We start from the raw sequence: 576,716 nt of genomic DNA, 5'->3' as shown, positions 1-576,716 counted from the left end.
CATGCCCTGCTGACATGAAAAGCACTTTTTTCTCCCCCCACCCCTCTGCATTCATTTGAGAATTTTGCATTTCCGGGGCCCTTGTTTCTAATTGCTGTTTTGATTGTTTTCAAGTCCGGCGATTAGCCACATTAGGTCACATTAAGGACAAGCATGCCGAGACGAAGCCAGATAATTAACAGAGGATATGGGAAGCTCCGTCCAGCTACTCTTGACTTTATTAATGCTTAAATCCACCAATACAAAGCAAGCAGGAAGGCTGTTTATTTTTGGAGGGTTTTTTTTGTGAATTTGATCTTCCAGGTCTGTCTACCTGTCCTCAGGTTCTGCTGTTCAGCACCTGCAGCATGTCTACTGTCACTGTCATCTATAAGGTAAGAGGCAAGGGCATAACAGAGGAGAGGCTACAAAGAGAACACTTGACATGCCCTCATGCAAACTAGCCTCCCCCATTAATTACCCCTTAAAAAAAAACAATTATCTTCTTGATTTGTTTGCTCTCACATCTCCTATTGTGCCGCCTGCATCTCTCCCTCCTTTTGTTTACTTATTTATCTGTTTTCAAGGAAAGGGCTGGGCTCCCCCCAACCAACCCCACCCCCTTTTCCCTGCCTGCACCATATGGTTGCAGATCAAATAATGTCAAACATTTTGCCCTTGCAAGTTTTTGCAATTTGCAGTTTCCAAATGTGAGACCTGTTGAAAGCAGGAGTGATAATGGACATGCACTACCCCCCGGTGTTTTTCGTCCCACCATATCTCCCTTCAATTAATGCTACAGCGGGAGTTTCATGTAATAACACTTGCACTTCTGAGCTGTCCACATGAGAGAGGAGGGAAAAGGAGAGGGAGGCGGAAGGAGGAACCGGGGAGGGAACGGGTGGCGAGAGGGGTCGGTACGGGGGGAGAGAAACAATTAAAACTGGGCCGGGACGGCGCGACCGGCCTGTTTTTAGTGGCCATGTGAAGGGTGCATGTCAGATAAAGAGAGCAGACAGGGAAGGAGTGAGATGGAGAGCATGCTAAGCTTGTCCATCATTGTTGCTGAGAGCAATCAAATTGGTGCCAGCAGGATAGAGAGCGCGCCGACAGCTGTAATTACGCATCACCATAGCGATCACTTTTGGCCTGCCGTGGATGGCGGGTGGAGGCTCTTTGGCTCGTCAGCCTTTAATCAAATCGGGCTGCCGGTCGTCAGGTAGACATGGCTGGACTGGACACTCTGTGTTGATCCTTTGTTGGTTCCCCACGTGGTTTTAAAGAGGCATTTTTCGCTCAAAACAGAAGACCCTAATATAATATGAAAATAAATCTAATTGTTTACCTTACCAATAAACGTAAGGGCAGGAGTTGACAAAAGCTGGATTTTTTTTTTTTTTTTTACATTTTGAATGAGCATTTATTTGGTATGTTACAGCTCATTGGACATCTGTTTGTAGCTCAACCGTCTTTGGGCTCTCTGTGTAACGACAAACACGGTCATTTTCACACTATTCCGTGTGCTTCAGTTCATCCATTTTTACATCGACACCCAGCAGCTTCCTTGACCCCTTGAAGCGTCTCAACAGAATAATGCTGCCGTCCCTGTGCTTTAATATGTGGATGGGGTTTTTAGGGTGTTGAACGCTGATATTTTTCTGTCACATCTAACGTTTCACATGCAAGTCAAGTTCATTATATCAAACTCATTGCATCACATCTGACCGGAAAACCTTCTTGCCGTCTTCCCTGCATGGTTTGTTGCCAACCTTAAAATCAAGACTTGATAGATATTCCTTTTTGCAAAAAGGATTCAACTTGCTTCCCATCCATTAAGGCTACGTTTTTGGAGCATGTGACTGATATGACCTGTCAGCAGTTTCTGACAGGTCAACTGTGAACCCCTCATCAGTTTAAGTGGGCGACCATTTCTTGGTATGTTTGTTGTCATACATACCATTGGACAGAGCTCTGTGAGATGTTTAATGTTTAGATCTTCATATTTGTCCATCCATCCATCCATCCATCCATCCATCCACCATCCATCCATCCATCCATCCATCCATCCATCCATCCATCCATCCATCCATCCACCATCCATCCATCCATCCATCCATCCATCCATTCATCCATCCATCCATCCATCCATCCATCCATCCATCCATCCATCCATCCATCCATCCATCCATCCATCACTTCTAACACTTCGTAAAGTGCTGTATTTTTAATATTTATTGATTCCAATTAGGAATTAACAGTTAGGTTATAATTTGTGTTGCTCTATCACTTAACTTCCAGTGAGAAAAATTCACATTTGTTGTTTTAATACTGAGTAAATGCCAAGAGTTATGAGCAATTTTGCAAACCGCTGTACTCTCACTTATTTAGAATAGAGAAGAATAGAATAGCATTTATTGTCATTGAACAGGATTCAACGAAATTTCTATTGCAACTCCCGTGCAAAAAGTCAAAATATACAATATTAAATAAACAAACACACAATAATAATAATATATACAACTAAAATTAACTAAAGGCACTATAATAATATATACAACTAAAATTAACTAAAGGCACTTTTGCAGGATAACATGCAAAAAAAAAAAACTCCAAACCACTGACTGCATAAATCAGGACATCTCTCTGCTGAGAGATATTCTGATTCTGTAACAAAAAATAATTTTGTCTGAAAACGAATGAAAACAAAAGAACAAAAAAAAATCCACAGCTTCCTAAATAAACAACATTCTCTTTTAATGTGATGTTGAGTTTGCAGTCGGTGTTGGTTCAGTGCTTAAGGTGGGAGAGAATGCCAGGTACAGTCTGATAATGTCACTGTGCTAATTAGTGCAGAGAAGCTTAAACCAGCATCCCACAGGGAGACAGCCCCTGGTGTGGAGAGATGGCACGCAGCTGGATCATACTTAATTAAGTAATTGAATATCATTTCGCCAGTTAGCTGAAAATTAGCTGAAAATTAAAGGATGGACAAACACATCACAAAATGGACCCGAGCACATTAAAACATTTCAAACGCTAATTGTATGATGACAGCAGTTGATTTAATTATAATTCTGACTAATTAATGGTTTTTACTACCTGATGCCCATTTTTCATCTACCCGAGTCGTAGGTTTTCAGACGAATCGCAGTCTGATTCTTTCTTTTCGTTGTGACATCACACACCAATTGCACTCCTAGTTTGGCATGCAAATGTTCTGCATGTGTTTAAGTATAAAACAATGCTCTAATTGTTCGGTACACATGCGTACTAAACCTTCAGGTCTGTACCAAGTGTATTTAGTATGTTCACTGTTAATATGTCTGAACAGACATACAATCACCACAGACCACAATCATCAACAACTACTAAAACTTTGCTAAGGATCTGATAAAAACTAATTTCAGCAGGAGCCTGGGTTGTTCACCAACATGTTTTCTGTAGCTTTCTGGGACCAGTAACATCCCATTGTGCTATTTTTTCTTTTTTTTTTTATCTCGACTGAGACAAGACCTCTGCATATTTCACGCATGTGTTCACTAAATGTATTATTTAGTCCCCAACATGGTGGCAAGATCAGATAGAATCTAACAATAGATTCTCTGTTCTCTCATATTCACCATACATGTAGAGCTGATAGAAGTTTCTACTTCAACATGTGATGTGAGGAAGATTTTAATGGAGTCTGAAGAGCCTTTCTCTCAGTGTTGCATTCGTCAAAGGCTGGATTTAAGTCTAAAGACATTGATTTTCTAATAGAGTTATCCCGGCTTTGCACTGTACAACTTCACATTGACTATGGCCAGCTTTCCAGATACTGAAAAAAGATCTACTAAAAGCAAAATGCTGTTGCCAACACATTTTAACAATGAGCTGGATTTCTTAGAATGGTGAAGCCCACAGACCAAAACATTTTAAAGTAGTCTCATTATGACTAAGAATAGTTGCCAACTAATGTATTACTATTTTTTACTATAGATATCTGCAGCTCCTCTTATATCACTTTGGCGATTAAGAGGAGTGATTTGTGATTTGTTTTCTGCTTTCAGTGCAGGCCGATAGTCTTTTTCTTTTTTTTTTGGTAGGTTTGAGGTGCACTGTATTCTTTTCATTTTTACATGGTGGATTGAACTGTGCCTCATGAGATATTCAAAGTTTGGTATACATTTTTAAATATTCTAACCTTGCTTTAAACGTCTTCACGTTTGTGATTTGTCAGATTCTTTGACCTTTATAACTTTTATTTGTGTTCCTTAACACATATCTCAGGTCATTACCAGTTATATTGAGAATAAACTGCACACTGATGGACTCAATTTACCCTACGGTGCTGAGTTGTGAAGTCATTTGGTCGTACTGTACGGACACTTCTTGGAGAATTTTATTAGTAAAGAAATAATCTCAAAAACAATTCATAATTGTCCTGCCTCTTATATTTTTGCTCTATCACATAAAACAATTCTTTGAGGTTCATAGCTGTAACCAAAATATGTTAAAATACTTTTGCAAAGCACTGTTTACAATACCCCGCCTTATTGGTTTCTGTTAAATGGAATACAACTTTGCTGAAACCTGCTTAAATTCAATTTCTAAAAATACCAGTAATAATTTCTAAAAGGAAATGTTTAATTAATATGCAGTGGTTCATAACATGTTAACTGTAAGGCTTAATGTAGTATGTTTTAATTTGCGTGTGTTTGTGTGTATTAGTAGTATATCTATTTTATGTAGGACCTTCTCTGAAATATTCTCTGCATGTTTTTGAAATTATTTATCTCATTATTCTGGTGTGAAATAGCCAGAGTGAGAGTCTTGCTGTGAGAAGGGAGCACTGTGGCTTAAGAAGGTACAAAAATATCTGAATTTAATAGAAAAGGACTTTTCCTGGGTGATTTCAGGAACCCAAATGAAGTTTGATTGATTTGACAGCTTTTATCTAATATTTAACGTCCTGATCCAGTCTCGGTGTGTCCTTTCAGAAGATGTTCCTGTACTTTTTTAAAATTATTATTATTTTTAAATTACTATAGAGTAAATCAATACAAACATTAAAGATTTTAAAAGCATCGATATCGCAAAGACATTTTTTTATAAAATGATTCAACAAATTCCTGGGGAAAAAAGTAATTTGGAGGAAACCAATGCAGTACACTGTACATCAATGTGTACAGTAATCATTACATTAAAACTTCCTGTGACACCAAAACCACAGGAAGAAGTCTCTCTGTGCTCCATCCTGTTTGCTCTGCTCCTGCCACCCCAGTTGCTCACCATGCAGTAATAACCAAATAAAGTGGGAGAAATTAATCCCTCTGGAGCCATTGTGGGCATTCCACATAAGCCTGTCCTGTGCTTCCCCAGCTGCTTTTCTCGATATGCCTGAGTATGTGCACAAGGCACAGGAAAGTAAAGGATGTGTGGCCTCTCCTCTCTTCGCATAAATGATCAGGTGTTCCCGAAACATTGAAAGCTGAAAAGGTGTGAGAGTTCTTTGCACAACTCTGATGGCCGAATAACCTAAATGACAGATTAAAAACAAAAAATATATATTTGTTGGACTTGTTTATAAATTCATTCAGTCATTCAGCAGCAATTTTTTTTTTGTTTTATTGAAATGTTATTTATTTTGTCTTTGTGAATTAATTGCAATTCTTTATAGACCACTCTAATTAAAAATTAACTAATATGAAGTGCTTACCCTGATCTTGGCATTCTCCATCTTCCATAAAGGCTCAAGAAATTCTTTTGTTTTGACATAATCCCACTAAGAAACAAATGTGACAAAAGCTGCTGAAATCATACCTCCACAGAGGATTTAGCTCAATGGCAACATTAATCAGTAAAAAAAAAAAAGAAAGAAAAGAGCACAGAGAAAATGGTTCTCCTCAGATCTTAACACACTCACACATGTGAGTTTGGTGTGTGTGGGTCAGCTCAGCAAAGAGGCTTATTGCTTGTTGTTTCCTAATTAGGAATATAAAAGGGGATTAGGCTTCAAATGGTACAGTATGTGTTGTTTAATTCTTCCCCCCGCAGTCAAAGTGTGGGTTATCTCTTGCTAATGGCGGCTGTGGCGCATTAACTTTCTTCGAGCTTAATAGAGTCCAGTGTTTTGCAAGGCATTGATATATACATATACAATCTTGGTGTAAAGTTATTTGTTGTGAATGCATGTTTTATGTCAGGATGGATTAGAATGGGTAAAACAATTTCCTCAGTTTGAATATTTTAGAAACACCAAAATATTAATTCGGTTGTACCGGATTGTGTTTGGGAGCTATTAGCAGCTGAGGCATTTGTAGTGTTACTCATCAGAGTTTGTTTGTTTACCTGGAGCGCTAATGCGGTGTGTCGGTCTTAGCCACCAAGGTCTGGAGGACCCCCTTTAATCTTGCCACTATGCATAAATAGAAAGGTGAGGGAAGCCATAGCAACTATTTCACATACATACTATGTTATCAACACGCCTTGTGTTTTTTTGGAGGCATTCCAAGGTAAAAGTCTTTACAAGACAACTCTATCAGAAGTTGAAGTATTTTTGGTTGCCTGAACCCTCTTCCACAAAAGACATTTCAAAGCTTGGATTTACACAGCTTTTCAGTGCAAGAACATGTTTTCCAAAAAGACTGATAGAGCATAAGTGGAAGAAGGTGACCCACCGATGTCACACCTCTGAGTCACCAAGTGAAAAGCAGCTGATTTATGTAAGGGGCAGCCAGCCTCCAGACCTGACAGTGTAGCACTGATAGTTAAGACCAGATAGCTGGAGATTCAGGATAAATACAATGTGGGACATTTCTTGCCAATATTATATTTTGGTAAGGATCCAGAGAAATACCTTGTGAAGGAGCAGATAGATCACTTACCTTCAACAGAGGGTTGTTGAAGGTAAAATAAAAGAATAACAGAATATGTCTGACACTGAATCAGTGCAGAAAGTAGACAGTTTAAGTGGATCTGTGATGGCGTGGGAATGTTTCTCCTCTAAAACCTTTGAGAACCTTGTTGAAATGCAATGCATCATGAACTGTTTGCAAGACCATAATGTGAAACATTTTGTATCTGTTTTGAATCTGTGGACTGTGAACACCAGTTAGGGCTTTTCTTGCCTTCCTTGTTGTCTCCATCAGTCTAAAATCCCAGTTTTTCACCCTCTTTTTTTTTTGTTTGTTTGTCCTTTCCCTTTTGCCTAAAGTAGCACAAAACATACCACTGGACATCCCCACCCCACCATCCCCCACAACCTCACAAGCTTCTCCCTTCTACCCTCCCATCCCCAAGACCCTCTCTTTCTGTTTCACTGAAATAAGCAGTATTTTCTGGCCCTGTTTGATCCTTTGACTATGCAGGGGCTTCATGTCTGGCCAGTGTTTTTGGATCAGCAGGTAGTCGCAGGCAAGCTGTTAAAGGGGTCATCATTCTTCTTCTCTCCCTGCTCCTCTCAGCTCCTCGCACACAGATGGGGGACCTGCTGAACTCTGCCAAAGGTCAGAGCTAAATTACATATTTTCGGGATTCCTGCTCCAGCCGAGGCCTTTTGAAAAAAAAAAAAAAAGGACACCGAATAATGAAATGCTGCCAGGACACAATTATCTGACATTTCCATTAATCACTCCGAGCGGGTTGCGTCGTTTCGTTAAGCTCAGCTGACGAGAAAAGAAGAAAAAAAAAGAGGCACTGGAGACGTTTCTGGGAAATTTTTGAAATGTTAAACTTTAATTTCATGCTCACAAGACAGAATTGCGGTTTGTTCCTTTTGTACAAATCGGGCCTTTTTCTCTGCATCCTGTGTGATTTGAAAGAATGCGTGATGACTGAAGAGGAGACACGTTGGCTGCCGTCCAGCTTATTGTACGCCAGTCTGAAGCTGGCTGCCACGGCGGCTTTAACTCGCTGCATGGCAGACAGATGACAACTGCCGGCACGCCACTCAAGACCTCAGACGCGTCCCTTCACCATGTCTGATGAATTAGGAATAGAATTATTGTTCTCAGTTTCCTTTGTTGCAAAGTGAAAGATTTGCCTTCTTTGAATACAGAGAAGAAGGCAACTGGATTGAAAGAAATTGTCCTGTCTCTTTTGTTTTTAGTAGCGTTTTGGATTCATACATGGGCATATGTGCATGCACGTGTTTGTAAGTGTGAGGCACATACGTTAAGTTAGGAAGAGGGAATGGTTTGGTGTGGTTGGATAACTCAGTCGCCATCAGACTGCAGCATCTGCCATCAGATGTCTTCTCACCGGGGATCCTGAATGGTGCTAGAGACGCGAGAATATCTGCTTTCACACTGCTGAACATGACATTTGATCGTGCATGTACACGCAAGAAGAAAGATGGTGGAACATGTGTGCACGTATGTTTACAGCGTATAGATGTACATACGCACACAGCTACACACTTCACAGAGGCTGTGTGAGAGAAAGAACGCGGAGCCCAAGGGGGCTGTTGTGTCTCAGTGGTTTGTGTTGTGTGCGCCGCCGTCCCGATACATGTACGAGCGCACATTAGGCCTCGCTCTCCCCCTCGCATTATTTACTTTGACTGCTGTGGACAGCGGGTAACTGTCCAGGAGAGCAGAACGGCTGAGCAAAGAGAGGAAGTGCGAGTGGAATAAAGGAGGCAAAGATCGAAGGAGACAGAAAGGGGATCATTGGTTCCATTTTTTTTCTTCCCCTCCTTGTATTTATTCACACACCACTTTCTCTCTCTCCTTTCTGGTTCCTCTTTGATCCTTCTCTCCTCAAAACCTCTGCCCCCATGGGTCGCCAGCTGACAGACAGAGAGAGCAGGGTGCCGCCTCTCTTCTTATTCAGTCTGCTCTCACTTTTTTTCTTCTTCTTCTTCTTCTTCTTCCTTTTTTTTTTTTCTCCTGCCAATTGGGATAAGCACAGTTTTTGCAGCCAGGGGAGTCATTTACCCCAGGTAAGTGAACAGAAACCACACAGATGTTAATCTCACCTTGGCACCCCTTAGATGATGAGCACACTCTCCCTCCTCCTTCAAGATCTCTTTTTCCATCCTACCTACTCTAAGTCCCTGAAATCTTGTTGAAGATGGCCAAGCAGGAGTTGAGGTCTCTTATTAAGTTTTTTTTTTTTTTTTTTTTTTTTTTGGTGGACGGGGGGCATTCGTGGATGTGGTACACCTTATTCTGGGCATGCGGGCTGGTAGGTGAGCTTCTCATCTCACGTTGCTCCTCACCTTCCCTTCTTGTCCAGAAATCCAGTTATCTGTGTCTATTACAGAAGAGTGGTTGACAGCCTGGATAAATCCTCACACTTCCAGACATGTTCTCAGGCCCTATCAGCTGGGGACAGGACCTCGAGCTCTGATGAGAAAACTGGTCCAGGGAAATTGAATTAGCCATTGTAGCAAGAGCCTTCATTGATTGCTATTAGAGTTGACCCGGAGCTAGGTGAAGGAGAGATGAGGAAATGTTAAGCCTGTCTGAGAGAACAACCCTGGTCGGTCTGAAAACGGAGAGCTTAAATCAGGATGGATTTTTTTTTTTCTAATGTCCAATTTCTAAGAAAAGATACAGCTAGAAAAAAAAATAAAGATTCTGGTATAAACATGGAAAATATGAAAGTCTTTTTGTTTTGTTTTTTACAATAAAATTACATTTGGCATTTTATCATATTTTCCAAATGCAACAATAAAGCACCAAAAGAAAAACAAGACTAAAAATTTCGAGAGAAAAAAATTATTTTTTAACAAAATTTAATCAGCACATTTTTATTTTAACTTGTCATAAGTCACTTTTCTCCTGTCCAAGTCAAGATTCAAATCACTGTGAACTGAAATGCAAATAAGTAAATCAAATTTATAACATCCGATGCTGCGTTGCAGTAATGTACAAATGAAGAATTATCTGTAATCCTGCTAAATCCTTTAAGTCAACATGGAGAGCAGTTATCAGATGCAATAGATTCTTTTGGAAACTCATAAAGCAGGATAAAAAAATGGAGTCAAGATCGTAATGTGCATTTATCCTCAACAAATTGATAGATGGAGAATAACACACTGATGATGAATTTCTATAAGAATCAAGTGCTTTTTTATTAAAACAGCGCTACATACATTAAGAATGATTTTGCTCTCCTCTGTCTGAGTGAGAATTTTATGACTTTGGAAAACATTGCCCTTATTATAGGATTGAAATTGTTGTTTTAAATGGTTAATCCTCTAAACACCAACCATGTAGGACAATAAACTACCCGAAATGAGGCAGGCTTAGTGTTGTCAAACTTTGAAATTACCAGGACGTTCTTTTATTCTGAAGAACTAAGTGACTTTGTTGTACCACAGCCAGCTTTACAGTGAGAGTATTTCAGAGTTAAGTTTAAAAAAAAAAAGTTTTTTCTCACCTTAACAAAAGTCATTTCCTTTAAGATGGAGGTCAGGAGACATCAATGTGTTTATTTTTGAAAAATATACACCTAACATGAAATATTCATATTCACTACCAATGGCCAATAATCTAAGAATGTCGCTGGCTAATTTCCATAATCCAGAAGCAACTGCGGACATTTGAGTCTTTCAGCTTGCAGCTGCAGTGACAACATGACCCATCTACTGTACATCCAAACTGCAAACGAATTGTACATGCATGGAAGTACAGCTGGCTGTTCTTAGCCTGGTTCACAGTCAGTTCGGGATTTAAATGTCAATTTCATTGTGTCTAAAATAAATAAATAAACTTATTTCCAACTGTCATTTAGTGATTTTCTCCAGCCGATTTTGAACTTTTGTGGTTGGGAGTTAGCAAGGCTGATTGTATGGAGCGGAATTAGAAAATAAACACTGAATAAAATTTGATATGTCTGTGTAAAAGCAAAAATAAGCAATAAACTCCATGTCCCATGTGAACAATCTTCTCTGTTTTGGAATATTGTAACGCATCGTGTAATCCCTCCCGATCTGACATTGTTGCATCGCCCACTAACTAAAATCTGTGTATTCAGATTACAAGGGCCTTTCTTTTCCACAAGTAGCTTTGAGACGCAGCGGTGTTAGAAGTGGATAACAATGAGAGTCAAAAAGTCTATAAATGTGACAGGTCTTTTAGCTGCAGATGATGGATGGAGTCTGTGATGCCGACACTTCCTGTTTCTCTAGCTGCAGAAGCGCGGATGAAAGAGCTGCGGTGTGTTTTCAAACTGAGGAAGAACAATAGGTCAGAGGAAGAAAGCGTTCCCCCTGACCTGACCCCCTCCCTCTCCGGCTTCTGTTCAGTCTGAGGCCTGATGGTTCTGACACCACTGATCTGCTTCTGTCTCTGGCTGACTCACACAAAGAAACAGATACCTGTGGGCATAATGGGCTACAGCGAGGATGCTGCATAAACACCTGCTTCATTTAGTCGTCTGAGCATTTCAGAAGTCCAAACAAGAGGACCGACGTCATCATAAGAGCCGAGAATGAATCCGGCGAACCATCTGAATGACCCTTGAATCCGTACGTGACCACTTTCATGTAAGGTGTTGCCCATAAATAGGCAGAAAGGGAATTTACTCAACTGGGTTTTTAAATCTTATTTCTACATCCGAGGTTTTAAACAAGATAGTGAACACAGAGGGGAACAAAGGCTAAACTACTGAGACAACAACCAGAGACAAAATCATTCAAATAAACTTGTAGCTCTTGATGCTTTATTTTTCTTGCTGCTGGAAGATGCAAATGTCTTCGCTATGAACGGCAACCACTGTGAAAGTTAGGATTCAAATACATACAGTGTTACTGTTATTGAAAAAAGACAATTAAAATATAATTGAAAACCCCCGTCTTTGTCGCACCTTTGTGTCACACTTCTTTGTAGCAAAACAAAACACATAAAGTGAACCTGAGGAGCTCTAATGCTAACAAAAGCAGCTGGTAATATATTGGCTGAAAATGGATTTTGAATGAGTTTTTAGCCTTGACTTAAATGCCACCAACAGAGTCATATATGTTGGGATTCTTTCTTTATTTTTTTTATTTAGTTAATTAAGAATATCACAATCAACGTTTTGTTTTTAAAAGAGATACATAAATATCACGGTGTATTTCTCTAGAGAATAAATAAATGATGGTACTTTTTTATTATTATTCAATTCACACTTAAGTCTGTAGAAACAGTTCTGTTTGCATGACAGCTAAATGTGTGTCTTTCTGTTTTTTAGCCTTAGAGGTCCATGAAATTTTTCATTACATTTTTCTTCCTGAGCAGAGATGATTGATGACTTGAGGGCTCCATTTTTTTTTTTTTTTCCCAACAATGACATGTCAGTCTTTCAAGAAAGGCTGTGAACATGTTCACGGCAGCATCTCTTCCTCCAGGAGAAGTACGTTTATTTTTGGCACCATGTGCGACAACGCAGGGGAGTCGATGGTACATGAGGACAACCTTTGATCGTGTCTGGAAGTAATAGACAGCTTACGGAGGAGAAGCTGCATGGCACACGAGCATTGTGATGTGCTTGAAGATAAAGAATCGTGAGGACTCCTGGTCACCCTCCAGAGTATAATTTCTCGATTTGGCAGCTTCCGAGTTCACATATGGATGTTATTTGTTGGATCTGCGAGGCTCTGGAATGCTCTCCCAATTTTTGTTTGATTTGCCAAATATCAGCTCACCCACTGAATTTTTGCTTGTGAATCTGAATGCCTTTGGCTTGTACTGACCATTAGTGCTGTGGACCTCAAGGCCTGTGGATCATTTTCCAGAGCTTTGTTGCTAGACCTCCTGACCTACAGGTAGCCAGCTGATTCCCGGCGTCTGTAGCCTTCTGGCTTCCAGAACTTTCTGTTTCATTGGTCACAGTCCATCTGTCCATGATACTCCTCTGTCTTTAAGTCTTCAGCATGGCTATTCCCTTTTTTCCTTGACACTGGGGACTTTTATCACCTGTTCCCAGGCAGGGAAAGTTTGGCACAGCCTTTACTAGATGATGCCTAACAGTCAATCAAAAGCTCAGACATCGGCTGTGAGTGTTTAGGATTTTTTTATTTTTCTTGTAAACGTTTTATATAATTACATAACACTATAAACTGAAATGAAAGACAGCAGTGGCCATCATAAACAGTTATAACTAATTAAGACTAAAATGCAATAAATGATGAAGTCCAAGCATTACACTACCATCAGTAGGAATACAAATATTTTTTAGATTAAAGCCAATGTTGGAAGTAATCCTAAAGCCAACAAGTAATGTCACATGAAAAACTTAAAAAAAATAAAATAAATAAAAAATAAACAATTGCATCTTATTCATTTCATTTGAGAGTTCAACAGAAATGTAATCTCTCCAAATACTGAGAATATCTTCTGTTACCACTACCTACTGGTGTGTTTTGTCCCTTCAGTCTGTCACCCTCACATGATTTTCCACCAGAAAATCATGTTTGGTGCATTCAGGTGCCGTTAGTTGGTTTGATAAATCCTGCAGCCTGTGATCCCTCTGCAGGCCCAGTTGTTAAATGTGTGATACTCAATCTCTCAGTTGTAAAACAAAAATCTGCTGAAACATGCATGCAAGTGTGAACTCCAACTCTTTTCAAAATCTGTTGAGAAAGAGAAAGTTTTGTTGTGGGTCCCGAGCTTTAGTACATCAACCCACTTCTTCCTGTTGTTCAACGCAAATTCAACTGTTACAAACACTGCTGTGTGAATATCCTGCTGCCTTCAATTTCTGTTTTTGTCAGTGCTGCCTTCGCTGACCTCTGTTCTAGTCGCTGGTGAGCTGAACTTCCTGTATTAAACCTGCTCTGTGAAAATCTCCCCGCCTCCCTTCATTTGACACCATATTCTAATGCATGGGTGAATGTCTGACTTAAAATCTGACGCAGTGATAAAAATAGTGTAGATTACAACCACCCATCGACCAGTAGAGTATTTGGTGATTGAACATAAACTGAGAGATGACCAAGGAGTTAAACTGATTTCTTAGGCAAGTCCTCCTGCTGCCGCTGCCTTCCTAAAGGAAGATGTTAACTCATCAAACATCCTCACAAGAGTAAAGCTACTTTGTCTCGTCGCATAATTATAACATACATAAAATGGAAAATAATAGTAAGTTAGAGTTTGAGCCCTTCTTATTTTTAAAAATTGAGAAGATATGGAGAAAAGTGATGAACTATATTGATATGAAGTACTTTAGCATACAAATAACAGAGTTGTTCTTTTTACATTCTCAATCTGATCACAAAATAAAAATGTTGGCAACGCCTGACCCTTGTTCTCATTAACGCTGTAACACTTACACACTCGGTTCATTAGAAGACGATAAGCTTTTCCAATTGGTTTTGCTGAATCCTCAGGTTTCCCAAAAATGGAAATTAATTTTTTACCCTTTTGACAACAACCTGCAGATTAATTGTGACTGCACACCTCCAGCCTCCTTGTTTTGCAGCGTGTAACCTCACATTCGCCCCGACACGTTCAGCCGAGGCTTTACACCCTCCATAGGTGTGGGCCCAAGAAATATCCCATACTGTTATAGCCTCGAGCTCTTCGAGTGAGACGTTCTGCATGGACGTCTGTGTACACCGGCAACCTCGCTCTTTTATTCAACGATAGTGCTTTCATCCTCTGTGAGAGGGCCGCAGGATCCTGCCCTCTGAGCCCCAGAGATGGAGTCTGGTGTTTACGTGCGTTAGGCTTCCCACCCTCTGAGCTGACCCTCCCCTCGCGCTCACATTGAAGAGGAGGTGTGGATCTGCCGGGTGGTTCACTTTTTTGTAATTATTACTTATACAGGCGAAGGTGTTTAGGAGAGAATTACTATTTATATTTGTAGCCGTGTCATAATAGTCCATTTGCAGGAGTCGGTCTTACTTTCTTGTTGCGAGGTTGAAAGGAAGATGGTGTTGAAAAGATTCCTATTGATGTCTTTTTTTTTTTTTTTTAAAGGACGCAAGCGCTCAGACCAGTCAATACAAACAATGTAGCAAGAAACAGAGCGAGATAATGTATAAACAGTAACAGATATCACAGTAACAGGAAATAGTCATGAATATTATTATTTAAATAATGTAGGTGATTAAAATGACTTTCCATGGCTTAAGATCTACAATCTATGAATTATTTGTCAGAAAGAAATATTTAAAAGCAAATGCAAAAATAATTTTGGACCCCATGCTTAAATCTGTATAGGCAATTTGTTAAAACTCTCAATATATCCTGACAGTGTAATGTGAGACCAATGATGAGTGAAAAAATCAAGCCACTCTGTCTCCACTCAGTGATACTCCTTCTCCCTGCAGAAAGGCACAGAAACAATCAATCCGAGTCTGTGTCCATCATGCTCATGTGCACGCTGCTCACATCCTCCCCCACACAGAGCTTTATGGAACTTATGGAGTCGATTCATCCCATCACGACTCTTCCACCATCATGCATGTGGTATGTCCAGGGTTTACAATTTACAATCACAAATCCCTTTTCTTGCAATCCACAAATATGCACTGGCCTATTATTAAAAAATAAACAAAAAAAAGTAATTCCTCCCTCACAAAAAAAAAAGCTTGTTTAAGTTTGCGGTCCCAACATGAGGAAAGTCTGTTCAAGAGGATACAAATATTTTTGGAATCTATTTTTATTCATTCATTGTGATTTTTGTCCATGTGTTTGTGTGGACACTTCAACCACACACACATGCTCTATGTCTGCTTGGTGGACATGCACGTGCCTTAAAGAGTGGTGGGTCGTATCAGTAGCAGAGGCCAGAGTTGACCTCTAGTGAGTGTGTAGATTTATTCTAATCAGTACTCTGCTTCTGACAGGTTAACTGCAGCCCTCTGACCCGGGGAGCTCTCCGGGTGTCACCATCCTTGTGTTCCCTGTCTGCTTTTATCGGCAGCAAAAGAAAATGTAAATTAAAAGCAGCATAAAAATAGATGATGGGAGCTTGTTCTTCTCATCTCTTTATTCACACCCCCCTCCCCATCTCATCTCTCCCTCCTTCCTCTACGGCATTTTTTTTTCCTCTTTGCATCTGCATGCTCAAAATGAAATAAATAAGATTTGCATTTTGTGTTATATGATGCCATACTGCTCAAATAACGCCAACTGTGGATGCACAAGGATCAAGGAGATTCCAAAATACAAAATCTTTCATCCGCACGTCACATTGGAGATCAACAGAAAGAACTCTGTGTTTCTTTAAACCTGTTTCTCCTGGTTATAAAAGGTAGCGGTGCGTCTGTTGTTGTGCCTTTCCGAGATGAGCGGAGGGGCATACTTGAATTAGACAGCACTGTTATGCCTCCATCAGTGCAATTTTCCAGCAATGCCCTTAAAAGCCCTCGCACACTTCATCAGTATTATTGTAATTCTTTAGCTCTAGGTTATTTGGCAGCTGCTGAGCCCCACTGGTAAATCCCATTCGTGATGCCGTCCCTTTCACCGCAGCCAGAGCTCCATTGATTTTTTTTTTTTTTTCCTTTTTCTCTCCTCTCGGCTCGCCCAATTCATTTCGAATTGCTCGATACGAAACATTTTAATTTCTGCTCACACCTCTACTCGGATAACAGTCAGAGGTTTCCTTCTTTCTTCATTTCTCTCTGAAACATCACTCTTTTTTTCTTAAAGAGTATCAGAAGAACTTGAGTTTTTTTTTCCCCTTTCAGTTGTCTACATTTGGATACCTTATTGATTTCTAAAAAGTTGCAATGGAAAGCCTACAGAAAATCAGGAAAAACTGTCCATTTGTATGTAGTCCTATTTAGTTTTAGAAAAATAAAAGTGCAAAACAAAATTTGGCATTGACATCTTTGCGTTTAGTCCAATCTTTGTGTTTAAACGTGTGCAGGTGTGCAGGTGTACAATCAGCTCTATTCCCTCTATGGTTGTGCACGGGCCATTATAGGCGCTATGTGCAGTCTGATGGAACCTATTGACGTCTGAGTACAGAGGCCCTGCTTAATTAGTATAATACACCCACTGCTTTGGTCTCTGCAGGATCCTGAAAATGGTGCTTCTTTGCATTTGCCGTGCAATTTCTCTGGGAAGTTTCCTATTTTAGAATCAACATCGGATCCGTCATTGGGGATAAGACTTATTTGCTTTGAGAATCTTCATAACGAAGCGAGTTTCACTCCTGGTGCTTGCGGAAGTTTTGTCTCGTGCGTGTCTTACTGAATCTGTGTCACTCTGTGGATTCCACACACATCTGGCACCCTTACAGTTTGGCATGACAGACATTTTGGACTGTGTCATTGATTTGGAATCGAGCTCTGCACTCCTTGTCCTTCACTTAGTGTCAAAATCGATGATGCCTGCCTCTGACCATGCATTAAAATCTGCTCACCCCTCCTTCCCGACATAGGCACACACCCACATGCATTATGTCTTTCTATCTTTGCAAAGACTTTGCGCTGACTTCCACTTATTTTTCATCCGTTTCTGTAGCCTAGTCCCAACCTTTACTCTCAATCTGGCTTCCTAAAACTAACGCAAAACCCAAAAACAGACTCATCCAAAAGACTCTTGGGAGAGACTAGAGCAAGGCGCTACTATAACAATAGTCGATAATAATTACAACATTGAAAGTAAAGCACTAAGTCTATAAACTCAGAGCAGGGTGTACCGTTTGACAAAGTTTGTTTCTCATTGTTGATAGATTAAAAGCTTGCACACAAAAGTTAAACAAACTAAAGACTGGTTCTGTTCTGTGGGTCACATTGATGCCTCCGGAAATAATCATGTGAAGAAGGACGCTTCATAAAATGACAAATATAATGGATCAAAACCCTGAAACCTATGTTTATTCCATCGCATCTCTGTAAGATTTTCTGTAAAACTGCTACAGTCATCATTACAATTGCAATGGCACTTTGAAGAAATTTGGATAGTTTGAATTACTTTCACTTTGCTTTGGAATCAATGAAATATTTTTGAAGTGGACCGGATCTGCTTTGAGAATAATGTGACATGGTTTCAGACCTTTGGTCGATGTATCAATGACCACATTGTGAATATTCCAATGGTAACCAGATAGAATAATCAGCCTCCCGCCTTAATTTTCTACCGCCATGTAAGGCTTGGTTGGTTCTGTGGTGAAAGCAGGCTTGTATGTGTACCGAAATGTTCACATGCAAGTCTTTAAAATCACAACTGGATATTAGATCATTTTGTCCTGGCTGAAGCATCAAATTATATGTTTTGCACAATTTATTCACATGAACACGTATTGAAATCAAAACTGCAAAGAGAATTTTTAAATCCAAAGAGGATACCAGAGAAAATTAAACAAATAAAAAAATGTGAGATATGTTACACTAAGTGTTATCACTTAGCCATATTGTGCGTCACAAGAGCAGTACACTGTAGAGTGCTTGGCAAGAACTGCATGCATTGTTTTCTTGTGTCATCTTGGTTCCATTATGTCTTTCAGTCCAGTTTGGAGTGTTGTTGTTGGGGTTACGGTTATCAAAAATAAAAGCACATCTATTGAGTCCACAGTGTTTTCTTCATAAAACGGAAGCCATTATTTCCCACCAACAAAGCAACATACAGAAAAGGCAACAATAGGGGAGAAAAAGTGAAGTTAGGAGCAAGGTCAGCTGGACAGAGACGGAGCAGGGACAAACAAATGAGGAGAGCCTCTCATATCTGATCTCCTGTTGCGAACAGTTGAATAGGTCCAGCATAGATGTCAAAAGACAAGACTATCTGCCACTTGTACACATATCTGTCACCACAGTACTTTGATGGAAAAAAATGTACCAAGGTGAATATTCTGAAGGGCAGAGGGTTAAAGGTGTATGCTGGACCGGTAAGACTTAAGTGAAAATCAATACCGAGAGCTGTTGAGAGCAAAACAGTGCAGGTGTCTCCATGCAGTGCAGTTTCAACCAGCAAAGTTTGTGGTAATTACGCTGTACTATAATCACAGAGCAGTCGGATAGGTCAGCATATTTTGTGTCTTCAAATTCAAAGTGAGATTTTATCTGACAGACCAACAGAAAGTGGAGCAAAATTGCAAAATTTTCAAAAAAAAAAAAAAAAAAAAAAAAGAAAGAAAAACACAACCAGATTTGGGATATGCATAACAATCTGCTGACAAATGATCCTATCTGAGATGTAGATTTTCTGTAGCTCCTCCTCTTGGCTCTCACTCTGATCAATGCTCACCTTGCCTGGCCAGTCAATTTAGCTTGACGGTCTTGGAGGGTTTGCAGTTGTGCTATATCGTTTCCATTTTTAGATGGTCAATTCAGTGGTGCTCCATAAGTTGTTTAAAGCGTGTGATATTCTTGAAGAATAACCCTGGTTTAAAAGTCTCCAAAGCATTATATCTGAAATGGTCACGATTCCTTCTTAGAGAAGGTACACCCTGTTGTCACAACCACTCTCTATACGACTTCTGAGATTAAATAAAATATTAAAATAAGAAAATAGATGAGATTTGTACGTTCTAGAGGCTTGACTGAAATAGAAATCAAGTTAAACGCAGTATGTGATTTCTGTTTGTAGGAATAATGTCCCCACTGACAGGAAGGTCATAAGACGATTTAAAGGGACCACAACAAACCCGTTTTAAATTATTGCTGATCATTTAGAGCTTCTGAAAGATTTCTGTGACTCATTGTTTTATCTACCAAAGACCAGACAATCTAGCAATTATAGACAATCTGGCAAATTTAACAATAACTGTGCCTTTAGGTTTATTTTTCAGTTTACTTCAAAGAACCATAAACTGTAAAATGTCTTAAATGTTTTCAGTTGACTTTTTATGACAGAAAAAAAATTACAATTTAGTTTAAACATATTGTTCTTCTTGCCGTTGGGTTTTATTATTGTATATGGTGGTTAATGTATACTGGTTTTTAGGGCTCTGCACAGAAATGAATTCAAATATTATGCATGTGTAAATTACATTGTCTGCTTTATGATTGGCTTTCTTCAACCACAATAAATAAATAAATCAGATTAAACAAAGTCTGGAAAATGTTTTTTTATTTTTTTTTTTTTCGTGGCACCTCTATTTGCTTCCTTCACCGGCCAACCAGAACAGCTATTGCTCTCTCGCTCAGTAATGAAGACCCCGGGCAGGGTGGACAGGCCTCAGGGCAAACGTGCACAAACACACCAGCATGCAAACATGAGGGTAGTGATGGAGAGAGAGCTCTGAATAAACAGAACTCAGATGTTTGGTTTGGTAAGGTGGAGGCAAAAGGGGTGAAAATCAAGGCATTTTGGATTTCATCACCATTCTAAATTTGATGCCATGTTCTTGCAGCGGTGTGGTAAAACAGCACTGCTGAAATTTTATGGTTGCATCGTCTAAGAGAAATCCAAGCGTATGATTGGCCTTGATAGGTTTGGGTAAGGCCGAAGGGAGACTGTGGGTGGGATAGGCAGGTTGGTTTCAGGGGATTTTCTAATAGGAATTCCCTTGGTGAAAAGCTTCTTCAACCCACACTCGCACACACGGTTTCTTCACTGTAAATGCTCTTTCACCTTTATCCTTCCATTCATTTGGTGATTTCTGTGATTGATATTGTTTCGTAGAGGAGAATAGCGGTGGGAATGGATTATGATTATAAAAGATTGGTCGTGCGTTGGCACCACACCTCCGCTGTTCAGCGTTTATCTGGCAAAGCGCACCCCAGGAGGCTCCTGTGTCCTTTTTGCCCACACTAGTGTAGGCAGAAAGGTTGTTTTCTTTTCCTCATATTTCTGTACGTGATTTACTATACTACGAGACAAGATGATGCACGATACTGGATTCACGAGAGATGGAAAGCACTTTTGGCTCTTTTATGGAGAAAATTCTAAATTTAACTTTGAACAATCTCCTCTTTTGTGGATAATGAATAATGTCTGGCACAAGACTTTTGTTGAGTTACCAAACACATGTCCCCATCACTTATTTAGGCTTGACAAAACCTTGGCTGTGGTTTCTAAATTCATTATCTTAAAGCTAATTTTCCAGTCGCCTCCTTCCAAAAAATGTTGAAATAAACCCTTCCTTTTCGGGGTTTTTTTGTTTTTTGTTTCTGAAAATGTGTTATTCGGTTTATGTTCATGTTGAACCTTTCTATTCCAGATTGAAAAAAAAAACAAAAACAGAAATAACACCAGGACTGCACGGCAACTTTAGCTATGTTAGCAGCTAATAGTTAGCCAGGGATGGTAACAGCAACATTTATGTTGTCTGCCTGCAGTAACTTTTTCTTCTTAACTACCAGCTACGCCTCTCTGATGCCTTACACAAGTAGAGATGATATTTGGTCTTTATTTGCTGAATCTGCCGTGTGATCAGACAGAAACATAACGACAAACTAAGAGTCTCAATCATAAATGCATTGTTTCAAGCCATTTGTAAAGAGTCTTAGCAGAGGACTACACATGGATAGACATGGTGGTATATAAATACCTTCATTTGCAGAGCTCATAGTATCATATTAAACTAAAAAAACAAGCAGACAATACTTCTCAAGAGAGGGTTTATGCCTTTCTGAGAAAAGATATGTTGTTTTAATGATTGCATGCTACGTGACCTCAGTCTCTCCTCAGTCCTCCGTTCCCAACCCAACAATATCTTACATTCGGTTTGCTCCTTCTGTTCAGATTCTGAATCGCAGTGACATTTTTTTTCTCTCTAATAGAAAAATCCAAGTGTAAAACTTTGATATGGTCAAATAATCACCATCAATTTGAAACATAATATTAAAAAATGCCTTTTTCTTTGCCCTTTCTGTCCATCAAATAATTAGTTGCACATTTCAGATATTTGATAGCACTTTCTTCATTAATAATTCATACTTGCTAAATTCATAAAACATCATCTTGTCCCCAGCAAGTAACATTTGATATTACATCTAAGGCCCAGAGCAGAGATGTTTGCCAGAATCCCATCAAATGAAATTTCTAAAAATACTGACTAGCATGTTCTCCCTCAAAGGCTCTCAGTGGCCCTTTAAGAAGGACCGGAGGAGGAGAAGTCCCCTGCTATCTATTTTCTTTGGCACCGCAGCTCTTTTCTGAACGTTTTTCATTTGATTCCTTGCCTCTGCTTTTTTTTTTTCTTTTCCCCCTCATCTCTCTGCTTCTTTTCCAACGCCTGCTCATGATGTCAATTTAATTCAATCTAAAGGACATAAAGCCATCTTTTAATGTCTTTTGGAAAGGCACTTGTAACACATTAAATTTACTTTCACCTTTTCTGCTGGGATCTTAGAAAGAAAGATCAATTATTTGCAGAATTTGAAGTTTCATTAAAATCACTTTTCTCTGCCTGTGTCCTTGCATCGTTTTAAGTGGGCCATCTGTCTAAACATCTCTCAGGGTTCCTTTTCCTTTTTTTCTGATCATTTCCTCGCCTTATTCATGAACCCTAGGAGTCCAGCTTTGTAGTAGTGTTGGAACTGGAGCAGCCTCCCCCCGCTGAATACAGCTCTGGGTCTTCTGCCCACTAAGGCACCCCCACCTGTACCCCCTTCACCACAAACTCTCCCAAATAGCCTCCCCTTTCCTTTTGTGTCCCTTCATAAGGGCCCGCAGAACTTGCTACACGTAAATGACCCGCCTCATTGTGGCCTGTTCTCCTCGCCCTCCGTCTCTCTTGCTCTCTTCCCCTCTTCGTCTCTTCGCTGCTCTCCGACCCACCTACTGTTTCAGATCCCCCTGTCTCTTCCCTCCTTCCCTGCTTCTCCTCCTTATTGCAGATTTGTATGCAGGCTGTGACCTAGGTGGCTACAAAGCACGGCAGATTATTCTTGATCATTCCTCTGCCCCCCATGAAGCCAGTTATGAGAAAAGATCCCTTAATGATGCTCTGACTATTAACAGTGTTTTATGTCCAAATGTCTGCCCCATTCTCTGAATAAACTGGTACAATATAGACACAAGAAACTTGAGGAGTTACTAGACATACATAAGCGTTTGTGATTAAGCTTGTAATTGGATATTAGAAGCTTCACGCTGAATAAAGCATTAGCTGATGATGCACTTTTTGGATTCTTTGACCAAAAGGTCAGAAACCACATAAATAACATATATAAAGAATCCCTGCATTTGTGCTCTGCTGTAGACATATGAAAGACTGAGATTAGACTTGACTGCTGTCTGCTGTCACTGTGCCAGTATTGTGTCTGTAGTGGGTCCATCCAGGCCCCCACATCTCCCATCTCATCCCGGCCTCATCCCTCTGTCTGTAGGAAGACAAGTCGCAGCGCCAGTCTGGCTCACAGCCAGTGTGGAAGCTCTGGGTAAGTCCCTGTGCCAAGCTGGGATTAGACTGAGATGTTAATCATTGTAGAGCATATTGGAAAAAAAGAAACACATCATTATACTTTCCATTTTCAAGCCTTTGACTTTAAAGTTGGAGCAAAAAATTTTCCCTCTTAAGATCTGCTGAAGCTTCTCCTTTTCCTACACTTCCTACCCTTTGACCTTTTCCACATCAAAGGTTCCTGTCATTGTATCTTAGGGGGCTTGTTTGTGATAGGCAGCGTAACGTAATTGCTGGAATAATATACAGGGTTTTTTTGTTCTATCAATGTTTCAATAAGAGGCTAAAGAAAGGCATAATGCTGCCACTAACATATGCTGTGTTAGTGCGCTGCCCAACATCAAGCTTTCCAAGTTCAGTTTGGAGGTCAACTGATTAGAGAAACTTCTTCTTCCAATCATTTGTGATGGCTCACACATTCTTTGGGATAAACTACAAACCATACTTGCTATGGCGCTCTGTTACTCACTGCTTTTTTTCATATCAGTTTTCTACTAAAACCAGATTTGAGGAAATTACAACTAACAGTTTCCCTTGTTTCCCTGAGGTGTGTTTCTCTGCAGCTCCTCCAGAGTTATTCTATCCCTCCTGGCTCTCCTTGCTTGTTTGGTCCATTTCAGTGGATGGCCATGGCTTGGTAAGTTTGCGGTTCGTCTATGCTTCTTCTATTTTCAGAAGATAACCCTACGTCAAACTTTTCCACGCCTTCATTCCTGTTCATGCTGTGTTTCTTGATCTTCATGAACTGTTTATTCTCCACTGTCATTTAAACAACATTTAAAACTTTCACAGAACAGCTGAATATTGATTCAATTACACTCAAGTAGTTCATCTCTGTGTCCACCTATTTATTATTTAGGTGACTCCTGAAAGCAGTCGGTTACATTTTTTTTTTTTTTCATTTATGGAGTATCAGACTACCCTATGAAATGTTTTTACATTTGTGAAAAAAAAAAAAGAAACAATGTAAAAACTTAAAGCATTTGTTTGTCCTCAAGTCTGTAGCTATGCAGTTCTTTATGTTGGAATATCACATAAAATCCAAAATAACCACACTGAGGTTTGTGAGTATAACATAATAAAATGCAGAAAGGTTCTGAGGGTATGCATAGTTTTGCAGGAGACAGCAGCTTATTTAGAATTGGGTTTGGTAAGGAGAAGATTTTGCCCTTTCAATTCGAGTCTCTTTTGCTACTCATTGTTTCAGCTTATTGTGTCATAAGTAATTCTAGCTGACTTCAAAGGAGTTCGGGGCCACATGTGTAAGGTTGTGGGAAGTGCTGTGAATGTCAACCAATGCAAACAACGTCTCTCAGATGGAAACATTAGAGACGGCCTCTTGTGAAAACGGTTCGTTTCCATTTTTGCCATCCTTCAGATTTCAATGTGACCTAAATCTGGCAAATATAACCTTATAACGCAGGAACTTGATGCCAAACCTGACCTCCCCAAAGGTTGTGTGGATGATGTGTGTGCTTTTGGTTTCATGCACTGAAAGGCTTGTGAGGCACAAGTTTAATAGGTTTTTGTCGAGCTGAGTGGGAGATACCAAAATGGCAAAGGGACCAATACAGACATAGATGAGGTTTCTACTTTTTTTTTGTTTTTTTGCCAAATAACCAATGCAATATATCAGCATTACACAAAATCTGCAGTTTTTCAATTTTGGCTAAGCTCATTTGCAAGAAATGAGTGTAGGAGAATAGATAACTATAAAAATGTTGCTTAGGGGGCAAGTCTTCGCTTTTGAAACTCTAAAGCAGAAAAAAACATAAACATTTAATTGAAAAAAATAAGTTGTTATATAGAGCGAGACCAACATCAGTGAAGGGATACTGTCCACATTCTTCTGTGCTATAATTCCCACACTCCAACACATTCAAGCTCCCTCATTGTCTTACCTGGTGATCCTATTTATTTTCATATAGAAATAGTCATAATAGAAAAAACGTCAAGACACAACAAAACAATCCAAAACAAAATCACATACATGCAAAATTGAAAAGCAGACAAAATATTTCAGCAAAGCAAACATCATTGTTGCATCTGTGTGTTTGTGTCAAATTTGCAGTGCGCCGCAGAATTAGAAAATATTTTTCTCTCTTGACAGCCGTGAAATGATCTCTCTGCTTCCAGTAAAAGAGAGAAAAGTTACATCTGTGCTGTGCATCTGTCATAACTTTGGGGAAAATGTTGCGCAAGGCTTTTAAAAGAAAGCATTCTTAAAGTGTGTTTTCTGAACAGAGGGAATATTCTGTGCCCGAAAAGCAATGCAATATTTATATACACAAACATATGAGTTCATCAGGGTATAATAATCTAAAGAAAAAATATGGTTTCACAGTATCACAGTTTCACAAAGCTTATATTTGACTAGTTTTCCCAAAACAATTTTTTTTTCACCAACTACAAAAATAATACAATATTTTAAATATTCCAGTTTAAATTTACACACACTTGATGAAGCATCAAAATAGCCACTTAATGTTGTAGCATTTTAATAATAGTTTTATACCTTTCTGCTCTTTATTTAGGTGACCAGTTCAAGATGGTGCTGCAAGTTTGGATGCAACTGGATATAAAAGGGACATTTATATATATATATATATATATATATATATATATATATATATATATATATATATATATATATATATATATATATATATATATGATAATGCTCTAATGTAATATATATATATATATATATATATATATATATATATATATATATATATATATATATATATATATATATATATATATATATATTACATTAAAGCATTATTTTGTCATACATTTCTTGAATCTACTTATGTTCTGTGTACAGACCACATGACCATGCCAAAATATATTTTTCTTCAGTTTATCATCGCCGGCCTGTTTTGCACCTCTACATCCGTGATCGTTACTCCAAATGAAGCCATCAGTCAGTAACAGTCAATGACAGCAGTTCTCTGTGTTATTAGTATACACGTGGGAAATTGGCAGCTTTCTAATTAAGTGGATCAGAATTAATCAAGCAACCAGTCAAAGTGACTCTGTGTCAGTATAAGCAGCTATCATCAAGAGAACACTTGCTGTCTATGCACATTAAGGCACACTCACGTGTATTCAAAAGACAGATTCAGCCGTCCAACTGTTATGTGTGAACCACATCATGCAATCAATTAAACATTTAATACGTTTATCAAAGCTGTCGTGTTTTATTTTTATGAGGTTTTTTTTTTGTTTGTTTTTACTTTCCTACTCATCCTGGCTCAAGATTTATTTATCCTTTGCCTCACAATTTTTTGTAGTGTGTTCTTTACTCTAATGGCAACTTCATCTGATTCTTAAGCTGGTTGGCATTTTAACTGCAGCATTTCATATTTTATGGCTTCCACTAACCTTTTGGAGGCAAGCCTGTCCCACCTTTGGTATTTATCCATGTATTTGGGTTTTGCAAGCGAGGTAGACAAAGAAACTTGCTATCTGTGCCTTCACATGCACATTATGTTTATACCTGCAATGTGCGTCATGGTAGAAAAAAAAAAAAGAGGAACGCTACGGTCTAGACAGGTTGATGAGCGAGTGTGTGTATGTGTGTGTTTTTCCCATAAAATTGTAGCGGCATAGTTGTCCTCTTCATCTCGATTTAATGTGGTGTCCTCCCCCAGCTGACCTTTTAATGTAAATGCTTGTTTTAAGATGCCACGTTGCATCAGTGGAGAGAAGCAGTGGGGACGCAGCTCTAGTGTTTCTGGGAATGAGGGAGACAATTCACAGGTGGGGAGAAGCCAACAAAATGACCTCTTGAACCTTTAACCTTTTAATGAAGCTTTTATTAGTGACAACCACATTCACTTTGGATTGTTTTGAGCCTTATGCTGAACTTAGATATCTCATGTTCTTTCTTTCGTACTCAGTTTCGGTTGTGTGTTGTTGTTGTTTTTTTTGTTTTTTGTTTTTTCCACTATTTTATTACCTTTTCTGTCTTATCATATACATTCTGTGTTCGGTAAAGATTTGTGTTTGTTCGACCCAAGATTTGCTTGGGTCGAGGTTTGTGATAAGATATTATTACAAACTAGGTGAAAATATATTTTATGTTAGAGATTACTCATGAACAAAAACAATAAAAGACCCAACCAACATGTTTGAACAAAATATTTCTAAATTTTTCTCGGTCAATTCTATGAAGTGTACTTCTAGGGAGATTCAATTGTCATAATTGTTTCATGTTATCAAACTCTGAAAACAAAAAAAAAAGTTTGAAAAAAAAATCTAGTAAATCAGATGAAGATAACCTGATCAAAATCTTGTTTTAAGATATGATTTTATTTATTATGGGGGAAAAAAAATCTGAAACCCTTGTAAGTAATCGGCAAAAAGTAATCGGCGGATATATTTTAAAACGTCTTGTTATGTCACAGATTATTACAACTTTCTTCACACCTTTATATTTGTGATTGTTGGACAAATTAAAGAAACAGTACCACAAATGAAAGCTTTCATCCTGAAAGCTGAGTAAATTATTGTCATGAATGAAAACTAATCCAAGGAGAATTTTTGAGTAAGATTAACAACATATTCCAATTAACTAGTGTTTACCAAAACCTATTTGGGAAATGTAATAGTGAGCAAGATGTCTGAACAACTAGAGGAATGCAACAAGTCCTCTATTCATACTGTCCTTCCATGAAGCTTTTTAGGCCTTGTTATTCTTTAAGGCTGAGTAGCTAGTAGATTGAGCAGAAAAACACAGTTCTGTTATCTACACTGTCCCACAATGCATTCTGACTATGAGCTGTCTGCTTAGCCTGTGGCTGTCTGGCACACTGACCCCCATAAGTGAGTGTATTGTCGCTACGTGTGTATGCGTGTGTGTGAATTGCTTTGCCTTCACAATGTGTGTGTGGTGCATATGTGTGTGTGTGTGTGCCATCCCTCCCAACATCAACTCATGCCTTGGTTGCTATAAATAATTCATTGGCCATTTGAGGCCCCCAGAGCAGAAGAGCACTTGTGAGACCCTTTAGTGATGGCCTTTAGTTACTCCTTACAAATACCCACTTAAGCAGTCCTCACACACAAGAATACGCTCCTCTCAAAACACAGCAAAGCTGCCACTTTAACTGTCACAGCGGATCAATAGGACGCCTAAACTCGACATTATCCTCTTATGTCAAAGCTGAGATTTTTCTTTTCCTTTTGACAGCTGACAACACAACACAGAGGAACTGATGTTTTTATCCTACACACAGCTGTTTATCACTTGACTTATGTTTGTCAAGGAACCTAAAGGGAAAGGAGAAAATGCAAAAGTAACTGGATTTAGCAAAGCATGGGGAATTTTAGCGCCATTCTTTTGTGTGCCACGTGTTTGTGCATTTATTGCAGCTTGCAATTAAAAAGAACCAAAGGAAAGAAACGTAACTGAGAATAACATGGAAAGAGAGAAAGAGGGGGAAGAAAGGGAGGTGTTGGGGGTCAGACGAGCATCTTGACTCCTGAGGAGACAAAGCGAAATGTCCAGTAGCACCTGCCTCATTATCCTCTGCCCCCCCTTGGTCTGACGTAACCCCGCTAACCCTCAAGAATATACATTATCTGCAGGCCATACCTATGGGCCATGCAAACACATTTGTACAAGTTTTTGACGATTAACTAATTCAGAAGTGAGCTTCATTATTCTCCCCCCTTAATTGAGATAACAATGCAAATTCCCTTCATTAACTGTGACATGGACAATTTCTCGCGGGCTCCGCAGGGACACCATTATATTCAGAGCCCACAGAGCAGGTTGCAAGGTGTCATCAGATATTCAAATGGCGTGCTTGTTTAATTGCAGTAAATGTAGCATGTCCGGACGGCTCAGTGGAGGACATTTAAAGTGCGTGCCTGTTCCTCTATTGCTGTTGGTTTTCAGGTGTGTATAAGCGCGTCATTGTTTGGTAATAGAGGCATTTGAGAAGTAGTTAAGATTGGAGTCAGTTCAAGGTGTGAGCGTGTCTGTATGCATGAAGGTGTAGGGCCAATCCCCCACTTGAGGCAGCTGTTTTCAGGCCCTTGTGTGATCCCGTGGGGCTCCTGAGGGAGTGTGTTGTTGGACTCTTGTCTTTTATGGCAGCAGCAGTAAACATGACAGGCTGTTTGGAGACCATCTGTTTCCAATGGCTGCCGCATGGTAACAGGGAGCTCAACCTGAGATCTGCTCGGTGTCTGTCTCAGAGGTAACAGTCCTGTCTTTGGGCTTTTACAAGGGAATTCTGACAGGCAGAGGGACGGCACGCAAATGAGACAGAATGAAAATATGAAGGGCCCCAAAGAGCTGAACTTGCCATCTGCATGTGCTGCCCAGTGTCTTACAGCACCCAAAGGACCTACAGGTACACCGCCTTTCTGATTTGGCCTCATTGAATGACCTCCTAAAACATCATACTGGGTGAAGCTGCTAAATTGTATTTCTAGTGGATGTCAATGGGCAATTTGTTGGTATATTTAACACAAGATGCTCTTTGTTTTGTTCAGACAGCAACTAAAATATTTAAGTTCCGTAGTAAATAACCTATTAGCGGGTGTTATTATAGGTCCATGGTTCTGACAAGTATACACTTCAGTACTTGTCAGTACTTGTCAGTACTGAAGTGGAGACCCTTCCACATTTGACCCAATTGGAAGACGTTAAAGTTAATGGGGCCTTGAGGACCACTAAGGGTTGCATACAATTGAATCTCCAACTCTCTGGTCTATCTATCTAGACAGAGGAAGATAGAGTAGTTGATTGGAACTACTGAGCAATTTGAGCAAAACAATGAGCCACAGTGACAAAGTAAAACTTTGGAGGAAAAGTCAAACTAACAAAAAAGGCAGATCTTTTTTGAGCAGCAACTGCGGCTTTGAGTTTACTCTCTGACCGGCACAAAGGGTGCATACTTCACACATACTCACAAAACTGATGCTTCAGATCATCAAGTCAGAGTCTGTATGTCAGGAAAAACTTGAGTTGAACTATGAAGAGTAAGTATCTTGGAGTTGAAACCCTATACTCTAAGATGCACTACAGAACCCGGAAAATGAGAACAACCCGTTAACCACATAATTTCTAAAGTGCTGGTGTTGCTCATTTCACTCAACGTGAGTATATCCACTGTACAAGCACACACTGAAACACCTGATGGCATTATGGAAAGCTTTCACAGACTGAGACAGACTGAGTCAAGTTCTTCTGACACTCTCTGCCAGGAAACATTGCTGTTTCAAGTGCATAGTTCCCTCTACACATTCTGTTGCCAAATTAAGAAGAGGAGCGGAAGAGATTGTCACACTCATCTTAACACGAGTCACTAATCTGTCTCGGATGCTGTAATTAGTTACCTTCGCTCATTAATTTGGGCCCTTAAACAGCATTTAAATCCAAACAGCCAAGATAGCTTTGAGGTGTGACACTGACTGATTTGTAGATCTTGTAGCTTTGAGGTCTTCTGATTGTCGTAACATCACAGATGGACATGCGTTGATGATCTGCTGTCCTTTGTTAGAAAAACACCAGTCACCCATGTGCTCCCGGCTGTAGCCAAACACTGTTTTTATTTAAATAATCTGAAAGGTGTATCTGTTGAGATGTGGCTGGCTTTTTTTTCCCCATCTTGGCCTAATTATTCTTTTAAAGTCATTTACTTTTCCATCATTACCCTGCTTGAATGAACCAATCCTGAAAGGCCTTGAACCTTTTTCTCCTTCCGCCTTGTCATTTCACTCTCCCCAACGTACTCAACCATTAAAGAGTCGCTGCGGTCCGCCACTCATTATTGCTCAGTGCATTTACATTGAATAGGTCATTGGGACCCAACTAAGTGGAACTAATGTGGGACAGAATAGTTGAGGGTTTTGCTTCAGTGTTACACAAACCCTCTGCTCTGTAATAAGGACTCTCTTATTACTGTTAAGTAGGAAGGAGAATACCTCACTGGTGTTTGCTTCAGGGTTATCTGTTTTGTTGGTCGTTTTAAAGGTCCAAAATAGATCTAGTGCTTAAATAACAATAAAAAAAAAACCTGTGGTGTAGCTAGCGTTACATGAATTACCCTCCTTCTTTATTTTAATGCTTTTACTTCAACTGAATTGCTGTGATGCATACAGTCCAGTAATTATTCAGGGACAAGGATGCAGAAGGCATTGCCATATGGTGGACGTCTCTTCTCCATCCTGACGTAGGAAAGACTCAACAACAGGCCACAGGGTCACTTTCTGACATCAGCAACAGAACACCAGTATGGCCAGCGATTACAGCGCCTTGGAAAATAATTCATATCAGATGAACATTGTCACACTCTGTCACACTACAACCACAAACCCCTACATTTGTGATTGTGCATGATAAAAACCAATATAAAGCAGGGCATGGATGTGAATTGAGGAGTTCCTGTAAGAGCAAAATTAGAAGTTTGCACTTCATGCAAAACAGATTGTGAGAATTAACACTTCACATGACCCTGAAATACTGTACTTTTCAGATTTGCTACTACTCAAAACCATTTCACTTCCACTTTACAATTATGCACCACTTTGTGTTAGTCCATCACATAGCGTTGTGATGTTCTAACTGGAACACATCAAAGTTTCTGTTTGTTCCCTGATAAAATACAAATCATCCAGAGGATTTTGCAAAGCACAATATTACCAAAAAACATCCTGTCCATGGTCGTCTGCAAACCGCACAATCCATCAAATTTTCCGCAGCAAGGAAGCTGTTTGTGTATGTGTGAAGAAATACAGCCACTGCTTTTTCCCACTGACAACAAAGTCTGCCATCCTACACAACATGTGTCATGTCTCCAGATAAAGTAAACGAGAAGTAATTTTGGATCTTGTTTCTATTTCGTGGGCTCATCTGTGGGTGCGAGCAGGGAGGGAATGATAGCTGATACGTAAACCTCTGGCTCAACATGGTGGGCGGGAGCACCCAAGCTACTTAACTTTTATTAACACTCTGTAGTGAAGCAGGTGTGTTTGCCCATCTTTGTGTTTCTCCCATTTGTAGAGACAGACACAATCGACTGCTTCTATCAATTAAGACTGACTTCCACTGCATGTTACATGGCCGACAAAACAGATCTTTCGGAGTCAGGTGGTCATTTCTGTGAGCATGGGAGGAAAGGAGTGGGAGGAACTGGTGATAAACAAGGGGTAGGCCTGTGTGAATACACTTCGGCTGGCTTTAGCTGTAAGAACTAAGACAGATCGAATATTGAGTGAGTGAAAGAAGGGCATCACAGCATCAAAGGCACGGTTTGAGAGGCACCAGGAGAGATTAAAGGGAGCCTTGAAGAAATGTGTGAAGGAGACCAAACTGTGGATGTTCTAGCCAAACTGAACAGGCGATAACATTCAATACTAAACTCCTCCTCTTCAAAGTCACATCTATCTTAGCACATTGCTGCTTTTCCACAGTTTGGCCGCCAGATCTTGACCTTGAACAGGAGCGCACCGAACGCACAGAGAGGCTAAAAGGGGAAGCTGCTTGATTTGTTTTTTTTTTGAATGATCATCATCTTCAAAAATCACAGTAATTTCTCCTTGATTCATTTTCATAAACTTTACACCTTTTCTCTCAGTAATATTTAATCTATTATCAACAACTTCAATGCACAATTCTGAAATTTTAGCAAATTCCTTTTAAAACAAAGTGTTGATATAAAGGACACAATTGCACGTAAACAAAGTTAAGTAGTAACCCAAACCCCTGCTGCTTCTGGCCCAATCAGCCTGCCCTATTCTGGCCCAGCTTGTGTGCCTGCATGCCTGCCTGAGCTTGGCTAGGTTTGAAAAGTCATGCTTGTGGGTGGATGCTACTCATAAATATGTATTTGGCTTAAGCCGAGCAGTCCCACTGCTCTCGACTCCGCTGTGCTCGCCCAAACCTTATGCTCTTCTCAACCGTCAGACATCCGCAAGTTACGGATGTATCTTCCTGGGGCATATTCATGAAAAGCCGAACAAAAGAATGATTGATGCTAGGATTTCTGATACAGGTTGCCGCTACAGGGGGGTTGAATGCTAAGATGGCAACAGGATGTTTGTAGAGACAAAATCCATATTTATTCTGTGGTTCGAACATCATATTTTTTTATACATAGCTAGCTTTTAGGCTGTTCTTTCATCCAAACCTAATTTTATCTATCTTCAAACATGACCGAGGCGATTATGACGTTTCTTATTGACTTTACTTGCAATTTTTTTTTCTTTTTTCCTCTTTGCATTTGTTTAAGCTGGTGACACTGTCTGACTTTCTTATAAAGATATTCTCATACCAGCTCAGAAAACAAAAGGGATTCATTTCATACTTAAATAAGTTTGCACTTCAACTCACTCCATTGAATGTGTAAATATACTTTATTGCATTTCTTCTTTTGTTTGCAACAATAGCAATAAAAGTAGCAGTGACAACACCAGTTGTTGCTCAATATCTATATGCAGTGACGACCATCTTTGTGAATGACGTATAAACTGTTTTATGTTTGGGCATCGCTTGACTTCCTTGCTTAAATCATTCCACAGATTCATCCTGCATACTGATGTACAAAAGCTTTTTCTTGTGGTTTTGAATTTAAAATGTTTAAATTCACATTTAACTCTTAAATTATAAAGTCTCAACTTTTCTAAGAGGAGCGTTTGAATGTTTCCGGCTAATTAATTATTTTTGGCTTTAAACAAGATCACAGTTTTCACTTCATCAGCAAATTGTCACAGTTTATATTTTATGAATAGTGCATTTGTGGGATTAATCTTATAATGTTATAACAAAAAATAACATTCTTGTTATTTTTCTTCTTAAGATTTCACTTGAAAGAACAACACAGTGGTTAGTAATGTAGATGTGGAATGATATAAATACAATAAATGAATAAATATATAAGATTTGCCGTCTTGCCTCTTGGCTGCTTCTCTGAGTAAGTTTGCTCCAATGAGGTGGACCGCCACGTCTTGGCACTTTTACACTTGTGCCATACATTTTCCATTGAGGAGTGCTGTGAAGCCTCAGAGGCCTTCACAGAACAGCTGCATTTGTACAGACTAAATTTCATATAGATAAACTTCTGAGGAAAAAAAGAAGTCTGAATAACAATAAACACAGATGTTTTGTTGCATCTCACACTTTTAAAACAACGCACAATGCAAGGCAATGTGTTCCTACCTGAATAAATGTTTTTATTTGCGAGACTCAGACGATTGTTTTATGAAAGGGATGGCAACAGCTTCTCAAAATATGATGCATTTCGCAAAATCAAAGCCAGATATTTGGGCATTGAATATGAAACAGTATTGTCAAAATGCAGGCCCTTTCTCACTGCTCATTGGGTAGCATAATGACAATCTGCAGGCTGAAAGCCAAACCAGTCCTTTCAATCTTCCCTCTGTAGGGATTGTTCACTCAACTCTGCCAGCCAACTACTGCAGAGCAAGTGCTGCAGTAACCTTGACAGGACCTGACCTCTTCAATTACAATTGTGATTTCTGGATTCATTGCAGATTTTTTATTTTATTATTATTTTTTGTTACTTCCTTAAAACATCGTTACCACAAATTCCAATGCAGTTTTAAAACATTTAATTAATATTCCTACATCATTCCTTACAGTGTTCCTGTCATGAGCTTCATGATATGCTCAGTCTCCCTGAAAAACCAAGATGTCATCCTTTTATACTACAGATAATATCATTCCCTTTCCCATTCATACTGTAAGGCCCATCCTCTTTAGGTCTTGCCCAGTGAAAACTGCTGCCCAGGGTAGCCTGTCCACCCTGTGCCCTGGCTGTCAACTTTCCAGGCAGGCTACGTTGACAAGGGGAGGCCACTCGGGCTGTCTGTCATGGGGTTATTCTCGGGGCGGAGACGGTTCAGCTGATTCGCTGACACTGGCTGGTGCGCGCAGGGGCTGGAAGGGCGGGCGTTTGGCGGGGATTTACAACGTGTGTATGTGTGTGCCTTTGGCGGGGAGCTACCAGGGGTTAGCCCTGCCAGATGACAGGTATGAGTTAGGCGGGGAAAGAATAAGAAGGCAAAAAAGAAAAAGAAAAAAAAACACAGCAATACGAGGCCACGCACCAAAACACACTTAGATCTATCTGTTCACTCTGAAGGACAATAAGGAGGTTTGCAGACCCTTGACGCACAGCTGGAAATAAATGTTCTGAAGAAAAGTATGACAAGGTAACAGGACAAGGTAATAACGTTTTAAATGTCCATTTCAGAGTCAGAAAACAGAGACCTATTGAAAAAGTTAAATCACAATTGGCATTTTTATTGCTTCTCGGAGTAAATCTGAAGTTTAAAACTCTTTTTCTGACGCAAGAATGGTTGTTTGAGTCACACCCTCAAAATTAGATATGCTCCTCTGAACATGGCCCTCAAGTCACTTCAAGCCCGTCTTTACCAAAGGCTCGAAAATCGCAACAAATGAATTTCTTGACAAAAAAGAGAAACAGATACCGTGACCAATTTTGCTTCAAAATTTTTTTGTATAATTGTTTGCTGTAAAAGTAAACTGGTGAAGAAAGCAAATTTTTCCACATACAATTTTTAACCCCAGAATTTTTATTAAAAGGAAATCTGTGACTCTTTTATGTAATTGTATATTCTGTCTTTCTTGGTCCCAAGCAGACAATATAAGAAACATTTTGTTACTCCTATCAATTCTAGATTTGTTTGTTTTTGGAGAATCTGGTTAGGTAAAATACACTGGCATTTTATCATTTTATTGTTCATGTTAAACAACAGTTTTCATAAATTAAGACATGTCAGAATAAATTTCCCTTTTCATTTTATGTTTTTGGGGCCAAAGTGGAAAAAATACTCACATGTTCCACAAAAGACTGGCCAGGTTCCCCCACATAAGGTCAGGCATGATCAGCTACTGTCCAAACAGAACCATGCCAATTTTGTGGATAATGGAAGTTCTACTTCTGCTTTTCTTTTCTTCTGCAGGCCAAACACGTGCCTCTCAAGTTCACATATGTAGCTCCAGTTTTATTGTGCAGCTACATATACATATGATTGCATTGTGTCTCAGCACTCGTCTTGCGATGGACCGGAGAAACGTTGTTTATGTTCCTTACCTTTAACTCCAGTTGACATGTGCTTTAGTGAAACTTTCTTTGATTACAGCCAAAACATTGTTTAAAGTCCAAAGTCCAGAAGGCATTTAACTGAAATATGAACTTTGTAAATCCTCTTCATTTAAAGCATTTTGTCACGTAAACCTGTTGTGGTCTTAGCTTGACATAGGGTATGACTCTACGCCTGCCTGATTCAGTTAATGGGAACCTATGAATATGCTAATGTGGCCCCTCTAACACCTCCACCTGCCAGCAGTTCTGGAAAGTCTCCTCTGCAACACTGCCTCTGCTATATCTACATGCAGTGAAGCTGGTTTCCTCCTCTTTGTCTCCTCCTCTTTCACGTGAAGTGTGCGCTACCAAGCAGGAGACTCTAAATCAGTGATAAAATGTAAAATATTTAATATTTTTGTATTTTAATTCAGCACTGGAGGCCACTACAGTCAGAACTGGGATTTTCTGATTACTTAATTGGACTATATTGAAAAAAATTGCAAGTATGTTTCTATTTAACATCGTCTAGTAAACTGCAAGTGATACTGACTTAGAAAAGATGAAACAATATGAGATGATATGAAATTCAGAAAAAATGCAATATTTTTACTTTATTTGAAACTTTTTAAAATTTATTTCAGGACTGGCCCAACGATGCAGGCCTGAATGTGTGGAAAGGGAAACTGAACCCCATTAAGGAAATCAATGTTAATTTCTGGTTAACGATGGTCAAATCATATCTTAATGTACAAATGAAAGCCCATATTCTGTTAAGGGGTTTAAGACAGGAAATCAAAATGTGAAAAGATCCTTTTATATTTACTTGGATAATCTTTGATGCTGAAATTTGTTTGATGATCTGAAAGGATTTAAATGAGAAAAAAACAGAACATAGTTGTCAAGGAGCTGAGATCTTTGAGAGGAGCAAACTGTAGGTTATTCCTAGACAAATTGCTACTTGTGTTCTGAGGAGCAGACGTCTGTTATTTTAGCAGTATAATGTCTGTACCATCTTATGATGATTCTTGAGGAATCCTTTGGGAGACTGGCTGGCTTCATCCAATGTGTCGGTATATTTTTTCACTCTGTTGTTTTAGATTTTATGAATGTAATACTCTACCCCCGGTGAAAATGCATTTTCTGTGTGTTAGATTGGGATAATCCCTTGATCTGCGTAAGAATGTTGCAGCAACATGCCAATGCTGACTTTAGCCACAGGAGCCAGGGCGACCCAGGCGCCAAGGGAACCCCACTCCACTCATGCGATGCCAGCACTTAAACAAACGGCGTCGGCTTTCAAAGACAAAAAGGGAGACATGGTTCCACTGGACTCCCGGTCATGTACATAGGTTTTCATAAGTCAGTTATTAAAAGACATTCACACATTTCCCCACACAGAAAAATACTCAGGTAGCTGTTTGGGATGAAGGTCTGTTGGATTTGTCAAGTCTTGTTGACTTGCATGTCTTTTTTTCATGTTACATCAAACCCTCCAATTAGGATTTGATGTGACTGACCAACATGGCATGCATCTCATTTGATCAGGGCAATTTCTTTTCAATGTTTACTGTGTCACTTGAATGACTTGTGGAAATGTCCTTTCAACAATGGCTTTATCCTCGTCACTCGTCCATAAAAGCTAGATTTCTTATGCATCTCCTCCAGAGTGAGCGAGCGCCACACTTTTCTGAAGACAGTCTCCTCTCAGTCCTCCACAACGGAGTTGTATTTTTACTGAGATTACATCACACACCTTTTTTAAATGCAATATTTGTTTGGAAAATATCAAAATTAATTGCTGCAATTTCTGTATCTCACATCTTATTTTAAAAGAGACACTGGCATTATTTGATCATTCCTGAGCTCTCACACAAACTCTGTGCTCAGGATCATTGTCTCTCTTCTTACCTTGGACCTCTATTATCATCTAGAGAGCTTCTCAAATCTATTTTAGATAAATGACAATTGACTCCTTTTTTCTGTAATAGGAACAGCATCCTGAAACTGCAAATGAGACAGAGTTCAGACATTAGTATTCTGTTAATTTGACCCTAGGCGCCTCTGTGCAATCAGATCTGAGGCAAAGCACTTAGCCTATGCTAAGGATTAATGACGGCCATCTAAAACAATTTGGGAACCAATCAGTTGAACTGAGGAGGGTAAATCTAATATGATAATTTATCTGCATCAACCCGACTTGCCTGGCAGGGAGGAGTATGCTAATTACGCGACCCTTACCTAGTGACTGGATGCACACAGCTGGGTGTGCCAGCTCTGGCTCTGCTATTAGGGAACTTTGAGGGACTTTAGAGTTTGCTGAGGCAAATTCTCCTTGGAGGGTGATGGGAAGCGAACCCCGTCGCTTCACACTGAGTTCAGCCCTGCTCCCCTCAACCCCTCCATTTCAATTTCCATAATGTGCCCGCCTCCGATGACATGACAGCAAGGCGCAAATAAGTGCCTACGTCGGTATCAGATAGAGATGTAGTGGATAGCGGCTTTAATATGGTTGGAAGGCCTCCCCAAGGGACCGGTTTTTTGCCACTACAGAACATCAGTTACACAGTTACGACAATAGTCTCTTAATTGATTCGTTTAATTAGCCTGAGATGGAGCTAGCGCTGCGGCTTGTCATCCTTTATCATAGGGGGTCTCCTCTGCAGAAAGCACGGCCAGTCTCTTACCCCAAACCAGTCAGACTTCTATTAAAGTGTAATTATATGTAAATGAAAACTGCTTCAAAATCCTTTGCATATTGACCGTGGAAACGAGACTGGTGTTTCTTCTTTGCTTTTAACTGATGAAAGCATAGAGAGGGTGCATTGTGAAATGGATAGCCTAAGTTTGTTTGTTTTGCTTTTTCAGGGAAGTTATTCAGGAATATTTCACTTTTTTTGGTGACGAGGTAATCTAAAATGTTTTATGATTGCTGATTTACTCAACCTCAGCCTACAGAGGAAGCATCGGGATCTAGAGCCCTCTGAGGGGCATATAAGAGTTTCTGTTTAGTCTAATTCCTCTCTAGAATAACATGAACCCCTTTTAAGCCCCACACAAGCATCCCCCTTCTCTTCAGCCTGTTGTTTACCAGAGGCCTTCTTGCTATGAAGTTGGAGCTGCACAGCAAAGAGTGTGAGCAGTGATTACAACTTCCTTCGGAGTGAATGGTGCAGATGTCGGCCCAGCCTTAGTGAAGCAGAACAATGCCCTCAAAGGCGTCCCAACACAATGGGTCTTTCTCGTCTGCCGGAGATGTCTCTCTATAGCAGCTCGCGGTGCGGGGATGCAAAGCAGGTGGCACTCAGAAAGAGAGACAGAGACGGCCCCGGCTCTTTCAAGTTTCCCCAGACTGAAAAGCATCAGCGGGGACGTGTGTGAAGGAGTCGGTGCGGATTGCTTCTGTGGTCAGTCTAGGCATTAGCGTTCGGAGGTGTCATTTAGCTGTGGATTAGCCGGCCACTCTGTTCACTGGGGATTTTTTCCCATTGATGCTCCATGGAGGAAAGCTTGGCATTGATGCTGGCTGGCGACTTTCTCTCTGATCTTTCAAAGCTTGGCTGAAGATTGAGAGCTTTTTCACTCATATAAGGAAGTTATATAGTCCTTCAGGCCCGCCCCTGCCTTGAACTGTGCATGTTGATCTTAAGCCTCACGTTTTTTCTGATTTGAAAAAAAGAAATATATATATATATATATATATGAATCCAGTTTGTCAAAATAACAGTATAAAAATCATAAACTTTGTTTTCTATCATCTGTTTTTACTTCTTGACTAATTCTTGGTCCTAATGACATAAAAGCACTGGTGGGAAAAGCACCCCACATAAATAAAAATCTTTTATTTTATTTTTTTTCTTTAAGCCATCTTTTAAAGAGTTCATATTCAATACGGACTTTTAAGGTTTGAACAGTCTAGCACAAATGTTAAGTCATTAATGTTATTCAGGAAATGATCACTGACCCAATGAAGTGCTTTTAAGTGGTGATGCAAAGTATTTGAAGACTGGGTATTCATTAGGACATTTCCTTGCTAAAATGAAACTTTTCTTCTTCACAATTTTCTTTTCTATCCAGACTCTGTTGTGTTGTGTTGTCAAATCATTTATGTTTCCCACACCACATGTTTGTCTGTTTACCCCAAAAAGAGGCACCCCGGTCTTACGGATTCGCAGATTTAATTATGACAGCACAAATGTCCCACCGTGTGTTTACCACAAAGAGTCCCTCTCCATGGAGCTGAATAATTTGCTCAGTGCTTCCCCAACTGTGTGGCATTACTGCGGTTTGTCCTGGGCCCAGAGGAGAGCAGTGGGGACCAAATGAAGAAGAGTCACCTGGTGTCTCCTTCCAAGGTCTCACAGAGTTAACATGTAATGAATAAATTAATATCTAATGAAGGGAAGGGGTTGGAGAGGGTGTTGGGAGTTGGGGAGGGGGCACTATTACACTCACCCACTATATCTGAATACACTAAAATGTTGACAAACACCATGAGAAGACAGAAAAAGTGTTGCTAAATACCTTGTGTGTCCTACTGTGCTCATTTGAGCAGAAGTTAATGTCATCTGTACTTTTTTTTTTGCCCCATTTTCTTAACCACAGTGTGATCTCATTACCGATTTTTGATTTCTGTAAGTGGAACTGCATTTAACAAATATGCATTTTAAAAATAGAGCACAGTTGTTGCAATTGTTTGGATTTTTTTTTCTCCTCTAAGACAAAATACCCTAGTATTAATTAGGAAAATCCACAGGACTTCTTCCAAATTGTGAATGTTCACATATGATTTTACAAAAACAATGCCTCTTTCTTGTTCTCACACGCTCTGCGCCATTAGCAGCCAACATTAGCGATCTCTTTGTTACAGAAATATGTACAGTATGGTGTCTGATGAATAATAGCCGTGAATCTGTGTGCCTACAGATATACCTTTCATGTTTCTTTTGTCATTGAAGGATTTAATGCGTCATTGGCACATGTGCAAGCCGAGCCCTGCTGCGCTGTTGCTAATGTCGCGGCCCCCCCGTGAGAGTACATTATCTCTGAGCCTTCCTATTATTCTGGAACAGTCTTTGACTTCTAATGTGCCTATCTGCACTTCCCTGGATATCGAGCGTTATTATGAAGCAAACTAACACTCCATTATTCTCCTATCTTGTCATTACAACAAGAAATACTCCATTAGTTAAAGCTCTCCAGTTTGGCCCCGTTAATTTATGTGAATGTCAGTTTGCTGTCCCACAAACACAAAGGCTAAATTTATCTGTCGAGAGGGTTTCATGTCGAGGTTTTAGCAAATACCCAGACGCTCAGAGGCAGAAAAAGACCCAGCATCAAAATGTGGACTTGGCTTGAAACATTCTTATATACACACAGATCTTTGGGCTTTCAAAACTGATATGATAAAAGACAAATAAAATAAAACTTGTATTACTAATTGAAAAAAATATCCAACATACAAACATATTAAGCTGTCTTTGCTTGATTCTACGTTTATTTGAAATTGAATTTTATGAAATAAACTATTGTTTAGCAGTAATATCGCTAAATAAATGAGTAGATATTTAAAAGGAGGGGAAGTGGTCTGACAGATTTCAAAGGGTTAAAGGAAACAAGTGAAATTGACCAATAAGCATCTACGCCTAATGTAAGTGAAGCCATTAACGGGGAGAGATGGAACAACCTTTACCCAATATCTAATAGATTTATTACCTATAGGCATTTAATTAGATTTTGATATTGTGATTATAGTACTGATAAATAAAGTGCATGTTCGCTAACAACTCAATGAAAAGTTGTTAGCTAGCAGTTCTGTGCCAGAGTTTTCTATTGACACAATAAAATAAAAAAGTGAAAAAGAGATGATGGCACAGAACAAAACGTCCACATGCACTACTGTAGATAATTTGTCATGTTTTTCTTGACATGTTGAGCTAATTTCAATGACTTTCTACAAGTATTCTCCAAAATCAACCTACCCTGTGGGTATTAAAAGAAAATATAAAATCTTCATAGTTTCCACAATGATCAGACAGAACGTGATGATACATTTTGACATGAACTTGTTCCATAGGAGAAAACCAAACAATCTGCAAGTGCAGCTAGATTCCATGATATTGAGTGTTAAAGTCAGCTCCTGTTCTCCACAGGAGACAAAAGAAGCGTGTATACTGTAGCTTTATCTGAGACAGCACGGATAATACTCGGTTACAGCGCTCGGAGCTGAAAATATTTTATACATATACATATTCTTGTGAGGCTTGCAACAATAACTACATTCAACCCGCAGGAGGTATGTGATGTGATACGTTGAGCTGTAACAGCTGAAACATTAATATTTAGTTTCATTTTAGAGCCTTCTCTGTTTGTAATGCTTTATGTCCGACATCTTGCATCGGGGACAAAAATCATCATTGATATATTGATGTTCACATGCTACCTTTTTCGTTATGTGCATTGTTTTTTCCACTAAAGAGAGACAAATGCCTATTTTCCTCACTGTGAATGCCATAAATCTGTTGCATCTACAAGGTCAGCCACTAAAATCACACCAAAGACAACAGATGTGCCACTCTTTTTCCCTCATTCTGGTGGCATGTTTGTGTGATGACATCACGCAGCTATGAGTGATAAATTACACTAGCAGTCCATTCTTAGGTAAAGGGCAGTGCAAGGTCGCAACCTTAAGGGCAGAGGAAACGGTAACGATAAGCGGGGGGTTATCCTTCTGCTGATTCTTGAGGACGGCCACCCCTGCGTCACCTGTCTGTATCTTACTGTCCATCTCGTACCAGGGAGATGGAGAGCAGCGAGAGCTCTTCTCCCTCAGCGTCCAAAGAGGAGAGGGTTTGGGCTCAGGAGAACAATAAAACAGTGTCAGTTTCTGCAGGAAAACAGAGACAAAGTGAAAGAGGAAGCAATTCATCCACAACAGGACACGAGAGCGTGGAGGAAGACCCGTCTTCAAAGATGCAGGGGTGGCTTTTCAGAATAGTTTAGAGGTGGCGCACTTCAAACGGCCCAGCGCAGCTCTCGTACTGAGCCGTTTTTCCTGCTATTCATGTGGTTTGGTTTTGGGTTGCTATAAGTAGCCTGCATCCTGTCCCTCTGTGGTCTCAGGTGGATACGTTTTGTTTTTGTTGCTGGGGCCAGGCCTTTAATGGCTCTCTGTACTTCCACTGCTACTGTTGGCAGGCCAGCCGATTGGCTTGTTAGCAATACATTTATCAAAAGTGAGAACTGCAAAACTCTTTTGGCTTTATGGATGTGGCATCCCAAATTCATTTTGCGAAAATGTGTCTGACACATTGTCAGACCCAACAACTGCAGGAAAATGGAGAGGTGAAGAGTCCTCTTCACCTCTGACTAAAACGATTCATCTTTCAACATGACAATACATAACAAACATAAAGAAGTCATGTTTGTTATAGGCTTCTGAAGGAGCCAGTCAAAGTCTTTGATTGACCCAACTAGAGCCTGCACTTAAATCCGGTTAGGTTTCTGGGAAGGTTCAAAAATACCTTTGTACCAGTAGCATGAAAGAATGTTAAAAAATAATACAAACCAGGATTGCCCAGCCTTTAGAGACATACTCAAGATGACTTGAAGCTACTACTGGTCCCCACAGTGCTTCAACAAAGTTACATCTCAAATAATTAGATGCAGTTTTTTGTTTGTTTGTATGTTTTTTATGAAACGTCCCAGAAGAGAAATGATGCAAATGTGGATAAATCACACACAGGCTGACTCTGTTTTACTGATCTGGTGACCAGGTCAGAGTGAAGGTGCTTGGATATAAATACGAATCCACATTTCACAGTTTTGTAAAAGTAAAAATATTTCAGTGATTCTTGAGAAGTGGGACAAAATGGGTTTGAATTCCCCCCCCCCCCAAAAAAAAAAATTTAAAATAATTCCTCAAACTCATGTACACAAATATGTCAAATAATGTTTTGGAAATGTAAAGATGTGAAGGTGCAGGCTCCCGGTCGCAACATTTTTTTTGATAATTACATTTTTTATGGACCTGACCCAGAACTTTGTCATCACCATTGGACAAAATAAATATAAAATTATTCTTTAATGACCCCATTGATGACATCTTTACTCAGTTTTACAGACATATGCTTCTCAAGAAACAAAAGAGATATTATTTAACAACATAAAGTCAATCTGACAGAGTTGACTTAGACCTGAAGGTGGTGACAAACTAGAGACTAAAAAGAAAGACTTGATACATGTGAAGTTATGCCGTTTATGTAAAATACACTAAAATGAATTAACTGCAAATTTTAGTGAGATTATCACAGAAAGAGCCACACTGTCAGTTAAGAACCATGTACCATTTTCACACTTTGAGTTAGTCAATTACATATAATTTCAATAAAAAAAACAACAAACAGTGACATTTGTGGTCATATTGTGACAGAATATGAAGGCGGCATCACAACTTTTGCAAGGCGAGGCAAATAAAACCACTGGCAGTTTCTGATGCTGCTTTCTTTATTTGCTTGTGAAAGGTAATCAAGGTGGCGTGTGCGTGCTCAACTTGTGGTTTATTATAGTTTGCCAGTCCTCTTGTTTCTGTTTGAGAAAGCATCTGCTCTACAACCGTGCTAAGTGTCACTGTATCCGCCTTTTCCCCCTTGAACCTCCTGGATAAATATAGGTTTGAAGACGTGCCTCCCTGCAACTTAAGCGGACCCTGCCCCGTCCGTCTGTCTACCTCTGGCCTCTCCTCGCTTTCCCCCCCTTTCTCAGAGCTTTTTTTTTTGTGCCCTTTTGAAATATCTCATCCACATTGATCAGTGGTGGTCTTCTTGTTACCTCTGCTCCTCTTACAACACCCAGATGCACACATGGCCCATTGTTTAAAGCACCAGCCTGATTAGCGTGCACTTGCCACTTAGAGGAGTAAATGACCTCTGTGGTATAATTATGTACAGTTTGTGGTAACCTGGTGGTCTAAACTCGAGGTAGAACACCCCTCTGCTCTCTTTGGCCCACCTGCGCCTTTGTTAGTCACCCAAGAAAGCCTGACAAAAAAAGTCTTTAGCTTTCAACTTCTCTCATTATTTTCCTCTTAACAACCCTTTCCCTCTCCTCTCGCCTATCTGTAGGTCAACTGGAGGCCCATTAATTATTTGGTGATTACAGAGTAATGGGGGGAAAGTGGCAATGTTTGTCTAATATGCGGTAGGTCCTGTTCATGTGGTAAGTTTGTTCTTGTCATTGTTTCCTTGTGACCCCGTGACTTCACCCATCCTCAATAAATCAAGACGGTCATTTATAAGAGTTCAAGCACATTTTAAAGCTAGTTTTATGTTGTGTTGGACGATGTAATCCTAGTTTTCCTTTGCCTTAAAAATATCCCGTTTTTGAACATGTTTACCCACGCCGAAGCCAAGAAGCAGTAAGGACCAATTCAAAGGGTGAAGTGGGGCACTGACAAATCCAGAGATGCTAACGAGTGCAAACATACACTCATATCCTGATTGTGCAGTTGGTAGTGTGGACAATGGGGGCGGAGAGAGGGAAATGTGCACGGCAGCTTTCCATTATGAGATCCTGTGTATTACTGTAATCCAGAGGGCCTCCTGCTCACTGTGGCGTGTGCCAGACTCCTGGGTGGGCAATCTCAGAGACAGTGGGGAGGCCCAGCTTATTTCTGGGCACATTTGGCATGGCCTACATGGCTGTTACAGGAACTAGAAGTGGAACAGAAGTCATAAAAAGAGGCTTTGATAGATTGGGGGAAACTTTTTAAGGTGTTAGAGGTGAAAGGTGCACCTGTACTGTGTTTTGCTTTGGATTTTTCTGTTGGAAGTGACATATTAGCAAAATGGATAAATATTCAAAATGTAAGAATGAAGACTTTCACACAATATGGTTGTTCTTTACTTTCTGCCATTTATTTTTCTGCAGGGTTAGTTGTTAGAGACTGTCACGTTGATTAAACCCATCTGGCCCTGAAGACCATTTTTTGGAAACCTGCTAATCGTCTCAGGTTAGCAACCTGCCTCAGGAGACTCAGAAAACCTTTCAGTGTTCTGTCAGAGGGCTTATCCCTGCCCTACCAGAGAGCTCTGCTGTTCACTGAGACGGAGATGGTTGGTTTCCCTCTGGATATATATCTTAAACCTGTTGAGGTGCCCCGAAGTGTGACTTGGCTCATGAGAATTATTTTTGCAACAAAAAAACAAACATGCAAACAAAAAGGAAACATTTTTATTATTATTATTATTATTATTATTATTATTATTATTATTATTATTATTATTATTATTATTATTATTATTATTATTATTAACATCACCATTGTATCCAATGCATCAGAATGATGTTCTGTAATAGATACTCTATTCTGTACCTGAAAAAAAAATTATGCTGTAGGGGCAAAAGAACCAACATCTAGCAACAAATTTAGGTAAATCAATGAATAAAATTCAGCAAATAAATTCTATTTACTGGTGTCAAAAGTCAGTAATCATAACAACAACGAATAGGAAATAAGCATAATCAATAAAATATTTAGAAAATTGAGTTATAAGGTGCAGTGAAACTAAACATATAATTAATTTAGATAAATGTCAATTTGCTTAATGCTAATCCAAAATGAACTGTCTGTTGTTGCCTTTCAAAATCAGGAAACAAGTCAAATCGAATACAACAACCACAGGGATAGTTATTGCTTATACATTAATATATTTACTGATGCTATATAATTTGATCATTTGAACAAAGTCGTTGAAATCCTTGAAAGTTTTCCTTTGAACTTACAAAACACTGAAATTTTGACTTCAGTATCACCATTATGAGCTTCACATGAATGCAAACTCTGATAAACACTGTTTGGATCAAAAGATATTGACTGCTTTTCAACAGAGCTTCACCTTAACAATGGATGTGTAACTTAAATGTGAGTTGTACGATGTACTCTGTGCTATTCGCATCTGAACAAAATGGAGTGGGAGCCTCCCAGCACCGGGGAGCCTGATTGCCATAGTTACTGAAACAACAATGACGATCGTCCCAAGGTCACAACCCTCCATGACTTGGGGTCAGGGGGAGGTTGTCTGAGGTTTCCTGAAAATAATGGGTGGGAAATCTCCACTTCCCAGACCTCCCAGTAACCCTACAAAGTGGAAGATTTATGAGACACAACAAGGACTCCCCTGATTGGCTTTATGACTGGACTTCCACTTTGTTCTCTACTAATGCCATCAGGATGTCTTAAACCCTAAACTTTGACTCCAGAGTGAAGGCTTGATGCAGGATTATGGAGAGTTGGCAGGATGACTCGAGAGACAAAAAGGGTTATGAAAATTGAACATCACATTAGCACCGTGATGCTGTTTTACTATGCAGTGTCTGGCAGCACACCTATGAGCTTTAAACTGAAATAGACAGTGCTCGCTTGGATGAACAGCTGACTTTTACACTAATAGACATGCACACAGTCACAGGCAAGCACTGGCACTAGTGGAGACATGCATGGGTCACCTGGTAGGTCATGCCCCCCCACTGGTCAGCTCTGCTATAAGACTGCATTGATTATGTGCCTGTCTGCAAGCATGCATTCGAGCATGTGTGTTTTGGAATCTGAACATGTGGACACATGTTTTTTGGTTCTTTTCGTGGGCATCTATGCGAGTGTGTGTAAATCTATAAAACACATTTAAGGAGGTGAGATAATTAGGATGTGTAAACGGGTTTTAGTTTCTCTTGATTATCCTCAGGACCAACAGTAGCTTATGTTTTGAATGAATTTATAAATTGACTTGAGGATGATATTCCTAGTTTATAGTTATAAATATTAGTAGTTAGCACATTTTTGAGGAGCGCTAGTACATTAAAAATAGATTTACCATCCCAATTAGGAAATTTAATGAACTAATTACAATAAACTGACTCAAAACATGATACACAATCTATGAAATCCACTTTAAGAAGAAAACAGAAAAGTGTAACTAGTAGGATATTCAACTATGACCAACTTTTACTGCGACTACAGGTGAAAGTTTCTACCAGCTTAGGGCATGGAGAGGATGGAGCTGTTGTCCATTCATTTCAGTAAAACACCTCAAGCTCAGTCAGGCTGGATGAAGAACATTTGCAATCATTTATTGTCAAGTTTTGGCATCGTTTCTCAGCTGGATTTAGTTTGGGGCATCTATTGAGAATACCTTCTTCCTTTTGCAACTGACAAATAATTTTAACAAGCAAACAAATAATTAAGTAATAACTTTAACGTTGACTTTCTTGTTGTCACTCTTCCATAAAAGTTAGTTTTATGGACGGCACATTAAATTGTTGCTCTGCCAACAGACTCGTCTGCCTGAACTCTGCAGCTCCTCCAAAGTTACCGTACATGTCTCGGCTGTTTTTCTGATTACCACTTTGTGAGCACACATAGCCATTTGTTGGTAGATTTGTAGTTATATAACAGCTTACGTACTTTTTTATGACACTAACTCAACTTCTCCCCAGTTTTATACTGGACCTGTTTGCTTTGTCTTTTAGCTATTGGTGAAGATGGAGCAGCTTTATTTACACTGAGATAAAAATACACAGAGGTGGAATTTGTTTTCAAACTAATGGCAACAGACTGACTGACTTGTTTTTTGGAGAAGACAGGGTATAATATAGTTTTTCACCACAACTTTCAGATGTAAAAAAGGGACAAAAAAACAGTATTAATGTAAATTAAGTACATAGAAGTTTGTGTTTGCCTTGTGACAAAATAGGGGTGTAAATATTTCCAATTTACTGTATTAAAAATGAATGTGAACCTACAATGTTAAAGTTTATTTTCTTTACTAAGGAAACAAATTTAGTAATTTTGAAAATAAATAAATAAATATCTTGTGTCTTTACTTCAGTTGTTAAGGAAGCACCCCATCAGCGAGCGTATGAGGAAAAAGAAGCAAGGAGACAGCCAGAATATGATCTCTGAGCCAAATTCAGCAGAATGGACTGTTTATCATGGCGACCCTTCAGCTCTCATCTCTCATGCTTCGTATTTCATTTGTCTTTCAGCTGTGAAAGAGCGTTATGCAGCCCACAAGTGACCCACAAGTGCCCAAAATGAATACAGTGTGCTAATAGCTGTGAGAAGACACCCTGGGAGCAACCATGAAATATGTGCAAGGACCCGTGACCACTGAGATAATAGCCCCTGACCAGACCACGGATTGTCTGTCCACTCTCTCCTCCGCCGCTCTCCCGCTCAGGTTTGGAGTGGCTCAGGTCCAGGACAGATGGTAAGTTGGGGTTTCTGTATCTTATGGCAGAGCAGGGGGTAGGACAAAGCCACATGGGCGATAGAAGAATCAACAAAATGTACCATCCTTCCAGTTAGATTGCAGTTCTCTTTATTTATTTATTTTCAAGAAGTACACCTGGAGATCTGTACGAAGGTACAGATATCTATTTTTAATCGTGCACTTGGGTTCACATGCATGACGTTAAAAACAAAATGTAATCTGGATTAAAAGGGCATTCATCTACCCATAGAAAATATCCTCTATCTTGCTCATACAGGTTTATAGACAAGGCACTAAATACTAGCCACAGCAGGGCCGGTGCTGGCTATTTCCTAGCAGGGAGTTTTGTTTGTGGGAGCTTTTTGTGTTCATCTGCCGAACCACATCCAGGGCAGAAAGAAGAGAAGATGGGGGCAGCTCTAATTAAAGCCCAAAGAAGAGTGTCATCTGCTGTGAACTCACAACCGGGGGGGCACAGCAAATCAATGGACAGCCAGCACTGTCATCACCATCAACAGCTCCCGATCAGAGCAATTGGAGGGGAACAAAAAGGAGCGAGAAAGACACTACCGGGGAAGCTTCTACCACCTGTGCAGAGCCTAAGAGTGCTGAGGGGGAGAGAAAGAGGGAGCTGGGCACAGAGATCCATGAAAAACACAAACCGAAATTGTGACGCCATGGTTCAATCTATTGTGAAACACTGGAGATTTATCGTTTCTTAGTTAGGGTTAGCAATTTTGCAATCATCACCGTGGACATCTATTTTGATAAACAAAGGTGCAATTGTATGACCAGAATGATCTAAAGACCTTTTAAAAATATGGATTTTTTTTTTCTCCCTCTTGCTTTTGCTATTGAATGTAGCGGCTACATAGAGAGAGAGCATCACCAATAAATGTTTCTTGCAACAAAAAAAAGTGTTTCCAGCACAAATTTGGAGTATTGAACTCTGCAAGTGGTATCAGTGCTCTCCTGTCTGTGTGAACTGTGCCTCCGGGCCAGAGAGTTGAGGTGCGCTGGATCAGATTCTTACACAAACACGGCCGCATAGACGGGATGTTCTCGTGGCATTAGCATTCCAAATGTTTTTTCAAGACGAACGTGAATGCGACTATTTTTGTCTCATAACGCACACTCTCAGATAGCCCCTTTTGAATAAATGAATTCTGACAAGGGGAATCTGCATACAAAAACACAGCAGGTTTTAAGGCAGCGGCTGGTCGACCAGCAAAGACCTCTGAAGTCCTCTCTGAATCTCTTCATTCATCGGCTGCTCCTTATGGCCCTGCGGCTCTTTAAATGGCCGCCTGTGTTTGTGCTGTGTTCACACTGGCGGTTAGAGAGGCAGCGAGGCATACACCAACACATTAAGTCCTCTGTGTTTGTGGTTGGCACCTGCAAATCCTTTTACTTGCCTTAATGTCATGCAGAAATGTGTTGAATTTAAAATGTGATCTTAAAGGAACCTTGAGTGTGATCCTCTGAAGAAAATAGGAAAAAGCAGCGTATTTGTTTTTGCCTTCAGGTAGACACAAATTTATTGGTCTTTGTGTCAGAAATTCAGACACCTGAACTGTTCGACCAAACCCTTTCTAAGAGCTCTAAACTTTCTACACTTTCATCTTGCAGGGTTAAAAACAATTTGATTTGTGTTTTGTTTTGCTGTCTTGTTCTAGCCAATCCCAATGTGCTAAATTAACCCAATGACAGGATTAGAGTGACCAGGGTGTCACACTGAGGCAGCCAGAGATTGGCCTAAAAATGACAATGAGCTTATTTACAAAAAAGTATATATATAATATATATATATATATATATATATATATATAATATATATATATATATATATATATATATATATATATATATATATATATATATATATAATATATATATATATATATATATATACATAGTACAAATGTAGACAATTATAGACAACATTATAAATTGTCTATATTATAATAATACCTTTGTTGACAAAATAGTAAAATTCCTACTTAAAATACCTTACAGAAATTAGTAATAGTCATATTCTTATTCCCTTTTCTTAAGAGTCCAAGATTTTGAAATTAACACGTCTAAAACCAGGAATAAAGCTATAATACAGTAGCAAGAGAAATGTGGAAGAAAATATAGTTTCTTAGGCGGACTGTATTGAATGCATGACCAGCTTGGTCAACGTGGTTGTTCATTGTTATTTTAGCTTCTTCACATCTATAGTAAAAAAAACTGACAACTGCCTTATTTTACCCTCTAATCATTTCCTACTTCACTGTCTGTCATATAATCTCTTCTGGAATCTGATCAGGTTGTGGAGCCAGGTTGGTTGCGATGGTTCGTTTTCTCTGAAACACTGACTTCCTTTAAATCTCGACTAAAAACCCATCTGTTTAGAGTTGTATTTGAAACATGGTCAATTACGAATTTAATGAAGGCACGTTATTTAACGTAGTGTTTTGATTGTTGGTTCTATGCTGCATGACTTTTTGTTTTTGTGTTTGTTAAGATGTAAAGCTCTTTGAAATGCCTTGCCGCTGAAATGTGCTACACAAACAAAATTTGATTCGATTTGATTTGAAATGAAGGAAATCATCATTTCAAAACTGTTTCATATTTTCTCAAGATACCATTGTTTGATATTAGAATAGGTCTGATAATGTAAAACATTTGAGTGTAGCAAAAAAAAAAAAGGTCCTGTTACAACATTTTTGTTTCTTTTATCACTAAGTTTTTTATAGTGTGTGTATCGGGGTGAACATCAAAAACGTTCAATTGTGTTGTGGAAACTGTTTTTAATTATTATAATTTACGTATTTATTTTGTCACCCAACCATCCCGGGATAAAAGTCCAGTGCGTCATACACAATCTATTTATGTAATGAATAGAAACAAAAATTATTAGCCAGTTGATTTAATCAGAAAGCTAATTCCTGTCAAATGCAGGAATTAGGTATTCCTGCATTTGACAGACTTCCAGGTGAACTTTCATGAGTTGGAGTTTGTCTCAAACTAATTCACATTTGTGGAAAAGTAATGGTGGCATGTTATTCAAAGCGACCTTCATTTGTGTACAAATTAAATGCAAGGCAGATTTATAAAACTCTGACAGAGATGTAAAGTCTTTTCTCAAATGACACAAAGAAAAATGTCACAGCTTCACTGTTTGCTTTAGCCTGGGGCAGAAAAACTGATGATCTCTCATTTGGGATTATTCTCTGGGATCATTACTTTCTTGCATCTTTTTCTTAAATTCTTGGTGGAAACGGTCAAAGCTACAAAAAGGGGGGATTTAAAAATACATGATAGCCTCAGTTAAAAAGTCTCAATTGTCACATTTAACTTCAAAGGTACTAAAAATGTTACTTTTATAAAACTCTGAATCAGTTCATTGTGAAAATTTCATTTGAAAATGGTTGAAGAAGAATGTTTTATATGGGTTACTTGTGAAATTTAAAAGTACATCTGACTATAAAACAAATATTGAAAAACAAAGTGACACAAAACACATTTAAATTGTTGATGAAACCTTAGAAATAAGATGAACAAGTTTACTTTGAGCATCCTAAAGACGCTCGATTTTAAAGCAGAATGATGCGGTATCCTGTTGCATTCAGAAGAAAATTGAGCACAATAATTACACATACCAAATGTGTTCATTCAAAAAGACAAGGCAGAGAGTGCACTGAAATTACAGGGTGCTTTTCTTTCCGAATCACAAAGTATTTGCTGTGCAAATGAGATCTGTGTTTTAAATGCTAATTTGCCAGAGCTGTCACGATTGTGGCAAAGATTCCCCTTTACCAAATATGTGAACAAGCCACTGAATGTGCTTCATTTCATTCAGAACCAACCTCACCTTTGATGAGACTCAGAGTAACACTCAGGCCCATGCGGTGCTTGTGGGTAGATGGAGCAAACTTTCAAAGCAGAACCATCTCCATATGTTTGCAACGATAATCTTTCATCCACTATCCCTGACTTTGGTTCTCTCCCCTCTGCGCCTGTGGCAACAATTTTATTTCTGCATCAATTAGCACAGTGATTAATACAACAAGCAAACAGTTTAGAAGTAATGGGACACAATTAACATCTTTCCCCATCATAAAGGATATGCTAAACACTCACACCAGCACTTTATCTGCCTGGAATAAAGATGTGTTTAGTCGCTAATTCATATGCTCTGGGATGGAAGCGGAGAGGGCTTGGCTTTGAGCTATGCCATCACCACATTAATCTAATTATACTTAGCTGAAAATGAGTCTTGCAAATCGAGTCTGCGTGTGACACTCTTACACTCCACCCCCACCTTAACACATACACACACACACACACACACTCACACAAGCCTATATTGTTCCCTAAACGGGAGCGTGAATGAGAATGCCTTGGCTTTTTCTATGCAAGTGCCAACCCCCTCTTCAAATGCCAATGTAGCGAGTGAAAGGACGCCATTCACTTGCTTTGAATCCAAAACTTATTACCGACTTACTTTACCAGCAGCTCCTTTCTCCCTTTCCTCTTTTGCTGTTTTCTAATTACAAAATCATTGGCGCTGGGAGGGTGTGCATGGGTAAATAGAGCTGTAGGGGCCTGTCATGTGTGTAGTAGTGGAGAGAGGTCCTCGCAGCGCTCGGGGATGAGATGATTTGTTGTGATTGACAGCTACCTTGAGACTGGCCTGATGGAGTTGTCAAAGCTGTATGCTAACAGACTGTTTCCTTACCACTGCAGATGTACTCTGCTCCGCTGTACTGCACACACACACAAACACACGCACACCCCTGCGCACACGCAAGCACACGCACGGCCTTACTTAGCATCTTTCATATCATGGGAACCCAAATATTTAGTGGGAAGACGGTTTTAAAATGCCATACGAGAAGAGGATGTCAAATTTCAAATCAAATGTTCCTTTTGGGGTTACTCTAGAGTAAACAAGCACTTTGTACTGAGGGCTTCACACTGCCACCTCTTACATATCACAGGTTTGTTTTTTCTGCAAAGCGTAGACTGAGCCTTTTTTAAAGGGTGCCTTCTTGGGCTAACACTGGGTGTGTGAATACAATGGCAATCCTACATCTGGGAACTCAGTGGGAAAACTATCCCATTTCTCACTTGTGCTGTCAGAAGAGGGTGTTCATTTTTACAAGGTGGATAGTGTTACTACAAAATGAAGTTGTGCAAAATTCCCTGTGAAAATCGGGTTATGAGCATGAGCGGTGATTTTGACTGGTACTATTCATCACACGGCTCCACTGAGAGTTGGTGGAGCCATGTTTGTTTATAGTGGGCTTTATCCCTTCCAACTAACGGTGTAACAATATGTCCAACTCACGAGACAAGATGATATTTTAGCAGTAATTCCAAATAACTAATGATCTTTATTGTTTTATTGTCAAAAAATATAGAAAAGCTTTTAAAAACCACATGCCATGTTTTATATCTGTAGAGTGCGATAACTTAGTCGCAATGTGAATATTTGTTACATTGTTTTTATGCATTTGAAATGCTAATTCCTCAATCATAAAAATAGGAGAAATAGTTCTAACCTCCAAAATTAAAATCAATGTTTTAAAAATCAAAAACTGTGTTTCAAAGAGTTTTTGCTCAATGTAACATGTAAGTATAAACCACAAGAAACAAACAAGTGGTTTCTCTCTTGGGCTGTGAAAAAGTAGCAATGTTATTATCTTGCAGTTCTCACTAATTGCTCTGAACATGTCATCTTTGAAAAACTTAATCACCTGGGTCACACAACTTGGTTGATTGCTGAGAAATATGAAGAAGGCATGCCTAGCAAATGGAAGTGACAATTTTGCCTTGTGTGAATCTTTGACTATTTTAGCACTTCTTTGAGTTTTTTCTGAAGTGTCCTAATCAGAGCGATCTTTATTTTTGTTGTCACCATGCTGAGTATACAAACACATTTCTTGATTCTTGTTAAGTGTCTCCCAAGTTCTCGACATATGTAAATATTTAGGAAATGTTGTACATTTTGAATTGGATTTGGTCAAATTTTGTCGAAACAAAAAATAACAACAACTTTGAAACAGTGCTTCTTGATAACTCAGACAATGTCAAACATTTTTAAAATACTATGACCTTTATATTATTACCTTAATATTAAAATTTATAATTAGGTATAAATCCTAATTGTAGTAGTAGTTTTAAAACTTTGAATGTAACAAGAGACGTTCACGAGGACTAAATTTGATGCAGTCCTGATATTCTCCAGTCTTGATTTAATGTGCAGACACTGCCAGCAGATCTGTTGAACATCATCAAAAGGAACGGCTCTTGTTCTGTGACGGGGCCTCAGCTTCAGCAGGGTATAGAATGACCAACCTCACTCTGCACTTGGTGACCGGATTTCTCCTCTGGCCCCCAAGTCCTTTCTTCTTCCTTTTTCCCTCCTTTTCCCCAATGCCTCGTTCTCCGTGCTCTTATTCATCTCGGGGAACAAAAGCTAAGTGTTTAGCTTCAAGCCAGATCAAGGGCCCAGGCTTCTTCCTCCCAGGAAAAGGTGGAATAACAAACATGGCCGTCGCCGAAATCAGCCGTACCTTCTGTCGACTCCAGACTCCCACATCTGTGCCGCACCTCTCTCTGTCTCCCACACAGCTGCTGCGGAGGCTGTGGAGGCTTCAGCCCACTGCCTCCGGGCTCCCATTGCCTGCAGGTCCCCCGGGATCCAGCTGACTGGCACCCAGACTGCCAAGCAGATGATGGATCCTGCCATGAGAATCAAAAGTGACAAGGCGAGGTGAGGCTGCAGGAGTGGCCACCGCTGAACCTGAGGACGAGGGGCAGATGCGGTCACCTGCCTCAGATCTGTGTGGGTGTGTGTGTGTGTGTGTGTGTGTGTGTGTGTGTGTGTGTGTGGGTGTGTGTGTGCGTGTGTGTGTGTGGATTTACATAAGTGTTTATATGCAGATATGCTAATTTCTGTGTAAACACATGCCTTTGAATGGCCATGTCTGTGGGTGGTTATTTTGGCACATCAAGTCCTTTTTTTTTTAAGCTTTTCACTCCCATCAAATTCTCCATCTGGACCCAAAGACTTTCATTAGCTGTTTGATGCTCCATTTTACTTTGGGAGCTGACAAAATATCAACACTGTCAGCACGTAATATTTGTCATGTCTGTGTTGGACCTTCTGAAAACTCTGACAGATGCTAAACAACACATGTTGAGGCTGAGAACCATTTGCAGAGGAAGAAGCAAATTAAAAGAAATTATATTTTTAAACATTGCGTGAAGGGTTTAATCACAGGTGAGTCCGGAACATCTCTTATCTGTTAGTTTCCATCATTCAAAAAAGAAAAGACTAAAAGACACAAACTGCAACTTTCACTGGGATAAGCATATTGTTTTGTCATTTCTGGCACGACCAGCTTGATCTTGTGATACCAGCTGGATGAAAGCTTCATTCTTGCCCTGCGGCGTCCCGCTGTGGCATTGCCTCAACCAGACACAGTGATGGTAAGTGACTGCTGTAATTGTTCTGCTTGTAGCTCTTGCCATTCAGCCATCCAAACTGCCTCCTACCCCCTGGTCATGCCACATTCCCCACATGGGCCATCCTTGGCGTGGAGCCCTGACATACAGAGAATCAGCATAATGGTTTGCAGTCAATGCAGAACTTCTTCAAGACCAATAGCAACCGTCAACGTTGGTTACATAAATCTAAACTGGTACACTGAATAGTGATGCTTACAAGAGATGCACAGACAAAATCAGCTGCTGACTGAAAACAAAAGGTTTTGACCTTGACCTGCCTTGACAGGTGAAGCAGACGCAAGAAACAATTGTCATTTTGATTGGTGAATACAAGGTTGTCCTGACAATATCAACTTCGTCAGTGAGGAAGTTGATACCTGAAGAAAAGATACTCCAAGTTGGAAATGAATGAGTAGAATCAGTGACGTGTTTAAAAATGAAGCCAGAGGAAGCAGAACACATCTGAGAAGCTATTATGAAGGAAACTGTATCCAGCCTGCAACAATAAAGAGTTAGTGGCTACTAGCCATTTTAGGGCAGCAGAGTGGAACAGTTGTTACTGTTACCTTGTAGCAAAAACAGTCCTGGGTTTCGTCAGGCAACTTTCTGCAAATATTTTGCATCTTCCCACTGCACATGGATAGATTCTAACTTTCAACTCAGGTTTAACTCTCAGAGTCCAAAGTTAGGAGTTATATGTCCTGTGTTGGCTGTAGCTGGCCTTGCGACCGGTCCACAGTTTACCCTATGCCATTGTCCAACACCAAGTCCTCCTAATTCTGTATGGATAAAAGGCTAAAGAATGTAGGTGGATTGACATTTCCCTGGTATTGCTATTTTGCACTTTTAGTTGTTTTAAGCCAGAGTTTTTCAAACATTAAAGTCTTTTACCACAGATGGTCACTTTATAACCGCCTACTGAACTTTTTATGTTTAATAATCGCTGTTGGCTAACACAACTTGCGAGAGGCAGGTTATAATGTCAAATCCAAATCATTTTGTCTTTTTTTTTTTTATAGTGAAACATTTTTACAGCTTCTGATTGCTTTTACACACTGTGTGAAGGCACTTCTGCTCCTAACATAAATAATTAATGACTGCTCATGGTAGGAAGGCTAATAAACAATACTTTTAGCACTGGTAATTAAAGTTCACAAAGACAAACAGGAGTTGGCTAACATCTGTATTGCAAAACCTTGGAAATCAACCACAGATCTCTGGGCACAGTTCCCTCGTCATTATTAAGGCTCCTAAAAACATTTATGCAGTCTCTTTCTGGAAACAATGTCCCAGATTTATTCTTTGGTTCAAAGCCTTTTTATGTTGACGGCACAAATTTGTACACTCCAGCCGGATAGAAGCCGAACTACTTCACCGGACGAAGAGCATATTTTGGAAAAAAAATACACGTTTGCTCCTGCAAACAGAATAAAACTAACTGCATTTCCCCCGGCAAATGTGTACTTAGCAGCTACTGTATTGTTGTTTTTTTTTGTTGTTTTTTTTCCCATCGTCATCTCTTGGAGAGATTATGCATACTCTCAGATGCTCCGGTTGCCTCTTCTAGCCTTGTTGACTATGCCAGAAACACCCCACTTGCACCCCGCCCTCCCAACCCCTGCCCTACCAGGCACACAGACACACTCATAAGCATGCACACACACACACACACTTAAGCATGCTCAAGAAGACCAACAGAGGAGAGGGAGAGGAACATGAAGAGGGGATAGCTTACTGTACTGTACATCAAATATTAAATTGTTTACTGTGGCAAATAGACTCATCTTGGCCCAGTCTGTTTGAAGTGACAGTTGTGGGTAAAGAGGATCAGCTCCGTTCATGTAGGGGGGGACACTTCTACTGTAACTGAGGGACTCATTTGCCATTCCCTCACTTGTGTCTCCCTTTCAACACACTCTCGCTGGAAAGGCTCTCACTCTGCATTAGTCAGGACTGACTCTGATTTCTTTGCTTTTTCTGAGTTAATGTTGGAACCCCATTGCGGTCTCCGTCCATTTGCTTATGTAACAAATGTCATACAGTGAAGAGAGGGCAACGGGAAAGAGAAGAAGCAGTGGAGAACTCTCAAAGAGTGTTCAGCTGTTCCTCGCAGCTATGAGAAAGCTATAAGAATACCAATGGACCATTATCATCGTGTCTTTGTATCTTACAGCCTGCGAAGCCGCATGAACTGAAACGTAATCTCTGGGGATTGGAGATGCGTTTACCTAGCCACAACGCGCTGGTCAACTCAGTAAACCCGGTGAATAATTCATATCATCTCTTCTGGAATCTGGCATCAGGCATCTCTGTGCAAGTAAGAAGAAGTAAATAAAAAAAGAATAAAAACATAAACGAAGCACCAGGTGAACACGTGAAGACATAAAAAAACATAAATGAGCAGCCAGGCAGGTCGGCATCTCAGCCAGAGGTATGTTGCCATCTTCTGGTTTTAAAGCCAAACTTCAAGAGCAGTAGCAATTTATACCTGAAGCTCCAAGGTGCTTCCTCCTCCTTTTATATTTGTCCCTTTAACACAGAGGAACTCTGGCTTTTCTATAAGAGCATTGGATTCATTTTTTTTAAACCACCAAGAGTGATTTTCTAGACACGTGTTTCACTGAAACTGAGTTGAAGTGTTCTGAAGTGGAAAAGCATGCATTTGAACAAATCCTATAGAAAGATCGACTCACTGGAAGTAACATTTTACACGGCAGGCTCTGCATTGATGCATTGTCACAAGTCGGTTTCTGAATTTAGATGGCTCTCTTGTTCATCTCATTTGCATGTATGATTATCCACATATGCCCTCCTGCTCCTCTGCTGCTCTAAATATGATCTGTGCAGTGGCAGGGTGTTAATTGGCTTGGCCCGGCAGTGTGTCCATGCATCGGTGTGTGTCTGCGGCTCAGTGCAAATGTTTGCGTATGTATATGTCAGCATGTAGACAGCGTGAGCGGTGTCGGAGCCTTTCTCTGTGGCCCAGCACATGTGGTGGCTCTTCTCCAGTCTGAGTGGCTCCTTCCTCTTTTCGTAACATGCGCACTGTGCTGCCCCTGGCCCTCTGCGGTCCTGCTGGGGCTCTGTGAGGTCCCATCTTTAGTGCACCACACCAGACTTTTGCTATATTTTAGGAGACAGTGTTAGATTACAACATTGCCTGAATAGGCAATGGTGCAAACTCGGGATATTATTATATTGTCCTGACATTTTGCTAATTTTACAAAAGATAATTTCAGAAACCTATTACTAAAAAAAAAAAAAAAAAAAAAAAATTCATTAATTACTTCTTTATTTTTGTGTTTTCAATTTAACGAACCTTTAGCCTTTAACATACCTTTTAGAAAGAAACAAGAAAGCACATTTTAAATGTTTAAAAGTTGGTTTGTGCCTGTGTCAGATTTTTATGATAACCACAAGCAGATTAGCATGATTTGATGATACGGACACAAACTTTGAAAACAAAAATGTGTGTTTTAATATAATAAGAAAATTTATGTCATGACTAAAGCAGTTGTAATATTATATGTACCTCTTATTAAGTTATTTTTTTATGTAGAGAGTTATGCGAAAACAAAGAGAAAACACTCTGTAAGTTACATAGAAATTTGTAGGTGCTTATTATATGGAAGCAGATGTTGATTAACTGGTTAATTAGTCAGGCTCTCTGCTCTTGCTCGCAGTAATTCAAATGCAGTTTCTAAAACTGTGCTTCTTTAATAACAGCTTTTGGTGGTCTTCTTTCCATCTTTATTTTTGGACAACCACAAAATATTTCCCAAAATCAGTTCTTTTGTTTTCTTTTCTTCTTTTCTTCCAAGTGGGGGAATTAATGTGGAAGCTGCGATAGAGCTAGCTGGCTGGCAGTGCTCAGGAAAACAAATAGCATAGAGCAACACTATGCTTCATGCAGTCAGGCACTTTTTCTGAGATCTCGTTAAGGCCGAAAGCTGAAACCGGCTCCTCGCCTACTTTCAGGTAAAAGTTTGTACAGTTTAAGTGGGAATCTGGCAAAATAAATGAGGGACTTTTTATCTAATAAGTTGTACCTTTAAATGTCGTTTGCAGGACTTTTCCTCTCAGGGTCCGTTATATTTTTGCCTCTTCTGTTGCTCAATTCAAAGATCATCAATGAGTGTCTTTTTTCTTAAATTCACATCCACATATTTCACCAGGTGTGTTTCATTATTTTGCTGTTTCCAGTAATGCTTATGTGCCTAACTTGCTGGAGTGTGACTTTTTTTTTTCTTCTTCTCTTAATACTTTGTCTTTTTTTTTTCTGGCTTTATCCCGAGGGTGCCACATGGAGTGGACACATCTCAGAAATTGCCCTGGGATGATCAATACGTCCGCTAAACACACACTGACACACACACAGTGAAAATATTGCCCTCTCTCGGTCTCTCTCTCTCTCTCTCTCTCTGCTATCTTGTGTTTTCTCACTATTCCTCTTTGCTCCGTCTCGCCTGCAGCCAGACAGCTGTGTCCATCAGGCCATGATGCCTGCGACATGGGTCACACGCTAAGATCGCTTGGAGATCATGGCAGCCAAGCAGCTCTTCTGGCTGTTTGTGCCAGGAGGAAGTGAAGAGATCTTTTATGTAATTATGTGACCGTGTGTGTGCGCGCGCGTAATTGTGAATATGGCAACATATACAACACAGAGATTATGCAATTTTATATATATATATATATATATATATATATATATATATATATATATATATATATATATATATATATATATATATATATATATATATGTTTCATTTTTTTATTTTTTCGCTCAGAAATAAATCCCCCAAAAATATATAAAATGTGACATGCTAACTTTTATTCCCCCAAAAAAAACTATGATTCCAGTAATAAATACACGGATATTTTGACAATTTCCAGTTTGTCATTGTTGTTTCATTTGAAATAATATAGATTAAATATTAAATATATTAAACATAGAAAAAAGGGCTGAAAAAATTAATTAAGCCAAAACTAAAAAGTCCAATTTTAATATGTTCGACAGCTTAGTACATAAATAAGTGACACATTACTTGCATAACTCGCAACAAAATTCTAACTGAACTAATTCATATTATATCACGTAATTGTGAGTTTACAAAATGAAACACACGACTGTTAAAGATTTTGACTTATAAAAATAATAATAACATTTTGAATTTCTTTCCCAAATCAGAGTAAAGTAAAAATTGGGTCATATTGACCTATTCAGAAACTGCAGCAGTGTGAATTTACTATCACAGGAAGTCATTACAAATTGAAACATAATGACAAAATATATAATGATGTCACTTGAACAAATCGGTTGCCTTTTCTCATAAAACACGAGTTTTCCTCTAATTACTTAATGTGTTATTGTTGTGTCTGTGCTTTCTGGATTTCTTCTCATGCATTTTAAATCGCATTTTTTCCTTCTTTTAGTCGTCCCGTTACAAATAGTTTTCGCTGTCCAAACCCAGTTGTTGTAGCTGTTGCTGATCCATCACCCTCTGCCATGTGCTGTTGTATTTACAGTGAAAATATTGCCACACATTGCCACAGCTGCTCCAGTTCACTTAATGTGGGGCTTTAAGGAGCAGCTAAAAGCTTTGTTCCAACAGCTTTTGAGGCTTTGATGTGCGGGAACTGGATATCCCCCCCAGATCTGGAACACCGTCCCAGAATAAACACTGTGGTCTGGAGGTTAACTCGCAGAGCGCTCTATAGACTGAATGCTTGAAATCCATACCGCTCCAGTGAGTGTGCCTCCTCTTCCCCCCTCCCTCCTCTCCCTTAATTCATTCATTCACCGCTTTCTTTCTTGTTTTTCTTTCTTTCCGTCTCTCTTTTGAAACTCCCTCTGCAGCTCGGGCTCCGTCTTCATTTCTTTCTTTTTCTTTCCTTTTATTGTCTGTCTCTTGTCCCTTCGTCTTCTGTTCCCTTTTCACTCGCGGACGCTCATCTGAACGGTGGAGCCGCGCTCTGTTTGACCCGCGCTTGTCACTGTTAATTGTATGGGTTTAATTACAAAAACACATTTAGCAACGTTGAAAGGGGTTTAAGTTAAGTCCTTCCTCTTCAGGCCAAAACTCGAGGATTTCGACATGGCGGGGCCGTATCGGCTATCTGACTCAGATTAGATGCCGTCTCTTATCTCACCATAGACGATCTTTTCAGCTGTCTTTTATTCAGCTGTCTGTGGCTTTTTTTTTTTTTTTTTTTTTTTTTTTTTTTTTGCAGCCCTGCTTAGTTGCTCTTGGCATTAGGAGCCTGATTTACATGACGATTCCCCGAGCCGCTTCATTCAGCTCAGCGCTCCCTGTTTCATTTCCACTCAGTGGGTCAGAGAAGGAGCTCTGACCTATTGCAGACTGCAGACCTCTTCTGGAGATGGCTATCAAAAAGATGGTTCAGTATTCTGAGTTCAGCAATATGTACACATATTTATTTATCTTTTGGCTGCCACATTAAAGCTTGCAGGAGCAAAACAACAAATGAATCAATAAATAATCATCATTATTATTATTATTATTATTATTATTATTATTATATTAAAAACAAATGGACTTGCAGAGAGACGTTCAGATGAAACATAATGACATAATTCTGCAGCGCACGCGAGTCCAGGCTTAATTCAGCCAGTCGGGTCCATTGTGGATCCAGCCAGCGAAGCTCAGTTTAATCACGAGGATTTGCCCCGTGATTGACGGACTGTTGACAGCAGTATTGGGCCAGTATTTAGCAAGGTCTCAGGACCCCCGTGGCTTAAGTGAATTTTACGGGGGCACTGGTGGGTCGCTGGCGTAAGGAGAAGTCGGCTGTTTTTTTTTTTGTTTTGTTTTTTTTTTGTTGTTGTTGTTGTTTTGTTTTTTCAAAGCCGATGCAAATGAAGGTATTTCATGTTGACATCTATAGTTGATCACTTTGTGCGTGGTGGGAAAACAGGAGTGCATGCGAGGCCAAACACCACTGCACGCACGGTCTGTGTGTGTGTGCGTGCGTGCGTGCGTGCATGCGCGTGCGTAGTTACACCCACCGCTGTCAGTCCCTCTTTGTGTCTGCGAAGAGAGTAGAGTACATTAACAGACCTAATTAACAATGTATGGACTCTGCAGACTGGAACAGTTGTGTGAGAGTTAAGCGCTTGGTTAACAAAGCTCGGATTGGACCTGGGAGAATCAGTGATGATGATCTTCCGGGAGTCCTGAAAAGAGCACTTTGAAAGTCGGATGCATCACTTTTTCAAAGTCAACATGGATGAGTATAACGGATAGAAAACAAACACCATGAAATATGAGAAAATGTTGCTTTGTTTTCAAGCTCATCACCATGTTTTGCTTTTACACTGATTTTCTCATGCTCACTGTAACTGTTTCAAGGTTTCGCAGCATATGCACTAATATTTCAGAAAAACATCATCTTTCTGCTTTTAATTAATGCAGAAAAGCAACAGCTACCAGAGATATTATGGCATACTAAATATTCAATCCTAAAAATATGTTGTGTACATATTTTATTTGATTTTGAACCAACAATTTAAAATAAACACTCCCTACATGTTAGATTAGGGTAAATATGCTGTTATTTTTCTTCATGAAGTGAAATGACAATACTGTCAGATAGACATGTCTTGTTTCCAAAAGAATCGAACTATTCTGGACTATGACAGGAAATGAAGAAATGGATTGCTTTTCATTCCATTCATTCTCCGTTGTCAGAGTTGCATGCTTTTTCAAACATATTTTCACTGAATGCTATATCTACAGACTTCAAAAGAGACGTGCAAGATGTCAATATTTGCAGAAGAAAACACAACGACTAAACATGTTGACTTGAGGTTTTCACCACACAGCTAAAGTTGCAGTAGTGAGTTGATTAGTCAGGTTATCTGCTCAGGTAGAGCCTGCGGTCGGATGCTTAGAGAGGTGCTGTTTTAAAATATGTGATGCGTTAATGAGAGTGATGATGGAGTAGGTATTTTATAAACTTATTTCAAAACAGAAAGATAATTTCAGAACAGCCAAATTTCTATTTCTTGCACAGAAAGGAAAATAGTGAAAGAACTTATATTTTATCAAGGAAGGTGACTCGCAGTTTGTAGCAACAGGTGGGAGAGGGGCACTGCTGTGATACTCTATGCTGTGGTCTGGAATCAAACAAGAAGCACTGCAAGCTGCAGGATAAATATGATGGAAAATTTTTGCCATCTTTAAATTTTTTTTTATTAAACAAACAAATGAAGAAACAAAATAACCTTCGTACACTTTAATGCTGCAACCTGCCCATGAATAATTAGGAAAAACTTAAAATAAATTGTTTTAGCAGAATCTTTGGAGAAAAGCTTCACTGTTCTTCTAAATTCAGAGGTCAATTTGCTTATCATATAATAAGAAGAGTTGCTTATATGCAAATGACAACATCTTATTAATTTGTGTGTCAGCTGACTAATGAGGGGCTATAAAACCTGATAATTATCTTAGGGGGGGAAAGGGAGGGATGGTTAATTTCTTACAGTGGATATTGTCACATTAATAATGACACATGATTTAAGGAAATTTAATTATCTCAAAAATGAAAAACATATTTTAAAACAGTGATTCCATGACTTGGGGAGCTCTGGCGTTTTACTGCATCCAGTAATTATACATTAGGAATGTGAGAAATAAAAACATATATTTGATTTGTACATACTTTTTCCTCCAGAAGTGAGCAATGAGCATTTTCCTTGCCATGTTTTCTGACTCCAGTCACCGCAGAGTTGAGGTCTGGGTTTTGTGGACACCACTGCCCCTAGGTGTAACACTGAGAAGTGCAGTCCCATTTCGTTTCTATTATATTGCACTATTAAAGATTGGCAGATTTTTTTATCTTTTTTTTTTTTTGTAAACTCAATACATTCTAGTTTTGTCCTTTAGATTCAAAACAATGCCCATAACTATCATTATGTTGTAATTTGGCCTGGCTGTTTTATTTTAAATGTGCAATCAAGTCCTTTAAGCCGAAAGCCTGTCACTCAGGCATTAAAATGAAAACAGAAAACATCAGCAAAAGCATACGTTCCAACTCGGATAAGTGATTTCACATTTGCCTCTTTCTACCAATGAAAGGATGAAAAATTAGAATGAATCTGAGGTTTAATTGCTTTTTCATGATCCAGCAATCCTGCAGGAAAATGCAGCGTAAAAGGGGAGAAAAAGCCCAATTAGAGTCTTTTCACTTTGTGCTGCAGACAGCAGGGTTCAGGGCTGATTGTCTTTCTCCGCTAGTTGCTCTGCTCCAGAAGGTGATACTGGGCTGGACCCCTGTTACCCTCCGAGCCTTCTGTTAAATTTGGCAGAAAAAACGTCGGCGCTCGAGGAAGAACAAAGGCGTGCCGGGTTTTTCACCACAGAACCAGGAAAGAGAGAGAGGGGAACAAAAAAAAAATCCTTAAAGAATGGATTAATTTGGTCTAATCTAGGAGACCCATTCCACGCTCACTCTAGCAGCGAGTGGTACTGGAGCAAGCAGGATGCAGCTCTTGTTCTTATTAAATAAAATAATTAAAAGTTTTTTTTTTTATTGTGCTGCTGCTGTACAGCAGATGCTCTGCATTAATTGGTCTATGAAGGCCTGACCCGGGGTTCTGGCAAAAAAGACTTTAGGAGGCATATTTGTTATTTGGTATTACCTGGCACAAGTGATATCCATCACGTACATGATACGGTTCTAAATGTTATACGTACTTCAGGGAGGCGGGCTTTTTTTGGAGGGCATGTTTTAACAGCAGGTAAGTCCCAAACACCATTCATCAGAGGCCTGCTCTCTCCCTTCATATGGTCACAGCCATGACTGATGGGGTTGTCTTTTGTATGAATGTTTAGCTCAGTGGAAAGCCATATGCCACTGGCACCAACTCCTGCCCACAACCTCCTACTGCAGGAAAGATGAGGAGAAGAAGAAAGTCAGTCGGAGCGACGAGACCGGTCTTCATAATCACACATTCTACAAGCTGTGGGGTAAAACAAACAAACAAATAAAAAAATACCCCACAATTTAGGTTGTTTTGGTAACCAATTCATGGATGAGACATGGGCCGATCTCCTTCATCAAACACAAATGGGTTTGAACCTCAATACGGGGTTTGATTTTCAGCCTGAAAATAAAGTCACTAAGATCCACAATAGTAACTGTTGTTTAGGTGATTTGTACACTTTGAGCACATTTCTTTACATGTTTTTTGGGAATAGTACACATTGCTAATGAACAATGAAGTTGCAATACAAAAAAAACCCTTAAACTTTATTTTTTTATGTCTAGAATGATCAAAAATAATAAAAGAAGAATACATAAAAGTAAAAATTGGGTTAAACTAAAGATATAAGTTAATTTTTTGTATTAAAATGCATAAAAATAGAAAAAACAAATTTAAGATTGACAAAATCTAGTTCATATTTCACGTACGGAGTCCAAAATTTCCTCTAAACTTTAGAACCAATTTTTTTGGTCAATGTATGGACGTCTACCACATCCTGCACTGGTTTGGCTGACGACGATGCAACAACTGCAAGAAAAGCCAGAAACAAAATGAATCTCGGTTCTTATTCTGTCCGCAGTGTTTTTAAGACCAGTTCTTGAACACTAACACTAGCACTATAGCTTTCGCTGAACACTTAGCAGGTAAAAAGGTCAACGGTCATAACTGAAACAAACTTTTCTAGTGTGAACTAAAATCTTTAAAGCAACACACAGACATTTACATTTTGTTGATTCACCAAAGTTACAAAGTGAGGAGACTTAACAATGGCACAATGATGAGGTTTATTCTCGTCTTGTTCAGGAGCTGATGTACTTGGTCTACTGGTGCAAACTCAGCAGTTTTCAGTGCCCAGGCATATATACTTGGATGAAAGCATTAATAGAGCAAGAGATTTTAATAGAAGAGGTGTCAGTGGTGGGAGGTTAGAGAGGTGGTGCTGGTCCATCTGTCCCAAGCAGCCTCTCTCTCGGTGCTGCTGCCGCCCCCTCGTGAGAGAAGCACAGCTGCTACTGGGAAAGGGAAGAAAAAAAAAATCTACTGTCCAGAATAGGGGTCTTCACTCCTCCTCCTCTCCATCCTCAATCTCTGTGCCCCTTTAGCCCTCCACCTTTCTTTGCCCAAACAGCCCTGCAAGAGGATGAAACGAACCAGTGAGCTCAGCCACTGTGCAGTCAGCCTGCGCGTCTGCAATTTCAAACCTCTTTAGATCATTTTTCATGCTCGCCAGAAATGAATAATGCACACATTAAATGGTGCCAGTTAATAAATTTCCGTCTCACTGCACTGTATTTTTCAATAAGGGTCTAGCTGCTTTCGTTTTGTTTTGCAAAACAGTCTCGCAGGGCTCCTGCTGCAAATTATCCCAGCCTGCCCCCCCCCGCCCCTTCCGTCCTGATTCATCCTCAGCCAGGGAGACTTTCCTTGATGTCAGATATCATAAAATGATCCTAAACTGGCTTACATTTTCACTCTTGCATGCAAATGTCAAGGATTATTTTGACCGTTTTGTTAGCCTGTATCCATGACCGTTTATTGTCGTTCGTAGCGCTTCTCTCAGCTGAAGATAATACCCCGCAACATTTTTCACAAGAGTGCATCCTCAAAAATTCAGCCCCCAGGGCACTACTGCAGAGAAACAGAATCAATCTTGGGGAACTTCCAGGCTTTGTAAGGGAGCCAAATTGGCAGCCGATGTCCATTATATCAGTTCAAACAGAGCCCTGACTAGCATCTGGCCGCACTGGGCATTTTGCAGCGCATCTCTAACTATTAATCATTGACCGCGACATCACAGACTCTCAAGAGGGTGGCTGGATGCTCTGCTGCCGAGGAAGCCGCTGAAAATGCCAGGGCATGTAGACGCAGAGTCCCAATGCCCGCTGACAGTGGCCCTGCTTAAAATGACAGAGTGCATCGGAGCCAGACGGACAGAGTGGCGTCGGGAAGGCGCTGTGACAGGCGAGGGGGACCGCTCTGAAAATGCCACCGTGTGGCCCTAGTGGCCCACAGTGTCGTAGCGCGCTGGTAGTATCTGCTCCGAGGTTGTGTCATGTAATATGATCTAGATGAGGCGGACGGGGTGGGTCCCTCTCTAGGACGTGGTTGGGGTGTCAGACAAGCTGCTCCTCTAATAAGGACTGCCATTCTAATGCTCATTCAGTCACTCTAACCTCTGACCCCTACTGTTAGAAGAAACAGAGGGAGGGGCCAGCTGGGATGGTGGGAAGGATTGTGGGTTCAAATGTGCGCTATTTACATCAATTAGACAGGCAAGATGGAGGTGCACATCAGAGCCCATTAGGGTTGTTGTGGATCTGGGGGACGCGGGGGTGAAGGAGACCGAGGGCCGCGCGGAGGCCCAGCGGACACATCACAGGGCCGCCCTTGATCACATCCTGTCACATTGATGAGCCACTCGTACAGATGTACAATTTGCTTCTTACGCTGTGCACTTCAAGCTGCCGCACTGGCTTTCAATCCTACAGCACACACCACAAAATGCATTTAAACAACTCGCACTGCACTCGAGATCTGACTGGTGAAAAAAAAACAAAAAAAAAAAACTGTACAATTTGGGTTATTTTACTAACCAAGCAGGGCTGGATGGTGGATTTGAGCCAACAGACTGGGTTAGGATTTAAGTTAAAGCATGGACAGAGAAAAACATTCTTATAAAAGCAATAAACTTGTTATACACAATGACAGTTGTATCGACAAAAAATCTGTATATATAGGACTTTACTAAATAGTATTGTCTGTCTGAAGTCTGAGGAGCTAGCAGTAGATTGAGCTAAATAAAGCACGTGAAAGGCATAGTTGTCTTCAGTCAACAAACTTCCACAGACTGAACTTAGTTCACTAGGGTGTTCACTGACATTAACATTATTATACAGCATTCTGTTGGCGTCCTACAATTTATTTCATCCTAGAAACTTAGCAAAGTTTAATCTGGTGTGTCTTATTTTTCAATATTGTTGTCTGTCAAGAATGGTGAGGCTTCTTCTTGTATCTTCACTGACCCCAAAACCTGGGCCACCATTTTAGAGCTATTATTTGATTAAAACATCTGACTGTCTGACCAACGTACAGAAATCCAAGGTTATCAAACTGTTGAAGTTACTAAAAGTAACAACAGAAATGATAAGGGTTGGGGATTTTGGATTTGGCGAAGTCGGTCGCAAAGACCAGGTAGATTTTCTGTATAGGACGCTTTGGTTATTTCTTTGTTTTTATAACAAAGCTTCAAGAAAAAATAAAAAAAGAAAGTCCAGACCTAGTTATGAAACGCTTGAGAACCACTGTATTGACAAAAAAATAAATAAAAACCTCGGCGCTTATGTATACAAACATTCAGGATAGGTAAAAGAAAAGACCCTTCTTCTAGACGTCGCATCAATTCACGATGACAATCACATCCTCAAAGAAAATTTTAGGGACTTTCTGTGTGGCAGTTTTGATAAACTCTATCTTTATGGTGAGTTCTGCTATTGGTGTTTATCAAATGCAAAACAGCTCACCCGCTGTTCCAAAACAGCCCCAGTGGGTTGAAATTAGTGCTCCCCTGCTTGTTGATTTTCTATTGAAACTGTTGCAACAAAAGGGATGACAATGCTTTTTTTTTTTTTTTCAAAATCATTTTTGCAGCCGTCAAGCCAACCTCCTTTTTTCAGTTTAATGTTATTTTCCAAGAGAACAAACAGAAATGCTTCCCATTGCCTACCAGTGTTTACGATGAGCAAAACTCATCAGTGTGATTAACTAAAACACAATAATGGCCCAACAGCTGATTTCCTTTCACATCATTGTGGTGGATACAAGCAGGTAAAAGGTGTGGATAGAACAAGACGAGGACTTCCTAAAGCTGTAGGACTCCATCTTTTATTAATGTCAGCCCCCCAAGAACAGCAGGTTTTTGTCAGTCAGAATGGATAATGAAGATGTTGGTGGGGCCGATGAACCCATCCCTTTAATGCTCACATATTTTATGATAATGAAAGGTATTCAAAGAATGATTATGATAAAAGTGGGCTCCCCCACTGGTGTCCCAGCACAGCCTGTGCAGGCAGACAGTCGACTACAGGCGCCGAATGAAAGGATCGCACGGAAAGTAAAGGAAGGATCCATAAGTGCATAAATAGAATAGGTGATGGTTTTGCTGCCAATCGAACACTGGCAGCGCCGCGTGTTACTCTGCATGACAGAAAATAACGTGAAGGAAAAAGCCTTTAGTGTTGAATGTCACTATCCTATCATTTTTGATCTTCCTTTTGTCTGCATTCCCTCCGTAGTGTGAAGTCTTCTCGACACACCGACCTTTTACACGAGTCTTGTTGAAACAGGTTTCATCTTGAACCACACAATACGTCAAGAACACGGCACATATTTGTTGTACTTTCAGATTTGTCTGCCTCTGAATGTCACCATCAAAGCAACAAAAATAAAATCATAATAATAATAATAAATGTTTAAAAAAAAAAAAAACAGCACAGAGCGGGAGGAGGAAATTTCATCGTGTGACATTAGATGCATTTTGAGGAGGTCACAGGCAGAGGACACCGATGGTCGTGTGTGCCGTGGCACCCCCTGATGAGCGTATCAGTAACATCTCCCAAGCATCAAAGCGTCAACTGGTGTATTGTACTGTATGGGTAAACAAACTTAGCCGCCTCTAAAGCAAAACCATACCAGCCCGCCATGGCTTCAAAAGTTTCCTGCAAGCTGTAGGAAGCAGGTGAAAAAATAGAAGCGTGTTGAACTTTGACCTCGGGTGCACACTTGTTGACTGATGTTTCACACTGGGGTTGCCTTCCCCCCCCCGCCTCTCCCCTTTCGTAGCCGTCTTCAATAGAAGCCGGGCGCGTGCGCGGCCATGCGTGTGTGCGTGGATGTGGACGCGGAGTCCCTGGGGAGATCATCCCCGTCTCCCTTTGAAGGCTCTGCCCTATAGAGCCATCTTCATACAGGACCGGCCAAGGGTTTCCTGTCTCAGCCGACCCCTCGTTTTCTTCTGGACACTTGAGAAAAACTTCCCAGCGAAGACACCTTTCTCCTATTAACTACAGAGGCGACAGGAGGAGTGGGGAGGCGAGGTTATTTTGAACCTTGAAGTGTCATCCCACTAAGGAACAAAAGGCATTAAAAAAGTCTAATCAATAAAGCACCTTTCAAAAGTAATCATGTGAAGTAAATTTCACCGCGGTTTATCATGAAACGACTTGAAACTTCTGTGCTTTTCACTGGGATTGTGCATGAAATAAGGGACAATTGTAAAGTGGAAAGATAAAATTAGGTGATTTTAAAAATATTTTGCTCATAAAAGTTTAGCATGTACTTATGTTCTGCCCTCCAGGAGTCAAAACTTAAGTACCACTACAACTACAATTCTTTTGGAGTACATCTAGTCTAGCGTGAACACAGTTTGTGTAGATTAAATTTAAAAATATATTTGCATACTCTATAAAGTGCAGAAGCCTGAGCATTTTATACCCATTGTACAACCACTGCTATTTTTTTTTAAATGTTTCTGATGATGGGTTTCAGAAAACTGTTTTCAAGCCAAATGAACATATTTACATGATGATTGGTTAAACATTTTTGGAAAATAGCTCAAGTTTAGTCAGATTGAATGATGGTAGCAGCAGTTTTCAAATCTTACCACAGCTTTTCATTAAAGTTTTGTCATGTGACAAAATACAAAAAAAAGAAAGAAAAAAAAAAGGTACAAACAATTACACAAGACACTATGTATCATCAAATAGATAATGAGAATCTGCTGTCACACTTTCTGCAGGTGCATGCGAGTGCTCCCAGGGCAAAACTATTGCAACTTTGAGTTAGGAAATATTTGAAACTTCTGAAAAGCGCCCAACTTAAATAAATCTACACCAGATTTCCTGGACCTACATGTGCGTGGTGCTCTGTCCAGCTGACACAACACAGGGTCAGAGATGAAAAGAGGATGGGGTTCACCATGGATCAGGTCCACATGGTGTTCAAACGAAGCTTCAAAACAGGAGAAGTATCCTAACACCCCTGATCAGTAAACCCCCATGAAATCCAATTACGTACCTGACGCTTAGGTCTCATACATGAAAGGGTTTGTAACAACAGTTAAACTACAAAACATTTTGCAACATTTCTTTTCCCTTTTAAGGAACGAAAACTGGAGCCTGGCACACAGACTGTGGTCTTTATTTCAAAATATTCAAAGGAAGAACAAGTGAGATAAAATACTACAAAATGAAACAGTGGAAAATGTATTTCATAGTAGGCAGGGTTCCCCGTTCGGTTCCCTCAGGGAGCGCTGTGCTTAAGCTGGTCCAGTTTGCGTCGCAGCATGTTATAGTTGTCTCTGGTCCCAGGAGCCTCGGGGTCCAACTTTAGAGACAGCTCGTAGTGTTTCTTGGCCAGCTCCAGCTTCCCCCAGCGATGATACAACACGGCTGAGGACAAACACAAGACCAGGACGCAGTGGTTGTGATTTAATTCATCAAAAGCTTTCAAGACATGTAGCCTACTCAATGTTGCTTCTGCGAAAGTGAATATTTTCAGTGTTAGTTTTTGATTTCTCTGAGTTTTTTTTTTTTCTGTGCTCACAAAATCCAAACTGCTGTGGCGTTACCTAAGTTGCCATGGCAACTAGCAGCATTTGGTTTGATCCGAAGGGCGTGAAGAAAGAAGCTCTCCGACTCCTAGAAGAAATTTAAGCGAGAGAGAAAATAGGACCCTTGTTTTTACTCAAAACAAAAATATATCACACCTGGAAGTGACTGGCAAAACAATAAATAAAAAATCAAATCAAATTCTTAACAGTCATCCATTTTTTCTATTTTTTTTTTTTTTAGCCATGTTGACTCACCTTGTATTTCTGTAACTTCCCCAAGACGTTAGCCAGTGAAAACATGATGGTGTGGTCATTGGGGAGGAGCTTCAGAGCCTCTCGGCCAATCAGCTCTGCCTGGCCCAGGTTACCTTGAACAGAAAAATGTTCACAAAAATCAAAGACGTTTCATGAGAGACACCAAGGATCTTAAAACCCATGCAACGATAAAGACTGAGCAAGAGAGTTACAGATATAAAAATAATTTTAGATGAAGTGCCTTGCTTACAAACTTTCACATTTTGCCACATAACTGCAGGCTTTATTGCATTTGTTTGAATTTGATGTGATGGACCAACAGAAAGTAGTGCAAGTTTGTGAAGTGGAAGGTACAAAAGACGCAAGATTTTATACCTTAATTCATTTTTACAAATAACCATATGGGGAGATAAAATTCAGACTCAAATTCAGTGGAGGACTTGGGGCAAGACTCATGTTCATAAATGTGCTCCATCCAATCTGACTGATCTTTAATAATTGTACAAAAAAGAACAACTATTTCTGTTTTAAAAATGGCAAGAGTTATACCCCAAAAGACTTGCAGCTAAGGCTGCGCAATAACCAGAAATCTTGTAATGGAAGTAATTTTTGTAAAAAAATGTCACACTGAAAAAAAATAAAAAATTCTGTTGCAATATATTTTCTTCTTTGCCCTCCTGATGCTAAAGGACACTTCCTCCACTCTGTGTCCTCTAGCATCACCGTTTTAGGATGTCATATAGGGTCTGTGTGAGTATCTGTTGCTATGAGATGCTATCCAACTGGGTTAATATTATAAAAAAAAATAACACTTGGATTACATTAATCAACAATAATAGCAATCTAAACACGTCTTTGTGATATGCTATTGGAATGACAATATATTGCTTGCAGCTGTAATCTGAAGCCCTCATCAGAAAAAGGTGGTTCTCATCTAGAAAGATGAGTTCAAGTTTTTTTGTAGAAACTTCTGAAAATTTTGAATCATTTTCCTTCCACGTTTCAATGATACACAACTTTGTGCTGGCCTAGAATAAGTCTCAATAAAACACATTGCACATTGTTGTAACATGACAAATTAAAAAGCAAAAATAAAAACAAGGTATAAATTCTTATGCAAGGCAAAAAAAAAAATCAACAAGAAGTAGACACAAAGACCCTCTCAGATTTATTGGTAAACACTATCTAAAGCTTTCCCCCCTCTCCGTCACACATGGAGGAGTGGTTTAGTCTCCTAATTACAGCTCAACGCAAGGCCCACTGAGTTATTGATCTGTGTCACAGATCTGTCTGATGTCTGGCCAGAAACGGAGAAAGAAGAGGCAGACAAGAGAAACAGAGGGCAAAACAATGGTAGTCATCTCCTGACTCACGGCCTGTGCCCTTCACACATGCAGCCAGCCAACATCTGATCAAGTGCGTGTCTTTTGTTTGTGTTGTCTGTATCAAAAGAAAAATGGCCAATGCCAAACAATATCTCCTCCATTTCAAAACAACCCCTAATGTTTGGCTTTTTATGGTTTACTGCAGGATTTGGGGAGACGGGCAGAATTATTTGTGTGAGATTTCGGGGAGCAAACTGCGGCAGGGGAAACTCTGAGAGGGGCGCTGTTCTGGCTGTGCTTGCGCTCTTTTGATCAGGAGACACGCTGGGCCCTGATTGGATGGTTCCACTGCCCTCCTGGGAGACTCCGCCCTCGCGGGAGCAGCTTCTGACAAAACGGCTCGAGCGTTTGGAAATCAGAGCATTCTCCACACGGCAGGGAAGAGTGCCTCCAAAACTCACAACACAAAAGCTTTAATACATAAATTTCAAGCATTGGTGGTTCCTGCTCTTCCGGTCTAATCTTGTTGGCCATTTAGATTTCCTGCATTTCTGAAAACAACGAGGCTGCGGGTGCATGTGTGTGTCTGTTTGGCTGTTAATGCTGTAGCAAAACTGCATTCAAAACACACAGTTTTAATACAGTAAACTAAATCATAATTAGATTTTTTTTTTTTAGCAGCACCACCACAAAAAAGAAAAGGCAAGTAATTTTTTTAGGGGGGAGGGTTTGAGGGTATAAATAAAAATTGTATTTGAATGTGTGTATTTTTTATTGTCTTTACCGGTATTGTCCAGCAGAATCACCATGTTGTTCCAAGCCAGACTGTGGTCAGGTTTAAGCATAGTTGCATTCCTCCAGGCATTCAGGGCATCCACATGTCTGTTCTGGTCAGCATACTATCACAACATTAAAGAAAGTCCATAATACACTGTTTTAAATTTGGAAAAGGTTTACAAATATAAAGTATATCTCTTTTATAAAGTTGGTTTTCATGATCCATACTATGCCTTGCAGAAGTTATCACACCGTTTGAAGTTTTTCACGATTTGAGACGCCACAATACAAACTTCAATGCATTTGGTTGAGATTTTGAGACCAATCAGCACTATTGAAACCTCACCAGGCGACCCAGGTTGTAGTAGCAGTCTGGGTATTTTCTCCGGTAGCGGAGGGCATTCCAGTAGCTCTCCTCTGCCGCATCAAACTTCCTGAGGCTGTTCTGAACTATGCCGAGGTTCATCCACGCAGCGGCAAAATCAGGTCTAGACAAATTTGGAGAAAACAATTACTGAGTGTGTGAAAAGATTAGCGGTTAAGGTGACTTGAGATGATTAGGACAACATACTGAACAGCAACAGCTTTAGACAAGAGCTGCTCTGCCTCACTAAGTTCATTCTGCTCCTTCAGGATGTTTCCGAGGTTGTTCATTGCATGGACGTAGTTCGGATGTAGTCTACAGGCCAAAAACACACGACACAGGTCACTTTTTGTTTTTTTAAAGTTCTATAAATTATATTTACTTATGAAGGAGCCTACCTGACAGCCTCCCTGTAATACTTAACAGCAGCTGTAGTGTTTCCTCTATCAGCCAGGTTTTTACCAACATTATAATGTACCTGAGGAGAAGGTCAGCAAACAAACACAGTTTGTTCCCACTGAACACAGAATATATTTTAAAGGCAATATATTCTGCCAGAAAAAAGTGATAAAAATAAATATAGACATATATATATATATACTTTGGCATTGAGCGGACAGACAGACAGGGCACTGGAGAAGAGGCTTTGTTCTGACCGCCACTGGTGACTGCGGAGGGCACAGCGGCTTACATACATACATAACAGAGCAAGCAGCATGACACATGTCAGTTTCTGGAAAAAGAAAACACAGGGAGATATTTAACAGAGGACCAGAATATTTCTCTTAAAGCTTTCATAGCAATAATAATATATAGTACTGCAGCATGTAATGGCACATCTGGTAAAATGTACAAAAAAGGCCTTACAGGTGAGTTCAAAACATTTTGCAGTGGAATTATTTCACAATGAGAAACGCTGGAAAATTTAATCTAAGATATTGTTAAAAGCAATCATTTCTCAACATGGGATCTCTTACCGTATTGAATGAGTTCACAGAAAAGCCTAAAAGCCTATTGTACATCCTTACCAGGGGTGCCAATAAATGTGGCTGGCACTGTATATTTAGCATTTACAGATAATGTTTTAGTAATTTCTCATATTTTTCTCTCCATCAATGCGTCACTGAACAAAATAAAAAGGTGAATAAAGCCAGAATTCAATTAAATACATAAAATCCAGGCAATTGTGACCTGGCCAAAGCAAAAACAAGTTGGTGAAACAGAAAATCCCACCTTTTAACTGCTAGGTTTTGTTACTCTTTAACTTTATTTAATGGGAGAGGGGGTGATTAACACCACACCTTGTATTTGATCCATCCGTAGCAGCAGTGTCCAAGGGAGTAGGCCAAGAGTAAGCAGTATCCGGCTGAAGACAGGTAGAGCACCCTCTCAGCAACAACAAAGCCAACTCTAAAGAAAATGTTACATGCAGGCAGGAAAGGGACGACTAGCAGCACCAGGCCCAAGGTCAGTGTCCTTTGAGAGAAGAGAGGATATAAAACTCAGTCAATGTCACACTGTATGGAAATAGAAGCTGAAATTAGCAACTATGTGGGATTTTTAATTTAATTTTTTACTATAATAGCTGTGCAGTGTAAGACAAAATATATATAACATATACTTTACTTCATCTACAGAAAGCACTAGTGGGCTCTGCCAGCTTACCTCCTCCTCTGGCTGTCCGGCGAGCATAAAGCTTGGCTTATCAAGCCTATCAGGACACACCAGAGCAGCAGCACCCACACCACCCTCCAATCAGTGGCCGACTTAATGAGAGGCACACAGCCCATGGACCAATCAAAACACAGCCACCAGGGACACAGCAGCAGCCAGGCATTAAGAGAGTAGTAGTAATTATAGTTCACAATCTGCCAATCAAAAACGAAAGAACGAGGAGGGGACAAAATGAGAGAGAGAGCCCAGCAAGGAAGAAAAAGGGGAATATTTTCAAATTTAACAGTAAAGGAAATGTGTTAAGGCCATCAGAGTAATGGTGGTGGAATACAAAAGCACAAAACTATAAAGGTTTTTAAATTAAACTTTGCAAATTAAATTACAATTTAAAAAGGTTTTCAAATTATGAAAAAATACAGTGAATCATCTCCTTTTCACTTCACAATTATACTCTTCAGCAATGTATTGGGATCTATGTCGGGGGAAAAGTTCTAGTGATATAATTACTTTTCAAAAGCATTTTATGTTCTACAAATCAACATTTTTAAACATTTCTTAGTAATCAATTAGAAAACCTGTAGTTTAAGCAGAAGAACATGCCTTGTACCGCTATCAGCTTGAAGTTTTTTGTTTTTTTTCAGCCACCAGAAAACTGTGGCTCAGCTGGAAATGTTTGAAGAAAATCTACAATTGCCTTATTTAAAGATGCCAGAACACTGCATGATGTTATAAATGCACTTTAAAATATAAACAAAAAGAAGACAAAAAAAAGGTAAGCTGTGTTTATTTTTGTATTTTCTGGCCACTTTTGACGTTCAGGTGGAAAGATGCACCGTTTCGGACTGGTTAAACTCAAATGGTTAACGTTTCGGTTCTCACAATGCAGCATTTGTCATTTTTTTCTACTCTGTAAGACTGTAGAAGCTTACCTAGATCTTACAAAGAAAAATAAGCAATTAAAAAAAAAGTTTTACATTTTCTCTTGCTGCCTTATTAATTTAGTAAATCCATATGATCCACAAAATCGTGAAGCTTGACATCAACAAGCCTCTGGATTTTCTAATATGTAATTGATGCCAAATGCACTAATTTACAAATACTAATTTGCACATATTGAGGCTGTTATAATTTTAGAAACTTGGGCTAAAAAATATTCTCCATACTTATCCTGATCGGTGAAATACTTAAAACATATACAAACAAATGATAGAAATAAATATATAAAACAGAATAAAAAAATAAGACTAAAACTGCTGTTATGTGATTCAGTAATTTAATATGTTAAGATAAAAACATACTACTGTAATTTCCAGACTATTAGCCAACACTTATTTTCCCACATACTGCAGTTAAAACAATGATGCCTACTGTCTACCAAGAATTTGTCGAATAAACTGTGTCTGACTACAAATAATGATTTATTGTTGAATCCTTTAAAAAGCTTACTTACTCTAATAAATATGTTTTCTTCAAAAGAGGCCGGGTTGTCTACTTCTGTGAATGCCGGCGGTCCTGTGCCCATGATCCTCCAGCGGGCATAGAGCATCAAGAGGCCGCCAAGGCACATAAGGCCCAATCGTTTCAGCAAACCCGTCCGAAGAATCTCGCTTAGCTGTGAGAACATTAAAAACCGCTACTAAGAATTTCAAACGGCGACTCATCAGGATTATATATTCTCTGATTCACTCAGATTTAAAGGATTCAATATATGAAATGTGACATTAATTATATAAAGGAGACACAAATTATCACACAAAATGTGAAAATAATAAATTTTTGACTTACATCAGGAGAATTTTTCCTGAAGAGAAGCCTGTGGCCAAGCTCATAGACATTAACGTTACAGATCAGTAGAACATCAAAGGCTGCATTCACACCCTGAGGGCAAGACGCATCCATACAGGTTATGCACGGCAGTGATCTTTTAGTTACTAGCCGCAGAGTTTAGGACAGTAGGAAGAGCAACCAAGTGTGACACAATCACAATAATTGTTTTCTTATAATGCTTGAACAGACTGAACCAATTCTAAAAAAAAAATGAAGATTTTCATACCAAGACAGTGATTCCTTGTTCTTTACAAAGCATTGCCGCAGCACACAACACAAGACTGACCACAACCCACTGGACAGAAAACCTGGCATCTCTGTTATTCCCTGAGGACATAAAGATCACATCGGTTACAGACGATTTGCAGGGTCCTTATCACTGTTCAGACATTTCCACATTTATAGATTTTTTTTTTCTTTTTGACAATTTCTATAACATTTTAAGTACGAAACATTTACATTGAAAACACTTTTACACAGTCGTCAGGTTTTGTGTTGAGTGTGTGCTTCACTAACCAGAAAATAAGACTCAAGATGTTAATGAAGGGCCATTCTATCATCTGGACTTCAGGTCAGTTTGAAGTATATAATACCAAGACCTTTCAAATCAGGACAGATTTTTTAATATACAATTTTTGATCTTTGATGCCTTTATACTGTTTATGAAGACTTAATTCAATGTTTCAGTGCTTTGCTTGGCATCTGAACCACAGAACATCAGTTTAAAGAACTCCAGACAAAGCTTAAAACCCTGATAACCAACTAAATGGAGATTGTTGTATTATTGAACAAGAGTATATCTAATATATAAAATATATTTTTAACAGTGTGTATTTGTGACTGACGAATACACTATATTTATTATGTTCACCATATAATAACAGTCAAAGTCAAAGTAACTGTTTCATGCATGCACTACACATAGTAGTCCAGATGGGTATGTCAGTAGTAAGGGAGATGACCAGGAAACACCCTGGTGCCCAAACCACCTTCATTGACTCCTTTTGATGAAGAGCAATGGCGCCTGCAGATGAGCTCAAAAGGTTTCTGAGACTGCGTCCGATTACCATAAGGAGGAAACACATTTTGGCTACTTATATCCCTGAGGTTATTATTTTGGTGATGATCAATATCTCATGGCTCAAGATGTTGATCAGAACACAGCTGAACCGCTAAATAAAAAAATTTAAAAAACTGCGCTGTTTGCTTCAGCGCATTCTTCTCCACATCAGAATATATATGATTCCAGTATTTCATTGGTTTGTGCAAATGTTCATTTTAATAGGGCTTGTCGAAATGTATTTACTGAGACAAATTTCTACATTTTCATCAATTATTCTACTCACTGTATTTTTAATTTCTCAGCCAGAAACCAAAATACCGTTATCAAAAATGTCAACAAAAAAAAAAGTCACAGACAATTGCATGTTCCGCTTTCTGTTTTCCATGGTTACCTTGACTTGGAAAAAAAGAAAACACATTCTGTGCACTATGAAACTACATAAAAACCATGATTTGGGGAAAGAAGTTTTTAAAAGGTTTGCAGTTAAAAAAACATAATGTTGCCTATTGAGCTTTCACAAAGACAAATGTAATATAAGCCTATTTTGCTGTATAATAAACAGCAAATAGTTGTATTGGATTCCTTACCTTTATTAAAAGCTTTGCAGTATGTGAGAAAAGACAGCTGAAAGAATAGAGCGCATAAAAGGTCTGCTCGACCCACGACACCTGCCACCTTATTGAAACAAAAGAGACAAACCACAAAGACATCTTTAAATTTTTCGCCCAAGTAAAATTGTTTTTATACAATAAATATAATACTTTTAACAATACTTGTGCTAGATCCTAAGCCAAGTTGAAACTGAACATATCTTAACAACAAATATGAGGAACTCATTACCAGCATGCTTACTGTTGGTGTGTGTATTGTGTCCAGTGTGTGGGTACAGTATGGCTGGGATCCTAGGGTTGCCTGCTTTGATTTCTACAGCAGGCATAAGCCCGCAGTCTGCCTTCCTTCCACCAACCCCCCCAGGTTTTACTCAGTCCTCGCTCTGCATGATTAAAGAGAATGCTGGGCGGGGGGGACTGCTGCCTTCCAGCCAAGTTTTACTGCAAAAACCACAGAAGCTGGCAGGTCAATAAGAACCCCAGCATAGATCACACTACTGCACACACCTTGGCCCTGTGTTACCCAGCTGAGACAGGGCTTTTGTTCTAGGCATAGAGACAATGGATGTTTAGAGCTGAAACCTCTGGACTTCTTTTTCAAGATGCCATGCATCCATGAGGGAATAGCGCCTGTTAGAAGTTTATTCGTTGCCCCAAAACATGAGCAGATCTGCAGAGGAATAGGCCGTACAACTTTGTGAAGGAGGCTGGTCAAGCTAAAGTTAAAAGGAAAAACACAAACTTGAAAAAAAAAGAAATGTATCTAGGGTAGAAAGCAATGTCTCTGTAAAAGCAAGATAAATCAATCTATCAAATTTATATCCAAAAATGTTCATGACAAATAACGACTAAGAACATTTCTGGCCAATCAGATTCACCCACATGTTAGTGCAGCTGGCGAAGGTTCATTTAAAATTTAGCTAAATATGTTGTAAAAATTTCACTCACTTTCTGTATTAGTTCCTTACAAAACACTCCAAGCTTACAGTTCAAATGGTTGTACAGACTTTATCATGTTGCAGAGATACAGGCACGACAAGTTAGCAAATTGTACTTAGCCTGTGTCTCTGACTTCACTTTTCATGTTTTTTTAAATACTGCTTATGTTGTTGCCCTTGCCAGGGTCATTTTGGCCCTTCCACCATTTCATATCTTTGTAGTTTGGTTGTTTAATGATTTTTTTTTCCTGGCACGAAACTGTTCCCTCGAAACAAACATGTGCCAAATGGTAACTGCTAGAGGCGTTTTACTGTTTCTCCTGTCCCGTTTTTGCCATCTTTGCTTGTACTGACTTACCAAAACAAGAATGCACAGCTGCCTCCAAATGGTAGTGAAGTCAATCAAACATGTCATAAAAACACGAGAACACTTCCAAAGTGAAACACTGCCACAATACTAACAGGAAAAGTAATTATTTTTTTACGATCATTCAAGATTTGGATGAAGAACCAAACCTTAGATTAATGATGATTTGATTAATTGCAAAAACGCATATAACATTATGTGCATTGCTTTTCTTCGAAAAGAGATTCTTAATCTAAATAATAATTTACTGGTTAAATAAAAGGTCAATTTAAATAAAATTAAGCAGAGTTTTAGCTTTTTCCCCCACTGAAGACAGTCTTTGTTTGTTAAAAAACTCAAAGAAACAGAAATAAGCTCTGAATCCAATTTAATGAGCCGTCCACAAAAATCTTCATTCCATCTTTCTTTGTTTTGGTCTAGTTTGCCGAAGCTAACAGTGGATTCCTAAATTATTATGCATTACCCCCTTTCAAAAAGTCAATTCAAAATCTCAGTCTTCCTGATTGAAGATATGTCAGCTTTAATCTATGATTATATTTTATCACTATTTTATTAATATCAAAAAATGCTCTAAACTAACGTACTTAAAAGCAGCATCCTAACTTCTCCTGGAATAGTTTAATAAATGTTTTGAGGTAAATATTAGTGTGCAAAAGTCAACAGTTGTTTTTTTTTAAATCTTTTTTACAAAATGTCTAGTGATGCTGATTCATATTTATTCAGGCTTTTTGAAAGGATTTTAATGTTAAAATAGCACATTTTAATTCATTTTCAGTGTGTTCTTATTTTATGTTAGCCTGTTAAGCTCTGATCTACAACGAACTGACATTGGACTGGATCTTTAGACACGTCGTAACAAGCAGATGTGAATGTGTGAACAAAAAAAGGCATGTTTTAAGTATAACACAATAAAGCATTGAACACTTCAGCTTCTCTGGGCAGTTCATCATGTGAGTTTCTACAGAAGAGTAAGGTTTCATGCTATTTATGTAAATTGCACTCACTGACACCGAGAGGCCTGTTCCCTTTCAAAACTGCCTGCAGAAATGTTACTCACTGCTCTCTTTGCAAAGGTGTAACAGTATCAGGGTGTAAATATAAATCACAAATTCAGAAAACAGGGGTTTTGTTTGGGATGGCAACCTGAAACTTTAGAGCCAAAGGTTGTTTCTTTTATGTTGGTTACCCTCTGAAACAAGACTAAATGTCTGCAAACTCCCAAAAAAAGTAATATTGATGAACAATTTCTGTTCAAAACCTTGAAATACTATTTTCACATAAGAATTTGATGTAGAGTGGGTCAAATCTGACACTTAAAAGTAACAGGTGGAACCTTTGTGTGATTTTTTGTTGACATAGTTGAGGAACAAAATGAAAAGATGAAACACAGCAAATCATTCAGTAACATAATTCCTCTAATAGACAGAGTACTTGATACAGGAGAAAGTGTGCAGTTGCCATTAGATTGTCATACTTTGGGACTGTGCTGTGTTATGTTGAGGACATATTAAGTGTGTAGTTATTTACAGGACAAATGGATGAAATTATTTTTAGTCATTAGAGGAATTAAACTTCCAAAGGAGAACCTTAGGTTTACTAATAAATGCTAAGAATAGGGAAAAGGTGTCAATTCTTTTGTCTTTTGGTCTTATTCTTCATTCCACAATCTACAGCTGCCAAACCATGACCTATATTGTGTTCTAATAGGTCCAGACCCGTTTGATCATTTGTCATATCCCAGTCACATTAGTGGAGACAACTGTGAGCAATCTGGTCGAACCAGTAAAATATAAAATTAAAATCTCATTTCCTTTGTTCAATAAACCAAAACAGTGAAGATTTATTTTAAAAACAGGTGGTATACAGAAAGTCACTTATGTAAAAATTCTACAGTTTACAGAGTTGCAAGTGCTCTGGGTTAAACTGTTCCCTTTCCTGTTGTAGTGTGAAATGTTGCAATAAATTTGGTGTGCTTTGAAGAACAATCTGAAAATTAGCATAACTTCAGATCACCACATATATTCACTACTATGCTTCTAAAGAATCTATTTTCTTTTTATTCAGTCTCAGCAGATATTAGGCTGATTTGAAAGCGTTTGCACTTCCACTGACGGAGCCAAAAATTCAGTTACACTGATTTTTCTATTGATTACTAATCCTACAGTCACTGAATTCTACTTACACTTTCTGTATGAACTGGGTGTGCAGCAAAGAAGATGGCAGCAAGTAGAGAGGTCTTTGGAGCATGGTTCACTGTCCAACCCTTCTCATCACAGTCCAGTCCACCAATCAGTATAGCAAACACGTCAATCATAAGGACAGATATGACAGCATGGAGGATGATGTTTAGTACATGGAAGCCAACAGGGTGCAGGCCTCCTGCTATGAGGTAGTTTAACCTGCAACAGCAAAACAAGAACAAACTCCTGCTAAATGTTTATTAGTGGCATAAATGGTAGTATCAAGCAAATGTTCATTAGTAGGGTTAAACGTAGTGCTACAAGTAATGTGACAAGATATTGTGGTTGGAATATGGTGAAACACAATGTAATATTTGGGAGGTAAAAGTTTAGCCATTTGTCATTAATAACAACCAACAACTGAACTATTTTGGCAAACAAGCTAAAGTTGTTGATAGGCTAAGACTGAAGCAAAGCCCTTTGTACTAGACGTTTGAAAAATGTGTGCAGAAAAAGTCCATTATGGGAGAAACCTTTGCATGTACAGTGGCATGAAGAGCAGTTTGCCTCCTTCCTAATCGATAATTTTTTGCATGTTTATTACATATGTTGGAATGGCCTAGTCAAAGTCCTGACCTGAATCCTATTGAGATGCTGTGACATGACCTTAAAGAGTCAGTTCTTGCTCAAAGGGTTAGGGTTATGGTTCCTATCAACTCTGACCAAAAGCATCCCCACAGCATGAGGATGCCACCATCATGTTTCACAGTGGGAATGGTGTGTTCAGGGTGATGTGCTATGCAAATTGTTTCAGCCATACCTTGGTAGGTTTGTGTTGTGCCAAACATATTTCATTCTTAGATAGCGTTTGGAAGAGTCCTTTGTAAAATGTTAAAAGCTTGGGATATTGTTTTATTACCTAATGCTCCTTCATACTAAAACTTGACCAGCTGTGCTTTTTGGTATTCATAATGCTGTTGCTTCATTTTGACGTCATCATGGAAAAGCTAACTCAGTAACTAATCAAGTGCTTTTCAAAGACAAATGCTTCCAATGCATTTAATTTGGGGGATTCTACTACAAGAGGCTGAACAAATATGCACACTACAGTTTCAAATATCTATTTGAAAATAAAATATATTAAGATATTTATTTAAAAATTTTAAAATAATGTATACTTTATTTTCTTCTGCTTCACATAAATGTGCTTCATTGTGTTACTCTCATGCATAAAACTTCATAAAGTATTGAAATTTATGGTTCTAAAGTGAAAGTGTTCCAATAACTGTGAATAATTTTGCAAAGTATTGGAATATTAATTATCATTGTGTAACCTACAAGCTTCACCTCACATTGAAGGATTCTTTTTTAAGGTTACAGTGATTTGTCAAAAGTCGATGCTTGAGCTAAAGCAGAACATTGAAAGCTGAATGATTTGAGATTAAAGACAAACATTAAGAATATCTTTGTGCTGCAACAGAGGACACTCCACCCCTCTTCTATTTATGAGGGTGGTATGTCATGTTTGTTTCTATTACTATTTGGATTATGCAAGATGTTATATCAGTTAGATTTGATTGATTGATTGATTGATTCCTCCAATTGATAATTACAGTATTAATAAGAACTAAATGGTGGAATCTTGTTAAATTATTAATAATCCAGCAGGAACTTCAAGAATTCAAGTGCAAAAAGAAAAAAAAGACAAAAGAAAACACCATCCATTACCTGAATGTAAGGACAGTAAGCGGTCGGTAGGATTTGTGACTGGAGTTGCTACTCAGGTTGCTTCCCCAGAAATCATTTCTCCAGATGTTGCTCAAGGGGGTTGTTGGTTTCAGGTCCTACAATGAAAAAAAATTATATATATATATATATATATATATATTATATTATATATATATATATATATTATATATATATATATATATATATTATATATAATAAAAGGACATTTGCAGCATTCATGTCACATGTATCAACATTGGCACACCAAAAGTACCATTAAACAAGAGAGGTAAAAAAAAACAAAAAGAGGGAAAACTAACCTTGTTGTTGACGATTGCTTCGGAGTCATCAAATACAAATTCTCCATCATAACTGTTGATGAAGCACAGAAGCGCCACCATGGCCACGGTGACCTTGGCTTGAACTGGACCAAGCTTTGGCAGCGGGATGTGGCGATCCCAGTAAAGTTCGGTCTGTGCCATAATTCATGAGCTCTTTGTTCGTCCTATCATCATCATCTCCCTGCGACCAAGAAGATGGGTGCAAGCAGTCACAGGAGCTACAACAAGTCACCTGCTATGAATGCACTTCAACTGCTAATAAGTGACTCACAAAGTAAACTCAGCCTATAAACTTATTACGCATTCATACCTTGTCTTTGCAGAGACGGGCTCTGACGGGTCACCGTGTTTTGTTTCACCCTCATGTTAGCTTCGCTCCCAGCAAGATGACTGATGAACGTCCCCCAGCAGCTTCCTCCACAGCGGTCGTTGTGCAAAATCAATTGACTGCAAATGTCTTAATTACGCCGTCCGATCTTCTCGAGGATCTAAGGTCAAGGAGACATCAACACCTGCAAGCTAGTAATGCAAAATTTTAGCACCACTTAGCAGGTGCTACTCCCATTAGAACACGTCGGTAAACGTGCCACATGTGCAGACACAACGAGCTGATGCTTATTAAGACAGAAAATGGGGATAAATAGTCACAAGAAATATTCCGGGAGAGATTCAGCAAGAGAGCTCACTGTTGTCAATAAATACACACGTTCAAGATCCAACACTTCCTCTTCAGCGTAGATGTCACGTGCTCAGTTTCAGCCAATCATTTGCCGCAAATGAGGCACGTGGGAGGAAGTCCCCAGCAGAAGAGCAAATAAATGACATGTTTGATTTAAATTATATATATATATATATATATATATATATATATATATATATATATATATATATATATATACTTTTTAATTTTTAATTTTTGAAAGATAAAATTGTTGAAGAATACTGATGAGAATATTATACACCGACTGGATACAAAACACTCCAAAATTAGTTAAAAATAAATATTTTGGAGGCAATTATACACAGAGTGATGTTTTATAGGATTGTACTTTTGCTCATTTTGAAGATTTTCCACTTACAAGAAACAATAACACAACACTTAATATTACAATATTACAGCAAAGTAATCCCCTAAAAAAACATATTTTTTTAAACAGCATTGTGAACTGAAGAAGTATGTTTATTTTTTTAAAAGTCATTCTGACTATGAAGAGTAGTGAATGCAACAAGCATGGTACATCAGATGAAGCTGTGGCTCAAACAAGTCAGAGGGTTATGTGTGTCTTCCAGATTACACATAGCGCCACTTTTTTTCTGTTCACAGGGAATTACTGGAACAAACCTGTTAGCCAAAAGTAATTGGTTCAAACTTAACCAGGTTTAGGTTGATGACTCTTACACAGACATGTAAGTGAAGTTGCCTAACTACAAAAGCTTCATTTCCTCCAGAAAGCTGGATCAAGGAGTTGCCAACCAATGATATGGCAAAAATGTTGAGGACATTTGCAGGATTAATTTTCTTAAAATCATGACAAGGTGGTCTTACTTATTGTTTAACAACAGGGGATTTTCTCCCAAGGTTCCATAAAATCCTCAAAGTTGCTTAAGTATCAAATATGACACTTAAAATATGGGAAACTATTATTGAACTCGTATTAATGCGTGAAGTTCAGAAGCACGGAATAAACGTACCAGATAATCAAGAACGTTCATATAAAAGCGTGAAACAATATTTATTCATAGTTCCAGGTATACAGTTAATCATGAAATTATTTAAAATGCCTGGATTTTTCACAAACATATAATGAACTCTAAATCATTTCTAAAATTCATTCCATTTTAAATTCTGAGTTGATTTGTGTCAACTCAAATTACATTCGTGATAAAAAAATCACACAAAAAGTAGCTTGATTTGAAATATTTTTTGGATCCTGTTCCTTGGGGTCTTATCAAATTATATGATGAACTTAGTCTTCTAATGATCCTTTTATCAAGAGATAAATTGATATTGTTTATTGCGGAAGGCTTCTTTTCGGCAACATAGAACAATAAACAATGAATGTTGTTCTTCAAATCAAACATTCTTGCTAAATCTTGAAGATAATCTACAAATGAGTTCGAACGAGGCAATAATTAGTAGCTATAATGCATGGGGATTTTTTTTTTTTTTTTGTCCATTGATGTTTGAAAAGCATAGAAAATTTTTTATCATCTTCAAATAAACTAAAACTGAAATTTTATCAATTGACCTGTCATTAACAGGAATGAAAAGGAGATGTAGAATCATAATAATAATGTTATTATTATTATTATTATTATTATTGTCTTTAACATCACTAATCTGTTGCCATTCATAAATTTTGGACAACATGAAAAAAAAAATGAAAGGAGTAATGTCTCTAAGAGTCGGAGGTGCTGAGGCTGTGGAGAAGCCATGGCAGGCTGTGGGATTTTGTGCTCCATTTCACCTGTCATTGCTTAGGGAAGATAAGGAATCTCCCTAATGGTCAGAGCCAGGGGCCTGGAGGGGGAAAAGATGGTCTGGGGCACATTCTCAGACCTTTAAAATGGGTCTCAAGGATGGTTAGAGAACAAGACACTTATTCAAGACGAAAGCACACATAATTAAAGCTACGCTTCATAACATCACTCTTGGGATCTAATCAGACATTTTTTATGAGTGCTACCAGTTTGGTCTTGCTTCAAGGGTGCATTATCACTGGAGAAAACATCAACTTCTCTTGTCTCTGGCATGTTAGCATTTTGCTTGATGAGAAAATGTTTTCAAATGCGTATTCTGTTGTGTATCCAGGCACAGAGATATGTTGGCCAAAGCATTTAGCAACCCCAAAATTGCCTAATTACCGGCACATGCAAAATGCATGAAGTATGGATTTCATCCCCTGACTCCCAACCCATGTCAGTCAGCTGGAATTCATTTTATTAGCATCACTTCCAGAGGAATGGCGAGGGCGGGTCAGAGAGCATAATGAGGAGGGGGTGTCCCATACCTCCAATGGAACCTCAAGTTGTCCAAATGCAGGGAGACAGGGCTGCCAGTGGAGACCAGTGTCACAGAGGGTCGACTGTTTTTTGATAACACGGAAGGTGACAGACATTGATTGTGTGCAGTCTGACACGGAATCACAAGAGAGGGGAAAGGTCAGGTTCAAATGGCGTGAAACTGAATAAAATGACGACTCATCACACAAACATTCTGGGATAAATGATACAGCCTGCATGTGTTTTTCATCATTAGCTGTTAGTTACAGTTGCTGTTGTTTTTTTTGTTTTTCTTTCTGGGATGTCAATGGGTAACAGCCACGAGAAAGTCTACAAAGTGTTTTTTCATTAATGCAACTTACATCTAAGTTCGAACACAGCAAAAGTGTTCATAACCCTTGATATATTCCACATTTTGCCATTTTTCTATCACAAACATATCTATTTCATTTAGTATTCTCAAGATAGCTCAACAAAGACCCTGATCTCCAAAGTGCTTCAGAAAAACGTTACTATTTTTGTGAAGTAAACGAAGGTGAAATAGGCATCTTTAGCAAACGTGAGTGAAGCTTAATCGACTTTCAACCAGGTACTGAATAATCATCTGTCTGAAACTTCTTTAAAAGAGACGATTTACCTATCGTGATAAAGCTCTAAGCCTGACCTTTGCTGATCAGACATTTCTTAACATCACAAGCTCCAAACTTATCCTTAAAGACACTACTGATCTGATGAAACTGAAATGCTTGCTTTTTTGAAATGCTCACCTCAAAGGTGCTGATTCTAAATTCTCACATAACTGAGTCGAACCTCCAGGACCTAACATTGGAAGTGAAATGCTTCCTCACAGGCCTTTGTTTTTAAACAGTCTTCTAAAGCTCCGCGTGCCAACCCGTATTCAAAAATTGACACTTTGCTTGCAGTTTATCAAATACATATGCCGCATGTAAGCATGTGAACATTTGTAAATAACCAAAGGAATTTTGGAACTCAATGTTTGTAGATGTCACTCTTTTATGCTGTACAAAATGCTAATTGTGTTGTTTTACGTTCAATCAGGTGGCCTTCTTCAGACTGAGACTCTGGAGTTTCATGAAAGTACGACGTGTCAAGCCCATTAAATGAATAGGGCAAACATCTTCTGATCTGATGTTGGCGATACTTTTAGAGGTTCACTTAATTTGTTAAGGACCAGAGAAACAAACAAGAAAGACACATGTGCCGAATTACTTAATGACAAAAGATCGCTAACAATTTAAATTGAATCAAATGAGTAACAATTTGTGAGTCAGATGGGATGAAATAATTCCACTGAATCGCAATTCAAAAGACGTGTTTGATTGTCAGTGGAAGATTTTCAGTAAATATTTATTGGCTATTACTTTTGACAATCTCAGGTTATTTCAGTTGTCATTGTGGGCTTTTTGTTCATTAATTGAAGGATACCAACAATTCTGTACATGTCTGTATGTAGGCTTTGGTATAATTTGAGTTTTTACTGTCAATATGTAACAGAGGATCACTCATTTGGGTGCACAGTTAATGAGAAAGCAGCTGGATTCTGACAGATGTAGTCGATGCACTAGCAAAGAGATATTCTTCTCACATGCAACATGCACAGAATCCTCCCACCGACTGTAAGTGCAAATACTTACACCAAACATCCTTTCTTTTTGTCGTAGAGAAACATCCATTCAGTCAAATCCATTGACAGTGAACCATCTACACTTTAATTAGCTGTGAAAGCTAACGGTAATCTGCTCCTTGTCAGATTGTTGTGACCTGCATGAGAAGAATCCTTTCGCAAAGTAGGTGGGAGAGAATAACTTGCATTAATGAGGGGAAACACAGCAGGCAGGAGTAAAGAAACTATCACTTAAAAGCCACGATGGCGAATAAAATCCATTGTCCACAGAAAAGAAGCAAAGAGATGACACATTATAATAATGATGTATAAGTGCAAAGTAAGCATTTTGTGGTACACTGTGCAAGGGATCTGCTGAAAAAAAAAAACAATATGTGTGACAGAATTGTTTCTGGTGAAAAGTTACTGGGTTTATCACTGGAGTTCCTGTTTGTCTGAGAAAATATTTTTATATCATGGAACAAAATAACTGTTTTATTGCTTTTCCTTCTATTTCAAGCTTGCCCAAGTGAAATATTTCTTTCTCAAGGAACCAGATAAATGTCACATTGAAAAGTCTATATGTTCTAATTATTTGCTAGTAAGATCCCGGTCTTTGTGATACCGATATTAGTTTATTTTTTACCCTTCAGTCTTGTTCGTTCAGGCAAAGGACTGATATATATATTATTCAGTCTTAACTTAAGTACCTCAGCATGAAGATACCTTTTGCCTTTTCATGCAGCTCAGCTTATTACTGAGCTGAAATCTGTGTTTTTTTGGGTGCTTTGTTCTCCACATGTAGCTAAAGTACAACCGGGGAAACCGATGGTCTGCTATCATGAGAGCTTTCACATCAAGAAGAAAACCTATAGGATTCTGACATTGCTCACCCTAGACATCCTCAAACAACTGCTTGGAGAGGCGTCTATTTATAATTAGATTTGAGCTGATGACAACCATGCGTGGATTTTCTTAAGCAGTCACTGGGCTTTGCTCTAAATGTCCCATGTTGCTGATTTGGAGGTTTCAATGGCGTGCAAACGTATTCACGTTCTCCTGAAATTATTGGTATTTTATTTGCCATACCAACACGTAGCAAGGATTAATATCAAAATTGTAAGAAAGGATCATGGTTGCGCAATGAAAATCTGACAACTGTTGAGCTGTTGTATTTGGCCTGTCGGAGTCAATGCTGTGTAAAACCACCTTTTGCAGCCTGCACCGCTAACAGTTTGGGTTAAGGCTCTACTAGGTTTGCAAATAAAGAGATCAGTTTCTTTTCTGCTTTGCAAGCGCACAAGATCATTCAGTGTGCATGAGGAGTATTTGCGGACAGAAGGAGATGAAACTCTGCCCCGTTCTCAAGTCTTTTCCAGCTTCTAATAAAGTATTTTTCATAATTGTCCTTGTATGTGTTTTCATTTATTTTATGTATAATCTTGCTGTTTTAATGATGTTTTTTAGGGTCCTACGCTTCAAGCCGTTTTTTTCTTGTCATTCCAGAAATCAAACCAGCAGATAAAAACTGATTCCCTCTAATGTAATGGACAATGTCACCAGTTTTCATCTTGTTGTTCTGTTCTGTTGTTTAGAATTAATTTGATCAGACACAGTAAATAAAAAAAAAAAAACTTTGCAGGCTTGATAGAAGTGAGGAGACTAGAAAAACTGGATGAAATTTTCAGAAGTAGCGATCTCGCATTCTCTCTTATCTTCCTTTAATTGGAGAGCGAAATCTTTCAAACGCTGCTTGATGTCTTCCAGGTGTTTCGTTTGACCTAAATGCAAATTGAAGTCTGAGATGTTAGTAATACACCGACTATTCATTTCTGTGGGAAACTTATGAGAAGAAGATAGTAGGGCCGAACATAAAATACCTGAGGGGCCTCAAGTGAAAGAGCAGAAGACTCAGAAAAGAAATCATGATTGCAAAACTTCTTTCAGATTGACAATATTTCAGCTCCTAATGATAATGATATTTCAGACTTCATGTTTTTCATCCACAAAAACATGAAGTCTGTTGATGATCATCCTGAAACCAACTCTGTTGAAGACTGCAGTAAAGGTCAGCAAAATAGTGTTTTAAATTCACCATCTGTGTGAGACTGATTATTGTTAAAAGTTTGGCTTGTGGATGAGAGACACTTCTGATACAACTAAATAATTCTGTCACTGCCATTTTGATCCAGATTTTATTATTATAGCACCCTGAAAAAGTACTGGTACATTCGAACTTTTTTCTCATTTTGCCTTATGAAAAGCAGAAAGATCAATGTGTTTTTTGTAACAGGAAAACATAAAATTGTACAGAATTAAGTGAAATGAAAATAATTTTTGCTTCCAAGCATTTAATCTTTTAGCCCTGAACAATCTAGCCTGGCCAATAACCTTTAGACATTAACTAAATTCAGTTAATGTCATTAATTATGTGTGTAACTTCTATTAAAATAGCAGAAGGTGCAGTGATGTTGTTTGTTTCCGTAACTCGTTGGACATAGGGAGTTGTATTTTTTGATTACTAGCAGTTTAACTTAATTTATTCTTTATTTGTAAGCTTCAAGTTTAACAAGGCCCTGTGTTGTTTCTGCAGTCTCTGTGTAGGACCCATGCTTAATGTTTAGAGCATTGTTTTTTAAATGGATTTGCAGTTGCACTCGAAGGCACAAATTGCTAATACCGGCATTCTCAAATAGCGTAGATGTAATGAAACTCCCCCCTGAAAGTTATCCACCACTACCCTTCAGACAAAGATTAAGTCTTGTCAAATTTCATCAGCTTTCATCAAATACCTCCACAGGTGTCTGTAGCACTGCCTCACAATGTGACAGAGCCATCACAACACATCATGGCTGGAGTGGAAGAGTGGCAGCACCCAGCCAATTTACTGTAGGCCCCTAGGCTTGGAGATGGGATTGGCTCAGATCACCCGCTTGATGCCAGAAGTGTTTCTCTAAAGGCATGGCGGAACATTTCGCTTCTTATAACAGCGGCCAGGATGTTGACCAGGACAGTGGATGGATTGAGTGGCCAGAGGGGGGCCTGTAGTGAGGCCTGGCTGTGCGGTTTCAACATTCGTTTTGTACTCCAGCCCCTGCTGTTTCCCTCTTCCTGGTGTTGCTCACAGAAGCGTTCCACCAAAAAGCCCTCTTGTCGCCTCGGTACCTCAGGCCACTTTATGATTGACACTCTGTCATATTGTCTTACGACAGTGCTGGCGGAGAGAGAGTTCAGTGGAATGATGCTGGGAAGTGGCTGGGGACTTGCACACAGACACCCACACATGGTTGCGCATACATACACATGCCCCCAGCAAGACATGTGGCCTCGTGCAAATACAGTATGCAGACACACACCCCGAGGAGCTCCAACACACACCAGATGTGCAACAGAACCATATCTCTGCATCGACGTGCTACTGTGTGCGCGGACTCGTGCACACTGCAGAGGCAGAATTCGTCAAACCCAAGGGACAGTTCACACAGGGCCACAGATGTTTATCACATTGTGCACGTTGCGTTCCTGAGGAACGGCTATTTTAGGCAGCGGGGCGCATGAAACACCTCTGCGCTAATTCCTCAACAAGCATCAATTTCTATAGCTGGAGGTAGCTACAGGCCCTTTTATGTTGTTCATTACCCAAGGGATTCTGTACAACTCCAACATCTTTGTTATGTGTATAATAGAGATGTAAGGCAACAGAAAGGCCTAAAATAGAGTAAAGTCAGTCAGAGGAAGTTTAATGTTATTCTTCACTTTGTTCTAAAGCTGATTTGATGTCCAACCTGTATACCTTTCAGGTTGGATTGGGAGAATGAATGAATGCAGCTTCACAAGTGGCAAGGACATCCGCTGAATATGTACGTGTGCAAACTGTTATTCACTGTCCTGATCTGGTCCAAGGTATTAGCTCATGGTCATGATCACAGCAGTTTTAATCCTTATGAATGTCCTTCAAAAGTCCCAATTAACAAGGAAGAAAACGTAGCACTTCCCAAGAATTGATAGACATATTAATTCACTTCAGTATGCTCACCTGGCTTTAGGGTTGAAGAAATTCAACAACTAACAACTATTTAGCATAGAGATGCGAAAAGTTTTGAACCAAAATTCACCCATACTCCATTAATTTCATTGCCTTTTTGTCACCTATTTCTGATTTCTTCCCGTCGTTTAAACACATTTGCAAAGAAAAGAACAAATAAAATATATACCTTTGTATTTATGATGGCGTCTTCTATAAAAGCTATAAGAGGATGGGAAAGGTCAGTAGCAAAACATTTTCATGTGATTTATTCTATGTGCTTGTATACACAATTTGCTCAATATTTAGATACGGCTTTGGAAAAAGTTGTAAAAATTTAACAGAAAGGCACATTGTGAGAATAAGTGCTGTTCTCACTTGTGAATGCAACACAACAATCCTGGCACAACATTTTGGTAGAAATCAGACCAAAACTATTTGCATTAATCTTTTTCTAAGTCTTAGGGACTAGTCATTCCTGAAAACGGGAAATATGACTCCTCTAAACTCCCTGCCACGATCAAATGTTCAGCCTCAGGCCAAAGTGATTGTCCGAGCCATCACATGTCAACGTCCTGCTAAGCAATGATACATTTCTCTCTCAACAGACAACTTTTGGAAACAGATGTGAACATCTGCCACAAACCTTTGAAATGCGAATTCGCTTAAACATTTATTTACCCTGAAACATCACAGTGTGATGCCGTGCTGAAATACATCAATTTCATGATCTGTCGCGAAGCTCGGTGTTCGTCTGAAGTTGCTACGGACAGGTTGGTGTCGCAGTTTGTCTAAGCAGAGGAGACAGCGGCGACCGTCTCCTCTAAACGGAACTCGCAGCAAGCCACTGCCAACTGTGGGCCACCAATGTTTGTCCATATGGGCATGACCTTTTCAGAGGCCAGGGCAGGGCAGGCATGCCAGTGGCAGCTGAGCAAAGGATGATAATGTGTCAAGTCACAGTACATGTCAGAAAAGCCGACATGCATCTGACAGCTGGATGACATTGAACCTGCAGCTGAAAAGAATTGGAGAAATTTAGAGAAGTTAGGTTTGATATTCTTGAAGTTGTTTCTCCATGTATTCTTGGATAAACACGCAGAGTTAGGGTCTTGAAACACAGATCCACTTTCAAGGTAAAAACCTGGATTTCAAGGAAAACCTGCTTCCAGTCAAATGGTAAAAGACGTGTTTTCTAAAATATAGTTCTACAAATTAAAATAAAAAAAATGGGGTAACCAGTGCAACCAGTTTTATTGGTAAATAGAGTCCATCAGTAGGTAATTCAGTCCAAGCCTACAACATATCACTGTCAATCTCAGTAGAGCAGCAACTAGAGAACATAATACACACGCCCATGGTATCGCTGGAGGAGCTACAGTCTTGTTTTCACTTTGTCACAAGCGGAGTGGCGGACGCTGCAAATATACAGGAATGTGCTTTTATCAGATGATGTCAACATTGAGCAACACACTACAGCCTCACTTATACATTAAACTTGGGTTAAAAACAACAAATAGAAAAGAGAGACCCCACATCCTGCTGTTGTTGCTGAAAACAGCAGCAACTACAGGGTAAGAAAATAAAATAAAATCAGAAAGGAAATTCTATTCATTTTCCTTAATGAGGTAAACACTTTTTATGTTTTGGATGTCTTTGATTTACTGAATTCTTTGTAAATTAAAATATTGCAAGCTTAATTTTTTTGTTGAAAAGGTAAAGAAGAAAAATCTTATCCAAAGATTTTCATTTTACTGAAAAAAAAAAGAAAAAAAGAAAGCTTTATCTTTCCATAGCCAGATTTTGGTTAACTGAGAAAAACAGTTTTGAGTCCAAAGGGTTTACTTCAGAGTACTTAGGAATAACACAAAGTCCAGACTTGAATTCAATTCAAAGACCAAGAAAAGGCTTCAAAACATATATTTCTACTGATGCTTTTTGTGGCTGAGCTTGTGGCAAAAATTCTACTCTGAGTCAGGGATTTTACATGTCGCTAGGTCTACATAGCAGAACATAAAGGGTTAATTATATCCTGACATGCAATCAGGTCCTACTGTGACCTGTCAATGATATAATTGCATGATTCAACGTGTGAATGGTTGCGTGAATGGGAGAATGACTGAATGTAGTGTGAAGTGCTTTAGGGTCCTCTGGACTTGATAAAGCGCTAAACAGATAGAGGCCATTTACCATTGAGGTGTGTTGAAGAAGAAACATCCTGAAGTGCTGAAGCCTGACCCTCAAGGAGTTGGAGAGGCTCATTCTACATGTACAAAGCCAAAGCAGACATTAAAAGACTTGCAGCTGTAATTATAGGAGTGTTGAGTGTATGCCACACTTTTCAGAATTGATATTCCTTCTCCTTCACAACTACGCACTACTTTGTGTTGCGTTGCTCTACTATACAAGCCCCAATAAAACACAATGAGGTTTAAGTTTGTAAAGTTCACATGGTGTTTGTACTTTTCTCAATCCGCTGCACGTTTCTTTTCAGACTGCATCCATCACTTATTTAGCACATGTGCTGAGCAGAATCGGACCGTTAGCATCTGAGGTCCACTTTAAGGGCGGATATTCCTCCACCTTCGTCTCTCACACTGAGAGGTGGAGGCTAATCTCTCGGGGGCATCCTGCCACCCCCACACCATGAACCCCCTCTTCCCTCCCTAGACTCTCAGAGGCCTGCATTAAACATAAAGATCCTGCATGGATGAGTGAGTCAACAAATTACCACAGCCAATAAAAGTGAAAAAAATAAATGAATAAAGTCAACCCCGCAATATATATTTCCTTTTCTCTTTCCTCCCCCACAAAAGCCTTCAAACGTATTGCTCTCCATTAGGTTATTGTCTCAGGCTTTTAAATAAACATCGTCCAAGCTCAAGCTTCTCCTTATTACTCTGGGTAAGAACATCCGTCCTCATGCTTGACTGCTTGCATCCATCAAGTCGGGGGAGCCTGACTCGCCACTAAATCCAAGCTAATATACATGAAACTGCTACAGCTGTTGGTCTAACCTTTGAGTGTCTCCTAAGGAGCACAGTGATATTTGCACTTAATAAAATTATGCCTACCAGGAGAATATGCCGCTGACATTTGCCATTTGTCAAGTTGAGGTGGCAGCGAGGCTTTATGAGTCATTAGTGTTCAGCGTACAGCGGAGAGTGGCTTCGCCTGTAGAGGTCTTTAACTGTACATGGGGGCGATCTTTGTTAAGAGTATTAAGCGGCTGTCTTTTCAGCCATTTACAGTCCAGAGCAGGGATTCGTTGATTCTGGTTTTCAGCTGTTCTCAGAGCAAGAACAGTTTTAACAAATGTCTGCGATCGTTTCCCCAGGTTTCTAAAGGTGCAGAGGGTCTCAAAAGTACACAGATTCCTGTTAAAGACTGTCATAGTTCATCTTTTCCCCCATCATATAATGTCATATTTATCCTGTAAAATGTAAAATGTTGGTTCAAGTTCAGCTTCCAGTCTCCTCTAGCAGGGTTCTATCTGCATGCTAAATATTTTTGATACTTGCCCACTCTGATTCGCAAATGTTTTGAGGAAGGAATCCTTTCTTGTTTGGATGTCTAAATGTGCTCACTGTGATACTGAAAATTAAAATCTACCTTTAGCTGAATATTTGGGGTAATTGGAGTTATTCACAATAACACCCACCTCGTCAAAATTCCCAGTTCTATCTGAAGAAAAGTACCCCCCAAAAAAATTGATGATGCCACTTCAGTGTTTCCCTTTGTGCTTTTGGTGACACTCAGTGTTGATTATGTATCAAACATAAATTCAAGTTTCTCAGAGAAATTTGGACCCTTTTCAGCTTCACTATTCAGTTTCTACTGTGGCTTTTTAAGTATTGTGCAGACGTGTCTAGTTTTGGTGATGTCCCTCTTTTCCCATATTTACTTCAATTCTTAATGGCTGCCTTCCTTACAGGATGGTTTATAAATAAAGCTGCTGAACATTTCTTTTGTTCCCTTCCTCTGATTCATATCTGGAACAATGTAATCCTTATGATCCTTTGTGAGCTGTCTACAAACTATAGTTGTAGTGTAAAGAAGCGAGGAACAACTACTAAGACAGTTGAACTTCATTTCTGTTTGATTAGATTGAATTTAATAAAAGAACGACTACATAGAAGAACATGGATTCAGATCAAGAGCTGAACTAATTTTTCCTACATTGGACAAACTTTATTAAAACAATGCTTGAGATTGAAATTAGACTGATGTTTTATTTGTGAAAAAAACAACATGAAGCCATATAATTGGCTTCTTTGAATAGCTAACATTTTACCAGCCAGGATTAAAAGGTCATCCGAGTTGATTGTCTTTACTATAATTAGGGCTAAAATGAACTGTATGCAATTGGACATACATTTGACAATATGACTAGATGGAAACGAAATGAACTGAATGGATTTGAACTGAATTTAGATCAAAATGGGCGATTTATAATTAAAAAAAGAAAAGACACCTATAGTTTTGCGAAGTGACTTGAGATGATTTTCTTCTTTAGCAATTTATAGATAAATCTTACAGTGAGCTAACACCGACTTGCTAAAGCATCTGTTGATTATTTTGATAAATATAGGGATTTTCTTACTGTGTGCATCTAAATATATAGAACAGAAAGTTTTCTTGTTTTTGAGAGCAGATCATTTGTGCATGTCTATGTACTCTCTTCTGATGGAAAGTTATCAAACTAAACAAACAAACAAAAAAATAGCATTGTAGCAAAGCCAGCCTCTGAACTCTGAAATGCTTTTCCCTCATTCTTATTCAGAATGGCCCAACTAACGTCTGCCTTTGCGCTTCAATGAGCCCGAGTCCCTTTGGCCTCCATTACTCCTTCAGTGTTTTATGATAAGTCCAGTCATTCATAAACACCAAGTCCTAACTCAGCAAACTTATGAGCTGAGTAGAGCCTGCAGACGGCTGTCCATAGCAGTGTGAAGACTGCTATGGAACTGTAACTTCATCCCGGAGGATAAAGTCAGGCTTGAAAGACCATTTGACACTGAAAGATTTATTTTGTGAAAAACAGTTATTCTTCCAAAGGAGTGAGCCCTTCTCTTAAAGCATTTATAGTTAAAAGACACTGAAAAAAATATATATACTACAAGATTTTCTATTGTGAAGTTGGTGAGGTTCTTACAAATAGATACTTAATAGAAAAGCTTAGACCATAGCATGTTTATGTGAAAGAAGGGCCTAGTCCAAGTTCAACTGAAAATCTGTTTATTTTACTTTGATAGCCACAGATGCTCACTTCAGGCTATTGATTTCACTTAATTTTATTTAGAGGTGTTACAGAAAGTTTTTTTTTTTTTGAGGACATGCATTACTTCTCTTTCATTTCACAAACAGACACAACTGGTAATTGGTCTATTAAATAAAACTCCTAAAATACAATAATGTTTATGATGCAGCAAAACGTGAAAAAAGTTTGAAGACTATGAATACTTTTGCAAGGCACTGTGATCAGCGCTAATCAATAGCATCACACACACTTACTTTTTGTAAGCTCTAATTTAGTTTGATTTTGTTTGCCTCGCAGTGTAAACAAGTGTGCTACAGTTTGAGCATGCACCTGCACACCCAAACCGTGCGTGTGTGTTGAAATTTTTGGAATCAGAAAAAATTGCATCTGACTGCTGAGTGGGCTAAAGGTTAGAATAGGAAAACAAACTGCATGACAACAGTGCTCTCTTTTGATATTGTGATTGATTATCTTCAAATGTTGCCAAACAAAGAGGGATGGGGGGAAGGGTTGAGGGGGGCCAAAAAGGTAGAAAATAAAAAAAGAAAAGGCAAAATTGAAGTTGTCAGTTTCTATCCTCTGTTTCAAAAACTAGCCCTGTCTGCAGCCTGGTGGGGGGATCTGTCAGCTGCCATGAAGCAGCTCCTCTCAGCCTCTGCTTTTCTCATTCACTCTGCTTTTTTGCGCTTCTCCGCCGTTCCGGGTTTGGGGTCTGAAATTTAAGCACCATGCGTTGAAAGCTTGGGGGGGAAAGAGAAGAGTGTGCATTAAATGATTCTCCGTTTCCAAATGAAAGGAGGAAAAAAAGAGAAGAAGAAATAGCCTATAGGCACTTTTCGATCTCAGGGGAAGAAAACCCTGAATATGGATGCTTATTAGAATGCATGTTGAACACACACAGTATTCCTCATCACAACTGGGGCTCTTCAGCTTGACCTACAGTAGCATCTGATGCTGTATTGCTATTTGTTTTCCTCGCTTTGAAGGCTCTCACAGGATGATGAAAAAATCCCAGATAAGATATTGAGGCTGGAGTGCAAGGGATAAAGCAACAGATTTTAAAAAAACATAAAATGAAATCAGTTAAACTCTGATCTGGACATAAATCAATTACATTTCTTTTCAATTTCTTGTGGTAAGTCAGCTGTTTTTTTTTGTTGGGTTTTTTTGGTATAAAATCATTTTCATTATGCATGCAACTGGCTTTGTGAAAATCCTTTCCTGGTACTGTTACAAATAGCATTATAAAAGCTTTCTCTCCTTATAATTTTCCTGCATTTTCCTCAAGACGTCAGAAGCACAATTTGACACAGTAGCCGAGTGAAAGCATAGAATTATAAGGTAATGTCTCACTACGAGCTATAGTTGCATTTAAAAGGAGGGAGGGGGGGAAAAATAAAGCTTTCTCTGTGATCTCTAAGCTTGCCCTGCTGCAGATAAACTTAATAGTTTGAGCATAGCACCCCCTGCAGGTACGCATTATTTCCTGCTTATTTCACCCTCAATGCTGGCTCTGAAGCGGAGGCGCTCACTGTTACCCTGCAATTACAAGCCTTTTTTTTACTTTGATTGGTGGGTAATTGACTTGGTTTGAGCCTGTATGATTTTCTTCTGAATTTGCCACTCATATTCTAATCTTGGCTCCTGATCAGACAAAGGCAGCCTTCCCAGTAATTAAAGGAGCCAAAGACAGGTGTAGAATTGAGGAACTGGGGACCCGAAGACGGATGAATGGAACTGATTAGTCGTTTAAAGGAAATGGGGTTTGTGTGGCTCCGAGACAAAGTAGAGCCTCCGTGTCACTTTTGCGCTCAGCCATCACCGGGGCGGCAGTCGAACCGGGCTGATGATGCGCAGAGCGTGAGGTGAAAGCCTCGAAATGACTTCCTGCAGTCACTGTGTTTGCACGGGGCCACTGAGAAGAGATGGGGAAATGGTAAGGCAGGAAACACCGAGATTTGTCGTTTATTTCCCCCACAAACAAATTAATACCGCTTGAGTTTTTCCCAAAAAGTGCCACCATAAAACCACAACCTTTCAGGTTTTTCAGAGGGATTTCATGTGACAGAACTGCACAGTTCGTGAAGCAGGAGAAAAAGGGGGACTAAAGTCAAAACTAAATTTGAAAAGTGAAAATGTTATTTCTTTTTCAATGAGTCGTTTTTGCTCTGATCCCCTATAAATAAAAACCAGTGGAACCAATTAGTTTCCTATGTGATCTATTTAGTAGAGTGTCTGTTTGTGTTCAATTTAATCTATAAATTGCATATTCTGCGAGATCCTCATAAACAGGCATCATAAAGACCAAGAAACAAAATTATGGAGAAGTTTGAAGAAGTGTTCAGTGCTCTGGACAGCTAACGAAACACTTTTCAATCCATCAATTGAAAATGGAAAGCTTGTTAGCCAAAACATGGCTATCAGTGACAGGTGAAAGACAGAGACGCACCCAATAAGCCCAAAGTAACTTTGGAGGAACTGCAGAGAACCACAGCTTGACAGAACAAGTTTTAGTTGTGAATTCAGCCAATCTCACCTTTGTCGAGTTGCAAAAAAAAGAAGACGAAGTATTTTATTGACATAAAGTCTGCAGCTTGCTCGGCTTGCAGGGGGCAAGGTGCGCCGATCAGAAACCAAAACGAAACGTTTCGATCTAATTTCAAAATGGCAAATACAGTATAATTCTCATTTCAAACTACATGGTGGAAACATGGCAGCAGCATCATGCTGCTGGATTGCAGCAGGGGAGAGTGGATGTGAGAATAGAGGGAGTATACTTTCAAGAGTACAGCATTCTTACAGCAATGTTAAATACATGGACGTTTGTTGTTGGTGCAAAATTAAGGGCAATAGTTTTTCAAAGGACTATAAAAATCATTTGAAAGAAAACTAGGCCATAGAAAAACATCTTTGAGTTTTATTTCAAAATTAAACCATTTGATTCAAGAAGCTAAAATGTCAAAGTTGTTTTGAGGGAAGGATGCCAGTACCAGTAGGAATACCAGCTTCTTGTCATTACATTACTTATAATCTAATCAAGACTTATTCAGCCAACAAATACTGTAAAATGAAAGCATCAAAGTGAGGTTCCAAGTAAGGAGCAGCTGTGTTCAGGTGAAGGTCTGCATATCTTGGCCTGGTCAGATGCCAAATTGACTGTACGGTGCAATTGTCCCCATCCCGCCCCTCGTCTATGAGACTGCAATAGATTTTAATCAACACATTTTTATCAGTTGTTAATTGCCTTTGCTGCCTGCTGCTTAAAATGATTTGCTACTTTTTTCATTGTAGTAGTAGCCATCTGTTTCCAAATATAGGGATGGGATTAGGCCTGGACCTGGGGTGAATGTCTATGTGAGATAGAGATGGTTAATTTGCACGGCCGCCACCTTATTTATGAGGCTAAGAATGCGGGGAGGGAAAATTCAAAACTGGGAGCTATATGCAGAATGAAACCCGGAAAATGGAAATCACATTATTAAAGGATGCACATGAATATGAATTTACTGTCATAAATTTGCCATTGCAGTTGGACAACAGTATGATTACAATGTCAAGACTTCCCCTCTCCCCAAATTGAGACAATGCCACTGAACAATGGAGACTCTTTCAACAGTCCTGTGTTGTGGCAAACATGGCCAACATAAATGAAGTAGAAAATATTTTGATATCAAAGTCTTTTCCAGATTAGGTCATTTGAAGGCAGAAATTGATGCAATTTGGAGGTGTGTGCGCTGCATCTTTAAAGACATGAACTGGTATGTGATCGTGCATGATTTTTTTTCTTTAAGATAATTCTCGTCAGAAACTCCCATCACGCCAGCATTATCTGCCTTGTGTTCCAGAGAGAAGGCATTTTCTGGTCCATGTGATGCTGTTGGCTCAAGCTTCAAACATGCCATCTCAACAGGAGGGAACCGAGCCATCAAAGCCATCATGTACTTTAATTACAGGTGATCTGGACTCACAGACACGCTCCCGCTCCGCCCGCTCTTAAGAACTTCCTCTACAATTACCAAAGTGCCTCAATTAGGTTCTAAATAAGCATTGTACAAGCATGAGGGAGAGGTGGGCAGAGAGGGTAAAAAACAACAGGCCTCACAAGAGTCCAGTGCGTTGCAAAGGCAATTAAAAGACAAAAAAAAAAGTGCTCTGCCATGCAGAGCGAAAATGAGAGGAAAAAAAAGAGGCAGAAAAGGCCCCTTTGATGAGCTAGCTCTCAGTTAAGTGGCACTTAAGAGGAGATGGTTGACAGGAAGAATAAGTGAGAAAAGATAAATTAAAGGCAGTTGATTGGCAAGAAGGCTGATGTCACACTGTTTCCCAACAGGACCAGATGCCAGAGAGAGCACTCAGTCACCGAGAGAGGAATGTGTGAGTAAATCAGGACCTCTATAGAGTGGATGTCCCACAGGCAGCTGATCCTCTGCACTTTCCCTGCTTTGCTGCTCGTTCATTATCTAGACATCCCCGCACTCCCTCCATCAGCTGTGAAACTTAACAGGGTTTTAACCGGACAAATCAAGGCCGCGTTTCTTTTAATAGGCTAATTCTGTGTCTTAACAAGGCCCCTTGTTAAAAGTAAAATGAAGCTGCATGAATGCAAGCTCTTTATTAAATTACCTCCACTCTGACCCGCAGCCATTGTCTGATGACCCCACTAGAAACGAATACATCAAGTAAAGCGGCGACTTCAGGTAGAGTATGTGTAATACATACTATAAATGCTGCTTAATTATTATTTTCAAGTGCATCTGCATGTAATGCATGCACAAGCATCATGATGCTTCTATGATATATACAAGCATCTCATTTTACACCTTCCACCTCACAAAGAAGCACACATTTTTGTGTGCTTCTTTGTGAATGCACATTATTCAATGTTCAATGCACATTATTGAAATTTCAATAATGTGCATTGAACTTTGTGCCGTATGACAAAGAATGAAAAAGGTCAAGTGATCTGAAAAGTTTAGAAAGATACTCAAGACAAAATTAAAATGAGTACACAACCAGAAAGAAAGTCCTGTTGTATGTTGAACCAGACAATCGGACACGACTGAGCCAGAAGAAGAGAAGAAGAAAGAATGACCAAGGTCACTAAGCATTTGTCCAGGAGAGGGCAGAGTTTTCCAAAGACCAGGTTGATTCTGCACAGTCGTATATTCATGTGAAAGGAATCATTAAACAGCATCTGTCCACTCAGTTACAGCCATTGTAGGTCTTTGTGTTTAGAAGAGACTATCCTATAAGCTGAAATCAATTGTTGTGTAAAACAAGAAAAGCAAGATGTAATATTTGTAGTAGTAAAGTTTATATTAGAGTAATAAATATAAATTTTACTACTAAACCCATTCTCCTCCAGGGTTAATCTTGCAAACAATCCATGTTGCTCTTTGCTCACGATGCAAGTAAGTCAGCATCACTACTAGGGTTTGAGACAAGCTATGGAGAAACCTTATCTAATGAAAAAAAGAGAACATGCTAAAAAGAGCTACATGTGTGGGGTATGCAACTATTATAAAAAAAAACAAAAACATTTATTTACATATCTCTTAAAATTGTCATTGTGTTGTGATAGTATAGTAAAAGACAGATAATATGTGAAGAAAAAAAATCTAGCTTCATTGCCTTCTTCCAACTATAACTATAGAAATAGATCACTCGGTCAGACGTGTTTTAGTGTTGTCAATCACGCCTGTATACGCACAGCTCACACTGTCTCCATTGCTCTCTGCTTGTCCCCATCAGCTGAGCCTGCCACAAATGCTCAGACTAGTTCGCATGGGCACCGATGTAGGTCTTTCCTGGAACAGTAAGTTGTTTCTCTGCCATTAGCACATTAAGCAACACGTACACAGTATTGATTGCCAGCCCTCAGTCACTCTTCCTGGCAACATTTCTGGAGGAACATGTTAGATTTAAGTAATTTTTAACATGAGAAATTAAAGTCAGAGTTCTATTTTTGTTTCAGTGGCCCACATAGACATTGCAGAGCTGTTTCAGTTTTGACCTGGATGATTGTGTCTGTGATCAAATGGCACTTCAGGTAGAGGCATATCGGCCTTACATGGGCAAACCACCACCCTATGTAACATTTTGTTTGTGCAAAAACATGAATATAACTTTTATTATAATTATTTCAAATGACTGAAGTCACGTACAAAGACAGTGACACCTCTGTTTTTCTCATAAATGCCCAATAGGCCTTTAATAGAATAATAAATATAAGTGTTTCTAATAATTTACAAAATAGTTATTTAAAAGCTGCACAAACACACACTGATGTAACTTTAAATACATTCAGTCAAAACTGTATATTTTGTTTTTCCATTTTTTTTGACCAGATAAAAAAAACAAAAAAACAAGACGACTTGTTTTTGTATATGCTGACGATGAGACAAACAGTTAACAATCACCACTGAAAAACTCAAGACATCAGAAATACAAGAAATGAGAAACAGAGACAAATCAAAGATATCGAAGGACAGAAGTTGATTAAGATACTGACAAGAAACAGTAGAAAACACACCGCAGCAGCTTCTCGGTTGGGTTCATAAATCCACCTGATGTATGGCCTAAGTCAACAGTCTGCTTTCACACCAGATGCGCCTGCATAGAAAAACTCAGCAGTGGACAGCACATGGGTCACATAACACTAATCCATGCCTAAATGACTGCCTCAGGGAATGAGCCACTCCAGGTAAAGCTTCACACGCAGCTGATCGAACGCTTCTGATAAAAGTAGCTGTAAAATGACGCGGCGACACTGCTTTCATTCATCAGCCCACAGAAACAAGAAGAGAAAAGGTCTAAATCCAACAGCAAGCTTCCCATCTGCTCTGTAAAGAAGAAAGAAAACATCATTTTCTCTAGATGTCGATGAGGTCGTCTCCGCTCTCGTCGCTCTCCACAGTCAGCTGACGGGTCCACCACTTCTTCACCTCTGACCCCGAAGACGCCCCGTCGTTGACAGGGTTCATCTTGCAAACGATAGATTTGACACTCGTACGACCTGACAGCAAAAACAGAGAATTTGCAGAGAATATTGAGAACCAATACAAATTTTGACTATCCGTACCCACAACCCACAGGCTGTTCTGAGATGTAGTTTTCATGTATTCCAGCTATATTGCTATGGATTGTTGCGAGGATAATCTACACAATTTTCTTTTTCTTTTCAAATCTGTCAATTTGATATCTTCTGTGACCTTTAGCATTTTGAGAACTATTGTCACATTTTTCAGGATGTACTTTAACAATTCTGTTCAAATCAGATGATCGAAAAAGTTTTTCTTTATTTTGAAGAAACATCAGCAAACCTGCACATTCGCTCAGGCAATTTTTCCATGATATGACAAGTGACTGAGATCCAGTCATAAATGGTATTTATTTTTTCATATTGTGATATGTTTTTTAGCATCAGGTGTGAATATACTGATCTCTTCATTTGCAACATATTCACCCAGCACCGCCGTTAGCGCCATATCTGAAGTCTCTCAGAATTTCCAAAAACACATCTCAACTTTTAGAAAAAAAAAAGGGGGGGTTGCAAGCGTTGCAAGGAAGTTTTTGTTCAATTTTACACAATTCTCTAACTAAATCTGTAACTTGTACAAGAGGAGTACAGAAGCGAACAAACCTGCAGGCAGCCGCCACTGTCCCAACTTTCTCTGTGGTCTCCCCAGGTCTGTGGAGTCCTGCCTGTACACTCCTCTGTCTGACAACGTGGGGCTCAGAAGCTGCTGGAGGCCACTCATCTAGACAAAGACGAGATATCCTTTGTTGCACCAGTGCAAAAGCATACCTGCTGATTGTGTGATGTGTCTGCGTAAAATCACGCTGCGAGCGTGTGAGACTGTGTGTGCAGACGTGGTTTAGATGTGGGGGCTTTACCTCAGGCTGCGAGGGGTTGTCTGGGTTGTTAGCATTGTGGTCTTCACTCGGCACTGTGGTTTCTATGCTGGGAGGGTTGAGGAAAGAGCTCAGCTCCTGCTGCTGGCTCTCTCTCAGGCTGTGGATGATGCTGCACGACTGATGCTGCTTCTGTAAGCATGCATGCGTTAAAGGACAGTGTCATGCACGGACAGGGAACGCACTTGTGAGTCAAGCGCGAAAAGACAAGTGTGGTCTGCTGAGTGACTAACCGCCCGGATGCGCTTAAGGCATTTCTTGAGCCACATGCGGATGGTCTGCTTGGCGACCTCCTCTTCAATGGTGTACTCCAGCTGTTCCCTGGCCAACAGCTCCTCCAGCTGGAGAGACTTCCTAATGTCCACCGAGCGATATGACAGCATGCTGGACAAATGTACACATACATCTGATTAATATGTTCCTACAGACATAATTTTATAGCACATTTTTTGTTTTTAAATGATGAGATTTTTGTCAGATTTTAGATGGCTGTTGAAAAAGGAGCCCATAAACTTATGGGTTTCTCAGTGTCCTTGTTTGAAATCAATAAAATGCCATTTGATCAAAATTTGCTCATGAGTCGTGTTACTCTGGAGTGATGCTGCAAAGCCCAAGAAAATGCTCATCTAGAGTGTTGGTTATAAGTCAGAGGAGCCTAATTCCGCTTTGCATGCACAAAATTAGCAAAATTTCTTTTTCTGTTGGCTCTTAACCTTATTCAACAAAATCATTATTCTCTATTAACAGGAAGTATGAAATGCTTTTGGAGTTCTAACCTCAAGAAAAACTTTGAATTTTTCAGATGAATGGAAGGTTTAAGTAGCGCTAACAAATCTGTTACCTGCAGATTTTTTTTTTCATTTTATTACAAGAAGAAGAAATGTAACAAACAATAGAAAATGCACGTAATGAATACATGTTACATTTATTTCTATCATTATCCAATTTACGCAAATATTTTCCTCTCTTTTTTTTTCATAAATAGTCCTTTCCCTGTAGTGTTTGTGAAATCAGAGTCAGAAACCTCAAATCTTCATCACTGTATGTAAGTCAAATCAAACTACATTATTGTCATCTGAGGTTGGAAGATGGGTAGGTGAAAGGTGGAAATTTTTAATTACATATGTTCACTTTTGTAATTTTTGAGTTTTTGCCAGATACGTTTACAGTGCAATGGCTTTAAATGGGAAACCGGCAACAAACACAGACTGTAATGAAGACGGAAGGAGGAGGAGTGAGGAAGGAAGGAAGGAAGGAAGGAAGGAAGGAAGGAAGAAAGGAAAGAAAGAAAAAGAAAAGAAGGACAAACTGACGGATGGTAAATTAATGTCAGGAGAAAACGAGTTGGACACCATTTCCTTTCTCTAGCCCAACAAGATGATTGGTTTATTTAGTTCTGAGGTCAAACATGTCGGAAACCTCGGTATTACAGGATTTAACATGAAATGGGTTGTATTTAACATCATGAGTGCATCAGAAAGGCAATATGTAGCACTTGACCTTCACCTCAGCACATCATGAAATGTCACATCTCCTCCACTGTGAAGTCGCTCCATTTCATAGCACATGTGTTTAAACAGGAGTTTGTCCTTGTCCAGGTCCACTTCCAACCTCCCTCTAAGCAAACGAAGCAGAAACTTCACCCTGGATGTTGGGATCACTCCCTATAAAAAGAAAACCAAAAAAAACAAAACAAAAACAAAAACAGGAACAAATGTTAAGGGTTCATTAAGACATGCTGACACAATGACAAAAGCTTTTCAGGCAAAATAAATAAATAAATAAATAATTAAAAATGTCATGAAGAGTTTTGTCAAAGAGTAGCAAGGATAGCAAAGTCCACTGCTAACCTTTGCATTTATGCTGCAAATGTCTTGACTGAACAAGTTCATATTGCAATTAAGTGATGGTTAAATTTGAAGGAATCAAACTTTTAAATAAAGATCAGCTGCTCTAGTTACTTTCTCGCCTCCCTCACATGTTCTCTATATTAACCCTTAGTGTCCTATAAGGTTTCCACAAACGTCCTTGCTAATTTCTGACCTCCCGTTTGTCATCCACCATGTTCCAGATGATCTGGAAGTGCCTCAGGTCATTGTAACTCAGCAGCTGGTCTTCTTCAGTGGAGTAGAAGAGAGAGAAGTTCTCCACAATGATGGCTGCAGCAAAAATGTTAGAATAGATCATAATGGATATATAATCATTAATGTACAGCTTGCATTGGAACAGTCATCTTTAGAGTGATCACATCACATTGGACTGCTAAATTCAGAGTTGTAGCTCTGACAGTAAAAACAAAATGTAAAAATGACAATGACAAATGGCCTTAATTCAAAAACAACAAATAATCTTCCCTCATTAAAATAGCTGAAATCACTGAAGTAAATAGCTTGTTATTGCTGGTGTTAAGCATAAAGCTCAAGGGAAGTTTTAACAGGAGAGTAATCAAATGTTTAACTAAAGGTTTTGTTTCCTGACTTTATCACAGTCACTGGTATGTAAATGAAAAGGCTATTTGATACCAACAAAGAAGAGTTGCATAGATATTTATAGTTGTGGAAATCCTGCACTGAATGTTTAATGGAAGTGCAGGAACAAGATCCAGCTTGGACCACCGTCTAAGATGGATATACCACAGCTCCATTCTCAAACAGAAAGTAGATCAAAAGTGAAACATAGGTCGACATCAAGTCTTGAAACAAATTTATAAACGACTCAAATCTCAGTAATTGAAGCTTAGCTTTTAGTTAGGAAATTAAAAAAAATACATTTATGGATTGAACGATTAATTTTTTAAAATCTTTGGTCTAAATTATATCTTGAAACATTTATAGATTAGCAACAGTCTATCTGTATTCAGATTATTATAAAACAGATTTCAAGGAATGTCCTTAGCCAATCTCAAGCTGCACAAATATTGGAGGCTTTTCTGTTAAAAAGTCCGTATTTGAGTCACTGACAAAACTCAACTCCTGATATTGTTAAGTTATGTTTATGCCCATAGTTGGGCACATTATTAATCTAAGAAATCTCAGTTTTTCTGAAAAGTATTTTATTTTTTCCGATTATGTTTTCGCCGTAAGGCAGAGGCAAGCTGCATTTGCAGTCTGAATGTGTCATGTGATGTTACCAGGCAACTACAAAGAGAAAACTGCTTAAACACTAGTTATTAAATATTAACTCACTTAAAATTGCACAAAATTAGCCAGGCGTTAATGAAGCTTCCACTAATGTGCTTACTGGTTATAAACTAAGTACTTGACAGTCCATGATTATAAAACACACAGAACAGGTACAGAAAAAACACTGACCTACAAGAAGGTTGAGCATAATATATGCTATGATAACATAGAATGAGCAGAAATAAATCAATGCTCCTGCATAGTTGCCACAATCAGTCTCCCAGTACCGATGTTTGTCAGGGGTGCAGAATGGAGGTTGAACCTAGAAACCGTAAAAAAAAAAAAAAAAAAAAAAAAAGCATTAAATATTTTTTTATCATAAAATTTTAAACAAAACTTTACATTTAACAAACAGGAAATTAAAATAGAGCACGCTGAACTTATTAAACAGTTAAAATACTTTTCCGTAAAACAGTTCTTCTAAAACTATTGAACTCAGAGTATAACTAGTTTTTGTTCAGCGGTAAAAAAATGTTTTTCAACCTTTCAGAAGAAAACTTAAGCATTGTTTTTTTATAACATTTATTTGGAGGGCTATGCATACGACTGACATAACACTGTCACATATGTGACATAACACCTGTTGTGAACATGAAGGAGTCTTCATGAATGTTTATGGCTGTCGTCATGCTGTGTGATTTGGTGAATGATGTCAGTTTTAATGCAATGACACTCTTAACGGACTTTTGAAGCAAGTTTCAACAGAACTTTGCATTAAAAGTGTCTATTTACCAAATGACACTCATGACAACAGTCGTAAACATGTTATATCATATTTATGACGGTGTCATGTCAGACTTGTGCACATTTCCTTTAAATAAAGTGTTACCATGTTTTTTTTTTTTTTTTTAGATTAGGAATGCATGATGCTCCAGTATGTTCCTTGATCTGATGTATTTGCAGCTCATCTTACCATGCAGTCATGCATGATCTTATTCCAATCTTCTCCTGTGACAATACGGAAAAGAACAGTGATGGCTTTTCCTGCTGTGGAGAAGTTGGCATGCCTGTCATTTAAAGAAAAGAAAAAAGTCAAATAACTGTACAGAGACATGATTTACTGCATCTCCAGCCTCCAGCTCCTTTTGCAAAGAGGAAGAAAAAACTGAACAAGAAGGTCCGAAAATAAGCAACAGTTACCGGTTTATGTTCTCGCCGTATTTGACCGTTCCAAAGAGAACGACTCCAGCGAAAGCGTAGCACAGGAGCAGGAGGAACATACCCACGATGATAAAGAAGCTCTTGTACATGCTTACCACCACGGTCAGCAGCAGCATCTTCAGTGTCACCTTCACGGATCATACACATGTGTTAAGAGCGGCGAGATTTTATGCCTGGGTAGAAATTATTTATGAGGTAAAGGGGAGGTGACTTTGAGGCAAACGTACTCACATGTTTCCCACATATCGTGAAGAACCTGAAGACGATCACACACGTTCCCATCATGTATGTATATGCATTCTACAAGGGTACATAAATATAAAGGAAAGACAGTTGCATGTGTTGTACTCATCTCATAAATAAATTCCCCTCTGAGAAAAGATATTTCTCTAACCAATAAAGAAAAGTGTAGAACTATCCAAATGACACCCAGTGAAGTGACCAGTAGATCGTAACGATTCCGTCGGCTCTGCCAGTACCCAGCTGGAGACATGGCTATCAGCTTCATTGTCACCTACAAAACAAAACAAAAGGAAAACATCACAATACGTGTCTGTCATGTACGCATACTGAAGGAAGTGATCAAAAGGGACAGAGTGATAAAGGCCCAGGCAGAAACAGACTTACTTCCAATACAAATATAAAGGTGAAGACTACAGACATAGTGGCAAGAGGAAAGGTAACTTTGTCATCACCTACATCCCACTGCAGAAGTAAGGGAATACATTCATTTTTAATTTGTAGTGAAAGACAAGAATGAGAAAATTATGACGCAATAAAAAATATAGATGTTACCTTTACTGACAGCAGGACCGACTGTGCCAAAACCAACACAGCAATGCCGCGTTTGAAAAAGGGATGCTGAGTAATGTCATACATCTTAGCCCGGAAAACTCCATTCTCTGTAAAAAGAACATACATGGCATGAAAAAAACAATCACATTTTCCAAATGTACAGTGCTTTGCAAAAGGATTCACTCCACATAATTGTGAAGTGGAAGGAAAATGATGTATGGTTTCAAGTAAACATTTAAATATAGCTGTTAAGTGATGCACTCATACCATCATGAAGACTAAAGAACACACCGGACAGGTCAGAGATAAAGTTTAAAGGCTTTAGAACAATATCTCAAGCTATGGATATTTCATGTTAGATCTTCAGAGTTCATTAAAGTCAAAGAGTTCAGTATTGAGGTGTTCTATCATCTGAAAAGTGAAAAAAGAAGCTCTTGTACTTTGGTAGGCAAAATGCAAACCTACCAATACCAAGACCCGACTGTCTACCTCTGCTGACAGGATGAGCAAGGAGGGAATTGCTGACGCTTAGTACCAAATTGAGCCGATGTTTTCTTTCCATCTGACTGAAGTTGAGCTATTTTTTTAAAGAATGGGTAAAAATTAGTCTGCAGATGTGCAAAGCTTGTAATTCAAATTCAAAAGTACTTTATTGATCCCAAAGGGAAATTCAATAAATTCACCTCAAGAGAAGATGAATGGAGATAACTGCATAAAAATCCTGGGAGAAAAGCAGGACAACAACCCTACACATACAGCTAGAGGCAAAATGTAGTGGATTATATCAAAAATTTAGAATGATTAGAGTTCACTTGGAAATGCTGAAAAATTATCTTTCAGAGACACTCTTCAATCTGAATGAGATAGAGAAATTTCACAGAGAACAGTCAAAAATTGATTGTCGATGCAAAGTCAATGATACGGGGAGGTAAATATTGGAATGGGCATCACATATTTTTCATTTGGATGTTTTTGCATTATTTTCTCTCCACTTAATAATGTTGTGCTACTTTGTGCTGTTCTGTGGCATAATAATCACAATGAAATACACAAACGTTGACTGTAATGTGACAAAATATGATCAAAGTCAAGAAATATGGATAATTCTACATGGCACTAGAACCATCTCAAATCTCATCAGTGCAGTAACCTTCAGTGTCCACAAGATGGCATTTATTGACTGTGTAGATCTGATTAAGACTTGAACAGACTTCTGTTATGCAGCCTTCGCAAACCTTTCTTCATTCAGATGAGTGGGCGTGTTGTCAGGAAATAATACAAACAACAATAAACTCAAATTCGGTAATAGACAGTGAGGCTTTAATGTTTGTTCGAAGGCAGTAATTTCAGCCTCAAATACAATTTTAAATAGAACCATCCATCTCATAAACATTTGCCAAGTTTTACAATCTTACTTTAAAATCAGATTTTAACATAACATATTTATGTCTTGGATGTTGTTTGTTTCTGTGTTGGAACTTTTATGTTGTTGCTGCAATGTTTCAAAAATTAGTCCACTTCACAGGCACTATTTCTGCAGTTTCAGCTTTTGCAACGTGTAAGCACTAACCACAATGATGTTTTCGCAGGCATGAAGACATAATCAGCTCAGTTCTCTAATGGCTCACCAGCAACAAACACCTCTGGATGTGGATCAGTCTGGTTGGTAAAGCTGGGGTAAGCGGCACTGCTGACTAAAACCGAAGCCATCGATTGGCTGTTAGTTCTCAGCCCTTGCCTGCACTAACAAGCAATTTCCCACGCTGCCTCCGAGGCGCCTCAACTGTTCCCATGACTCGAGCAACATAAGCGAGGGAAGCGGCGTGAATCTGTGGTCAAACTCAATAAGTATGCAGTGTTTCCCTATGCTTACCATTTAGACATGCTTGAAAGAAAGCGGGATATTTATGTACAAGCATAAATTGTTTTTAAATTCAAGTGAAGTGCGAGAATGGGATTAATTTCCTTGTAGAAGGGTGTGACATTCAGTGTCAAAGCCATTTGCTTGATCTGCCTTCATATTCGGGGTTTGCTGTTACTGCTGCTAGTCATCATTTGAGTGTCACGATTAATTCTTCAAGGCATCAATCCGCAGCCAAAAACAAGGACTATTAAATATGAATTAATAATGCAGGTGCTGTTTAGCGATGAGCAAGCAGACCCATGCACGCAGTACACAATCAATCACAGAACAGGGGTGGATGTGATGGTTTTATAACGTTAAGCTTGACGCTCTGGTTCTGTTTTGTGTCCTGCAGTTATTCGAAAAACCTTTGATGTACATTTTTGCGCGTTAGTATGCTTCATTGTACCTGGGCGGGGGGGCAGGTGGAGCGGTTGGGCTATTTTCAGTCGGCTCTTCAGATCCTCCCATCTCCTCTGGTCCACTGTTAGCAGGGCAGTGCCCTGAAAGTCAAAGAAAAAAAAAACTAAACACTGAAATCACGAAGCAGTGGCAAAACACAGTCACTGTTTCTTGGAAAAAGTATTGACAAAAATTCATCAATAGTAGTATTTCTATCCATTGCTTCTACCTTGTTCTCATTGAAGTTCGCTATGACGACTCCGACGAACAGTGTGAGGCCGATCATGCATCCCAGAAACACAAAGACATGGATGTAGATGCCATGGATCTGCAGAGACATAGATGTACGAGCTGAAGCACAGCAATGATTATTTCTGTTTGATACAGAAAAAAAAAATATATATAGGGAAACGTTATTTTAGCTGAAGATTATTACCGGCCCAACTCGGTGAATAATGACATCTCGGACCTCTACCCAGCCTTTGAGCGACAGAACTTCAAAGAGAGCCAACATAGCATTGCCGACATTGTCAAAGTTAAAATTTCGAGGATTTGCCCTGGAAAGTTAGAAGATTGGTTGATACAGTCACTGGTTCTGTATAGCGACTATAAGAAAATAATATCAAAACAAAGAAGTCCTACCAGACTCTTGGTACCCAGAAACCAGGTTTCTTCTCCTCAGCCTTCAGCTTCAGGTTGAGATTTCTGGAAACACTCACATTTATCCGGAAGATGCCATAGCAATCCTCCTGTGTAGGGATCACGCAGTTCAAACAATAAGTGAATAAATGTTTATGTTGTGGTCTGACTTGCTGATTCTTAAGAAAAAGATGATAATTGTGCTGCATATGCATGCAGAAAGGTGGAAGTTTTGAATCAGGTAGTAAAAGAAAAAGATAATTTTCTTATTTGCATTAATGTATTTGTCCATGACCTTTAACACATTTTTAACCACTGTTAGTTGATACAGAAAATTGTGGAAGTTCTTAGTTTTTAAGCATTTAATGAAAAGGAGAGAAAAACTGATTTGACAGTGTTTGACCTTACAAATTAAAGATGATTAGGAAAAAGAAAATCTGGTTTCAAACTCTAGTTAAATGCCGAGTTAAATGCTAAATTTTAATTGCTGTGAATTGACTTCATAATCTTTAGTTTAATAAAATAACTTTAAAGTATTATATTTAGGGTTAAAAAAAATCTCCAGATCCATATGCAAGTCATGATAGGAACATTAATACAAAAATAATTCCAGCAGTTCATCAGAGAAGTAGCTTTGATAATTTTGTGCTCGTAAACAGTTGATAAAATAAAGTAATTAAAAAACACAAAATAGTAATGAGAAAAAATCTCATGTACGAACTAGAGAATAAAAGTTAGTATAAGACAACATATCAGCTAAGTATTAAGACTGCTTGACAAGTAGAAGTGCTGGATTTAACCATTTTTATTTATTCACTTGGATGTTCTCCACAAGGAGTACGGTGCAGGAAAGGAAAGTTTATAAGGAGATTATCTTTCTTTCAGTACCCGTTTAAGGATTCGTGGGTCGTTGCATTTGGCCAGCTTTCCGGCAAACAGTTGAACTCCAAAGCTTGCGAACACTAGCATCAGCGTGAGAAGCAAAATGGAAACCTGAGAGACAATTATCAAAGAGCAGGAAAGCTGAAGGAGTCCCACTCCAGACTGCTAAATCAAAATTGCAAGATTTTGAAAAGTCATACTTGACCACTAACCAGGAAAATCTCCTTGAATCCTTTAAGAACCTCCCGCACAACCTTCCTCATTTGAGGAACCAGCTTGAAGATCCTGAGCGGGCGGAGGCAGCGCAGCATCATCAGCAGCTGAGCTCCAGACTCAGGCGGGACGTCAGTAGGAAGCCAACAGAGAAAGATCAGACTCACCTACAGTGCGGAACAAAGCACAGCAGAAAGTCTTTAAAAAAACTTATAACACCTACACTAAGGGAGACAGGGTAATAATATTACAGTAAGGCAATTGAGTGCCTTATGATAAAAGTTTTTTGTGATTAGATGGTAAAAACACAACTATGTAAAAGTCTGTAAGTCTTATCAATGGTGTGCACATATGAAAAAGAAGTTGGCTGAAAACCTGCCTTAGATTAAACACATTTTATGTGTCAAGGCACTTGTCGAGTATTATTTCAGGATTTCAACAAATTTTTAAAATTTCAGACATTTCCAAACTCTAATTTCTAGCTACAGAAGATTTGTCTTATACAGTAGTCAAGTTTCATCATCTGGATGTTTCACAAGTCGGGATGAAACCTGGCTTCAGAGTGATTTGAAACTTATTCCATTTCAAAATCTGTACCAGTGAACTTGGAAAAGTCATGATATCAATTCTGATTTGAAATCTATCACTGCTAACGTAAACACACATCAGCTCCATTAAAGAAAATCTCACCCTTTATTGATTTAATTATTAAGTCCCAACACCAACTGCAATAAAGTCCCATTTTGAAACCTGATTTACTGTTCTTTTTACTGATGCTATGGCAGAGGAATATTTCACACAGCAAACGTTTCAACCCTATTCATCCAGTTATTTTTAGGAATTTACAAATACCCTAAATTACAGCTTATTTCATTTTTTTTTGTTTTTTTGTGTGAGATTGATTAATTCTTATCCCAATACTGCTTTAATCCCCAGTTGATAGACAATACAATATTGTCTGCCACTCATAGACACTTTAAGAAATTTTGGTGCAAGAACTTAAAGTGGAATTCTACGAGGAAATGGAGATGCTAAATAAAAGTTGACAGAAAAACAACTGCTGACAAATGTGTAGGCTAATGGGCAGAATTATACAACATCATGAGTTTATTTTGTATTTCATACATCAAAGAGCCAAAACAGAGAGAGTGGCAATATCTTTCTTGTGTTTTTACTTTCTTTGAAAAGTCTACATTGTCATACACTGTCATATTTTTAAAGAACTCAGTAAACATTATTATTATTATTATTGCCTCAGAATCATATCACTTAATACATTTCAAGGTAAAAACTAATTTCTCACAAGATAGATGAAGATGTCCATCACTCCTCCAAAGTCCCGGATAACGGCCGTAGGAGTGAAGAACAGGCCGTCGGCCATGATCTTTAGGTTGAGTTCGATGCTCATGAATATCACAAACACATACTCCCCAATCTGAAACAGACGTCCTGATTACGGCGACATCTGTTCCTCCGTGAATCTACTTGTCGACACATGTGACCGACCATCCATCTGGGTTATAATACCTGCAGAGTGGGGACGTGCATGACCCTGGTGAAGGGTGATTCAAACATCATGGAGATGCAGGAGCAGATGGTCACCACAATCATCACCCAGTCCAGATAGGTGACTAAGCCCAGAAGATCACTGGGAGGACAGACACATCAGTAGCAATTTATGAGCTAGTTTCAAAAAGCAGATGTGGAATTTTAATAAGCCTACAGTTCAGCTATTAGCATGCGGCTGAAACATCAGATATGTCGCAAAGGATTGCAAATAAATTCACAAAACAGTCATTTTACTGTCCAGTGTGCCACGCTCACTTTGATTCTAATAGAAACTGTGCTTAGCCCTCCTCTTTTTATCATAAACACACCACAAGTCATTAAGAACTTGTGGCAAATATTGGCACAAATATTGGCAAATGCTAACACAATTGAAAAATTTATTTCAATTGTATTAGCATTTACATCAAGAGTAGGGAATTCCTGACCTTTGAAGCCAGTGTCCATCATGGTTTATATGTGTCACCTCTACAAGACATTAATCAAATGGTTGCATAATCTCAGCTTGTTAACGCGTTGTGCGGGAGCCTGCTAGTGGCATATTTATTTGTTTCCCAAGAGGAAACTGTGGATTTCGTTTTATGCTAATAAGTACATATGCAGAAAAAATTCAAGTAAAGTGAGTTTGATAAAAAAGGAATAAAAAGAACACATCAAGTGACATATCTGCAGACTCAGTAACAGATGCAGTTTTTCTGAACTTTGTATCACAATGACTAAGATGTTATGCATATAACGCACTAATTCAAACTACTGTTTTGGAAAGAACACCTGACGAACAATCATAAGCCACACTTACTACAGCTGATGGTATTTGGTGTTCTTCACTGCTCCTGTTATCGGGTCAGTTTTTGATCTAGGTATAAGAGACGATGAAACAGAAAAATTTAATAACGTTATGGTTTTATGGTATTTTTCAAAGGTTTATATCAGCCTGAGTCAGTCATTTAATGCAGATCAATTATTATCACTGATATAATTTTGTTTCCAAAAGAAACTGGATATGGAAAAAATATCATCAGTCAGATATTTATTATTTATCTATTTGGACAAATCTTACGCATTGAAGCGCGCCCGCACAATCATCCTGCAGAAGTTCCTGAAGCGATGCTCACGACCCACGATGAAAAGAGGCTTATCAAAGTAAGGATGGTTTTCCCTCAGCTCCTCCTCCTGAACCTTTCTGCTCAGACAAGCACAGAGGTTGAGTGGCAAGCAGATAATCATGCAAAGGGATTACAAGAAAAGAGCACTGTGGATTTTTTTTAAAGGTTCTCTTTGCTGTGTGACTCTTTTTCCCTGCAAATACCTTTTCATTTCTGCCTGTTCTTTTTTTTCTTGGATCATCTTGATCTCACTGTCCTCCCTCTGAGCATTGCGGTAGCGCACTGTGCTGGAATGCTGGGGGGAAAAAAAGCATAGCATAACACACCTTTGGATTGAATTACCATCGCTCTGTGTAAAAACTAATGGCATATAGACATACTCGTATGTAGTGTTTTGTTTGTAATTAAACACAAACATGAATTTATTTATGATGTAAACATTTTAGTACTAAAAAGAAAAAAAGAGAAACACATTGGATGTATCTCAGGATGCATGCTTACATCCTGGGTGAGCGTTTCCAGTGACTTCCCCCTGCTGATCCTCTGACTGGTGGATCCATGTCGCAGAGATCTGAGGAAACGGTGAGCAAAGATGAGGAGCATTCACGCTTAATATTGGATGTCAACAGGAATACATGCTAACTTAAATGTGTGTCTGTGTATGCATGTGTCAGACCTGCGTTCTTGTCGTATGTGGTGCTGCACGCTGAGTATTGAGCGTTCTTTGGCTGGCTGCCCTTCAAAAGAACCACTCAGGATTCGCTGCCTGGTGCAAGCCCTGGGAAACAAGACAAGAGCTTTTTTCAGTATTGGTCGAAAGGCGGTTAAAAAAATATGCCTCTTTGTAAAAATCATCTCAAACCGCCCAGGTTCAATCCATAGTTTTGTCATCTGAGTTGTCCAGAATCCAGACCCATTCAACTTTTCAGCATTTTAAAGTGCTATATAAATAAATTTGACATTGACATTTGACATTGACATTTTGCCACAAAACTAATAACCACCAACTTCGGTCTATGTCATCCGGCTTTTTTGCGATAGCCCAACACGTCTTTCTATCAAGAGGAAGAAAGACGTGGTTTTCAAACTGCCCAGTGCGTGTAAGCCTAAAAAAAAAAAAATCTCCATGGTGAACCACAGTGGTGGCAGCATCATGCCTTGGGGTTGGGTTTCTTCATCTGGCAGACAAAGATGATTGGATATTACTGAACATTAAGAGGACTAAAAAAGACAGGCAAAAGGTTTTAGACTGTGATTAAATGTGTGTTTCCACTACAGAAAGCTTTTCTGGAACTAGAGACATTTACTGAGGTAGTTTGTCTCTCCACTGCATTTCTACTACAGAACAAATGGATAGCAATTTAACCTGAAAATGACCCTGGTCTGAATAAACTACACAATTAAAAACTGTAATGTGACAAAATGTAAAATAGTTTAAATGGGTCGTATTACTTTTGAAGGTACTTTGTATTGTTCTGAAATTTTAAAGGTTAGGGTTTCTTTTATGCGTGAGACAGGACTCTAATAGTTTCAAAAGAGAGCTAACGACATGATGGGCATCGACTCTGTGCAACACTTTGTAGTATTTATAGCAACTCAGAGGGATTACTTGTTAATTGGTCATAAGCACGGATGAATGGATGCTTCTGCTACAGACTGTGAGTTTGCATATGTCGGTATTTGGGTCTAATTGCATGCTTGTGTGGAAGATGGCGAGCCAGACAGAACGTGTTATGACTCCTGATCTGCTGTCCGTCTCTCAGACAGACAGAACATTTGGGCTGCGCAGATTGGACACAGTGTTTGCAATCTAATCTGCACTTAGTGCCATCTCTGCCATGCTGAACAGCAAATTATCCATTTACTTCTTTGCGACAGTAAATTAGTCTGAAGTGGCACTGAGTGTGTAGGTGTGTATATATAAAAAAAGCGAGAAATATTGACAAGTGGTGCTGCTGGTGTGTCAGAGCTACGTCTGATGCATCTACATTATTACTCAAGCGATGATCAGTCTGGCTCTAATTTTGCATCTGTGCACCAACGCAGTGGTTTAAAGAACAAAGAACCGGTACTGGAAGCCTGAATAAAATGTAGCATTTCAGATATAATTTGAGGACCAGAACAAAACTGTGTTGAAAGAAAAACCTATTCATTTATATGAGCACAAAAGTAAGTGCTACAAATACAAAGGGTAAGTTTTATTCTAAGATAAAATTAGATTTTTGCCCATGTGCACCTTCTATCAATGGACTCTTTCAAATGCAGAAATACCTCCTTTGAGTTTTTTGTTTTTTCTTATTGTCTCTTGTTTATGGATCACTCCAACTGCCATTTTGTTCTAACAAATATTAATCAACTGTGTTTAGGTCAGATGACAAATTCGGTCATACCAAAATTTTTCTTTTACAGCTAAGTTCAGGATTTGCGTTGTGTCATGAGCCATCTGTGCTGTAAAGTGCCACTGGATTAATCGTTGCACTTTTTGACTAAATTGTCACAGAATGTTTGAATAAATCTCAATAATTATCCCAGAAGCATCATTACGTCAAGCCTCATCCTCCTCCATAGTTGCAGATATATAATCTTTGTTTGCTTTAGGCATCTTGGTAAAGAATCAAATACATTTTCTTTGTGTTATTTTTGTTAAACCTGGTCTGAACTCTAGGCTAAATTCTCTGCATTCAGGTTAATGAAAACATGTCTTAATAATTGACATCATTAAAAATAATAAGCTATGCGCCTTGGTCAAAACATGCTCAACTTATTTACATATTTTTTTAAAGTTTCCTTCAAAGAAAAACATCTAAACTTAAATTATCTTATAATGTAAAAGTTTTATTAATACCTCCACTTCTACAGACATCTGTGAGCATAGAAAGTTCCTTTAGAAATAAAATGCAAATTTCTTAAAACCTTTTGACAATGGACACTGCAAAGACAAACTATAATCCCTAAATGACATTTACTTTACAGGGTAAATGTGTGTAGGAGTCAATCTCTTAAAATCATTCTCCTACAGTAGATGCATGCAAAACTCACACACAAAATACGTTTTCTGTAAAAAATAAAAAATAAAAAAATTGTAAAGCCAAAATTGTGTGATGTAATGATCAATAAACATTAGAATAAAGCATCACATCGGAACACCAAACCCCACTCCTACTGTGGTGATAGGGTTGTGTCTTACCGTAGAATTTTATTGATTGTCGTCTCTTTCTCCAAGAGGTTGCGGGCACGAATGCTAAAAATTGATCTGCGAAGCTGAGAGAGCAAAGCGTGAGTGGGCATGATGTGAAAGTTTGATAATCATGGTATACCAGATAAAAAGCTCGCCAAACGCATAGCTGCGGACATTGTGTGGAAGTTATTGAGGGACATTATCGAAGTTGTTCAACGTTCTTATTGCCTTAATTCTACACTTCTGTGGACTTTAATGATCATATATGGATAGATAGAGATATGTGGAATTTGCATGTTAAATATCCTATCCATACTCATCCAGACCTGGATTATATTTAAATCCAACTCCTAACTCTTATTAGACAACATAGGAACCCTGTGATAGAATCTATTCTATATGGACACAGAACATTCATCTTTATATATCTTTAAAGCAGCCTGCTATGTGTCTCTGTGTGTTTGAGAGAGAGAGAAAAAAAAACAATAACAAGGGAAGGACATGATGCATAATTAGAAGTAGCACGCGTAGCTACCTTTTGGTCAATATACTTGTTGTCTTCGATGGCTGATCGTTTGGAGTGGTCACAGGAGGAGGATGAAGCTGAGGGGAGACGGCGGAACAAACAGCTGGTATCCTGCTGCTGACGATCAATAAACTGCTTCATAAAACTCTCTCTAGAATTCACAGCAAACACAAATAACAGTGATGTTATTAACAGTTTGCAACTCATGGCAGTCACATAGAGGTAATGAAAATGGTCACATATTTATTAAAGGACTAAACTGTGTTAGAGCAAATCTATCTGCAAAATACATCAGTGGAAGCTGTTGCCACAGAAGCCCAACATATGGGCTGCTGGTGCTCTCTATACTGAGCAAAAAAAAAAAAAAAAATCCAGCTGTGCACTAATCACTAACTTAATAATACGACTTATTATGAAGTCTGCTGTGCATGATGGAATTCAGCTCCCCTGCTAAAAGCTGTGCGACAAATGGGCCTCGACATGAATGGTTTTCTATCTGCACAGAGACAATATGAAATCCATCCATCCATCCATTTTCTGAGCACCCTTCTCCCTAACGGGGTCGGGAGGTGCTGGTGCCTATCTCCTGCTGCGTTCCAGGCGAGAGGCGGGGTTCACCCTGGACAGGTCGCCAGGCTGTCGCAGGGCAACAATATGAAATATTTTCCCCTTTTCTTCCTTTGTATTTCATATTAAGCTATATAATGTGGACGACTTTGGGAAAGTGGTGACAATGTTTGTTCATTTTTAAAAAGTGATGTAGTTTAAATTTCTGGAAAAAGAAATTGAAATATAGAACTCAAATAGTCAGTCTAACACATGAATATGCTCAAGATCTAAACCATTGCAATTTAGCTTTAAATGCATGCTTCACTATCCCTTTTGTGTTTCACAGACAGGATGGTGTGTTCAAGTAAAATTTCAGATTTTCCCAAAATGTATTTATTTTTAACAGGGACAGTGTAACGAACAGATACACATCATTTGTAAATATGTCAGATTATATTCCAAAGCCTCTTTCCATCTGCTTATCCCTTCACTCATTAACATAAATACCTACAATCACAATGCTATCATGCTCATTTTGCTGTATTAATTGCACAGATTTTAATGCATTATTAGTTTTAATATGCAATTAATTGCATTTTTCTTTTTCGCATAGAAAAAATTAAAATTAACTGGAACCTTTGAATGTGTTTCTGGGACAACTGTAAATCTGGCGTACAATCAATGTCTACAAACAATAGCAATTGACAAAAAAGTTGCTTTTTTGGCCTATTGGGGGTTAATTTTCTTCAAAAAATGATTAGAAACCCAATTAAAACTTTTGAAAAAAAAGCAATCTAATTTTAATCAAAAACACATTTGTTGCTAAATTATTGAATAATTAGCAACAAATTGTTGAACTCAACAACAAAGATATTTAATTGTGTCCCACCACTAATACTTACACAACATAAGTCTCTAGAAACATGACAAAAGGCACACACACACGGATGTAATACAGCTTGCATGTGCATAATACAGCAGAAAAAGTGACCCAATAGGATATGATTAATAAATGTCAAAACTGCTATTGAGCATATAAAACGTGATTATGAAAGCCATGTATAAAAACCTATTGCACATATTCAACTTTAAAACCATTAGAACTTGCCCGCACATGCTCGAGACATTCAGAAGTCTTTTGTGTCCAGCTATTGCACATTTTAACCACGACCACAAGACCGGTGTTGGCTGGCATGGAACCAGAATGAAATATAACTAGAGTTTTTGGCTGTAACACAATATCAATGCAGAAACTCAAAGTTAATATTTTGTAAGACATTGTATTCGTGATTGAATACCTGATTCTGGGCACAGTGAAATCAGATGGCAGCTTTGAGATCTTCACCATCTGAGGTCTGTTGGGGAATTTTTCAAAGATCCTGAGTCGTAAAGGGAGCTTCTCTTTGGTGTCTGCGTTGGCTTCGCTTTGCTTGAGCTGACGGGAGAAAAAGAGTGTGGGGTGTCAACTCTCATTCAGAGCAGAACAGCATGAAAAGCTTCTGTAAAATGGTGAAATCAACCTTGATGACGCAACCACTGCGAGGAGAAGAGAGGGATTTAAATAAAATACAAGGAAAAAAGGGACAGAATCAGCTCAAGTGGAGACAGCAGGAACATTTGGGATTTTTGAAAACCTCAATTTATCCTCAGTACATATGAATAATAATAATAATAATAATAATAATAATAATAATAATAATAATAAAGAGAGAGAATTTCTTTCAGTTGTAAAGGTGCAGCTTTATTCCTCTGCCTGATGATGGCAGCAACACACTTACCTACAACACACACATAACATACAATACAGACAACCACACAGAGGATGAGATCCCACTTACTTTTCATAAAAGGGGGAAGATGGCAACAAAAGAAAAAAAAGAGAGATTACTTTGGAGTGCTTAATGGAGAACAGAAAAAGGAAGCAACAGAATAATGTGTGTGCGCGCCCTGGCACACAATGGTGGAATAAAAAGATGACAAAGGAAATGAAACCAATTATTTCCATTTAATTACTTATGGGGGAGGCTGATTGAAATTCCCTTGCAGGTGTTCAGTGTCTGGGTGCCTGGAGATATCCTATGATGCATTGCTGATTGGGCCTGAAAGTGAACTACATTTAGAGCAATAGTGATTGGCGGCATATCGTTCAGAGAAGGTAGCAGTCGGGAAAAATATTGAGTGGACTTAATAAATGTTTCCCAGTAAGAGTTGTGTGCAAAATGATTATATTTGTGCACGGAAGAATTTCTCTGCACTTATTTGATTTCAAGTTACCGAATGAGAGTGGAGTATACCTGCAAGCGGAAGGAGAGACATAAATGAGGAAATGAAGGTCTGTCGATCGGATTCCTGCTTCTGGCAGACAAAATTGTGGGAGTTTCTTTTTTGCCCTGAGTGGGTGAGTGGCACACTGTGAAGATGGAATTATGCAGCAGCATCTGCTTGCCGAAGCTTTCTGTCTATATTCTGGCCGCAGAGATACAGGCATGGTGTAAGGAGATGAAGACAGAAATCAAACTCGGTGAAGAGAGTCCCAGAAAAGAAAAAAGGTCTTGGAATTTACCATCGGCTCACATAAATGTTAACAGATTTATTCAAACAGCGCTCTTAAAAAAAACAAAAAAAACAACCATAAACCAGTTTTGTCTGTCATTGTCTGTTGGTTGTAATGCTTCTGTACCTATTGGTAAATAGGATAAATGGAAACATTCTCTTCCAGTGTAATCACTGACTGGATCACCAGAAAGTCAAAATGCAATGGAACAACAATGCAAGCAACAGCTCTTAAATATATATATTGATATATATAATCAGAAGAGTTTTCAAAGTGCTTGTCTGAGAACATTTTATTATGCATGCGTGCAGGATCTCTATGGCTAATTATTGTATGCTGTCTCCTACAGCAATAATATACATTTAAGGGTCATTGAGTACTTCGATCTCAAAACAGAAGGACCCAGCCAAAGAGAAATGAGGAGTAGAGTCAAGAGGCTCACTCTGTGCCATAAAGTGCCTTGATGTAATGCAAACTAATGCTTAAAATAAAGCCTCTCTTAAACTGTCTAACATTCTAAATAAATAAACGAGAAAAAGAAAAAATACCATGCTTTGAAATGCTGAGATGCTTTGCACCTCACCTTACGTATATATACATTTTTAAAAATGCTCTCTGACAACAAATGCCATGTCTGGAATTGATGTTGTTCTGTTTCATACTATCAAGGCTCTTCACTGCTGCTCCCCCTGTGCCATCATGCTGAAATTAGATTTCGAGCAAAATTATGGGCTTAAAATGCCTGCAATGATGCAGGAATTTTAAATGGTTCCTCTACCATTTAAAACACACAAATAACAATCATGCACATGTACCCCACACATGCACACACACACACACACACACGCACATACACACAATCATTAAAATTGCTCTCCTTCTCAAACAAGTCATGATCAATTCTGCCAATTCAGAGAAAGAAACCTTTTATCTTCAGGAATTTTCTAACACAGCCAAGCTTTCTGTGTCGTGTGAAGTGTTTCAAATTTACTGCAACCATCTTTTTCCCTAAGCTTCCAGTTCTCTAAAAATGTCAGCTTCTATCAATGCTTCTATTTTTTCCTCACAAAACTTTAGAATGCATGTGTTTCTAGATATCATTTTTGGGGCTTTTACTGCCTTTGATTTACGTGGGTCTTTATTTCCAGATAGCACAAACATAGCACCAAAAAAATATGTTATGTGCCAATAAAAGTCTGCTGCACAAGGGAATAAAACATACGCAACAGAACTTCTTAGTTCTTTGTACAATTGACAAAGAACTTTATGATGCAGATTCAAGACAGAAACTTATTCAAAGCCCGTTTTAAGAATTGTTTCTCAGCTGTAGCCTCAATACTTAAGTTTCCACAAGGTTTACAGACATTACAGTGACATATAAAGATTATGTAACAACACACTTGAAAGATTTATTCCCCACTAATCTGGATTTATGTTTAAATGTTACTCTGTTCTCTTTCACCCCTTAAAATTTTTGCATTTTGGCATATAACAAAGTCACAATATTCTGTGTGACTTTTTTGGGCGTATTTCACATAAAAGAAATACCAGACTCCTTTACTCCAAAACAGCCAAAATCAAAGTCGAACCCATGACATTGTACTGAAAGTATCTTTTCTCATCTGACTGAGCTTGAACTATTTCACAAAAAATAATTTTTTAATTTAAATAAAATATATTACTGATTGTGATGTCCTCATAGTCACCTTGCTGCACTCAGCATGAGTAATAATAAAAACTAAATGTTTAAATTGCTTAAGATATGCTCTGCATTGCTTATAAATACTGTTCTTTTAAAAAGATCCTGTGTTCCAATATTCATATAGAAATGATATTGACATACAATCTTGCTATGAAGCAAGCATATACATCACAGAAGACACATCAGATGGAAGAGCTACCCTCCAGCTGGATAATCTGCCCTGCCACATAAAAACACAATCACTAAAATCTAAAGTATTGTTCTGGCTCACTGACATAACAATATAATATTTTCCGCTAAGTTTTAGATTCAATGCATGTCTCCAAGTGTATGAGTGCATGTGATGTGTATTTTCTAACCGCATGTTTGTATTACAGTTGTCTGCTCCAATCAGGAGTTTTATTTCTCTTGGAATCATCAGTGAAAAGCCGATAAAACCTGGGTATGATATTTCCTGCCATCGAAGAAATTCCAAGTACAGCGGCGTAACAATGGAAGCAAGACTAATGTGTTTTGCCTTAAGACTCACTCAGGTGATTGTCCACCACTTCCCCCTCCATTTAAGCCAATTTCAGGCTCCACTGAGCTAGGAAGCTCTTCATTCAGGATTTTTCATGGATTTTCAGACCATGACTTAGGTGGCGATGACAAACACTAACCATTAGCATTGTATGAAATTCAGTAAGGCGAAGGGTCAGAGTAGGTTTGATAAAAGGAGCTATGATTAGAGAATACAAAAAAGATGCTGGAAATTTATGTTGAATTTTATGTGAAATTTTATTTTTACAACTTGAATAATAAGCAAAATAATAATAACATTACTAACTTTTATTTTATTATATGACAAACACACTATGTGTGTAAGTAAGTAACTCTATTTTTCAGAAAGATTACATCAATTGGATTTTAAACCTTTATTATGGAGGTCCAAAGGTGCTATAATTCACCAACTAAATAACAATTGTTTAAAAATTATAATCGTATAATCCAACATGTAGATAATTTATTACATATCTGTTTATTAAAAACATGCATTTTGTTTCAAGGAAAATTAATTATTTAGTTTCAGTTTTGTGCTGAAACATATTATAGGTTTGAGTTTTTTTTACATGGATTCGGTATGAAGAGGCACCACTGGTCCTTTCTATATAATTTGTCAGAAGTTGACCTGCTGTGCAAATTAACCAATCAAATGCTGTAAACTATTTTTATTATTAAACTTCAATTAGAGTTTTTTTTTTATATGCATTTAATTTTTAAGATATTTAAATAACCATGAGGTACATGTACTAATTTATTAAATGAATTAATCTCCCATTTTCAATGTCAAACTCAAGTTGTGTTTACAAGTTATATGTATAATTCCAGCAAATGTTAATGTGTATTTCCACACATGATAAACTTCATAAAAAGTACTTAATTCTTACTCAAACTTAAGTATGTCATTAAAGTAAAATATATAAATATGAAAAGTAAGGTCACGGCACACAGAATGATGGACTTCAAGTATTTATGGAGTTTGGTTAATATTAATATTTACGCCTTTCAGGTGAAATTCAGTTACAAAAATTTGTAACTTACAAAGACTTACAAAACACAAAACATTATGTGATGAACAAGTCATGGTCATTGCCGCCACAGTGACGACTGCTGGCTTCACAGATGTCTGGAAGACGGTCATTGATGACCTTTAGTCAGGGGAAAGTCACATTGATTATTGCTAGACAAAATGGCTGTTCACATAGTGCAATATACAAGCATAATGATAGATTATTAAGAGAAATAAAAAAATATTGGAAAGAAAATAAGTGTCCATAAGGTAGATGGAAAAAACACAGCATTGAAAGGAGCATAAAGCAGCACTCAATTAAAATGTCTGGAGAAAATTCACAATTGAACTAGCGAACTAGATTACCTTTTTCAGGATATTCAAATTCACTGAGGTGCACCTGTTAGCAATCAGAGTACCAAAACAATGGATACAGAATCTGTGAAGTAGAATTAATTTATGAAAAATAATGAAAATTTATGATAACTAATGCATGATTTAACATATGGCTTGATTTTATTTTTTTTTTTTTCAAAAAATTCTGTAGAGCATAGTGCAGTCTTCAAACAACGCATCCACCCATTGAGCATTACTAATACAACATGGAAACAGCACAACATTTAAGAATTAGTCATTAGTCACTCTGGTACTCTAAAACACAGGAGTAAAAGCATTAGCTGTTTATTTGACAGCCATGTGTATACTCCATGCATCACACAGAACAAGCCCTCCGAACCATCCCCATGGTCCTTTAGAAGGACCCTCTGCATGCACAAACATGGAAAATGAATATTTGAGAGACCAGCCAGCAGAAACAATGTGGAACTGCTGAACAGCCACCTACGAAATTGCCACCCACACAGATAAGCTGAATGCCTGTAGGCGTGTGCGTACATACTGGTCAAGTCATCTGCATTTTACCATTCAGCCATCAGAGCCTAGCAAAACAACACATTAATCAACACATCTAGACGGGAGTTATTTATATTTAAGGATGTGGATCTATGAGATCACAGACTGGACGTTTTATCTTTGTCTTATTTTTTTTATATATAATTTAGGATTTTAACCTTTCTAAACAATGAACCTCTATTATGCAGACATGTAAACGTGCATGTGATTCACTTTGACCTTTCTTGACTCAACATTTCCTCGCTGTCTTCCTTTAGCCTTGGGGATAGCATAGCTGTGGAGCCCAGGGGACAGAGAGCTGAGAGCGAGTCAGCAGGGTCACCCTCTCCTCACATTAGCTGGGTAATGAGCCATGGTTTGGAGCTGTTGTAAAGCCACACAGCCCATAAACCTCTGATAGCTGTTCCAAATACCGAAAACAACTTCAAGTACCAAAGATGCTCCTATTTCTTAATCAAAAATGATGCCAGTAAACTGGCATGAACAAAAGAAAGAATCCTTAAATGAAACACAATTACTTTAGTTTATACATGCATACAGGCACACAATTAGACTAAACTTTATCTGCTTTTGGTCAGGTACCAAATGACCAAAGTCAAATATTTAAATAGTTGAAGAAGTGTGCCTCCAGTTCCAATAACTGGAGGCACATGTTTTATGTCACACTTCAAACACGCTGCTGTTTTGTACATTACAAAACAATTTAAATTACTTAGAATATCAGGACTGTATTAGAGCAAAATGTGTGCGTTCATCTCTAAATGAAAGCAAATAAATTCGGTAAAGCTATAGGCCAGATGTCTGTCACGCCAGTCTTCGGGTGCCTTTTCCTGCAACTTTTGGATGCATCCCTGCTCTAACACACTTGAATCAAAAGGCTGGATTACATGTAAGACTGATCATTTTTTTCAGGTCTGTTGGAGGAGGAATGCAACCAGATGTTGCAGAACAATGGCACTTGAGAACTGGAGTTGCAGATTTTTGATGAAGACTGAAGCGGGTAAGCTAAAAGAATCTGGTACTAATACAGGCTGAAAGACCACTCAGATTTTGGGAAGCATGTTCAGTGATCTGACAAAGCTAAAATTGAAGTGTGCTATAATGATCACTGTTATATTTGAAGTCAACAGAGAAAGTCTATATTCCTGATAACCCAACCCTGATAGTGGAGTACAGTGCAGCAGCATCATCTGTTGCTCTTTTCACCAGGAGACCAATGTACCTTCAAAAATAAATCCCATTATGAGGAAAGTAAACATTTATTTTCAAAAAAAATTTTAATATTCATGCAACATCTCAAGACAACTGCCAGTAACTTAATGAGTTGGCAGAAATGGGTATAAATGAATGACAACCAAAGTATAAGGTTTCAAAATTACTTGAGGACAATAAAGTTAATGTTTGAAGTCGCATTACAAAGTCCAACTCTCAATCCAATCAAAAATTTGATTGGAGGTGAAAGGTTGTGTGTTACAAAGTCAGCCTACAAACCTAAGTTACACCAATCCAACAAGGAGAAATGGGCCATGTTTTAACAAACACTGGGAATCTTTAATGTAAAAAAAAAACTTTTCTTAACTAGTTTATTTCTAAAGGAGATGTGTCTTCGCATTACTGTGGCCTGTAAAGACAGTTTCGGCACCAGAATAGGGTCGGGAAATCTTCCAAACGAAAACTGAAAGTGACTTTGAAAAGATAAGACCACATTGTACTGGGATTCTCCAAGGGGTATGCTCCTTTCTTCTCTGCTCCCTCGGTCTTCATTCCTATTCTTCTCCTCTGTCAAATCCTCAAATAAGCCCTTAGTCCATTAAATAACATAAATGGAGGGCAGGCTTTTAGTTTAATTCATAAATCATGAAAACCATGGTGGGAGGCCGAAATGCTATCACCTCATAATGCATTTGATCAAACTGAATTCTGCTGAACAAAATGAATATTCTTTGTAGAACATGTTGAATAAATGGATGCTGCAGCATAATGCACATACCAATATCTAATATACTTCCACATGAGTGTGATGCATTAATACTGAAAGAAATTAGACATTACAATTAGAGACATTATTTGTTTGCCTCAGTGCGACTGTTTCCTGTCACAGCTGTGAAATTCTGACAATGCAGCTTGTTCCTATCCATGCTCCCACTCTTTGTGTTAATTATTCCCTACCTCCTATTTAACATATTTTTTCTGTTCCTCCAGCCTGTGTAGCTCACTCTATCGCTCTCTTTCCTCTGATATGTAACAACGAGTGTCAGATCCTCCCATGCCCCTTATACAAATATGGAACCAGATGACAGACGCAACTTAGCTGACAACCACACGCTGTCAGTGCCGCGGCTCTTTTCATTCAAAACATGACTTGCCAGACACACTTGGGGCCGCAATCTAATTTACCCTGCACCACATCAAACCCTCAGTCTGCGGTTTGTTTGGTTCCCCATGGTGTTTCTGTAAGGATGTGCAGAAGGTGGTGAGGCCTCACTCAGTCATTTCCGTTGACACTGATATCATGGGATTTTAAGCTATCATCATAACTCATCACAAAGAAACAAAAGAGAAGACAGACATTTAAAAAAAACATGCAGCAATTAGCATTTTTGCCCATAAATACATAAAGAATCTCAGTTTTTAATTTAACATTCACATTTGCACTAGATGACAGTATGGTTAGATGGTACAAGCTACTCAGCACAACAGTTCATCTGATTGATTCTACATTACTTCTCTAGATGTCAAAGGCAATCTGAAAATTTCCTGTAATTGCTGTAATTTGTCCTCTGGTCAAACCGTTTAAATACATCGCTTGGTTAAGATTGTGGCAAAGACATAGATTTAATGTTAAAATGACACAATGTCAATTGTAGCCCAGAAAAACATTAAAAAGCATAAAGAGTGATCATTCATGTAATAAAGCACTCATTATAGTAACTTCAGCAGACTTGTTGCTTTCGGATTAGAGATGCACAAAGACTGATAGATGAAGAGTCAATCAGAAACTAAATATTATAAAATCTCCTCAGTAAACTCACCATACCTAAATAGAATCAGGTCATGCTAAGCTCCTCAATGTAGATGTTGTTACTGAAGAAAAATTACTTAAAGTTAACTATTATTAGTATCATTTTTGCTGTGTGCAAGGTAGTCAGAGCAAGCACAGGGACATGAAAAGTTATTTCAACTATAACTATAGTTATTCAACTATGAATAATTAACTCAGTTAATTATTTCAACTAATTAACTGGAAACATGTCAAAACATGTTTCCAGTTAATTCAGGCTGTGAGACAAAATCAAATCAAATCAAAGTATTTGCAAATCCACCACATGGAAAATGTGATATTGTTGATGAACTTGTAAATGTCTCCCGGCTTCTTTTTTAGCAAAGATGTTCTCTTACTGGTCAATTATGAAGAAACAATGGTTGGCAGCTAAATCATCCCTTTCTTTCTTTAGAACGGAAAACTGCATGGAAATAATGAATGGCAGAACTAGAAAAATAGAACTAGGACTAGAAAAAGCTGAAGAACTAGAAAGATGAGACAAATGCATAATACTTAGATTTTCTCTCTAGCTTTTTCTCTTCTCTGCCCCTTCCTTATAAGCAAGATGACCCAACATCAGCTTGGACTGCCCAACCCGACATCCTCAGCAGAACCCTCGTCTGACAGACAACTTCAACAGCTTCTACTGTAGGTTTGAAAAGCAGCCGTTCACACCTCAGACCAACTCGTCCACATCTCACTTTGACACAAAAGCTCTACATGCAGCAACTACCCCTCCCTCTCAGGAAAGTCTCCTAAGATTTCTGAGGAAGATTTAAATATGCTCTTTCAGAGGCAGAAAATCAGTTAAGATATAGGATCTCATAGTGTTTCCCCCTCATACGTCAGAGTCTGTGCAGACTGACTTAAGGACTTTTGTTAATACACATTTTAGTAATCTTGTGTGAAGGTTACTTTCCCCCCTTACGTTGCCTCACACTTTGAGTTTGCGTACAGACAAGAGGTGGATTTGATAGTCTACTAGTACAGTCAGAGCTTAACTCAACCATTATTCAAGCAAGTTTGCGTTAGACAGAAATATAAAATCAGGTCTACCGAGCTGATCATCAGGGGTGACGTTCCCACTATCCAGGATTTACACAGGTCGAGCCAGGGGTCAAGGAAAGGACAGTTAGCATCTCTGCAGAGTGCACACATCCTAGACACAAACTGTTAAGACTTTTATCTTTGGGTCTGTGCTACATGGTGTTATTCTCAAAAACAAGCTGCCACAAACACTTCTTTCCCCTTGGCTGTCTGACTGAAGAACATTCAACAACCAGGGTGCCCAAATCTGCACTATGTGTATTTGCACTAACCATGACTTCTTATTTTGTAATAACACTGTGTGTGTGTGTATGTATATATATATATATATATATATATATATATATATATATATAATATATATATATATATATATATATATATATATATATATATATTATATATATATATATATATATATATATATAACTATATATATATATATATATAACTATATATATATATATATATATATATATATATATATATATATATATATAACTATATATATATATATATATATATATATATATATATATATATATATAAATATATATATATATTTAGTTATATATATAATAAAGATAGTGTGTTTTTTTTTATTTAAAACTAAATTTAGTTATATTTAAAATGTCGGTGAAGCAAAATGAAAAAAAGAAGTCTTTTTTTTGTTCGTGTGCATAAATTTGACTGAAAAAAAATCTTCATTTGAGTTTAAAAAAAAGATGATTCTCATGACTCCTCTTACCTGACCAAAGGAGCTGTGTGACTCTCTAACAGCTCTACTGTCAGACAACCACACAGATACTGCAAAGAGCAGAGTGTGTGTGCAAACTGTAGATACAAATTTGTCACATTCCTGACAATTCATTTCACATGGGCACAAACACACATTATTACCATCGTGAGTGGCCTCAGGGATAAACATTCTCTCCTATTTGGTTGATATCTCCTGGCACAGGTTAAAAGATTTCTCCTCAGTCTCGCACCACCCTGTGGTCCTCTCCTGCGCTATAGGCAGGAGTGATTTGTTGGGTGGAGATGGGCAATCAGTCTTGCACACTACAAAGTCCACCAGCCAGTGACGGGAAGGAATGAATATTGCATTGCACTCATGGTCTCTATGAAGTTGTTTCCCCTCCATGCATGGCTGGCTGTCATTCCCAATATTCTACAACGTTTGAAGTCCTTGTGATGAAGATAACCTTAGATGTGTCACATGCTTGACTACAAGTGAAAGTGTTCAGAAAATAGTTCCTATGCAAACTCCGTCTTCAGCTTTTATTTATCTTTTTAGAGAAATGTGCTTTTTAAAAACATTTATTTTGTCTGTGAAAAATAAATGTTTTGTGAGACACGAGCAGAAAAATACCCCACATAGAAAGCAGATGCATCTTTGTCCTCTTATGGTGAAATTTCTGTACCTGTGTCTAATTCCTCCTGTCACTTCTGTTTTCCCAGCTGTCTGCCCAAGGCATTATTTCATTAAAGATTTTGAGCAAACTCAATTCCAAACAATAAATGCATTATATCAAATCAGTGTCGATGATTAGGAAATGCACGCAGAGAGGTGTGTTTGTGTGTTCATGAAAGTGTGAAGACCATTGAGAAATTATTGCTACTTATATTATCTTCAGTAGGGAAAAATAAACCAGCTGGTAATTTGCCACATCCCTTTTTTAATTTCCTTGTTACTAATGATTATACCTCAAGCACACATATAATGTGTGCTTAGGGGCGTATTTTAAAGCAAGACTGTAATCAAATTAGTGTAATAAAATTCAAACCTATGCAACTTAAAAATTCAAGCATAACAAACTATTTCTTACACCAGAGAAACCTAAACATAAAACCCTAAAGTATTCTAAGGATATCAAAGAGAAGCTGATTCTTGCATAATGTGAATTTACTTCATTCTTGTAATGGTAGAAGCTGGCTCATAGCTAGCTTTATCTTTATTAAGACTGATTTTCTGCCTGTCGCAGAACATGCTCTACAGAACAAGAAGGAGGCAATTAACTGTACAGAAAATACATACAAACATAGATGTTTAAAATTAGCAATGCTAACCATTCTAATCAAGTTAAGTGTTTTCATTGCTAATACAAGCTTCTGAAGACAGATTTGAAAATTTTCAACTATGAGGTTTTTGTCTTATTTTGAAATCAAATTGAAATCCTGCTTTACCGCAAACTGTTCTCTCTCTAACACACGATGTGATGCAGACAACAATGTTAACAATAACAATTTAACAATCTGATCTACAACAGCAAAACAGACCCATTTCTACTCAAATATTAAACGGGGAACTGGAGTATATTTTGAAATGATCATGTATACCAAAAACCAACATCAACAATTATGTTGTGGTTTGATAGATGCTGCAAAAATAGACATACGCTTATTTAAAGGTGTTGAGACACAAACAAATTAATAGTAAATTGTAAAAGTGTGATGTGAAGAGTTTAAATATGTGTGCAGATTTCATCGAGGATTAGGTAAGCAACAGGGCATGCTGAAGAAGCATGGTGGTATCACCATCATGGCTGTAAACAAAGTTCAAGGTTTCACCATGAGACTTACGCAGACTTAATTTTTAAGGAACACTTTTAAAGGAGAACCTTTAAATGTCTTTGAGTGGCCAAAAGTCCAACCTCTGTCAGCGTGAGAGTCTGTGATGTTATTTACAGACTTATTAAACATTAAATACTTTTTTTTAAAACACTTTAGAGAAGACAGCACAGAAAAGCAAAGAGTTGCAAAACTTCTAGAGTCTCAGAGCTTGTAGTGTTTCCATCAAATAAAGACAGATGGCCTGTCAGAGTTGACAGATGCAGGTCAGGCTGCAAATCAACACACAAACTGACAGATGTCTTTACCTGCGAGGTCTATTGATGATACCGTTTTACAATTAGTAAAATGACTGGACACAGTCGAGTTTTCCAACCTTACACCTGTCTGTACACACACACACACACACGCCCACGTACACACACCATTACTGGCCACTGTGAGAGAAACATTGCAGATAGTTTATGTCCCCCAGTATGTTTATGGCATACAGAATGACATGAACAGAACGTTTTGCTTGGCAACTCATTTACCCTGATTTCACTCGTCACTGAAACAATAGTAAACCTCCCATTGGGAGTGGCTGGCCTACTAAGTCGGTACTGAAGAATCAACCAGGAGGTCCAAAAATAACCAAAAACAGCAACTAATGCACAGACCACAGATGAGCTATTCTTACCTTACACAACAAGATACACTTTTAGTTATGAGGTTCATTTCAGGTAAATCCTAATGCCACAATCCTTTTTTTCTAAAAAAAAAACATAAGACATTCATAGACACTAATTAAGTAGTTTTGCTTAAAATATTTTTATGGTTTCCTTTTCAGCAAACAAAACATAATCAGTGTATGGTTATTCAAAGAATTATGCAAACATATGAGCTTAGCATCTTGCAACTGACCCCAACTGAACTCAGTTTATATTTATAAGGCATGACTAAAGTTTCACTAAGTTGTTGGAAAAGAGAAATAAAGGCTTTTTATCAGCACTCAGGTATGTCAAAATATATGCCAATTTATTTGGAATACCAGAGGTGGATGCCAGGATATTTTTTACATACCTATTCTTTGCCCTCTGGAAGATGACCTTGAATTTTAAATAAGAATAAATATTTAAAACTTGCCACACACACAACAAAAAAAATGCAGCTCTTTCCGTTTTTAGATTGCTTTTTGTGCCCATTTGTTTTTATTTAACTAGTGCAATAAAAATCCATTATTGGACTGTCCTACACATTGGTACCTACATTTTTTGGGGTGCATGTGGGAAGGACAGACCTGATGTATTAGTTTGTCACAGATGTTGTTTGTCATAAAGTTATCTCCCTTGGACTTTGACACATTTTTTCACATTCCAACCAACAACTTCAATATATTCTCAGGTATTTTTTGGTCTAGCTAACAGCAAATAGAGCATAACAGAGAAGGGAAAGAAGAATATGTTCCCAGCATGGCTTGTGATAAACTCCAAACATTTTCTCTTTGCTTACGTGATTGTGATCTGTGACCAGATTTGTCACATGCAGTTCTACCCTACAGTTATGGACCACCTTGTGTTGGTCTATCTCATGAAATCTAAAAAATAAAAAAAAAATAAAATACAATTCCTTACAGACACATTATATCATGTTTTTTTTGGTTTGTTTTATTTTTGTGGACACAAATGTAGACAGAAGTGACAGAAGTGTGGTGAATACACACATTTTAATGAAGTGGAAAAAGCAGGATGAGGACAACATGGAGTAACTGAACCAAGAAGTATTTTTAGTGGAGGCTTCGATTATAGAATAGGTGATGGAATGAACAGATGGGGAACATCTGTTAAAGTGAGACACTGACATAAAAAAGTAACATTAGAAAGCAAAAAAAAAAAAAAAAACAGAAGTAAAATGAAACCCTGAATAATCAAATCAAAATGAACCAAACTAAATGCAATGCTCAGCCTATGAAACATAAATATAAAGTTTGTGGTTGTAATGTGACAAAATTGTGAAAAACCTCAAAGTGAATGAGTATATCAGAGGCATTATAGGTAGGTTGCAGTGGGAGCCATTTGTTCAGTGATGTTTCTTTTCCTTATAATGGTGTTATTTAAAAAAAATGTGTGTAAGTTGGCAAGTTGCAGCCCACAGCTAGGTTCTGTTCTGATTAGCTCCTTCTGTCCTGCTTTGATTATTATCATGCTGAGCAGTAAGTCTATCATCTATTGATGTGGTATAGAGGTCAGCGTTGTAAGCTTGACTGCACATATGTTTTCACCTCTATTTGACACGTAGACCGTAAATAAACAGGTAGTCGTTGGGCCACCTGTGACTGTGCTCATGGTGTTTGCTCAATTAGTACATGGTGGCGACTATAAAGTTATCTAAGATGATTTAGTATGTTTGGTTTTAGAAATTATATTCTTCCTACACATGAAACAGGAAGCAGATTTTAGCATATATACAATTTTACTGCTATGTTAAAGATACTTTTCTCGTTATTCAGTAAAATTATAAATCTATCTAATACTCATATGCAAAGAATAGAAATTAGTGCTTAGAGTTTTGTGTTAAAAAGTGTAACGACTGATTTAATTTAACTGAAAGAAGAATGCACCAGCAAATTGTTGGTAAAAAGTCTGAAATGACAATGATCCCACACAACCAAGGAAACTCGGATTTCAAAAAAATAAAGTGAAGTTGCTAGAATGCCCTGGTAATCACTTGAACTGGATGCAATGACCAATGCGAGCAGGTTCTCCACTGAGGAAACACACTGAATGTGGGTGTGCTCAATCCTGATTCCCTGTCATTTCACCTTATTATAGATAATTAATATATCTATTTGTATTGATTTCTTTGTAAAGCACCTGTAATACTGGCATCTGGTGTAAATCCTTATCGAAGAAAATACATTAGCTAAAGAAAACAGTAATGTACTTGATACTTATTTGAAGCTTACCTGATTTTGATATGAACAAAAATTAGTCAGTAAAGTCAGGCATCAAGCAACAGGTACAAATACTGCCTTACAACCCTGTAATTGGTTTCTGGTAGGCATTTTGTAGAAAAATTGTTATATTTGTTAAACGTTAAATGTTTGCTAAATTTCTGTTCTGTGGGTGGGTGATTACCATCAGGGGTTTATATATAGTGAGTTTCTGCAACCATGATTGAAGCACCTGTAAAATAGGCAATTTTACCGTCACTGCAGCTAATCAGTCGGCTGTGGGAGGGAAATAACATGTCCAAGCAAAGTGAAGCCTGTCAGCCAGCTATTAGGGCACACTGACTGTACTCAATAATTATCTGAGCATATGTCCCTGACGACATTCAAGCTGAACTACCAACATTTTGTTGGCAGTTCAAAACTTTGCTCACCGCAGCACTTAATCTGCTTCTCATGACACAAACTGCTTTTTTAAATTTGAGGTCACAGCATCAGGAACGTTGCATTAGTATGGGAATACATGCCTTTCCCTTTTTTCTTTCTTTAAACATACACTTTTTTAGTTGATTGGCAACTTTTGGAGCTGAAGCTTAAATAGGACAGAATAAAAAAATACTCCATCTTGTTCATAATGTAGCCAAAATTCAACCTTGTCACTCGTCACAGAGAATAAACACAAAGCGCTTAGCTTCTAATGGACTGGTATTTGTCACAACAAGCAAAAATGTCAAACAGCAGCCGAATCTGTAAGCACTTCATATGTCGGGGAGGCAGAAATGCCATTTTGAAATGCATTACTTGATGTACTTCCCTTCCTTTTATATCATTTTGTCTCTGAAATATAGAGGGGAAAAAAAAGAGTTCCCTTTTCCTCTGTGTTTAGCAGCACTTTATTTCTAAGGCTTGATTCTTTTGTGTTTAATTTATGGAGAGTCTATACTGCAGCCCACACAATTGACCTGCACTGCTATGAGCATTTGAAATTGTTCACTGGTGAGTCTGCAAAAAAGCTCAGTGGGATTTTTTTTCTCTTTTTTCTAATAACTTGGGATGAGTCATGTGCAAAAAGGTAAAGAGACAAAAGACAATTCTCATTTACCTGATCATGAATGAGGCTGGTACCACAGAAATGCACATAGCACAACATTTTAAAGCCACAGTAATTTTGCAGGTACAATATGGAGATATAAGACATTTTTAAATTAGAAGCTTGTACAAATCCTTCTGTCATTTGCAGAAATACACAGATCCTGGACAGAAATACCAATCAAACCCAGGAGGAAGGTCTTAGCAAATTCTTTAGCTTAACCTCAACTCCACAGATAGATGGTTGAAACTTGGACAAAAACCTTGGATAAAACAATAAAAAAAAATATCACAAAAAAGCTCGAGGAAGTATATATATATATATATATATATATATATATATATATATATATATATATATATATATATATATATATATATATATATATATATATATATATATTGTTGCGTTATCCTTTCATTTTGTAAAACAACAGGTCAAATAAAATATCCAACAGTAGAACTCTTTTTTAAAATTTGGATCCGTGACAAATGTATATAAAATAACCAATGAAAATATTAAATTTTTTAAATGTCAGAAGTTATCTTGTGTCTCAAACCTCCCAAGCCAAGTCAAAACTTTGTTTTTTTAATCAACGTAATGACATTCTGATGAGAAAAATCTGGCTTCTGTCCAAATCTTTATAGAATCTAAATCTGGTTTCTATAAAGATGTTGGTGGCCAATATAAAAAAATCTGCTGTATGAATTTTCTTTGAGTATTTTCCAGTGCCACCAGCTTATGTTTATGCTGAATTATCATTTGCTAAACCCAACTGTGTCTTTGATGGACAACAACATTTTATTTTGATCAACTCTCGATAAAGTAATCTCCAAAGTTTTACCTGCCAAGTAGAAAGATAGCCTGCAACAACACCAGCGTAGCAACTTGGCAAGTAATTCTCAAAGTGAAGAGCAACATGTTACAATGTCAACACTAAATTACAAACAAAAGGATTATTTCCCATAAAACTGCTACTGAAAATCTATACTATAAAGAACTTCAAATAATTTTTATTTACCTGTTTGAGCTTCTTTAAGTCTTCGTCCAACTCCAGATTGTCCAAGATCACAGCCACAAAAAGACTCAGCAGAATCTAAAATGCAACAAGAGAGATTTCAAACACAGCTGCAGAGTGTGAGCTTCTAACAACATGTTCATGTAATAATTACCACCATAATAAAAAATGACAATGCAGTCTTTTGTATCTCTTCACTGTACACACTCTGCATTGTATTCGTATTTGTAGCTTGCTCTGTTCTGGAAGACATCCTGTCTGTCTGAAGAGAGTCAAGAGTCATCCTGAGATTTGGTGTGCTGTCTGATGACTCCTTGTATCAGAGGGCCATACACTGAAATGTCAGCGCTTCTTACGCCTGCAAGTCTGATTATCTGTGATTAAATGTGCCACTTGAGTGAACAAAAACAGAGGCTGGCACTAAATGACCGCGCAAAGAAATCCATGCATTTATTTGACCTTTTTCCACTGTGCAGAGCTTTGTAAAAGCACTCAAACTGCTTGAACTTTTCCAGATTGTGTCACATTACAAACAGAAACTCCAATGTATTTTATTGTGATCCTATAATCCAATAAAATACATAAGAGGTTGTTAATGCCTACATGCAAAATGCTATGTGTGACTGAATGCCATGTTTTGGGGGTTCATAACTTACATTGCAAAGAAGATAGCGCAAAAATTTCAGTAGCTAGATGGAGAGGTGTGCAGTATGAAACCACTATGTTCTTTGCCTTGTATTTCAAAATTATGCTGTTCTTTCCATATTAGTCACATAAATATCTAACAAAAAACATTAAAGATTGGGTTTACCATTAACAGTGATAACTGTAAAACTGTCAAAGTGTATGGATACTTTGAAACCATACTGGATTTTACTGTTTAGGATATGAGAATATAATCTTCAATAGAATATATAATCCTCAATAGAATATGTACTAACAACAACCATCGAATAGCTTTATGTTGTTTATTTGACCCAATTTAACAGCACAGCGTGTTTCTTACCAGGGTAGCAAACAGATGGTAGAGGATGAAGTAAATGGCTACGACTGGAGCCCACATTGTTCCGACAGCCACCAGAGTCTGGTCCATGACATCTATCCAGCCCTCTTGGGTTAGGATCTGGAACATGGACATGAACGCCTACAGGATGAAAAAAAAAAAAAAAAGAAAGCATGATGACAGAAAAAAAGCTAAAGGCTAACAAGTGGAAAAGACAACCCAGAAGACAAGAGCAGCAGAGGAAGGGACAGAAAACGAGATACCAGGAGGAAACTGCACAGACACATTTGACATTTTAAACACGCTTTTTCACTCAAGAGCAAATATTACGCAGCTGCTGCATGAATTCCCTTCTGACCATCTATCCCCTTCCTTGCAAACAGATGTGAGTCAGGGAGAGTAGGAAGTGAAGACATAGGCGTCTTTTCTTGGCTCAGCGGAGGTCAGTTTAAAAGTAAAGAATAACCAGCTGTGAGACGGTGGCCCCCTGGAGTCAAATGGCACCCTGTACTTTATCTCTTTTTGTCAGCAGCACCATGCCCTGAACCCTTCCCACCTGCTGCCGTGTCCCTGTAAGTGTCGATAAAGATAAACCCAAAGACTTTGCCTGCCCATGGGGAAGACAGTCAGACATCATTAACTGTGACGTGTCTTTGTGTCTGGATGCACATACGTGTGTGCGTGGAACAGCAGCAGCAGCAAAAATAAATAAATAAATAAAAAGTCTGAGAAGAAAATGATAGAGGGAAGGGTAACACAACATACAAGTGGCAGCTGTTCACACGCAGCCTTTCATGTCCCGCTTGCCTAAGATCAGTGAAATGTTGGAGGGGAGAGGGAAAAAAATACAGAAGGTAGAAAGTTGTCACTAATGAGAGAGAAAGATAAGTTTGTGAGCACTTAGAAATCAAAGGCAGTAGCACATCTGTCGACTCATCATGCACCCCATCATCAGCACCCGCAGGCCTCCGAATCGCTTGTTTGAGGTGCCATTCCAGAAACTCTTGAAATTTTAAAACTTGGTTTAGTGTTTTCATATGCCCTAGTCTCTGAATATTTTAGCATAAACTACAGCGTACTGCAGAAGTGTGTGAAATATTAGTTAACTAATATTGAAGCTAAACAACTTTATAATTTCAAAATTAACAAATATGAAACTTCTACTTTTACAGGCAAAGTAGAAAATGTCTTTTTTGGGACATAGTTGAAGACGCTATGAGTCAGATAACAAATGCTAGAACTGATTTTTATCAAAATTATATAGACATACCAAATACAATACAATACAAATACAATACTATAGTTTTATTTTTGTCATAAAATGACAAAAATAAAACTATTTGAACAAAATCAATTCATATATCTACTACATTCATAATTAATTCTTCTTGAAAAACACAAAGGTGGGAGTACAATCACATGAGAATGCTTGACTGAAAAAATATATTCCCAAATTCACAAGGATGTTTTAAACAATCTGAGAAATACAAGATTCAGTAAGCCCACTAAAATATAGTAGAATAGATGAAACTTTAAGGGTTTGAAGAGGAGGACAAAATCTCACATAATGTGCCACTAAACTGAGTACTCTTAAAAAAAATGAAATCTGCAAAACTTGAACTTCAAGCACAATTAAGAAAAAATAATTCAGTTCAAAATGCCATGCTTCAAAATTGTTTTATTATTATTGGTCAATAAGATAAATGTGAGGAGTTGCTTACCCTGGGAAAAGTTGTAAAGCGGTCTAGCTCCTCCACAAAACAGAACATTTGCAAACTGATGGCTGACATGACGATGAGGAGGCTGGCCGTGAAGACCACCAGGCTGCCCAGTTTTTTACCTGGACCAAATATCTTATACACAAAGTCCTCTAGAGCAGGAGAAATTTTTATCAGACGCACCACACGTAGCACCTAGGGACAAGAAAGACAAACACATCTCATGATTGCTATGTGTCATTTCAGTTTGTACAGCAAAGTACGAAATCAGTGCTATTTATTTATTTATTTATTTATTTATTTATTTATTTATTTATTCCAAGGCTGTGAATATATGCCAGAGAAGCAAACATAGCAGAGTAATCCGATTTTTAACAGTAGCAATGTGGTGATTCTGTGCTCTGTCAACAGATTTAGCCTCTATATAGCTGGTGGGGACAGAAACCCCCAAAAGGTAATGTATCTTTGTCAGGCTTTGATTGGAAATCCAGAGAGTAGCTATTGATCAAAGTCTTCAGAGTGATGCTTCTGGCCAAAGATTTTTCTTTATAATCCAACATTAAACCAGATTAATGACTGTCTTTGATTCCCTGGAAACACAGCCAAAAAAAGACAACAAAGACAGTCAACTTGTTCAGATGGAAACATAAAGAAAATATACACTGCAAAAGCACTAAGCCCATGTTGACAGATGAAGCAGGAAGACAGCTATTCCCTCATATACTAAGAGCCCCACTTTCTGTTTTACAGATGCTTACTCTGCGGCGAGAAACAAAACAGTTTTGGGAATGAGAGGCTGTTACATTCTGTATTTTCTGAAAATGTATAGATCATCATATTTTAGAGCCAAAAACTTTGCAATTCTTCAACAATAAATTCATCACAATCTGTTTTCCACTGAGTTTCAAAGCAGACAAGTAAAAAGGAAGTTAGTAAGCAAACAGAACCAGGAATATGCTACTATATATGAATGATGGTGTTACATCAATCATCCATCATCTTTTTCCCTGCAACATGTCAGTTCATTGGCAACACACACACACATAAACCACACAGCTAGTTCTTTTGCTGCAAACATGGGTAAGCTAGGCAAAATAAACACAGGATGAATGGGTCCCTCCTTCCCCTTTGAAGTCCTTGGACATAAAGTCACAGAATTTTAGAATAATTAAAATCTTGGAGGTAAGGGAAGAAATTGAAAGCTGAGGGATGAGGACACAAAAACAATTTACACCATTTTCAGGACAGATAGCTCAAACAGGCAGTTCACTGTCAGAACAGGAGATGAATGTGGATGTTATTTGTGTGTGCAACGTTTATCAGGTAACTTTTCCTTTTCGTAATGTTTTTTTTGTATGTGTTCTCAGGAAGAGTTTTGCACTCTACTTGTGCAAAACATCTGCGTATTTCATCAAATTTTAGAATAATTAATGGCCATTTTCTTCTCATGTGAATGAGCTTTAAGTGGTATTATAAGGCCAAAAGACATATTGTTGAGAGAACCTAAGAGTGCATTTATAGAATATAAGTAGATATCAAAATAACATTTTGACGACATCACAGCAGTGCAAGAAAATGTTCAGCACAATATAAAAAAATATTTAATAAATAACAGATTTTGCCACCACATTGCTTGCTACTATAAAGTACTTCTGGCATTGTTGAGAGAAGAGGGAACTCACCGTTTGTGACCTTCACCGATTTAAAGAATCACATAAGAAGCTCAAGTCCAAGCTGAAGTCTTTGGCCATAGATAATCATTGTGTCATGAACTGTGGCCTGAGCTTAGCATAGCTTCATATCGAATTACGTTTTTTGCCTTTCATGCTTTTTCTTCCAACCGATTCTTCATTTAGCATGTACACAGTTCAAAAGTCAAGTTATAAAAATGACTTCATTTTCATGCCCATGTTAGATCACAGTCACTGTAATCTCAAAAAATCAAATGTTTGAATTTCAAATGGTGAATCTATTCTTTTGTTATTTAATTTTCTATTTTTGTCTAATTGACATGTAGAAACATAGAAAATGTAGAAGAAATGTAAAAATTGACACTGAGTGAATGAATGACAGAAATACAAAAAAACAGGATGTAACAAAAACAAATCCTGCTGTTTTTTCTCTATATTGTGTTTTATATATATTTTTTTACTTCTTGGAAGACAAATAAGTTTCTCATACAAAATGAGGCACTGTTGATGTAACACCACCTCTTCATTTTATGATTATGTTATCCCAACACCAACCTGGGAATCGACTAGTATTACAATGATAGAAAGTTTTTTTTGTGGGTTCAGAGGGGCAATTAAAAACTGAACATGTGTGTGTCAAAACTCTAAACAGGGCATGAAAGTCTGTGACATTTTGCACTTGGATGTAATAAGTCTAACCTTTAGCACTGAAATGCCCCTCGGTTGGATACAACTAAAATAAAATGAAAGAAACACCAGAGTAGGATTGCTGGGCCTAGTTTTTCCTCCTATTGCCAGAGCACATTCGATTTCACCAAGGATCCTTAAGGTTAATTACTTGTGACTAAATGTCATTGGTTCAAACTTGGAAAAATATCAGCAGAAAAGTTGGAGAGAGGTTTCCTACTGAGACAGGAGTAAGTTCATGGCTGCTCTTAAACGCCACTAATTAGTCTGAAGCAGAGCGAGCGGTGCGATTGCTAAAACTGATATGAAGGCTTAACACACCACAGAAATGTGTACAAATAGAGAAAGGTTATATGGTAATTTTACTGAATTCATCTGTTCAGTTTGCTTTAAAAGGGCTTTATCATGATCTCAGTCGGTAACTTATTGCACACAGAAATATGAGATATCGCTCTGCTGGTTCAAAGGAGCATCATGTAATACATAAAACTTCACAAGACTCAAATCAGACAACAATAACTGTAATGTCAATACACTATCTAGGATATATATATATATATATATATATATATATATATATATATATATATATATATATATATATATATATATATATATATATATATATATAAAAAAGTTAATACAATGGTGGTGAGAACAAATTGTGAAAACAAGAGGACAACCCAAATGTCTAGGATGTGGTACTGAAAAATGTAAACATTTACTATTATGTAGAATGTACTGAATGTACTTAGCAGAATCCTTTCATATATCTGGTTGTCATCTAAACATTGTGGCAAATTTTGGAGCAAGCAGTAAACATTTACTCATGTCATGATTAAAAGTAAAGAAAAAAAAAAAGGTTGAATCACAAGTCGTCAATCTCGACTCATTCACAATTTAAAGTAGAGTTAGGTTGGCTTGAACAGAACTGTTTCTCCACAGAATTAAAGGAAATCATCATTTTAAAACAGTTGTTTATATTTGCTTTTGTTACCAAGATGTTAAAATGAGTTTGAAGATCTGGAAAAAACCAAGTGTGACAAAACAAAAGGAATTCTGTAAAGGGGAACGACACTTTTCTACAGAACTGTATCTCATTAGGAAAGCAAGTTCAGAGTTTTGGTTCAGACAGAAAGTGGTGCCTTTGATTCACTACATGACTGGAGTGTTACTTGTATGTGTGACTCAACCAAGTGTAAACTGTGAGAAATGAAAAACATCATTGCACTTCAAGAAGATGATTCAGAGTTGCATTTTGAATAAGATTAACACCCATTTTTGTGTGAACACTTTCCAATGTCTATGCACTTATATGAGGACTTATACCTGAAAGTAGGTAAACTGGGAGTGATACAAATCAGGGTAGATGTGCAACGTGGTGCCCACCACCAGGAGAGATTCAAACTTATGTAAGGAGGAACTGATGTAGCCAGTGAAGCCGAGACACCAAATTTTCAGCAGAGCTTCAAGGTCGAACAGCACAGTAAAAGCAACCTGCCAAAGAAGGTAAACAGAAAGAAAGAAGAATTTACTCCTGGCATCAACGTATGATAAATTCTGAATCATATTGTATTTCTGAATGAACTGATTAATTCAATACCTGTATGCAAAAATAGTTTGTGGTATTATGCAAAACTTTTGATTGTGTCAAATATCAAAGTTCGTTGGTGAATGATTTGATACATATTTCTAAATTTTCTGCAGGTCTGTAAAACACTTTGCTTTTTTTTTTAATTTTTCTTTATGACCATGACATTTTATTGTGCAGAGTAGGCTTGAAATAGGAGGTATATATATATATATATATATATACATATATATATAAAACAACCCTGATATTTTTCTTATGAGAAAATGCTATATCTATTTCTACATAATGTAAACCTGTAACAATTACCGCTTAGAAAATTAGAGAAAAACAGAAATTATCCAAAAGTGAAGTAATGGCAAAATATATTGCTGCATATTTTGTTGGTTACCAGATCATAAATTGTTTAAAGTTTATTATATTTGTGAGGTTGCAAACTTTTGTTGCCTCCATCATCTCAGTGCATTTTTTTTGCTTTAAGTGAGACCAAAGCATATGGTCAGAATTATTACATGCTGAAAATGCAATATAAATAAATATCACATTATCCATACCATCACAGTAGAACCAGAACAGGAAAAGTTTGTTAATTTTTATATATATATATATATATATATATATATATATATATATATATATATATATATATATATATATATATAAAGACCTGATATATTGATCTCTTAATGCCAAAATACTATTTTTGCCTATCAAGGGGTGCAATATTTAAAATATAATGAATGATCCAGAAAATAAAATATGAAGCCTTGTGATAAACTTTCGAACTGTTGAAAAAGCCTCTAATGATCTGAATTATAAGCTGTCCTAAGATCCTGAGCTCTTAGTTTAGGAACCTATTTCCTGACAAGGTAATTCACAGCTTAGGGTAAAATGGCTAGACATACAAACAAAAACCTCTCTGAAAATATGTTTGTATTGGATAACACATAAGTTAATTGCTGTTGAAGTCCCAAGAAGGCAAGACTTCAAAAACTCAAAACAAGTCTGATACTTGAAGGTCTAACCTAAATAAATGGAGGATTATTACATTGCACTGCATATTTTAATGAATGTTTTTGAAAATGCTTTAAAGAAAACTTGATGTTCAGCATAGAGCTTGACCCACATTTGAGTCTTAATTATATTTCTGGAGGAGTTCTGTTCTTTCACCTAAAATCATTTGCTTTTAACCCTTTTATGTATAGCTAATGGAATTATTTTATCAGAAATTACAAAAATGTGGCCATGGTGTTTAAAGGTAATGTGTTGACATAGAATACAATTCAAAACAAAATGCATTGCTTGTTCATAGTAAATAAATAAATAATATTATTGAAAAACTAAGATCTTACCTCTGCCAGGTAGAACTCGTCATAGTGCCTTTGGTAATTCTCGCCTTTGTAATAGTTGCTGGCGGCCACAATGACATCAACAGCGACCATAGTGAGGATGAACATATGGAAGACAGAGGACCTCATCATTTGCTGTGGAAACAAAGCAGTACTCAGGACTCTAACAATGTGTGAAAGTGCTTTGTTTATTTGTTTCCCAAACATAATCAACAGATTTCGGATGCAGATGACGCAAAGCTGTACTGATATATGACAACTATCAGTAAAACAATTACCTAAATTGTGTTGAGCAGTATCTGAAATATTTGTTCAAATCAAGCTTGTGTTTTTCCTTAATTTAAGTTCAGTTCATTACCTTTTCTTTATGAGACTGTGTTTGTATCTCTACAAACTAAATAAATAAATCACCCAAAACTTGAAAATCAATATCATCAGAAATATGCTGTGTCCTTTTCCACTTTCTCTTTCCAAATATTTACTAATATGTGCTGATAATGGTATAAGTACTTTTGTAAGGCAATGTAGAAAACAATATGAATTTTTAAAACAACATGCCTTGGAGTACATATGATGGAACAACGAGGAAAAAGTGGTAGCAGGTGAAGGGGAGCTTTACTGGATGTGTCATCCAATGACTTAAGCTATCTGAAAACATGTAAAGAGTCAAGCAGCTAAACTACACCAATTTCAAAGCAAACAGGGCTATATTTATATTAAGAATTACGAATCTCAAAAGCGAAATCAGCAGAATCAGTTCATATTCAGACAGCGCAAGAGGAAAAAAAGGAAGGAGGCAAAGAATATTTTCCTTTCATTTTTGAATGCCAGTGGACCTCAACACTCTTGATACCATCAAATGGCATTAAACATTAAAAACATATTGTAATCTCTGATGGACAAATAGTGCTTTTCAAGTAGGAAAGTGACAGATGTGATCAGAACCTTCAAATTTATGCATGTAGGGCGAGATGAACAGCTTGTGAGTGGGTAGAATCACTCATTCTAAAATAAGACGTCCATGTTAGATGGAAAAAAGTGAAGAAGGCAAGAGGAAAACTTCAGTGCAGTTGAAGAGTGTTCACAGCAGAGAGATCAAATTCTCCCCAGGAAGGCGGAATCACAGCCATTTTTACTCCTACACACAAATACACTTACATTTGTATTCAATAAACAAGAATAGGCATTCAGATGAGACTGATTTGTAAAATGAAATTACCTTTTGAAAATAAACTCTTTTAAGCAGACATTAAACAGATCTCTCATGAAGCCAAATTTCTAAATTAAAATGTTTTGATGTAACATTGCATTATTTTCATTAGAGGAAAGCAGAAAATCACCATAATTAACAGAAATAAAGGCTTTGAAAAATCAGTTTGTGTGTAATTAATCTTTATAATTTATTTCAGCTATGTACTGAAATAAATATACATTTCAATAAAAATTGAATTTATTGAATTACATTCAATTCAATAAATTGAATAAATCATCAATGATGATTTAAGTACTAACTTAAATCTGGGAGAAAACAATTGGTGGTAAATAAAGTGACTAAATTTACTTCTTGGAAAGATTTTGTAACATGGATCTATTATACATGTTGGTTTGCCCTTTTCAAACTCTGAAGAAACATTTGCCTTTTCTGTCCCTGAATGCACCATGACAATAGTCAAAATATATATTAAAACATGTATTGCTTTTATTAGTTATCATTATAGTTCTTTTTTAATTGAATTGAATTACTGTGTTGACACAAGTTGTGCAGATGGAGGATTTTTTTTTTTCTCTTTTCTTCCTAAATATACGCACAAGCTCACTCTCAACACAGAGGTCGGGTTTCCTGGTCAATATTGGACACGACAAAGCCTTTTGACATTTCCACTAATCAGAAGCTCAACCCCATGGGTATTTTACCTCAATGGAGATGTGCATGTGGGATAGAGATAGCGAAAGAAAGAGTAAAGAGAATGATCATGAGACAGGAGCTGACAGAAAACAAAATGTCTGTGCCTCTCTGTATGAAACGCTTGGTTTTCACAAGATTGTGACTTTGTCTGCATGCTCTGTAAAGTTTAGGGAATCACACTGCAAAGACAAGCTGTTGAGCTCATTGGAAAGCAATGAGCATTTATCACATCTTTTATGTAGAGTCTTCCTTTCAAGATCTGTTGAGAATAACCTTTTAACATTTTCTGCAGTTTTATTTTTCTTTTTCTCTCCCACCAAAGCTAAATATGGTGTGCACTTCACTAGATAACACTTTCCACATCGTTCCAATACTATAGCGCCGTAGGTCACCATTGAATTAAAGACAATTCTGATCCTTTATATGGCCAAAATGCCAACAAATAACTGGTCAACAAGAATCAGGACTACTTGATTCTTTACTGTATGATTGATACACTCTTTGGATGCTTCACATACCTTGTGTCTTGCTGTATTTTTGAAACATTAGATGTCCAATATGCACAATCACACCACTATGTTAAAGCATTGCAGTTGAAATACACACTGTGATTGAGACGTGGGTTAATTATCAATGTCAAAATGATCAATATTCAGATAGAATAATGTTAGAAATGTGTTTTTAAATATTTGCATTATAATTGACAAGAACTTTACAATTTTGATCTTCCCAAGCTGGTACACAACCTTGCACCTCAGAGCTAAAGATATCTACTCCATCTCTCCTTGCAGAGGTTCATCTCATCACTAATGGCTGAGAATCAACAATGAGCTGCTGATGGAAGTATGAAGCTGGTAACGTGACAAGTAGATAGAGAAACATGGCAAAGGCAAAAGCATTTTGACAAACAGGAAAAGCTGAAGGATCGTTATGAGCCAGGTTGCCATCTGTGCTCGCACTACAAAAGAAGTGACACTGATGTTTGAGAGCAATCTAAAAAAGTCGGTAAAGCTCCTGTACATGAAAGAGTGTAATAAGATAACCTATTTATATATTAGCAACCTTTTGCTAGCCACATTACATCTTAAATCAGTCTAATTTACCCAAGTTAAAAATCAAGTACCAAGATAGAGTGAAGAGCGCACTGTGCAATGACTCCGTTCTTGATCAGAGTATTGGAAATGGCATCAATATCTTTTATGTGCCCAAGATATGAAGTTGATTTCTTTAAACTTGACACCCTATGGTACTTAAATTATCTCTGTATTATGTTTATGGCGAGAAATTTGTCAAGAAAATTGGTGGCTGTTGAGATACCGTGTTATATTGATAGATTCAACTACTACAGACTCTTGGAGGGTTAGCCAACAACTCAGAGTTGGTAAAGCACTGAAAAAGCTCTCACTACTTTAAAGTCTTTGTGCGACAGCATTTACAGAGACTTGTAATTATAGTGAGAATCTTGCTAACTGTTAGCTGATAGAAAGTTAGCATCCATCCAACATTCATTCAACGCTCAGATAAACAAAACAAAAAATCTCATTTTGGCATTTGGCCCTAATTATAACTAGAGAAACAATGAGCATGCAATATGTGGATGTTTCTACACTGATTAAGGATAATTTAACAGTTTGCGAAACCTGTCGCCAATACATTTGCAACAATAAAATGTGCAAATGATCAATTTGGTTTTTCAGCAAAAATCCTATCTATACAGCTCTGGTTTAAGACGAATCATGCTGTTGAGACACAGCCTGTGATGGAAGCAAAATGTTAAGTACAATTACCATCAAGATTATTTCAAGTCACAACTTTCTTAGGTGACATTGCACACTATGTGTAAAATACCCTTCAGAATTAAGCCACTATTCTTTTTTCACTTAGTTTCACTAAATTATTCACTAACATATAGAGGATGTCCACAAGATGGCTGGGAATGTGAGTATGACACCTGGGACATTTCCATTGGCTGGAAGAGTTGAAAAGCACAGAGGCAGATTGACTGTTTCCTCATGTTCTGTCTCCCTGCTTTGGCTGCCAAAGCGCACAAATGCTCTTTCTGCTGGTACACAAGATGAGTATAGCACATGTGCTCATTGCTGGCACAATATAGCAGTACTCACACAGGAACTGTCACCAGCAGACTCGGTCATGTTCTGGCACAAACTCCTGTGACAGTTTTCGCTCTCCTGTTTACCGAGATTAGGAAGAAACTGATTGGGATTACAAACTGTTTCACTTGAGCTATCTCTTCAGTCTCTGCAATAAAATTCTTCTAAAGCAAATAAACAAAAAGAGCTCTTCCTCCAGCCCCTTATTTCTTCTTCTTTTCTAGTTCTACAATCCTGACTGAATTTATGTGGAAGGGCAACTCTTTATCTTATTTTAGACATTTTTTTGACATCATTGTGTGTTGTGACTCCAAAGCAGTTTTGGCTGAGGAAATGCAGGTGTAATTTCTTTAACAACTTCAAGTAAAATAGAATCTCCTTGAATTATTATGGGCTTAACAAGAAGAGGCTGACTCATGTCTCTGGCTGGAATTCAGACCTTAATAAACCATGATTATCCATCTGTCAGCTCCTTTTTACTCTTAGTATCTTCTCTACTTTTTAACTTATCTGTCTGTACCTAGTTCTTGTTGCAGTATAAACATTTGAATTATCTATATTCTCATATATATAGTTTGTTGCTTTCCACATTAATTGGGACATAACACACCGATTGATTCATAGACTGCTGGTTTTTGACAGACATTTGTTCTCACAAACAAGTTTCGAACATCAAAAATCTGTTTCAAAATATCTCTAATCAAAGTAGAATTGTTCAGTCCAGATCTTAGCAATTTTGTTTATATTTTTGAATCCAAATGTTGGTTGAGTAAACCTAAAATATCTTTAAATATATATTTTTTTCTTACTGAAAGAAAGGATGATGACCATACATCTTGCATGTTTTTTATGTAATTTTGTTGGGTCAAACTGATACATTTCTACAACTGTGAACAAGGGCATTTTTGTTTTTATTGTCCCAATTTGGGTTTCTTTAACAAAATAAACATTTTATAATTTAATCTTTTCAGATTAGAATAATGTGATTCACATTTAATCAGATGCGAATCAGATTATTAATCAGCCAGAAGACTTCCAGTTTTAAGCGACAGAGGATCACATTAACACTGTAAAAGAGTCTCAGATTATGAGTCTCAAGACTAATGCCTACTATATTAGCAGGCTACAGAGGAAAGCCATATATTCCTGCACTGAGTGCAATTCCTTGGGGAATTCTGTGTCAAACAGACATGCAAGCGACAGAAAATGCATTGTGAGTGTAACAAGGAACATGGTCTCTTTTTTGGAGTAGAGAGGGTTCTAACAATGCTCATGATGCTCCTTGACAGAATGGCCCCCTGGGTGGTGAGCCATTTATTGGATATAGAAACTTGCCACTAATCAGTCTAGGATCATTTATTTCATAGCTATATGAGCGTTCTCCCCGCTGACAATTTAATTTCACATTTAGGGCATTAAGGTACCTCTCCATACCTTTTTGCTGCCCCTTTTAACCATCTTAAATGATAGCTTGCCAGTGATTCTTTTTTTTCCCCCTCAGTTGACTTACCCATTTCAGGAGCCGCCTTCTCCTTCCACACAAGAGACACTGACCATAACCTTGACAGGTTCTGTGAATGTGTGTGAGTTTTAAATGATAGCAATCCAGGGGGTGAAGATCAGAGTTAAATGGAAAGGGAAAGTTCAAGAGAATCAATAACCTCAGGCTTAAGAGGAAGGAGTAAAAAAAAATAAAAAGTTGTTCAATTCATTGGACCTCTGGGCCCCTCAGTGAGTTACTAGTTATTGATCACTCTGCATTTACTGTAGCTCTGCAGACAAAGGAAAAATTAAGAGAGATCTGCTGCTCATTGACAGGGCAAGAATGGTAAATTAATCAGAAGCAGTTTTAATTATTCACAGGCTGATATTTCATTGTTTCTTGAGTTTTGTTTGAAGTTACAATAAGTTTGATTTAATATGCAGGCAATAATGAACCAGCCAAAGTGGAAGAAAAAAAATTGGGTAGAACATATTATATTATACATATTATATTACAGCCTTTGTAAAGTACTGCCAGTAGCAGAAATTATGTTTAATGCTAAATAAATCTGAAACGGACCTTCTAATTTCAAAGGAGACAAACAGAAGCATACATTAAAACTTTTTACAATATACATTAACACAAAATAAGCGTCTCAAGTACTGGTCAATATTATTAGCCTCTTTTTACATAATTCAATGAAACAATTAAAAAAATTTAAAATAGTTATGGCTCTATAACAACAAATGCCAGAAAGTTAAGAGGCATTCTCCATAGGTCCTAAGAGGGCACTGCTATCCCCTCTCAGTCTCTAAAGTATGCAGGTGTTTAATCAATTAAGTGCCATCTCCAACGATGAAGCAAGTTGGATTCAGAAGTACCCAGACCAGGAACACAGGTTCTTACACCAACAGGCAGGCATCAACAGGCTCTACAGGCTCTGACAGTCAGAGAAACACAGACCAGACCAGAAATACAAAGGTGGTTCAAAAGACTCTAACAGGTATAGAGGGATTATATAAAGGATACACGCTGGCGACCTCTTTCCGAAAAGCACCCACCTACCAGCTCTGAAACATTTTAATCATTTGATGGCCAATTACTCTCGAGCCAGGCAGAGCAGAACAGAAACTCACACTTCACTTCCCCAGCACTCACAGATGGCCAGACAGGCTGGGTGTCCACCGCTTTTCTTTGTTCTACCTGTCCAATCAAAAGCACAACTCCCCTCTGACATAATGGAACAAGAGACTTTTTTGAAGTTTTCACCACGACTATAAAGAGTGAGCAGGAAGAACTGCAACCTATAATATCATAACATGCTACAACATGATATGTTCACAATGTAATATTGGAATCGGATTGTTTAAAGTATAAAGAACTGTTCTGTCTGTAATATTTCACAGACAAACCACACATATAATTGAAAGCCAATTTGTGATACAATGTATCTGAAATACTTAGCCTGCCAAATATTGCAATCAGACATTCCTTCATGATTCATTTATTGCAGACACTGTCATTGCAATGATGACTCCAATTCAATAAATCTTGCAGATACACCTGACTTTAGCAGATTTCTCAGAATATTGTTAATATTGTTAAGAGATTATATAAATGAACAAACACCATAATGAAGACCATTAGCTAGGTCAGGGACAAAGCTGTGGAGAAGTTTAAAGTTGAATTAAGTGCTAAAATATCATCCCTAGCATTTATCTAAGAAGCAACCCAGGGACTCATAGTAACTCTGAGGGAGCTACAGAGATCCACAGCTGACCTGGAATCATCTATTGATTGGCCAATTAGTTATGTAGTCAATTAGTTACAAATCTGGCCATTGTAAAAGACTCGGAAGAAGAAAACCATCGTTAAAGAAAAGTCATATGAAGTCCTGTTTGCAATTTTCCTCAGGCCATATAAGAGATGTTTTTGTCCAACATGCAAAATGGCATGTCTGGGCAGAAAGCTGACATTGTACGTTATCTTGAACTAACTATCCTTGCTGTGATATATGATGATGGTAGCATCATGCCAGAGATCCAGAGAAGCTGGTCAGAGATGCAGGGAAAATGGATGGCGCTAACTACAAGCCAACTCTGCATGAGGTTACAAACATCTGAAGACTACAGTGATGTTTCACATTGAAGCAGGACAAAGACCATGTGCATAAAGCAGGGCTACAATGAAATGGTTTCACTTGAAGCAATCTGTGGCAGAATTCTAATATTTCTTTGGTCAGGTGCTGTAGTACGTAATTTCTCTCTCTGTTTTTCGCTACATGAGGTAGAATAAAAGGTAGCCATTTCTTGTAATTGAAAGTTTCTTCAAAAAGTCAGAACGAGTAATTCTTCATGTTACACTCCATATAAAAAAGCCTTAAAGACATCAAGAGTGAGGTGCCACTTCAAAGCTTTATTACAGAAGGCTATTATTATTGTGAATTGTACTTTTAAATTTTGACTAAGAAAACTGCAATCACACATGTCTACTACTGTAAACAGTGGTGCTGTTCACAGTAAGAATCCATCCCTCAAATTTCTAAAAGTCTACCTCTTTGTTGCTGTTTTCACATTCTCATTTTTATCTTTAGCAGTTAAGATTAATAAATAAATAAAAGTAAATGCAATATATTTGACATTTACATTAAAAGACATGAGTAGATCTTCAAAATAGGAGAAATATTGTCCATGCACGATCAAGAGGGCTTCATATTGTGAAGCACTCCAGCCGTTTAAGATTGTGTTCAAAATATATTATAGATATATCCTTTTAAGTTCTAATTTGCAACATATACAAGTTTTATTTGAGACAGAAAAAAAGTTGGCTTTAAAAATTTGTCTCACACATTGCAACTTCTGGAAAGCATGAAGAAAATGTAAGAAGTTTTTGAGCTCTGCAAGCCACAAAACACTGTCACTTTGTGACAACCAAAACAATTGATGGCTTTTGAATTCAAGCACCGTGTGATTCATGTCATTGTCAGCACTATTCAAACACTAAAGCTATTGTTGACTATCAGTCTTATGCCTGACACTTGACATGTTAAAGAAAGCAGAAATAAACAAATAAAGTTGAAGAATGTCACAAAATGCATAAAGAACAATTCTGACAAAGACTGTAACCTCCCATATGTAGTCTATTATTATGGCCTTAAAAATGTGTTAGTATCATAAAAAATGAAGATAAATCCCCATTTTTACCTGGCTTGAAAGGTGTTGTTACCCAGATCTTTAGCTCATCCTGACAGTGAAATGTAGTTTATTTATTTTTCTCCTGAACAAACAGTTTCTAATATCTCTCTAGTTTAGTCATGAAAATATGATTGCATAAACAATTCAGTATTACCACATGCAGTGACTTGAAAAAGCATTCATTTGCCATTGAGCAATTTTCCCATTCTGTCTTTCTGTATTATTTTGAAATGTTCTGAATTTACTTGAATGTTTTAGGATCTGCCATGTAAGTCAATTTCAGTCAGACTGGAATAAGAGCACTTTTTTATTGAAGAAACTTTCATTTACAAGAAAGAGAATATCAATTCTCAGGTCTTGCAACAGATTCTCAATTGGATTCAGGTCTGAGCTGAGCCATTCTAACACATGAATTTGCTTTGTTCTAAACCAGACTATAAAATCTGACTGACATTCTCTGAAAAGCTATTTGAAAAAAAGTGACACATCCCTTCTTTTTCGATACTAATCAGAGGGATTCTAGATACAGTAGGTATAAATAATTTCTTACAAATGCACTGTGTATAAATAACACTGTGCCAATAACTGTCTGACTCTTAACTTGATCCAATTCTAGTCGTTGCCGGATTTGTGACGTTTCTTCTGGCAAAAGGTCTTTTTGGAACAAAGTAACAATAAGAGCTAATTAGTATGATTGCAAGAGAGAAACAAAGAAGTTGTTGAGTGCTGCATGTTATGTTGCACATGGCTCAAAGGGAAGTCAGTTATGTTTACCCCTCTGGTTATCCCTCCATCTAAATGTTCCCTCCTACTGAAGATAGGGCTCTGAGGAGAATACTCCTTTAATAGAGAAGCTCCATTTTTCCCTACTACTATTTTCTCTCTCATTCTCTATCCGATTTCTCTTTACTTATTTGTTGCTTTTCTTCCTGTGTGTGTCTAAAAGCTCTGGAGAAGTATTTACTCCAGGAAGGCGTGTTGACAGCTGTCTTCCCTCCTGTATCAGTAGACTCTATTGGCAGTCTCTCACAGCAAAGGCCATGCCTTTTACTCCCAACCAAACCCCTGTCAACAGCATCCAGCTTTAAACAACACCCGCTGCTTTCAGCTTATCTTTATAGCTCAACCGTTCGGCTCGCACAACCCAGGCAACACCGGCGTCCATCAAATAAGTCATTAGCGCAGCTCTGCACATCAAATATTAACTTCTCCTCATTCGTCATCGAGTCAGAGTCTCGGATGCAACAGCTGAATCCAGTGACGCATGTGAAAACAATAAGGTGCGGATGATTCTGCCGCAAGTTTCAAATGGATGATGATGCTCGCTGAGTGTTTCTTTGGCCACACAAGTAGAATTATGCAATTGCCTATGGGACACTGAGAGCAGTTCTTCCACCAGCAGCATATTTATGATGTGGTGTGCTTACCTGAAGGCAAGCAGGCGCTCTACCATGTGGTTTGTTGACATCCACAGCAACAAGCTGCCATCCTCCGGCAGCGTCTTCATGGAACATCTGTGGCATAAGGGCAGCAAATAAGTGGTAGAAATTGCTCACAAGCACACAGAACCAGACACATCATTTGAAGTAGTAGATGTGACACACATAGAAACCCTGTGGCTACATCATCATGAAACATCTGTGGCTACAAAAATAAAGCTAAAGGCATTATGCAAATAGATTCAAGCCCACCCAAAACAGGATGCTAGCTTCTAAATGCAGGGAGGTTGCCTTGGGGTCTAAAGGTAAAAAAAATAAAAAAATAAAAATAACTCTGAGACATTCAATTACACAAGACAGATAGTTCACACATTACAATCCCTTCCTTTATTTTCAAGAAAAGGGGAAAAGAAAGGGGTGAATATAATGGAAATTTAGGTTAATCATCTATACTGTGAAGCAAGTATAGCACAGCAACTATCTGCAGTAAAAATGCTCACAAAAAAAGAGGCAGAAAGAAAACTGTCCACAAAATAATAAAAAAAGAAGCTCATGAATGTACATATCAATACACATGTCCGTATTGAGTCCACATACCTAAATTATCAATGTAACATTTTGTTGTAAGTAATTTAATCCTTTATGTCAGGGGTGTCAAACTCCAGTCCTCAAGGGTCACTGTCCTGTAGTTTTTAGATGTGCCACAGGTACAAAACATTAAACCATTAAAGAGTTTGCTGTGGGTTCCCAAAGCATGGACTGTGGCCACCACACACAGACATTTACAAGACCTGGGCTATAAGAGTAACATTGTTAATGTTAAACCACTCCTGAAACAAAGCACTTTATGCTTTCATCTGCTAAGTTTCATGCCGATTTAATTTTTTCTGCAAGACTTGGCATTTTCCCACACTAGAAAAGGATTCAAAACATTTTTAAGGCCCACAGGTTGACTGTGCTTGACTGGACAGCAAACTGGACTAACTAAATTGAGGATCTAGTTTTGATCACCTCTGCCATACTGCAGAATTGCATACATTTCAGTAGGTCAACATCTCTATTAGATTTTTTTTTTGAAGAGGACTACCACAATAATAGCATTTTCAGAAAAACTGAACATTTGGTTTTTCTCAACTTTAGACTATAATCAACAAAACTAGCAGACGTAAATGCTTGAAATACATTTACAGGCAACTTTATTTTGTACATCTGTTCAGTTGCTTGTTAACTCATCCAGAAAATCAGCTAATCACATTGCAGCTGTTTATTGCACTTAGAAGTCTAGACAGGGTAAGGACAACTTGTTGATCAAGCACAACATTAGAATATGAGAGAATGGGGATTAGAGTGGCATTTAATGTGTCACAGTGTTGGAGACAAACAGGCTGGGTAATGTCATGTACATGTTCTGTCATTGGTTAGGCTGTTGGTCATGGTGTATTGGTGAACAGATGCCAAACTCTAGTTTTTGACAGCTGGTGACCTGCATCCTTTCAAAGGCAGGTCACCACTTTGAAAGGATGATTCAGGTTTTTCAAAGAAAACCTAAATCAATTGGATGAATTACTTTCTCAACATTTAAAAATTGCAGGATGCTGGCTCAAGTAGCGTTTGACGCATGTGGATTATCATAGCGCATTTGGTGCTGGGACTTTTTTTAAAAATCCCAACGTTCCACAGTACAACCTTAGCCCATCCCTTTATCACTACACTGTAATCATCCTCTATGATGCCTCTACCTAATTACTGACGAAAATCTCTGAACCACTTCAGAGACAAAAATGGTTATGTCTTTTAAGGTCTTTGCCATTTTCCAAGTAGCGCAAGCATGTTCATAAATTACTAAACTAATACAAAATTATTTTAACATTTCCCAAGGTGTATCACTAAAAACTGCTCATGACATCAATATTCTTTCTGGTCTCTCTAAGCCAGAAAGAATTAAGCATTTTTGAGGGCAAAGATATGTCAAACAACTTCTACATGCACCTTGCTAACATATGTGAATAGCAAAATGGCTGGTGAGTGAATTTCACTAGAGATTTATCTTAGTGAAATCAGTACATGATTAGAGTTAATTAAGATAGACTTTCACATAAATATGAATGCTAATATTAGAAGGTCTACATATTCAGTCAAACCATTAATTCTGAGTTATTTGTTTAAAACACAAATGTTTTGTTTGTAGTTATGAAAACATTTTAAATCACATCAGGTCCTGCCATGGTAAGAGAGGTGATTTCTCTAACACACAGCAAACCATATAAAGAATTGTAGATTTGATGTTGTTTTTGCAAGATCTCATTCACTGTAAGAACATACAATTGCTATACCTCCTTTCTTCTCTTACTGTAAAGTAAATGTATATTGTTGCTTGAAAGAGGTTAAAACAAACAACGTGGTGAGTTTATGCAAATGATGGTGATGATGTGCAAATAGAGTAAGGCTGGTTAAATAATAGCAGATGACAACCCTGAGGACTGTGTAAGCTCTACCGGGTGCATCTTTTTCTGCATTTAAACTTCCTGTTGCTTTGCAAAGCTAATTTAAGGTGCGTCTAATCTCTCACAGCATAAGACCCACATAAATCCTTCAACCATTTACTGTTCCACTCTTTGATTGCCTCCCTACCTCCCACACTGTTTCGGCTTTTGTCTCCTACCTGAACATCGACATGTTCTCATCCTGCCAAGGCTGTGCTTTGCAATCCAACGTGATTATCATCTTGCTTTTATTATCCTTTAATCCGGCACAGACACTGTCGTCTTGCAGCATGTCAGACATACAGAGATGATTGAAGCCAGATTTGTCTTCAGTTCACTATTATTTAATATACAATCTGCAAGTTTAAACTTATTAGATAATGCAATGTTGTGAAAAACAAGGGAAATCTTACCCCTCAAAGTTTGTCAGTTTTATTTAATCTTTCAAGCCTGATCTCTATTAAGAACAATAAATCTGCACAGAATATAGCAAAATCCCGCAATAGAAAGAGTGGCACATATTTTTGCCCCTCATAGCTAGTCAACGGTTCTCGGGAAGCTGAAGAAAGGCTTATTTTACTTCACCTTCTGTGACTGACACTAAAGTGTTATGACACGTCTAATTAGCTCTCCTCCCTCTAAGACAGAGATTTGGTATTGCAATGAGATTGCAATTAAATTGGATGGTGACAAAAATGGCTATTTCTTTTAAGGTCTTTGCCGTCTTCCCAGTAGCACAAGCAGGTTCATGAATTACTAAACTAATAAAAAATTATTTCACAGTTTCCTAAGGTGTATCACTGAAAACTGCTCATGACATCAATATTTTATGTTCTCATACCTTTAGGAATCAATCATCATATTTTAGAGATATAAGGCCTGAAAATCTTTCAAATATGCAAAATAAACAAATCACATTCAGCCTTTCAATCAGTTTTAAAACAGAAATGTAATTTCAAAACACACAATTGGGAAACAAAAAGTCTTCTGAGTCACATCCACTAGAACAGGAAAATACAACTGCAGGTACATAATTTCATTTCCATGATGGCACCATTTTGAAGTGCTTAGCCATGGAAAATGGTTATTTGGCTGCTTTTTGGAGACACACTAAAGCTTTCATAGTAATAGCTGATGCTAAAGATAGCATCAGCAGCGAGCAAAACCTTAAGATGACTGCAGGTGTTTGTAATGAGCATAACTTCTCTCAGTTAACTACTTTTTCTGACTTACAACTGGCTGTAGCAGCATTATTATTTTTTCTCTTCTTTATTTAAGCTAAATGAAGATGAAGGACATTCAACCCAATTTGCAATCTGACTAGTATAACTCCTCTCCCTTCCACGTCATGTAGCATTAGATAGAAGTAATTGTTTTAGTAGAAAAATGGGATCATCTTGTGAAAAATGAAACAGAACAATCACTTTTAATTTGAGTGTTGTGACAAATGCTGTCTTCAGAATTTTGTTTTAAAAGCTACATACCGATATTGCAATTGATCCATCACAAGAGAAACAATTATGTAGAGAAAAATGTTCAAGTACTGGAAATCACTGTGGTGAATTACAGGAAGATTAATTGAATAAGAGAAGCTCCTCTGTATTATTGTTTTGGGAATTATAAAAATTTAGTTTTATCATGATGATGCACCTGATGATGCTTCTAAGTGCCAGAAAATAACAGTATAATTGGAATAGTTAGTTGCAGGTATTGCTCTTCTCGATGTAAATGCCTTCATGGCTTTTTTTTATGAATTTGTTTTTATCTCACTTTAATTGTTAGAACATTTTTATTCATATTCCTTATCCATACTGAAGTTTGCCTGTTTGTTAAGTCTCCAAGCTGGTGCAGTGAAAGATCATCTTTCTTAGCTTCTTTGCTTTGGTGGCTCAACTCTGATACAAGTTGTTACATCATACACTCAAATTTAAGCTGGTGAGTTTGCCATAATCGTTTTTGTTGACTTTGGTGACTTATTAACAGGACAATTAAGAACTAATTCCTTTGCTACTTTGAGTCTAAAACATAAATGTACCATGGACTTGCACTTAAAATACCAGCATACATATGTGGGTCTGACATTAATATCAAAATCTAATTTCAATCCATGTTGGTATGTTTCCTTTTCCTGACAAAAATAATTAATCTAAAAGTTTTTTATTTAGCTTAAATCTTATTATATTCTTCTTATGAATAAATGCAGCATTAATAATTTTCTGCTGATTATATTTTTGGATGACAGAGTTGTTGGACCTAGATTAACTCCCAGACTAATCATATTTGCTTCATTTTAGTAAGTAGTCATTGGCAAAGCCCATAAATATGACTGCAAAGATTACAAAAAAACCTGCCAAGAATCACATATTTATATATAAACAGAGTCACTTCAATTCTATCACCAGTTAGAGGTAGTTCATATGATTCAGTATCAGTGGCATTTCCCTTATGCTAGCAAAATATTAAAAAATTGGTAGCTTGATTTTTATTTAAGATTTGCTTCTGCTTTTGGTGGCTTATAATAAAGTACTGGATTATTTCCTTGATACAAGACAATAAAAAAAAAGAAAATTGTACATCTTGAAATATGACAAATGCCAATCAAAACTCTGATTTACAGCACAGCCACAGATTCAATACATGCTTGTGTTTGAGTCAGTAAAGCCACATCCTGGAATATTTTGTGAATATTTTTCTAGACTCTCAAAAGCTATAATGAAAGTCCAATAGCTGAAAATGTCCATATATGTACACTTCATGATCAACTCCCAAGAAATCAAATGAAACAACGCTTAATTACAGGTACCGGTAGATAGATATTATTCAAAAGCATATTTTCAAAGAACCAACAGCCTTATATGACGAAAAAAAATAACTTTGGATGCTATCATGAATGTTTTGTCACTCATTTAAATATTTACAATCCTCTGTTTTGCCAACTACACCGTGAACTTTTTCAGATTTCAGCTACAGAGTTAGATGGCTGTATGCTGTGTATGTTGTCCTGCTACAAAATAAATATGTACTCCAATCTCTAGTCTTTACGGCGTTTGGTAGGTTTGGCTCCTTTTAGTAGGTTCCTATCACCTCTGACGAGCATCGCTTTACATGAAGAAAAGCATCTTCCCAGCACACCATTGTTATTGTCAGTGCTGTGATGTTAGCAGGATTGGTTTTGAGCTACACATAGTGTTGTGCATGTAAGTGAAAAACTTTCATTTCGCTCTCATCTGAACATCTGTTGACAGATTATCCTGGCTATGGTGCTTTATGGGGTTCACATTGAAAGGCAAGGATGCGCAATATACCCAAGCTGTCATCATGACAATTTGAGGGCAACACTCACATTGTGTCTATGAGTGTGATGGTCGTACCTGTGTAGTAGCAGTTGATGTGGTACTGCTCCTCGACCCCCACATCTGCTGAAATTGCACTCTGATCTCTGCAAACGTCTCAATGATGACAGCGATAAACACATTCTGGAGTAGAAAGGACATGGGGAGTCAACCCAAGCTATGCTAAGACAATTAAAAGTAAATGACCAAAAAAAAGGAAAAAAAAGAACCGTGCATGAGCTCTCTTCACTATATATTAGATGACAGTCCTTCACTAATTAGCCCGAGAATGTTTTAGTAACAAAGAGAAGTCATTACTCCAGTAGGTAAAATACTGGGTGATGTCAATTAACCTGAGCTTTTTCATGTTTAACTGCCTTCTGTAATTATTATGGGAAGAGCAGTAGAAAGACAGAAGCTCTAACCTTGACAAGCCAAGCCAAGAAGAAAATGAGAGTTATAAAGTAGAAGTAGGAGCGCCAGCGTGGAAAACTGTCGATGGCTCTGTACATGAGAAAAACCCAACCCTCCTGTGATGCAGCCTGATACACAGTGAAGATACTTGTACCTAGGAAATGCAGAACGAGGAGAAAAAAAATACAAAAATATTTTCAGTCAAAGATTTTTATACTTTGATTCAATTTGTTGAATCTGAGTTTACAGGCCAATCAACAGAAATGTGTTGATTGGCCTGACAGGAGAAATCGTAAGATGAAGATTCAGATGACTTGGGAACTAAAGCACTATTGGTCTAACACTGATTTTATACTTAGAGACAATCTTCAGAACAGCGCTGCAGGTTATTGTTACTTTTAAAATTAACAGATCTGATTATACTAGACAACAGCATAGGACTGTCCAGAAGTGATCACAGGAAGGAGACCAGTTCTGTTTTCCACAAAATAGCATGTTTTGATGCAAATTACGTGAATCAAACCCATAACAAAATCAGAAGACATTTTGGAAATACATGCTAAAGCTAACAGGACGAGCCAATAAGAGAGGAGCAGTTACTCCAAAAACAACAAGCCAGATTATCGCTTGCAAATAGAGTAAGGTGTGAAGATCTTCATTTTGAAAAACATGTCCTGTGGTGCATCTCAGTGGCAGTATCACATTGTTTGGGAGTTTTGCTGCATATGAAACTGATGCATAAAAAATTGCTTAAGAACAAAGAAACTATATTTCAAGTTTTAATATAAAATTCAGAAGCAAAATCAAACAACAACATATACCTAGTTCATTGAATCCACTGTAACCAAGCTCCTGTCTGGTGAGGCCATAATCTTCTAGATCCACACATTTGAAGCCAAGAGGGCACTGGTAGCCCTCTCCATCAGGGGAGCAGTGAGTATCAGGGATGGCAAAGCTGTTCCATGTCACATTGCTACACAAAAGAGGGGGGAAAAAATCACATCTTACCCAAAAGAAAAACTGAATTTAGTGTGACTCAAATCCTTTTTATATGTATAACTTTCTTTGAGGTGAAGGAGTTTCCAGAATCTGCTAGGTTTCACTAATGAAAACTAATTCTCGTAAATTGCCTGCCCAGACACTCATCCAAATTGTTTATTAGGGGTTACAGGATCAGAAGGGATAATTTAATGCACTGTCACAAAGGGCAATCAGAGGCACAGTGATGAATCCTGATAAAGCTAATTATGCAGGCCTGAAATAAATCAACATGTCTTATGAAACAGAGTCATTTTTTGTGACGACAAACAGGAGGGAAATGAAGCCCAACATTAGGGTCAAAATGACCTGTGAAAACAGAATACTAATGATTTATTTTATTTGAATAAATAAAAACCAAATGTTTAGAAATTATTCAAGATCACCTATTTATGTCAACATATGCCCACAGGTATTTAAGAAAGAAAATTATTTAAATGTCAACATGTGGGAAGAATATGTGAACAATGTTCTTCTCCTTAATAAGTTTAAACTATAAAATGTATTCACGACCACTTAAAGAGCATTGCAGAAATGCACAAGAAACATAAATTTCCCAAATTTGGGATCAATAAAGCACATCTTATCTTAACATATTGCTGCGTAATAGTAATGTAGAAGGAAAAATATAGTGTTGTTTTTTTTTACAAATACAAATTTGAAACATGGCAGCTAATGTGGCTTTATATAAATAGCTTGCTAAGTAAATATGCACAAAATAAAGGTTGGATTTTTCTACATATTTCAGTGTGAGAATATGCTATTGCAATAACAGATGTTATGTCTATATAATTGATGTTTTCTAGTCAAAATTGTCATATGTGATTATAAAAAAATAATTCTATAAGAAAAAATCATGACAACCAGCTGTTTTAGCATATGTATACAATGATTCACATAATGTCACTAGTACAAGGACAATGCCATTAAGTTTTCAGAATTATTCCATCAAAGAATAAAATATGAAATTAAAGAAGTGTTTTATTTTCAGAAGATGCTTACTGTTTCTCTGTATCATTTGTAACACAATGACGATTGAAGGTTCCAAACATCTGAACACCCAAAATTCCATAGAGCAGGAGAAAAAACAGGAGGAAGATTGAGACACTCCAGATCTGTTCCCCCGAGCGCCTGGGAAACAGAACAGAGAAAGCAGATTTTGCATCATTACAAGGATATACATCCACAAAGTGTCCACATACTTTTAAAAAATTCTCATTGTAGCGTTTTACTTCAAAATGTTGGTGATCCGGGAACGGGGGAGCTCAAAGCGGAAGTAGATCCTAAAGGCACGGATCATTATTAGCGCTCGCGGTATTCTCAACATTCCCCATGGAGACATCTGATCCACAAGCTTTGCTATTTCAAAAACCTTCACAAATAAGAAAAAAGATATTAGTAATATAAATATAGGCCTAAAGTGAGAAATGCAATATGCAGTCAAAGAAGCAGTTGTATTAATTATTTTTAAAAACAATAAATAATGCAACTCACCTGAAGCACCAAGGAGACCCAGATGAAAAACACCATAAATCCATCAAACATACACCAGCGATCTTTCACATAGGAGTTGTCACCCTAAAAGAATCACAGAAAAGACTTGAAAGATAAGAAATATTAAATGGATTTAATAATTTATATATTTGACAGTAAGCTAACAAATAAAAATAATATGTGGAGATATGTCAGACAATTATTTATGCAATAGTAGCATTGTATGATGCTTTAATGAGTACATTTGATCAAATACGTTTATTTATTTTTTTTTTTTAAAAAGTCACATAGAAAAAAATTCAACAAAGAAATTTGAAATGAGAGTGCCCACTTTCACAGATTGACCACAGAGCGTTCCATAAGCCTGTTTTCAATGTGATAAGACAAAAAATTCAAAGGCCCTATAGTGCAAAGGAGCTGAAATGCCAAGGGGCTAGTTGAAATGGCCATCCTTAATTATCACTTACAGAGAGAGAATGTGTAAGAAGCTCTTAGGGAGTCACTCTTTCTCAGGAAGAAAGGCTGCAAATGGAAGGGTGTGTGCTGAACACTGCAGATAAGTACCATGTTTGATTACATGTACTGACAAGGGCAAAACCATGCTATTACACTCCTACGCAATGTGGATTTATATATATAAATATATATAAACCAGCACTTTTAACAATGTGATAGAACACAGCAAACGTTTCAAGTGCCACTAAGTTCAATAGAAGATAAGATAATTAAACATGAACCTTCATGTAGATTTACAGATATTACTAAAAGCTCCCATAATTTTTGAATCATTATTTATGAAATATAAAGAATTACCACAAGTTTAATGTTATTAAAATGAATAACAACCCTCATAAGATGTGCCAGTGCTTAACAGAAAACGGAACATAAAAAGAACCAGAAACAAAGGTATTTCTTCTTCCCCTATGCCAATACAGGCCTCTAATTACGAGTTTTTTTTTTTTTTTTTACTGTAAGCAATAATTGATGTGGAAGTTTCATTTTTCTCAATTTTTATGATAATAAGTAATCCTTGGTTAGCTTATTTTTTTGTTAAAGTAGAAGGAAGATTTCACAGAATGTACTGTAGAATTCATCTGCAATGAATTTTCCTACACCCAAATAAATTGTCTAAAAAGTTTGTAAAATTGTTATGTTCACTTTTTTAACAATGTGTTTTGGTGTGCATGTATTTCCTGCATTTCCTTTAGAAATCTGGCACAGGAAAAAAGCAAAGGGCTTATACGAAAGGTTGCAAAATAGGGAGAAGACAGAATTTCTTTCTGAACTTGCACACGATGTAAATAACATTTAACCTTTCACTTTTCAACCACATTTTCATGTGGTTTCGATGGAACTCAGGATCATCTTTTTTTATGTCTTTTCAACAACATTTTCCTCAGAGAAACTTTGAAGACAACTATGTACAAACACACACTAAGAGCAAGTGAGGCTCCCAGACTAACTTAACAAAACAAGAAACAAATAAGAATAAGATGCCCAGCAGCACATCAATAGCAAAGAAAAGTATCCAAGATAATTTTAATCTCTAAAGACAGCTGATCGGCTCATACTGCTCACACGTAAAATTTGGGAAGTATGCAACTCACCTGAAGCACCAAGGAGACCCTACATTATTACATTATCCCAAATAATGTAATAATGTAGAAATGTTCTCTTCCATTTCTACTTGTGTTTAAATATGACACATTGTAACAATAAAAACAAAAGTCTGTCACCAGCTGTGCCAAACATCCAGCCTCTGGATTAAAGTATGGGAAAATCAAGGTGTTAAGCTTTACATGACAGAAAATGTGTTTTTTTTTATGTGTGATTTAATTGGCTGGACTCATACATTCATCTCCATGTTCCACACCTGTACTGTGTTTGAGATGTATGTCCAGGCTGCCTTCCTCCAACTGTGATGGGGCGATGGGCTTAAATAAAATCCCAATTGTGAATTATATATTATTTTTTTTTTTTTGCAGAAAGAAAATCTGTTCTTTCCAATCTTTGAAAGTTTTACTTTGAAGTTTTGTGCCTCTTTGGACTATCATTAAAGTTATGAACAGTCTCAGTGAAACTACCTTGATGATTCCTCTTATATGCATCTTGGCTATCATCTCAGCAGTGTAGAGGAACATGAGCAGCGTGTCCAGGGTAAATGTCACATATTGTAGCGGAGGGTAATGCTCAAAGGTCTTAGGAGTGTTCATACAGACAGAGATGACACTGATGATGGCACAAGCTCGAAGCAAGGAATGGACCCACTGTAGGAACAGAACAGAAAAGGAAAAAAACAAAGTGTGATTGTCTTTTTTTTCTCTCTTACTGCGAAGTTCTAACTGGTCAACTAGTCTTATCTAGGTGGACTCACTGGTTTGTTTATCCAGAAGATGTCAGCACTGTCCGCAAGGGTCTCATCTGGCCCAAAGTCGGTCATGGGCTGGGCCTCGACCCGGGAACTCTGTTTCCTCTTCAGCATGCTGGGACTAGCTGTGCTATACAGAGAGTGGATCTGACAGGGAGAGGGAGGCGAACAGGACAATGACCAAAGCTAAATGAGAAAGTGGCGAGCACTCTGGCTAGATCCAAGTCAGGGCAGTGGTAGAACTATATTTATAACTCTTAACAACCTAGAATATATCCTGAATTTATACATTTCTTGCATATGTAATACAGAAAAGTCATTACTGGCCATATTTACCTGGAGGTTAAAAAATGAACGTTTGGCGGTAAACTGAGTTTTATGTGAGGTTAAAGTTCTGGTCAGACAGTTACATGCACTTAAGAACAATGAATGCCATCTTACTTTTGGACTTTCATGATTAACTCAAATGTTGTTTTTTTTTTTGTTTTGTTTTGTTTTTATCCAGAGTGAAATGTTTAAACAGTAAACTAAATATTTGATCCCAAATATTCTCAATATTTGGGATCACTGTTTTGCAGGAACACCTCAATATGTCCAAGATTCATCCCTGTAATTGAGAGAAAAGCTGAGGTATTTAGAGATTGTGCTCCTTTTTCTTTATTCTATTGACATTGGGCAATCCACCAGTACCACTGGCAGCAAAACAGATGCTGTCAAAATTTCTACTATATGGCAAATTTGTAGAACACACATAAAAGTTAGGTTCATGGCAGAAATTCAATATCTTTAAAAGAAATGGATTGGCCAAATACTCATACCTGAATCTTGCTGGCAGCTGCTAAATGCTTGTGGTAGAAGTGCAACCTCCAAAGGGACATTTAGGGATTAAACACTGGTCAGGTTGTGTTTCAACCAATAAGGTGATAATGCACCACCTGGCAATGACTTAATACTTCTAAACATTTAAAATGTACTAAAGCTGTAGCAGCTTTCCAATAATGTAATGAGGTGTGTGAGCCAAAAACACAACATTTTGCCAATACTATAATATGTTATTATGCTCTTGGACAGTGAGTACGTTGACTTCAAAGATTGTTGAAAATGTAATAATTGACTAACTGCACCCAATAATGTAATAATAAACTAATAGGTATAGTGGATGTCATTGTTATATCCATTAATATACAATCAAATCAAAATCAAATAAAATGTTATTTGTATAGCACAATTCAGCAGCCAGGCATTTCAAAGTGCTTTACATCATAAACACAAAAACAATATACAATATTGACAAAACGTTATGGTATTGTATTTTTATGAGTAAGTCATTACTTTATTTTCGTAATAATATTTAAAAATCACAAAATATCACATGATTGTCAGGTATTATATTATTGCCCTTCATTAGCTTACTGATTGCTACAATATATTTTAGATATCTAAACCTGTATTTAGCATTTAAAATAAATTGAAATAAATTCAAAGACTCAAGGGTTTGTCCAATATTTTAAAGTTTTTCTTCTGTGATCAACTCACGATGAACAAATAATTTGGATAAGTAAAGTCCAAAATAATCGACATTTTTGCTCCCAATGAGTGTATGTAAACTTCTGATCAGAACTACATCTGAGTATGGAAATATGTAATACATGTCTAAGCATTACCAAGCTTTGGTTTCTCTTAAATCAAGAAAATGTCCCTGACTTGAAATGCCAGAGTTCAGGTTTATACTTCAAAACTAAATGTGCTGCATCGTTGAATGATCACCGTGATACACAACGTAGCACGCATGGAACACAGAACGAGTGTATTCACACTGGAACAGCTCCAGTAACTTACCATCCCCAAAAAGATCTTACAAGATCTTCATCATACTGAGTGAAAAGGCACCAGCAGCAGATTGTGATGAAAGAGTGTGACTTTGTTGTTACCTGTGCTTGCCAACATCTGCATGTATGTGAGTGTGTGTGAATGTGTGTATGCAGAAAAAAGAAAACTGTACAGGCCGTTTCAACATAAGAACACAAGAAGAAATGACACTGTGAATGGAGACAAAGCGCACATACCAAAGGGAAAAGTAAAGCTGAAATTGCTCCAGCACTGCACATAACATGCGATCAGGCATACCCTGTAAATAACACACAACAGTTAGTCAACATCATGGCTTATATGGTGTACAGTACACTACCCACATCTACAGTACGCTCATAGAGACAGGAATGCCCACCACGTCTGACATCGAGGCATATATGCGACACACTCTGTGAGTAAGTGAGTGAGTGACTGAGGTGTTGTGGAGGAGGATGGGGTGAAGGAGGACCAGCAGACTCACTGTGAGGCTCCTCATTGGTGCATTCATCCCCAGGTCACTGAGGGGTGGAGGAACCAACCAGACTGAGAGAGATTACAGATGCGAAAAGGAGAACGTCCCAATGGGTTGACGGTGGCAACTAGTGATCAGTATCAGTCGGAAGAGCAGGAAAGAAAAAAAGTAAGAAAACATTTTCACATGTGTAGTTGCAAACCCTGGCACCTGTATGCTGCCAGGGTTTGCAATATACACAAACTGCCCTGAGGTCAGGTGAAGAAAACTCATTGTTATTTGACTTATTTTAAAAATAAATAAATACAAAATTCAATGAATATCTACTGCAGGAAATTTGTTTGAACCACCATTTAATTTCTATTTTCAGAATTTCAAATAAGGATACACACAAAGGTTTTGCAGAGAAAAAAATGAATACATGGTCTTCTATGTGGTTGATATTTATGCAATGCTATGTATTTCAAAAAGACATGCAACTGTAAAGAAAACAACAAAAAACATCCAAACTAATGAGAAGAACAATAGAGTTAAAAAATACTAGTACTTTCTGTGGCGTCATTCAATTGTGTAAATTCAATGAGAATAGTCAATGAAAAAACTGAAAAACTGCTGAAATCTGCATTTGTTTTTATACCTAAATTTAAAACATCAATTGATGCGATCTTATTTTTAGGCAAACTTGTTGAGAGCAATTTTGGAAGGACCAAAGAGCCACTGGCGGCTCCAGAGCCGCGGTTGAAAACCACTGTCTTGATGCCTTGCAAGAATGTTCATGAACCTTGATTCTGTTATGTAATAAACCCGTTTATGATTTATGTAGACCTTGACTGGCCATTTGAACACATGAACTTGAACTAAACTATTTACATAAAAAATAATAATTTACATTTATTTTCCTTTCCAACAATAGCAGCTTGTTTGGGTTGCCTTTTAAATCAGACATTTCGAACATTACAAATAACCCCAGCCTTAAAGTACACATTGCTTTACTGCTGAGGTTGCTGTAAATATGTACTAAAAGAATTTAAATCCAGTAACAAGAAAAACTTAGAAAAAAAAAGGAAAAATCAATATTGTTCAAACAAAAAACAAAATTACACCAGCAGTACAAGCAAAACAGTGCAACTGTACCCCTCTCATTCCCTCACATGTTCTTAGCAATAAAAGAAACTGTCCACCCAATAAACCCCATGTAGTTGGGAGCAATTTTCCAGTGTAATTGCAACACTTAACATATGCAGATAGAGACGTGAGGGAGAGTGAAAACAAAATTGCAGGGTCTAAGTGCTATTATGTGGGAGTATAGGTGGCAAAGACTGCAATTACTTTTCCATTTGGAGAGAGGATGTGTTTTTCACTGAGAGAGATGTGATCTCTGAACAGAATAATTGCAACTGTACGCACTTTAAAAAAAAAAAGAATCCAACTTTCTTCGTCAAAGTTTTGTTTGTGAGTCCAAAGAAAAGTTGCAATTATTGTCTGTTTCTTTGATGTTTCTTAAAAGAAACTTTTCCGGCAATGTGATGCCTAAGAAGAATTTGAAAGACTGAGTATTGTGTCATTGATTTCATTGCTCACCACAAGCCTCACTGTACCTTAATTATAATTAAAATATTTCAACATATACCTATGACAATATAACAGACACATAAATTATTATTATCTATTGTTTTTTAGCATTTTATTTTTGTTTTCAAATTGCATTACATGTTGCATCAAGGATCAGTGAGTGGGAAGTGAAATTTCAATTTATCTAGAAGTGCTGTATATGTAGCAAATTGACAATAACACTGACTTTGTATAGATATAAAAATCAAAACAACATGTAAGTAGTTTGATTTTTATCAATTATATATTACTTGTAAAAATAAAAATGTTGCACCTCTTTTACAAAAATCTTATTTTTTCAGCCAATAAAGGAATAACTGATATTAAAAAAAGCCAATCTATGCACTTCTCATCCCACCAATTCATTAATGTGTTGATCAGAATTGTGGTGGAAACTTGAATTTATCCAAACGTCCCCGAGGGGTCATCAAATAAACTCATGGATCCATTTAAAAATGTTGAATGGACATTTTATTTGTTTAGCATTATAACTTTTACGATAATAATGTCTATTATAATGTTGTTGCTTTATGTGACATTACATAATATGCACCTGATACCTTGGCCTTTAAAGCTACCTACCTTTTAATAAAATATGAAACGACTGATAAAACAGTTTCAAACAACTGATAAAGAACCAGAACTCAGTCTGGAGGGAAAATTTGTTAAAGGAAAAAAGTCCCATACAGTATTAATAAAAAGTGAACATATACAGCAGGTGAGCAAAGCATTTCTGGTATTTTTGCAACATCAAAATGTGAAATATTAATAATACGGGGATGTTTCAAAATATCACAAATTTTAGTTAATATATTCCAGGTGTGATAAACGTGCACTTTGCATGGAAATAATATCCACCCTAATAGAGTCTCAATCCACAAGATATCTGCAAATGACATTGAGGACAGTATTGAAGATGCTTAATCGCACATTGAATGTTGGAACCATGCGACAGATGAGAAAGTGAAGAAAATGAGGATTTATTTCATCTGATACCGTCATAAAACTATTAAACATTAATCATGCAAACTGCATGACATCCTAATATGGAGCAGCACTAATAAAAGCCACCTTAGTGTCTTAGCAAAATTACTCTGAAGGTTTAGTTGTGATCGCCACATATTTTTACATTGCTATAACGTGCAGGAAATACAGCAAGCAGAGATTTCCATATTACATAAAAAGAGATTTTTAAGTCATTTTTTTCATCTGAAATGAGATTTTGTAACATTTTCCTTTGATTGTCAGTAGGGTAACGACAATAGATCAACCTTGATTTCCTTATTTTTGGGACATTAGCAATGATACTAGTTAAATGATAAACTGATCTTATCCACTGGTCTTATTTACCTCTGAAAGTGTAAGGATTTGAGTTTTTCTGTGTGTTTATTTAAGATTTCTGTGTTTTTTGAGTTTCTCTTCTCTTCTCTGCCTGCCATCCCATTCCATCTGGATCCTGACTACAACAAATTACAACAGATTGGACATGAAAGAAAAATTTCTTACTTTTCTAGGATAATCGTTTTATTGTGATAGCACTTTGGATTGCGTTCATATTTTTAAAGGTTCTTTATAAATGAACTGAGTTTTAAATTAAACTTTATGGATCTTTCTGGCAGTTTTTACAAACTTCTGGAGATGTGTAAAAATAAGCCTTTGTGGATTTCTCTAATTGTATGTTTCACTAATAACAAAAATAAATTATGCCAACTTGACAGTATGGTGAAAGGCCATTTCACTGCTTCACTGGACCAACTAGAATAAGCTTTATGTCACCTCTAAAACCTCTAAAATAAAGACTGTATTGTAATCAATAAATGCATATTTGATGCACAACAGTGCATACTTACACTCCCTCCCTGTCCTCTCAGGAGCGTAAGTCTGTGATGCTAAGAAATTAATTATACTGTACTCTTTAAAATAAATTTTGAGAGTGCTTGATCAAAAACTCAAATTACAATGTGGGAAATCGCAATAAAGGACTTAACAACTTTTAGATTATGAAATAACATCTTTAAAGTTCGTTGTTTTTTCAACAACATTCAATCTCCTTTTTTCTTCTTTACAATATGAACAAAAATCAATTGCAAAATATATTTGGGACTGGAATTGCTGACCCACTGACTTTGCTTAAATCAACACTAGGTCTTATGAACAAAAGACCAGCTGCTTCAGAAGCATTTGATTGAAAGAATATAAAACATATTTATTCTCTTAAAAGAAAACTGAAAGAATTACATCACAAGGACAAGATTACTATGGAAACAATTAGGAAAGCAGCTAATATGAGAATAAAACAAGCTAACCACCGGAACTATTTACATCTCTGGGCAAGTATAAAGCATAGACAATGCTAACTTTATGCGTGACAACCAGCTAAAGACACAATATGCAGCAAAATAAACAAGACTATTGCGTCGAGGCCTACTGCGGAGGATGAGATTTCCTCCACTTCCTGGAGGACTAACAAGCTAGCGCGCAGCGACACCGAGCGCGAGCCGCATCCTACAAACAAAACAGCTGGATGCCCCGTTACGTTCGCGACGATTTCAGAGAAGGAAAACATTCCGAAGCACTTACGAGACGAGGATTTCCCTTAGCTGTCGTGTCTGGCCCTTTGCATGACATCAGTCGTTCTCTCTGGGCTTGCTCGTGTGCTAGACTGCGGGAGCGCGCAGGATGCAATCACATCAGCTGCGGTGACGCGCAGGCGTTGCCCAGGTAACCGTTTCCATATTGTGGATGTTTGTTTACATCCAGGACCCGATTCCTGTTGGCGAATCAACACCTTTGTTTTACTATTTACTTTAAAATAATAAAATTAAATTAATTACTTTAGTGACAAAATCGAAGACCAGAAATTAAATTCAATATTTTTTGCTTCATAATGAGGAAGATAAAATTATAGTGACAACCTCTTGAGATTCAGTGAACAAAGAAACATAATATTAAAATACTAACCGTGGAGAGAGATTAATGTCAAAATATGTGTAATTTTTTTTAAATGTATTTATATAATTTCATTTTAAAAGTAACATAAAATAAATATAAATTAAAGTTTATGTATCACACACAATAATGCCCACTTCAAGTTTGAGATAGACTGCACAGGCTTGTTATTGTTGCAGTAGTGTGAATTATTCATGTCCATATATTCTACTCAAGTCTTCCACTAACACATGTGCTCATGGCAACCAGTTGTATTGGAACTCCAAAGCATTTAAATTGAGTTGAGCCATTTTTGTGTTCTTCATTCACAACATTTACTGTTAGGGGTCTGGAAGCTGGATCTCATTTGTCATAGATGAAAGGAAAAGTATGAACAACAGCTACACCACAGAGGTTATGGGAGAAACAAATGAGGACAAAATGAAACAAAAACAGTCTGCTTTTGATTAAATGTCAAACTGGTGACTTAATTTGTTATTTTGGCAGCTTTTTCCCCACATTAGCTCCTGCCCAGGACTCCATCAGAGTTTGGACTAATCAAAGGCACTTGTACGTAAGGAGTGTTGGACTCTGAAGGGACTGAGCCAGTTCGGGCCAGCCTGCTTCTCTTTCTCTCCTTCTCTCCTTTTCTCTTCCCTCTCACTCTCCCTTCCTGTCCTCTCAGGAGCGTAAGATTTGGGAAATTCCTTCAAGCTACTTTATTTCAGGTTTCTGTGGGATATAAACATGCACACTGAGGCTTTTCTGCAGTCAATGCTAGTGTCGTCGTTTCTGATCCTGCTCTCTACCGTTGAGGACACTTTGTTACAGTCGGTAAGGTGAGTTTCTATCAGTCTGTTTGTGTCTTTTATTGGTTTTCTATTTGGGGGCAACCAGAAGTGCAAGTAATAAAAGGCAGGCGCAAAGTTATGCTGACTTACGAGTTTGGGAAAACAGTATGAGAAGTTTTAGCAAAGCCAGTGATATAAATATAGTCTGCATTTTTACTTTCTGGTTTCCAAATGGCAAACAAATGTGTCTTTGTTTGCCAGCTGTTAATAATGCAGTCCACAAAGGCAGCATACTGCAAGATTTCAAAGTAATGAGTTTTCCTGGATTGTTTTTTTTTTTTGTTGTTGTTGTTTTTTACTCCAGTGGTGGTGTTTGAATTGACATAACTGACATGTCCTCCAGTAAGCTTTGACAACAAACCACAAGACTGAATGTCACTATTAGAGCTCTGATTGTCATACAGGGCATGAAGTTAATTTCTGGGGTGTGCTGGGTAAAAGCTGGCCAGCTGGGGCCTCTCAGAGTGGAATTTGTATGTTCTCTCCATGCCAGGTTGGGTATTTTTTTCCAGGAGCTCTCAGTTTATATGCACTAGGCTATCTTAAATAATTTCTTTCCAAATAATAATGTTAATAGTTCAGATACATTGTGCTTAAGGGACTTTAAAAATAGATGTGTGCTTGCAGAATTTGTTGTAATGGGGGCGAAAAATGTATGCCAAAGAATATACCTTGTCCTGAATTACAATATGCAGTCCCTTACAAAAGTATTTACACCCCTTGAACTTCTTTACAGCTTTGTCACATGAAAATGTTATATTGTTATTGTTATTAACAGATAAACATAAATAGGCTGTTGAGGGTGAACTATCCCCCCTCCTCTCCACCACAATCTAATATGTATAATAACAAGCAATGTACACAACCCTCTTTAAATTCTAGGTTTTTGTGATGCATGAAATAGTCTTTTATAAATCCTGAATAATTCAAATGTTATGGCAACGAAAAGCTTCTCCTTTTTTTGGAAAAACATTACAAAATAGGCTTGCAGACATTGAATGAACCTTGTTACAAATGTTTCAAATGCTCCAAATCAAGAGGAAGCACTTTATAAAAGTGGCTGTAAGTGTAAATAAAATAGGTAACTATTATGTACTCTTCACATTTCCCTGTTGCCTCTTGTCAGGGTATGTCTGCCATAAAACTAGATGTTGCACAGTTCAACAATTTTTCGTGGCTTCTCTGCTATTTTCTCAATAGTGAACGTCTATCTTGCAGTATAAGAAGGTGTTCAAGGGGCGCCAAAAAGAACCACACAGAACAGGGCAGGCAGCAGCTGTAGTCTCATGTATCCCACAATGACATTAATTTTGCACATTAAATAAAATGCATGTAATTGTGCATGAAGTGTGAGTCAGATCAGCAGAGCAGCTGGAGTTCCTTAAATTGTACAGATGTCATTTGTATGCAACAGCATAGAACAATGATGAAGATCAGCTAAGGACAGAGCAGCACTGTGCAAACTCAAAAAAAAACAAAAAAACAATGAAACTGAATTTGGGTAGGTTGTTATGACAAATAGTGCAAGATTCAAAATTTACTGCTATAGTGTGTGAAGGATTGCAGTCAAGTCTAAAAATGCCCTTAATATTTGAAGAAAGTGTGAAATGGAACTTGTTTCATCTTCTGGTGACACATGGAAAATATTTTATATTCAATTTTGGGAGAAAGGTTTGGAACTTTTGAGCCGCTGATTGAATGAAATGCATGCACATTTGCCAAACTCTTTGCCAATATCAAGAAAGAGCTGGAACTGCATCCAAATAAAATATAAATTATTCACCAAGAATACCTAGGGACATGTGTAACAACAGCAGCCAGACTTGGTCATTGAAAGGTGAAGTTTTGTAATGGTTTTATTTTGGGGGATTTATTAACCACATGAATGTCTTTAGACTATCCTTAAAGTAGGGATTGTTAATAAATCCCCAGAGACTTTGAGTGTGACTTTTTCCAATGTTGTTGCAACAAACTAAATTAAAAGAAAAGATCATTTTATTTTAACTTTTTCTGCACATTCTTCAAAAGTGATTTTTACAGTAGAGTCAATGTTGCTTTGCAAACAGATACAGGTACACTTGCCCTTGGACTAACCCTTTTAGTCTTTTTTTTTTTAACAACAAAACTACTGATCTTTTCTCTTTTTCTCAGCCAGGTGGGTGAGGTGTGTAGGCTGTCCCAAGAGTCATCATTGCGCCGCTGCAGGACACCAGATGGAAAAATCTGCAGCGGCAGGGGCAAATGTGACTGTGGAATCTGCATGTGTGAAGCCACAGACCCAGGGAAGTTCTATGGTCCTCGCTGCGAGTGCCATGACTGGGTCTGCGCCACACATAATGGGCAAATTTGCAATGGTGCGTACACTGAGCTATGTTATCATTCCTTCCTTTGCTATTTTTAGCACAGTGTGTAGCAAAACTGTTTATAGATTTCAAGCTTTTTTTTATATTCTATCATGTTCCAGCCACAAACGCCAATGTCTCGGATAGACCAGTGGTCTGCAACCTGCACCTGTAGATGCCGCAAGTGACTCTTTAGACCTCCACAAGGAATTTGAGTAACTTTGACTAAAAATGATAAATAAGACACTTCTGTTTTAAAATATACATATTAAAATGCTGCTTTTAGTTTTGTAGTTCTTCACTGAATATTTGCATTGGATTTTCACTATAGAATGACAATAAAAGTAGCAGTAATATTAGTTTAGATCATTTTTTTATCATTAGGTTGGAAATTGTTATTTTTTAACATTATTTCACACAAATATCATCATCTTAAAGAGGAGAATGTATTCCATTTTAGTTTTTATTTGTCTAGAAATACTTTACTCTAAAAAGGATAACAACAAAATTTTGATATTTTCCTAAACTAGTTAATCTGTCTTGTTTAAAAGATCAGGTAACATTGGCAACTGATTGCAAATATGGCGATTTGGGTTGCAAAGCGCTAGGATAGACTAACACTAAGTAATGCAGAACTCTAAAGTGTAAGAAAAAGAGCACAAGGCTTTCAGGGTTTTTTAAATATAAATCTGAAGTGTAAAGTGAACATTATTAGTGCCTTTAATCTGATACCCTTAAATGAGATCCAGAGCAACAATATGCCTGCAGAAGTCACTCAGTTATCAGTTTAGTGTGAACACAGCTGCTCTGGCAAGACCTCACAGGTTTGCTAACCACTATAACCTAATAAATAGTATCAGCAAGACCAAAGAACGGGGTAAAGAGTAAAGTCATAAAAAACTTTAATCCAAACTCATGTAATGAAATAATCTCCCAAACATTGTAATGCATGCACACAAGTCTGGAGTAGATATACACAGCTCTAGAACTTCAGTTTTAACAGCATTTCAACCATTTTTCCTTTTGCCTCCAATCTCCAGTTATTAACTACTCTGTGTTGGCTTATCACATAAAATCCCTGTTGCATATTTCAATGTAATCTTCCAAAATGTCTTGTGAATACTTTTGCTCAACACTGTAATTGGGCAATAACTTCAGAATACTTATTTAAGAGTTGTGTGCTGTTTAAATGAATACTGTGCAGATCCACGTGGCTCAACATATGTTGATACTTGGATGTGGTTTTTACAGAGGGTCAGTAAGTGATGCAGCAGATATCCCCAATGTGGGTTAGATCAGTGCAGTTTGGCAGATGGAGTCCCCAGCTGATGTTTTGGGTCTGTTTCAAACAGCTGTTAGAAAACTGAAAATATTTTTCATTTCATCTACAAACTTGATTTTGAAAGGCAATGTCCTCCCACATGTTGAATGCACAGAAATATGGCTTTTTTTTATCTTGGTTGCTGTCAGAAGTACCTCACTTCTCTCATTGGCTTGAAGCAGTTTTCAGGCAGATAATAATATGCTGCTGACTTGATATTAGACATTGTGATGTTATGAACTTTTGTTGCTGGGCATTGTTTACATAAGTCATGATAATTCAAGGCAAACTAAGTGCTTTTTATTTGGAAAATTGTTTTATGTGCATCTACTTTGCTGGATTTCAGGTGATAATTTAATTTGTCAATCAAAAAAGTGTGCATTTTTCTTCCAGCTCTTCTTTTCTAGTCAAAATTAAATATATAATAATATTTATGAAAAGAAAAAAGCTATCCAAACTAACAGTGTCAAATTAAACGATTACTGCTTCCTTAAACCCATTAGCTTGCTGCGCTGCCCTTTAAGTTAATATGTTGTCATACAAGCTCTTTTTAGCCAATGTTGTGATTATACATGCAAGTTATGGCTAGTGAAATATGGTATGTAATAGCTGCTTCATGTTTTACAAGCACCAGCTCAAACGGGGTCAAGCTGGTGTGGATAGATATTTTTCTGCATAATACATGAATCTTGATTTAGAAACTGCCTTTTGTATTTACTTGGATTATCTTCACCTAAAATCCAGAGGGTTTCATGAGTTTAAAAGCAAAACAGAGGGAAGTATCAAAATGCATTCAACCTCGCAAAAACAGACTCAATTTGTATCAGTTTCCTGCTCACTTTCACGGTCTCAATCGAAGAATGAAGTTATTTTAATTAAATACGAATGAGTGATGTACCAAAACAATGGACTTTGATGGGAGTCGGTCTGTTTTCCTTTTAGAATCAGGTTTTCTCCCCGTTAAACACATTAAAAGTTAATACTCTCACATGCTTGGCATGTCCTATTATGAACTTTATTGTGAGCGCAGTAAAACTCGGTTAATGGCCAAGTTGTGACGCATACATTGGGATACTCTTGTTATATCCTCATTTTCTATTTTCCTATTGGATTTAAAATGACTGCCTCTATCATGAAAGCTGGAGCTTATGCCTCAGTATTTGCCACATTTAATGGTAGAACTGAATACATTTAGTTTGTATACTAAGTAGTTCTCAAGATATGTTTGTTAGAACTGAGATAAAGCCCAAAATATCCATCAGTCAAGTATGATTGTTGCATCTACTTTAAAAGACACTTAAAAAACTTGTTACTCTCACCTTGAAGCCTCATATTTAGACTGCATTAAATATGAGGCTTTGGGTTGACGTATTTTGTAATCAATGTTTTACAGCCAACAAATTCAAAGCAACACCTTTTTGGCTGGATCAGTCGATGGCTCTGGCAAAGCTGAAAAAATGTCGTCTTTGTGCTGGCGTCTTTATAGACATTACTTCATTTTGTAGAATTTAAAATAAATGTAGCTAATATTGCTAATCCTCAACTAATAAAGAATAATGAAAAGCGGTACTAGGTTATAGCACAAGTGTAATGCATCATGGATTTTAAAAGCTTTGGATCAAAAGCTTTTTGGTCTCCTAAATGCTTTTATAGCAACATATGGAACTGCTTTGGCCTTTCAGGTTAGGTTCACTTTGATCCTATTTGACTTATTGTACAATGTAAATTTAGGTTTTACTGTATCCAGTGAGCAGTCATCTGTCAAAGTTACAAAAACATGGAATGTAAAGCTCAAGAAGTGAATGTGCCTGGTCAGTAATTTTATTAAATCAATCAATTTTAATGTACAGCCGGTAACGGGTAACAATTACAGCAGTTCTTTGGGATCTTCAACAAATTGGTGTATCAATTATGAAGCAGGTAAAAGAAAAGAAAAACATAAACAAGCACAATCACCAGAGATGTGGTCTCTAAACCTAAAAAACTGTCTGTATTTGGAGTGTTAGGTCACTCCAATGCTCTCACTCAAGGGCTTAGTCAAACCACACCTAAATCATAGCTTTGTGCAATTATTGTCCACTTTCTTTTTATTGTTCGATGTTAAACATTGAGCTTCACTAAATGAAGTTTGATTGATCGTATTGATTCAGTCATGATCTCCTGTATGAGTCATTGTTGTGCTCTTTGAGAAGTTTTGAAAGGCAGGCCGCATCTGGAAAGGCTCAACTTTTCCACACAGACAGATGTCATTGAATTTGTTTCTTATTCTTTAATTTTTATTTTTTTTTTACTGCTGGCCTTCATGTGTTACTTTTGGTGAATAACCAAGTATAGAATGAATGTTTTAGTCTACTTTATGTTTGTAGACTAAAGTATGTTTGTACGTCGAAAAGGTATAAGTACATTTAATTGTACAAGTCTGTTACTAATTGGGCCTGTAAGACTAGTGACACTGAAATCAGCTGTTCCTTTTTTTTAATTCACATTTCAACTTGGAGGATATAACTTTCTATAAATGTCACTGCCGAATATGTAAAATGACTACATTTAGCATAATTGTTTACATATTGTTTTGAACGTATTTCAAATGAGAGCCTCTTCCTAAAGCTTACTGCACATATGTTTGATGAGATGCTTTGAAAGTTGGGGCAGGAATCCTGGCAAGAAATAAAAATAAAAATCCCCACCTTTTTTTGTCCCCCCTGTTGTCCCTGGGCTGTGAGTGAGGTTTAATGGAGATATGTGAGCATCCAGAACACGTATAATGGAGATAGGTGTGCATATGGGTGCCTGTCTGTCTGCGTGTCTGCGAGTGTGTGTGATTTATTTGGGAAGACAAGTTGGCTGCTGTGAGGAGCTCATTATGGTTCAGCAGTCTGGAGCGAGGCCCTGTTTCATCTTGATAATGGGGTTTCACTCACTGCTACAGAGCCTGCCAATGGAACCTATGCATTAGAAGAGGGATGGATTTTCACACCCACCAAACCCACCTTCTTTTCTGTCTCCTACCACACACACTCACACATACACACACATACCGTGTATGAGGATGAGGTTAAATCTTTTACATAACTCACCAGCATGCACATGCGTGACACCAGTCACACGCTCGCATCCAGTTGCAATCAAAGCCAATTGATAAGAAGACCCCCACATAACCCACCACATCACCTTTCTCATACACACACACACACACACGCAAACATGCACGCACATCACCAATCTCAGTAGACCATGCATACACAGCATGCACAGTATGCTTTCAGAGATCGGCAGCCAATTTCTCTCCATGCGGCTCCGTTATCTCCGCCTGTCACAAAAGTCTACTGATAAGATCCAATAGATTTTCTTCCATAGGGATTAAGTGTGTGTTTTTCATTACCAAAAAATTGGCTTTTCTGGCAACAAGATGTTTCATACCACATATTTGATTCAATGGAGGTTAATTAGCATCACCTCAATTAAACTAACAAGTTCAGGTGGCTAATAAAAAAAAAATATATATATATATATATATATATATATATATATATAATATATATATATATATATATATATATATATATATATATATATATATATAATTTTTTACAGCACTGACTACGGGCAGAATTTACTTACATTAACTTGTCTTTAATGTAAGGCTGCAGCGTGAATCATGATTTGGCATAATGTAGTTGTTCAATAATTCAAGATGTTTCTTTTTATTAAACCATTAGATATTTTTGACTTGTATAAAAATGTCTTTTCTGTCTTAGAGCTTGTCTTAGTTACAGCATGAGTCGGTTTATCTTGGACCTCTGCTAAATCATAAATATTGAAAAATAAAAACAAAATTACTTGTGTAATGTGGTATCAGGATTTTTTATTTTTATGAGTAGGTGTTCTCTCAAGAGTTGACGTGTGTCCAACTAAAAATTCTGGTTGGTATTGCTGTGATTTCCTTACACACAAATAATAGAAAAAGAGATTGGCTTTCTGAGAGGGAATGTTGGCCAAAAACAGCCTGAACCTTAAATAATTAATCAACAAATTACCAACAACAAACATTTCTGCAACTACCCGGATGCCATTCGTGGTTCATGGAGTGTTCTATTCAAAAACAAACAAAATGCAGGCTGGATTATGATTGTGGTGAATTTGATACAGTAAAACCAAAAGAACTGGACTAAATAAGGAAAACTAACCTATGAACTGAACAGTGGCTCAATTGGCAGCAGTGTTGCCTTGCAGTAAGAAGTTTCTGGGTTTGCATCTCATCCAGTGTCTTTCTGCATGGTGCTTCCATGCTTTCCCTGGGAATGTGTAGGGTTTCTCTGGGTAGCCAAGCTTCCTCCCACAAGAATATGATTGGTCTCAATAAGTTGTCCTTACGTCTGTATGTCTGTGTGTGTTTTTTGTCCTGTGTGTCTCAGTGTTGCCCCGTGAACTGACAGAATGTAGCTTAGTCACATTGTAGCTCATAATGCTGAACAGCTGGACTTAATGAAATACAAAATAACAAAAAGTAACAAGAAAACAGACCACCAAAGTGACAAACCTGAAGTCCAAGTCCAATTCAACTCAAATGTTGTAAACACTGCTTTTTGTAGCAATGACAGAACTGGGCCCATGTTGTATTTGTTCTCGAAAACAAAAAAGGGTGGAGTGACTGTTCTTTGGAAATTAGCAACGGGTGATAAAATTTGGTACTATAAAAACTTGCAGAACATTACCCAGAGTTGAGGTCACCTGACATTTGAGCTCAAATGATCAATAGTCAAATTAAAATAAACCTCTTGTGCCTTAACACCAAAATGCAAGGGTGTTTTGAATTTTTTTTAATGACTTTTAGTATTAAAATGTATGTAATTATCCAAATGGAAACATGATTATGTCTTTGAACGTGACGGCACACTTTCATGTTTATAGCCAGTGGCGGTTTCTGATATGGGCGACATGGGCAACCGTCCAGGGTGGCATCTTGTGGGGGGACGTCATGAGAACCTCCCCCACAACTGAATAAATGCAGTTGGTTTTCCTCTACTACTTTTTTCTTAATGTTCCATGAAAATAAACCATTCCAGTTTATGTAATCGAAGTGCCGATGAACATGAGGTTTTGGCAAAAAATGTCAATATTTATCAATGCTTGATTGTTATTTACCACTGGTGATTTGTGCCATGAAAAACAGCTGCTCTCTAGTACTGCTTGTTCTCTGTTTGGAATGCCTCTAGAGGCATTGTTTTATTACAAACTGGCCACTAATCACATTTTGACCTACTTTAATCATCAGCCACATGATAGGAGCTTTAAAATCCAATAATAAATACAAAGTAAATAAGTTATTTATTGCAGATCTAAAGCAATCCGTCCGATCTCACAATATATAAGAACTGAGCAACTGGGAAATGACCTTCAATAATATCTGAACACCAACTGTGGAAAACAAAATATTTTCATCCACTGTTGGTGTTTTAATGGCAATAAATATCCTTGCAACTTCTGCTTTTTAGCAGAAAGTGTAAAATCACAACAGCAAAAAAACCCTGTAAAGAATCCTTATTGTTTGTGCCAACATAACAGGTAGGTGTGAGAGGATTTTCTAAACAACTTTACATGCAATTTATTGAGGCTTTCATGATTTTTTATAATTGTTGATAAAACTGTTTTGTCAATACATGGCAATGTAGCAAAGTGTTCACACTGTGCTACTCAGAAATGAGGAACATTATTTTTTTTAAGTTTCTGAATCTGTTTTTCTGTGAGTCGGAAACTCTGAGTCATTTTACCTTTCCTGTAAACTGCTTTTGAACTCCTTTATGTCAAGTTAAATCCAGTTATGCTTTTAAAGGCACAGTTGTGGAAGATACTGCTCAAAGAGTCATTAAATTCTTCAACACCTGTTCTGATATGGGAATTTTAGACTGTTTGGTATGCACATCCAGTGTGCATACCATTCTTGAATGGGACATGTCAAAGTTGAGTCATACTGCCTTTGACCCCATCTGCCATGTTGTGTATCAGTATCTATGCCCTGCTGGAAAAAAAAAAAAAAAGAAAAAGTCACGCAAAATATGAATTCTGGAGACACAATCATCATAAATGATGAAATTCTAGAGACAGTATTAAACAATTAAAGAAAAACTAAAACGAGAAAATGAGGCAAATGTACTCCTTTCTTACGAAGAAATTATTGTTGGAAGCACTACAAAAGTGATGATCTGTTCATTTCCTGAGTAAAGTTTTGCTCTGTGATCAAACATTTTAATAATAATAATAATAATAATGTTTGTAAGAACATATTTTAGCACTTCCAACTCTTTTTCTCTCGGTCTGCAGGCGTGCACAATTTTCTTGTTTTTGTTTGCCCAGATTTTTTTTTTCTTTGGTTTTCTGGCCTCTTCAAGAGCTAGCAAAGATCCCACCCATAGAGATTTTATGTCTTCATTTTTAGGGTCACAAGGATAGCCAGCCATATCAACCTGCATCAGTTTTGCAGGAATATGGAATATTATTATAAGTAATGTCTACAAAGTCAACAAAGGGTTAAGCCAAATATCAGTTGAGAGAGAATAAAGCAAAAAGGCAGCAGCCATAAGATGATGTTCTTTTGCTTTTAAAACCTACAGAAATTTTCATCTCTATTTTTTCTCCTGTACATATTTTTTATATGCTTTCAATCTTCTATTCTGAGTTTTTCTGGGCAGTTTGCCGTTCCCGTGACTCACCTAATGATTCCAGTGTGGGCTGCGAGGAGAAAAAGCCACTCAAGTTTGTCCAAGTTGACTAGTAAAAGACATTTCTGATTGAAACCCATTATCGCTCTCAAGACTTCAGGGTGCAAGAACACGTGTTTTTAAACCCACCTATGATGCCTTTGAAAGTTCTTTGATGTCAGCTGTGTTAAAAATAACTGGCTAGGTGGAACACTGTAAAAACTGGGATGGTAAGGGCTAAGATTTGCTGTTCCAAAGACATACAGAGAACGAGTTAGTAGCTGATGAGACAGGCTTTTTGTTCACAGTACCCACAATCTATATGTCATTGTTTCATTGCTCCCAAACACCAGGCTAGGGACAGCCCGGATGATTAAAAATACTCTATGATTATGTGTTGGACAACCAAAACAAATGTTAGAAGATTAAAAACCGCTTGTTGAAAACAGATGAGAACAGATGCTCTCTGAAGCTTGAACTAATTTATTATGAAAATAGTTTAAAGTTTTTTGGATTTATTTGATGTTTATACTCTCAATTAGCTTAATTTTCCAGCTTACCTGACACCATACGTACAGAATATAAATACATACATTGGTGCATCTCAGGAAATTTTAACACGCCTTCAGACGAGATTAATTTGTCAGATTAAATGTACTTTTTTCAAAACAACAGCCTTTAGCTAGGTATTAAACAGACTTCTCATTGAGCTCACATTTCTTTATTCATTTTTTTTTTATTTTTATTGATTTGATATTATATTCTGATCCTCTGAAAAGCTAAATTACATGTTTTCATTAGCAATAATTGGAAACCACCAAGAACAGCAGAAGTAAAGACTTGAAAACAGCAGCCTGTGTGCAATTAATCTGAAATAAATTAACATTTCAGAAATATTAAAATTTTCTAAAATGTCCAAGAAGCTTATGTGAGTGCACATTCAATAGAAACTAAAGATTTAAATACATAAATTATCACAATAAAATACCTCGCAGCTGCAAGAGAGCAAGTTTTCTTCTTTTATTAGCCTGTGCAATAGTGACTGCAGGGTCCACATAGAGGGAGTTTATAATGTGTTTTGCGGGAATTGTTTCATGATCTTGAAAACACAATAGTCACATTCAGTACCAAAACCTGTGAATACAGACGACATACTTCCATGTAACCTCCGTTATCTGAACACGTCCTTTAATCTAGTGATCAGAGAATTTCCAGAAATATAACAAACTGCTAATTTATCAAAATGTTTTATCATTTCAAATGTTTAAGCCTTTTTTTTTTTTTTACACAAGACATTCAGGTAGCTCTGCTGCTTAAGAGGCAACCACAGCACTTCAATGACTCATCCTTCATTGGCCCGGGACAAATCTTCTTTAGCTTGCTAAACCAATTCAGGCTGTTTGACTCTATGACCATTTTAGTAAATGAGGGGTATCTAATGATCCCTGCACAACATATGCTTCATTACAGTTAGGATATTTTAAATGTTTGACAGATGATTACATCTAGTCATTTAGCTTTAGAAAATTGTTTGGCACATGCTGTTTTTTTTTTTTTTTTGCGCACCTATTATTTTTGCTGGTGATGCTGACACACACGCATCCTCTTCTACCAGTCCCAGGAGAATGAATGCGATCACTGCTCAGGATTTTTGCTGTACACGTCTGTTTGTCAGAGGAATGCTGCAATGACCCTGACACATTATATCACATAGAATTACTGCTCAGGAATCACCCAAAAAGATAAACTCTCCAAAGACAGGAAGTTTCCAACCCACATAAATTTTGACCTAGAAGACTAAGCGGGCTGTTTTATGTGTCTAAGTGATTGTCAAGTGGAGATTAATGATGGCTAGTGGGCGGCAGAGACTTTATAATATCCAATTCTGTCTCAGAGTTTTACAATCTACTATATAAAAGCCTTAAGCGTAAATACAAAAGAACACGTCAATAAATTAGACTGCAACAATGCTGGGTTAAATATTTTATTAAATAATCAAAAAGAGTTTGTATCTTTGTGAATGATGGTATTTGTATATATCCAATTTTTGTGTCAGATAATTATTACTATGCTACATATACATAGCATATTTTACCTTCAAGGCAGTTTCTATGATTGTAAAGCACAATATTACTGCAAAACATTTGGTATATTCTATTTATTGCATTTTGTATTTTATTAAATCATAATTCTGTAAAATCCCAATTTGCATATGTGTTTCTTTTGTGTATAAATGCATCAAATAGTGAGAAACCTGTTGTTTGCATCACTAATAGTAGCAACAGCAGAACAAATAGCAAATGTGGGTCACGGATGTGAACTGTGACATTTGATCAAAAGCATGCATTGCACTATGTAGACTGACACTGTCTTCACTGATGCACATTTGTTCATCCCTGCATGCAGCATGCTTGATACTAAGAGAATGGAGATAAAAATAATTTTGTTCATTTATAGCAACCTGTTGTTATGGTATCAACCATTCAGACCACTCAGGTCTAATGCAGATTAGACCAGAACCACGTGGATCTTCTGGATCCGGTCTAATCTGTATCCCCAGATCCAGAATTAACCATGGACAAGCAGATTCAGCTTATATGAACTGCAAATCTGGAACAAAATTCCAGAAAACTGCAAAACGGCTGAAACCTGGAGTTCCCTTAAATAAAAAAACTCCCTGTTTAGGGTTGCATTTGATTAGTAGCAAACTGAACATTGATCAGCGTATCACATGTGTATTGATGATTTTGAATATATTTGTTCATAACAGCATTTGACAAGACCTGATGTGTATTTCCTGCTTCATAATCGATGGTTTTATGATGTAAAGCACTTTGAACAAGATGTCATTTTTCTACAAAATGTGTTTTTCAATATAATAAGTGGCAAGTTAGAAAAAACAAAGCTTGACTGAAATATTCAGTTAATATCTCAGATTAGAGAATGCAGTTTAATAATTCTTTTAATCAGATTTATTTATTTTTCCTCCGGCAGCTAAACTGGAGTCTAGGTGCGCTCCTATTCTGCAATTTGCAATATTTCCGGTTCTTCTTTGTTTTCAAGAGTCAGTTTTCCTTGGACGAATCCACAGAGATGTTTCCATAACGAGGAAAGATGAGGGGACCTCCATGTTCTTAATGACTGATGTATAGCCCTTCAAAACAATGCCACATTTACATGATGAACGAGTCAGGAGAAGTATCGAGCATGACATGCAAGGTCCCTCACTGCTAAAAGGCAATGAGAGCAACATTCATAATAACTTTGTTGACAGCTTCCATTTGCATTAAACGGTTCCTCCTTTTCCCTCTTCATGGTGCTCAATGTGGCCATCAGAATAACGAGATACAATGATGCCAGACAATCTGAGTATCTGAACACAGAAGTGTGTTTTCATGGATGAATTCATATGGGAAGCTGGCATGTCAAAGGCATTGGAAAACCTGGTTATGGTTGCTTAAAAAACATTTACTTATAGTAATTTTCTGACACAACCCCGTTCACCTGAAAGTGCAATGCTAGACCACATGTTTGAAATAACGTTCATGTCCTTGTTTTGATGTGAACCACTGAACCTGCATGCTTCCCGGCACTTACAAACAGCATGCGGTGTGTTATGTTTCCCCTCAGACCGTGGCTACTGTGACTGTGGGATGTGTGAGTGTGACGAAGGCTGGTTTGGAGAGGCTTGCCAGTTTCAGGAGGAGTGCAGCCTATCAAGCAAGAAGAGCAGAGAGCTGTGCAAAACTCAACAGGGGGTGATCTGCTCCAACAGAGGTACTGCAACACAATACATCAAAACACAGCATTCGAAAACAACAAGGTTTAGAAAGCTGTAAAGATCCTAAGTTAATCCTACTGCTTGACTGTTTTTTTGTTTTGTTTGTTTTTTTTTGGCACTCTGTCATGTCAGGATTTGAGATTTTATGCAACAGACAAACTCAAAGTGGTTCATCATTAGTGAAACAAAAAGAAATGTATATGTTTTGTTGCAATTATGTGTTTGATGCAATTGTTTTCCCTTTAGGTGAAGTCCAATGATGGATACTCATGTGGACATGTCATAAAGCAGGATAAGGTTCTAAAATAATATTCCAAGATTTGAACATCACAAATCATGTTTAATCCATGCTGTACCCCTAAACTGGCAAGCCAGGAAAGGAGAATAATAATCTGTGAGGTTGCTTTGAAGGAGCTTTTGAGTTCCATGGCTGAGATGGAAAAAAAACTGTTGACAAGACAACTGTAGGAAATTCATTCATGAAAATGGCAAGGAGAAAGTTGTTTTTGAATAAAAAAAACGAGACAAAGTATTCTGGTCAGATAGACCAGAACATTTTGACCTAAATTCAGCATGCGCTTTCATGCTGAGAAATAAGAGTGAAGATGAGCTTAATGACAGAACCTCCCTCTAGTGCTGGCAACTCCTAGCTGTTTGGATGCTTTTCATTGTCAGGGACAGGGAAGTTAAAATCTAGGAAAAAATCTTGTTTGGATGCTCTCTTTCCAATCTGACTGAGGTTGTTCTATTTTGCAAAGAAAATGTAAAATCATCTGCATCTTTTGTTCTTCCACTTCACAATTATGCATTACTTTTGGAAACAAAAAAAAGATAATTTCAGATGCCAGTTAATATCTTCAGAGATAGCTTTTATGTCTCTTTGTTTTGGTCAAGAGTCTCCACATATCCTTCTTGAAAAAAAAAAAAACAACTTCATAAATATGTATTAACAGCTATCTTCTTTTGTTTTGAATGCATTGTGAAAGCCTACAGCACATCAAATACTCTCTGCCTGCTACACTTGATGCACACAAGCTGGTTTTAGACCAGAAAAAAGTATTTATGAATTGGTGAATCAAAACCTAGCATTCAAATTTAACTAAGCAGCTAATATAAAAATCAAAACTTCACAAGACGTCTAAGAATGCTACTACTACAATCTGATATTTTAACCCCTCATATCTCGTCTATGTATAATTCGATCCCACTGGCCAGGTGTTTGTGCCTCGATGTTGATGGATGATGTTAGGTCAACCATCGGTCAAGGCTATTTTTCAAACAAGTACAGCCAGTTGCCCATCTGGGCTCGCCCTCTCCTCTCATCTCAAATGCTTTCAGCTAAATGAGGAATAAGCAAGTCTCACTGGGTGTGTGCATATCCATGTGGGATGTGTATAAGAGTGTGTGTGAAAGCACAGGATGTGGCCTATTGGAATATGTAGAAATGCTAATGTATTCACTGCATGTGTCTGTTTAGCCTTCTGCTTCTTCAACACCTAATCCAAAAAGCTTTAGCAAACATGCAAAAAAAAAAAAAAAAAAACAAAAAAAAACCACACACACCACCACCTTTAGTTGTCAAACACCAGCTTAAACCTGTTGGCACTTGATGCAAAAATACTTCCCTCCAATGAACAGCTGTAAACCAGATTCTTTAATCTCCCAGTTTACTGCATCACAATATTTTACTCACACTTTACCATTTAAATGTAAGCATCTAGTGCAAAGTTTAACACAAACTCAGAGCCTTTGTGGTTGTGTGTAACACTTTTAAAATATTTTTTTTTTACAGGGACCTGTCACTGTGGGAGCTGCGTGTGTGACCAACATGACGACAAGGGCTTAGTGACGGGACGCTTCTGTGAATGTGATGACAGCGAATGTCTGGATGAAGACACGGGAGAGGTTTGTGGAGGTAGATTACACTCACAGTTGCTCAACTATAAGAGACAGTGCATTGAGAAACACATGAGTTTTAATGACAATTTTATGAAGATAAGACATCCAGAGCTTGGCAGCACCCGTACGTTTATGACATCTTTATCTGTTTTGTGTATTAAATTTGCAACTGAACATCTGCTGAACTACTGGTAAAAAGTACATATTGTTTTAAATATTGCAGTTAGTTTTTGCCCATCAAACTCTGAGGTATGGAATCATAAAGGCACAGGCTCTGCACTTATCTATGTCTGCTCTTGGTCAAAGAGAAAGGACAAGAAAGATCATATGCAGTGCCTTGCATTTTGTTACATTTGAATTATGACATGATAAGTTACCACAAATTAACACGTATCCAAGCAGTTGAATTTTCCAAATAGAAATCTCAATACTGATGCCATTAATTTGCATTCTGCATCCCTCCAAATCTCCCAGTTCAATACTAAGCAAATATCTTGACTGAAATATTACCAGCTTTACTGATATGCTGACAGATTTTTCACCATTTTTTCCCTCTGTACCTCTTTACATCATTATATCATTGTGCTGGAACCATTCTTCCTTCTTCAGATTGTGTGTGTAGGTCATTTTCTGCAACACATACATGTCGGCCAAAAAGTTCAACTTTTGTTTCACCTGACTGGAGCACTTTTCCCAAATATTTGATGTGTCAAAAAGTTGAGTATGATGAATATTTGATGAGTCTTTGTATGGCTCTCTCTCCATGAAGGCTTGCTAGGTCCCATTCTTCCAGGCTAGATTCACACAAGAAATAGTTGTCCTGTCTATATGTTGCTCTCTGGTGCACTGGATTTACTTTTTGTTAATTTAGAAGACAGTTGGTAGCATTGTATTTCATCATCAGATAAACATCAGATGAAATGCACCAGAAAACAAATGCATTTTGGATTTCCGAAATATGTTGAAAATCGTGAGTCTTTTTTATTCCCTTTCATATTAATGCACTACTTTGAGTTGTTTTCTTTCATAAAATCCTAATGAAATGCATTGACATATTTGATACCTGATGAAAAAGGTTAAAGGGGAGGAACCTTTTCTCAACATACTGTATGACGTGGTTTGTATGTTACTTACTCATATCCCGCCCTGCAGCATCACATAAAATGTGTTACATTATACTGCATAACCAACATTAGACATTAAGTGATGTTCATTATCTTTTCAATGGAGTCAGTCATGAGTAGAATCTCTTCAGTTTACTCATTTCTCGAGAAAGAAATGTTGCTTCTGATTTCATATTGTAAGTCTTGCGGTGATAAATGAAATGCATTATTTATCTTATCAAAAAAAATCTTTTCAATAGCATTCAAAAGCCAGACATTATCCAGCTGATAGATTTAAAATATATTCCATGTTCTTTGCAAATGATCTATGTTTTTGTTTGACTAAATTCAGGTTGTGGCTGACAAATGTGCAAAAGTAGAAATGACAAAATCAAGAATCATATCAAATCTGATTTCTGCAAGAGTCAGATTGTTAAAATCTAGAAGCATGTCCATCAATCTCTTGCATGAAAACTCATCAGTTCTTCCATGTGCTTCCAGGCCATGGCCAGTGTTACTGTGGAAACTGTTACTGTGCTGCTGGTTGGCATGGAGACAAATGTGAGTTGCAGTGTGACATCAGCCCCTGGGAAAACAAGCGGAAATGCACATCTCCAGATGGCAAAATCTGCAGCAACAGAGGTTTGTTTGTCCTCTTCACTGTTAACACAAAGCATGACAGAAACTCAAAAAAAATTAGTATTATTGAGTATAAAGAAAGTATAAAACTATTCCAGAAATTATAACTCATCAAAGTTAAATATCTGATTGTAAAGAATCACAACTTTATTTCAAAAAGATAAACTTGGAAATTTTCCATCTGGACAAATTTTCTTTTGAGTAACCGGAACATTAGCACATTGACAGTGGTTTGCAAAACCATAAAAGTGCAGAATGGAGAGGGATGAATAATAAGCTTCAGACCTATTAACATAAACAGCGTCACCATAATGATTTCATTGTATTTGTGTTGCCTAGAAACAGGAAACAAGCTAAAGAGGCCCAGTTAAATTTCTGGTCTGTTTCAGTCATCAGAAGGATGAAATTCACCTCGAAAAGTAAAACATATCCTTATATTCATCTTTCCTTATAGATTTTTATCTTTTATGAATAACAAAATGAGACAATCTTCATTTTGGCCGTTAAATAATAAATCGTCAAGTTTATGACATTAATCAGTCTTCAGGATGTAGGGCTTGTGCAAAATGTTGCTGTTGCTTAACATGCCTGATGGAAACACTAGGTCAGTGCTTTTCATCCTGTTTGAATAGCCCAAATTATAAAACAGTCAGGAAAAACAAAGAACTAAATACGACCCAGACTCTAGACTGCCTTACAAAGAATCATGTTCTGTGACTCATCAGAGCATGGCGAGCAAGCAATCAGTGGAATATCTTATTTAAGTTAACTCAAGTGCTCCTCCAGGATTTCAGGGAATTTCTCGATTAAATTAAATACAACGGTCTGGCTGAAGGCTTGGTAATTGGTTGGATGAAATAAGGGTACATGGGAGTCCCATCACAGAGCCGCAAGTTCTGGTCAAGAGCACAACCGTCAAAACAAAAAAAAGAAGAAGAAGTAGAAAGCATACCAGGATGGCCAGTTATGTGTTGCAGATGTCAATTTTCCCAGTGAGAGAGCTTTGAGATGTTCAGCTTCTGTAATCACTGGTAATTCTTCAGGGAAAAAAATATGCAAATGAGGAAGAACTACTCTAAAATAAATTACATTTATTTTTCATTGGACCTGGGTCCATTTTTTTTTTTTTTTTTTGTCTTTTATGTGCTTCATCTGACTATGATAAACAAGGCAATTAATATAAAAAAACATTGCTGGTGGAAACATTAAAGGCATTGAAAGGAGCAATTTGCACATTTATTTACATCAGGTCTTTGTTCCGGAGTCAAAGGTTTGGTCTTAAAGGAACTTTTTAAAACTAAAATAACAACCTCACTGTGTAAGAGATGAAGCAGTTCAACATTTAGTTTCTGAGTCCTTCAAAAATGTACTAATTTGTGCGACACTGTGAGAAATAGATAGCATGTTTCTCTTTGAGAGTCGCTGCAGTATTTTTGTTCCATAGATGAAGAAACAAAAGGTCAGTGCTATGCTCAAACTCCAGAGAAGACACTTTTATTAACTCTGAACTGAACTGTGTCTTTGCTATGCCAAAGTCTGGTTTGCGCTTTCTTTGTGTGTGCAAAACAAATGCAATTGTTTGGGTCAGGGCCTTTATTTTACGTCTCATGGGGCGAAGTGAAAGAATGGTTGAAGAGATGAAGCAACAAAAAGAAATAATACCAAAACAGATAGGAAGAACATTTTGATCAACGATGAGGTAAGTGAAGTTGAAGTAAGTCAGACTCTGCAAAGTTAAAGGTAAAGAAAATACATGAAAAGGGAATGCATGGAACAACACCAAGCAAATATATCTGAGGAATAATATTAATAATTTTTTTGAAGAAAAAAAAACTTTAGCAATAAGGAACCAGAAAGAATAAAATCAACAAAAAAACCTTCCTCACTATAAAAAAAAACAACAAAAAAAAACTGAATATTGTTAATCTGTTAAAGATCCCTTAAAAACAGACATTCAATACCACAAATGCCACAAATATTAATCTGTATTATTCTTCACTTAAAAGGTTTTGAAACCGTTCCCACTGATCATAGACTTTGGATGGAAGGAGGAGGGGGGAGTCACATAATTAAGAAATGAGTTGATTTTCTTATTGTGCACAGATCTGGAGATGTGAAGTGTATTGTTCGCTATGAGATGGTAAAAGTCTTCCTTCCATCCTTTCCTTGGCCAATCATTTTCTAAGGACACTGTGGGATAAATAGCTTAATGATCTGACCTGCAGATAATTCTCTTTTAACTCACCAAAGTATCAAATCTCCTGCTTGGTTCACCTGGCCTTCCCACTAGTCATAATAAAATATGACAGAAGCAAACTGGCAAAGGCTGCTACTAACGCGACTCATTTTAATCAGAACTATTTAGTACCGAAGGCTGCAATATATTTATGGAGAGAGAGAGAAGACAGAGAAGAGACAGAGTGTTACTTTATGCCTAGATAAAACATATAGCATAACTGCAACATTTAGAAAATAATAAAGGTGTTGTTATTACCTCTCTTAGTTCATCCATGATATTTGTGACAGACAGATAATTCATGGATCTATCAATCCAGGACTGCAGGGTTATGAGGGGGTGAAGAAGACTGAACAGTCAGCCATAGGGCAGACATGTGGCAGCCTCAGCGCCTCCGGCCTGCCAGCTGGCCTTCTCCCCTGGGGCTCCCGGTGCTCTGTCTCCACCGATAAGAGGAAATGGGTTTCCACTGGCTGCCGCTTTGCTAATGCCTGGGCTAAGATGCTAAACAATTGAAAAGAAAAGAGAGAAAAGATAAATGAAGGAATAAAGATTTAAAAAGCTGAAGGAAAAGGAAATTCATTTTGGAGGCAGTTCCCCCACAACCCCAAGATAAAAAAAAAAAAAAAAAAAAAAAAAAAACTACATACCTTTGGAGAAGGCGGAAGGCAACTTTTGGAATAAATTTAGTCATGAATATTTAATTTTCTGGTATGCTGGAATAATTCTGAAAAGAAAAAATAAAACTGATGAAAGTCATTGAAAAGAACACCCATCAAATAACCTTAACACTTTTGCAATCTGCTGGCTTCCTTTACCCAGGAATATTTCATTCCTAGGCAATTTATTCAGTCTGACTGGACTATGAGCTAAATTTAATTGGTCTGTACTGGAATCCAGGTAATTATGTGAAGGCCGAGAGGCTCAATTTTTCTGTATACAAAATAACCTGCAGGATTGTGGACAGAGGCGCAACAAACTGATAAAAGGGATACAATAATTTATTTTAAAAACAACTAGTTAAAAAGGAAACATTTGCTGAAGAAGGATCATTATACAAGTCCATTAAAAAAAAGTCTTAACTGGCCCACAACAGGGGGAAGAGGAAGGGGCGCGGTCCGCTGCTGCTCACACGTCCAGCCGGGTCCAAACAATCCTCCAGTCCACACGGACCTCAGTGAGCGCTAGCCAACGGCTCCGTTCAGGGGAACACGGTCCTTACTGCTTCTGTACGTCCAGCTTGATCTCCGGTTCTCAGCCCAGCAGTTCCACTTCCTTAGCCGGCCGCCCGCTCCTCTGCCGCGACCAGATTAGCAGTCCTCAGGGCCGGTCCCTCCTGTAGCCAACGCCTGAAGCCAGTCCGAGCCGTCTGCCGCTCCTTCACGCCGTCACAGTCCCAATGGCCTTTTTACTCCTCCTGATCTGTAAACAACTTGATGAAGATGCGGATCAGCTGTGTTGCTGCCGTGGGGCGCATGCGGCACGTGACCAACAACCAATCAAAACATGCAAAACAAACATTTAATCCAAAATAAACTAAGAAAATAACTTCAAAATATACAATCCAAAACAATATCAAAATCTAACTCAAAAGGAAAAACAAGGTCACCTTGCCACACCCCCCCACACTTTAATGAGGCCCGTCCCGGCCGATGTTTAGTCTCTATAACGAGAAGGACATTGTCCTCTCGTAGCGCGTGTTGAACGGCGCAATCCTTGTTCCGGTTCTTCATTAACCACAGGGTAATAGAGCATTAACGGCAGTTCAGGTGTCTCAACAGAAGGTTGTTCTCTCAACACATCAATGGAAGGAGCAATACAAATCTTCAAAGCATTTCTATGCAAAGTTCGCTCCTTCCCACCTTTCTCTGGCCTAACCCGATAAACCAGCCCTGTATCTCCAACAACCCCCACAACCACATATGGCTCTGGATCCCACCAACTATGTAGTTTCCCTTGTCCTTGTCGGTTCCTATCACGGACCCACACGCGTTCCCCCGGGAGAAGCGCACTGGCCTTGGCTTTTTTGTCATAACGCCGTTTTTCGTTATTTGCAGCACTACTCATCCTATTCCGAGCTACCTCATAAGCATAAGATAACTTCTGGTGGTGTTCTAAGACCCATCCTTGCAAATCTCTACGGGGTTGTGTGTCTAACACCCCCAAACTCAAGTCGACCGGGAGCCTCAGATGACGCCCAAACATAAGGTAAGATGGCGTAAACCCTGTAGCGCTATGGATAACATTGTTATAAGCATGTAATAACTCTGGCAAATGCTCTGGCCACCTACTCTGTTTTTCAACCTCAAGTGTGCGAAGCATATTTAATAACGTCTGGTTCATCCTTTCTACTCTCCCATTACCTGCTGGATGATAGGGGGTAGTGCGACTTTTAGAAATGCCATACAAACTGCATAGCTCTTTCATAAGTTCCGATTCAAAATTTGGTCCCTGATCCGAATGGAAACGCACTGGGCAACCAAATGGTTGGATAACATGAGACCAAATTGCACGAACAGTAGTTTGCGCAGTTTGATCCCGTGTAGGAACAGCCCATGAATAACGAGTGAACATATCAGTCATTACTAGAATACTTTGATAAGTGTCGCTCGGCCGACGCAAGGAAAGGAAATCAAGAGCTACTACCTCTAACGGGTAGGACACTTCTATGGGCTTAAGAGGTGCTCGAGGTTCTACACGGTCTTTTTTGTAAACTACAGACAACACACCCATTCTGGAAACACTGTACCCCCTTTTCCATGCTTGGCCAAAAGAAATGGCGCCTTAGGTGAGCGAGGGTCTTCTCCACTCCTGCGTGGGCTGTAGCTTCATGACATTTCTCCCAGACCTCCTGACGCTTAAGATCTGGGCACACAATCTGAAAACGGGGCTCACATACATATGAGTCAAACACACGTCTACAGAGAATCCTTTTGTGTATACAGAGTCTTTTCCAGTGTTTTAACAACTTTTTTGCTGGTTCACTTAGAGTTGCCTGCTCAGTCGTATTTGGGGTTCTCCCTTCTTCCACATACACTCGTACCTGATGTATGTCTGGGTCTGCCGATTGTAGAGCCTGCCAATCTTCACCCCACTCCAGTAAAGCCACGTCTTCTGTATCCGCCTCTGTTAAAGTCGCCACAGCACAGCCACTGTTGATGGAAGTTTTGGGGAATCTAGACAATGCATCTGCGTTAACATTCTCTTTTCCCGCTCGGTACTTTACCTCAAAATCAAATGAGGCCAGCTGAGCAACCCATCTTTGTTCCACTGCCCCTAGTTTGGCAGTTTGAAGGTGGGCAACTGGGTTATTGTCCGTAAATACTGTGAACTTGGCACCAGTCAAATAGTCCTTAAATTTTTCAGTAATTGCCCATTTCAGTGCCAAAAGCTCCAATTTAAATGAGCTATAGTTTGCATCATTTCTCTCGGTAGGGTGTAAACTACGACTAGCATAAGCGATTACTCGCTCTTCTCCTTCTTGATTTTGTGCCAGTACTGCACCCAATCCATAATTGCTGGCATCAGTGTACAACCTAAAGGGCTGGGTGTAGTCTGCATAGGCCAATATTGGTGCTTGAGTTAACGCCTCCTTCAGTTTGTCAAATGCAATTTGACATTCTAATGTCCAATCAATTAATTTTGCACCATGCTTCTTGTCAGTAGGGATGCCTGTTAACAGAGAATTAAGTGGGTATGCGATCTTAGAGAACCCCTGGATGAAACGTCTATAGTAGCCTGCCAGGCCCAAAAACGCCCGTACTTCCTTAACAGTCTTTGGGGCATTCCACTCTGTAACTGCAGTCACCTTCTCTGGATCAGGCATAACTCCCCTCTGATTGACCACATGACCCAGGAATCTCACCTCTTTCTGAAGCAGGTTACACTTGTCAGGTCTCAACTTCAGGCCATGCTTCCACAAACACATGAAGACTTCTTCCAAGTGCTGTAGGTGGGTATCAAAATCAGGTGAATATACAATTATATCATCCAAGTATACAAGCAGAGACTCAGCGATCTGACCACTTAAGCATTGTTGCATCAATCTCTGAAATGTTGCAGGTGCATTGCAGAGGCCGAATGGCATGCGCTGAAATTCAAAAAGGCCCAAAGGTGTAGTAAAGGCAGTCTTTTCTCTATCCTTAGGATCAACCTCGACTTGCCAATATCCACTGGCCAAATCTAAGGTGGAAAACCACTCTGCCTTGGAGAGGGAGGTCAGAGTCTCTTCAATCCTAGGGAGAGGGAAGGCATCTTTATGAGTAACAGAGTTCAGTTTTCTGTAATCGACACAGAACCTCCAGCTCCCATCTTTTTTCTTGACCATGACAATAGGTGCGGCCCAGGGGCTGGAACTTTCAGTTATCACACCTTTGTCCAACATGTCCGCTAATAATGACCTCATTTCTTTATACATGAGTGGTGGCAGTGGTCTGAATCTCTCCCTTGTGGGGCATGCATCTCCCGTCGGAATGGTGTGCTTGACGGCATCCGTCCGACCGAAGTCCTCATCATGTTTAGAAAACACTTTCTCCCATTTTTGTAATAAGGTGGCCAACTTACTGGCCTCAGCAGGCGTTAAAACTGGTTGTTCCACCAGTCTCTGTAGGCTGAAGCTTCGGCTCTCCTCCAAGGAATCCACAGCTTCCACCAGTCCAACCTGCACCACACCGCCGTCATCAACAGTGAGGCCGACATCACGACCTCCATGGACATCCACGTCATCAACCTGATAGAGGCGGCCAATTTTCCGGTAGCGCCCTAAAGTAACTGGAAAGTTATTCAAATTTTTCAGCCGAACAGGGAGCCTACCATTTCTGACGACAGCGAGGGTGCGGGCCACTGAAACAGTGTCGGGCTCCTCTAAGGCTTCCACCAGGCCACAATAGTCTCTCCCAGCTGGTCCTGCTCGAGCTCGTCCCCAGATCACCACCTCGCTTCTTGCCGGGATCTTAACCCCTCGTCGCTGAGCTGGCCAGACATATCCTTTGAAGTCGTCCTCTGTGGCAACAGTTATCCTCCGGCAAAGAGAAAAAGCCTCCCGCCATGCCCGTTGGAACCTCGGGCTCTGGCAGCAAAAAGACAAAGGCTTCCCCGGGTTGCAGAAGACTACATCCCAACAGGGTCTAATTACATTCATGCCAATGACAAAGGGGTTAGTAGAACATTCATCAGTCACTACAAAAACACCCTTCTGGTTAATATCAACACCCTCAATCTTAAAGTCCATTAGGGCGTAGCCTATACAGGGGATCTTAAGGCCATTTGCCGCCTTAAGCTGGATGTAGGTAGGCGCATTACTAACATCACAGTCAGGGAAATGTTCGAGGAACAGGCTCTGCTGCATAAGTGTCACTTGTGAGCCAGTGTCCAAAAGTCCCTCCAACCTGACTCCTCCCACAAACACCTCCACATAGGGGCAGTTCCCCACTAAATCGGTCGTGGCCTTTTGGTCTCTCGCTGACCTGACCCCACTGTATAGGCCGCTACAGTAGGGTGTGCTAGTTTAAAGCTGGCTGATTTACAGAGGATTCTCTGCAAAATCTGGCTATATGTCCAGATTTTTTGCACACCCTACAAATAGGCCTACCATCCTCATCCCATTGGTAACTGGTGTCACGGTCCGGGTGCCATTTCCCTCGGCGACGTGGGGGAATAATCCTGGGGTACGCTGATGTTGGCATGGAACCCTTTGTCCTCTGGTCCTTGATCAGTTCACAGGCCAGGTCCTTCATCTGGGCCTTTACCTCCTCCATAAGTTCCTTTTTCAGCTCCTGTTTCCACACATCACTCTGTTGAGATCGAACAGTGTTAGGGTCCCTTACCGCGGCACATGTCGCTTCAGGCCATCTTGGACTTTGTTCCTCTTCTAATAGAAGAGCCTCTTGTTGAACAGCGCTGAAGGTCGCATCAGGGTCTAGGCGCACAACTCGCTTAGCAGCTGAAGCATGGCGCCATCCTCCAGGCCAAGCAGGAATTGGTCCCTAAGGTGAATATCAGTGGGTGCTTCAGTTGCATTGTGTTTCTGTAGTTTACGGTACAGCTCTCTCAACCGGAGTCCGTATGCCTGAACGGACTCACCTGGTTTCTGCACACAACCAAAAAATTGTGACCGTAAAGCAGACACAGGAACCTTCTTTGTATACAAGTCATCCAAAACTGAAAATATTTTTGTCACCCTATCACGTTCATCATCACAGAGCACATTAATTTGGCGTCTGGGCAACCCAGACAAGGCACCAATCAAAATTTTTACCTTATGCGATTCAGGCAAATCATTTGCATCTAAAAGACCTTGTATTTGCTCCTTCCATTCGTTATATTTAACATCATCATTTTGCCCTACAAATTTAGGAATCCATGGGGCACCAGGATAAATGGGCATCATCATCTTTTCCCTTTTTTTAAAAAAAATGTCTAATAAAACACTGTTCACAATCCCGCAGGCCTGCTCACAGCGCCAAGTTGTGAAGGCCGAGAGGCTCAATTTTTCTGTATACAAAATAACCTGCAGGATTGTGGACAGAGGCGCAACAAACTGATAAAAGGGATACAATAATTTATTTTAAAAACAACTAGTTAAAAAGGAAACATTTGCTGAAGAAGGATCATTATACAAGTCCATTAAAAAAAAGTCTTAACTGGCCCACAACAGGGGGAAGAGGAAGGGGCGCGGTCCGCTGCTGCTCACACGTCCAGCCGGGTCCAAACAATCCTCCAGTCCACACGGACCTCAGTGAGCGCTAGCCAACGGCTCCGTTCAGGGGAACACGGTCCTTACTGCTTCTGTACGTCCAGCTTGATCTCCGGTTCTCAGCCCAGCAGTTCCACTTCCTTAGCCGGCCGCCCGCTCCTCTGCCGCGACCAGATTAGCAGTCCTCAGGGCCGGTCCCTCCTGTAGCCAACGCCTGAAGCCAGTCCGAGCCGTCTGCCGCTCCTTCACGCCGTCACAGTCCCAATGGCCTTTTTACTCCTCCTGATCTGTAAACAACTTGATGAAGATGCGGATCAGCTGTGTTGCTGCCGTGGGGCGCATGCGGCACGTGACCAACAACCAATCAAAACATGCAAAAACAAAACATTTAATCCAAAATAAACTAAGAAAATAACTTCAAAATATACAATCCAAAACAATATCAAAATCTAACTCAAAAGGAAAAACAAGGTCACCTTGCCACAATTACATTTAAATTCAACCTGCTTACTTTTGCAGGATGTGCTGCCCTCAACATATGTGCACTACTACAGAGGTGCTCCAAGAAGCATATATGGGAAATGAAAGACTATGCAATAAATATTGTCATAAAACAGATAGATATCATATAAAGTACTGTAGTTCTCAACTTCTAAAATTATTATTTTTCCATCGGTTTCTCTCCCACTTCATCTGCCGTGACAGAAACTCCTACTACAACTCGAGCAACAGAACTTGACGTAATAGCTTTAGGAGTAAAGTCCATATATTTTCTTTTATGCAAAGTCAAAAACGATACTTGCTGACAACAAATATGAATACAGGCATACATTAATATAGCTCATTTTTCCACTCAATGTAGTCTCTCTCTGTGAATTATTTTCACATTTCAGGCCTTTTGAAGTTTGACTCTGCACTTGCTCTGGCGTCTGACAAAAATAGGATTGGTTCTACCCTACACACGGCACCGCCTTTCATCACTGTGCGGAGGCGGTGTGAACTCTGCCATTGGTGCGTGTGTACCGCAGAGTCGATTCCATGGCACAGCAGAGCAGAGACACCCATTGGGTCCAAGATGAAATCCGGCCCCTCACAGTTACATGGGCTTCACTTCAATCCGCTGCACGCCTCCATCCTCACCGGGAAAAGTTTCTCCATTCATTTCTTGCCCCTTCATTGCGCTTCAAAAGAGCACCACTCCTTTGTTTGATGTTGGGCTGCACAAACTGTAATATCTTTCATGGCAGTAGTGTTGATATAGTTTATTCACTATCTGTACCACTTGTTACTGAGCCTTGTAGAGGTCAGAAACTTACTTACAGGAGCTGGAATGACATTCATGTTTTGATTGAGAAGAGCAGCTGGTGTAAGTGAGTGCAGGGAAAGAGAGTTGCAAAAGTGCAGATAGAAATAAAACTCTGTTTTACATTCATTTCTGTAAGTAAACTTGAAAACCACTTTTCATTTTTCACTGACTTATTAATGAAACACTATTTCATGCTGGTTTATCTAAAACAGAAAAAAAGAAAAGAAATTCAAATAAATTACAATGAAGTTTTGTATTTGTACCTGGATGTAGAAAATGTAGAAAATTCAAGAGGTGTGTAAACAATAGAATAAAGAATGCAAATTAAGTATAAAAATACATAATCTGTTTATTTTTTGAGGCCTTATTTCACAAATTTTAACTCATTGCGTCCAATTTGTGAATCATAACTTTATCTCATTGTCAGCTGTTATCAATAACTTGTATACTTCCAATGGATAACGCAGTCGGCATGTCTAAATAACGTACCAACTCCTCATCCCATTGATGTGCTGTGGAGCACCATGTAATTGACATCATGTCTTTTCTGTCTTTTACATTAGGTACCTGTGTGTGTGGGGAATGTACCTGCCATGATGTAGATCCCTCTGGTGACTGGGGGGACATTCATGGAGACACCTGTGAGTGCGATGAGAGGAACTGTCACGCGACTTACGACCGATACACTGATGACTTCTGCTCAGGTCAGAATATTACTTGAAAAGGGGCAATGAAAAGGTTGCAGCAAACCCCTTATTTGTGGAATGTTTTCTTATGAGACTAAGACAGTTTGCAAAGACAGTTTAGCAAACCTCTAGCTTACCTTTCTTAACAATCAACACAAAGCTTATAACTGATAATACTTCAGTGTAACATCCCAACCATTTGGGTAAATCTATACAATTTAAAAATGTTGGGTGGAATGATTTTTGTTTCTTTTCCTCTCTCAGTTAGATCTATTTTCTTCTTGGTTTCTTTTAGCTTTTTAGCTTTTCCCCTTTTCTCTGGGCAGGTCATGGTCAGTGTAACTGTGGCAGGTGTGACTGCAAGGATGGATGGACAGGGAAGAAGTGTGAGCACCCTCTAAGTTGCTCACTGTCTTTGGATAGCAGCCTGAAGAAATGTAGAGGAACTGCAAAGCTACCCTGCAATGGACGAGGTATCCCTTGTTTGCCAAGGTCTCTGGTGCAAGATTTTATTGTGCTCTCACATCCTTTGTATCCTATTTTGAGCAAGTGTGGATAATAGAAATGACTTTCATCACAAGTTGTCCAAATAGTTTGTTTGTTTTTTCACATATGAAATAATCGCAAAATCTAAGAAATAGATTCAGGTTTATGACACCATGCATCAAATGTAGCCAACATTTTGCAGGCAAAGATTGCAGTTCAAAGACTTTATTGAAAAGTCTTCGTGCCTTGAGCTGTGGAATTGTATTTAATACATATGTAGTATTAATTACACACATATAATATTTGAGACAGCTGTTGAGGAGCCGCTTGTCGAGTCAAATCAAATGTCCAGGTTGCGCTTGTCTCAGCCTTATCCATTTTAAAAAGCCAAATTGCTACTCAAGGTGACTTGTTTTTCACATTTTTCTGTTTTTAACAGAAAAATGGATTCTGGACATTTATTTTTTTTCAGTCTACATTCATAACTTCACAAAGATTGTTTACAATTCTTAAACACAAACTGTGTAAAATTGTAAAATCTAACCTAAAAAGGCATTCAGAGCTTTAAAAAGCCAGATTTGGGCAGGATAATTGTTCTGACTTGTATGTATTCATACTTTCCCTCGAAGTGTCAAAGGCTTCTCTCAATAGGAAAATAGTAATGTACACATGAATTCGTCTGTAGCATTTTAACTGTTAATCAAGAGATCGTTGCTGCATGTGACACATGCTATGCATCTTAAAGCCAAGTGTAATGATGCATTGCAGCTCTTCTGAGGTTTGTTCACATTCATTCTTTGAGTTTTTTTTTTTCTCTCATTCACAAATAGGTTTTGACAATGGCAAAGTGTTTAACTTGCCTGCTTCAGCAGCTTGAAGAAAATGTATGGTGGTTGTGTGTTTTCTCAGCTCTTCATTATCCTCTTACCCTCATGCGTCATGCTGGGATGCTGTGCTAAACTAATAGACCTTGCAGAGCTTCTAAAACCCAAGTTTATCCTTACCATCCTTGAAGTATTCCTGATCTTTAAACTGCTTTGGTTTTTGAAAATGTCCACAAAATAAGAAAAAAAAAATAGAATCACTCAAAAGCTTTTAGCTTTTCTCTGTATTTTTGTTCTTCTCATGTTATTTGTGAACAACAGATCACCTGACATTCAGCAGTTGCAAAGAGAACTTGGTGAAAGCTGCTGAATTACCGATTCAACTTAATAATTTTGATGGAGGTGGGCGACACCACAAAGACTTAACCCGCTCGGTCTCGCCGCTTCTGGATTTATCCAGGGGTTAACGCAACGCATTGATTTCATCTTTCATTTGACTGCGGGGGAGGTCAGCAGGGACTCTCTAGCGTTTCAGCGGCTGCTTTGTTCCAAATCAAAAGGGATGACATGTGCACCTTTGTGTGTTGTGTGTTATTATAGCAGGCATAGATATCCCTCACACTCATAGCTGCTGATTAAATCAGGAACCTGAAACCACGCAGCGCCCCGGCTGCTGCCATGGAGATAACTCCATTACAAAGTAAACACCACCATGGGACAACATCAGATCTGTGGCAATAAGTGCAGGCTTAAAATTGGACCAATTTAGTGTTTTGTTAATATATGAACTACTTAGGACATTTTGTGTAAAATCAAGTGATTGTGACGGCTTTAAACTAATACCACAACGAGGCAGAAGACTCGTGGTGCCTGCACTCGCATAAGGAAACAGAAAAAAAAAGATTAACTTTTTCTGGGAGAGTTAATTAACTTTGATTCCTCCAGTGGTACCTCAAGATTATCTCCAAATGCAGCAACTGAGTGAAACTTCAAATTACTGTGTGCACAAGTCAAATTAATGTGATTCACAACGCTTCCTTCTCTGTTCATTTACTTGGCGGAAAGCACATTCTTTCTTTTTGTTATCCATTTATGATCAAGAAAAACAACAAATTCTGTAAATGCACCTTCAAAACTCAAACTCCTCTCGCATTGATACAAAATGCGACCCGAGTCTCTATTCCTATTAGTTAAAAATGTCTAAAGATGACACACTATGGCGAGAACCTGTTATGGTAGCAATTGTCATTTAGTTTGGCTGATTAGGTCATTGTTGTAGAAGCGTTGGTATAGCTGTTTTGCCTTGGCATTATTGTTTGAATAATCCAAATATCAAATAACAAATTAGACTTCAGTAACAGTATGGAAAGGTGTGAAAACTCAGAAAACGGAAACACACACAAAGGCAGAAATCACTTTAGCAGAGTCAGAGAGTGAAAAAGAGGGAAAGTGAAGGGGACAGACGTTGAAAATCATTTAGGCATGGATGAATGCGGCTGGTACAGATGGCAGCTTGAGCGGAAAAGCCTTGAAATTTGAAGCAGCAGCTTCAGAGCCTTTCTTCCTGAGTGGTGGAGACAAGATGCTTGTGGATAGCACATTCTTTATACTGTGGTATTTCCTCAAGGAAGCACCTGCTTGCAACATTTTTTTTCTCTCTCTCTGATTCTCGGGATTCCTCTCTCTGGTGTGCATGAAGTTGTCTGTGTTAGACAATAACAGAGTAACCCCAGCGTCATCTGCTATGTTTTAATCCTTTGGAGTTTGAGTGTTGCTATATTGATTAGCTAACCCTAAATTATACAATAGGTGGTTCTCTTTGGATGTTATGTTTTCTTAAACATTTATGCAAACAAATATAAATGGAAAGTCACGTGGCTAGCTTTATAACAACTAATATAAAACTTGGGCCAAATAAAATGCCAGCAAGTGGAACCTATAAAATCAAAGGTTAAGCATTTTGGTGAACATAATGTTTGGAACATCCTGATCTAGAATCAGGATCAGGTGCAGTTTCTGAATGTTAATCAGCTGCACATCAATGATACAAATCCCTTTTTTCATCCTAACTTCCATCTTAACTTTTTCCTAAACTTGTTCTACTGGATTGAAATATGTTGACTGTGGAAGCAACTGGAGTATAGAGAATGGCATAAGAAATCAGACAGAGTTAATATGAGCTTTGTCACATGGTTTATTAGTCAAATTTATTTATAAAGCCCTGTCTACAGACATGAAATCACAAAGTGCTATACAATAGGGATCAACCTTAAAACCACACAAAACATAAAACCGACATAGGAAACACAGTAAAATCAAGAGATAAAAGCCTGGGAAAATAAACATGTCTTTTAAAAACCTCAATAGAGTTGCTAGGGTAAACTGTTCTACAGGCTTGGGACCACCGACTGAAAGGCCCGGTCCCCTTTAGTTAACCTACTGGAGTGGCAGTATGAGAACAGGAGTTTGTGGTGGCCTGAAATAGAAAGCAACTAAATTCATCTCTTGTTCCTTGAAGATGTTTCATGACAAAAAATATACATATAAGATCATTTTTGTTTTAGCAGGTGCTTGATGGCATCCTCAAAACCAACTCCACGTTTCAGGGTTAGCAGTTCTACTAGTTAATAACTCTCTTGGACAACTAGGTAGGCTTCCTCTCTAACTCAAGGTACCATTTTGAATGATATATCTATATTTATATCTATATATATCTATATATATATATAGATAGATAGATAGATAGATAGATAGATAGATAGATAGATAGATAGATAGATAGATAGATAGATAGATAGATAGATAGATAGATAGATAGATAGATAGATAGATAGATAGATAGATAGATAGATAGATAGATAGATAGATAGATAGATAGATAGATAGATAGATAGATAGATAGATAGATAGATAGATAGATAGATAGATAGATAGATAGATAGATAGATAGATAGATAGATAGATAGATAGATAGATAGATAGATAGATAGATAGATATGCCTATGACTCAATGCCGCATACTTGGATCATTGAATGCTTAGAGATGTATAACATCAACAGGACTCTGAGAGCCTTCATTGCAAACTCGATGAAGCTGTGGAAAACCACCCTTGAAGCCAACTGCAAACCACTTGCACAAGTGTCCATCAAATGTGGCATATACCAAGGAGATGCTCTGTCCCCGCTACTGTTCTGCATAGGCCTGAACCCCCTCAGCCAAATTATCAACAAGACTGGCTACGGATACCGACTCAAAAATGGGGCCAACATCAGTCACCTTCTCTACATGGATGACATCAAGCTGTATGCCAAGAGTGAGCGAGACATCGACTCACTGATCCACACCACCAGGATCTACAGCACTGACATTGGGATGTCATTCGGACTAGAGAAGTGTGGTCGGCTGATCACAAAGAGGGGGAAGGTGATCCACACAGAAGGAGTCTCACTCCCACAAGGAACAATAGCAGACATAGAGGACAGTTACAAGTACCTAGATATACCACAAGCAAATGGCAACCTCTATGAGACCACAAGGAAAGGAGCCACAGCTAAATACCTCCAACCAATAAGGCAAGTCCTGAGAAGCCAGCTCAATGGCAAGAACAAAATCCGTGAAATAAACAGCTATGCCCTGCCAGTAATCAGATACCCTGCTGGAATAATCAGCTGGCCAAAGGAGAAGATAAAAGCCACAGATATTAAGACTAGAAAGCTACTAACCATGCATGGAGGGTTCCATCCCAAATCCAGCACCCTGAGACTGTACACGAGCCGCAAGGACGGAGGCAGAGGACTAGTGAGTGTGAGAACCACTGTCCAGGACGAAACAACTAAGATCCATAAATACGTCAGGGACAAAGCCTCAACAGACAATGTGCTCAGTGAATGTCTCAGACAACAGGAAACGGAGGTTGAGGTGCCAGAGATACCATCATGGGAGGACAAGCCCCTACATGGGATGTACCACCAGCAAATAACCCAAGTGGCTGATATCAGTAAATCCTACCAATGGCTGGAAAAAGCTGGACTCAAGGACAGCACAGAGGCCCTCATCCTGGCCGCCCAGGAACAGGCCCTAAACACCAGAGCAATAGAGGCCCAGATCTATCACACCAGACAAGACCCAAGGTGTAGGTTGTGCAAGGAGGCCCCTGAGACAGTGCGGATCAACAGTATTATACTCTGGTGTTTGAATGGTTTTGTAATTCACGGGTCAGCAGGGTGCAAGATACTGGCAGGGAAAGCGTACATGGAGCGACATAACCAAGTGGCAGGCATAGTGTACAGAAACATCTGTGCAGAATATGGACTGGAAACCCCGAGATCAAAGTGGGAAACACCCCCAAAAGTGGTGGAGAACGCCAGAGCTAAGATCCTGTGGGACTTCCAGATCCAGACAGACAGAATGGTAATGGCGAACCAACCAGACATAAACAACAGAGGAAAGCCGTTGTGGTAGATGTAGCAAGTGATTGCAACATCAGGGAAAAGGAGCACGAGAAACTGGAGAAATACCAGGGCCTCAGGGAAGAACTGGAGAGGGCCTGGAAGGTGAAGACCACAGTGGTGCCTGTGGTCATCGGGGCCCTCGGGGCAGTAACCCCCAAACTGGAGCAGTGGCTACAACAGATCCCAGGAACAACATCAGACATCTCAGTCCAGAAATGTGCAGTCCTTGGCACAGCCAAGATACTGCGCAGGACCCTCAAGCTCCAAGGCCTCTGGTAGAGGACCCGAGCTCAGAGGATAAGAACCACCCGCGGTGGGTGAGAAGGGAATTTTATATATATATATATATATATATATATATATATATATATATATATATATATATATATATATATATATATATATATATATATATATATATATATATTTATATATATATATATATATACATATATATATACATATATATTTATTTTTATTTTTTTTCTTTTTTCAGTCCAGTATTACACAAACTGTTACATAAACTGTCTTAAATTTAAGTTCATCAATGTGCCTATGTCTTTGAAGGCAGCATGACAAAGTAAACAAACACAAGCACACGTACTGATGTTAGCGGTTTGGTGACTGCTGAGATAATTGATAAGACGAGGGTGCTATGACATCAATGGTTACTAGGGTAACTGAGTCCTCAGAGCAGATGGCAGCATGTGGTATTTGTAGCAGTAAGAGGGACCGCCATAAGCATAATGTGTGCGTGTGTTTGTGTGTTGCATGTTTAAAAATGCATGGTCATAAAAAGTGTCAGTGATGTGACAGGGGCAACACATTAGATGCTGCTGTCAGTCAAGTAGATGTCGTTTCAATTTCTCCCCTGCACTATTTATTGCCACTAATTTAACTCAGTGAGTCATCAGAAGACAAACCCAGGCAAATACACATCCTGGGTGTGTTTCTGTTCTTTAGAGCCAAGCAACAACCAAACTAGTTTGTACACGTCAAAAAATGACTAACTAAAAATCCTACCAAAACCCTAAAATAAAGCAAATTAATTGAATTTTAAATCTAAAATCTATTTTGGATAATGAAACGATCCATTATTTATCAATTCAACTCAATTTAATTCATTGTTTTATCATAAAACATTTTTTACTCTATACAAAAAGAGGATCAACAGTATTATACTCTGGTGTTTGAATGGTTTTGTAATTCACGGGTCAAAAATGACCCATAAGACTATCCTTGTACCCTGGTGGTGTACAGTTCACATGAAAATATAAACAAAAAGAAAGTAGTACTTTTTAGGAAAAGTCATAAAATTTCAAGTCAGAAAAAGATCGTTTAGGGTATTTTTCCTACAGCTAAACATGCGAGAGGGTCACTTTTGACCCACAAGACAACACAATGGAGACAAATAACAGTCTCTTGAATGACCTTTGTGAACTGGAAGGTTCCCTTTGTAGATTGGTGCAATTGTTTTTCACCAGTTATTCCTGTGCTCAATTACGCAGTACTCAAAGGAGATTCAGCTCATATTTAACTGAAAATTCATCAAACATTTTTCTTTTAACTCTTCTGACACCATCTGTACCGTACCATTCAAGTTTTTGATATCAGTCTGACGTTCCTGCTGATATACATTGCACAGACGTCCAGCGATAGTTCAGAAGAGACTTTGCTTGTCAAACAATTGTCATCATTAGACAGCAGCAAGTTCAATCAGTAACCTTCGCAGTGGCCTTCTTCACGGACAGCCCACTGATTGGAGTGGAATAGCAACTTGTTGAGGACCGGGTATGAGTAGGCATATAGCCCTTAAATGTTTTTATTAGTGTGGCATTTCCATAAAAGGTTTTGTAGCTTTTGACAGCCTCATTTAAAATCAACGATGGGCTCCATTTACTCTATGTAAACTCAACTCCCAGGTTAATTTTAACATTTGGAAGACATACATTACATGAGATAAAAAGTGGGAAGAGGATAACTGCTATACAAATGATAATAAATAAAACTCTGATACACAGAAAAATCAGCATGGTAAATGAGCACTGTCAATATGGTTTTAACACCATGAATATGTCTGCATGGATATAGAATCTATTTGGAGTTAATCGCTTTAAAATGTGGATCAAATACAACTACAAGTGTTCATATTTAGATATTAATTCTTCTATAAGATTATTTGTCAAATATGAGTTCATTACTGACACTGTCAAAAGAGAATTTTTATTCCTATTTTTGAAACGTCAAGAGCTGCAGATCTATTAAAAACAAACTTGTGTTTTTCTAGGGCAGTGTATTTGTGGACAGTGTATTTGCCATCCACCTGAGGAGAGTCGCATTCATGGGAAAAGCTGCGAGTGTGATGACCGTCAGTGTGAGGACATGAAGGGAGAGGTCTGTGGAGGTGAGAGCACAAACACAAAAACGCGCACGCATCTATGTGTCTTGATTTTATACAGGAAACGGACCAAACATTGCATTATGCAGGATACAAGATTATGTTTTAGCTCAGAATTGTTTGTCAGTGAGAGTAAAGAGCCCAGTAAAAAAGATTAAAACAATGTTAACGTTCCATGTGTCTCATTTCAAGAACTACTTGTGTCAACAAATTAGGTCTGAAGCGGCAAAAATGACTAATGTGACATTTATGAATATTCACTTGTTTACAACTATAATTTAATTATCAGTGGCCCAAGCCTGCAATAATAAAAGGCCTGTTCACTGAGCTGAAGAACACTGATTTCAAATTCAAATTGAAAAATTGATGGAGCTCAAGTATGTGACAGAAATCAGCACATCGTTTTCAGTTACAAACACAAGAGAAAACAAAATTCTCAGTAAAAACAGAATGAAAAATGTATTTCGTACGAGATTTCAAATTTAGACAGTGTAGGCCAATGAAAACATACATCTGTCCATACGGATCAATGTAGTGTGTTGTGAAAATATTCAAACTTATTAAACTTTTTGACATTTTCTTATATTAAAGCCCCATTTTACAGCAGAGGTTCACTGTTCAACAAGACAACAAGCATAAACATACAGCAGAAAGAACAGAGGAATAGTTTAGATCAGAGCAAATTAATTTGTTGTAATAGCCCAGTTATTGTCCAGTCTTATTTCCAATTGGGAATTTGTTGGAAGACTTGAAATATGATTATCTCCGTTGCTCTTTATCTAATTGGAATGAGGTCGAGCTATTTTGCAAAGATAAATGGGCAACAATTTCTGTCTAAATGTGCAAAGATTTTAGAGACATCATTGTCTTCAATTGTAGGTAAAAGGTGGTTGAACATAGTATTGACTCAATGGCTACTCTTCCGATATATATTTGTGAAAAGTTTTAAAAACCATGGCAAAAATGTATTCTATTTCTGCCATGAAAAATGATGATCCAGTTCGTGTTGGTCGCATATAATTCCTTTAAAATACATTGAAGTTTGTTATTGGGATGTAAGAATTGTATCAACCTTTTGCACGATTCTCTAAGAATGAGAAGTTTCTTCATCGCGAGGAGGAACGCACGGGATTCCTGCGAGCCACAGCAGCTCATCTGCACTGAGTGGCAGTTCAATTCAGAGATGATACTCACATGATAATTTTTTTCAATTGATTTAGTTTAAGCTAATGCTAAGGGGTTTTGTTTTTCCCCTCAGCTTCCTCGCTAACAAGTGGGTACAGAAGGAGAGGCATGGGACAATGAGGAATGAGAAAGTGCAACCCCCTTGTCTCTGAGGAGGTTGCCTCAGCAGCTTCAGCAGGAGTTTGTTTTTAATGAGATGATCTCTGCACACTTTTGAAGCTGCACTCTACTCAATGCGAACACAACCAGCGACGGAAAATAGTGGGGCTGCACAGAGGCCGAAATTATATGCACCTTGCATTCAGAGCTATTGAACTTGCCTTTTAACTTTCAAATATACAATACTATTCTTGCGAATAGCTCGCATCTCTTTCTTTTTTTATACTGAAAGAAAATAAGCTTGTATAGAGTAATACCACACTGTTGAAATGTTGCAGTATTATTTACAAAGAAAGAAACCTTGACTTTCCCCCTTGCTTTTACTCTTTGTCTGCTGATCACACTTTTGCTGCACCGATTTCACATTTACCTCCCTTTCACTGTCTGTCTGTAAGTGCCAGAGTGCTCATTCTGAGGAAGACAGGTGCACGCTAATTGAACGGAGCTTGCTTGTCGAACCTTCAAAGCAATTACCTGCTGTCCCAAACTGACTGATTGAGGCGGTCATGCATGGTCTGCCACGGCTGACACCCCACTTCGTCTAAGGCGGAGGCTTAGTTTCATTTATAACCACGCACCTTTACACACAGTTACAATTCACAGAGATTCTCAGTTACCTTATTAACTTTTTTTGGGTTCTGCTTGTTCACAAATCTTGTAAAAATGATTAAAGTCTTATTACGACCTAACCAACCTTCTTCTAAGTTAAACACAGATTCAGCCACAAAAAGCTTCTACCCAGTGCTGGCAAGGGATATGAAAATCTATGTGACATACTTTGTTCCAATAACACAAGCAAAGGTTATTAGGAATATTTCCAAGTATTTGGTTTCAGAGTCTGTAAAGTTAGTATAGAGTAATACCACACTGTGTACTGGCTATTTGGTTTTATTATTTTTACTACAAAAAAAATACTTCCAGAAGTTCCCAATGATCAGCGTCACTGCGGTGCAAAACACTTGCTTGGTAATTTAACAAGCATTTTGTAATACAACGTTATTGTTTTGTTTTTTATCTATTGAATGACAATAGAAAGGCTCTTATGACAAAAGAAAAAAATAAAAACCTCATAACATTTCAGATCATTTGCGAGACCAAAACTCAAAAGGCAAGTATAGTAGAAAACAGAAAGGAGAGCACAATTTGGTACAGCGACAATTTCCATTTTGTTTCCATTCAAACAAACTCTGAGTTTCTGAGAAAACTGAGTTTTCAGGCTGATTTGGTCATTCTTTATCACCATCATCACTCTAGCACTTGGTGAGGATCTAATGTATTAAGTTATTAAGTTCCGCAAAACATTTGCATGTAGGGCACCTAAATGGCTAGCAATGTCCCTGGATATATTGTTACATATTGTTTTTGTGTGTGTTTTTTTTCTTTTTTTTTTTTTTTTATGTAAAAACTCTCAAGACAACTAATTGACAGAAAAGTAACCTAAAACTGAGTAAATGCAGCTGGCACACAGAGGAAAACACTATAATTTTGCTTGACTCACTTATAATTAGTAATCACATTATTGCTGCGTTTGAAATATGTATTTGTTTTCCAACTGTGTTGTGTTCACAGGGTATGAGTACGTAGAGGGAAGCTGTAAACAGGTGTTCCTTTTGCATTTCGAACACCATCCGAGCGCCGCAGTGCTTCATAATCATGCACTGAGTGTTCCCAGTTATGTGTTGCATAAACAAACATCGCCAGCCTAAATCTGAGGTGATGAGTGGCATTATTTATCTGTTTTTGACTGACAACACATCATAAGCCTTCATTACACCTATGTTATATTTCACGACACAAATCTGTTTATTTGTTGAATTTTTTCCTGTAATATTATAATTTGCAGCACCCAAAAATGATTGTCCATGCACAATGGTGCTTGGAAAATGGCACACTAGTACCAGGTGGAGAGATAACTGCGTTTTTTTTTTTTTATCCGTTGTAGCAGCCCTGGTTTGGGAGAAAAAGGGAGAAGCAATGGAGAAGGACTTTCTGTTATCCTTCTGGAACATCTGTCAAACTTTTTTGATAACTCAGAAAGTGTACAGAGTCAAGTGAAGTTTATTCGTATTGCAAAATTCAGAAACAAGGTGAAGTTCTTGACATGATGAAAACACAAGACAGGCAACACAATTTAGTCGGATGCCATCATCAAGAATAGTCATCTTCAAATATTCATCAAGCATATTGATCAATGTCCCAGTTGTTAATCAAGGCAACTCTAAACAGATGAGTTGTTGGCATTGATGACTTCCGCCCGCTCCGATCAGAAGTTACCTACTGACACAAAGAAGTTCCTGTTGTTCCAGTCAAATTCTGCGCTGAGATCCAACACCACCAACATTGTGACTCTTCCACAGTCTGTTTTTATGTGGATGTCACCGGATATTTTGACAAGGGCACCACCGGTTTCTGTGGTGACAGAAAGCGGAATGAAACATGTCAAAGCGGTTGGCTGTCATTAAGAAGTTATTTTCCTGGTGAAGCACAGCTTTTTTGATCATTTTTCTGTGGAAGAAATTTTAATTCTGCCATGGAAACATTGTCTTTTTTTTAATAAGAGGTTTGATTGCTGTTTATTAAGCGTGGGGAGAAAACATCCAATGAGAGCGATGAGTTTATCGGAGTTTACGGAACGACAGGCATAACTTTCTTAAGGAAAGTTGTGGGTAGGGTTTGAAGACAGCAGGAGAATGAGCGTGTAGAGGACAGGCATGAGAGACCTTGCAGCAGTCTCTCATACTGAGTATGCATATTGAGACACCATGGAAAAAAAAAAACCCTCATAGGATGAAAGCTCCAGCAGAACCTGGCTCAGGGAGAGCCCCATCTCCCAAGGCGGACTGTGGGTTTGAGAAGGCAGAGCGTATTCAAAAATGCTCATAAAATATAAAACTTGGTCAGGTGTTGAGGTATGAAGCAGTTTTTTCAGCAGTTTTCTGACCATCAGTTTGGTAAAGCTCTGACACCAGTTTTCTGATTTCTCATATAAATAATAAAATGGGTTTCTTTTCCTTGCAGATAAATATGACGATTAATAAAATATGTAAATCACAAATCCACAAAAGACAAAGAACTGCAAAGGTATATTGTTAGAGTGATTTATGCATGTTTTGTAATAATAGGCTATGAAACAGCCTGTCTGTTATGACCTGGTATGAATTATTTATGTTATGCCAGATAAGACATCACATCACTTTGTGAGAAAGAGAAATCAATGTTACACAGCTCCGCAGGAAAGAAATTATAATCTCACCCATTTTACATTTGGGTAAAATTATGCCACATAATAAAAATTTACCTTAACTAAGAGTTTTGAAAAATGTCCATGATGTCTACGATGAGTCAACTTGAACTTTTCAAAAATATAAAAGGGATAAACTTTGCTGTAAAACATTGAACTCCCTGCTATTTGCTGAAGACTCAGTCCCCTTTTAAAAGTAGCAGCCTGAAGAGGCAGCCAGCCTCGATTGGAGATAGAATTTAATTTCTAAATGCTCTGAACACCTTTCTTGCTTCCTATCATTTTACTTTTAGACACGTCAGTCATATTGACAAAATAAGTCGTTGAAAGTAACAACTTTCACCCAAAAGTGCTTTGTCATTAGTGAAACCTGTTAGTGTATAGGTAAAACTTATCACTGATCTGGAAAAAAAGAAGAATTTTTGTTTCTGACCAGCCCATTAACAATCAGAGCAATTCAAGCATCAAGCCATCTACACATGTTGACACAGTACTAATTTGCGCAATGATAAAATGATAAATGTCAGCATTGCTGTTCTGTAACCCAAATATTCCAAGAATATCCAACGATATTAACCCTAATATCTTCAAGACTGCATCTTCAAGACATTAGTTCAAGTGAGCCATTCAAGAGTCGACTTATATTTTTATGGTTCTTGTCAAATGATGCTTAAAGCAATTACAGCAAAGCAGCAAACAACAGCCTCTCTCAACCTAATGAACCTTCTTGGCTTCCAAAGTGTCATATGCTGGATGTTTTTTTGCCCGCTATTTCTACTCTTTGTTTTACATCTGTCTGAAGCATTAGATTTATTAAGGACAGCACAAGACCAGCGATGACAGTTCCTTTCATGTCCCTTGGGGAAATACAATAAGCTCTCTCCGTCTCTCTCATCTCCCTGCGGCTCTTCCTCCCTGCACTGCCTATTAGTGTCAGGGTTCAATGTTAGTGCTGTCAGCTCTTTGTATTTATCAGCTTCAAAACTTTTTTTTTTCTTTTTTTCCTTTCCAGAGGTCTTTCATTTGTCTTGGACTACCTGTGCAGACATTTCTTCTGCACAGGTAGTAGTTTTTATCTCATGGTCCCTCACCATATCCTGTCTCCTTTTAACGAAGGCACTTCTGCATTTCCATGCCAGGTCATGGTTACTGTTCATGTGGACGGTGCATCTGTGAGGAAGGCTGGTTTGGGAATCTGTGCCAGTTTCCCAGGTCTTGCGACATGAGTGACGCCCAGAGCAAGGAACTCTGCGAGACAGACGAGGGAGTCATTTGCAGTGGAAAAGGTGAGCAGGAATTACATTTTTTTCCTCTCTTTCAGCCCTTTAAGCTAACATTTGTCAGCAAACAACATTGTATTAATAAATGTCAAAAGAAGGGATTCAGACATATATTGTTGAAGAATTGCTCTCATGAACAAGGGTGATTGTGTCAATGATCACTGCAATTTTCAAATGGAAATAAATAATGCATTCATCAAAGGGATGGTGGTGCCCACTGGGGTACTCCCTGGACAGGTTGCCAGTCCATCACGGGGCAAAACGCGTTAGAGAGCAGTTTAAAATGACCTTTACCCCCCATTGTACATTATACAGACACATGGATAGCGGTAGATCTCAAGGATGCACAAATTCTCATTTTCAAGAACGACTTGTTTCACATCAGGCATACTGTACTTTACATACAAAATGACACGGTCACGTGTAATTTCGTCATATGCAACTTTATTTTTTCTAAGTCGAGGTCAACATGATAAAAATCGACATTGACATCGACTAGCTGAAGACTGAGAGAAAATGCTTCACATTAGCTTACGGGGTTTGTTAGCTATATACACGGCAAATATTGACAAAAGACCACCAAGACTGAAATCTATTTTGCAGAATTAAAAGCACAAAGAACATTACCCCAAACTTACTTAGCGATCTTCTGACACTGTCGACCAAAAGTTGCACAAAGTCAAGTCCGATTTATTTCTGTTATTCTGGACATTGACTGGTGCTGATGACTAGAGCTTATTATGAACAGATCACCTTTGATTACAGTTAAATTCAGAAGATCCACGCAAACATGCACGGAGAACATGCACACATGTGTGTGCATGTGCTACCATTACTTTGGTAGCACCATAATGGTAGCATCATTACTTTGCACCATTACTCTTGCTGCAAAGTAATGGTGCTACCTACTGCACCAGCATTCAGCTTGCATGAATGAAGTCTAAAAGTAATGCACAAAATGACTATGTGAGTGTTTGAAAGTATTCACTAGTTATAATAGAGGTTTTCTCTTTTTTATAAGAATTTGCTGTGCAACTTTTGTGCAGATTGCACAGTATTTACTTGACTGATTTTGAGATTGGGTGGTGATATTGATTTTTCCCCCCTTAATGGGCTCCATTATGTATGCCCACAGTGTCTCGTTCAACTTACAGACACTTTATTTCTCCCCAAAGGGTAATTTGCAGGATAGTGTCGAGAACCATAACAATAAAACAACATATACAATTTGCTTACTATGTGTTAAAGCCTACCTTTTTTTTTTTTTTTTTTTTTTTTAACTCTAAGCAAGATTTAGGAGACACAGTTAATTAAAAACTGCCTGGGTTTTTGTGAGCTTCAGCATGTATTTCAAAATTGCAGCTTAGTTGAATTGTCTAAATCCAGAACCCGGCTGGGGTCCATCTCCTGTTTGCTATGACTGCTGATCTCATACTGTGCAACAGAAAATTAACTACAAATTCCAGGTTATTAATGCCAAATAATAAATCCAATAGCGCTGTTTTACAAGAAACATCTTGGATCAGATGTGTACTCTGAAGGAAAGTCTTTTTTTTTTTGGCACAGTTGACAATCTCGGTACTTAAAGGCACCATTTGTAGCAAACACTCAAATTAACTAAAGCAAATGTGTAATTAAAATGTTCAAACATGAATGTATAAATGTTCTTCTTTAAATCAGCTGTTGTGGTTATGGTTAAAAGAAAGTGAAACTCTATAAATTCTTGAGTTTACATTTTTCGTCCATGTCAATGACTTCTGGAGTGAAATTAATTCTCACAAACTTTATATTGTTTGATTTATATTTGTTGCATGACATAAGATAAAGCAATTTAGAAAAGCCAGGTCATTTTTATGTTAAAGCTCTTTTATAGATTGGTTGAAAGACTACATTTAAAGCGCCTTGCAAAAGTATTCATAACTTACGAACTTTTTCACATTTTGTCACACACAGTCACAAAATCTATGTATTTTCCGCAAATTTTTTACAATGGACCAAAGTTTGTGTTAAAGTTTTGCTTGTTTGCGAAGCGACTGTAAGGCGAGAACCTCTGTTCCAGTCTCCAGTTTTCTGCAGCACCTCTTCAGCATGATGCTGCCACCATCATATTTCGACACTAGTGATGTTGTGCTAAGGTTGATATGCAGTGTTACTTTTCTGTCAGGCATAGTGTTGCACATTTTGGTCAAAAAGCTCAGTTTCTCCTATCAAAAGAGCATGTTCCCCGCTGTGTGTGTTCTTTTGTGGTAATTTAAAAACTAGACATCCAGAGTTACAATGGTCTTTGAACTGCTCCGCTAATTAACGGTTTCCTTGAACGCACTGTCTGGGTCGCTCATATTTTGGTAGGTTTGCAGTTTTGCATTTCTGTTTCTATGAATGAAGGATTGGACAGTCAGTGTGCCATCGAATGTTCAAAGAGATTGTCATGATCTCAGAGGCGGTGAGGATGATGCTGTGGACTCAAGTTGAAATGAAGAAAAATGATGATTTAATGTCAATCCAGAAGTACAAAGTCCAAAAATCCAGGAAGCACAGATGAGCAGAAGGCTAATGCTCACAACTGGTAGCAATATTGGTACTTGACAAGACAAGGACCCGACAAAGAACAAGGAAAACGGGTGGCTTTAAATACACAGGGAGACAATCAGGGCAAAGAAGAAACAGGGACAACACAGAGACGCCACAGAACACAGAAATCTAAATAAACACACAGAAACAACCATATCCTTACAGAGATGGATATTAATTTTGACCTGAATCTGGTTTAAACTGTTTCATATATCTGTGTCAAACTATGCCACGCTCTCTGACTTCACAGTCGTGTGAAGTTTGTGTTGCTTTTATGTGCTGCTCTGTGTTTCGTATGTCACACGCGTCTCATGAAAACGTGCTGGAATTTGTGGTGGCAAAATGCGAAAGGGCTGCTCATGCAGTTGCAAGGTATCACAGGTCGCTTTTCTATTTTTTGACAGCTTCAACACAATTATTCAGTTTAAAAATATGACTTCAGAGCAGCTAATCCAGCTTTTCCCCACTTTTGCCAGATGTATTAGAATTAAGTGCGTCATACCGTCACTGCATTCTATTTTGTGTCATTAAGCAACTAATGGCGCCACACAAAAGCTGAGCTTCTCTGTTGTGCAGCAGTGAATCCAAAGGAAAATGTCGACCGCAGAGAGGCCAGCGCTAAGAAGGGCTGGGAAATGAAGATGAGCGTCTTTATTCTCCATGCTCCACTTCTTTTAAGAGCCTGATCTATCTTCTTTTCTTGACCAGCCTCTGCCTTAGCTATTTTACTTTATCTTCCTCTCCTCTCTACACCTGCCTTACCTTTTCTGCTGGAGCCTTCTTTCCTTCACATGCAAGGAAAAACTGAGGTGAATGCTGGAAAAAAAGAAAGCTGAACCCCTGGGTATAAAAAAAGAATAGAAAAGAAGGCTGATAGCCAGATTTGCTTCTCTCTCCCAATTCTTAAAATGTTATTATTCTGTTGCTACCCTAGAGAGAAAAGAAATGTAAACTGATGGAGGAGAGAGGAAGTGTAGCGTGTGGGCGGATTGGTATCCTAGTGGTAAAACTGTATTAGAAGCTGTTTCCTCAGGGAATATCTCTGTCCACTCTTACCGACTCCATTAATCTTCTCTGAAAAAGAAAGGGTGAAAATAAAATCACAGAGGATTAAACAAAACAGCTTTTACTGTAGGTGGGGGGAGGGGAGAAAAGAAGATATGAAAACCCTGAACGGTGGTGGTAATCAAAGTACATGTGTGCGTTTGTGCATATTGCAGGTTCCTGTCACTGTGGCCAGTGCATTTGCTCTCGCCAGGAATGGTGGGTGTCAGGAGAGCACTGCGAGTGCGACGACCGAGAGTGTGACAAACATGATGGCCTCATCTGCACAGGTAGTGACACACAGTGTACCGGAGCTGTAACAGAGTGCACTAAGAGGGATGACATCAACAAACACCTCACAGCAGGGCTCACTTTCGTTCACAGAGAGCTAGAGCCAAACACAAAGGAGAAGCAATAACTGTCAGTAAATAGTCAAGAAGAAGTTTTCCGTTTTCAAAAACAAAAATTTTTGTAGCTTTTCTTCTTTAATTTCCTCAACATTGTAACAGCTGCTGTTATGGAAGCATGCATTTGTTAGGACATATCCCTCTATTTTAGCATTGGTAATGCTATCATAAGCATTTGTTCTTGGTTTGCATCAAAATGACTGACAAGTTTAGCTCATTGTCATGGAGACCGATCACGTAAACTTCAGTCTTATTGCCGTCTGAAAGCACATCCGCGGAGCGATATGAAAGACAGTACATCAAAAACAGCAAGCAAATAAAGAAAATGGGCTTCAGCATCTGTTAAATGTTTCTCCCTATCATTACTGACTTAGATATGAATGTTAAAATTACCCTGAGCATGACAATCATTCGAATGGAATGGTGTTTTACATGAAAAGTTAATTAAACACAGGGACTTCTAACAAATAAATAAATAATTACAAACGTTGCCGCTTCTTTCCATCGGATTGAGTCATTATGTCATTGTAATTATTAAGAGATTTCCTTGGCATGTTTAATGAGAAATTACACAGCATCCAGAAATGTCATGGATTCTCTAAAGCTGTGGATTCTCATTACACATGTAACCGGTGAGTGATGTGGAAAATTCAGCATGTTAGGAATGCTCACGTGTTAATTTTATGCACTGAAGATAGTAATTCGGAAAGGAAAAGTTTTATTAATCATTGGATTTTGCAATTAAATTCCTCGTAAATGTTGGATATTTTTGCGTGACATGTTGCAGGTTCATCGATTTACAGTACTGTGAGGACTACGATGTAAACCTAAAAGTTAGTAATAACCAATAAATGTTGCTTAAATTACTCCAAACCTAACTATGTTAAACATGTATCTGAGTATGTTCAAAAAAAACGCAGTCAATCTGAATGAGTCTTACAAACAGAATGACATCAGACACTTTTTGTTAGCTATGAAAATGTGCACCCAAGTGGCATTTACTCAAAGAATGACTGCAACTAATCAAAGGCTCCAAATGATGACATTCAGGCCCAACAGTTTTGAATGAGACTGCATGTTGCTGTAGCTTTTTGACAGGAGGCCAATAGAGTTCCTGATTCTGACTGCAGGATGTCTGTCTGACAGCAACTCGTGCCTGTAAAGAAATCAGGACTGCTGGTTTCAGAATCCAGTCAGATTTTTTGTTTTTGTTCGTTTTGCATTTCACAGCCAAAGACCTGTGTTCCACATTCAGAAGGTTTTAATAGACTTGTCCTGCTCATCTGAGGATTCTCAAGTAACTCATATAACAGTACAATTAAATATCTTGTGAATGTGAATATCTTGCATTTAAATTAGTGTTATGTGGTAGATTTATGAAGAATATCTAAATACATTAATTAAATCAGATCAGGAATTTAATTACACAAGGAAACCACATATAAAAAAACCCAACAACAACAACAAATCTTCCTTCCCCCATGTCTGTAATGATGAATCTTTAGCTTAAAGTCAGGCATTGTGTCTTGTCTCTTGTGATTCGTAGCTTCTTCCCTTCCATCATCTCACAGGGAACGGCGTTTGCAGTTGCGGCAACTGTGACTGCTGGGACGGGTGGACAGGAAATGCCTGCGAAATCTGGGTAGGAGCCGAGTACTGAGGAGGACATTAAGTTGGGGTCAAGAACTCGAGCTTCCAAATGTCCCGATACACCAGGAGGACCGTCAGCATTCAGGACCAGGCAGCACATGGAGAGACGACTTAACATAGATGTAAATCTGCATAACACTAATATAATGTAGTAATATTGCTCTGTCTTCAATTGTACTGGTTACAAAGTATGCTTATTAAAACTGTATATTGTTTTAAAAGAAACAGCCAACATATTCTAATGTAAACGTTTATGTTTTCAGACCTGCTTTTCATGTATTTGAGAGATTTGTATTTCATGTATTTGAGAGATTCCTCGTTTGAGATGGCAGCACTCAGCTGCCACCCCTTGAACTTTTGCAGTTTGTCACAAGACATTTCAATGCATTTCAGTTGGAATATAATGCGACTGACCCAACGCAATGTCGTGAATATATGTATAGTGGAAGGAAAATGACACATGGTGCTGAGTTTTTTTTTTTTTTTTTTCCAAATAAAAGTCTGCGAGCAAGTCGAGTATGCATTTGTAGACCTTTATTTTGGTACAGTTACAGCCCCAAGTCAGTTTAGGATATTCTTTATAATCCTCTGGAGCTCCTTTTTCCACTTGTTTGCTTGTGGGGAACTGTTTACAGGGTTTCTTATGACCTTCTCTTAACATCAACGTTCTTCTTGCTACTCTGTAATTCACAGTCAAATTTGGGTGCATGCGTAATAGTTATGCTGTCAACTGAATCCCACGGCTAAACTATGGATCTCTGTAGCTTCTCCAGAGTTTCCATGAGCCTTGTACCTGCTGATTGATGCTCCGCTTGTCCGACCTGTTGGTTTGAGCAGATGGCCACGTCATGGTACGTTTGAAGTTGTGCCATACCATTTCCATGTTTGGATCCTGAATTGAAAATTTGCTCTGTCAGATGTTCAAATTCCAAAAACTGTTTCGGAAAAATTGTGATTTTAACTTGATTTTTTTATTTATTTTTATCTCTGACCTGTGTTCCCTGGTTTTTCAGGATGCTGCTTAACCTCTAATGTTCTCTATCCAACATCTAAGACCTTAAATGATCAGCTGAATTTATATTGAGATCGAAACACAAGTGGTCTCTATTAGTATTGCATTTGGTGCGACTTGACTTTATTTTAGAATAAAATGGGGTTAATGCATGGAACACTTCTTTTCAAGACTTTTGGAGGCTCAAGTGGCTTTTATTTAACTGTACTTAGACAGAAAGAAAGGCAGAGAGAGACGGGAAAGACATGCAGCAAATGAACCAAGTGTCAAACCGAGGACAGCTGCTTTGAAGGCTGTATCCTCTCTTTATACAACACATCCAACATTTTAAAAATCTTGATTGTAAAATATTTCTGCAACTATTTATCCTTTCTTTTCACAAGTCTGTGTGGAAAAAAAATACACATACTTTGTGTTGGTCTATCCCACAAAACCCTGATAAAATGCATTTGGGTTTGTTGCAGTAAAAAAATATATATACCAACTTATTTTTTGCTCTTTACATTAGTATGCAAGTACATTAAAAATACAACCAATGGTGAGACATGTAATGTAGATAATTGCAATTTCTAATTTCAACTGAAAGATTTCTTGAAAGCCTGTTGATTACTCTTTGAAGTGTTTTATTTCTTTTTCATAATAAAACATTAAATGTGCTGCATGACACATCATTTTGCATGGAAAACAATGCGAAGACCTTAATCATACATGGTTACAAATTTTAATATAACATGACATAAATCCAATGAGCATACTTGCAATGGTATACTATATATATATATATATATATATATATATATATATATATATATATATATATATATTGAAAACAAATCATTTTAATAGTGTATGTTCCACTCCATCCCAGGAAATCAACCCAAAACAAACTGCCCATCATGTAAATCTACACTATCCTCGCAATGAGAAGGTTAAGGTGGAGGAAACAAAGTGGAGGGCATAAATATTTCAGTCGTGGCATGCTTGATGGCTCATGTCACTTCAAAACATGGTGGAAGGGGATGGGAGCTGCATCGACAAAAAAGAGCTCAGTCAGCACTTGAAAAGACGACCAATAAGAGGTCATGAAGAAAAGGTTTTATTTCTACTTTGGCCTTTTTTTTTTCATGCTTAAACTAGCCAACCCTTTCTGTTTTCTTTGTACTCTCAAAAATGACAAGTGCAATAATATACTGCACACTATATTGCATTAGGTATTAAGTTACCGACATTACAGTAGGCATTTATATAAATATTTTATTCAGCATGTTGTATACGTGTATACAACAAACACAAACTGTATAGTGTAGACAAACTCATTGCATATATTATGTAAAATCTGCGGCACATACCAACAGTTCTTGATAGACATAGCCTACTACATGCAGTTCATCAATGCCATCCTCTCCCCATGCAACAGATGGAACGTTATACAAAACAAAAGGTTACAAAATCAAGAAAAAGTCACAGTTGCAGTGAGATTTATTCAACCTCATGAAGATTTTAGAAATTAGAATTGAGTTTTGTTTGAGAGAAGAATTACACTTTTTCTTTTTTTGACGCTCTGAAGGCAACTCTCACCTTTATGCAACGCCTGAGGAAGTGCTGTTTGGGTTGTAGAAGCTCCGACTGCTTAATAAAGTAGAAACATCATCAAGCCCGTTTACCATAATTAAGAGCTTTATTATAATTCCCCATTAGCTTTGGCAACAATGCATTCGTTCACACCGCCCATGAAGGTAAGTTGGGACATGATTGCAAAGGAGACGAAGAAGCTTTCATAAAAGTAGAGAAGGGCGATTGTTTCATCACACCTGAGGGGTCTTGGGTACAAAATATATATTTTTTTAAAGAAACATTTTGAGAGACATCATTGGGAGCACTATAAAAAGGTTTAAAACATATGGGACAGCTGCAGACCTGCCTTTCTGTGGTAGGAAGCCCAATGGGCCAGTGCTATGTACCTGATGTGACAACGGGTCAGCTAATGACTTCTACTGTCAACACAACTCAAAAATGTTCCAATAAATATTTATTCATGATAATATTATCTTCCAATCACGTGGGTCCAGTTTCTTTTAGGGGTTGAATATTTCTGATTGCAATTGCAAATTGACTTTTCGAGAATATTCCTCAAACAAACAAAAAAAACAACAAAAAAAAGAAACAAAAAATAAAAAAAACAACATGATTACAAGGAAAACGAAGCAAAACCATTTGGGATCTGGAAGTAGCAACACACACAATCCGTACACGAGAGAGATGAGAAACAAACAAAAAACACCAGAGATTTTAACAGATGTACATTTACACACCAGTCCTTTACAAAAATAATTTCAGCCTTGAAAGAACCAGTGATCTGGACTGCGTGGCCAGAGCATGTAACCAGCCCAGCATGTAGAGTTTGTAGAAGTCGAGGATGATGGGCTGTAATGAGGGCAAAAACATCCGCCCTGCATACAACTTCAGCGATTGGCAGCCTCTGTGTGTGGAGGTGTGTGTCAGCGCACCGATTTTGTCGTCGCATGAACTGCTTTTTTTGTCGTTTCTTTCTTTTTTTTTTTTTTTACAAATACATGGGTATGTGTCAATGACACTTGATGAGCTAGAGTAGTAATCACAAACTGAACATGTATAACTAAAATACAAACTGAAAAATATGTTTACCATGACAACTTTTGTAATATGGTTACACTTTTAGCAGAACACAGCAGCAACAACAATCTACTTCCTATCATAAAATCGTATCTAACAAAAGAAAAATGATTAACGCAAGATAACGATAATGAATAAACCCACCAACAGTCGTGACGAAAATGCAAAACAAAGTGCAGTGGATCACCTTCACATTAGTCATGAGCGTGCCGATGCCTGCAACATGCCCATCCAAGGCCCTCTTGGCGCGCCGCCTGCTCGTACGGAGCGGAGAACAATGACCCCATACCTTGCTTCCGGTAGAAAACACATGCACATGAGTAATTTAGGTTATACGTACTTCCCTCGCAAAAAAGTGACATCAGCCAAGACCGCTGCGGGTCAAGAGGAGTTGATTCTTCCAAACGAATAACAAATGCTGTCACAGTGAAAGCTTCGATGGATTAAATCTGAGAGCGAGTCAGATTTGAATTTTTTTTCTTTCCTTTTTTTTTTTTTTGTATTTATTAAGATTAAGTTCTTCTTGGGATGAAAAAAAAGGACTTTGGTTGTTTCAGAATGAACACATCTCAGTGTGGGTTTTTCAATGGATGATGCTACGCGCCCTACACATCGATCTATCGGGTGAGTGAGGCACCGTTGGCCCAGTGGGGACTGGGATCTTGTTTTTGCATGCCGGGAATCAAGGTCCAAACAGGCACGTGATAGGCCAAGATGATCAATACTGGACTCTGCATGCTGAGCTAGGAGACAAATCCTTTTTATAATAATAATAATAATAATAATAATAATAATAATAATAATAATAATAATAATATATTATCTAGTCATTTAAAAAGTTACGATTTTTAAAAGTCATTTTCCCTAAGTTTTATACAGACACACAGACACACTAAAAGCCATCTGTAGTATAACTGCTGCAAAGTGGGAACAATAGTGACCTTGTCCATGCTTTAGATTGCTGAACCAAATAGGGATGCAGCACGTATAAATAAGACCTATTGGTTTTCAGCCATGTTGTTTTCTTTGCTTTAAGTAGATGCCGCCATGACACAGCTGCCATTTGCTGCAGTTATAGACCATCTGGGTCGAAGCCACCAAGCCTTGCTTCTATGTCCAAAGAAGTCGGTGAGTGAGGAACTGAGGCCTACAAGGCCTAGAGATATTTCCTAGAGCCCACGCTCTGAAATAAGATTAAAGAAAAATAGACTTCAGGTTTTTTTTTCTTTTTTCCCTTTCCCTTTTTCTTCGATCACCAGAGGAGGCGGACTGAGCCGCTGGTGGGACACAGATAGCGATATGTATACACCATCCCTTGCAGCGCTCTCCTACCCACCCACACGCACATCTGTTTAGAAATATTTGTGTTTTTGTGTGAGCGTGCGTGTTTGTGCATGCACAGGGAGCTCCTCGCATTGATTGCAGCGGCGGTAATTAGCACTTCATCAGCTATGATTACGGGAGCCGTCTGCCAGCCTCCGATGTGTTTTTATGAGCCGCTGAGAAGCTGCACAAACTTTCTTCGACTGCTTTTCTAGGTGTACGCATGTCGAAGACAAAACAAACAAAAGAATGTTTATTTGGGCTCTTTCAAGTGTGTACTGGTATGCTTTAAAGTTTGCTGTGTTTCTTAGAAAAAAATCATACAACTCCTCTTGCAAAAAGTTTCCTAGTTTCCCTTTGACAAAAACTAACTGTATGTTGACCAGCATTAGAAAGAGAAGGAAAGGGGAACATACTTGTAAAAAATATAGGACAACAGTCCAAATATTTACTCTGTCTATACAGTCTCTATCCCAGAACATAGCTGGTGAACTGTGATATAGAAAATAGATCTGAAGGTACACAGCCGCTGCTGTGACAGGGCATTATAGAGAAGGAGGTTCTTCCTACAAAGCCAGCATCAAGCGTCAGTGTGAACCGCGTGTCATTCAGTTCAATTCTCGTAATTTCAAAGGGATCTAAAGGCATTACAGGATCAGAGGTCTTCTTCCCTCCTGTGCTGGATAGACCGAGCCATCGCAGAGTCAGTCTGTGCTGACAGAGCCAGAGAAAGGAAGTAGGGGGAGGAGCAAGAGAATAAGCAAAGGGAGTCTCGGCTGGATGTTATCCGCAGGAAAACAGAAAAAAAGGGGTGGGGGGCTTGGAGACTAGCTGGAGAAACACAAAAAGATCTTGCCTCCGTTACATTCCTCCTCTCCCGCACATGCACTCCCACCAGGCACTGGTCAGGTGTGGCTATGTGGCTGGCTTGTCGGGCTTGCTGACAGGTTTGCCTCCATTCATCACCACTGGCTCGCTTGTGCTTTTACTGGGAGGCACGGCCGCTTTGGGCACCGTCTCTCCGACATCGTGCAGAGATGGCTCTCTGTACATGGCGACTGGAGAGAAACAAACGGAAAGACAAAATGAAAGCTGTTAGCAATAATCCATCCTCTTTCTCTTATTGAGTTGAGATCTGTTCCTGAATATTATTTGGTATTAAATACTCCAAAAACATAACTACACTTAGAAGAGCGGTTTTCTGATGTCATAAAGATTTTATACTTTCATTCTGATTCATTTATTCCTTGATCATGGCTGACTTTAAATCTAAGTACCAGCCTTTTGACAAAAAAAAAAAAGTCCCCTCTCCCATTTTGCAGCTTGCACATCCCAGCTGTATTACCACATTGACAAGACACTTCACTTTGATTCCGTGTTTCGAATGATGGGTGGCAATCAGGGCTGGTGGCTGATGAGAGTGATGGTGGCATGTGCAGGACTATCAACATTTCATGCTGCACTTACAGAGCTGCCTCTGCCTCCTATAGTGCATCCTTCCAGCAGTGGTGCAGTGAATCAGCATACAAATACTAATACGTGTCAGATGCAGTTGTTTCGTTTATAGCGGACATACCATCGGTAAGTCGTCTATCAAGTCTTATTGTGTGAGGCAGCTGTCTTGGTGTATCACAAGGATTATGAATGTCGTCATGCTCAGCATTTTCAGTTTTCTATGTTTAGCAACCAACATATCTGGAATGTGCTCTGCTGCACAGTCAATGGGACAGCTAGTAAAGATTGCTGCAATGGTGACCTCTGAAAAATCCATTTACCAGAAGGTTGGATAGCAAAAAATGGAAAAAAGAGTGTTGTGATAAATATATTCAAGGGTCGCATTTGAGTTATATTTTAATGGAAAATTTGAACCGTCATGGACTCGAGGTCTTGTAAATGCAGTCACACTGCAAACGTTTTACATTTGTCACATTATAGATTCAAACATCAGTGTAAGTTGTGCATTATTGTGAAATGGGAAAAAAAAAAAGACTGGATTTTTACACACAGAAATCTAAAATGTGCATTGTGCATTTGTATTGAGTTCATACTTTGAGGACCTACTTTTTACTACAAATACAGCTGCATGTCTTTTTTGGATATAACTGTCCTAACATTGAACACCAAAAGGCTATCACTTCACCCCACTCTCCTTTGCAGCTAGCTAAAGTGTTGTTAGACTGAGCAGAGAGATGTTTTTGGACATTAATTTTAAAACTTGATTACAAAGGAACAACACATTTTTCAGATTCTTAATTGTAAACAGCTTTGAAACTGTGTATCACTTTCCTTTCCTCTACGTTGTGTTGGTCTATCAAGTAAAACCCTAAAGGAATATTTTAAAATTTGCATAGTGAAATGTCTGGGCCATGAAGACATTTGCTGAGCTCACATACCTTCTAATGGCTTGGGCAGGAAGTGAGCAGCTGGTTTTGTTTTTTTCACTCGGTTCCCCTTCATGGCTTGGCCCTCCTTGTTGAGCCCCAGGAACCATGCTCTCCCTGACTCCTGCTGTCTGTACAGCATGGACGAGTAGATCACGTAGTAGTTCTCGAACACTGACTCTTTGAACTTGCATTCCGCTGTAAATAGTTCCTGCAGAGACGGATGAAAGAAGCACATTGCAGACAAACGGATTTTCAGATCAAAGTTAATCCGAAACATTTATTCTTATGACTTTTAACCCTCTCCAGGCAGATGTTGCAGATTTGCAACAACTAACTGCTACTTAGCTAGTCTTTGCAAGTAATTTGAGCCTGAGAGAGTTAAACAAGCAGCAGAATTGTAATTTACACAGTGGGAGGTCACCTGGGCAGCCTTTCACTTGTGTATCGTGCTTGCAGAAATGGCCTTGGCATGTGGAATGAAGTTCATATTCACTGACTGAACACTGCACAGTGTCCCTTGTTATAATCATCTTCAATGAAATGCTCCTCTCATGTTCTCCTTGGTCTTAACCTTGACATCACATGTAAGAGCAATCATCTCGCCAATTAGTGCATGCCCCGGGCAGAATGTGTGCATTGTTCAGCACTGACATCGATGAAGCAAGTACTGACAAATCCGGTCCACCTAGATGTCAAGCTGATCCTGCTTTGCCGTTTCATCTTCCTCATTTCTTTATTTAAAGAAAAAAAAAAACAGAAGCGTATCATTCCTATCAAATGTATTTCAACTGACAGCTACTTAATTATGAACACTAAACTCTCTTCGAATAATGACAGAAATAACCTAGTGATTACTCCATCCTTCACACCTCGGACAGGCAGAGACAAATGATCACCGAGGCACCACATTTCTCTCTGCTGTTACCAATCCATCTTCGACAGAATGGCAAAAAGGGGAAAAAAAAAAAAAAAAAAAGCTTTTCTGAGCTGTCCACACTGCCAGGCTAAAAATAAAGCCTTTCATTTGGGGTAAATTAATCAAAGAGCACTCATCACAATGGAGAGGTCCAGCACATCTGTGGGGGGTATTTCATACTGTGCTGAACCACAGAACCACTGGCATACATCATAAAACTCTTATTTGCTGTGCGCTTCTCTAGTTCTAATAGTCAGAGTTAAAAGTTTTCTTTGTTGTTTTTGAGTTAACAGGTTTTCTAAAGTAACTTGGTTTTAATGTGGTTCTAGTAATTAGCAAACTGGACACCATTTACAAGCACTGACAGGTGGTTTCTGTAGAGTTAATGCATAGATGGTAATCAGTGAATATTTGCACAGAAATATTTTGAATCAACAGAAGGTATCTCCAACGGATTGGAGGTGTCGCAATATAATCCCAAGTATTGGCTGAGAGCTCTGAAAAGTTCATTTTGAAATTGTTGGTATCAAGAGTTCTCGAGTCCCAAATTCAACAACAACCAGTACAAGTTGTTGGTGGCCTCTTTGTGATTTTATGTCAGTAAAAAAGCCCAGCAAACCATTTGATTGACTACTTTAAAAAAAATCCCAACTTATTTTTTATGTGCTCTGCTTTGAAAATGGCATTGCATGTTTGTTCAAATTATATACACCACTTCAAATGGTATTTTGTCGAGCATCATTTCGCCTGGGACCGTCTATGAATTACGAGTAACCCCAATTGATAACATGCACACAAAATGATGGCTTCGGTTTAACTTCAGAGTGTGAGATAGTCATGCTATTACCGAGTCGCTGCTGTAATATGCGAGTCGTTGTTTTTCAGTCTGGTTTTCATGACCAGTTAGAACTGACTCTTGTGCAATAGGTACAAGTCCACTACACTAACTTTACTAAAATGTTAGTGTAACGAAACATTATTTGATATGTCTAAACGTCAGATCAGTATTCAAGGCAAATATATATATATATAATTGGAACATTCCTATTAAATGGTGAAGACAGCTTCAAATAAAAATGTAAGATTAATGGCTATCGGGTTGTCTTTTCTGTGTTTGCTGTTCTAGGCTGTCTGAGCCGTTCCGAATGGTTAGCTGCACTGATAGTAAGCACTGACACAAGTCACCTGTCAACTTTGTTGTTGGCATTTTCAGTGACTTAAGCAATATTTTTGAGCAAATCCTTAGAATGTTTAACACCATTTTATTTGTAGCTTCAAATTTTTAGTCCACTCAGTGGCAAAATTGAGAAAATTGACTTATCGAGAGAGAAGGCACTGTCAATGAAAGAAGCGTCAAAGTGAGGATCTATGCAAAGTGCAATAGCAGTTTTGAGGGCAAATAATTTCTGTGAACGTTCAACTTAACTTGTAACCAGGAAACAACAGGTTTTGCAGCAATACCACAGAAACAAACATACACGATACGAGACTGTAACCATACAAGACAGGCCTCGCACTGGTATAAATATAAATATAAATAAATATACTTTGTCTTTAAAAATGTCAAACAGCGGCACATTCTGCTGTTTTCGAGCAGTTTTGAACTCAGGACACACACTCTCATGATTATCATCTAATTACTCCTGTCAGAGCTGCTTCTCCAGACAGTATTTGGCTGACAGAGGAGCCGAGCAAGAAGAAGTAAAGAGACATCTCGGGTGACATTAATGAACCCAGGGAGCACCCAGCTGTATTTTGAGTGTCCTCTGTATCCTTGGTTGAGGACTTGTGGGCATCTCTGAGTGGAGGGCTCAAATGCATAATGCGCAGCGACAGCAACAGCTGACATGTCGGAAAGCTCCAGAGGAGAAGCGCGTTCAGTTCCAGCTGAAAACAGTCAAAGCAGTTACAGCAGGGACTGAAGGGTCAGAGCGGTGATTTGTTGCATGTGGGGTGAAAAACATCCAGACTTTGTTCTGTCTGCTGAGAGATTCTGTAGCACAAGAGATATACGATCCCACTATTCTAGTTGTAAATGTTGGGATTAGAAACAGGACTAATGGCGTGGTTCTTAAAGCAGAGCACAGAGCCCTCGACAAAACAATACATTTATGGTCACTTTGAAGGCTGAAATATTACAAACTGAGCCTTGTATGACTTCAAGATGAGGATGTTTCAGCCACTAATATTAAATAATAGCTTTTTTTCTGTGCATGCTTTGAAAATGTGTGAGAAGTGTTCAAATAAGCAAGTAAGGGCCTGAGATTTATTTACAGAATTGACCTTGTCTTGTAAAATGATATAAACCCCAAGGATATTTTCAAATTGTATCACATTGTGTCTAATAACTTAAATGTATTCTACTGGGATTCTGTGCAATAGGCTGTGACAAATTTTAAAGTGTTAGGAAAATGAAGCACAGCTTTCAAAAGTGCTCTACAATTGTTAAATATTCTGACAAGAGTAGCATGAATTTGTATTCAGCCATTTTGCTGGGAATAAAGCTGACGACTGGAAGACGGAGGTAAAAACAACAACAAAAACTTGCTAGAGTGGGAAAGTTGAAGACAGGGGCAGATATTTAATTACTGCAGGACAGCAACCCTAATCATACAGCCGCATCTACAGTGGAATGGTTTACATAAATAATATTTATGAGTTTGAGTGGTCCAGTTAAAGGTTAGACCTAAATCCAAAGGAGAACCCTGTGCATAATCTGTTTCACAAACTAGAATGGGCCAAAATGTATGTCTCTAGACTATAACAAATCTGATAGAGACATATCCCAAAATACTTGCAGATAAATGTGGTTCTGCAAAAATTGGAGTCCGGGGGGTTAAATGTAAAACATGCCGCGCACGTTCTAGCTTTCAATTGTTCAACAAAATGACAACCACATAACCTTTTTCACTCCACAGTTACACATTTCCTTGTGCAGGTCCATCACGTAAATCCCCAAAGATGTTTCAGGTGAAAAAATGCCAACTGTATGTGGCATGCATTATTCCGCAAGACATTATAAATAGTTTATTGAGGAGAATGTCTTTATTTTTAAAACAATGCGCCGCTTGAGCTTTAGCCAGCTATCATAAGCAAAGGTACATTTTCTGAGCCAAATAAAATCTGGTCTAAAATGATGGCTAAACATGCCCTGTTCTTCCATTAACAAACCACAAAGCAATGCAAATAAAACTACTCCCCGCGCCCCCCTTGTGGTTTCAGGGGTTACTTTAAATTGTTAATCACTGACATTTTTCCTGATAAGTTGAGCCGAAACCGCATCTAGGTTTCTGTAATGGGCCACATCATTCAGACGGCGGCCAGGTTTTGCACGGCGGTGATTACTTATGTAACACATACAAAACAGCCCTGAGTAGAAGTAATCATACAAGCTGGTGCCAAGGCCGTAATTGTTGCTAATCAAATGCCTTCAAATAAACACAAGTTGCTTTTTTTTTTTTATTCTTCTTTGTTTATGGAGGCTGAACATGCGGAGGTGGTTTGTTTGTGGAACGAGAAGGCCACTGTAATCAGCTTCATTTGTAGCTCAGAGCGGCGAAGGCAGCCGATGTCAGATGCATTGTTTACTGGTGATGCTTTAAGTGTGTCAGTGGCGTGTTGAAGGCTTTCATCACGCTCATTGTGTCGCCGCAAACACATTTCCGCCGCAAACACATTTCCTTTTCCTTCTGACATTTTTCCTTCGTTTCAACACATTAGCACCCAGAACTCAAGGATACCTAGAGATTGCAGCCGAGTCATGCCAACGTTTTCTTTTTTTCAGCAAATTATCATGAAGAACTTGTTTGAGCTGTTGCCATGAAGGTGGCCAACCCATCTGTAGAAGCTGCTTGGCATGAAGACAAAGTAAACATATTTGTTACATTTTGCTGCTGTTCTTCAAAAATGTAGAAAAGGTTTTGTCGACATCAGCGACATAGAAAAGTGAACCCAAACATACCTCTTCAACCCCTACAGTTTACTACACACCCGTGGGACAAGATGATACATAAAAACATATATTTTCATACAGTATCTGTCAGTTTTTTGTGCAAAAACTAGAACAGGTGCATGTTTGATGCAAAACAAGAGCTCATCATGTTGTGTTCAATTTATCTTATGAAGTGCTACATTTATAATATATATTCTTTTTCTTTTATGTATAACAGGTAAAACCTGATATGTGAATTTCTTGCTGATTGCATGTTTTTATGCAATGGTTAGCTTTCGAATAGAGTTTTGGAAGAATTCTTTAAGCAAAAAGTCTAACTTTAATGTTAATTAAAACATTTTCATCAGTATCATAAACTACACCTGGAAAACCTGTATGCTTTTTTAATGCAAAAAGATTTACTTGCAATTTTCAATAGTACTAAACTGTTTCTGTCTTTCTCTTTTATAACAAAGAAGGGCTACAAAGTACTGCAAAGGGAAATCTCCTCTATGGTTTTACACAAAAGAGATAATTCCTGGAAAACACACAGCAGTTTTTGGATTCAATCCTGACTTTCTTGTGTAATGAAATGGCATTTTGTTCCCATTTAATGTGCTTTTAACTTTAATTCTACTGTTCAATAAAAAATGTCACAAGTACTCGGACTTTGAAGGACATAGAAAAGGAAACAACGCTTTACTCGCCTTGCGTTCAGAACCGTCTCCCGTATAATTCTAGCCGACATCTTGTACTTTGGGAAAATATGGGTGACATTGAAGGAAAACAAAGTGAAGGAGACTCAGACACAGGACCCAGTGGAAAATCGAATCATTTCTGAGGCACCAAATGTTTGATTTTCTACCCGCTCAATCTCCCCCCGCCTAGCGCTCCACATCAGTGGCTCCTTAGCATGTGATTGGCCATGCTCTGAATGGAAGGGCCATAATTGACCTTGGCCACAGACGGCGTGAGGGCCAAAAAGGCTCAGCCCTTCATAATCAACACAGCAAAAAGACAGAGGCAGCAATAAAGAGCAGCCACAGCCAACCACAAGGACTTGCAATTATTTATATTTTAATTTTTTAACACAAACTGGGGCAGATTGACCAGGGGAAAGAGCTCTGTGGGGAAAAAAAAAAATAACATAAATAAAAATCTGAAAAAAGAGCCAGATACAATTGAAAAGGATCTATAATTGAAAAAAGAAAATTAAGTGTGCTTTTGCAAACACTCAATAAGAGATTCAAACTGTAAGAAATGTTAAGACATACAAAACTGTGAATGAAATTTAGAAACGATTAAAATGTAGATGAGTGGAGGCTCACATGAGGAGGGGAGCTGTAACAATATGCAAAGAGGCTGCTCATAATCCCACTGAGGGAACAAAGAAATTGTTTATTAATGCTGCAAGCATGAAACCTATTAATCCATTGAAAAAAAAAAAAGGTCAACTTGCAGAGAGCTGGACGACATCGACAATGCTACCCCGCTCTCATATGTATAAAAGTCACGTAGACAGAGTGTGCAGACAATGGGAGGCTCAGCAGACCTCTGATTCCTCGACTCCAAGGAGGAAGGGCGGCCGAATAAGGGAAAATTATTTTTGAACAAGGCCTAAAGTAAGGCTTTTTGTTTTGAATAATGACTGACCTACATCCATATGGCATGGTTAGAAACAAACATTGATTTAAAAAAAAAAAAAAAGACATATCTACTCCTGTATGTTTGGGAATAAGGCAAGCAATAATATGGGATTCACACAACATAGTCACCTAAAATAAATGATACCTTTGTGTAGTTTAAGCAAAACTGAATAAAACATAAGTGATTTCTTTTTAAACAGGGAAGCAAAAAGTACTCAGATTATTTCTTAAAACTGGGTAATATAAAGCATAGACTGTTTTTGATAAATATTATATGAGTAAGAAACTTACTAGTGGCACGACAGTACACAATAAAAATGTCAACAGAGCCTGACAAGAGTTTAGCAATTTTTTGGGTCCAAATTGGGTTTTTTTAAGCTAATCAACACTCTCAACGCACATAATCGTTTAACAGCAGATGAGTAGAATATCACTGAAACAACACAAAAGACCAAAAACCTTACTTAGAATCCTTTTGTCAAACATGAACAAAAAACTGTAACAGTTTTAAAGTATACATGCGCCAGAAGCACTTACTCTTTCAGTAAGGTTTGCCCAAAGGCAAAGACCCATTAACACTGAACCAGTACAGCTCCCCTGGCTCATAAAAAAACCCATCACTCACCCTCAAATCCCCTTCCCTTGTCTCAAGAAGAGCTTTAAAGAAAAAAAAAGATGATCCTGTTACATCTAACGACCAATAAATTTTGAGGTTTATGTTAGCGTGAAGCCCCCTGCAGGTTGAATCGAAACAATTCACTGCCATTAAAGAAAATAGATGCCAAAGAATTATTCATTTTCCAAATGGCTTTTATAGGGAAACGATAAGCTGATATCCAAGGGAAGATACAAATGACATATGATGTACAGTGCAGTGCAAATACACATCTGCTCTCTGAACAGCTTTGGCATAAATCACCGCACAACATTGCACATGCCAAAAAAGTAATACAGCGCTGAAGGAAAACATTCCGGCAAGCAAATACAGTGTCACTCTACACTCCTGCGTGAGCAAAGTGTCAAGTATGTGTGTTTTGTCCACTTCGCAAGTGTTGATCTATAAACTGATGGCAGATTTGTGTCAAGACTGATAGATTTTTGGTTACACTGGCTGGTCATCTTTTGTCAAAATAAGCCACTAGTCGATAGTGCAACAAGCTCCTACGGATATTTTAGACAGGCAGCACGAACGCCCACACAGTCTGGGCACACACTTGCTGATCTAAGCACACACAAAGAAAGGCACAGAGAGAGAGAGAGAAAGAGAGAGAGAGAGAGCCCATGTCTGTCCACAGAAAACTTACAGAACTATGAAAAAGCTCTCGCTCCCTTATGGAGTTTTTCTCATCAAACAGATATTATTAGACAGCGATAACCTTACTAAATACAAAAGGCAACGTTCAACAGATGATTTAATTTAATAGGACAAAACAGGTATCCAAAACATGTGAAAAAATAATTACCTCCTAAGAATGGCTCGTGTCCTCTTTAGCATTAACCGCCACAAGGTTTGGTAAAACCTGCTCTCCTTCATATGTCTCTGTAGTGGTATTCAGGTCCACTCCTCTTTGCAGAATTATTCTAATTCAGCCACATCAGGATTATTCATAACTATGTAAGGTGATATTAAGGCATCTCAATTTGAAATAGACCTATTAACACACCAGTCTTTGTGGTAATAATAACAATGAAATTGTATGCCTCTAGATTACCTTCAAAATAGCATATTTTTGATATAGTCAATCCCCAATGTAAGTGAGTGCAATATTCTAACTATAACCAATGATATCCATGTATAGAAGAATGTGCATCTTCATTATTTCATGAGCACTTCTGTGAGTTTGAAGCTCCATATATCTGAAGAGTTAACCGATGTGTAACTGTAAGGTCTTTGTAGTAACTGTACAATGTGATTATATATAGCAATGTCACTGGATTACAAACGACCCATGAATTCAAAGATAATTCAGCATCTTATGACAGGATCATGCTGCTCTATTGAGCTAAGAAATCATTTATCTTGATGTCGTCAGAGCTTTATCATAGCCAACCAATTGTTCCGTCCAGGAGCTGAAGTATACTAAAAGCAAAAAAAAAAAAAAAAACTGTCATTACAACCTCAAATAAATCCCTTATTTTGCTCTGGGATAAAAGGTTCTATTTTCATAGGAGCAGAGGCAGAGGAAAAACAGGTGCAATTTTGTCTGGCACACCTGCATTGTTTGCTCTTTCATCTTTCGTGACACCTTTGCACCTCGTGGGTGGAAAGGCACAGCGGAGGTTATGTGCACACAGCTAAAATGCAACAGAGGTTTGTGTGTCTAAATTTGTGAATAAATGTCATAACTCAATGATGTACTTTTCTCTAATGGCAAGTCCAAGGAGGAGAGAGGTCTGTTTCCTGCTCTGCATTTGTGTCGCCTGTTGAAGTCTCAAAAGACGACCTGGAAAATAAGGTCACTTTTAAGGAGATCGTTCCAACAGAATTGGGTAAAAGAACAAACATCATTTGGCTCAAGGTTGCAGGAGGTTGTGCGTCAGACCTCAAGAATCTGAGCTGACCACAGAGGACTTAGGTGTAGCACTTGATTATTGGCTTGCACAGCATGAATTTCCTGCAACATCTGTTCCGTCCAAGACAGAACAGCCCTCTTGCTCACCCCAGAGCACAGGTCTCAAACACCAGTCCTCAAGGGCCGATGTGTCCTGCAGTTTTTAGATGTGCCACAGGTACAAAACACTGGAATGAAATGGCTTAATTACCCCCTCCTCGTGTAGATAAGTTCTCCAGAGTCCTAATAACCTAATTATTCTATTCAAGTGTGGTGCAGAAGAGGCACGTCTAAAAGTTGCAGGACACTGGCCCTCGAGGGCTGGAGTTTGACATCCTTGCCCCAGAGTCTTCCTCTGACTACGTGGAGGACGGTCCTTCACCACGTGGTCCAAACACAAAGGAACACACAGCGAGATACCCAACAGCGCCTGGAAGTACTTGACAATCCCTGTCATAACTGCACTAGGCGAAAGGTTATTTGAACTTTCTGGGGTTGTTGTTCAGAAGAAGAAGAAGAAAGGTCTGTCTTTAGAAACTGTCAAAAAGGCTTGTCTGTTTGAACAGTTGGTTCAGTGTGGGAAAAAAAAAAGGAAGCCTAAAACAAAAAACATAATGGACATAAGTTGTAGCTTTTGTGTTGTGAAGAACATCTTTGAACACAACAGAACTGTTCAGTTTCCTTTTTTCTGTATTTTGTCACTCGAGTTTCTCCATTTTGATATCAAACACAGGGGCTGATTATGAACCATAATTGCTGGGATAATACTAAAGTAAACATTTGAAATATGTTGCACTCGCAGCCATATTTTATTTATTGTGAAGAACACTGTGGGCAGTAATAGTTATTAAGATATTTAAATGATAATATTAATAATTAATAAACATATGTGTGTAAAGAAAATATTTTTTTCACTTGCATGCTCATTAGAATATAAATATATATATATATATTTTAAATCTGCAATATTTTTAGAAGAGTCGTGTCGTCTGACACAGAAAGAACCGCACATAAATCTATCACATACTAATATTAATGCATATTACTAATACTAACACCAAGGGGCAATTTTGAGAGAAAAAATAAGAGCATAAATTTAGAATGTGGAAGGAAACTGGATGCCTAAATATAAGTCACAGATTCTCACGCAAAATGTTCTGAGCAGAGCCGTTCTGCAGTGAGGCTACAGTATTGAAAACTGTTGCACCTTAATAAAACCTTTATAAAAAATATGCTTTCCTTTGAAAAACACACAAAATTAACAACAGATATTCTACATGTTAAGATTGAGATTTAATCGCATCTAGCTACAAGTGGCAAAACTAAATGCTTAATCACTACATAGACATTGAAACTTGTGCATAATAGTGGATGTCCATAAATATAAAAACAGCACTATTACATAATAACCTGTGAGAGCTTGATCAGAAAAACTGGATTTTTGAGATGCTTTAAGCCTTCTGCTTTTATGTATAGTAAAACTAAGCTTTTTGGGCTGCAGAGAGCCCTCTTTTTGCTTTGATATTTTTAAAAGTTTCACTGCAGAGGGACCATTTCACAACATAAATCTCTCCTGAAGCCTCTCTGACAAGCTGCCAGGGCCCTCATCCCATGCATCTGCGGATGACAGCCGAGGATTCCCCAACACACCGTGTCTCTTGTTGAAAGGCTAAGTGAGTCAACCAGTCAGCCAGAAAGAAACCACGAAACCAACTGGCCTGCCCATCAGGAGTTCAGCAAGAAGCCAAATCCTGTCAATCAATACCTTAGAGAGTTTCATTCTGAAATGCCATAGCACTGACTTTAAACAGTTCTGAATAAAAGATGTAGAGAGACAGCGGAGTGATGGGGGCGCCGGCGTATTGCTCTAATTGACATACTGGTTATTGATTGAGCTCCTGCTCCGAGGCCTTTTTTTTAAACTGATAAACTGAATCATCAGTTTTTAATGGTGGTTCATTAAAAACAGTATAAAAATATTTAGATGTGTCAATGCTTAAAAATCTTTACATTTTAATACCCATCACACCCTCCTTTCAAATCTAAGAGTAGGCACCAAATAGTATCTAATATTTTGGTTTAGCTTTCTATTCAGTTACTAGTTGTATTCTTTGCTTGCTTTGTACTGGGAAACATGTTGTACTCCAGCATAAACGAGCCTAAATAGACATATAGCTGGTATTTAATTTACAATGAGAAGCAAATACATACTGAGAGTAATTTGCTCCTTTCCCTCTTCAAGTAGCTTATTAATGACTTTGAGTTTGTTGCACCACATTTTGCTCTTAGCAACGTTGCTGCATAGAGTTCAGTATGTAAGCACAATATGGTGCAATAAACAGAACAGGCCATTGGACTCATATACACTGTGAAGCTCGACTCGTGAGAATTGTTTGACCTTTGTTCAAACAAACTTGATCATGAGTCCTGTTGTTTCATTGACACACACAGTTAGAGGCAGGTTTAGCGACGTTCTCAGGGAATGAATTTTCATGATTTAAAGCCGTCCTCTAACAATTCTCACCGTATTGATTTATTTTTTTTTTTTCGCTTTCATTTCATAGATGAAAACTGCAAAAGGAGAGGAGGTGTAAAGCGAGAGCCGCGGCTGTTACACGTACAGGCAACTTGATCACTGAGAGTAAAATATTTGATAAGATTGATCAAATTTTAGCATACCTGCTTAAGATGAAGACTTCTTATACAACTGATCCAATAGCATGCACTCTCTGTTTAGTTTGCAAATGATAAATATTGTTTAATATTGAGCTCCTCCTCCGCTCTCACTTGCACATAACACAGCTCTTGAGGCAACAAGCACGAGTGCACCATTTGTATTTGCTTGGTGCTTGACATTTACACACTGGGAAACCAATTAGGCCAGTACTGGGGTCATTAATTTGACGAACAGGCTAGCCATGTTTGCTCTGATAACTACTGCAATGAGCATTCACAGAGAAGTAATAACAATCCCATCTGCATTTATATACCGACATGTCCTCAAGGGCGTTTTTCACTGAAACAAACAGGAAAAAACAGAATTTGCGATTTTGAGGGTCTACGAGTGCTTGCAATTCAAGCATAGATTCTCCTTTGAAATATTTCATTTATTTTCCATCTGGCTTCTCTAGATTTTTATTTTTAACTGTCCTATTGGATACTGTCAACCATAAACCATCAGTATAGATTAGAAATGCAACATAATGTATGAGTAAATGTTTTTCGTAGGTAATGGGAGCGCTGGCCCAATTCTAAAACATCCAGGATTCTGTTCTGTTGGGATGGATTCCAGACAACGGCCGATGGTCACTCAAGGTGGATTATTGGACTTTTTATTGATACATTAAACATAACGTACCTGCAATACAGAAGGCAATGGATTGAGAGGTGGACTCAGATGTTTGTCTGACTTTCTAAATCAAAATCAAACATTTCAGTCGAAGTAAAATTAAAATCTAATTTTGCCAGGGGTCTGAATACCTTTAGACTTAGCTGTAGGTATTTCAAAATAAACAGATGCAATAATCTGGAAGAGCATCAGAAAGAAAAAAAAAGTCATCATGTGTACAATCATCATGCGTGCTTAAGGATCAAGAACTTTATCACTGACATTTAAACCATCCTTGGGAAACCCTAAAGTTTGGATTTAAAAGTACTTTCATGAGACGAATGATGCAATTAAGAATAAGTTGTTTTATCCAAAGAAGACAATGTCAAGAAAATCTGTGATAGAGATTTATTTAAGATTAGTTATTTTTTACATTCAAAAAGCCAGATATTTTATCCATTTAAATGAAGTGTTATTTATATTTAACACTTTATAGCTAGTAATCAGTAACAGATTGCTGAAATAATGAAAATGAAATAATGAATAATGAAAATGTTATTTAGTGCTGTGACAAAGATCCAGGCGACTGTGTCAACTGAAAAACCACAACGCAGCCTATTTAATGAAGTAGGATTCTCTTCGTGATATTAGCATATCCAGACATGACTGATGCAGAAGTAGATATGATCAATAAAAGTATTGGGGCCTGTTCCCCAGCTTGTCAGTAGTAGATCAGGGTCTTTAATGCCAGACTTGAATTTCCCTGCCATGATACAAAAATTAATTACATGATGGAGACTGCTTTTAGAATAAATGAGAGACAAATGGGGGCAACGAGAAGAGATCGCCTGCATGCTTCACTGATTATAATAACCACAGCAGGGCTTTTCCTGCCAAACACACCTTAGAGATCTCTCTCTCTCTCTCTGTGTTTTCTTCTTCCCCTCGGAAAGTCAGTGCACTATTTATGTTTTGTTCAGGCTCCTATGCTGCATTAACTCTCTGCAGCATATATTTCATGGCTTTCCCATAGCATTCTTGCAGCATCTTGCAACTGTTTGTGTGTTTTCGGGCAACCCATTTTGAAGGATTATTTCAGTTGGATGAGGAGGATTCGATTTGAACTGTTGCCGATGGATCGATATTTGGCTAATTTCCAGCATGGTTAGAAACCTGGCATTCAGTGGGTTGGAAAAGACAGCTGGAACATGTTTCTACAAAGGAAGCAGAGGAGGAAATTCTGGGAGGTTCATATCGTCTTGTACCATCTCTCAGAACTGCCAGAAGACAAGTTTCTAAATTTATGCAATGATGGTCCTTAAGCAGAGAATGATGGTCAAGAAATAAAATATTTGTAAGCTACTCTAAGATATATCTGATACAGAGATAGATGGTTGGAGCAGATTTACAATACACTTATTGAAAGGATTACTCTGTGAAAGGATCTGGATCTACTTATTTTCTCTTTTTTTATTAATATTTAAAACATGATAAAGGTGGATTTGGATCAAGGAAGGAACACTCATGTTAAAAGTAGAACTCACCGCTAATCTATATTCAGTTCTCAATTCTCAATAGCTACATTGAGAATTGCTATTGATTCTCTTGTTGGTTGTTTGTTTGATTTGATCATTTGACAAAGATCAAATCCAACAAGTGTAGGTGCAGCTAACAGATCCATTCTTGGCTGCTGATCTCCATGGTTAACGTTGGGTACTGAGCTTGCAAATAGATTGTGTCATTACTTTGACAGCTTCCCGATAAGTGATTGTCATCTTCAAGTACAATTAGTAAGTGTTTATTTTGTTGTCAGACTAACATTTGAAATAAATTTCAAAGCCGCGATTATTGTTACAACCATATTGTTATGGTTTTCACTCTTGAAATCAATAACTTCTGAACAAACCATTGTTAAAAAACGAAATGCAACCTGCTGTGCTCTGTTACAGTGTTGCATGTCGCCCGTATCCTTCAGTGTTATTCTGAACTAAACAAAGCATGTTATGAGCCTGAAGCATTGTCAGGGAATTCCTGCAAAGCAACTCAAGAACATTTGATTTTACCCAAACTACATCAAGAGTAACAAATCTGCAATCAATGTCAAATGAGATCACAGGAATGCGGTGGGCCATACAGTCATGTTATTGAATTGTAGCCAGATATTGCAATTGGTATCTGGTCTCCAAATCTCTGTGACCCATTCAATGTTGCATTGACCTCTGTTTCAGTGATAATCCATCAGGGATCAGCAATATAGGCTTAAATCTAAGCATCCACAGCTCCAAACACAGCTTTCCTCCACATAGGTCTGTGTCGAGATTAAATTTGATAATGAAAAGTAATTAAAATCCAACAGTGTAAACAGTGGTAGAAACGTAACACTCCATTAAGCCTGTCAAAAACAATTGCTGTTCTGAAAATCAAACTTGCCCATTATCAAAAAGGTTATTTCATTGTAACAGTTCAATTTAAAAGTGCAAGTGTGCTGATGCACAGGTCACAATAACTGATTTAATATTTTTAAATATAAAAAAAATAAAAATCTCATTCTTGAAGTATAACATCTTATGGTTTGAATGTTTTTCCAAGCAGTGACAGACTCTGATGCTGACTTTGTTTTTAAATCTGCTAACATAAGCACTATTTAAAAGTCACACCATGTAAGAATCCATCCAGTTATCAAAAGATGTATCCAAGAAATATCCGTAAAATGACTCATCCATGCAGTCGATAATAAATATGCGTCATGTAAACCAGTGACTCAGAAAGCAGCTGCACTCTCCAACTCTTAATTTGCCCAGAATAACCTGGGAATAGCAAAGAGGTTTAGAGAACTGACATTAATAGACGTTAAGCTATTGACCTGGAAAGAGATGGAGGACGTATTAGCAGTGTTGTGTATCATGATTTATAGTTCAGGGTGGCCCAATTCCCTCTGGTAAAGTCAAACCCACTGAGGAGGCGACTCCCTGTTTGAGGGAGGATATCTGCAGTCAAGTACAACATCAGGGTAACTGCTTGAACACAACACTCTTCTGAATTGACAGGATTTTACAAAGACGTGAAAGATTTTACTGGATGATAGTAGAAGAAACCCACAAAGCCATTTTTATGTGGAAAAAAAAATGAATGCATAAAAAGTGATGTTAAATGACAGAACGACCAGTCATTTATATGGTTGTCTCATCTCAGTCCTGAACTGCATTTCCAGGGTTAAGCTTTGATGCCTTCCTGCAGCCTATTTATTCATCAAAACATGAAACGATTCTTTGTGCCCTTATGACCGCTTCACTTCCTGACACTGCATTGAAGAGAGCAACACATTTGAAATAATGAGGCAGCAATGAAACAAACAAAATGTGCAAGCTGTACAATAAAATGTCATAACATGAAATTCAGCATTCCTATGGCTGCAATTATCCCTTTTTGTATTTTTAACTATTTTAAGACCTGTTTATTCTCTATTTATTTATTGCCTATTTATCCATTTTATAGCTATTTTTATGAAAAGCTTTATATTTAGTGAGAGTTATGTTAACCTGGGTTATACAAACATGTTCTAAATGAATAATATTTATGATTAAAATCCTATCCACGTTGACACTTTGTCCTCTTTTTACTTACCATGTCTTATTTCAAAGTAGAGGAGAAGTCTGATATGCAACGTTCACAGTCGTGTTGAAAATGGAGGCTTGTGAAGAGGGGAGTGGCTTCTTCTACGTTTTGACTTCAACCCAACCGATTGGGTAAAAAAATCTACCCAACCTCTGACCCAACAGAATTATTCAAGCATCTCGACAGAACTAACAGAAATCAAACTGTTTGTCGATTTGTATTTATGTTCCAAACATAAGTTTGCTCAGCTTCATTTTAAGTCATATTTAATAGATATACCTGATAATAAATGATGGTGCTACCAATATTTTGTGACAGATTTCTGCTTGTCCTACAATGAAATAGAATGGTTTTCAGGACATAACACAATGCATCACATAGCGACTAACAAGCGCTGTCCAATCCAGTAATACATATCAATTAGCAGCAGTATGAAAGACGTAAAAATAATTAACTGTGCTACATTAAGAAATTATATTTAATCCTCAGTGCAGCATGAAGCTCACTTTAAAATAATGCAAGTTAAAAACAATATTTTGCAACAAGTGAATCAAGTCCAATGTTAGGTCTGTGTAAGCTAAATGTGAGAATGATACACATTTAGCTTACATGTGGCAGCACACAATATATATGCTACCACCCCTGAACGATCCTTGCCCCCCTCTTGCCGCCCCATAGATATTTTTCTAGAGCCGCCCCTGAATATGACCAACAAAAAAGCCTGAAATCAGCTACCAAATGGATATAAAAATACTTACATACACAAATTAAAGTGCGATGGTGCAACAGAAAATTAGTATTACAAGATGTTAGAAAGAGTTTCCTCATCATGTCTCATTTTAACACAGGCATTATGTGCAAAAAGAATCTTGTTTGATATTTTTAAAAGGAAATCTTTTTAAAAATGCTCAAAACCAAAATATGTCACATAAAAAACCTGCTAACAGCAAAAGCTTGAGCAAGCTTCTTAATGATCTGCAACTTTGTTTATTTTCTTCCATCTGTCACTGACGTCTCCAGTGATGTAATGACTCAGCGTTTTGATTTTTAGCTTTCACTTCCGCCCCGCCTCTCTCCGCAGCGCCATTTTTATAGCTTTAGCAACAAAGCGGAGGATGCAGCGTGATGACCACCTTCATCTCCCGCTTCCACTGATTCATTTAATGCTTTCGAGTTAGCAGATGGGACGAGCTGCAGCTCGCCAGCTTCTCTATGTTTCTGAGTAGCTGTCGCATCCTTGCGCCTCCAGTCAATTGCTGACAAAGTGGTCAGGAATCATTTTTCCTGTTTCATACATCTCGGTGGCCCTGAACCTCACGCCAAGCTTCAAGTTATTTATTTATTTATTTATTTTTTGGGAAGCAGTCAGTGCTTCAGAAAGTTTGGGGAGGGGTGCTCGCCATGGCTGATGGCTCATTCTTTCACATGAAGCTCCTTGGAGCCTTCGTAGATTCAGGACTGAGCGCAGCAGGATGTGGATGCCTTCAGTTCTCTGCGTCCATGCACTAACTATGAAACGGCACTTAACAAGTGAAACTAACACCCGCCGCACTTCTTCCAATTGGTCCTCTGAAGGATTCCACTCAAATGATGCGGCGAGTCAATTTGACAAACATGAAAGGTAGAGCTAACAAGTGCAAGCTCCTGATAAAGAAAGCCTTCAGTGAGACACCGGGGCGGAGTGAAGGAATGGGGAAGTGGTTCTAAAGAACTCAGTCAACCATAAAATGCCGAACATTTACACAAGAGAGATGGCAGGAGTCCGTATTAGCAGCCCTGAAAAAGAAGATTATCACCAGGGAGTTGCATTCTCTAATACCACAATTTCATCATGTGTAGCAAAATAGAATATCCATCACTTCCTTGTTAGCTCGTAGGGTTTTCATGCAGTCGTCCCGACTGAATAAATGAGTTTTTTTTTACTTTTGATCTCATATACAGTTGTCTGCTATTTTGCATTGCGAGCTATATTACAGTTATCAAGGGACTTTTGTACATCCTGTCTCAGCTACCTCATTCAACATGGCGGGAATAACTCCTTTTATTAGATTTCAGGAGAAATGCCTGATCCTCGGAGCAGCCTAGAAAAGAAATTAGCCTGGATTTTACTGGCTCCGACACAAAAGGGAGCAGATTGAAAAGAAGTGAGATGATTGAACTCCCCTTTATTCTGTGGCGTGTCCTTTGTGCCAGACTGCACTGTCACTTTGATGCTATCTCTGTCATTTGAGCCTCATGCCGCGCCTTGGGTGCCTCGCACAAAGGATTATGATGCACCAGCAGAGGCCTTGAATGGGTCTTGAGTAGAATTTTCCTTTTGACTCACTTCAAGTGTCACTCGTTATCAAAGTACATCGCTGAAGGGAAAAAAACTTGGTAATATATGTAATACTGAAACCGAATAAGCCGGCCAATTGAATTTCAATCAGTGAAAATGAACTGGCCCTTTAAGGAACACGGAGACAGATTATTTTATTGCTGTAAAATACGTTATTTGTTTCTTGGCAACGTCCCTGGATAATTCTACATTATTATGCCATCAAAGACATCCAAGTCAGTTTTTAACACGGGAGTGAACAAAAATCCAATACCTTCAAATGGCTGGAAAAAGGTTGACTGTCAGTTTTATTCCTGTGAAGGGATAGAGCGATAATGGGCAGAGCAGTTGAACCCTGCTTACAGGGCAGAATGGGAGGAAGACGGAGGAGGTGGAAATGGAGGAGGATGAGCAGCATCTTGCAAGGCTGCCATTACTGGAGTAATTTGCACACCAGGGAGCAACAGAGAGACCTTTGAGTGGGTGGTTAGGACAGTTGATGTCTGATCACTACCTCCATTAGCAGGGAGGCAAAAAAAATGTGCAAGACGTACAAGGACTACTTGTGGAGAAGAGACAGGCCAAGAAAATGTAAAAAAGTATAAAAATCCTCTTCTTAATCATGAAAGGTAACAGAAGAAGAACAGTATGATCAAAGGCTGGTCCAGTAAAAAATTATTTTTGTTCAAAGAGCAAAGTTTGGACCACGAAGCAATTTGCAGAGATATATTCCTTTCAATCTATCAACCTGTGTCAGTGAACATTTTTGAAACGAGTCATGATTATCCTACTAAGCTTTCCATTCCTTAAAGTAAAAAATGAAGTTGGTTGTTAGAAAATAATTTACAGTTTTGAACAATCCAGTCAGTTGTGATCTTGATACAGCAGAAGCACCATCTATTAATTTTTGAAAGCTAATGCTGTCTTGAAACAAAATTCGGGGGAACGCTACAAAAGCTAGCATGTCTGCTGATATAAATATCTCACTATAATAACTGTTCACTAGTATCAAACTACTACTTGTGTGCAGCAACATAGCACCTTTAAATATTGCATAATCCATTAATTTAACAACCCTGTTGCACAATTCTTGGAAAATCCACAGAATTCTGGGTCAATCTGTTTCAAAGAAATTTCATTTCATGCTTTAAATCGAGCTGTGATTGCATTTTAGAGAATTTCTTTGGGGTGCATGGTACATTGAAAGAAGAACTTCCTCTAAAGCCCCTACAGTAATGAATGAGGAATAGGATGGCCATGCCGGGTCGGTGCTCTGAGAATTAGGAACAGAACGTCTGCAGAGGGATGAGGAGACAGTTGTTCTGATGGATTCTCCTGTCTAAAAGAGGAGCACTATTCCCAGTGTTCCTCCCGCTGATTGATTTATACGACTGCTGTAGGACGGAGTAAAGAGCCAAGCAAAGAAGCTCTATCTCTGCTGGGTGAGGTCTTATTGCTCCCCCGGCTGTGAAGCTTACTGAATCCTAGTTGAAGAGAAATAGTCAATTAACGGCGACTACAAAAGCAGAAAAAAATTAAAAAGAAGAAGAGGCTGCGCCAAAATCTGAAAATATTCCCTCCACTCCCATGGTGTTTTTGAAGCTGTTTTCTATTTTGGGTAATGCAACACATGCAGCATAGTACAGTAAAACAGAAAACAAAATTAGGAAACATTAACAAATTTAATGTGTTAAATCCCAGAAAAAATAAATAAATAAATTGACTTTTGGTTCCATTTTCTTCTTTTTTTTTGTTGCTGTGAATAAAAATGTAAAATGAACTATAGACTAAAATATTGCTCTTACTGATGTGTAGAGATGGCCCTCCCCGTTCATGGCGATGTATAACCCTGTCTTCACTGACTGAATGGCGACAACTCGGAGGCCCACAGGAATAAGGTTAAACAATGCTGCAAAACAGATGCATAAACACAGACATTTAGATAAAAGTGTCACTTGTGTGTTTTTTGTTGTTGTTTTTTTAGATGTTCTGTTGATCTAGCTAAATATTAGCACTATAGTTAGCATTAGGAGGACTGTACAGCCTTACCATAGTTAACGTAAATCTCTGAGTCACTTTTTTATATGGATAAGCACATCTCTAAAACTCATCCAGCATTTTAAATAATTTCTTTTTAGAATTTACAAAGTTCATCTATGAAAAACAAATGCTGTTTGGGGTTTTTTCTGTAAACACTGAATTTAAAGTTTACCTAACTGTTCATTGGTACCTTGTGTGGGTATCAGACCAAAACTGGCTAAATGGTTGTTGCAGCTGGGTTAAAATAGGGCTGCCTTCATCACCAAACCACAGTTGGCTAAGTTTGTGAATCTCCTGTTATGGTAAACTCAAAGAGCCCTAAACGAAGGAGGGAAAAGTTTTGCAATTCTTCCAAGTTCCAATTCAACATCAAAGTTCTAATAATAACACAATTTCTCCCCTGTGAATCCTATCTATAGCTTTCTTCATCTAATCAGATGTGACATGTGCCAAACCCCCTCTTGCTGACAGTGGTAAGTGACACAATGCTGAGTGTCAAGCCAGCGTTAGCACCAGGTCCAGGAATCAAATTAACCACCCAGCCTGAAGCAGCAGAGGAGCAGAGCCATAACAATGTAATAATACCATTTTCCTCTCTGTTAAATCTGCTGTTTCCTGGTCTACTTTGTCCCTCAGAGATAAGGATGAATTGGTGTGATCCCACGGCTGTGCTTTGAGGAGACATTTTTACTCCAAAGGCTAAAAATTGAGGAAGTATATTGAACCAAGGGTTGGAGGAGACTGACGGGGGAGACAGGGGATGTATCATCCCCACACCAGAATGATAAATGTACAACACTGCCACGCTGAACGTCAACGTTGTTGCGCAGGATTGTGCCGAAGGGAGTTTAAAATACTAAAAGTATTAAACAGTTGAGTTATGATTAGCAATGTTCCCTATTCAGTGTTTTTCAAGATTTTTTTCTGTCACCTTTTAAAATTTTTATTCCCAGAGGCAAAAAAGATAGTGCCACAGTACTCACTGGAATTACTGCTGTCATCCTTGGTCCCATCAAGAGAGCCATCTGGGTTCATTTGCAAGTAGTATCCCTGCCTGCAATATAACCTGGTCACTATACCCTTGAGCTGGGGATCTGGAAGAGAAAGAAAAAAGGGTGGGGGGACAGAATAGTCACGGTTTATGCAAAAATAAAACAAAAAATTCTGTGCAACATGGGAAGTTGGTAAAAGTTGATGAGAAATCTTGATGAAAATCAGTCAGAGGCTGCAAAAAGCCTTCGGTTACGTCATAGGTTTAGTTCCGGGGTAAGACGCGGAAGCGTTAGATGCAGCAAAAACGACAATGAAATGGTTCACATTAAAGCATATTCATGCACAGCAACGTTTGAATCAAAGTCCAGATGAAAATCCAGTTGAAACTCTCCAAAAAACAAGAAAAATATAAGTTGTTCATTTATTCTCTCCAACTGATTTGATTAAATCTGAGAAATTGTGCAAAAACCAATGCAGCAGGTAGCGGTCTTGGTAAAATGTACCTGGTGTTGAATCAAGACGAATGTTTCACTATGAACTTATATTTGTAAAATGAAACTTTGCAATCCTGTTTTATCTGGATGCATCAAATAATGACAAAAAATTTATTGAGGTTTGTTCATATAACATAAAATTTACTTGTACTGTACAAGTAAACGTACTTGTGCACTACATTTATGTTTCAGTTTCAGTTTATTGTACAATTACTTCACAGTAAATGAGGACTACAGTATGAGGCTGTGCATAAGTAAATGAGCGATGTACTTTGCTATTTCACAAGATTCTGTACAATGATGATACCTGTTTTTATTTTTTTTTTGCTTCAAACTGCCATAAAAACAGCATGTGGTTCTTCTCCCTCACGCTCTCTCTCTTTCTCTCTTTTCCTGTCTGCTGGCAAATCCCAGAGCTACCTTTACGGGCTCATAAGCCCCATCCTGCTCAGAGATAGACCATCCAATTATAGGCATCAGAATTAATATGTGGCTGTCTGACTCCCATAATGAACCCAACAGCACCCTCTCTGGGATGCAAGAGTGTCTGTTTTCCATCCCTAACCCAACCGGGGGATTACCCACGTATTAACAGTAAATAAACATCTTCCGTCGTTACATTGCTCAGAGTCGCTGCCGCTGCGATGTGTCACGTAATTTTTGGTGGTTTCACAATTTATGTTAAGATATGAATAAGTGGCAGGGGAGTACGAAACAACAAAAAAACAGACGTCTTAATAAAGTGCAGTAAGGTTGTTGCTCGGGAGTTTCTGTGCTGAAAGCCAGGAGGAGACGAATCCGGTGTGGAAATGCATACCTGCATGTGTCTGGCGTTATATATGTTCAACAGAACACTTACTGTAGAGACAGCCATCACACTAGATTTCATTCTAAGAAAGCCCTGGGGAAGTGAAAAAAAATGTAAAAAAATCAACTTCACCATCATCCAAAATGCGAAACCAAATCTCCCAGCAAGCAGCTGTGTATGTGTGTGTGTGTGTGTGTAAGATGTAGAGCTGAAGAAATCCCAAGGGGTCTATCTCAGGGGAAAGTTATGGCTTTTTTGTTACTGTGTAGGTCTGAAATGCGTATGTTAGGTACATATCTCACACATCCCCCTCTGCGCTTCCTGAGCTGAGATGGTACAGGATACAACCGTGACGCTTCAGCTGAACAATGACAATGTGTTCAAAGGAGAACATGTCTGAGCAAATGAAACAGTTTTCATTTTTTTAATTAAATGAAAATCTGGTCTGCGGTTTTATCCACTTCATTTACTCTGATAGCCCTGAATAAAATCCAGAGCAGCTAAAAAGCTAAAACTAGCTAAAATACTAATGATGGCAAATAGCCTACCACTAGCTGGATTACATGTGGGTGCCATGAAAAAAAAAAAAAAAAAAATATATATATATATATATATATATATATATATATATATATTATATATATGTCTCAGTAAAAGTAAAATCTACAGTTTCTGAAATTCAAGAGTTCGTAATCCAAACAAAAACCCCTCGGTCGGTCGCTGGTCGGTTTGCAGTGAGCGGCGCCGAGGACAGTCCTAGCACCAGGGCGGCCGGCAGCAGGGCGGCCTGTCGGGCGGCGGTCGGGGCGTCATATATATATATATATATATATATATATATATATATATATATATATATAATATATATATATATATATATATATATATATATATATATATATATATATATATATATATATATATATGGGTTCTGAGATATCAACATTTGTTTGGAGGCATTGCTTAGCAGACTACAAATATTATGCTACAACATGCAGTACAAAAATAGCAATGTCAAAAGTATCTCCAGGTGTTAAGCAGCATAAAAGCTGCTAAGCTGCCCAACCTCAAAATGGCCACTGCCTTGTTTCCATGACAACCCCAAAACTGAATGATTCACTGCAATTAATAGGCAGGACCTGAAACATCCACTGTGAAACACAGCGGACATTTTATATTGTATTTCTCAATTCTGCCACAGGGTGGAGCGGTTTCCCACATGGGGAGAAAAATCCATAAAAAGCTGAATATTATAAAAAAGTATAAAGGTTATGAATACCAACAGATATAGTTGGCATTAGGAGAGAAAGCTGAACGGTATAAATGTTAAAAATAGCGCAAAGTATGGAGAAGAAGTAGCGCGGTGAAATTTACGGAGCAACCAGAAATTTGGAACACAATAGTGTGAATGCCTGCAGCATTCACACTAATGAAAGTACTTCATGGCATCTAAAAACCTATTCAGCGACATCATAGGGTTTTAAATTGGCCAATCTGTTGCTTGCTGGCATCTTAAAATGTGTCCATCCCAGGTGAGGAGATGGAAAACATCTTAATAGCAAAACAAAGTATCTTCAGGTAATCAGGACGCTAAGCTCCAGATGGAGAGGGAAACAGAGACATGCACTCGTATAACAAGTCCACAGTGAAATTTCTTTTAGGTTCGGCCTGCAATTCTTCACACGGCAGCCTCGTTTCTGCAAGACCCCAGAAAAGTCTGGGGCTACTCCGACATTTCCACATGGATTTTTAATGAGAGTACAATTCCCTCAAGCAGATCTCTTTGCATTGATACACAAAGTTAGCAAACGTGCGATCGATCAGGGACTTTGGCTTTCAAGCAATGCATTTGTGTGTGCGCGTGGATGCGTGTCTGTGAGGGGGCGTAAGATTGATTCTTGAGAGCAATCTGTAATAATTAAAACTGTGTTCATGGTGGCTGGATAGGTGAAGTCTGTGTGTTTGTGTGTGTGAGCGTGGATGTGTGGCTATAGGGCTATAAATCATGCGATACTGGCTGCGGTCCCTGGGGCAGGATAGCCGGTCTATATCTCCCACACACAGATTCCCCCTCCAGGTTTGATCTTTGGAGCTTCAAAAGCAACAAGCAGATTAAGATGAACATCAACATAAATTAGTGGAATACATCAAAACATAAAAACTATGTTGAAAAGGGCACACTTGTAATTTGTAAGATTAATGAATTTTAATCTTACAAATTAAAATTCATTTGTCAATCTACGAACACACCTCTTATTACCTGAGACCTATGTAAAGTTTGGCATTTCTTATTGTTTCCTCCTTTCGCCTCCATTCTTCCCCTTTTCCTTTGTTATTCTTTATCTTCATCATTCTCATCACTTCTCTATCTCCATTTGAAATTATCATCCTTACATTAATGGTCATCTCTCAATCTATTTTCCTCAATCTTTATGACTCATGTCTACCTCCTTAATCCCACATCATAACCTCATTCGTCCCTTACCCAAACTTCTGTCGTTTATTACCCGTCAAACTAGCTTCCCTCATCTTTATCCTCATCCATCGATCCTACCTCCTTGATTGATCATCCATGTCTTTTTCATCCATCATCATTACTGCCCTCATCCCTCTTCTCTACCTCCTTCACCTGTCATTCCTCATTCTAACCCTCATCTCCTTTATCCCTCATCTCAACATCCTCCCTAATTTATAACTCATTTTGTATCCCTACTCTCTTCATCCCTTGTACCTCACCCCCATACCTCCGCCAGTCATTACTCCAAGCTCTTTTATCCCTCATCCCTACATCAATTATTCCTCATCCCTCATCTCCACCTTGTCACGCCTTCATCCTTCATCCTAACCTGCCTCTTTCATTGTCATCCTCCTCCTTCAGTCTTAAACTCTTCCTTCATCCCGTGTTCCCCGTTATAACCTCCCTCACTTAAGCCTTTATCTTTACCTCCTCCGTTTCTCATCCTAACATCCTTTGTCCCTCATCTCTACTTTTGTCCAGCTCTCATCCCCACCTACTAGATTCCTCATGCATCTATGAAGCCACATCCTGCACTTTCTTAAGATGAGTTAGCAAAATTCAGTCCTCTTCAGACATCCAGATTTCCCTTCAATAAATCACTTATCCTTGCATACATGAAATGTGGTTCTCACTTGTGAACTTTCAGATATTTGATGTATAGGTGGAACATCTAAGTTGTATTCCTTAAGCTAAGACAGAATTTGATTTGCCATTTTATTATCTTTTTGTCGTTTTTTTAAGCTTTCCTTACTATTGCACCTTAAAATGTTGACCAACATGGCGAAACAAAAAAGGCTGTGAATTACAGATGGGAGTAAGACATTCCCTAGTTAAATCAAAGTTGATTTTTCTTTTTTTTTTACAACTAAAAAACTACTTCTCTGTTTCTAAGGAAACAGAGTGCCAGTCTGGCATCAGCAGGGGGGTTTCCTTAGAAAACAACGTGCATCAGAAGCACAAGATTTCAAAGTGCTCTGTTGTACAGCCATGGTCCTTTTTACATATAAATTGGCCTGTCACAGAGAGGGTGTGATATTTTTTTCCTCTCCATAAGTGGCCTCTCCATAACTCCCTCGGCGCATTTTCTTGTCTTATTTTCTGTCGTGTCATTCTGGTGTTTGTGCAGCCACACGCGTCAAGCTCGGCTCAAGGCAAGCGGAGCATGAAGGAAGGACTGGCCCACACACAAACACACACACACACACACACACACACACACACACACACACACCGGGCACAGCTGCAGCTGCACTTGTAGTCTGCTGTCAGCCCTGTCCTGTCTGACCCATTTTGGATGTTTCTGGAAAAGAAGAAGGGCTTTTCCACACTCACGCTGGCAAGGAGATACCCCTAGTGCCTCATGAACATATTCATTACCCTTGAGTCTTTTCACATTTTCTCATTTTTGTGTATGACGAACCGACACTTTTAGTGCAGAGTTCTAAAGAGGAAAGGTTTTTACTTACAATATTTGAAGTGAAAATACAAATGTGAATTTGCTTTCATGTTTCGTGAGTCAAAACCTTGTAGGACAAGCTTTTGCCACGATTATTTTTGCGGATCTAAAGAATACATTTTTTGCTTGTTCTTTTCCGAAGGGGAAAAGAAGAAGATCCTATGTTAAACTCTGACCAGCTTCCCTGCATCTGAAGCACAGCATCCCCACAGCATGAAGCTACCACCGTTCTTAGTAATATTTTTGTCCTGTTACTAAAGCAATTTAGTCTATGTGGCAAGACTTCAGTTTTTAATTATGCAACAATTAATTTGAGACAAGCCCACAACAAAATACTTTGAAGTTTGAGGCAGTGTGACAAATTGGGATGAAGCTCAACAAGTATGAATATTTTATATTCACTGTAAATCAGCTGGAAACAGCTGATGCACTGCCATCCGTTTTGTGTTTCCTAGCAATATACGTCAGATGTCCTGGATATCCTATTTAAACAGACAGCCCCCTTGTGTCCTTTAAAGAAGCCTGATGAACAAACGTCCAAGGTGCAGGAAGCCATTCATCCTCGAAGGACCTCCAGATCACGCCAACTAATCTGATCTTAGGATCTGCGCTGCATGATCTTATGGGTCGTGGATCTAATCTGGTGGGATAATTAGATCCTGCGTAGTAAGATCATGACCCAATGCTGGACGAAGCAAGAGCTCACTTACTGGCTTTAGATATAACAGGATTTATAGCTCGCATTTAATGCTTTGAAAAAAAAAAAAAAAAAACAAAAACAATAAAAACACACACAAAAAAAACAGCAACTCTTTTTCAAAAACACAAGGATGATTTGAAACGAAGGCAGATGTGACGCAAAATGTTCCAGCATATTCCCAGAGTTGCCAGAAGAGGACAAAGATCACATCTGTGTCCTCGAGTGAACAAACAAGGCAAAACGTATTCACATTAGAATAACAGACCATCTTCTTTCCACCTGGGCATTTTTTGTAGTGGCAGTAATTCAAAAGCAAAAGCAACTCATCGAGAAGATTTGGTAGAATATGTTTAAAGCCAACTGAATGACCTGAAGCCCCCAAAGTATGTCAGATGCAGTCAACGCAGCTCACAAGAAGAGAAAATCTACAGTGCTGATGCATTCTCAAGATCAATACTCGGTGCCAAAAGAAATACAGGACACAGGGCTTCTTATAAGGCACCCTTGCTCCATCATCTTGACACATCTCAGTGGGATTCTGAACCTCACTTCAGTCTATATTCATCCTGCTGAAAGCCAGAAAGGTGCTCTTTTCACGGCTCCGCTGTCACTGTGAGGCTCTGTGTTTTCTTTGTTTTCACCTGGGAAACTCTGAAACTCGGCCTCAAAACACATGGGATCGGTAGTGCATGCGGCCATCGTGGGCCAGCAAAACAAATTTAAAAGGTCTCTCAGGTCTCTCTGGGTCTGATATTAAATTAGACACACTAAGCAAGTCATTAGTCTTCCTAATCTGTGTGCTTTGGTGATAATGCAAAAAAAGAGGAAAGATGGGACAGGGAGTGAAAGTGTGGAGAGGACTTTAAAAGGAAAAACGTCCCATGAGTGTGAATTCTCATATGGGGATGAAATTAATGATGTATTTTCCCATTTAGCTTTTAATCATAAACAAGAATAAAATGAAAGCAACAGAAAGTGAGTGTTAGCTCTGAGTGGAACTACAAAAAAGGGAACAAAAATGCATTCTTCACAGCTTCCCCCTTAATTCTGTGAATTTTAGAGAGCAGCCTTTTTTCTTTTTTTTTTTTTACTTAATGATTCAGTTTATCACAGAAGCTTTAGTGTTCAGAGGCTGCTGCATTTTATTGCTTCTTAACTCTTATGTTTAAAAATAATAACAATAAATCAGGGTGGACCACTACAGAAGCTCAACATTTCAGTTAGCAAATGGCATGTACAAATGAGGACTTATTGGTCACATCTTCTGTTGCATTGTGGCACTGTTGGCACAGCCAAGTGACATTCACTTGAACTCATCCACTGACTTTGATGGTTAAGGCTGTGTTGGTTTCAATTCCCCGATTTCAATTTTATTTTACTGATGATACGTTTAATTAAATCTTTTGATTACATATTCTTTTACTAGTTTTGGACCCTGAAACAGGAACATCTGCCCTACAGACTTGTTGGTCCATCGTACATATCTGTGGCCTCTGCTACCTTCTGCACAGTGCTCCAAATATCAAATGATGCTCCACAGGCCAAGTCAAGAGCAACAGCCGATTACCACATGCAGAAACACACAGACGGGCCCCATGGCACAGCAGCTTGAAGGACGACCGATTATAAACCTCCAGTTTCAGTGAACTCTGACCTGTGTCCAGATGTGTCCTCTGTGGTCATTAAATGGATCCTGTTCTAACAAAGCGCATATAATCCATTTAATCAGTTGGATCTAGAGAAGGAGACATTTCATCCTGATGTTCAGATGTGAAAGCAGGCAGCATGAGAGGGACACACCAATCAAAATGGCTCTTCTTCTGTGGGAGAAGATGAAAGACTAAACGGCGCTTCTAAGCTTCCTTTAACTAGGCTGTTGCCTGGATGGCTCTGCTTTAAGTAGCTTGTAAATTAGCTGGAGTTTAGGTGGATTTGAAGCAACAGGTTTGATGCCTGTTGATTACTTTTTTTTTTTTTTTAAACCTACAAAACCCGACAATCAACCTAAAGCAACCAAGTATCGTCTCTGAATTATACTCACTGTTGGCTCCATTTTCTGTGTTGAAATAATTATTGACAGTGCTCTTTAATAATCCCAGGCTGGCACATTACAGCTAAAACATTCCTGACATTTTCATAATTGGAGAAATGGAACAAATTTCAGCCTGAGAGAGAGGCCGCTGGTCCCCGAAATGGAGAAAACGTGTGAGTCTGAAAGTCATGACCCTGATTCTGCTCAAGATACCGACCCGTCTTTACTGGTATGGAAATTAGTTTTGTGCAATAAACTGTTGGTGTGCAGAGCTACGAGTTTCTGTGTATATGTTCCATAAAATGGTAAGACATCCTATAGATCTGCAGCTGTGAGAGTTTGGAAAAACTAAGTCATTTAATAGAATGCACATAAATCAGATGTATGTTTTTTTTTTTTTTTTTTTTATCCAGCTGCTGACATTTACAAAAAAAATGTTTGTTCTAACTTTTGAGACACAAAGGATAAAATGTTACCATTTTGCAGAGGTAGTAATGATTCCCAAATCAAATCCCTGAACATGTTAATGTAAAAATGCACCGATCAGGTCTTTACTGGCAGAGACAATTTCCTTGGAAGTTTGCTCTGCCAACTCCAGTTTTGAAATCCTTTAACTATTAGATTTTATAGCACAAAAAAAGGAAGAAACTGTGTTTCCGGTTAACACAGTAGTCTTGAATCCAACAGAGAATGAAAGTATTATAAACACATTCATGCATTAATGTTTTTATATGATTTTACTAACCTGCTTTAATGTCCAAGCCATCAGTTAATGAATTTAATAAATAGGGATATTTAGTAATAGCCATGCTGTTCAGAACTGCTCAAGCGAAACACTGATCAATTTCAGTCTTTTTATGATGATTTGGAATGTGGATCCAATCATATTTATACTGACTGCGACAATATAAAATGAATAGACATCATGTTTTTCCTGGCCAATATAGATTTCTAACCTTCTCTCAGGTTTTCCTGCTGGTTTTGATTTTCACAAATTCACAATGTTTTATGCTGCATGAAATGTAACATACCTTTAGCTGTTAGCAGATAGGCTAACATTTTCTACTAAGCAATCTGGTTAAACTTCATTTTATGTTCCTTAAAGAAACAAAAGTTCAATAAAGTAAACGCTAATGGTTGTTGTGCTCACAGACTAGAAAGAAAACTGGTCACTTTTAAGTTTGGTCCATTTTATGATTTAATCAAAACAGGAGACGAATAAAGGAAATAGAACAGCTGTGAATGCTCTGTGATATAGAAAGTTGGTGGAAAACATATCAAATTAGCATTTCAATGTGTTTAACTAATAGGAAATAGAACAACAGCAGCAGCAAAGTTTTCACTATTTAACCTGCTGATCACAAACCAGAATTGATATATAGATATCTGGACAATTTTTCCAAAGCTACATGTGTGTGATCATATTTACACACGCTGCAAAAAGCTGATATGTACAGATGCACCAATCAGGCTTTTGCCAACTCATACATATTAGTTCTGTTTATAGAGGCCTGGCTGGCAGATTCAGTATATAACACTTACAAAAGATAAAGAAAATTGTTAATGCAACAGGAAATGACAAAATCACAAGATTATCTCCACCTGTGTAACGAGGAGACAATCCTGATAAGTTTAACTAATCAAGGTTTTATAATTAATGATATTAATATTGTTAGACTCAAGATGTGCAACAGAGTACATGGGCTCATGTTTAGAAAATGGTGAAACTTGTTAGTTTTGAATAAGAAGAGGAAAAAATTCTTATTGATTCCTCTAATCACTGATCAGAGAGCAAAGAGGGGAAATTGGCTGATTGTGATTGACCCATTGGTGCAGCTTCATAAATAAAAGTGGACGCTCTTCCTTTTATTCCAGTCTTCAGTCAAAGGAATAATTATAATTTGGGGATTTTCACCATCCAACTCTTCTTTTGTTTTCCTAAGACTTACAGAAAATAAGAAAAAACGTGCTACATTTTTTTCCCACTACAATGGTTTTGAATTCAACTTAAACAAGGAGTTCTTAGTTTAGATTAATTTAATAAGTACTCTTTATAATATCATTTTCACCTTCCAATCGCCGTTCTGAGACAGTAATTAAGGGACACTGATTAGTGCATCTTCGCTTATGTGTCGGCAACAAAATAGCTACTTCGGCACACTGAAGTTCCCAGACCTTGTCTCCGTAGCCTTCGCTTCCTGAGCCCGAAGATGCGCACTTTTGAGAAGATGTCGACCAGGTTCCCATTGCAGAGCCCCTTGTTCTTGTTGGGGCTCTTCCTCCGTCGGTTTGTGGAGGGTCGGTCCAAGTGCTGCTCCCGCGCTTGCCTCTTCTGTCTGATCAGCCCGCTCGCGATCGCAGCGGCCATGGCTCGGAAATGTCACAACCGCTCGGGTCCAGTCTGCGCTCAAGAGAACAGCCGCCTCTCTCGGAGCTCGCAACCCGGGTCACAGTCCCATACCGGCGGGGCGCGTGGTATTTCTGACTGCTGGTTTTCCTCTCCTTTTGTCCAAACCCCCTACATGATACTGGTGATACTAAGCCAGATGCCCATTGTCATTCGAAATATTCTGGAGCACGATGAGAGGGTGGAGGGGGAAATAAATAAATAAAAATGCACATCTCCATAAGTAATCCCGCTCATCAGTGACAATGCTCTTGATAAGAAGCCCAACTCATGCGCACGGAGACCTCCGGAGAATATTCATACCTGTAGCCTGCGTCTGGTCTCAATCAGTCAATTGTCCTTAATGTTTAACGCTGTGGCTGGAAGAAGAGAGAGAGAAAAAAAATCCCCTACTCTTTTCTCCCCCTTTTTTTTAAGCTTCTGCTTTATCCTCCTTGTTCTTCTGCCATGTGAAAAGCGGCATTGCACGGCCAGCAGCGGCGGGGACGCCCGTGCATGTGCGCCGCCGCCGGGCAACTCAACAAAACCCAGGCGCCTCCTACGAAGATCAGCACCCGGCTGAGAGCTGGGGAGACGAGGCGAGACGCGAAGTTTGCAAGAAGGTATCCGCGACAGCTTCCAACCCTCCACTCCCCCGAAGAAGAGACGTGCACGTTAAAATCACACACACGCACACGGAGAGAGGAATGCGCAACAGTAAAGGAGCCTCGCAATTATTTGACAATCCTCCCGGTTAATGTTGCGTGAAATGCGCCGCACATCTCAAAACCGGCAACACAACAACAGTCAGTTCGACCGAACAGGAGGGGAGAGAGTTGATCCGAGCACCGTGCCAGATGACGTCTGCGTAGTATGTAGATATAGAAATGTGAACTCCCTGACGTTCGGCGCGTTATGTGACCCGTGACATATAAGGAGAGAGAGATGAGTGTGCGTCGATCGGCGCATGATGGGAAATCGGGGTGTGGGGTGGAGGGTTGTTGAGTCAGTGGGATGCCACTGACTAAACAACGCGATTTATTTTCCCACGCTCAATGGGAGAAGAAGAAGAAAAAAAAGAGGATAGGAAGTGATAATCAGTGGTATTAGCCTGTACGCCCCAGATCAACAAAAAATAAATAAATAAATCCCCCTCATCAACAAGTCCTAACCACCGGCGACACCGCTGAGGGTGACGGATGCCCCCGCCCCGACATCCCCTCCTCTTCTCGACCTCCAAGCCCCTGCCTGAGGGAGCCGATTTGACAAACTGAGAGGAGGGGACATGTATATTGTCTCTCCTCCTTGCTGCAACATCAGAGCTCACATTGTTCCACTAATGTATTCGCCTTGATTCATTTTATTTTATTTAACTTTTTGTTTTTCTTGGTATTTTTTATGATTTACTATGAACAAATGTAGAGTGACACAACTTTATTTTTGTTTTTACCAAAGCAGAACTACAGGATGTGGTCCAGAGTGTGTGGGCTCCGCTGATCGTGCGTGGCTTCAGCACCACGGACAGCGCCGGTCGCTTCAGGTCCGCGCTGAGATGGAGGGGAGACGTTTTCTCCAGACAACCTTCACTTTGAAAAAAGCAACAACAAAAAAACAAAACAAAACAAAACAGGGTCGGCTGCAGCCTGCAGAAAGCTGCAAAGCATTACGCAACCTTCCCGTACCTCAGCGTGCATTCTGATTCGCAATTATAGGCCTATAGAAATTATAATAACAAGAGAAAATACATGAGAGGGGAAAAGAAAACAGTAAAAAAAAAAAAAAAAAAAAAAAAACGTTTAAAGGGAATAAAATTTAAGCCTCACTCTCAGGCAAAAAGAAATTAAAACTCAAGAGAGCCATCTGCTGTTTGTGGCTGTAATTAAACATGCGGGCTCCAGGGGGACCGTCGCTGCGTCCCGCAAATGTGTGCGTTTATTCTCGGCACGTCACGCTCACCTGTTGATGGCCAGCTGTACCGAGGATCGAAGAAATAATAAAGAAAAACGCACCAAAGGTCCAATCACGCACACAAACGAGGGACAGAGAGCAGTTTTATCTGCGGGTTTCAGCTGCAGACCGCAATGCCGCTTTTAAGAATAAACGACGTTTATTAATTCATTTATAAACACGTGGCGTTATAGAGATTAAAGTACAGTCACTCGTTGTTTAAATCTCATCAGACAGAGGTTGCATTTCGGCTCTACTGATTTATTCATTGTTTTTATTTTCTGGACAGACAGTGAACGCTGCAGAAGTTTATGATACCTTCCTGTTCCGCTCTGCGAGGGATGCAGTAAGCGCTTCAGCCAGCAGCGGACACTGTCAGCTCAACAATGGTCTCTCGGCAGCATTCAAATTAGCGCCGACACCGTGACGGATCAGGCCCGGACGAGCCGGCGGGTTTTTCCCGGTCATGTGAGATAGTTCTCTAGTCTGGAGCTGTTGCTGTGATGTGAGACTCAACAATAAATGCATAGAGAAACTGGCCATGAAATGTTCTTAGAAAGGAGAAAAACAGTAATTGCACTGAATTATTAGGTTTCCTAAGTGTTTTTTTTTTTTTGTCTTTATAGATAAGACAAGGATTAAATTAAGTTATTTTCATTCATGAGGCGCTTCGCTTGACGGGTTATGTGACAGACCCACACAATGCAACCCATAGATGCAAAGTAGACAGATTTTTTTTCCCACTATTTTTGTTGTTTTTCCAACAAATGAAAGGTTTGCAAAGTTGTTTTTTATGCATTTGCTTTCATCCTCTTTTATTCTGTTTCCTTTAAATAAGATTCACTATAATTTCGGGATAATGTGACAACATACCCAGTTTTGAACATCTCAAGCATCATTTAAGCAATCATCTGTAACTGAGAGCAGCGTGGCACAAATGCAAACCGACCAAGATGTAGACGTCAACTTAAACCGACAGCAAAAGCATTAATCAGAAAATAAGCCACAAGTCTTAAAATCTTATGCTGCCTTTGGAGGAGCTGTAGAGATCCACGGCTCACAGAGAACATGTTTGCGGGACAACTATTGGTCGGACATTCACAAATCTGACAAGACAAAGGCAATTGTTAAAAGGAGTGCGCTGCTTCATCAGATTTGATCAAAACTGAACATATCGTCACCTCACAGGGTAAGATGGTGGTGGCAGCATGTATTAGAGTTAAGTTTAGCGAATGATTTGTCCGCTTTTTAAAAGTTGCCTGAGGAAGCCTCTTGTACGGACCGTTAGACTTTGCAAAAACTCCCCACACGTCCTAAATTATAATTACCTTGAAAACGTGTTAAATAACAATTCATGCTGATATTTTTGCTTTAGAGCATCAATTGTTCAAACAAAGCCATTTCTACATATGCACAAACAAATATCAATAGCACTACATTGGTCCTCAGAAATATTAATTCACTTGCTAATAAGTTCAAATAACCACAAAAACGACAGCATTTATTTCTTTGGATAAACTTTTCTATTAAATTCGGACAAAACATGAACATCCCCAAAATGTCCTCCTCAAGCCAGTCACAGCTTATTGACTGCAGGTGTTTAAAACATGCTTTGAACACCTTCATAAAGCCGGTGACAAAAGCTAAAAGATGTGCACATACCTACATTTTTTCTCCTCTTGTACGTGAATGTATGCGATTCCATAGCAATCCCATTCCATTTCCAAGTCGAGCTCTTGCAATAGGTAGCTTAAATGTCCCATTTATACTCCCCTCTTTTAAAAGATCCAATATGGTTAGTTTGACCAGACAGCCTGTCCTGAGCTGTCCACATCCATTTGTTCACAAATGCCTTAAGCACTTCATTCCCTCCCTAAGTTATCCCAAGAAGAAAGACATTAAGATGAACACATTTCGACACTTTGGCTGAGCCCACAATCTCTCATTTCCTCAAATGAGATCTGACTAAATGTTGCCACAGGCTCGCATTTGCAAGACGTGAGTGGCACAGCAAGGAAAGAACAAGGTATTTATGTTTTTTTTTTTGTTTGTTTTGTTTTTTTCTTTTTATCATACACGAAAGGGTTTTGCAAAGTTAATCAGCAAACACTGCATGAATCATATCTCACCTGAATGGAAAACATTGCAATCTCATTTGCACTCATTTAGCAGAAAACAGAAGCCACGATGAACGCAGTTGCAGCCTCATCGGGTCAGGACATTTAAATCCAATCTCCTCTAAGGGAAATTAAATTATCTCTGTTAGATGTCCTGCTGCTGGGGCAGAGCAAATGTCACTCCGCAGAAACTAGGAGTAAACAACCCATATGATTACTGCCGTTACCTTCCTTCAGGGCCATGTTTTTTATGTCATTGTTTTTTATTTTATTATTATTATTTTTTTCTTCATTTTTATCACCTATTCTGATGAGGACAAACAGGTTGGGGCACTAAGTACTTCCTTATCCCAGTAAAATGAAAAAGAGATTAATAGCCCTTTGCATGATCAAAGATTCAAAATTAATTTAACGACAGACGCACAATACATTTGTTACCTTTACGATGCACAGTTTTCCTTTCTTGTATTTTTGTCGTATTTATGCACATTTGTTGTTGTTTTTTGTTTTTTTTTAATAAATAGATTGTCCTGAATCCATTTTCAGAAGACATAAAAGCCTAAAGAGCCCCTTATGGACTCTAAGTGCCCTCCAGTGCTTGTGTATCTGTCTCATTTGTCTTAATGAGCGTAATAGTCCAAGCTAACCAGACAGCACATATAAATGGCTGCCTATAAAGAAATGAACATCAAGAAGACTGCAATCTGGACAAAGTTGAAAAAGTTCACAGGTAGATTTAAAGGTAGATATTTACATATATTTAACTTGAAATCTATCATTTCACTGTATATTAGCCATAAAAACAACAACTAGTCAATTCTTATACAAAAGACGTACTTATGTAATGTTTGTGTTGCTTTCAACAGTCACAGCATATGATGTTTAGTCTTTATATTGGTACTATGGAGACAAAGTCCCACCCACCACCACTGCTTTCCAGTCTTACTTTTAGTTTTTATATGTGCTGCAATACTTCTTTTTATTTTCTCTCCATGGCCAGACTTTGTAACATACCATCTCTATTTTTCAGGTGACGGCAGGAGTATCCGTTTTTTTTTTTTTTCTTTTTTGCTTGTAAGTTTTCAAACTACAACCCAAACGACTGCGATTACTTTCCTTGCAAGAGTCCAATAACAGAGACGTACGACTTCATGAGCTTCAGGAGAGATAAACAAGAGTAGTGTGCCGTACGAATATCTCTCCCAAATTATGTCAGCAACAACTCATTTTTCATGGTGGCTCGCATATCTTTTAAAGAGCATTTTATCATGTAATGTAGAGTCATAAATACATTTTCAAGTATGTGGCAGACCGACAACAAGTTGTCCTGAGTACCTTGGAAGAGAGCAGCTAGTTAAAAAGATGTCTCTGTTGTCAATGCGACGGAGCATTGGCCTTCCTCAGGCTGAAAGACGAGAGCGGCGCCGAGGTGTGGAGCTGTCCCATAGAGACCTTAATGAAACACGGTGGTGTCAAACTGTTAGCTCCACTTATAGCCTACACCCAAACAGAAAAACAAAACCGCACTCCACTCTGCTCCCGCTTCAGCAAGCGTACATGAAAACAGTCCAAAAAGCTATAAATTGAACTAGCCTTTTAGGTCTTTTGGCAGCTTTAGGGGTGATGTAAAAAAAAAAAAAAAAAAAAAAAAAAAAAGTAGACTGAATGTACTTTTAAGTGTCGTCGACTTGAGAAAAACTGCTCCAAGCAAACAGAAAAGGAAGAAATGGGATCTAGAGGTGGTGGCTAAAACAAGGCTCTGATAATAAATAAATAAAAGCATAAGGGAAAAGACTGTTTCAACATCCTGGTCACACACATCCTCTGTGATCCCCACTCTCTCCCTTTCACACACCCTTCTCCGGCTTTTGATCCTATTTTAAGTTTGCAGCAGTGATGGAATGTGCCTTGTCAGCAGCACTGCAGAGTGAGGTTCCCTGGAGAAACCCTGAATACTGTGGGAGAATATCAATTAGTCCAAGCCCCTTTGGCAAGGCCTCCCTCTGAAGCTGAAAGCTGACACAAAGTGTGTGTGTGTATTTTGTTTGACTCTCAGCATGTTAATATCTCGATGGAAGTGCAGGTACGCAAAAACAAGGTACATCCTGACTTCAGCATAAAGTCTATAGGTGTCAAGATGAATAATTCACAGACGCAGGTGACGGAGACATTTAAATTCTGGAGGAATTATAAAACAATCCTAATGAGAGGGAATTTGGCTCAAGTGTGGTTCGGTTGAAGCTATGAAACCCAAAACCAATAGAAAATCAATTCAGTAAATGCATTCTGATAAACTCAGGACAATGAAGTTGGTTTCATTACTGTGAAGACCGAAGCTGTGTGACTGATTCTCCAGAGTGGTCAGAGTTTGTTCTGTGTAAGTCAGCTTCAGGCAGGTCACAGACACCGCCTGCAGGGAGCACCGGCTTAAGAATAACCAAAGGCTAACAAGAGACCAGAGGATAGATCTGAGAGAATGGCTGACTGCTCTTGTTATATATCTAGTCGAACTAAAACACTGTCACCACAGGAAACTGGAGTTCCTGATCATTGTGGGCAGCTTGACCATTTCGTTTAATCACATGAAACAAGAACTCTCCGTACCCTGGATACATACATATAACCTCTTTCTCTCTCTCTCTCTCACTGTATGATATCAAATCAGATTTAATGTTTCTAGTTTAGCTCCTTTTCTTGTGATGCAAAGTTGACATTTGAATAAATGGATTTTTTTTTTTCCGATTTGGCAAATTAGAAAATAGATCTATCTGCTGGAGTTTGAAATGAAACGGTGCGCGTCTCGACTACTATATGCCGAACTGATCATCCCGTGGATAATCTGCCTGTTTGGCACAGGTGCGATTTTATGAGCACAAGAACCTCAGTAAAATGCATATTTGTTGATTTTGCACAACTGTTCTGCTTGGACTGGATAAACAAGAGTTACTACTTTAATTAAAAGAAGCTATAGAGTCAAAAAGAATGCATGTCTACAAATGATAAGAAAACACTTTAAAGCAAGACAAAGTACCTCTTAATAATGACTCAAAAAAACTCCTGCAAGAAAGGCTTTCCTCCTGCCCAAGCAATTAAAGTTTATATATATATATATATATATATATATATATATATATATATATATATATATATATATATATATATATATATATATATATATATATACCACTCTCGTTTGAATCTTTCCTTCCCAGAGGTCTATTAAGGTGTCTTCATATGATATGCACCATATATCAGCAGTAAGGAACAGTGGTAAGTGGACCTGATTAAGAACACCAATGAAGTTCTCCCAAAGAGGCAATGAAAGACTAATGGCATCTGTAATGATTTAAAGTTATAGTAGTAATCATCATTATCCGGTGCCGGACCGTGACCCTTTTTTTTTCTTTTTCCCCCCCACTATGACATACACAGATGATACCCTGTCACCGCAGAAGAAATGTGCATATGCACCAGTGATGGTGAGATAATGGGAGTGACAAGGAGACGCAGAGAGCAGCGATTATTCTGGAGAGATGAGGTTAGCACTCTGGTATGATAGCAGTGATTAACCAGCAGACATTACAACACCCATTAACGCCGTCATGGATCAAATGTCGCCACGGCACCGAATGTGTCAAATACTTCAGACATGACGAGGCTTCCTGACTGATATCAGAGGAAGTCTTGCATACAGGTTATACACATACACAATTGTGCGAATGTTTACAAATTCACATACAAGACTTTCTCTGTTCTCTATTTTTCCCACCTCTTTTTACATTTCACAATGTGTATATTTCAAACATCCATCCTCTTCCTGCAACCGTCATATCGTGTCACAGTTTTTGGCTGGTACCCATCTCCAGTGATCATCAAGAAAGATGTCAAAAAGCAAGACACACAACCACGCACACTTATGAAATAAATTGAGAGAGCACTTCACCTAACTGTCGTCCTTTTGGACGGTGGGAGGAACCCAGAGAAAACCCACACACAAACAGGGAGAACTTGAAAATTAGGATTAAACACGGATGTTTTTTGTCGAAAGGCCACAACGCCAAACACAGCACTATTGTGTAACATGTTTGTTGATGTGCAACGCTGGTAGAGAAACATTTCTGAAGAAATTTAAACAGGGAGTGCCTGTCATTTAGAACCCAGCGTTCTGATGCTAAGAATTAGCGTCAATGCTAATATACTCTACAATGTAGTCAATAGCATGTGGAGAGTCACAAGCATGTTGAGGAACATGGTCTTACATTCAGTAGAGTATAAGCCAAAATTAGCCTAAATGTTGCCAGTAACATATGGGGTATAACAAGCATGTTTTTTTAAATTATTATTATTAATATTAAATATATTATAAAACAGACTTTGTACATAAAAGTAATATCTGAGTTATACTTTATGGCAGTTAGTTAGTTAGTTATTAAGCTCTTCTGAAATACTGCTCATCTGCTTAGACACAAGGTTGGGTTCACACTGCAGCTGAAAGTGAGACCCAACTTTTTTTTTTGTCAAATTGGATTTTTTTTTTGCCGTGGTTGTTCACATTTCCAAATGCATGCAACCTGTATGTGTTGTGCAGTGTGAACGACCTGAAAGTGTCCCGTATGCGCAGTAGGGGGCTGCAGTGCGAACGCAGATCTGCACTTGGTAAATTCTGCAAAGTTAAGATCAGAGGTTTACTTTGTGGCACTTGGTTACCAGAAGACGTTTTCATATCTTAACAGATCAACAGCAAATATTGTTTCTGTTAAAAAATAAGATTTCTTCTGCTTGTCTGAAATACTTTTTTTTTTTGTCATTAATGCCAAACATATTATAAAACAGACATTCAACACAAAAATAAAAATCAGACGTTTACTTAGTGGCACATGGTTACCAGAAAACGCACTCGTCTCTTAAAAATGTGTTTCTTTGGTTGTTTTTTGTTCTTGTTGTCATTGAAACTGCTTCAATTAAGTGTATTTCCTAATATAATAATTTTTAATTTTGTGTTTGGTTTATTATAATAATTTATTACTTCATGATATGTAATTATGGCAGTTGCATTAATTTTTTAAATATCTTTGCTCAATAATTTTTTTGTAATGTGAATAAAATGAATTTTGTAAAACTATTCTATCCATGGTTAATATTCTCTTTTGTTTAGTGTGGGTCCTTTTATTCTGCTTATTTGTTTCCTCGCTCTTCATTTTGGTGCAGTCTTTGCCAATAACATCATGACGAGGCAGAATTATTGAAAGAGTCATTACAAACTGGTGGTGGTAGCATCATTTTTAGCTGGACAAGAAAACTGGCCTGAGGTGGAAGGAAAATGGAGGAAGTAAAGCACATGCTGACATATAATGTGCTAAATTGAAAGACATTCACATTCCAGCAGCTAAAAGCTAAGGTGGAATGATTTAGATCAAACTTATTCACATGATAGAAAGACCCAGATGAGTGTATGTGGCAAGAAATTCTTCCAAAAGCTTGAGCTTGAAAATCTGAAGAAAGATGTGTGCATTTGTAAAGCTGGAAGGGAGATACAACAAAAGATTTCCAATTGTAGTGAAAAGTGGTTCAAAAATATTGATTCTGGTGAATCTAAATAGAAATGCAAACCACATTTTCTGATTTCAACCAGTATCTAAATACTGGTTGAAATCTTTGTTTTCAATACACAACTACAGGATCCTTTTATGATGGGATCTCAAATAAATGTGTGGTTTTAATATAACAAAAAATATGGTAAGGTTTTAAAGGTTTCAATATTGTTACGACGTAGTGATTATACGTTTATGTGTCAAATATATTGTATATTGAGGATTTTGGAGAATGTCTTTGGCTGCACATTTGAATGCAGTATTGAGTTGAAGAGACTAAATATATATGCATGCCACACTTTTCAGTTTTTTCTTTGTTTTATCTCTGAAAGCTGTCCATTGCTGAAGGTTGGGGTGGCAACATAGCAACATGTAAAAATGTCCAAAAGTCCATAAAGGTTGATATTGACAACATTTACTTTTTTTTTTTTTTTAATCACCTAAGTGTAATTACCTCGACGGAGTTTGCAGTTCTCAAACTCGAAGAGAATTAAAGATGTATTATTCAGTGAGTTTTGAAAACATGCATTGCTTTATTTTCACTGATTTGGATACAATGTGCAGGGAAGAAAAACATATTCTGCCCAGTTGATGCTGATTTAAATGTCATGAGTTGAATTCATAAAGTGTTTTACTAGATTTTAGCCACTAGAGAGCAGTACAGAGCTCAGCATGAGATTGCTGCATGATCAGATTGTAGATCAAGGAGAACTGAAAGAATATATGACTCAGCTCAAAATCGTTTGATTTTATTTTTTTGACCAAAAAAGAAGAAGCTTAGTGAGTGTTTCTTTCAGACAAAATAGAACAAAACCTGCACATTACCTGGGAACCTTATCACCTTAACTTCAAATGCAGCATTTAATGTGAAAAGAGTTCAGTGGTGCTTTCTCTGCTTTCTTTAAAGCTGAACCATTAAGTCCAGATTTTAAACTTTTCCTAGGCGTACACAAGCATCTTTCTCTACACTAGGCTGAACTGAAACTGGTCTTTTAGATTAAAATGCCTTAATTAAAAGATGCCCTCAAGTGGCCAAAGTGAGCTACACTGCAAACGCTCCCTTTGAACATGGAAGTGTGACACTGATAACCCTCTTTAATCTTTAAGGTTTGCTGCCTTTGATTCCTGAAAAAAAAAGAAAGAGAAACATTAAAAATTGAAAAGTTGTTGTCTGACAACAGGAAGCACAACCGTGTTTGCGCCATAATATATTCAAAACTTGAAATGTTATGCAACATATAACATATGTGGGCTCCTTTGTGGTGGTGTATGATTTGAAATTTCAATAAATGTTCTGGGTTAGGTTTGTGAATACTTTAGCAAAGCACACAAAGATTTTACCTTTTGAAAACGTGTCACCTCTACATGTAAAAATAGCAATAATAATAATTTATCCAAAATACAGGTAGGAGACAAGACAGATAAGAGGAGAACAAATACAAGTATCCGTTAGATTCCATCTCCGTATCTCGGGCAAAACGTTCAAAGTTGGCTGTAAGATGCATAGACATGGACAAACTGACTTTTAGAGAGAAGATTTTACCATTTTCTGCTATATCATGGTCTAAACAGAAGCAAAATGAACATGTCTAAAATCATATTAAGGTGATTCAATACAAAAAGAAAAGTCCTCAGGAGAATTAGAAAGAGCAAGAGACAGAACAACAGCAGAATCATACTGCATATGCAAATCAAGATTATTAGGATAGTAATCTTTACTGAGTAGAAATGGAGGGATAATTGCCTGTAGGCTGTTTGTAACATATATAGAAAGAAAAAAATAAATTAAAACAAAGTGTTTGTCTAAATGTCGGTGGTTCCGGCCTAATAAGAAATGACACGTTTGTAATTACAGTGGACTATAATTAATTGGTGTGTAAGCGAGAGGCCGACTTTAATGGCCGGGCGCGGAATCAGGGAGGAGCGTTTTAAATCACGTAACAATGTAAATAGACGTTGCTTCGTAACAGGAAGAAAAGAAGTTAAAGTATTCTCATTTCACTTCTAGCAGACCTGATCTGTCGGGGCGCTGCTTGACGCGAGGCCTGCACCGTGTCCACCGAAGGTTGGCTGTCATAGTCGTGTGCAGCTGAAGCTCACGCGCCTTCTCCATCACGCCTACTCACAGAGGAGGTGGAGGAGGACACAGAGGAGGGACATGTTTTTATCTGGAGCTTCAGGGCATTGATGATTGAGATTTTGGCAGGGAGCGGAGCTGCAGATGATGCTGATTGCGTCTTTTGCAGATTGACAATTCTCTGACCTCCTGTTGCTGCTGCTGCCACACATTATGTGGGCATGCGAGCCTGCGAAAATGTTAATAAAATAAGTAGCATACATTGCCACGACAAGAACATCATCATGACAGAATCTGAAAACTTAGCCTCAAAACTACTTTGGTTTAACTAAGATTGGACACTGCCTTCTTTTTGTTGATGCCTGAAGGTAACAAAGTGCAAAAAGTCGCCAACGATATTCACTGAAAACTTCAGAGTCCTGACTTTTTAATTACTGATGACTATTTTTATACATGTAATGGTTTTTTCGGTATGGTAGAATTAATCCCAAATGTAGGTCAAAGAGTTCATGAGACGGTTTAGGGAATTAGTAAATCAATGTGAAACCAGAGGCTGTTAATATTTAGTTTTTAACGCTGAATACCAGGAACTAGTAGACTGGTCTACTAGGAACTGATCATACTGAGAACCAGAAAGTTGTAGGTTCAAATCCAGCTTCCTCTCCTGCCACCTGCCATTGTACCCTTGGGCATGGCACCATATCTCAATTTGCCTTTTGATCAGGGTATGGATTTGAGAGCAAGTGACTCATTGGCTAAATGAGTTGACATTCTGACTAGAAAAGCAAAAAATAAATTCAGTTTTATTCATATTTTCTAAGGAATAAAGTTCTTAGCTTGTTATTTCTTTTTTTTCTTTTTGTACATTTTAAAAAATTTATTGTTTCAAAAAGAAACAACCAAGTATTTTTAATTTTTTTTTACATTATAGGTTTCTATATGCTTTGTCCATTTGTTCAGGTATCTGGTTTGATAAGGGATCCTCCAAATATTTAGAAATTAATATTTTAGCACATAATAGTTACATAAAAAGAACCCAATTAAAATAACAACGCTTAAATTGATTCATAACTTTTATGAAAATAAATGTTTGCTTTTTGGTTGCCGTTGCTACTCTACAAATAAAAACTTTAAATGTCTTTAAATCGGAAAAATATTTTAGCTTTTGTTTAAGAATATGAGAAATAAAATACTGTTGCAAATAATAGAGGCAGAACTAATTCTGGCAGAAAGCTCCTCATCTGAAATATGCAAAGCACATAATCTTACTTCGCCATGCACACTCTTGAAATTAATTGCCATCTAACACAACAGCACTGCCTGAATGGCTTTTGCATTGGCTGTGGTGCAAAACAGGTTGATTATTCTACGTGATTTGTCTTTAAAAGATTTTTAAAAGGTGTTAGCCTTGTTTTTGTACTGTGTAATGCAACACAGTGTCCTGTTAATGGTAGCATGATGCATGATGCAAAATAATCGCATCCTTAAGAAAACCAACAACACAAAACAAAAATCAAACACAGGCCTTGATAAAATAATTCACTTCTTTATCGCTTGCTAAGTCGAGTCGTTCTATATTTAGCAGATTACGTTAAAGTGAACGGCAAATTAATTTCAATCTCTAGAAGATAATTCCTCTCTTCAGTTAAAAACAGTTAGAGAGCAAACCCTGACGCGAGTTGTAATTGGACAGCAAATAACTTTGTGATAAAAACGATTAGAATACGTTTTCATGGAGTAATGCAGACGCTCAGCGCGGCCGCTGCAGCGTCATGAAAGCTTTCCACAGGTTCAGAGATCCAAAGCATGCAGCAGGTGACTCTGACAAAACGGTGTGCGCTTCCCCGCCGATGATGTTTGTTTGCTGATAAAATGTTCTCTCAGTGTTTCTGCAGCCGACAGAGGAGCTGACCTTTCAACACAGCTCTAAAAATAGCACCACTCTGAAATAAAGGGGGAGCTCCCGGGATAAGAAAGATGCTTTGTGAGGGGCGGCGTCACAAAAAGAAAAAAAAAAAAACGTCTGCAGTGTCAAACGTAGAAATGTGTTCCGGGGTCATTAACATGCACCTGTACCCCGTCGCCATCACCCTCCCCTTCCCCAACACCAAACATAGGTCATTTCCTGCTTGGGGAAATGTGTCCTTTCTCTTTCAACAAGCTTGAACAAGACTGCTTTACCTCATTTGTCTCGTAGAAAGGCCAAAGTGTTAGCTCCAAGCAAACAACAGCCAATTTTTCACGAAGAGACAAATGAGAGGTTTAACACAGACATAGGAGGAGGACGAGGTGAGGGGCATCTGGAAACACATCGAAATTCAAGATTCGAAACCATTTTTGTTTGTTTGTTTGCTTTCTCGGCCCTCTCAGTCAAATGTGGCTTTTGCAAAATGTGCGTTTGACCAAAGTGGAATCCAATGCACCGTACGTTCCGCCGCGTTTTACACGCTCTGGCCTCAAACTGTGGAATAAATGTGGAATTCAAACAATATGGCAGCTAAAGAGAATCTAAAGTGATCATTTGTCCCCCAAACAAAAGACGCCAAAAGAAAGAAAAGAGGACAGGAGAGTGAATCACCGCCCACAGAACGTGCTGAGTCAGCAGGGATAATAATAAGTGACAGAAGTCTGCATGACAAAATCAGAAAGTAAGGCAGTAGGCTTGACAGGCTGAATGCTTTACATTCTGTAACGTTTTTGCAGTGAAACCAGCATGAGTTACAGGTCTTACATCATATGAAGGTGTCTGTGTTCTTCAGCTCCAGAGATGTCTTGGATAGCAATTTTTTCTGCAACAAATGCAGAGCAGCCTTTTTATTTGTAATCTTAAATTTGACCAAAAAAAAAAAAAAGGAAAGTTGAGATGAATGAGATGATGACAACCGGGGCCTCTGGAAAATCTCTTCTCCATTTATGTACGTGTTTGGAGTCCATTTGATTCAAACTCCCGGAGTATTGATATTAGTAGCAAAGTTCAAGTAAAGGCGCAATCTAAGGGTGTTGTGACACCACTGGATTTTCTACATCAAGTTTGGGCAGGGCAATTTCATTGCATGACTATGATTATAATGTTGTCTGTAAATGTTTAAGCCTAATTTGTCCACTATTTGAATTCATTCACGGTTCTTAATATGGGGGTCAAAACCTCCAACTAAGCCTGAATTAAAAACTTTTTTCCATGTCATTTTCCAGTCTTACACCACCTGTTGCTTTGGGGACTTACACGTGACAGCTGCGTTTAATGCGATGACCGTTTTAAAAGCGATGAACGAATGCGGAGAAAGATCCAACCAGGGGCCCAAAACAAAACAAAACAAAAGCCATGATTGAAACTGCACCTGCCGTGGAAGAAAGGCATTGCTGAGTAACGCACAAGAAGCTCCCCAAAGTGAACTCCAGAAAGTACAACGCTTTGTCACATGCCTACACACGATGCACAGGTAAACACACTGAGTCACGTCTGTTTACCAGGGAGTCCACAAGTAGGCTGAACGGCCACAGGCACCTCCACTGGGAAACAATACCTGCTGCTTGTTACAACGATCCTGACAAAGGCACATTTTATGACAGTCAGTATGAGAGAAAAGAGCTAATAGGAAGAATTTAAAAGAAAAAAATAAGAAAAAAATGAAGCTGAGTACAGAAAGAGGGAGACGGAAAGAAGGAGGAAGACAGACAAACCGTGCCGTGCTGGAGCAGCAGAAAAGCTCGGCCCTGCGCAATTTATCAATGCCTATACTCATAAAACATGAATCTTGTCCATGAAGTGCTGAATCATTTGGCGCGCACACCCACTGATCCACCTCACGCTCCCACGTGTATATGCATGTGTGCGTGAACAGGCAAATGTGCACAGTACGCGCACACACACACACACACACACACACACACCCCACCCACACCAAGTCCACACACTTCATTCACACACTTCAGCATGACACCGCTTCACTTTCAATCTGACTCTGATCTAAGCTCTTAAACATATTTTAATGATTAAACAAACATTTTAATCCATTATGGCTGTAAACACTCACTTAAAAAAATGCTAGCTTAGTTATTAGCCAAGCTTTGTTGTCTGATTAAACTTATTAAAGCCAGTTATGAACCAATGAAGCTTTTCCTTGTAAATACTGACTTTCGGGGTTTTTTTCTTTGTTTTTTCTCTTTTTTTTCACTCTTTGGACTTTTGACAGTACAACAGAAAGTAAGTCCCACAAGTTTGATAGAAAATGAGTCAATTAAAAGGTTACATTTATTCATCAGTGTCTCAAGTCCTTATTTTACTTGTATTGAACTTAAACAAGTGCAACAAACCACATGCCCATTTCTCATTATCAAGTCTTTTTCCTTGTTATTATTTTATTTAACCACATGAAAGATTTTTTTTAATACCTTGACCTGCTGATCAGTGGAACACTGGCCAATTTTTATTTCTGGGCGACTGATTGGCAGAATCTGTAGTTTCGTTCACACCGACTACAAAATAACCCATAATTAGAAATGTTCCAGTTTTCTGTGCGGTCTGATCTGACCATTCCAGTTTTGATCAATCTGGATTGGTTTGTTCCTACAGACTATACCACAAAGAGGAGAAGAAACATGCTCCAGTTGTTGTTGTTGCAGCCAGGAGTTATGATTGTGGAAGGAAAACCAGATTGCTAAAGCTAATACAGCAAACCACATTAAGTTAAACTCAAAAAAGTGCATAGAAGTCAATACTGTTTGCTGTTCATGTAATGTTTAGTATTTTACCTGCCGATCACCAGCCACAGCAGATCAAGTGGAAGTCAGCCGACTGATTGATGAATCTCTAACCCAGTTCAATGCGTAGCACGTTAGACCTTTTCAGTTCAGATAACGAATGAATACAGAAAAAAAAACAAGACTTCTCTACCTTTCCCACCATTTGCCACATGTGCTGTCCCTGTTTCAACTCATCCCACATTCCCAAAACCCGGCCTCCTTCACCTTCCTCCAACTGCACTTGATCTGCCAGTGAGAGCGCTCCAATAAAACTATTTTATTATAAGCCCTCTCCCTCTGGAGCGAGTAAGTGGCTGAGTTCAGCTGTTCAGTGCGGCTCGCGTTCAGTGCAACTGTTAGCGTGACTTCATCTGGAAAAGTCAACTGCAGACCAGCATTAGCTGATTGAATCCGATTCCTCCTCATGCAAACTGAACTCGGGAGAGAAAACCCGGATCGGTCGGCAGCAGCCATTAGCAAGATCTTTTCAGCAAATTTTTATTTTTATTTAGCTTTTAATAAGTGATCTGCTTCAGGATCGTTCATCGGTGTGCATCGCATTCCTCGGCAATAAAGGAGCTAAACAATACATTATGTTTTATTATTTATGGGAACGGGAGTAAAATGACTGGAGGGATACAAAATTGGAATGAAATTATTTGCTCTACAGTGTCACACTCAAAGTCTGCTGCTAATTAAGGAATGAGTACAAACTCATACAGTCAATATTCATCTGGCATGCTGCAGAGTGACGGTTGCACTACTCTGGAGCTCTATAAATGTTTGATTTTGCACTTATTCGCTGTGAGCGCTTAGGCTTGAGCATTCGTTGTGTTCAGCGGGAAAAACATTTCCTCTAAGAAACAAAGCCAGGAACGGCGAGTCTGGGACATCCGGCAAGAAGACAAAATTTTTTTACTCTCTCCCTCACAAAGGCCTACTTGACGTGTTTCCCTCAGTCATGAGCTCATCTGGCCTCTCTGCCTTGATCTCTTTACCTTGTGTAATTACAGTTACAGTTACGAAGAGATTAGATTGTGTTCACTTGCAGGAGGCACACATTGATCTTTGCTGCGGAGCAATAAACATCAGACGCTTTCCTGAATATTCATGGGTTTCCACGCTCCAAATTGAAGCATGCGGAGGCGGGATGAGGGGGAAAACCTGTCAGTGAGAACAGACTGTGCAACCTGTGATTGTCTCTCTCTGCCTCCAGCCCAAGGCATGAGGAATGTTGGAGGGGCCAAGGCCAGAAGGGGGCCCCCAAGAGTTCTTGACTTCTTTCGAATTCAACTAGATAATCAAATAAAAGCTATATCAAACATTTTGGCCTCTTGTCTGCGAATGGTTTGTTTCTGAAATGCTGTTAATTGTACACCAGCTGTATGTAAAAAGATGCTCTCCTTCCAAAAGCTGCACCCTCTGTCCTGTCAGACATCAATGTTTCCCCAAAAGTCTTACAGATGGTTATTTTATAAAAAAATGTGTTTACATCTTTTTAACCTCAATAAGCCCTTTTAGTCAGTAGTGTTCCAGTTTAAATGTTTTTGAATCATAAACTCTGACTTTAGCCAAATTAGTCTGTGGAGCTTTTTTTTTTCGTAATAAATTGAAATCGTCATTTTAAAAAATGTATTTTTATCGCATCAAATCGGTTTTTCTTTGATATTAAGATCATGTTCAATTTTCTGAAACATTTTAGAGAAGCAAAATAAGCAAAATGAGAAGAAGTCTTTGGCCCCAAGCAATACTGACCCCGCTCTGCGTGCATTACACAGAAATGAAGCTAGAGGGGATCAAGTGAGGACCAAATGCTTTAATCCAACATATAAAATCTCCTAATGGGATTTTTTTGGTGAGTTTTTTTCGATGTATTAATGTCCTCAGTTCGAGTAGCGATAAGCCACCCAGGGTAATTACACAATCTCTCTCCCTACTTGTCTAGAAACTGGCTTGCATATTCTCTATATACACCTCTTATCGTTTTTTTTTTTTTTTTTTTTTTTTTAATTCAGCCAGCAACATCTCAGCCCTACCACCCGGTCATTTCTCTAAAGAGGCCTTTGTTTTCTGTGTGTGACTGCTGTGCGGGCTTTGTGAGTGTGACAACTCCAGTTTGACATGCGTTATCTTACAGCCACTGGGTAATTCATCAAGCGTACAGCCCAACAGAGGTTCGGTCCGGTGTGTTAAAAGCCTCAAGAAGACCTACACTACGCAGCGGTGTAAATCACTCAGACAGAATCAGGCCTGCTTTAGCTAGCCTTGGCTTTTCAAATGCATCCATCCTTTAAAAAAAAAAAAAAAAACATCCTCAGGCCTTCTATATTAATCCCTCCTTCAATTATAAAAACAACCTAGTTAAACAGCTCAGCACAGTTCAATGTATATTCCAGTTTCTTGGCAGGGATGGGCTTCATAAAGAGGTTGCATCCTTGAGTTCGTTGGGAAAGTTTCTTAAGTGGAGCAAGTTCTGAACCGACCCCTGTTTCTGTGCGGGACTTTCAGAGTCTTACATGCAAATCATCCATGTTTCCTGCTATGCTTTCCATGTTTCTGAAACACATACACCTCTCATTAATCTCATCTTAGACAAAATGTCCTTTTTGAATTAAGAGGACATTTAAGGTCAAAAGAACCTTAAATAATAATAATAATGAAAAAAAAAAACTCATGAGTAAAATATGCATTTTAATCTAAAGATTAAATCAGTGATGGTTATATTGAGCAGTTTTTTAAAATATAAAGGATCTGCTTGAACCATCCTAAATTCCATAGGAAGGTCTCCAATCAAAGACTTTGTTCCAGACTTTAATTAAATGAATAAAGAGGCTCTCCATCTTCTTTATGAGCCCCAGCCAAGCTTCCTGAGGCCTGGATATACCTCCTACTCACAATCAACTCTGCAAGGGACATCTATCTATCTGGCTGTCTGCTTATATCTCCAGTGCATCTGGAAAATATTCACAATGCTTCACTTTTTCCACATTTGGTGTTAGAGTCTTCTTCCACACTGTATTAATCTCTAATTTTCTCCAAGTTTATTAAAAATAGAAAACCAATTATAGTGACGTTTGCCTCCAACCTGCGTCAGCTGAAAATGTGTATTTATGTGCTGAATGTATTATGTTTAAAGAAAGACATACCTCACCATCGTGGTTCATACAGTATTAATACATGAGACTGCATCTACAGCACTGAGGCACACAGCCCAGGTCTACGCAGCAGTTACCAACATATTTCATGTGACATTATAAAATTTCAATATGGTAAATCTTTCATGCTACGTCAGTCACACTAAAAGTTATGTTGACCCTGGAGATAGCTTTTCTCCTATCATTCTACAAATACGACAAATGGAGCATTGAACGCAGATGTGACAAATGATCATCATTGGACACTCGCTTCACATGGCCATATAGTGGAGTAAATCAGTATAATTTCAAATAAAAATCTAATTGCTTTTTATGGAAACTCACCACTGCAGAGCAGAAACAGTCTCCATGTGCTGCTGTTTTAGAGATGCCCTGACCCCGTCACGAAGCAGTCACAAGTTGGCCTTCAAAGAAACTTCCTCATGCTTACCTACATCTCCTTCTTCTAGCAAACTGTGAGGACAGAAAGATCCTTTTCTGTTTAATACATTCCTCTGCAATACAAAGTGCTAGCACTGAAAACTAAACTCAGTGCAAGCAGAAATGCGGCATCTCCTGTTAAAACCTGAAAGTCTTATGTTTATATTATTATGGGTGTCCGGATCTGGCTGGTGTCCTGTCAGTGTCAGACGGTCTCTGCTCCAACACAGCTGATTCAAATGGTCCAACTACATCCACAGAAATCAACATTTCTGTTAATGAACCATAACTTACATTAGGTGTTTTGAAAAGAAAAAAAAAGAACATTACAAATTGCATTTTTTTATTCATGCCATGAACCCCCAAAGCCTCTGAACATACAGATTAACGCTTGATTTATCATAATATGTATGAAAGGACAAAAAAAAAAAAAACAGCCAAAAGGGAATTAAATAAAAGGCTTTCACTGAAAAATGTAAAAGCTGGGGAAAATAGCACAAATAAAGTTATGCTAATTTAAGAAACAGTAGTTCACGAGCTGTTCATACTTTTTGTTCTATTCCACAATAAGACGATGGGATGCATGGAAAAAAAAATAGAGTCAAAAGCAAGAAAGGAAAATCTGAGGGTTTGTTCATCTGGTCAAGTAAAAAATAAGTAGTGAAACCTTTCACTGCTCCAAATGACTATCAGAGTTAGTCTCAAGAACAGTCTTACTGATCACAGTCACATCCTCTGTACTATTTTATTTCAGATAGCACAGGTTATTCTGAACTTTTTTTTTTTTTTTAGTGGTTCCATCTTCTTTTACAAAAATAAGATCAACAAAAGAAATAAATCCATTATTAGCTTAAACAACTAGGGTTTCTTTGGTTTAGTTGTATATGAGGTGTCCACTAACAATATCAAAAGTTAAATCTAGCCCTGTGAAATTTGGTGCGAACCTTCACTCTTGCAGATGTGGTTGCAAAATGATGGTAGGTGAGATAGAATCCAAATACTGAAAGCCAAATGGAGGAAGGCAGGCTGTGGAAGGTAACAAAAGCAAAATCCCACAAAGGCAGACAAAACAGAACTCTCCTAATCTGCAGCAGAAAAACCCGGAAACCAGAAAAAATAAGCCACAACATCAAAGCTGCAGAAACAATAATGATCTGGCAAGAAACAACTGACTATATACACAGAGGGACCCACTGAAAAATGACTAACAGGTGAGTCGCAATGATAACGGCACACAAAACAAAAAATATTCTTTTACAATTGAACAATAAATGAGACAAAATGCAAGACCTATGTTCGAATAGTCAATGCCGCTTCCTTTCTCCCTGATAAAACTATTCTTAATCATAACTAGTTTTCATTTATGATTACAGAAACACAGAACATGCTTCAAAATACTATCAATGCATGAAAGGCAAACTGTTCAGAATCCTTTTCTCCAAGCACATTTCTGACACTCCAACGTCAACTTGCATGTCGCTTCTTTAACTGTTACGTTTGTAATGAACCCATGATGTAAGTTAGAGTGTTGTTACTGAACCTTCAATGTAATCCTAAACCTGGAAGTTGATTTATGCAAAAGGGCCCGGTGAATTACACAAACAAGTCCACATCTACCTCTAGACCTCTGTGAAAGTTTCACCCTGATTGCATGTAACATCAGAATGGAAACAGAAAAGTGGGATGACGAGCCTGAATCCCCAAGAAATAGAAATGACTTTGCTGAACCTTTGTATTACTAACTCCACGCGGTTTGACACCTCCTCCTGTCTCTCTGGAGCACCGCCTTGTGTTGATTCTAAACAACAGATGGGCATGAATATGTCAAGCGGTTCTTTAACGCTAATCGCAGCGCTACTGTCCTGGCTTTCTTTAAGTGTATGCATACTCACCAAGGCACACAAAACTAAATAAAACAACAACAACAAAAAACAGTATCCTCTCTCACTTTGAAATTACATATTGCTTGATCCTTAGGCATAAGTATTTTATTACTATGTATTTGACTTTATTTAAGGAGATACAAAGTGAGAAGATGTAAAATAGGTTTCTGAGAAATACTCTGAAAACTATAGACTATACATATAATAGGTATGAATTTAAACAGAAATCAACTGCAAAAGCAAAAATAACCAAATTACCACGTATTCCAACATATAGCAACACTGTTCTTTAAATTTTCAGAGATTTTCAGAAGGTTATAAGATCAGAACTTTCCATTTATGAACTACATCCACAAATTGTTCATTACAAATGGTAATCAGCTCTCACCATTCAACGTTCCCAACTTGGTTGCTGCGTCGGCCATGACGGTCCTGATCATTAGACAAAAATGCTAAAAACAAGGAAAGCTGTAGGACAAAGAAATTGGTCCTTGGAATGTTTTGTGTAAATGTTTCACTCAATAATATTCATGCAATATCAATATTCTCAGATCTGATTTCAGTTCTCCTCTAATGATATTAAGCCTGTCAAAATAAGAGTATGTTTCACTCACCTGATGATAATTTCCAGATTACAGTTTAACTCTTCTTACTTTGTTCAGTTGCGAAAAATATTGCTATTTTCATATGTTAACAGAAACCATCTGCATATTTCTATTGTTTTAATTGCTTTTAAAAACAATTTGACCTGTCCCTCCGGTAAAGTTTAAGACGTAAGCCTGCGGCTTTGGGCTCCGGTGGTGCATCTGTTAAATACTTGAAGATGTTTGTTAAACTGACAGGTGAAAAACATATCACCAAAACAGATGGCTTAACCTGGAAGATTCAAAGCCTCCCTGCCAAACAAGTGACACCACAAGCATCGCTCCGCAGCATAATTTCTACATCACATCCAAAAGAAAAGAGAAAAAAACACACATAACAAGCTCTCCTGAGAAACACCATCTGTTCCCCGTGGACCGTGATGACGGCAAAACGAGTCAAAGGTTAATTTTCTGTTTTAGCCGGACAGGCAAACGTAGCCAAACGAACCTGGCTGGTGGTGATGCAGCGTCGGTAAATCATCTGCTTTTGAGCCTGTCAGACATCCAGGGGCGCCACTTTCTGTCAGCGAATGAGGTATTTAGAGGAAGTGAGGGCAACCGCTGCGTCTGGGACTCTGCAAAGGTTCTCCTGCTGGATCCTCATATAAGCTGTCTCACAGGGTGGGGAAAACGGTCTGTACATTTATCACGCACAAAACATGGAAAAATGAAGCAAGTTCAAGGGCTAGTTTACCAGCGATTTCACAAAACAACTCCTGTTAAGTCATATAAAAAAACAGAGGAACACGACAGACATCAAACACAATAACTTAATATTGTGTTATGCAGTTTCTTTTTTTACATCTTGCATAACACTGTTTTTCAATTACTTTGTACGCAAGTGGCTTCGGAGAAATATTCACGCTTCTTTTGAAACCTCCCACAATCTACACAATGGAACCACATCAGCCATTTACTGTCAATGTGAAGGAGCAGCACCTCTTTTTGTCGGACAAGAACTATACCTCATGTTTGGAGGTGAAAATTTGAATGTAGATGGACTGCTAAATCCAGGCCTTGGTGACAAAAATGTCCAAATACATTTATGCGTTTTCTGTTTCAGCCTATCACTGCTTGTGGAGAAGACGGTGTTAGACTTGGGGGGAACAGTGGCGCAGTGGGTAGAGTAGAAAGAGCAGTCCCTCTTGGTCAGGCTGAGAACCACGGCCTCAGACTTAGAGGAGCTGACACTCATCCCTTGCTCAAAATGTTCCAGTGGCCGCCGAAGGTCATGTATTAAAGACACCAGCAAAACAATCCGAAGATGATACCCCGCGGTCCTTAAACCAGAAACTTTTTTCTCCACAAATATCCATTAAACTCCAAGAACTCTGCAACTGTTCCCTGCTCTGGGAACAGCTTGGGCCAAGGGTTACCCTGACAAGCTATCCGACAAGTCACAACTTAACATGCTAATGCGCTCAGTGCTGCTCAAGAAACACTAGTTACTCCAAGAAAAAAAAAAAAATTTGAGTTGTTTCTCCAGTCCTACAGGATTGAAATATATCTGCTCCCACAATCCACAAGGCCTGGATACTCCAGACGCATAATAATATCTCTTGTCCATTGACTGCATGCTTGAAGCTTTTATATTTTTTTATTTTTTTATTTTTTTGTGGCCGAAGTGTGACCTACTAAACCTGCTGGGGATGATCGCCTTATCTGAGTGTACTGCAAAGCAACAAACATTTGCATCTGCTACCGTTACTTCAATAAATTATGCAAGCAAAACAGCAAATGTGTGTGAAGGATTGGTCACTGATTCATTATTAATGGCTCCGGAAGGGGATTCACTTCCTTGTACCAAAAGAAATGTCTCTCTCCCCAGATCAACAGAACATGTCTGCTCCGATGCAGTTTCTTTGTACAGCCGTCATGACTGAAGAACGCAGGGTGTCTGACAAGGCATTTCCCTCCGTGTCCAATCTCTTATCATTATGGAGAGTGACAAACACTAACTGCACTATGTCACAATTAGACAACACCCGCTTCACTTGATGTTTGCAAAAATAATGCACATGACAAGTTTCCACCCCGGGCAAAAGCACAAGCAGGGGCCTTTTCCCTTCGTGTCAGGAATGAAAAGACTTTACAGCAGCGATGCTCTTCTTTAAAAACAAGAGTGCAGTTTTAAATGTATTTTGAGTCTTGTACTGTTTCCACCGAGCTGTGGGGTGAGGAGATGAACAAACCCATAATTCTGGAAATGTTATACCACAGAAAGTAATGTTCTGTTGTTATATAATTTCTTTGTGTCATTAAATCAGAATTGGGTTTTTTTTTTTTGTTTTATGGTTTTTTTTTTATTTTGCCAGATTGCAATAGGATATGAAATGTTTTTAGAAGAATGTTTCAACTTTCCTAAAAAAATTAACTACAAATATCTAACACATTTGTACATACAAATATGTACAAATTTTAATTTACTTTCCATTTGTCGTTAGAACTGAATCTTGATCGGAAAAACTGGACTTCCCCTAATTTGTGAACAAATTAGGATCTTTTTTGTCCAACTCCAGTTGCAAGGCTTTTCAGAGATCGAATTGACCGATTTCAAATTGAGCACTGGTTTTTGCTTTAGTTTACACTGATGTGAAGAGAAACTGTACTTGGTGAAGCAGCTCCCTGTGTGTTTGTGCTAACACATAGAGAACATCTTTTTCTTTAAGTTGTATTCACACAAAGTCAACTGGAACTTCATTAAAATGTGTTGCTGAGTTACTAAGATGGCATATAAAACAAAGATGCTAGCACTTACCCAACACTTTAGCAACAAACATGGCCAGCAGGAGCAGTAGCTATGTGTGTTGAGTCAGATATACTTTCAAAGTTAGATAATTGTGTAATTGCTTATTGTCAAAACAATAAATAAAAGCTGCCCTGTATTGACCCCAGTTATGGCTGTTAAATCCCAACAATTAGAGTAGTTTCTTAATTTAGCCTGCTTTGAAACTACATTTAGTTTTCATAGCATTTAATCCAACATTCGTAATCCAAACACCCAATTTTAAACCATTTAGTTCACGATCAAAGAATAAACATCTTGAAAATGTGATTTGTGTCCTTTAAAAATCCAACTATTTAAGTTTCTAGTTCAATATCTCAAGAAGAAAAGTTTTTTGTTGTTGTTTTTTTTTTTTTTTTTACACAAACTCCATTCTTTTGTGCTCCTTGTTGGAAGCCCAGATCAGCAGATCAGCCTCCCTTGAATGAAGTTGACTCAACAGGGGATTTTCTGCTTCTCAAATCCGACAAATGCAACAGAGCAAAGTGCTATTATCATCCACTCAGTGACTCACGGCAATCATGGTGTCAGCGAGAGCGAGTGACAAAGTGTATTTACAGGAAACGTTGCTTACGCTGAAAAATATACAATCATTTTCTTTAACCGCATCAGCCCATTCAGACATGAACTACGTTTTATCAGTTCATAATGGCTTTGCTCTTTAATTTCGGCAAAAGATGCATTCAAGTGCCTGTAAAAAAAAAAAAAAAAGTAATTTAAATTTGCAAGCATCCTCACAGTTGTGCATCAATCTCACAGCGAGAAATATTTTTCTATGGCTGCTCCCTAACTTTAATCACAATCGCTCATAGTACTCAAAGTGAGAACTAACGATGTAACAAGGAGTTTTAAATGTAATACATTTTTTGATTTATTCGAACACTACGTTATTGCCTACACGTCCTGCGTCACATAAAATTGACAAGATATTTGTATGATGATTACAATTGTACGAGCCAATTGTGGAAGCCTCCTTATGCAGAAACGCAACTTATTCAGCAAGCGGCAAGCTGAAATCCGATCATGTGTTTTTTTTTTTTAATGAGAAAGAGCAGGCGCAAGAACTGCTACATTAACCCAGGCATGAGTCTCTTCCTTCTCTAAAAGCTCAAGATTAACTGTGACTCAAATACAGTCTTTTGAAACGTTGGTCTGGATTTACGGGCACAAAGACTCAACTTGCTCCCTTCTCTCTCCGCTTCTCCATTGGCCGTCTTTCTCTGCGACAGAACAAGCGTTCCGACTGAGTACACAATGTTTCCTGCTGAACAAACCACATGTGTCATCGAAGAAGATCCACCGTGTGATCAGCGAAAAGGCCAACACAAACAAGACAAAAATGTAGAAAAGGTTAACAGTACACAAAGATATTGACGAGTGACTCAGGCAGAAGAAAGAGGAATGGAAAGCTGTGGGACGGTGAGGCTTGACTGCAGAGAGACACAAAAGATAGAAAAAGGAAGAGAGGCAGGTAGAAAGAGCTGAGATTGAAAATAGTTCAGGAGAGAGGCAGCAGATGAGTGTCGTGCATTCATAGTGTGGAAATCATTTGGGAAAACATAACTTTTTTTAAAATTTGGAACTTTGTTGCGATCTACTTCTTAGTTAAGCAGTCATACATTCTATTGGGAAAGATGTATACCGTGCCGTTTCACACTTCCTTCAACATCTGCTCCATTGATAGATGGATAAGACACAGAGCCCTGGTTCACAGGGGGAAGGACACACCATCCCTCCATTTTATTTTATTTTCTTTTTTTTTTTAATCAGCAGCAGAAACCTTAAAGACGTTCTCCTGGTAGACAGACAATTTTTGTAAAGAGTGCAACAGACTACCAAATGCCTATCAAAGAGAACAAAGAGGACACCCACACCAGGCAAAGACATTTCCTAATTATTTTTCTTTCAAAAGCAAAGCAAGTTTACACCAAGAGGGAACACATCCTCAAGACTCTGCAGATTGAACACATATCCTGAGTTTACATTCAACAGGTTTTCATTTTACTTATTTTGCTGTTTTGCAATTTGTCTTTTATGATACTGTATTAGTTAAGCAAAACCTTGCTATCTAACAAACATGATGATTAACAGCAAAGCAAAGTAAAGCTAAAGTATGTAACAATAATAATCCCAAATCATGCTATAAAAAGTTTTAAGACCATAATAATAATAAAGTCAGGTACATGTACTTGTATTGACCTAATAAAAAGATGGACCATCAAATGAAACACTAAATATTTCGCAGTAGGAATAAAATTATTCACATCAATTGATGCTTATTTTAAAGATCTCTATATAGGAAGAACATTATTTGTTTTGCTAGAAAATGCATTTATAAAACCATCTTAATAGTTAACACCATAAAACAACATGGAAGCTGCCAGGTCCACTCTAATCGTGTGTTTGGCGTTGGTTGAACAGGCAGCGAATGTGTGTCGTGCTTCGTGTTTTAAAGCAGGATTGAGTATAATCATTATAAATTTAGCAGAACAGAGTGCAAGTATCAGCTGCAGTACTTTATCAGACTGGACCCGTCCATGTCACTGACACACAGAGGAATTTGCAAACACGTGCTCATCGCTCTGAACAAACTTACTTGCACTTACAGTATTATCTCTCGTGTGTTTAAAAATGCACTAATTTTAATCCATTTGCAAAAGACAGAAATGATTGATGGAATTATGGTAAGTGTAGAGAAAACCAGCAACACACACACACACACACACACACACCCACACACACACACACATCTCCACTCAGACTTCGGACTATAGATGTGATGGGAAGTGAGGTGCAATTCAAACTACACTAATGCATCTAAAATTAATTGTTGTGTCACACAGAAAAGACAGAAATACCTACAGCCTCCACAGGCATTGTCAAGAGATTTTGGTAGTGACACTAAAATACAGTCCTGAGAACAATTGATATTACTTTTAATTTTACAGCAAAATAATCAAATCTATATGAGTCCATTCCAAAGGTATTACATGTTTCTTTGCAGGACTCATTTTATGACTTCCTTCAAGAATGTCTTCCAACTTTCTACACATTTAGGTGATAATCTGTTGATAATCCAGCATGCCAAAGAGATTTAGTAGAGCTAATTGGATAGTAAGACACTTTCAAAATCTTTATAAAAGTAAAGTATTTTATATGTTCTACAGACTATTGCAGAAACCAGACAAAAAAAAAAGGAAAAGAAAATAACCAAACTGTTGAAACCACAAAATGTTAAATTTTAGTCAGTTGCAAAATAATACCACATCGGTATAAAAATTGGTACCGATGCGGTATTATCAATTACTTCCAAACAACTCTAAACTTAACAGAAGGTGGGAAAAAAATTTTCCTCAATTTGAAGCAGTGACTCTGTGTGTCAGTAAGATGGCCCTCATTGGAACTGAACCAGAAACATTAAGGTGTCGAATGCGTCCCAGGTGACCAAAAGTGGCTCGCAGTGAGAGTGCAGTGACAGAATGAGAAAAGGGCGCAGGCGTAAAATTTGTTTGGACAGGCGCTGTGCTTAAGAATAGAGATTTTAGCTGCATAACAGTGTGACTTCCTGCGTGTCAGCAGTTCTTCTGCACTTTCCCACGCAACAGCAGCTTCACCTGTAGTACGGCTCCTGCTACTAAAGCAAGTGTGAACTTATTAATTTAAGGTTTCTGGAGAACAGAGTAGTTCAAAAGGGAAATGTGAAGGAAGGGGATTATAAGAATCTGTATTATCAAACGCAACTTCATGTTTATTTATTGACCGCAGAAGTTGTGTCTCTCAGGACTTTTTTTTACCACGTGCAGCACCATTTCTTTAAAGAAAGAAACATTTTATCCTGCATGAAGCAAGGATTTTTAATCTACGATATCTCTGATTGGCTGAACAGGAGTCTTTTTTTTTAAAGTAGTTTTGCCCTCTCAGAGATTTTCATCACAGTTTCCTGAGCGATGACAATTCTGTTATGAAGTTTTCATTTTAGAATTTCTTTTTGACTTTATTTATTGGTAAATACTTAGTTTTTTTGTTTTTTTGTCAGCCTTTCTTACAGCAAGCCACTTAACAAACTTATGCATAGAAAAAAAAAGTGACAAATTATCACTTTACTCTCAGCACAGGAGAATTTACAACTTCTTTTCTTTTCCTAATGACAATAAGCATTAACCAGAAGAATATGCAACAAGTGGAGCAGAGAAATTTCTCCTAGTTTGCTTGAACACGACCTCTGTTCGTTGGATTCTGAATAGCAACATTAAGATAAACTGTCAGGTTTTGGTTTTTCTGTTTATTAATTTAGGTTTCTGTGTTCAGTTGAGGATCCATTGGGCAATATTACATTTATGTGGTTAATAGTATTTTCACGGTGGGCGGAGAATTACATATTTCACCCACTTAAGTTAGGAAGAACTTGTCAATTTTGTTTTTTTGCACTTTTTCTAAGACCGTTTCACAAAGTAAACAAGCACAACGATCCCAAAATATCTCAGCTACATATTGAATTCAGAGTGATATTCATGTTCAACACAGGGCTTTCTACAAAAACCACGAGTTGGCAAAGCAGTCAGCTTGGAAAACCCCAGAGTACCTACTCTAAAGAGGAAAATGTTGGCTGCAGTGCAGGAATACTGTTTTCACATGACGATCAAAATCACATTTCAATCTGTTAACTCAGTCAATATTCAGCAATATATTTAACTATTAAAGTTATGATACCGTCGCAGTCCATAGCCTGTCAACTGAGGAGGACCTCTGTCACTGTAATTAGTGCAAATCTGTTTGGATTTCTACCATCTTGCTGTTGTCAAACACTGACAAACTACTTATTCTTAGATAGAGAGGCACATGCCACCCCAGAATGCAAGCTGTTGTCATTTTTACCATCTGGCAGGCAGTACAGAAGCCTGGCTACGAAGACCAAATCAGAAGAACTGTTTCATCGTCCAACCATGAGGACATCTCAATCCTCCAGGAGGACATTGTGAAATCCTGCATCGTGCTTCAAACCCGTCTCACGTTCCTTTTTCTTTTTATAACCTGCAGTCTGTGTGAAACTTTTGCACTAATCTGTTTCTAAATGATGTTCCACCATGCTTCATATTTACCAAGTGTCAGAATAGTGACAAGTTGTAATTTTTTGTTCCGTTACTTTAAGCTTTCTGCACATTTCAGCAACCGACAAACATCTAAATGAGGATGGCTTTGTAAGTTTCTGGTTACTTTGAAACATTTGAGTTAAATGGAGGCACGCTTAAAGGGAGGATGTGTTTAAGAGCAAACACCTCAAACACATTTCTATCCATGTCACTGTACAGAAAGATCAAAAGAAACCACAAGTAAATTAAGGAACAGAAGGCGCCATATTCATCTGTTCAAATAGTTATTAAAAGACCTGGCAAAGAGGCCAGCTTATGTAGAGTCAATATGCACTGTGAATTGAGTCCTGCACTGACACAGACCGAAACATCACTTAAAAAGTAAAAACCTACTTCTCCAAAACCAACAAAAAAAGCTGATTTATTGTCTCTAAATGAATTCAGCTTCTATTTTTTACAGACATGTTCTATAATCTAATTCAATGCACCAATATTCCAGCAAAATACTGGGACAAGCTTGTAAAAACATTGACCAAAGTCGTACAGCTGAAACGCAATCTGACCAAATACTACAGAATTGTATGTACACTTCTGAATTGGTTTTAAAATGTTATCTTGCTCATTTTTTTATGGTATGAACCAAATATAAATAAGAATTTAAACAATTTTAAGTGACATAAGACATCAACAGTGTTGGGCTGTGAGAATACATTATAACTCACGCTATGAATGCGAATAGAATAGAAGGCAACATGGTTTCATTTTTTTTACTGCAGACATATTACCTCTCATATTAAAAGGATTCTCTTGACAAAAAAAAGAGGGGCAAATATTTGTTTTGCCTCATCTCTGATAATTTACAATTTGCATTCGTAAGTTGATAGATCTACCTGTAACTAATGCTAAAATGTTAGAAATTTATAGAGCGCATAACACAAAATCCAATTAGATATACTTAATTCTTGGACTCCATTATAATCAGCGGTCTTCTGAAAGACATACTTCCAAACAAAAATGTAGCATCCCTGAAACAGAAGAGGATGATAAAACCCTACAAGGTCACATGATGAGGCTCAAGTTAAACATTACCAGAATAAATTGTGATGAAACACTTGTCCTCAAATGTGTCTCTGCTCAAGTTCAACTACAAAAATTGAAATAAGCAATTAAAACAAACTGTTCCCGAAACAGGAACTGTATTAGTCTGGAGTATTATGTGTTAAATATAAAGCATATCATTTATGCCCGCTCATAGTGGATAGCTGCTGACGTCTGATATTTGTTATAAATCGGTGCTATGTCAACAAAGATGAACAGGGTTGTTATAAGAACAGTTTTAAAGATAAATGAACTAAAAAAAAGCATTTAATTGCACACAGGCTTTGACAAATTTGTTAGCTCAGAACACCTTGGCTTCTCCTATACAAATAATGGGAGGGTTTTGATTTGTCAACTCACTTAATACTCAGAAACATAATTTGATGACAGCTGAAAAGTCTATAGCAAAGTCTTACACTATCATAGACATAAAATCAAGCCACAACAAAAATATCTCACACAATCAAAGACATTTAAAGTTATTAAGTACTGATCTGGATCTGAAACGAAGTATTTCATTTATTTTTGCTTCTGATGTAGTTTCACTTTACCATTAACCCATCAGGCATCCTGTCTCCTGTTGTCACTCTGATGAATAAATGGCATATACATAAAGATGTTGGGCATCTACAAACTATTTTTAATCACAGCTCCCACGGGGAAAAGCATGTTTGAAGCTAATAAGATTAATTTGAAAGACGTGCTATGAAGAGTTTAAGGATGCAGTTTTTGAAGAGCTCAGCACCCAGTAGTGGACTGCATTGTGCAGGGTGTCTATGAAACAAAGACCTTGGTGCATTGCTTGGTGTCCTTGTCACTTACTCTTACCTTCCCTCACCATCAGTTTTGCTGCCAACATCTCACATCAGTGTGGTAATCGAGTTAGAACCAGTGCAAGTCAGTAGATCTAATAACGGCACGTCAGATCTGTGTGCATGCATGTGGCCCAGATGCACATGCGTGCTGTAAAACTGGCTTCACAATGCACCCCAATATTCTGGTCCGCCAACCTTTGCAATACTGCAATTTGTAATCATCCAGACGTTTTCCGTGTAAATTTTACAATCTCTCCTGGTGCCCATTTCCACTAAATTTTGACATTTTTAACCACAGCAAAGTGAAACACCATCAACATCTTCCCCGTTCAACAGTGTGAAAATGTGTGTGATTAACCCGGTAACGGCTTCTTGTCTTGAAAATAAACCTGAAGGCATCGTTTGGAAGTAATAAAGAATGGCACTCTGGAGAAATTATGAGCCGTTTCTCTAGCTTACCATCAGTGAACAGTTCCTGGAATAACCTTTGTTAACAAGTCTTATTAACAAGAAGGGCTTAGCAATATCTCATGGTTTGAATTCTTGTAAGATTAAACCATCACACTTCTTCACCAAAGTGAAATGTGACTCGCCAAGACATATATTGGCGAGAACAACATAAATTTATCTGACAAAAGTCTAGACTGAAAAGTGCCATCTATCACTAGTTTAATAATTTAAGCTTGAATCTGTGCTCAGAAAGGAGGTGGTACTCAAGTTACCCTGTTTTGTTGACATAGCTGAAACATAAAGTATGATCTTCGGGCTGCTAAACAACACTTGATAACCAAAAGAAGAAATTGCTAAGTAACATTTTGGGTTATCAAAAGTCAAAGTGACCGAAGAAAAGACGAGGCACAAATAGTTTGTAAATGCTGTAATAAATGTAGCCATACACAATTGGAAAACAATGTTAAAGAGTTCATACGCTTCACAGATAAAGGGCTATTTCACATTTTCTAAGAAGTCTGGACTGCATTTAATCTCTAGTTTTAAACCTGAATCATTTTGTTAAGTTATTATTTAATTTAATTCACAGTTTGAGCTTATTAAACTGTTTTTATTGCATTAAAACACTGCAAAGTGAGACAAACATGAAAACCACAATAAAAAAAAGAACTGGACTTGAAAATTTCAGGACCGATTACAGGTCATCTGAAAACAGAGTTTATGATTTCTGTAGCTTTAACCTATATTTGTGATAGACAAATTGGGAATTCTTACTTCCCCCACAAGAAATACAGTTCACTGTATCATTTGGGGACATTTCAGAAATGAACTTAAACGTGTTTTAAAAAAAAAAGTCAGATTTGTGATCATGCGCCTGTAACTAGTTGTGTTTAGTTGGACGATCCACACTTCAGAGTTACCAATAATGAGATGAGAACTACTTGGATAAAACTGAGGCTTTACAGACTGCTGTCCAATGTTGGAAAGAAAAATGACAAGCTTTCTTTTCTTGGTCGAAAAAGAAAGTCTTTCATCAATTATTTTTCATGGTTTTCTTAAACTAACGGTACATCCATCAATTCCCCCGATGTCTGATGTGACATCTTCCAAACTCTTCCTGTCTCGCTAAAACTCCAGGAGGGTGAGGCGTTAAATCAGGTGTACTTTTCCTTGCGCACTTCCATCCCTGATTGTCCCACATCCCAATTCCAGCTCAGCCGATAAAGATTGCAGAGTTGGTTTGGGAGGAGTGTGTACCCGCTCCCCTCTTCCTATCCTCTTTGTACATGTCAACAGAATCTAGAGTTACAGAGTAGATACTGAGAGACCTTTTCTTGCTGTTGGTGGTTAAAGTTTGAGGGCGTTGGAAGGACATTTGGCCCAGATCAACAAGACTTTGGCATGCAAAAGATCAGGCCCGCTCGGTCTAATAGGATCAGATTTTACTGACGGGCCATTCTGATGCTGCTCAAGGGGAGCCATTGTTGCCCTGGTAGGGAAAAGTGATACTGAGAAAAGCAATGTGCAACACAGACAGATAAAAAGGAGATCAGAGGCCTATGACCAAGGGTGAAGAGGATTTGATTGATGACTGACCTAAAATACAAGAAAACATCTGAACGTAAGTCTGGGGGGAAGAAAATTGCAACTTTAGAAATGACCCAAAATTAAAAGGTAATTTCACAACTTTGATGATATAGCCAAAAGTAAACCTCTTAAGTTTATGGAACAAGTATTTTTAAAAAAAACTACAAACATTAATAACTTGCATCACTGACACAGCATTTTCAGAAATGAATGATGAAAAATGAACACATCTGTACAAAATGTTTCTTCCGTCTATTCCCACAAGTCAGTGCTTTTATTAACTATAAAATTAGAGCTCTACATAAGATTATCTTTGACGGTCATGGAGCTGGAGGGAAAGCCGGGTTACTGCCTGTGTCTGGTACATTGGACCAAAAGCCAAATATACCGGCACAAACAGCCATGCATGCAGATACCCGTACCAAAGGCTAACTTTAGAGCAATTCATTAATAAAACAGTCATGATTTTGGATTTGAAACCAGGAACTTCTTGCTGCCATCACTCGTGGTACCAAGTGCTCCAGTTTACAACCAAACACAACGCTTGTATTAAATTATTCCACCTAATAAAACTTTTACAGGAAGTGACAGGAAGGGTACTTTAGCTGCAGATTGCTTACAATTTTTCTTCACAGCATTGTGCTTGAAAAGGGCCATAAAAGTTGGGCTTCATGAGGTCAAGCCACTGAGGATAACCAACATACACGAAAGAGTCTAGATTTGATCAAGTACAAAAACCATGTAACTAACCACTGCAAAAATGCCCTCTTTACGGGTAGAAAATAGAAGTAGGCTACGATGAAATAGCAATGCTTGGGCATGACTGGCCATGCGGTAAATTTACCTTTGGCCTTTTATATGAGAAGAATAATTGTGTGAGACTTTGTGAGTATAATATCTGCATGGAATAGTTTGGGAAGGCCCTGAGGGAGCCCTTAGGTAAACATCAGATTTTATGCCTATTCAGTTTTTATGCTACAAATAGAAAAAAAAATCAAAATAAGGAAATGTTCCTTTATTAATATAAAGTGTGTAAGAGCACAGAGACTGGATGAGATCAGAAGAGAAATTGGACCCAAGGCAAGAGGTCATTACATAGCAGCTCAGTATACATAGTCTGGAATTAAGGAGATTTTTGTTCTGTTTTAAAATTCTTTCAAACTTTTGATTGCAATTATAATCTCAACATGATTACACCAGAATGCAATGTCAAGATGCTGAGTTGCTCTGAAAAACAGGGATCTTCTAACGTCAAAAGAGCTGTGACAAAACGACTCTGTGGTATTGGTCAGCACAAAACAATGAAGCAGCAGAAACTCTGGAGGCCATGCACTTAAACATCATAAACATCTTATGTGAATGTAAGCCCGTAAACACTGACGTAAGATTAAAATACAGAGGCAGAAAGAGCAATCTGTGACCAGGCTGGGCTCGGTGTCTGGCATAGGAATTACTATTTGAAGCAAAGGCCGATTGTCATCACAGAGAACTTCGAGCAACTATGACGCCTTTAATTTGGAGTTCATTTTCAATGACATTTTAAGAGTGATTGCTTCCATCCAAAGTGTATCCATCACAGTTTTATGTCAGTGATTCAGAGGACTCACCACTTCATTACGATCAGCTTTTCAGCAGCACACAGGTGAGCGGAAGTTTATTATTATTATTTGGGTTTTTTTACTTACACAAATTGCCCACGCTACTAACAGGAGAGCCATTGAGAGAAAAAAGTCCCGCTTTTTTGATTCTCTGCAGTCATGCTAACCATGTGCAAGCAAAACAAGATCCTACAGTACTGTACACTATCATCAAAGTTTGTTTCTAAATATGGATGTTTTTTTGTTGTTTTAGATTAATACACCATAACACAGCATTATTGGGATTTTTTTAAAACTTTATTTTCATGCCATCTTGAAGATTTCAAGATTTTAAGTTTTGCTTGTTAGTTCTGGTAAAGTTTAACAAAAAGCGGTATAAATCAAGTTAGTGAATCTTCATTTATATAAAACTCTCCAGATGTTTTAAAATCACAAAAAAATTGCAGATGAAAAATTGACACCTTCCAAAGATGAAAAAAAGCAATAAATATTATAGAATCAATATAATTATACAGCTCTGATATTCTCTTCTCTTTTCCCTTTTTGAAGAGTAAATAGACATGACCACTGTGTCACATCATGTTTAAAAATTCAAAACAAGAGAAACAACCTAAGGATAAAAGATATTGGCTATCCTGATCAACTTATAAAGCACAAATTATGGAAAAATATATGGGTGAAAGTAAGAGTGGCACTGGTGATTTTGCTTTAAATAAACTATTGATTATTTTTTTATAAGGATTCTTACCCTGCAATTAAATAAGTGGCCTGAAATAAAAGTTGGATTTTTAAGTAATTTTTGTGCTTTAGACTATGCAACTAACAACTTTAAAAATATAATTACAACTTTATATATACATATATGCAGACACAGTTTGCATATATATATATGCAAAAAAATAAAAGATTAAAAAATAAAGATTCCAGTCAACTTTAAGGAGGTTCGTTCTTCAGTCACATTTAAATAAGGTTGTCATTTTCATGTCTTGGTGCCGGCACCCATCTGCCAGGCGCTGCTTTCTGGAACAGGCTTGGCAAGTTGCTTAAATAAGGGATTTCCACACAGCAGCAGGAGCACGTTATTAATAACTAGTAATAACTGAGTAACAGTAGCAGTGTCTGATTAGACTCAAACGTCTTAACTTTTTTTAATTGTAATTTTCTTAAATATCTTTCTGAAATACCCACAAATTGTGGGTAAAACTGTGTCAGCATCCAGCTGTCACCTTTTAAAACTCAGATCATTTTAAGAAGTTCACTGGACAAAAAAGAAAAGAAAAAAACAGATAAAAGGAAGTAAACACCATGAAACAGCTGTTGAGAAGAGAATCTATTGGCAGCAGCACAAAAGTCCGTCATGTTTAGCCTTGAAACTTTCTGATCGTGACTCTGTTGGCATAAAAGCAGGTCTATCATAGCAACCTCTTTAGTCATCGTTTCAGAAAGTATACATTTGATCGCATGTTGGCCGACGGTGCTGCTGCAGCGCTAAAAAGAAGCCTGGTATTTCAGTCATTTAAGTTTCTGTTATCTACAATTCTGGATAACATTGGCACGCAGACACACATTTTGCTCTGACAACAGAACAAAAAAATGTTTCTTACACATCCATAGCCATATGTTACCCTACTTCCTTTACTAATTTGCCCTCAGAAAAAAAGTTATTTTGTTTGTCTTATTTTATTTTATTTTATTTTTTTTTTATTTGTCCATAGACAAATCAAGAAAGAAGAAACACCCAATGCTAATAATATTGTTTTTAAGGATTGCATCAGTCGGCAACATAATATGTTAATTTGTAAGCACCATTCGGAAGTTATTCCTTTTAAATATTCAAAAAAAGCTTTGTGGAAAAACTCATCAGCTCTGGACATGCCCAAGTCCAGAAGTCGCTGAGAAAGAGGTTGAGTTCAAGCTGGACTTTGCACCAGCTTATCACATTGCAATGCAAAGAAGCATCACACCCACAACCATGCACACACACACACACACACACACACACACACACACACACACACACACACACTCATATGTGCAGGTATTTCCAACTAACTAACCGAAACTTTCATGTTTTTTTGTTTTTTTTAACTGAAAAGAAGCTGGAAACAAAACACACTTGCATGGTTAGAACATAGAGAATAAATGCAAAAAAGAACCAGTCTGTGATTGAATCCAGCGCCTTCATGCTGCAAGGCAATAGTGCTAACAATGACACTGTGCAGCCATAAAGCACACATTTAAAAAAAAGAAGAAAAATAAAGCATCAAGGAACCTGGAAGAGCTAGTTAAAATAATAACAGTGAAGTAAAAGTTTGCTTTGAAAACCTCTGCACCCATTTTGTGAGTTTTCTGAGAAGAGAAAAACTGCAAAGTGATACAAAAAGTGCTGAACTTGATGGGTGATCAAATACATTTATTTGGTATAAACTGTAAATCACCAAAAGATAGAGAAAAAAAACTGGCAAAAGTTGAGGAGACTGCAGTATGCCCCTTTCTTTTTTAGTGTTTAAAAATTACATCATAGAAAGCACAAATGGTGTGGGATGCTTCCATAACAGAAACAGCTTTTCTGAGACAACTCAGCACTTCTTCCAGGGCTCCTTCATTTAGAAAGTGGAAGTGGCTAAAAGTCCCATCAAAACTCGATAGCTGTCCACAAACATCCTGTTGTCACTCACCGTTTCCGCGTTCAGCTTTTAGCGCCTTTCTCACATGCTGCTCCACAATCTTAGCAAATGAGGCCGTTTCCATGTTGTCAAAAATCAAAATAACTCGAACTTTCAAAATGTACTTTTACAGCAAGAGACAAGTAATAAACATGTCGTTTCAACTACCGCAGAATGTCTCAAGCTAAAAGACCCGGTGGTGTAGCACTGAGCTCGATGCAACCCTTTAACCCAGTCACACAGCCACAGACACCTTTTTCATGCGACTACACACACAAGCCATGTCTGTCACCCACTCTGGTGGCTAACACCTTGCCACCAGATAACTGTATCCCACCGATATCACTGCCACTTCCTCAGCTGACTGTAGGTAACCAGCCAGAAATGTTGAGCCCATGTCATGTCGCGGCTGCAAGGTATTGGTTGACACCGCAAATCATAACCTGCATGCATACATTTTTGTCTGCAAAGAAAAATGTTGAACAAACTATTAAAGGGGCATCTCAGAATTGTCCCAAGTGAGGTTCTGTTTAAGCACCACATCCAGTTAAAATCTTATCTCTCTTAAAATAAATCATCATTTGATCCTTCAAGCGGTTGTCACATTGGCTTTGGAGAAAAGCTTTTGATTATATACTGTAAATGGTAGACGTATGCGGTGCATAACGACTGGAATATTTAAAGTTCTTTGTCATAGTAATTTTCTAGGAGGCAGCAGGGCAGTGAGGTACTAATAACAGGGCATTCACTTAAGCTCCTATAACATTTTTTCTTCCTTTATACATCACTTTATTTTTAGATCAGGCAATTAGCAATTAAAAGTCAGTTGACAGTATAAGTAAGAAGTCCAGTTTTTTGGTTCACTGTGGAAAACATGTAGGAGAACAGCTGCTCAGATTACATGAGACCATTATTAAACTATTTGGCTGTCATGAAAAATATTATTTGGGTGAAAAACTAGCATTGCATGTCACCCTGAACACCCCATCCATGCAGTGACGAATGTTGGTGGCAGCACCATGCTGTTTGCGAGGCATCCATCTTCTTTATCACACACAAACTCAATAAAATAGATTAGGCTTTGTGTCTATAATGAGGCAAAGTTAAACTTTTGCAAGGTATTCTGCACTTTAAGACATCTCCTGGAGATAACAACTGCTTGTTACCCTTAGATGGTGAAAGTTCCTGAATTGTTCCTTTATGTGCCGTTTATCCAGGTGTTTTGGCCTGGAAAACAGTTTCCTTCTGGTAAAATGTTGCTGCTAAATCTAGGCTAGTAAGTATACAAAAAAAAAAAAAAACTGGCCCTTCTGCGTAAAGAGCCAGACACACACCACCATCACAACGACACAGGCTACTCAGTCACTGCCATCATCGCTCTGTTTCTACATCTGAATAAAGGACAACAGCCCCAGGAGGAACCAACCCAAAACTGTGAGAAGTAGAGGAGCCAATGAGAACGAAAACAAGTATTTGCAAAAGGTCATCATGAAATTATTGACAAATCTAATTCACAGGCCGGGGGAGGAAAGACGGAAAGTAGTAACATAGGAAAATGTGTTGAGCTTCTCCCGTTTCTTTGTTGTCTTGAATAAGAAGAAAGCTGAGGGAAATCGCTTTAAAGCAGCAAAACTCACTGGAAGTATACCATTGCACTTAAATGATGTACACAAAAAAATGAATGCACATATACAGAGAAACAAGAAGCGGGGAGAAAGGAGAAAAGAGAGAGAGGGGGAGACAGAGGCAGCAGCACAATGCGCCCTGCTGCACTGCAGCAAAAATCTACACAGCTAACCACAGCCACAACACAACCTCCAGCACTGCACAGAACAGACCCTGGTACAAAGAGAGGGGAGTGATCTGCACATGAAAGAAAACTCCACATCCGACTGCATGAAATACAAAAGGAAGCAAAATCTTTTGTTTTGTTTTCTTTGTCTCATGTCCAAAAGTCTCAATAGACAATAGGAATCAGTCACATCATTCAAAGTCCAACAAGTCTTCCATCTGTTTGTGATGGTGTGAATAAAAGGCTGCCCTGAGATGCACACTGCGATTTCTAAAGCATCGTCAGAGTACAAAGAAATGCAACAAACTAGTTTCTGCCCCGAAATCAACTTCAAAACGGAGTAATCAAATCTCATGAGCACGTCGATGTCAGTTTCCTTCTGGTAATTAATCTCTCTAAGGAGGAAGATGGCAAAAAGCCCTAACAAGCAGGTCATAAGGGTTGCTTCTTTAAAGCGAGGAGAAACAAACAGCCCTGCATTAAAAGCGCTGAGAGATGCTTCGCTGTCATAACAATAATGTGACCCCAGAGGGAACACCGATGGATTCACAACTATGAGGCTCAGGTGGCAAAACACTACAAAACAGAATAAAGGATGGAAATATTGAATTACACTGGGAACTCTTGTATTATTTGCATATTAGTTCTCTGTTTATGGCAGCTTTGTGGAATGGTGTAAGTTACGTGAAACTCCTTCAGGTCATAAGAACAACCTGTAAAACCTTTTTACTTTTTTCTGATAGGTTTATAAAAGATTTTATCCTGAAGGTATGAATACCTAAACACAGTCCAGGAAATACACTCTCCTGCAACCCAACAAACAGCGCAGTTTCAGTTTCAAAAAGCTTACAGGACAGGAACACGACACTGTGTCAGCTCAACGCTGTAAAATATTGATGGCAATGAGAACGTTTGTTAAAAATGTCGTCTATAGAACTGTGTTACCTTAAACAGTGCTTCTCAATGCCTTTTCACTTTTTAAAGCCATGCCCTCCCAATATTATAGAGTAATATTTTGTGAGAATCTTCTATGTAGTTTTTGGTAATGCTATACAGGTTAAAACACAAAAAAGGGTATTGCCATGAGCAAGTTATGGCCAGGCGTTTTGAAGTCGTTTCCTTCTTGCCCCTTTTTAAATTTTCAAGATGGCGTTTCACTCCGATTTATGTAATTGCTTGGGGTATTCTATCAAAAGAGAGCCTTAAAATCATTTGATCAGATTGCTCACCTCTACATGGAGCAACACGACAGCCGTTACCTAAAAACGGTGCAAATATAAAACTGGCTGACAAAAGCCTGGCAAATTAATAAGATAATTCTGTCTCAAAACTACCGTTTGTCCAAGAAGTGAAAAGATCTCATGAATTATTTTTAATTATATTAATTTCAACTGAATTTCCAGTTGCTTCAATTCAATCGCTTGCAGCGCTTTTGTTCTTTTTTTTTTTTGTCTTACTTGATTAAGATTTCAATTTCATCTTTGTACAACAAACCATGACAGCATTGTCCCATTATGCTTTTATTCATGCCAATAAAGAGAGAGAGAGAGAACATCCTGCTCAGCTTATGCCATTGGTAAGAGGGCAGAGATGACGGACAACGGTAATAAATGAGCTGCAGACCAGCAGTGAGTCATGAAATCACATCAGCAGTCTATCATAATCAAGTAATTGAATAGCACTTTCAGCACAGAGAAAAAAAAAACAGACCCTGCTCTGTGTTTCTGCCTAACAAGTCATCTTTGCAACACATCATCAGATGTTTTGTAAAATCCTTACAGAGGTCAAATTAAATATAATCAAATGATCACAAAATATTTTTTTTGAAAAAATGTGATTGTTTGATTATTGTTTGGGTAAGTTGTGCCAAAGGGTGAACTGAGCTGTTAGAAAATGATAGAAGAAAAAATAATGATTATGTGGCCAAAACGTTAGGAGGAAGGCATCATAAATGAGCCTTCGGGAATATTTGTGACTCGTTATAAAGTGTCGTTTGGCAAATGATGACACTTTCAAACAAAGTTGACATTATTCAATATGTCTTTGTTATGACAGCTTTACATTACCCAAGAATCATCATATGCCATAAATATGTCATAATAATGTTATTAAGCATTATTAAACTGACAAAATCTTTAACAAAACAGTAATTAATATCTCCCCCACCTGAAATAAAGCGAAACAAGTAGGACCAGCAATAAAGATATCATTAAGCCTTTTATCACTGGCAAATGAATTAATACGAATCATTAATAATTTCTTTTGCATCAAGTGGAACAAGTAGCAACGATTGTGAAAATGTCATTACAGTATCATTAATATTAACTTTTGACTCAAGTAAAGTGAAACTAGTGGCAACAATTATAAAAATGCAATTCAGTGTTATTACTCCTAAGTGTAGTGTAATACACTGCACTTATTCCACTTATGGACTTATGATTATGGACTTATACTTAGTGTTTTGTACATGCTACATGCTACATTATCAAAACAGTTATAACCATTGTTGATGGACAACATCCTAAGACAAAATATAAATTAGCAACCAAACTCAGGTTGCCTTTATGTTCTTATCCTGGGTACAAAAAATGACTTTTCTTACACTAGTCTCTCCTGCATATGTATGTATCAGACCCGATGATAAGATTCAGTGTTAAAACAGCCGCGTGTACATCAGGGAAGACTGTTTTAGTTCACAAATATGTCCATATTATTATTAACACTACAATGATGATCAATGGTTGAAATAATACTTCCTTAAAACCTTTTCTCATAGAATCTTTTTTCATCTTATCGAACATAGCTTAAGTTTATATTGTAAAGACTGTGATATAAGCATAAAAAAAGATTGGCTGACAGTCGTTCAATTCCTAAAATAAACATCAATCAGCAAAAAAACCAACAACAAAAAAACACAAAGTCAGCCAATTCTACAACAGTGGGGCAACTTATATATTGGCTAACAGAGTTATATTGGCTAAATTTAATGATAGCTCTCGAGTATCATAGCAAGCCTGAGATTTGTTGTACTGTTAAACACAGTAACTCTCACCGGCTGTACAGATGATGTAGTAAAATAACCAGCATGACAAATAAGGTCACATGTTGATGCCTTAAACGCAAAGGGTTAAGGCTGCGACAAAGAGACACTACAGTATGTACGAGTTTGATATACGATGAGGTGGAAAACTCAAGTCAGATCTGCATATTTAACTGAAGTCAGACTTTAGGTAAGTCAGTAAAATACAAATAAGTCACCAAATATTTTGATAAGCAGAAATAACAATAGTCCAAATAAGAGTCGCTTGTAAGGACTGTAGTATGACAAAAAGAAGACTTTAATAATAATAATGATAATAATAATAATAATAATAATAATAATAAAATGACAAAATAAATGATTAGACAGTTTGCAGTTCTTCCCATTCTCTTCTCTTCTAATTCTCTTGTTTTATTAAAATAGGTCAAAGCTCTATAGTGAGTAGCTCAATGCCTGAACACAAGTGAAAGAAAAGTTGCATAAATAAGCCTTTTAAGTAAACCCCCAAAATACTTTATGAACAACATATGTAAAACCACAGAATAGAAATGTGTGCTTAATTTTTTTATTATGACTGTACCTTGAAACAACAAAAACAAAACAAAAACAAACACACCCTGTGACAACTTCCACCTATGAACTCTTACAAGAATGCATCACTCCAGAGACTCCTCACATCTCATCGCAAACTCTTCATGAAAAGCTTCACTACATCGCTGACACGGTTACCTCACATTCGATGTAGGAAGGTGTGAAAGAAAGACACCATTTAGACAGGAGGCTGTGAAGCCTGGCTTTACACCCCGAACACCTATAACAGCTTAGAAGAGTCGAATGATACAGTGTGTATCAGAGCTCCTGCTGTTAAGAGAAGGGAATGAACCAAATTACAAGATGATTTATGAGGCTTCCCGAAGACACAGGACAGGCTACCAAAGTGGATAGAGCATATGCTGTACGACCAAACTATTTTCAAAGCATCTTAATAACACAGGGTTCATGGAAAGAAATGTTCTCTTTAAAAATATGGCCTCCTTATTTGTAGCTAGCCAGTCTAGGTACTGGGAAGTTCTTGGCATTATTTTCACAGTCTTAAATAAGCTCTGCATTCCACTTTAATACAAGAACATAAAAGAGCAACAGACACCAAGAAAATAAAAAATAAAAAATGCTGCAATGAGTCACTCTCCTCTTTGCATCAACAACAAATAAGATCATAGGTGCATCCCTGATGAAGAACATTTGTGTCTGCAGGTGTCACACTACATTTAAAAACAAAAACAAAACAAAACAAAACAAAAAACAAAAAGAAACAGTGTATTCATCCAGTCAGCAGATACTAGTTTTGCTTATTAAGATTTAGTGTGAACACTCAACGGTTGTCAGCCACAATAAGTCAGCGTCAATCAAAAGAGCTTTTTTTTTTTTTTTTACCTCAAATCAAGCTGCTTCCGTTGCCTGAGTAATTTTGCAGCTGATACGACAAACCCGACATTCAAAGCAAGAATAATGTGAAAAGCACTGAATCTCAGATAAAAAAAACTGCTTTATGTTTTTTTTTTAAATGCATATACATCTCATTCATAAAGAAAAGTAGTCAATTCAATCAATGGAACAGCACTACAATCTGCATTCAGGACAACTGTAGTTCAACATAAAGAGTAGTCAAAGTTGCGAGTTTGATTCCAGCTTCCTCCTGCTAAATGTCAATGTGCCCCTGAGCAAGGCACTTCGGTCAAAGTTGTCCACTAGTCTGTGTATGAATTTGTGTGCCTTAGAGATCGAATGACTAGTAGAGGTGCACTGATTTCAGTTTTCTGGCCGATCCACTATTACCATCTACAAAAAGCCTGACCTGCCAATTCCGATTTAGACTGATGCTGATTATTTATTTTATTTATTTTTTCTGATTTTCTAAATATACCAAGAAAGTCACTGAACTTGCGAAAGGGCAGTGATTACTGTTAACTGAAAATGTGCAGGCATTTGGTGGGTCAGTCTCTCAGTCAAACCTCTCTCACAGCATAGCAGAAGAGGACAGTGCTTGAGCTTTAGACCTTTGCTGAAGTACAGAAGATTTGGGAGAGAAGTTTGGCTTCACATCTAAGTATCGACCGATCACCAATCTCCCAAAATTAAGGGCATTGGCACACATAAATCAGCTTGCTGATAAATCCCTAATTACTGTACTAGAAGTGCTTGAGTAGTCTAGTATGATTAGAAAAGCACTATATGATTTCAGTCCATTTATCATTTTATCAGGGAAAGACCAGACAAATTTGTATTATTTCCACGTATCTAATCTTCAGAGAAATGCATGTAAATGCAACAAAATTATATTTAAATATATACATTACTCTTTATTGAAGATTAAATAGTTCCTATAACTTATCTGCATTTGAATTTTGAACAGAGACCAGAGGAAGTGGTGTCAACACTACTACTGAGAGGCATAAGCTGAAATGATTCTGGCCTCTAATGATTCAAAATGATTCAGGATGGTGATGTTCATAAAACTGACAAATGAGAAAAATGTCTTGCACTCGCTGAGGTTTTCACCTCACATCTGACAAGTCCTTGTCAGCGCCCATCCACGAACAGCCAATTTCAGCCCTTCGTGTCAAACATAACTCACATGCGCCGCAGAACTAAACCTGCCACTAAAGATGGAGAAAGCTGAGGATATGGCTCTGCTCTTGGTACACGAGGTTGAGGTTTCTTGCGCAGATGAGTTTATTAGTGCTTTCTCTGTGTATATACACACAATATATAAGCAGCCTAACAGTTCTTCGACAACCTATTTTGCTAAATCAGCGTCATTCACAGTAATCACTTTGTTATGTTTCTACTACATGTTCCACTGAGCAAGTCATAACACCACAGGTAGCACTCAAATCACAAAGCAATCAGCTCCTCTTCGCTGCTTCTCCCAGCAGTTCATTCTGACAACAGTTTCTTCTTTAACAATTCGACTTGCTTGATAGACTTTTCTCTCACAAGGAACAGCACGCTGTTCGACATTTAAGTCAAATAAGAAATGTTGCTTTTCCTTTGAGAGGTTTACTCTGAATTGAGAAGTTCATTATATACTAAACATAAATTTAAGGCCTCCTTTGTCCAGGCTAAGTGGAAAGTGAACTGAGGACTTTTTCACGTCGTGCAAAATGTCGTGGACCAATGTCTTGACCTGGGACGCTTCATTCCATCGCAGAGGGACACTAAGGCTGCGTTCACACTGCAGCCAGAAGTGACTCGATTGCGGTGTTTTTCACGTAATACGACCTGTGTCTGATATTTTCCGTGACAGTCTGAACAGCACAGGTTGGATTCTTTTCGGGCCACTTGGATGTCCGATACATATCCGATTCAGCAAAACACTGAGCACGTTCTCTATGTGTGACGTTATTGCGCACTCTACTGCGCATGTGGGTCGTTTGCAGTTCACACTAGAGAACACATACAGGCCGCATATATTTGTATGAACGGCCATTGCAAAAAAGTACAATTTGAGATCTTGGGTCACTTCAGGCTACAGTGTGAACGTAGCCTAAGATTCAACCAACGTCCTGCTAATTGCTGAGCAACTATTCTTGTGCTGCATTGCTGTGGCTTTTTGGGAATGGAGGCCAGGTGTGACGTTTGCATGGTAGGTGGCAATTTGGGGAAACTGGGATCTGCTGCTGTTGGTCCACTTGTTTTATCAAAGTCAGAAATGTTTGGAGTTCCTATGATTTTTTTCTGCTGACAAGCTTTATAAAAATGTACAAACTGCCAAAACTAACAATTCCTGGTTTAATGACCAAAGCATCACTGTGGTTGATAGTCAAGGACTCTGGCCGGGCCTAAGCCCAACAGAGAGTCTATTGTCAAAAAGACAAGGTACACGAGACCAAACGATGCATGTCGCAATTAAAACAGGCTTACTTTACAGAGTTTATTGTAATTCGTGCAGTAATTCATGCCTACTGGACATGCTTTTCAAAATGGTGACGATTTCTATGTTGGAACCCTTTTGGTTAGTATTGGGTTTAAGGGATATCTGTGGTTTCAACAAATTTTATTTTTAGGGTTTCTTTTACTGTCAGGCATGAAAATTAAAATAAACAAAATATATCACTCAGTTAATAATTGAGTAGCCTGGTTAATCTTTTTTTTTACCATAATAAATACATTTTCAAATCTACTGAGATTTCCTTGTGCCTCTTTTTTTTTCTTTTTTTCTTTATGTTTCTTTCCCAAGTGCATTGCAGTTAACAAACTCTTCCAATGAAGTTCGTATTTTATTATTCTCCTGACCAAAGAATGGACTATGGAAGACTGAGCATCTTCAGAGTACCTTTTTTAATCAAATTTAGATATCGCACATAATTACTCTACTTTGAGAAACCCTTTTTTGTTTTCTCTACGTGTTTTTTGTTTGCTTTTTGCTTTTAGTTCATCTACTACGTTACATACATGGAGGTACCATATGCTTTTCCCCTTCTATTTTCTGATTTGTATGTAAACTCCATTCCCTCTCAGAGGGGAGTAGAATGGCAGCCAAGAATGTGATTCTTAAAATCCCAGCAGGGCATATTCCACAGGAGCAGGACAGACATCGTCACAATTAATTCACTGTAGAAACTGATCATGCCACTGTCATTACTACACCAAGAGAGAAGCACATTCTTTTGTTGACCTGTGGCATACCCACTGCACCAACACTGTGAATTACTCTGAAGAACGACTGGAATCCCTGAGTTTTTGTTCCTGTATGAAAAGTCAATCGTGCCCTAATTATCCTGAGACTAAAACTGTATTTCGTTTGTAACAATGGCACACAATTATCCCGTACCTTTTGTATTCAACCATACTGTAAGGAAATGTGAGAGTGGGGCTCAAAAAATATGTTGACATGCATTCTAAGCTCGTCAAAAGTTTCAACACATCAGCCATTCGCAAACTTCCTGCAATGTTTCTGCAGGAAACCTAGCAATATGCAGTGATGGTTAGAGGAGGAAGTTCATAGGCAGTTTTCTGTAATTGTGGCAGAGTCTTGTTTTATTCAAGCCCATCTCTTAATTATACTACCATCTCTTTCTTTCCACAAAAACACTCGGTTTCAGATACAGGTAATATTCTGGAAAAAGAAAAACTGCTTTCGGGAGGTAATCTTTTGAAATGAGAGCTGTAAAGAGAGAAACCAGCACCAGAATTTCTTACAGGGAAAATGTTTCTTAGCGAAGAAAAACTAGCACAGTAAAAAAATGACCATGTTCCACTTGTAAATTCATAAAGCTGACATGACAGGCAAAGCATGAAGATATGCGCGAGACAACAAAGCAGCATTTACTGTGGTGAGCCAAAGGGAGCTTTTGTTCTTTAAAAAGCATTAATAGCCTATTCATAAAGCTGTCAGATATAATATATTGCTTGAAGGATGTTTAGTTCATAAACAGATGGTGCCAAAAATTTCTCTTAATCATGTGTTGGCTTATTTTTATTCATTTATTTATTTTTTACTTCTTCAGTTGATTTGACATTTTAAGCTGCTTTAATTTGTCTTGTAAACATTTTTGGCGTGTTAAAATAAAAAAGTTAGTCTAAACTTCTAAGTGGCATAAAAAATATTCACCTTTATTACAGTGGCGTCATTTTATCAAAGACTTTGGGAATAAAATCCAACCTGTTGAGCAAATCAATTAGCAAGACAACATTTTTGTTTTATGAAAATGGTAAGAAATTATTACTTTTCGCAAAAGAGTACACCTAGCAATTCCTGTGTGTCATGGAGTGTGGTGGTGGAGGTGGTGAGGCAGGCGCTGGAGACCCAGGTAAGGTGAATAATGAAATTTAATGAAGAATATCAGTTCAAAAAAAAACACAGTCAATAAAGTTGTCCGCGGCTAGGCAGCACGGCTGAGCGGAAGCCAGGGCTCACACCGGTAGCATCTAGTCATGCAGGCGGCAAACAAAGACAAAAGAACGACGATTGACAATATGACAAGGACCCGACGAGGAACAGAGGACACAGGAGGGACTAAATACACAGAGGGTAATCAAGGGAATAAGACACACCTGGGAACAATCAAGGGGAAGACAGGACAACGAGGAGAACTCAGGACACAGAAACTCAGAATTAAACACAGAACCTGACAGTACCCCCCCCTTAAAGGGCGGCTACCAGACGCCCAAAACCAAAATCCAAACTCAAAAACCAGGGTGGGCGGAGGGGCGACGGAAGGAGGGCCAGAGTCCAGGAAACAAAAACTACCCACAAAAGGTGGGCGGAAACACAAGGAGGGGCCAAGAGTCCAAAACTAAACAGAAAGAGGGCAGAGGAGTCGAGGGGGGTCCGGAGGGCGTCCTCGGCGCCCGCGGCAGACCCCACTGGGGAGGTCCGGAGGGCGTCCGCGGCAGACCCCACGGGGGAGGTCCGGAGGGCGTCCGCGGCAGACCCCACGGGGGAGGTCCGGAGGGCGTCCGCGGCGCCCGAGCCAGACCCCACTGGCGAGGTCCGGCGGGCGTCCATGGTGCCGAGGAACACTAGGGGGCACTGGAGGAACACTAGGGGGCACTGGAGGAACACTAGGGGGCACTGGAGGAACACTAGGGGACACTGGAGGAACACTAGGGGACACTGGAGGAACACTAGGGGACACTGGAGGAACACTAGGGGACACTGGAGGAACACTAGGGGACACTGGAGGAACACTAGGGGACACTGGAGGAACACTAGCGGACACTGGAGGAACACTAGCGGACACTGGAGGAACACTAGCGGACACTGGAGGAACACTCGGGATCTCGGAAGGAGCACTAGGGATCTCGGAAGGAGCACTAGGGATCTCGGAAGGAGCACTAGGGATCTCGGAAGGAGCACTAGGGATCTCGGAAGGAGCACTAGGGATCTCGGAAGGAGCACTAGGGATAGAGGCTGCCGGAGCAGCGGCACGAGGAGCAGAGTCCACGGAGGCCGGAGCGGAATCCGGCGGAGCAGGAGCCGAAGCCGGAGCGGAATCCGGCGGAGCAGGAGCCGGAGCGGAATCCGGCGGAGCAGGAGCGGGAGCGGAATCCGGCGGAGCAGGAGCCGGAGCGGAATCCGGCGGAGCAGGAGCCGGAGCGGAATCCGGCGGAGCAGGAGCCGGAGCGGAATCCGGCGGAGCAGGAGCCGGAGCGGAATCCGGCGGAGCAGGAAGGCAGCCGGAGCGGGGTCCGGCGGAGCAGGAACGGCAGCCGGAGCGGGGTCCGGCGGAGCAGGAACGGCAGCCGGAGCGGGGTCCGGCGGAGCAGGAACGGCAGCCGGAGCGGGGTCCGGCGGAGCAGGAACGGCAGCCGGAGCGGGGTCCGGCGGAGCAGGAACGGCAGCCGGAGCGGGGTCCGGCGGAGCAGGAACGGCAGCCGGAGCGGGGTCCGGCGGAGCAGGAACGGCAGCCGGAGCGGGGTCCGGCGGAGCAGGAACGGCAGCCGGAGCGGGGTCCGGCGGAGCAGGAACGGCAGCCGGAGCGGGGTCCGGCGGAGCAGGAACGGCAGCCGGAGCGGGGTCCGGCGGAGCAGGAACGGCAGCCGGAGCGGGGTCCGGCGGAGCAGGAACGGCAGCCGGAGCGGGGTCCAGCGGAGCAGGAACGGCAGCCGGAGCGGAGTCCGGCGGAGCGGCACGAGGAACAGACGCCGGCGGAGAGGCACGAGGAGCTGAGGATGGAGCTGGGGCTGGGCTGGCGGAGCGGATGTCTGGCCTGGGAGGCAGAGGTTTAGCATCCCAGGCCGCAAAGGCTGTCCGGCGTATCTCCTCTGCCTCCCGCTGCAGCTCCACCAGCGCGGGGTGCGGGAGACGAGGAACCCAATAGTCCAATAGCAGGCCCAGGCGTATCGCGAACCCTGGCCGTCTCAGGGCGAACGTGGACGTGGTTTTTGACTCCTCGTACTCACGAATGGTTCGGAGTAGCTCCTCTAAACCCTCTGGGTCCATGATTTTAAAGCGTGCCTCACCGTATTTCTGGGTCGGGTCCTTCTGTCATGGAGTGTGGTGGTGGAGGTGGTGAGGCAGGCGCTGGAGACCCAGGTAAGGTGAATAATGAAATTTAATGAAGAATATCAGTTAAAAAAAAAACACAGTCAATAAAGTTGTCCGCGGCTAGGCAGCACGGCTGAGCGGAAGCCAGGGCTCACACCGGTAGCATCTAGTCATGCAGGCGGCAAACAAAGACAAAAGAACGACGATTGACAATATGACAAGGACCCGACGAGGAACAGAGGACACAGGAGGGACTAAATACACAGAGGGTAATCAAGGGAATAAGACACACCTGGGAACAATCAAGGGGAAGACAGGACAACGAGGAGAACTCAGGACACAGAAACTCAGAATTAAACACAGAACCTGACACTGTGGAGTAAATTTGAACTTTTTCAAAGCTTTTTAAAGTTTGCTCAGAAGGAGTAGTTACTTTTAACAAGCAGTTTCTGGTGTGTAGATTTAATTTGACACAGTCGAAAATCTTTTTCACTCTTAAAAATAGGAAAAATAATAGAACATAGCATTCCAGGCAGATGCTGGGTGATCATCACATGCCAGGAAAACAATAATAAGATAACTACTCACCCAAAAAACCTGCCCACACAGTAAGGACAATAAACTTTTAAACTTAAAAAAAGTTGCAAATTTCCAAATAAACTGCGACAAACAGGGCTGGACGACGACCCAGGCACATCATGATAACCACACACAGTAAAGAAGGTGGTAAATGCCTGCAGAGTGTTCTGCAGGATCTGTTTCTCTGTGTCTTATAAAAGCCTTACAAACTTTGATGAAATGCATGGCTGTTTAACAATACTAAGATAATTTAAATAAGAATCTGGTGGCCTCTGCCACAAAGGTTAAAATGGGTCACCATTGTGTTTTGCCACTTGTGTGAAAGTGAGCTATTTCTGCTGTCCTTTGCCAAGTTTACAATAATCAGGTCACAACAAACAACAACTCTGAATGCTGAAGCCTTGGTTTGACACCTTGATCTCACATACAATACTGAAACTGAGTTTAATTTGCAATCCCATGACCTGCTGTCAGAAGAAGTCCTGGGTGTTTTGTGACCTGTACCGTCGCTTCTCTGTCACAGAGCCACTGCTGCGCAAGTTTGAGGAAGCCACCCACTGATTTCACACATTCAGTGCAAGGCTGCTCTTTGGAGAAACTGTCTGTTTAACATCTACATTTTACAGAGTCCCAACCTGAGCTATGACGATGAGTACCAGTCAAAGATCAGCCTCATTATGCGACGCAACTTCAGACTTAACTTTTCCCTCTGACATTTGCAGTAAAACCTCTCAATAAATCACTGTCATTTATAACCACGAAGTGTGCTATTCTCTGACATTCTCAAAGTTTCACAATGGCATCTGTGCTGACATTGGCACAGTTGTCACTGCTATAAAAGCTGCAGGGTGAAACTGTAATTTCATATTTTCTCCTCAGCTGGTTCTTTGGTTAATCGACTTAATGAAGTACTCAGAGACATGTACTGACGCCGTTATGCTACGGTTAACATAAGGGGTAGGTTAGATTATCCAGAACATATGAAAGATATGAGAAATGAAACTGCAATCTGGATGGAAAGCAATAATATTGATATAAGAATACGAACAAGTCAGCAACTGAGAAGCTTGGTGAATTTAAATCAAAGCAGTATGCCAAAGTAGATAATAAGACAGTTAGGAATAAATTATTTTCAATAATATTCCAATATTCCAATCCATTTAGTGTTGTGATCAAACCAAAAATTAAATATGCAGACCAAATGTAACATATATCTCTATTTGTCATGCAATTATTCTGTGTTGTTTGATACAGTAATCAGGTAAAACATTGGGCGTTACATCTGCCTGTCCCACTTCTGTTGCAAATTACCTCCCTGACCCATTGAGGCAGGGTCTCCACTAAACCCACAGTGGTGTCAGACACCAAGATGTTGCAAATCTTTTTAGTGCTATTAGTTGTTCTGTGGGATCTGCATGAATTAAGCTTGTTTGTGCAGCACATCCCACTGATCTTCAATTGGACAAACGCCCAAAGCTCTTTGTTTCATCCTAAAAGCGTTTCTTAGCCGTTCTTGCTTTGTGACAGAGTGTATTGTTCAGCTGATAGAAGCCACAGATGACATTGTTTCCATGAAAAGGTGTGCAACAAAACTTAGCAAGGTGGCATCTGCCCAACTAACATCCACGTCATCCAAAGTTTTCCATCAGAACAATTGATATTTTTGTTATCCGCAAAAAGATTTGATCATTTTCCAGTGCAACTGTACCATCACACTAAAGGCAGAAAAGTTTATTTAAAAGAGATATGTTCCCTTTTGAGATCTGCTGTTTGCTGAAAGCATATGCACAATAGCAACACAAATCAGCCAAGACTAATATATATTACTATTTTCTATGGTTCGTAGCATGATGATGAAAGTAATATAATGACAAGGAAATTGAAAGGATGCAAACACACTTTACAGGTGAAAAGTGAGGCAAAGTGGAAACAGTATATCAAAAAGACAAATAAACATGTGGACATGGCATTGCATTATGATGCTATCACAAATGTAAACTTAGTGTTGAACACACATTAAACTTCAGCATGTGAACAGTTAAAGAAAGAACAACATCTGAGATCCAATGTTACTGTTTAACATCAAGAAAGACAAGTCATATTGATACAATCTGGCAGGCCAGATCCTACTGCGTTATCTCACTTTATGTTACTAAAAATACTCTTATCTGGGCCTTTGCAGCTCAAGTGTGGTGAGCAGCGTATTAGAAACAGTTGTCTGTACCGATCAAGAGCTGCAAAGGTTTCACTGACCTAAAATGAAAAATAGATTATTACCGTATCCAACTGTTGTTTTTTACTTTAGTGGAACTGAAACTAGTTGTGAGTGTAATTTCTCTGACTGAAGAATTAGTAAGTTTGGAGTTTTGGAGATATTTGAAACAGCACAGCACCCCACTGACAGGCTGTAATTGTAGCCTACATAATAGTGAAATAAACTAAAAGCTCCATCTGCTGATTCCATACAAATGGTTTTGTGTCCACACCGTCAGTTTACAATTTAGCAAAAAAAAAAATAAAAAATGTCTGTGGAGTAAATGTCGGTTACTCTCACTTCAAAAGTGTCAGCTTCAGATTTCAGTCAACTGGCACTTCAGTGTTTGGTGTACTTGACTGCTCTCACAGTGTTGAAGTAAAGGAAACAGGATCCTAGAGGAGCTTTTTGAAACAGCAGCAGCAGTCAGTCAGTCAGTCAGTCAGTCAGTCAGTCAGTCAGTCAGTCAGTCAGTCTTGCCCCACTGCCAGTGGTAATGTTTCATATGTATGATATGGCTCTCTGACCAGGACAGCATAGCCTGTAGGAATGCATCAGCTTGCAAAGAAAATAAAGCAACACTTTATTTGAAGGGGTGTTTATAAGCATGACATGACACCGTCATAAATATGACATAACATCTGTTATAACATGAAGGAGTCTTTATGAATGTTTATGACTGTTGTCACGAAGTGTTATTTGGTAAATAATGACAGTTTTAATGCAGAGTTTTGCTAAAAGTTGCATTAAAAGTCCATTAAAAGAGCCAAGGTTGCTTTATTTGGTAAATTTATGACACTTTAATGCAAAGTTGGCACTTTCAATTGAGATTTAGTGCAGCTTTTAAAGCAACTTTGTACAACAGTGTCATGACAACAGTCATAAACATTCAGAAAAGACTTCTGTATGCTCATGATAGCCATGTTATGCCATTTATGTCGGTGTCGAGTCAGTCTTATGCATGCCAAGTCAAATGAAGTGTTACTGAAACAGGTTTTCATTTGCAATTTCGGAACAATTGTGAATTCTCTATCTGTGTCACTAATTGAGGCTGATACCTGTTTCAAAGCACCTGATCAATAAAAACTAACTTTGTGCCGCAACCCAGATGCTGTTCGGCTGACAAAACAGCGAGATAACAATTATCTCTTGCAAAACTGCTGACATTTAATATCTGCCAATACATCGTATGGACCAAAACATAGATACAAGTCTTTTTAGATTGTAAAAATTAACTAAGGCAAGGAGCCCATTTCACCATTTCTAAAGACTTTACTCCAAACTTACAATGATATGACAGCTTTCCACCACAGGTGGCACAACTATTACTAATAACACTAGATTCGGATTTAATCAAACTTGCAATCAAATGTTTAACAATCTATCAGATGCTTTAAAAGTCATAAACAAGCCAAACTTGGAGTGGAAGACAGATACTCTCCTTGCTGCCATTCATTTTTCTCATTTTAAATATGCTATTTGACTGACTGACAAAGTGCAAATGCGTACGAGACTTCTGTAAATCTGTCACATAGATTGACAGAAGTCGATCGATGTGACAGGATACAATTTGTATTAAAAGAGGCATGAATACACATTATGGCTTGATTTTATATTAGCTCCATGTGTAACGATAGGGCTTTGATGCAAAGTTAACTATGTTTAGGTGAGATGGACTAACAACTATACGCTATGCCACAGCACATTTTGGGATGATGCTGTTGATCTACTGTACTGCAGTTGCAGCGTTCAGAAACTGTGCTGCTGCTACTGCTGCTGCTGCTGGGCACAACATCTCCACATCTCAGATTGACGCTGCTGTCTGCCTGCTGCTTTCCGGCAGCCTGTTGAGAAAACCAGAGGCTCCTGTAGCCCCTGAAACCAAGGAAGGAGCAACACTGTGCAGTATACTTATGGTAAGCACTACTGAGGCCAGAAAATTATGGACTGCTCAAGCAACGGATTGGGAGCAGTGCTGGTGGAGAGGGAGTCTCTGTTGCAACATGGTGCCTTGTTCGCACCTTTGATCCACCTGCCTTCTTCCCACATAAGATCGACACATAGTGCCTCCCTGAAAATCACCCGCATGATGAGTACTGGCCCGCATATACAGCAAAGTGACAGACATGAAAGACTGGCCTGTCTCCTACTGGCAGGAAACACAGGGAGTGGAGCTCATTTAAGAAAGAAGGGATGCAGGGTAAAAGAGGAGGGCGAGGAGGGGGGATGCTGCTGCAGTCAACCCGCGGTGGAATAATCTGGTTAGGAGGAATCAGGAGGGGGAGAAAAATGAAAAAAAGAACATCTGAACCTCTGAGAGAACATCCAGCTTCAGAGTGTGTGAGCGTTTGCGGGGTATCATACTTGTTTGTGTGTGAGAGAGAGAGACCGAGAGAGAGAGACAAAGAGAGAGAGAGACAAAAAGAGAGAGAGAGAGGATGAGCAAGCGTAATTTAAAAAGTTAGGAGATCACGGCGTTGTGGTGATGCAGGGAGGCGGTGAGGGGAGTGCGCAGGGATGGGGATCGTTGAGGGGGGGCTGTGTGTGCGCGTGTGTGTGAGGGGTGTGTGTGTTGGTGTGTGTGTGTGTGTGTGTGTGTGTGTGTAAAGGGTAGGGGGGCTTGGGGGGGACTGTCGCTGTATGCGTGTCTGTGCGCTGTGTCCACAAACCTGGGCTCTCCGAAACGTAGTAGCCGCACAGAATAAGTTGTATACCCCCTCACTCCCTCCCTCCCTTTCCTTTCTCTGCATGATCCACCAGCTGCATAAATATGATTGCAGATCCACAATACACACACACACACACACACACACGCACACGCAAACAAAAACACTAATTTAACCCAGACTCTTTCGCACTTAAACCCACACGCACAGGCATCGCGCCGGCTGACACAGAGACGAAGGAGTACGCATGACATGGTGATGAGCTTACCACTTGGATTCTTGTTTTTCTTAAGACTCTTGCCACAAAGACACTGCAGCATATGCGTTCCTTTGCTGAAAATGTTCCAAAGAAACCACATTGATTTGGGCGAAGAGCAATCCAGTGGCTTAAACACCCAGATATAGATGAGATCCTTGCGGTTGCATAATAACACAATTGGATCAGTTCCCCCGAACAAGGCTACCAGTTGGAGCATAGAAGAACAGAAACAAGTGGGCTATGGATCCAAGTCCCGTGCGCTTTCATTCAAAAGCAGCCAGTGTCTGTCAAGACTTCGGAATAACGGTGTGTTTTCTTCTCCTCTCTGCCGTGTGTGGAGGATGCCCCCTCAACTAGTCTACAATAGCAAAAATACTCTATAAATTGCATGTGTCGCAAGCGGGAGGAGACGGGTCGTCCGTAAACAAACACAACTAACGTGAAGACGTGCGACCACGGCTGATTTCCGAGGAGAAAATCATTGCCCGTTAGTTCATCACTCTGAGGAGAGAGGAGGGTGGATCTGCACAGCATCAAAAGCCAGGGGAGGATGCATCCTATGCACACGCTGCTGCAACGGTAGCCCCGGCGAAACGCCTCATCGCTGGCGGGATCGAGCCCAGTTCGCGTCTCGTGCGAAGCGCGTTCTCTGGAGGGGACATGCGGCGAGCACGGCAGCCCCGGTTTCAGTCTCTCACAGACGAGGTCCCGCGCCGCAGCGGTTCCGCGGAAGCCAGGTTCGGGCTCTCGGCGTGTGTCCGTGCATTTCCCGGAGTGTCTTTTGCGTCTCTTCCCTCCGCGGGTTATTTTGCTCCAAGTCTTTTCATCACTGCGCTGCTGGCATCTCTGAAAGTGCGGCGCGCACGGGGAAGGAGACGTTCGCATGAATTACCTCTGTTAAGAAGAGCCGGAGAGGAGGGGTTGAATTGAAAGATTGGCTTTCCATTACGTAAAACACGTGGTTTCTGCGCCGTCATATCTGTGATGCTCAGAAGAAAAGAACAAATATATATATATATATATATATAGTTACATATATATTTATACCACTCAAAGCGATATCTAAACTACTCCACAATCGTCATAGACATGCCTCTATGTTCGTCTCAGAAGTAGGTGAACTTTATTCTGTATTCTTCCTCAGGTTGTTGCACCTGTATGTGTCTAATCTTCAAAGTCTTGGGTGCTAATGGACTCCTGCGGTGACGCATTACGTGCAGGACTTTCCAAAAGAATTCATACACCCGATCCAAAGTTCTTCCACAATGCCATGCAGTCACACGCGTAAATGTTGGGACTTTATGTGGCAGGCCAACGAAGAGCAGCTCATAGTTCTGAATAATATTGATAAAAGTCGTTAAAGGGTTGGCACATATTTCTCTTCAGCCCCTGACTTTGCAGAAACACCCTTTCACGCAGTTGGAGCAGCAAAAGTTGATTCTGCAAAAGTCTATCAAAAGGTGAAAAAAAAAATCCCCAAAGGACCTGCTGCGAGTCTTCTGGGGGTTATATGGAGACTGAATTTTTATGCAAAATAACTGAGAAAAATAAGCTTGGCAGGAAAGTGCCTATAAATATAAATTTCCAAATTTATATTTATAGGAATACACTTAATGAGTTTAGCGCCTGCCATCTTCCTATCGAAGCCATCTGCAGCTCCCCCAGAGCACAGGCCCAGCTGCTTCTTTGATTAATGTTCTCCTTGCTACACGCTGGAGTGGATGGTTGTTGGTAGGTCTGCAGTTGTGTCCAGCCCTTTTCTATTTTCGAATGATGGATCGAAGAGTTCCACGAGAAGTTCAAAGCCTGAGATATTGTGTTACCTAACCCAGCTTTGACCTCCTTCACAACTCTATCCCCGACTTGTCCGATGCGTTCTTTGGTCTACTTGATGCTGTTTGTTCGCTCCCCAGAGCTTTTTGCAGTGCAGCTGTGTTTGTGTTCAGACTAAATCAGATAAAGGAGGACCATGTTTACCATCTGATAAGATAGCTGAATGCAAACAAGCTACACACTCTTTGGATTTTGCTTGAAAAAGCTGGAAAATCATGGAGGTTTTCATTTCCTTCCGCTTCATTTGTGTTGGTACATCATTTGGAATCCTGTTAAAGTTCAATGAAATTCTTCCTAACATGACAGAATCTGAAAAAGTTCAAATATTCTGAATTTTTGCGAGACATTGTATTTGTGTCAAAACAAGCTATCACAAAAAGAAAAAAACAATAGGCCCTCTTTATTGCATATACCTACAAGCAGGCAAAGAATAGAATAAAAGTTTTTTTTATCATCGTTTACAGCAAAACAACATTTTGACTGTCTCTGTTTTGTTGCTTCTACCCATAACAAAGAGAAACCATCGGTGTTCCCCACGGCGTCTCTACCGTCTAACTACTTTTCTCTGAGGAGTTAATGATTTTCCATCACAGTTGAACGGAACATGAGATACTGTTTTCCTCTTGTCTGATCTCAATAAGCAATAAGCAAAAGTGTGTCTGTGTCTAAATGCGTGCGCTTCCATTCTATCTGCATGGACTTGTACAATTACAGGAGATTTCTGTAAATTTCAGTAAGAAATCGAAAAGGAAACAAAAGCTGTGTGTTTGCTTCCACTGGGCTCAGAGTCATTTTAAATCTGTTTTGTTTGCATGGACTAATTGAAGAACCAGATTCTTATTCTGATCAAAATAAATGCTTTTTTTAAGTCATTGCGTTGCCATCAAAATACAACTTTTAATCAGCTCTTAATGAGCGCTTCTAACCTTTTCCAGTCTGATCAGCAGGAAAATGCAGCTCTTTTTTTGGGAGATCTTAAAAGAGTTAGGCATTCCTAAACAACTTGGCAGCATCTTTTGAGCGTGCTCTGTGGCCCATTCGATATATTTAGCCAGAGTAACTCCCACTAGGTTTTGCTTCTGACTTCTTTTATTTTATTTTTTTTTTCCACAGGTGTTAGGCAGAAGTAGAAAAAAAGAAACTGAACGCCTCAATAGGAGGAGGTGTGTTCAGCTTGCTGGTACAGATGGAGGAAACGAAAGTAAAAAAAAAAAAATGTTGTGAAGGTACAGCATGTGTTCCTCATGCTCATCTTTATTAACTGAATTGCAAAACTGTTACCAGAGAAATTAGGACAAAGCTTTGTCCTAAAAGTTTTTCTTTTTTTTTTCTTTTTTTTTTTACGTCTGTTCCAAATTTTACCAATCAGGTAGCCAACCTTCAGTATCAAACCAGAAGGAAAATAATGCTGAAAATAATAGAATGAAAGAAATGGTTAAAATGCAATTTCTTCTTTTTATGGGAGATTTCTGTAGAACTGTTTAGAATGATTTTTTTATTATTTCAGACTTTGAAGCATGAACATGTATTGCTTTGTTTAATTCTTTTCTAGTCTTATACAATCATCGCAAATAGTATATTTTGCTCATTTGAATGTTTGCCTTTTTCTAGGGTTTGTGGTTTATCTTTGTTTTTTATACCATAGTGGCCTCTATTAGGGGTAAATGGACAGGAAACAGGGAGGAGAGACAAGGGGAAGACATGCAGTAAAGAGAAACGAAGCCAGAGCAACTGTGTTGAGGACTATGGCCTCTGCACAACTCAACCGCCTGGATAAATATTTGCTTAGGGAATGTGTGAAGCAGGATTTTTGAGATTTGGAAATTTGAGGTTTTTTATGAAGAGATTTTTCTGGATCTGCAAGTCTTTATTTTACAGTAAAAGGGAAGAAAGACATGCAGAAAGTACCTTTGACCAGGAAACCATGTAGAGGACCACAGCCTCCTCACATGGTGTGCATGCTCCACCAGCTGAACCACCCAGCACAGGGGAATTTTTAAAACCTGGTTTTGTCCACTGTAATGTGACCTGCTTTGGGAAAGTCATCAATGACATGACTACATTTCTTAATGCTCTCTTTTTCTGCTGTTTGGGTTTATATGAAGCCTTTGGTGCTCTGGATTTAGCTGAATATCTCACTGACATTCAAACGGTTAGATGGTTGCTAATTATCTCATAAGAAACCGAGGCGATTCAGATGGCATGTACTACCTCAGTCATATAACAATCACATAAGAAATGGTAAAAATGTCTGTACTTTCCTCTCGCCTTATCAAGTCCAGAGTACCCCAAGTGCTATTCAGTCATTCACGTTCACAAGAAGGTTCCCCGAGGCTCTTTTCATAAAAAACCGAAAAACCAACTCAAACAACCCAAAATCCTGCCTGACAATACCCTATGACTTTTTTTTTTCTTTTGGCAAAGTTGCTCTTGACTGGAATAAATAAATAAAAAGAATCAATAAGGCTTTGATTTTCATTAGGAGCATAAACAGCAATCTGACTTCACTGGAGGATTTCTGTTGAGGGCTTTTGTTGTTGTTGTTGTTGTTGTTGTTGTTAAACCCATTTCCATGACCTAGATAAATCTGCATTAAGTCATTGTTCAACGCCTTAATAACATCTCAAAAGCAACTTCTCACTATCCTCATTATTCACAAGACAACAGCTGCCCCCCTTGGAAATTTCTTTACATTTTGTCACATAACGACCAAACCCTTCAATGTATTTTGTTGAAATTGTACAATATAGACCCACCCAAACTAGAACATGATTGGAAATTGAAAGGGAAAATGTTTTTCACAATCTTTCCAAATGAATCATACCACCCGACTCAATATTTTGCAGAAATGTCTTTTTCTACAGATGTAGCCACATATCTTTTGGAGCATGTTTCCTGGGCCAGTGAAATACATTAATGTACTTTGACCCTAAACATTCTTTTATCTGCATCTATAAGGTTGTCACCCTGGAAGGTGAACCTCCAGGGTGACAAAAGACCTCTTAGGTCTTTTGCAACCCCAACTGGGTCTTCAAATTGTTCTATTTACCAACATCCGTTTCTACACCAACTCTGACTAAAAGGAGAAGAAGACTTTATTCCCGCAGCATGAGACTGCCATCACCAAGCTTCACAGTGGAGATGGTGATTTCAGTTTTGTGTGCAGTATTAGTTTTACCCTACACAGACAACCTTGTATGCTGTCTACCCTACATGAGACAAAATGTGCAAAAAATTAAAGGGTTATGAATATCTTTGAGGTGTTGTGTATAAGTAATTCCTTAGATAAGGTCTATTGAATCTTTTTTTAATAAATTAAGTTTTCACAGGGTCAAGTGGACTCAGAGGAATTAGCACAAGCTTAATGCTTGTGCACTGCAGGTTCCTGACGCCTTCTTCCTCTGCAGTCATCTTTCCTATTGATCCCCCCACTGTAATGTAAAGCTTCATCTTACCCTGGAGGATATCATCTGACAATTTTGTCAGGGATCATTAGAATACTACTTTTTGATTGCGTAGTCCTGCAGTCTGCAGAAACCGGCTCCCTTGGGTGTTTTTAAAAGCTTGTTTTCCTGCGATGGAAATAAAAAAATAAATAAAAATGACTTGATTTAAGATGAGTAAACATAAACGAACTGGTCTCAGTTTCGCGTACAGTTGCTGTGGTTTTATTGTACACTCTGAACAGGTTCACAAATGGCATGTGTGTGTGTGTGTCGGTGTGGGCATGTGTGTGTGTGTGAAGATGGCATGACTGAGTGTTATCATTTGGAGGTTTGTGTGAAATATAATGGTATAAAAAAAATTTTTACGCGTGCACTTTTAAAGGATGTGACATAAGAAAAAAAGGATATATTACAAACACTGAGGAGTTTTTTTTTGTCTAAAACTTACATTTAACAGATAAAAAAATGATAAAGACAGGCTGCTAACAGACATATGATGTATTCCACCTAGTAGAACTCTCCTCCAAACGATTTTAAGAATTACAGATTTAAGACAGGTCATTAAAGGTTTGTGTTCTACAAAAATGTTAAAAAAGCATTTTAATTATATACGTTTTATAATTCCACATATAAAGACTTTGCTAGAAATTTGCACTATTTTCTAGCTGCTGTGGAAAGCGGCAATATCCAATCCACACACCTCCAGAGTCAGGACGACCTTGTACAAAACACATTGTCCCAGATATCCTCAAACCATGTAAAATAAATAAATAAATAAAACACATGCTTTACTTTTACTATATGACATGAAACACTCCATGGGTCTGTTTGAAAGTCATGCTAAAAAAAAGTCCCAAACACTAAAGTAATGGCTATATTTGTTTATGTTCGGCAGCCTGAATGAATCATGATGATGACTATGATGATGATTTGTTCTCAGTGTTTGATTTTCTTTGCACATGCCCCTTACCATAATAGGAGTTTACTTTTAATCTGTCCTCCCGTCTTACACTCGAATATTTTTTTTTTCTTTTGTTGTTGTTCTCATTTTAAATCATTCCAGGAACTGGAGTTCTGTTTTCACGTTTCAGCTGCAGAATTTGATGCCCTCCTTTTGTTCTAAGAAGCAGACTGGGTTCACATGCCCTAGAGAATAACAGTTCCTTTTCCTTGAAAAGAGGAGTTAATTAAAGGTTAAACAGAAAATTCAAAAAAGTAAAGTTCGAGTATGAAGAAGAGAGGAAGAAAGTACATAAAGTTAATACTTGCATTATATTTGTCAGTGTTCTGGTGCAGGAAAAAAAGAAAAAAAAGAACATACACAGGATCACCGGTGCAGGTGTGACTGCTAGAGAAGGAAATGACAGAGAGCATAAAGTTAATGGCAGCAGTAATTGCTGCCATTAACAGCACACCAGTAAGGATGGCGGAGGCAAATAGCGGGGAGAGAAAACAGCTAGTATGCCCTTTAGAATAGGAAAACACTTTGAGAAGACGATAAGCTTTGAAAAAGGATACATTTTACTATGCTTCTGAAGAATGTTGGTTTTAATATTCATCTTACTTGTAACATCCTGAGATATAAATTTAAAAACACTGTTTTTTGGGGGGGAGGGTTTCTTATTATTTTTTTTTATCAAAATAAGGATTTAAATATTTGTGTTGTTATTCCCCTCTTTTTTACAATCGTCTCTTTTTTTTACATTATTTAATAACTAAAGAATAACTAAACAAAAGTGGGCAAAAGAGTGAACAAAAAAGACACACAACTGCGACAAAAGCAAACGAATTCAACAATTTGGATTTTAATCACTCAACATAAACCCCATGGGAGATTTTGAAAGTCCGGACAGTATTCAATTATATGCCTAATTCTTCTTAATTTATTACATAACCTCATGTCTGTTTTGTCATGTGTCAAGAACCATCAAGCAATTCTCACATTCCAACAACCAATCAGAGAAGGAGGCTGAGATGTGTTTGACGGTGCTTGGAGAAAACATTCATAAGAGATGAACAGCTGCTGTGAGAGGTAAGTCATTAGCAAAGACTTAATTTACACACAGACATACACACACACCCCCACGCACACACACACACACACACACACACACACTGAGAGCTGCAAATGTGTGTTATGAGTTTCGTCCAGTGAATGGCCTGGAACAAGTTGTGCGCCACTGCTGTTGTCCTTACATTGAGCTGAAGGGCCCTGAACTATTCTTTGTGCTTCAGCGAGTTCAAACTGCTTATTTTGTGTTATGCAACTTTCTAGTCACTATAAGCATGTAACTGTTACTGTTGTTCATATGTAAGGTCATTAGGACCTACTGACAGTCACTATAGATACCATCTGCATATGTTTCATCATTTACTTTGCCTCATATTGCTGTGAGACAGTGTATGCAATGTTTTGACATCATCTCTAAAACCTCTCAAGAGCACCCACATTATGAATCTGAAGGTGAAAGACCAATGGGACAAATGAAGTGATCCCACACAAATAACGACTAGCTCCTCTTTAAAAGCTATTGTGGCCAAGTGCTATCATTTCTGCGGAGTGATGAGGGCGGTGACACCGGCCCCAGTGAGGATTCAAGCGCATGCTGTTGAATAGGTGGGCCAGCCCACATTTGGTGAGGAAACAGTCAGCGGTTGATGGCCACCAACCGTCCAGTAATGCAGCTGGTGACACGGCTGCATCTGCCCTGCAAAGTTGTTCGTAGCCCTGAGGCTTCATTCACATTTGTAAAAAACAACAACCGTGAATCTTCAATGTTCTTTATTGGGACTTATGTGATGAATGAACGCAAACTTGAAATTTCTTGATGGAATAATGACCTATTAACAAAAACAAAAAAAACACTGAAAATCCAAAAAGCGTGACATTCAATTGCTGTTTAGCCTTCTTTACTCTTCTAAGTAAAAACTTCTGCACTGATAAAGTGGTGAGAAGTTTAAAACAGGGTCAAGCTCTAAAGACAATTTTCTATGCTTTGGACTTTTCTTGTAAGAAGAAAGCTATCATCGAAAGAAAACCATAATACATCAAGTCTAAAGCTAAGCACAAGCCATGAAGCAGACACAGAAAATGTGAGAGAACACGCTCTGATCTTTATGGTCCATGTTCAAAATGCTACGTGTTGCAGAGAACAAACACTGCACATCTCACTGAAAACACCATCACTAAATGAAAGCATCGTATTTTGGAGGCGTCTTTCCTGAGCAGGGACTGATAAGATGATCACATTTGATGGGAAGCTGGATCAAAGTACTTACAGTTCGGTCCTGGTGGGATACCAAATTCTTGAGAGTGGAGTGGAGCGTCCCCTTTTAGTTGGACAGTTACTATAAACATATACCCAGAGCTGCATTAAAATCTTTGAATAAACCGGTGTTGGTTCAGTTTCCTGTGTGGTCTTTATTTCTTAAATCTTTTTTTGTTTCATAAGACCTCTAAACATTTGGAGTATTAGGATCAGCTCGGGATTATTTGCCAAGCTTTATTTATTGTTTTAATCCTTTATTTATCGACAGGGATTCTTTGCTTTCAGAAAATGTATTTGGAAACATTTGTCACAAAGACATGTGACTGAAAAGCGCAAGATGGATTTTGGTTTCTGTCTGTAGTGAGGCGAGATACACCAACTGCTTGTGCCTCTCCCTTCCCCTTATGCATTGAGAAGGGTCAAGTTAGTCAGTGAATATGGAATGAGCAACAGATGCTGCAGTGGTCACTCTAATTTCAAGCACTGTTTGACCCTGAAACTGCCCCACCTTTGGCCTTTCTCCCCTACACACCCTCACCCTCGTCAAGTGATACAGATACGCATGCCTCAGTGTTGCAGATGGCCCAAAATAAAGTGCATGCTCAAATCTTGGCCTTTTATGATCCTTTCTCTTCAGGAAGAATTGGTATTATAAACAAATTCACTTCCTGAGCGATAACGCAACTTCTTTTTTTAACCACGAAATGTGTCCTCCGTTTATCAAACTGCTTGATATGGCTGCAACAGAACGCGTTCCCACATGATAATGTCAAAGTAAAGTCAAATTTTATTCTAACATACCTCTGTAGCGTAGCCATGCTTGTGAGTCGTTTCTGTTGTGGCAACAAGATGAGCAATTACTTCTCCTTTCTTCTCCCGCCAGCCGCTGTTCAGCCACTTATTGTTCAATAAATTAGAATGAAACACATTTGTCAAAGTAAAAGTAACAAAATAACCTTTTGCCGCATAATAAGTGTACTTTTAAGAATGCCCAAAATCTGTTTATTCATTTTTTATTGGTCTGATGTGATAATCTAATTTTAAATGCCATGTTTTTGTTAGCTTAAAGCAGAAGTTTAGCATAATTATCAAAAAGAAAGATTTGAAACCATCTGTGTAGTTATTATATATAATGATAGTGTGTTTCATTTAGTGATCTTGTTTGTGAACATTATAATAATATCTGCTAAATGATTCATCTCACATATCAGTAGTAGATACAAGAAGTAGATTGTCAACAATTGTTATGTTACCTGGATAGAGCAAGACATTAGATGATTCTTATGTTCATCATTTAATGTCAACGCATCCTCATTAATTTCCAAAAAAATAAAAATAAAATCCATTTATAGTGAGGGATATTTTTCTACTTTATTTTAAAACAAGACAATCACATACAGATTAACAATAACCCAATCTCTGAGATCTCTAAGATCCAGGTGTTTCTGATGCCTAAAGTTTGTGATGGTCACATCACAAACTTTAGAAAGTGAGGAGCAGTGACTCTACGTTTATCTTCCTCTGCAAGATGACGCACTTCATCCTGTCTCTCCTGTTAAGTCCAACAACCCTAAGCAGGAAGCTCATTTCAGTCAATCACATCCAAGATCTTGTTCTTTTGGTCAGGAGCCACATCTTTCTACCATAGGACAAGCAGAACATTGATCATGAGGATATCTAGATTAAACAAGCAGATAGTTGGAAGGAGCAATGTAAAGGTTGCCCTTGTATTTTTATTTATTAAATTTTTTTTACAGATAAAGACATAATTAATTAGCGTATTTCATCAAGCACAAAAGAAGTCAATGAACAAAGATGATCAGGAGACCTGGCAACAAATCTGTGGTTATATTTAGAGAAGGTAAGTCAAGCATGTCACTGTACTCGGCTTTTACTCATGTTAATTTGTTATTCTCATTAACCATTCTGCTGTTATGTAATGGTGCTGTGGGCACTTTTTAACATGTGAAGTCTGCAGCTTCCATTATTTATGCCCTTTCAGAGCATGGATGTACGTGGGATATACGCCTTCAGTGGATTGTGTTTGAAAATGGAGGAAACGTCCCGCATTCAGCAGAACAAAAATGTGCCAAACTGCCATCAAAAGTGCCACTTTCAGAGACTTACAGCCAGCTTCCTGGTCACAGCATCCATTTTGCTGTAACTCAGCACCATTAATAGCACGGCAGGGCTTAGCGTCTTTCTTTTCCTCCTTTCCACTGGGAACTGTGTTGACTTGGAAATATCTTTAGACGTGAACTGGGTATTACACTTTTGCCAGTTTAGTTTTATTCACACTGTACAGGAGTGCGAGTTGTTTTCTTCTTTTTCTGACAGGCATAAGCCCTTACTGTGGTGCTGTCTCCACAGTACAATCACAGGCATCGAAGTGGTGGCACCATGCCTTAGCTCTGGTTCACTCTGTCTGAGTGGTACTGATACATTGCAGAAAAAAAAGGTGGAAAAATGAAAATGGAAAATTACCTCCAAAACCTTCAAATTCACCGTAACCTAGTAGCTGGCTAACATTAAGTTTCAGCAATGGATCCTGTGCAGGAAAATCTATGGACTCAGTCTAAAATCTAAACATTTTAAATGAACTCATACAAATCTGCCAAGATGATTGGTCAAATATCCAGCACATGTATATGTAATAACCTGTATAATGTTCAGCCAGAGTGTTCAGTTCACCCCAACATGCCCATGATGAGTGACTACACTTATTGATATAATTCAGTATTCTGTATTTTATGTATTTTTATGCATGTAGAAAATACTGTATAACATAAAGAAAAAAAAATCTTACTTTTTCTTTATATTTGCTTTTTTTTTTTTTTGTTTTTTTTTTTTTTGTTTTTTGTTTTTTTCAGAGAAAAATATCTGAACAGATTATGCTCCAAACAAGTAGTGTGATCTGTTTTTATAACAAATGGTAACTTAAAAAAAATAAAACATAAATCTGACACTTTTCGCAAATTTTCAACAACAAAGTAACTATGTTTGATTGCAGGTGCACAGTCTGTCATCATAGCAAGGCTTGGAGCCGCTGTGAAGCAGCCACATCTAAACAGAGTTTTCCTCTGGGACCTGTTACCATAGTCACAACCATCACACAGATTAGAACCTGACCTTGGGGAGATGCGCAGCCTCTTCTTGCTGATCTTACTATGATTGGGAAACAGGAATAGACAGAAAAGCAAAAGAATATGTGCGACAATTAAGCAAGTTGTTTTTCCCCAATCAGCAGAAACGTCGGAACTACCCGAGATGTCAGCTGAATTTGTGCAAAAAAGAATGATAAATGTGATCAATTTACCTTCATTTTCAGCTAATGATCAAAGTGGATAGATTTTTTAAACCAAAGCATTGTAAATATCAACATTCAACTTTACCAATAATAATTTTTCATGCAAATTCACACTCATTTATTTGTTACATGGAGTGTTTATGTAAGCAGAAGATCCTGCTGTACTTGCCCAGTCCCAGAGAGCCCAATGTTTCTCTGTACCTGTTCCCAGTAGATTGTGATGGAAGACCCACCAGTGAGACTTCCTGGAACTGGCAGCATCCCCTGCCGTAGTGAACTGGGCATGAAAACAAGCTCCATTAATGAGGTGCCTGCAGACCCTGCAAATGTTTCAGAAAGTGGTGGAAAGTTTTTTTTTTTCTTAAGTCACTTAAAGTTGAATTTAATAAGTTTTATGATTATAATGACCAACTGGAAATCCATTAAAAAGCTGTGCAGTCAATTCCCTTCAAACACTATATACTGTAAGTCCCTGGCTCTGATTGCAGAAGAGATTGTACTCTCCACAACAAACTTGTAGATTATATACATCACCTTGCTGCAAAGGTTGAAGAACGTAAGTTTTTTCAAGAAGAAAAATGTCCTCTATCTCTTACTGTAGGCAGCTTTACTATTGCATCTGTTGTCCAGGTGAACACCGAAGTATTCGTACTCCTCCACCACCTCCACTTCTTGTCTCATGACGGAAATAATGCTTAACCTAACTCTGTTTCTCTATAGCCACTGATGACTGGTGGGTGGGTTTTCTTTGATACTGGAACAACACAGAATGTCTTCCATAAAACTGGAGCCTTCTTCCAGGTCAAGCTAAGGCTGAAGAGGTGCAACAGAATCCCACAGAACTGCTTTGGACATGCCTGTAGGAATCTATGGATGACACCATCTGGACATGCAGCCTTCAGTTTCTCCAGCTGCCTTTTCACTTGACTTCTACAAACAAGACAAGTGGGAGGAGGAGGCAAAAAGAGGAGCAGCATTTCCTGATTTGGTTCAAGACAAACAGGAGGTGAGGTGGGAGGTAAAACATTTTAGGTGTGACAGACAAACTGTGGATTAAAGGAAGATGTGTTTGGTAAGAAGAGGAGGATTCTGAGTTTCTTCAGCTTCCAGTGACCACTTCTTCATAATTCTCTTCGTTACAGGTTGCCCATAACCAAGAAGCTTATATTCCAAGCAGAGTAAAATAAGCTTGTGATCTGATTTTTCCAGAGGAGGTCTTGCTTCGGAGATGTATAAATCTGTGACATTTGCATAAAACAAATACAACGTCTTGTTTTCTCTTGTGGAGCAGCAACCTTCTTGAATAACCTTCAAATATTACAGGGAGTTTTGCCTTGAAAAGAAAACTGTTCTTTGTGCTTTGTGCTGTCTGATTCTGTAACAAATAAAGACGCACGTCATTCAATATAAAGGTCATGTAAGGTGCCCAAAACATCAACATCCCAACAAATCTTTTTCGCCTATAAGAAACAGGAATTGTGTTTTTCTTTATGTGACTCTTTGTATGTGTTTGGTCATTTTTGCCTCTATAAACACACAAAACACAACATTGGCGCTGATATTTTGTTATTATGGTCATCCTATGGGAGAATGCTACATGTCATAAGAGCAACAATGCGCCACATTTCCTAACTGGATGTTTCTGTTCAGCCCCTCGCCACAAAATCACAGATGGATTTCTTTTATTTCAAGGTAAATTACAGAAAAATTAACCCTGCTGCATATAATTCATTCAAGAGTTCTCTTTCTGTGCAGAAATACAGATACTCTCCATACCTTAATGCAATTTTTGAAATCTTATTCATTCAGTTAATTTAAATGTGGCAGGCTTTTCTTTCTGGAGACTCGAGGTACAACTATTTCACTTTTAGAATACAAAGCATGACCTGGTATTGCAAATAGATGTTCATCCTGCAGTAGAATTTAAATTGCTTCCAAAAGTCGTCGCTGTTGGACCAAATGTTGTTGTAGCCTCATTTGGACAGCAGAGGTCAGTGTTGTATGGATGTTCATTCATGAAATGTTCCCATCTGAATGGAACTCATTCATCAGTATTCCCTTTACCTTTATGCGTGCTACTGTGCCAGATGTTTATAGCTTTTCTTTACATAAACAGTTTTTCAAACAAAGTTTCTACAACATAAAACACAAGCTGTTTTATTACAATGGAGTCACATTGTTCTTTTGTGCCTTTGTCTTTCCGTCGTCTCATGTGGTCCCTGTGTCTGCACCGACTGATTAAACTACTTTGAACATTTTATGTTTGCAGGCAGATGATGAAGTGTCCACGGCCTGCAGTAAATGTTAATATGCTGTTTTATTTTTGAAGTGAAGAAACAACTACACCATTGGGCTGATCAACCACTGTTTCCCTGTGTAAATTGATATGCCTCAGGGAAATGGCTTAGTGTTTCCAAGGATTTACATGCATTAAAAAGTTTAAGAGAAAGTATTTTGTTCTGTAGATATATTTTTCCCCAAATTTTAATGTTTTTGTCCAGCACACAGAAAAATTTAATAAACGTGGTCATTTAAAAACCACATGGAAAGGGGAGGGGGATAATTGAGCTGGTGTCACCATAAACATGTCTCTATGGGTAATATAGGGCTCTCCTGGTGCTGCTTTGTGATTTAGCTGCGTTTACAAGTGCACTAATGTTAAAGTTGTATGTTACGCAAAAGTCTTTTGGTGTTCTCATGTGAACAATTATAATTCACATTGATTTAAAAAAAAAAAATTATGGAACGCATTGAGGCGGAACTGTTTGTCTCACTCGAATTTCTTCACGGTACTTTATGGCAGAACACACACTGCAGGGAGAAGCCGCGGATTTGATTTTCCGAGGCTAACTAGTTAGCGCGCCCTGTGCTGTGTGCAGCTTTCTCCTACAACGGGAATGTCACTGTTTTAAAAACAAACTACAGCGTCAACTTAAAACTAAACAAAATGAACCTCGATAGACTCAGAAAACGAGTTCGGCAGTACATTGACCAGGTGAGTGAACTGAAGCCCGTGTTGGTTTCTGGGTTGCTAGCAGATGCTAATTCCCAGCACACTCAGCGAAAAAAAACCTTTACAGTTCACCGGGTTACCAACAAAACGAAAACTCTAATCTAAGTGAAAATTGCGTATAAAACCAGCCTTGTGTTTTCTTGTGTGTTTGTTCATAGCAACAGTATCAAAGTGCGCTGTTTTGGGCCGACAAGATAGCATCCCTCTCTCATGGTGAGTAGCAACCGGTTGTCTTCTTTAATTAATCTATACAACGTCTGGACCTTTTGCTCCTTCTGAGCCCGTCGGACGTTAAATCCAGAGTACTGACCTCTTCCCTGTCCGGCGGGCGGACTTACGGATTTGGGGCGCATCTTGGTAACCTGTTGACCGTCGCTTCATTTGTCAAGGCTTTATCATGTTATCCCCTCCAGAGCAAGGTCTGGTCAAAGGAGGACAAGTGTGATCAATTCAATGAAATGGACCTATTGATCAGTTAGAAGAAAAAAAAAAAAAATCGTCTTAAATACTACCATTATTTGTCTCCTTCCTGAGATCTCTGTATTTATTCACTTTTCAAAAGAAAAGCTGCTGCTCTTTTCCTTCACTTATAAGATGGGAACAGTAGTCATGCTGTGAAACTGAAGGAGCACCACCCATTCCTATCAATAAGGCATTTTTGTTAAAACTACAGTTGATCAGGTATGAGCAGCTTGTCCTCTTTCTACCTGCTGTGTAGAAAGCAGGTAGAAATGTGCCAACATTGGGTGAGCAAAAGAGATAATGCAGAAAACCTGAAAGTACTGACATTATTAACACACTCAGTTTTAAGTGATTTGGTTATATGATCGAAAGTTGCAAAGGTAGCTTGGTAAGGATTTCAGTGTTGCTGAGAATGAAAATGTAAAGAGAAAATCATGTTTATTAGACTTCATTGTTGGCATTCATGTCTGACAGAAATTATGGATTTTCTTTTCTATTTCTAATTTTAAAAGTTGTGACGATTTGAATCTAGAAGGGTGAAGACATTTTAACATCAAAACTGTGTCAGGCACCCTAAACAGAGTAACTCTCTAATGATAGTGGTAATTTTCTAAACCTCTCACCAATGATATTGTTGCATGAAAATGTGACAATAGGGTTTCTTTCTTTGGCATGCAGAAGATCCCCAGGATATCTACTGGCTAGCTCAGTGCCTTTACTTAACCTCACAGTACCACAGAGCCTCGCACGCCCTCCGTTCACGGAAACTCGACAAGGTAGGCGGCATTTAAAGCTTTTCACATCAATCTACTTTTAAAGTGAGTTTGTTCAAAAAAAGATGAGCTGTAAATTGAGATTTCTGTTCTCCCACATAGTTGTATGGAGCTTGTCAGTATCTTGCTGCTAGGTGTCATGTAAGTAAATTAAAATGTATGGAAGTTGCAAAACGTTTCATGCATGTGCGTTATTGTGGACGATCACATAAGTGAATCTCTTTTATTATTATTTTTTAACTAGTATTCTGCCAAAGAGTTCCAGCAGGCCTTGGATATCCTGGATGCAGAGGAGCCTGTTAACAAGAAATTAGTAGATAAAAGTGAAAAAGACGACAACGGGACAGAATCTGCAAAGGAATGGGACATGTCGCCTGCTTCTGTAAGTCTAACTTGACTTGAAAATATTCCACAAATATAACATCTTACATGCCAGCCTAGACAGTGCTGCAGTAAGTAGAGTTTATGGGCATAAATGTCACTGATTGCCAACTTAAAGCATGTCCTAATAGGCAGAGTGGATTAGAGCGAGGAGTTAGCTCAAAAACAAAGCAAATTTTTGGGGTTCCACTTAACTTTTATGTTGTGAATTGACCTATCTGAAGTTTCCAAAAGATTTTATTATCAACTGTCTTTTCTGTGTTTAGACACATTTAATTTTGGTGCATGTACATTTTTGATTTTGGAAAAAGTACTGAAGCATCTCTACAATATCTGCGCTAATATTTTAGGAATCTACCGAATAATTTGGATTCAACTATCCGGTTTCAACTAGTTGGACAGATCTTCTTGTTCCAAGAAAAATTAAGGAGTAATGTAATGTACAAACTGTTATGACGCCAGAGCATGAAAGCTCAATCATTTTTAAGCATAATGCTTAATTAAATGATTTACAAAAACACAGTTTTTAAACAATTATTTCTTTTAAAAAAAAAAAAAAAAACACTAAATCAATTTTCCAATTTAGTTTTCCCTCTTTCTCTTTCGCCTCTGAAAAATGTTAGATCAGTAGCTCCATCTGCCTCCTGCGGGGTAAAATCTATGATGCCATGGACAACAGGCCCCTGGCCACCTTCAGCTACAAAGAGGCCTTGAAACTTGATGTCTACTGCTTTGAAGCCTTTGACCTTTTAACATCCCACCACATGTTGACGGCACAGGAAGGTGAGGTTAATCTGTTCCGATAATCTCATCGACACCTATTATTTGTTTGGCACTTCTATAACGATTTCATATTCCCATAAACATCATTCTTGCAACAGAAAAGGACTTCCTGGACTCGCTTCCTCTAAGTCAGCAGTGCACTGAAGAAGAAGAGGAGCTGTTACACTTCCTTTTTGAGAACAAATTAAAGAAGGTAGGAGGCTCTGCACTTGATTTTTTTTGTTGTTTGTACGAGAAAATATATTTATATAGTGGTTTTGTATCTAAGGAATTATAACACAACCTCCATTTATGTGTCAAGGCACACATTCCTAAGCAAAGTGCACCTAACTACATAAGTTGGTTGATGCATTTGAGAACTAGAGATGGTGGAAATTCTTAGCTCTGTTGTCTTTAATAAAAAAAACAGGGAAAATTGTTTTTTCTGTATATGACCATTTTATATCCTATCAGATTCAATTAATCTGATCTCTGATTGGTGCATCAGTTCTATTTTATATTAATCATGTTCCAACTTGGAAAGTAGAAAAGTTTTTGGGAATATCGTTGCTTTTATTTTTCTGTGAACCCAGATATTACTAAAAGTGTTCAGTATATTTGAGTTGAAACAGATTTCTTTGACTCTTCAGAGCAGAGATCGTCACTTCCAGTTTTCAAGGGTTGATGTCCTGCAAAACTTAGATGTATATTTGGTTCAACAAATTTAATCCAATGAGTGTTTCTCCCCCACCCCTTCAGTATGCATTCAACTACCGTGTTTGAAATTATCTTTATATATATTTTTTCAACTAAAAAGCCGCTTAAATGTCAGACTTTGTGTGTTTTGTTTTTAATTGGTAACACATTTCCATAAGTCTTTATCAGAACTTGTTTTTGCACTCGCTCAGATCCATATCTGACTCTTGGTTGTCACACAGAGAACGTCCGTCTCACGCACTTTTGTTTTCTGTTCCTCTATAGTATAACAAGCCCAGCGATCTGGTGGTGCCGGAGATGGTCAACGGTCTCCAAAACAACTTGGATGTAGTCGTGTCTCTTGCTGAGAGGCATTATTATAACTGTGATTTCAAGATGTGCTACAAACTCACATCGACGTAGGTGTCTATTTGGATTTGGGCTTTTTCCTAGTAACTTGGTGTTATTGAGCAAAAAATGCGTACTTCCACTCAAAATTTGCATAAAGCATTTTTTTTTGTGATAAGCAGCCAGAGTTCCTGTTATTTTGCTTGTACTAAATGTCAGTAAATTGACAAAAACAATGAAGAAGCAGAAGTTGTGATACTTTGTAAGAAGGTTGTTGTCCCCCCCACTTGATAAAAACAGGAAGTTTAAAAGACTCCTAACCTCAAGCTTTGACTCAGAAGATATGTATTTTTTATTTTTTTTCAAGGCATGCTGTTTGTTTTTCAGGGTAATGGTGAAAGACCCTTTCCATGCCAACTGTTTACCAGTTCACATAGGAACATTGGTAGAACTTGGAAAAGCAAATGGTGATAATTTAACTTGCATAGGGTGCAAACATTCACAGACCACATTTATTAGAGTTAACAGGACTGATCAGTTTTTCCTTTTTCATTGCAGAGCTGTTTTACCTTTCACACAGACTTGTGGACTTGTACCCCAACAATCCAGTAAAAAAAAAAAAATCTTATTTTTTTCTTTTAAAATTCAGACAACGGCTTTTTTGTGTTTGTAACTAAATTACATTTTTCTCAGGTTTCCTGGTTTGCGGTTGGGTGCTATTATCTCATGGTTGGCAACAAAAATGAACACGCTAGGCGATACCTTAGGTAGGTATCTGCAGTCAAAAGAAAAGGAGTCCTGCTTAGTTCCTCTTGAAATCTGATTTTTTTTGTTTTGTTTTGTTTTGTTACTTTTACTTCTTGCAGCAAAGCCACCACTCTAGAGAGAACTTATGGTCCTGCATGGATCGCCTATGGTCACTCCTTTGCAGTGGAAAGTGAGCATGACCAAGCCATGGCTGCATACTTCACTGCTGCTCAGCTGATGAAAGGGTAGGTAGCAACTGGTTCCCACTAGATACTGTCTCTTGTTTTTAGGCCAGCCTCTTACTCTGATCAATAGTCTATATTACTCACATCAATAATCATGTCGCATTCAAATCTTGTTTTTTGTTTCCCTGATTCTGATGGTCAGTATGAACGTCAGTAAATTCTCTTCAGTACACCTTCATGCCTACATGTATTGAATTGCTGCCTTATGGTTTGGTCTCTGTGGTAACAAGCAGTTGTGCAGGGATAATTAGTAAAATATTTACTTCTATGCAGAGTTCTCAAACTTTTTCTTGCATGGATACGCTAAAGGCAACAACAAAGCAAGATCAAATACTGAAAGGATGTATGAGAAACAGACATATTTAGAAATGTTTTTTGGATTTGGATTTATTGGATCATTAACTTTACTGCTCAAGAAAATAAGTTCTCAAATCCACAAGATAATGTCAAACTCAAACCCATTGCAATGGCTCCTGATAACTTTAAACAGATTGAAAACAAGTTTATTTAGGATAGTTTATTTAACCGTGGTCCCCCCCCTTTTTTTTTTGTCTTGCCAAGTTTTACTTTCTTTTGCAATACATGTTTTCATTTTACATTAAATCTGTTTGATTTCCATAGATGTCACTTACCCATGCTCTACATCGGGCTGGAGTACGGTCTAACTAACAACTCCAAACTAGCTGAACGATTTTTCAGCCAGGCGCTTAGTATTGCCCCAGAAGACCCGTTTGTCATACATGAGGTGGCCGTGGTTGCATTTCAAAATGGAGAGTGAGTATATTGCTCCAATCAAACAAGACACAGTATTCATAATAGATTTTTTTTAAAGTTAATTTTAGTCTTTGTGCAGCTTTTTTGATAATTTTTACTGAATTTACCACTGCTGATGAAATAAACAAACAATGCTCTGCAAATATTGCTAGCATGAGCTGTTGTTTTATAAGATATCTGCATGTTTTGCCTCCTCGACTGGTGCAGGTGGAAGACGGCAGAAAGGTTATTTCTAGATGCAATGGAGAAAATCAAAGCCATTGGGAATGAGGTGATTCATTTCAATTTAATATGTGGCTTTAAAATTTACGTTCTACATAAGCTTTACTTATAATTTGTTTTTTGACTGAATTTAAGGTTACAGTGGACAAGTGGGAGCCTTTGTTGAACAACTTGGGTCACGTGTGTAGAAAACTAAAGTGAGTACAGTCATTAAATTGTTTTTTTATGACCTAATGTAAACTGATCAACACCTTGTAAGCTATATTTGAATCTACTATCGATTTATTTTTAATCTGTTAACTGCTAAGCTTCTGAGGCTGTGGGGAAAAAAGCATCCTTGTTTCAAAAATTTAAACTTGAACAGTCGAAGGTATTGAACGAATGCTTTGTCTCATGTGATAAATACAGGACTTGAATACTAGTCAACATTTAGTGTTATTAAATTCAGTCTTTGAATAACAGATGTTTAAACATGCTTCATATTTTAGAAAGTACGACCAGGCTCTGGAGTACCATCGTCAAGCTCTAGTGTTGATCCCACAGCATGCCTCCACCTATTCTGCCATAGGATACGTGCACAGCCTCATGGGGGACTTTGAAAGTGCTATCGACTACTTTCACACGGTGAGTTTAAAAGAGTTTGACTTCTCAACGTGGTGCAGTTTCATTGTGGTTGATAGTTGTTAAAACCAGAGAAGTTGTTTTAAGTGTGAAAGTATGAACTTGTACATCACAGCACTTTAGTTTGAACAAGTATCTATAGTAATGTGCTCTCCAATCAGGTTTTTCTGAGAAGCAAAATATTTCAAGTGAACTATAGAACATTCATTAAATTTTTTTGTCGTCTTGGTTATGGTTTTAACACCGGAATAAAAAGTAGCTTGGGATTGGACTGATGTAGATTAATTATTGTTTTGTTGGTTGCCAGAGTTGTTATGTGTTTTTGTTCGTTTCTTTGAAAGGCACTTGGTTTGAAAAGGGACGACACTTTCTCAGTGACGATGCTTGGCCATTGTATTGAGATGTACATCGGGGACACGGACGCATATATAGGTTTGTGTTATATTGAAAGTAAATGAATATAATATACATATATATAAAAAATATATATATATCATTTTTTTCCAGCAGTTTCACTTGGTCTGAAAGACAATTTTTTTTCATATTTGAAGGAACTGTTTTAACAAAATAAAATGTAATACATTTTCACATTAATGTAAGACGAGTAGATATAATGTGCTAAGAATGATTTTAGATGGTTAGATAGGGTCCTATGATTTCTGCTTCGTTAGATTTCGTCCATTCAATCCATAATTACACACTTTTTGGATAATTAATACAGGTAGAATGGAAAACCGAGAAAAGGGAGTGAAATTCAGAAAAAAAACATATATCAGTAAAGTAATAAAACAGATTTCATAGGGCCCCACAATTAGATGTGGTAGTAAAGTCTTTGTATGTTTCACTTTTTGTTGAAGATTGTCACATTAGCCCATTTACAGGATGTAACTATCACATATTTACAGGATGTAAATATCACATCCTTTATTATCATAAGTAGCAATATAATTTGAGTTATAAAATCTTTTCTAGAATATCTACAAGACGCATTGTAGGAAAATAATAGCAATGGTTTTACCTTAGTTCAGTTGTTGAATTCAAATACCCATAAAACATAAAACAATAAATATGAATAATACTTGCATGAATTTCAAATTATTTTAATTTTTCTTCAATAAGGCACTGACATCAATGACAAAGTGCGAGGCAATTTGAACACCCCAGCCCTGATGAAGATGTTGAACACATCGGAGTCGACTGACCTTCAAGCCACGCCAAGGTCGGAAGAGACGAACCTGTCGATGTTGGAGACGCCGGCGTCCAATCAGGAGAAGATGATGCTGGAGACGCCTCTCCGGCTCTCATTAACGCTGGAGTGCGACATGTACGAGAGCGACGTGATGCTGGACACCCTATCAGACACCAGCACGTGATTTCATCCCGTCAGGAGGTGGAACTGTTGTAGCAACGGGTCGTCACAGCTGCACATGTCCACGCCCCGAGGACAACAGTCGGCCAAAAACTCTAGCAGATGTCCTCCACCATGTGGACTCCCCATTCTGTGTTATTTTTGTATCAGAATGCTCTTGTGAAGATTTTTAACAGAAGTGACTGAATTTGTATGCAGCACATGGCGTTTACCACAATTTCACAAGAATGCACTTTAAAGGAGGGAGAAGTGAACACATGCCTTGTTTCAAGGGTTGAATTTGTTTTACTTGGGGGTTAAAAACACTGGGAACATGTGGCCCCCTGACAGAGGATCAGCAGGATCCTCCCTGCTGATTAACCTGTGGATCTTCACTCTGAAGAAAGAGCTGGCTGAGAAAAATCAGATTTGATTTTTGGTTATTACTACAATAAACCATGCATTTATCTTAAATTCTTAGTATGCCTTGTTTTTGTCTGTCTCTTTGTGTAGAGTGTCATTTAGCAAGATTCAGAAAAGGATGGAAACACATGATGCCAACTGGTTAAACTTGGTTAAATACAAAGATGTTTAAAATGGGTTGTGATTTAAGAAACCTTTCATTTGGAAAAATATATATTCTCGGGTTTGTTAAAATAAATTCATTCATCCACCCTTATATCCAAGTTCTACTTTATCAGATGAATATTTTTAATGTTTTGTCAGTGAGAAGGCGTGTGTTCAGTTATGGATGGGGCAACGGAAGGAGGGGCTTGCCTGGGGAGCCATTCATACAAAAACCACCACTGGTGGCAACTCTCCTAAATCCTATGTGCAAACCGAGATTAACACGCCTTTCAATGGATGTCATGCCTGTTAGTTGGATTAGAAATGGGCTGTACTCCCGTCTAAATCAGCCGGCATTTACACCAGCGATCGGATCTGTCAAGATCCGGAGACGTGTTCCTCTGTTGTCCCCAACTTCAAGAACTCTGTATCCACACTTGAGGGACCCCGGCTGCGTTTCGACACAGGCAGTGGAACGAATCCACTACTTAATGGTGAGTTTATGTGTGCAGTGAAATAGTGGAATGCGACCTTGCGAGGGGTTGTGACAGATGAGGATTTATTTTCAGTTCCCTTCCGAGATTCCTACAGGCGGGTAGGGAACCGGTCTGGAGAACTGGACTCCTGCAGCTCTTCCTATATCCGAGAGCCGAACAGAACCACCGGTCTCCAAGCAGCTGATACAGACTGACTTCAAACTGGATCAAGTTCAGGTAAAGTTCGTTTTTTCATTTATTTTATTTTATTTTTTTCAGAGAATTATTATTCCTTCACATACGGCGCAAATGGAGAATTCAGAAAATGTTCCACACGATTAATTCACCAGAAAACATTGTAAAAACCATTCAATAAAAAGCATTTTCTTACCACTCGCGATATTTGACTCTCATAGTCTCGCGAGGACACAGCAACGCTCAACACCGAGCGAATTTGAGGGAGATGGGAAGAAATGAGGTCTGATAAGGACCAAATGACCGCGGGTAAGGAGAGAAGCATCTTCGAGATACAATTGAAAGACGTCCCAAGAGAGCAAGAAAACATTCCCGCCAACGCCAAGCCGAAAGAAGAGAAGAAGGAGGTTTTCACCAAGGTACGTAGCCGAGCTGTTGTTTACGAACAGACATGGAGACTCGAGTGGGAGGAAAGGAGGTTTCAGCACCAAGGATAGCAACAGGGTCAGAAGAGGGGAATATGAGGAAGCTGGGGCGAAAACTACTGCTCTTTATTCATGTATTTATTGATTTATATGAATTGTGTCTGTGCTACAGTCATTGGAGCTGTTTTTGTCACCATTTAACATGAATAGGTGACAGTTGGACGAAGGAATCCAGTAAACGCTGCACATTGGAATATCCTGTTATGCCTTCGTCAAAAACAAATACATAAATAAATAAATAAATACGACGCTTATTTATTTACTTGTTTCTTCTCTATTTCAAGAAGTCGCAAACGACATCGTGTTCTACCATACTGTCCAGGACCGGCCGAAGTATAAGCGAACTAAGTCACAGCAGGGGGAACCCAGGATCTCTTGATGGCTCACAATGTGTTCAATGTGTTTTAATGAACCGCCTTTTAAAGAATCTAAGCTTTTTAAGCAAACTAACATGTATTGATATGTTGTAAAGCATTGTGAGTCCTTTCAATTTGAGCTCTACCTATGTGCATTGAATCGGATGTTTATTTATTGGTGCACAAGAAATATTGTGCATCAGTAACGGTGGCATTGATTTTCCAATCTTACGAATTATGAAAATTGCCGTCGACATTTATTCTGATTGGTATTTGCTTTTTTCTTTGTGTGTTGAGTCTTTGTCATTCAATATGATTATCGTTAGATTTACCATATGTGTTAAAAGTACATCAATACTCTCACTGGCTTGTGCAACCTTCTGCCAAAACATTACTTAATGTTGTTCTGTAACATTTTTTCAGTATGTTTTTGACCATTCTACTTTCCACATTTTCTCTAGATACAAAAAAACGTAATTTTTTTGAAGGCTTTTTACATGTTTACCAGAGGAGCCAATAAATAGCACCTTTCCAAACAGCAGAAATGTACACATCATCCAAATAATGATTGTGTTCAGACACATCCCTTCATATCAACGACATGGGGTCACTGACTTGTTATCAGATGAATTGATAACAAAGAAGGTAATCAGAAAGACCTTTAAGGCTTAGATTGTATCATGGCTGTAATGTACAGTGTGAAGGTTTAAACTATGAAGATCAAAACTCGACTTGCTTTGATGTAAAATTTATTTTCTCTGCTTTTTTTTTAGGTGGTTATTCGAAGACTCCCTCCTAACCTGTCAAAGGAACAACTGGAAGAGCATCTCAGTCCTCTTCCATCTTATGACTACTTTGAGTTTTTCCCAGCAGATCAAAGGTATGGTGAGGTTTTATGGCCCTGCGGTTCAATTGCCCACTTTTTTCATCCTCGTTTATTGACCGGTGTTTGTTTTTGCCTTTCCAGTCTCTATCCCCACCTCTTCTCCAGAGCTTATATCAACTTTAAAAGCACAGAAGACATCCTGCTGTTCAGGGATCGATTTGATGGCTATGTCTTTATTGACAACAAGGGTATTTAAATTTTTTCTAAGCCCATTTTGACTGTGTTGACAGCTTTAACCTTGAATGTAGACTTGTGACGTTCAGCTATAAGAAGTACAAACAGAATCTTTGGAGATAAATGTTGACTTTGATAAAGGTGAATTAGAACATTTGTTGCAATTGTTACCTTTTGACAGCTGGTCTATTTAATTTGACTCCGTTTTCAATATTCACCCAGGTCAGGAATATCCTGCTGTGGTAGAGTTTGCGCCTTTCCAGAAGATTTCCAAAAAGAAGCTGAAGAAGAAAGATGCCAAAGCCGGAAGTATTGAAGAAGGTAGGAAAGGAGGAAAATAGATCAATTCTCACAAAATGTACTAATCTTGTGTGGCATTTACTTTATTCTTGCATGAATTTAGAATTAATTCAGCGCAGACAAGTTTAGCGTACAGACTTTTTAAACTGCATTTTATGTCCCTTTTCTTTTTCTTCTTCTTCTATGAATTTCATGTAGATCCAGAATACAAGCGCTTTTTGGAAAACTACTCCTGTGATGAGGAGAAGTCCATGGCTAATCCTGAGACACTTCTTGGGGAGATAGAAGCTAAGACCAAAGAGCTCATTGGTACAATACCACACATTTTGGACATTTTTTTTTTTACTTTAGCCTCTTTCTAGCCTTATCATTTTTAATATTACCACAACCAGGAAAAAACATAATTCAATAGCAAGTAGACAATATATAGACAAATAAGTAAAACCAAAAGCACAATCCTGTCACACTTACTTTTTTCAATTAGATTCATATCCCAGATGCCAAGTAAGATGATATCAATATTATATGATAAATTACATTTCACTATATTTACTTTAGGTGTTTTATATTTGTCTGTTGCCCAGTAGGTGATACTTTGTTTTGTTTCTAACGTTAAAATGTTGTGAAACGAAAAAAGAAAAACACCAATCTATATTTGCAGGGCAGATTTTTATCTGCTCTTTTTTTTTGTTGGAATGGATTTGTGTTGTTTTAATTGAAAAGTCTTTCTCCAGACATGTCAAAGGTTTTTAATTCAGATATATTTTTTAATATCCACATCAATTTTATGTGAGTGACTCTAATTTCAAGTATTAATAACAAAGGAGTATAAGCTTATTTGGACTACGCACTCGCCAGCTCCTCCTTATCTTTTGCATCCAAAATACTAAAAGTTACCTCATGTCCAAAATTTACAAAATAACTACCGCATTTCTTTGCAGTTTACTTAAAGTTAATGTTACTCGAAGAAATCAACTCAGTTTCTGATTTCTTCTCTGTTTGCTTTTAGCCAAACGGACAACGCCTCTCCTGGAGTACATCAAAAACAAGAAAATCGAAAAACAGGTGAGATGGAACCACGGTTGTAAAGACAAGAGCTAAAGCAAACAAAGAAATCCTTTTCTGTGCATCACACTTTCACCAGAGAATAAGAGAGGAGAAGAGAGAAGAGAGAAGAAGAAGGGAGCTTGAAAAGAAAAGGCAACGGGAGGAGGAGAAACGAAAGCGCCGAGAGGAGGAGAGACGCAAGCGAAAAGAGGCAGAGAAGCAGAAGAAGCTGTCCGATAAAGACATCAAAATTAAGGTCGATCCTCATTTCTGAAGAAAATACCTTTTACCAGCTTTTTGCCTTTCCATTTCAATTAAATATCTCAGAGCAATGTATTTTGTCATATTTGCATTGATAGCTCCTAAAGAAGAGTGACAGAGACGATGACGTTGATTCTGACCGGATGAAGGAAAAAAGTGAGCCTTGTGATGCAGGCGTGGGCAAGTGGGAGAAAACTGGAGGACAAATGAAGTCAAAAGAACCAAAAGAAAAGTAAGAAACACCTAATCCATGAAATGAACAAGTAGTGTGCAAAAGTTTATTTTTATTCTTAATGAAAGCCAGAGAACAACCCAGCTTCATCCCTTTCACACATATGAAAAAGTCTTGCTACTATTTTTAAAAAGTATCGATGTAACTTTTAGGAAAATGTGAGAATTTTGAAAACAGTAGACATAATTCACTACTTGCTGCTTTTTTACTGTTACTGTATTTTCAGCATTTCAAAACAGCTGTAAATATTTTCACGATGAAAGAAAAATTATTGTTTTTCAGTCTTTAAATCTTAGGCTGAAGTACAATAAGTTACATTAAGCCTTAAATTCAGGTACAGCGATGACCCTGAATTCCTCCTTTGTGTTACTGCTAGCATTGCTGTAATACACGTTTCAATATACATTTGACCAGCAGAGGTCAGGCTGAGAGCGACAAAGAGCAGAGAGATCAGCACGGCCGCAGGCAGAGAGAAAAGGACCACCGCGGCAAGGACGAGGAAAGAAAAAGGCAACGACACCACTACGAATTCGACAAGTTCATGCGGCGGAAAGACGAGACCAAATGGGGGAAGGGCTACTGCCAGGACCGAGCCAAGAAAGAGGGCCATCATCATGGCTATTCTTACTGTCCTGACGGGGCAGATAAAATGGGAAAGGAGGACAGGGAGGACCTGAGCAACAGAAAGGAACGCCTCCGAAACAAGGTGAGCGAGAAGGTGAGCATGAGATTGAACAGGAAGGTGGTTCCAGATGTCTCTCGTGATGCTGAACGCCTGTGAGGAAATCGCAGTGGAACACAAATAATTGTGTTTGGTTTTGGTTTTCTGATTCACTAAATATCCAACATGTTTTTCACAAAGTTATGTGGTATTTTTTGGGAAGAGGGTGAGAATTAGAGGCAAAATGTATAGAGTTGCAAAAGACTTGGGTGGAAGGTTACCTTCCAGGACAGTGACTTTGAACACACTGAGAGAGATATCTATGTGTTAGAAGTCAGTGTGTAGACCTAAATCTGATTGAATATTTGTGGAACAATTTAAAAGTCTATTATTTATTACTTTACCACATACAAACCCCTATTGTATGTGGTCATAACACAACAAACTGTGAGAAAGTTCAGAGGGTAGATATCACTTTTGGAAGACATTGTAAGAACGTTTAGTTACTTTCTTTACTCGCCGAGGGGCTGAAATGTCTTTTAATCTTCAGGTCACAAGTGAGACAAAATGTGACAGAGTTCAAGATGTACAAGTAGTTTTTACATTACACACAATGTGCATCTGTGAATCCTGACTTGGCCTTGTTTTCATTTGACATCGCTCTCTCTCCCCATCCTGCAGGACCGTCCTGCCATGCAGCTCTATCAGCCGGGCGCACGCAACAGGAAGCGCATGAGTTCAGCTAATAAAGGCTACGACTGCCTCGCCATGGGCCATTCCCCCGAATGCAGGACGGAGCATTGTTATGAGGTCGTTGCCATGACAGCGGGACTGGAAAGGGGGTTTGAGAAAAGCAAAGACGAGCAGTGAATACTCTGGGACTCAAGAGGAAAGTAGTGGGGCATAAAAATCAGTTTTAAGGGGAAGCTGCTGTCATTGGTTGACTGATTTCTTTCTTCCTGTTTGTAGGTTGGTAATGAAATTGTATCTGTGGAACTTTCTTCCTGCTATCTGACTTTCAGGCCTGTCAACTTTTAAGGTCCCCTACTCTTGCTCTTTGTGGTAAAGAGGTGTTTCAGTTCAGACATCCAGGAAAAATTTACTTTCAAGAATATCACCTTGCCTTCTGCATGAGAACTTCTTTCCAATATTTAGCATATTTTGTCATTTGTGTTGTTTTTAGTTGTCTTACGTATATAAAGATATATATAAAGAAAACTGACAGCAGATCTTTAAAAAGTAGGGTAAGAAATGTCCTTTACTATATTTACAGGCAACCAGCAGACTAAAAATTGATTATAAAATCAAATTTCAATGACACGATTTTTTTTGTGTCTGTAATGCGTTGTACATAATCAACTACAGTGCCACAAGAAAGTATCCTTTTATGCTTTTCCATATTTTATTGCATTAAAACTGATTTGGGTGTAGCTTTCTTCATATAGCTTACTATATTTAGTTTGCTTATAGTACAGTGTTCTATAAAAATGTTAAAACGACAATTTTATAAGTAAGAAAAGAAAACAAACAAATATAGTAGGTACATAAGTATTCACAACATCAGATCACAACTGATGAGCAGCAGTAACATTTGATGAATTTTGTGGTTGAACGTGATTGCCACTAGAACACATTTGTTCATACGAGGTCCGGCAGTGTACAGAGCAAAAACCAAGGAGTTTTCTGTAAGACCCCCCCAAAACTGGAACTATTAAATCACAAAAACTAGCATGCATCACCACTGTCATCTTTTGGTAATGCATCAACAGAAGCCTTATCCAGGACGTTGCAACTCATTACCCTGAACCTCAGAGGAGGGTAAAAAAAAAATCTTCCAGCAAACACAATGACACAAAGCACACAGTCAAAATACCAAGGAAGGAGCATCAGGGGCAAACTGTGAATGTTCTCGAGTGACTCAGACAGAACCCAGACTTGAATCCAGCTGAATATTTCTTGAAATACCTGAAAATGACTGAATATATACATTAAAAACAGGGTGGAAATACCCCCAAAGCAGTGGCGCCGTGCTTATGAACTTACTATATTCAAATGTATTTTTTTATAAATATGAGAAATGTCTGAAAAAAATTTTATTACTGTTTTGCAATGGATTATATTGAGCAGGTCAAAAAGAACTAAGCTCATATTGTTCATATTTGTTTTAACATGAAGCTATAATCAAATGTGGAACAGGCAAGCTGTTGTGAATATTTTCTTGTGGCACTGTAACAGATGAAAGTAACAAGTTACGAATAAATATGAACAACATTTAAAACATTTTGGATTGATTAGTAACATGATGTTTAAAATATATCTTATTATTTTACTGCTGTCAACAAAATAAACTGTCAATAAATCAATTTTAAAAGCCTTCCATTATGTGAATAGACGGTATGTGAATGCTTTTGTTTTTCTGCTTTCAGTTTTTGTGTGTGTGTGTGTGTGTGTGTGTGTGTGTGGTGTGTGTGTGTGTGTGTGTGTGTGTGCTGAACTGTGAGAAAATAAATGTCTGCAGTTAAGACACATTTAGCTTGGATTCGGTTATTTTGGTTGTTTTTGGGCGAGGCTGTTTTAGCTCCAAAACTGCTTATTCTGCACATAAAATGAGTCACTTACAGTCAGGGCTGTCGAGGACAGTCCTGCCCTTCTCGCTCCGAGTGAACCAGAAGGCTGATCAAATGTACACAGCAGGTATGCGGCCACACACATGCCTTCCTTTTAAATCATTCTGTATTACAAAAAATTGTTATTATCCTTTGTGTTATCTGGTGTCCTGCTCAAAGAGATAAACATGAACTATGCCTGGCAAACTTTCCCCTAGATAAAGCAGAACTGTAACAATCAACAGGAAACTGGTCACATCAGAGCACACGTTGCATGAACTCGTGAGCAATCCCCAACTATCGCATTCTGTCTTCACTTTATAGCAGACTTTCTCGCAGCACACTTAAATTTAAATAAATATAAATACACTGCGTTGGTATTGTATCTGGGTGTGTACTTAGAAGCTTAGAAGGTATATAACTCCCCTGCTTTTGAGTACGGTATATTGTTTGCATGTTCATTCTATTGTTGAACTGGTGTGAACTTTATTATTATTATTTATGCAAACGCTCATAACAGAAAGTGATATCATCACACATGGCATGTTGGGATTTCCCTAACAGTACATATTTGTGTTTCCATTGTGGTTCACCATAACCTCTTAATAATGACCCACTGTGTTGTACTTTTGTATGATGTGCTCTGAAAATGTGCAAGTTAGTTAAGAGTGGAAAATATTAACATCATTGTGAGAAATAATGCAAGGTGAATGGAGGGGTGTGAGTGTTTCACATATCAAGATCGGTTGTGTCGGAAGCCTTCGATATGACTGTGCCCCGAGCTTCGATTTCAACCGTGAATCAAACACGTGGCCGTTACTACAGTTGGTAGGATGACAGTTGTCACATGGTGCATTTCCTCTCAGTGGCACTCTATCAAGTTTAGAGCCCATTTCCTCACCAGCCTTCCTCAGTCAAAGTATCTCTCCCTCCATCTACAACTGCCACACACGTGCCCACCTGCCTTATTTGCCTCGCTGCTCACAAAGGTACGTTTTGAACTACAAATTTCAACAGTGGCAAACTTTTTGTTACTTACAATTCAGTGTTAATCCTACTGTGTTCTCTGTGGCGCCTTTTGTTTGCTTTTAATTCTGTGCTTTAATCATCCGTACATTGTGTTATTGTATCGATGTGTGATGTAACTACTTAGGAAGTCTAATTTGGACAACGTGGCGTTCTTGTTTGTACCGAGTTACTCAACATGAACAACAACAACAGAGAAGTTAACTTTTTGTAACATACTTTGTTTTTGAGAACGTCTACTCAACTGGGCACAATGGTGATAATAAGTAAACAACCAAAGTGAGATAGTTTGAATAGGGTGTGGAAATCAAAGATGTTACTGTGTTAAAGTATTGAGTCGTTGCTCTTCTATTATTTGTTTTTTTTTTTTCTTTGTTTTGGCCAAATTTTGCGTTAAATTGATATGGATCAATCTTTTCTGAATAACTTTCAAAGAATTTTCATCAGGTTTTTACGGTTATTTTTTTTTTTTTTTTTTACTTATATTTCATCTGTGTATTTAAAAGACTACAAGCCTGGTTCCTCATTTATTGGGCAGGACTGCCCAATAAATAAAACTTATTAATCAATCCATTTTCTACATCTGCCGAAAGCTGACTCGGTCGGGGCGGAGCTGGCGTCTTGGTCAACACAAACTAATTTTATGTCAGTACCTATTAAATACATAGTTACATAATAGCAAATAAATAAATGTAAAATTTTGGATTAAAATATTAAGTAATTACATATTCCAATAATGTAATGATAATTTATATTCGGGGGGTATTATGTAAAATCGACTTTTTTGAGCATTACTTCCTGATTCAGTGTTATTCCCTCATCAAAAACAGACTCGGCGTGTTGCTTTGACTCTTTCGTGAATGTTTGAGAAACTCTTAATTCTCCCATGACAGCCATTCAGGGCACTGAAACGCTCCATCTCAGAGCTGCAGTGTCCAAAAGGAGCTTCTGCCTCACAGAGCACCTCTCCCTTGTACTCCCCCCTCTCTGCTCCTACAGACTAGCATCAGCAACAAACACCGGCAGAACTGCACATTTGCTGAGCTTATCATATTTACTACTTCGCAGCGCAAGCGCTCTTAAGAATGTTAAAAACGTGATGACAAAACACTGTTTCAATGACGTGCATAAATCGAAGTGTCCGTTCATGAAACTTGTATACTCAGTTGTGCCTGTTGTCTCTAATTTGCAACAGACACTTTTTTCTATTAAATGGGCTATGTTGAAATTAAGAATCTGAACTTGTTCTACGATCTGCTTGACGGCAATACACTCAATTTTGATTTTGAGTGATTTCAAGTAAAAGGAAACAGTAAATGATCCATGTGTTACAGTGCACTATAACTACAGTAATTGTCACTATGTTTCTCCAAATGCCCGTAACACCTTATTGGCTTACCTGCCCAGGAGACAGAGTTGCGAGAAAATGAAATCTACTCAATCTAAGGCAGTGTAGACTGCAAATGGTTCAGGGATTTAAGTGGAGCGCTGGTGGCAATTATTAGGAAACAAAGATAACAAGTCTCATCTTTTTTGACAACCTGGAACCTCCTGTACCACCAACACCATCCCCACCACACAGGAGAGAAAGTGTTTTCTTACCATACCCATGCTGACATCCTGACTTCAAACCACTCGCTGGGACTGACGAGATATGATTATTTCTTCTCAGTTGAAGACATGTCAGAGACAGATTTGATTTTGAAATCCACATTTTAAAACTTTGCAACTGTATAAAAGGTGCTGAGAGTTTGCATACCTTACCACAAATCATGCATGCCCTTTTCCTGTGTGAAAACTCCACCCTTTTGCATGTGCTTTCTTCTCGCACACAAACAACCCGGGCTGATAGAACCTGAATCTCATTTTCACACCTTACCTCAAAAAAAGCCTTAGCTCCAAAAAAGATATGCATTGCGTGCATCACATCAGAGAAGCTGTCTTTCTTTTTTTCATACCCCTCCTTTGTGATTTCTGGTACGGCGTGTTTTTTTTTTTTTTTTCTGCCTTTTCATTCTGATTTTACGAAAGTAACGAGATGTTTGTGAAAAGACCTGCTTGTCATCGTTCTGATGTTATCTTGTAGACAAATGAACATGACTACCAAGGACAAAAAAACAAAAAAAAAAAACCCTCTCATGTTGATTTCTGACACACAGGTAATAGGTGACCATTCCATCCCATCATGACGGGAAATTCCAGCCGGACGCAGCTCGATAACGCCACCCTGTCACTGTTCCAGGATGTGAACACCAGCACTATCATATCTGTTATATACATGCTTGTCACTGTCATCAACTGGGTGGGAAATGGTCTCTCAATGTGGCTCCTGCTGTTTCGTACCTCCCCGAAAACGCCCTCCATCATATTCATGATTAATCTAACTCTCACTGACTTGGCTCTTGGCTCCGCCCTCCCCTTTCAAATCGCCTACCAGCTCCTAGGATACAACTGGAAATTGGGGTCTCATATGTGCAGGTATTAATGCTTCAAGAACTTTCTATTTCTTTTCCACTGAAAAAAAATTATTAGAATTTATCACTACAATAAAATTGCTGTTTTAAAACTAATATTTGTTCAGATAAAATCAGAAGGTTAGTCATTTGACTTCTCAATCTACTTCTGATGTTTTACCATCTTTTAATTGTTGCCAAAATGTCACAACTTTTCCCTGCTTTTCTTAAACCTGTAATGAAACACAGTCCTTTGCTGTTTTTATTTTTTTTTTTTTTTTTTGCTTCCCCCCTGCAGCTTCATGACCCTCGTTTTCTACGCCAACATGTATTGTTCTATCCTGACCATGATGGCCATCGGCATTGACCGCTACCTGGGCATCGTGAAGCCCATGATGTTCCGGAAGAACAAGAAGAGAAAGTCTGTTGCTGTCATCAGCTGCCTTCTGATGTGGGGTTTGGTCCTGGGTGTTTTGTACCCTCTTATGACCACCGACCTGACCTTTGAGGTCCCAGAGCTCAAGATCATCACATGCTTCGACGTGCTGAAAAAAAACATGCTGCCGACCGTGGGGGCCTGGGCGGCTTTCCTGTTCAGCATGGTGATTCTTCTCTTCCTTTTTCCCTTTTGTGTCACAATGTTCTGCTACATTAGTGTCATATACAAGCTGTCCAAAGATTCCAAGACTGTCCAGAAAGGGAGAGCCATACGTCTGGCTGTTGTTGTTCTGCTGGTCTTCGTGATCTGCTTCGCTCCCAACAACATCCTCTTATTGGCTCACAGTGTCCTTAGGCTCTTCTATGATAAGTCTTTGTACATGGCCTATAAGCTTTCTCTCTGTTTTAGCTGTCTGAATAGCTGTTTGGATCCTTTCATTTATTACTTTGCTTCAAAAGACTTCAGGCAGAAGCTCAGAGAGATAATGAATCTGCAGAGCCTGAGTAGTGCAGACTCTATAAGGATGGAGAACAAAGAGACTTTGTACTCTGGATAAGCGGATTTATAAAGTGAGGAAACATATTCAGGTGCCTTTATGATGCCGTAACTACCCTAACAAACCAAAAACTAAAGGGAGACTTGCGAAAGAAAACAAGTGACTAAAGGAAAGGAGGGGTTTTGAGATCTTGCAACATTCGTTCTTGGTCCATATTGCAAAATCTTCATACATATGTCTCTTCCTTTACCAATAGCTTTTAAGGTTTAAGCTGTTGCACAGTGACTAAAATGTTATTGGTCCAATTGTAGTTTGAGAGTTTTCTCCATTTTAAATGTAATCAAGTGGTTGGGAAATCGTGGAGTCCCGCAAGCATGTATGTTGGGCCCACAGTCATTTTGCTTGTTCACCAATCATCAGCAATTGTCACCTGATATCTGCAGATGTTGCAGTCACACACACAAAATAGCAATGATGACTGAGCGGCTGCTAGGATTGTTGCAGAAAATGGGCAGTCTCTCAGTTTACAGTGACAGAATGTATTTTACAAAAATCCTATGAAAGATCCATCCAAATATTGGCATTATATTTATATAAATTGGGCTGAACAAGTATGGATGTCAAAAACTGTTTGTATGTTAGTACAATGAAATATAATGTAACAAACATGAAGGTCAGAAATGAGACATCTGTGTCCATTAATCCTTGCCTGGCTTACTGTGATAAAGCAACTTCAAACCCCATAACATCACTCTATAATCAAGCTCTATAAGACCAATTCTTTTCACTATTTCATGATCATACTTTCTTATAAACAAACTCCGTATTCAGACGGTTGGCTTGCTTTTTAATATGTTCAAAAATAACTTATTTTTGAACAAATAATTTGTTATTTGTTCAAAAACGACATTGTTGTTTTACCATCTTTTAATTGTTGCTAAAATGTCACAACTTTTCCCTGCTGCTGTTGTTTTTGAACAACGTTCAGTGAGATCCTCATTTGCTGAGTGTAGAATCTTGCTATTGAATACATACTAACCAAAATAAGATTTTGAACTTTTCACGTGACATGAACCAATAGGATTAGCTGCTGTACAAATGAAAGAGTGATAAACATCAACCAACAGCATGTGCTGATATTGAACGTCACATCATGTCTGTTATTTTTACAAAAATATGTAGCATCCAAAACTGTGAACTGTTGTAAAAATGTACATATTATGTTAGCCTTAACATCCCCAAATAAGTTTTAGCTTCAGGTTGTTGTTATTTTTTATCTGTCTATTAAGATGTCAGTGCTATGTGCTGTATAAATGTATGAAATTGACAATATTTTCCTTTCGTTTTATTAAATGATTTCCCCTCTGTTTTCAAGATTTTTTTGTATAAAGTGATTATTATCTTCGTCATTTTTGATATTACTTTTCTCGTCCACTGCAGAGTGGGTGTGTTCCTTACCAGTCAGACACATTAGAGATGTGCTGAGGAGTTAAAAATAAGCAAATAGATTTATTTGACAAGGTCTAGGTGCTCAAATATTGTGCCAAGACAAGTAAAGTAAAAAGTAAAAAGAAATTGTATAACACATCACCAACACCATATTTAAACACTTTGATTGAAGAGACCAAAGCTCCTTGAAGTAGATAAACACCTGCATGGCAGTGGTTGTCTTGAGATTTTAATTCAATTACCAGGTGTTATACCATATTTTGAATCCATTTTCATAATTTCATGTTGTTTTTAAGTTTTTTATTTAACACAACATATGAAGGACGATTTTTTTTACATCTCTAGTGCATTCAACACTATCGATCCAGGTCTACTTGATGAGAGCTGATGCCGATGCAGGTGGCTTTCCCTCTTGTGTCCCAGATCGTCTAGCAAACCACAGTTCATGCACCTGCAGCGCTGTGTGTGAAACAGTGTTGTCAGCAACACAGGGGCTCTACAAGGGACTTTCTCTCCCCACTCTTCCTATTCACCCTTTATAGTTTTGGCTTCAGCTATTTCACTGATGCCTGTCATCCACAGAAGTTCTTGGATGACTCAACTGCAGTTGGTTGTATTAGTGAGGAGGATGATGAGGTTGAGTGGAGGGCTGCTGTGGACTACTATGTCACATGATGTGAGCTGACCCACCTGCAGCTCAGTGTGACAAAGACCAAGGAACTGGTGGTGGATCTGAGGAGGAGGATGTCGGTGACTCCTGTTTTCATCCGGAGCGTCAGTGTGGACATTATGGAGGTGTATAAATGTCTGGAACTCCATATTGATTGTAAATTGAACTGAATTAAAAACGTGACGTTCCCTACAGGAAGTTGCCTCTATTTTCTGAAGCAGCTGAGGTCCTCCAACATCTACATGACCTTGTACAGGATGTTTTCTGAGTCTGTGGTTGAAGGTGCTATCCTGTTTATGTGGTGTTCTGGGGCAACAGGCTGAAAGTGGAGGTCACCAACAGACTGAATTAATTTAAGGCCAGAGAGGTGAACTGAAATAAGCATTTCACCCTTGGGGATCAATAAAGCATATTCTATAACATTTTATAACATTAAATACATATGATAAATTATATATGTATTACATATATTATTGAATGTTATGGGATGAGGTGTTTTCAGCCTCCGCTCGCTGCCTGACGATATCTTTAGACAATATTTTCATATGTTTACTTGATCAACAAAAGCTGGAGTTCGCCGCTTTCGCCGGTGGAATGTTCTCCATTAGACGCCGGCTGAAGAATGGCGCGCACCCAAAGGCATTCGATCCTTCGCCTGTGCACTACGTCATCACTTTGCAGCCGTCATTCGGGTTATGTTAGCAAGCTGCTCTTTCCATGTTTCCTGGCTTCTGAAGGTAAGACGGGAGACCAGCGAACAGCTGTTGAATGAAACGATACGTAATTTTTCTAATTAATTCTCGTTCGCGGAGCAGAGTGAGTCGTAGAAGTGAACCTTGCTGGTTTTGTCACGGGTTTCTGTTAAGCTAGCTTACATGAGGTAGTGCTGCTTCAACTGTGAGTGAGGGAGTTACTAACCATATATTTACACAAGTAACATTACATAAATGCATGAATAACTTTACACATGATGTCCTGAATAGCACATCTGCGCAGTTATCGTTAGCTGACTCCAGTGGCTGCAAATGCTAATCTGTTTATTCAGTGTAAAGATGCTGCAGCATAAAAACAATCTGTCCAAAACTATGCAAATCTCATTGGGTTCATTTCACTGCTGAACATCATGTGAGGGAGCTGAAAGTTTGCTGTTATGGCAATACATTCGTTGATAATGTGTGTAAAATGAAATAAGTAATAAGGACAGAAAGATTTAAATAAAATCTCACACTAAAGGTGCAGCTTGTATTGTGATTTACTTCTTGAGTTTTATTGATGAGCTGATGGCAAAGGGTGAAGTCAAGGTGATCGATTGTCTGTGTGTCTGATAGATCTGTGGCCTCATCCATGACACTTCACTCTTTCCTTGCACCTCTCAGGTCAGCTGAACTCTTAAGGCCACCATGGTGCTAAATCCAGTCATTTCTAAGCTCTCTGGTAAACTGGTTGTACTGGCCAGTTCCTCTCCTAGGAGACTGGAGATACTCCGCAATGCGGTATGTATTTGGTTCAGTAAAGCAGCCCCCAAAACTACTATTGTTAGAAATATAATGTTGCCAGATTTACAAAATTCATTAAAAGTATCGCAGCAAATGGATTATATTGCTCTCCTGCTGTCAAGTTATATAATAAAATGACATTCTGTTCAAATGGATTGTCTTTTTTAAAAAAATGTGTGGTTCCTACAAGTTTGCTTCAGAGATGAAGACATCCTGCATTCATTTTTATGGTTTTTTTTTTAAATTATTATTTTTTTTATTAATTTAGACTTAGATGCTTACACTCTAAATTGTTCAATCACGCTTTTCTCTCTTGCATGCCAGGGTTTACGTTTTGAGGTGGTGCCGTCTTGGTTTAAAGAAACTCTCGATAAACGACTTTTCAAAGCCCCTCAGGAGTATGCTGTTGAGACAGCCAAGCAGAAGGCCCTGGAGGTGGCCAGGAGGATGCCTATTGTGAGTTTAGCTATTTTCTTATTATAATATGCTAAATCTCCTTCAAGCAAGTATCTTCTCATGAACATATTCTGGCCTAACTTGCTTCAGAAACACTTGAAAACTCCTGACATGGTGATCGGAGCAGACACAATTGTGGTAAGATGAGTAAGGCATTGCAGAATTTGCCCACATGATGTTATCTTAAACTTGTTTGCATCAAACTGTTTACATGTTTTGGGGCCATAATTTGCAGTCTGTCGATGGTATGATTCTGGAAAAGCCGGTGGACAAACAGGATGCATACAGGATGCTGTCTAGGTATGGACTTTATACTGTCTTACAATTTACATTGAAACATTGAAAACAGAAAACAAGTATGATTTTTCTTTTCTTTTTATTTTTCAGTTTGAGTGGTAAAGAGCATAGTGTATTTACTGGAGTTGCCGTTGTCTTGTGTCATGAAAAAGACGGTATGTTTTAACATTCTAACAGTTTGGCTTTTGGCACATTTCCACAACTTAACGTAAAAAAAAATGTATAGTTGAGGAGATTTTTTTTTTTTTTTTTACCTTTGAAATAATTATTTTTTAAATTTCAAAGTAATGTTAAAAAGTAATTTTGAACCTTTCCTGCTCCCCTCCCAGATGATGAAGTGGACTACCAGTTGATAGATTTCTATGAAGAAACTAAGGTTAAGTTTGCTGATCTCTCACAAGATATGCTATGGGAGTATGTCAATAGTGGTGAGCCCATGTGAGTATATAAATTTGAACTTTGAGATTCAGTATGTAATATCTACTCACTCTTTGTGAGATAACATCACCCAGCAGTTCATAGTTTTTGGGGGGATTTTTTAACTCGGTGTGAGGTGCATGAACTCGTCTGTTTCTGGACTTTGAAATTTGTTAAGGCTGTATTCACCTTGTTTGATTTAGCAAGGTTTTTCCATCCTCCCATCCATCAATCAGTTATCTGAAACTGGGTCATGAGGGCAACAGGACCAAGAGGGAACCTGGAACATGCCTCTCCTAAGCACCATCCTGGGGTATTCCAAGGCATCCCCTGGCCAAATGGACTATATAATCTCTCCAGCGAGTTTTGGGTCTTGCCTGAGGTTCCCTCCTAGAAAACCTCTAAAGGGAGGTGCTCTGAACTACCTTAACTAACGCTTTCCCGTGGGGAGAGTCATCAACTCTACTTTGAGCTCTTTCCTAAATGATGGAACTCCTCACCCTTTTTCTTTAAACCTCCGTCCAGCAGTCCTCCAGAATAAACTCATTTCATCTGCTTGTTTGCTCAATTATGATCTATGCCTCATAACCCTGTGATGATCGGACCGTAGATATAAATTGAAAGTGCAGCTCTTTCTTCACCACAGCAGATCAGATCAGCGCAAGTAGTTCTGCAAACAAAACCTCTATCTGTCAGTCCATTTTCTGCTAATCTGACACGAAGGCACTTGGTGTCAGATTATATGTTCAGGGTTGCCCTGTTTTGGCAAGTCTGACCAGTTTTTATGTTCTCACTGAAGTAAAGAATCCTGCATAGAATGATGCTGCCACCACCATGTTTCACCTTGGAAAAAGGTCGTTCAGGGTGGTGTGCAGGGTTAGTTTTCCAACACACCCTCTATCTAAACATATATTACTGCTTTCAGTCTACGTAATGCTGTGAAGTAAAATGTTTTCTGTTTTGTGTGTGTCAGGGACAAAGCTGGTGGCTACGGCATTCAAGCTCTCGGCGGCATGCTGGTGGAGTACGTCCACGGAGACTTCTTAAACGTTGTCGGGTTTCCCCTCAACCACTTCTGCAAACAATTAGACATTATTTTCAACCACTGCTCTTTCGACAACCCTAAGACAACCAAATCTGCCTACCGTCATTCCACCCCAATTGTAATTGAGCAGAAAGACACCTCCACATCCATCCCTAGACCCAGCAGCCCTTCGGCCAGCCCGCTTCATAAGGTTCGTCAACGTAAAAATGCTGTTGGTCTTTGGTTAATTTTGCTACAGCGGCTGTGTTTCTTACAGGTGAAAAAAAAAGACAGAGAAAACGAGGCAAAGGTCAATAGCTTGTCGAAACAGGATGCTGGAGAAACCAAGCTTCATAATTCTGAAAGTATCATAATGAGGAGTAGAGATGGAGCCGTCATTGATCAAACCGAGCCTAAAAAGAGAGACCTGGAGTTGATTTATGAGCTAATGGATGGATTCAAAGCCTCAAAGGTAACAGGAGTTTCCAGTCTACATTTTACCTTTCAGCTTATAGTTTTTATTGAGAATCTCTATGCAGAAAGGACAATTGGTCACATTTTATTAATTCATTTTTTCACACATTTGTTCTAATATTAAAGCAAAACGTTGCCATTTTGTTGAGGACGCTGAGCCAGGTGTTAAAATGTGGTTTACAACTTTCACTTTTGCGCTTATTTTTTTAGTTGCATTGCTTCCTGTTTTTTTTTGTTTTGTTTTGTTTTTAAGTTTCCTGGCAACTTCATTGTGCTCATCAAAACATGCTTCTGGTGATAAAACACGGCTGAGATTGATATCTTTATGTCTCTTGATGAGTAAGTTAAATATATAAGGTTTTTCGAAGAGCATCATGACAAAGTGGAAAAAAAAATTGTTCTTGTAAAATGTTTCAGAATTCCCCCTACAGATTTGCACATTTCTTTCTGTTTTGCTTTCTCGAGAGTGCTTGCTGTAACACTGGTTCCCACAAAATGAAGTATTTTCTCATGTTGCGTCAATCTCACCTCTCACTTCTTTCATCAAATGCTGCTTCATTTTTGCTCACCCCTTTTGATCTCTTCCAGCGTGATGGTTATGGCTTGATTTATGTTGTTTCCACAATGTGATTCATGTCATCGGTGTAGAAGTATATCGCTCAATCAGTGCTGCACTCTTATGTGATTTACTTACCACCTCCACAGTCACACAGTCATTTTTCTTCTTCCTGGCAGCCTACATTAAAAACTCTCATGCTTCAGCAGCTCATGCCGATTCCTCTAGTTCTCACTTTCAGTTAGGTGGGACTTAGAAAAAACATGGTTTTTTTTTACACAGTTCTTCACCTTTGTCAACACCACACAATGTCTTACTTGCCTTGCATATCTAATTATATCGTCTATGAATAGAAGGTTGCTCTAGAAGCTTGCAGCTGGTGAGCAAGTCGCACCTTTTTTGTTTTGAAATGGTTCTGTTCTGAAGTTAAAGCAGAAGCAATGCATAAAAAGGTTTATTTATGTATTGCATTTTACAACTCAAGCTTGAGCTTAAATAGTACAGTGCATTGGAAAAGAGGCAGGATACAACTTGAACTGAGGCCCATTTCAAACCGTTTTTTTGTTTGTTTTTTTTTTTTTACTTTGTTTTTACAAATTTATGTAAAAGTGGGCAGACTGTTCAGACTTGAGGTTAAAATTCTTTGTCTGATTTGTCAGACAAGCTATGTTTAAAGACTTCAGTAAGTGGGACATTTTAGCTTTGATGCCCTTCATGGTCATTTTTCTGCGTTTGACTTGACAATCATGGAAAATTTTGCTGATTTCAATCACCGGCCGATTGACTGACGCGACATATTTTCCAATTGTTTCCTTTTTGTATAATTTTTTAAAGCTGGAATGTATTTGTAATTTGCTTTAGGTCAACATTTAATCTTTTCCATTAGCTCACCCACTGATATACAGAACTCTTCTAATACATTGTTGTTGTTTTTTTTTTTTCGTGTTTTTCCCCCCCCCCCTTTATTATTTCTTGAATACTGTGTGGAGGTTGACAATTCCTTCCTTTTGGATATGAATTTTATGGTTTTATTGTTTTTTTTGCGACGTCCTATATGATTTTTACAAATAATGAATTTGTATATCAATATCTGACTTTCTGTAGTATTCTGGTTGCTTTCTTTCTTTTATTCATTATGTACAATGAAATCATTTAAACATTAACCATGACTCTGATTAATCAGTGTTTCATTATTTAAAAGTGCTCTGCTCTAAAACTCTTGCAGCTTAATTATTTATGCGAACAAGCAAGCTATGAAAAAAGAACACGAAGAATAAAAAATGTTCAAATTAACAGAGCATCACAAATATGTTAAGGGTTTTCTATTTTAATCACCTGATATTGACTGCCTATTGTTTTTCTGAGTCGTAATCCAACATCTTTATTTTTTCTGTGGAAACATTTTCATCAGGAGTTTGTAAAAGGTATCAACCCAACAAATGGGTTTAATTTGACCCAGACATCAGTGTCTGATTTATCTATGCTGTTCATAGATTGCATTTTTTTAAAGCAAGGATCTCAATAATATTGCTGCTGCAGGAGGAGTTCTTCAGCCTGTGTCTGTTCCTGTTCTTATTTTGGTCTCATCTGCTTTTGCTTTTTGTTCAAAAAAGCTTTTTGCACAAAGTATCATTTTGAAAGTGCGCTTCTTAATTTATCTGTAGATCTTTCTGCCTACCAGACTTTACTAAATACTATTACATCTTGTAATCCATGCATCGTTGCTGTATCTCCCAAAAATGTCCCAGGCACTGTTCACAGCATCGAAGTTCTGCCTGTTTGACGTTCTGCACAAGAAGCCTGGGCTGAACGCAGAGCAGATAGCCCAGGAGATCAAAGCCTCTGTGAAGGGGACAGAGACGCTGCTGGAAGCTTGCGTATCTCTGGGACTGCTGAAGACCAAAGATACAAGTTAGTCATTCCTCTGATGTTCTTTATCGTCCATAAGCAGCTTTACTAATTAGCTTTTAAATGGCTAAACTGGCTTATTTAGTTCAAAAAGGCACATATCAGATGCAGAGATGGCACCTGCCTTGAGAAGCACATTCAGAAGGCATGGACTCTATCAGTCATGACTATTTAAAATATTAACCACACATTGCCTTATTCAGGGTTGCAAAATACTAAAATAAGTTACTCTGTGTGTAATGAATCTCCACATAACTTTCATTGTTAGAATTTAATGATGAAATTTCTGTTTCAATGATCTCTTTTGAGATGCAGTTTTGTTTGTTTGTTAAAGCAGGACGCCCAAAACCTGGATTTGAGAACACAGACGCGGCCTCATGTTTCCTGCGCTCAGATTCTTGTTTGTCGCTGCACGCCTACATTCAACACTGTAATGACACATTGTGGCCCATTTTCTCTCACCTCGAAAGCGGGGTGCGGGTGGGAACTAGCCAGCGTGGGAAGGTCAAAGCATCTACAGAGATTTGTGAGGTGATCATCTTGCAGTTCACTATCTGATTAATGCGGTGCAGATGAAACCTTCTGTAGAAAGCTTAACGCACTGATTTACTGCTTGCCTTTTTTTTTTTTTTTCAAAGGAAGCCAAACTGAGATTCATGCATGCCATGCACAGCTCTGCCAAAGTCGCAGCTCCGGCCGTGGCAACGGCCTTTGACCTATCCAGCTACAAAACAGCCTGCGACGTGGGGGGTAAGGAATGAAGGGATGAGGAGCTCACCGTTTTCCCAATGAGAAAACGTTCCTCTGCTTACGGTTTTCTCGGCTTTCCAGGATGCACTGGCGCCATCGCGTACGAGTTGATTAAAATCCACCCCGACCTGTCTGTAGCTGTGCTCGATTTGCCTGCCGTAGTGGAGATGAGTGCAACGTTTCAGCGGCAGCACACAGACAAAAGGGTCACTTTCAAAGCTGGTTAGTTATTAACCACGTTATTTTTAGTCACTAGATGTTGTGTTGTTTGTGTAATGGAGTCCGAGCTCTCATTTGGATTGTGAATTCCCTGTTTCCATGCTGTTCGAACAGGAGACTTCTTGAAGGACGAATTGCCGAAAGCAGACCTGTACATCCTGGTGAGGATTCTCCATGATCTGACCGATGACAAGCTGCATATTCTGCTGAGGAGAATTTCAGATGCATGCACTCCAGGTATAAATTGTAAACCGTAGCTAGTTTCTTTTCCTTTAATTTTGTGAGACTGTTAAAAACAATTAGATGCACCAAGCCACAGTGTTGTTGGAATATAAAATAAAAAAAATGAAAAATCAACTGCTGCTTTGTTAGCGTAACGGAGCGGCGCGGGCTCGCTGTGAGACCCGTGTAAGGAAACAGCCCAGCTAAAGCGCCTGCTTGCTAATACAGTGATTTATTCTTTCTGTTCGCGCTCTGAACGTTGCATGTTTGCATATACTTTCTGCTGCCAGGCTGCGGCCTCCTGCTGAGCGAGATCTTTCTGGATGAAAACAGAAGCGGCCCGAGCCGAGGGCTGCTGCAGGCTCTCAGCATGAGCGAGGGGAAACAGCGAAGTGCGGCGGAGTACAGTCGGCTTTTAAAGGGTCACGGTTTCATAACGGCACAAGTGAAACACACCAACAGCCTTCTGGATGCAATGCTGTGCACCAAAGCGTAACAGACTTGCACCTTTACCTACATTTAAAGCTTTGTGATGTAGGTCGTCATTCAACCTTGCCAATATTAAACACTTAACTTTTCTCCTGTTTTTTGTTCAATATGAAAACAAGTAAAAGATTTCCTAATTTCAGGCTGAACACTTTATGTATAAGATGTCAGATTTTGTACTATTCAATTCTGAAGATTATTCAATTAAGATTATTCTATGATGCCAACTCCAAATATGAAGACATTTATAGCTGCATGTCCTTCCGTAACACTTTCCTGTATCCAATAACTTTATCCAGACTTTGAAAAAAATAAAATTATTCATCAAACGTTTTGTTACATAATGAGTCTTTTTGCAACTATATCTGCTGGAAGTAATATTTGCTTTGATTCAATAAAATTGCCTTATGTCACAAATAAGGTTGGGAAATGTGTAGCAGTAGAATTTATGTATTGCACTTAAACTCAAATAATAGGAGCATGTTGCACATTTGAAAATAATTAGTATTAGAATAATATAATCTGAATGGAGAGCAAAAATTTTGTCAAGTAACATTTTTTTTAACTTGTTAATGTTTAAAAATGTAAGGACAGTCTGCAAAAAATGTTTGAAACATTTAATGTTGGAGATGAAAAAAATAAATCCTGTTCTTGCCTTGCCTTATGGAATTGATGAGCATTGCATTTATGCTGCATCTCACCACGGTTTAATACAACATTCAGACTTTAGAAACAGACCTTGTCATTTTTACTATAGCATTATTTGTGAACATGCATGTGACACAAACAGGATGTGAATTAAAAAAGTGGTTGGGGTGCATTACAAATATTATTTTGTACGTTTAATGATATATCAACAGAATCAAGTTTAGCTCCATATTGGAGCTTTGCAACTTTGTACTTCTGCTGTCCATACAGACTATTCCTTGGGGAAGTGGTGCCTGTCTCCAGCATACGTTGGGTGAGAGGTGTTGTACACCCTGGACAGGGGCAAGACAGAGACACACACACTCGCATGAGATGCAGCGTTAAATACTTTAAAAAAGTGATATAAAGTTGAAATAAAAAGCTGTGTCGCAGTTTGGGGCTTGACTGCTGCAGTTTTGTTCACTTGATGTTGGCAGGTACTTCTTGTAGACGCTGTTGAGGACTCTGTTTCTGACCGATCACTGGAACAGAGGATAGTGATCTTCTCAGCTCCGCTTCTTGTCCTCTGCAGGGCATAGTGCAGCTGGAGCACCACACTGAGATTCGGTACTTCAACACACTCCACATCAGATCTGCAAAAAAAAAAAAAAGTCTAGAGCGATGGTTGTGTCAGTTTCCTTCTTTATTGAATGGTTGCTTAGCGTGAAGGATTTGCAATCAGGTCAGGACCTCCAGGAGCTGAATGTCCTCTTCCTTCCTTGTTTTTGTCATATGCTGTCTCTGCACTCTCTCTTACGCTGTTTGACATCCTTCCTTCCTGTTGATTGACTCATCATATGTGATGATGGGTACATCTTCAAAAATAAATATATATATTAAAAAAAAAGAACTTACTGCTTTAATGTAGCGTAGAAATGGTGTCGCTTTATCTTTCAGGTAGCTCTTTATCGCTCCAAAAACATGTTACCTGTCTGAGTAAAGTGTGGTTTGTGAGTTTCTTGCAGGGTCAAGTAATCCCCTCAAGATGGCGCTAAAAAACCACCTCATCTGCCTGAGAGTAGCAAAGAAACACATGGAGATCTCTATTGACAAGAACCCCCCACCTGCAACCCCCAACTAAAGTCTGCATATCTTTTACTGGGATCAAATTAATAAAGAACGACAGAAAACTATCAGAAAAGAGGCTGATGCTGCCAGGTTGGGGATATTAATGTACATTGTGTGCATTTGGTCTGGAAGCACAGCCTCATAATCTGTAAAAGAGTAGGACACCATCCCCTAATTCCTTACAGATCCTCTTCTTGGATTTCAGTTTGGAGGCAACAGTTAAAGCAGCCAAAGAGCTGCAGGGAGAGCAGAGAGAATCGCTGGCTTTGATAAACAACGTGGATCATTTTGGATCGCTTTTTAAAGTATTTTCCTAGGAGGGTAAGAAGGGTGGTCAATGTTATTCACTGCTATTTTCTTGTCATTTCGTATCGAGGCTCTCCGTGACATCTAACTGATTTCCATTTCTCAGGTTTCAGAGTGTGGATAAGGAAAGACAGGAGAAGGGTGGACTCGAGTTCAAACATGACACCAAAGTAATTCACAAGGCGCATTTTTTCTTTCTATCTTTTTTATTGACAATGCCAACCATGGCCATTACAAAAATCACATGCTTTTCTTGCTTCGCGAAATGGACTGAACAACTCGAGGTCGTGTCGCTTCTCACTTTTAAAGACATCAAACGAAACCAGAGCAAAACGGGTTAAATGTTGTGGGAAAATTCGAGGCCTTTGAAATACAGATGAGCGTCACAAATCAAAGCAAAGTCTGTTTCCACCCCCACCCCACCCTGCCTACCCCCGAAAACACGATGAAGCATTTCCAAGAAAGGGTATTTTGCATATCTGTCCACTCTTGAGTGTCCCAGCAGCTGGACCTGCTTCACCCTCCAAAAATGCCTCTCCTCTGGTGTACCGGCATCAACAGCAAACACTCTGCTGCGCGTCCTAATGAAAACCATTCAAGTCAATCAAGTTTAGCGGAGACCAAAGGCCAGTGTAATTTGGGAAAATTGCTGAAACTCCAAAGTAATCTTGTGTAATGTGATCTTGCGTATTGAGCGCTGGCTGTACTGTACGTGTCGGATAAGAGCTCAGTCATTTTCTTCAAATGCAGTCTTGACAAGCAGCATGGCTATCCACCTGCAAGTAATCATCATTCTAGTGTTAAGTGCTTTGATATTAAAATGACTGATTTAAGACCATTTGCTGCTAGCAGATAGGGGCCTTTAAGCACTTCCATATGTTGATAGAGAGGATAAGCCGAGTTTGTGAACTGGCTGGACTGCGTGTTGCGGAGCGGCCAGCGATAACGCGTCCTCTGCATAGTAATAGAGCAGTTATGAAAGCAAACTTACATTTATCATGAATGATGTGATCAGAACCTTTTAGATAACACCAGGAGCAAGGGTTTAGATTTATTATGTTTGTTTTTGACATCAAATGGAAATGTGATGCACTTTGCAAAAACACCACTTGAGGGCAACGTTAGCTAAATAAAACTTCCACAGCTCTAATGTTGCATTTTTTATTAGGACTTTGCTTAACAGCCAGAACAAATAATTTGATTAAATAATTATGTTTGATTATTTATTTATTTATATATATATTTTTTTTCAATCGCCCATCTCGATTTCTTCTTGCGGCGTCTTAAAAATAAACAATATTTGTTTATTGCCAGTCTTTTAGGTACCTCAGGCAGGATCTGCGGAGTCCAAACGCTTGGATCCAGAATAACAAAGATCCTCTAATCAGCACCTCTTTCGGAATTACCTTTTAAAAACTGAACTCGTGCCTGGGCACCTGTTTCAAAGAGCAGGCTTGTTTATCAAAGTCCTCCTCTGTCAACAAACAGGAGCGAACGTGATGACGGCTGGCACCTCGGCCCACATCTGATTTCAGCAAATGTGCAATTGTTCAAAGTGAGTTGTGCTTCATTGATTTGTTTCAAGGCAGAGGAAAAATAACCTGAGGGCTTCTACCAGTTAGAAATAACAATGGAGTCCTTCTTTGCTGTTTTCCTTGCTGGCTTGACATCAGTTGTAAAGCAGAGGGATTTTCACGGTGGGTTTAACTAGTAGTTGGGGACTGGGCAAAATAAACGAGATGCACCTCACTGAAGTAGTTTCACTTTGGCATATAGGATTTCGATAACACGAGATTAGAGGAAGGTTATAAAACACTGTTCCACGTGTGGTTAATTGCAAATGTTGTGTATTTTTGCTGAAATGCTGCATTTGTCATAAAAATGCCAGAAGTAAAACTGGAAATTAAAACAGATCTTTTTTTGTAGATTCAATTAAAGCTCATTGTGTTAGTTTTGGTCAATCAGAACATTGATAAATATATATTAATGGAAATTTAGTTTAATTAAAGAGTGTGTTTTGATGTATTGGAAATATGAGCAACAATTTTACACATCTGACACTCAAGCAAATGGGATGTGATCCCAGCTGAGTCAGATATAAAATTTCTACTAACTTTCAATTTGAGAGACAAAAAAAAAACACACAAACCACTTGGGACAACTCATTCATTGCAGATAGAACAATAAGAAGAATAATAATTTAAGTCACAGCAAAATTACTGACTGTACTTACACAGTGACACAGTATGAATTTTTTACATCCAATTTTAATCCCATTAGCCACACATAAGATAAATGTAATGGGAATACGTCATAAGTCATAGAAACAGTAAAGAGATGACAACAGCAGATAGCAGCTTTTGCAGGTTTCCTTGAAAATGTGCAAAGACGTAGTAATTTGTAATTTTCAGAGATCATCATATGATTTGTGCGTTTACCCATTTGTATTGATCTAACTACATCTGCAAGACACAGCTAGCTGTTGATTGGGCCTTGTAGCTTTAGCAGCAGCCTATCCTGTGGGGGCATGTCTATCAGAGCAACATCAAATCTTCTAGTGCGATTTGTTTTGTTTTTTTTAACATACAGATAATGTTGGATCTCACAGAAAACATGTATTCAAAGCAGCCATGCATATTTGTCAAAACCAACAGTGAAGTCAGGGAGAGGTTACCATTCGAATGAAAACAAAAGCACATCTGACCCTGACAGGATAACAGGGTTATCTAATTGCGATAAGACAATTATTGTTGTGGTCAGATGAGAAAGCGCCTCACCCCTTTCTGTCTCTTAGCGAGGTGCGACTTGTCGTTCAGTGATGCAGTCGGGCCGGAAACTCTCTGAGCCGAAATGGTTGGTGACTGAGCTTTTATCAGACTGACTGAGGGCGCTTTGTTGTTATTTTAGGATTCCTCCTGGGTGCAGACCGAAAGAGCAGACGAGTGGGTTCCATCATTACATGGGTGCACATGTACAGACACAGAGGAGTGTAACAGAAAAAGAACATAATATTGGGATGCTTATTCTCATGACAATCGCATTGATGAACTCTTTTTTTTTGAAGAAGAAGAAGAAGAAGAGGAAATGTCAATTTAGTAAAATGTAAAATTTTGTCAGATAATTAATATTTTAGTTCAGAGGATTTATTTTCTCCACTAACCGTCAGGCCGCATGTTACATAAACACACTTTGCAACTTTAAAAACATTTATTTTTTATTTTCTAAATTGTACTTTGAGCATTTCTGAGGTTTCATCGCAAACAATGAATCGTTAACTAAAAGGATGATTATTTATTATCGTGTACGTTAGAACTGTGGAACAACACGGCAACCTACACAAACTACTGTGTTGAAAGCTGAATTTGTTATTAAATCAGGCTCAGAGGTGAAGAGCTCAGTGTATAGACTGTTTGTTGCAAGGCAAGGGTTCAGTAGGAACCTCTCAGTTCATCTCATCTACCTTTCTCTAAGCTTTTTGCCAAACATGCAAAGTCAAACTGCAGATGCGAAATTGCCAACTGAGGAACAATAGTAGAAATTCAACACCGATCTTTTATCGTTTAAAGCCCACTTGATTTGTGGCACTCAAAAGATTCAAGAAAACGTCGGAAGAAAATCTTTTAGGAATGAACCACGAGATCCATCCAGAAATGCAAGATCCAAATTCTACATTTTCGAAGCTGAAAGCCACTGCAAAACATTGAACAGGGTTTATCTGGTGCAGAGCAGTTGGAGCAAAATAGATTGAAATAAAAGGTGCTGGAAACTCCTTGATGAGAAAAAGGGATCATCTGGCTTTTTGTCAGCATCTGTGATTTTGAGTATTTTTTTTATGCAGAAAGAATTGGTAACTTTCACATCTGTGAAAACATCAATAAACTATTAACCAGGCATGTAGGATTTTTTTATTTTTTGCAAGACTACACTTAAAGCGTATTGTGCAACAGTTTGGCTCAGAATTGGCTCAGAGTTAAATAGTCCTGGTGTCCAGACATGATGCATCCAGCATGCAAAAATACACAATACCCCGAACCAAGAGAAACCTGCAAAATGTTTCATTTTCAAAATTGCAGAAATTGGTCTGATCAGTTTCCAGACACTTATGTAATAATGGACAAAGATTTATATCAAACAGAAAGTTAAACACACACACACACACACACACACACACACACACACACACACACACACACACACACATATATATATATATATATATATAATCTGATACATTGTAGTTTTACTGATAAATTACCAAGTATTTGCAGTTTATATTTAATTAAATGTCTATTTTTAAAATACGAGGATGAAATCTGCTCACTCAGACATGATCCTCATCACGGGCTATTTTTGAACATGGCTCTCGCATCTATTTTGTTACAACTTTAAGTCAAAAATGTAATTCTCTGGTTAACATCTATTTGATTCTCCATTCGTACAAAATGACTGATCACAAGCCCTGACGATGTAACTTGGAAAGCAAATGTTCAGCCCCCGAATGGTTGTGTGTCGGTGCGATATTCGCATGGGGGGTGGGGGGCGTAGCGGAGTTGTTGTTGTGTCTGTCTTGTTGTCTGCCATCACAAGGCTTGAAGGTGCTTCCGGTGTGGCCCCTGACACCGATCACAGGCAACCGCTGTTTAAAACAAGCGGAAAGATATATTCCTCTCGCTGCGTGACGATGACCCCTGCTCCTGACCCCCTCCAGCGGCACCTCACCCCTCCAAACAATAACAGTCAATTCCCTCCACATCTGACAGAGCCGGAGAACAACTTATAAATGATATGCATCTCCTGCTGGTCCCATGGCAACCGCCTCGACTTTATTGTTGCGCTTCTTTGATCCCGCCAAGCTTTGATTCATTTCTCTTTCACCCTTTTAGCTAAACATATCATGTGAATTTGGAGCTTTGTTCCTGACAGGCCCCGTCTTACCTCGCTCTCTCCACAGGCTCCTGACGCCTCCCAGAGGAGCCGCGGAGGAGGAGAGGAATTCCACCCGATTCAAAGAACTTCGACGGGCTGCTTTTGACTCCTCCGTCTGTCTTGGCTTGCTTCTCTCCCCTCCACTCCCCGTGTTGACCTGTTCCTCGTGATCTCCTCCCCCCCCCCCCGCCTTCGCTTCCCCCAAGCCCTCCTGCCAAACCATCTTCCTGGTCCTGAGGGACCAGCACCGTACACGTACAGGCATACATGTTAACAAGGGGCACCGGGTTTCAGACGTTTATTTAAAACACTTTTAATAGCGCGTTCTTTAGCATGACGAAGTCTCATGGAGAATCAAGTTAAATTAGCACGTTCTCGTTACATTTTATAGGTTTGTCGAGGGGGCTTTAGATGCCCTGCCAAGCTCCTCGTAAACTCCACACTTTGAGTTTTCATTGAGAAACTCATTGTTGGCATCTTGACATGGTCTTAAACTTCCTTCCAATGAGTGCGGCCGTAAACTGGGAGGACTTTTACCCAATGAGTTCGTAATGAAAAATGAAAACGAGTATGTTTTTTTAGCACCATCTGGTTTCGATCAGGACAATATCCTAAACACGACCGGTTTTTTAAATCAGCCTAGCCTCAACCTGCCTCCCAGACATCGGCCACTCATTATTCTAGTCAGGCGTCTGCGACAGCTACGCTGGATTTTTAGCTCTTTTTTTTTTCCACCACTGAAATCTGTTGATATTCCCTTCATAATCACTGAGCTCTTTGTTTTAAGCTCTCAGAATGCCATTGTGGGCTCTCTAATTGACTTTATGTGCGTGCATGTGTTGCTCACATTGATAAATGCTCGCATGCAATCGCAATATGACGTTTTAATAGTCGTGACACATGTTCTGGTCGAAGCCTTAAGATGACCTCCATATATTTCAGGCAACAAGAACAACAAGAGATGAATATAACCTTTCAGAAAGTTGCTCTGCTTTTGTTATGTCAACTAATACCACCCTCGCATTTTTCGAGTCCAGCCTGTAAATTCAAATATATGTGCTGCCGGGTCCTGTGCATGTGCAGCAGCAGAAATAAGTGTCTTTGATGGAAAAGTCTGGGACTAGTTAAGTCTGTCACTGTCAATAAGAGCAATATTCCAAGCTGGAAAAGGAAGATGTGTTAGGTGATGTGGGATATTTTTCCTCCGGCCTTTATTGCGCCGTTAGTCTTCGTGTCTGGCTGAAATTGCAGAAAACATACTACGCTACTGAAACCATAAGAGCAATGATCTTGAATTTGAATGCAGATTGTTTCCATGCTTAGCTGTGCATTCCCTTTTAACTTTGTCGAGATACAAGCCCAATGGACGATCGCATTCAACAAATTAGAATGTGAGTTCAGATGAGGCGAATTTGTCAGATTCAAAGTATCTTTAGAAAATAACAGTGGTAAGCCCACATTTGTGAATTACTTTTTTTCCCCCACCCCATAGATCAGGTGTAATATTAAATGTCATTTTGTATTATAGATTTATATAATGTGCTCCTCTTACAGATTTGCGTTATTAAGATAAATTAGCTCTTCAATAACGATCCAATGGATGTGACTGCATTTACATTAAAGACCAACGTAAAATGATGCATAATTGTGACGGGTAAGGAAAAGGCCACATGTTTTATAAATTTTCCCAATAAAAATCTGTAAAGTGTGGTGTGATTTTTTTTTCTTTTCCTGTGAAAAGGTTAATATTGCATGAACACATTTACTAAAATCTGTAAACATGTTCACTGCTGATCGGTATATGTGCACAACAGAGATGTGAACTGAGGCAGAAGCTGCAGTTTTCATATGCTGGGTGAAACACACTTCCTGTCTTTAAAGCCTTCACAACTAAATATATCTGAAATCAGCGCTATTTATTTGTTTTGGATGAAAGCACTTAATATATCACTGCTACTGTACGGCCTGAGTATTCTAAATGTCTTTCTCACACATGCTGCCAGATGGGCTATTAAATCAGCATCACACATCCTATAAATGTCACCACAAAAACTGTAGTGAAAAGTTTGCCGTCACAAGTCAGAAGCTTAAATATTAAACATTTTTCTTTCAGGGATTTGCATAATGAACTCGACCAAGTATTTTAATTCACAGTGAAATAAAAAATTAATTAATTAATCTAAAAAAAAAGCATTCTCTCCAGCATTTCCTTTTGGCTTCTTGAGACAGATTTGCCAGACTGATCTCTTAAACCTCTACACACACTGTTTTCACTTTCAGCCACTAATCTGCTTGGGTTAAAGGTGGACTGGCTGTTCTGAGAATTACGTGAACTCGGCCATCGTCTGTGCTCATAACAACGATTTTGTGCAAGCAGGTGCAGTGACTTAATACGGGGACGTCGGTCAAACTGCAGCTTGATCAGCCATTCAGTCATGCATTCGTCACTGCTGTGCTAAATCTTTAAAACGACCGTCTTTTGGTTCGATGGTGTCTTCTCAGCCCTTGTATTTTTGCCGCTTATCTCGAGCCGAACGCGCTTCCCCAAAAAGCAAACGAGAAACATCCATCCAGCAGCGTCAAACGGCTCCCAGAGCAACGCGAGTCCGAAGCAGAAGTTCTGAATCTGATGGGGAAGTTAAAAATTGCAGCTTTTCCCAATTCCCTTCAGGCCATCAGCACTTAAATATATTTTCAAATTTGCTTTAGTGAATGCTGCAGCTTAATGCGGGGGGAAAAAGTGACTAATTTTCTTAGTTTTCAAAGTTTTTTATTGCTTGAAAGCAGTGAGAGCCACTTGAATAGATTACACTTTTACCTTTTATGCAAATAGTCGTCGCACGTTGTATTGTCTTGCATTCCTTAGTGAGTTCTTCTCTTTGCAAATCAGGGAGTGGAATTAAAGGCAATCTAAGAGGAGTTTATGGCTTTTAGATGTCAGAGCAAAATTATCATTACATCATTACTGTGTTAAAAAACACGTAAAGCAAAAGTTTTACCAACGTACTAGCTTAATGGACTTAAAGGGTGGTTAAAGTTAGGAACTAAAAGTCATACATTGATCTCAAGTAATATCTTGTGATATCAATTTTGATAGCGTCTTCGGGTGGACCTAGCTTAAAAGGGAAATCTGATCAATCTGATGGATTTTAATAGTCTTGCAAATTACATACTTTTAGAGGAAGAACTAAATCTTTGTTTGCATAAGATACTGGACTGTTTACCAGTATCACAGTTAAATAAACATTAAAACAATATAAATTTTAGTTTCTGTTTACTATATGCGTGCAATCTGAGGTTCCTTATGCAATGTACTTTTGTTAAAAGTGGTACATATTAAAAAAAACAGTGCACATTATGCCCTCAAGAAAGGAAATGAGGTTTGTCTGAACAGTTTGAAAGAAGGAAATGCAGAATTAAATCTGTAATCCTGGGACAAAATGTATTTCTATAATCTCCTGCTGTGCCTCCATGTGACAAACATGAGCCACACTTCATGTCCCAGAGGGAACAACACGTTTGAAAGTTCACATTCGTACCTCGCCGATCTCGAGTCTTCAGAGCTACGCATTAATCAACCAAAATTATACGCAGCCAACTTGAGGTAACAACAAATCCACAACTTGGCTGGCTTTGCTTTCTGCAAAGCTGCTGCAGTACAATCACTGGCCAATGGAGGGCAGTGTGACTATAATGAAGCCTGATCACAAAGCTCCAAAGTGTTTCGTTCAACATCCTGCTGTGGGAGGATAAAGAACATGATCCATGAATTACACTGTGTGTCTTCTGCCATTCAGATGTGACACTCTAACAGGTTTTGATCCTTTGCATGACTGTGGCTGATGAATGGAAAGTATTCTGCAAGAATTAAAAGGAAACCACGAACACACTGCCCTTATGGTATGTTTCTGTATCAGCCTTTATGGCTATTTATGGTATACAAGTTTTCATTTTACAAATTGTATCATTGCATAGCACACAAACACACACACATGAATGGATGTAGGGATTGGGGTCTCCTTATTTATAACAGATAAACTGATCTATTATGCTGAGATACTTTTATACAAAATAGCTCGAGGTTCAACAGAATTAGACAAAACTTTTCAGACAAGAACTATCATTACTTCATGTTAAATTGAATTCAGCATGTTTAGACTTCATTTCTTTCAAGACAATTTTTTTTTTCTTTCCCTCAAAATGAAACCTTATTTATTCTTCTATTTAAGCGTTCTCAATGTTGTTGTTTAAAGACGTGTTTAACGAGCCTGCAGATGGTTTGAGGAGGGCGGGTTGGATCCAAAAACAACCCATGTGAGCTAACCTCACACCTGAGGGTGAGACCCCCCAAAGCACAACCTCTGCTTTTAGAGAGGGGGGGGGAATATGGCCAGAGAAGCGAGTGCTTGTGTTAAAATCTTAAACGCACAAATGGGAGCTTGTATGGCATGGATTGAAACGGACTTTGATTGTGTTAATTGTTTGAGTCAGCTCAGTTCTTCACTGCAGAGATCTTTACGACCTCCTGAATGTTTTGCCTTCCTTTTTTTTTTTTTTTTTTGCTTTAAATGTCCACTGAAATTCCTCCAGCTGCATATCATGGACATTTTCTCCACTCACACACACTCTCTCTCACACACACACACACACACACACACACAAACACACACACACACACACACACACACACACACACGCGCAGGCTCATGCTGACTTATTACTGTACCTCTCCTGTAATTCTCTGAAGCGCCACTGCAAACAGCTGCCTGATTAATAAGTCAGATCCTCTAAGTATGGCTCAGAGTCATGTATCTTTTAAAACTACTTAATAATGGTAATCAAGATTATCAACAACGTGGCAATTACATCTTTACACTTTCCCTCTCTTAATTATGGATCTCGCTCCCTCTCTGCGGATGAAAGGGCTGCAGCTCGGTCTCAGGTGGATTGTTCATCTTAAGTGTTTATGATGGTGCGTTTGCATCACCGCTCAGCCGCGCTCCCTTAAAGCGGCAGTGCCTGTGCATCATCGACCACAATGGCGGCGCCCCTCTGATTTATTTATTGACATGTTTTTAGCGAGGGGAAGACCTCGCGTCCATTACCATAAAGGCCCTCGAGACACCGAGTCGCGCACAAAAGACCGAGCCCGTCGTGCTGCGCGCGCGCAGGCCGCTTTTGCTCCGACTTCTTCGCCTCTCGCCGCCAACCAGCGCGAGCTCCAGTGACAGATGCTGACGGTGTCAAAGTGTCTTTTGTCTCGCGCACATAAACTGTCCCTGAAGCTGTCGTTGTTGAGAGAGATGTAAAACACGAGAGGTTTTTTCTCTCTCTCTCGCTTTATGGGGAAGTTGTTTTCATTCCCTGCTTCTATTTTTTTCTTCTTCTTTTTCTTTTTTTTTAATATGTCAAATCTTTTATATCAGGGCCCCGGGGCGCCCGGTGGTGTTCGCGCGAAAGAGGAAAAGGAAGGCGGAGGAAGAGGAGGAAGAAGAGGAGGAGGAGCGCGCGCAACTGCAAACCCAGCGGTGTTTGACCATACTGTACCTGCACTCATCCTCCTCCACGCTTATTTTGTTAAAAAAAAAAAAGTTAAAAGTGTAGCGCGTTTTACACAGTCTTGTTGCCGTCTGATCTGTGCGCGTGCGCAAGCATGTGTAAAGGAAGCGAGGCGGATGCTGGTAAAGTAGGTAAAAACTCAATATGAACCCTGCAGAGGCCTTCCCCCGCCCCGCCCCTCTGTTCAATTATTTAAAGGGGGTAAAAAAAGAAAGGAAGCAGTAACTTGTTTCCTCTGAAGCCACCGCTTCTGTTCGGGCAGCAGAAGTAACATATTTATCTAGGCTCATCTTTGCCAAATAGCCGGAAATGGAAACAAATACCTTCAATTGAATTCCCTGCTCTGACGTTTTCCTTGAGCTGCTGTAGAGCGCGTGCGTGCGTGCGCGCGCGCGAACTGTGGCGGAAAGCCTCGGCGCCACAGATTGCGGAAGCGCTGACGAGCAATATTTTCTATGGCATCTGGATGTACACTTGGCAGTTTCGGTATTCTCCCCCCATCTCTTATGACGGGAAGGCAGGGAAAAAAAGAGAGAGAGAGAGAGAGATGACGAGGAGTAAGCAGGAGAAAATGCTCACCTCTTTAATTTGATTAAAGATTTAGTAGAGAAAAAGGGAGTCACGTTTCCTCGCTGACATGTCTCTACCTGCACGGCGCACTCTGACACCTGATTCCATGCAGACACGTCACAGCCGAGCGCCGCGGTAATTACTCTGAAGTCAAATAAATAAATATATTTGCTTCCCTTTGTGAAAGTCTGACAGGTTTTCCAACATTCTTGACGGGTAAAAAATATAAGTGTGTGTGCGTGTGTGTGTGTCGGAGTGTACTTTTTTGTGGTTGTGTGTTCAGACGCGGTGTCTTTGTGTGGGTGTGTGTTTGTGTTTACATATAGAGAGGCGCCAGCAAAAGAAGAGAAATCAGACAGGATGAAATTTTGACAGCTACAGTATAGCTTGTTTACCCCCTCTTATCATTATTATTTATTTATTTATTTTTGACTGTGATAATCTGCTCAGCCGCGCGCACCGACGGCGAACCTCTGTTCGAGACAGATGAGGAGCGAGGTGCGGCTTTGTAAAAATAATAAGGTTAGAGTTTCTGCACAGTTGCCGGTTGCTGCGGCTGATCTCGCTCCCATTAGCGACAATTGGCTGTGACCTCACCTGCTCAGCTCGGCGCTGTCATCACGGCGCGGCGCGCGCGTTGCGCGGCGCGGCGCGGCGGGCCATCATCATCTGCCGTGGTCATGCGAGGAGACACCCGGAGAAACGCTGCTCTGCTGAACCAAAGCAAGTCTGATGCTTGTTGTCACGAAGGTTCACTTCTTGACTTTTTTTTTTTTTTTTACAATTTATCTGCAAGGAACAGTTTCAACACACACACACACACACACACACACACACACACACACACACACACACACACACACACACACACACACACACACACACACACACACAAATAAATAAAAAATGCATCTTAAGGAAAAAGGCTCAAGCAGCGACATTCATAACTGTGACTCCACAAGCAACTCATACAAATTGGTAGATCTGATCTGTCATGTGTTTGGTGTCTAAATGTTTGCAGCCTGCTCATGTTATCTGATTAAATAGATCACAATTAGTGATGCTTCAGTGACCATTGACTCACGCAGTGTTTGCTGGTCCTCCGTGGCAAAACATATCTTTCCAGGTTGTTGAGAAATAAATATATCTATGTCAACTTTTATGGTGTGCCCTTTGACCTCTGTTGTCCTGTGACTGACATGTCTGTCCAGCATTTCAGTCTGTGACAGCTGGAGATACCAGTCCACTGAAACCCTCCAAGGACTGGTGGATATAGACTGTTGGTGAATTTATGCTTATGTCACTTTTTAGTTTCCCATAAAGTGCTCCTCTTGTTTTTCAACTTCTATATTAAAAGCTCCTAAAATGATGTTGGGGCTTTAGGTATCTCTAATTCTTTTACAAATTTGGGGTTTGAATGCATCATATTATTAGCACCTGAGTTTAATTCAGAGTTTTCTGATGTTACTCATGTTTTTGTCCAGAGCGACAAAAACAAAGCCAATCAAAATAAAAGTCTTTTTTGTTCTATTTCAGTGTTCAAAACATCCAGGATGCTCTTATCATGCAAAAATGTACATCTGGCTACACCAAGTTATTTTCAAAGTCCATTCAGGTTTTTTGTTTATTTGTTACATTTGCTGTTTCACCCAAAGCCTGGATGGAAGTAAATCTCAGAAGTACCTCAGTCAATTTAGAAGTTAAGTTGGAAACGGTGATTAAAATATTCCAGCAGGTTGCAACAGGTTGAAGGGTAGGTACTCCTGCTCTTTTACCGACACAATAGGTATCGCCATACAATGCCAGTAACGTGATATCTTGTGTTCAATGTCGATCCAATACGCAAATCAAATGAACGGACGCTTGGACACTAAGAAACCTGAACCCTATTTGACAACCTTTTCGTCATTGTTTGCTGCACTCATACGTTTCACTTGTTCACTGTGAGCAGACATGTTTACGAAAGTTTTTCCAAGTCAAGTCTCAACTTTCTAATGAGTAAAATTTTATTTTATTTTTTTTTTTCCATTTGGTGCATCTCTGAACCTTTGCATCACTGTAGGCTATGTGATTTCAAATATGTAATGTTTGCCCGTCGGCTTAAATCACCACATGAACATAGTTATCTCTTTTAATTTTTACTTCTAGTTCATTCAATTTAACATCCAACGATCTGCTGAAGGCTAACTTATATTATTTTTTAAAATTGGTTAATATTTAATTGATACTAATATTTTCTCACTACTAAAACTAACTGAAAAGTTATCGTCTAATAAAAATAGAGAGAGATTTGAAGATGTTAATGTTGAACTTCTGAATGAACCAAAGCGCTTTTCTTCGATTCTGCATTGACTCAATTAACACCAGTGTATCCCTGTCTTCATATCACCTACTGCTCTAAATAGAGATTTTTCTTCTCCTCAATTCGTCCTTTCTTTCCTCCAGGTGTCACGAGTTTCCACGAAAAAAAATAAAATAAAAAATGAGGCTCCACAGTGTTATCTGTAGTTCAATGCGTGGTCTGGAAGAACAGAGAAATTGACGCTCTGTCTCCAGGTAGCAGGAGTAAAATGACATCACTCTCTTCTTGCCGTGCTAGTTTGGGAATTTGGGCAGCTGGTCCAAAACACATAATCTGGACAGAACTTTGCATGGTATTGGAGAAATGTGAAGTGTATCGCGGTGGGAGAGACCGTCTAAGGTTTCCTGGGTGTTCTGCACTTGAATTCTTGTGAAGTATGGAATGTCCTGGCCATCAAAAACATTCTTGTCTCAAGTAGAAGAACATGTTTCTCTCTTCTTGTGGATTATGTGTTGGCCCTTAAAGTGTGTGTGTGTGTGCAAATAAAATTTATATGCTAAAAGCAAAATAACATATTTGTTATTAAACCTCTGACTGTGGTTGTCACAGGTCTTTGAGCCGGTGTTGGTTTGGTTTTTACTGTGTTCCAAATTATTATGCAAGTGATATTTTCTCAGATTTTCTTAAATGATCAATGCAAATATGGTCAGTATAATTTTCAAGTCATGAACTAATACAGTATCAATCAAATTTTACTGAACAAAGCTCTGCATAAGAACAGTTTTTTTTTTTTTCAAAATTAATAAACTCAAAACGCTCTGATTCAAATTATTATGCACAGCAAATTTTCTAAACATTTTAGGGATTATAAAGAACTGCGGATTGTCATTCTTTGAATGTGCAGCATTAACTGGTCACATGTAGTGAAATCAAAAGCTATTTCAATCACAGACAGAGTTACATGTTAACATAGGACTCCTTTGATATCACCTGCACAATTCTTGCATCCATTGAACTTGTGAGTTTGTGCTTGAATTTCTTTGCAGGATGTCAGAGTACCTGCAATACCCAAAGCTGCTGTTTTGATATGAGCTGCATCCCACCCTCTGATCTTCTGCCTGAGGAAACTCCAGAGGTTCTCAATAGAGATCAGGTCAGAGGAGGATGGTGACCACACCATGATGAGTTTCTCCCCTTTTATGCCAATAACAACCAAGGTATTCCTTGTGCAACAAATCTCTTCACAATACGGTAACGCTTCAGTTTTAGTTAAATATCTAATGTTTTCATAAATTGTCATACAGCACTACACTACTTGATGATGTTCGTCAGCAGAGAGATCCTTTATCTGTCTCATATTGCTTTAGACCTGTGGCCTGCTTAATAATGTGAAACATCCTTCTTAAGTGGATTTTCTTTAGTTGAGATCACCAGACAAACGAATCAACCCAACTCTCTGAAAGTAATTATAGTGATTCAAAGACCCCTGATACACAATACCATCTATAAATTTAATAGCACAACAAAAATGTAATCTTCATGACACTAAAATTCAATTTGCATAATAATTTGGAACACGGTGTAATGGTGTCATACTTTAATCTCAAGAACATTACTTTGAACATTTTAACATTATCCATGTAATGCCTTTTTTTTTTACTATATTTCCTCCACTTCAACTTTTGTTTGTCTTTTTGACTTCAATGTTAAAAGGTAAGGGAAAAAAAAACAATCAAACTACTTTCTCCTCAATTTTTCTTTCTTTGTCGTAAAACAAACCAAAGTGCGAATGTTAGCTAGTGAACATAGCTAGCTCAATTATCAATAAAACCGAAACAGAATAAAATAACTTGGAAATCACAAACAGTTCCAATTAGAAAGTGCTGAGCAAAGACTGCTCTAAAGCTCCTGGATAATAATGAGGGGCAATTTTGTTTATAGCCAATTTATTATGAATTCTGTAACTCACTTGCACACTTAAATGCATCATCTGCACATTTAGCCACAGAGAGCTCTGTGGAAGTTCAAACAAGGACAAATTTGCATGGGGGAAAAAAGATGCTGATTCTTAAAGTGAAGGGAAAAATTAAAATAAAATAAAGACATTTGATTTTAAAACCCACATTTATCCTGTCAGCTCATAGGTAACCCATTTTTTAATAGACAAATATGTTTAAGAAGAAAACTTCTTTTTCATGGTAATAAGAATATTGTCCTGTTTCGCACAACATAACGGTAGTTTTTTTGTGGCAAGATGGTCATTTTCAAAGTATATTGAGAAAGCCATTTCAGAATATTTATGGACTCTTTACCATTTGTTGTTTTCTTTGAGAGAAAGATGAACTATTCTGCAAACTATAGGTTTTAAGAAGAACTAAAATGCACCAATACACAAACTTGCATGCAGAACATACAAGTGCATCAGTACAGCAGCTATGAAAAGATGTAATTCTGGAGATTAAATGTTGACGCATCAATTTCATGGCTTTGTATGAGTAAAATTCAATCCATTTAATAATGAGCTGCTTGGGGGCTTTACTAAGAAACATGAGCCACACAATTATTTGAGTTTGTGGGTTATTGCTCTTGTTGATGTACACTTTGTCGGAAAACAGACAACAATTTGCAGCAGGAACACAACTATAGGCTACTTGATTTACAAACGACGACAAGAATCAGTCAAAGATGGCGGAAGCTGTAAAAATGCCGAACTCTTCTTTACTTGTTCAGATACATATGTTTACAGTGGCACCGAGAACCAGGGCTTCTGATGCATTTCTCTTGGCTGAACTTTCTCACTGTCGTCGTGAGTTTTATTGGCAGTGCTGGTGTCAGTTAACAGCAGCATTGCTTATGTAAGACGCTTCAGAGGAAGACGGAAACAAGAACAGAAAACTGTGAAATTTAATTTAGTTTTGTTGCTTATTATACAGAAAATGCATTTTGCTGGTCTTATTTATTTCTTTATTTTAATGTTGCACGAAGCCACGTTGGTTTTCTCAGTTCTAAGTCAGGTTTTGAGTAAGCGACCTTTTCATAAAAAGTAATTAATTTATTAACTAATGAGGCTTTGCACAGTTGCATAATTTAATTTCTTCGCTTTGTCCTTTTGCACAAAAAATGTAATTTCAGCGTATCAAATCACACAAGTATCCTGGCATTTATAATTTGATTCAGTAAATGAAATCGCTTGATTGTTGATGGTTGTTTTTCTTCCAGCTCGGTAACTACAATGAAGTGGAACATTAGGTATTGAGATACTCATCAAATCGAATGCAGACCAGACATGCATATGACATGGGTCCCACAGAAGTATACAAATGCCTCTGTGCCAAAGGTCAGGCTTGAATGAGTGTAAATGCAAAATGGCCAAAAAGTTGCCTGAACATGTGCAATCATAAACCCAAGCAGTTTACCAGATTCTGTAAAAAAGCAAAACTGTAAAAATGTCAAAAATACACAATACTGAAAATAAATTATTTTATTTTATATAATATAAAAATTATATTTAATAAATATAATTTATTAAATGATATAAAAATAAATAAAAAAATTTCTAAGCTGACTTTATTGGTAATCACTCGCACTTTGAAGTAAATATGGTAAACATACGCTCTTAATTTCCATGAATTTTCCAGCATAATCACTGTTAAAATGACCAATACAATAAGCCTGCAAAATGAGTCCCCACCTCTATTTGTATCCCCTCGCACTCTTCCTTTCTGGTTATGAGTGACAGAATTACTCACACTCAAGGCCTTTCCAAACCTCTTTTCCTTCCATCTCCTGTTCTCTCAGACCACCAAATGTCAATCAGCGCTTTTTTTATTCCCCCCCACCCCCACGCAAATTACCAACAAAATATCCACACTCTCACAACGCCTCCGCGTCTCCGGAGTCCCCCGCACACGCCGCAGCGGTGTCAGGCAGTCACCCTTCTCCGGTGAAGCACATGTTTGGGATGCACTTTCACCATCTTGATCAGGTATTCACACGTTCAACCCAAAACTAGCCCTTTTTTCCTTGACAGAGCCCTGCCACATAAATTATAGATGAAGAAACAACCTTTAAACATGTTCATTAAAGACAGCTCTTCCGTGGAAAAAAAAAAAAAAAAAAGAGGAGCTCATAAATATTTCTTTTAAGCAAAATCTCAACACATCTCTGCCACCTCCTCCCCTCTCTCTGCTCGAACAGGGTATTCTCTTTTTCCCAATCAACTGGAATGTTTTGAGGGGAAAGAGAGTCACGGTGCCTCAGCGACCTTGACTGGAGACAAGCAGGAGACACACGCGCGTCTGGATCGACTTTGCCAGTGACGGCTGTGAGCTCGTTCCCCTCCAGAAGCCGAGCCTGCCTGCCTGCCTGCTTGCCTGGCTGCTGATGTGCTATTACTTTGCTCTGGAAGAGTTGCTTGTGCGGGGGATGACACATTATTATCCTTTAATCTCTCTCTCAGCTTGTTGAGCATCAAATTGAAATATCCTGAACAGATGTAAAAACACATGTGAGCCTCGGCGCGCAAGCTGCGCCGCGCTTTGTTTCATCTACCCATGATGTGAGCCTTAAGGAGAAGCTTTTTAAAATTTCATCACTATTCAAAAGGATAATTAATACGTACCCCCAGGCTTTGATTATGCGATACCCAGTGTGGAGCGCTGGCGTTGCCATAATGAGCCACTCATCAGTACTCTGTGCCTGTGCCTCCCCAACAAACATACAGTTTGCATAAGGTACTTAAGATTCTGCAAAGGTGCCGTCATGCCCGCACGGGCGCTTCTATATGTAGGTACTGACATAAATTTCTGTGCAGGTGCTTCTGTTACTGCGGGATGATTGAGCGCTCTGCTAATTTGCAGCAAGGCGCTTTTATTTAGATCTCTCTAGATGTTGTGGTTTGTTTACACGAGGACCCCTGTCAGGTTGTCATTAGAAAGCCGGGCCCTCCACATAAAGCCTGGCACTGCCTACACCCACACACATACTCACACACACACGCACGCACGCACACACACACCTCCTCTCCGTCTCCTTCGACTCATTCTGAGCCTAAAATCGCGGAGAAGAGACACTGGTTGTCAGTGCTTGGGAGCTGATGCGATGTAAGTGTGAGATGGACAGGCAGGTGGAGACTGACAGGCCCTGGTATGCGGAAGGAGGGGGGGTGGAGTTCTCACATAATGAGACCTGTCAATTTGAATGCCTAAAGGCTAAAAAGTGAGCAGGCCACAGCTGACGACTCAGGCGAGAAATATTTCAGGATGTCGTCTCACCCTTGACCCCGGCCAGACTCTGAAAAGGCTGCAATTACTCTTGTTCCATGGATGTAACCGCAGCTTTTGGAGAGGTGAAATGCCCAAGCTGACTCTGCTGAGACCCCCCCTGAAAAAAAATCTACTTGTCGAGATTTATAAGCTGCCTTTGTGAAAGGTTTGTCTAAACAAATCCCCTTATACCGACTATTTTTTTCATAAAGTTTCCCTTCTGTGCCCCCGCTTGACAACAAAGAAGCCGTCGCGGATAGACAGTTGGAATACGATGCTCTGCCTCCTTTTTTAGAGAAACTCTGGAATTCTGGCCCAAAAGCAGCAGGGCATATGGGGAATAGAGAATGTCATCAGAGATTTGCCCAGGGCCACGGACAACCCTGTGATGGTGCTTTACCCTGTTAGGAACTTACCATGTTCCCCCTGCACCGAAGTGACATACGAGAGGGGCACTGGGACCGCCTGACAGCAGACGGACCCACGCAACTTCCCTGTTCTTAAAACCAATTCCGTGCTTGACACTGGGGAGAATTAGCTTTGGACAGGTGAGTGATAAGTTATCTGGGTGCATACAGCAAATCTTGCTCAGGCGTTTTCAGAGAGCTCTGAAGAGAAAAGCTGTCCAGGTCCAAAACAACAAACAGAGCCCTAAAGCATATGGTCACACTAAAAAGTCTTAAACGTCTCTTTTATACGTGAACACCCTTTGGTGTCTATTTTAAGAAATTTTCTTATCAATCCCTGATCAATAGTTTTCTCGCAGGTTGAATGTGATGAAGTATACATTTGCCCCAGTAGTCTAGAAAGCTGAGGATATCAATATATTTAGCTTTGCTTTTTGGTTTCAGGGTTGTTGCTTTATTGACTTGTGTAAATGATCATGCTCCAGGGAGGAGGTTGGACTTTGAGAATGTAAATAATGAAATAGAATGTTTTTTTGAAGAAAAATTAAAGGAAATAAGGAAGGAAACCAACACTTTACTCTATCACAGTGGCACAGAGAAATGTGCTGAATGACAGAATTTTCAATCCAATTTATAGCTTGATTGGTTGTGATCTGTTTGCTGGCTGGTCAGGAAAATAAATCAAGTCTTTTCTTAATGCAACATATCTAAGTGCATCCATGTTGCGGTGTCTGAAACCTGCTTCTGTGTGGACATTTTTGCAGAGTGAAAACAGCTTGATTATGGCAATTTTTAGTGTCAATGTTTAATATTAAGTCTCTGTAGATGTTAAAAAAACTGCTTAAAAGGAAGCAATTTTTCTTTGAAATATCAAGTTATTTGCAGATCATTCAGGCTGCAGAGGGAGCAAGACTGTGACGTTCTGCAGGAAACAGGGAGGCTGGATGGAGATTTTAACCTCTGAAAATATTCTGCTCAGCAGAATTTTGGAAATATCAATTACAAATCTAAAATTTCAAGCTTTACACATGGAGACGTTGAGTTTTGGTAGACGTCACGGGCACCCGGCTGTGTTGTGAAATAGGCGAGCAAATGTGCTTCTGAGCACCTGAAAAACCAAATCCGATCAAATAGAAAGGCAGCGCTCTCTCAGACGTAAACCAACAACCTGAAAAGCTGCTATGACAACCTCTTTTTGTGATGGAGATCACAAGTTCGAAGCTCTGTAATATATTTATTTTTTGGTTTCTGATTCAGGCGCTCATCTAAAGAATCTACTGCTAGATTTCATTTGAGAATATTCCTGGAGATTCAGATTCTGTGAGTGGCAGGGAGCAATAGACCCTTCCCTCTGTTTGCATGCTGCTGCTGCTGCTGCAGAACGTTCTTTGGCAGATGGGTTTCGGGTCGGACTCATCCGCAGGGCACAAAAGCAAGGTTTTGTGAAAGCTTTACTCATGTTCATCAGATTAAATGTGAAAAAAAGATGCTGCATAAATATAATTACTGAAAAGCTGATTGAGATTCTGTCCATTGAATGCCTTTGGTCTCCGTTGTTGTTAACTGCTGACTGACGAGAAGCGACTTTTATGCAGTGAGTCGAATCGAACAATTTGACTGGTGGAGGATGTCAAGAAATGTTGTTGCCGTGCTAAACAGGCTGATCACCAACATGAGACTCTAAACGTCATAACCATCTTTTCCTTTAAAATGTTAGTGAAAACCCTGTTTTACAGCAGCTGCTTTGTCACAGAGTGAAAACAGCTTGATTATGGCAATTTTTAGTGTCAGCCTTAAAAACTTTTCACTTTTTAAGGCTGAAGAATTGAACACTGGCAACCTGTTCAGTATGTACACCATGGACACCAGCCTAGGCTTTAATGGATGGGAAACCACACCATCCTACCTGTTTGACATAGATGAGATTCAGCAGGTTAGTGACAAAGCAGCTGGATCGAATTGGATCGACTTTTCAGCAATCCTTTATTCCAATCAAGCATGCAAGCAACCTGTCACATCTTGTGTTTTTTGTTGCTAAAAAGAAATCTGAATCTGTTAAAATTGGCGTCAGCAGGTCAGAACTTTACAAAAACCAGAGACTGAATCTCAGCCATAACTAGTAATTGGTGCATCTCTAATTTCCACGAAGCATTTTTTTTCCCTCTGTTTTTTTTTCTTCTTCCAGCTTATCCTTGCTCTTTACTCCTCTCCTTTTTGAGTGACAATTTTTGGGATTGTGAAGGCCCTCCAACCCCCCCCCCTTCATCCCCCGGCCTCTCTGGTCAGTGAGTGTCAATCAGAGCTTTGGCCCTCGTGCAGATTGGCAACAAGTTCTCCTCGTGCTCACTGAACAATTATAACCGGGCTGAGGAGAAATAGATTCCCGCGTCGACTCTCCACTCAGTGCTCTTCCCTCCCTCGGCCGCCGGGGTCCTGCCATGGGAAGCAATTACCGCTGGATGCCAGCTGACAGCCCGATTCCGTTGCCAGCCCGATCAGCCCTCATCCTCAGGCTTTCCCTAGGCAAATAGCATCCTCAACACTCAAATCAGACCTCTTACCAGCCATTGGCTTCTGTCAGAAAAATGGATGGTTCCCTTTGTTCCCCTGGACAATATAAGGTGGATACAAAGGCAGGGAATAAAGAGGTGTTTTGATTTTGGAAAATCAAAACTCTTCTCAACTGAGTGCCCTTCGGAAGTTAAGAGAAGGTCTAAGTGTTGCCTTGTGGTGTCAAGATGAGGGAAACAAGATGATAGCGGTCAGGACAACTGAATCCGAAAGAGAGCATCCATAGCGAGTGTCCATAAATTTGATGGGCACATGGAGTGATAAGTTATACCCAGACTTCCACCGCCTTTCTAATACAGAAGCAGTATTTTGTTTAATATTTCACATCGTATTGGGGACTCACTGTTTGGTTTTGCCAAACAGTGTCCGCCAATTATCGCTTTCACAGAGTGGTGAAGGTTTGATGGATCATCACTTGTGCGCTCACTCCTTTTTCTCACTTTTACTTCTTTGGAGATGAAAATTGTTGCACCCAATTTCACTCAACATATTAGATGGTCTTCAGGAGACATTGTTCAAAGGGAGCAGGTGTAGGATGACTGAGTCCAAATGAACAAAAACTGTAAAATTAATTGCTATAAAAGTCAGACAGTCATCCGCCACTTTGCTTATTAATTGAATAAACACATCAAGGCAAAGTTCAGTCGGTCCTTTAATCATTTTAATTAATGCACATTGTTCTCGTTCCTCTCCCCTTTTTCTCCAACTAGCTCCCGCCGTCTCCATGTGTACCTATATTTGTGAAATAATAAATAAATTAGAATACATGCTGCCACCAACTAATTATCATGCAAATAAAGCAGGAACAAAGCAGACAGGGAGTGTTAATCTGTGCCAGATCGCGGCAGAAATTCCCCAATGTGCGCAGAGGTGTCCACTGTGCAATTAGAGGGAAGTCTGATTTGGGACGCTATAGAAGAGGAGAAGAAAGCGCAGCACTAAAGGACGGGAACGACTGTCATTTCTTCACTGTCAAATTAATTCCTTCTGCCTTTGTCTTTATGGCACGGCGGCTGCAGTGGTTTTACATCATTCTGGCTTTGTCTCCTTCTTCCAGTCATTAGAAATGTTGTGCAACTTTAACTCAAAAAGGTTAAAGCGCCAACCTTAGAGTTCACAGGTTCTTTTTGTAGAATTGCGGGGGGTTTTTACGAGAGAAACTGAACCTCAGGAGTTCCCGTCTGCTTGAATACAGATGTGCTCTGAGAGTTTCCGAAAGCAAACGTGAAATAAAATAATGTTTTCCCCTAAATTCACAACCTTGTCACCGGCATACACACACCTCTTGAGTTTCCTGCTCCACCTGCCCCATGTGCAGGTGTTTGGTCTACAAACGTTTTGTTGATAAATTGAAACTGTATGATCAACAAGTCATATCAACACAGAGAACCTTATCAGCACACTGCAATGCCGCTATTTACAATAAATGAACAAATTGACCTCAACATCCTCACAGCATTCCAGAGTATTCCATAAATATGTTATGGGTTTGCAGTATTTGCAGAGATAAACAAGGCATTTTATCTTATAGCCAAAGCTGCACTAAACACATGAGATTTTAACATTTGAAACTGGCCAAATGTGACCAAAACAAAATGGATAGTTGAGCGCATAATGAATTAAAGTTTGCCCACGCTCAGTTCTCTTTTTTTTCTTTTTACTTCAAAGACAAATAAGAATGGCATGAACTCCACTATCGGAGAAACGCTTCAACTTTTAAGCTCTAACCTAGTTTAGAAATCTATTATATGACAGGTTATTACTTCCTCACAGACGAGAAAATCCTGTGGAGAAGATAAAGCTGCAAACAGGACTGTGTTTAAAAATTTAAACGGGGTCTTGATTTCCCCCGGTGAATTCAAAGCATGCATCAAGGGTGAACGACTCAGAGAAATTAAAAATAAAAGAAACTCTAGAATGTAATCTTATTATTATATATATTTTTTTCCTCCTCAGTGGCGTTGGGGTGAATATGCCACAAAATAAGAAAACAAACATCAGCAAAACTGCCTTATTATCAGCAATCCCATTATCATAACGACCTGATTTGCCTAAATCATGTCCCTATTAGGCCCAAAAGTCTCTCTGTCCCCTGCGGCTAATGAGAGGCCAGGCTGGGATCCTTCCTCTGGGCTCTGACATGTCTTTTATTACCCTCACACTAAATGGAGGCAATGATGAACATTTCGTTTGTGTGATTACTCGTTCTGCACCTTTGATGTCTGAGTCGAAGAGTTGTGTGCCCTCTTTTAATATTTGATTGTTTTTTGTGTTTTTTTCCCCCCCTATGTAATTTGGTCTAATTCATCACATGAGCCTTTCTTTTGCCGATTCGGTGACATTTATCTGATGTGGATGCACTGATTACTGGACTCTGATATTGTGTTTGCCTTTGATGTCCAATTCCTTGTTCTTGTCCCAGTTTTGGCTTCAGTTAGTGCAGAAATGTCTCCGTTTTACTCCCTTCGTAGAGCTCGTTTGCCGTGTCCTGCAAACAACTTAGCGGAATTACTCGCATATTATTTGGAAAATTACGATAAGGGCGCAGCCAGATCATCAAAACATTTGGCTTTGGTATGCTCCGATTAGTGAATGTTTTGGGAACGGCTTAAAAGGCTCAAAATATGCAAGCCTGGTCAGTCAGGAGTAACTCTCGGCAGACCGGGGCCTGCGATGCGTCACGGTGCTGCCCGTGAAACCGGAAGGCGAACCGCAAACCGGCAAAACGTCAGGCTTGTTATAAATGCTAAAAACAGAACAAATTGGTCGTGTACACAGCTACAAAATGCAAAAGCATTCATCTTTCCACAAAAATAAAGAAGAAAAAAAAAATAGATCAGATCCCTCACTCTCTGTGTCCATCCAAATCAGTTTCATTATTTCTCTCTGCTTCCACACGCACAAAAAAGAAGAAAAAAAAAAAAATCATATATCAGTTAAAAATATGAGGGAATTGCATTCATTATTTTCATTACATGCACCCACCAAATTGCATCAAGCTTATGAAATATTTCTTCCTTCCTGTTCAAAGGCTTGTTAGAGCTTGTATTCAATTACAGCTGTGGCAGGAACACGCTGTCAAGTCTCTTTAGCCAATCATTAGTTGGCGACTATTCCTCCCCGCACAGTCGGCGGAGTGAAGTCAGCGAGCGGACGACACGCCTAATTGTTGTTCAATGGCTAAAGGTTGACTAATGAACCAGGGAGGGGGCAGCTGGGGGACGGAGGCGTGGCGTATGGAGGTTGGAGGAGGTGGTGGGCGTGGGGCGGGTGTGTTCATCAAGCTGAGGGCTGCACTCAGTGCTGAGAATTTGCAAAAACTTTCCCCAGATCAAAGTGGGGAAGAAACGAGCCATATTTGGAGCATTTCTCCACTCGGCAACACAACCTGGAGTTGGAAAAGAGGGGCAGGAATCACGGAGGAAAAGGACGAGTCTGTCAATGAGGGGAAACAAAATCTTCTATGTGGTCAAGAGGGCATTATTCCGTGACCGAATGTTCACTAAAGCTGCCAGATGAACTATCATTAATTGTTTGCCAATAAAGTCGAAACGGTTAACAGCAATACCCACTGTTGTTCTTTCAGATTTTTCCATTTCACGTGCAAATTACAAGCAAAGTCTTCAAGCCTGCTAAGTTCTTTTAGGCCTTCTGTTCTTTCTACAAACAGATGAACTGAAAGTTTATTGTGGACCATGGAGAAATGATGGGTTTTAGACTGAATATCATGCAAGATCACTAAAGTTACAAGGGTTAGAATAACCAGCCTCTTACTGATCAAGTATTTGTATACAGTCATAAATTTCATATTAATTTGAAGCTTTCAACGATGCTTTTGAAAAGTTATTATTTCAATGTGGAAACAACTGAGGCGAGGACACCTGGCTGTCTTTCAGCCTTTTTGTTTCTGTAACTTATTAATTAATTTGACTTCATTTGTATATTAATTGCAGTTCTAATTTGTTCCTACACAAGTTGGCACAGGAAACAACAAACTTCTGGCCTAACTCCAGGTTCATATTTAACCACCTTACAGAGGTTTACAACAGGCCCATGAAATGAATCCCAAGACTTGTTTTTAAGTCTGTTTGAAATTATGATCCTTTTAAACTCAACTCAACACCCAACTTTTTCAACCATCTAGCTGTTGATTTGAGGGACATTTTGACACATTTGAATGTAGAGCTTTCATCTTTGAAAGATACTTCTTGAGATAATGACACAATTGCTGCGTTTGGCCTCCTCTGACCATTTGGCCCAGTGGACGGGTTCAAATTTCAGCCCAACTTAAATAAGGTGATTTTCAGAGTTGGTGTTTCTGCTTTTGTCTTCATCGACTTATTAACAATATCAAAGTCACTTCATTGTTGACACTAATTTTGGTTTTCCATCTGGGTTATGATGGAGCCTTCGGTGGTTCCTGCTTTTGTTCCCAAATTCCTTCCATCACTTTCTTAAAATGATTAAAACCTAAACTTGTCTCACACACAAATCCAAACCGGTTTTGTAATGAATAAAGCAGGTTAACGTTATGCTTTATGAATGGCTCCAACCACAACACTACTGAAAATTTATGGGCTATGCTTCAAAAGGTCTATGTCAGGAAACTGGCCAGCTGAAATTATGCAAAGAAGTGCGGTTAGATTTCCCGTCACAAGTTTGACGGGATATTATTGATTGATACTAAAAAGTCTGTCCTTTCATTTATGTTTGCTAAGAGAAGTTTGTCCTATGAATTTTGGGCTATGATATCTGCTATTTGAACCAGAGTTCAAATCTGCAATAAATTCAAACTTGAACGTTAAATTCTTGATTTTAAAATGCATTGTCATTCCGTTGTTGCCGTTGTTTTGCTTTACTTTTGTGCTGCCTGAAGCTGGTCGTTCTACTGTTGTGCTCCGGATAGTTGATGATTACAGTGGTCTTGAAAAGAGGATGTTTTTAGAAAACCTACTTGAGATTTTAGATTTTAAAACAGAGGAAGACACAATGGGGCTAAAACACTGAATGTTGTCATCATGCTAATTCAGCAGAGAGATGACGGCTAACGATGCAAATAAGTGGCCTAACTATTCTATATCTCTTTTTCAACTGAATGAAAAACAGAACTAAGAGTACATTGCATGCCAAATATTTAACTTTTGCAATAAAGAAATTATTTAGACTTTCAAATTGGGATCTCTTAGGTGGTTATGAGCAGTAAATATCTGCCAAGGAAAAGACAGTCATAGCAGGCATTGCTGTGGTGCCCCAAGCAGTTGAACCATTTTTTTATGTGCATTTAAAAGAATATGGGGTCAGAGAAATGAGCAACCATTCACACTGATATATACTATCACCTCTTCTATCTAACAGGTATTTTCTTCTGATATAACATTAAATAAGCCCACACCAAGCCGCTGTGGGTGTGGCTTTCCATCCCCAGCTTGGGATGGGAACGCTAAGACTTGTGTAGTAGAAGGTCTTCAGGCTTAGATTTTGATTTTGCATGGATTGTAAGCCATCATCAGATGGACAGAGACGCGGAAAGATGAGTAGCAGGTGGAAAGACAGCAGGACCAGAAAAACCCTGGGAGTAAACGAGACAGAAGAACCAAACAACTGAAAGTAAATATACCTGAGTAAAACTATTTGTATTCAAAATAATGTGCAAGAATATGAGTGTTAGGCTGACGTGACCCAAATCCAATTTTTTCTTCCCCTTATGTGACCTGCATCTGTTGTTTTCATTGCAGTCTGAATAACACAGAACAGGTTTTCACAAATGCCAGCCAGGCCACTCGGCTATATGTGATCCTAAATCTGATACGAATCTGATCTTTACAAATGTGACCTGTCTCTTATCAATGCAAATGTAGCGGCATGTCCTGCCACATGTGTGCATTTTTGCTTCCACGTAAACTACAAACCACCATTAAATGTCTCTGCAGTAGAAGCCAAATGTTACCTCTCGCTCTTTTTTTTATATGTCTACACTCTGCAATTTATTTTTGTCTATTTTAAAAAATGAGATCACACATAGTATGTGAAAGTAATTGAAAAGTGAGAAAGAAAGCATATAGAAAAGGCAGAAATGTAAATATGGCTTCTCCAAATGTTCGCGCCTTCCTCCGTTTCTGTCCGACTTACAGATCTGGATGGATGTGGGTTAGAACCAGGATTCTCGTCCTCCTCATGGAAGCCGCCGCAGAGCAACATGAAAAATCTGGACAGAGTGAATGTGGGTGTGATTCTGATCTGCCGCTTCTGTAAAAGTTGTTGAAGTCTAATCCACACAATGCCGCGTGTCTGAGGGTTTTCTGGAGGTGCTCATGTTTCTCTTTTTTCTTTTTTTTTTGTTAATGTATGCACAGCAAACAAACAAGTAGCATACCCTCCTTGCAAGTGTGACTGTGTCACTGCATTTCATCAGAATACCCCAGACTCACCATCAGTCTGAACCAGTTCAAATAGCTCAGCTCAATCCCTCAGCAGCCGACGCAGAGGCACGAGTCCTAATAAGCTCATGCTAAATGTGATAAGCTGCTTTGTAGCTTCGTTTTGCCTGTGTTTTTTTTCCCTCCTATTCTTTTCTTTCACCCTGGTGATTTACTCACTCCAGGCAATGTGTGCTTTTTGTCGAGCGCAGACTTACACACGCCACAGAGCAGCGCAAATAGCTTTCCATCTCAATTGGTCCCTTGGTGTCACAGTGGAAAGATACTTGGCCAGAAGATGTGGTGAAAAATGATTTTTTTTTTTTTTTGTTGCAAATATTCAAGTGCTAAATCACAGTGTGTGTGCTCCGAGGAGGTTGAGTTTAGTAGTTTAAAGAGGCCCCTGTTGGAAACTGTGACTGGAGGCTGAATCCAAAGAAATCCAGTGCAACTCTATGCACTGCTCATGAAAATTCATCCTCGAGTACCTGCGCAGAGGTCAAACCAAAGTTTGGGTATATGTTGCCAAAACACATGAAAGCCTTTTTTGTTTTTTTTCTTTTCCCATTCATGAGACAGATACCATTTGGTTTCGGTTAGACAGGAAGAGACAAACGGGAAAATAGATCTCTTGAGAAGTTTTTATATTCATATAAAAGTATGCCTACTCCTTGGGTTTTGGTACATTTTGTGATGTTATAAACTCAAAATTCTCTGTTCTCTGTCATAAGCTCCACTTTCAACTCAACATGCCCTCTGTTCCTACAGAAGAAAGGCGTCCCCACAGCATTAACCTGCCGCCACCATGTTTTATCGTGGATATAGTGTGTCCAAAATGATGTATAGTTTTGATTTCTAAAAACGCAGAGTTTATTGCCCGTTACTGATCAGAGCACTTTCCTTTGCCTTTTCCCATGCATGGCTTGTTATGGTTTTCCCTCGACGTTCACTTTATTCTTGCCTATTTTTCAAAAGGTCAGATTCACTGGAGATGTGGATCTCTGCAGCTCCCCTAGAGTTGCTACATTTCTCTTTGTGGCTTCTCTGATTAATGTCCTCCAAAAGCCAAAGCGGTTGGAAAGTATACATGTATGATCAGAGGCCGCTCCAAAAAGCAGGAACGTGGACTATGACGCAGAGCATCCTGGGTAAATGCAACCAAAACAAACTTGAGAGTCCAGCGCTGGTGGGAAAAATGTCCCCTGTCCGCTAAAATCCGACGGCACTTTGTTGACATTTTGTGAAGGAGGACGTCGTTTTCTTCAGAGGTTTTGTGTGGTGAGGGACTGAACAGGTTTTTCAAATGGTCCAGTTAATTTTATGTATGTATGTGAACGCGAACCTCCCCAACTGAAAATGTCACAACTGTTGCAATTTTGATCTCCAATCAAAACATAGTCAACATGACCATGAGGAGGGGAACATCCTAACTTACAAATGATTGGACTCTTGGTATATTAGATAACTTCTGAGTGTAATTTGATTTAGGGATACCGGAGCAAAGGGGTCACTCCAAAAATCACACATTGTTGAGAGGTGTACAATAAAGCCACAAATTTTAGACTTGCATTTGAAAAAAAAAAAAAAAGACTTATGAGCTATGCATAATTTTCTTCCAAATACTGTCCGTCTGCTATCTCTGTCACATTTAAATCTCAAAGAAGTTATTTGGCTGGAACAAGTATTTGAACAGAAATACAAGGTAAAATGTATGATTGTGTGCATCTGATTTTTAGTGCATGTATCCAACTGCTCTCGTATAATTTGCGCACTCCTTTGCATACATACGGACAATGAGGCACTCATGAGTGCAGCCCTCTGGCATCTCTGTCCCACTTTGACCAGCTGGTGGATTGCACAGCCAAAGAGATGAAAAGCAACCTCGCAACTCACCAGAGTGGTACTGATGGAGCCTTTTAAGAGCAGAATCGCTCCGGCGAGTGAAAACATGGCCAACACTCTGGCTGATGTCATATCCCAGCTGTTAACTCAATCAAAGCAGGTCCCACCACGACTAAGCGAGCCTCAGCACAATGCATACCACGCAACGCGCAGTTGCTCGATAAAGTACGGGGAGCCTTTTGAAGCGCCGTTTCTCCTCTGGTACTCCTGTGACCTCCCTCTGCCAACTAGTGGGTCTCCAAAGGCCTGCTGGTTAAAAAGAGCCGGGCTCAATCAGCACATGCTTAGACTGGTGATGACTCTCATCTCCTTGTTGCTGTTAGCCTATCAGTGTTCCCTTTTGTTGCCCTCCATTTGCCATCCTCCGAAACAGGCGGCATTCCCACGCAGCTGTTGAGAGGTTGTCCCCGATGTCATCTTAACAACGCCCTACCCCTCTATTTAGCACCCATCTTTCGGCGTATGTACCTAAGCATTTTTGTTTGATGACATGTCCTCCGTGGTTTTCACAGTTCAGACTCCTTATCTCCCCTCCCTTCCATTCGCTTCTGCTCTCTGGCATGTGGAATGTTGATTGTGCGGTATAATGGCATGAGGGACAGAGTCCGAGTCAGAGCAGCGAGTTTGCTGTCTTCTTGTGTCAACAGGCATTTTCGCCTGCTTCTCACCAAGAAGGGCACAGCATGGCCAGCACACAACGCAGAAAGGACAAGCAGTTATATTCTGTTTTGACAACTGGTGCCAGTGAGACCTCGGCCTGACTGTCAGTGTGTGTGTGTGTGTGTGTGTTCCGCGTGTTTGTGCTGGTTTATGAATATGTTTGTCAGAGCTTTCCAGAGAGACTAGGGGAGCAGAATGGCCAAACACCAAGTATACTCTTCTTTCTCGCCCAGGGCAAGGTAAGACATGTTAGCATTCATAGACTCTAGGCACCAGAGGCCAACTGGTTGAAAACTAGAAAATATTGACAAATGACGTGCATCGTGCAGTAAGCCTCATTTAGGGCTGGCAACTGACAGGTTAAGAGGTGGATGACTGGGAGCGAGAGAGAATAAAGGAAATTAACCCTGCTTGGAATTCATATTTTGTTTTTTGGTGATTAGCAGAACCAAGACATAGCCAGTGTGCAAATGAACCATCAAGCAACATTCAATGGAGCTTCACTATAAGGCAAGAGAAGAAAAAGAATTAGCCATAAGGTAACGGTAAAAGCAGTGCTAGCTTTGTTAGGGGTTGCAATCTAAAAATGTTTACAGTAACACGCTTTGACAGTTCTTGCCATTTTTCTCCAACACAACCCACATCCAAATGTGGAGACAAAAAAACAAGAGAAGATGCTTTTATTATTTTAATTATGCTCTTTTTGTTTCACTTTTCCCTGCTGAAAGTCAGCGGAGGAGCGCATTAGTGAGAGAACAAGCGTGTCTCGTGTTTGGAAGCACCCCAGTGATTCCTCCGCAGGTACAAACGCCGGTGTTGGAAATTGCGCTTATTAAAGTCAATACTTATACATATTCCTGATGCATAATTTATGGACACATTTTTTCTTTCTTTTTCTTTTTCTTTTTTTTTTTTTTGCAGCGTTGAAACAAGCACTGGAGAGAATTATTTCGCACAATCCCAGAGTTTGAACATTTTCAAAGCGTTCAGAAAAAGGTGCCGAAAATATGCAAGAATTAGGGCAATGAGGAAAAAAAAAATAACATGAATGTTAAGGAAAGGCTTTTCAAGCGATGAATTTATTGAGGTATTTTTGGCGCGCTGTATTGACAAACACTTTAGGTTTAGGCTGGGGAGCTAGAACGACTCTTTGCTCTCACTTCAGTGAGCCGCTAGTTTCACTGACTTAGTCAAAAATAAAGGCTTAATTTCTCTGTTGAAGGGGCTGAAGCTGGTTTCTCAAAATAACATTTTACTGACCTTCCACACTGTTGGCATTATTGCATTCTTGTGCATTATAGTGATTAAAGTCGCTGTTGATACCTGGCAGCTGCAAAAGCCCCTTAATTCTCTGATGTCATTAATAAATCCAATGTTTGGGAATTCAATACTTCTTCTCCTGGCATCATAAACGCATACTCCATAATCCGCTTCTGATTAGCCGACCGCGGCCGCATTGAAGGTTTGCTTAACTGGCAGGACAAAACATTGTGAAGGTTTAGTTTAATTAATCAAACGGTGTGTCATTTAATCTTGATTAAGAAGATTTCTGTCAACTGGCAAGATTTCAAACTGTGAGACAAGCGTGCTTACATTGTCTCTGAACATGTAGCTATCGTTATCTCTGGTGTCCATGTTTGCAGCGACATGTTTTGCAATGAGGTGATACTGTCGCTTCCCGATGCATCCTCAGCTTCAAGGAATGAGAGAAGTGAAGGATCCGATCTTTCAAATCTCAGCCTAAGTTTGTTTGCATTATGCACCAAAAGTTGTGTAGTTTTCTACCTGCATCACCGGGTTCTGACTCACAAGTGAACATTGCTAAATCAAATTATTGGTAGCCATGCCGCCGTTGGGGGAGGAAGGCCAAATGTTGAACAAAAAAAAAAAAAAAGGCAAGTTGATTCAGAGAGAATAAACAGCAATGCACTCTATCCAGTTTCACTCTGGGCTATTCTGGTAGAATTGTCTAGGTGGTGCCAAAACTTCGACCTCCCATTTTATTTCCTTCTTCAATTTTAGGTTAAAGTGAGAATAAAATCCCAAATTGCACTATATGATAATGTTTTGCTTCTGGGGGGGTCATGCAGGTTCTTGATAACGTTTTGGTGCTGAAATGTAGATTAATTTCAGCCATTAATTAGGAAACAAGTGGTTCAGTAAGCAGTATTTATGATCTGTGTTTATAATCTGTTTGTTTATTTAGCTTTGATTTGTTAAGAACAGAGAGTAGAAATTTGCTGATTGATATGAGACTTGATTTATGACTAGTGGCTCACAATAGACACATGTTTTCCCTTTTAAAATGTATTTGAAAGCCCTAATTTTCCATATTGCTTTTTCCACATTCTAAAAATAAAATGGTGAGAAAAAGTAGAAATGTATTCTTCCGGATGCAAGTGTGAACCCAGTGCAGGTGAAAGACACTATATGTTCTATTTAAAATGAGGCAAAAATATATTTTTCATCATCTTTCCAAACTTCTGCGTCTTCTGTGTCAGACAACAGGTTAATGGGCCAAAACAACACAATTTAATAAGTCAACAGTTTGTGGTTAAAATCATTAAGAGTGTGGCTAAGCAGGCCCACGTTGTGCACATTCCAGACGAAAGCAGGCCATCTGTTCCCCCTTGGAGCACAAAACATCTCTTTCATATTAAGTGTTTATTGTTTCTCCAGATTGATGCCCGTAATATCGGCCCCTTTCAGAATGACAGATTAGCATCACCTTCTAATCAGCGCTATTAGGAGATAAATATCAGTAATTAAATCACAGCAGCAATTTCTTTTTACAATAATAAGATTTACAAATGTAAGTGATTAAGTAATTAGCTCACATCTCTGAAGATTACAGTTCCTTGGACTTTGGTCTGTCTGGATTTCTAAGATTACACGGTTTTACTTCAGTCGGCTGCCTTTGTTTTGTCTTTCGTTTTTTTTTTTTTCCTCCTTTTTTTGAGAATGAGATTTGTGCTTGACCAAACCAAAAAGCACTTTGCAAATGACCCTCAAATCCCTTCAAGAGGTCCTGTTTTTTTTTCTCTTTCCTAAGTGCGCTATTTCCCAAGTGGACGTGCAGCACAAGTATGGCAGAAGAGGGAGATTTATGCCTTACATTTATTCCAATTGAAAAATTATGTACACTTGACAAAATAAGGTCAGGCTCTTGGATGATATTTCTCAGCAGCTATCAAGGATTTCTTTGTCGCTCTGAGAACACCGGCCCTGGGGCAACTCTTGGTTTCAACATTTTTAAAGTTCTACCTTTTCTATTTACAAAGTAATTTGTCGGTTAGTGTTAATTTCCTAAATGCAACAGAAAAAAAAAAAGCCCAGTGCTACGGTGGGAGAGAGAGAAAAAAAATTAAAGGGGGAGAATGATACAAAGCAGCAGAGAATCACTTAAATTGCTTCCATGTGTTGCTGGCTGCCACAGTCAGAGGAAGTGGAGCGCTGCCTAAATGCCCCTGACCCGCCGAGACTGGGCCAGCTCAGTTTGAAAGGCCCAGCTCTCTAATGAAGGCCTAATTTTTATTGCCACTCCATTGACTTCAAAGCAGTTCAGGTTGCCAAACATAATTTCACTGGAGGTATTTTCAGGTGCACTGCAAATAGTTCATAAATAATTTCCCCATTAGTTCGGGCGATGTTCCCTTTGAGTGAATGTCTCGTCTGTTCGGTCCCCCGAATGCCACTGCCCCTGTTCACCCCCCCTCCGCTTGACTCCGACTCTGCCAAGCTGCAGACCAGCGACCAGCCTTGTAACGCCTCCCCGATCCCTGCACCCCACACTCGTCACCCCTAACCTTCAGCCTGACGGAGCTTAAGAAGTCAAATACTGGTTAGTGGCTCAGCGAGATCAGAACAGCCATTGCGAGGGTCTGGTCGCTGCTAGGAAACTCCAGAGCCAGGGGGTCCACGGCTCCACCATTACAGGATTAGTGAATTAAAATAAATCCAGCCTCAAGAGGTCTGATGGACGCTGGCTTATTGCTTGTGACTCTGCTGCCACTTTGAACAAAATCAACCGGACCGTTTCCACAATTTAACCACGGAGGAGTATCTGGAGCAAGTGTCGTGTCCACTGTGTTTTAAGTGGCACAATCACCCACGCTCACGATGAGAGAGTTTCATGCAATGCTTTCACATGATGGAGATTATTTTTTTCCCAGTCCATCCCTATCGTCCCGCTGCGCTGTAGTCACTCGGTCACATGAGCGACAGCGTTCTCTGGATTTGAGAGCCTCGTGGCCTGAGGGCAAAATAAAACGACTGTGCACAGCCAGGAAAAAAAAAAAAAAAAAACGAAGCCAGTGGACGGTGGACATTCATATAGCAACAACTCATTTTATTTGTTTCCAAGTAGCTCTACTTATTTTCCTGCTGGGCTGTCAAACATATTGACTGACTTCGTTTCATTCATATAGATCTGGTGTTTTCACTGCACCTTTTCAGACTGCCATGGTACATGCTGTGAAATTTGTTTTTAGCAAATAGTGTAGTGATATTTAAATTGATCACACCATACTACTTGATTTTTAAGTTTTGTGATTATTTTTACACATCAAACTCCATTTAGACATAGTCATGCTTTAGTGATGTCACTTGCGACTCACACCTATTCAACTTTTCAAGCTTTAACTTTGTGACGGTCGTAAACTTCTGAGCTATTTGCACAAAACAACTTAGGGCCTAATTGTCAAATGGAAGGAAAAGGAGACATGGCTTTAAAGTCATTTAGCAAAGATCTTAAAAGTGCGGTGTGTATTTCTATTTAGCCCCCTTACGCTGCGATTTCTAAACACAAGTAAACGTTTATGCAGTTAAATGTGTACATTTGCATTCAGAAGTAACTTTGTTAGGAAGGGATGTCTACTTGTGTGCAAATTAATCACAGCCTCAACACAGTTGTCCTGTGAAGGCCTCCGTAGGTTCTTATAGAGCATCATCAAAACGGCTAGAAACCCACCAGACGGGTCAGGGATAACGTCATGGAGAGCGTCAACATGAGTTATGAAATATTTAAAAACTAATAAAATATGTTGAAATATCCTGAAAGTCAATAAGGGAGTTTGTGCTTTTAACTTATCGGTGTTCAGAAGGGCTGTTTGTGTAAAAAGTATAGTTTAAAAAACCTGTTTTCAGGCTACCAGTAGACGTTTCATTCATTTGTTTTGAGGTTTTTGGTTCTTCTTATTATTTGTGCGTTGGTTGGGCTCTTACATTAATGTTAGTCCGAAACTCTGTTTCCCTTTGTTTCCTGTTTATGTCTCTGTCCAGTTCTCATCCCTCCCCCCCTCCAGCCTTTCAGTCCATGTTCCCTCACAGCTGCAGTGCATTCAGTCCATTCGACTCACCTGGTTCCCACTCATCGCCTCCCCAGCAGCGATCAGCCAATCAGCTGTAGTGCAGTTGTTCTCCACCTCCCCGTTTCCACCCTCCAACCCTGACATGGCCATCATCAGTTTAGCTGAATTAGAAACACTGAAACAATTTTCAAGTACTTGCTACTGCCCCAGTGTGAAAGTTTGTAGCTGCAGCATGTTTGTTGTGTTTCATCTAAGTTTATTTGCATGCTTTTAATTTGAAATGTATTTCCCTTCCCACTTCATCCTGCTGATTATGCAGCAGCAGCAGAGTGTAGCATTCTGCAGTAAGTACCCAGAGCCTGCCAAACCGTTTCCTCCTTGCCAGTCCATGAGTTCTTGGTCGACGTTATTTTTCAGGCAGAGGGAGGGAAGCCAGGAAGGAGGCACTCAAGAGATCTAGAGGTTTCTTCTAAATGTTTTCTTCCTGTGCTGAACTTTCAGCTGAGGGTTTTTAGTGGCAAGACTTGAAAAAAAAATATACATATATATATTAATTGTAATAAATTTCCTACTTCCTTTTTTATTGACTGTGTGGTCCTTGCATTACCCTCTGTGCCTGATTAAGTGCATGTGACCCTAGTTTGACATTGCGCTGACTTATTGTACATGTGTTTTGTACATCTTGCTGAGCGCAGTTCAGTCAATCGTCTAAACGAGGATTGTGCAACAGCCGCTAATGCTAAAGGACGGTCGAGCCCTACAAAAAGAGAGCGACTGAGACTCCTCTGCTCAAAGTTTGGAAAATGTAAACGTGCAAGGCAGAGAAATGTCCCAAAAAAAAAAAAAACCTGTGGCTCTGATTGCGGCGGGCGGCGTTTCCACAAAGCATTGAGTCAGGTGGGAGGAATTGAAAATGCTCGCCAAACTTTTTATTTGCAAATAAATACAGAAAATAACATTTCAGGCTGACGCTGAGCCTTAGCTACCAATTAAAGATCACTCCAGCAACCACCATGCGCATGCTCGCTGTCTTCTCTTATCATATTAAAAGACCTGAACGCAGTTATCCACAATGAGTATAATGGAGAATCATTGTGGGGCAACGTCCAATCGCCCCACGTTGCTGCAATTGGAAAAATAACCTAAAACATACAAATATCCAAAGGAATAAAACCCATAAAAGCACATGTGTTTCAAATTGACATTCTTAAAGAAGCCGTGTGATCTAGTGAGGCTGTGCTTTGACTTAACAAGCTGTTAAATCTCTTCTATCCTTGACCAATGTTCTGTAAAATGACTTTAGTGATAAAAACCAAAACTGAAAACAACGCGGACGTTAAGCCGTGAGATGATTGAGACAGCGCCGCAGACGACTGGACACTGAATCTCCTTGACAGGAGAATCAGGCTGGGCTCCCCATTAACCACCTCATCCCCCTTCACCAAAACGCATTTGTCCTCCTTTTTTACATCTAGATGTTATTATTGTTCTGTAATTGCATTTCCTTCCCTGCAGCGGACCGGAGGAAAGGAAAAAAAATGGAACACTTCTTTATTGTGAGCAGGCAGGTATTTATTTTTTTATTTTTGCAATAAACTGGGGTGTTGTCATCATACCCATAACGTGCTTAATTTGCAAACGGGTCATAAATCACGGCAGGCGGTAACTGATTACTTTTGACTCGTTCTCTTTCCGTCTCTTTCCCCGCTTCGTTTTGCTCGCGGTTGCACAGCTCATGTGGTGCTTCGTATACAAGACTCGCACATTCACAATCGGTCTTCTGTCGTTGTGTTGAAATGTGGTTTGGCACGCAAAGGGAGGAGCTGAAGAGGTTTTAAAATCTTTGTTGTTGTTGTTGTTGCATGATCAAATTAACACTAAGCACTCCACGTATAAAAGCTTGTTTCTGATAAGAGATGAGATGAGCATCCATCAAATGATAATGGTCACCGGTTAGAAGGCTTATCAGTCAAAAAATGTAGATTTAAGCAGACATGCTGCCACCAGGAGTGGCACAGTTCCAGAATTGTGTTAGTTATTAGAATGGAATTAAAATGATGAAAAAAATACGTTAGGGTTAAGATGATGCTTTTTTTTTCTCGGTTAGTAGAACCTGAATGCGTTCGTCAAAATGTCGACGAATGAACGATCAATCACTAAATCAAGAGCAGCTTCATCTCCCTGAACTCCATGTTTGGAAATCTTCGAACAACAGCCCGGCCGAGCTGAAAAAGCTTGACTTTCCAATCTGTAATTTCTATTAAAATAATAAAAAGCCTCCGCCATACTTGCTGCATCGCTTCCGTTGTGATTAAAGACTGACGTGATTCATGATTCATGACTGCAGCCAGTCTGAATCCCTCACAACCAGCCATTAATGATGTTAGTATTGGAAGAAGGAGAGCCTTTGGTATCTGTTAAACACATATGGATGCCCTTAATGAGACCCTTTTTTTATGTACCATGAATAGTCGCCTTTCTCAGCTTCTGGGACCCATCTCACCCTCAGATTTACAGTCCTTACACCCAAAACATCATGGAGGTTTTATCACTCCTCAACTATTTTGGTCCAAAAATGAAAACGGGCAAAAAAACGTCTTTTGCTGCGACAGTAGATTTGCCATTTCAGGGAGGAAATGGAAGCTACCTCATTTTGCTGGAAATTGATTCCTTCTAACGATTGTGCTGGATGAACATGTGTCCAGACTGGCTCTCCGCCCTAATCTGGCCCTCCAGGGGCCCTTTGTCCAATTCCAACAACTCCCAACAATAAATGAGGACTTGTGGGGCCACAGGTAAGGACACACCTGAGCAAGTCATGTGGAGGGTTACAGACACAAAGACAAAAAAAAAAAAGCTCTAACACATCCATCAGTGGATCTCTGATTAGGAAAGTTGCAAAAGAAATGCCATTATTGCAATTAAACGACTGAACCCAACATGAAGCAGATAATTTTCGGCTAGAAATACTCATTACTCAGTTCTCTGAAAGCGATTTAATTTCAAAAGAACATTTAAAGCGTTTCAGGGGTTTTTTGTCTCTGCGCAGAAGCAGAAACATAAAACGTTCGGACCTAATTAATCAGGAAGAGTGGCGCGACAATGATTCGCATCAAACACTCCACGTCTGTGGATATTTCCTCCAGATTCTCCGCTAACGCTTTTTAATCATAAATGAAAACGCACAAAAAGAGACACTCAATTAGATTAGTCTCCAAAGTCCCGGGTTTGCAGGGGAGAGAAAGGGGGGCGAAAAAAAAAAAAAACGAAAATTCCTCTCCCCTTTTGCTAACTTCCAAGCTAATGCATAATTGCTCTCTTGTGACTTCATGCCAGTTGCAAGCTCAGGGTTTAACTTGCCTTATTAAGGCATTTTCAGCACTGCATAGATTTGTTATATTGAGTTTAGACTGACTTGATTCAGACATATAAAAAATACAGGAAGTGTATTTGCCCTTATCTTCATTACTGTGTGACATGTTGTGAAGTTATAGTTTGACATGATTGCGTTGGCATTTCTGTAAATAGTTTCCCATCAGCTGAGATGATAACAGCAAAATCTTCAGAAGCCTGCTGCAAAATCTCGAGGTTAAGATGCAAACAGCATTTATTGTATATATGTATGCACATATATACATAATTTAATCCATTTGCAGTTTAAAATGAGTATGTCACATGTTGATAGTAACAAACGTTTTGAAAGAAAATTTTATTAAGACATAAGCAACTAATCATCAATCAACCAATCACATAGATACTTTAATCTCGAAACAGGCAACAGAGGAGAAGTAAAAAGTAGGAGATATATCATTTTCTTGGCAGCATACTTTATCATTTATTTAAAAATATCAATGTGTTTATTTGAATTAGGGATGTCATAAAGATACCATATGAAAGTGTTGCTTTTATGTTGTTTCAAAACTTTTATTCTTATAATTTTACTCCTGTTTGGTTTTCTTTCTATGCCCCATGTGTTATTAAAAAAGAAAAAACACAGTTTTAAGTTGGCAACAAATTAAACAACAGAAAAAAACCCAACTCTTCCAATCCCTTACTTTATCACATGGATTACACTTTAAGTAGAACAATTTCTGTCATTTACATAGAAAAAAGAAGAGATGGCATTTTAGAACCTAAACAGCGATGAGGCCTTGCAGCATCACGTCACCAGATCGCCTCGTCTAATAACCGGAGTGATTGGAGTGGCTTTGGAGTGGCTATGGGACAGTTACTGGTTGGTGAAGGAGCTCTGAAGTTCTGATTCTTCTCATGCCAACTCAGATCACAGCGCAATGGGGTATTTCTTCCTGCCTCGTCTGCTCGGCGAAAAAGAAATTGCATTGACCCCTTCTATCTATTGCTTCCATATGTGAGCAGTTATCTCTCTTGCAAATGGAAATGAGACCCAAAATTGCAACAAATGGGCCCATGCCACTGAATGCAGATGTTCTCTGCTCCTTGCCCAGAGTGCACACGCCCGATCAAATTAACTTTAACCCCCTCCGCCGACAGAACAGACATCTCTTTTACAAACCCTCCACTCAAGCAATTTGTTTCGAGTCGAGGCCTGGGGAACAACTGGATGTCCGCACGCGGTAAATATGAAGTGATGGTACTGAAACACCTGGACCGGGCAAGGTTCAGCGTTACCGCCGCTTCAGGGGCCCTCTAACGTAAGACTACTAAGTTCTTCCCACTTCCTCTTCGGCGGCCCAGTTTGGCCTCCCGGTCGGCTCCTTCTCGTTGGGTTTCCTTTCTCAGCTGAGGGCAGTCGGTTGTTTGACAGCGAACACCTGCTTGTTGGCCGACTCTGACGAGTTGGAGGGGTGGGGGGCACTGAGGGTAAGAAGCTACAGTCGGATGAAAGAGGCGAAAAGATTGCGAAAGACTAACAGGTGCTTCCTCTGTGTGACTCTGGGAAAAACCAGGACTAGTAATGGATGTAAATGGGGAGCAGGATTCCTCGTGCCCACGTCCCTCCACCGCGTCTCTAAACCCCCTTCCTCCTCCTCCCTGCTGAAAAATAGGAAAGCCTTATAAAAGTGGCCTCACAGATAATTTAGCAAATTGGTTAAATGTTGCCGAGTGCCTGGAGTGTTAATATGCTTCTATTCAGAGCAAGGGAGAGGTCAGAGAAGTCACTGGTTTGTGAGAGCTCAGACAGAAACACAACAGGGCTCTGATGATCCCTCACTGTGCCCCGCAGGCCTCTTCTGTAATGACCAGCACGTCTCGCCATATTTACCGCCGCATACATCCGCGCTGCGCCAACCACCACGCATTGTTTACTCACGCACATCTTTGAACGGGTGCGATATTATTTCTGATGACTATGTTCTTTGTCTTTGGGTCATTTCCTGTGAGTTTTATTGCAGACACACACACACACATATGTATGTACATATACAATGAACAAATTCTTATTTTCCTTGGTCCCTGCCACCATCTGCTCTCCTTTAGGGACCCTGATTATGGGTAATGAGCGTTTCCAAGCCCGGTTCCCTCATCGATCTCAAAACACAGAGCATGTCCCTGTTATTTCTCCACATGCGCTCGAACACATCCGTCTCTCTCGCAGTCACGGCACACACAGCAGCCAGCAGCCAGGCATCACCGGGTCTTAATCCAACCAATCATTTATATGGCTGTCAGCTTAATGCACACAAATATTACATACATGTAGAAGGCATGCAGAATTGGGACGTACAGGTGCTAACTTATTAAACCGGGTCTGTTCCCCGGGCCGTCTAATGAGGAGCAGGTGAGGAGCTGTTGCTTTAATCAAGTGGAGAGCGGGCCGCGCGCAGATTTGCAGCTTGTTGAAAGGCCAGTCATACACATGGGCTTCATTAAGAGGTTAAGGGAAAATCAGTCAGGAACAATTGTTTTCCCACTCCCGGTGCTCGAATGGCGTGGCGCTCTCTCTTTATGTCTTGCGCTCACATCGACAAAAACACAGACGCGGCTGCTGCACATGTGCATATATTTGGCGAGATGATGGATTTCAGCCTGTCTGCGCTGCTCCCTCTGTCACCTCAGTGCACCAGACACAGGCTCGGGTCAAGGCGACATCAACAAACTCAAACCAGTGTTTGAACTACATTAAAGAGATACTTAAGGGGTTACTGTAATAAAATATTTGGCAGCTGTTTAAGCTGAGTTCCCCTCCAAAATGCATATTTGGGCCACAGGCACAGTTCTCTCCCTCCGTTCCTGAATCCTCTTTACCATACCCATCAGACCAAGTGACAGCGTAGGTTCGGATTGACAATCAGTCGTGACTGCAATCTGATTTGCAGCCTGTGGCCGTTTTCTTTATGGCCTTTGGCCAGTCTTGTTGACCTAGTGATGATTTACTTTGGGAAATGCGGCTAATACTTTGCAAGAACCCATACCAGCGCAGTTAATTGAAAAAGCTTTGAGGATCTTGTCACACAGTCAGTGTGCCCTGGCACACCTCACATTACCTCCATGGGTGTAACTTTAAGCCAGTCATTGTCCCTAATGAATGAAACGGTTTATTTTCATCTGCTGTAGTTTATACTTGGCACATCAACCAGTTCAGAAGTAGAGGTATCCAAAAAAAAAAAAAACTTACACCAAGAAAAAAATGCTAAGAATTGCTGGAGCATACTGGTTCATTCCAAGCTCAAAGCACACATGGTGATATTTCATCCTGACATAAACGTTTTATGCTTGACCTCACTGCAGTGATACTGAAATTTGTATTGTAATGTTTTCTGCGTAATTAGACGAAGATGTTTGGAAGTCAAAACGAATAGTTCTTTCAATCCACAGAAGCAGACGTCGTCGTTGACTTATTCTCATGTCGTGTGTCATGTTTGCTGCATTTCTTCCAACGCAAATAACGAAACCAAAAAGTAATTTCTCTGTCCAGATCATTATGATATCAAAAAAGAGCCTCTTGCTAAAGAAGTAGGATTTGTAGAATGTTTTGATGCCTTTTCCAAAGAAATCTGGGCGAATCACGGTCAGCTCTGTCTCTCTCCACCAGCCTGCGTCCACAGTTTATCAAATCCAATTTCTACACTAGCAGGTAAGTAGAGGCGGTTTGCACCACAAAATCTTAGATATTTTACCAGAGTATAAGATAACAGACCAAACGCTTTGTCACCTTTATACCAGTCTTGTACTTGGATGTGTAAATGCTGTCTTGCAGCTCCAGTCATGGCAAATAGTCCTGCTGCCCCAAACACACCCTTTCTCTGCATCGTCACTCACTCTGTGCGTCTTTATTTGAAGCATTATTTACTGGCTGCCATGCATCTATTCTAATCTCCAATGAAAACTGAAGAAGAAAAAAAACAAAATCCTTCATAATTGCACATAGAGCCAAAAATAGACAATCCTTTCCTGGGGCAAAAGTGGCCACCGCCAAATTGTACGCTGCCCTTCTTGAGCAAGTAAGGACGGATAAAGGTTAGCGCTCTGAGAGGGAGAAATAAAAACAAAATCTTCACATTCAAATATCAAAGATAATTCAAATTACAGAACATGTGTTCAGCCTGATGCTTTTTAGAAGCAAATGTGCCTCACCATGTGTCATGGTTGGAGTGCTTTAAGTGAAATGACAAAAAAAGGGAAAGACAACTCGCTGCAGGCCCGCAAAGAGCCGTTTGTGATTTATGGACCACTGGGGAGGTATAAAAGCACATTCGCACAAATTATTCCTACAATTCAGACAAATGAGCAAATAACTCCATGTTAGTCTTGACGGTAATAAATGACCTTTTCAGGGAGCTGTAGCGAGTTTAAATGGATTGACTTGTAGGAATTATTCAGCTGAGGAGGAAACACAAAACTACATTTTACGCGCGCAACGACGCTACAAATGTGTTAGCGGCATGCGATTGCTGGAAGTATTAATAACAGATTTTCATATCATTTGCGATTTTGCGAGACCACGTTTATGAATCGAGCCCTCTGGTGTTGTTTAGACAGATGCGCTACGACACCAAATTATCGATTTGTTTTCATCTGTTTAAAAAGTTGCTCTGTGAAGGAAACACATTATGCAAATACGCAAAGCATGACACAAAATCCAGGTTTCCTTTTTCCTCTCTTATGTTGATTTGTATAAATTCCCTTATTGTTCCAACTCCGTTTCCCATAAAAGCCAAAGAGTGTGTTTGCGGCATTAACTCAGGCAAACCGAATCTTTTCTGCTTCCTCTAACAAACTTTTTATTTTTATTATTCACAAGGGATTCTTGTAAAGCAGTGCAAGCTTTATCAGTCTAAACTTTAATGGCTTCTCACTGCTTAAAAATCCATTGCTTCATCCTGCTGTTGAACTTTTTGGGGTAAAATTCAGAGGAGGTGTGTGTGCGTGTGTATGCGTGTGTGTGTGTGTTTCTTTTACCCAAAGGTTTTCAACATGCCGGTGTTGGGGGAAAAAAAAAAAAAAACTTAACTCATCCCCGCGTCGCATCTGCGAGACTGCCTGTGAAGACTGGAAGGTCATCTCTGAATAGAATGGCGGTTTTGCATAAAACTCTGCGGCTGATTTGTGACAAATCTGCTTAAAGCGTCACTCCGCTGACAGGCTCCCATCAGTCCTCATTAAGTCCAGCCATGTCAAGAGTGTCAGTGGGAGCCTCTCTCCACACCGGCACCCCTGCCGTATGAAAGCAGGTGACAGGAGGAGTTATTGTCTTAGAGCGGCTGTGTTGAACTCCGAACCCCTTTGTCTGAAGCCGTGACTTGAGAAAACACGTCTAAGACAAATAATAAAAATAATTTAAAAAAATGTTTGACCGGTCATTAACGCTGAGCAGGGTTCAAATAGGAGTTTTTTTTTTTTTCTCCTCAGGGACCAAAAGCCATGGAGTAATTTTTGAGACACCTTGCACCTGTAGTGTTGCTCCGAGTTGAGGGAGGAGGAGGGGAGAAGCAGAGGTCATGGGAGTGTGAAAAGAACTTCTCTTCAACCTTTAACCCCTGACCCTGACCCTGACTGAGAGTGTAAAATGGGTGACAGAAGAAGTTTGATGAAGAATGAAATTAGAGTGGGAAAAAAGCAGTTAAGCTGATGCTTGTTAGCTGCGTTGGCTGAAACGTGATAGGCCTGTGGCACCGAGAGCCTCGTGTCATAAAGGTCCTGGGTCTGGTTTTATTTGGATTTTAAGTGTTTGTTTTAACAGCCTCTCAGGATAATGAAGATACAAACTGTTGCAAGAATCATGAAAGGCGTATCGATTCTGAAAGTATTGGAAATGTCAAAAAAGTATTTATACTCCTTTTAGTAACTAAAGTATTGATGAGATCAAAGCCATCAGACGCTTCTGACAATTACCAACCAGATTTTTGAATGTTTGCTTTGCTGGTTTGATGATTTTATTTCTTTGGGAATGAGTTCCAAGATTTCGAAGTTGGAAGGTCTTCTTTCCATCGATTCAACTCAGGACTCTCACTGGGTCTCTGTAAGACTTTATTATTACTTCCAGTCAGAATAAACAGTTAACTAATATCAGCATATTACTTCTGCCGGGTGTATGAAAGATTTTGAGATTCACTTCTCCATCTTTCCATCTCCAAAAAGTGACATCTTTAGAACATTTAGCTTAGCTACTGTTAGTTTTAAGAAAACAGGACATTTTTAGGGCTGTTTTAGGCAAATTAGTGGCAAGAAAAAGAAGGGAAAAAAACAAAAGTGATCAGTTTGTCTATTGGTGATTCATTGGACTGAAGTTTGAAGAATCCAAATGAGAATTATACTTCTCTAAAACTTTAACCTTTAGCTTTCTGCTGTGCTTCTTGGACTTTTTGGTCTACAAACTCCTGATACCTTCCCAGAATAATTGGATTTGTACTCGGATTAAATTACAAATGGGGAAACTATTTACCTAGTAACTGAGTTGTGAAGACAAATATTGGTACCGAAATGTATTAGAAGTTTTGCAGACAAGGAGAATGAGAAAAATGCATTCTATACTTTTCCAATTTAGTTTGAAAAAAAAAAACTGATCATTTTGCTTAAAATTCACAATAAAAACGATACTTTGTGTTGGTTTGTTTTATAAAATCTCAATAAAACATACAAAAATTTGTGATGAAATGAAATGTGATAAAAAGAAATTCAAACGGATTTGGCAAGTGAGAAAAAAACAAACAAAAACAAGAGATGGGGGGAGGGCCCCGAAGTAGGGCCCCGTGAGGCACCTACTGGCGCCTCACGGCTGCCAGTAGGTGCAGCTGCAGTCTGCAAAATGCCAGATGAGGCGTGTCAGAAGGTAAAAAAGTACGGTCTGAGTGAAGTTGGGAGTTAATTGAGGGATGATTTTAACAGACCATGAAAAATTGTGGAACCCAATTATGGAGTTAAACCTTCTGCACCGCAAGGAACCAGAGCACTGCGAGCCGAAACGTTGAGAGGGACACTGGGAAGCTTTTCTTTTTTTTCCTCCTTCTTCTTCCTCAGATCCCTCGGAGCCTCGACGGCTTTTAAACTACTGAGAGAGAAAACAGACGCCGTCTGATTAGTCCGAGTAAAGCCTCGCAGATGCTCGCCCGCACGGTGACAGACCGGCCTTTTATCACGCTTTATCACTTCTCACTATTGTAACTGACGTGCTTATTTAGCTGCAGGAATTAATGTGTCATGAGTAAACACACACACACACACACACATACACGGCAGAAAGCGAGCACACACAGCCTTTGGAGGAAGTCAGGTGGATTTCCCTGAGACCTTTGCCCTCTGCAGAGGTGGAGGTTTTTCCCACGGGATTCCGCTGGCCATACGGGCAACTTCCTGCGGGTAAACAGGCGCGCTTCCTGTTTGGCTGCTGGAGTGCCTGAATGCAGCCCTACGTTGGCGTGCGTGTATGCGCGTGTGTGTGTGTGTGTATGTGTGTGTACGTTCCTGCCCTGCAGACCGTAAAGCTGTCTTAACTTAAGCGGTGATTAATACGCCCATCAGCCTCTAAATGCTGCCTGCCTGTTCTCCGGCCTCGGCCCGCACAGAGCAGACCAATGTTTGCCTTTTCACAGGCACCCTCCCTCTGCGACAGCGCGGGGTCAGAGGGAGAAAAGAAGCATTCTTTAATTTGATAATTAGTCTGTGGACTCGCTAGGGTGAAAGAAAAGGATTGGCCTCATTAGCTGTAATTGTCTAATTGCCTTTCATCTAAATAGTCCGCAATTTTCACTTCACGGATTGTACAAATGCCGTAAATGCGCCTGTGTGTTATTTGTGTATCTTGGAAGTCACCTCTGAGTAAAGTAAGCAAATCCCACCGTCAGGGCTCAGCAGAGTGAAAGATGATTGTGTTTAAATAGCGGGATGGGGTGAAATGATTGAAAAATAGTCTGACGAGGTTACAGTGAGAGAAGTAGGACTCGGCCGAGCAGCCAAACGCCATAACGGATTTAAAAGATGAGAAATCTCCAGGCCGCTTTCTGCCATTGTTTATCCTCCCTCACCGTTCCCTAATTTAAATAAGTGTGCTATGTTATTTGACGTGGCTTTTTCTCATTTAAATTCAATGAGTTGAATTAGGCAAACCTCATCTTTGTAGTTCAGAAGTGGGAGGGGTGGAAGCGACATCAAAGCTTTTGGTTAACCTCCAATTACACTGAACTGATTTTTAGCCACATTTTAGCAGCATAGACTTTAACTGTAACCGCGTGTTTGTAACAGACGTTTCAGCATAGACTTAAAGCAGCGTTTGGATTTGTCGTGAATCATCACCGACCAAATATAATCACAAATGGGAGAACAGTCCCAAGATGAGGGTCTGGCTCGAGGTTTCTCCATGTCATCCTTTCATTGTAGATGTTTACTCAGACGGAGAAAGTGCTGCCAAATAATTGACCCAAAGCAGTTGTTTAGCTAGTCTTAAATGGACGACTTTTCACTAATCATCTGTCTAAATTGAATTTAAATGTAAGAAGGATCAATAAGAAATTTTTGCTCTTTTCGTATGACTGGAATATATTAGAATTATGTCATAACACGTTTCTAGATATGAACTGAATTTGAGGTGAAATGTGTGGATGCGACCTCGGCGACCTCCAACACTGGGAAGCACAGAGACACTCCAGACAAACGGCCACGAACCCAAACAATAATTTACAGCCTCCATATAAACTAAGACGCATGTTTGTTAACTGTGGATGGAAACTGGAGAACCTGGAAAAACCTGGACATCCATGGATAAGCAAACATGCTTATTTTACAAGACACGCATGTGAAAGTGCTACATGTGACATGTCAATGTGACGTGTAGCATCTTCAACTCCAAATTGAACAAGAGCACATGCAAAGCCCAGTTGCTGTTAAGCAGCATTACAGACAATGGGTCAACATACTGAAATCTCACCCTTTCTGACTATGGGAACGCTGCTACCTTGAACGCAACATCAAGCCCCGATCCAAGGTTTAACTTCTGAGGTAGACCTGAATGCTTCCACAGCACAACTGGGAACAAGGCTTTGACTTCTTTTGCATTGTTTGTTAATTATTATAGCTATGAAAACTACCACATTTGTCACTGAATTACTTCGTGGGCCTCTATTCAAAACTTCCTTGGAGGAATCATTTCTTGTCAGTTAGCATCTGGCTAGCAAATCCACAACTATAACATGACGGTTAGTTGACCTCCCTAATTTTCCCTTAGGAGTCACCCAATTTATGAACTTGACCCACTTAAAAAGAAAAACAAATATATTTTTTGGCCTTCCAATTGAATTGATCAATTGGATTAGCATTAGCCTAATATATTCATTTCTCTGGATATATTAGGTTAATGCTGTGGCGCATTAACAAATATGTAAACAGATCAGCACGTCTGCAGTTCACTGCTGCATTCTGACACCCCGCCTCCTTGTACAATACCCCTGGGAGGCATCGTCCCTCTTCAAGACAGAACCACCCTTGTAAGTGAGCAGTCTTTTTTTATTTCTTTATTTTTTCATACACTCCCTCCAAACAGAAAACACACCCATACATGCAGGAACCACCTGCCAGCACATGCTGGTGTTTTTTTTTTTTTTTGAGTGGACATATGTACAAGCCCAGGACCCAGGGATCTGGCTCCCCAGAGGGAAAGCCCAGGCTACTGATGGATTGGATGTTTGACCTGGAAGACATTCACAAATGCCAGCTAGAATGTGGATTTACATCACTCTGTTTTCTAAATAATCCAGACACAAATTCCCAAATCTTTCCAGCTTAATCTACACAATGCAGTTTAGCTCATTTTCAGCAGGATGTGTGCATGGGATGCTCTGGCTTCATCCTAATTTAAAGGGATAGCTTAATTTTTTTGTTGTTGTTGTTGTTTTTAAGGTAATGTTCTGTAATATGTAACCAGAAATAGTTTCTTTTCTAGTTTTAAACACGGTTGTCTACAGCTGATAATCTTGCCAATGCTCGTCAAATGGGGGTAAGAGGTAACAGGGAGTTGTCTCCCATTATTATTAAAATGTTTATATCAATTTGATACAACGCTGTTTACATTAAACAGGTAAACATGCCGAATATGCAGGAATAATTTCTAAACAGCGGCTATCTTCTATTTACAGCTCTTCAAAGCAAACCAGATTATGTGGATCTTTTCAAAGATTTCCTTAAAAAAAATTCAATTATTAATTTGTATTAAAGTGTTTCTTGAGATCTGATTAATTTATGTATATTTTGCTTCAGATTAACTAGGATTTACCGGTGGAGGAATGTCCAACATGTGTTCATATAGGAATGTATGCAAGGGACTGAAACATTTTCAGCAGAAGTAGTTTTAAGCTGCTAAAACAAATGAGGTAAAGCGGGATCACCTAATTGACAAGCTACTAGCTTTTCATTGTTTAGGGGATTTGTTGACTTTTTTTTTTCAAACACACAGTGATATTACATCTATCTTCTTTGTAAGTGATTATGACTGATTATAATTTTACAGAACCTCACTTTTAATAATCCAAACCATCCAACAGTTCTCCACTACTATATTACCTTTTTAACAAAGACTTGGCTTCATTCTGGTCTTTGTCCAAAAAATTATGTTCGGACTGGAACAACCTCCTGTTACTCCCAGCGTAAATGTAAAAAAAAAACAACAACAACCCCCTTTAGGATAATTTACATGTCAGATAAAACAGTTGACATTAAAAGGACATGCCATATTTGTGTCATTGTTGTGACTGAATTCATTATAAAAGTTGATCAAGAAGGGGAATTCAAAGGCATTTTCCTTAAAACCTGGGGTGATGCCACGCACTATATGATTGTGATTCATCCATGCGTTTATGTTTTTGCATAAATCCGTGTGTTTGTGTAAATGCTAACACATATAATCCGTTTACCGCCTGGACGATGTAAAATATAAGTCTATTTGGGAGGTTATTAGCTTTTTATTAAATCAGCTGAATTCAGGTAATTGCCACAGTTCTCCAGCAGTTTTTTTGCTGGAGAACAGTACAATGCATAATGACTTTTGCATGTGCGCAATATGAAGCTGTCAAGAGTCGGAGCCCTGAGTGTGGATTATCTTCCATTTGCTGAACAAGGCAGCAGGGATAACAATGATTGCATCATGCGATCATCTATCTGTGCTGTCCTCTGGAAATCCACACTGCAATGGATTACTCAGCTCACTTAGCAGCAAACCGGCATCAGCGTCTCATAAGCAAGTCAGCTTCTTTTTTTTTTTTTTGCAGTATTATTCTGACTTTTTCTATTCATATTCACTGATGCAATAAAATGACCATTGATCATGTGATGTCTTCAAACCTTCTCATATTTTCGCTACCTCCTGTATCGGGCTTCAATGCTCAATTCAGAATCTTCGTGAAACAATTGCTTTTTGGGTTTGTTTTTTTTTTTTTTTTTACATTGTTGTCCTCTTTTCCAAATTTACGCAACATGTATGTGATCTCCTGATGTGAACTGCAAACAACCTGAACGCGTGACACGATAACGTCACACATAGGAAGCGTGTTCAGCGTTTGCGGAAGTAAACGTGGACGCTAACGGCGGAGCAGCACTTTAACAACTTAATTGGCAATATTGTCCAATTCTTTTCTTTTTTCAATGACGTACAGGTCGGATGAACGCAACATGGCCGTTCAGACACAGATCACATGCGAAAAGATCAGACGTATCGGATTTAGGGTCACATATCCAAGTGGCCCGGGTCACATTTGGAAAAGTCTGATCTGTGTTGTTCTGACTGTCATGTAAAGGTCAGATACAGGTCACACAAGGGCAAAAATAGAAAAATGTAATTTGGGTCACTTTAGACTGCAATGTGAACGTAGTCTCAGTGGTCTGTCAAAAAGTAACCAGACACGTAGTGCTGCAATGGCGCAGTGGTTAAGCACAACCCACATGTGGAGGCCTTAGTCTGTCGCAGGCTCAATTCCCGGTCTCGCAAACTTTGCCGCACGTCTCCCACTTCTATCGTTAACCTCTTTCCTGTCAATGAACAATCAATTAAAGGCCACTAGAGACAATAAATTTTAAAAAAGTAAGCAGACATGATGTATATGACCTAAACTTTTTGTGGGAAAGTATTATAGCACTAAATTGAACAACTGTGATTTGTACATAAAAATATAATTTCTTATCTCTTCGGTGGTATTTTAGAGGTTTACATCTTTATTCAACAGATTTCTGTAGTTATCCTGACACGAACTGTATTGTTGAAGTCAGTGTTTGGGGTTTTTCAAAAAGCCAGTCAGAAGCTGTATATGACCAAAAATCCATCTGTCCATTCATTCATTCATTCATTCGTCCATGCAACCATTCACTCGTCCATCCTTCCTCTCCAATTTATCCAGGGCCTTGCTGCAGATGCAGTTTTCATCCTAGATCCCTAGACATCTCCTCCGGCACTTTCAAGGGAGCACTGAAGCCAGCTGAATGATATAACTTTTCCAGCAAAGTCTGCCTCTAGGCCTCCTCCTGGTATTAAATCTGAAAAAAACTCTTCCTGTGAAAGGCTTCCTTCCTTATCACCCCAACTTTAGCTTTTTTTTTTTTTTTCTCCCACACTGAGGTGAAGAAACACTTTTTCAGAAACTCTCAGATGACCGAATTCCCCACTCTTACTCTTAACAGTGAGCTCAGACACGCTTTGATGGAAACTTACCTTGAACTATTGACATCATGAGCACACTTTTATAGGTCCGCCTTGCTAATAGCAGGTTGGAGACTCCTTTTGTTTTCAGAACTGTCCTAATTCTTTGTGATACATTTCAAAAAGGTTTCAGGTTCAGTGGATTTGTTAAAAGACACCTATGAGGTCAGTAACGCTGTTCAAGTAGACATTAATATGAACTATATGTCAAAATGAAAATGTTACACACTTTTACATAAAATATAACGGCTGAATGCTTTTATTTTTTCTTGTTTTTTATATTATGGACAAAAGGTTTTGTATTTGTAATGTTGAGGCATCTTATGAGGAATCACACTAACTGATTTATTTATTTATTTTTTGTATCTTTATTAAAGCAGACCTTTGGTTCGGTAACAATCTTTTCAACAGTAAAACTGTTGTCTGGGCTTTATTACAGATATCACGTTGTCTGGTATCATTTGGACATAATTCCAAATTATCTTGCTCTTCATATTCTGGAAAAAAAAAAAAAAGCTCCACTGGCTGCATTTTCTGAATATGAATTTCAGCATTTTGTCAGCTAATGAGCAGTAAGCGACTCGGCCTGCTAACAAGATTCTAGTGGCTGTTGACTTGAATAACAACATGTTACTTACCGAGGAGAAAAAAAAAAACAGAAAAGAACAAAGACCCTTTTCCTCGTTACTGCTTGTGCTTGATTGTTCTCAGCTTTCTCTCTGAAGACGGCTCCTAATATCATCTCATAATCTTCCATCTTCTCCTCCAGATGCCCTCACCGCCACTCCCTTTCAAGTCTGACTGTCGTTCAAAGCCCAATCATTAATGTGATTTATTTCTCGCTGTGTATTATTTGGCTCCTCTAATTTGTTTGGGTTTTTCAGCGGCGGCGTAAATCAGAATCAAAGCGATTGCCGCTGCTTTTCCCTGTCACCCCTGTTAATGGCCCGTCGACTGGAGGCTTGCACTGAAGAGAAGCAGACCTGCTGTCTACTTAAATCACCTTTCCATCATTTCCCCTCATCATAAACACAAAGAGCCTATTGGCTACCAGCACCAACACCTTCCTTGCCTGACCTCAAGAAAAAAAAAAAAAAAAAAGTCAGCAGCGGCCATGTGCAATTCCAGTACCAAGAAAAGTGAAAAGAGATTGTGGAAAACACAACACTAAAGACATCATTAATCATCATTAACCTCAAAGTATGAAGCATAAATAAAATACAATTAGCTTCTTTTGCATTATTTTTACAAGGCTGATATCAAAATTTAAAGTACAGTTTTCTGACTCTGGAACAGTTTCTTGAGTTGCGCCCTGGATATGCACTTTTACAGATCGGGTTTTTAAGCATTTACAAAAACAAACATTCTTTTCTTCACTAAAAATAAGTACTATTGCGGGAATATGTTTTAAAAAGTGTTTGGCCGCATACATTTTTGTTTAAAAAATATATTGATTATTGCAGGAAACGTGGGTGAGATTTCTCACCCACACTTTTTTTTACCCTGGGATGACAAAACAATTGGAACCTTGGATTTCAAAGAACAAAAAAAAAAAACAAAGTAGAGAGAAAAGGACAACAAATAGTTCATACCACGGCTATGAGAGAGCAAAAGCAGGGAGTTGACAACCAGGCAGCCAAGGTCACAATGGGTGTTGTCAGGACTAAGCTCATGAGGTAAGAATGTGCTTTGTTTTCACTTTTTATGTGGCATTTTTTAAGTACAAAACATCTGCTGATGTCCACAGAAAACAAGAACTGCCCCTTTCAAATGTTTCTAGAAAATCTTACTGTATTTAGATGAAGATCTTGGTTTCTGACCCAAATGAAGGGAAGAACAGTTGGCACTAGCTGCAAGCTAAAATATAAGCTAGATAGATAGATAGATAGATAGATAGATAGATAGATAGATAGATAGATAGATAGATAGATAGATAGATAGATAGATAGATAGATAGATAGATAGATGAGAGACAGCAATGGCTTGACCTTCTCGAGAGAGCTTCCATTTGACACAGTTTTCAGATAAAGCTGTAAACACCACACCAAGCACACCCAGAGTTTGAGCCTGAACGATGCATTTGAGGGAAGATGATTGTCATGTGTCCATCATGCGAGGAAGGCAGGCAGTTTTTCAAACGCTGTGATGTGTAATGCGATTGGACAGTGCTGTGACAGCGAGCCGTAACCTTCAGCTGTCTGCCTTGTGTAAACGCACCTCCATTTCTGGAAGGGATGTCAATGGTGGTGATCAATGGGAGCATTGGCACTCCTCATGTCAGATCCACTCCATGTCCATTTCCCGTCTCTTTTGTCATCCGGCCCCGTGCTTTTCCTTCCGCAAGTCAATCAATCACAGATACAAACGGAGCTTCCAATATGTCAGAGAAAGTTGTGGCGATGTTGCACGAATTCACCTTCGCTTTTAGGATTACAGTACCTGTGAGGCTGCCGGAGTTTGTTTTCTTTTGTTTGTTTGTTTTGTTTTGTTTTTATATATATATATATCATCTCATAAATTACACACAGCACTGTGCATGCAAGCGCACACGCACAACAAAAAGAATAATTTGTGCCAGCACCTAGCTACAGCAGTCCTAAATGAGAATTTCACCAAACAAACACAATCAGCGCTCTATTAGGTTTTTCTTTCATGACGCTGAAAGGAAATGCAAACGAGATTAGATAACACAAAAGCCACAAGCCTCATTTCTCTCCTGCGTCTGGAGATGGCTAAACTCTCTAATAACCCTCTCTGATCAGCTCCTCAGGCCAATTCTCCCTTTTGTTGAACCAAAACCAAGTGCAATAACTTAATGTGAAATTCAGAGGGAAATCCCCCTCTCCCCCCCATCCCTCTCTTCTTGTACCACTTTTTCCGCTTCTCCTCAACCAGCCCTGTTTTCCTTTGTATTTAAATCAACCAACTGAGCTCAGACCTCACGGGATTTATCGAAGAGGCGGTGTCGTTTTCGAACTGTCCAGTTAGAAGACCATGCATGCGTCTTCCCGAGGCTTTTATCCGCAGAGTGGTCTTGGCAGCTGGATCAACTGGAGGAGTTGGAGCAGAATTTGGTGAATGAGCTCAGACTGAGAAGAGGCGGCGGGAGGAAGCAGGAAGCAAGTGAGAGCCTCCACGTCACAGCGTTCACAGCAGCAGCCTTAAACGGCCAATACATGACTTCTCCCTAATCAGATTGAAGTAATCAGTCTGAAAAAGTTTCCCATATGTCGTAGTAGCCGAACTCAGTTAGCTGAAGTCAAGCGGGGAGGAGGAAAAGGAGGAGAAGAAGGAGGAGAAGTGGCCAATTTAAAAAAACCTGATAAAGCAGAAGAAAAGAGGAGCAAGAGGTCAAATTCGAGAAGGAAAAGTGCGAAGGTCAGAGCCAGGACATGGGCCACGGGGAGGTTAGAGTGTCTGGCTGCAATTAGTCAGTCACAGGAGAGATGGAGATGATGCTTAGGGGAGTTATTCGTCCTCCGTCATTAGTGATTACTCAGTCAGAAATTACCGACTCTGAAAGCAACGTGTGGCTGCATCTGGCGGCTCGAAAACACATGTTTCCTTCGTAAACAGGCAGCCATTCGGCGAGATCCAAATCTGAAAATAATGACAGGAAGTTTTCTGTTTTCTACCCGTTTTTGATAAAAAATAAAAAAAACTAATAATGTGTTGAGAACGTGCCATCTACAAGCATTTCTTTCCCGTAACGTTGATGTTAATATAGTAATGTGGACGTAGTTTCTCATTAAGTCGGAGAACTTTATGCGATGTGGTCAGATTGTTTGTTGAATAAAGGTTTGAGAGTATTTTCAAGCTCGTAAAAAGAAAAGTTTTTCATTTTTTCATTTGCTTTCAACAGTTTCTTAATTAAAAAATATGTGATTAAAACCCTAAGCGTTTCATATTGGAGTGCATTTGAGGCCAAGCATGTGCTCTCTCTGTGCGTAACACATGCGCACACGGTTTGTGGAGAACGCAAAACCAAAGAAACGTCTTTCATATGCACAACAGGAAGGAGAGGGTTATCTCGAACACAAAATAAAACTGACTTATTTGTCTCTCTTTATTTTTATTAAAAGCGCAGAAGACGGAGTGGAGTTTCTGTTGTTTTTTTTTGCGGTTGTTGTTGCTCACCGCTGAGTTTCATCAGCCCCTCGAGGTATTGCTCGTTTGTTTGTTAGTGGAGGTGATGAGTGACGAGCTGAGCAAAATCAACATCTGTAGCTTGACGTGTCTGACGATGCAAGGTAAGTACAAAGTCTTAATCATGGAGTGTCCTGGGAATGTTGTGTTAACACACAGCTGTCGCACAAACGCAATAAGATCACAAGCAATTCCTGAAGAAGTTCAGGAGGCGTTCTTCCCATTTTGTGATCTGTAGCAATTACAAGACTAGAGCTATTTAATTTATTTGACTACTTTTAATGTGATTTTTAATTTTACATGACAGACCAACACAAAGTATTGTGTGATTCTGAGAAGGAAATTATACATGGAAAATATTATTAGCAAATAAAATCTGAAAATTGCGTTCAGCTTCTTTCTAGTCTGTGCAGCCAGCTGCCAAGAGTTCCCTAATTGGGAATTAAGTGCAGTCCTGCACTTAATCGGTGAACATTCACGAGTGAACAGCTTCACGGAGACAAAAGAACACACCACGGTTCAGGTGTAACATTCTGAAGAGTTTTAGAGCAGGTCTAGGTGCTAAAACAATGTGCCAGGCTTTGAGGATCTCTCAGAGTGCTGTTCTGCTCATCTGCTGAAAATGAGTATTTCACAACTGCAAAAGTCTGCAAAGGTTCGGCTGTCCACCTGAGTCGATTAATCAATCAATTTAGGGGCTCCATGGTAACACTGGAGGAGCTGCAGAGATCCTGGACTCAGATGTTTGTCATACTCTTCATAATCGAGGCGACAAGAAGAAACCGACCGCTCAAAGAAAGAGCCAAATGAGAGTGAAATGTATATTTGTGACTCGGATGCAAAAAAGTTCTGTTTTCTGCAAAACTAACACTGATCTTAAACCCAGAAAGTACTGTAATTACGGTGACATGCTAGTGTTAGCATCATGCTGTGGAGAAGCTAGTCAGAGTGATGAGAAATTGGATGAAGCTAAATTAGGGAAGTCCTGCAGGAAACCTTCATGTTGGTCCAGCAGGACAACGGCCCCAAACATACAGCCAGAGCAAAAAAAGTAAGTTTTCGGATCATGGCATGTTGACGCGTTCGAATGGCCCAGTCAAAGTCCGGACCTGAATACAACCGAGAATCTGTGGCGGGATTCGGAACATCGATGTTCACAGCTGTTACTCATTCAGTCTGACTGAGCTTGAGCTGTGCTATCAAACATTTTCTTCCTCCTTTATTTGTGCACTACTTAAGTGAACATTGGTTGCATAAAATCTCAGCGAAATACAACAAAGTGCTTCCAGAATGACGTAATGCAAAAGGTTCAGGCGGTTCGGACACTTTGTAAGACAACTGTTCTGTTCTGGAAATCGCTCGAAGTCACTGACAGGCTCAAATGAAGGTGCTAGTTCTGATAAACGTACAACCGGAATGATTGGTGTAATTTTTATGTGGTTTTTCCTGTCTGTCTCAACTCCCGCTCAGCAGCCAAAAGAGCTCCACGTGCGTCTCCAGCTCCCTGCGCCGGATTCCTTTGGGCTCCTGAAACGCATCCCGCGCGTGCGGCCTTCTCACACATCTGCATGTGCACGACTGTGCAATGCATGGAAAGTCACAAGGACAGATTAATCCGCGTCTTGCACTCGCTGGCCCTCGCAAATAAAAACAAGAAATCAATGTAACCTGTAATTTTTACCGGATTGATCTGAGTGTGCGTGACAGGCCAAATCCAATAGTTGCAGCAGTTGTCTGACAGGCCTGACAGGAGCAGTGCCTTGCCGGCCCCTCAATTATGCATGGTCCAATGTTTCCCCGGCTCTTAATTGAATCACACTGTCTCAAACTTGTTATTTCTAATTTGCCGCATTTGATTTCTGACATCGGCGCTGCTGCGTCATGAATTATGCAAACCGGGGAGGGGTTGGTGAGGCGTGGGGCTTTAATTGTGAGTGTTATTAAAACAAAACTAATTGCAGATGATTCAAATGTGACGAGCAGGCAGGATGTTGGAGGATAGCAGGAGTGTGGGGGGAGGAAGGGGTTCTTTGCTGATTTCGGTGCTACTGCCAAATAGTGATTAGGTCTCCCAGCTGTCCGAGCTGCTGCCGGTCTGTGGTTGTGTCTGCAGCCTTTGGATGGAACACGATACCTGGTGTGATGGTTCGACGCTGTGGTCTGCTGGTGCATCGCAAAGCTCTGTTGGCCTTACTGGACGAAACCTGACAGCACACCTGCCCAGAGCGAGTCACTCGTATGAGAGTTGCCCCACAAAAAGTACAGAAGAAATCATAACTCCTTCTTCGCATCGTGCGACTTATTTTACTTGTATTGATTAGAGCTCATCCAGTCTGATTAGATCTTCTTTCAGAAACGGTCTGGGCGTCGAACAAACACAGAGGAAAATTGCTTTCAATATTGCCATCTCCCTGCATCTGACGTTGTACAGACTGACATAAAATGAGAATCCCTCGGATTTCATTTTGTTTAAGGCGAAAGCAATAAAGAATTTTGATTACATGACATGCCTGTAACTTTCCTTTAAGACTGCCAAAATGAGCACTTATTGCACTAAATAAGAAGCCGTGGGGATAAAAAATATGTCAACTTTCTTTCTTACAAAGACCCTTTTTTGCCCCAAACGCTACCTTCAGTAAAACTGAAGGTAGCGTTTCTACCTTCAGAGAAAAAAAAACAAAAAGAAAAGAAAGGAAGATGCATTGTAAAATAACTGCTCAATTATACCAATAAAGGCAAAACATGCATGTGAATGGTTGTGAGCTGTAAAGTGAACCCCCAGCACACACCCCACCCTCCTGCTCAATCCATGAGAGGTTTAAGAACTGAATTATGCCTGCAGGGCAACAGCTCAGCACCTGACTGTAAGGTAGGGATCCTCACGGCTGTGCTCCATTCGGGAAGTTGGAGATGTCTGGAAGTCATTTCAGCATGTGAGGAGGGAGGGAGGGACGGCGCGCTTTTAGTTTCATGAATGTTCAATCAATTCAATTGGACAGCTTAACTTTCTCTTTCCCTCTCAGAGCAGATTTATAAGCCCACAGGCATTCACGGGCTGCATTCAAAGGCTGAGTGTGCTGCGTACAAAAGAAGGAGCAATTTCACCTTTGGGGGGCAACAGCTGAAATCTGTTGTACAGGGTGAGGAGCGGGAGTGAGGGGGGGGAGAGGCGGGAGGCGAAGCTGGTTAAAAGGAGCCGAAAACAAAGAGATCATGGCGCATTTTCTCGGAGTGCTTCATGATAGAAGCAGTAATCTGTTTCTGTATTTTTTGAATTTCCCCCTGAGGGATGTCTGCTAATTCTGAGAAAGGTCTAAGTCATCATCGACAAAATGTACATGTAAAAATATTTTTGTAGTTTGAAAGAAATGAGTATTTCCTCAGAACAAAGTGTGTAGTCATTTAGCGAGGATGTTCATGAATTGCACGGAGAGTGAAGGCAAAGGACTGCAAAAAACGTTCTGAAAATGTGGAGGAAAATCAAAATGTTGGTTTCTGCATGTTAGAAAGTCACACGTCCGTTTTCTTGCTCTACTTTACTCGATTTAACTCGATTCTTTCATACATCATGTGAAACCGTTTTCTTGTGTTTCTTGTGGAGTTTTATGTTATAAGCGCACACAGACCACTGAAGTGGACACTAGTGCAAGAAAATATTTGTTGAATTCAACATGGCAGACAAATTAAAAAGCAAATCGGGAATATCCAGTATATACATAGTGATGTGGCTGGGTCAGGTTTAAGTCATCTCAATTGATTTTCGTTAAGGTTTGCTACCGCTGAGACGCCAATGGTCTCAAACTAATGTTGTGGCGAATCAAACTCTCTTTCCCCAGCTAATACGATCATTTATATCCAGCGCAGGTCCAGGAGATGAGGCTGGGAATATATATGTTCCCTTGAACCCTCAAACCCTACCTGTCAGATGCTTGTGTCTCAGGCAGGACGTAAAAAGGCTTTATTTTCATTATGCATGGATGCTAAGGAGAGGCTGACGTGACCTGCCGTTTCAAAAAGTCTATCTTTGCATAAACGTCCGAGTCAGCGGGGCGCCTTGATGGTTGGGATCTGTCTATATGATGAAGTGGCTAAGTATATTTCGCCCGTGCCTCCAGGAAGGCTGCAGAACCTTGTCTGTGGAGATGACAATTAGAGTCACTTCCCAACCAGGTTAGCTCAGACAGGCCCTGTCATCCACCAGGAGACAAGAATCGGGGGAGACAGAGAGTAATATGTATACCAAACTGATTCTTCTTCACCTCGTGATCCCCGAACTGACCACCGACACTGGCGGGGGGGTGGCGAGGACGGTGGGGTGACCATGAAGCAAAGCGGAGTACAACAGAGAGGCAAGTGCATTGCCGCAATAGCGGTGGATTTGTTTCTGACTTTAAAATGGTTATGAGCTGTCAGTTAGTCACTCTTATTTATTTATTTTCAGCCGTGGAGGCCCAATGTTCTGTGGGCAATAAATGTGCCACGGCGATCATCCCGGAAATTTGCAAAGAAGCTCGACGGGCATCAAATGAGACTCTGTGTGAATAAATATTCAGAGAAAAAAAAACAAACAAACAAACAAAAAAATGCCTTTCAGAGCTTTGGTGTCATGCAGTCCATGCAGGTAACCATTACCGTCTGATCTCTTTTGAATCTGACTCAGTCCCTGAATCTTCTTAACAAATCTAAAGTAGTGCACACTGTCAAGTGTTTTGGCGCCGCAGTTCAACTGTCAGGTTGGAGTGTGTTAAGAGATGCGCTGCATGCTTGTGTGTTGCAACTTTCCGCCCCGAAAGGATTAATAATTTACAACCGGATTACTCCCAAACTCCTGTGTTTGCCTAAAAACCTGTGTAGCATTGATTTGTTGAACTGTCATAATAGCACATCACTCAAAGTAAACAATCTGCCTCACTAAGAGGTGTACATGAATGTCTTTCTCTGTCAGACGCGGGAGGGGAGGGAGGGGAGTTTTCATTCTCGTGGTTTTCCCTTCGAGTGGCTCTCGCTCGCTCTCTTTCTTGCGAGCTCAGAGAGAAGTGGGGAGCAGGTAATTGCTGTCAGTCTCTCCTGAGCGCAGCCATAAAGGCAGCTGCTCTCTCACAGCTCAGGAGTGAAAGGAGTTTGGGCTGTGCGGGTTCCCCTCCAGGCCTCTGGAGGATTGGGTGAGTCCCACCCCCCCACTCCCTCCTCCTCACCTCCGCCTCCCACCGCCACCCTCTCGTTTACATCTCGTTGTCAACAAGGCGCCTTCGGATGCAGAGGCGGTATCAGAGGCCCGCGAGCCCATCACAGTCAGATAACAGAGACGTGGGTAATTGAAAAGATTAGCCTCAACGTGCCAGCTGCGATTTGGAGGGCTTTCGAGTTGTGATCACCTCCCTGTAAAACGTTGCGAAACACAAAAAGGCTCCAACAAACACGTCACCGCTCAGATTTTGACATATTTGTGTTTACTTCGGGTTACTTGTCAGCCACGTTGGCGGATGCGCATTCATCCAAATCCCCCCCTCCACCGCCTCACCTGATACGCGGCATTGTTGCGTTATGCGAACGCAGCGTCACCTGCTTTAAAACTTTAGCCCACACACAGCCGGGTCGTAGCTGCCACCCGATACCATCTTGCAGCCAAGTCAAAACCGAGCTGTCCGTGTAGAGCATGTCTCTTTTTGTGAGCGCATTTGAAGTTTTTGTAATATGGCCGCTGTGCAGCCACAGATTTCAGTGTGGTGGCAAAGCGGGTAGGAAAAGACGTCTCCTCACAGCATAATACTTTCACCACCATGTTTTCCCCGGATGACACTTTCTCCTCCAAGGAGGCCAATGTTTGAGCAGCAGAGCTGATTAATAGTGCCGTGTTTCACAGTGGACTTTATGCATGCAGGTCGGTTTGCAAAGTTAGATTTCTATCACACATCCAGACGTTTGGGTCATTTATTGGCTTCTTTGATTAAGACTCTTTGGTTCAGTTTAGCGGGATGGTGAACTAGTTTTGGAGGGGGGAAAAAAAAGACCACATATAAAATCTTCGCACATAGCAATGAACAGTTTAATGAGTGTCAATCGTTTGGATTTTTGTCACAATGGCATTTTCTGAGTGGCATTTATGCTGAAGTTTAATTACACACAGTCAAACTACTTGCTACTTTGGTGATTACCAAAAATTGCAACAACAAAAAAAAAAAACAACAAAGCAAAAAAAAAAAAAAAAAAAAAACCTTAAAGTTATCAGAGAAAATATAGCTGAATACATTATACATTTTTTTGGATTTCAGTTTGCTGAGATTTTGAAAATGACTTTTCCTGTTTTGTGTTGGTCTGTGAAACAAAATGAACTGCAATCCATTGAAGTTTGTGCTTGTTTGTAATGTAAGTGTGAAGAAATTCAAGGAATATTATTACATTTGGAAAGTATTGCTTCTTTAAAAAATACCATCCCGTCACATCACACATAACCAATAAAGTATAAGCAGATCTAATGATTTATTCTAAGAATGCCCATTGACATACTTTGTAAATACTTAGTTCACATAACTTTTTGACTGACCTAATCCCTCCTTATTGGCTAACATTAGTATTTGCTTTAAGTCTTGACCACAGAGGTCAAATCCCCTCTCTGGGTGAAAAGCTGCAGGAAATTGCCTGCATTAGGGAGATGTATTGGTGTGAAAAGATCTCATGACACGCTGCTGAATAGGTCAACTCACTGCTGTTTATGTCTGCATTTTCTCTTCCTTCGAATCAACCAGCTTTGGGACGAGAAGCAACAACAATGTCTAATATTTAACCCATTTGAGAAATTTTCTCAAATGGGTTAAATATTAACCCATTTGAGAAAATGCTCTCCATCCTGGGACCAGGTCCAAAATGACCGATAATATAACAGATAACATCAGGTTTTTATAATTACCATCAATAAAATGTTCACATATTGGACTTAAAGATGTCAGACATGCGAGCATGTAGTGCTCATTACCATAATCGATTAAGAAGAAGCTAAAGCTAAGAGGGACTTGTGATGCAGGTCTGTATGTCCATAGCTGTTCTCACATCCTCAGTGCTTTTCTCCAGTACCTTCTCCAGAAGGTACTGGAGGTACCCATATGCCAGCCCACACCGGCCCACAAAACATAAACAGCACAGTTTGCCTTTACATTTTTTGCTCATTTTCTCAACCTAATGTGGCCAGGTCGTATTTATTTCCATAACTCATAAGATAAGTGATGTGGCTTCCTACCCTTGGTTCACTTTGTCGCTTTGGTTGTTTGAGTCTCGGTGGGCCTGACTCGAGTTAGTTTGTTTGGCCCACTTCTGAGTTTTGTCCAAATAACCAGAAGAAACAACCTCTGGTCAGCTTCAAACCAAATCTTATTGGAATGGAAGCGCCTTCATAAGGCATAATTAACCTCTGTAGCTTCATGTTGGACTCGCGTTGTGCAAGCTCAGAGTCAGGTTCTGCCCTCCGACGTGCGAGAGCTGAATTTGGTCGGAGATTCCACCCATTTAATGTCTTGAAATGAATAAATCCCCACAACTTGTGGCGAAGCGTTTTCTTTCAAGCTTTTTCTGACATGCCCACAGCAGAAGACTAAATGTTAGACGATTGTGGAGAGTGTTGCGCCAAACTGATGCTTTTCGCCGTTGATCTGTTTATGCGATATTCAAGCTGAGATTCGCAGTGTGTTGAATTCGAGTGAGATTGGAATGGGCATTCCTAAACGAGAGCTTTTCCCTCAGTTTGTCGGTATTTCCAAAAATACCAGCCCTAACACGTTCATCCATCTTTTTTTTAAATAAATAAAAATGTTTAAAAAAGAAAAAAAAATTAAAAACCAGCCTTCAGATGTTAATCAGCACGTTTGAATTAGTTTTGAAAGCTAATGAGTTTTTAAGCAGCCTGTGGGACTTCCCGTCAATAAACTACAAACTCATTTTATTTTCCCTTTCAAATTCCTATGAAGAGCACTTCCCCTCCAATGCCGCAAAGCCTTACTTTGAAATGCCTTTACTTTGATAAGAAATGAATTAACGCTTTGGAGAAAAGCGGAGTGGTGGCGAGCTCTGATGGGCCTTCTCCTCTTCTGTTTGATACATATTATAATTGTGGAGCGCTGACCGCCCTCCCCAAACCCCCGCCGTACTCCCACTGATGAGCAGCCGCAGAGAAGTTGACCTTGCGGTGTGTGTGAATCGATGGGAAGTTGATAAAGCCAAGTTCATTGCTGCCTAACATAAAACAAAGCTGATTTGTTTACCTAGCTAAGCCAGCGCGTGTCAATCCCATTACGGGATGATTTATAGACCAGCACCCAATGAAATTGTTTAAAGCAGATTAGGTAGAGCCAACGATCACCACTAATATGACAAGCTGATGCTCTGTGACAGGTAACCAAGCAAACAAGTTCCTGAAATTCAGATCGAATTAGAATCCTAATAATCCTACAGGGAGCAGCGGATTCAATCAGGAAAGGAGAGAAAAGGGGGAAGGAGGAAAGAGGGAAGGAATGAAGGTTCTGCAGCCACATCTTTTTGCGTTTTACGTGTCAGGAAGTATCACTCGTACGAGGGGAAGGAAGTGGGGCAACACACAAGAAGCCTTTATCATTGTAAACACAGCCAGTGACATCACTGGGGTTGTGATGAGGCGTTTTGTTAGGATAAATAACCAAATTTCTTTCCTTTATGGAGATTTTGTACCCATCTAGATTTCTGGGGCTGTGTTTCAGAAAAAAGTTCAGTTTAAAAAAAAAAAGTATTACAATATCAAATATCCCAAGAAAAATATGTGTTTTAACTGTTATACAATATGCATGTGCTGTATTGCGTTACATATAAATATGGAGCCACAAATAGAAATATTAATGTAATTTAATGTGCAAAGACTCCACTAAAGGATACGAAGGAGCCAGTGTCCCTATTGGCATGATAAAAGACTCCCTTAATGGTACAGATATTGTGTTCCAATAAAACCCCGTTTCGGGTCACGGTACGAGTAGAACATCAAGTGTTTAAGAAGAAGAAAAGTAATCAGAGAACGCATTAATATCTCTGAGAGTTTTTACATATTCATCATTTGTCTGTTCGCCTGCTGTTTCCCGCTCATAGTGTCCTGTTTATTTGAAAATAATGAGAACAAAATGAGGAATAATGGCCCCTGTTTCTTTTTCCCTGGACACATTAAACTGATTTTATCTAAATTATGGCATTAATGTTTAACTACGGTGCATTGTTTGTTAAATATGCACGATCATTACATTTTGGGGACAGGATTTCTCCACCTCCCTCTAAATGAACATATATTATGCGTTTGTTTTTTTGTTTCTCCGTCTGGTTCTCGCTAGATGCAATGAAAAAATAAATAAATAAAAGAACTTTTGATAGATTTTATTCTCTCATTTGAGTTCTGGCCTGCATAATGCAACCAAATCAACCAGACCCTCAATTCTGCAGATCAAGGATGATTTATTTTTTTATTTTTATTTTTTATTTTTTTGCAGTTTAGTTCATGATCTGCAAGAGTGAGACGATGCCGGAATGAAACGAACAATGTTCCCCAGTTCAGTGGCGGATAAACTTGTAAAAACGCAGGCGCGTTTGGAGCGGCGTCTTCATGTGTCACACGATCTCTCGCTCGGGTCCTTTAAAGTGCCAAAGAGGCGCGCGTTCCCCTTTGTGTGCACATATCACAGACATAAACTTCCCTTCATATCCCCTTGCATAAACAGTTGATTAAACTTGCCTCCATAAATGTCAGCAGTCTTTCTCCCTCTGATGAAGGGGGATTGGGGGTGAGGGAGGGGGGACACAGAAGCAGGGTGGATGAGTGGGTGGAAGTATGGTGGGGGATTGTGGGGGTGGGGTTGGGGGGCCAGAAAGTTTCAGATGGGGATCTAATTAGGAGGCGCACAGCCCGGGCTTCTCCCCACTCCTAATGAGGAGTTTGTTATGGCACAGGGCGAGCGGCGTGTGTCACGGCGGGGCCGAAGAGCGAGGCTGTGCGACCGTCGATCAGCTCCCCAGCCGGCTCAGTGTGATCCTACACCTGCAAATCCCCGACACATTGAAACCAGGCCTCGTTTGATGTGCTTATTCTTTTCATGTTGGGGGGGTGGGGGGGAACGGGAGGGACCGAGGAGTGGGGACCCAGTTGAAAGGAGGCAGGGGTGGGGGGGCTTTGGGAGGAGTGCTGAGGTCTATTAGGCGTTTTAATAATGTTAATTAATGAATAATGGGGTTTGTAATGAGCTACCGGCTGCATTTTATCCATGTGATTATCTCATCCGGCTCTCTGATTCTCTCTGCTGGGGCTGTCAGGGGAGAGCGGCGGTAACGCAAACAGGCGTGCGTCAGTCCCAAGTCTTCTGCGCGTGCAAAAAGACGCGCGCGCACGGCAAGAGCGCGCGCAGAAGTGGTCTCTCACGCACCTACACGGAGGTGAGACAGAGACCGATTTGGGTGAAGTGTGAGGGACTCCACTTCTTAAGAGGAAAAGAGCATCAGGCAGCTGATTTGCACATGTGTGCCGACATCCAGATGCTGCAACAGCCATGCGCACAAATATTTCATACGACTTCAACAGCTGCGGCTGTCCTATTGGGTCTCCCGTCTTAAAGAGACAGTTCAGAGTTATTAAAGGAAGGTCCTGTTGATGTCTTTCCTGAATCCAATACTAGTGTCTTCATTTGACATTCATCCAGAGGAGTTGGTCTGGACAGCCAGGTACCAACCTTAAAATGATCAAGAACAAAAGTGGATGTCTATCATCTTAAACGCCACAATATCAACACAGTCAGGTTTACGCAAACGTCGCTTCAAAAACCGTCGAGGTAGTCGTTAAGGTTGTAGCAAGATCCATTTCTCAAGATGAAACTGTAAATGATTTGGGGGCAATTTAAGAATTTAAATTTGTTTAACAAGCCTCGTACTGTATTTTAAAGAATATGTAATCGGTATTGAAGTTCAGGCTAGAGTCCTTGTATTTGGTTTGTTATGTTAGAATAATTTTATTTACCGAATGACACTTGATGAATATAAACATTCATGAAGACTCCTTCATGTTTATGGCAGTGTCAAAACATTTGTCTTTTGCAGAAGTTTTTGATACTGTTACTATGTCGTGACAGTATAACGTGAAAAAAAATTAAGCTTCTTCTTGAGCTACCATATCGATCCACAGAAATGCACTTGGTAAAAAGACAACCAATCAGAACCTGAGGGAATGTCTTAGCTCTGTCAATCACCTTGTGTATGTGTTGCTAAAACAACTTATCATTACAGAAAAGAAAAGTTTATCCACCTTATCCACCATCATCTGTGGCTATTCTAACTAGCTTTCATGACAGATTCTTCTGTCGGCAAGACAGAAGAATCACTTATAGGTCAGTATTTGTTTTTTTATGGACAATAATTGATGACAAAATCCCATCTGACCCTCATTTCCCATAATAGATACTTGGTTTTTGTGTCCAGTTGCATGAAGCGGAGCATCTTTTTGTTTTTTAAATTGATTTTAGATTGCAGAAGTTTGCTTAGGTGTTTGACCCTATCAGACTAGGCATTAGCTTCAGCCTCTTAGACAAACCAATATGGATTCAAAGCGCATGGAAATGCTATAAAAGCTTTCTGATGAGGGGATTTGGTGCTTATGACCTGTCAATAGAACCTCATTTCAAAAATCCCACAGTATATATCCTGTGAGTGCTATTCTGTCCAGAATGACAAGAGGTTCTTGCTCTGCTCTCTCTGAGTGTTTAATGATCTTTTCTTTGTACATGATTGTCACCAGCTTTATCCCTCTGTCAAATGGGCTGAAGAAGCACACTGCAGCCACTAGTGGGCCTCAGGAAGACGTCTGCTGTCTCACCTCCGGAATGAGCGAAAAGCCTCCCTCCCCTCATCCACTTCTGCTGTCTCATCAACACGTTTTCCATGTCGGAAGGTGTAGGAGGATCTCCACCTCGCCAGAAACGCGTCATTCAGAGTTTGCACAGCCTCGCAAATGTGTTGGTACCTCTGTTTCACATTCTCTCAATTTAATTCGATTCAGTTCAGTTGAATTGGCGCTTCATAAATTTCATCTCCAATCACTTTACCAAAAGAAGTCACTCCAGTTTACTCACAAAGACATTCCAATTGATCCTGGTTGTCAAACAGGGCAATGAGCTCGATTAATTATTGAAAGTAGTTAAAAAGTTCCGTCTAGTTATTGACTTGCATCAATCACTCCTGCATGTCGAGAACGCAGCAACAGCAGACTGTGGCTTGTGTTATGTCGTTGACTTTGCAGCAATCCCTCAAACCGAGCAATGCATGTCAAAATTCAGTCTGCGCTAGTCTGCTACTGCGTGCAGGGCAGGGAAAATGACACATCACATGTTTGTTTAATTTACTAATAAAAATCTGAAAGCATTTCTCTTCTGTCTTCTTTACTCTGGTAGTCTTAAACATTATCCAGGGCAGTTAAATGCCCTGGATTATGCCTTAGGTTAATGACACTGTTAAATGCCTTCAGGCGTAAATTAAGTCATGAATAGCGTCTAAGTGTATATGATTCTAGTTCAATCAATGTCTTCCAGGTTTACAACGGTTTAGAACAAAAGGGAACAAACAGAAAAACGAAAGTTCAGGCTGACTTGGAACAAAGATGTGACGAACTTTAAAGATTAGGTTGTGAAACAATTCATCCAAAATAGGAAGACAATTATACAATGGCAAACACATTACGACATGACCAAATATGTCACCTTGGAGTACGGACTGGCTCATTCCCGGTGGCTGCCTGGCCGGGCCTGGGCACCCTGCCTCTGTCGGGCCACTGCTGAGGGATGGTGTGCCTCTGTGTCCACGGCTGGAATTGGATGTGACGGCCAGCAGAGCCAGGGGCTTCTGCACTGTGGCTCCTGGGGTCTCCCTTGTAAAGGGGCGTTTGTCCCTGCGGTGGTCCTCCCAGGGCTCTCCAACGTCTGCCTGGGGCCTCGGAGGCAGGTCCTCACACCCGCTGTTGAAACTTCTTATGGAGAAACCTGACATACCAAAGCGTGTTAACACACACACATTTGTGTTACTACTTCTATTGACTTCCATTCATTTCTTAAAATGCATATATGCCTAACGCCATTGTTTTCACACCTTACCTTATTAACCCTCCTGTTGTCCTCGGCTTATGTCGACCGAGGACAAGCCCTTAAAAAATATGTTTTTCAATTGCAGCTGCATACAGAAACTTTAATCTAACAGTCCTGCATCAGAACTATGGTGTGCACAACTCAGGGGGAAGTTTAGGCTCAAGCAATCCAAATGTGAACTTTACAAAAGAAATAAAGATAACCAAACCCAGACTTCAGGTCAGACTGACCGGAAGACTAAGGAAATTACAGCTGGACAGGCAAACAGTATGGAATGGCATCACTGATCTCCGTAAAACTGATATCTTTTCAAATTTCCCCCCCTCCTGTTGCCCTCGGGTTGACATGACCCGAGGACAAGCCCTTATAAAACATTTTTTTAATTGCAACTGCATACAGAAACTTGAAATCTAACAGTCCTGAATCAGACCTACAGTGTTCACAACTCAGATGGAATTTTCTGCTGGAGCAATTCAAATGTGAACTTGACGAAAAAATAAGAACAACCTCCTGTTGTCTTCGGGTCAAAATGACCCGAAGACAAGAGGAGGGTTAAGCGTTCAGCATAATGATAGGGGAACAGGGCAGCCAATCATAATCAATAGGAAGATGGATAGAGTTAAGTACAGGACAACAACAGAAACAAACGTTTGAGAGTCTACCAAACACTTCAGACGAGGAAGCAGGAAAACAACTCTAAATGCACCGTCAGAGCTACAATTTCAGAGTGGTTTAATGAATTTAACAACTTATCCAAGTCAAAGCCCAGACCTGAATCCAATTATGATCTCAGGCAGTACTTAAAAATCAGATGTTCCAATCTACATGAGTTTGAGCTACTTTGCAAAGAAGAATTGTGAATAGTCTTTGTCTCCCCCAAAAGCCTTCACAGCAAAGTCAAACCAAGACTCTTTGGGATAAATAGCGCACCACACTTTTCAGATTTTTTTTTTTTTAAGCAGTTGAAACCACAAATAATATTCCAGTTCCACTTTGCAAAGTTGCACTTCTTATTTTTAGTCATCACACAAAATCAGAAAATCATGTTGTGAAGTTTGTGTTTGTTTTCATTTGTGGCGTTAGAGTAATGGGCATTTCACATTTAAGAAGATATGGATAAATACCAGTGGAAAAAAAAAACGACTTCAGTTACTGTTACTACAGACAGTTTATTAAGTTAGAAATTAAAAGGCTTCATTCAGTGCAACTTTCACAGGGTTGCAATTTTCAAAACTTTCTTTTTGCAAGTCGAAGAATTTAAAACTTCAAACGACAGGCAGAACTGGCACATGTCACAGTGTACAATGATAGAAACAAATTAATGAGGTCAGCGTGTCAATATTATCTTACAGTGGGCGAAAAAACGTGCAATCATTGAGCTCTTTCGTCAGACGGAGAGCTGAAAGATTCCCATCTCCATCCGTTTGTTTGTTGGGCTGAAACGAAGTCGTCTATGGGTGTTGGAATCCTATAAACCGTCATCCAGATCTGTAAAGATTCTCATTAAGCCAGCCCTCTTTGTCATCTGGAACACGTAGTCGGCCCACATTGTTCCTGTCCGCTCTTTCTCCGCGACTCTTTCCCGGGAGCGGGAACAAAAGGCGGCCCCGGCTCCCAATCAGCGCCTCATGAAGGAGGGGGATCCCACTCAGGGTCTTAATCAGTGCACTGCTTAATAGAGAAACACTTCCCAAATATTATTAACCTCATCTGTCTGTATTAGGCCCTAATGGCCTCCCCCTCTTTGTATTGTCTTTTGTGGCAGCTGGTAATGTACATATATATTAATCCACTCGCTCTTCGTGTCTGCCGAGAGATTGCGCGGCGGCACTCGGAACAAACGGTGCCCTTCAGAGAGCGAGGCAGACACAGGTTAGGGAGCCACTAATTAAATGTCAGACTTGACAGATTAAAATTATGAAATTTAAAATCTGCAAGTGGCTCTTTGTCATTGTCAAATTAGGAGCCCGCGCCGCGTGATGAAGGGGAAGGAGACGGTGAGCTCTAATGGATTGAAAGGCAATGTGCTTTAACAGCGAGCCGCTCTCAGTGAATAAAGATTTTGCTGCTCCTGCCTCAGGTGGAATGGCTGCATGTTCATTTCCCCCCTCACCTCCTTCACACCCCCGTATTCTCTCCCGGTGTGGAGGTGAAGAGGTCACTCCAGCGCTGCCAGGCCCATCCTGACCACTCCGTTTAGGGTTTTCATTCCTCTGGCAACACAAATACCTGCCTGCGAAGCCAACGCTCGGTGAAAGCTATTCCACCTTTGGCTCTCTGTGAGCTCCTTCTGCATTTAAGTTCACTTTATACGGACGATGGCGGTGATTTTCATCCCCGCCGCCGTCAAATAAGTCACATTCGTGGGAGCTGAGTGAAATGGGATTTGGGGGAATATTTCCAACAAAAGTTGTCTGAATTTCAAAAGTTACATTGACATAAAAAAAACAACCCTGAAAAATCCTAAACATTAAGAACTATTCTTCAAAGTTATATTAGATTGTTTAATGCAAACTTGCTTAACAGACGTGTTTAACCTCCCACAAAGAGAAAAGCACAGGGAAGTCTAGCAGGCAGTGCGTTCTTGCATTTTGAACTCCCTACCAGCAGAAAATACCTCTGTTAACATGAAACAGCTGTTTTTCTTGCATCGTGAAAGCAGCTTTAATTCATCTGTTTTCACCTCCTCAACTGTGATCCTCAACACAACAAGCACTTCCAGATATTGCGCACAGAAAAAAACAAAAGAACAAAAAAAAAAAGTGATGCCCAAATGATGCCGGATCACAGACGTATCCCTGCGCCCGAAAGCGCCGTCTGCTGTGGAACGTGGTCTCACGTATTCGGTTCTGGCAAGGTCGAAAAGGGCCAGGGTGTAATAAAGCCCGGTATGGAGTGGAGGCAGCAAAACACTCAACAAGGATCAAAACACCGGCAACATGAGAAGTGACACGATCCAATTAAATTTAATTACTCGAGCCGTAGTTTCATTTTAGCTGACAATTTTGATTAAGATGACTGTGTGCACTTAAAGCTAAAAGCAGAGGCCAAATTGTATCAGAGTAACAGTATTAGTGTACAGGGAGCCCTGACTAGCTAATAGGGTTTAATTAAAGCAGGGCTAAGAGGAGTGGAACGAGTTCAAATGTACAGACGCCAGGTTTCAGTTCAGGTGTGTGTTCTTTGGAGTGTGTGTTCAGCGACATAGCATGTACGAAAAATGGTCTTGCATGCAATCGTATCAGTTCTGTTTTTTGCAGTGTTTAAAATGCCAGTAGAGGAAAGTCAGCATCGACGGTTTTAGTTGCACAGAATTGCTTATCCTTGCTTTCCTAGATGCTTTATTTTTTTATGAAGGATGCATGTACTCACACATCATGATTATGTTCACATGACCTCTTCAAATAAATAACTTTCTGTATCACGACAGGGTTCAGAAATGACCCAAATTTCTTTCCTGTTATCTCCTACTGACTAAAACTAATGAAAACAAATTATTTTATGATTTTATGAGTGTTTCAAGAACTGACATGTTTCTTATTCTTATGGTTGCATTTTCACTTCTGCATATGATCCAACTTCAAGATTTGTATCCGGATCCAAACAGGGAAATATTTCAATAAGTTCAACACGTATCTCTGACAACAGATATCATGGTGAATCAACTGCACCATATCGACAGTGAAAATATAAATATTAACAAAACAGAGTTTTCAACTCATCACATTATCACCAGATCACAAAGTGCTATTTAAATTATTGCATGCTTCCCATAAACCAACCGAATCTCCCATTTCTGACACTGGAATCTGTTGCATTATATTGCAACAGTTGCTGCCCGATGTGAAACCGTGCATACTAAAATAGATTCATTTTTGTTGAGGATGTATCACACACACACATCAAATGCATTAGTGGAAATAGGTCTTTGTGGGAAGTTCACTTGGCAGGCTGAGTATCCATACGGAAATTGTTCAAGGACAATTGAAGCTTGGACAATAAACACTATCAGTTAAGTATAGGAAGTTGGTATAAATTTGAAGAGAGGCAATCAAACAAAAAGTGTCTTTTTTTAATCCTGCTAACAAGCAGTGTGCAGCAAAGGTGGGGGAAGGTCAGTGTCTTGTTCCTCTGTAAGAAAAAAAAAACACTTTGGCACTTTTTCTGGCATCTCAAGAAAAAGACATTAAAGTACGAAAACAGCCTGATGGAAATGTTTGACCTGTTCTAAAAAAAATATATGCGTATATTTAAATCTTGCTCTGGTAATCAGTGTAGTGTGATGTGAAACCTTCATGTCAAGTATTTGATACCTCTCCGAACAACAGACCCAATTAATGAATTAAATTTAAGTTTCAAAGCCTTATTTTACGATTTGATTCCTGAAACTGCTTTTCTATAAGTTTGGTTGACTTTAAATCGCTTGTCTTAGACTTTCAAAAGTATATACCAAATGTGTGCTTACTGAAATAAATCTGCTCATGTATCTGGAAACGTGTTAATTGTTAAATAGTATAACAAATTTATTGCAGTAGCTGTGAATTAAACTGAATGAACAACCTCTCAATGCCATGAAATGTCTCTTTGTTTTAGATTTTTCAAAAATGTGGGTTGACACCTTTAAGTGTCGATGGCAGCGCATCGGATGGGTTCGCAGTCAATGTGAGTGGCAGGAACAACAGTTAGCCTAAGGTGTTTCACCTTTATAGTCCTATGTTCTGCTGTAAGAACGCTCTTACAGACATACACTAACCTTTACACTCGGCGAGACGTGCTCTCCGCGGGGAATGAGGCTCATCTGCCTGCCCCGTGGTGCTACACCGTCTTCAAAGCACCCGCAGCATTTGTTTTCTGATTGTCGATGGAAAATGCTCCAAGGTGTTTATCAGTTCAGTCGGGTCTTTTGTTTTTCTTTCTGTTACGTGACTAAAACAGCTGTATATATTTTGAAGAAATTATACCTAAATACCTATAGAGATTAACCCACATTTAATCTTCAGGATCTCTCTCTCTGGTATTGTTTTTGTTTTGTTTTTTACATTTTGCCACATTACAACCACAAGTATACCTGAAAAGCGTGGGTGCATCAGTATTATGCACCCACATGACTATTATAAAGTCCATTTTTTTGTACTGCAGCACTTTGTACAATCCTTTCACCGCAACTCAGCTGCAGGTCTCTTTTGGGTGGTTCTTTATCTGCTTTGCACATTTATGAACTAACATTTACGATCTTTTTTTTTTTCCTATTAAGCATATAATAATAGCCCAGACTCAGTCAGATTTAATGTGACCAACAATTTTTAATTCTGCCACAAATCTTAATTTGATTAAGTCTGGACTTTGACTGAGCCTCTCTAACATTTCTGTGTATGTTTAGGGGCTACAACTGAAACTTTTGGGGCCCAGCTCACATGGATTCGTAAAGGTGTTTCGTCGTTTAGGCTGTGAGTCCACATGGATCCGGCACTTTGGGAGACCGGAAACAATCATCTTTGGAAACTGGGACCAGTGGAAACATGTCAAAACATTGGCTTAATATTTGAGTGTGAACATGCAAATTATGTCCTTTTTTTTTTCTTTTAAATGAAGATATTGTAGCCCCATCTCCTTCTGTACCCAGCATGCACCTCGTTCTAAAAAAAATGACAAAATAGGCACCGTTTTGTATTGTTCTGTGTTTTCGGCAACAATCTATGGGAATGTTACAGCGCCACTGATTGGCCTGGCATACCTACTACAGCGCTTTCTGTGGCGCTGCCTCCTGCCACTTTTTGTGTCAGCAGTTCATAAAAAAATGGACCCTGTTCATCCCTGTCTCTTGTTCTAATAGGTTTCCTTTCAGGACCGCCCTGTCTTTAGATCGGTCCATCTCACATCAACTCCACATGATGTAGAGTGTTAGTTTTCCTTTGCATGCACAGTTTTTAAGAACTGAAAGTAATTTTTGGTCACATCTGAACATCTTCCTCATGGTTTTTAAATTTGACCTGCTCTACACGCTCCTTTGTCTTCATAAGGAAATTATTTATTTATTTATTTATTATAAAAAACCTTTCAAGATGCAAAAATCTCTAAGTGCTCCACAATATACCAACAAGTCCCAACAACACACACAAAATTAAGATGTTGGTTTTACTGTTGTTCTCCAACAATCATCTTTTCATAGAAAAGTTGCACTTATTGGATTAAATCACGCTCAAGTGAACTCTATTATTAAGTTACTGGCTTCCTAAATCAGCAGTTTTTCACATTTTGTTTTTAAAAAATATTGAAAACCATTCGTCTTTTTCCTTCAACAAAACCATGTGCTTCCTTTGTTGATCTATCACATACAGTCCCAATAAAACCATTGGCAGTTTGTGATTTTTAAGTTATGCTATGTGGAAAAAGGTCAAAGTTTATCAAACTTTTGTATGACACAACGATAAAACAAATATTTTCTAAACCTAAATGTTTCTCTCATGGCTCAACCGTTTCCTCCGTTACAACGCACAAGCAATAAAATATTAATTTGATCTCAAATGACAAGATGGATGCTTTTGTAAACAGAGTCCCAGTGTTTGTCGAAGAACGCATGTGAATGTTGTGTTAATCAATGTGTTAATGCCTTCCCATCAGTGTGGAGCAGATTTGCTACTCTGTGCTGGTGCTGTGGGGTGTGGGAGGTGTGTGTGTGTGTGTGTGTGTGTGTGTGTGTGTGTGTGTGTGTGTGTGTGTGTGGGGGGGTGTGTGTGTGTGTGTGTGTGTGTGTTTGTGTGTGTGTGTGTGTGTGTGTGTGTGTGTGTGTGTGTGTGTGTGTGTGTGTGTGTGTGCGTGTGCTCGGTGTGTGTGTGTGTGTGTGGGGGGGGTCAGTCAGGTCAGGCCTGACACCATCTTTAACTGTTATTTACTGTGATTCCACGACAAGACAGATACCAGCTCCTGCGACTCCACTGATGTATGTTAAGCGTGCTCCAAATTACCCGTCTGATGGATCTATTGATGGCCCTTTCCAACCTGTCACCTAGTCTCCATCAGCCTCTCAGTTATCCCCCCGCACCTCCTCTCTCCCCTTCTCCCCCACCTCGGCCGCCAGTCCCTGTGGGTCTGAATAAGAAATGAGGTCTCAGTCAGATAGAGACCTTTGTAACCTGAACTTTTGCTGCCTGCATGGCCACCACTGGCGCTGCTGCAAAAGTTAAGCCCGTCCATGTCGGACAGACTCATATTCATGCGTGTTCAAAAGGCGCTCCCACACACACACACACACACACCTGTTCCCGTCCCTGGAGATCGAAGAAGGGCAATGTAGACCATGACCATGTCTGCTAACGGCCCCCCGTCCTATCACATCCTGTCATCTATTATTCTCTACTCAAGCTCATGCTCCAGATAGAAGACCCTGTCACAGGGGAGATGAAGATCCCAGAGGTATCTGTTCAGGTCCCGCAATGCGCTGTCACCTGTGAGCCGGGCCGATAGTGTCCTTACGTGCTCTGATTGAGGAGAATCCGGGTTAACACACTTACACGACAATAAACTGAAACAATCAGGGCGGAATAAAATCAGCTTCTTTAAAGACTTGTTAGTGGTGCAAATCAACAGCTACTCAATTTCAAAACTCCCCACAGGCTGAAAGAAAGCACAAAAAAAAAACAACGCTGTATTTTCAGAGCACAGTTGATGATGGGCCCCATGGTCCCATTAGCTGAAAGATAAGATGAAGATGGTCAATAAGGTGCGTGTGTTCTGGTGCGCGTGTGGTTGCCAGGTCTGCTCTTCAGATAAATACTGCACTGAATCTGGTTCCCACTAATTGACTCTCGCAGGCATTACTGGGATTAAGTTAGCAAGAATCCAAAGTTCATTATGCGGATAAATGCATCTTAGGCTGCTTAAGAGCTCACATGCAAACTTAACTCCCACATAATAAAAGCCACAAAAAGCTTTCTCGCTCTACAGCGGAGTTAAAGGGTTTAATTCACTCGAGTTGGTAGTTAGCGCTTGTGTTTTGCGCACGGGAGGAAACAGTCCTTCATGTTTTTCGAACATCTCGGAGAACAATATTTCTTTTTAAACTAAATGTTTAATGGTGAAATATGGCTTCATTATTATGAAAGCAAGCATCTACGGCTCAGCTAGCTGCAGGGACGATATCAGAACAGCAAAACAAGAACATAAATATGCCATGTAACAATGTTAAATCTTAAAAGTGACATTTGCTATTGCAGCGCTTTGTAAGTAACAGACTCTTGAGTATTTTCTTAATTCTTCTGATTATACCTTAACAAACTGCATCGAATATTGATGGGAAATAAAACAAGCAGAGATCATAAACGCAGTGAGCTTCGCAAAAGTATTTGTAGAGCTTAAATGTTTCCACATTTTGTCACCACAAAACCATAAGCTTCATTGTATTTTGTTTGGAAAAACCAACAATAAGCAGTTTGATGTAAAAAGTAAATGACACATGGTTTTCACATTGTTCTAGAGATAAAATCTCAAAAGTGTGGCATGCATATCAATTTATTCCTGTTCTCTCTGGTGAAAGAGAACTCAGTGAAAAGAACTCCCATAGGGTGACAATTTGGAAGTAGAGTGTAATTCAATACACGAAAATACAGCTGCTTTTATTTTTGGGCTTGTTGTTAGGCATTAGAGCAAAAACAGCGTCACAAACACCAGACAGGTCGAGTTGTGGAGAAGTTCAACGTGGAGTTACGCATCATTTTTTTTTCGCTGGAAAAAAAAATGCTGTCTTACAATCCATCATCCAGAACATTAAAAAAAAACATTGTGCTACAACTGCAAACCAGCCAAGGCTCAGCCATCCATCCGAAACAACAGGCTGGGCAAGGAGGGCAAATAATCAGAGAAGAAGCCGCTGAGAAAGGCCATGGAAACCCTGGAGGAGCAGGATGACATAACTACAGGGAAGTTCTGGAAGAAAAGAAAATAGAGACTCCAAAAGACTTGAGTGCTGTATGGTTTCATCCTCCACCTGGCCAAAGACACCAAACATGCAACCAGAGCTACACACTGCAGTGGTTTGACTTATCTGTGCGTTTCAACAATCTAGTCAAAGTCTAGGACAAAGTCTGTGGCAAGACGTGAAATTTGCTCTTCACATACATTTTGTCCTGTCTGTCTAAGACAGGACAAAAAAATGTTACAGCCATTTCAGACACATCTCAAATGGCTGCAAATTTCATGAAAGGTGCTTCCACAAAGTGCTGACTCAAGCTGGCCGAATACAAACGCACACCACACTGTTCAGATTTCCCCTCAACTTTCGATGTACCGATTAACAAAATCCAAATGAGCAACATGGCCGCGTGTGTACTGAAGTCAGCTAAAAGCAGTGAATCAGCTTCACATGCATATTTAGACCCTCAAGCTGCAACGGCCCCGTTTTTTTTTTGCAGCTGTTGATTATTGTGTCATTTCACATCCACGACACCCCCCCTCCCCCATCCCGTACACTGACATGTGAGCTGATTATGCCGAAGTAATACACATGTGATCTTTACAGCTCTCGCTCTCTCTGCCTCCTTTTCCCGCTTTGCTTTTCTGCAGCGATGAGTGACACAACAGCAGGTGCTCAGAGAACCATGGAGAGTGCTTTCATTTTGCCACTTACGGGACAAATTACCCAGACAATGGACCCGGCGAGCCGAAACCCTAATTTAATTCCAACTGTTGACTCTGGGCATTCGCCCTCCATGCATTTGCTGGAAAAAAAAAAAAGAAAGAAAACGAAGACCTTCGTCCACAAACCGAAGAAAAACGGAGAGAAAAATATATGAGAGAAATGAAAGGTAATATTCTTTATCTAGGTGAACACGGCAGCAGATGAACTGCTCTAATATGAGCACAAATATGATTTAGGAAGTCCATGCTTCAAAAAGCCCTCTACTCAAAGTGATACAGATCAATAGTGTTTGCTAGGCACAGCAGAAATAGTAAGGGAATGAATAAGAGGAGGGGGGGCGGAGGAAAAAGAGAAGATGATAGGAAAGTGAACAGAAGAAAACATACATCTCACAATGGGGAGAGAACAAGGGATCTCGGCGGCAGAGCTGTAGTCAAATTTCAGTGGTGTCAAATTAATTTCCGTGTTATCTGGAAATTCAATTAGAAAGCAGTTTCCCCCCCACCCCCTCCCTGCCCTGCATCCCTCCCTTTGCTCCGCTCCCTCCTCGCCTCCTTTGTGAAGCAGAGAGTGTCGGACATCCCGGTGTGACAGATTACACTGCTCAGAGTGCATATCAGGCCGAAGTGTTGAGGCCCACTAATCCGCCCTCTAATTCTCAATTAGTGTAAAATGAGCCCATAAATCACGCAGACAGGCCGATCGATGGAAACGTTGTTTTAGGAGTGATTGGCAGCCTCCCCAAAGGTTACTGTTTAAGTTGGTTTAAGGTTACAGCTCTCTCCAGGCTGGTGGCAGGCTGCGTGTGGTGTGTGTGTGTGCGTGTGTGTGTGTTTTGGCTTGTGGTTAGAAGGGCTTGGATGGGTGGAGGGCTAGTGTGGGGAGGGTTGAACTCAATCTATATGATGCAGGGCCTTAGTCCTTTGGGGATACAGCAGAGGGACAGCACCAATTTTTAGCCCATCAGCCGTCCAATTTTTCTCCTTTTCATACCTGCTGTAGTAAATGAGAAACAAATTAAATTTCACCCCACTATCTCCACAGAAACCATTTAAATCCTTTATGGAAACCAAATTGTCCCCAGACAAATCGCCCCTGGTTCTGTGGAAATACACTATGGCGCTGCAACCGAAATAAATTTGTGTCACTCCGGATATGGCTTTGTCTGTAATGCCATTCATTGGAGGATCCTGGTGAAAGAGAGAAGGGGAAATAAAATAAGGGGCACTTTTGGAGGAACAAAAGGGGTGAAAAAGGACCAAACTCCCCATTTTCCTTCCCCCCCAGCTCCCACCAGCACCTCCTTCCTCTCCATCTCTTTCTCTCTGTCTTTCCTTCCTTCTCCCATGTGGTCGCTCTTCCCCTGTGTGGTGTTATTAATTTTCGGCCAGAGTTTTCTGCATTCATGAGGCTGAGATTGAAATGGAAATGAGGGCTGGCTGAGCGAGTGGAGTAAGCAGGCTCAGCAGCGGCCCCGGCGAAACAACGGAGGCCCCCAGCGCGGCGCACGGCCGACATTTGTCGGAGACGGAGGGGACTTGGCGGCCAGCATCCAGCCTCCCTCCTCCCCCTTCTCCTCCTCCTCGCTCTCGCTGGATTGCAGCCCCCTGACATCAATCACTGCATCAGGGAAACAATGCATAAAACGGCCCCAACAAGGACGATGAAAAATCACTGACACTGCAGGATTGGAGTGTGTGAAGAGGCGGAGGAGCGGACGAGAAAAAAGCACCAGGTGTCATTCTACCTTCACAGAGCTCAACAATTAGTCAAAAGCACACGGGAGAAAGAGGCAGATCAGGAGAAGGAGAGGTTAGGAAGAAACCAAAACCAAAGAAACAGAGGATGTGCAGAGAAGTGGGAACTTTTGCTGACTGACTTGAAACTGCAACTGTTGAGGTTCGTCTCATTTCGGTAACACAACAGATTTTTTTTTAAACACACCTTTGCACTTTATATGCTCTTCTCTCCAAGATGGAGTCCTGACAGATTAAAGGAGTCTGTAAATATTTTGAAGCGTAAGACAAATAAATAAAATTGAGCTTTTATGGCTTTTCTATGATCCACTGTCACTTCCATAGCCTTGTTTTGGGGAAGATCTGTTTTGCCTGCATGGAAAGAAAAGGTCATCGGGGTGCTGGTGCCTACACACACACACACACACACACACACACACACACACACACACACACACACACGCACACACACAGATAATTGACAGACATATCCCCAAAATACTTGCATCACTTTTTGAAGGTGAAGGTGGCTGAACAAAAATTGAGACTTATACCGTATTTGTGTCAATTCTCTTCTTCTGCGCTGCTTTTTGTTGGTCTAGCAAATAAAATTCTAATGAAATGCAATTTGTGGTTGTAGTGTAATGTAACGGAGACGACTTAACAGGACAAATAATCACGCCTCAACTAATTTGAACTGCTTACTTGAAAGCTAGTTAAAGGGGAGGTATGAAAATGTGACTTTTTTGATGTTTTTTATATGTCACGATGTCATTCAATTTTCCCAAAGCCCCTCCTTGGATGGCTATGAGTTACTGAAGGGGGATTGTCAAAAAGTGCAGGGAGTTCTTAAAGAGACAGAGGCCATTTTTAAGCATCTGTGCTGCAAAGTCACTTTTTTCTTTTAAAAGTTGCTTTTGACATATATAAAATTTTCGCTAAAAGTAGCATAGTTACTTGACCGTGATATAAAATGGCACAATGTGTCTGGAAAAGTTTTCACATGATAAGTTTGGACCAAGTATTTTTAAATACTTGGTCCAAAAAAGGTGCCAACAGGACACCAGTGCTTCCCTGGTGCACATGCTTACAGACTCCAAAAAAACTTTTTGGAAAGTTTTTTTTTCTCTCTCTCTCTCTGACCTTGCTCTTGAGAAGTCACATTTTATGACAGTCACCTCAAGGTCACATCTTAGCCCTTCAAGATGACATCACCACTTACAGGGGGATGTGGGGAGGCCCTTCATGTTTTCTTTTTTTGTTTTTTTGGGGACATCTGTGGATTTCCATTTCACTGTCGCCAGACCAGTCTATTATTGCGAACATTATTAACTGTGTGTTCACTCTTTCTCTTTTCCCTGCAGTTGCTCACTGTCTGCTTTATGTCCTCCGCAGCAAAAAAAAAAAAAAAAAAAGAAGCTAATGCGCCGAATGGCTGCTTCTCGTCTCCCTGGGCTTATTGAAATCATGTGAATGCCATTTGCGCTTAATCCTTCTGGGTGTGCCACAAAAGAGAAGAGACTCGGCAGCTCCTGAAGAGAGATGAGAGGACCTCAGGGGATTCACTTTGCTCTGCCTCGTCTGCTGGGAAAGAGAGGAATAGAGAGACATGGAGTGTTAGACGACTGACAGCCAAGCCAAAATGTATCTTATAATTTGATTAGGTTACAATGACAATTTTTATTTATAGTCAGCCTCAGATGCAGGGAGGAGGCTGTTTTTAAAAAAACACAGACACACACACAAAAAAAATGGCGTCTAATTTATATGAACTGCTTTAATAAACATCATTTAGCTAAAGGTTAATTACAGACAACAGCGTGTCCGTCTAAGGCCTGGGCCCAACTACTCAAATCCATGTTTGCCTCATTACCTTTGTGATTACTCTCTCTCTCTCTCTCTTTTTCATTTTTTGTTCCCACTAAGCATGGGTTCTCCTCCTCAAAACCAGCATATCAAGTCACTGGAGCACCTTCCATATGCATGAGAATTACATCAGACACAGTGCTGTTGTCGGAGCTTTTGAAATAATAATGTGGCAAATGATAACGCCTCGGGACGCCGCAACACCTCATTACAGCTCAGAGTAGTTTTTCTCTTTTTTTCTCTCGCAAAGTAGAAAACAGGATGGAACGAATAGGAAACATGGCGGTGCAGGAACAACAACTGTATTTATATTCATCACCCCCCCACCCCCTTTTTTTTATTTATTTTTTTTTTTTTACATCAAATTGTTGCTTTTTCACGAAAACGCACGAAACGGGTTTGAACTCGGGGTTAATGAAAAAGTCCCCGGCGTCGAGTTACCTGCGTGTCTGCGGGCGAACTCATCTGTCGAAACAAACATTTCATTTGTGCGCAACGTGTTTTCTTTTTTTTTTTTTTTTTTGGGGTTTTTTTTGTTTTTGTTTTTTTGTGTTGTTGTTTCTTTTTCAGACAAGACCCCAGTAAAAGTTGTTCAATAAAAATTTTTACCGTCTGTTTCACAGACATCGCCTGCACGCCCTCTCCACCCCGTGTCATTTTTTTAATTGAAAGTAGATTCTAACTCGGCTATAAACGTCACTCCGCCGTTTCAGAGCCGCTTTAGATCAAATGCTTTTTGTCGCAAACGGGGCCCGCGCGCGCGCGCCCGCGAGCACGCGCGCTCCCAGACGCCTTCAACCTCGCCTTGTCTCCCAGGCTCCTCGTGCTGTTAAACACTCTGGCGCTCTTTTTCAAGGCCGGGAGAGATGGCTGTCACTGCATTTTGTCAGCAAAGCATAATATTTCTTCAGGAGTTCTGAACCTGGCACTCAGCGGGGTGGAAATGAAAATAAGGCAGTACATAAACGGAGGGGAGTCGGCCGTAAATCACCTCGCGCGCAGCGGCGGCAGCAGGTAGACGCGCCGCCGCCGCTGCCGCTGCCGGCTGTCACAGCTCTCCCCGGGAAAGCAGGTTGGACACCAGCCATCGCGCTTTAATCAAACCGCGCACAACAGACATGTGGCTGCTCCTCGTGACAGACGCACACACGGCGCGAGCGCCACCAAAGGAGTCGGCTTTAAGACTTTTTTCGACTCGCGCTGTTTAAAACGCGCCTTGTGTTTGTTTGTTCGGGTGTCAGAGGTTATTCTTTTGTGGGATCCTAAAAGCGGTTCGCACGCGCACGCGCTCTTCAAAGGTCGATTCGCTTTACTGTGATATGAAGCTTTTTTTTTTTTCCACTGACACGCTGTGTGTCAAACGATAATGTTATTGTTGGCAAGATTCTTTTGTAGCGGTGTAATTTTATTCTGACTTTTTTTTTTTTCCTCTTTCTTTCTAATTAAGCAGTAGATGTCTCACGTGGGCTTTGGGTTTGCAGCTAAAGTGTGTGCGGGTTGAAAGCTAATCCTAAACAGATGGAGAAGTATTCATATTCTTATGAGGGCAAAATTATGCAGTCCACTGAAACAATAGGAACCTTTTCATTCCATTCCACGGGTGATGAATTGTCTGTCTGAACTGAAGCACAGAGTTTAAGTGGACTGGGAACAATGGCCGTCCGCTCCAGTGAAGTCAGGTTGACGTTTGGTTTCGGTGGCACGGCTCACGGCGGAAGCGTCCACAAACCGCAACGCTATTATTGCTCGTCTTTGCTGCTCGCTTTTACAATTTCCCTTCAATGTTACGCCATTTGACATCTTCAGTTGTTTCAAACATGGCGCTTTGCAACAGTCGTCGTTATTCGGCGTTCGAGATGTTTGAAGGTGTATTGGATGTTCCGTTAAACACAGTAACTCTGAAGTGCGGGAATTATTGCTCAAAGCCGGACGTCGTCCCGAGATTGATGAAAGGTCTGGAAGAAAAGGGTTGAGAATGGTGCGTAAACATGTCACCGCATGTGTCGTGTCCATCACGAAGCATCCTGACCAGATGCCCGCAGGTACCCTGTGGAGGAAGCATCATTTCGGCCATTTGCATCCACAACTCATGACGGTGAATAAGGCCGAGATGAATGTGATTTTAATCTCCTTTATTCTTCTTTTGGTCAACCTGTGGTGTAGGGTGGCTAGATGAACACCTTTTGTTCCAAATAAAAACAAAACAATTTTGTTCCAAATAAAAACAAAACAGCTCTGCAAATTGTCCAAAAGTGCTACTGAATTGAACCCTGTGGGAAAATGTGATTTGGTCTGATGAAACTTATCGGCCGAGCTTTTTTTGGTGTAAAAATGCCGGGATGAAACAATATTCTTCAAGCAAGGCGGTGAATGCATCATGCTTTGGGACTGCTTTAGTTATGTTGATTGTAAACTATGAGCAGTTCCAAAAACCAGTGAGGGTCGACACAAAAGATTGTCAGCACAACAACCCAAAGTCACCGCTCACGTTTACAGAAGATTGCTTTCACCAGAAGATGATTGTGTTTCGTAATGGCTCACCCAGAAATCAGACTGATATCAGCAAAGTTTCAACAAAGTACCGGTTTAATGGTGTGCACTTCCAGATTAGCTTTCCTCTTTAACACATCACAAAAAAAATGGCATTTTAAAAACATACGCGCACCTTTCATATCCACAGATCCGCTATGTGCGTGGTCAGAAGGTGGAAGAAATGTAGAAACATGTACATTTGTTTTGCAGATCCATGCAGGTGGCTTGTTTGAAACAACAACGCAATGCCTCACATCACCTGAATGGTGATGGCCACTTACTCACCGATCGTTTAATGAAAGGGGGTACAGAGGCAGATCTTTTAAACCGATGTCAATTGAGCTGTTGGCCACAAAGCGGATCATCCGATGTTATGGACATCAACAGAGCGCGGTGACGTGTGAAACGGAGAGAGAGAGAGAGATACGGCAAAGGGTGGAACAGATGGTTCACCTTCTCTCCCTGCGACTCGCCTGTAACATGGTATATCTTGTCAAGGGGCGAGTTTCATTGATTGAATTCCTGCCCTCGGACTTAAAGCTACATGTGTCCGTGCTGCTTCTGGCTCGGCGGAAACCCGACACCAGAGCACAGGTTGTGCAGCCGGGTGGGGAGTGGCTTCTTCTCACAGTCATTCAGTCAGCCCCATCTGTCATCTGAAACACTGCCTCCCCTGTAAGTCTTGTGGAGTGGAACGTCATTCTCACTTACAAACGTTACCAGCCCCAAATTTATCTCTGCACGTCTGAGTATTTTGAATGCTGCTTTGCATCTTTCATCAGTTTAGAACAGGGATCTTATTTAGCGTCTTTGAAAAGAAAACAAAATTCAAAGTTCCTTCCCGCAGAAGATGAAGAGGTTACAAATAACAACAACAACTAAGAAAGCCTCAGATGTGATCATACGAGTTTGTGTTCGTGTTTTGTTATTCTGTCAGAAGGGTAATTGCCGTGGTTGCAATGGATTAGGGTCCTCGCCGGGAAGCGCGGGCATCCAGGGGACGCAGATATGCCGCCAGCCGCAGCCCACTCACACGCTGACCCCTCTGCCACAAACAGACCACTTAATTGCACACAGAAGGCAGCAGAAATATGCCCACCCTTCAACAAACAGTTCATCATTTGTGCTAAACTATGAAATGATGTTATATAATGATAAGCACCAGCAGTGATCCACTGCACCCAAAGACCTTTCTCATCAATTATCTGTTATTGGAGCCTCTGTATCCTGTGTATTGTGATATTCGTTTACGTTTGATGAATGCTATGCTCTGCGGGTGTTTCGGTCCCCAGGATATCTTTCTCCCACTGATGTACTTATTAATAATAAATTGAGCGAGGAATGTGTGAGTTCTGCCTCCCTCCTCTGTGATTATAGAGACAAAAGAGCGTTTGAAGTATCTATCTTAATACAAAGACACTTTATTAGATAAAGCTAACTCACCCAAGACAAATAGTGAAGCCGAGGCGCTGGAGAAACGCCGGCGCTCTTTTCCTTTCCCTCTCTGTTCTTCTTCTTTTTGGCTTTTTTGCTATAAATAAATGATCGATTTTCTCCCTCCCTTTTATTTCATTATGCGGCGACTGTCGTAAGAAAGGCCTGACCTCTGCTGTGGTCGGTGAGCAGAAATGTAAAAAAAAATCAGAGGCGAGGATGTGGTCTGGGTCCGACTACATCGGCTCTCTCTCTATAAATCGCCAGAGGTTGTGCACAGACTCATATGTCATTCATTTATATTACCAAATTTGCCATCCACCTCTAATTCCCCCACACCCCTGCTGCTTCTAACACCAACAATACATAATCTCCACGTGTCAGACATTCAAATGAAAATATAGAGTGTTACTTATGCGCTCCTTGCACCTCTCAGATATGTGTTTTGCTCCGGCTCTATCAAAGAGCAGTCAGTCGCTCCAGCCGTATAAATCACCCTCCAGCTGCAATTTGTGAAAACATGCCAATTAAGTTTGTGCAACGTGGTCAGCGGGGAAGGCAGTAAATTTCCCAAGTAACAAAGTTAACATTGATTCAAATATAAGCACTTGTCCATGTGTAACAACGATAACCTTTTAGTAGATTTGGAAAACATATTTGACACCCATTAAAATAATGAATGATTTTTTTCCTCCCCAGAGGAAGGCAGAGGAGGTGTGTTTGTACAGGCAGGGGAGAGGGAAGAGCGCCGTGACTTTACAGCGGCCCTGCATTCCCAAGTCCTATCCAGTAGACTCCGGTGAAGCGTAAATCTGTGAATTAATTCTCATTGGGAAAAAAAAAATCTAACTCGTATTTCACGGGCAATCGGTGACTTTGCGAAACGAAGCCGTAAAAACCGAATCGACATAACGGTGGACAACACCTCTCAGCTCGCGTGAATGACTCAGCACTGTCGGGCAACAGGAAGTATTTAATCAGCTGCTTTCGCTCTCGGCGGTGTGAGGCTCATATTAATATAAAGTTACTTGAAAAGAGGACCACACATTGTCAGGCTGCAGGTTACAAGATGTCTGCTTGTCAACTGATTATATACTGTATGTTTGGTTCAGAGCAGCTCTGATTAAAAAGGGGGCGGGGGGGGAACCAAGAGACCCTTGAGTGCAATGAAAAATAAAAAACTCTTAAAATCTATTTGGGTCCCAGCTATAGAGACTGGCTAACTGGTTATGGTAAGACGGGTTTTATTTGGAAAACACAAACACGTCCCATTAAGAAACAAAAAGCTGATGTTTGTGTATGTTGTCGCAAAATTGGCCTTCCTACCAAACTCCTGAAAGTCGTGTCAAACAAGCTACCCTGACAAAATTTGAAAATGAAACTTTATACATAGTTCACCCCGCATAAAAATGTGTTTTTTGACCATTTTGTTAGATCTGGTTAAAGTAGAACAGACTCCGTGGCAGAGTTTGTTAGGTTTGTTTATTTATTGCTGGTTCTTTTAGTGTGGGTTTTGACCTTCTGCTGTTAACTGCATGTGCAAGTATATTCTTTATTCGGCCACAGATTGCGCAGCAGGACTGTTCAATGCCAACAGAAAGACTCTGCATGCGTCGAGAAAGAAAGCAGTGGGAGGAGATGTTAGATATTTATGTAAGAGACCCAGGTTTGACCTCATTGAAATGTCTCCGCTTGTGTGAGAAACGACTAATTGGTACCAGACTTTGACATTTTCCTTATTAACATCAAAACTCACTTTGTATAATTAGATGTAATTATTATGCTTTTCGGTAACTCTTATTTACTCTTACTAGCTTTTTAGCTTTTGCTTTTTTTTCACAACTGAAAACATTTATTTTTCTACACTTGTTGCAGAAACTTTGCATTCAGTAAACACTTTTATTTTGGATATTTATCACATAAACCACATTACCTCTGCTATTTCAGTTTAACGTAGGAAGGTTATTTCCTCTGTTTTATCGAGAGGAAAAATTTTGGCGCTAACATGTAGCATCGAGAGCGGTCCAAAAGAAACCGTTCTTTCTCTTTTTATTGTTATTCATTATAATCTTTTTATAGATCTAAATTAATAATGTCCATTTGAGTTCCCCCACTAAGATCAAGAGAATAGTTCAGATTGAATCAGGAATTAAAAAGCTTCACTTATTGACTCCACTTCACCACAAATAAATGCTCTGCTAAAAGCACAATAAATGTATATATGAATGCATCCCAAGCCTCCCATAAAATCAAAACGTCCAGTTTGTTGTTAAGAAAAGGTAAAAGCAAAATACTTCAAAAATGACGCATTGATACACTTTGACTGAGATTTTACCACGATAAATCATTCAGCATTTCATTCATAAGTTTTGCAGCTTTTGTGATCTCAAAAATTTGCTAATCTTCATTCTTAAGCCGGGCAAAAGTTGTCAAAAGACTTTATTCAATGGCTGTGAGCTCACCTATTATTATTAAAATGCTGGGATTATGAATTTTTGCCAACAGAAAGTACTTACAAATGTAATCTATGTGTTCCAGCATGTGCTAAAATAAGACGAATGTGCTTCCCTGCATACAGTTCTATTGAACAGAACCCTTGCAATACATTCTGCACTTTCCAGTCTCTGGATGTAACAAGATATACTTGGATTTTATGCTGCTGCACTCCGGCACAGAGTGTTATATGTAGGCAGTGTAGTACATCATGTCGCGTTTAAAGCTTTTAAATAATTTTCGCATAAAGAAACTGATCCCAGATTGATTTCAGAGTCTTTTCATGACGCTCCGTTCAGCTCTTCAGTCAGGTGCGTACATAAAGCGACTGCGTACGCATGGCCATTCTTTTAGATTCGATTTAGTCGGGACTGTGTTTTCACAACGCCACATCCAGGTTAGCTTCGACTTCAATGAGTTATGACAAGAGAGGCTCACGGTCTTGAATTTGTAAAAGTATCAAAGAACAAAAGAAAGAACACGTATGCCTTTCTCATTTTCCTCTCGCTCTCTCTCTCTCTCGCTCCCGAAAAGCAGGAACACATGTCAGTTTGGTTGTGTGTTCTTCTTGGAGGTAAAATATTTTTCCAAGCCAAAGCAAAGATGTGACAACTCCATCACTGAAAGTAGTTTGTCCTCTGCAGTTCAGTGAAAATATTATGAGAAGCTGAAGAAGAAGGAGGAGGAGGAACTAAAGAGATGAGGGAGGGGGGGCCGGGATGAGTGACGGACAGCTTTGACACACCGGAGCACTTAGACAATTACTAACAGTTTCTGCCAGTCACCACATCTGACACAACACAAACACGGCAAGGATAATTTTACATTACACTGCCGGGCACGGGTCACTTTAAAGGAACACAGGGAAGCCCGTTTCAGCTTGCATTTCAAGGCCAATCATCTAAATTGGCCCCGCAACACAAGCGGCTGCCTGGGACCGGTTCTCACTCTCTCCCTTGTTCTCGCGCCGTCTCCACCGCTCCTGACAACAGATGATAACCATAACGGCGGAGAGGGAGCGGGTCTTTGAAGTGCAGCTGTCAGTCAGCACGTTTCCATAGTGGGAACTTTGAGGGTAAAATGGCGTACAGGTGTGGGGGCAAACACAGCTGGACCCTGCAGGGTCAAACCGATGCAGAGGAGGGCGGGGAGGTGCGCTGAGAACAAGTTCTGTAGAGAGGAGAAACAATAACATGGTGTCAACACGGATCCTGAGCCCAGAAACCAAAACTAAATATTTTATTACAACCGGGTTTGGAAATAAGCAGAACTCTTCTCGACATATGTTTCCTTTTAAAGCTTTACTGTACCTATGCATGCAAAATACAGCTGTGTGTCTTTCTTGTAATAAGAAACCCGCTAACATCAGTCTCCCAAAGTGGCAGCGTTTTTTTGTTTGTTTGTTTTGTATATTGAATGCATAGATTTAAAAAAAAGACTAGACATAACCTTCATTTTTTCCAGCACTGCATGTTTGCAGAACAAATCCACCTACCAGGAAGTCCAATCGGGTTAGTTTTTTTGGATGGTGCTATTTTTGCATATATGGCATCATGAACATGTCTTTACAATCCCAAAACTCACTCTGCTTTCCAGAAGGTTATTGCAGTGACTTTATTTCTTCCCCTCAAGTCATCTAATCTCAAAAGCAGCTTCACATGCCTTTCTTGCACAATGGTGTCAAATGTGAAAGTGCGAAAGCAAAACGTGTCAAATTCATGATATGCTAATGGTAGAACCTGTTAGCCGGGAACAGAGCGAGCCACCCGGCTGAACTGGTGTGTGAATCCCCCTTCGGTCAAAGCTGTGGTTTCCTGGCTTGTTTTGTTTGTGAGAGCATATTGATTAGCCAATCAGCTGCCTCAGTTTCTACAGTGATGTTAGAAACTGTAAGATTTAGATTTTGGACCACCGTACGGTAAAATCCCACTACTTAAACTATGTGAATTTTCAGGGATGGGGACGAAGCAAATCTTCATTTAACCTTGAATAAAACCGAGTTGAAAGACACTGAACACGTTCCACCTGTTCTCTTTAAAACCGTCAGCTAAGTATTTATTTATTAATTCTTCACAACCCACCTCCATAAAACAATAACATTATGCGGCGAAACAGACGATTCAAAGAGTCACTTAGGTCCAGCATGAATCAAACGTCAAGCTGACAAGACATTCTTGCTATTTAATTACCAGCATCTCATTAGCGTCCAAGAGTAACTTTGGTCCTGAGAGCCAGAGATACTATACAAAAGAAGGAAAGTCTCTCATTATAGTAAAGAAATTTCAATTTAATCTATTAAAAACAAGAAGTACAAAAACATCACCCCAATCGTAAGTTTGTGAGCCATAATTCAGAACTTTTAAAAGTGTAGCAGCTGTGCTGAAGCCATTTTCAAAGTCCAGCTGAACGTTGTGTTCATCTAAAGAATGACAAAGGTTGCACAAACACCTCTCTTTTCCAACTCGAGCCAGTTCTGTTGAGGCATTTAAAGAACACATATACAAATATATATATTTTAAGAAGACATATTTTTCTAAATATTTAATTTTTTATATAAAACTACTGAAACTAATGCATTTCCCTGAAACTCAAAATTTGTACTTTCAGGCGATCCAAAACATGTAAGTGATAAAAAAAAATAATTGTGTTTTTGAGACGGCTCACTGTAAGGACGCAGTATTTGGAAATACAAGTCAGCTTCTGTGAAAACTAACAATCTTTTTTTTTGCACATTTTGCAGTCTGCTAATGGCTCATAAGTCCTGTTGCCACATAGACTTTTTCTTTTCAATCCTAAACCAAAACAAACCTTAAATTTTCACCTGGAGCGGTTCTTTTATGTGTTCATGCGAGGTGCCAGTGGTTCCCGAAAGCAAAGTGACCTCCCCCTCCTCCCCCATTTTGCACGTCTTTGACCCGTTTTCACCCTCGTGTAGATTCAACGTTTCTAAATTTGGAACAGCTCAAGTCACTTGTCAAATATGACAGCGCTGTCGCTTCTGTTCACGGTGGCTCGGCTGTGCGTCTGGGCTAATTGTTCCCCAGATGTGAGCATCGGCAGCCATCTAATCACACCGCATTGTGATGCCTGTGTCGGAGTCCAGGTTAATCTGAAGTGAGTGTGGATTTCAAGAGAAATCAAAAACGTCCTGATTGGCTGACAGCCCCTGTTAGCGGCGTGATTTCCGAGTGAATACGCCATCTCCAATGGACCTGGACCTCCTACTGACGAGTGTTCAACGGAGAGCTGTTTGAAAGACACTCCTCGGAGATCTTAGACACGCAAACACACACACATGCACAACAGACTCACACACTATCAGAGACAGAGTCCATTCGCATAACTGTCAGTGATGGACGGGTTGATGCAGGGACTTTTTGAAGTGACAGAATGGTCCAGGCTTCCTCTGCAAGAGCCCTTCTGATAGTTTTTGCGTCTTCGGCGGCTGAGCTTAGATGTTTACTGGGAAGTAACAATAATCCTATTGTTGGTGTCTTTGTTCGGTGTTTTCCTAGCATGTTTGCTCGGGAAAATTAATACATCTAATGGCTGCGATAATTAGGAAGGCAGTGTTTTCTCTCAACAAGCTCCCTGCCAAACAGCCGAAAAAGAAAGTAATAAGCAATTCCCCCCTCCGCGTGCGTGCATGCCAACACATGAAAGTCATTTAGCTGCGCTTAACTGTCGAAAAACAATTAGGGCAAAAGCATAACAACATCTGCATGCATGCACGACTCCTGTAACACGTTTTCCGTATTCTCCTCCTCCTCCTTCTCCTTCTCCTCTTCCTCCTCGCCAAGAGAACAAGTATTGGCAATCCTCAAATGCAAGGTACACTTCATGAATTTTGCATCGCACCGGATCATTACCATAACGACACTATCAAAGATATTAGGAGCCTTCAACGCGGTTTTCTCTTACGCAGGGATCTCTCTCAGATCTCTTGTCACGAGGGGCGGGTATCATCCACCATCATCTAGCAAATATCGCAAGCACAAGCCCCCCCTCTCCTAATGAGCACGTATGCATGTCTGAGTGTACAATATGTAAATCCTCAAGGTGAGTTTTTGGTGAGCTGGGGTGGGGGGTGTTTTGGAGGTTGATGCTGTCTCTGGTGTGTGGATGCGTGTGATAAATCCAATGTAAAAAGAAAAAAAACACACACACACACAGCTTTGTCTCTGGCTGTGTTTAGTCTGATTCTTGTTTCTTTTTCGTTTAATTTTTTTAATTTTTGTGAAATCAGCCGTTGCTTTGCGTGACATTAGAATGTTTGTTTTTTTTTCCCTTCTTTTAGTCATTTGGAGAAAGTCGTGTTATCGCAGCTGTTTGGAGTAAAAGTCCTTTGCCATTAAATGAGATGTAATTTAATCGCCCGTGGGTGTGTGTGTGTGTGTGTGTGTGTGTGTGTGTGTGTGTGTGTATGTGTGTGATGCGTGTGATGCCTGAGTTAGGTGCACAAAATTAGGTTTATTGTAATAAGTGGGAGGTTTGACAGATGTTCAATACAAGGAGGAGTAATTAGCATTCTCATCTAATGGTATCATCTCTTGCTTTTGTCTCTCCTCTTTCTGTCACCCACCCAACATACCCACCACCACCCACCATCCACCACCACCGCACCTCCTCCTCCACTCAGACTTGTCCTCTGAAGCTGTAAAACGAGACTGCTTTCTGTGTTGTCCATCTCCTTCTCCCGAACTGACTGTAATTATCTTCTGCCTGGGACAGGATCAGTGTGAAGAACAAAGTGCTTGCAAAACACCCTCATCACCACTGGACTGGTTTACACACACAAAAAAAATAGACATACACATAATCTGTGTATGTGTATGTTCATGCACATACACAGATTATCATCATCATCAAACACACAGGCATGTTTCTGGAGCCACATGAACACACAAGCCAAACTCCCCCCCTTGGTTGCCTTGTTAAGCTGTGAAACTGATTTGCTTATTAATGCAGAGAAGACTGTCCGTTTTCTGACAATGTCATACCAAAAAAGAAAAAGAAAAGTTATTTACACAGGGTTGCATGCAGTAACATGTTGTGCCGGCATTAACAAGCCATGCACATCCAGCGCTGCACGTAGACAACACACGCATGCACAGCTAGCCAGCTATCTAACAATCACTCAGTGCATCGTTGGGTTTCTTCTTTCTATCTGCTGGCAGCAAATTGGATGGTTCCCCCCATACATACATGCAGCATTTTCATATGCTGATGGCCACATTACCGTTACAGGCATCCTGCTGAAGTGATTTGTGGTGCTCATTTGAAAGTGATAGGACGCAGGCAGCCACTGAACTCCTACTCGGCGGTGGCTGGAATCAGGCTGTCTTTATTGCTTTACAGCCAGGCGCGGTAACCTGGGCACATTGATAATGGGCTGTTGTGCTAATAGGCAGATAACACATCCAATCTGTCACCAACTTCCCCAGAAAGCATGTGTGTTGTTGTTTTTCTTCTTCTTCTTCTTTGCTTTTAAGTAACACATATAGCCACACAAATGTACCTGATTTTCTTTTTCTTTTTTTGCTTTGTAAGGAGCCATCCTTACAAACGAACAATGAATCTATTAGGCTGCGGCAAGTCTGTTTTAACTCTCTGTAACAAGCGTTCTGAAGCGAGAACACACAGTTGTTAGTGACAAATGATGTAGAATATATTGTCATAAGTACTATGAACAAAGTTGCTCATTATTCACCGGGAGCTCATTTTTTTTCCCCCTTTTCAAACTGTCAGCTGGTTGTTATACAATGTGATTACGCCTTACCCCACATCGCTTATTCTCCCTGTCCCGCTCTCCTCCATGATTACCACACCGCCTCGAGCTAGTGAATTTGTATTGGGGCCGCCTATTTTTTTTTTTTTTTTCCTTCCATGTGATAGTAATTATTTACAAATTTGTGAACATTCACGTGGAGTACAGGGTGGTATTCGTAAAAGCCTAGTGGTGGGGGGGAGCGGGCAAGGTCCTGATTTTGAATATAAAATTAGCACAATTAGATTCAAACACAGCCACAGGTTGTTGAAAAGGAAAGGAGCCAGCCCGAGAGACACACTTAACCCAATCCGATTAATATTACAGATTGTCATGATGACTGCCTTTGTTTTCTGTTTGCGAGAGGTTTGGGGTGGCGGAGTTGGGACGTGAATGTGATTACACCACGGGAAGCAGACGGGGTACAAAAAAGTGAGCGTTGCTTTCGGCGCGGCTGTATTCGATAACTGGCAGGAAGCGAATCGGATTCTTGCCCATTATATTTCTTAATTTGGCAAATCTTTTGTGCAAATTACTCGGGCCGCTCTCGTTCGGGTGGAAGCGCCAGATTACAGAGGGGGAAAAAATTGTAATTGCAGGAGATGTGGGGCCACTTGCTTGGGAGGCAGCAGTGAGGCTGATTGCACAGGAAGCCGCATTATTCAGCGTGTGCATGGGGATCTGCTGTAATGTGGCACAATTGCGGGTTTGCACGGAAAACCGAACGGGGGAGACCTGCCTGGAGAGGATGCTGCAGCTAAACGTTTGCACATCCTAACAGATTCAAAGCTAGGGGATAAATATTAAGTTTAACTTGTATCATTAGGATTATCACTGCAATTAATGTAGTACACACCAAAATACAGCTCTGTGCTGTACTATGGCACCCAGCAGTTTAGCTCATGGCCTGAAGCATGCCACAAGGCGTAAACAAACACGCATTGGAAGCTAGCTTATTCACTGTGTCGGAAAAACACACAGAGCAAAGCTTCCCTGCAGAAAAATCCTCCAAAAAATGTTTTTTTTTTTTTTTTCCGCAGAGTTTGATGCTACAGAAGTACAGGAAGTAGAAGTGATGTGGTGAGGTGAGTCCGGCTGAGTGAGGACCTGACCTGAGGAGCTCATGAGTATGCAACAACATACGTAAGAACCTGGACCAACGTGCAAAGAGCAAGGCACGAGAACAGGGTCCAGGAATCATGATACTTACAAAACCAGAGACTCACCAAAAACGCAAAGACCACGAAGACCATCGGTCTCCATACGCCTGAAATAGATTGTGTTATATTTCACCTCTTTAGCTGTTGTGGTCATACAGATTATAAAACATAGGCCAGAGATGTTGGTCTACATTGACATTACAACTTCAAGGTGTTGCAGCAGATCCTGATAGATGCAGATCCTGATAGATGCAGATCCTGATAGATGCAGATCCTGATAGATGCAGATCCTGATAGATGCAGATCCTGATAGATGCAGATCCTGATAGATGCAGATCCATGGCAGCCTTATCCCGTTCCAACACAAGAGGTGCTCTATGGCAGCATTCCCCCACCCTGCTGCTCAATGCCCACTGCTCAGCATGTTTTTGTGTGTCTCCTCCAGAACACCTAATTCCAGTAATTGCAATACCTCCTCAGCATTCCATCAAGTATTTTCACAAGCCTGGTAATTACCAATTCATTTAATTTAGGGCATTATGCAACTGAAAAACATCTAAATTGCCGAGTGGTGGGAACTGAATTTGAAGGCTGGGAACCAGTGGATTAAGGTGTAGTGTTCGTGGAGCCCACAGGAATGCAGTGTTCAAGAAACTGTTTGACATGATCGTTATGGGGATGCCATGCAATATCCCGCTGGCAGCAGCACACGGGTACAATACAGTGATAAAGGAGGGACAATATTCAGGTTCATTGTACCATGTCAAGAATTCATATTTGGTTCTTATGGCTCTAAGGTCTCCTACAAAACCAGCCAGTGCCATTGCACCACCTGTCTGAACAGTTGAATGATCCGTGTTTTCATGTCGTTTTTCTAATTGTACCATATCAATGTTGCAGCAAAATTTCAGACTCATCAGATCAGGAAACATTTTCTCAATCAGTTAAAGTTCTTGTTTAATGAGCTTGTGCGAATTGTACCCTCAACAAACTGTTTGGAGATGAGTTGTACCTTGTGTAGTTTCCTGTTGCTGAGGTCCACCTGCTTTAAGATGTGATATACTTTGATTGGTGTTCCCTATACTTTATTTCATTGAGTCGTTGGCGTTTTTCGCACTGATTTCTGACGTTAGCAAGCTATTTCAGCAGGCTCTCCGTTGATTTTTTGTCCTTCATTCTGTTGTCTGAAAATTCAAGAGGCCATAGTGTGTGAAAATCCCAGTATATCAGCCCCTTTTTTACTATCCATTGCTCCAATTGAAGCTGCATTACACTGAAATGCATAGCTGCATCAGCCATTTTGACTTGCTGTTCGCTTTATACAGAGATTTAACAAGAATACCCAGAAAAGTTGCTGATGGTTGTATTTAACACTATATTGATACCTATGTTGACTTTATGACCCGTTTTTGGCCGTCGTATGAGTGATGAACCTTATTCACAGCTAGTAGTTAGCCATTTTTTGCAAACTACTATCTGCTGATGTAATTTTTTTTTTTTGGTATGCAATCTCATTTTCTAGGGTGAACCAAGCAAGTCCTAAGCTTATGACATTAACATTATCACAGCGTCATTTTACCATCTTACACCATCTCAGTTGGTGTTTCGTTTTGTGGAAGAGGATCAGTGGAGTCTTAACGGGTCATTGTTAAATTCAAAACGTTGCGTTTAGGCTCTTTTTCATCCCTTAGCTGACACCATTAGGTCAGTATTTTTCCCTCCCAACCTTTGGTTTGGTTGTGCCAGCAGCATGATCCCAGCATTTGGGCTGAATAATTAACCCAGGCATTTTTAGTGTGCATGGTATGTCCAACGTGCTGAAGTACAGAGAATGGGTTTCTGTGTAGCTGATTTAGTATTGCACACCCCCCCCACCACACACACACACACACACACACACACCCCCCCCACCCCCCCCCCACACACACACACACACACACACACATTACACCTTGAAACAAAACCTAAAAGCACAGCATTACTGCCTGAAAACATTCAATAATAGGCAGTTAGATCATCAAAAAGCCCCATTCCCATCCATACACCCTCACGCAATTACACACAGCCAAGAACAAAACAACATCAAGAAAGAAACAAGTAACCCAAGGGCTGTTAAAGTTTAAAGCTTCTGCTTCCAAAAATAAAATAAATAATCTGACTAAAACCATAACCCTAAGAGACCTCGCTGACTGCCTGATAATTGTCTTTTTTCATGGCACCATCCATCCAGAACATTGGGCCTGCGTTCTCAGGCCTGCTGGGTGCTATCGCATGAAGCAATCACAAATGAGGGGAGGGGGGCCTTCAAGAAAGTCTGACCTCCTCAGGGAACTCTACAGTACAGCCCTGTGTTTATCTGGCCGAAGGGATCTGGACCCGCAAAAACAATTTCAAAGACAAGGCTAGATTGCTGCAAACAGATCCGTTACACTTCTGGAGCAAAAGTATGCAACACAAAACACAGAGATGGGTGATTCAGACACACACACTCACGCATGCATGCGCCCGGTATGTTTCTCACTCTTTGGTTTATCACTTAATCTCTTCTTTGAGGCAATTGCTGGTTTCACATAAAATCTATACAAGATGAAACAACCTTTGCACTCATCTTTCTCTGATGTTTAGAGCCATACCTGCAGCCAGTGTTATTAGCTGCTGCTCGTATTGATATGCACCATGCCCAGTGCAGTGTGTTGGCGGGTAAACCACTATGTGTTTCTCCCACGCCTCTTCCCTTTGGGGGAAAAAAAAAAGGGGGATGCACTCTGGCCTCTAAATGTAGCCCTGTGCAGTATATGTATGCCTAATTGGATCTCAGAACAACAGCAGCGAGTTCATCAAGTTCAGAGCCACGCCACGCTGGTCCATTCAAAGAATTTGCGGCAGCGTTGTGGTTTCATGCACGTCTGACTGAGTAAACAGAGGCGTTGCGAAACTATTTATGCCAGCAGAACTTTTTCCACATTTTTTATGCTCCGACCGTAAAACTTCGACGTGTTGTTTATGGGATTTTATGTGACAGACCAAGACAAAGTAGTGCATAATGGTAAAGGAGGAGGAAGACGCTAAATGATTCCTGATGGTCTTTGACCAAAATTGCGCATAGTCACTTTTGTACCTCTTGTTTTCTGGAGCCTTCTTCTCCAATCCACCTGTTTTCAGTAGGAGACATTGCAAGGTGAGCATACTAGGAACTGTGGAGTGCATTTGTATTAATCCCCCAAAACCCGGATACCCCTAAACAATGCGCAATTTAATCGCAGCCATAGTCACAGCCACTCTGTGAAGTTCGTTAGAGAATATTAGTGAACAAACTCCATCATGAAAACCAAGGATCAACCAAGGAGATGTTGAATGTGGTTAGAAAACAGCATACCAGGCTTTGAGAACCTCACCGAGAACTCGTCTGTCCATCTGAAAATGAGCTTGGCACAGATGCAAACTGTGTCACAGCTCATTGGCAGCATTCCCCCACCCGAACTTAACTCCAGGGCAGAGATTTTATGTCGGTGAAATCTCCGTGTCCTGGCACATCCTGCCAGGACATGGATGTGCGAAGCTGAAAAGAACATGCATTAATATCTCAATCCGATTAGAAATCAGGACCTTTAAATTGCTGCTCACAGACTTTGTCTATCCAATCTTACTGACCTTGAAGAATTGAGTGAAAGTCTTTTGCTCCTGATGATTAAACTTGGTAGATGGAAACTACAAAGGCTCTATGGATTTATCACAGTAAAAGAATCGATTCAGTATGAACTGAAGGGGCAAAATACAAAGGTTTTTCTACATACATTGTTTGTTGTTGTTTTTTGCAAGCCTGTATCGTGTTTTTCTGCCACGCAAGTTCTACTTTATGTTGTTGTATTGCTTAAAATATCAACATAATAATGGAATAAATCTTAATTTGATTAAATGTGAAAGCGCAAACGCCTTCCCAAGGCACTGTGCAAGCGTGCCTTGGTGATTCACCAGACAGACGTCGATTTTCTGTGTGAACCCGGAATATTTTGGAGAAGAATCCCACCGCATTCATCATCATTCAATAAGCGCGACTCGTATTATTAACACAAGCCAATTTTCTGCTTCTCCCTATAAAGCCGCACCATTGCATTCACAACCGAACTCACCAAATCTCTTTCCCGCTCAAATCGCATCCCGTTAATTTCCTCATAAATACAGCCTAACGCGCCCGTGGGGAGAAGGGCATGACGGGAGGAACTTGGCTTCATCGCGAGTGATACTCTATCTTCCTGGCTTTATTTTCTGCTCAGACAAAAAGGAGAGCTGCAAAAAACAAAACAAAAAAAGAGAGAAAAACCTTGCTTCCCGAGGTTGATTACACAGTCGATTTATTTTTGTTAGTATGTTAATGCGTGCGCGACATCCCTGTGGGTTTCGCAGCCGTCAATAGCACTCTATAAATTCCTCCAACGCAGCTATAATAACTCTCGATGGGGTGATCTGCCCCTCGCTTCAAAAGATGTATTTTTTGCATCCGGCGTCTCGACTGCCGGCAAAGTCGTTGTATTAACATCATGGAGCTGGAGAGGTGAAAAAAGAAAACGACTCATAATGACAATGTTTATTTTGCTAACTGAATTTGTCACAGAAATGTAACATGCCGCTGCACTCAGAAGTGTCCTGTAAATATAGATAATTATGATGTGATGATCGTCGCTGCCATGACAGTCCGGATGCAGACGTCCACAACACCATGTGTTCACGACTGATTCATTTTTAACACTTCATAACAGACTTATGAATCATTTAGGGCTTTTAAAATGCTGTCTTGGCTGGATGAATGCTTAATGAACAAATACATTATGAATAAGATACAAGAACAGAAGTGTGTCAGTCATGAAGTGATAAGCAGACAAGCGGGGTTTGTTTGCAACGCGTCCTGCTGTTCAGAAATCTAGAGGATTCATTTTAATGTTGTTTAATATGTGATTTCAGTCAATGTGCCAAGCGAAACCTAAAGAAAACAACAACTCATTTTTACTTGTTTGAATTTTCTTCGGAATATTTTAAGCGTTTCAAAGGTGGAAGATGTTGACTTAGATGTTTTTCCTCTATTGTATTCAAAATGTGAAATAGGTTTCTGTAGGAACAGTTTGGAAAGTTCATCTCAATTACAGCGATTACTGCCAGGCCTGTCAGATCCCGACTGACATTAGACAAACCTGCCGGACAACAGAGACGAGGTGAAAACTCAAATCTAGATAAATTTAAGGACAGATGAAAGAATGAGAGAAATGACTCCAGCGAACCACATGAAGAGACTGGAAAAGAAAACTTGGAACTGTGGTAGACCTTCACAAGAGTGTCCGAAATCACTCCAGGAGTGCATCGACAGTTCATCAGAAAAGTAAGCAGAACGACATCAAAGCACCTCAGGCATGATTTGCCTCGGTTAAGGTCAACGTTTATGATTTAGAAATAAGATAGATGAAGCAAAAACAACATTATCGATGGGCGGGCTCAAGGTCAAAACTTTGGCTGAACAAAACGAGCACAAACAGTCATTTGACAATTGTAAAGAAACGTCTTGATGACCCCGACAATCTGCTTCAAGGTCTCAAGACTAACGAGCAACGTTTTAGAAGATACGCATCCGGTCACCAACCAGCATTTCAGAAAGAAACGACATCATTGTGATAGTCAAAGACGGTGGCAGTAGAGAGCAAGCTTAGAAAATTACCTTCAGATGTTGACGCCTGTCCCGAAGCAGCAAAAGGTTGTTGGGCAGATTCATTGTTATGTGTGGATGCTGCATAAAAACCAAACAATTAAATCATTTCTATAAATAACATGGGGTCATAGAGGTCTGACATGTTTCAGATGTTTGGGGTGATGGAAATCCTTGGTGGTGAGCTCCAAGTTGAACTTCTGCCAAATTCTAAAACTGCTCCCAACTTTTGGGAAAGTAATTTATTTATACATTTACAGTAAGGGGAACCCACTCCAGGAAGAATGAGTAATAGTTCCTTGTACTGAAATCATGCATACTTTTACTATTTGATTATTTATGACTGTTGCGTTTTTATTAACTTAATTTTAAAACTCTACCAGTTTGAAGTGATCTAATATTAGGCCAGGAAAAGTGAACATCCTGTCCTCTTTGGTAGTTTTAATATAATATCTGATGATGTGGAGCCTTGTAATCAAAGCTGAACAATGAGGTCAGTAAGGCTTTATACCTTTAATAGCAAGGCTGTTAGAGAGAGAAAGAAAAAATTATCTCTAATAGCCAAAAGGAAACATGAAAAAAAGAAAACGATCAAATTAAAAGTTTACAGTTGATCTATAAATCATAAAAACTCCAGATAAAGCCACCAGTAAAACCTTAACAGGTGTAATCTCACAACAGCTTAGAAGATAATGTTATGTGCAAGTTAAATCACTTTACTAAAATAATATTTGCAACAAAAAAAGCTATTTTTTTTAAACAGAAGAACTTTTTTTTCTTCCTTTTTTTCTCTTTTTACTCACTTGCACATTTCTGCAACATTCACACTGCAATAACTTTAAGTGGAAAAACACATAAGCTGACAGTTTGGACGGTTGCACTTCACAATTGACGAGGAAAGCATCCATGTGTCCACACGCAGCCCCGATCTATTTATAAGGTTGCCATTGACTGACATCTACTCCTTAGGCATGCCTGGCTGAGAGGATGCATGTGTAGCTATTGATTACAAGTCAGACGAGCATGAAACATTGGGGAAAGCGTGAGATGACTACCAATCAGGAAAGCTACCTTTCCCTGGGGCAATTTATAGACCCATTTGGCTTTATTGTGTGAAATATTGGACTGTTGTTCACCTTGGGGGCGAGGCACAAGTTCCTCTTTGTGCAGAAGTCCAGAACCTCTCCTGAAGGCACTGCTCTCCACCCGTAGCTCTGCGTAATGTGAGAGGTCACTTTTGTGTCTATGGAACATTAGACTGTCTTGGCGCCGGAAGACAAACTCAGTGAAGCTGCCAGGGGAGCGGTTGGGATTTGCTGAATGCATTTCGTGTCATTTGTGCTTCTCGATGACTTCAGGTGCTGATTGATCAGAGAGGTCACGGTGCCACGTAGCAACAAGTGTATGACGTGCAAGTTGTTCATGCAAAATGGACGAATGCATTTAAACTGTCAACGCCTCAAGCGTGCATCGACAGATCTCTTTTATACTTGAGGCGGACTTATGTTGAGTCCCAGCTCCCGTTTTGATGATGTTTTGCGTGAGAGTATTCGCTGCGCAGCACATCTAATTAATTTGTTACACATTCTCTGTCCTCGCTGCGCACCGATTTAAGAATCTTGTGTTTCACCGTGTTCTGCTCACGCTGAATGTTTTTCAGCAGAAATCATTTTGACGTAACGTTGAAGAAAATTCCTCGATCAAATCGCAAATTTTCTTCATGGAATTTGAAACAAAAATTTTAATTATTCTGAAGTGAAATAAGTCGTTGTTTTGATTTGATTTTGTGAGTAAAAGTCATGGAGAAATGTGTGCTCTTAAACTAGCTGGAGCCAAGCTTTTTTTTTTTTTCTTGCATATTGTGAAATAATTATTTGGTTTAAACCCCAGTGTGAAGCCAAAACTCACAATTCAAGATTAATGAACTTAAAAAATAGTGTTCAGACAACTTGTCTCTTGTTGTTAAGTCAACTTCATAAACTTCAGCTTCTGAGTTAAAACCAGTGAAATGTTCTTGTTGACTTAAATTGCCTCTTCCAGGCTGCAGCTGGACTTTCATTTTCAAGTCAAACCGTGTGCATGCTTCTTCTGGACCAAACAGATGTCTAAATTTAGATGAGTAACATATTTCTGACTTGTGGCCCTTCATTTTTCATGAATTTGGAGGATTTTTTTCATTTTAATGAAGGTCAAGGTGGATGACCCAGCTTCAAGGATTTTTTTAAAACCAGAAAGTAAAACAATTCTCTTGACTTTTTGCTGTTCTTCTGTCCAGACTGACAGAAATCAGTTTGCCAAAGTGAGTCTGTGAAAAGATATGGATTCATTGTTTACCATCTTCTCTTTTGGCGCACTCTTGAGTTTCTCATCATAGTCAGATGTGCTTTCTTGTTTAGATTAGGTTTTTGCCGATATGAACATGACCTGAACTGTTTGTGCCCACGAGCGGAGCGGCATCGACTCGCTCTGTGGCGGGACAGAACGTTGGTTTCCTGCAGGAAAACGCGGCTCGTGATTCAAGCAGCCCGGCTGGAAATCAAACTCCCGTCTGGTTGTGATTATTGATCGCATTAATATGCAACGATGATCTTCTCAGGGTAAATTTGTTGTCTAAATGCTATTTTGAAGTTGTGTAATTACAAACAGCTTTGAAGACGACTCCCGCAACGAGATTTGACGTTTTAAAGAAACAGATTTTTTTTTTTTCTTTTTTTTGAAAACATCTCAGCTGAAGTGTTTGTTAGTGAGCACATCAATAAGTGATGTTTCAAATGGGATTATAATTCAAACCCCGGCCTCAGTGTTTATTTATACCATATCCGCACTGTTTAAAAAAACAAAACCAAAAAGAAAAAAACGAGTGAGAAAATAAAACGGTGGTGGATTGTGTATTTGTGTTCTTTAAGACGGGGGAATTTGTTAAGGGAAAGGTCACTTGACAGGCGCCAATCATTTTTCCAGACTTTAATTCGAGGTTTTGTCAGGAAAACGTTCTGCTTCGTTTAAAATAAGGATATGAACAGAATAGCACCTTTTGAAAAATGAAACCTGTAAGCAGATATCAAACCTTTTCAATAAGTCCACATGTATGCATGAAAATGTTTTTAACTGCTCTGATGTAATATCATCTTAAATTGTCATATTTAACAAAAGGCTTGAAAACATCAGTTTGTGTCTAATCAATCCAGATGATGTGTTTCGCCTGCTGACATAAATTAACCCTTTAATGATATTCTAATTTATTGAGCTTGTGTCATATATGCAGGACCCAAATGCAGGGAGGAGGCAGGCAGATGAAAATAAACTATTTGAATTTTTTTTTTTTTTTAAGGACATTTAAAAATTAAAGTCTGGTGGGAGTCCAAAGTAACACAGCACAAGAGGAACACAAGGAACAAGGATGGTGGGAATATCAGAGAGACCTTATCAACTATATGACTGCGTAGGATTTTGTGGCAAACATTGATCAGAAATTCTTATTTCTGATAAATTATTCTGAAAGTAACTTTCTGATTGTGATACTTCCACAACGGTCACGTTTGCACCCGAGCTGTGGATCTCTGCAGCTCCTCCAGAGCTACCCTGGGTATATTGGTTGCTTCTCCCTTTGATTGCTCTGTAAAATGTTCAAAACATTGCTTCATGGCCATCTGATCTATCTGAAATATTTGGGAAAATAAGCTCAAGTTAAACGGTTATGCATTTTTGTGCATGAAATGGCTTCATTTGGGACGAAATGTCAATGTCTGATTATAAAAATGGAAGCAAATTGACTCATTTTTAACACCAAAAGACTTAACATCAAAAAGAAATTCCTGAAGCGATTCAAGTTCAAGAACTGAAACGGATAGAAAGAAAATCATCCTCTCTTGGAGTGAAGAAAAGCCTCCTTCAGACAATTAGCTGAACCACTGATCGATATTATGATGAAAGAAAGCCTCGCTCCTTGAAAACAAGACATAAAGACATTGGGGATCATTTCAAACTTCTTTCAAAATACATTGTTTGAGCCACGCAACTAAACAGAGGCACATTTGGAACCGACTGCTGATGGACTTTGTCAGTAATCTGACGATGTAAAGAAATACCTTGACTCCGTGTGAGGCAGTAGCCATTTAATCTTCTGTCTTTTAGCACGGCAAGACAAACAAAATAGCGTGGATAGCTTATGACCCAGTGAGAATGATCCATCCATCACTTGCACACGCTTTGTCCATGCGGCGTCAGCAGTTCCCAGGGCACCGGTCTCCGTGGAAGGTGCGACTCTTGGCTCCGGCGCACGTCGACGGCCCATCAGCGGCGCCGTGAGTTTAGTCGAGGAGAACCTGAAATACCTCCCAAAGTTTAGACCTGAGCGAAAAGCCGCTGCTGACATATCGGGCTTTGGTTTCAAGCTGACGTTTGAAAGAAACGTTGTGTTTTTACTTTATAATCTACTTGGATTACAACAACAAAGGCCGAACGTTTGAACCGAAATTAAACGGCTAATGAGTGTAACATAAACAGCTGAACGGTTTGTGAACTAACGTCCCACTGTTTAAGCTTTTTTTCCTTTTTTTTTTTTTTTTCCTTTTCTTCCTTTCCTTCCCCCTCCTTTTTCTATTCTGGAACTCCAAGTTCTTGATGATTCCACTTTCACTGCAGAGAGACCGTGTTGACTCAGACTTAAAATGTTAGTTTTAATATAGCTCTGCACTGCTGATGACTCCAGATACATTTATGAGCATTAGCCAACAAAGCAAACCAGAGTCTAGCCCAAACAAATGGGGATGAAAGGAGGCCTTTGATCCGCGGCCGACCGGAGTGACTTCAGCACTTCAGCTCGATTGTTTTCAGCTGAGGTTTCTCCGGGTGGCTTCGCTTCCAGCCAGAAGTGAGGCTGCCAGCGCGGGATTCACCCGGGGGATTTAAGAACCGCAAAGTTGTTTTACGGAGAACTCGCAGGCTCTCGGAGACGGCGCTCCGCGGCCGTCCGTTGGTTTTTTTTTTTTTCTTTTTTTGTGATATGGCGTGGCCAGGTCTCCGACTCCGCATCTCCCAGTGAAATGTGCGCCGTCGCTGTGGGCCTGCGCGCCCTGTCATTTCACACAATTACCCGTGCCTCCCGGAGCTTTCCGCCGAGGCGACGGCGGGCCACATTCCATCTGATCATAGTTGTGTCTGACGTTTCAAAGAGGATTATGAGAATGAAATGTGATAAAAAAAACTATTTTCACGTGACCTCTGAGCACTTGACCTCTTGATAGGCGAGAGAGAGAGAGAGAGAGAGAGAGAGAGAGAGAGAGAGAGAGAGAGAGAGAGAGAGAGAGAGAGAGAGAGAGAGAGAGAGAGAGAGTGGCGCGGCCTGGCTCAGACGGCTCGTTTTCCAAAGCAGCCGGACCGAGAAGGAAAAGGAAAATTGCGGCGGGGGCGAGAGGAGGAAAGAGAAAAAGGAAAATCAGATCAGCAGCTTAATTCGGAGATCAAAACAGGCACTGGAAATTAACGTGTTCTCTCATGCCAAAACATGAAATCATCAATGGTTGTCTAACTTTACATGGCCGTGCTGAAGCACTCATACTTTTTTCCCCCTGGTTTTGTTGCACGGCAGCCATAAACTCTAATGCTGTTTATTGGCTTTTTAAGTTATAGACCAACAAAACGAGCTGCAGAATTTATCATGTGTTTCTATGTTTTTTACAAAATTTGAAAAAGTGTGGTTTGTATTTGCATTCAACCCCCCCTGAGTCTCAGATTGGACAGGCTGTGTGCTGTGAGCAGCAGTTTTCATGTTATTTCAGGTTGGACTTTGACTGGGCCATTCTAAAACATGAACATCCTTTGATCTAACTACCATCCCATCTCAGGTCAGGCTGTGTGTTCAGGGAGTGTTGTCCTGCTGGAAGGCGAATCTGCTCCAGTCTTAAGTCCAAACGGTTTCGTTCCAGGCCTGCGTTCAGCTCCTCCCAGCTCCCAACTTTCCAGCAACTTAATCCAGCAGCAGGTTTCACAGTAGGGAAAGTGTGTTTATGGTGATGTGAATTGTTAGCTTTCTGCCATGACTTGTAGGTAAATAATAATAATAATAATAGTCTCATCTGACCAAAACACCTTAATTTGCTACAAAACCATTTCAAACTTGATAGTTCTCTTTTAATGTGGGCTTTAGTCCTTACACTTTTTAATAAAGGTCAGTTTTGGAGAGTGAAGGATAAACAGTTTTGCAGCTGATAAATCCTCCCCACTGAACTGTGGATCTCTGAAGCTTACCAGAGGCCTGTTGGCTTCTTATTCTGACTAACGCTCTGTTTGTCCAGCATGGGTGCCATTTATGTGTAATAAAATGAATACTGCTCAAGAGATGAAAAATGACTGAGGTACTATTTTGAAAGCTAGCACTGAAACCAACCCACAGCCTTTATATTTGACCTGCCTGTTGTGATTTTTGTTCGCTAGCTGTTAAGAAGCAGTAACTTTTCCTCAGATCTCCATTTTAGTTCTCGAGTGTGTAAGCGAACGTTCGGCGTGTGTGGGTGCAATGTTTGCTCCGTTGTGGGTGCATCGTTTGTGGCAGCCATCTTGTGTCCCTATTAAGATGGCAGGGGCATCTTAGCAGGGGCACAAGATGTGTGAGTCTAATGCATCAGATGACTTCACAGATCAGCAGCTTGTAGACTACAGATTAAATTGCACAATTTGATTTACTTTCTAGAAACCCTCTAAAGCTCACACGTCAAACTCAAGGTTTGGGGGCCAAATCTGACCTGCCGTAAGGTTTATAAATAGACCCTTCAAGCTAACAGTTGTGCACTTACCATTGGGGCATCAATCAAATCAAAGTATTTTTTTTTTGCATGCTGCCAAGTAACATGAAAGATGTTTATGATTTAATTTTAAGAAGTGGTCATTGAATTCAGAGAAAACTGCTAATATTTTGACAGTCTGCTGATAGGTAACTTTATCAATGCATCCTGCCACCACCAGACATTTGTGAGAACATTTGCGATCTTGATTAAAGTGAATCTCTAAGGCGATTTTTTGCACTGGAATTTATTTAGGGGTATCAGATTAAGTGGACTTGATAATAAATCAATAATAATATCTATCACAATAGACACACAGTCAATAATTACTAAGTTTGATAGAACATTCTTATATTTCCTAAAATAATGACACTAGTCATTTTTTTTTTTTTTTTTTTTTTTGGGCCAAAACATCATTTGGGTTACAACAAAAAAGCTTTTGGTAAAACATGACTTAGGCAGTTATTTTAGGAAAGTGATAATATATAGAACACTCACTGAACTGCATTCTGGGGGATGTACACAGAGGAATGGCTTTAGCCACTCAACTCGCTCAACATGGTTGCTGCCATCAAGTAACTCACTCAGTCTTTACCTCGGAACAACCCACTGAGTAACATGCGCATCATCACTTTAAGGTTTCACCAACGTGCCTCAAAACTGCTTAAAAATGACAACAAAACAGCGTGGAGTGAAATCTGTGGATTAAACAGGAAAGGTCACACCACCAGCTGGGCAGTATCTCAGATCAAAAAATAAAAAATAAAAAAATCAATAATTATCAATATCCACTGATATGGAACGCTTGTAGCCCCGATAAAAATAAATAAATAAAAAAAATTAACATTTTTGTTCCGATTCCTTGTGTTGGTCTGTCACATGCAATCCCAGCAAAACACACTGCAGCCCGTTGCAACGTGAAGAAACTGCGGACAATTTCGAGAAGTATAAATAGTTTAACGTGGCCCAGTACCACAGGAAAATCCATTTGGTAACATGGAGCAGAAGTTCATTTTCATTTAAAAATAAAATTAAGAGCAAGAAGCCATTAAATGCCCCCACGCTCACACTGTCTGTCTCACCAGCCCCGTCTCTGTTAAAATATTATTGTGTACTTGTTACTTGTGGCCAACATAAACAGCCTTATGCGCTCGAGCATGTTGACAAAGCAGCCACATGGCCCATTGGCGGCTGATGGATGGCCGTGTGTGCTGTGCTAATTATTAGTACACATAAAAGGATGCTGTTATTTCCAGACCAGGACCCAACCAGAGGGGTCAGCGGGTAAATACAGAGCCATCAGTCTGCAGCTATATCGCTCTATCTTGATGTATGAGCACAGAGGTATAAATTAAAGGCGCAGCGACCTTGCTGGGGGTGCCACGCTCAACAGGACGCCATTTGGGCTAATTCTGTGTACAAGCTTCAAACAATAACCCACTATAGCACAGGGAGTAATTACTTTCTACACGCGCGCGCGCACACACATCTGGATTTAGGCTCCCAGAGGAAGTTAACACAGTTAAAAAACAGAGGCCAGCTGTAATAGATGGGCAGAATTTAGCATGTGAAGGTAGAACAAGTGGATGGGACATGCTGGCTTCAGCTCACTGCAGTTCGTGAACTTCTCAAAATGAATTGCTGACATCAAAAACCAAACCAAACAGAATGTAAACGTTCTCTTTCAGCATGCATATCGATTTAGCGTCCACGCTCGCAGACTTCCCTCTCCGACTTTCATTGATGACATTAAGGCCGTAATTCCTGCACCTTATCTTCCTCCATCCGGCTTGACAAACAGATGCGAGTCAGGCTGCGTCTGGACTTTACAGCAACTCGATTTGCTCTGCTGGCATGTGTTGCAGAGTGCATGCAACGTGTGTCTGCCAAAACAGGTCCTACACGAACGTCAGCTCTTTGGACTGACATTGATGTCGATCCTCAGATTGCAACCTGCAGTTGCTGAGATTCGACTGCAGGTTGGCACAGAGACACAGAAAGAAACTGCAGCACGGACAAAAAAAATCCACAACATTTTTGAACGGCTGCTTCTGAAAAGTGAGGTTCGCGGTCTTTCTAATTCATGCGTTGGCCTGGTTTCATCAGGCACAGGTACAGATGCACCAGTCATTCAGTGGAGATCGGAACTGGACGATTTTCCGTTGATTCATTTTGATTCTGAAAGATTTGATTTCCCCACCTGATTCATTAAATGAATTGAAAACACCAACAAACTGAGCACTCCTTCCATACTCGCTCTAGCATCGATTTCAATGTGCTTTTTTTAAGTTTTATTAAATAAAATAAGATAGGAACATATGTTTTCATACATAGATAAGAGTATTCTTATAATTCCTTCATTTTCTATTGGATTTAAAACAAATACATCGATAAAAAAATAATCAGGGTAAGCATTTAGGAAACCGGTAACAGCCAGGAAAGGTCTGATTGCACTCCAAGTTACAACGCATTCTTCTCCACAAAGTCAGATATTTCTGAATGGTAGAAAAAAAATAATAATTATTTCAAAAACTCAAGTACAAATATTTATAGCTTTATTGATATTTTACTCGTACAAGATGTACATTCATATTTTTGTGAATCAAAAAGGGGTGGAAACAAAAACAGCTGTACGATGACTCATGTATAGGCATGCTTGCGTATGAAATGAAAATCATTTGAATGGGTACAACAAATTCCATGGCGAATTGTTTTAGTCCAACCGTCCCTGAAATCTTTGTAAACTCAGACACGCTACATTACCGGTTTGATTTTTTTTGTTTGTTTGTTTTTTTTTATGCTTTTTCTTTTTTTCTTTTTTTTAGGCAAACAATGCATTACACCTCCTAATTCAAATTCAACACTTAAAAAAAAATACAAAAATAAATGCAAAGCCATGTAAAAATGTACACTTGTAGTTCAGCTATTTCATCTTTCCATAAAACTTTCAGACAAAAGTAATAAATAAAATAAAACACCCATAGGTTTAATTTAAAATGGAGACATAGATAAACATTTCTAAATGGAGGTCTGGAAATGTAGAAAATGTTTGGAGGTATACATAGATCTGAAAATGATCTACATATTTAGTGCTGCAGTGTTATTTTTCTAAAAAAAAAAAATCTTTGAATTTAATTTTGATTTTGTTTTGTTTAAAACAGTTAAAAATAGTCTGAATAATCTGGGAAGGTTTGATTTTTACAACAAAAACAAAATACATGCAAAATGAAGCTAATTATTCTAAAAACAAAGACCTGCTTTGAGTTGCAAGCCTGATTTGATTTGTTCATAATTTAGTATAAGTTAGTTTTTGTTTTCCTTTTGTTTCTGCAGCATCCGAAAACTGTGCTCATGTCTTCCCAGACAGATGTGCCCCTTGAAACAAAATGTCTGAATACGTGTGGATCATGTGGGATTATGGCACCTGATTGAATTTTCTTGATAGAAATAAAACACGCACTGGCGTTAAAAATCTGCTTTCCACCAGCGCATGGAAAACGACCGAAAACCCAAAAGAGAAAAAAAGTTTCTTCATCATCGAGGATTAACTTCTAGCTGTTTTAACTTTCGTTTTGTTTTTTCTGTTTTTTGCTATTTACAGTATTGCACTTAAACTGCACACAATTGCATTTCAGTTTGACTGATGCTTTCTTCATATTTTTCAGAATTACAAAAAAGCAGAACACAAAAAGGAATCCCCGTTATACCCTTTGCTCGTCGTGGTGATATCAAAACCCTCCCCCCCCGTCCCTCTTTAATTAGTAAAGTAGTATCTGCTTGTAGTGCCATTTGTAAACACCCTCGTACAAGACCTGAAGTGCAAAGGCTATCTTCACTTCTTTTTCCCAAGATACAACACAACAAGAAGGAAATAAAGACAGAGAGAGAGAGCGCACCGTGAGGAGGAACTGAACCCGAGTCCGGCCATCACAAGTCCAGCATCGCACGACAACGTCTCTTCCCCCTCCCGAAGCGAAGCGTCAAAAAAAAAATAATAATAATATATAGAAAACTGTTGCGTTTGTTACAACACAAGTCCACGAGAAGAGCGACGTTGGATTGGGATGGAGACCTTTGACTTTGACCGTTGCGGGGGGGCGAGGTGTGGGGTGTTGCTGAACGGCAGTGTTAAAAAACAGCTGTTGAGAAGTTGCGTCAGGTGGGAGATGGGGGACCGGTCCTCCATTTAGAGCTCATGCACTCTGCAGCAGCAGCGGACACAGTGGTTGGAGACAAATATGGCCTTTTTTTTTTTTTTTTTTCTGTTTTTTCTTCTTTAAACTACTGAGCGGGGTGGAAAGGTGAAAGCCATTCCAAAGCTTTGGTGAGGTGATGTGTGGGCCTCCCCCCCCCTCTTACCCCTCTCCTCCTAACCCTCTTTTCTCCTTCTCTACCCCAAAAAAAAAAAATAGCTCAGCCCCTCTGCATGTCAAAAGAGACGGCAGCCAGCGGCAGTGAGTCTCTGCTCTCGACCCTGCCAGTTTGCTTTGTTCTAACGTCCTCTGGTCTGACGGGGGGCCCCCCTCCCCGGCCTGGCCCTCAGACAGACATCCACATGTGTTTGTACGGTCCTTGGGATGTGATCTGTGCCTGGAGTGGACTGAGCCACTGGCCCCGCAGAAGTCCTGCCTGTTGGGCGAAAAGTAAAAGGTGATTTCACTGGTATTTAATTACCGTTCTCTACAAGTGGTTTGTTTTGGCAGCTGGTTTTGTGACAATTTTCCCTCCTCCTCCTCCTTCTGCTTTATTTTCTTCCTCCACTGTTCCCTCCCCTCCCACCTTCCACACACACTCCCCTTCTCTCTGTCTGTCTCTCTCTCTCTCTCTGTATGTGTTCCTCTCTTTCATTCTCACTCAGTGTTTTTGTTTTAGTTTTAGTTTTAGCTCGTGAGTGTCACGGCCCAGTTTCACAGGCCCAGTCTTGTGTGAGAGGCGATTATGGGCATCAGGCGAGCGGAGGGGCAGCCCGGTGGGGGTCAGAGTCCCAGAGCCTCGGTGTGTTTTCTTGCCTTGAGTCGCAGGTCGGCGATGCTGGAGTTCTTGCTGTTGCTTTTGGCGGCCGCCGCCACCGCCGCCGCCGCGGAGGCCGAGTCGGCGAGGGACGCGATCGGTAGTCCGAAGGGAGGGGGCGGGAACATCAGGTAGGGGGCGTGGGCGGCCAGGTGAGGGTGCAGGTGAGGATGGGAGTGGGTGACTCCGTCCAGCTGTAGCTGTGCTTGAACCTGCAGAAGGAGCAGAAACAGGGAGTTTAGTCAGCATGTGTGCAGAAAGGAGCGGAGGATTTAGGTTTCACAGTCTGACGCTATTAAGCTCCCCCTCAAAGCTGTTGCTTACGGTATGTTTTCTAAGAAAATAGCTGAGGGCCACAGTCGACACTTTAGCCCTTTCTTCATGTCAGCTATTCTAAAAGTTAATGAATCATACATTGCTCTCAGACACCACATCCAATTTAATCGCCAGGAATCAAAGTATTTCCACAACCCCAGAACAGATCTCTTTAACTCTGCAACACACGGGCTTGTTACTCTGATTATGTATTCGATTGCATAAATAAACAACTTTTGCATTAAAAAGACATTTGCACATTTGGAGTTATAAATATTTATTCAGACATATCCCTGAGTCAAGCAGAAAAAAAAAAAAGAGAGAGCGAAATGAACCAGAAACCATAAGGAGCATAGGATATCAATTTTCACATTCTTGGCAATTATTTTATAAGAAGTAGGTGAAAATTAAGCATCAGCGAACTTCAGAGGGGGAGAGCTGAGCCCTGTTGCCATTTCTCGTGTGTTTCAAGCACCACAGGGAAAAAAAAAAAAAAAACAGGAAAGAAAGAAGAGAAAAAAAGAAAGAAAGAAGGAAAGGGAGAAGGAGAGAAGTAAGGAAAGAAAGAAAAGGGGGAAAGAGTCACTAGTGCAGCTCACACTTTATTCTCCAACCAAAATAGAATTAGCCAACGCAAAGGCGAAAGTTTTTTTAACTCGAACTAAATATTTATTTTTCACTTTGCTTCCTTTCAACTTGGCACGCCAAATACCAAAAAATTGCTGCCGTTAAAGGCAAATGAAAGGGAAAACGAGTCTGAACCACAAACGCGCTCTGCTGAAGGCATCCCAAACAAAAGCAGCTGCAGACAACAAAACTCGCCCCAACAAATGTACTTGTGAAGCAGGGATGGGAAATTTTGATCAGTGATTGTGGTAAAATAATAATAATAATAATAAAATAAATAAAACTTTCATTGTGAAAACAATAAGCATTAATGATCTTTGAAAAAAGTGAGGATTGCTAAGATCCCTGAGTTTCCATGACTGTATACATAATTTGAAAATATGACTTAATGTAATTATTATGTGTTTTTAGTGGTGAAATTAATGTAACTGTTGTGCTTAAGCAGCTGCAGTTATGATTCCTACCTGGAGAGGATTTATATGGTAAGCTATATTTTTATTTGGTTGACATGATTCTCCTGACTAAAAGTAAGGCAACAATACTATCAATGTCTTGAATCTGATTGGGAATATGTGTAAATAGCTAAAAAATTAGGGTTATGGGAAAGAGGATTTCCAAATTCAAAGACTCTGAGCTCATCAACAAAGAGAAATCATCGAAATGACACAGAAAAAAACTCTGGGTACCAATTATGTGTTTGATTGCTGCAATGCAAAGGAGAATTTCTTCTTCTTTTTTTTAAATAAAATCAAAATACAAATAAACACTTGTTTTTAAAAATGGAGGCATTTCCCAATAGGAAACCAACTTCTTGGTTGAATAAAAATATCAAAATCTGGCAGGGCCTGATCATAATTTTGGGGCCTAACAGCAACTGACATTAGTCAAGTTTCACTTTTAGAGTTTGTATACGAGTCTGTAGCTGTACCACTAATTAAAACAATGAACCTATAAATGCTGTGAATCATTGCTTTTATTATACTTCCCATATATGCAACACAAGTGAAACGTCAGGTCCATGTCGCCCATGCACAGACTTCCAAATGTAATGCTGCAACACCTACTGAAACCATATTTAAGAAAACTCTACTTTCAATCTTTGTGTGCCTTTTGTGAAATACACCAATCGCACATTTGTAATTTAACACACAAAGCACGCAATGAGGACCTTTTTTCGGAAAGCTAAGGTAATGAGGATCTACCTCAGACCTTCGCCCCTGCATCTGTGCACGCCCACAGTTGGTTTCAGCCTCACGCGGCGTGCCTCTCTCAGTATGCAGGCCTCCGAGCCTCCGCCCCTGCCAACGCAGCTCAACGCCAATATCCATCAGAGCCCACTCCATTCCCCCCGCTTTCATCATCCCCCTTTTATGTGCTCAGGCCTGCCGCACTGTTGGCTTAATTAGGCCGCAGCTTTTCACGAGGGTCAAGCAGACAACACAGCAGCTCGGATGCAGAACCACGGCAGCGCCTGATCAGAGGAGTGTCCACTCCTCCTCACCGCTCTCTCTCTTCACGAGAGGAGATGGTGGGAGGTGAAAGGTGCACAAATTCTGATGCGATGATGCCTCTCCGTTCAGCATGAAGCAGCTGCATATATGCATGTTTATATGTAAAGTGCAGAAGGTCTACTTCTCCACGTACTTCAAGGCATGGGCTGGTGTGTGAGATTCTTGCAATATGATATAACCTTGAGTAAAAAAAAAAACGCCACAGTTTCATGGCTGCAGGGGAAAATTTTAAAACAGAGAATTCTAGCTTAAAAAAAATTATTTGAACAGAAAAAATGTATAAAAATAAACAATTTTCCTATTGACTTTTACAGATATAATGTAGCGTATTTTGTGCTATTTTTATTCACAGAATTGGGTGATTATTTAAAATAATCTCCCTGCTAATTTAGATGACTCAAACAGCTCACTGGACAAAGTTTAACCGTTTTGCTGTTTTGATCTTTACAGAGGACCACAAATGTCACCAGCTACTGACTGTGCTCTTCATAATGGGAAATGTTTCCAAATTTCTCTCTTTATAGGAGGCTTCTTTCAGCCATCTGAGCAGCAGTGTGCAGCAACAGGTGTTGCAGGAGGAACATTGTTTACTCCACACCTCACAGAGTTGGAGAAGACCCAGGTCGCTCCAGCATTTTCCAATTAAAAGCACTTTGAACAACAGGATGTTGGAAAATGTCTGCGGTTTTGAAATTGTAGCTTTCTGCAAACCTCTAAACCAGCAACCAGACCTCGCCTAATTTCCTTTTAAATATCAACGCGCATAAACACCACGCAAACGACAATTCCCATCCTAACGTCTTTTTAAAAGGAAGCCCCTCCACATTTGCAAATTGCACAGCAGTAAGTGTTTCTTTTATCATTATTCGATCCAGCCTCAGCTCACACACTCCCTGAATGATTCGTCAGCCACGTTCTGAATCTTGAAAGCATGGCCTACCTGTTGGAAGGGCATCCGCAGGGCGCCCATGTTGACGTAGGGTGCCACTCTGCAGGCGTCCAGGTGACTGCCGCTGCCCAGAATCACACCTGGGGAGAAGGGAAAGATGTCTGTCAGACAGCCAGACAGTTGTTGTTATGTGAGATGAGGAGGTCACAAATTTTTGCACATTAATATATACAAAGAATAAAAGTCTTGAATCACAAGCAGTATTTAAAAAAAATAGTAATAAATTCTTAACTGAATAATAACATGTGGAGAATATGGCTGAAATAGCTGAGAGGTGTTGGAGGTTTTATTTACCTTTGTGCATTTGGTTTTCTTGTTTTCGACATTTCGCTCTTCTGTTCTGGAACCAGACCTGCAAGAAGAGGAGAAGAGGAGAATATTTGGTTTAATATTTGGTTGTCACATTTATTCCACTTCGATTGTTAACAGACCACCTATGTGAGTAAGAAGAAAAGGAGGGATAACAGTACACCTTAGCCAAATGTAGCAAAAATGTAAACAATGGCACATGACAAAATGTAGAATGTTTACTGGTTTATGACTTTGTATTTTTGTGTTTTTATGATGTAAAGCACTTTGAACTGTCTTGAAGCTCAAATGTGCTGTACAAGTGACCTTGATTGATCAATTGTTTGACTAATTAAACATGAAAGATATTTGAATTCTGAAAATAAAATTAAAACCAGATAGAAAAAAAAACAACAACAAAAATTTCTAGGACAGCTAATTAAATGAAGAGGAAAAAAATGACAAGGGAATGACAAGAAGATTAAAAATCTAAGACGCCACAATCACACAACTGAATAATGACAATAATACAAATAAATAAATAAATCACAGTGATGACGTGTCGTCAGCCATCTCCCCAGCCTGTCTTTTAAAGCTGCGGGCTACGTGCGGGCCTGCGTTGTTAATCGCCATCGACTTAATTTTCCCTCGTTGAATAACATTATCTCCCCTCCCCTTCGACCCCCGCGACGATTATCATTTACAGATGCGAAATTAGCGGGTCGGTCCGCGCGGGCGGCAGGCTTGGTGATGACGACTCGCAGTCAGGGCGCCGCCGGCCCGATTCCAGCTGCGCGACGCGGCCGCGTGCGGGCATGGGTGTTGCTGCAGCAACGGGGGAGGGGATGACGGGTGGGGGGATGGAGGGAGGGAAGGAGGGAAGGGAGGGAGGGAAGGGAAGGAGGGAAGGAGGGGGGACAGTCGATAAACGGGGCCATTAGTGACGGAGGGAAGAAAAATGGCTTGAACATAAAAACTGTTGCCTTAAAAATACATCTTGGAATATTTTCCGGGAAATACAAATAAATAAATAATTATTATATTATATTATATTATATTATATTATATTATATTATATTATATTATATTATATTATATTATAATTTAGACTGTGGTGTGTGAGAGAGGAAGGGAGTGTGTGTGCGTGTGTGTGTGTGTGTGTGTGTAATCAGCTCTTCAGCGGTACAGACGTGTTTATCAGTATCCCAGGTGATTTTTTTTTTTTTTTTTTTTTGCATCCACGCAGCAGCCCTCCTTCAGATAAATCAAGGCTCATATTAAGACGGGGCCCCGGATCAATTCCAATTACGCGCCAGTATGTTAAGCAAAGTGAACTACACTGGTTCAGACAGTTATTTCTTCATTAAGGGCCACTCAATGATGCGCTTCACAAATACCCTAATCTCATTTCCCTTTTGATTTTTTATTAGAGACAGTGAATAATGACATTTAATTTAGCGGCGCGCCAGAAAACCCAGAGATATTAGTCCTAACCGAATTACTGCCTGCTCCTCACCAAGCTCTCATAACTTTCAATTAGATTCATTGACAGCTGCTCGGAGCGCAGGTTCACAGCCGATACAACGACCCTTGCTGCACGACACCGTGGAAAAACACGTCAGAGCGCACTAAAGAGTAAAATTAATAAAAAATAGATAACAGAGCGAGAAGAGAAAAAGGGGGCTTTCTGAGACTTTTCCAGGGCGAATTCTGTGCGCTTAATCCACCTGATCTGAACTGGCGAGGGGTGGGGAAAAAAATACAACAACAAAAACACTAAGACTGCTGTGACTTTGCAAACCGCACGCACGCCGTAAATTATTGTAATGAACACACTGTATTAGCTGGGCCGGCAGCTTCGCCCTCCCCCCTCCCCGTCCTCCCCGAAACGCGCTGTCAACTGCGGTCCGACAGTGTTCAGCTGCAGAAGTGGCGCAGTCGGCGCGCTCATAAAGCCCTGCGACGGGGCTTATTCATCCGATTAGATGGATCTGAACAGCAGCAGAGTTGCTTCCACAATCGAGTTATTTCTAATCTGTTTTTATGGGGACACTGCATCAAAGCCGGTGGCAGATATTGCAAAGAAAATGAGGAGGGATACGAGTTGACATAAGAGCGCGTCCCTTGAAGCGGCCATTCAGGCTCTTCATTCATTTTAATCATTGTTGGGGAGTTTTTTTTATTTGTATTATTATTATTATTACTAGTATTATTTTTTTTCCCCTCTCCATTCCCTCCAACACTCTGCAGGCCTCCCGCTGTGAGTTCAGCAGAGCTTCTCACTTCCTGGCTCATTCTCAGCAAATCATGCTGCTTTGATAAGACAAACTGCAACCAATGAACCACCTATAAGGATAAATTAATATTTCTAGTAACTGCAGAGGACGAAAGCTTTAAAATATATATATATATAAATAAATAAATAAATAAATAAAAGATGCACGTCTAAATATTTCCAAATCGTTTAATTTCCTGCCTGTATGGGACTTTATCCTAAGGGTTGCATGTAGTATTATAACTGACAGGGATGGTGTAGTTTACTTGTTCTGACATTAGTTTATACCAATTACTGGGGATAGACGTGTGAGTAATAAACAGCTCTTTATTAAATAACATGGGAATGTCTTAAAAAAAACATGCAGGTAGCTTTCAATTTTTTTTTACATTTTACATTTAATGGTCGCATCTTCTTAAAAAAAAAATAAATAAATAAATAAACAAGCACATATTATGTCCAATTAACTTTAAAAAGACGTCGACGTTACCTTCCATGTCAATAACGAGAAGGGGGGTTGAAAATGAAACAGATGTCTACGTTTAGCTGAAATTAGCTTAGCTTCAATCCCTCGTTATTTAGGCTGAGTTTGAACCGAACAGCTACGAAGCTAAACATTGTTTAAGCTAACGAAGGAGACGAAGAAGAACGTGCTAACGCGAAATGACGTCGTTAGAGCGCCTCATTAATTATTATTACTATTACTACTATAAAAAATAATAAGAAAAATAATAAATAAAAAAAGTAAAAGAAAGAAAGAAAGAAAGAAAGAAAGAAAGAAAGAAAGAAAGAAAGAAAGAAAGAAAGAAAGAAAGAAAGAAAGAAAAAGAAAGAAAGACAGGAAGGAAGAAAGAAAGAAAGACAGGAAGGAAGAAAGAAAGAAAACTGTTTTCTAGAAAAAAATTAATTGAAACGTTTTCATTTTTGCTACATTTTCCCCCCGAGTTTTATTTAGGCGAATTAATACCAAAAGCTGACTTCGGGTTTTGCATTTCCTGTGTGGCAGTTGAACGATTGTCATTGAAGTGCACACAGATTTTCATAGCACGATCAACAAGAGCTTGCAGCAGTGGTGGCCATGATGTTGAGAGGAAATCGACTCTTTTTTTCCCTTTTGGTCACATGCATGAGGGTCACATGCATGTGGATTTATTTTATTTATTTATGTATTTATTCTTAAATAAAAGAAACCATGGTTCCTCCTCACCTGCACCCTGGCCTCAGACAGCCCCAGCCTCTGGCTCAGCTCCTCTCTCATGAACGCGTCCGGGTAGTGCGTCTCGTCGAAGAGCCGCTCCAGCTCGTTGAGCTGCTCCAGGGTAAAGTTAGTGCGGCTCCGCCTCTGCTTCAGTTTGCCCTGCGCGTCCTCGTCCTCGGACTTCACGTCGTCCTTCTTCTCTTTGCACTCGTAGATCCCTGTTGGGGAAAGATGCGGTGGGTCGGAGAGAGGAGGAGGACAGCTGAGTGGGGTTTTTAATCACAAAACACACACGTTAAAAGCCACGTAGACTTTCCCCAATATTGGGTGCCATATCCAGCCTAAACAATGGGTGGGGAGGGCATCAGGCCTTATAGGCCTGAAAGTTTGACACCGTGCAGCATAAAAAAAAAAGAAAACACGAACCAGCCTGAATCCTTGAGGAATGAGGCCTGTGGCTGCATCTCCAGCCTCCATTAGGCAGTGTGTGTCTGTGTGTGTGTGTGTGTGTAATATCAGTGACATGTAAATCAGTCACATGGCCAAGAGAGCGAGTTAAACAAGAGGGTTACATTAAGACCATGGGAAGAAGTCTAAATACTCACCCCTGTAAAATCAGATTTAGAAACAAACAAGCAAACAAAAAAGTAATTCTGACATCAGCCCGAAAAGCTGCCTCAGTTTAGCCTTTCTTCCTTCACAGTGAAGTCACTGCTTCTACTATTAATAGTAGCACAGATGTCAGCTGTTTGAATAACCGATCTGCTCAGTGGCAGCTTTTTTTTTTTCTTTTCCTTTTTTCTTTCTTTTTTCTTTTTTGCAGGTTGTATTTCCCTGGCGTGAAACTGTTCCGTCCTCAGACTGAACGCTAATTGATTTACATAAAGTTTCATTAAGTGAAATGAAATCCCCCTTCCTTCATCTCCGATGGCAACGAGGTGCAGAGCAACAGAGGAGAGAAGCTAATCCTTAAAATAATAATGATAATTTTTTTAAAAAATTGTAAAAACTGTCCACTGAATGTTTGGGACCGATGCACACTCTCTGTCTCAGCTGCTGATCTCCAGAGGACCAAAGCTGCCACAGACATTTGAACTTATTATCTTTTCTTTTTTTTTTTTTGAATTTCCAATGAAGATATTTTACTTTACGACCAATGACAAACTACTCGTGATTTCGCTGGGAGCTGCAGAAAAATGAATGGAGAGCGTTCAAGAGCGCGGACGATGAGATCAGGACGTGAAGTCAACGCCGTGATAAAATTACAAGTGAAGTTTTTTGGGGGTTTTTATTTGCAGTCATGTAAAAATGTAACCGAGAATATTGATATTGCATGCAAATAAAAATTCAGTAGGCCTATACGAAAAGAAAAAAAAACATTCCGCATATTATTGCAAAAAAATGCAGTTTCTCTTTATTATTATTATTATTATTATTATTATTATTATTATTATTATTACAACTAAAGACTCCATTTTTTAATTTTAATTTATACCTTGAACTACTTCAGACGCATTACTGAACAGATAACACAGACGACTGGAGTCATCAATTTTTCTTCTTTTAATAAAAATGATGTGTGAAAACATGAAATAGTTAAAGCGCTGCTCAAACGAAAAGCCCGCCTCCTGCTGTGTGCCATAATCTCCGAACAAGGTTTTAACTTTCCTTCCAATAAACTCGCTCAAATCCGAATTTAAATTCGTTTTTTTTTTCAGTTTTTCTTTTAGCGCCCTTGATTCTGATTGTTATTCCTTTCGATGCAAAAAAACAACAACAACAAAACAAACAAACAGAAGGACGTGGATATATTTCTCCGACACAACGCGGCTTCTTTCCCCCTTTCTTCTTCTTGTTCTTCTTCATTTTTTTTAAGCAAAGAAAAAAACTCAGATGAAAAAAAAAACTAATCTAAACAAAAAGGCTCACCCTCAGTCGCCCTGGAAACATTAAAGTCCTTCAGTTTCTCCTTCTCCAGCTCCACGTGGTCCTTGTAGAGGTGCACCGGGCAGTGGCTGGCGTCCGTAATGTCCTGCAGGTTCGTCTCCGGGCTGCCCAGCTCCCGCGCCCGCGTCAAGCCGCTCTCCAAAACTTCCCTGTACGTGATGCTCTCCTTGCTGCTCTCCTTGCTCTTCTGATCGAAAGACTTCGACACGAATGCCGTAAGTTCTTCCATGGTCGCTCGCCTCTCTGCCGCTCGGTAGTGCTCCTGTTTTTGTGTTTTTTTTTTTGTCGTTGCGATTTTTCGTCGTTCTTTCTCTTCGTCTTGTCTTGTCCGTGTCTTGTAGAGGGTGAAATAAAAAATAATAATGATTTAAAAAAAAAAAAAAAGTATCCACCGTGCAATCAATCGCTCGGTGTTGTTCTTCTTTGCACAGCCGCTGCTGCCGCTGCTGCTGCTGACGGCTCTGCGCTCTTTTTCTGCGGAGTCTGACAGCGGCGACAGGGATAGAAAGGGTGGAGAGGAGGTGAGATCACTCCTGCTGTTGTGGCTGTGTATTTGAGAGCTACACTATTTATACACGGCCACCTCAGCCCAGCCCCCCCACCACCACCCACACCCACTCTTTCCCTCCGATCTCTGTGTCTTGGGCAATTACAGGCCGCCTCTACTTTGCAGAATTCAACTTTCAGCAGCTTTGTCTTTTTTCTTTTTTTCTTTCCTTCTTTCTTCCTTTCTTTCTGTTTTTTAACCCCCTTCCTTCCTCCTTCCTCCTTTTTCTTCTTCTTCTTCTCTCACAAATCAATGACTGATGGAGGCGGTTAATTGAATTACGGGGTCATTAAAATGCTCACGGTGCCTCGCTCCTGCAGGAGGCTGCGTTATGGCTGTTACGTCTAATTAATTCAAAGAAAATGTAATCAAGGTGATTGGGAGACACAGACGCAGCGGATTGTTGAGTTGCCGCTCCGTTTCCTCGAGCTGATCAATTATTTTTGCCACCAAAGGCTCCCCACCCCCCCGCCCTTGCTCCCCTCCGAAGAAAACAATCACAAAAAAGAAAAATACATCAATGGAAAATGAAATATCTCCATGTTTATGGGAATGTAAACACTTTGCAACCAGAGGGAAAAAATGCACATGGCTCCTTTAAGATGTCAACAGATGTCAAACATTTCCTACCAGGGCAATGCTTATAATAATAATAATAATAATAATAATAATAATAATAATAATAATAATAATAATAATATAATAATAATAATAATAATAATAATATACAAAATATATTTTTATTTCGTGGAAATAAATCATATGAATGCAATAATCACTGTTTGGCTGTTATACGTCTAAACCAGCTTGTTTTTAGCATTTTCCCTTCGCGTTACAAATGTGAGGTAAAATAAAGAAATCAATAAATACCAGCAGTGACATTAAAATTATATAAATATATATGTCTCTCTCTACTTTACAGGATTTTCGTGGGGAATGAGCGCGAGCCCGTGGTGGCCTTGACGCTATATCTGAGTGGTTCATCCGTCCAGCGCGCAAAGAGGCACAAAAGGCCGGGAGAGGAGCGCGCTCCCCTGGGTCTGTCGCCCTGAGCGGCCCGCCGCGGTGAAGCCCTCATATCTCAGCTCTCTAATGACTCGGTGTGATGTCTCTCCATTTATCAGCGAGCCCCGCTTGCACTTCAGTGCGGGGCTGACGCACAAGGAGTCTCTCTCTCTCTCTCTTCTCTCTCTCTCTCTTTCTCTCTCTCTCTCTCTCTTTCTCTCTCCCTTGTGCCATGAACTGCGCCTTTTGTCGTTAATAGACCTAAATCCTCTTTAAGACGCAAATCTGCGCTCCTCCGGTCGTGTGCCGCGACATCGTTCCCTACAATAGAAGTGGCGCTCACAGGAGGCGTTTGAACTGAAATAATCCACGAATAGGGATTTTAAAAAAAATGCAACATGATGTAAAAGAAATGAAGCGGTTCTTTGTTTCTCTTTGTTCTTTAGTGATTGCTGCTTCGCAGACAAACCCAATTCCGTGCGAGAATCTCGGTCAGTTTTTTGTTTGGTTTTGTTTGTTTTGTTTTTTTTGGTAGGGTTTTTTTTTTTTTTTTTTTTCCCAAAAAGTGGTGCCCTTTATTTTTCTACTCCTCTAATAGTTTTCACAAAAAAAGTGCACTGATAAAACAAACGGTTAGAACTAAACCGGTGAATCTGGTGCAATAATTTGCAAAGGGCAGACAGGATCAGACGAGGAACCTTTACACAAAGTAAAATACTTTAAACAAAAGATTTTTTTATAGTGCTTTCTCATGCACTAAACTAAAATCAATAAACATCTAAAACTTTCCACTGTTATTTCTGAAATATGAGGTGCAGACATATATATATATATATATATATATATATATATATATATATATATATATATATATATATATATATATATATATATATATATATATATGTGATGTCTCTCCAATCATATATATATATATATAGGCCTATATCTACATAATATATATCCATATATATTATGTATATAATTTAATATATATAATATATATAATTTTTTTCTTTTTTTATATACCTTATAAAATCTCCAATCTTAGAAATTATTCACAGTGATATTCAGGAAGGTCAGTGGTACAAAGTGCATTTTTAGAACTGGTTATCTTTATTTTAATCCTGTATTTTGGACATTAGTTATTACATTAGTGAGCAAATTCAGTAAAATCAGGAATGAAAATGGGGGGGATAATAACACTGTACATGGAAAGTATAAATCCAGACATTTTCAGTACAAACTGTAGATATTAGCACAATTTTTCAGTGGAACTTTGTGTATAGTTGGTACATTGTTTTAAATGCACCCTGAACACTTCTTAACTTTGACAAGATTTAACCGTGACATTGCACTATGAATTGTACTTCCCTCAACAGTTTACTAAGCAAAAATCATGTGTTTTGTTCGTAGAAGTAACAATGCAAATTTATCAGCTGAAAGACGGGTAGACTTTTGTTGTTGTTGGTCAAATTACACAACTTTTTAAAACCTAATGTCCAACTTCATTTGTTCAATTCTATCAAACTTTTAAGGTCATGTGAAAAAGAAACAAACTTGACAGCTGGTTTGTCGTAGGATGTGTTGAAAGACAAAATGTGATTTTCATCAAGATCATCTGCCTCAGGCTTAGCTACTTAGCAAGTCTGACCACAGCATTAGCGCTACCGCTAAACTAGCTTAGCTTGGATACCAACACAGAAATGTTTTCTTTTGTCCCGTAACGTTTGCTACATGGAAATATTCATTCATGATATTTAAATATAACTGTCTTATACTGTTCTCTGCTCCACTATACAAAACAAACGATAATTTCTGTTTAACCTCAGTAAATGTGTTAAGCAAGGATTTTATTTTAGCTTAACGAAGTAGCTAAAATTTACGTTAGCATTAGCTGCCCTGCCAAACTAGCTAGCACCGGATAAAAACTTCAAATTTTGTCCCAACACAGAAATGATACATAGCATTTTTTTTTCTTTCTCACAACAGTCCTCATCAATTACTGAAAGTTGAAATAATAATTCACAGAATAACCCACGTAAAAATCCTCAAGTGATGAACGGCAACAGTTAGCATGTTGCTAACAAATTCAAGCTCCTAATTAAAATATTCAATTGAGACGTGGCGTCAAACTGACACGGTTAATGCATGTGGTTTTTCGCTGTGGTTGAATATCGCATTACAGATTAATATGCTGAATGAAATTCAAGTGATTTTTTTTATGTGAAAAACCCCCAAAAGATCCCTTTTTGCAGTGTAATTATCAGTTATTTCGGCAGAGCCCTCAACAACCAAGTTGCGCTGCAACCGAACTTTGCAGAATAACAAAAATAAAACATGTCGCCAGAAGGCCTGTAGCCTGTTTAATATGAACACAGCGCCCAATTCAAAGAAGACAAGCCACTGCATCCCTTCAATTTTTCACCAATACTACAGTCTGGTTTTGTGTTTTTTTTTTTCTTTCTTTTCTTTTTACAATACGTTTTCGCTCCTTATACGAGTGCTGCAGCTTCTTCGGCTTCTCTAAATATTTATCGCGTGTTCATACCGTCTCTCACAGGCACGAGGGATTTGTTGTCCAATGAGGAGCGGCCTGGAGGAAATATCACGAGAAATCCGTGAGAGATGCTCCTGACGTACCAGCGGCGCTGTCGCTACAGTTTAGTCGCCCCCCTCCTCCTCCTCCATCTCTTCCTCCTCCTCTTCCTCCACTCCCACCCCTCCAAAAATAAAAAGAAAAAAAAATTAACTCTTAAAGGGCCCTTTCTGCTTCAGGTGGTGTTTCATTACATTGCTTATTAACTTTTTTATTGAGAAAGTATTGTCATTTTTATTAATAAAGACAAAAAACGATTATAAATCAATAAATGTGAGCATTTATCTATGCTAAACAATGCTAATCTGTTCATTTCTGTTTCATTCAACTTGCATATTGAAACAATCTCATTTGTCACCTGCAGGTTGCTTTCTCCTTCCTCTCCAGGGTGTGACAAACACCTTCTTGTGTCACTCCCTTCTGATATTTCGTAATTAAAGAGTCCTGATGAGTCCCGCTTCTTCATTCCTGTTGGAGCCGACGGGAACGTCATCAAGACGTCAGCCGCCTGAAATGAGTCTGTGCTGGAGGAGGGGAGGGAAAAAAAAGAATCCCAGATTATGTGCAGTGTATCCCCCCCGTCTCCTTCCCCCCGCCCAGCTGATTATACATAAGATTTACACATCTGGGCAGGGGTTGTTATACTGTAAGGGCCAGACTTCAGAGCTGTTTGGAGCCTGTGGGATGGTTTGGATCCCTGAAGTCTGTCAGAATTCACATTGAGAAGAGCGAACACGCAGAGGGTCAGGGTCGCCCCGCTTTGGGGGGAGTGGGTGGAGGCACAAGTCCCCACTGAGGCGGAGGTCACAGCGTTGACCGGTTCACCTTGCAGGATTATAGCCCCTCATCTGTAAAGAGATAAATTACAATAAATGTAAATCTTGAATTTTTGGAGCGATGCAGAGAATTGTTCGAACGGGAACGATTTTGTAAATCCTTCACTCAAAATGATTTCTCCCCCAAAAATGTAATCTGTTCAATTTATTGGCTTCCTAATTGTGCTGTTGAGAATCATGTTAAAGACATTGAAAAACAGGTTTTTCAAACCAAAAGAAAAATAATAAATAAAATCATCTCTTTGAAGCACGGTTGAATAAATCCTTAACAGAAGACAGATGTGATAGTCCAAATGTTACAGTTGGCCCCGAGAAAGAAAGAGAGAGAAAGAAAAGAGGGGAAAAAAGGCTTTAAAAAAGGTGACTTTAAAAAAAGCAAATGCTGCACAGCGAGATTCTAATTCAATTCCCACACACACGAAAGTCTTTTCTTAGAGCTGCGCTTATCTCCAAACATCATCAACTTTTTTTTTTTTTTTTTTTCTCTCTTCAGGGACACGCAAATACCAAAATGAGAAAAAAAAAAACAGGAAAAAAAAGTAATAAAGTGGTTTTACTTAAATTTGATTCAGCGGTGCTGTACAGATGTGGACCTGAGAGGAAGAAGAAAATTAGATTCTTCCCCCGGTAAGAAAAAAAAAACCCCAAACCTTCTCCCACGAGGATGGAGGATATTTGAACATACTGTCGTGTTAATGATGGTGATTGTGTGTGTTTATTAGAGTCCTCTGGCTTGTCTTAGGGTGTGAGGAAACTCATGGTTGTTATATTGCCTACTGCCTTCATTTGCGTACATTTTTTTTTTTTTTGCAGGGCTGTGTGGTCCACAGAGACGACAGGCTGTTGTGTGTTCAAAACCCTTGTCAGCCATCTAAATAAGACTTTCAGGGCAAAAAAAAAAAAAAATCAACATGAAAATACCACAGTGCGATGAACATTAGCTCACACTTAACTGGGCTGCTTTTGGGAATATGCTGCTTCTCCATTTTGGATTGTTATTTTTTTTTTCCCTAACTGCTATCTACCCACAGGGCACTGAGGCCTCTAGTTTGAGCAGGAGAAGGCATACAATTGACAGCAAGCCCTTAAATGTGCTGCAGATTTGCATGGGAGCCACAGGAAGCCACAGACAATGCTGAACAATCAAACATCATGCTCACTCACCGCTCTTTCAATAACAAGCCCAGACTTTCTAGCTAAATCGACTCATTAACGGAAATCGTTTGCTCAAAAGTATCAGGGAAAAAAAAAAGAAAACAGAAACGGATGTGTTTATTTAACAGCATCGGTTATGCTTGTGGTCAAACTCCAGGGGGAACTGCAACAATTCGTTTTGCTTCTGCGAATCGATAGCGCAGAAATAATGCATGACTGATCATATGGTGCTTTAGCTCCTTATTTGCAGTAGAAAACCATGTTTTGTTTGGCTCCCAGAGGGCAACATGAAAGACCCGGGGAGAGGCGGAGAGGACCGCGAATGGAACTGGAGAGAGTGCATGAGGATAATAGGAGGACATTGATCATTTGGCGCGCAAGACGGCAACTGAACCTGTGAGTCGAGGCTAACAAGATGTATCATTTATACATTATTTAGACATGTCTGGGTTGTTTTTTTTTTTTACACGTTCAGTCCTGTTGCATCAGGTTTGCATCACCCCTCTTGGAAGGGACACAGCTCAGTGACCTCGGATGCCAAGAAGGGAATCCACTTATTGTGCTTTAAAATCCTAAGTCGCATAATTTTTCTTGTCTGTGCACCAGTGAAAAGATTTCAAAAAGGGGAGCAGCTGGGAACATTAAAAGAAGACCTCGGTGTCTTTGAGAAAGTCTCAGTGCTTCGTAGAGTTTTTCATATTTTGTCGCGCTGCGACCACAAACTCCAACGTGTTTTATTGGGATAAAACACACCAACACAAAGTAGCGTATAATTGTGAAGTGGAAGGAAGACGTGTACATAGTTTTGAAAAGTTTTTATCCGAAAAGCGAAGGCGTGAGAGTTTTGTTAGAGAACACCAGCGAACGAACAAAAGACAAAGGAAAACACCAGACGGGTCACTGCCAACGTTGTGTAGGAGAGAAAACATTCCCCCAGGCTCTTAAAATGGAAAGATTGCAGAACAACTATCCTAACAAGACATGGACAAAAAGACGAGCACAGCATTGACCTCCTGACTCTGGAGGAGCGGCAGAAACGTACAGCTCAGGTGGAGCTGTACGTTAAATCCCAATGCAACACGCTGACTGTAAAGCAATACAAGGTGAGAACGTCCAAGGGGTGCGAATGCTTTTGCAAGCCGCAGTAAGATATAATAAAGATGCAGCAAGTGTGAATTCAGTTAGAGATTTCCTCTCTGTCCACTTGAAATGACCATCATGGGAGCAAATAAATCTCAGGCCAGGCAGCACTTGGTCAGCCACAAGCTCGTAAGAAAAATTAATTTTGCGAATGTGGAGATGGATCGAGTTCCCTCTTGGCAGGGGGAGGGAGAGAGCAAGAGAGAGAGAGAATAAAAAAGCATGCTACTACAGACATGTTAACAATGTCTGCAGAGACCAATGAGGCCCATTTACAATAAGTGTCCGTTTTAAGTCGCCTGCTTGCGTGCGCGTGTGTGTGTGCGTGTCTCACCACAGCAGGCTGTAAGGGGTCCCTCTGGTGTCAGCCCGAGGGTGGCCATCCGAGGCAGACGGCCCTTAATGGAGTGATGCTGCACTTTCTCAATCACACAATTAAGGCCCCGGCCTGGAGAGAGAGGGAGAGCCGCGGAGGCAGACTTTTCGGCTCACGGCGCAGCGGCGAGCGCAGAGAGGGAGCAGGAAGAGGAGCAGGATCGTGAGCGGAAAGTGATTTATGCTGCGGCATGGAGAGGAAGAGCGGCCCTTGATAAATGGCTTCATTAGAATTAATTAGGAGAGCGGAAGATGTGACAGACGGCGGAGAGACCAGGGGCAAAGAGTGGACACGAGGGTTAAGAAAAAAGGGTGAGGAAGAAAAGTTGGAGATAAATAGGGAACAGGTGTCAGACATTTAAAATCAGAAAAGGTGAGATGGTGAACAAAAAAAATGCTCTTATCTGTAAAGAGGTCAGTGTGGGGTTTCATTATAAAGAAGATGTACCAGGCCCCCAAATGTCTGTGGTTTGTACTCCTCTCTGTGTGTATGTGTGTGTCTCAATTTTTATTTTTACAACATGCACGAGGACACAACCTCATCCCCCCCCCCCCCCCCCCCCCCCCCCCCCCCCCCCACACATGTTCCCTGAATCTCTGATTTGGCTGGCTTGATGAACACCGGGTCTCCCGTTCAGGAGAGGGGCACGGGCGCGTTCAGCGTTTGGACTGATCCTGCATGCGCCGCAGGCTGTGTTTGTTGGCTGAAGGAAGGCTTTGATGGGCCAAATCACTGCCTCTCTTCCATCAGACGTGTCTATCATCTCATCTCTTTGAATCTTTCATCTCGCCTCCAAAGAGACAGAGGCCAGAACTCCAGCGACTACAGACAAAACTCCAGTCCGCCCTCTTGTTGACTTTTAAACACTGCTTGACGTGTTTCAGATGACATGTGGACAAGGAGCACAGCGAAGACTGGCATGTAGTATTTTTGACTTATCGCCACGCGCCTCAGTTTTGACATTTCGGATGTGCAGTGGACAGACAAGACGCGCGCTGTCAGTGCTCCGCGGCTGGGATGGGAGCAGTCTCAGCGGCGGTGAAAGGTGGGCGATCTTCTGTGCATGCGGTGCATTCAGATGCAGGTGGACAAGGAGGAAGAAGATTGAGCACAAAAAAGATTTTTTTTTCTTTTACTTATTTATAACAAACCATCAGAATGTCATTTACTGTGCTTGGCAACTTCTTTTTTTATATGTTTTTGACATTTTTCTGATTGTTTTTCATGTCACTAACACAAACTTTTCTGCATTTTATTCTGAAAAAAAAAAGACAAGAAAATAAGTGCAACTCAATGACCCACTCCACTATTCCCTTTGTAACAAGTTATTTTTTATCCGCTTCTGGAAGCATAAAGTTTTCCCCCTTTTGTTATTTCCAACAAGACTTCAAATCAAAGCATACTGAAAGTAGAATTTTTTAAATCTAGTTGAGGTGTTGACTTTGACTGGGCCGTTTTAAAAAATGAATATTCTTTGATGTGAGTGTCTTAAAGTTTGAGTTTCTCCAGAAACAATTTTTTTAGGTCAATAAAAAAAAAATGGAAGCTTTGGAGATAAAATAAAATTAACACAAATTGAGTATTTTTGATTAGTGAGGACAAAGACAAGTCAAGTTAGCTTGTTGTCCAGTAAAGCACATCAACATCACGGTCTGGTAGAATGCGCCGGTGCCAAGTCCTGTTACAAAATAAAATCGCTGTTTCCAAAAAGCTTTCCAGCAGAAGGAAGAAATAAGTGACTTTAGCCCACTAAGCAACAGTCCACTTCTTTTTCTCTGTGACCAAGATAGACTCTAATTCAGGGGCGGATTGACATGAAGAAAGACTAACATTTGTAGTCCATATGTGGGATCCATCTGTTTGTATCGTGGCCCTGGAGGCGTTTGCTCCAGCTCCATTCTAGTCGTTGACAATCTCCTCTAAATTCTTGAATAGATTTTTGCTTTTGCACTTGCCTCTTACTTTTTCTGCCACACTTTTATCCTTCCACTCAACTTTCTATAAACACGTGTGAATACAGCCTCTTTAGAAATGACCTCACACAAGGCTTGTGGGGGGTGTCAATGATCGTCTTCATGTCATCTGTTGAGTATGTCTTCCCCATTTTTACGTAAACCACAACCTGCCCGTGACGTAGCATTAATACATCAAGTGTATGTGCTTTCTTAAAATGGTTGTTTGGGTTTATTATGTGTACAAAAAGTAAAAACAATTCAAGAGGCATGACTAATTTGGCAAGGTACTACATAGGGGATCACAGTGGTCATGGGCACTTTTCAGTTACCACAATGCAATAAATAGAAAAGAAATGAGATGATTAAAAAGTGCAAAAGAAGTAAAAGCAGAGTTCATTAAAAAAAATAATAAAATAACGGTATATATCTGCCTTAATTAAAATTGTGGAAATATGGTATATTTCTGCTCTTTGCTGTCATTACAGTCTGATAGTTGAAAACTCGGTGAGCTGCAGTAGTCAGGGAGCGCCTGTCACTTCTCATCCGTCCATCTTGGTCCGTTTTAACTCATGGTTGAAGGAAGTGAGAGGACCCTCAGAAAAAAAAAGAGAGAGAGAGAGAGCACAGCGGCTTCACAAGCTGCAGGCCACAATTAATCTAATTCATCTCTCAATTAATCTGGCACACCTAATATGTAGGTTAACGCGGCGCAGAGGTGCAACCGAATGGTGTCAAATCAAATACGAGAAACTGAAAGTCCGTGGAGCAATTCTTGATCTTTTTCCCCTCTTATTTCATCACTTCTCACCTTCATCTGCCCGTCTCATCTCATACAGTTCCAGGCAACAAACACATCCAAGCCAAGACTAGGTGGTAAATAGGTAATAATTAATAAGTCCAAAACTGAAAACAGATTCTCATCCCAATGTAAAGGAGACAACAAAATTGGAGGAGAAAAAGCAAATGGCTCCTAAGCCTCCAGTGATGCTCCTCTCCAAAGTTGTTTTCCTGGAAAATTGGGCAATTGACTAATGGCGTAAATGCTGTGTTAATTACCAGCACCAGCACCCCAAACAGTCGTCTCTGCCTGTAACTAATAAGAAATCAATTAGCTAATGAATTGGTCATTAAGTGAAAAGCTAATCTTGGCCGAGGTCGTTTTTTTTTTTTTTTTTAATGATTTTCTTTTTTTTTTTTTGTGCCTATGATCCTTTCTAATTGCCGTTGTCATACAGCGCTCTCAGCTTTCAGCATGGCTAATGAAGCTTCATTAGATCATAACTGGCATTCTTGGAAGATTCCCGAGCAAACCTGCTTCCCAATTATTTTTAATTGCCAGACATTCTGCACAAACAAGTGCCGCTGCACCTTGCGGAACAGGAGAGCTGCTCTGTGCTTCCTTCTCGACTTCATTTGAGGCGATTAGAGGGTGCGGGGCAGGGTCGCCGCCTGAGCCGCTGTTGTCTGCGGTGGATTTAAAGAGCCCGTCGGCTGAACTTGCCGGGATCATCATTCTGCTTCTGTCCCCGCTTTGATTTGGACTGTGCAGAAAAAAACTGCTGCTCCCAACACAGCTGAATTGTGCACAAATGCTGATGACCACAAAGTGTCTCATGACGACACATGTTTGCGTGGCTATCTTTACATAGATTTCTAAAGCCGAAAACTTACGCTCATCCTAACCCTAACTCCTAACCAAAACTCTTTTCACACCTTAGCCCTAAATCTGACCCCTGACCCAAAAACAGCGTTCCCTCTTGTGGGGACCCTGCTTCGGTTCCCAAAAGGAGCAGTGGACCTTCGCAGCACAGCTACAGAGTAAAGAGAACCGAATGCACATCCATGCATGATTTGTGAGTGATATATATCGGCGTTGTTTGTGTGTGATAGCTGATTGCTATTGACCATTGAGAGCAGACTTTTCAATTCTTCACTGGAAAAAAGCAAGCTGAAATCTGTCCATCCTTTTCTTTCCATTTCACAAGCATGAACTACTCTGTGTTGGCCTGGCATATTTAGTCAAATTAAAATAATTGGTGGTTGAAACATGAAAAAAGATGAACATGCTGCTGTAGTTTTCTGTGTGTAAATGGAAAATATTACCTACTAACATTAACTTTACCATGTAGCTGCTGCACTAATCGTGAAAGGGAGGCAATTTATGTAATTACAGTAAGAGTTGCCTGCCTTTGAGACACCGGCCATTTTTTTTTCCCTCTGCCAGGCTGATTTTGTTCCCAAGGCTGTGCATCCCCGGGAAGCCAAACGCCTCCCTTCAGGTGCCTTCAAGTACACCACGTGTCTGCGTGCGCACATTTGACACGCTGTCAAGAGGGCTGGGCCTACTTCACTGCGATGCTGAGGGTTTGAAGAGGGGATGAGTGGCACTCCAGATGTCTATCAATATTTAGCAGTAAACATGCCAGGCAGGCGGGGAGAGACGTGGCAGCTGAGAACACGAGGTGGTGCAGATATGAACTGTTGGCTCTCGGTTTAACTGGTTAAACTGGGAGGTAAAGTGTCTCTGAAGCTGACAGCGCTGAGCCACAGCTGTGACACCTAACAGTCTGTTGGCAATGTCAACCATCCACTGGAAAATAAACATATCTTGGTTTTCGAAGAAAAATGATGTTACATTTGCTTTTCAAATTCTGTTTGGAATTGACTGTAGCTGAAAAAGCATAAAAAAAATAAACACTCAGGTGGCAGAACATTGGTCAACTAACAGGAGTTCACTCAAATGTGTGTCCCTATGATAAAGAACTGCATGGAGACTTGTCTAACAAGGAGGAGAACGTCGATAAAATTGTCTTCCGAAAGGTGAAAGTTTGGAGACTTAATAAACCGGCTCCCTTCCAAGGGAATTATGTGACGAATTCGGTCTGCTTGCAATTCACCAAAGTAATGTTTACTTCTGACAAAAACGCTAAGCAAAAATTGAGAAACAAGATCAAGCGTAATGAAATCTTTTTGCTCTGTGACTGTTAATATTTTGTCGGTAGCCATTGCTGGCTTTGCTGTCCTCAATGCTGTCGTCTCCCCCTTCCCTCTCTGTCCAGCTACTAATAAATAATGGCTATTAGTGTCAATAAAACCTAAAACAAACCATCTTTTTTTAGAATTTCACAAAAATAATGGTTAAGCTGCTTATTTATTCTCCCTCTGCTTTGAGTTGACACACTTTAACACGCACAGACATTCAAATCACAACACGTCTAATTGAAGCTTATGATGCAGTGCAGAGCATATGCTCATTGAGCCAATCGAATCATTAGAAAAGCACACGTTAAGATGAAGAGCTGCCAGAAGTGCAGTTGAGGAAAATATGTGCGGGCCTTCACTTCCTGTCCAAGACAGTTTCTTCAAGAAACACGACACGGACGCCAAGACACACATTTCCCCTGCGATGTCACATTTTTGCAATATGCAAATCCGACATTAGGCTGTGTAGTTGTGACCAGTTCTGAGCCTTGCTGTCTCCCTCCCCCCACCGGTTCCTGAGAGCCGGTTGAGCTCTGACATCCACGCACGTCCACATTGGGCCCTGTGGTGAGATGCTTCTTGACCAGCCTTGATCCACAAAAGAGCGAGTAAGTGGAAGGGAAGGAAGACAGACAGGAGCAAAGACAGCCTGTCAGAGGAAAAGGCAAACAGACGTTAGGCTTTCCACAGCCGCAGTTGCTCTCTCCGACTCTCCTCCGCCGTGCGCTTTATAAAATTTACATGACGCATCAGAAAGGCCACAAGAGCCTCTTTGATTGTGGAGCTGTGTCTGAAAAATACATCAGTCGCCATCTTTTCTGGGGGAGAGGCTGCAAGACAGAATGAAAATGCACTTGCCAAGTTCACACACCCCTCCACGTTCACATTGGCAAACAGCATGGCTTGGAGAGAGAAAAAAAATAGCAAAAAGGCAAGAGAAAGAGTTATACATTTACTTGAGTGCGTCTGTGAAACAGTGGGATGCAGCTTCTCAGTGTCATCTCTAATTCCTGTGATCTAAATCTATAAGAATTGATGGTGCCTTTCACCAAATGCTGTTACGGGGGACCTGCTTGGTTTATTTAATGAAACCAGTGTCACAGCAGATATGTGTCCTTGCCTTTGGAAACTGTGACAGGTGTTGGTGGCAGATTTCCCTCAAACGGGGCCACCGAATTAACAAATCACATTACCATAACACTGGCGTCAGATCTGGGGGCCTGTTTCTCTGGCACGGTGGTCCCTGTAGTTTGCCTGTGTGGAAGCTCCCCGCTTGTGTCCAGATGTCCCCACAGTGCCAGCTTCCTCTGCCCAGAAACCTCTCAGTCGAGGACGGACGCAGATGAGAAGGACAGAGGAGGTTCAGCAGAAAACCAATCTCAGTAAACTACTTCTTGTTGAAATTTCGTATGTAGTTTATTGATAATGTCTTGGCATATGTTTGCTCCGTTAAAGGGAGTATGAACATCAGGTAGCTTAGTGGAAGAATTTCTAAATCCCAGAAAACATTTTCATGATGATCGATCGCTGAAAATAGGAAAATAGAATCCATCATTGCAGCTCTACTTATGATGGCTTCATGTATCTAAGAGAATAGACGTCTTAAGTTTAGAAATCACTGAAGGGCTTCAAACCAAAAGTTTTACTTTGGACTTCGCATGCATTTTCACTTATTTACAATCCAATCCATGGGCTGTATTTTCCAAGGAGCAATTTGATTCCTAAAGACATTCAACTTAATGTGTGTATTTACTGCTTACTAGATTGCTGTATTTTCTTTTTCGTGGTTGCAAAATGTCAAGGTCCAAGGTGTTTCATGGAGGAACCTAAAGGAAATAATTGTAGATTAACCATTTTGTGTCTTACATGTCTTGGTCATCTGCTAATTGGAAATACGAGGTGCTAGGCTGGCCACAAGCTAAGGCAACAATCTTATCAGACTCACAGCATAGCTGGCCGAACTCAAAATCAGTGTAATGGTTTATGCATTTTAACACAATGGCTTAAACTCCTGTTACTGCAACAAAGAGGAGCTAAAAGGATCAATGCACTTTTTCCCCAAAAAATTTATTTAGAAACAACAGTACAAACACTCCACGCTTAGTCCCCTTGTACATATATATCTCCATGTGCACACACCTCCAAAATGTGCATATAAGCACGAGCAGTGGCTCAGAAGGTTTATAGCATGATCCCAGCCTGCTGCTCATGCAAAAATCCGACACAAAGGTTGAGCTCACCAGTGTGATCAGTAAAAGTAAATATTTTGTCTTATCTTTTTCCTTTCTGACTGAAGTTGCTCACAGAGCCCTGAAACGGGTTGAAATTATTGCTGCATGCTATGTTGTGCGATTGTTTTGCACATAAAACCCATTCACCTGCACACTTATAGAAACAAAGCAATGATGGAGTTACCTTCTCTTACCTTATACTGATGATAGAAGCATACAGGCCTCTTCTATTTGCGGAAGTGACTGAACATCTTAGAGCAGATGCGATATCCATGTCAGATTATAGAAGAGAATGAGTGAGGAAATTAATTGTGCGAAGGTAGCAGCGAAGCACAGCAAGCTACTTAGGTTTATTTAGGTTTTTGTGATCAGTGATGTCTGTTTAAATACGTAAAACAACATCACAATTTATTCAAAGTTGAACTGAGTTCAGTAATTTTATGGAGCTGTTCCTGTTCATTACTAACTGATTTACAGTCAGGGAATAAAAACAAAAAAACAAATACCAAACAAACCACGATGCAGTTCATCACAACAAGCAACAGTTAAAGTCAACCAAGGCAGTGTTTCAAAGACACACGTGAAAAAGTTTTGTTTAACTTGGTGGCAGAAGATTTTTATGAACCCACTGCATGTTTTGTGCGTCCCTGGACCAGCCAAAGAAAAAGAAAAGGTTTATTTGAGTCAAACTGTAAGCTTATTGCAGCTCCCTGGAAAAACAAAACAAAACAAAAAATAACAGGAGCCTCTAAACTGACTGCAAACTGCCTGTCACAGTCCATTACGACCTCAGCATCCATTGATGTGATGTTGTGGATGCGCAGGCGGACCGGAGACTGTCTTCTTGCGTTAAACCCGGTTAGCCGCATTCAGCCGCGTTAAACAGAATATTAATGGATTCAGAGTGAGAGCACCGAGCGTCGTTTAAGCCTCAAAAGTGCGCTGATGTTTACCTATACATCCCATTACCTCCGTTTACCTCCCCTTTTTGTTCACGCGTTGACAGTGGTAAACAAAACAATTATTTTTTTATTTTTACAATCAAAACTGTTTGTGGCGTTATGGTTTCTGATCGCCTTCATCTCAGCCCTTTAGAGACGCAACTTCTTCCAAAAAAGCAAGAAGAAGAAAAAAAGTGACTGTTTGCTTCTGTTATGCTAAAATAGAGCCGGACGGCGCACTTTAAATCAGCTCGGATTTAAACGACAGCAGTTCCGATAGACTACAGGAAGAGGAAGAGTTTTGTTTTTGTTTTGTTTTTTAAATTAAATTCATAATTATTGGTTTCAGCCCTTCACACAACATGCCTCGAGAGTATGTGGATAAGCAGCGGTGACAGCCGATGACTCAGCCAATCAGAAGCGCCTCTCATCTCCTAACCCAGGCGGAGGACGCCTGGTGGACGCGACGCACTCACAGCTAATAATCACGACGAACGGCGACGAACTTTGGGCGCATGCGTGCGGCGGCTTGCATTCGAGTTGCGTGGAGGCGAGCGGAAATGAGGAGTGGTCACACCTTTAATGACGAGAGAAACGCCACGGAAGATAGTTTTGCTAAAAGGAGGGGGGAGAAACTGCGAATCCATCCGCGAGCTTCACCCGACTCGCCGCTGCCGGGACTTTTAAAGGGCCGGAAGTGCAGCGGCAGCAGCCTCTAAGCCTCCCAGAGCCGCGTCCATTTCCATAAGTGCTGCTGGCTGTCTGAGCCGCGCCAGAAACACTGGGAGGCGAAACTCCCCGGCATATCATTTCCCCTCGCTCTCACCTCTTCCGAGCCCAAAGTTCATTACCATGCAGTTCCGCCTTGGAGGTAAGAGGAGCAGCAAACGGTGAGGAGTACAGAGCAGAGATCATTGACAGCTTGATGTGACGGAGGTCAATTGAAATAACAGGTTTTTGTATGTTTATATTCTAAATGGGACACTTGTGTCGGCTGTTCTTTGCTCTCCTGCAGAAAGAGGAACTGGGGAGCTCTGTGGCTACAGGGTCCACACACACACACACACACGCACACACACACACACGCACTCACCCACTCACGGTAATGAGCAGGTTATGCTCAGGCACAGGCTGCTAAAATCTGTAATTATAATCAACCTCTCCCCCTCATCTCTGTCTCCCTTCCTCTTTGCTTCTCTCTCCCCGTCTACATCAGTGAGCAGGCTTTGGGGAATCCTTCACTAAGCACCAGAGGTAATGAGTTTATTGATTAACATGCAGAGATGAAGCAGCTCTCTGAAATTAGTGTTGTTTTACATTATTGGATGGACTCGGGGCACTTCAGAGCTCTGCGAGACCATTACCTCACCGAAGTCCCAAAACTCTCATATGCGTTCGCTTCATTACTCCCAACACTGAGCGGAGAAGCAAAGAGGTGTTTACGCTCTTGGATTTCCCCGACTGCTATTTCTGCAGTTGGATAGTTTCGACTGAAATGCAGACCAGAGCTGACTTAAAAAATATATGCATATTTTTTTTTATTTTTTGAAGAATGCCATTCTGTTTTTAATGCGTCTGGTTTTGCATGCAGGTACGGTAGGTGATCCGTCAGACAACTGACAGCCCTGCATCTGGCGAACCATCTGGATAAGGAGCACCGCACACATCCCACACAACCGCCGCTTGTGACCTCACGACTTGACATGCTTTAGAGTCAAGAGCGGAGGTAAAAGCTGTATAAGTCTTCATGTGTTTTGTTTTGTATTTCTTGGAAGTTACAAATTGATGGACAGGACGCACAACAATGGCTTGAAGCAAGATGCCAGGAGTTCAAAGAAGGACAACGCTCTGACTTCCAGGAAAAATACCTTCATCATCTCAGCTGGAAAGCTGGTTATCAATATTTAATCAGAACTTTTGACTGTTTAGTTTGACAAAGGGAACAACAAGGCTGCAAATTCAGTTCTTGTCCAAGCAGCTGAACCATAGATTGACTGCTGCTTCACCATCCCCAACATTTGTTTAGGGATAGTGAAGCAACACTTGCAATCTCTTACTGCCAAGAGTCAAAATCTGCCGTGGGACAAAGACCACAACCCTCAGTTTGTGACTTTAGAACAACTTTTCAACCATATGGCATCTGTTTTGAAGTTAGCGAATCTGCTTTGCACAAATTACAAAATAAAAATATTTTTTAAAAGAAGTAATGATAAGAGGTCTGCAAAAATAAAAAATAAAATTTTTGCCAGTGTATTTTTTTTGCCAGTGTATTTTCTTTGCGTGTATACTGTGAATTATCAAGACAGCAACGAAATGTGTCTGATGATGTTTGCAAAATTTAATAGAATTGTTTGAGTTTTTGTTTGACATCTTTTTTTTTCCATATGTTTTCTTCTAGAGCATCAACAGATGACATTTTTCACAATTGTCTGCATGCCTTTGTAACATTAACGCTGTACAAGTTGCCTCCTTTGTAATAACTTGCAGGAAAAAAGTCTCAGGCTATTTCTGGTTGGAGTTTGCGTGTTCTCCATGTGAATGCCTGGGTTTTTTCCCAGGTACTCCAGCTTTTGTGACTGTGTGTCTCTGTGTCACCCTGTGATGGACTGGCCTTTATGGATAAAGCAGATGCGGACAGGAATTGGGTGGAATTTAAGATTAGACTTTGGGATAATCATCAGCCATTAAAGCAAACAACTCAAAAAATAAAATATCAATGTCAGAACTACTCAGTGAAAGGTAATGTCGGTTATTTGACCCTGCACACCCTTTCAAACCCCCTTCAGTGGCACAAGCAGGAAAACACAAATCCTTCTAAACAGTCTGTCATGTACTGCTGATGTATCACACACTCATCCTTCAGGAAGGTTACCAGTCAAAGGGGAGACCCTTAACTCCCGTTTCCCCCCTCGTTTCCTCCTGAACGCTCCCTGTGAAGGTTCCTGGTGTGCATCATGTCAGAGGCGCTATAGAGATACCAATGAAAACGGCAGAGCAAAGAAGTGGCGTCAATCGCTCACCGCCAGCGCCTCGCTCCCGCCACTTTGAAGTGATGGCTCTGTGATGTGGAGGAGCTGTCAGATTAGTGGGCCTGTCACTGCTCTGTCTGCTCGTCTGTTGGGCCTGACAGGGCTTGTGATGGAGCTCAGACTAAACAAAAGGGTGATCACCTTCGCAGCACTCGACCACACTTTTCTTTTCATAGGCATCGGAGAGAGAGAGGGAGGAGGGCATCCGTCCTCCGAGCTGAGAGCGGTGGAGGTGGCGCGTGTGTCAACCCCTAAAACTATCATCCAAAAAGTAAGAGATGGGTAGAGAAAAGAAAAATAGAATACAGTTTCTTCACCTGTTTTGATATCTAGCAACATCTTAGAAAATGCCTTGATAAAGTATTCATGACCCCCGTATTGAATGCGAAACTTGAAAAGCTCTTGGCTTTCAGCAGTAACGCTCCTCTTCCTACTCGTCTCTAACAGTCGGATTTGAGGAGTGGATGACAAATGGTTTTTCCGACCTGAACTACGGGTCTCTGCGACTTCTCCAGAGTTTCCGCAATCGTCTTTCCCAGCTGAGGTGGAGAGCCGTGTCTTGGGAGGTTTGCGTGCCATTCGTGACTTTTCTCTTTCCATGTTCAGATTGGAAATGAAGCCAGCTGTGTCCAAGTGTTTTGCTGCATGTTAAAATTGGGACGCTGTGTGCCTCTGAACATTTGAGCTTCTTTTTTAGTATTACTTTGGGTCCGTAATTATTTAATTGCAATGAATTGAGTTTTAATCAAGAACTACATGCACCGTTTTCAATTGTGTATGAGCTCCACAAAAGACTGTTTTCAATCTGTTATTTAGGTTATTCAACCGTCAGACTGATGCAAAGTAATTCTCATTCATGCAACTACTTTGAAAGAAATACTTCTTTAGAAATGTGGACTGTTGACAATGGCATTAGCACTGGGAACATCTGTGATTGCTGCACCATGTTTAGCATAAAGATGCTATTTTAGGGCTCGATAGCTTTGCTGGTAGACCAACTCCTTTTTGTATAACATACACAACAATAGTGTTTTCCACGGTCCCAGATGATCATTTTTGAAGTCAAAAGGTAACCCCCTACGGGCCAAGAAAACAGCTTTGATATTCATCGCCATTGTTCCCGGACGTCGGTTCTGTGTATGATTTTCTACCAGAAATGAACGAATACAAAGGTTCAGACCAGAACCTGTATACATAAAGATAATTGCATAAAAGTCTTCAGAACAGCTGGATATATACTCACATAAAATCAGGGTAATCACATTTTCCTCGATCTTTTTGCTTACAAATATGTAGGTTTATTGTTGCAACTTGTCAAAATGTGGAAACATTCAAGGCACACACTGTTTTTGCAAGGTTCCGTACAGATAGATTGCCTGAAGTCAAATTGTTTTTCTTTTTTAAATATGGGAATTTGAACCAGCAGTGGACCCTTCTTTTCCAAGGGTCCAAGGACTTCCTCTTGAGCGGAGCCCACAGTCGAAATGGAGCATGAAGAAACCCATCCATTCTCCAGACACCTGGCTCCCTCGGACCACAGGTGCAGGGACTGTGTGAACTTCTCAGTGTGGTGAAAAAGCACACTAACGGAGAGAGAGCGATCACTGCTGACAAAGCCAGGCTCAGCGAGTAATATGAACTTCCTGTTTTAAGTCAGTCCTATTTCCTTTTTCACTTGCGCGGTAATTAAGAGGCCAGGGTCTCAGCTACGGTTACCACAGCCTGCAACAGCGTGGGCCTCCGAGGGCAGGCTTACAAAAATGCTCTATCCAGACTTTACATTTCACCATCTGTAAACCTAAATTATTAGGGAGATTGCCTGCAGCTACAGATAGACACTGCTTAGTTGGGTAGTTATGAAGCACAGCTGAATGGGTCAAAATGCTTCTATTTTTGATTAATAACTGCTGGCAGAGCAGTGTGATTAATTCCCACCCTTTAACTTGCTTTTAAGATGGACAGTCTAATATCCAGGCATCAACGTTACTGTTTAAACTAAAAGAACTGCAACATTGCTCTTCCAATCCTTTTTGTCTCCTATGCACATATATTTAATTGCAATAAGAAAAACAGTGTTATTAGTCTTACCGCTGTTCTTTCAGACTGACTAACTACCCTTATATTTAGGAGATGCTTTGTTCCTGCCTGTGCCAGGAAGGCATCCAAAGGGCAGGGGAAGAATATTAAAACCACAAATTGTCTTCTTCTTCTTCAAATGACGAATCATGAAAAAAATTATTTTTTATTTTTTTATGTCAGAGTGTGCCCTTTCTCCCCCTGTCTCTCCTGCCTGATGAGACGTCTGTGGTTAAAGTGATTGTTTAAAACACAATAGTAATTAAGAAATCGTCACGCCGCCTCAGCGGCTGCTGACAGATTGAGCCGAGTGACAGAGAGACAAACAGAGTAAGATTGAGAGGTCGTATTGAGTCGGCTAATAGCAAAGAGAGGAACAGTCAGAATACAAATGACAGGGGAGGAGATAATGAAGAGTTTTGATGTGACATGGGAGACGGAGAGATCTAACAGATGCAGTCAGTTAAAGATGAGTGACTGCACTACAGGTCGGCTCGCAGCGGCACGCAGCTTTACAGCTCATGAAAACCAGTTGCACACACTGGATGGCATCTGTGTGTGCACGCATGCACACACGAGACCAAGCTTTAAAATGAAATGACCTGAATGTCTCTGTTGACGACAAAAAGTATTTCGGCTAGATGGAAGAATTTTTGTCGTGTCACAAAAACGACATTAAATCAAACATTTTTTGCAAGCATTTTAACTAGAGCTGTACTGAGCCATTTAGATCGTGACCAATCTTGTTTTTACTAAAGTACAGTTGGTACATTCCCAGTCAGTTTTACGGTTTTTACATGCAAAGGCAGGAAAAGGTTGAAAAGTGATTCACTAACAAATGTGTAAAACACACAAAAGAGTCCGCAGTATCTTCTTGTACTTAAACGAATCAAAGTAAGACGTTGGGTGTCAAAAATCAACATATGTGGTACCACAGGAGAGGAGAAAGAGCACAGAGATGCTGTTTTTGGTTTACAAATCATCAGTAAGTTTCATCAGCTCTATGAAAGCAGGCAAATTAGAAATTTGCTGCGCCCCCTCCAAAAAAAAAAAAATCCTTTAAGGAAGTTATTTTTGCTGCCTATCAATCTGCAAAGGGTTGTAAGCCTATTTGAAATAGTTGTCAATATCCCCAAGAGTGGATATTCCTAACAAATTCACCTTAAGGTCAAATCATCCAATGCTCAAAGAACATCTAAAAGACAAAGCAAGTCAATCCACCCAAAGATGCTGCATTAAATGGAGAGCTTGTACTTTCTTTAGCTGTCTTTTGAACAGACGAGATCAAGGTAGACATGTTTGGCCCATAAAGCACAGTAACATGTCTGGTGAAAATTAAACACAGAATATCAGCAAAAATCACGTTTTACTAGCTCTCAAACATGGTGGTGGAGGTGTGATGATCTACGATTGCTTCGCAGGCAATAAATTCCTCAGCATCCCAAATTATTCTAGAGTACAGTGTGAGGTCATCTGCTATACAGCCAGAACTTGGCTTATTTTGGTTCATAAACAAGACAATATTCACAATTAAAACTGCAAACCGTTACATCAGAATGTCTAGAAAACAACAGTCAATGTGTTGCAATGGTCCAGTCAAAGTTTTGACCTCAGCCAGATGGAAATACTGAAGAGGGACCTCAGAGGATTTGTGCAGAAACAAGGCTCAGCGAACTGGAAACACCAGAACCCCTCCACAAATTTCCTCTACATGATGAGACCACATAGAAAACAAATAGCCGGTGCTAAAAGTGCTCTGCAAACCACAACACCATAAAGTCTGTGGTCTTAAGTTGTAGATGAACTTTCTGTTACCAGCTTCTAAATTTATTTAACTCATACCTCATCCATACCAAACCAGTCATCGTGTCTGAATGGAGTACCTACATACGCTCCAGCGACAGTGAATGCAGATAAAATAGATAAAAGGGAATATACGTTTTTTTTTTTTTTTTTTGTCATGAATGTATTAAATCATGACATTACAGTATGTTTGTATCCAGCTTTTGAAAAGTCCTTCTGACGTTGATGGCTAACATGAAGATAAGTCTACAGAAAACAAATATGAACTCCTGTGAAGTGATGGGGATGGGGATATGGAATAGATTTAAATAAGACATCCCAACATTGTGTCTGCGCAAGCCGCTACGCGTGTACATGACAGAGACAGGCGTATCATGCACAACACGTGTGTTTGTATTTGCGCGCTCGTGCGTCTACATCCATCTGCAACCATTTCCATTTGAAGGCGTCCATCCCGGCACAGATAATAAGGCAGAGTGTGTCTCCCCAAAGGGAGTGAGTGACAGTCTGAGGGAGCGTGGCGCTACACTTATTCACACTGATGGAGAGATCAGAGTGAAACATGGCAGACGTTGTCATTGCAGCCTTTCCACCAGAGAACGTAAAGCTTCCTAACGTTGAATTTTGCAGTCGTGGATGGCGGACAGGGACGTTCTGAAGATGAACAATCACGCAGGGCGGCTCACAAGCAGGAAGAGAGGGAGGAGGACAAGTGGGCAGCAGAGGAGGAGATGTGATGTTCGGATAAGTCATAGCGTTAGAAATACATATATTATTCTTTTTTCTATTGCCACTTTCTTAAACAGACTTAATTTACCCCTTGTTCACATGAAATTTTTTGAGAGTGCAGTTTGTTTTGTAGGATAAGAACTTGCAGGTTGGCCCTGTTGCTTTACAGCAAGAAGGTCTTCTGTTCAGATCTTCGCCAGATACATTTCTATTTATTGCCAATTACTGATAACTAGCAACTTTCTTTCATATTTTGCAAAACACAAATCTGGGTTTGAATGACCTTCAACGATATTAACAGTACTAAACATTCAGAAGTAAAACTCACTATTCAAAGTTTACACGCCCCTGTTTAAAGAAATAAAAACTCTTTGAAAAATCTAAACTTTTCATGTATGTCAAATATTTATTCAGCACAACGTGGAAAGAAAGAAAAGTTATTAGAAGTGGGAGGGGGAACACATAAAAAGGAGTTCATATTATGATACTTTGTCAGCAGCCGGTCTTTGGTAGGGGTCTGACAGCCTCCAACAGCTTGACCTGATATCTGCCCACTCCAACTTGCAACATTCTTCAGACCTTATCGACTGTAAGGCCAAGTCTCACCCACAGGTTTCTTCAGGTATATATGATAAATCAAACAATATTATGGAAAACTGGCAATAAGTTTGCAGCTCATTGTTTGTTTGTTTGTTTGTTTTTTTTTGTTCTGCTGATCTGGAATTGTTTTGCATCAGAAATGGATGAGCACGCCACCTGCCATGCCGCCTTTCCTGGCTCAGAGCGGCCATCTTTACACGATGGGTGGCTAACCAGAAAAACAGCTCAACCACTCCTCTTCCCTTCAGCTTCTTGTCCGTCTTTATTTTACTGTTTAGAGTTGTCATGTCTCACCAAAGGACATTGCTCTGGTCCCATTACTGACTTAGATGAGATCTAATAGGGGTCTAATGGGCTCAAGCTTCAGATCAATAGTCTATTCATAAGAATCAATAAGTACACCAGAGACACCACGCATGAGAACCAGAGGACGGCGTGTTGCATGCACGCCCTGATACCTGTTGGGGGGAAAAGGAAGACGGAGAGAGGAAGGAAGGATGGCAGATGATTTGGGCTGCAGGGGAAGCAGGGCCTTGGCATGGCAACAAAGGAAGCCTCGTCTGTCACAGCCATAGACTTTCCTTAACTTTTTAGCAGCACTGGGAATATTATAATCCAAGGACAGTAAACATCTCGTCTAAGGCTTTTTATGTCTGGCTTAATATGCTTTTGATTTTTAATGAATCTTTTTAATCAAGAGCTAAAATAATGATTTCTACAGGTTCCATTGCCATAATTATGAATATTTCTATGCAGCGTTTGTGTGCGCCAGAGGTGTATCGAACATGCGGGCCTGACTTCCAGGCTGCAGTCAGACACTGAAATAAACCAAGCCCAGCTGATGTGTGTTTACTTTCTCTAAAGCCCAGGAGGATTTGGGTAATTGAGCATGAGCAAATCAGCAATAGAAAACCCGTTTTGCACTGAAAAGCACACACACACACACACACACACACACACACCCCACACACACACACACACACACACACACGCACACCTGCATTTACTCTCTTGTTGCCTATTGACACATGCTGATCCCCTTGAAGCAGTGGTGCATGAATGTGTGTTAACATAGATGGAAGTGTTGAGTGTGTGATAGTATCAGCCCTATGGGACATTCATGGTTTAACGAGGAGTATATAAATGACATTATGATTAATAGTTTGTGAAGATGCTAAAAAGGGTAGAAGAAAATTATCATTACCTTATTGAAACATAAAAATTTTCTTTTGACTTGCAAGCCAAGTTAGACACAGAAACATTTCTATTTATTGTGTTTAATAATTGCGAGTGAAAGGCAGCTGTGTGATGCACAGTACCACATGTAAAGGTTGATTTGCAAAATATGAAACAACACACATTATGAAATGGGCCAGGAAGTACATTAAGCAGCATGACATAAACATTAAACATTTGATCACATTTATATAAAATATACTAACACATGACATTAATGTGGAGGCAACAGTGGAAACAAACTATAAAAAAAAAACTAAAATTGTTTAAAAAAATAATCAAGGAAGCAAAAGAAACACACAAGCATCATCCAGCTGTTTATTTTTTTACCATTATGAAGCCCAATTCTTATCATAATAAAAAAAAAATTCTTGATACAAATCAATTACACAATTTCTGCATATGATTACTGACATTCTGACCAGGATGGATGGATGGATGGACGGACGGACAGATGGATGTTGATGTGAGTACATTAACCTTGACACTGTTATATCGATTTTTGAGACTCTTATTTTGAAATGAAGGGATGTAGCTCTTGAATTGGCGTTATGTAGACAATTATTTAGTAACTGTTGTAAACAATCAGCATCAAAAGCAACAAAGCCGCACAGATCACTTGGAATATTTATTTAGTCACTTATTTTAAATGTTAAAATACCTGGATTGATTAAACCTGAACTAGATTAATGAAATACTAATTCAAAAAAGGACAATGTCCTGTTTCTTTTGCTATTTTTTAGACATTTATTGGACATGAAGGCAGACTTAAACCTGGACTGCATGAGTATATAATATTTGGATAAGCGAGACACAGTTGAACATTTTTCAGTCTTTGGTTCTTGGTTTCCTCAGAAGTTCCCATAAACCCAACATCATGTTTCGTCTCGCCTTGTGAGCTCAACGTACAGTTACACCCTTTGTCCTACCACAAGTTTAAACACCTGCAGGAAGATCTCCAAATCTATTCTGACCCAGAGACGCTCCAACTGGAATCATGCAGGACTTCCATCGCCTTGTCTCTGACGTCTCTATTCTGGCGCTACAGGCCATCTGAGGGGAAATGTCTCGTTTGTTTGGCAACGTTGCAGGACTCCCACATTATTAGCTAAGAGGTTTTTACTGTTTTGGCTGATCAGTTTACATAATCAATGTCCCACCACTGGGAAGTAGAGCATGCATGTATTTGCGCATGGATGTATGGATTTTCCACTGTGTGTTTCTGTCAAAGCGTGCATGTTGATGGCATCATTGTAGCATCAGCTTCTCCGCTCTTGTAATGTAGCCATGTAATGGCATAATGAAAATTTATGATGAGAGCATGTTAACTGCATTAGCCAGTCTCCTGAGTTCCAGCACATGAATAAAACGAACAAGGGAGGGGGGGAAGGAAAAAAAAAAACGAAAAAAAAAAACAGAAAAACTCATTTTGATGCCTAATTATTTTTGGACTTGACAGCCTGGCAGCAGCCTGGCCTGCGTATGTATGAGTATGCATGCATATATGTGTGTCTGTGTGTGTCTGCGTAGGTCGTCAGTGTTGCTGAGTAGATGCACACAGCGGTAAGCAGGGCCCTTCATTATGGGCCATAATGAGTACATCCACCTCAGATACAGCACCTTGGGAACCTTTGTTGCATTGTTTTGTTCCAACACCTTGAGAAACAAATCAACACACTGTACGTGGCTCAAGTGTGTGTATTCTTCGTCTTTCTCTAAATGTGTAACAGGGACAGATTCTGGCTTTGTGCATGTTTACATGATTTTCTTTCATTATGTGTTCATGCCTCTTTTTTCTGTAGAAATCATTATGCTAAAAAAAAAACATTGCAGGAAAGCATTTTTTTAAATAACTATGCTATTTGTGTTGACAGATTCCATCTGATAGTGGAAAGCTGCAATATATTTATTGTTTATATTTCTGACAGAGAAACAAAGCAAGCTGCGCTAGGCACTAAGTTTCAACCTGTAAACAGCGCCACTTTAGATAATCTGGTTTGGTTGATTTTTATCCTCCTAAAGGTTAAAATATTCCCCTACATTGATTGTTTGGGAATGATTGAAGTTAAATTGTGTTAACATGAGTTGTAGGTGACGAGTTATCTTACATACACTTAAGCTGCCCACTGGAAGCTGAAGTTAAAATCCTAAAGCAATTCGGGTTTCAAAAGTGGGTCCCATCCAAGCAAATTATGCCCAATATACATTGTTTATTGGGCATAACATTGACTTTCAGTGTTTTTGCTCATGGTGAGTTTCTACAGGATCTCTGGATTAATGGCATCAAATTTCCAAGGATTTTTTTTACAAAGGGAGATAATTACTGAGGTGTTGTCACTTACTGCTATTTCCTGTGTAAATAGTATTGTTAAAAATGGAAATAGTTTGAATAAAGTGCAAGTAGTTCACATTTATCCTAAAATCTCTATATTTAGACTTGAAGTGACATCAGGAAACACCTAAATGAGGATCTTTAGGCTAAATGTGAACCTTTTTTTTTCAGGTTATATGTGAGTGTGTCTACTGTTTTGAAATTTAAACCATCTTGAACTTTGGTGAATTGTCTATTACAAACAACAGGGATTAATCTATGATCTACAGTGATATTCAGAAAGTGTCTTGTTGTCTCTGCTCGGCCTCTACACCTTGAATGTTTCATCTCAAGTGTTTAGCGACACTTTTCAAAGTGTGTGTTGGTTCTACGTGTAATATCTCAATTATTAACCTCAGTTATTCGCGCTCCAAAAAATGGATTTTAAAATGGATTGCCACAATTAACCCCCACTTACCTGATAGGTCTGTCTCTTCGTTTTAGACTACACAGTTTTGTAGAGACGAGGTACAGGTATGCAGCACTGACGTGTAGCCTAAATTGTGACGATGGTTTACCAGTTCACATATTGACATGATCTATTGGCCTGGATATACTGTGTACAAAATGAAGATGACACGAGGCACATCTACTATAAAAAACAAAGTACATTTCTCCCTTTAAGGCTTTGCTGCAGTAAACCGTGCAGCACGTCTCGTTGTGGTTACCAACATAGAGGCTTTTTAATGTCTCGCATGTGTCACCATAAAAAAAACTTATTCTCCTGGAAACTGTGGTTTGCATGCTTTTAAGGGCAATGAGCAGTCAAAGAAGTAAGAGGGGGAAAAAAACAACAACAGAAAAACCAGTGAATGTTGTGGCTCTGAAAGAAATGGATAAAAATCCTTTGTCTATGGAAATGTCCCAAAACAAAAGCTGATATTCAGCTCTACGAAGGGTCCCTACCTTACATAATCAGACACACCTGCGTGGTACAAATGATTGTGTGTGTAATCAACCCCCAAGGGATGGATGGATTTCTTCCTGACCATGACGGAGATACGCTCCAGTGCCGCGGATGCAACGCGGGATTCCCGAAGCTCCAATCTTCCAGGATTAGACAGTCAAGGAACATGGAGCGGGGCTCCGGATGGCTCTTATGGGGTTATGATTGCCCTTATCCTTACTGCATTAACCTCCTGATTGCTTGAAAAGACATTATTAGATGCTTCCAGTGGAACAAAAAAAAAAAGGAAAAAAAAAACGCAATGAGAAGCAAGTATGGGCTAACAAGCAATCATGCCCACCGGCCCATGTGCCTAATGTAAGGCCAAGGACACAAAGAGGGTGACAGCGCAACAGACATAAAAGGAAGGAAAGAAAGAGAGGGGGGAGGAAGGAGCGGGGGTCTTCGATCGTCGATTAAAGTGCAATTGTGCAATTTCATTCCTGTTCCAGCACAATGAGGAATGAGATTAAGCTCAATTTGGACCTGTTCAGGAGATCTCCTCACCTCTGTCGGAGCTGCACCGTTCGACACACACACACACACACACACACACACGCACGCAACACCTACACACCCCTGGAGCCCCTCACCATGTCAGCACCCCTCCAGGGAAATCAGGCGTCTGGAGACAGGTCAGCCCTGGCCCATGTATATATTCATGGGCTTAATCTGGCATCATTTCTCTGCGGTGCCGGAAAAAGAAATGTATTTAATTTACACAATCCCCATTTGGCTTGCTCACCAAGGAGAAATGCATAGGGAAAGTAGGCCCACAGTCGGAGCTCCCGCTCTTTAACGTATGCTAGTTTGTACAACCAGTGTGTGCATATCCAAGTTGTGCACGTCTCTGTGTTTCTGTGTATGTCGGGATGCATAGCAATATTCTGTCAGTGCATTGTGAGAGAAAAAAAAAAAAGAAACAACAAAAAAAACATCTTATCATATTCCAGACCTGTACAGTAGACCCAAACAGTGGCAGCTGTGCTCGTCAGTTTGAATGGGAGGATGGGAGTTGTACCCAGCAGATGCTGTGTGTGTATTAAACAGATTAATTATTAAAAGATGCTTGACAGATGAAAAGTGGGTCCTCGGGCTATAAAGGAAAATGTTTATTCTTCTGCCATAGACTGTAGTACACTTAGCTTCTGCTCTCAACTTATCCCGCGCCTCAATGAAGAAAGTAAACACTTTTCCTGCTCTGCGCGCTTAAAATCAGACCCAGAATAATTTTTTTTAAAAATGCAGACCTGGGAGGAAGCCTTCAAATGTGGATGCGTGTTCAGTGATTTGGGTGAAATACGATTATTGTTCGGGAACAGCTTTTCCATACGTGTGTGTTTGCACAGGGCTGGGTAGCCTGAGGACAGACCCAATCACTTTTTTTATATTTTACTTCCAGATGGACACTCAATCGGAAAACATCGTTCTCAAATCCACGTCGACTTTTTACTGAGATCATTTTCCTTTAAGATTTTGGAAAACAACACCTGAAAACGTCTTGACTCTGGAGTAAAGTTTCTGCTGTAGTTATTAATTCTGTTTGCTGAATTGTCAGCACGGCGGTGAACAGGTTCAGCGTTAATATGCTGGGAGGAACGTCATTGTTATACATAATCACTGAGGTCCATGTGATACCTAACAATCGTCACAGATGTATTTATTGCATTTATTTTAAGTACAAAAACCAATTAGCCTTCATGCATAAATGTAAACTCATAAGAGAGATGAAAATCCCACAGATTTCTATGAAATTTAGATTTAGTTGGTACATGCCATTCTGAAAAATGTAAGTCATCTAAAACATTTTTATGAAAACAAGGTTGCGTCCCTGCATCCATTTGATTTTTGCAAGGATGGGTGGAGCCTAAATCCAGCAGTCGCTGGATGATGGGCGGGGCGAACCCTGGACACGTATCACTGTAACATTTATCATTATTGGAAAAAATATATATGTCATGATGTGAGTTGTGATTTGTCCTGATAGTAATGGTAGCTTATTGTTTGGCTTTTTTTAAAATTATGTTTGCATGATTGTTACGTTTACCATTTGCTCACTGACATTTGAAGGCTACATGGACAAAGCCTGGCATTTTGATGGATTCAACAAAGGCATTTATTACATATATTTTTAGAAACAAACCGTCTTTTAAAGCTTCTCTGTTTTCTAAGTATTTTAGATGTTGGCAAAAAAAACAAAAAAAAAAAACAAATTCAGTCCAGATTGCTTGAAAACTGTGAAAAATCCTGTTGGTCCAGCACTAAGAGGAAGCAATTTCCTAACATCAGCAGTTCACCTTCTTTCCAGAGTGTTTTTATCCATTCTGATGAGAAATTTTCATTAGCCATCTCTGTTGTCAGAGCAACTCAGAAACCATCGCCTTCACTGCTTTAAATTTAGAGTGTCAAACACAGATTGAACAGGGTGTCCAGCCTAAAGCACTCATCTTCATTTCCAGGGCTCATAATGGTTGCTTACTTTACCAGACAGACTTATTTTGATGAGAAATCCTTTGGTGACTCGTTCAGAACCAGCATTAATTAGTCTGTACGAAAAGACTTAAAACAAAACTGGACAATGCAAGACAATGAGACAGATAAAATAAATAAATAAATAAAATTATGGGGAATCCCAAAAGAACAATCTTGTCTTCATCAGTTATGAACCACAGTTTCTATTACAGCCAGTCTATGTGCTGCAACTGCAACCTCTGGCCCATGTTGGATTTTCAGCTATTTTAATTTTGCTCAGGCTTGCAGCCGATTGCTTTGATTCACAGAGATGTTTCGCAGCTAACATGTAGCTTTGTGAAGTAGCTCATTAGTTAAGTCTTTCCAATTTCACTTATTCTTTCATTCGTTTAAATGGCAGCTTAATAGTCTCTTCCACATCATTCTGGTTTCCATTGTGAAGCAACAGTATGTAACGTGTACAAAAATCTGTTTTTACACTTTACACTGTCTGTATGTCGTAACAGTGTAATATGACACAGATAATCTGTGAGAAGACCAAGCTCCGCCTGTTATCAATATGAGCAAAATCATATCTACAGTTTTCAATTTGTTGTGGGGACTTTACAAACTGAATGTATTCACTTTTAAAGGGTCCCAAACTTTTCCTCCGTCAGTTTGTTGTTAACAATAAAAGTCAAAAATATGGGGAATTAAATAATAATTCATTTTAAGGGCAGTTTGTGAGAAGTCTTTATTTGCGTGTCTTTTTTTTTTTCCAGACAAGAGTGCAACACAGTGAACAAGAACCCCAGGAGAGGACAAGAGGATTGGGGGATGTTGGCTGTCAGACACATCTGTCTGCAGCGTGGGGAGGAGGGAGTGTGAGATGCCACCTGCTCGTGCCATTTCCCCACTTCTTGACTCCATGTAAATAGGTTACAAATTCCTCACTTCTGGATCTGAGCATGCAGAGCCTTTCTGAGAGCAGAGCCAAGAAAAATGGACCAGATAACTTCCCATTTTTGCTTTCTGCCTTCATATATGTACAAAGACATGACAATAAATGTTCTCCCTTCCCCCCATTGTTGCAGACGCACACATACATTGATGCACACACAGAGACACGGGTTGCTAGGCCCCCTGTTGCCTCATCTGTCAGCCCTTCAACCACACACACACACACAAATGCAAGATCTCAGGGGAGAGGGTCTCAGATGCAGATCATCAGTATTATCAGGTGGCGGAGGGATTAGCATCCCCCTGCAGTGACCTACAGGTGTAGCCCTGGGTTAAAGCAGACAGTTATCTTAGCGAGCATCTCTGGGTCCTGACCTCCGGCCTGCTCTGAAAAAAAAAAGAAACAGATGGGGAGGAGTTACACTGCACAACATAATGCTTTAAAGAGAATCTGAAACAGTAAGCAAACAAAATAATCATCATTACGGAGAAAGTGCAGTTACTACTAAAAACCTTCATGATTCGGAATGAGAGGATTTGTCTGAAGGTCTGCCGATTTCCCCCCTTTTATACTTTCAGGTTATGGGAAGCCCAAATGACAGGAGATATTCTTTTCTACGCAGCAATAACAGGGTTACAAATGCTCCTGCAGACTCATTCGTAAATTGTAAAGGCCATGTCATCAAGTTCCCTTCGAATCTCTTTATATATATCCACAAAGTCCGGTTTTGTGCTTTGATGGTTCCTGAATTTCTTTCAACACGCTGCAGGAGGAATGCAGGGAACACCCTGGACCAGTCGAACATTTATGACAACCCTAAGATTAGGAACAGATGATTGCATCGTTCAACTTTGTTGTGTGAAAAAAATCTAATCATGCATAAAAATTGTGATTTATTGTGGTAAATAAAACCTTCAATTGAGTATGTCTGTAACCGCTCAAAACCGACATTGTTGGGATTGCTGGGATTGCTTTTGAGAGACTTTTTTCCCCCTCCGTTAATAACAAACATTTTCCTGTTGGAAAAATGTTATAAAGTAATATATAAAGTGATAGTTTGCTCTTTACGTGCGTGATGTAACTTAATCGCTGAAGTTGCCTCTTTAAAAGTGATAAGATGTTTATTTTTCCAAGTGATATTTGTCTTTGTGGAACACTGACTTCATGCAGTGACAGGCGTGTTGTGAGAAAAAAGATAGTCGGGGAAAGAACGGAGACAATCTACACCTGCACAAGGAAACCTAACCAACATACAGGAAACCCCCAGCTGAGACTAGAACAGGAAGCCTTCGCGTTGTGAATCTGCGAAGCTTTTCAAAGCCGCTTCTCCGCTAAAACATTGTGTCAGCAATTCTGCCATATTCTCAAAGCAATATCAAATTCTCACAGAATTCAATTGGTAACCAATCATACGTTACATTACTAACATGAACATATTCCAGCAACTATACTGACATGGGCTGGTTGCCAGTATCAAGGTATGCAAAGCTGCCATTACAAAAAAAAAGAAAGAAAGAAAATGTTTGCAGCAGTTTTCTCTGGTTGTTCAGAGCAGGGCTCATCTGTGACTACACACTGCAGGTGAGCTGGCTGAAAGAGGCTCCCCACACTTTTACTCCAGTTAATAGATAGAAGACTTTGCCTGTTTGGAAATATTATCACTTGTGGAAAACACGGACAGTAACGTCCCAAAATAAAGTGTTTTATAGCTGTAGTTGACAAGCTGTCAGAAACACAGCTGACTGGATCCTGGTAAAATAAATAGAGGAGTCACCTAATTAACCAGCTGGTGTCCGATCAATATGTTTGAGTTACTCTGAAGAGAAGAATTGCAAAAAGCTCAAATCCTTCACAATAATTTGCTGAAAACCACTGTTCAACTTAGTGTTTTTTATATATATATATATATATTTTTTTGTTAGGTTATTTAATATTTTACTATGTTTATTTTGATGCACAAACTAACTGCAATAACAAATATGTTACATAGTTTTAGAAACGATGGATTTTTTTACATAATAAAGCTGTAAAATCATGTTCTATATTTTATTTAACTTTTTTTTTTTTACATAGATTCAATTAGGAATGATAGCATGACAGCCCAACGTGTGTGAAACCCCAACAGTCTCATGCCTAAATTAATTAGATTCTAGTTAGAAAATACCCAGAACGTGAGAAGAAGTGGCTTCAGCAGAGTCATTTCTAAAAAAAATTTTTTAAAGGCTTTGACCCCTTTCCCTTCATTTCATCTTTTCCCACGTAACGTAATGCGTACCGGAGCCATCACCCGAGGAAAAAAAAAGAAAAAAAAAAAAAAAGATGGCGCGATACACAGATGAAGTCAAAGCAACGTGAAGATCGAGGCAGACAACCAAAAAAGGGCCTTTGGTGGTTGACGCTCGCGTTTTGTTTGCTGTAATATCATTTGAACCTGGCTCGTGTTGTTGCCTCCCGTCGGACTCCTCGCGTTCTGTTGACATCCTTGCTGTTGTTTGCGCGCCGCAAAGTGGTCCATTTTCCGCGCATCAAAAGGGCTTTTACGCGCATGTGTCAGGATGTCTTTGGTGCTTACCTTCAGCTCCTGTCAGGCAGCGAGAGCAGGGCCTGTGCTCGGGAGCAGAGGCTGGGGGGAGGGAGGAGGGTGCAGGCTGCTTTGTGCCCGAAGCGTTTTTTAGGAAGGCGAGAGAACGCGGCTCAAAGGTTGTCAGTGCGCACGCAAAATACACATCAATGTACATACCACAACCACCTCCACCTCCCTCAGCTGCATTCTCGGAAAGAAACAAGTGAAGATTGCCTTGCATGCGCACAAGCACGTTGTTTGCTCATTACATGGGTTCTGCGGCCTTGTTTGTCTGCGCTAAAGGCTGCAGGAGCGTGAGGCTGGTGAAGGAAGTTCTGATGACAGCGTGTGAAGTGGGGGACGCGGGTCCAGATGGAAGGAAAACACTGTAAAGCAATGCATCAGCAGCTGGGATTTAGTAACAAATGACATTTCTGTTCATGAAACAACAGTTGTGAAAGGATGTTATCTGTATTTCTGCAGAGGATAACATGATCGAGGAATTTTCGAATATAAGGAATCTGCTCACTTCAGGCCTTCAGGAGGGTCGTGGCGAATCTATTGCAGGAAAGCTAAACTTCTGACTTGGAAAAAAGCCAATCGCATTGAAAGATTTGTTTCGGAAATTAAGGACAAAGTTTAATTTTGTGTCGTGGACGGCGACGTCTCAGTTTGGTGGGTCATGAAGAAATGCAACGCAACTCCTTGAGTTAATCGTATGACATGATCACAGAAAACCTCCAAGGAGCTTTCATTTACTCGTATGATCTCGGGATGTTTACTGACACAGTCTTGGATTTGTGTGAAAACAAGAGATGGTCAATACAGATTCTCCACTAATCCGGTAATATTCCAGATTTTGCAAAAGATGATGGGATCAGATTGATTAGCTTCTGTCGTTTTCACAAGTTACCATTCACACCTCGACACCGGCATCATAAAGCTTATGAATTAATAACACAGAAGAAGTGTCTGCAGGTAAGTTATTGTATTAATATGCATGATATGCGTACGGTGTTGTGAAGAAATGTTGCCCCCTTACAGATGTACTTCAGTTTTTGCTTCTTTTATAACATTTCAGTGTTTCAGAAGACTGCTTAGTGAACGTCGCTCCCTGAATCATCACAGACTGGACAGTTTTTATAAACTGCCAAACGGGAAGCTTAGTCACTGGCCATAAGAGTACAAATAAAAAAAAGAAAGGGAAAAAAAAAAAAACTTCTAAAACTTCCACACACTGTGCAATGAAATCTAGATGGTGTCTGTAACGTTTAAAAGTACAAAAAAAACATTGATGTAAAGTTTGTGCAGATCATTATGGGTCATTAGGGCTGTTAATAACTAGAACGCCACAATGTTTCTTGACTTGAAACTGAATCGCAGTAAAATTGACTCAACATGTTTTTGGTTCTTTGTTGTCATTCCATTGTGCTTGTGTCAGCTCTCATTTTGGGATGAAAGCTGCAGGATAACATGTCGCAGCGGATTACTCTGCAAAAGATCATTCTCTCCATCGTACTAAAAACACTTTTCATGTCCGGAGGCAGCAGTCGTGCAAACATAATTTCTTACATGAACTAACTTTAAGCAAACGTAAAATAAATAAATAAATAAATAAATAAATAATGCTCATTTATTAGATAAACCACTACATTACGCTTGCACACATTTCCTTTGATTCGTTTTAGGATTTCAGCCATTAAGTAATTCCAAGCAGACCATCATCATCCGAGCGCAGTATTACGTATCCAGACTTAAAGAGCGGTTTACTCTCCTCGTTCTACATAACATGCGCCTTGTCTGAGGAATTCTGGATCTCAACTTTTCCTTCCCTGCAAATGACAGCAGTGTACCCCTGGTGTGTTGGAGGCTGCCAACCACTAAGCAGTCCTGGCATTCTTCAGACAGGCCAGACTTGTGGTTGTTGTTTTGCTCAGTCTTTGGCTGCAGGCTATATGCAGTATACAGACAGCTAGCCTGTTCCCACACATGGGTTCAGTGCTAAAGGTGTTCAGTCCAATACTCAACTTTGGGTGCTATTTGCGAGGAAAGATCAGGTGGGCAAAATCTGAGCAGAAGAACCAGAAAGGAGGAGCTGAGAAACAGAGATCTGTCTCAAGCGAGTGTGTGTTGGTTCGGAGTGATTAAGAGGAGCAGAAAAGACTTAAAATTACGTGGAAAAATGTGGAAAAGAAGTAAAAAATTATTAAGAGGATGGTGGCTGAATATATTTTTTTTTTTGTCGTTGTTTTTTCAACTATTTTCTTTCCTGTTAATCTTTCAGTCATTTTGGTTTGAGCTGTCCAAGATGTCTTACCGCAAACTCATATTGTCTCAAGTCATTTTTCAGAAAAATGAGAATCCTGGGCTATGTTTGGGTTCCTTGGTGAGCCACGGGCCATCGTGACTCAACTTAACCATCCCTTGTCATGCTGTTTCAATTAGACATGACATAGAAGCTGGAGGACTGTCTACAGTTCAGTGTTTTTAGAAGCAGTGTACTGTTCCACTACTTAAACACTATGTTTGGTCTTATTCTGGCATTCATACACAACCATGGCAAGATAAAATGTGAAAATCTTTCGTGTTTTATAAGATAGATAGTAGATATAGTGCTGTGCATTTTGAAGTCAAGTGTTCCCAGTGTATATTCTGCAAACATAAAACATGTCAAACACATTTTTGGAGTTGAATTTTTGTTACTAAACATAGTTTCTACCCCATGACCTTAACTGTTTTAATATTGGTAGTTTTTCAATGAGTCAGACGTGTGACATGAGGCTGCTCTTCAGAAGGTCAGTTTGTTAAAACATTTTATTGTGAGGACAGAAACATTTACTTTTTTCCTTGGAAGTACAAAAAAAACAGTTTTTTATTTGTGATTGCAGTGCTTAAAGAAAAATCGGAATTGGCTGAAATCGACAAGTCAGAGCTCTGTTGTATTTTGGACAAGGAAAATCTGAATGTTGCATCTCATGTGAAAACACTCCACAAAATATCCTTTTAACAAGTGTCAAATATTTATTAAAAAAATAAATTATTAGTGTAATAGAAGCCGTTTTATTCACTTCCTATGCTTGTATGTCCTGCTGTGGTCCGACTCCCTTCTGCTCTCAGTGTTTGGTCATTTTAGCTCAGACATACCAGAGTCTCTGCAGCCCTAACCTGTTCATATATGCACTTTTAATTGAGTGATAATGAAGTGAGCTTGTCCAAGATGAGGCTAACAAGAGTGTATTAATTTGAATAGGACCCTCTGGATTACTCCTGGCTGGGTTCATGCAAGAATCAAGACCATTTGGTATTTGGTAATGGACCACAGGGCAGCATAAGGGTGATTAGCATGAGATTTAGACCCATAGTTTATGTGAGTCTTTTATCCAAAACAGTTTGTCCACCTTGATGAAAGAAACTTCACTAGACAAACATGCAAGTAGCTACTGCTAATAACCACAGGGCGAATTAGAAATCTGTATCGCTGAATCGTGATGTAGATTTTTATTTTTATTTCTTCAGCCGCCTGCTCTGTCCCTATCCTCAGCCACTGTTGTTATCAAATGATACAGTTGCTCAAGCGCAGCATTTGAATCCTAAGGACCTCTGGGAGCGGATTTGTCTCCACCAAGCCCCTTCTAACGGGGATTAAGAGGATTAAAAACCATAAAATGACCCCAGCTCCAGGTCCCCAGAGCCAGGCCCTGCTCGCCTCAGACGAGCCCAGTCAGGAACGGAGCCCTGGCCGTAGGCCTTCTTTACCAACGGCCCCTTAAAGCTCTCCGTTAGCATGACAAAGGAGCGCGCCAGTACCCATGATCTGCCGAGGAGACGGCACAATGGAGTGGCTGCTTTCTCTCCAGCTAATTTTCATGGAGACAAACAGCATTACACTTGGCAGTGACATTGTTCTAAACTCCAACACGGAGCCCCTCTTTCTCTGCGGAGCTCAAGGTGTCAAATTAATTATTTAAATCTGATTTGGATTTCCAGCGAGGGATCCCTCCAAGGCCTTCCTTGCAGCCAGAAGGTCTGGGATCTGCATTCGTTTGGTTAATTAGACCTGAAACCGAGCTTTGATCTCAACCAAAATCGGGGGGGAAGAGCAAAACTTCCAGAATGCATATTTCAGCCTAAACCTATTTCTTCTTTATAAATCTTTCCAATTTGTTTTCAGCCCCTTTAAAATGTTGTGAGCACAAATGTGTATCTGTCACACTCGGTGTTTGGGAGCGAATCAGAGCATCCGTTCAGTCACTGCTTTAAGGGTTAAGGGTTTTGCAGTTAACCAGCTTCATAAGGTCAATGATGAAGGTAATTGAAGGCCACTTTAATCCACTCAGGAGGCATGACAGAACCATTTACTCACATCGCCCGGTACAGTTGGACTCACATGAAAGAAGAAAAGTACATGGAAAGGTGGAGAGAACACGACAGCTCAGGCCGGGGTGGTCTTTCTCTCACAATCCCATTAAAACATGAAAAAGAAGAAGTTTGAATGGAAAACGGTTAAATGTGACAAAGCTTCGAGCGTTTACACATCAATTCAGCGAAGATTGCACAATAATGGCAGAAGGAAGCCATGAAGGCTGCTTTTTGAGAGGTTCGGGTTAAGATGAAGTCCTGCAGGCAGCGTCATTCAAGCTCAACTAACAATGAAGCCCAGCAGCAAGCGCTGGAGCTGGCAGATGTAAAAATATATGACGGGGGGTTGGAGGGGGAGTGTACCATGGCATCTCAGTTGCTGACTGGGTTTAAGTTCTATCAGATATGTTTAATAATATGAATGTGAGGACGGGTCACATGGGGAGTGGGTGTGAGAGACAGGACAGCCACTAAGACATGCATTAAGCTCCCCGCTGTCGCTGTCAGAGATATATCTTCAGACAGCCCTCTCCACTGGATTCCGTGTCATTCCTCTTTGAACGGCCAAATTGACAAGTTTATGCATAATTGAGGTTTGTATTACGAGAAAGAGAATGAAGGGACCGTTTTCTTTCTTTTTTTCTTTTTTTTTTCCTTCCCTCTTGTCGAAAGAAGGATGAGCAGAAGGCTAAAAGCAGGATCGGGGGTGGAGGGGGGCGTGAGAGGGGGTAGCCTCTTTTCTGGTCCAGAGGATTGAGATGGAAGAAGGTGAACTGGGAGTTTCTCAACCGGTGCAACGGCTAAAGCGTGGAGCCCAGGGTGGCAAGGCTTACCTACTAGAGGAACTCTGTAGGATTCTCTCACAAAACCCAGACGGCTCACTGGACACGCCCAAATGGATCCCAACAATGTTGTCGTGAACCAGCCGTAACGTAGCAGAGAGCAAAGGGCGAGTGTGTGAGGAGTGTACACACGAGAGTGATTGACAGCGCTGTAACTCTCCTCTGTTCAGGGTTAGGGTGGAATGATGATTTAACCAGCAGCTTTCCATTGAATTTTACAAATTCGTTTAAGCTTTTTGCAAGTTTTCTCTTGCCCACATGTGGTCAAAATTAAGCTCAAATACACACAAACAACCCATTAACATCTGGTTAAACGCCATCAAGTTTCAGAGAAACCATATCCTTTCTGTAGCCTCACCGACACTCAGACAAGGCGTCACATGGTGCAGTGGTCAGAGCGGGCGTCTCGAGTTCCCCTCGTCGGTTCCTTTGCCGCAAGTTTTTCCCGCTTGACCTTAAGATCAGTCACTACTGCTAAATTATGATCTGCACTATAAGCATGTGGACACAGAGGCACTTTGCCAGCTCGTGGCGCATGTTGAAAGGGAAGTCCAGTGTTGAGTCAAAACAGTGACGTCCGGGTTTGTGTGAAGGTTAAAATGGCCTACTCAAAGTCTGTATCTCATAAGAATCCGTGGGAAGACTTGACATTACATATGAACTGATACTGAGCTCCATGGTAAACAAAGATGGGCATAAAACGGGTCCACTTGTAATTGCAGCCAAAATGTTCCTACAATGTTTTTGGGGAAAAAAAAGAAAAAAATTGTATGTTATTTTAACTAAATAATATATTATGACATGTTGGTTTATCACATTAACTTTCAAAAAAATACTTTGCACATGTTATGTAACAAAATGTGAGAAAATATTTAATTTAGCAAAGTAATAGCAACATTAGCTAAAGGGTCTGAAAAACGTTTTGTTGGTTTGCTGCCTGTAAAACACCAACAACCGCACAAGACTTAAAATACAATCTTTGTTTAAAAACAAAACAAAATTTCCACTGAAGGACAGAATGACTGGTTTGGACATTCTGTCCCCTCCTGCATGAGGCCAATTTACTTCGCTCCTCTTGCACCATTTCTCAGATGTAGATCAAACTCGTGTCTCAAATGTGTCTCATTCCAATATCCAATTATTTACAAGCGATCGCCCCAAACCCAAAAAAATGTGCCCATGAACACACGCACAGACCCCGTTCCTATTCCCTCAGACATACTTAGACTGACGAAAACATAATGACAGTGAGTGAAATAATCACACGCCTCGCCTGTAGCACTGTGGGCTTGAAGTTGACCCCCCGCCCTAAAACACGCACACACACACACACACACACACACACACGCAAACGTCCATCAGTACACACAAGCAGCAGGGTCCTCTTCTCAGGCCCATGCGACCAGCCCTCAATGAATACAAAGGATTGTGGGGATTAGGCAGACATTTGGTCGGGCATTGTTCTGGCCGGCTAAATGAGGTTTGGCCGGTGGCAGCCGGCACGGGGGCCGGGTTCTGCGTGAGGCTGAAGCGGAGACAGCGGCCGCCCCTCGGAGGAAGAGTTCTAATTACCTCTTCCTGAGAGAGATGACAGCTTTGGCCTCTGCATCCCCGAATCTTGGACATTAGCAACTGAATAGAGAGCTTTCATACTGTATATCATTTTAATCTTTCATGCTCAGATCCAGCAGATGGCTTATTACCAGCCTGGGTGAGGAGGCAGCGAGGGAGACAAATGGCCCATGTCTCTTTTAAGAAGGGATGCAGGGGAAATGGCATTCATATAGGGCAAGAGCAGCGGATAATTGTATATCTGGCTGTTTTGGAGGTGCAGCGCTGCTCACACGCTGCCAGCCTATAAATCATAAAACTATTAATCTTGGACAAATCTCACTCGGAAGGTCTGACGGTGAGGTGAGGGGGGGAGAGGTGTGGAGAGCCCGTTTGGTAAAATGAGATTCACCAAAAATACGAAGAATTTCAATATGACACGCATGTTAAGTCGTCAGGCATTCTTGTGCAGCCGAATACATTTTCATGTGTTTGCACGGCTTTCTCCTGTGTTAAACAAAGCCATAAAACACAGGGTATATTAAAAGGTCTGATTATTCTATCAGAAAGCAGCGTTATTATTCATAAATCAATGAAATAATCTTAAAAAGGATTTACAGCCCTTTGACATGTTGTTGCGTTAACAAGCTTTAATGTGTTTAAATTGAATTTTGTCAGACGAACTCAAGAGTGGCACAGTGTGGGGTGCTCATGTTTTCAGCCCCACTTTACGCAAAAGTTTCAACATAAAGCTGTGAGCCTTTTGTGTCCTTTCATTGCCAGCTTTACACCCCTCCACCCCACTCCACCCCCGATTCTTTGCAAAAAAGTCCAAAACCATTCAATCGCAGCTCTGCCTGTATGTTTAGTGTCGTCGTCCAGCTGGAGGGGGAACCTCTGCCCCGGCCTCTTTTGCAGCCTCCAACAAGTTTTCTTCCAGGTTCGCCCACCCCCTCCCCTCCCACCCTTTTATTAGCGCCGTCCATCTTCCCATCAGCTCTGATCAGGTTTCCTCTCCCTGCAGAGGAAACTCATCTCCACAGCATGATGATGCCACCACATTTCATTTTTGGAGGTGTTGCGGTGATCATTTCAAATGAAGAGCATTTCAAGATGAGGCAGATGTTTTTATTGTTGCGGAAAAATAAAATGACATAAAATGAAATATTGAAAGTCTTCCACTTCGCAATCGGCACTTTCTATTGGTCGGCAACAATAAAAAATATAAAATGCATTCTTGTTTGTGGTCGTAATGGAAGATGAAGTGGAAAAGTTAGAATGGTGTACTTTTTTTCAAGTCGGATTTTCTCTTGACTTTCTGTCTTTTACGCATTCAGATCGACCCACTGACTTACGTCGTTTAGGTTCTTTATTGCTCGTTTCTGCAAAACAGAACTTTTCGGAGATCGCCAGGACGAGCCCGGAGCATAAATCATCAAATAGTGGCCAGAAGAAGAGTATCCACAAAGTAATAAAAGTCTCGGAGAGCCAAGTTTTCTATTATTTGAAGAGGTGTGTGTGAGAGGACGTCGAACATCTGACTTTTATTACATTTTAATATACTTTGCATTTAGAGAGCCCACCACCTCTCCCACACTCACACATCCATCCATCGTTTGCTCTCCAGCCGGCTGTCCCCTTATTGATATTTCCCATCCAAAAAGAAACAATACAATTTCATCTCCCGCTCTGACAATGATGCATGGGCCTGATGGAAAACACTCTTCAGGTGTTGTCATTATGAAGCTGTTTTTTTTTTTTTCACCCTCTTTTTTTTTTTTTTTTTTCCTGAAGCCCCATGTGAAAGAAATACAAAAGACAGGGCCCAAAGTGTAGGACTCTAATAGCTCTGAAGCTTTTCATTGGCGTGTGTGGAGCCACGGCTGCTGGATTGTCTCCTTTTCAATTACCTGATCTTTTCAACTGGGTGGAAAATGAAAAACGTGCAGCGCAGCGGGGAGCCCTGGACCAAAAGGACCTTCACTGGCCGCCCACTTTTAGTCCCCCTCCCTGACTTCTCCCTCTCCAATCATTTCTCACATCTTCAGACCTGCACAACCAAAGTGTTTCCTTTAAAAATGTTTACCTTCTGCTAAAAATCTACTTTTGACAGCAATCACCCGCCTTTGCCAAACTAATTTAGCGCCGATATTAAACACTAGACACAGATATGCTGACCTGACGTGGATGGCTGAACGTTTTGATTAATGGTTTCATTCATTCGCCGTGACTCGTTCTGGTTTGAGCGCCTCTGGTGTCTGACTTCACTCTTCTTGTCCAGCTGCATTGTTGAAGACAATTCGCAGATCACTGTTTGTTAAGACAAGATGTTTTGATACTTTTAAGTGATAAAGATCTGGCAATAAAACCTGGTTTATAGTGAAATATTTGACAAATGACTCATTTAACGGGGAAGCGAAAGCTCGTTTGAGCTCGTCTTGATTGCTTCCTGATGTAAAGCTGCTTAATGCAGCAAAAAAACAGCCTGACATGGTATTAATTTGTTGAAACGTCGTGGATTTAAAAAGTACAGGGCCCTCCACGTTTATTGACATAGCTGGTGAAGAAGTGTTTCATTTTAAAATGTTTCAGCGCACTGTTGTCATTTCACACAAAGCAATGTGTTAAAAAAAGAAAATCAACCCTTCAATTTCAGCACATTAATTCAATGGGAAAATAATCACTTTTGAAGAAAAGTATTTTGTAAGTCAAATCAATTGTACCACCATTTTTGACACCACTTATGTTAACACTTTGTACAACTCCCTTTGGTCAATGTGACAGTCCTTATACTCCCACAGCATTTCACAAGGTGGGAGTATGATGAGAGGGGGAATGGGTCGTCCTTTTCTTTTGGTGCATCATCCAAAGTATCGGATGCTCTCTGAAGCACTTTACGTTATGGGTTTTTGACTGTCGCCTTGTTGAAAGAACCACTGATTATCGATTTTCAGTATTCTGCTGGAGGACACCAGATGTTATCTAAACTTTCCTGATGTTCAAAGACTCATGAATTCCTTTGGAAGAAAAGCAGACTGGCACCATTTTAAATCTTCCACCAAGCCTTGCTGGGAACACGAGGCGTTTTGCCATTTCATGGTTTCATCATTTTGCTTTACACCAGGTAAACGTCCACCAGCATTTAGCAAACTCCCAGGTTTACGTTTGTGACGGTACAATGGGAAAGGCTGTTTGCTTTTTTATTGTATACCCTGAACACAACTAGCTCCCATTTAGATTGTGTCAAATGTTTGCAACGAAGGCTTGCTGATCTCAAAATGCCGCATTTCAGTTTTCCAGCATTAAGTATTGGACATTTTCACCTCCTTTACGAAAAGGCTTCCTGTTCATACTGGCAACAAAACTGAAGATGTGAAGGTCATGTGGCCAGAAATAGCCTCATAAAGTAAGAAGTGCTTGTCCTTCAGTCTCCAAGTACAAGCAAAAGAGAACTCTTGAAATGAGTTCTGCATCTCAAAGCTTCGTGATAAATAATATTCAGAAAGTGTTAGATTTGAGAAGATACTCACTGTATGTATGAATCACATCGCTTTAACCGACTAAAGACATAAATGTAGCAGCAACGAGCCTTTTTAGGTCTTGGAAAAAAAAAATTCTGATTCATGAAGCTCAAGATTGACGTGATTTAATTCTCTTGCATGTTCTCTTGTCTTACTCATTTTGAAGAGAGCCTAGGTAAAACTGCCTTGTGAAACATCTTATTTTTTAGAAACGAGGAGGTCATAGATTGCAAATTCAAACATCATAGGCACTTGTATCGACAAACTGTACTTTTAAAAAATGTGTTGGTTACATTTTCTCTTTTAAGGATTTGCTAGGCACGTTGATAATTGGGGCACAAATTTTTACGTTAATTGGGACTTTTTTTTAATTTATCTCACACATATTTACCAGGAGCAACTTTGACTTTATTTATGATATTTAAACATCAATAATACACAAACTCGCTCCCTTCCTTGGGTTTGTGTTTAATGAAGCAGGAAATCAAGCCCCAACACAAGGTGTATTATGCGGTTCGTGTATGTTACGCATGAGCCAAAACCACAGCAGAGCATTCGCTCAACAACCATCTGGCATCAGATAAAAAAAGGCAAATGTTTGTCAGAAAATGTGCCCTCTCTTATTGTTTGTTGTCAACAACTACAAAAATCATATTCTTTGGCGAAAAAAAGAAAAGGGAAATGTACAACAGCATGCAAGAAAACAAGCAGCGTTTTCACACCTTGCAATCCGCCACCAAAGCAGCTGCATGCTGATTGAGGCCAAAAAAGTAAGCAGTGTCCTTTGATTTTGAACAGAAAAACAAAACTGCAAGACTAAGAGCCCCGCTCCCTGTCATGTCACTGTTCCCTTCAGAAACGGCAGAAAGACTCCGGTTTTCAAAGTCACATGCAACCGCAACTGTATCGTCTTTCAACTGCGGTTTGAGTTCAAAACCCTGCGGCTCCTGCGATCGCGGCAAAGCGAATTTACTACGCAGGCAGACGTGAGGGGAAAGCAGCTCGGCCTGCTCTCCGTGGAGCTGCCAAAGTTTGATGGAAAGAGAAAAAAATAAAATAAAATACAGCTTCCTTGCAATAAATAGCAACATCTGATAAATATGGTAGAGTCATTATTTTGTTTATGAATTTCTAATGACTACTCCAATAGCCTTGTTGTATCTCACAATAAAAAAACAGAAACAAAAACAAGGGTTTCTACTTTGAACAAAACATAACAGACCAGAGAATAAAAACAAATATTTAAAAATCTGCCATTTTTCCATATTGATCATTTTTTGCTTTTAGTTCTTCCAGGGTAATGTCTTCACTTTCCATTTTTTTGAAGCTAATTTAATACCAAATAAGCCTATTTATTTTTATTAAACAAAACCCCTTGTGAATATGTATTACTGCAGAACTTGAACTCCAGCAAATAACATTTAGACAGTAAACAGAAACATGCAGTTTCCTGAAAAAACGTTTCCTTTAAAAAACCTCAACTTTTCTCTGTGCTGTTAAGACATGGGCTTGACAATATGCCCTAATATTAATATTGCGTTACATTTTGGACTTGTGACAATATTTGCTGTAGCTACATTTTTACGACATTTAGCAACTTAATTCTTTATTCAGAATTTTCCTCAAATGTACAACAGAGTAGAGCAGGACAACATGGCACAAATATATCACAATATATATATATATTTTTTTTATTGCCATGACTAAAAGAGAAATTGAAACAAACATCATTAATAACCAATAACATGTATTGGATCTGGAAAGTATTAACTAGGCTTCACTTTTTCCACATTTCGTTACTTTACAGCCTTATTATTAAATTAATCTCTTTCCTCAAAATTCCACACACACACACGCACACACACCACACACACCCACACACCCACACACACACACACACACACACACACACACACCCACACACACACACACACACACACACACGCACACACACACACAACACACCATTATGATCATGTGCGAATACCTTTTAAGCAAAGTATTCACAGTCTTTGCTCAGTACTTTGGTGATCCACCTTTGGCAGCAGTTGCAGACTCAAGTCTTCTTTCAGGCTCGTTCTTGTTTGCACTTTTGCTCAAGCTCCATAAGGTCGGGTGGAGATGTCTGTTTGCAATTCAAGATCTCTCCAGAAATGTTCAAAGGGATTCAAGTCTAGACTCTGGCTTGACCACTCCAGAACATGCACAGAGTGACTCTGAAGCTTTTAAGATCTCAGCTATGACATTTGAATTGCTTTGTTCATCTTCCCGTCGATCCTACCTCGTCTTCCTGTTGCTGCTGTATAACATCCTCATAGCATGATGCTGCTGCCACCATGCTTCACTGTAGGGATGGTGGAGATTCCTTCGAGCAGAGGGTCTGGCAATTGCACCAAACTGTTCAATCTTTGTCTCATCAGATCAGAGAATTTAGTTTCGTGTGGTCCGAGAGTCTTTCATGTGCCTCCAGACTTTCCTCTGGCTTCTCCACCACACAGGCCTAAGTGGTGCAGAGATGATTGCTCTTCTGGAAGCCTCTCTACTCTCCATCAAGGAACATCGGAGCTCTGATGGACTCCGTTTAAGTCACAGAAAAATTTCAAGGATCATCGGTGGAAACAGCTCAATTTTGAGATTCATTGGCAAAGGCTGTGAATACCTACTCCATGTAAATGTGATTTTTTTGGTTTTCTACTTTCAATACACTTTTCTAAACACCCAAAAAAAAAATCCACATTGTCATGGTGAGGAGATTAATTTAAGACTGTTTGGAATGAGGCTGTAACGTAACAAAATGTGGGAAAATGGAGTCACTGTGAATACTTTTCAAATGCACTGTGTTTCAAAGATTTGCCAGTATTATGGTCTCAAAGCCAGGAAAGAGTTAATGAAAAAAATCCCAAGTTGGGCCGTTTGCAACCCAGCAGCTTTTAGAGTGTGAGAACCCGGACATTTTACTTGCATCCAGCATGTTTCCTCTCGGAGTGATTTGTCTAACAAATCAGCCAACATACGAGCTACTTATTCAGATCACAGTGGGTGAAGGTAACCTACTACTGTGCTGCTTTGAGGAGATCTAAAGGACACAAAAGCACGGAGCTGGCTGTTGTCCTCGCTGGCTGAGATGCACGTTTGAGTTTTCAGCCTCCTGTGGGCAAATCATTAGAAGAGCTGCAGCATCAGGAGCCGTAGGATGCCTCTGGAATCGGTGACGACTCTGAAACGGAGCAGGACGGCGGGAACTTTGGCAGATGGGGGCAGACAGAAGAAGAGAGCGAGGCGCGACTCATTAAGGCCATCCCAGAGGTGAGGGGAAGGAAGGGGGAAGGGCAGGGCAGGGGTCCCACTGGTCTTTCTCATTTGTGACTGGAACTGAAGGGGAACAGCTGGAGCAGGGTTCGACTTCTGTGACCCTCTAATCATTAGGCCGCAGAAGCGCTCAATTACAGTCAAACGGGAGGAACACAGAACAATAACACCCTTTAAAGCCACTGGGCGACTTTAGCAGCCTCACACACAACCCCTAATCAAAGGAACACACCTTGCTCTTATCTGCCGCCACGCGTCTGCCAATCAAGCCACAGTTTGAAGACACAATCAAAAGTTGATTTCAAAGCTTGTTTCACAGTGGAGACTATGCGAGCGACATATTTTTCTTTTTTCGTTGTTGTTTCAACTAAAACAGACACACATCTATATGTATTTGAATGAAGACGCAGTCTGGGTTTGAAAGCAAGCAGCATGTGTTGTTGATGGAAGGCTGCGTCAGTGAAGCCTTTACAGGCGATCATGAGACAGAAAGAGGACCGCATGTTACCAAAAGCATTGAGCAGGTGTTCCAATAATTGTCCTCAGATCAACTGACAACTGTTGCTCCCAAAGCATCGCCGCCTATGAACTGAACGCCGCGTGTCCTCTTTAAGTATTTCAGCCATCACCGCCCGCTCAGTCTCGCTGCCTCTACAGCTGACGGCTGCCGGTGACAGAAGCCTGTGAGTAACATAATAACAGCCTGCTATATACCCAGCACCTGGCACTACGCTTCTCACAGGTGAGATGCGATCACGGCCAGGGCAGCTACGTGCATCCGAAGGCTGCCGCTCGCCGGCGAGTGCCAACTCCTCCATTATTTAAAGCTCCTGCCTCCACCCGGAAGCCCCCCGCTTCGCGCACTGACAGCACCGAACAGAGGCTCCGTAATTGCATCCGACTCAGTCGGTGCCAACCGTCCCATTTGACACAGGCTCAGACTGAGACCTCTCACACAGCTCCCCTGAGGTCAAGGGGTCGACAGATGCAGACAGACACGCACAAAACCGTCCCCAGAGCACGACCAGGTGATGTGGAGATGACACCGAATGGGAAAATAGAGACGGGCAGTCAGTCAGACGGAAGGGAGAGGGGAGGAAAGGAGAGAAGAGCGATCATGAGGTCGGAGAGGCCGGCGGTGATTGATTGGATATATCAGCAGGTAGCTATTTTGGGTTTTAATCAACCTTCTAAACACACAGAAACGTAAGCAGATACATGCACACATGAGGGATTGAGAGAGTTAAGACATGGCTTACACAGCAGAGGAGACGGACTTTGGTTTTAGGTTGTGTCAAGATCAAGACGTCACAGCACAGCATGTTTTGAGAAATAGCTGGGGTAAAGTTTAAATTATCTTAAAGCTTATAGATAAATCATTCACAATTTCCCAAAATCAATGTGTTGACTTCCTCTCCAATATGATATGACGCTCTCAAAGCTTGATAAAGTATAAATGTCAGGATTTCATGGCATGCATGCACAAATTCATGATAAAAATCTGCACTGTGGTTTGAATTGTTCTTATTTACAACTTTAAAAACCATAATTATCCCCACGACTCCACAGTATCTTGATCACTGAGGTTCTCCGTGACATTTATTTTTGTTGTAATATTTATTTTTGTTGTAATATTGTTGACAGCCGTTATTTGAAACGCCAGTCAGCTCTTTGAGGCACTGAGGACAATGATTCACAAATAACATTTTCAGTTGAATATATTTAAGAAAAAGACAGAATTAAATTTGACTTCGGTCACAAGTAGTGAGATAAAAATTAAGTTAGTGTGAGCTAAAAAATTTTTTTAAAGATTTTCTGATGGAGTAAGACAGTGGAACGGCCTTTAAAAAAAAAAAAAGATCTTTACCTTAATTACAGCCACTTCTTTACTTTGAACATAACTTCCCAGATGAGCTGACTTTTTGATAAATGACAGATAAGAGAATGACCAGCAGAGCGGCAAAAGGAGGAAAGCAGCAAAGCATCTTTTTCCACTCAGTGAATGAAAAGCAATAAAAAAACTTTTTTCCGTCGTTCTTCTGAAGACAGTTTGAGCCAAAGGAACAAAGTTACCGCTGGCATCTAAGGTTTGTGTACTTTGTTACATATTATATGTAATAAAATAAAGGGAATTCATCCTGTTTATATCATTTCATGCGTTTGTCTTTCTTTTTTTTCTATTTTGAGCTAAAGAAGGCGCCCGAGTGGAACGCTGTCATCCCGTTTATTCAAAAATTCATGAATATATGTGCAAGAAGTGTGCTCAGACCCTTGATTTTATTGTTTCTATGTAAATTCCCCTGGTCAGGTTAAATGTGAATAGAGAATATACATGAGGCCAAAGCACAAAGCAGAAAGTTAATGTGCTGCACCTTCACTGGACAGTGGTAATTGGGAACCTCAGCATTTGCAGAGGTAGTTCTTGTTTGAGAACCTCTGCTCTAATCAATCTGTCTGAAACAAACAGCTTGAAAAAAGTATTTGTCTGAAAGGAAACCATCACTGGTATCTGTCGTGATATTGCTTCACCTCACTAAGAACATCGCAAGCGAAGAAGTGTGCAAACATCAGGAACTACTTATAACAATTTCCCTAAATCTCAAAAATCACCCAGAACTTATCGTCACTTCCCCAGAAGTAGGTGGATAAGCAGAATCAAATAAACCATAATTAACGTCAACCACTAAAAAGCCAATGATTGGTCGCCATCAGTCAGGATTTGATCCAGAACTTGATATTCAGCATGCCAGAGGAAATTTCAGAGGTAATTGACAAGACGGCTTAAAACAGGAAATGTTGGCCCCTCTTTTAAATCGTTTTAAATTCTTTCTCAGCATGAAATAAAAAAAAAAGTATGTTAGAGACAAGTACAACATCTGTCACTGCCGAAGCCTTTATTGGCATGACTGTACAAACAATGTTTCTGAATCAACGTGGGGAGATTAGGTTTTTGTTCCGGTCCTTTCACTTTCACCACACAAACCCCTCTCCCACACTGTTACCACTAATGTGTAGCGTTTGGAGGCAGGCCAGACGCATGATACTCTACGTCTTTATCAAAACTGAGCTGCATTACCATAATTGTCATCTTTTACTATATCTCGTCTCCTTAGCATCATTTTGGTCGTATTTTTAGATTCCGCGGCCCACTTGAAACTCAACGCGACCAATTAAATAAACAGAGGCGCTCCGCCACGCCAAATAAACTGATGTCTCCTCTGCAAAGGCTGTCAGATGAACCTGAACGCTCACTCACAGACACACACACACACACACACACACACACACACACACACACACACACACACACACACACACACGCCCACCTAAATGCAAACACTCCTTCCTCCAGGAGACGCTGAATCTGTTCCGATTACTGCAGCCGTCGCAGGCTGACTGCTGAGGCTACGAGAAAGCACAAAGGCAACATTAAATGTTCACCTGTCCGCTAAATAAAGACGAAGGGAAAAAGTGACAGGATGTGTCTTTAGTTGTGTGTGTGCATGTGTGAGAAAAAAAAAGAGAGAGAGAGAGAGAGAGTGTGTAAGATAATGACCTGGATGATTGATAATCAATGGCCTGCATCTCTTCTTGTCTTGTGTTTCTGTTCTGGGGTTGTGTTTTAATGTTGCTCTTCTGCTCGCTGACCTCATTAAAGGATCTGGTTACCCTCAAACAGCTTTTTAATTTAGCCTAATGATTTTTTGCATAATAGATCTGATACTCTGTAAGCCCCTGGGAGCGGCCCTGTTCTTCAAGGTGCCTTTATAGCGAGAGCAGCTGAGGTTGGGAATGTTGTTATTGTGCTATATGTGCTTTTGTTTAACGTTGGTTTGGTTCTCGGAGAATATCTTTGTTGTTAATTGGCTGCTTCTGTGAGACTGTGTTCCCCTCAACCAGACTGAAGTAATCTATTTAAAAATGAGCACTTAATTCATAAAAATGTACTGGGAGGGAAAAGAAAAAAAAAACTATTTTGAAACTGTGCCATTTTCCACAAACATTTAATATTGATTTACTCTGGTTAAAATAGACACAAGAGGTAAATAACCCCCCCAAGTCAAGTAATACTTTAATAGATTTTTCCAAAATGTTTCAAAATTCAAAACATTTGACCCTTTTAAATTGGAAAATGGCTTATTTTACAGCCACCTTAGAAATAAAGAATGTTGAATGTTTGCCAGCAGAATAGAAATCTTTTCCAAATAAATGTCAGTGATGTTAATAACCAGGGGGAAATACTGTACTACAATCTATTATCATATTTCATTTTTTGGGCTTGGGTTTCTGATCAACATATGTGAATTGGTGCTAAAAAAAATAGAAACACACTATGGAGAACAGAGGTCTACCATTCACAGCCTCTCAGATGTTTCTCTAGCGATCATGATGAGAATCTTTCCTTGGATGCTGAACTTATGTTGAATTAATACAATTCCTCGTTGCACACTTTACGAAGAAATTCTGCATCTTCTTTCCAATTGTACATTTACAGTGACAATAACCAGCTGAAGGGTTTTGTTCTGTTTTGCTCTTGGGGTGAACTTGACCAGTCATTTGGTCATGTTGGTAATAGGTTTGAATGTCCTCTCAAGTAGTTTTTCCAATGCAGTGGAATGACTGAATTTGAGACGCTTTTCAAAGGCTCTGTCTCAACACGGTGTTCACTTTCACTTCAACAGTCACTAAATGGCAGAGTGGTTGTCAGAGATTTGTGTCGTTTTAAATGTGGATGGGAATGAACCAATGAAATCTATCCTGAGGAACTGCATATTTTTCATTTTGCAGGACGTTTTACATTTTCTACAATACAGAAACTTGTATTTCTTGAGTTTCCCAGCATTCTCAAAATTAAAATATTCAATATTTATGGTTGCAAATATTGCAAACAGTGTTTTAGGTATCCTGTTTTTTTAAATGACTGTAAGTGGACCTCTTTGTGGAAGGTCTTTAAACTAGTCATTTATAAAAAAGTGACAGAATTTGGTGATGTCAAAAAGGGTGATACATTTTTCTTCTTTTTTTTTTGCCATCTATGCGAGACAAGAAGTTTGGATTTGAAAAAAATAAAACTACTACTAGATCCAGTAGTTGTGACGATCATGCATCATAGAGAAAAAGTATATCAACAGAAAACAAATCATGCAGAGCACTCAGGTTCATGTGCATTTCTCCAATAAAGCGTCTTGGGGATTTTAAGCATGCCGAGCTCGTAGCTTTCTAGAATGCACAATGAATGAACTGTCAGACACAAAACCCAAGTGATGAATGAAACTCACAATCAATTTCTTGCAACTGTCCTGGGACTTCTCCCTCCACTCCATATTTGTGGACAGACATACAAATAAATATATAGATATACTACATAGATAAATATCAAATTTTTCCTATTTCAGAAACGGCAATCAAGCGTATTTTCTTTTCCCTAAACATCCTCAATCTGACCAAATCCACAACACAGAGAAGGAAAGAAAAAAAAAAACCTGCATCTGTGAGCGTTAGGAGCAGAGACAGCCTCTGTCCCTGATCAGCAGTCACCCGGGCCGCCTCGTCTCGACATGATCAGTGCCTGTCATTAGTCAGTTTTGCTGTAAATTATTCAGCCGTGCACATGTTTGGAACTGTCTAAACACACCAGACACAACGCCACGCAAAGTGCTTTCATGCGCCGAGCGACGCTCTGACACGCTCTCGGAAAAACGGACTCTCGGAATGAATGAATAAGTAAGGTGGGGAAATAAATAAATGAGCAAAACAAACAAAAAAACAAGTTTGGCTGATGAGGAGGAGGAGGAGGAGGAGGATGATGATGATCATGATGATGATGGCGTAAATTTAGCACTCAACTTCAATCCCAGTCAAATTAAAAGGGAGTCTTAATGCATGTGTCTCTCCCATCACTGATCTGTTCTCTCTGAGATACAGCGCTGCGACGTCGGGCGCTCCATGCCTGACAATCTATTCCCAGTCTGGCAACGCTGCCAGTCAAAGTAAAGCTACTGGAGCTGAAAGATGGGCTCCTGAGGGAAACCAGTGACTTTCCAGCACAGACTTCTATAAGGGATTATTAGCGTATATTTGTACGGGATGGCATGCATGCTCACTGTACGTTTACATGTGGTTTTCTGTGCGAATGTGTGTGCTGGGCCTGCTAAGCCACGTGCACACCAATGTGTGCGCCATGTATGCATATTCAGCCAGGGTGTCGGAGCTCCAGGGCCTCGTAACGAGCTCTGAGCCACATTCCCCGACAAGGCCGCTCCCCCACCGCAGAGCATTATGAGGCCTCGGCAGCCAGAACTTAAGACAACATTGCGCACAAAGTGGGTAAACAGTGTTTGACATGTTTTCAATATGGTTACATTAGAACAAGCTGGGTTTGATTGAGAAGCTAATATTCAAGCGATGCAAATCATCAATCATGGGAAAAGGCCCATTAATTATTCAATAAAACAGTCTAATTCAAGAATCAATGTCGGGAAGTGGAGAGAGGGATGAGCCGGCTCCCAGCAGAGAGCGCGGAGAGGGAGAGCGCGGCTAATATAAAGGAATAGGGAATTACCCCTCTCTCTGTGAGCTGTGGCCCGTCTTGTCCCGAGCTGTCAAAAACAACTGCCGCTCCCGCGTTTCATCTCGCCAAGTTTAAAGACGACTTTGGAAACACTTTATTTTTCCTCGCGAAACTCATTAGGTCTTTGTTCCTCATTAGCTCGGCTTCTTTTCTCCATCTCCATCTCTTACTCCTCCTCTGTTGCTCCCCACCACCCTCCCGCCATTTCTTCTTCGAAGTCATAGTTACGGCTCGAGCGACCGCCTGGCTCGGGCGTTTTGAAGTTTTTGCATTGTGGACTCTGATCTTCGGCAATTACAACCGGGCCAAATCTCTTCCTTGGGAATTCATTATTTACGTTCAATTAAACAAATTCGTCAGCGGTCTCCCTCAGAAGAATTCGGGGCGTGTATGTGGTCCGCTGTAACGAAGCCGGGCCGCAGACCGGCTCAATCAGCTCTAATACAAAGACTCGGAGTGTCTCCTTCAGTCGGCCCCCTCCACCCCACCACCACCACCAGTACCTCAAAGGTGTTTCCACTGGCTTCATTACCCACTAGGGACTTCTAAAGTCCAACAGCCGGACACTTCAAAGATCATTAGCATTTATTATTAATGAATTACTACCCAATATCTCCAATAGACCTCGGCTATCGTTAAAAGTTCTGGAGCAAGAGCTAACTTCATTCAAAGCTAATTTGGGTGGCAGCGTCCGCACTTCCATTCAAGTGACTTTCTGCAGATAATTTGAACCAAACTGAGACATAGCGGTGCCTTTATTCTCTCGTGCTCGTGGGTTCACAAGGTGTCGATGAGCCGCTGAAAGCCCCTCAAGCAGCTGGTCTATCTGATAACAACTGTGTGCTTCGGGGACAAAGGAAAAGTCAATAGAAAGTGGTTGTGGTGAGCTGATGAGGATTTCTGTGCGACCGCAGAAGCGCTTCAGATGAAGTAATCTTTGCGAAGTGGTGAAGTAATTTTGGAGCCAGGAATTGAGGCAGAAAGGAGAGGATTTTACTCCTGTTTGAGCAACTTTGGAGAAAATTTGATCCCCAATTATCAGCAATAAAACCAAATGGCAGAGCCTTGCAAAAGCTATTCGCACCACTTTGTCACATTGCAGCCGCAAACAGCATTGCACTGTGGTAGTTAAACACAGTAGTGCTCAGTAGTGAAGAGGTAGGGAAATAATAAATAGTTTGCAATAATTTTTTTTCCGAAAAACTCAAACTCTTGTTTGCATTTGTGTTCACAACAAACTGTCTTTCACGGTAGCCAGTAGTTGGACGTCTTTTAAGGTGATGTCAAGTGAATTACATTTTTGCCAGTGCGTTTTTACTAAATATTTGAAAGTCAGAACAATTGCATGCAGACTATGTTGCTATTTTGAAGTTATGTTATACATTTTCTGTTGCGTTTATTTGGTGAGAAATGTGAATACATATTCTTTGATCTCAGCCATTCCATTGCAGCTCTGGTTGTATTTTTTGGGTCGTTCTCTTGCAGGAAGATGTTCCAGTCTGCCGTCTTTTGCAGGGTCTAAACCTTCTTTCCTCTTTTTGTCAGAATTTTAATGTATTTAGCTCCATCCGTCGAAACAAAAGCAATTCTTATCATCATGCTTGCAGGATTGGTGGATTTAGGGAAATGTAGTTTTATATTACAATCAATCTTTGCTGTGCAACCAGGATTTCTAGTGGCCACAAACATTACAAATCGTCTCACGTCTTGAAATAATTTGCTTTTGGCATTTTGCGAGTCTGGATAACTGTGGGAAAGTATGTGCGTCTAAACACTTTACCAAGTCTTCTATTTCCCATAATGTAAGAAAAGGCTTTCTGAAACTAAATTAATCAAGAAAGTGATGTTCAGAGTGATTATGCATAATAAATGTATGGAAGCAAGGGAGGCTGTACCAGCTTGTGATTCATTTCAGTGCGCTTCACTCAAGATCATGAGGTAAACAACTCAATATTTCATGAAACAAAATGTTTTTTTAGATAAGAAGCTGATTATGGGCTACAACTGAGTAGCTCTTGTGTTGCACCCAGATTCATCCTGCACTGCTACAGCATCAGGGATAATCTGTAAAAGCAATACAATTGGTATATGATGGATGTTTTCATACGGTACCATCGACAGTGCCACTGTCATGATTTGTGGGTTGAAACATTATCTCACCAATTTGGGCATTGAAATCATCACATGAAATTGTTCATAATGACCAACAAAACAAACTAGAGTTCTCATCTTCTCCCAATGAAGGGATAATGAAACGGTCTCCCAAAATGACATTTAGACTGTTTTCTTTACACGCAGAGGAAACTTATCTTGTTATCGGGAAATCATGATAACGAAGCATCTCAAGATGAGGACGTTTTAAAATGACACTTTCAACAAGCGCGCTCAAACGTTTAAAATGTTTGAGGTGTTTTTATTTGGAGTCGATAGGAAAAAAGAATCTGTCATCACAGGAACTATGATTGAAATATGTTGAGTTTGTTTTAATCATAACAAGAAAAACATTTTATTATCTCTAGATAATGCGAGAGTGAAACTAGTTGTAGCAGGCCTTAAGCTTGTGTTCTCTCAAGATGATGATATTAAAGTTATCGTCTTTTCTAGGAGAATATTTCCTAAGTAAGCAGGGTTATACGAAAGAGCAAAATTCTAATCACGACACACAGGAATGTAATAATACATTAATACTGCTGACAATTGGAAAAACATTGTTGAGATTGTATTATTACATATAATGGGGTAACGATACTTCCTTCCAGGTTGCTTTGTTTACATGTTTTTTTCTAACATGAAATAATAAAAGTTGTCACAATCAAATGAGTTTAAAATCGTATTATGCTAACAAGATAACTGTTTTTACAATGGAAACCTTTTATTTTTTCAAGACAGTGGGTGCAATCAACAAGGTCAAACTTTTGTTAGCTCAAGATAAACAAAGCTTCAAGTGTTTTAATTTCAAAATGACCGGATTAGTATGAGGGTATTTCTTTTTCTTAACATGTAACATTTAGAAAATGTTTGAAAATCATGAGAGATATATCAGTTTTAGGGAAACTAAGTGTACCAAAGGGCTAACTTGAGCAGACAATAGAAACTTTCAAGGTTAACCACACAACCCAGACAAAACCAACATTTTTGCTGTCTTTGAAAATACACATTCAATTGTCCTGAGCATTCTGGGAAGCCTTCATAAGCAAAAGGTGTTCCTAGCAATTTTGTGATGTGCAGGCAGCAAACATTCTGGGAATACTCAGCGCATGCTTTATGAGCCAGCAACAAAGTCCTAATTAGAAGGCTGGCAGAGCGGCTTTGGGATAATTTGCTGCATTGTTGCACTGGAGACCTCATCTGAATCCTCTGAGGCAAAATTTGAATTTCACAATCCCTGTCCCCGGTACGTCTCCCGTAAATCCCACTGTCATTCTTATTGCTCCGGTCTGACGGCCAGGCTGGATCGTGTTTGGCTTCGCTTCACACAAAAAGTTTTCCATAAGCCCACTTACTGCTGACAAAGCACTACTGGGTGAAAAGTTGTGAATGGGAACAGGTTGCCCGTTTTTGATGACATGCACTGATGAACAACTTTTCAACTATTAAAGATGTTTTATAAGTGGTGACAATTCAGTTCTTACAAAACTAAACTTGAGCCTATGGAGTTAGTGGTGTCATATCCATTTTTATTTTGGGTCACATAAATGTCAAAAGCATCTTTAAAGGGCTGGTTGTGGTGGAGAGTTTGACAAAACTTCTTATTAAACTGTTAAAATATTAATCGATGGCTGTCTCTGCATTTGATAAGAATATCTTGAAATTAAATAACACTAAAAATCTTTTAGCCTTGATCTAATTTGGGAGAATACAGATAAAACTGATGATTTTATTGATAAAACTATATTTAAGCACACGACCGTAATCTTGAAGGTTGTATTTCTGGAGTCACATAAAAACTTCTGGCGGGTCGAATTTGGCCCCACAGGCCTCGAATTTGGCACGTGTGCCTTCGAGGAAGTAAAACCTCAACGTACTCCATGTGACACAACCGAAGCTGATATGAAAGACACAGGAGGAAAATAAGGCAGGCATGCTTAAAATCGCAACTGAGTCGGCTTGTTGATGCCAGCAGAAGTTAGAGGTTAGTTGGAGAAAACAAGAATACGCAGCAGAAAATTGTCCCCCCGTTTTTTTGTGGGGGGGTTTTGTCTTTTTTTTTGTTTAGTCTTTTTTTTTCTTCTCAAACTCACAATTACACACTTACAAGTAGGATCATGAAAAGCAGCACCCAGGGCCCTCTCTGTGCATGTTAAACAATACTCTGGCTGTCAACAATCAGGCATAAATTAGCAGCCGCAGCCTCTACTGTATTTACTCTGGTAATTACCTCCCAGGAGGGCACGCGCGCACACAGCAGCAGACACCACAGCATGGCATGACGCACTTTCAGTGCACTGGAGTGTGTGCAATGTGAGAGAAACAGAGCGAGAGAGAGAGAGAGAGAGAGAGGGGTCTATGCACATCTCGTCAACACAGGAATGTGTGTGCGAGAATGTGCAGAGTAACATATGCTTGCAAAGAGAGAACTTATTTGTCCCTTTGATTGTGCACTAAAGCTTTAAACCATATAAATCAGCGAGCTGATAAAAGTTAATCATTCTCTTCCATTAGGGAACAGCAACCTCTGGGACAGATGGTGACTGATTGATTGGCAGTTCTGAAAGGATCCCAGATTCGAATATCAGAGTTCAATAACAGAAACTGACAAAAAAAAAAGAGAGAAAGAGAGAGAGAGCGAGACGGCAAGACAGGCGGCGAGGCAGCGCGAGACAGAGCGGAGAAGGAAGAGGAGACATGAGAGCGAGGGAGGGAGATGGAGAGAAAGAGAGAGAGAGAGAGACGGGGACACGGGCAATGACAGCCACATGAAATCTCATCTCCATTTTTGACAATGGGGGAACCATCTGAAGAGCAGAGAACAGAGGGAGGAATTTAACTGCTTTCATCTTGTCATAATTATCTCCAAGAAGCCACATGAAAGGAGAAATCTGTGTTTTTTGTTTATAAATTAGAGAACAAGGACATTTTCTGTGACAACTTTGATGGCATTCTTCCTCTGTGCATGGCTGAATAGTCCTGGGCTAATGATCCTTTCTCTTCTTAAAGGAGAGTGGGAAAAGAAAGCACCGATGAAGATTGCAATAAAAACAACACTAAACACAATTTAGCAAATGAGCCGAGAGCTGAAGTGTCATAATCCAGAGAGCATCAACATCATTATTATTATTATTATTGCAACTGTTGAGCACTGATGTATATCTGTGTATATGAAAATATTTGTTAATATTTTCATATGCCCGCCAGCAGTGACCAATGCAAATATGAAAAACTAGGTCCATGTGGGAAGAGGCTGCAGCATGCTAGCCTTCAACAAACCGAGTTGGGGTCATTTCTACGATCCGTGCAGTCACGATTTCAGGGGCAGATCAGCTAATGAAGACTGAAACCAAAGGCAGCGGCGATCAATAGTTCTCTTCAAGACACACAGGAGCACTCTGGGTATCCATCAGTCTCCATCCTGGGATGGAAAGTTAACCACAAACTGAAAATAATAACTGCACGGGTTAGTCTGTGCCTTGTTGTCAGTGCAACTCTTCAGGCACGTTGCATTTTTGCCAGGTGCCTGTTTATTTCCTTACAGTTTAGTTCCTTGGGTTTCAAAGCTTTTTTAGGCACAGTTAAATATTATCTATCTGCAGCAGAAGAACTCATCCTACCCTTTAAGATCAGTGGACTTCAGTATAGTTTCACATCCACAATAATATACAATAGAGGGATGAGGCATTTGATTTTCAGCAAAATATGTACCTTGCATAACGGACAGACATGTGATTTTTTTGGTCTTGTCTGCCCAGGAGGTATTGGGATTTTTTTTTTTTAAATCATACACTTAAGTTATGCCAACATGTTCTTCATTTAAAAAAGATCTCTTAACCCTTTCTATTTAATTATACTGTCATTAACGTCAGCAATTTAGATCGGCCTTAGGCCCCTCCCAACCAGAAAACCCAGTGTTGGAGCGGTCTAGCCAAAGTCTGGACTCCCATTAAATCTGGATGTAGACCTTAACCACACTGTTCAGACTCCAACGCCCTCCAAGTCTCCTCAAAGGAGAATGGGACAAAATCACAAAGTGTGGAGATCGCAGTTGTTGCTGCCAATAGTGACACAACTAGTTATCAGGTTTAGGAAAAGAAATAACTTCTTCACACTGATCCAGGTTGGTTTGGATAGCTTTTTTTCCCCTTAATGCATAAAATAATCTATTCAAAACAGCTTTTTGTGTGATCATCTGAAACATTCAAGTGCGACAAAAAAGTAAAAACAGGAAAAAAATAACAAATCTTTAACTGCATAATGTCATACAAAAAAAAAAGTTATTTATTTACGTTATCTTGTTGAAAGACCTGGTGAGGACACATTTTATATTTTATATTTTTGGAGAGTTCTTGATGCCATGCTCTTGCCACAGCCTCTTTAAATGAAATAGATCCCACAGCATCATGGGTAATCCACCACGATGCAGTGGTCATGCGTCGCTGTTTCTACATATTTTCCCATTGTTTCACTTTGCACTGTTTGTTGCTGAGAACCTGGGCTTTCCTTTTCTCGTCTTTCCCAGAAAATATATCTGGTGGATACTTCATATCCACCTATTAACAGTCAATAAAGAGCTTGTTTTTCCTGTTATTGTGCCAGTTTGACTTTTTTGCTATGCAACCAAATTCAAGAGTTTTTCATTCATTCACAACGAGAAATGCAGACATGAGGAGTTCAGACCAGACACCACAACAACGAGAGTCTTTGCTAATGGCAACAGATGAGAACAATTCAAACCCCTCAAAAAACTTCAGTCTGCCAGCTACTGAACTAAATGATACCAAAGAAACTCTTCATTGGGATAACATCTATCATGCAGTAAGTTTCCTGCTTTTTTTTGGCAGATTTCTAATCCAGAAGCTGAGAGGTTCACTTCATGCAGCCAAAGAGGATGTGCAGCAGAGCCAAAACACCAACAGGGCACACCGAATAAAAAGCACACGCAATTCAAATGACAAACAACCTGTTTAATATGTCATCATGTGTTCCAAAGTCTTCTAAAAGTTACAAGGATGCACTAAACCGAGCCATATGTTCTTGCTCTCTGCATAAGATGCAGAGAGCAACATCTCAGATCATTCATCACTGTCTTATTATAGAGGGAAAACAGTTTGGAAAGGCAACATATTGACACAACATATTGCTGGAAAAACCACAGGGACAATGGATGCACATCTGCATCTTGTTCCTGTCTCTGTCTAGATTAGCCATCTGTGGCCTGGTCACCTCTGACCTTTTGGCTGAGGCCAGCGCCGGTCAGGTTTTGTCTCAAGTTTGAGAGTTGTTTCAGACGATCAGGCAGCGTCTGCCTCGTTCTCAGCGGCACAGACAAATGCACGGGCAAAAAAAACACGAGTGGCTTTATTTTAATTTCCAAGACACGTTGTTAACAACCCCGGAAATTCCCCCCTGAACAAACTCAGAGGAGGCTCGCCAGAAATTCGACTCTAACCCGACTAAGTGTTGCATAGTAAAATCGAGAGTATCCAGAGACATCGTGCAATATGGTAATCGCCCCGCTAAAAGGGAGGCTGAGAGGGCAGTAAATCCAAAACAACACAGAGCACTGCTGAAAACTTTTCCACGGAAATTGCACAAACAAACAGCTACAAAACCCTTCAAGGGAAGAAGACTCAAGGTTCCCCTCCCCATACTTTGAGGTCATGCACATTTTGTTTCCCCATCACCTCTGTACCACCTTCCTTTTTCAGCCTTAATTGCAGTTTACAGAGAAAGGGTAATCACTTGTGAAAAAGGGTGTGTTATTTTCTTGCCCAGAGTGTGAATCCTAAGCAGGCCAATCGCCAGCTCTATTGCTCCATCTCTCCGCTGGCTGAATCTTAATGGCTGGATGGAGAGAAGGAGCGGAGGGGGAGAGAGAGAGGGAGAAAGAGAGAGAGACAGAGAGGCTGACAGCGGGGCTTGACATGGGCATTAAATCATGCCCCGAGGAATCCTCCATCCACGGGCTCCTGACAAGCGCGCTGTCATCACGGCCAGGCCACTTCCTATGCCTCTTGACAACACTGGAGCAGAATTAGTCAGAGCATCAGATGTAAATTGGCGCTGTTCAAGGATGATAATGAGCACCAAGATACATGTCGGTGTCACTGACGGGACGCCATCATGATTGGCTGTCCCTCACACCGCGCTCCATTAGGTCTAATGGTATTCAGGCCAGGTATGGGCGTGAGGCGGGAGCAGAGTGTGTGGGGTGGAGGGGTGCGGCGGGGGAGGCAGGAATGGACAGGCGAGAAAGTTTTTCCGGCGTGATCGGTTTGTTCCACGCTGAGAGAAGAGAGGACATTCCCACGGGGTCTGGTCAACTTTCAACAAGATTGTTTGCTTTTAAGAAAAAAGCGTCTCATGAACTGATCATGTCTGCATTTATGTTGCTGTCCAGGAAGCACCGAAAGGTTTGCCAATGAACTTAAAGAGGCTTAAAGAGGTCAGCTTCGTCATTTTTCCCAGGCTATTTCAGAAATCTCTTGGCTCTTGGTGTATACAGCTTGCTAACATAATACAGTAATAGTTGCCAGTGTGCCATTTTTCCTGCCCATGCTGAGGATCAGCCAGCCAAACCTGCCCCAGATGCATACATTTCCCATAATGAGGCAGGTGGCCTCGACAGACGGCTCGGTCGTGTGGGTGACATCGTGCACACCGGCAGCTCTTGGGCATCTGACTGACAGACAGTGCCAGTCTCTTCTCTCCTCTCCTGCGTCGTCTCCCTTCTCTCACAACATCTTTCTTTCTTGCTGCTCTCCTTCGCCTCCCCTTGTTCCTGTATTTTGAGTTCGTGCGCACACGTGTAAGTACAAATGCCTCACAATGGGGTTTGGCAAAATTCCTCTGCTCTGCCGCAATTTCAGATGAAGATAGCTGAAGGTCATTAATTGAACTGCCGCGGCTGTAACAGCGTAAAGCTCGCTGTAATTAAGAGCGAATAAATAATTGATTATGTATATTTTCTTGTAATTGGCTTCTCGTTATCCTTAGCTGAATGCTAATTGATGCTGGGAGTTAATTATCATTTCACTGTGAAGTTAGCGGTTTATCCGGAGAGATGTTGAAGATGAATCACCAAGGTCCCATCGTGGCTATTTCTATAAACGCCAAGGTCGCCCCCTCCCACCCTCGCCGTCCACTCCATCCCTTCCTGCCAGTTCCAAAATGTTAGCAGGGGGAGGAAAAAAAAAAAAGAACGGTCAGAACATGGAGTGATACAAAATGCCCTGCCAGCCACCTAATTGCAAGTATTTAGAAAACTAGCAAAGGAAGTGGTAAATGGCAAGGATTAAGCCAGAGGCCCTAAGCAAGAGGATCTATTAACAAGGATTCCCAGAGGCCTCACTAAACACTTAACATTAAGTCTGTAAACTAAATGCAAGTCTGGCAACAGAGGCTGTAGGCTGATTTAAAAAAAAGGAAAAAAAAAGTGCATACCTTCAGTATAGCTTCAGATAAAATACTCGCAACAAGGCACAGTTAGAAATGTTAGCCAAAAGAAAAAGAATATGAAACTGAATGAGGAAATCTGCATGCATTAACAAGTACTTCCTCTCACCAGAGTGTGTGGGAAGTAAAGCGAAAATAATTATAAAATGTCCAACATTTTATCTTTAAATTGAAACATTTAATCCACGTGCACCATTTTTATTGCTGTCTGTGTTTTTTTTTTAACTCTCAAGTTGCTGAGAAGAACCGTACAACATAATCTGGGAAACCAGGTGGTGGCGGATTCCAGCTCCTATCTGTCGGTGTTCCAGTGCCAGATGCCCCGGGTGTCCCAGTGGGTCAAAGCAATTGGGGCGATAGCATCAACTGGAGACAGTATGAGGCATCCAGGTTACTATATCTGTATTTATTACCATAAAAAAAATTTTTAAAAAACCCTTGAGAGGTAAAACACTCCCTCCACCAGAATCTGACGTGTCTCCAGAGTCACAGTGAGGAAATGACAGTTTCCTGGTCTGTGGTCTTTGAGCCTGAAGTTTGCATCTTCTCCATGTGCGTACGCGGTTTCTTGCCGGGTACTCTGACTTTCTCTGATTTTCCAAAAACATCACTGTTGATTGGTTGTGCTAGGCTGCCCTCAGGTGTAAGCAGAGATGGGTAGAGTGCCTGAAACTTATACTCCAGTAAGAGTACTTTAACTTGAGTGAAAGTAAAAAGTAGTCGTCTCATAAGTTACGCAAGAGTATAAAAGGATTCGGTAAAAAAAGATTATCAAGAACCGAAAAACTGATAAAAACATCAATCAATTGATTTTTAAAAATAACAGGCAGAACAAAATATAGTCATGTGGAAATTTTGATGTGTTAAAAGACCAAAACAAAAATAATTCATATGGAAAACAAAATTATAAAATAATCAGACAAAAGAAGCATTTTTTTTTTCATAATCAATGTCTTACAATGAACCAAACATTGAATCTGATAAATTTTTGGTTAAAACAAGTTTGTTCTTTATTCAGTGAAATTACTCAGTGGGCAGAACAGCTAGAGGTAGAGGACATGGATGAAATGATGCTTCACATGTTCAGTTTCTGAATAAAACGTGAGGAAAAAGCCTCGTAGTTGGTTAACCCTCATCAAAGTCTTTGCTTTGAATTAAAGGGGTGATTTGTGCAAACTTAAAAGCACGTAAAATGCGTCACGTTTGAATGACAAGTATTGAAAATAAGGGATCAAATTCAGAAACATTAACAACAGTCATATTACAAGTTTCATTTTAAATGCAAGGACTTTCAGCTGTGGCATAGAGCGCCTGTGTGTGAACGTGGAGAGCAAAAGACAGTATAAAGGAGCAAGCAGAAGCTCCAGTCTTCTAATAAGTCGCTCGCTCAGTCTGTACAGAGACAGCCATCGCCCTGTGTGCCAGGCCTTCTTAATGGAGTCTTAATGTGTCCAGCAGTGAAGAAAGAAGACCAGAGACTCTACTCCTCTCTGCACTTTTGCCTTATAGGACCCCTTGTATCTGTCTGTCTTGCTGACTGAGGTGTCTTCTGACTTGCCTAATTTAATTTTCTCCAAAAGGCCAAGCCCTGGGCAGCTGTGTCAGCATCTTATGAGCATTTTGAGATCTCTGGGTTTCTAGTTTGTCTCCTCTATGCGGCTGCTCGTACTTCCGACAATCCTGCCAGGATACTGGAAGGCAGAGATGCTCGTCTGGTTCCGTTAGAAACGCCTGTGTGATCACCTGCCTCGGCAAAGGAGCATTTAGGGGGCGGGGGGAACTAAGGGCTTATATGTGTGAGGCTCAAAATTTACAGAAATCCAGAAATAGATTTCTTTGGCAGCTGGAAAAAGACACTACCTGGGGCTTTATGCACTCACAAAATGATACTGGTGCCACTTGGGTTGGCTCGGTGAAATGCTTTCTGGTCCTCGAAGAAATTGAGCACCAGACACATTTCCCGTATTGCACCGTTTCGCTTTCTTTTATTCCGTTGTTGTTTGTTTTTGGATGCGTTATTTCTGTCTTTGAATACTTCGTCCCCCTGCGTCTTCCTGCTGTTTTCCGCATGTTTAATGTATCAGTCATTCAGGTGGGGAGTGACTGGTACGGCTTTGTCTCTTGCAACCGAAGAACTCTCTGTTTTCCAACAGCAGCGCCAGGTGTAACTGAAATTGACGCGTCTTTCAATACATGCAGGAAATACGTTATTGGAAGAGACATCTTTTATTCTCCAGAACTTTACATCACAGGCGATCTTGTCCGAGAGCTCTGATCTGTATCCCTCTGTGGGTACGAGGGGGAGGGAAGGGCTGCGTGTGTGCGTGCGTGTGCGTGTGAGTAAGCATGCATTAAACACATGAGTCGAAAGGAAATCGATTAGCGCAGAAAAGCAGAAGTTTATTCAAGCAACAACAAAGAAAAAGTTCAGTGGAGATTCCATAACAGAAATGCTTTGTAGGTCAGTAATTTAGTGCTATATGTCCTTTTGCAGCGTCCATGAAATGTACTTCAAAGTTCAGACTGCACAAAACCATTAACGTGATTTAATCGCTTGATATGTTTGAGGTTTTAAAAGTAAAAAAGATCAAAATAATGGTTCAAAATGTATAGAAAGGGAGCCTCCAAATACATAAAGTGGAAGGAAAAATATTCATTGGATTGACAACCTTAGCACAAAAGATGCTTCCCACCTTTCTTATTCTGATTATTCTATGTTACGTCTGTGAAATTATATTTATGAATCTATCATGCGAGATTGATGTCTATAAACATTATAGGTTCAAGCAGAGCTTTACATCCTCCGTCCTCTAATGTGGCTCCTGCATCTCCATCAAACAGAAGATTTCAGTTCGTATTGTTTGAACATAATGCGGTGTAGTAAAGCACAAAATGTTCAGGAAACGCCAAATTAGTTTTTCTTTTAAGTGACAGAAATGTCTTGGAAACGTTTTCCAGCTTCCTAAGTGTGAAGCAACAGGTGGGGGAAGGACCAGCACTCCATTTCCCTATGCTCCATTGAGTCAAAGAAAATACTGGTGATTCCTTCACTCTCTCTAGTGTCTTGTGAAAAGGACTTCATTTTTTTTTTTTTGCAGATTTGAGTGCATATCTATTTGAAATCTTTGGCGTGCACTGATGGCAGTAACCAACCCATCTCTAGAAAAATGGCTGAAGTTCTCTTGCACATTATTTTCCAGGTTTCATCCGTATTTTGTTTTCCGCCCGTCCATTACCTTGTGACAGGGTAGCAGGTCCAGATGAAATCATAAGATACTTTGTACTTAAATTTTTACTCACTGTAACTAGACCGGTTGGATTTGAAAAGACTTATGTTACACCAAATGGAAAGCGCGTTACCAATGATACATGGTCAAGCTGCTGCACAACACTTGCCGTTTGCCGATCCATGCACTTCCTCTTTTTGTTCCAACAGCCAATGAGCTGCATCTACCAAGCCGTTTACCTGCTTTTTCTCTCTATCTCACAATGACATCAACTCTGACAGTGCTGGAGAGATCCTGTAAAATAGGGCTGTGACAGAGGACAGCCATCGCAAAGTTGGAAATAGAAAGAAACACAATGTTTTATTTCTAATTATCGATCAGTTTGATCAGTATTTTCTAAATAATATTTAGGAAATATTATTTAGAATAATAAATAATAAACATGCAGCATCTTATGCTGCATGTTTTGTGCTTTGCTTAATATTCACTTTAAAAAAACAATGCCATTTTAGACAAATTTTAAGTTCACTTATTGCTTGTTTTCCCAAAGAAAAGTACTTTTTCCAATCATTTAAAGTCTGTTCATGTATTTGTATGAATATAAACAAGCCCAAAACAAGCCGATAAACTGGTTTGGAGCCGGCGCTGCTCGAAACACGTGAAGGTAGGCTGAGGTATTTCAACTGAAGCTGAGTTTCGTCCTCACCAGGGTATTCCTTTGTCGTACACAAACAGAACAGATTTTACTCTCACTCCCGGTCTTTCTGACTGCGTTGTGGCTTTTGCATCTCTTTGTTGGAGCGTTCACAACCACCGAGGGAGAGCCAAACTGGGGAGAGCCTGAGATGCTGACATAGTAGAAAGCTGCCCCATTGCTTTAATGAGTACACGCGCACACATGCACGTGCACGCAGACTCAAGCGTGCTCATGACTGCTTGGCTATTAGGCTCCTAGAACAGGAGAAAAACTATTTGAAAGTGAATTTTAGATTTCCGGTCGTGGAGCTCTGCCTGGGAGTGGCAGCCAAGCAAAGGCGCAAGCAGTGCACACGCATACACAGCTGCGCGCATGCACACCTCATGCACCTCACTGCTTCAGCGCCGGTTGCTCTCGCACAGAGCATGGATGATCAAAAGAGGCCAACGGCTGCCGACCATTATGCCAATGACACTTTGAGTAAGAGTCCAGAGAGCGCAGCGACATGACAGCCATTAGGGATTGAAAGTGGGACTTTAAAGGAGGGCTGAAGGATAACTGTCAGTGCAGAATCAAAGGCGGAAAGTGAAATCTTCATAATGCATTGCAGTGGAGAAAATTCTTGCTCTCCCTGTCTCTCTAAACTACTCACTCAAAAGTATCCCATACAGAGATGCGCCGTTCAAATCAGCCCCCCTTACCCAAAAAAAAAGGAAGAAGAAAAAAAACCCCACATGAAACAGAGACGAACAAAGGGCTGATGAGGGGGATTCAGAGACTGGCACACTGGTAAATGAAAGCGAACAGCGGTGCGGGTCATTGTGCGGGTGGTAGGCAGATCATTAAGGACTGGACTGGGCTACACTCACAGCAAAGGAGCAAGCAACTGGAGCACTACACCTCTGTTTCCTCCAGCTTAGATCTAGCTGACAAATGTGATTGAAGCAGTATGGCAGCACAATTAGAGCTAATGAATAACACTCTGCGAGGGTAATGCGGAGGACTTAAAACTTTGTTGAAAATGCAAACCGAAGCTTTTGTCACCGAGTGTCAAAATAGGCCTACAGCTCCGTGTGTTTAGCGCCGAGGCAACATTTCAGGAATCAATAACCCGGTCCGAGTGAAACTCCCCGTCCTTCAACTGTGATGTCTGTGCTTAATGTCTAAAAACCCAAAAAAAAAAAACAAAAAAAAAGGACTAAACAGAGGGTTGCCCTTTTTGTCTGGTTTTTGATGGCAGAAATCAAGGTCTGCTGCTGGCAATGACCAAACACTCCCAGCTTGGCAGAAAGCAGCCTCTAATGTGTCTTTCTGTCGCATAATCAGGGATTTCACACTCTAAATCTTTGATCATGGGAGAACCCTCTCTGATGGGAGAACCCTCCAACTGCTACCCCACACATGCACACGCCAGCACACACACATTCACACACCCCTTTGGGTCTCTGATCTCCCTCCAATTAATGATGTCAAATGAGTGTGTTTACAGGCTCATTAGATTACTGCTGCAGAAGTAAAGCGCCGCCCTGCATCATCCAGCACACTCTCGGGCATCCAGATCCAGAGACTTGCTCCGTCTTGACACCGTCCTTGGAGGATAGCCTGATGGCAAGGCACCAAAGTGCAAGCGCCGTCGCAGTCATAGCAGCGGCTCTGCGCTGGTAGCTGAGCCATGATGGCACCACTCCACACGCTCAGATACACTTACAACAATTTACTAGATGTGCAACCCAGCTGGACCGCTTTGGAGCCCGTTCAGGACGGCAATGCAAGCCAAGTAAACCCCTCAAGAGCTCTTTGAGTTTTGAAGGCTTCGGCCAAGGCCTGGAGACACACTGTCAGGTGTGTGAGTCTTACAGAGACAAAATGAAAGAAAATAAGCACATTTATAAAGAAAGGGAATAACAAAAGAGACAGAAAATTAAAAAAAGAAGAAGAAGAAGAAGAAAAAAATGGCAGCCAGAGAAGATACTCTTTCTCCAGCCGGGAGTTTTTCATGTTTCATTTATTAAGCAATTAGTCTCCCTTTACCGCTGCTTGTTACCACAGAAAGCAGCATGTAGCCGTTAAATAGAGCCTATGAGCGCAGCTGTGGACAGCACGCAGGCCTGGTTCTAAACTTCTCCACTGCCCCCTGCTGGCTTGGAGGTCAGCCTCAACCTCCTCCAACTGAGAGCGCCACGGGCCAGCACTTTCACCTTCGCACTCAGACAAGGAGCTCGCTCGAGTCCCTCGCTTTTCAACCGGAGGTAATTATGACACTAATGAGAAGCGGAGCAAATCAGAGGGCTCCATGCGGACAGGAAGGCGACTCTGACATGGCGCTTCAATTACAGAACAGTCTGTCTTTGTGGAGCCTGAAGACGAGAGGGTTTGAAAGGAGTTAAAGAGGATGAGGGAGAGCGAAGAGAGGAGGAAGGCATATACGGCCTCTCCAATTCATATTTAATATCTGCATCTGTGTTTCAGAGCGCCAGTAACGTAATCATCTCCTTAATTAGACAGCAATGACCGTTAATGCAGGAATCGTAAGCAGAATATTTGGGAAAAGAAAATCACAATGAAAAACTAGTCATAGACAAATCTGAAAAGTGTGGCATGAGTTTATCTTCTGGCCCTGGAGTGTCATTACTTTGTAGAATCACGTTGTCCATCATTTTAACTGACTGGGGTGAAAAAAATAATCATAATCCAGCAAAAGCATCCCACAGCAAGATGCTGCCACTACCATGTTTCACATTAGCAGTGGTGTATGCAGGGCAATAGGGCAAAAGGTTAGATTATCATTGTGCCTTCTTACACGCATATTGTTTCCCCATTGGGTGATTGTGGCACACTTTAAAATGTATTCTTGTACATTCTTCTTGCAGCTCTTACATAAAGATTTGTGGAGTAACTAATGCTAACTAGAGCTAATGAATTATTCTACTAGAGTAATGTTGAGCTTCTCCAATCACTGCTCATGGAAAGCTTACAGCAGCACTCTTTCCAATTTTAAATGATGGAAGGATTTCCAAAGTTTTAAGTGTTAGTTTTAATAACCTCTGTTTTAAGCTAGTCCATAACTTCATCCCTGTCCTCATTATGTTTGTCGACAAATATACCTTAATCGGATTACACACAGATGGACTGTGCTGTGAGTTGGTGAAATCCGAAGGGAATTTTACAGCAAAATGACAAAAAAAAAAAAAAAAAAAAAAAAAAGCATCAGCTTTTAATTTGTAAAAACTGTTTAAAACTGTTCCACTGAACTTTATGGTTGTAATGAGATACAAAGCTCAGCAGATAAAAATAAATTAGCATGGCGCTGGATGAGATAAAATCGCATTATAGCAAATCAGAATCCAAATACTTTAGTTAAGTGATTATTTTCAGTGTTTCTGCTTATATTTGAGATATTTGCCTAGGACTGGTCTGAGTCTGGTATTTTCCTCCCTGGGGAATTTGGCTAAACATCACACTTCTTGGCAGTCTGCATGACATGGTGACCCCAGCTGGAGTGACATAACCCACGGGGGAGAGTGCTGGCTCAGCAAATACTGCCGTAACCAGTCACTCAAAGCATCATGATGCTCCAACGACTTGGAAAAAAAAATGCCCCCCCCACACACACACCACGAAGTGACACTGACAGTGACAAATACCCCTTTCAGATATCACACTCAGTCGGTGCGGAGCCGCACGCGCTGTATGGGAGGCGTACAAACAGGGGCTGACTGGCACACACACACACACACATCGCCGGATGGCACATTATTATTCTATTGAGGTTTAACAGCACCACCTTCTCCTCCCATTGGGAATTCGATAAGCTGGAAAAGTCACGGCATTCTTCAAACACACAAACGTGCAATTTTCCTCTTCTGCTGCCACCCATTTAGCAAATTTTCTAGCACAAGGATATTTCCTCAATTTTCCTCCTTCTGTTTCGTAACCACTCCGCCAGTCCTTGCAGGTTGGTTTATATTAAAGCCATAACAGAAGAGGTGTTTTTGTTGTTTTGGTCTGTATGTTTTAGGCCCCTGCATCTGTTTTTTTTTTTTCTTCTTTTTTCTCCTATCCTCTGGTCCTCTCTTATCTCGTTACACACTCTTCAGGCTTTGTGGTTAAATTATGTATTAAGGTCAATGTCAAAACATGGAAGATGTGTAATCTGCAGGGAGTTTCCTTTTATTCATTATTACAGTGAAGGCTGAGCACAACTGTCAGCTAGCCAGAGCTGTGCTCAGCATGGAAGCTTATGTGCTCAGCGGGGCCCCACCGAGCCCCTCTCTCTCCTCTCCCTCTTCTTCTGCTCTCCCCTGGCTTCTTCTCCCTCCCTCACTCTCTCTCTCACACACACACACACACACACACACACACATACTCTTCTTCATACTCTTCTTCCTCCTGGACAGAGCCCTGATAGATTTACCCAGCTAACCCCATCTCACTTTGGGATCTCCCTCCTCTGCAATGCCAATCTGATAGCTGTCAAGTGCACCTATATGCCAGAGCCATAAATCTGAAGGAGGGGAGTAAGCGTACACCCGAACCTGAGGGGAAAGAAGGAAAATAGGAGGGGTGGGGGACGAAGGGGAAGAGGAAAGGGGGTGTTTACCAAAAGGAGGGTGTCCCCTGGTTCACTTTCCGTCGCAGTAGTTTCTCTAATCTGGAATTATGTCAGGATGCAGTGGCGCTGTATCCTGACAGCGGAGCCCTCTTCCCCTACACTGTAAAAAATCTTATAACAGAAATACAAGTTTAAGTATTTCTGGTATAATTTCTAGAGTAAATATCTTCGTATACTTGATTTAAGACAAAACCAACATGCAAGTAACTTTTCGGCAAGATATAGGAGTTTGTTTTAAGTCAATGATCCATTATATTGGTGAAAACGCTCTGGCTCCACCAGCAGATCATTTCATTTATTTTCAAATGACATTTGAAAAACTTCTTTCTGCCTTGTTCCACAGGCAGAAGCAGTCTGCCTGTGGAACTAGCAATTTTTCATCAATGTTAAAGAATTATTTATATGTCGGCCATGTTTCCAAATATTGCATTAACATTAACTACCTGCTTGTTCAGATCAGCATTTCTCTCTTCGGAGAGGAGGATGGCCAAGTTTCTTGGCGTCAAACTGGCACATTACATCCACAGCGCGGAAACGTTAGTGATTGGGCAAAATTTAACACTTCCACACCTCCAGGAAGCGACTGTTTCTCAACAGCCGAGAGCCAAGACCCTGAGTGTGCGAAGCGAACAATTTGTTGACCAGGCTGCCTGTTCGCCTGTCCACAACGAAACAGAAAGCAGCGGCTGTCAGCATTTTTGTGTCTTGTTTGTTTGTTCTACTCAAGGTTAAACTGACATCACATTATTTGTTGACAGGATAAGCTTTCGCCCCTGCAGGGATTTGGATCCGGAGGCCTTGCGCCGTCTTGGCTCCTGTCTCACAGCAGCTCCACACTTGACCCGTTGTTTTCTCAACTGCTGTCAGTCGGGCTCTGAGCTCATGTCAGATACGTCCTGACAGCTTTGGCGCGGTCAGCTTTGAAAGCCGCGGACGCCTTTAACTCAGGTTTGTAATCTCCTGCTTTAATAGCTTGGAGGGGGAGAGAAACAGTTTGATGAATCAGTCCAGCTTTGCTCCAGCCACTGTAATTATCTTCTGATTAGATTAATTCGGTTAGGCCTCGGCCGCATTTATAATACAAACAGCATTCCTGGGAGGCGAGCACTTTGTCATGTTAACGTTACGCAATTATTTCTGTAAGTGATAAGTGCTGCCGTTTATCGACCGCGTGACATGCAAAGATCCATTAATAAGCAGAATGCAGCAGCAGAAGGTAATACATTCAGAGCCTGAGAAAAGCGCTTATTGAACTTCACACTTTGTCACGTTACAATAAGAAACTTTAATGGACCTCAATGGCATTTAACCTCAAGTATGGTCTGAAACCTACGACGAAACGTGAAGAGGAAAACAATATATGACTTTAAATAAAAAGAAATAGAAAAATGCACAGAATTCATTTGTAATCGACGCTCTTTACCCTGAAAATCACAAATAAAATTGAATGTAACTATTTGCCTGCACAGTTTGCTCAATTACTAAATGGAGTCTCATTTAATCTCATTGTAAATCCAGTGGCTCTGCAAAGGCCTCAGATGTTTGTTGGAGAACATTAAAGTTGAATTATAACTAGGGGATGGAAACGTGTTTGACTCAAACCTGAATTTTTAGGATTTCCACCTAAAAACAGCAAATTCAGGAAATCCACAGTAACTCTGAAGGAACTACTATATTCCACAGCTTATGTGGGACAATTTGTTGACAGAACAGCTTCCAGTCCCGCAAATAGCACACGTTTCAGTTTCTCGTTTTATTGTGACTAATTGTGAACTGTTCGATGAGCATCCATGCTTTTGAATGGCACTATGAAAAAAATGCACAAGTATCTGTTTTCGTAAGACTGAGAAAAAGGAGATAAAAAGAAAAATGAACTTCAAAGAAAAGTAAGGAAGGTGGACAAGAATAACAAAGCGTGGCCAAGGCTACGTTTCTACCGCTGACGGAGTGACTGATGGAGAAAGGTCGCAACCTCAGCTGCAAAAGCAAAGAGGCCAAGGTTTGCTTTCTTCTGGAAATCGACTCTCTCCTTCAAGCCTCCTTTCTCTATCTCTCTCCTCCTGCAGCCTCTCTCCGGTGGCTTTGCCGTCTCTCTCTCTCTGTCTCTCTCAAAGCTCGTGTGCTGTGCGTAGGAAAATGCCTCCTGACTGGTGGGCCTAATTACTGGCTCCTCACTGACCCACGCCGGGCCGAGGCCTCGTCAGAACACTGATTCAACATGAGCCCTGCGCCGGCCAGCACCTCACACTAATGAATACTAATGAATAATTATCACTTGCCGGCTGGCATGTCGGCCCACTGCAGGGACACATGCGAGCACGGCCGCTTGTAGAGCTGCAGGAGGAGCTCTGGAGGCCCTCAACGAGGAAAGCGAGCGGCTCGGACTGCGTGAGGCAAGGCTACGTATGAAAGACTCCCAGAAGGGATGCAGAGGAAGCATATACAGCCCTCAAGGTTGAGCAGAGGTAACGCAGAGCCGAGTGGCGTGCGCTGACCCCTGTGAAGACTGTTTTGATTGCCGTGACCTGTGCAGGGCTTAAGGAACAAGTCCTGGTAGTTGATATGGGTTGTCCTGACCGCTTGAGGTAGCAACTCGGTTGGTGGTGATGAAACATGTCAGCCTCAAGTGTGATGTCAGCCAGCAGAGCAATGGAAACCTCTGATCTGCTTCCTGTAGATCAGAGGTTAGAAGACATCTATACTTTAATATGATTGAGTTGGGGTGGATATTGAATTGCAGCCAATGAGAAAGGGACTCTTTTTTTTTCAGACCTTTGCAGATGGAAACATTTGAGTAAATGGTGAATAGGGATGAGATTGTTAATTACTACTTGCAGAAATGTTCTTGAGGGTTTTTCCTTCAACAAATAGGCACATCTTACATGTAACCTGCTGTGCCACTGAATAGTCATTTCTAAAAGTATCTATGTTTCATATGTATTTCATTTTATGTTTTTCCCAAATTAATTGGTTTAAAAGGAGAATGAAATTTTAATAGAGTCGTTAAAATAAATATTTCAATGCTGCTGGTTTCTTATTAGACCAATAAAAACTTTAAAGAGGCCGCACTGTAATTTTTATTTTATTTTTTTTCCTGTACAGAAAATTTTCCACTCAGTAGCCTGGATTCCTACCTAGATCATGACATTCTGGAATTAGTCCAAGTAGCGATTTGAAAATAAATCTTTATTTATTTCCAACAAATAAAATGTCAGAGAAACCTCTCTTCTCACCACAATATTAGTCAATCTTACTTAAATCAGTTGGCTTCCTTGTGCAGACAGTGCATGTAGGTATAACTGATACATATTCAACGGGGTTGAGGTCAGATCTAGTCAACATTCAATGAGGTTTTGCTTCTTTTATCTGTTTTATTTATTCTGTTCAGAACATTGCCCTGTTGTGTCATTTAGGTCTTGAAGTGAAGCCGGAGAATTTCAAGAAACAAACCAAAGCGCTTCATACAACATTCAGACATTCACCCGTTCATGCACAGACTCACCTCTGACCCCCGCCAGCAAGTGAAGTGTCTTGCCCTGGGAGAAGATGCAGACGGAGTGGGAATCGAACCACCTGCCACCATCGCCACCGTCGTAGAGAAACAAGATGGCCTTTCCGAGATGATTCACCTGGTTCCTCTCGTCTAGCTCCCCTCCTCCAAAGAATTGGAGGAGATCCCGTCCTGACAGATGTTTCGCGCACACAGACTTCCTGTTGGCATCGTCTCTGAAAGAAGGCCACAGTTCATCTCTGGAGGCTGTTCTGTAAAGTTCTTGGGATGCAGGTGAGTCTCTCCCTCTGGTTTTCATCTGCAATTTGATGAGAAAACCAAATGACTTAAGCATGAGGAGGCGCTTTGTGATCAGGACTCTATAACATGGTACATAAACTATGTAGGACATTACCTAAAAAAATAAAAATAAAAAAACTACACACATAAAACATGTCAAGACTCCATTGCCACAAAACATTTTTGATTCAATCACCTAATACCTTTTTAAATGCCTGCATACATTACATTATGGAAAACAGTGAAAGCAGCAAAACATCTTCTGGAACAGTACTGACCTCAAAAGTTTTGAATATTTATGGATCATTTTTAAAAGCTGGTTCCAAGCAAGGAAACCAACCAACCTGAACAAACTCTAATATATCTGATAAAACGCGCCATTAAATATCCAGCCATACGTTTAAACTAGATCACAGTTTCCCAGAAGCGAATACCCAAAATTTAAAAGCTGTCCCAAATGAGAAACAATTAAACATAAAATCCAATCAAGGCTGTAAACCCTTGAATCTTTTTTTGTTATTGAAAGGAGGAAAACCTAAAACCCGCCGTACTTTTGCCTCCTGCGGAAATAAATATTTCTGAAGCGTATGAAATAAAGTTAATCATGACATTAATATGTAATTTCTAAAAAGTATTTACACGTGCACTTGTCCTATGTAATGTCTAATGTGTTGCTCACAATTATGTTTAAACATGCACATAAAAATATTTGCTTAACAATAATCCTAGATTAAAGCTCTTATGAGACATTATAATCACAGCCTAGATCGACTTACTAAAAAACTAACATGGCGGAATGAGAACTACGTTTAATTAGAGTTCATTGGCTCATGTAAGCCTCTAAATCTTTGCTTTTTAAGCTGAAGTCACCCTAATGTAAACATTGATTAAGCCCTTATTTTAAACTTCAATAGGCAGCGAAAACAGCACATTTTGTCTCCAGAATACCTTCAGTGTTAAGTCACAGTCAGTCTTTGTATCCATGCTGCAGATTAAACTACCCTGCTACTTAAAACTGACTGGGTGTTTTATGTGGGTGCAGGATCGTACCAGCCTGCTGCTTTTCCCCCTCATGAGGAAATGTAAAACTTCTTGGTGTGTTATTTTTCTCCCCGTTCATTCTTTTGATCTGTGTGTACATTGTCTGCAGCTCTTTGAATTTCAATTTCGCCGTCATGTAAGCTTTTTTTGTTCCACTTTCTTTTCTTTTCTTTTTTTTTTTTTTCCTCCCCATCGCAGCTGAGGGCTACAGCTCTAATAATATTCAACTTTTAGGTCACAGCGGAATGTTAATTAGATTGCTATTTTAATTAATGTGTCCCTGCAGGTTTCTGTATCAATTCAGCTTTAACACAGAGCGCCGTGCACTTTGAGCCAGTAAATTAAAACAAATTCCCAAAATAAATCGCTTCAAAAAAAAAACAAAGACTGTAAGGTGTACAGGAGCTGTACTCGTTTGAACTGTGTTTACATAAATTGCTTGTTGTGGCTTAATAAACTCAATAAATTTCAAGCCACTCTGGGATGCTTTTCAAAAAGTTTCAGTAAATCGTAACAGATGTTTATTATTTACCCCCCCAAAAAAAAAAACATCCTCTCATGAACCTATTCACAAGATTTAAAAAATCTAACTCACAAACAAAAGCAGATGAGTGCAGACACTGTAATACCACAGTGTGAGGTGCGTTTGTGCTGTATTTAAGGACTTCAAAGTGCTTCACTTTCCATCAGAGGGTCATTTGTCTGTGTGTGCGAGCATGTTCCCGCGCACTCATCTGTGTGTATGTGTGTCACTGTGGATCCTCCCACTTCCATCCTGCCACTCGGCTCGTCCCATTCATCATGTGGAGAAGGAAAAGAGACGCCGCCGTGTTCTTCTCATAATCATATTGGCAACCACTGTTCAAATTGCTTCACTTCACTGCACAGAGCTCGCACAGACATCAACTTTGATGCAAAATTTAAAAACACAATATATTTTTCCTGCCTACATGTATCATTCGCTCTCTTGCTCTCACGTTTGTAAAATATTTTGGTTAAAGACTCACGTTAGGATATAGCTAACGAAATAAAAAATCTTCCCAGCCCACATTCATCTCCCCTCAAAGAAATAGAAGAGTGTTTTTGCACTCTAATCAAAATTTATATTCATGGACGAGCAGGGAGGGGGCTATTTGGATGTTTATTATACTTTAAAATGAAGTGATTCGCACTTCTCTGCCTGAGAGGTAATTAATGTGGGGAAATCTTGAATTAAAGATGTAAATCCTGACACTTTGGCAGAGTTGTGGTGGTGGGGGGGGCGGTAAGGGACAGTGGTCTCCAAGGTCTAGATTATTCTTAGCGTATACCAATTAACACCATGTATCTTCTTTTATGTTCACTTCAATTAAGAGCCTTTACAATTTTTAAGTTCTTTTCTTCTCAGTAGTTAGAAAATGTCAGAGAGGCTGATCAAAGGCATTAGCTGCGGTCGGTGCACCATAGGTGATGCTGTTTTGCATAAGGAAATCTACATATTGCTAAGAAGGTTTTCATTTCATTTTGCATGAATTATGGAGCCAGGGATGTTGCAAATAGGTGGAGGTAGGTGAGGGATGATTGTAGATCTTAACAAAGATGTGTTCTCAGAACCGATTCCTTTCTGTGTCTCGCAAATTCAGTCAAATCCTGGACGATTCGAGATTTTTCTGTCAGAAAGCAAACCAACACCAGTTGAATGCATCAGATGTTTTTGGCCTCCAGCTCTTGTGAAGGGCCTGGTGGACAGCTATATCAGTACACTGTAAAATCTTTCTTCACTTCCTTATTGAGTTGAAATTACTGGATTTCTTTCTTTGCATTTTTTTTAGGGGTTTTTTGTTGTTTTTTATTTTGGGGGTCTAAAGAGAAATCAGAAAAATATAAAACGAATTTCACAAATTAAAACTTAAAACTGTGTGCATGCATCAATGCAGAAACAGTTTTTTCCCTCTTCAATAAAACTACATATATATATACAGTAGAAATATGTGGAGGGAAAATAATATTCTTGCCTCGTTTCCATGCTCTTCTATTTCTTTTTACCTGTTTTTTGCCTATGTAGATGAGTAACTAATAGACATATACTGCACTGAGAAGTCAGATGTCCTTTGTTGTCTGAAACAGCAGCAGCACCCTATTAAGTTGGAATTCCATTATTTAGTGGCGCGTTTGATCATTTGTATCATCTTGAACCAGTTGAACACAAAGAGACATAAAATATACATTTCAGAGCATGTTCTCTATTTATTTCAATATAATAATGTAAGGGAACAGTCATTGTTATGAGCTTGTAGTCACAATAACGACAAAATCACGCTGGTTTTCTAACTTTATTTCTAGTACTCCAGCTGCAGTCAGGGAATGAAACATTACAGAAATAACAATAAACTTTTCTTTCAAACCCACATCTATGATACCTGAGGGCTATTAAGCATTTAATAGCAAGTTTAACGTTAGCATTAGCCATGTCTCTAAACTAGGGATGGCCAGATACAGACGGAAACTTTTACTTTATCTATCTATCTATCTATCTATCTATCTATCTATCTATCTATCTATCTATCTATCTATCTATCTATCTATCTATCTATCTATCTATCTATCTATCTATCTATCTATCTATCTATCTATCTATCTATCTATCTATCTATCTATCTATCTATCTATCTATCTATCTATCTATCTATATATCTATATATCTATCTATCTATCTAATGGATAATATCTAGTAGGCGCAAAACTCCATTGCAAAGTGTACCACTGCAAACAGATGCTGGAAAAGAACAGGCAACCTGTTCTGCTGTGATAATCACTGCTACTAAATTCAATTACTCTGTCAGCTTCCAATAAATCAATGAGCGAAAAAAAAAAAAAAAAAAAAAGTAAGCGACCAGCAATGAGGAATGGCCATCCGGTTCTTGCCTGTGTGCTATCGCACTGATGTTCCTGTGATGGTCGTCCTGGAGATATTGAATGCTCTTTTAAGCAAAGTGCTGACATCATAATAAAAGGGCCACCGCGAACTGGCCGGCTGTGCGGTTTGGAAGCTTCAGGCCAGAGAGATGTAAGAACGAGGACGAAAAAAGACGGTCTTTTAAAGTCAATCCAAGCAAGTGCTCTGTGCGTCTGCATTTACCTCACATGATGAAACTACAAAAAGCTTTCTGCAAAATCCCATACAGACGAGCCACAAACGGCAGATGACTTTAAATAATTATACAATTTAAAACGATCATGATAAATTATGTGTTCAGTGGTGCCTTTCACATCAAAATTTGTTTTCCCTCCTGTCAGTTCACCTGAAGCGCTAAAAGACGCATCCAGATGTGTGGGGCATAGATTGAAAATGACATGGCATAGAGTTTATTTTTAAACAAACTCAAATGCCCTTTCACCTCCGCGCGTGTGCATCTGTGGCTAACTTCTTCTGATGACAGCGTATTAAATCCGTCGTTCGAGACCTCATGAAGCAAACGAAGGGCTGGCAAATCCAAACATCAAAACGTGAAGCTGGGCGACATGTCTGTGTATTCATAACCCTGGTGTCTTGAAGCATCATTAACAAAAAGGGTGTGCATTTCTGAGGCCTGCAGCAGCACCAGGAAGAGACTCTCTCTTTGAGCAGCAGACGCAGCTCAGACAGCCATCTAGTGTCGGACGTGAGCAACAGCAGAGGGTTCAAGCAGGGGAGAGAGGAGGCACTTTACTGCGTTGTGTGTGTGTCCATTTGAAATGAGGCGTATTTCAGATAAACAGACAAATCAAAACATAACCTCACAAAGGCTGGATTAAGTATGCAGTTAGGTGTTGTGTGACATCATTACACCCATAAAGTGGAGAAAAAATGCTCAAGCTGCTTTTGTGGTCTCGACCTGGGGCGCAGGAGGCACGCTAATGGTCAGAACTGGTCTTTTCAGCCCACACACAGAACACAGTGCGCCCTGGTTTAGCCTAGTAATCAGCCCGCTATGAGATCTTA

The 576,716-nt window shown here is 39.6% G+C and overlaps 9 protein-coding genes across 22 annotated transcripts; 5 read left to right on the top strand and 4 right to left on the bottom strand.

Moving 5' to 3' along the window:
- Positions 1-73,249: 73,249 nt before the first annotated feature.
- tmtc4 (transmembrane O-mannosyltransferase targeting cadherins 4) lies at positions 73,250-87,847 on the bottom strand. Its single transcript, XM_055031790.1, has 18 exons — positions 87,438-87,847; positions 87,107-87,308; positions 86,787-86,902; positions 85,061-85,277; positions 81,550-81,637; positions 80,126-80,226; positions 79,858-79,950; positions 79,523-79,684; positions 78,064-78,266; positions 77,700-77,874; positions 77,000-77,131; positions 76,797-76,876; positions 76,606-76,713; positions 76,381-76,522; positions 76,042-76,156; positions 73,933-74,045; positions 73,696-73,765; positions 73,250-73,516 (listed from the first exon to the last, which is right to left on the bottom strand). The coding sequence occupies exons 2-18, from the start codon at positions 87,266-87,268 to the stop codon at positions 73,368-73,370; spliced, it is 2,226 nt and encodes a 741-aa protein (XP_054887765.1). The 5' UTR covers positions 87,269-87,308; positions 87,438-87,847; the 3' UTR covers positions 73,250-73,367.
- Positions 87,848-107,205: 19,358 nt separating this feature from the next.
- Positions 107,206-179,417, bottom strand: nalcn (sodium leak channel, non-selective). Of its 4 annotated transcripts, none has more exons than XM_055031780.1 (46): positions 179,285-179,417; positions 175,103-175,220; positions 174,837-174,898; positions 172,777-172,917; positions 172,487-172,669; positions 170,403-170,486; positions 170,141-170,280; positions 169,911-170,039; positions 168,692-168,843; positions 167,882-168,024; positions 167,496-167,600; positions 161,630-161,716; positions 151,512-151,643; positions 149,898-150,065; positions 146,194-146,385; positions 144,476-144,613; positions 143,473-143,547; positions 126,353-126,489; positions 124,515-124,656; positions 123,989-124,062; positions 121,478-121,579; positions 121,303-121,372; positions 121,005-121,096; positions 120,756-120,878; positions 120,495-120,551; positions 119,657-119,777; positions 119,433-119,564; positions 118,129-118,296; positions 117,923-118,027; positions 117,038-117,144; positions 116,832-116,952; positions 116,625-116,723; positions 116,403-116,496; positions 114,091-114,197; positions 113,923-114,000; positions 113,690-113,809; positions 113,527-113,595; positions 113,275-113,423; positions 113,048-113,141; positions 112,264-112,396; positions 110,996-111,111; positions 110,459-110,616; positions 109,186-109,336; positions 108,935-109,084; positions 108,681-108,798; positions 107,206-108,053 (listed from the first exon to the last, which is right to left on the bottom strand). In XM_055031780.1, exons 3-46 carry the CDS (start codon positions 174,876-174,878, stop codon positions 107,911-107,913), a joined length of 5,241 nt encoding a protein of 1,746 aa, XP_054887755.1. In that variant the 5' UTR covers positions 174,879-174,898; positions 175,103-175,220; positions 179,285-179,417; the 3' UTR covers positions 107,206-107,910. The 4 variants fall into 4 exon arrangements, with proteins under 4 accessions (XP_054887755.1, XP_054887756.1, XP_054887757.1 ...); XM_055031781.1 differs by having other exon boundaries at positions 126,353-126,483; XM_055031782.1 differs by lacking the exon at positions 174,837-174,898.
- A 568-nt stretch (positions 179,418-179,985) lies between these two features.
- Positions 179,986-229,381, top strand: itgbl1 (integrin, beta-like 1). Of its 4 annotated transcripts, XM_055031798.1 has the most exons (12): positions 179,986-180,202; positions 180,318-180,471; positions 182,635-182,837; positions 194,475-194,621; positions 196,418-196,540; positions 198,129-198,269; positions 209,066-209,206; positions 209,515-209,661; positions 217,238-217,354; positions 223,073-223,219; positions 227,005-227,118; positions 228,807-229,381. In XM_055031798.1, the coding sequence occupies exons 2-12, from the start codon at positions 180,380-180,382 to the stop codon at positions 228,893-228,895; spliced, it is 1,461 nt and encodes a 486-aa protein (XP_054887773.1). In that variant the 5' UTR covers positions 179,986-180,202; positions 180,318-180,379; the 3' UTR covers positions 228,896-229,381. The 4 variants fall into 4 exon arrangements, with proteins under 4 accessions (XP_054887773.1, XP_054887772.1, XP_054887775.1 ...); XM_055031797.1 differs by lacking the exon at positions 179,986-180,202 and having other exon boundaries at positions 180,227-180,471; XM_055031800.1 differs by lacking the exon at positions 179,986-180,202 and having other exon boundaries at positions 180,388-180,466.
- Positions 229,382-230,739: 1,358 nt separating this feature from the next.
- fgf14 (fibroblast growth factor 14) lies at positions 230,740-325,455 on the bottom strand. 3 transcript variants are annotated; one of them, XM_055032136.1, is made up of 5 exons: positions 325,247-325,455; positions 257,585-257,695; positions 256,367-256,470; positions 236,266-236,464; positions 230,740-234,930 (listed from the first exon to the last, which is right to left on the bottom strand). In XM_055032136.1, exons 1-5 carry the CDS (start codon positions 325,452-325,454, stop codon positions 234,788-234,790), a joined length of 765 nt encoding a protein of 254 aa, XP_054888111.1. In that variant the 5' UTR covers position 325,455; the 3' UTR covers positions 230,740-234,787. The 3 variants fall into 3 exon arrangements, with proteins under 3 accessions (XP_054888111.1, XP_054888113.1, XP_054888112.1); XM_055032138.1 differs by lacking the exon at positions 325,247-325,455 and adding an exon at positions 306,667-306,747; XM_055032137.1 differs by lacking the exon at positions 325,247-325,455 and adding an exon at positions 267,778-268,874.
- A 14,457-nt stretch (positions 325,456-339,912) lies between these two features.
- Positions 339,913-347,958, top strand: cdc16 (cell division cycle 16 homolog (S. cerevisiae)). The gene is made up of 18 exons (XM_055032436.1): positions 339,913-340,087; positions 340,264-340,318; positions 341,246-341,343; positions 341,443-341,481; positions 341,585-341,722; positions 342,345-342,504; positions 342,603-342,697; positions 343,465-343,598; positions 343,915-343,994; positions 344,086-344,135; positions 344,221-344,294; positions 344,394-344,519; positions 345,141-345,293; positions 345,501-345,564; positions 345,651-345,712; positions 346,004-346,139; positions 346,478-346,568; positions 347,256-347,958. Exons 1-18 carry the CDS (start codon positions 340,040-340,042, stop codon positions 347,507-347,509), a joined length of 1,857 nt encoding a protein of 618 aa, XP_054888411.1. The 5' UTR covers positions 339,913-340,039; the 3' UTR covers positions 347,510-347,958.
- A 997-nt stretch (positions 347,959-348,955) lies between these two features.
- On the top strand, positions 348,956-355,498 carry upf3a (UPF3A regulator of nonsense mediated mRNA decay). Of its 3 annotated transcripts, none has more exons than XM_055032386.1 (10): positions 348,956-349,141; positions 350,337-350,443; positions 350,531-350,637; positions 350,846-350,944; positions 351,122-351,232; positions 351,933-351,988; positions 352,068-352,226; positions 352,330-352,463; positions 352,881-353,181; positions 353,806-355,498. In XM_055032386.1, the coding sequence occupies exons 1-10, from the start codon at positions 349,001-349,003 to the stop codon at positions 353,992-353,994; spliced, it is 1,404 nt and encodes a 467-aa protein (XP_054888361.1). In that variant the 5' UTR covers positions 348,956-349,000; the 3' UTR covers positions 353,995-355,498. The 3 variants fall into 3 exon arrangements, with proteins under 3 accessions (XP_054888361.1, XP_054888362.1, XP_054888360.1); XM_055032387.1 differs by having other exon boundaries at positions 352,878-353,169; XM_055032385.1 differs by having other exon boundaries at positions 352,878-353,181.
- A 1,116-nt stretch (positions 355,499-356,614) lies between these two features.
- On the top strand, positions 356,615-361,520 carry p2ry8 (P2Y receptor family member 8). The gene is made up of 3 exons (XM_055031331.1): positions 356,615-356,719; positions 358,916-359,234; positions 359,508-361,520. Exons 2-3 carry the CDS (start codon positions 358,942-358,944, stop codon positions 360,202-360,204), a joined length of 990 nt encoding a protein of 329 aa, XP_054887306.1. The 5' UTR covers positions 356,615-356,719; positions 358,916-358,941; the 3' UTR covers positions 360,205-361,520.
- Positions 361,521-362,925: 1,405 nt separating this feature from the next.
- On the top strand, positions 362,926-371,173 carry asmtl (acetylserotonin O-methyltransferase-like). 2 transcript variants are annotated; one of them, XM_055032314.1, is made up of 15 exons: positions 362,926-363,000; positions 363,640-363,756; positions 364,084-364,215; positions 364,306-364,353; positions 364,451-364,515; positions 364,603-364,667; positions 364,842-364,950; positions 365,903-366,164; positions 366,231-366,425; positions 368,732-368,894; positions 369,226-369,422; positions 369,530-369,641; positions 369,723-369,863; positions 369,975-370,097; positions 370,373-371,173. In XM_055032314.1, the coding sequence occupies exons 2-15, from the start codon at positions 363,664-363,666 to the stop codon at positions 370,576-370,578; spliced, it is 1,911 nt and encodes a 636-aa protein (XP_054888289.1). In that variant the 5' UTR covers positions 362,926-363,000; positions 363,640-363,663; the 3' UTR covers positions 370,579-371,173. The 2 variants fall into 2 exon arrangements, with proteins under 2 accessions (XP_054888289.1, XP_054888290.1); XM_055032315.1 differs by having other exon boundaries at positions 369,229-369,422; positions 370,373-371,172.
- Positions 371,174-483,507: 112,334 nt separating this feature from the next.
- shox (short stature homeobox) lies at positions 483,508-495,378 on the bottom strand. 3 transcript variants are annotated; one of them, XM_055032409.1, is made up of 6 exons: positions 495,077-495,378; positions 493,157-493,365; positions 489,681-489,738; positions 489,378-489,487; positions 485,984-486,196; positions 483,508-485,603 (listed from the first exon to the last, which is right to left on the bottom strand). In XM_055032409.1, the coding sequence occupies exons 1-6, from the start codon at positions 495,321-495,323 to the stop codon at positions 485,514-485,516; spliced, it is 927 nt and encodes a 308-aa protein (XP_054888384.1). In that variant the 5' UTR covers positions 495,324-495,378; the 3' UTR covers positions 483,508-485,513. The 3 variants fall into 3 exon arrangements, with proteins under 3 accessions (XP_054888384.1, XP_054888385.1, XP_054888386.1); XM_055032410.1 differs by having other exon boundaries at positions 489,378-489,466; XM_055032411.1 differs by lacking the exon at positions 483,508-485,603 and having other exon boundaries at positions 485,828-486,196.
- Positions 495,379-576,716: the final 81,338 nt, after the last annotated feature.

Source organism: Poeciliopsis prolifica, unplaced genomic scaffold (assembly GCF_027474105.1).
Source record: "Poeciliopsis prolifica strain line A6 unplaced genomic scaffold, Auburn_PproV2 SCAFFOLD007, whole genome shotgun sequence".
Taxonomy (NCBI): Eukaryota; Metazoa; Chordata; class Actinopteri; order Cyprinodontiformes; family Poeciliidae; genus Poeciliopsis; species Poeciliopsis prolifica.
The sequence above is the reverse complement of the archived record's forward strand: the minus strand, read 5'-3'. Positions and strand labels throughout refer to the sequence as shown.

Excerpts from the sequence above, each read along its gene's own strand:
- itgbl1 (XM_055031798.1), top strand. The coding sequence starts at position 180,380 with ATGCACACTGAGGCTTTTCTGCAGTCAATGCTAGTGTCGTCGTTTCTG. Across the intron at positions 180,472-182,634 it reads ACTTTGTTACAGTCGGTAAG|CCAGGTGGGTGAGGTGTGTA; the intron begins GTGAGTTTCTAT and ends TCTTTTTCTCAG. Across the intron at positions 209,662-217,237 it reads GCTACCCTGCAATGGACGAG|GGCAGTGTATTTGTGGACAG; the intron begins GTATCCCTTGTT and ends GTGTTTTTCTAG.
- upf3a (XM_055032385.1), top strand. The coding sequence starts at position 349,001 with ATGAGGTCTGATAAGGACCAAATGACCGCGGGTAAGGAGAGAAGCATC. Across the intron at positions 350,444-350,530 it reads TTTTTCCCAGCAGATCAAAG|TCTCTATCCCCACCTCTTCT; the intron begins GTATGGTGAGGT and ends TTGCCTTTCCAG. Across the intron at positions 351,989-352,067 it reads ACAAGAAAATCGAAAAACAG|AGAATAAGAGAGGAGAAGAG; the intron begins GTGAGATGGAAC and ends CACTTTCACCAG.
- tmtc4 (XM_055031790.1), bottom strand. The coding sequence starts at position 87,268 with ATGGCACAGACCGAACTTTACTGGGATCGCCACATCCCGCTGCCAAAG. Across the intron at positions 74,046-76,041 it reads GATTCTGCTGGACAATACCG|GTAACCTGGGCCAGGCAGAG; the intron begins GTAAAGACAATA and ends TTTCTGTTCAAG. Across the intron at positions 73,517-73,695 it reads TAGTTGCCATGGCAACTTAG|CCGTGTTGTATCATCGCTGG; the intron begins GTAACGCCACAG and ends GTTTGTCCTCAG.
- p2ry8 (XM_055031331.1), top strand. The coding sequence starts at position 358,942 with ATGACGGGAAATTCCAGCCGGACGCAGCTCGATAACGCCACCCTGTCA. Across the intron at positions 359,235-359,507 it reads TTGGGGTCTCATATGTGCAG|CTTCATGACCCTCGTTTTCT; the intron begins GTATTAATGCTT and ends TCCCCCCTGCAG.
- fgf14 (XM_055032136.1), bottom strand. The coding sequence starts at position 325,454 with ATGCTCCAACTGGTAGCCTTGTTCGGGGGAACTGATCCAATTGTGTTA. Across the intron at positions 257,696-325,246 it reads GAAAAACAAGAATCCAAGTG|ATCCCCAGCTCAAGGGTATA; the intron begins GTAAGCTCATCA and ends TTTCTCTTCCAG. Across the intron at positions 236,465-256,366 it reads AGGGCCATCTCTACACATCA|GAACTATTTACAGCGGAATG; the intron begins GTAAGAGCAATA and ends CCGTCTCTGCAG.
- shox (XM_055032409.1), bottom strand. The coding sequence starts at position 495,323 with ATGGAAGAACTTACGGCATTCGTGTCGAAGTCTTTCGATCAGAAGAGC. Across the intron at positions 489,739-493,156 it reads TGTCTGAGGCCAGGGTGCAG|GTCTGGTTCCAGAACAGAAG; the intron begins GTGAGGAGGAAC and ends CTCTTCTTGCAG. Across the intron at positions 489,488-489,680 it reads AGAAAACCAAATGCACAAAG|ACATCTTTCCCTTCTCCCCA; the intron begins GTAAATAAAACC and ends GCTGTCTGACAG.
- cdc16 (XM_055032436.1), top strand. The coding sequence starts at position 340,040 with ATGAACCTCGATAGACTCAGAAAACGAGTTCGGCAGTACATTGACCAG. Across the intron at positions 341,344-341,442 it reads GTTCACGGAAACTCGACAAG|TTGTATGGAGCTTGTCAGTA; the intron begins GTAGGCGGCATT and ends TCTCCCACATAG. Across the intron at positions 341,482-341,584 it reads ATCTTGCTGCTAGGTGTCAT|TATTCTGCCAAAGAGTTCCA; the intron begins GTAAGTAAATTA and ends TTTTTTAACTAG.
- asmtl (XM_055032314.1), top strand. The coding sequence starts at position 363,664 with ATGGTGCTAAATCCAGTCATTTCTAAGCTCTCTGGTAAACTGGTTGTA. Across the intron at positions 364,668-364,841 it reads CTTGTGTCATGAAAAAGACG|ATGATGAAGTGGACTACCAG; the intron begins GTATGTTTTAAC and ends CTCCCCTCCCAG. Across the intron at positions 364,951-365,902 it reads GTCAATAGTGGTGAGCCCAT|GGACAAAGCTGGTGGCTACG; the intron begins GTGAGTATATAA and ends TGTGTGTGTCAG.
- nalcn (XM_055031780.1), bottom strand. The coding sequence starts at position 174,878 with ATGTGCAGTGCTGGAGCAATTTCAGCTTTACTTTTCCCTTTG. Across the intron at positions 161,717-167,495 it reads CATCAACTGCTACTACACAG|ATGTTCCATGAAGACGCTGC; the intron begins GTACGACCATCA and ends CTTATGCCACAG. Across the intron at positions 119,778-120,494 it reads ACCAAATACCATCAGCTGTA|TGATCTTCTGGGCTTAGTCA; the intron begins GTAAGTGTGGCT and ends CTGTCCTCCCAG.